Genomic DNA, 465,198 nt, shown 5'->3' on the forward strand with positions numbered 1-465,198 from the left:
GAACCAGGTTCCTCATGGTATAGCACAAAGGAGCTATTAGGTTGGGTCTAAAACGGTGGCTTCAACAAGTGGTGATGTTGGCGATTTGCTGCTGCACCATCCCAGGGACTTGCAGTGTCTTTGGTGGGGGGGAGAGGCTGCCTCCGGCATCTGTGGGTAGAGACCAAGGATGCTGCTAAACATCTTACAAAGCATAGGACCAGAAACCCCTCGATGTGATGACACTGGGCACTTCTAGTGTTGGGAGATTTCAGTATCACTTTCCAATGAATTCCAATAAAAGAAAAAGGCACCACGATAATCACTTTAAAAAAAAAAAAGAAAGAAAACAATGTTTATTAGGATATTCTGGGGCAGGGGGGATGGTTGAAGGGACTCCGTACGTACATTCTGTAATGCTTGAGCAATATGCTAACAGAAAATTCAAATATCACAAAGCTACTTCCAAAAGTCCAAAGAAAAAAAGGTGTACTTCTGCATGGAGATGGTCTTGTGTGGGTGGTGGTGATAAAGCAAGGTGCAAAACAGCTGCGTGAGGATGCTGCATGGGAAGGACCCCAGGAGAACATCCAGGTTCCTCAAGAAGCAGATACAAGAGATGATGAAATAAACACATTATCTTCTACATGTGAAAAACTCAGGAAACACACAATGTGAAAAGGAGACCAGAAAGAAAGCTGCTCATCCATACCCTCTTCTAACTGGGGGCTTCTGCAGGGCTCACTCTACCCCTCACCCCAGCTCTGATGAGGATGGGTATCTGAACCCCTCTCCCAGGACAGAATTCTATAATGATCCTAAAACCCAGAATCCTTCTTCTCTTCCACCTGTATCGTTAACTTGCGTGAAATAGAACTAACATAACTGAGATGTACCCTCCAGTTAAGAGGAAAAATGCAACACCATCCAAAAGACACAGTAAAACAGCCCCACTTCCTACAGCTTACAGGGCTTCTCAGCAGGAGCTGGATTAAACAAGAGAAAATAATTTCAATATCAAGGGGAAATGCACAGAGGATGAGAAAACTCTTTAAAGCAAACTCTGGTTTAAAAAGTGTTTGCCCACCTCCCTTGGGGGAGAGAAGGGAGAAAAAGAGAAAAGACAGATAATTAGGAGAACTCTAAGGCCCTGGATTTCAGGTTTCCGAAACCACTGCTTCAACCCTCTGAGGACAATCAGCTCTTTCTGAATCCAGAAAAACACATCAGGAATGTCTGATTACCAGAAGACCACAGCCAAATCAGGCAGGCAATCTGTGATTTGGTTCTATCGTTTCCATTCTCTTTTTCTCCCCCCTCCCCATTTCAGAAACGCCTTCAGCTAAAGCTAAAAAATACAAAACCAAATTCTAGACCAAGCACACTTTGCACACCAGGAAGATAAAGCTGGATCATCCAGCCCTGCAGCACTTGTGACACAGAAAGAGAATGGGAGCTTTACAGATGGAGCTTTAAGTGCCGCTGAGCCCAGAGTACCTTCACCTGGACCCATGCAGACATCCTGCCAGCCTGGTGACAGGTGGCAGGCTTTTACTGACTTCTAACAGCCTTACACCCAGGGTATCCACCGGGTGTTCTGATTTCTCATTCTGCTCTTCGCTAGTTCTAAGATTTGTGTTTGGCGGACAGCTCTGGGGTCTCCCATTCCCACCAGCACCATGGCTGATGCCTGGCAGCTGGGACTTCCACTGGCCTGTGGAGCTGGCCGTGCTCCCATGCTCACAGCCCCTGGAGGCTCAGAGGGGTGACTCCATTGGATTTTCCATGTGGCCTTTTGGGTACAGGCTGAGAGTGGATATATCTGCCTTCTTCATGATGGGTAGGCTGGGTGGGTTGTAGGCATGTGGACTGGGACTTACCTCTTACAGACTGAGTCTGAAAAACAGCTTTATGGACTATCTACAAAGACAATTTAGATTCTCCAAGAGATATCAGAGTGAAAGATTATGCCAATCTGGAAATGATGGTTGTTCCCTTAAGTGGCTGTCAGAGGGTCTTGTATTCTCAACTTAGCTTCGGCTCCAAATGATGGTTCATTCAAGCACAGTAGATGTTCCACACACATGCTGAATTGTTCAGCACCCGAGTTCGCTTCTCAGGATGCTGGCAGAGGCTGTATCCCTGGGGTTGGTCAAGACTGGTGGAAGGCTCCATCTTTCTTGCCAGCATCCTGCATTTGAGGCAAGGTTAAAACATCAGCAGACTCACTGGCTTATTTCCCACAAAGTCCACCCCATGTGGAGTCCTGTCCTTCCTTTCTGGTGACACTGGTCCATCACGCTCAGCTTTTCCTGGGGACAAATGCTAGGTTTTCATCTCTCAGCAGAAAATGCAGCAGACAGATTGAGGGTCACTTTGACTCTAATGCTTTTTTTCACCCTTTCTCCCAGGTCACCCTCAATAGCTTCAGGAGGATACCTTGCAGCATCTTCATGGCTGCAAGAGGATGTTAAATGGGCCAGTCCTGACTACTGTATTACAGAGGAAACCGTTTGACGTCCTGAAGTTTTTCATTTACCCAGCAGTGTTTAACTTCCTACTATGGGTCACAGTTTCTGCTAGGGAAGCTGGTAAGGTGCAGAAAAAAAATGTTAGAAAGAAGGAGGTGATGGTCTCTTGCCAATGCCTTGGCATTTTCTGCAAAACGAAAAACGGGGATGGGTAAGAAAGCTGGGTCTGGGATGAAGAGAAAAAAATCGGAGAAAACCTTCTATTGATGCTGGTGCTGGGTTTGGCAGCTGCCCTTGAGCAAAAATAAACTCCCCGTGGCAGTGGGACAAGATGCTGAAACGGGCACCTGCCAGCAGCAGATCGCCGAAGTCGCAGCTGTGCTGGTCAAATGAGCCTGGAGCCCTCAGGGGGCTGGGAGCGCCATGGCTGTGAGCAGGCTGCGTTCTCTGCAGGCAGTTTATTGAGACAGGGCTTGCGTGCCTTCCCCACCCCTCCAGGCTGGGTCTCAGAGCTATCACAAGTGCAGGTGGTGCAGCCCGCTGAACGAGCCGGGCTAACTCCGGGAGGGAGGAGAAGCTCGACAGAGAGCTCTGGGAGCAACAAAGGGATGCAGCAGACAAGACAATCCCAGAGTTCAGAAGAGGGAGCTCGGGAGAGGGCTGGCTGGATGCACTTTCTACTCCGGGATTAGCATCATCTTCAAATCGCCTGGCTCCTCAGAGAGACTTCTCCGGCTTCAAAAAGCCAGGGTTACGTGTCGAACCAGCATCTGACTGAACAGGAATTAATTTGGGTAGGACTAAATTCAGAATGATTACAATGAAGAACTGATAGGAAGAGACTCTGTTAATTACTTGGGCAATAATTAACAAGGGCAGGGACTGGGGTTATCAATAATCAGTATGCAAGAAAAGGGAATCAGCCGGTATCTTAAGTTAATGACCCTTGGGCAATGAGGTGTCTCACTGAATACATCCCAGGATGGAGGCAGTGGCCAAATCCACAGATTTAAGGCCTCTGCAATGAGAATGAAGTTCAGAGGTTTAGTCGTCTTGAAAATCCTAGACAACAGACTTCAAACAAATGGTCACTTGGAAATAAAAGCTGTGTCAAAGTCAAGAAGTATCAGATAAACACATGAGGTGCTTATCTTAGGGAGGAGAGAGAAACATAGCTTGTAAGGGTGTCTAATGAAATTCCCAGCTGTTTTGTTGTTTCAGAATTTCTAAAAAGGAATTTCTTCCTCTGTTCTCGAGATATTAGCTCTGGCTTGCTTTCTGCAAAGGCACTGGTATCTAATTCAGGGAACTCTGGCTGTTTGGTTGGGACAAGTTGCCTATTTGGATCAGACGGCAGGCTCCATTCAGCCGTAGCACGTGGTCTCTTGTGGCACCTTGATCTTTGCTCCATGTCTTCAAACTCTCCAAGCTCAGGGCAGACAGGCCCTTTGGCCAACATCATGTTCGGGCCATTGATAATTCACTCTTGTGTGTTGTCATTGCTTTGGGGTCATTCTTGAAACGGTGGGTCTGACATGGTCTCATTTGTTTAATCAAAGAGCAGGAGCAACAAAGATCAGGGGTGTACGAATCCAAGAGATCAAGACAGTTTGAAAGAGAATGAGAAACTGTGTGTTCATTTAAACAGGCATTTTCTGGCCCTGCAGTTTATTGACTTAAATAAGTCGTGCATGCCTGACTACATGAATGAAAACTTATTTTCCAAAAGACAGCTCCTTGGAGGCCACTATTTTGTAAATAATAACAACAGAAATACATGTTAGCTGGATTCTAAGAAAAGAATTTGCTAATTATATAAACTCCCACTGCTCTTACATCTCTTTTCCCAAGCACTTAACACTGATTCAGAAATGCTTCCGCTCCCCCACTTCCCCAGCTCAGCAGATGGAGTGTTTGGGAGTGTCTGATTTAGACTACAAAGGGCAGGTGGGGGATGGGGATACAGCTGGAGACAACCCATCCTTGGAGCATGTGCAGGATAGGAACAATCTTAATATAGACCAGATCAAAGGCCACAGCAGCTCTGGAGGAGCCGTGGCCTATATTTGATGAGCTTGAAGACACAGCTTTTAAAACATTTCTTACTACAGGATTAAGAATTATTAAAAAAAATTTTGTTTTTCTAAATGGAAGCAACACTCCTATCACACTTTGGATACAGTTTGCTATACTTAATGAAAAATAATCTATGTCATTCTCAACTTACACTGCTTCTACTAGAGCCTTGGAATAAATCAAATATGGAAAAATAAATATTCGGTGGCATTCTGAATTTCCTCTCTTTATTGTGCCCTTCTTCTTTCATGTGCTCTATTTTAAATGCTCCAACACCTTCAACACTTACTCCAACACCTCTTGGTCAAAGATACTCAACATTCTCAAGTGGACTGAATGTGCTTCTAATCGGTTTTGCAATCTTGCTTTTTTTTTTTTCCTCTCTGAAAGGAGTGGGGCGTGGCTAGACTTGACTTGGAGGCCATTGGTCTCCATGCATTTAAGTTACTATTTTATGTTTTGCCAAAATCAACTACAAGATGCTTTCTGCGACAGGCCCAGACCTCAGCAAACAGTCCTTGGATTTTGGTGGCACTTTCAATGCAGGGCAGTGAAGGACAGGAATAAGTGAATCATTTTTTGCTTTTAGTGCTGCCAGAGGAAGCCAGAGAAAGCCAGAGAAGATAAAAGGTTTGGCCTGTTCCAGTATTGGGGCAAATGATCGTGTTTCTGGGTCACCATGTTAAACTGAGATCACCCCAAATGGCATAAACACTTGCTTGGCGTGATTTTTCTTTTTTTTTTTTTTTTTAGAGGAGCGCCTGGGAGGACGCCAAGCTCACCTGCACCGCGTGGCTGAGCCCTTCGCGCACAGCGTAGTTCCGTGATTTTTCTTGTTTTGGCTGCACCGAGAAGCAGGTGGGATCTTAGTTCCCCGACCAGGGATCAAACCCACACTCCATGCACAGGAAATGTAGAGTCCTAACCACTGAACCACCAGGGAAGTCCTGGCATGAGTTTATAAGAATCTCTCTAATGAGTTGTCATGGAACATCCTTCCCCGTTTATCAGTGATTTATTTTCAGACTGACGATTTGGTAACTCTCATGTGCTTCTATCTCTGAAGAAAAATGCGATCTATGTTGGTGAGAAATGAGGCTGTTTACAATTTAATTTATGTGTTGCACATCCACGCATTCTTCACTGAAGGCTACCCTTGTTAGCTCTGGTAACTTCCATTTCCTATTTGGTCATTTGAAACTAATTAGAGATGCTGTTTATTACAGAAGTAATCAATAGCTTTCTACAGTAGATTACATAGAATCAGACCTCTATGCAATTAGTCCAATGTAGATACACAGATACCTTAATTAAAACAAAATATGCTCTGAAGAGATATGTTTTCACAGATGACTGGAATTCCAAGTATTTCAACACATTTAATGTGTTTATTTAAAGTATGAGTCTTTATGAAACCTTTCACTAATCGAATTTGTTTGATGAATTTCCCTTGAAAACATTTTGAAGTGAAAAAACTCGGTACTTAGTATTATACATTTATGTTTATTAACATTTGGATATAAATGTACTTCAAACACCAACAGAGCTAAAAGACTATGCCTTCATCTTGGGTTTAACAGATTTCCCGCCCTAGTAAGTGGATTAATTCTTACAAGGCAAACATCCGTGGGCAAAGGGAATCAGGATGAAATGGGCACTGTGGGTTTTCTCCTCCATCCACTCTACTGATGTCAGAAGAAAGCCAACTTTTCGGATACTCTATTGGGTGAAATTTCCTCGCCTCTGTTCAGTTGCAAAGAAACATGGCCACTAGCACTCGATCCTTGTAGATTTCAAATCTCAGCATTTCAACCAGACTTCAGAAGTGCACTTTCGGGGCTATTCACTGAAGGAAGAGAATGATGGAAGGGACGTGCAGTTAACAAGTCAGATCCTTATATCCAGAGTCCCTGTTCTGTGTCTCTGGGCCAACTTATCTCCATGGACCTAATGGTGACCGTGACTCTCTTGATCCCCCAAACTTTTTTCTTTTTCGCAGAGTCAGTCACAGTCTATCACAGAGGACACAGAACACAGTGCGAGCAGATATCTGATGACTTCAGACCAAACCGATCCACAGAGCGGCCAAGCCATCACAGGTGAAAGTCAAGACAGTCCTTAGGATAAGAGCTGTGTATCCCGGGCATGGATCTGCTTCAGAAAACAGGGCAGCACGTCCTGTCTCCTGTCCCAGTCAAAGCTGCCATTGTCAGGTAACATGAAAACCAAGGCCCTGGTTTGTGTCAGCTGGCAACGGTGCCATTTGTAGTGTTTGTAGAACACTGAGTGGCCACCAGTTTTCCCACAGGTATGCACGCTTGTGTTTCCAGAAATGATAAAAGACAATGCTTGGTTGCTCTATTTCCTGCTGCCTGTCCACAGTAACGTGATGCAGAGCTTTCTGCTAAAGCATGAGGCTCCTCAGAGTCTGCTGTTGAAGACCTGTCTTCGAGAAGTCAACATCGAAGCTAACGCTACTTATGAGAGGAAAACAAGCTCCATGTATTTTGTATTAAACCACCGGTAAAAAAAAAAAAAAAAAAAAAAAGAATACAATATCATTACTTTCAAAATATAGAAAGTCAATAGTTGAAATCATTTAGTAGTAAAATTTTTTTTCTACATATAACCTCATACATGTAAAGATTATTAGAATGATGCTTCAGCTATATTTGACTCTTGTTAGTGTAAGGGCTTCTCACTCAAGTAAGGCTTTGGAGACTGTCTCAATGCTCAAGGTTCTGCGAAGTCTCACACCCACTCTCATTCTCTATTTTGACTAGGAGACAGACACTACATTGAATGTGGCAGGTGTGTTTTTTGTTTTCATAAGAGAGTGCAGAGCTGTTTACTGTACATAAACATTAGCGTGGCAAACGCTAGTACGTATAGAAAGAACACTGGTACAAGCTTGTTTGCACAAAGTCCATCAAGATTGTCATGAGAATCTTCGCTTTGTGACAAAAAAAGTTTGGCTTCCACGTACCACTGCCATGGTATGGTCATGTCATCGGAAAGCAAACCTATTCCATGAGATATAGAAGATTCTTTAGGATTACTGACTCCTTCTCTAGCTAGTCAAGACCAGAGTGAAACTGTTAAAAATCATCATCCTTATCAGGATCTTGAAAGCCAAGGCTCCAGTCCGCTTCACAGCCACATCAACAACAAACCATCTCTTTAAAATCCAGCATGCCCCAAAGCCTTCTGGGTGTGGAATGTAGCACTGTATCGGGGGATCCCATAAAAGCCTTAAGGATCACAAGAAGCTTTCTTAGAAAAAAAAAAAAAGAAAGAAAAAAGTTCCAGTTGGATGAAACTGTTTTAGCAGTGTCTCAACTGAGCTCCTAAAATTTCGGATATACAAGAAGACAGGAAACAGATAACTTGGTTTTTGTCTTTTCACACGTCCATATGGTTCTGTAAATGCAGCTACGATGCTTCGGCCAAAGATAAAGACAATAGGGTAGACAGGGCAGTTACCACCAGGGCCAGCAGTGGGCTCAGACCGCAGCTTGGAGGAGCAGCCATTGATTTTGTGGTTATGTGGCTGGAAGCCCCAGCGAGACCATCCTTTTCATAATCACGCTGTAAGAAAGAACGTTTTCATTATCACCCACTGCATGTATTTGTTCTATCACGGCATATTTTAGCTGCACTCTTTCCCTCTTCGATCCCTGCCCCCAACTAGCTATATGGTTTACCAAAGCCCAAGATTTTTACCCCTGCTCCTAAGGTCACCCATCAGCTGTGCAACATGGAACCATCCTCCCTTTGGGTATCACTGACTGAGAAGGGATGCTCGCCCTCTCTCTCTGTCATGAAGGAGGGCAGGAAGAATCATCTCAGGAAGCCTGCCCAGGCAAGTACGGGCTCACATAGAGATGGGTCACAAATCGCATTGGAGCCTGGCAGTAGCCTTTCCCTCCACCGGCTGGTTCAACCCTGGACTTTATAGATGGAGGATCTTGCCCTGCTTGTCAGAGTCCCAGCAAGGACCCAGGCTCCTGAACTCTCAGTCAGCACAGCTGTTCTTCCCCAGGATGGATTCCTTCACTCCCATCCCTAGGACCTGCTCAACTCCAGAAAATCACATCCTGCCATGATGAGCTATAACTGTAAATTGGGCAGGGTAACGTGGCCTGCATTGGCTACTTCTGGGTCGCTGTGAAAGTCAAAGGAGCAGTCTAGGGGATATCTGGTAAGCAGCAAGAGGTGTTATGCATCTTCTCTGTGCCGGTTGAACTTATGTGACTGTGATCACAGAGGTTCTCATGGTACCAGGACAATGGTATCTGTGCTGGTCCAGTTCTGAGATGAGGGTCCCACACTTGGTGCTGCTTTGTACACCAGCATCTGCACCTGGTTCTGAGGGCAGAGGGACACCAAGGGAGACTTAGATTTTTTTTCTGGGCCTGAAACCTTGTTGTCTTTGAGCCCTTTCCCATCACACCCTGTTCCAGGGACCCAAAGGCTCTGTTTCTAGATGTAGGGAGACTCAGAAAGAAACAACTTACATCAGAAAGACAGAGGTGAGTACTGCCTGATATGTTGGATTTCAGCTTCTGTGCCTGGGAAAAGACAAACACACACAATTATTTGTACATACTATGTAAGAGTTGGAGAAGGAAATGGCAGCCCACTGCAGCGTTCTTGCCTGGGAATCCCATGGACAGAGGAGCCTGGCAGGCTACAGTCCGTGGGGTCGCAAAGAGATGGACACGACTGAGTGACGAAACCATTATGGAAGAGTAGTTATTGATGATCAACAGTATAAGACTGTGTCATTGTTAGAAATATGTGAGTCACAACTGTGAGCCCATACATAATTTAAATTTTTCTACTAATCCCATAAATAAAGAGATAACAGGTAAAGAAAATTTTAATGACATTTTCTTTAACTCAATATATTACCATTTCAACATGTAACCAGTATAAAAGATGATTAATGAGATACTTTTCTACATTCGTTAAACTTTCATACTAAGTCTTCAAAATTTGGTGTGAAAAAAAAATTTGGTGTGTTGGACAAAATACACCTGAGTTTGTACCCGCCCCCTCTCAAAGCCACTGCACAGGTTACAAAAGAAAAAAGTTTTAAAGTCATTTGCAATCTGTACTCATTTATAGTTCTGAATATTAATGTTTATGAAGTGCCTTCTAGGTAAAAATGTTGTAATAAAAATCCTCATTCATCAGTAATATAGAGATAGGTCTTCCTGAATCTTGTGTATTTGTTCATTTGTTTATTAGTTGTTCCAGTCCACAAATACTTATTGAACAATTTTCCAGGGTTGGGCATACAGTGATATGACAAAAAGGCTGTGGTCCTGGGCTCCTGGGCCTGCCTTCTGGTGGGTAAACCACTCAGTGCTGGGGGGCTCAGGCACAGGGCAGGGACCCTTTGACAGGTCCCTTCCAAGAATCATGAAGGGTATCACAGACCCCAGCTCTATCCATCTTAAAACTGCTTCCTGGGAAGTTATAAGTTCCTGAGCTGTGAGGGCTTTAAGCTCCCTGTTTTCTCACAAATGGAACAAGTTTCCACTGGGTTTCTACCTGAGAAATCAAGTTAGAGGAAACACTCCATTGCTCAATTATAATAAAAACTGCTGACCCAATACAGCTCTCTTGTTTTATAAAAGAAGACAAATTAGAGACCAGAGACGTTAAGCGACTTATTCAGGGTCACAGAGTGATCTAAGTTGCAGTCAACGTTTAGAATACAGGGCTCTGAAACTTCTGAACAGAATCGTGCTCTTTCCTGCTTTCCAGTGTTTCTCCCAGAGATACTAGCATGCTTGACTCTTCATGCGCTACTTGCCCCCCAAATCCACTCAGAGAAACCCTCCTGTACCCCCTCCCCCTGAAACTAGGAGCCCTTTGGTAGCAAAAGACAGAGAGTTCGTTTGTCAACAGGATGGCCCTGGTTAAGCATCACACCTGAATCTAGGAGCATCTGGGCAACCAGCTCTATGGGGATGCATTGGCAGGCTGCCTGCTGCAGGACAACTTCTGCAACTTGTTGAAGACATGCTAGGCTGAGATCATGGTATAGTCACACAAGGAGTAATTTATTGACCATAATGCTACTTGGGAGGCATCATAATCTTTACCTATATTTGCATATGCCAGCTGTGAATATGAAATTGAAACCTTTAAACAGGCATCAAGAAAAAGACACTGTGAAGCACCCCTGGGCTGTTCAAAGGTCACTAAATGTTACGTATAAGAAGATCAGAGGGCAAATCAGAAGAGGGATGGAGCCTTCCTCAAAAGCCTACTTTTAATCTATATTAATAGCAAATCTGGTCCACTGCATTGTAACCTATAGAGAATAATATGTAGAACTTTGCACATTTTATTTCTGCTCAAAACTGGAATTGTGCCACACACCAAAATGGCCCTAAAACATCACATTTTGTCTTTTCTTTTCCAGGTGGTAATCTATAAAAGACATAAAACCTTGCTAAGTACCTTTGCATAAGTAAGAAGTTCACTAAGACGTCCAACTCTTTGCAACACTATGAACTGTAGCCTGCTGGCGAGGCTTCTCCGTCCATGGGGTTCTCCAGGCAAGACTACTGGAGTGGGTTGTCAATTTCTACTCCAGGGAATCTTCCCAACACAGGAATCAATGTCTCCAGTATCTATCTGCACTGGCAGGCAGGTTCTTTACCACTAGTGCCACCTGGGAAGCCCCCAATCTGTAAGAGACGTAAAGCCTTGCCAAGCGCCTTTGCATAACTCAGAAGTTCACTAAAACGTGCAGAGAAGGCAGCCTGACTTGTCTGGGATGCATTAATCCTTCCATTTGCTTCTGTGCTACTGTCATAGTTAAGCTACACCTCCGTGTCCTAGACTGCAGTGCCCACCAAGAGATCCAAGGGCTGGTTGGGTTTCCCTCCTATTTTGTTCTCTATGATTAGCAACAGACTACAGTGTTTTTCTCTTTGTTTGCACCATCTGAGAGACTCACTGGCTACACTTCTAAGTCACTTTAGGAACCTGCTGATGTGTTAGAAAAAAATGCCCGTCTATATTACCTGATTGTAAAGGCGCTACCACCAACGGAGTTTAAAAGGTCTTTGTGCTGTGCTATGCTTAGTCGCTCAGTCGTGTCCAACTCTTTGCAACCCTGTCGCTACTTTAACTAATTTTCTTAAATGGATTCTGCATTGACACAGGTAAATTCTGGTCCTCAACTAGTCACTGAGAGTTCAACTGTGTACAGGATTACAGTTGTACAACTGGGTAGACACGCCCTGGTCTAAATTCCTAGGCTCTTGCTTTCTGTCTGAGAATGGTTGGGATGACTGGTCAAATCACACAGGAAAATACATGGAGATCAACTCCAAGCCTGTGAAGCCTCTGAGCTCCTCTTCCCTGCAAGGCGGGCCTCTTGTTGGCCTCTGTCTAAAGCAAATAGTCAACTTCTGGCCTTGTCTCCCTGCAGTCCGATGGCTTCATTAAAGCTAGAGGCAGAAACTTCAAGCTCATCTGGCTTCAAGAACTATTCAGTGGGCAGAACTGGATGAACTGCTGAGGGAAAGTAACCATGTGCCACCAGGCTTCTGCAGAGTCTCTGAGAAAATGCTTTCTCTCCTATCAAACCCATGACCAATCCACAGAAGCACTCAGCACCCCAGAAGCTTAGCAGTCCATGTACGCTGGCTTCTAAATACTCTGCTTATATACTGAGTTGACACTGCTTCCCATCGAGAGGTTGCAGGAGCCCAGAAACCCTCACAACCTCAGAGGCAGGGCAGAGCAGACCCTGAGTTCCACCAGAACCTCATGAGAACCGCAGTAAGATCTGTGATGTGATTAGGAGGTGGAGGGAAGATAACACCTGCATAAACGAATCAGATTGCACACAGACATGAGATCTTTTAAAATCCCACACCAAACCTGGGCTGGAGGGCCAGTGGTCTGCTGCTTGGACTCAATGGTGTCAGCTGGGTGTCCAATGCCTCTAAGGGTTCATGAGCTGCAGGTGGAGGGGCAGAGCCTGGGAATTTATACCTGTGCATGCACTAGCAGTGTGCATGCTTATAAGTCCTGTATTCATTCTGAATCCCTCCTGTGACCAGCAAGGGTCAGAAATCCCCCTATGCGTATCCAGAGCCCACTTAAGAAAATCCAGCTCTTGGGAAGTCCCTTTTAGAAGCCTGAGCAATCTGTTACTTCCACCATGAAATTAAAAGACACTTGCTCCTTGGAAGGAACGCTATGACAAATCTAGATAGCATATTAAAAAGCAGAGACATCACTTTGCCAACAAAGGTCCATATAGTCAAAGCTTTTTCCAGTAGTCATGTATGAATGTGATAGTTGGACCATAAAGAAGGCTGAGCACTGAAAAATTGATACTTTCAAATTTGGTGCTGGAGAAGACTCTTGAAAGTCCCTTGGACTTTGAGGAAATCAAACCAGTCAATCTTAAAGGCAATTGACCCTGAATATTCATTGGAAGAACTGATGCTGAAGCTCCAATACTTTGGCTACCTGAAGCAAAGAGCCAACTCATTGGAAAAGACTCCAATGCTGGGAAAGATTGAAGGCAAAAGAATAAGGGGATGGCAGAGGATGAGATTACTAGATAGCATCAGCAACTCAATAAACAGGAGTCTGAGCAAACTCAGGGAGACAATGGAGGACAGAGGAGCCTGGCCCGCTGCAGTCCACGGGGCCGCAGAGTTGGACATGACTTAGCGACTGAACAACAACGGCAACAATCCTGAGTGCTTTTTAAAACATCAGCTATCACTGCCTTACTAGTCAGGTCTGATAAATGCAAACAGATACAATTACAGGGCATCTCCCACTTTTAGCTATTACAAAGATTATTTACATATTTTGAACATGGCCTCAATTGATGAAAATTGCAACAGTCCCAGGAAAACTGAAAACAAAACAAACCAACAAAAATTTCTGAGACTTTGCAAAGTATAAGGTAAGGTAGAAGAAACTGGAAGAGCACCATTTCCAAGTCCCAAATTGATAAAAGCAGGAGTGTAATAATGGAACGCATCCCATCTGCCAAGCCCTGCTTATTAAGAAGACAGGGGACTTCCCTGGTGGTCTAGTGGTTGAGAGTCCGCCTTCCACTGCAGGGGTCGCCATTCTATCCCTGGTCTGGGAACTAGGATCCCATATGCCATGTGAAGCAGTCAAAAGGAAGAAAGAAAGAAAGAAAGATAGGAAGGGGCCCAACATAGAGCTTGACTAGCTAGATCTATCTAGACACCAAACCATACCGTCTGTGGCTTTAAAATATGCTATCTTTCTCTTTAAAAAAAAGGGGGGATACACAGGAAGAGAATGGATTTCAGTTTTTCTAAAAGTCAATTTTAACCACAGTTCCAGCATATTGAAAAATGAATTATTTAATCTCTTTTGTGAAAGAGGGTTTCCTATCACCTAACTGATAGTTATGTGGTTATGGGAGAAGCCTCCAACTTGGGGAAAACACCACCAAAACATGGGACTACAAGGTTTTATCTTGAGACAGTGAACAGGCTGCTGGAGAAATCCATCCACAAACCAGTAGCTTTTCTCTCTTTCTGGAACTTGGTCTTTAGGCTCTTCACAACCCTTGTCCCTCCAACAGTCTTACAAGACTGTCACTGGCAGTAATCCCCAAGTCCAGGCACGTCACATAATAGAATTTTCATGTCACTGTAATTGCTGCCGGACTCCGCCAGTCCCTGGCACTAGAGGGTTAATAAATGCATTAGATGCTATTAATCTCTGTTACCTGGAGTCAGACAATGACTCTCCTGCTTTTTAACCCTGTGATTAACATTTGGAAAGCCTGCCTGGTGCCGACTGCTTTCCTGTACAGAATGCTCAGACACACATAGAGTCCAGAACTCTTGGTCAAGCTAACTCATCAGGCACCGCGTGCCCCACGCGTTCTGGCCACAGTGGGCTCTCCCGGAGCCTCGGGCGGGATCAGGCTTTGGAGTTGCACACTTGCTCTGTTTATAGAACTGGAGGCTTAATACCATACCCACTTGCAGCTTGGCTTTTGCTGCCCCAGGACTCCATTTCTGTAGAGAAGCCAGTGTTTAACCAGTTTTATTTTCTGGAGATTTCTCTACTCTCCTCCATGTATAAGAAAAGCCAGTTTCTGCTCTACCTCCAGAAAATAAAACTGGAGGAAGTTGCTCAATCCAATAGCAACAGATTGCCCAGGCTGCAGCCAAATGGTCATAATTAATGATGCTTCTGGTTCTTTTCTCCCTTGCTTTACTGATTAGAGAGATTTGCTATATTAAGAACCTGTTTGCTTAATGACAGAATACAAGCAATAAACAGAGAAATACACAGACTGTAAAATGCAATCAACTTTGCTCTCCAGCACTCACTAAGTACCAAGCTGTATCTATCACACTTGTCAATACCAGTTTATCAGCATACGAGCCTCTTCTGCAGCACAAATTGGACCGTTGCTAGGGAAAACCATCGCATGAGTTCTTTCTGAAATAGTCCAGAACTCAAAGCCACTTCTCAATTTAAATCTGCACATTTTATATTTTCTCATAAGACAAAGCCTAAGAAGGCTGTGTACCTAATTTGAAGGATAACAGAGCAATCACTTATTACTTTCTCATTTTTCACACTGCATTTTAACAAAATGGATTCACCCGATTATAGACATTTATGGGTACATCTTACTATATAACAATTCTGTATGTGCACTTGACACATATTTGCCCAAGTTAATTTCTACACACACAGAAGACAGAGAAAAGAAGTTGCCTGCTTAGCGGATCTGAGCAAAGTAACGGTCGTGTGCCCAGTGGCACACTTTTCAGCTTTTCGGATTTTGCCTGTTGACTTTGGGAGAGGCAGGAGATGTTTTATTTCTGGTCAGGTCACAAGCAGTTGGCTAGGCTTTCTAAAATCCCTGTCCCTGTCTGTTTTGAAACTCACCTTCCAGGTGATTTGCTTTTGCTACGAACTTGGTAACAACCGCTTGCAACCACTGGTCTGAATAATGTGTAGTCAAGTCAGCGTGTAAAACAAGTGGACACATAAATAAGGTCTGCTCTAAGCCCCTGGGTTCGGGTGTTTGTCTTTCAGAGCCTATGTTCGGCTGTTTCCTCCACGCCGATTTCTGCCAGCCCCACGGGTTGGGAAGGGGCGGAGGAGGGTCTGTGAGGAGGGTACAAATGAGATAGGAGTGAAATAATTCTTGGGCAGCTTTCCTACCACGTCTCGTCTACCTACTCCCCGCAAGACACTGTGTCTGCATATTCCCTGAACCTCAGCCAAAAGGCTTTCATTATATTAAGCTCTAAGAAGACCTTATAAAGATGTTTCACTCAGTACAGGTTTCGGAAGGCTCACTGGGTGCCAAGTTTAGCTAGTCTGGCAGGCTCTGGGCAGGTTGAGGCCGGTCATAAGAAGTGGGTGGGGAGAGGACTGGAGGCCTGAAGGCATACTTCCTCACCCCAAGAAAGCGCAGGCTCAGATCCCAGTTGGGCTGTTTAGACAAGGCCTCCAACAAGCAGAGTGCAGTGAACTCAAATGAGGCCAGATTGCGTGTGTGTGTGTGTGTGTGTGTGCGTGCGTGTGTGTGTGTGGTAGCCTTGAAGGTGATGCGGATTCATGTTCTAGAGTCTAGAAGGTCTTGGATTCTTGGGACCTGTGGGTTGTTCCAAGTGTAACATGGCAATTTAGGTTGAGTTTACGGCCAAGCCTGAGGAACTTCCCTCGTGGTCCAGTGGTTAAGACTTTGCCTTGCGATGCAGGGGGTGCAGGCTCAATCCCTGTTGGCATTAGTGGTAAAGAACACGCCTGCCAATGCAGGAGATATAAGAGATGTGGGTTCAATCCCTGGGTCGGGAAAACCACCTGGAGGAGAGCATAGCAACCCACTCCAGTGTTCTTGCCTGGAGAATCCCATGGACGGAGGAGCCTGGCGGGCTACAGTCTACAGGGTTGCCAAGAGTCGGACACGACTGAATTGACTTAGCACGCACGGCCAAGCCTAGAGTAGAAACTTCCTAACCTGACAGCACTGGGGGCTGGGCCCCTGGTCATTTGAGAAATTAAGTTAAGAGCAAAATCACTAAATCATTTTAAAATTACACATTTGTATCCTTTTTTTTTTTTTAACTTAGAAACTCCTTTTTTTAAATCACTGTGATAAGAACACTTCACATGAGATTTACCCTCCTAAATTTTTAAGTACAACACAGCACTGTTATGGGCAGGCACGAGGTTATACAGCAGATCTCTAGAACTTACTCATCTTGCATAAGTGACCCTGCATTACTGCTGAACATCTCATGCTCCCCTCCCTCAGCCCCTGAAACACAAATTCTGTTCTTTGCTTCCATGAGTTTGACTATTTTAAATACCACACGAGAGTGGAATCATGCAGTATTTGTCCCTGTGATGCAGATGTTTCACTTATCAAGAGGTTCACATCCTTGCATATTGCAGAATCTTATCCTTTTTTAAAAAAGGCCAAGTAATATTCCATTCCTTCCAAAGAACACCCAGGGCTGATCTTCAGAATGGACTGGTTGGATTTCCTTGCAGTCCAAGGGACTCTCAAGAGTCTTCTCCAACACCACAGTTCAAAAGCATCAATTCTTCGGCACTCAGCTTTCTTCACAGTCCAACTCTCACATCCATACATGACTACTGGAAAAACCATGGCCTTGACTAGACAGACCTTTGTTGGCAAAGTCATGTCTCTGCTTTTCAATATGCTATCTAGGTTGGTCATAACTTTTCTTCCAAGGAGTAGGCGTCTTTTAATTTCATGGCTTCAGTCACCATCTGCAGTGATTTTGGAACCCCCCAAAATAAAGTCTGACACTGTTTCCACTGTTTCCCCATCTATTTCCCATGAAGTGATGGGACCAGACCTGGGTGTTCTTTGGAAGCAATGATGTTAAAGCTGACACTCCAGTACTTTGGCTCCTCATGCAAAGAGTTGACTCATTGGAAAAGACTCTGATGCTGGGAGGGATTAGGGGCAGGAGGAAAAGGGGACAACAGAGGATGAGATGGCTGGATGGCATCACTGACTCGATGGACGTGAGTTTGAGTGAACTCCAGGAGATGGTGATGGATAGGAAGGCCTGGCGTGCTGTGATTCATAGGGTTGTAAAGAGTTGGACATGACTGAGCGACTGAACTGAACTGAACTGAATATTCCATTGCCTGTATTGTATCAAACATTGAATGTCATGCATTGACTGATTTTTGGATACGTAATCAAGGCCACTTTGAAAAGTTTTTTAAAGAAAGAGTTTGCTGACTGGAATTCCCTGGCTTACGTTCTGCCTAAGCTACACCTATCATTTACAATCTGCAACATCCAGTTTTCATTTCTTTAAAACAGGAATGACTTTTGTTTGATACCCACCGGGGAATCTCAGTGCACAATTTCCATATACTTAAATTTTTTTTTCAGTCTTTTACTATTGGTTGTCCTACACCTAATCCAAAGCCATTTTTCAATGGAAGGGGAATTTACGCTGTAGCCAGCTTATTTAATTAAAATAGGTAAGCAAAATACCAAGTACAACGGCACCTAAAGGTTTGAGAACAAGTGATCCTGAATCTTTCAAGCCTGCATCTCCATTGGAGAAAGCAAGGGGCCCAGGTGAGCAGGAGAGAGGCCCCTAGTGTGGGGCATTCAGCCTGCCTTAGGCATCGGATATTTACAGGGGAATGGTGGAGAGGTTGGCTTATGTGGTGAATTGGTTAAATGTGGGTCAGTTAGAACTTCTAGAACTGACTGAGAACTCTAAATTGAATGATTTAGAAATCACTCCTGGTACCAGCTTGATTGATATGGTATGCTATAAAGAACACAGGTTAGGAAGATCGTGTCCTGGCTTTTCAACCATCATCTATAATTATAATAACCGCACCCTGCTGCCCACTTCACAGAGTTGTGAGAATCAAACGTGATACTCGTGTTGGAAGTGCTTTTAAAATCCAAGTTGCTGTTGATGATCTCTGAGCTCTTCTGTGGTCCCTACGTTGAGTGTTCTCGGATTCAGGCAGGGGTGGGAAAAACGCAAAAGCTTCAGCTAATTTGCCTTGTGAACGTGACACTGAATAGAACTGGCTCGTGATCTTCTGTGTTTCCTCGGATTTAAAAATGAATGTGATGAAAGAGATACAGTCCTGTAAGATATATCAACAGTCCTCCATTAGCTAAGCAGTCCCTCGGGCTGGCCTGTCAGTCTCCCGCACACCATAAAAGGATGTCTGCAGCCTGGCGCTTGTAATTTAACACTAATGGCAGGATGGCAAGTAGCGCTGTGTGCAGACACTGTCTACAGCAGGGAGCTCAACGTGGCATTCGCCTGGCCTTTCTTCTTTCCCTAACTTCACCGGATCATCTTACATCTATTTCGCTTTCCCCCAAGTTAGGGCAAAGACAGGTTGCCAACTACATCAGAACACCGTGCGTTTTCATTCATGCTTAACTTGCTTGATTAGTAAAATATTCAGACAAGAAGCAATTATGAGCTGCATTTTAGAAAATTAGGCCCAATTAACAGGAAGATTATGCCAAACATTGCTTGAAACAGACGTTTTGGTTTGGGGGTCGGGGAGGAGCTTTGTGGAGCCATTATTCAGTGATCATGCTGTAACAGTGACTGGGGGGGAAGCCCTAAAAGGAAGAATCTGTTTTCTCAAATGTGCATTCAGAAATGCAAGTGTGCAGACAGCAGCAGAAAAGATTCATCGTGGTCCCTGATGAGAAGTGCATAAAGCCGATCTCATCAGACACGCACCCTCATCACCATCAGATAATATTTATTAAGCCTCTCATTCTCCTGTGCATTTATGTGCAGCTGAGAGTGTCCCTGTAATGGTTCTGTGACTTATGGTGGCAACTAAGGTTCGATATAAAACACCCAGGTCCGGAGACAGAACGGACCCTGGGCTTTTGTTCACTTGCTGGATGGCAAGACAGAGCACTCGTGGTGCAGCAAGAAACAAGTAAAGGCAAAAAACTGAAAAACTTTCTAAAAAAACTGTGCTTTTAGTAGCCAGAGAAAAATATTCTAGAAAATAGAGGAAAACCAAGTGGACTGATAGTGATAATGACTGTGATGATCATGACTGCTACTCTTGAGTATAGCCTCCATTGATAATGATTCCATCCACATGGTACTGAATGCTCTCCAAGAACTCAGATGACTTTCTGAGGGGGCATTCCCCTTTGGTACAGATCAGAACACAGGGGTTTCAGAGAGGATGGGATCTGCCCAAGTTTCCACAGCTCTGAGTGGCTGTCCTGAGATTTGAATCTCTTTGATTTCAGTCTCTTCGAATGTAAAACTCATGCATATAACTCCATGCCAGACAGGGCAAACTGAAGTTTTAAGTCGCTCACTCTTTGCAACCCCAAGGACTGTAGCCTGCCAGGCTCCTCTGTCCACAGGATATCCCAGGCAAGAATGCTGGAGAGGGTTGCCATTTTCTCCTCTAGCAGATCTTCCCCACCCAGGGATCGAACCTGGGTCTCTGCATTGCAGGCAGCTTCTTTCTGTCTGAGCCACCGGGGCACACATTACCTATTATCACCCATAATCCTTAGATCAACGCTTAGAATAATAAGAGTAAGATGTCTGGGGTCACACAGCCACCATGGACAGAGCCAGCTGAGGGAGCCTAGAATCAACCCAAAGGGTCAGAGGTCAAGCCAGGCCTGGTGGGTTTTGCTCCCCCAAGAGCCCCCAGAAGTGAGCATCTGTCAGATCACACTTAAGGTCCCTGGAGCCAAGGGGCAGGCAGGGGACAGCTGCCGTGGGGGAAAATCCTGTGATGTCTTCTCAGTACCCACCATCCTGAGCTCACACTCTAGCCTTATCCATGATGTGACTGGGCCTCAAACAATGCAGGGGAGGGGAGCCCTTCATTGAACCTCCCCCCAAGAGAACCAGAGCCAGTTTCCTCCCACAAGTGAGCTCCACGGTTCAAACACAAGGCACAGTCTATTATTCAGGGAAGCACCGTTGGTTAGAAGTCCAAAGGATCAAAGGTCAGTAGGGGATACAAGAAATTGGATTTATTTATAGTATGTGATCTAAGTGTGCTCAGAGGTATTCTTGTAGGTTCCCCAGAACAAGAGAACATATTTATAGCCAAGATGGTACAGACGTCCTATTCCTTTTTATTAAGCATGTTTATTACCCAGCAATTGGGTTAAGCAATTGTCCAACTGCTGAATTACTATCCCTTTGATGGGCCGGCCTCACTGCCCTCTGGACCACAGGGGCTGGTGGCCTGATAGCTTTTCCCAGAATGCACTGAGGGGGCCTACTCTTCCCCTCCCCATCCTTAAGTGGTTATTCTCCCTTTTTGAGAAAAGTAGCAAAAAAAAAAAAAGTTTAGGAGAACACATCATAAATGAGTGACCATATGAAATTATTTCAACTTGACACCTACTCCCACAGGGTCCACACCCTGTACAATGCCCACGTTCATTTCCCAGATTATTCTGGGATAAAAGTCACTGAATGGTCCCTCCATAGAGGCTCCTTCTGTCTCATGGTCAGCAAAGATGAACCAAGAGGATAAAATAATGATATAAACGGTTACTGTGCTGGAGGCTCAGTTACTATGCTTAAGAATTTTAATTTGCTTAATTATCACAACCCTCCCAGGTGGTCTGCACATTTCCCCCATATTACAGACAATGAATCCAAGGACTGAGGAGCTGAAACTACTGTCTGCCGCAGTCCACAGGAAGGCCCGGTTTTATTGCAGCAAGAAGTCTGGTCCTTCAGTATTTTCTACTTCGAAGCACATGGCCTCTTTTTCCTAAAAAAGCAACTTTGAGAAACAACCATGCCACTCTTGATATACTATCTGCATGATCCCTTGTCCAGCATCGGCACGGTCAAGGCTCGAGGTACATTACCTGAAAGTGAACTTGGTTTTGGAGAAAAACAAATGGTGGCATTGCCTTGACTCTCCAAAGGAATCCAGAATTACTAAGTGATACCCTCCCCTGATATAACATAGGGGTTGTCAAGTGCTGGGGTGGGGAATAAGTGCAGATAGCAGCTGAAGCCTGGAGCACATGCCTGTCCCTGGGCAGCAAGAATGCCCTTCAGCTGTGGCATCAATGCTGAGATGACCCTGACCCGGCAAAAGATATCCAAATGCGATTGGATAATGGACAGCCTTATGTTGCTCCTAAGCAACATCAAATTTCAAATAGAAATTCTCTGGAGCTGACTAAGAAGGGTGTGTCATCTAGAGCAGGGCTTCCCTGGTGGCTCCTTGGTAAAGACTCTGTGGGCCAACGCAGGAGATGCGGGTTTGATCCCTGGGTCAGGAAGATTCCCTGGAGAAGGAAATGGCAACCCCACTCCAGTATTCTTGCCTGGGAAATCCCATGGACAGAGAAGCCTGGTGGGCTACAGTCCATGGGGTTGCAAAAGAGTTGGACATGACTCGGGGACTAAACAACAACAGTCAACTAGAGCCCTGAGTGTGAGACAGAAAAGGAGCTAAGGCTGCATCATCTCCAGGGGATGCAGGAGACGGCTGCAGTCACTGTGGATGACCACTCCCTTTTTACTTCTCAGGTGGGCGGTTCAGAGTCAGCCTCCCCACTGTTCACAGACAAGGCTGCTTATAACAGAGTAGAAACAGGCTGTGGGGCCCAAGTCCTCAGATTGCATCTCAGAGAGAAAGGATTCCAGCCACACAGGGCTTCCTCTGATTGATGCCATTTCTCTGTAACAGAAACAGGGCTCTGAGCCAGAGCTCCACCCCCCTCACAACCCCAGAGAAACACACTGCACCCAAGGATTCTGGGACTGTATTCCCAAGGTATGCTCTGCATGCTCCATGGTTACCGGGTTTGGGTACCTGGCCCAGGACCTCTTATCTACTGATTTAGTGGTGGGACGATATACCCTGGAAAACCCCAGAAATACAATAACACGAACTATAATTCCAATGATAACATGACACAACGCCTTCTCCCTGACATCATATGTCAACACTTTTATTATGTGTAATGAGGAAATCAATCCTGAATATTCATTGGAAAGACTGATGCTGAAGCTGAAGCTCCAATACTTTGGCCACCTGATATGAAGAGCCGATGCACTAGAAATGACCATGATGTCAGGAAAGATTGAGGACAGGAGGAGAAGGAGGCGGCAGAGGATGAGATGGTTGGATGGCATCATCAACTCAACAGACATGAGTCTGAGCGAACTCCGGGAGATAGTGAAGGACAGGGAAGCCTGGTGTGCTAAAGTCCATGGGGTTGCAAAGAGTCGGACAGACTGAGCAACTGAACAACAACAATAGTGTACAACTGTATGATCATGTGGGCTTCCCTGGTGGCTCAGATGGTAAAGAATCTGCCTGCAATGTGGGAGACATGGGTTCGATCCCTGGTTTGGGAAGATCCCCTGGAGGAGGGCATGGCAGGCTACAGTCCACGGGGTCACCAAGAGTTGGACATGACTGAGCAACCAAGCACAGCAGAGCAATGTAATAATGTAGGGCTCCCCATGTTGCCACTCACACCACAGAATGGTGAAGTAGGGGGTTATCTGGAGGCATTTACACAAGACTTCATAGAGTTCTTAGAGTTCTGAACTTCTTAGAGTTAAGAGTTGGGGTTGAAGTGGTGAGATCAAGGGGCTATTTGAGAAAGCCAATTCACTCCCTGTTCCTACTGAAACTTTACTGGCCTGGCTGCCATTCACCCCGTGGGGGCCACAGGCTTATTCCAGCTCTAGGAGATTAGGGATTTAAGAGGGAAAAAGGGGAAAATTATAACTCAGAGATAGTGTACTCTGTGCGCTTAATTTGCAGGGCTTTGTGGCTGAGAAAAATAGATGTCGCGATCTGCCTTTGTTGAGAAGGTGACATCTGGGTTCATTAAAGGTGTACAATAGATTTGGATAAAGGCTATTTTTCTCAGTCATTAAATTGGTTTTTAGGAACTTTACACTCTCCTTCATTTGAACAATTATTAAACTATAAAATAGAATTGCGCAATTGCTAAAATCATAATCTGAAATTTTACAGCCAGCTATAAAATGCTATATTATTAAACTATACTGAAGATGCTCAAGCCCATTACAACTTTTTAAATGAATTATAAAACCCTTTACTGCTGATAAAATAATCTTAAATTACAGTATTGTGGATTCCAACAATATGTTGAACTGAAGTCAGCTACCATGCAAATATGCCAATCACAAAGAAATCATTACTTGAATTAAGTTTGCAGAAGCCCAAAATCTGATAGCATCTGATTCAGCACGGCAGACAACACCTGATGTTTGTAGGCTTCTCAGGAGAGCTGGTCCCCTAGGGAGGTGCCTTTCCTCTCCCCATATTCCTTCAACCACAGAACCACCAACAGTCAGAGCCTCTCATGTTCAAAGGCTACACAGGGGACACTGAGCAGAGCCCTGGGGATTGAAGAACTGCTTATGGTAACAGCAAACTTCTCCCCTTAAAGTCACTCCATAGGTGAGGTTTTTAAAATGCCAAATGTTTTGTTGCTGAGTACCTGCCATCTGTGTTATGTTACAGGCTCAAAAATTCATACATTGAATTCCTAACCTTCAGTGATCTCAGGATATGACTATCGGTGGGGTGGTCACATAGGTGACAGTGGATGGAGACAGGGTCTTTAAAGAGATACTAAGTTAAAATGAGGCCATTAGGGTGGCCCCTCACCCAGTCTGACTGGCATCCTTATACAAAACGGAAATTTGGACACACAGACTCCAGGGTGTGCACACACAGAGTAAGGACACAGCAAGAAGGAAACGTATTTACAAGCCAAGGAGAGAAGCCTCCAGAGAAACCAAACCTGTTGACACCTTGACGTTGGACTTCCAGCCTTCAACACTGTGGGAATGACTGCGTTGGCCAAAAAGTTTGTTCGGGTTCCCTACTCAATACATTTCTGTTGTCTTACCCGCTGAGTCTACGGTACTTTGTTAAGGCTGCCCCAGCAAATGAACAAAGGCATGACGCTGCACTCTGGGCGACAGGGTGATGTGCATACGCACCTACTAGGAAGCCTAGGCTCCGAGATGAAATTCCTGTGTTTTGGTACCTGTTTTACCCTGAAAGCTTCCATTTCCAATAGGCTTTGACTACACAGTTGAAAATGCATTCTGGCATGCTGGATTGTATGGCAGCCTTAACAGAGTCCTCCCCAATTCTGAACTCTGAATTCAAGCACTCTCCTGGATGAAGGGCTTTGAAAACGCTCTACAAGCAGTTATTTCCAAAAGCGTTTTTACAACAAAAGCCTATTTCCTCCCGGGGCTACCGTGGGTGGATTCTGGCACCTGAAGCCGGGAAGATTAAGTCCCAGGAGGTCACTGTCAGTCTCCACGCTGTGAGTAGCTGGGCCCATCACACAGGCCCTGGGGCCACTTGGCAGTCTGATCCCGAGCTCTGTCACCAGGCTGCTGGGGGAACCCAGGGGCCGCAGCGGGTGGGGGGCCCTGAGGTTTCCTGCTTCTGCTAAGGGAAGACCACCCCCACCCTTCCAACTCCCCGCAGCTCATTTCTCCCAGGACATAAACTCCGTCTGAGCAGGAGAGCATTCTGCAAAGGAAACTCCAGGTGCAGCAAAAATTTGGATTTTTTCTTTTTTTATGACACATGAAACAACAGTGGGTGCTAGAAAACACTGTGTATTACACAGAAATGACGGCAGCCTCACAGAAACCATAAACCAAGCACCACAAATAACATACCGCACCAAGACTGTTTTCTTAAACAGAAGGCCCGGGAAATGGCACCCAGAAGTCACATTTATCTAGATTCAGCACATGTGCTGAGGGCTCAGTGCTGATCCGTCTGGTACTGGCCTCATGATCCCAGTGGGTCCCAGCCCTTCCTAAAACTCCCCCAGCCTCAAAGTCCACGCAGGAGAAACCCAACTGCAGTTTGGTCTAAACACTTCTATCCAATCTGGTTGCAGAGTAAAAGTCTTTTGATGTGTCACTTATCTGGGATGCTGGCTGGGTGAAATTATCACTCAGAGGGGCTGAGGCCTCAGAGGAGGCCCGAAGGCCGCAGTCACCTGCGGGTCCCTGAATGATGAGAAGCAGGTCAAATACTTCTGTTAACACCGCTTAGGACTCTATCACGGGCCTCACTCTGAGGCGAGTGTGGCCTTGGGGGAGTTAAGTGTCACAAATTGGGCATGTGGTGGTCACAAGAGCCCCTTTTCGTTGCTCTTGCTGGCACAACTTAGAAAGATTTGGTCCAACGCACCCGTCTGCTCTTCCATCTCCTGATGTTCCTCACCACACACAAGAAACCCGAAAAGACTCTCACATACCGCCATCTCCCATATTAGCAGAAAGAGGGCTTTTGAAGCAGCCCTCATTTCCTGGGCGAGTGTGTATGCTCATTTGTGTCTGATTCTTTGCGACCCTGTGGACTGCAGATCGCCAGGCTCCTCTGTCTATGGGATTCTTCAGGCAGGAATACTGTATTCCAGGAATACAGGAATACTGAAGATCCTCCAGGGGGTCTTCCTGACCCAGGGATCGAACCTGAGTCTTCTGTGTCTCCCACACTGGCAGGTGGATTCTTTACCACTGAGCCGCCTGAGTGGTCCCCCACCAGGGGTGAGTATGTCCTGCTGGGGACATTTGCTAGGTGTGTGGGTCCACTTTTGGTTGTCACAGTTGGGGAAAGGGGCTCCCGGCATCTAGAAGGCAGAGGCCCGGGGGTGTTGCTCAACAACCTACCAGGCATAGGGCAACCCCCACAACAGAGCATTACCAGGCCAACAGGTTAATAGGGCTGGAACTGAGTAAGCCTGACCTACAGAACTCTTCCGTTCACAGCCAAGAGGTCACTGAACAGCCTTTACGGAAGTTTCCACGACTGAATTTTTAGCCAGTTGGTCAGAAAAGCAGGTGGCCTGGAGACCCCTGAAGTTTGGCTGGCATCTGAAGTGGGCAGTCTTGTTGGGACCGTGCGCTTAACCTGTAGCATCTGTGCTAACTCAGGGGGCTAGCGTTGGAATTGAGTTGTACCGCAGGACACCAGTTGGCATCAGAATAAGCATCATTACCTTTCTTTATGCTGGTTTATGAACCAGTCTGGCACCTCAATCTGCCAGATGTTCAACAAGAATTTAGGGACTGATTTAGTCTCTACTGAATGAAAAATGTTATCCAGAAACAAAAAGGTAAAATGTTCTGATTTACGTATTGTACAGTATAGCCAGTTAAAAAGGCACAGAGGAGAAATAGGCTGCTGCTCAATTTCTCTTCTCCTGATCAAGCCTCTCTGTGTCTCAGGTCTATCATCTGAAAAACGGGAATCATAACAGTAGTAACCTCATGAAGTTACTATCAAAATTGAATGAGTTTATATACATACATATATATATATGCACACATACATATTGTTGTTCAGCTGCTCAGTCATGTCCGACCATTTGTGACCCCACAGAATGCAGCATGTCAGGCTTCCTAGTCCTTTACCATCTCCTGGAGTTTGCTAAAACTCATGTCCATTGAATCAATAATTCCATCCAACTATGTCATCCTCAGTCACCCTCTTCTCCTCCTGCCCCCAATCTTTTCCAGCATCATATAGCATATAAATATATTTATTCAATGTGCTTAGAATAGTTCTTGACCCGCCGAGAGAACCATTTGCATATTTGCTTTATTAATACAAAACCATAAAAAGCAGAGGTGATGCAAGTTACCAAAGAAAATAGCTCTAGGATCTGTCATATGAATAGATTTTAATGTTTCCTAAAGTGGGGTTTGGGAACCACTTGCATATGGGACATTATTTAGTAGCATAAAAACATTTTTATTACTTTAATATATATAATGATTTTTTTTAATATAGAGAGCTATTGCATTGACTCTGGTTTCACAAATGTTATTAACGGTATACCTATTAATAGACATTGAGTTTAAAGATAAATATTAGGCAAATAAGAGTGCTGGTGGAATGCAGAAACAGGAAAGACTGCAAACTCCTAGTCTTTGAGGCTAAGAGGCAGGGTTAGCTCTCAAACACTATCTTTTTAGCAAATAAGAGTGCTTCCTTTTTACCAGCGTGTCACCTCTTCCCAGTGTCAGCACTAGTTAAGGAGATGTGGCGACGGCCTAGGGCAGACAGTCCTACTCTGACACCCAGGCTGGACCAAGACCTGACTACTGTCACAGCTCCAAGTTCACAGCCCCGAGAATCTGCTTTTAGGCAGTTCTCTCATGAGACTCCTGGGCATGGAGGGATGGAGCTTCAAACAGTTCTAATCCCAGGTCCTTTCTTTATTGCCTTGGGTTTCCTTTTCTTCTTGGCCGGCTGTCCATAGAATATTCCTTCCCTTCCCCTCCTTCCTTGGGACATCCTACAATGACCACATAGAGAAAGCAGCAGGGTATCATGAGGTTCAAACCCTTCTTACAAGTTAAGGAGGCAAAACCTAAAGGGCTCCATCTTTCCTCATCCATGTCCCCCTCACCCCCAGCCCAAACCAGAGAACAACCTTCCTGTATGGCTCCAAGATCCAGAGCTAAAGCTCATCAATCATGGTAACAGCGGCCACCTCCAAGTGCAGAGGGCTGGCTAGTCACGCTGAGCCCTCTGCATAGTGGCACTGGTTCTCTAATCCTCACAACAAACCTCAGAGGTGGGTGATAACTTACAGGAGACATTTAGAGACAGTAAGAAATATGCCCCAGGGCAGAGAGCAATGGGAAGTGACTAGGAATCTCACTCAAGTTCAACCAACTCCAAAGCTGGTGCTCCTCCCAGCAAAGCAACTCTTAGGCTGCCAACCACAGGCTGAAAAGGAGGCACCTGCAAGGCAGCTCTAACCACTGGCAAGCATGGCATGAGTCCAGGGGACAAGTCCGCCATGCAAGGGACTGAGTGTGGAATAAGCATCTCTCCCAGCAGTCAGCCTGTGCAAAACCCCACCACCCTGGCCTTGCTCTCCAGCGCCTCTTCTCCAGAAGATTAACGGGACGCCAAAGCACCCCATTGCTCTGCTAGCATAAATTGCAAGGAAAACATTTAGAATATTGATTAAGTGCTTCATGCTAGAAGATTTAAATTTACCTCCTGTATTTCCAGGATTAGCTGACATAATGGGGTCAGTCTGCTGGCACAAATGATTTACAGAACACCCACTGGCAGCTTTCCTTTTAAAACTCAACACTTAAAATTTTCACTGGTCACAGCCAGCAGAGTCCTGGGTATTTAGCAGGGTTGGATAATTGCCTTCTTGCCATATTGAGACTTTTGGGGTTTGGCCTGTCTGGGAAGAGCTTCAAAATCATTTCTGGTCTGGTCTGGCCCTATCCGGGCAGATGGACTTTGTTTAAGGTCTGATGAAGTACTGGGGCAATGGAAGGGTAAGGCATGCTGTTTTTCCAAGATGGAAGATCTTCTTTCAGATAGAGATTTTTGCAATATTCTAATATTCAATATTCAAACATTCTAATATGTATGAGTTAAAGAGGTTATATGCAGAGGTTAAAGACAGCCAAATTGCATCACCCCCTGCCCCTACTGGGCTTTCCTGGTGGCTCAGCTGGTAAAGAATCCACCTGCAATGTGGGAGACCTGGGTTTGATCCCTGGGTTGGGAAGATCCCCTGGAGAAGGGAATGGCTACCTGCTCCAGTATTTTGGCCTAGAGAATTCCATGGACTGTATAGTCCATGGGGTCACAAAGAGTTGGACATGACTGAGCGACTTTCATTTTCACTTTTCACTTTCCTGCCCCTACTACCAATCTGTAAATGTTGTGCTACAGCAAACAAGGGGCTTCCCTGGTGGCTCAGTGGTAAAGAATCCGCCTGCCCATGCAGGAGACGTGGGTTAGATCCCTGGGTTGGGAAGATTCCCGGGGGAAGGAAATGGCAACCCCTCCAGGGTTCTTGCCTGAAAATCCCATGGACAGAGGAACCTGGGCTGCAGTCCATGGGTTTGCAAAGAGTTGAACACAACTTAATGACTAAACAACAACATTCAAGCGCCCAGCATATTTCTATAAACTCCAAACTGTACTCGGCCAAGAGAAGGGACTGTGCTGAGCGGCCAGGCAGGTGCAGACCTAGCCTGAAATCAACTGAATCCAGGTGGTCTGCTCCAGAAAAAAAATGCCCACCTCAAAGTCTTTGCCCTCGTGGCCCACAGAGGGCCAGCACAGTCCTTCTCAGGGCTAGCACAGTCTGACTGCCAAAGAAAATGACACGATTGTTGAAGTGGGGAAGGGACAGCCAGGCTTTGCATTGCTGACTTTAGGAATAAGCATTCTTGCAAAAATTATTCATTTAGACCCTGCTCACATCTCCCTTCTGATTGAAAAAGTTGCTTTTATGAATCCTCCCCTAGAATGCTGCCTTAAAAGTCCCACTAGGATGAGGGGAGGGGACTTAAACCCGAGATGCACAACTGCTGTCCCTCCATGTCTCACTCACAGATATGTTTTTCTGGTTCATAAAAACAAACTGACTTTGGATGTCACTAGCCGTGTTCCCAAGAGTCCCCACCAAGTGCCCACAACCACCTGACCTCCATCCTGCAGCTTTGGCTCTGAGGGTGTGTCCCCACCTATCAGATTTTCTTCTCTCAATCACACATCACATCCCCTTCCAAGAAAAGGGACAGAGGCAGTGAAGATTTCTCAAGGATCCTCAGCACTAGTCCCAAGGCTATATCCCCCAATCTGTACAGTCTTATTTGATCGTTGTAAGCTAGGGCCGAAAAAAAGGCTACTTTAAGAGGTTGTCACTTTAAGCCACCAGAGTTAAGTGATGTTCAACAATGCAAAGTAGAGATTTTTTTCTAACACCTACACTTCCAAAAGATATTTACTTTAAATAAGTGACAAGTACAGTCCATTTGATTTAAATATGCTGAGCTTTTTCCAGCTCCCAGGCCACTCAAATGCACAGAAGATGAAATAATTGGTAGGATTTTTAATGTTTCTTTATCATGTGACCACTTTGTACAAGTCAAAGGGATATGCCAACAATAGCACAGCCTGTGTCACGCTTGTTACTAATATGCCTGCCAATTAATCCTGACATGGGAGCTTGGCTGGTTACCCAAAACCTGGTATTTTATCACCTCAGGGGGTTAGCTCTTGGATGTTTCTATGACATTTTATACTAATCAATCAATTTTGCTTTTTTTAAAGCTGAGCCTTTCATAGGAACTGCAGATGAGCCCTATGCACACCACACCCAAAGCTACTCTTTTCCTCAAACAGAATTGTGTTTGGTTTGTTGATAATTACACTTTGAAACCGACTTTTGAAAATGTTTATTCTTATTTCTTCCCTTCCAAGGGGGAAATCTATCTCAAATGTTAAGACAGAAACCCAAGTCCCTCCGAGTTTTCTCATATTATTGTATATTTAAAAATATTACAAGAGGGTGCTTCTCAAGGGAAGTGAACTTTAAAGCTGCCAAAGATAGTTGACTTTCTCCAAATCTGTTACCAATGGATCCCAAGCTGGTTTAAGTCAGTTCTATTCTGAGTAATGACACATGCACTGGGACAAACGCCATGCTAAGATATTTCTAGGACCCCCTGGCAAATGGTAATTTGTCTGAAGACAGCCAGGCAGGCAAAGGAAGGACAGATGGGAAGAATGAGTCTCCTGGGAGCCCTATGTTGAAGCAGGAGTCCTAAATCAACGCCAGGGACCACGTTCTCATGGGCTAAGTCCCATTTCTCATCAGTCACTCATCCCTCCCGATCCTCTGGCTTCCACTGATTCTTTCAACCATTCTTAATGTAGGTCATTTTAAAGAGATCATCAAGCTGCAAGAAGTTTCACTGGCAAACTTTGTCTTTCCTTTATACTCTCTCTCCTGGGATTTAGTCTTGAAACATCCCTGCCTAAAGCATGAGCTTTCTGTTTTTTCCATCATTCGAACTGCTGCCTTCAGGAAGCACTGGGACACATGGGTCTGTCAAATCCAGCTTCTCCTTTCCTTTTTTTCTATCCTCCCTACCCTGCTATAGCTTTATGGAGGTATAACTGACAAATAAAAATTGTATTGACTTCAGGCATACAACTTGATGTTTCAATATATGTGTATATTGGGGGCTTCCTTGGTGGCTCAGATGATAAAGAATCTGCCTGCAATGCAAAAGACCTAGGTATGATAGTTGGGCCTGGAAGATCTCCTGGAGAAGGGAATGGCTACCCACTCCAGTATTCTTGCCTGGAGAATCACATGGGCAGAGAAGTTTGGTGGGCTACAGTCCATAGGGTCCCAAAGAGTCAGACACAAATGAGCAACTAACACTTTCACTTTCATACACTGTGAAAGGCTTACAGCAGTCAAGCTGAGTAACATATTATTACACACCTGACATAGTTAGCAGTTTTGGGCGTGGGGCGGGGTAAGAACAACTAACATGTATTCTCTAAGCAATTTCAAGCATGTAATATGGCATTGCTAAGTACTGTCGCCATGCTATATATATCCAGATCTTGTTCATCTTGCATGTCTGAAAGTTTGTACCCTATAACCAGCATCTTCCCATTTTCCCCACTCTTAGCCCCTGGTAACCACCATTCTAGTCTCTGCTTTAAACAGTTCAACTTTTTTAGATTCCACATATAAATGAGATCATGAACCTAGAGGACATTATGCTAAGTGAAATAAGCCAGACACAGACAAATACTGCATGACCTCTTTTTCTATTTTTTACTTTTTCCTCTCTATCCAGTCCTAATTCAAAGAAAGAGCCCAGGTCATGGAGCAAGGTGAACGTGCACTGGCCTCGGAGTCAGACATCTTAGCCCCACCAAAGAATTACTGTGGGATCTCAGTTAAGTTCCTAGCATGTCCCTGCCTCAGTTGCCTCATTTGTAAAAGAGAAGGATGACTACCATACCTGACTGTGGGATGCTGTGAGGACTAAAAAGCACAATGCATGTGAAATGTTTCACAAAATGAAACTCACTCTACAACTGTTAGTGCTAACTCACGCCACCGTTCCCCAGTGTAACACCCCAAGCAAAGCACAATGCCACCATCCATCTCTTGCAAAGGGACTAAATGGCCAGCTGACTTGGGATTAAGCATCACATGTGACATTCTGGAACATTTACTCTACCCCAGGCAATGAAAAATTACCACCATTTAATCCTCTCAATCTAGCAGCTAGGAAGTCTGACTCTTTGCAACCTCGTGGACTGCAGCTGGCCAGGTTCCTCTGTGCATGGGATTTCTCAGGCAAGAATACTGGAGTGGGTTACCATTTCCTTCTCCAAAGAAGTCCTAGCATTTTGTAGATGAGGAAGTGGAGGCTTGGAGAGGTCACAGCGTTGGTGAGGATGAGAGTGTGGGTCTGCACACATGCTTGACTGCAAAACCCAAGCCCTCACCCCTTGCCTCACATGTGTAAAAATGAGCTCTGATAGGGAGTCATCTTAGGAGGTAAGGTGAGGTTTCGTGGAACCCTTAAGAGCTCCCTAGAAGTAAAATGCTGTTTAGCTCCCAGGTGGGTGGATTGTGCGTGTGTCATCAGGAAGAGAGGTATAGCTGTCCCCCCGCTTCCTCTGTATTCCCCCGTCTCCACTGCCCCACTCTGCTGAGAAGTTAAATGGCAATCCTGAGAGAAACATCACGCTTTAATTGTACTTTGTCCCTCTGTTTATGAGGCAGAGTCCCTACCACTAATATAGGAGAAGGAAAGGCTATTTCTTGGGAATAGATCTCATGGATCCCCTGACGTTGTCAGGGAAACCCTGCCTTGGTATAGGGTTCCCCTTACAGGGGAGATGGTCGAGCAGATCTAGATGGAGGTAAATACTGGTGGCCAGACCAAGCACCACACCCCAAAAAGCAGAGGACAGATGACCTGGTGGGGTGGGGGCGGGCAGGGAGATGCAGAGAAGAACACCTCCTCATGTCTGGCAGACTGCTCTCCCATGGGGAAAAACTGATTTCAAGGAGCTTCCAAAATGACTATTCTTCTGAGATGCCACCTATTCACAGAGTCTGAACTTCCAAAGACACTGACCAGCTGCATCTTGCCTACTATTTGTACATTCACAGAGGACAGAATTTCAGTTTTGAATGCCCACCTCCATGAAGTTTCCAGAACACCAAAGGAGGTTAATAAGCAGGCTGGACACTGCCTCTGCCGTCAAGCTCCATGTACTTAGACACGAGCAGAGAAGAACCTGTTTCTGCTGCAGCCAGAGCTTTGCCTCTTCCTGTGGTCAGGAACCACCTCTGGCCACTGTTATCACCTCATTATAACAGGGTCCTGTCCTCATCTGGCCACCAGTCTTTATTGATGCTGGAGTCTGAGCGGACCCGATAAGAACTGAAGGCTGACCTAGGAGGAAGCAGGACACTGAGGCTTGGCCACAGAGAAAGAAGAGACTGCTCTGTGGTGCTACATCTGCTTCTAGACACATCTCTAACCAGCTGGTGACTTGGTGCAAGCGGCTTCCCCTCCCTGAACTGCAGGGCTCTGCTGCAGGGTGGTTAGATGCCGCAGTATTCCCCAAGCCTCCTCCTACTTCTGGCATTTTATGCATGGTGCTTTGAAGATGGGGACAGCTCAGGAAATGCTTTAGAAGTATGAAGAACATCTGGTTGACCCTGGATGCCTTCCCACCCACCTTCTCCTTAGTCTTCTGTGTGAGTGCATTAGAGAGTGTGATGTTGGTAGGGACCCAGGAGGACGAGAACAGAAACATAGCTCAGCTGAATGGCAGGTGGGATATCTAAGAAGAAGAGGGCAGTGTTGGGGCGAGAAGATAGCAAGCAAAGCAGAAGGAGAAAAACTGCCCCCGGGACCTCACTGGTGGTCCAGTGATTATGAATCTGCCTTCCAATGCAGGGGACGCAGGTTTGATCCCTGACCCATTTCAGGAAATGAAAATCCCACATGCAGCAGGGCAACTCAGCCTGAGGACTGCACTAGAGAGAAGAACTAGCAAGGAGCCTGAGCGCCACAATGAAGGATCCCATGTGCCACAACTAAGACCCAGCATAGCCAAATAAGTGAATAAATAGTGTAAAACAGAAAAAAAGAAAAACTGCCCCCATACTTCCTAGGGAACAGACGAGGCGGTGAGTCGAGAAGGTATTCGCAGAGAAGTTTCTGGTAAGTGTTCTGGTGAGGGGGATCTCGGTGGGGCCCCGGGCGGGGGTGGTGGAGAGGTGGGAGGACATGTTTCTGTGACAAGGCTGAAGGGACAGCACTGTGCTTGGCACATGTCCCTTCCCCTAGCATGGCAGGAGGCAGCAGTCGCCATGTGGTCAACACTGCCTCTCACATCCAGGAGGAACCGTGGAAAGAACACAAGCCTCTGGATTCCAGGGCCGGTTCCATGACTTGCCAGCTCTGTGGGCTCGAGCCGAAGTGTCCCCTCACTGAGCCCCACATCCTCTGATGAAAGAACAGGGTGGACAACGCTGCAGTAAGAGCACAATCATACCATCCCTCCCCCAGCCCCCAGGAGGGTAGTATCCGAGGAGGTGAGGTGTGTGGAAATCCTTGGCGAGGATATGAAGAGGTTCCCAAATAGCTGAATACTCATTATGATGAAAAAAATAAAAAGGCAGAATAGGCACTCTGCTTTGACTAAAGTCAGGAAATGACCATTCGTAGGTCACTGTGGTCCTGGCCCTTAGAGATCTGCCTCAACCCCAAAGAAGCCTCTGGGCCATTTTCACTGGATTCTGTTCACGCGAGGGGCTTTCAGTGCAGTGTTTCACAGCAACTCAAACGAAAGAGTATCTTCTTGTGCTTCCTGAAGAATGAAGCTGTCCAGGATGCTACATTTGCCTTAATACTTCACTAATAACACTGTCTCTGGTATAGCTTTAGACACAGTTAAATACTCCACATTGAGTCTAAATGCTAGTGATGGAGACAGAGCCAAGGGCTCCCAAGACAATCCTCTGAATGGGAGAAAATATTTGCCAAGTGATATGACTGATAAGGGATTAATATCCAGCACATATAAACAGTTCATACAACATAACATCAAAGAAATAAACAACCCAATTAACAAATGGGCAGAAGAACTGAATACACATTTTTCCAAAGAGGAAATGCAGATAAAAACCACAAGGAGATATCATCTCACACCTGTCAGCATGGCTATCATCAACAAGGACACGGACAACATGTGGAGGATGTGGGAAAAGGGGATTCTTGAGTACTGCTGCTGGGAATGTAAGTCCGTATGGCCACTGTGGAAAACAGTATGGGAGGTTTCTCAAAAAAAACTAAAGACAGAGCTATCACATGAGTCTGCAGTTCCACTCCTGGGTATATATACAAGGAAAACAAAATGCTAATTTGAAAAGATACCTGCACCCCAATGTTCACAGAAGCATTGTTTACAGTAGCCAAGACACGAAAGCAGACTAAGTGTCCATCAACAGATGAATGGATAAAGAAGATACACCCACACACAACGGACAACTACTCAGCCATTAAAAAGAATGGAACTTTGCCATTTGCAGCAACACGGATGACCCTGGAAGGCATTATACTAAGTGAAATAAGTCAGACAGAAGAAGACAAATACTGTATACCACTTATATGTGGAATCTAAAAGATACAATAAATTTGTGAATATAACAAAAACAAAGCAGACTCATGGACAGAAAGAATAAACTAGAGGTTATAAGTAGAGAGAAGGGTTGGGGGGGGGCAATACAGGAGTGGGAGGCACAAACTGCTGGGTAGAAGATAGGTTCAAGGATGTATTATACAACACAGGGAATATAGACACTATTCTGTAATAGCTGTAAATGGAGAGTAACCTTTAACAGTTGTATAAAATTAAAAAAAATTCTTTTTAGAAAGCCAAGAGTTCCTTCTTCCTTTTCTGTATGCTGCTGCTTTGGACAGAACACTGAAAAGCATACTAAATAAACAAATAGCCAGCTCAAATCTACCACTTCGCAAACAGAAAGCTTAAGGATTCATCTGCCCAAGCCCCTCATTTTACTGCTTGGACCAAAGGCCCACGCCTCGTAAATGGCAGAGTTGGTCCCAGAGGCCATCTGTCTCTCCACTCTACAGTACATCATGATCTTCACCTCTTGTGGTTAAAATGCACTTTTAAGATTTAAACCTGAGCAGCATTCTATCTCTTTCCAACCATCTCTCAACGCATTTCAGAAAACGAGTCTGCGTCCCCACCCAGAAGACCGAGCCGACGGAGAGTTCGGGCCTCTTCTCTTACCTGTAAGTTTGCACAAGGTGGTAAAACATGAGTGGGGATTTCATTCTCAGAGCCTGCTGGCCCCAGGGGCTTGTTCTTGACCCGGAAGGCTGTGGTGGTGGTGGCAGTGGTGGTCTGAACTGGGAGGGCTGGCTGCCACACAGTCACATCCGAGCCATTGCCAAAGGCTTGAATTGCATTTTCTGCAGTAAAACAGGAGGAAATCCAATTTCAAAGTCAAGCGGCAAATGTAACAGACAGGATACGTGAAGCCAGAGAGGCACACTAGAAATTCTGATGAGAGCACTGGACTTCTCTAAGCAAAACCCATCCATCCATCCACCCCCTACACACTGAGAGCCAGCCATGGGTCAGGTGCTCTAAAATCAATTCACTCATTAAACCCTGAACTGGACACTTAGCTATGCTCTGTAAGTGCAACAAATATTTACCATGTCCCTCTTCAGGTACCAAGTACTGAATAAGATCCTTTCCCTGAAACATCCATCAGTCAAGTCTTTTGAAACGTGACTCAAAATAGCCTCAGATCTGCTATTTGGGATCATAATCACTGTTCCATCTTTCAAAAAAATGCTTGTGTCAAAATTTTATACTAAAGGCAAGCTAATTAGTAAGTACCACATCCCTAATTATGAGACTGGGGTGACTCAGTAGCATTCATACGAATTCAGCAGGCAGTGAAATCAAACAGCAAAAAAAAAAAAAAGTGATCTGCTACCAAAGAGCACCTACTATGAGCTCGGCATTGCTCAAAGTATAAACACAACCGATTTCTTTAAAAGAAAAATATATCCCAAACCTCATCAATAATATATCATGAAAATGTAAGCAAGATTATTTTTTTCCTTTCTGCTCCCAGTCTTCTGAACAAAATCTGCATAATTAGGAAGGTGCAGCCCTGCTTAAATGAAAAGTTTAAAATGTAAAACTTTAAAAGCTTATTACAATTTCATGGGATTAGATTGTTTTTTATGGCAAGAGTAAATTGGTTGTGTGTTGTTCCCCTCCCCGAGATGAATAAAAAACAGGTTTTAATCAGGTCCTCAGGGATTTGGCCTGGATTTAGGAATTTTTTTTTTATTTCATATTCATTGTATAAGAAATCAAACTCTTCCATTTGGGACCTGAATGTGCAAATTGTTAATATATGACTCTTAGCTGGCATTTTTCGATATACGAGACAGAATAATTTAAGCCTAATCTTCCTCTCAGAAGTGACATTTTGTTCTAAAATTGTTATCCTTGAAGTTCAGCAAATTGGAAGCTTGTTTTTGAAAACTTTACATTTTTTAGTCTGTAGGAAACAGCTTCAAATTAATATCAATGCTTCTTGAGCTCCCGGCTGGGTTACAGAGCTTAACGGGTGGGTGGAGGGTAAAGAAGGTGGTACTTGGGCAACCAGTTTCCTTCAATGACCCCGGACTACAACAATAAAACAAAACCTTCCTTTGTCCCGTTAAGGCACGTAGATTCAGGAGACCCACGTCATTTGTTGGAACTGTGATTTCCAGCATGTTTGCCTTGTCATTTGGGAAGACTGTCCACTTGCTCACTCAGTCATTCAGGTGTCAATGGAATACCTACTAAGTGCCAGGCACCGTTCTGTGCTGAGAATCAGCAGGGGACGAACGACACCAACACGACAGAGAAGTCCCTGTCCTCCTGGAGGCTATATTCTGGTTGAGGAGGCAAACAGAGGAAGTATACAATACACTGTTGCTGTTCAGTTGCTAAGTCATGTCTGACTCCTTGCGACCCTATGAACTGTAGCCTGCCAGGCTTCTCTGTCTATGCGGTTCTCCAGGTAAGACTACTGGAGTGGGTTGCCATTCCCTTCTTCAGGGGACCTTCCCTTCCCAGGGACTGAACTCGGGTCTCCTGCACTGCAGACAGGTTCTTTTACCCTCTGAGCCACCAGGGAAGCAATAGATTGGCGTCATGCTTGTGCTAGGGGAATTAGAGAGGTCTGGTTAATTTGAAGGGATGGGGAACTGGGTTATTACATCTGGGTTGAAACCTACAAATTCCAATTCCTTCTACCCTAGGGCCTGTTGCAAGAGGCTGAATTTAGTCTTTGTCTTTGGTAGGCTGTGCTCCATCTAATCAAAGTATAAATGGAACGACTATGAAAAATTCTGGCTGGCTTTGGTCCTCATTGAAGACCAAATGTGTTTATGTTTATTAAAAAATCATTAGCATTAAGATGCCATTCTTCCCTTCACCAAAATATTATTAAGCAGGGACCACTTTAATTTCTCTCTGAGGCAGTGGTTTTCCAGCCCAAGTGAGTATAATCTTTTTTTTCTCACACTGACCTCTGTTGTCATTGCTTTATCTTCATTAAAACCTGGATTCTGCCAGAAGAGTGTGCAGGACGTGAAAAAGAGGGTACACACACACACACACAAACACACACACACATGATTTATTTCAGTCAAGACCAAAGAAGAGGCTTAAGGTATAGTTCCATGATATAGTGCCCAATGTTATTCTGGCAAATGTCTCCACACTTTAGACTGGTTTGAAATTTCACTTCAGCATCCAAAAGCTTGTTTTCATTTTAAGATGATCAAAGCATTTGGTTATAGCCAAGTACCCACTGAGTGAATCTCTTAGATTTCTCTTTTCAACAAAAGAAACAATGAGGAGGTTTTTGAAGTATCACTTAATAACTTTCCTGTGTACAAGCAGTAAAAAGTTTGCTAATTCTTTAAAAATCAGTCAGAGTACCATGGAGAAATTGTCACCTAAGGGCACAGTGCTCAGAGGTAGGTGAACCTTGGCCCACGCTTCCCACTGGGAAGTTCTACCTGGTCCTTGATGTTCAGGCTTGTGTTTTTATCCACCAGCCCCTCAATCTCAGGCCTGATGCAGAAGCCCATGGGGTGCAGGGGCTGCAGAGGAAGGAACTGGGTGGGGCTTTGGATCCTATCTCTGGCGTGGCTGGTCTAGGTGAATACCAGCCGCTTATTCCACTGTGACATGGAGATACTATTAAGTGCATCTCCTAGGATTCTTGTGCAGGTTATAGTCAATGAGACAATGTATTGGGCTGGCTAAAAAGTTTGATCAAGTTTTCCCTAACATCTTACGTGAAAACCCGAACAAGCTTTTTGGCCAACCGGATATAAGTTACACTCCTCCTAAAAGGGAGTTTGCACACAGAGGAGGCAGCCGATAAATGAATGGTGGCTGCTGCAAGACACGAATGAGGTATTCGGCTGGATCTTTGCCTGGGGCGCACACATCTCGGTGGATAGGAGGGAGACCTGGCACAGTGCTTCGAAGTTCATTTGATGAGGCTCATCGTTCACACTCGTACATTTCTCTCTATCCCTCTTCCCCTGGGAAACGTGTTTCCAAATTGCCTAAAGGACCCTGCAATAATAATGGTACTGTTTCCAAGCAGAAACCTCCCCCCGACTCCCACCCCCAGCTCATCTCATCTCCGGAGGTATTCGAAGCTCCTGGCTGCATCACCAGCCCATTCCACTCAAGAACTGCTGCTTCTCCTCTGAGCCAACCCTGAACATCCAGGGGGCTATTGATGTTAACATTCTAATTTTTCTCACAGAGCCCTTGGAGGCCTACCCTCATCTAACTTGCCCGAGTCTTTCACATTGTGTATGCTGCCCAGGTTTTAAAAACCTCTGGAACTGATGTGGGGCTGGTTGCCAAGATCAACGTTTCATCTGTGGGTGGAAGTGTTCCTCCCCACACGCTGTGCCCTTGGCTATTGAGTCTTTCGCTTCCTGGGGCCTCTGGACTCGCCACCTTGGCAGCACCCCGTTCATCACTTGCTCTGGTCCTGCTGCAACATGCAGTGTGGCTAAAAGGATCTGGATTCACCATGAGCGATCAGGGAAAAAAAAAAGAGAGATACACACACACAGACGAGGCGGACATAGGAAACACAAAAGTACAGTTTGAACTTAGGGGAAAACGTTTGTGTGGCTGTTGTCTATTTTTTCAAACTCACTAAGACATGTGTTGTCCTTGAAGAAATTCAGAAATTTCAAGCATTCCTCCAGGTCGTTTCCGCTGTTGTTGCAGTCACACCAGGGGGCCACGCTGAGGCTACTGGAGTCTATGTAGTTGGGGGTCATGACTGTACCTAAAAGAGTAAAAACAAGGCGTTTTATTCTTGTGTGATGATATAAACTTTCCTATAGCCTGAAAAGAAACAAATGTTCCTCTGACTACGGATGCGCCGTGGATAACACCGTGGATAATTACAAACACTGTGTTTGCTGAGTGGGAAATTATGTTAAGCAGTGCATTTTCTCGGCAATTTATCTTGAGCACATAAAATAATTTACACATTTACTTAAAAAATTCTAACAGAACTCCTTGAGCTGCGCTTAGGGTATTTTTCTCTGCACAAATGGTATGGATGTCATGGAGCAGGAGAGAATTAACTTAGAATGCATGAATTGCCAAATCCCTTGCATTTTCTTGAAAACGTCATTAATCTTCACAAATAGATAGAGCTGGTTTTACATATCTTAAAAGGCCTTTTAGGACTTTGCCATCTACTTCCTTCGGAAGCAAATGGCTCCTTCAGAGTAACCCAGGGAAGTTTAGAAGCTTTCCTTATGGGTTACCCCATGTTCTAGATGTATTCAAGGACGCCTCTGCTCGCTAGACTCTCAACAGATTTAAACAAGGTCTTCCAAGTTGTGATGGAATTGGAAACAAACAGTGGAAATTTCCTAAGCCAGTGGCTCCTCCAGTATTGTCTTAATAGTCCTCAAAAATCCTCAAAGAAATGCTGGGTGGTCTCTTGCCCACATCTTCCTGTGTATCCATTGTTCTTCTGATGAGTTCTGTATTGGTGCAAATAAACAATGCACTTACACTTAACACAACCCAAATGTCTTCTCCCAGGTGGCTCACACCAGGCAATGCCTACTCATGCCAAGAAGCCTTCTGTTTTTATATATTTATTGGAAGTAAGAAGTAATAGGCAGTCCAGTGAGCCACAGGATATATTTGGTTCAGAAACAGAAAAAAAAAAAAGAATTCTTTTTAAGCTCTTATGGATCAAGGAAATATCTTCTTTGCTGTACATTCCTTACTGACTTGAACTAAACAATGTCCCATTCTACCTTGGGAGGAAAACTTCGACCCACAGCAAAGAGAAGCTTGTACCTTTAGGTGAGAAAGAACAGGCACCCCCAACACTGAAGGAAGAGGTTAGAGTATGTCTGCTAAGCACCCACTGTATGTCTGGCTCCAGAATGGATCCCTGACATTTGGAAAAGGTAGGAACTAGCTTTGTCTTCAGAGATCTTAGAACCCAATGACCAGAGTGGAGGGAAAGATCTGGACCCAAGAGAGAAATAAATTTTGGCTCACAGAATGCACTGTTTCAACTAGTTCTTCCCTTAAGTGATTTCATTATCCTCAGGTATGTAATAGTTTGTTGAGCTTGAACCCACATGGAGTTTTCAATGAGCATGTGCACCTCGAATGTGCAGACTAAGGTATTAACAGTGATTATATCTGCGAGTGGAGCTAGAGATCTTTTAACACTGTGGGTTTTTTTGCATTTTAAAAAACTCTTTACAATGAACACGACTTAATTCATTGTTATTTCTTAAACATGTAATTCTATCATTGATAAATAATCCTTACTAGGGACTACTTTATTTAAGAGAAGGAAAAACTGAATGCAAATTTGGAGGAGTGAGTTCCCTGGCCGCCCAGTGGTTAAGACTCCAGGCTTCCACTGCAGGATGGTCATGGGTTTGATCCCTGGTCAGAGAACTAAGAAGCCGCATGCCAGTCCTGCCAGTCTCACAGCATGGCCAAATAAAAAAATAAATAAAAATGGAGGGCTGACTTAAGGAAGACAAGTTCATGGGACCTATCAGTGTGAATGGTCAGTCGCTGGTGAAAGGTATTACCCAAGACAGCACAGGTATCCTTGCAAATAAAATTGGGCTAGTGTACAGCACCTGCATATCCCAGCATTCAGTATGGCCAGTGATTTTCCCGGTGACTCTTGCTGAAGACATGCTGGCGACAAAGACTTTGGTTTGTGCTGTCACTCTTGATAGGACGTTCTTCTGCCCAGGGACTAGTGTGATAGTGGCAGGAGCTGGCGCCCTGGCTGAGCCATCAGGCTTCTGACAACTGTGATTTCCCTCATCCTTCCCCAGCTTTCACTACGTGTTCCTTCTCACACGACAGTCATGAGGGAGCCCTGCCTCCAAGGCTTCCCACAGCCCCGGTACCAGGAGCCTCATCCTTTTCTCCTGCTGCCCTGTTTATTTCTGGGCACGAACCTGCCTCACTCCTGTCCTCTCCCAACTCACCAGTGCCTTGCCTAATTGCACTGCTCTCCTGAATGCCAAGAACCTCAGGTTTTAAAAGACAGAACAAGACTACTTCTGCTATGTTTGTTCTCAGGGAAAAAATATTAGGGAAACCTCCCCCCGCCACCAGGAGCTGAATTACCCAGATTATTAATGGCAAGCAGAACACCAAGTCTTTAGGGATTTTCCTTCCAGAGGGCCATTTCAGGGAAACAGCCTTTCTGACTTCCCCAGACTGCATGACTTCCAAGCTCCCCCTCTCCAAAGTTATGTACTTCACTTGGTTTGACTTGCTCTCCTCCTCCATAACCATGCTTTCCCTGCTTACTTCTGTTCTGTGCAGTCAGTTCTTCAACTGAGATGCGTCCCCGGTCTTCACACTTGCTGCCTCCCTGCTCTTTAATAATCCCTGCCTTTGTGCATTCATTATTCTTCTACCCCACTTTTTTAGAGACAAGTCCTAAAGAACTGAACATCAAAACGCCAGCACAGAGGGTTCCGGGGAGATTTTTACAACCACAGAGGCTACAGGCTACAATGGAAGGACTCTGGGTATTTGTGAACCAGCATTTTCTCCCATCCCATGTCTCCCCATCTTACCAATAAGCCCCGAGTAGGCGAGGAGGCAGTCAGCGTAATTTTCCTTTAGACAGCTGCTGACAGACCTTGACTCTGGCTGGCAGTTGGTGAAAAAATCGGCCAGGCGAGATCTGCAACAGAAGAAAGTTGGGGGAGGGGGGAGGATGTGTTTCAAAATAGCCCAAGCTTCTGCACAGACATAATTTTTCCTTATTCCTTTCTCGATAGGCCTTTTTCAACATCCCCAAATACAGAGAGTGTAGACTCTTAAAAGGTTAGCATCTTCTCTTATATACAAGCCCCCGGCCATCCCCTCGCCCACCTTTTTTGCAGAGAAGTCTTCAGGGCCTGCAACTGGAGAAATCTTGACGCTTTGAAGTTTCCCTTCAATATTTATTTCTGACTAGACTTATTTGCATCTTTAGGAAATATGCTTCTGCACACACTCACCGGAGATCCACAGTGGGAAAATATTTACTTTATACAGAAACATGTCCCTGGCATCCAAATAGGATCCTACAGCCCATCTGCTCCCGTAATTCCTAGTGGCTTTAAAAATATGCGTATCTGGTCTTCTAAGTCATCTCTCATCTACCACCCCAGGGAGGGCAGTAGTATATTCCAGCCAAGGGATGCTGAGGGGGAAGTTCGCCTTTCCAGCACTGCAGGGAAAGGCAAAAGGAACCGGGTGACACTGGCTCAGGATGCGACTGGCTGTAGGGGGTCCCCTGGTCGAAGTGCAGCATCTGTCTGCAGTTCGGGAAGCCTCCACGGGCCAGCGCAGTCCACCCAGAAGCCCTGGGTGGTGGTGAAGTTGCCGAAGTACAAAGGGGCTGCAGACATCACTGGTCTGCAGAGGAAAGGGGCTCTTTGTGGCCAACCGGCTGTTTTTCAGTCTGAAGAGGATATTGTTGGAGAAATTCTAAATGAGAACTGGGCCATCTCTGAGGTCATCCGAGCAGACAACAGCTCTGTTTCTATGTGAGGAACACAACAGACTTCAAGAGAAGCTAAATTATCTGGCGATTACAGGAGACAATGGATGGCTGTCTTAGCTTCTTCTCTTTAGCGCACTCGAGTTGGCAGCCAACATACCCAGGGCTGTTTTTACCTCTTTCCACCCAAGAAATTGTATTTACTTAGCATCTCTAATGGTATAAACAGGGTTGCCTGGGTGGGGCTGAGCAAGGTAGAATGTGTGGAGATCACAGGGGTTTGTAAAGGGTCTGTAGGAAGCATATTCTGGGCCCTTTTCCTACAATTTGAACTGGAAGAAGATTAAAAGGCCTGATGAAATGATCTGTGTGCACAGCACATTGGAAAGGCTGCACAGTGTTCCTATGGGATTGGTCTCTCCTTGAACCCATGTAAACAAGGCGTGTCTGAGCTTTCCTATCTGCACCGATCTGTACACTCCGTATGTCGTGTGCCTGGTTCCATAACTGTGACTCCCCGGGGCAGGTGCTGGAGTTCTGTTTTATTTTCTTTGCACAGCACCTGACACTCCTCAGAATGCTTCCCAAGCGGGGCCATGTGGTGCAGTTAAGTGGCTTGGCAAAAATCCTCCAAATGAGGCTGGTGCATGCGTCTGTGTGTGTGTGTGTGTGTGCCCGCATCCCTCCCACAGTCTGAGCCTAGCTGGTGTTTTCTGACTCTAATTGAACACACCGAAGGGCGTAAAACCTGGCCATTTTCTGTAGCCTGGTTAAAGGATTTATCTTTCAGAAGAAATCCCTAAAGGTGACTCAGACTTACTCAACTGGCACCAATGGCATCCATCTTGGATCGAGTGTCAATTTCAGAAGAGTTTTCCTGGTCATGAAAGTTAATGATCTCATGGCACTGGGCTTCTAACTTTGCAGAGGCCAACTGTGTGGTTCAGGCAGCTGGGACTCCAGCTCTGCACACAAGCTGATCAGCTCCCTGACCTGGCAGCCCCGTGCTCCCAGCTGCCCCCCAGAGAGGGATGAAAGGTCGCACTGTCTCCAAGCCTCCTGCTTCTCGTAGTCTCTCGAGCAGACTATTAACTGAACAGCACCGAGACTCGGATTACTATCCTCCAGCGGGAGGCTAATGCCACCAGACTCATTTTGCTTAACAACCTCAGAATTGACTCACAATTGGACTCTGGAATGAAAGGCTAATTGAGTTAGTCTGCTGCAGAGAACATAACCCTGATTGGGAGGATAAAACTAGATATACTGCTCTGAGCATCGCCCTGAACAGGCTGGTTTTGGAGAGAAGATTGTCAGCCCAGATCTCAGTACTAAGACAAAACCAGCCAGCGGATGGCAAGAGTTTCAAAAATAACAGTGAGCCCACGAGGCATTGCTGAAACATGAACATTTCGCTGGTTCCTTCACCTCTGATCCACCTCCCTCTGCCATTCATGTTTGGAGACACGATGATCACTTTATGGGATTCACATTTAACAGATACAAAAACTGAAGGCAGAGGAAGTTTATACGGTGGTTGCACAAGCAGGTGGACTGGTACATTTTCATGAATTCTGCAAGTTGGTTAACTTCAAAGTGGTAGCTTGAAAGTGGACTAGGTAGGAGAATTTTCATCATGGTAATCTGCCAGCTCTACAAATCACAACCCTATGCTGTTCTTAGAGATCAGATCAGATCAGTCACTCAGTCGTGTCCGACTCTTTGCGACCCCATGAATCGCAGCACACCAGGCCTCCCTGTCCATCACCAACTCCCGGAGTTCACTCAAACTCACGTCCATCGAGTCAGTGATGCCATCCAGCCATCTCATCCTCTGTCGTCCCCTTCTCCTCCTGCCCCCAATCCCTCCCAGCATCAGACTCTTTTCCAATGAGTCAACTCTTCGCATGAGGTGGCCAAAGTACTGGAGTTTCAGCTTTAGCATCATTCCTTCCAAAGAAATCCCAGGGCTGATCTCCTTCAGAATGGACTGGTTGGATCTCCTTGCAGTCCAAGGGACTCTCAAGAGTCTTCTCCAACACTACAGTTCAAAAGCATCAATTCTTTGGCGCTCAGCCTTCTTCACAGTCCAACTCTCACATCCATACATGACCACTGGAAAAACCATAGCCTTGACTAGATGGACCTTTGTTGGCAAAGTAATGTCTCTGCTTTTGAATATGCTATCTAGGTTGGTCATAACTTTCCTTCCAAGGAGTAAGCATCTTTGAATTTCATGGCTGCAGTCACCATCTGTAGTGATTTTGGAGCCCAGAAAAATAAAGTCTGACACTGTTTCTACTGTTTCCCCATCTATTTCCCATGAAGTGATGGGACCAGATGCCATGATCTTCATTTTCTGAATGTTGAGCTTTAAGTCAACTTTTTCACTCTCCTCTTTCACTTTCATCAAGAGGCTTTTGAGTTCCTCTTCACTTTCTGCCATAAGGGTGGTGTCATCTGCATATCTGAGGTTATTGATATTTCTCTCGGCAATCTTGATTCCAGCTTGTGTTTCTTCCAGTCCAGCGTTTCTCATGATGTATTCTGCATGTAAGTTAAATAAACAGGGTGACAATATACAGCCTTGACGAACTCCTTTTCCTATTTGGAACCAGTCTGTTGTTCCATGTCCAGTTCTAACTGTTGCTTCCTGACCTGCATACAAATTTCTCAAGAGGCAGATCAGGTGGTCTGGTATTCCCATCTCTTTCATAATTTTCCACAGTTTATTGTGATCCACACAGTCAAAGGCTTTGGCATAGTCAATAAAGCAGAAATAGATGTTTTTCTGGAACTCTCTTGCTTTTTCCATGATCCAGCAGATGTTGGCAATTTGATCTCTGGTTCCTCTGCCTTTTCTAAAACCAGCTTGAACATCAGGAAGTTCACGGTTCACATATTGCTGAAGCCTGGCTTGGAGAATTTTGAGCATTACTTTACTAGCGTGTGAGATGAGTGCAATTATGCGGTAGTTTGAGCATTCTTTGGCATTGCCCTTCTTTGGGATTGGAATGAAAACTGACCATTTCCAGTCCTGTGGCCACTGCTGAGTTTTCCAAATTTGCTGGCATATTGAGTGCAGCACTTTCACGGCATCATCTTTCAGGATTTGGAATAGCTCAACTGGAATTCTATCACCTCCACTAGCTTTGTTCGTAGTGATGCTTTCTAAGGTCCGCTTGACTTCACATTCCAGGATGTCTGGCTCTAGGTCAGTGACCACACCATCGTGATTATCTGGGTTGTGAAGATCTTTTTTGTACAGTTCTTCTATGTATTCTTGCCATCTCTTCTTAATATCTTCTGCTTCTGTTAGGTCCATACCATTTCTGTCCTTTATCAAGCTCATCTTTGCATGAAATGTTCCTTTGGTATCTCTGATTTTCTTGAAGAGATCCCTAGTCTTTCCCATTCTGTTGTTTTCCTCTACTAGCACAATGCTCTCAAAATACCAGCATGGTGTAGTCAATCCCACAGATAAAGGAAGTATCTTTACTTCCTTCGAGTTCTTGGGAACTCAAAGTTCTTGGGAGTTGAATTTCAGAGCTTCCTGGATGAGCTACCTCTCCCATCCCTAATCACCTTTGTGTCAAATGACATGTGAAATGGTGTCATAAATTAACCTCCCGTCTCCAGTATCTTCCAAAGAAAGAAAACAGTTCTCTCTAAAGATGCTCCCATCCCAACAACACAGCCACTGAAATCTCTCAAAGCAACGTGTGCAAATGATTACAGGTATTGACAAAGCAGCTGACTTCTTGTCCTTTGTATTGACTGAATGACGGGTCAAATGCATGTGTTAATAAGGATGAATGAGTTCCCTGTCCCTGAACCCAAATAACCTGCCATCTAGAAGCCGAGAGAAACAAGTAAAAAGATGATAATACCACTATGGCTAGTTCTCAATAAAAGACAGGAAAGGTTGCTAATAAAAGTAACACAACATGAATCAAGTGTTTAGAATATGTTAGGTACGTCTTCATATACTTTATATTTTTCCCTGGCAACTCTAATAAGGTAAGGACAATTACTCTGTTATCTTAATTTCACAGATGAGGAAACAACATCTTATTGAGTTTTGACTAGAGTGAAATAGTGAATAGCAGAACCAGGATTTAAAAGCTATGACAAACCTAGACAGCATATTAAAAAGCAAAGACATCACTTTGCTGACAAAGGTCTGTACAGTCAAAGCTATGGTCTTTCCAGTAGTCATGTACTCAATGAGAGTTGGACCATAAAGGCTGAGTGCCAAAGAACTGATGCTTTGGAACTGTGGTGCTGGAGAAAACTCTTGAGAGTCCCGTGGACAACAAGGAGATCAAAGCAGTCAATTCTAAAGGAAATCAATCCTGAATACTCATTGGAAGGACTGATGCTGAAGCTGAAGCTCTAATACTTTGGCCACCTGATGTGAAGAGCTGAATCATTGGAAAAGACCATTATGCTGGGAAAGACTGAAGGCAGAAGAAGAAGAAGGTGGAAGAGGATGAGACTGTTGCATAGCATCAATGGACATGTCAATGGACATGAACTTGGGCAAACTCCAGGAGTTAGTGAGGGACAGGGAAGTCTGGCATGTTGTAGTCCATGGGGTTGCAAAGAGTTGAACACTTCTTAACAACTGAACAACAACAAATTCTTACTCTACAAGTTAAGCTTTTAACACAGCAGGAACTAGTTTCAGAGAAGTTGTAATATTGAGACTGAGGCTTGGAGGATCAGTAGGATCCTTCAGGTAAAGGTGGAAGAGGGTGTTCCCTCTGCAGAAGGAAGCAGTAAGTGATAAAGTAACCACATTCATAAAAATCCCAGGAGAACAATCATAGAGTATTTGTACCTGCCAGGCACTGATCGAAGTGTCTGGCATCTATTCACGTATTTAATTTTAACTGTAATAGTTGATACTCCCAGTCCCATTTAGCAGATGGAGACACTGAGGCAAAGAGAGATTAAGTAACTCCTCGGAGGTTGTAGAACTCTGTGCTGGAGCTGTAATGTGACCACATTCTATGGGACTCCAGAGCCATAGGACATTCTCAACCACTACACCTAACACACGGAGTCAAACAGACTCAGACATGACTTGGCAACTAAACAAAAACAGCAGCAGCAGCTAACACATGCCTCATCCAGAAAATTGTCAATTGTTCACTTGGGATGGCGGGGCCACAGGTGAGTGACAGGAGATGGTGCTGGCAAGATCAGCAAGGGCCTTGAATGACCTAAGAGGCTGGATTTTATTCTGAAAGCAGTGGGAACCACCAAAGGATTTTAAACAGAGAAATAACACGATCAGGTCTGCAGAAGAGAAGGACTCTTGGGTGTTTCTGTTCTTAAGCAAAGATTTGCTTGAAGCTTCTTCTGTGCCCTCCCTGCAATAGCAGAGATGAGAAGAGCAGGAAACTGGCCAAAGGAAGGAAGGAGGCTGAGCCAGTGAGTACCCAGAGGCAAGAACTGAGGACTAGAGGAGAAGGAGCGAAGGAGGATGCCCTGAATGGTAGGTGTTGAGTGAGTGAGTCAAAGTCAACTCAGTCCAGTCCAACCTGTGACCCCATGGACTACAGAGTCCATGCAATTCTCCAGGCCATAATACTGGAGTGGGTAGCCATTCCCTTCTCCAGGGGATCTTCCCAATCCAGGGATCAAACCCAAGTCTCCCTCATTGCAGCCAGATTATTTACCAGCTGATCCACCAGGGAAGCTCATGGTGGGTGTTGATGGAATGAAAGTCAAGACTGGGGATTTCCCTGGTGGTCCAGTGGCCAAGAATCTGACTTACAATGCACGGAACTCAGGTTCAATCCTTGATTGGGGAACTAAGATCCCGCATGCCTGTGTGCTAAGTTGCTTCAGTTGTGTCTGACTCTGTGTGACCCTATGGACTGTAGCCCGCCAGATTCATCTGTCCATGGGGTTCTTCAGGCAAGAATACTGAAGTGAGTTGCCGTGTCCCCCTCCAGGGGATCTTCCTGACTGAGGGATCAAACTCGCATCCCTTATGTCTCCTGCATTGGCAGGCATGTTCTTTACCACTAGCACCACCTGAAAGGCCCCAAGATCCTACATGCTATGGAGCAACTAAGCCCTAGTGCTACAAATACTGAGCCCTCGTGCTCCAGAGCCTGTGTGCCACAACCAAAGATCCCGAGTGATGCATCGAAGATCCTCAGTGCCACAACAAAGACCCGACACAGCCAAATAAATAAATATTTTTAAAAAAGAAAATCAAGACTGCAAAAAAGAAGGGGGCAGAATCAGCTCAGTAGACTGTGGAGTCACAGAGTGTAGTGGGGCACCCAGGAGAGGACAGTTTGCAGGGAAGATAAGAGAGGTGGCTTGTGACTGTGCTGAGGTCATGGCACCACGGGAGTCAAGCATCTAGCAGGCTGCACGATTCTCAGACCTCCATCTGTCCAGTGGCCAACCAGCCCCGCATCCCAGGACGGCCCGGTACACATATCCTCCTGCCCACCCTGGGTAAAGAACCACACGATAACCTTTTTCAATGACTTCCTCTGCCTGGGCTGCAGTGATCCAAACAAGAAAGCTTACACGGCCAGGGTGGGATTAACAAAGAAATTCCACAAGTGCATGTCTTCTGGAGACATGAAATCTCCATGACAACAGCAGTGATGAACCTGATTGTTTTTCTCTGAGAAAATGAAAAGAAAATGAATAGGCACTAATGTAGAAATGTATCTCCCTCTGAAAGGAGAAATTTCCCACCCTTAAAGAGGAGAAAAATGCCCGCAAATGCCAAGTTGGCCTTAGGAAATCTGCTGAAGAGAAAACAGTGGTTTATGCAGAAAATATCGTATTAAAGGAAGCATGCTGCTAACTGGAAATAGAAAAATGATTATAATGATAAAATCTAGGAGAGTCTTCTCAAACAGCAGATGGTCTTTTGACAGTGGAGGAAAAATCATTTACCTACTTTTTCTGCTAACATTTTTAGGAAAATAGAGTTATGGGGAACAGTTCAAAAACATACTAGTAATGCCCAGTTTCACTCATCCTGGATTATTCTAATCCTGTAAATGTTTGTGTTTTTTTTTTCTTCTCCCCAGGGCAAATCCCATACTTGGACACAAGCTGTGTGGTTGATGGAATGGAGCCTTGGGCAAAGAACTGTGAGATCCTGAATGGGATCCAGGCTCTGACACTAATTAACCAGAGTTCCTGAACATCATCATATGATGTTTGACAACTTTGGATTTCCCTTCCACTTCAGAACAGTCTGTTGGACACTTGAAGCTACTTGGAGAAGAAACCCACTTGTTTTCCATGCGTTATTATTATTTTCATCCATGATTCCACTCCACCATTACACACGATTTTAGTGTCAAGGCATTTGGTTTCTTTTGACTATAGAGATCACGTCTTTTTTTTTTTTTAAGATGTTTTTGATGAAGACCATTTTTTAAAGTCTTTTATTGAATTTGTTACAATACTGATTCCATTTGTGCTTTGGTTTTTGGCCCCAAGGCATGCGGGATCTCAGCTCCCCGCTGATAGAACTCTTGTACTGGCAGGTGAAGGCTTAACCACTGGGCCACCAGCGAAGTCCCTAGAGACCAGATCTTTCTACGGGATCCCCACATCTCACATGCAAGAAAGCTGAGGGCCAAAGAGGTTAAGGTCCTGCTCACTGTCACATGGTGAGTGGTGGCAGAGGGCTTTCACTGGAAGAGGAATTGCTAGCTGTCTATAACAGCCCAGGAAGGAAGAAGTAAGGAGGGTGTTGGACTTTAATTTCCCTGCAATTGAATTAAAGTCATCTAGTGTAATGGCAACCCACTCTAGTGTTCTTGCCTGGAGAATCCCAGGGACAGGGGAGCCTGGTGGGCTCCATCTATGGGGTCACACAGAGTCAGGCACGACTGGAGCGACTTAGCAGCAGCAGCAGCAGTGTATAACTGCTCTGTCCTTCCCACTGTTTGACCAGAGTGTTCTCAGTCCTCTTCCTAAGATTCCACTGACAGCCTCAGTGAGCACTTTGCAGGCAACACTGGGGCTCAGGAGGGGTCAGAGAGGGTGCAGGACTCTGCCCAAGAAGGTGGTGAGTCTGTCCATGGACGAGGCTACCTTTTATTAAGGAGTCTTTGGGGCAACACCACTGCCCATACAGGACCGCAAGACTTGCTGACCCACTAGCAACTCAGAAGCTTGGAATAGAATCCATTCATTAATTTGCTTGTGTTAGAAATCACTGGTGTTTTGCTCTGAATCCAACATGAGTGTTAGGGCTTTAAAGTCTTGGATCGCAACTCAAGGCATTTAGTTTCTAAGAGCACTCTCAGTGGGTCAGTTGGAGGAGCCAAAAAATGACGACCCTGGGAGTGGCATGCACCTGTTTCTAATCCCAGTCCTACCTTCCATGGTTAAATAACTTAGCTACGTATTGGACATCTCTAATCCTCAGTTTCATCACCAGGAAAATGGGGTAATGGAACTAGAGTTGCCTTAAACGGCTGCCGTGATACCTTACTAACAGTTATATGAAGCACCTTGCTCATAGCCTAGAATACACTTTGTGCAACACATTTTTATTTCCCACCCCTTCATCTTTTCTCCCCAATTTCTGGTCCATTCTAATGCGAAGCACTTGCCACAAAAAAATACAGCAAGCTCAACACAGAGAAATATGTATCTTAATCTATCTTCTGCTGCTCTTTATATGACAGACGAGCAGACCTCAGAGATGTTGCAAGTAGTAAAACGGATACTGCAATAAAGCAAGTCACACGAATATTCTGGCTTTCCCATGGATGTAAAAGTTTTGCTCTTACTATATAGCATTCTCATTGAGTGAGGGATACCATTAGGTCCAAAAAATGTACATACCTTAGTTAAAAATACTCTGCTGTTAAAAATGTCAAAACAAATGCAGTAACAACATCAAAGGTCACTGATCACAGACCACCACAACAAATCACTTATGTATTAACTAGTATAAGAATTACCAAAATGTGACACAGAGACACAAAGTGGGCAAATGCTACTGGAAAAACGGTGCAGACAGACTCGTTCAATGCAGGGTTGTTGCAAACTTTCAATCTGTATAAAACGCAGCTTCTGCAAAGTGCAATAAAATGAAGTATTAACACATCTGTGCCTAAAACAGGTTAACCTGTGTCACTGAGGGCAGTAAGACTGACCAAAACAAACTCAACAAATCTGAAGCTAGGGATCCTGAGGTGTTACTTAAAAACCTCTCAGCCATATGAGCTCATAGAACAAAAGCATTTTAAGAAAAGCTATTTTTTCCCCCCAGGAGTTTAGGGGGAAAACATATTTTTTTAAATGACTAAACATCAGTAAGTTTGTTAAAACTGCTGATCTCTTATGAAGAATAAAATCAATTAGAAAAACACGCTGCCTAGGATGACAAAGCAAGAGCAGGGCAATGGTAATTTTCTGGAACAGTGACACAAAACAGATTTTTCCTCTTTCTGTTTTTAGAAAATTACCTTAGCCCTTCTTCTCCAGCAGCCTACTGGAGAACACATCTGGAAAGCATCCTTCAGCAAATCAGAGTCTATGTTGAACAGATTTTGCGGGCGGGTGGTGGGGGGCGGGGTGGTTGGGGTGGTGGTTCCTGACTTGCTGGTCCCTTCCTTCCTTGGACAGTACACTCTGGCTTCCTGAAGCAGAGGCCTAGTGTTTGCCAGGGACGGGCTGGGAAGGGGGGCTCAGGCTGTCCTTCAGAAAGCCCGGGTCCTCCCACTCCCTGGGAGCAAATGTGACCTCCCTGGAGCAAAGGCCCGGGGGCAGGTTTGCATGCCCCAGGCGCAGAAAGCCAAAGCCCCGCTGTGTTCCTCGGCCCCTTGATGCGGCTTCCCACCCTCAGCCAACTGATGTGTTTCTTGGTGACTTAGCCAGACCGCAGCCACATGTGACTGGGAAAGGGAGGTGTGAGGTCCCAGCAGTCTTCAAGGCTTGCCTAATATTTGTGTTTCCTGGAACAGGAAGGCCCCTGTGACCAAGCAGAAATCAAGCCTGTTCCCCCTCAAATCCCTGCTCAGGTTCATCCAGATTCTTGGGGAGGTTCCAGCCCCTTTAACCCAACGCCCTGCACCTGTGCCCCTCATCCTGGGGAGACCCTGCTCTGCTGGCTCCTTGGCGGCTCCCAGTCTAGCATATGGGTCCCAGGAGGCTGTGGTCACTGCCCTCTGGGCTTGACCCACAACAAGAGCGAATGTAGGTGGAGGCATGCATCATTTTAGTCCACGCATCTGGCTTGGGGTCTATCTGTGGGTGGTGGGCTTGGTAAAAGCAGGCTGCAGGGCAGAGATGCGATGCCTCCTTAGCCTTTCTATTCACATTGAACTGCAGCAGCCCCCAGAGGAAGTCCAGGTCAGCATCAGCTCAATCTCCACACCCCTCACCAAGTCACCCAGCATCAACAATAACAGCCATCCATCCACATCTGCAGAGGGCTGACAGGGCTTGACAGCTCATCTCTACGTGGCAAATCTGAAAAGCAAGCTAGGGTAGTCGGTACGGGGATCCATCCCAACCCAGAAGAGGCTCCTTGCAGTCCCTGACTCGATGCCCCAGAGCTGTCCTTCAGCTGAGACTCCTCCCTTCAGCTCCCTCAGCAAATTTCTCCAATGCACACACCGCTAGTCATGCAGTAAGCAGACCTCAGTCATGATGGGAGTATAGCTACATCACAAACAACGCTAAGCTGCATAGTCAAATCAAATAGATCTGTTTTGTATTATCCATGCTATAGAACGCCCATTATTGCAGAAAACCTAACTTTGGTGGTACTTGATTTTACAGGAAGAAATGGAGGTAGAAAAGAAATTGGGAGTTTTTTTTCTGGATAATGAAAGTATCATTTATGCTCTCAAGTATCCAACAGCTGTCTGTGACAAAGATGCTAAACCTCTTGAAGTGAATCTTATCCAATACTTTTTTTTCCTTTAATATTTCTGCAGGAAAACTTCAGTAATCAGTTTTGTGACTTTTGGCCACTAGGAGAAATAGAAATCTAGATGTTCACCCAATCTATCGCCAGTAGAACCACATCCTAAAAACTTCAAACCAACAAGCTGTGAATTTACTTCATGTGGAATTCTGCAGGTGGGGCTTCCCAGGTGGCTCAGGGGTAAAGAATCTGCTGGCTAATGCAGGAGATGAACATTTGATCTCCGGGTCAAGAAGATGCCTGGGAGTAGAAAATGGCAACCACTCCAATATTCTTGCCTGGGAAACACCATGGACAGAGGAGCCTGGTGGGCCACAGTCCATGGGGTCACAAAGAGTTGGACACAAAGTAGCAAACTAAAAAAAATCAACAAGAACTCTGCAGGCACCTCCATCTTTAGGAGTGAATTACAGAAGTTGCCTGACATTCATCCTGGAATCTAAGAAACTCTAAGTCAACTGCCTTAGGTACCCAGGGCAGCAAAGGTCACCCCCATGGTTTCATTTATTTATGCCCACTCTTGCTTCAGAAAGAATTTTGAGATGAATTCAGATGTAGCTTTAAAGCAACAGAATAAATGCAAAAATTAATGTGGGTATTTGGGGCCGAAGAAAGATAATAGAGAGGCAGTGGTGTGGTTAGTACAAAATGCACACATTGTCCTGGCTAGATTAAAGCTAGGTACCTGGCTCTGTGATTTCTAGAAACCACTGGGAAGGGGTGGGGGGTGGGAATCTGGTTCCACAATCCATGGTACACCAAAAATTAAAAACAAGATAGACGCTCAGGAGAGAAACTACTATGGGAGGCGGAACAGTGGTCCATGAAGATGCGTGCTAGATAGACGCTGGAATCTGAGACCTAAGACTATGTCAGCTGCCACAGTAATAGTGCCTCCTTGCAGATACGGTTAAAGTTGTGGACCTTGAGGTGGGGAGATTAATCTGGATTGTCCAGATGGGCTCAATGTAATTACAAGGGTCTTTAAAAGTGGAAGAGGGAGTCGGATGAGGAGGTCAGGGTGATACCATGTGAGAAAGACCCGACTGGCTGCTGCCGATTTGGAAGACGGAGGGAGGGGCCGTGAATCAAGAAATGAGACAAGACAATAGAGTGTATTTTCCCCTTAAGCCTCCAGCAGGAATTCAGCCCTGCAGATGCCTTGATTTCAGCTCAGTGGGATCCAGGTAGTGCTTCTGACCTCCAGAAACTGGAAGAGAATACATCTGTGTTATTTAAAGCCACCACATTTATAGTAATTTGTTCCAGCAGCAACAGAAAATGAAAACACTATGAAAAAGCAGGACTCAGTAAAGGTTTTGCATATAGAATTTGAAAATGGGCCAGGACTTAAATTTCAATTCAATCGCTTACTAAACCATGACATTTGGGGCAAGTACCTTAACTGTCCTGAAGCTTAATTTACTCTGGCTGAATGACAGGAAGTCCTTCCAAGTGTTCCTGAAGGATTATGTGTACCTGGCACCTATCACCTGTTTACAACCGAAGCAGATTCCTAGATGAGGGGAGCACTCATCTGCGCTGCTGTTTCCTGTTCTGCTCTGACCTTGAGACCTCTGTGAAGCCCGAGGGTAGAGATGACCACACAGATACTTCCCTTAGAATCCATCTGCTAATAAGTTGGCAGATGAAATGCTTTGTCCTGAGGTCACTAATCCACCTGTTCAGGGTCTGTATGTGCTCGATAAACTCACGATTAACATCAGGCTTTTTCCTTCCATTAGGACCAAAGAGAGATTTTTCTGGTGAGTCCTCTACATCTTCAAGCAGAGAAATGAGTTTTATAGGGCAGTGGAATCACACCCACAGAAACAGGTCAAGGCAATTCTACAGGTCACCACCCATGATCCCCATACGATATCCTCTACTGGCCTGGCTGGCATCAAGCCAGTGAAATTTAAGGAGGTGCTGTCTGCACCCCCAGAAGGACATAATGTTGCACGACAATGTTTATGACCAGAGAAACTGAACAATAATTATGGATACTTCTTTGATGAAACACAGGTAAATTCTAGAAATTCTCCCAAATGCTGCCAAGCTTCTTCAGTCAAACCTTGCTGCTTCAAGGGTTCCCAAAAAATGAAAAATTAAAATTACACAGGCTCTCTTGACTTAACCAATTTGCAAAGCTCCCTCTTTGTTCCTCTCTACCCCCAAACGGCTGTCCTGTGAGACCTGAGCCCCAAGGTCCAAGCTCCGCTCAGTTGAATGTTAATCTGCCACATATTAAAGGAGCCTAGTTTCTGTGCCCTTCGAGGGGGTGGAGAGGGGGAAAGGCACACGGATGTCTGAATGGTTACAGCCTGCACTTGCACAAACAGACTTTAAGCAGAAACATATGAAAAGAAGATCTCCTATTAATCTTTAATAGGGTTGCAGACTTCCTAAGGAAAATTATGTTCAATAGTAAATACACACGAGGTCATTTTTCTTCCAGGCAAGTTGTTTTAAGGTCAACAAAGACTTTGAGCTCAGCAAACAACTAGTCCCTAATATCTTCCTTCCTAGATGGGGCACTGTTCAGGAGACGGGATTGCGGTGTTACATGTCAAAAGAATAAATCACTTATTCCACTACCATCAGATGATGACTCCCCCAGATTTCAGAAAATACATCCTCTTTTTAGGGACCTATTCTCATGTTTAACATCCTCCTTTCAACAGCACACTTCCACTTCACTCCATACCCCACTGCACCCACACTCCCAATCCCAGTTTCTACATGTTACCTAATGCTCTCAGTTGAATTTAAAACTACATTCCACCTTTTTCCCCCCTGCGGAGCAGAGCAGCTGATTTCCATGCTTCTCATAAACCATTTTCTAATAAACTGTTCCCTCAACCACTCCACCCAAATGGGTGATCTTGAAGAGTTATTTTGACTCATTTACAGTGACATCAAGGGTCTCCTCTGAGCCCTCCCACCAACTCTCCTCCCCGCTCTGAGCCCCACGGAGCGTGTTGGCTTTGGCCTTTGCATCCACATCTCCCTTCCATCAGTTTCTTTTTCACCTCTTCACTTTAATGATACACTGCTTCCGCCATGAGAAGGCAAGCAACTGGGATTAGGCCTGGCACAGTCGGACTGTGACTGCAACCATGAAATTGAAAGACACTTGCTCCTTGGAAGAAAAGCTATGACAAACCTAGACAGTGTATTAAAAAGCAGAGACATTGCTTTGCTGACAAAGATCCATATAGTCAAAGCTATGCTTTTTTCAGTAGTCATGTACTCAAATGAGAGTTGGACAATAAAGAAGGCTGAGCAAATTGCTTGCAAATTGTGGTGCTGGAGAAGATGCTTGAGAGTCCCTTGGATAACAAGGAGATTAAACCAGTCCATCATAAAGGAAATCAACTGCAAATATGCACTGGAAGGACTGATGCTGAAGCTCCAATACTTTGGCCACCTGATGTGAAGAGCTGACTCATTGGAAAAGACCCTGATGCTGGGAAAGATTGAGGGTAGGAGGAGAAGGAGGTGACAGAGGATGAGACGGTTGGATGGCATCACCGACTCAATGGACATGAGTTTGAGAGAACTCTGGGAGATAGTGAAGGACAGGGAGGCCTGGCGTGCTGCAGTCCATGGAATTTCAAAGAGTCGGACAGGACTGAGCGACTGAACAACAATAAGGCAATGTTCAGAAAACATTCACTGAATGAGTGAGCGAACAAATGAATCCAAGTGCCACACGCCACAGGCTCCAGTCACCTGCTGGTCAATATTCTTCATGGACATCTTGGTGTTAAGAGTTGGGTTCTGATGAGGGGATACAGCAGTCCACGTCCAGCTGCTCCAGGCGCTGCACAAACAGCTAGGTTTATTCACAGCCTGTCACCATGCCCCATAACACCCCATAACCTGACCAGCCAGCTTAGTCTTATTTTACAATGGAGGACCCTGGGGTCCAGAAATGCCAACATCCAGCTGGTAAGGGATAGAGCCAGATTTTGCAAAGAAGATGAGGGATCCTCCAGCTTACACTTACTCCTGTAGCAATGAAAGAAGAATTAATGTTCCATCTTTTCATTCTAGCTCTTGGACATTTGCTGCCATTTTGCTGTGAACTGTGCACATAAGAAGCCAAAATCTGATTTAAAGGGATATAAGTGATCTTTACTAGGCCCAATAAAATGTAATGACAGAATTAGTGGGCATTCTTTTGGTTTAATAGTGCTTGCAGTTTAAAAACATAAAATAAAAAATAATATCTGTTGTTACTGCTCAGTAAGGTCCAAATGCACTCCGAGGACACAGCCATGTGGAGAAGTCATCCTGGCCCAGGTGGGCCCTCCCTGAGCATCTCACCTCCCCAGGCGGTAAAGACGGTCATCCTCATCAAGGGAGGGGTGCAATACGTGGGGCTCCCCAGATCCACAGGGAGAAGAGAGCAGCTCCCTAAACACCCTTTTCTGGCTACAGAGGCCACTCCTGAGTCTGGAGACAGGAGACAGGGACTGGTCTGGCCGGGACCCTCTTTGGGTGCCTTGCCCAGCAGAGCAGACACACATGTGGGCCCTCCCTGGCACTGGTGGGTGTTGGGTATAGTGTAAAAGGGTGTGCGTGAGTCCTGAAGTCAGACCATGGTTCCAATCCCAAGAGCCCCTGCTGCGTTTTGTCCCTGCAGCTCCCTGAGTGTGAAATACAAGCGCTTGGCAGCAGGGCTGTGGGAGGATTAAGGCCCAGAATCCAGTGCCTGGCACCGAGTTCAGCACTTCACGAAGGACCGGATATGAGTGCAGCCGTTACTACTACCAAAGGGCTTTCAAGGCCGGCTCTGTGTCTCCAGTCTCAATCCTGAGGGGCAGGTAACAGGGCAGGTGAGTTAAGTGAAGGGACAGGTAGAGAGGAAGCAAGCGCGTTCTCCAGGACCCCAGCCTAGGACAGTCACAACATCAGCTGGGTTCTGGAGGCACCTGAGGCCAGCACCCTCCACTCCCAGGTGGACGAGGACACTAAGCCTGGCTCCCTCAAGAGGATGCTCTCCCAAGGGGCCTGAGACAGAGTCCCATGGACAGGCAGTGTTTAGTGGCACCTCTTATAAATCCAGAAAACAGCCCTTCCTGCTTTCTCCGAGCCTAGGGATGCTGGGGAACAGCCTAGACAGAACCCCAGCATCTGACTAACAGACTAACAAAGGTACCTCGGCATCTAGGTGCCCAAGACCAAGGGTGCTGATCACCTAGCGCCTGGCACAGTGGCTGGCACAGGCTGCACTGGGTTCAACAAAGACACCCACTTCCCAAGGACCACAGTCACTAAGCACCTATGATGCGAGATGCTGCGTGTGAGGTGTGGCCCTGGTGGAACAGGGACAGAGATGGAGATGTAGCCCCGCTGGCACACTGCATCTGGTCCCCCACCAGCCGCACCTGCCCTATGACCAGCAATGAGCTAGCGGCAGGGAGACAGCCTGCTTATTTATTTGAACAAGTCAAGGTTCACGGTGATCTTGCTCATGGAATCGTAGCACTTTTGAATCTTGAACATCCATGTGTGGTTGAGTAACCTGTGTCACAGCTCCTCCAAAGGCACAGCCCATCCGAGTTCCCTCCTGACAACCAGAGACACTTCCACTTGGAAAAAGCAACAAGAAGAGCAGAATACGCATGTCAGCTTTCCTCATGTGAATCATTCATGCCGAAGAGTGCTCCGAAGGGCATTTTAGAAGGAAGATTTCTATTCAGATAATTGTCTTAAAACGCTTGGCTTTGCTTTCCTTTTTTTCTGGCATAACTCAGCAAAATGAATTCCAGTCTCAGGCCAAGCTCAGCCTATGGATGACCAGACTGTCTACTTCCTCTGCACAATCAATGCGGCAGGGTTCTGCCCTGCTGTTGGACTGGTTCAGGCGGGAACTAAATAGATTCACCTTGGCCATGGTTCATCCTCTGAACCATCCATGGCTCAGTTATGGCCTGAGAAGACCTTAGAGTCCTCCACAGTGGGTCCCACAGCCATCCAGATAGAGTCCAACTTAAGGCAGCACAGAAACTGCCCAGCTGTTGTCTCCTCCTATGCACCACCCCCCAAATCTGGGCTAACAGTCCACACTTCAGCCACAGTGTGCTGGCCTCTTCTAGGGCCCTTCCTAAGTCCCAGTGCCCCACAGGGCCCGTCTGGCTGCCCACTCCTTCTCATCCTCAGCTAGCAGACCCCGACAGCAGGGTGAGGCCCATCAGCCTTGGCTATCACCTGGTCAATCTTCCTTATTTTTGTTCAGTTGTTAAGTCATGTCTGATTCTTTGTGACCCCATGGACTGTAGCCTACCAGGTTCCTGTAGCAACGTTCCTTAAGACAGTGTCTTTCCAAGTGTGGGCCCCAGATCAGCATCAGCATCACTGGGAATGTTCTGGGCCCCACAAAGCACCGGGCACCCCAGCCCTGCTGAGCCACTGAAGGAACCAACCACCTGCTGGAAGGCTTGAGCAGAAAGTCAGCTTTCTCAAACCATCTTTGTAGTTAAAAATGCTTCAACTTGAACTTTTGAACTTGGAACATGGAAGAGGCATTTCCCATTTGCTTTGGTCTATTTCCACAGAAAGGTTTTCCCACAAGACAATGTCAGGATCCTTTGCTGGAGTGAACATCTCCCCAGATCCCCGTTCTAAGAAGTTTAAAGCTGTTAGATGGAGCCAGCTAACCATCTAATAGGAAATGTCTAGGTGCTCACAGGACGCTCAAACTGCCAGTTTGCCAGCATCTCTTATTCTAAGGGTTATCTCGGGCCTGATTCCATTACAATCCTTTAGTTTCCCCCACAGCAAATGATGATGGAGCAGAAAGCAGAGAAGGGTTGCCTCTGACATGGTCCACAGTCCACATATTGCAAGGACCAGACGGTTACCGGGGACACTCTGACCAAGCCCTTCCCGGAGAAAAAAGCACCACTGAGTCTTGGACACAATGTATTTTTACACGTCAGTCCAGAGTTCTGCCGGACTGCGCTGAATACAACACTAAAAAACTTTGTTGCACTAGAAACCAGAAGGGAGGTGCTGTCTGTAGGGAAGGCATCTCCCAGGGCAGGAAACCAAGCTGGGCCAGACTCCCTCACTGCCATACATCCCCGGAGTGGCAGCCGATGGGAAGTTCAGCAGCTTCCTGGTTACTGGTACCCACTTCCACCTGGAAGGGCTGTGTCAGCGGCTCCCAGCCACCTCCTCCAGCCTCACCATCCTGACCTGCTGGAGTGAACAGGCTGGATACGAGGCGGCCACACACACACTCAGACTGTCTCAGTTCCAGGAGACCACACGGACACTTGTGGGCACACGTCTTCCAGCCCAAGACAATTCTGATCTTAGTGCAGCAGTTCTCAAAGTGAAGTCTGGGAACCTGGCAATCTCAGAGAGCCTTTTAGGTGTTCTTGAGTCAGAACTATTTTCCCAGCCACGCTAAGTCTTGGTTTATCCTTCTCATTTTCATGTCCTCACGAGAGTACTGCGGAGTTTTTCCAGAGGCCAGAGGTGACATGCAATACTGAAACCGCCTGAATGCCACAGCAGATATAAGAATCCACATGTCCCCTGATCTAGTAAGGCAAGAGGAGAAGGCAATGGCACCCCACTCCAGTACTCTTGCCTGGAAAATCCCATGGATGGAGGAGCTTGGTAGGCTGCAGTCCATGGGGTCGCTAGGACTCGGATACGACTGAGTGACTTCACTTTCACTTTTCACTTTCATGCATTGGAGAAGCAAATGGCAACCCACTCCAGTGTTCTTGCCTGGAGAATCCCAGGGATGGGGGAGCCTGGTGGGCTGCCGTCTATGGGGTCACACAGAGTTGGACACAACTGAAGTGACTTAGCAGTCCTCTGGTCAGACACTAGATTTCTGAAAGTGTAAAACGATGTCACGCTTCTCCCTGAATTTTTGTTTTGTTTTGTTTTGGAAAAATGTAAGGATTTTTAAAAAATAAAACTACGTTCTGTTATTTCTGGTAACCTGTAATGGGTATCTTGGTCCTATTTTTAAATGAAGTAATAAATACACAAACACTTTTCCAGCTTTGACTCCCAATACTGTAAGCATAGATAGACAGCCCACATATACAAAAGCCCTTTGGGATCCTCAGTGATTTTAAGAATATAAAGGAGTTCTGAAACCAAAAGTTTGAAAACCACTGTCCTAATGAGAAGTGAATCATTGGGTTGGCCAAAAAGTTCTTTCAGGGATTCTTCCACTTCCACCTCCCCCACCCCCCGTAACATCGTATGCAAAACTGAACGAACATTTTGGCCAATCCAAAATGTTTAATGAGGGGGCATTTATGCCTTATCAAGATCCCAAGGTCTCTTATTTAAAATTTTTGCTTTAAAATGAATAAAGAGTTAGAAACAAAATCACCTGTAATATCCGACTCCACATACCCCGAGCGGGTGGTTTTCAGGAGACACACGCATCGCACCAGAAACGGGCAGACAGCGGACAGAACTCTGGCTTTGCAGCCCCTTGGACCCCCTGGGCTCTGGTTCCAGTGACACCACTTGGAAAACTGCAGAAGCTGCTCAAGACCGCGCCCCCTCCTCTGTGGACCAGGGAGGAGGATGTCAGCCCCCACTTCCAGGGTGGTGGAGTGCCCAGCACAGTGCCTGGCGCACTGCAAATGTCACATAAATGTCACCCTCTTTGTCATCACCTCCATCATCATCGCTGTCACCCACACGTTCCTGCAGTAATGCCCCTGCTCTGCGGATTCTGAGCCCCTGAGTCTTGCACGAGCCATCCTGCGCCTGGCAGGAGCTTGCTTCCTGACAGGAGGATCAGATGAATCATGGCACAGAACCACGCAGACAAGACGAAGGGTCAGATTCAGCAGCCCTGAGTCAGTGACTGCCCTTTGCTGGGTGCCTCACATCCCTGACTCAGACACAAGCACCTCTAAGGACACTTTATTCATGGTTACTCTGGGTCACTGAAGCAGCACGTGCCCGGAGAGGCTGCCAGGGGCACCCCCACTGCCCATTCAGTTTAAACAATAGTGAATCTAGGACTCCAGGCCCAACAAACTCGTGGCCAGCTCCATCCGCATCTCAGTGGGTATCTTTGTATGGTGATAATTCTCTCTTATAGACAGAAGCGTTCTTGAGATGACGCATGCTCCAAACACCTCTGGACTCTGTCAACCCCCACCTCCGCCTCCCACTTTTCCCTAATGGTACCAACTGAAAAGATGGTGATGTATCAATACGAAGCTCAGCAGCACAGCTTCAGTGCTGTGTTGGATGTAACAGTGTTGGAATTTCCGCGTGCTGCTTAATGCTGTGGGTGCATAAAAGTGTAAAGCAGTAAAAATCTACCCTTTCCACCCACAAATCCTACTTTAAAGGTCTCCGTCTGCTGATGGAGCAGGGATGGGGTGGGAAATGTTGCATTTGGAATCTTACACTTCCTTTGTCCTCTATGATCAAAATGTGTGGAAAGCGTGAGGGAGGGAGAAAGGAAAAAAGATTTATTGAATGTTTGCTCTGTTAGGTGGCAGGCTCTGTGCTAACGCCTTTGCCTAGATATTGCATTTAACCCTTATGGCTGCCCTGTGAAGATGGAGTCATTACCTCCATTTATAGATGCAAAACTGAGGCCATGAGCTGTTCATGTCCTTGAACCAGCAGAACCCAGATGAGAGCCCAGGGCCGCCTCACTCACAAACACACTGACAGCTTACTGAAGGGGGAAGAAAGGCCCAACTCCAGCTTGGTGGCACTTTTCACATTGATGGTTGTTTTAAATGCTTGGTTTTTTTTTTTTTGATGCAACATTTTCTGCATAATTAATTGCTTTCGGAAATCACAGAGCAATTTCCCATTCACTGAGCCGGAAATGCCTCGTAGAAATGCAAATGCCAACGTGACTGCAGGATGTCTAAGCTGGGGCACTGCCTGAGTGGGGATCTGGGGTGTTCTTGGGTGGAGTGGGACTCCAAGTCTGGGTGTGAGAGCCAGGCACTAGTCAACGTGACAGCCACCAGGTGCAGGGCGGGGTGGGGGGCGGACTTTCCTGCACAAAATGAGATGGCTCTGGGTCACAGGCTAAGGGAACCACTGTCAGCAACAAACTTCACGTGATCAAAAGAAGTTGAGTGTCCTGTGGAGGCTGGGATGGGAAGGAGCAGCCTCAGCTTAAGGGCCCAGTATGCCCGCCAGAATGGGTACCCGTGGACCCCAAAGGCTGTTGGTCTGGATAAGGGGAAAGCCCTCTGGGACTACTAGGACCTCTCTTCCCCCCAATTGTTTGCTCTGTGGATAAAACACATGTGAAAAAAAGAAGGGTATGAAATGAAAGCATCCCCTTCTGAAACAACAGAGAAAAAAAAAAGAGAGAGAGAGAGACTCCAAAATCTGTATGTTGGATTTAGGTCTAGACTTAAGAGGGGAGCTAGGTGATGCTGTCTGGGAACTTCATGGGCCATAGTACCTGAAAAGGTCACTGGGCAGAGCAGAAGAGTCCCCTTGGAAGAGCAACAATCTGCACAAAGCAGCAGAGGGGACCAACTGGGATCTTCAACAAAATGGGCTGAAATCTAGGGTCCCAGAGCTCCCTGCAAGTCCCCCACCCACCTCCGTTTCATCACTTTTCACCCACCGCCTGTTTTATCCGCACTTCATTCAAGACGCAAGCCACAGCATGGAGGTCTTCCTATGATTCATGAACTGGCCAGAGGGCAAGGAGAACATACGTAGGAAGACCAGCACTTGGATGACCCCAACTTGGGGACAAAACCATGGACTGTTTAGAGCCAGCTGTCACTCTGTGACAGCAGAGAGTTCATCTCCCCTGAAATACACAGCCAAGTCCTTGGTATCTGCTGCCCAGGGCAAGGTGAGGGTCAAGGACTCTAAACTCCGGCGGCAGTTCAGCAAGGAGTTATGGAGGGAGCCCAGGCAACCAGGTGAGTGGGAACTCCTGGGTAACAGTCACGTGACTTACACAGCTGGGACCCTCGGGTCAGACAGACTGCGCTCAGTGAATGCGCCCGAGTAAGCGGTTGAGTTAATACTAAGAAAATCAGTGTGGTCTGGAAAGATTTTTTCCTATTTGTAAAAACAACTTTTGCCATCAGTAAGCTGTCACAGAGAAACCACTCTACAATAAGCAATGAGTGCTCAAAAGGAAATTAGATAAAGTAAGAACTTAATGAACATGTATTACCTGAGGAGCACTTTATTTTTTTTTAATGTTTCGAATGATGCTAAGAGGCTGTGATGAACATTATGTCCTAAGCTCTGTGAAAACTGTCTTTAAAACCGATGCTGTCTTAGTTACTGAGCCATAAAGAGCGTCGAGATCCAGAGGCTGGCCGGGATGATCATTCTGCCTGTCTGGAACGAAAGGTAGTAAGGCTGAACGATGTAAGAACATTACATTCTTGTCGTGAAAGACAATCGTTTGGAAAGAATGACAGAAAACAGGTTTCAGAGTGAGCGAGACCAGGCTGATATCCAGCTCCTCCATGTGGGCTGGGATCACAGAGACCAGTGCCTCTCATCACTAAAACCCAGCAAATGGGTTGTTGCTCCCACGTCTTCCTCAAATCCACAGCCCTGGGCCTCTATCCCGTTTCTACCACCGCTGGTCTCCTCCATGCCGCTCATTCTTTCAGCCCTATTCAGAGGGCAGCTTCTCCAGGAGGTTTTGCTGACCCCCACCCAGGCCAAGGCCCAGTCGGCTATTCTTATCTCTGCCCTCCCGTAGCACTTTGCGTCTTCCTGACCACAGACTCCCACACCAGGCTGAAATAACTATATTTGCAGCTGTCTTCTTTTTTGTTTGGCTGGTGAGAAACCAGGTCTTTACTCCTGGCACAGTAACTGCAGACCAGCTGGATGGATGGACGGATGGACAGACAGACGGATAAGAGGATGGATGGATAGACGAGGGATGGATGGATGGGTAACTGGAGGAAGGGAGAGATATAGGTATGGATGGATAGATGGGCAGGTAGATTTCCTGTATGCTAAATCCATTCTGAATTCTCCTCTTCCACCCTCTATACCTTTGAATGACACAACAAGGCTCACCCCACTTTTATTCCTAAGAACCTGATCTCCCTCAGCTCTGCTGAGGTCTTTTGTGGATTCTCCAACTCTCCAACTTCCTGCCTCCGTAAGGCCTTTGCTGCTGCTGCTGCTAAGTCGCTTCAGTAGTGTCCGACTCTGTGCGACCCCATAGACGGCAGCCCACGAGGCTCCCCCATCCCTGGGATTCTCCAGGCAAGAACACTGGAGTGGGTTGCCATTTCCTTCTCCAACGCATGAAAGTGAAAAGTCAAAGTGAAGTCGATCAGTCGTGTCCGACTCTTTGTGACCCCACGGACTGCGGCCCACCAGGCTCCTCCATCCATGGGATTTTCCAGGCAAGAGTACTGGAGTGGGGTGCCATTGCCTTTACAGATACTTTTTACCATAAACCTGGTGTTCCACAGGTTCAGTCTTTGGCCTATTTATCCTCTCACCCACTTTCTCTGGGGAATAAATTCTATCATATTTACACCCTCATGACTTCTATGTTGATGATCCTCAAATCTATCCCTATATCCAACCCCCTTCTCGGACCTTCCCTCAAGTTTTACACTGATTCACTCATTTATTCATTCAGCAAATACTAAGTGTAGAATACTGTTCAGGCACAGTTTTAGGCACTTGGGATATATCACAGTTCAAGAACCCTAACTGGGGAAGTTACATTATAGTGGACAAAAGAGGCAAATGATAATCAAAACAAATAAATAAATTATATAGTATGTTAGAAGCTGATTAGGGGAGTAGGCAAGGACTTACATGTTAAATAAGGTGACCAGTGTGAACACATTAAAAGGAGATTTAAGGAGACTTGGAGGTGATGGAGTTTGTCTGGGAGCATCTGGGGAAAGAGTGCGCCAGCAGAGACAACAGCTGGACCAAAGGCTAGAGGTGGACACGCATGTGCATTCGAGGACCAGCAAAGGGCCCAGAGTGTCTGAAGCAGATGAAGCAGAGACAGGGGAGCCAGAGAAGAGGCCGGACAGGCAAGGGCAAGGGGACAGTTCATGCTGGACGCTGAGATCATTAGAAGGCCTGCGCCTTCATCTCCGAGTGCCTGGCTGTATGGGCACTTCCAGGTGGGTGGAAGCGTGCACTGTGAACCCCATTTCATTTCCCTGAGGCTGGTACTCTCCCCTCCCTCCTGCTGTAGACACTGCCAACGGTGGCTTCTACTGGGCCAGAGGACATGGGCCCTCTGGCTGGTCCAGGGATGGGCACACGAGCCAAACAAGGCTAAAGTCTGTGACTGGGATTTTCCCAACAGGTTTCAGTGGGGGAAGCCCACTCTTTGATGGTGAGATGACAAGATAAGCACCTCTTATCTTGGGTGGGGGGAAGGAAGCGGAGCCCCTGCGCTGCGCAGGCGCAGGGAGGGCCTGGCTGGGGAGAGCCAGAAAGCTGAGTATATCTGGACAGGCATTTTTCAACAACAGGCTCCAGCAGGAACAGACAAATGGCTTCACACCCGCCTCTGCCAAAGTTGAGATAAGGAGAGAGATAGGAGGCGACAAGACGGAGAAAGTTGTAGTGGGTTTCCGCTTGATTCACAGCTCAGGTTACCCCTGTGAGACAGGGACATGGCAGGCTCAGACCCTGCTTAGCTGGTGCCAAGTGGATGCGCTGGCTCGGGGGTGGAGATCTGGAAGATCCACCAGGAAGTGCGCTCCTCCCCACCATTCAGCAGATGCTGGGGGGAGACAGCCCTACTCTCTGCTTGATGAATCTCTACACATACAGGAGCTTTCCCCGACCCCATGGGAGTCCCGGGGGGCTCCAGCCCAGACTGGGTGGCAGGCAGTTCAGGCAGGTGGGGCACCTTAAAAAATGAGCCATCCCACCCTGCATCGCTAAAGACACCCATGTAATCATTTGAAATGAAAACTGCTCAAATGAACTGGAAAATGTTTTACTTGTGTTTTCTCATATTCCTGAACCTTTCTTTCCATGGTTCAAAAGTTTGCATTGTCTAATTGCTGATTTCCATTTGTGAATGAATCAGCGTAAAATAAAATTAAGTGCCAAATTAATCTCCCCTTCTAGTTTTAGGCATTAATTATCCTCTGAGCCATTTTCTCGTGCGCTTGCCACATGTCAACACAAGCCCGGAGATCGCGTGATGTCGAATCTAGTTTTCAACTCAGGAAGGTAGCCCAAAGAGCGGAGGATGTCCTTGCTCTTTACAAGTCGCAGTTTACTATGCAAAAGAGCTTTGATTCCAAGCAAAGGAAATACATTCTCCTCTTTTAAAGATATATTAACACTGTCAGACCAAGTAAGTCACTGGAGAAGAAATTCGCTGCATGGTCTTGTAACATGCTTCCCCAGTTGTCCAGTTAACACATTAACAACAACATATTTCCTCTACGTATAACAGGGTCAGCCTCAGTGTGGAAAATGCGGTGTTGGCTAGGGCAGAATTTTGAAAGTTACATATGCTGTTCCTCTGGAGCTGTACCAAAGCAGACCTTCATGGTTCTGCTAAAAAAGCAAAACAAAACACAACACAACCAGGCCTCCAGGATACAATTATAGGATCCTTAGTTCCGGGGAAAGGTAAATCCGTATATGCTTGGTCACTTGGTCAAAGCTACCACTCTTAGCAACTATGGGGAGGCAGAGCCTGGGTACTGAGTCGGTTTTGTTTAGTTGCTAAGTTGTGCCTGACACTTTTGCAACTCCATGGACTGTATAGCCTGCCAGGCTCCTCTGTCCATGGGATTTCCTAGGCAAGAATACTGGGGTGGGTTGCCATTTCCTTCTCCAGGAGATCTTTCCAACCCAGGGATCGAAAACCAGTCTCCTGCACTGGCAGTGTGTGTATATGTTAAGTCGCTTCAGTCATGTCCAACTGTTTGTGACCCAATGACTCTTTGTGACCCCACCAGGCTCCTCTGTCCATGGGACTCTCCAGGCAAGAATACTGGAGTGGACTGCCATGCGCTCCTCCTGGGGACTTCCCCAACACAGGGATTGAACCTACGTCTTTTACGTCTCCTGCATTGGTCGATGCTTTCTTTACCACTAGCGCCCCCTAGAAAGCCCCTGCATTGGCAGAGAAGCAAGTCAATCCTGGAGTAGGTGTGGACGAGAAAGCCTTGGAGACAGAGGGTCCCGATCCCTTTCCTTTTAAAATTCAATATTATCAGAATCTGTTGAAAAGGTATGCGATACCCTTGACCAAGCACTGTTTAAGCCTTAAAAAAGCAATATGAAACAATATGGATGAACCTGAAGGGCATTATGTTAAGTGAAATAAAACAGTCACAGAAGGACAAATACTGCATCATTTCACTTTACATGAGGTACCTAAAATCATCAAACTCACAGAAGCAGAGAACAGAACTGTCTGCTGCCAGGAACTAGGGGAAGCAGAAGCAGATAGTTTCTGATCAGTGGGAACAAAAGTTCAATTATGCAAGATGAGTAAGTTCTAGAGTTCTACTGTACAATATTTTGCCTGTAGACAATTCCATATTGCACACTTAACAACCTGCTAAGAGAGTAGATTTCATATTAAGTGTTCTTATGGTAGAAAGTGAAGAAGAACTAAAGAGCCTCTTGATGAAAGTAAAACAGGAGAGTGAAAAAGTTGGCTTAAAGCTCAACATTCAGAAAACTAAGATCACGGCATCTGGTCCCATCACTTAATGGCAAATAGATAGGGAAACAGTAGAAACAGTGGCTGACTTTATTTTTCTGGGCTCCAAAACCACTACAGATGGTGACTGCAGCCATGAAATTAAAAGACGCTTACTCCTTGGAAGGAAAGTTATGACCAACCTAGACAGCATATTTAAAAGCAGAGACATTACTTTGGCGACCAAGGTCCGTCTAGTCAAGGCTATGGTTTTTCCAGTGGTCATGTATGGATGTGAGAGTTGGACTATAAAGAAAGCTGAGTGCTAAAGAATTGATACTTTTGAACTGTGGTGTTGGAGAAGACTCTTGAGAGTCCCTTGGACTGCAGGGAGATTCAACCAGTCCATCCTAAAGGAGATCAGTCCTGGGTGTTCATTGGAAGGACTGATGCTGAAGCTGAAACTCCAATACTTTGGCCACCTGATGCGAAGAGCTGACTCATTTGAAAAGACCCTGATCCTGGGAAAGATTGAGGGCAGGAGAAGGGGATGACAGAGGATGACATGGCTGGATGGCATCACCGACTCAATGGACACGGGTTTGGGTAAACTCTGGGAGTTGGTGATGGACAGGGAGGCCTGGCGTGCTGCAGTCCATGGGGTCGTAAAGAGGTGGACACGACTGAGTGACTGAACTGAACTGAACACAATAAAACTTCAAGAAAAGAAGGAAAATGTTAACTACAACACTCAATCCCACCTAGGATGCACTGCCAGTCAAGGGAGAGTCTGAGATGCTGTGTTCAAGCTGCAGGGCTGGATCTGATGGGAATCCCCTAGGACCCAGCCCCCAGGGCAAAATGTCACGTTTTGGGAAATAGTGGGTGCAGACTGAGTAGGAACTAAGAGTTGTTAGTCTGCACCCAAGGATGTGGCACCTGAGCTGCAGGTGCAGAATAACCAAGAAGGGCACAGCCACCAAACCACCAAGCATAGTCCAGGCTGCTCGCAACAGCGACACCATGAGGCGGCTGCAAGAGTCACAAGTCAGGAGCGCTGGTCAGTAGCCTCCGGCTCCCTCTTTGCCTCCGGCTTCCCTCTTTGGAAGCAGAACAAGTTCTGGCACATAAGTCTATAATTTGTAGATGAAAACAGGAGGGGGCTTGCTCAAGAGGAAGATACTAGTCCTTTTGATAATGAAGAACAGCGAAGGTACCTGAGTGATTAATTAGAAAAATTAAAGAGCTATGAACATATTTGTTTGTAGCACCCAATAACCTCAGACATGCAGATGACACCATCCTTATGGGAGAAAGCGAAGAAGAACTAAAGAGCCTCTTGATGAAAGTGGAAGAGAAGAGTGGAAAAGTTGGCTTAAAACTCAACATTCAGAAAACTAAGATCATGGCATCTGGTCCCATCACTTCATGGCAAGTAGACGGGGAAACACTGGAAACAGTGACAGACTTTATTTTGGGGGGCTCTCAAATCATTGCAGATGGTGGCTGCAGCCATGAAATTAAAAGACGCTTGCTCCTTGGAAGAAAAGTTATGACCAACCTAGACAGCATATTCAAAAGCAGAGACATTACTTTATTAACAAAGGTCCATCTAGCCAAAGCTATGGTTTTTCCAGTAGTCATGTATGGATGTGAGAGTTGGACTCTAAAGAAAGCTGAGTGCCAAAGAATTGATGCTTTTGAACTGTGGTGTTGGAGAAGACTCTTGAGAGTCCCTTGGACTGCAAGGATATCCAACCAGTCCATCTTAAAGGAAATCAGTCCTGAATATTCACTGGAAGGATTGATGCTGAAGCTCCAATACTCTGGCCACCTGATGTGAAGCATTGACTCATTTGAAAAGACCCTGATGCTGGGAAAGACTGAAGGCATGAGGAGAAGGGGACGCCAGAGGATGAGATGGTTGGATGGCATCACAGACTCAATGGACATGAATTTGAGTAAATTCCAGGAGTTAGTGATGGACAGGGAGGCCTGGCGTGCTGTAGTCCGTGGGGTCGCAGAGTCGGACACGACTGAGCGACTGAACTGAACTGAGCCAGGGTCCAAGTGCTGAGCTTACTTAGTATGTCAGAGTTTGGGGGGAAGGAGGAGAGTTGCCAGTTTAAATTTTGTACATATAACCAGGTGCATCAAGGATAAAGGAATTGGCTCCCTTTAGGATCAAACCCAGTCCTGACATTCTTCCAGGCACTAAGGAAGACAACCAGAGAAAACTGGCAAGGAAGATACTGCGCTTCAGGGTAAGACCTGGAGGCTGTTACATTTCATCACCCCCTTCCTGCTACTGCCTCCCAGTTTGCTTTTCTGCAGACAAGCTTAGGAGGACTAAACACTCAAGCTCTCGCCTCTCCCTTGCCGCTCCAAGAGGAAAAAAACCTGTCGGCTTCTCTAAAAGGGGAAGGCAGTAAAGGCAAATAAAGTCAAAAGGCAACGCTGAAGTTGCATCTGCTCTGTTTGAAGGCGTAAGGCCGGAGAGACAGGTTTTGTGCAGAGGCGCTGCTGATCCCTGGGGAAGGAAACCTGTGTGCTTCGAGTTGGAAAACATTAAGTGCAGGGAAGTTTTAATGAGCTTCAGCAGCTCTTTGATAATGGCTGATGTTGAGATGGCAATGGAGCATTTGAAAGGCAAGCTTTCAAAGAATATGCTTTTTAGGAAGTGATTTCCCCTCTTGTCATCCCTTCCCTTTGGGGATCCTCACATTGGGCCTTTCGCCATCCCACTGGGGGTACCTCCCTTCCTCCAGTGGATCTAGGTCAGAGCTACTTTAACATTGTAGCTACTTTAACAGGAATCCCCCTCCGCCAAAGCTCCAGCTGCTGCTGTGGGTAGTAGTAACTACAATGGCTTCACCGAGATGGATCGAGCAGGGATGCAATAAAAGGCATAAAATTAAAGACAAGATTAATAAAACCTGATGAAAGAAAACACTGCCAGCCTACCTAGCAGCTTAAATTACATTTACCACATGCGACAGGGAGGGGGTAATCATGAGTAATAAGTCCAGGCTCAGCTAGGGAAAGAAATTCCAGCCTAAATAACGACAGGTAACACCAGGGGAAGTCACTGAATCACCTTCCTAGAGAGGACTCAAGACAGGGGTATAAAACCCATCAATCACACTGAGGCCAATTTCCCCTGGTAGGGCCCCCAACAGTCTAGGATCTAGACTCCCAAACAGCCCAGAGCCAGAAAGACGGCAGACACACAAAAGCGGCTTCTGGTTGTCACTTCCAGTCCAGTGGTGGCTGCTGTCACCACAGCCCAACCTTCGGAGTGACCGGGCACAGTCAGTCCTTAGGTGAGGGCTGTCCAGCTGTCCCCTGTTCCTTGTCACTCCATCAGCTGAAGTCACTCCATGCCACCGGGGCTGCCGCAACACACATGGTCCCTGGAGCCAACCTGGTCCCTAAACAGCACCCAAACCATCCCCTTACCTACAGATTCTTCCTTCCTCCTCCTCGGAACACTCGCAAGTTCCCAAACTTTTTGCTGTTTCTCACTGCAGCTTAGCAGGGAAGCAATCTGATTTGACTAGTTCTCACCAACCCTCCAAAGAGTCTCTCTTTTCATAGGGCAGGCCAAGTGATGCAAACGAACCCTCAGAATAGGCTTTCAGGCTGCAGAGGGGGTATCAGGAACCCCCTCTGGACCTCTCCTGCAAGACACACCTTGCTAGAAGAGGAGGGAAGGCTCCATCACCATGCTCTCTCCCTCCTCCCAGCCGTGGCCCAGTGGACAGAGGGCTGACTCACTGCTCCATTCCCCGCTTATAGCAGCCTCCCATCTCCAGGCCTCCTGGCTTGAACCATCAGTGAAAAGGTAATGTTTCCTGCAGAGACAGGGATGGCTGTAGCTGGCTTCCAGCCAAGGAAAACCCTGGAAAGTCCTGCTCTTAGCAAAAGGATTCCTTCTGCTCAAACCAAAGACTGAAGGGGACCAGGAACATGGGATTCAGGTGCAGGGTCTTCAGGTGATAATTTTTAGATTTTCAGCTCCCTGGCATTCTAATCCGAGAGGAAGCTCCGCAGTTTCTCCCTTGGTCTGGCCCCTCATTGCACTCAGTGGTAAAGAACTTGCCTGCCAATGCAGGGGACATAAGAGACGTGTGTTTGATCCCTGGGTGGGGAAGATCCCCTGAAGGAGGGCCTGGCAACCCATTCCAGTATTCTTGCCTGGAGAATCCCATGGACAGAGGGGCCTGGCGGGCTACAGTGCATGGGGGTCACAAAGAGTCAGACAGGACTGAAGTGACTTAGCACTAGAGAGTTCTCAGAGTCCCGGGATGACTGGTTTCCCCAGGTTATGGCTGCAAGGAGGCCCTGCCTCTTCCTCAGGACCCTTAGAATACAGCCATCCCTGCTCACAGCGCTCAGCTAGGAGGGTCTCACTGAAACAGGGGTGACAGGTGAGGAAGGGCCTCACTGCCTGAACACCTGACTTCTCCCACAACGAGCTCAGTCATTTGAGTTCTTCCTCATATAATTTCCATCTTGGAAAAAAAATGGAGACACTACTTCCAGAAAGTCTTCAGCACGAGGGGGATTCTACGATTAACGAGCACTTCTATTTTCCTTTGGTCACTATTAGAGCTAGTCTAAGGAAAGAATGGGACTCCAGTCTATCAGAAGAAAACTTAAACCGACCAGAACTTTCCCTCACCAGAATCCTCCCAACTAATCAGACAGATTCTTCTCTGCCTTCTGCTCCTGAGAAAGGGGAAACTTACAAGAAAACAAGCATAGAGTCACACCTTCACCTACTTGTCCGCCCGTGAAATTCATCAAGTGCGTGGGATTTTGTCAGCGACCGTATTTGAAGACTCCTGACTCTGTCCCGGGGGCAGAGTACAGGCGCTGACCGACGATGCCCCCGTCTGCATCTCTAACCTGACATCCACCCTGTGCTCTGAATGCAGCACCGGCATTGCCTCAGGCTGCGAAGACTTGAGCCTCTGCTAATCAAAATCTACTGGCTTCCATCAGCAATGAATTCAACCCGAAGTTCTGGAAGGACACACATCAAATTGTCGACAGTGACGGCTGGGAGCAAGTGAGAACAGAAAGAAAAGAAACCTTTCCTTTCTTTCTACTTAATTCTCTACAGCTTTTTTGCTCTGAAAAAAAAAAAAAATATATATATATATATATAGAATATATTCATGGAGTCCCCGAAACATTAAAATAAATTAATACATGGCCAAAAAGGAAAAGCAAGTGCCTGTTTTCGGCAACACAGCCCAGACTCTGCCAGGTCTCTGATTGGGGCTAAGATCCAGAAGCATGGAAAGTATCTATTCTCAGACAGGTTGATGATTAAATGGCCCAGAACAGACCTAGGCATTCTGGAAGTTCTCTTCAGGGCTGGACACAGCTCCACCCTCTTGCTGCTGTCTTCCAGCTTTGTGATCTTGATGCAAAGAGCCCCTATATTTCTATCAGCCCTCATCCCCCTTTTGGACCCCTGGCAGATCTCAGTTCTAGTAGTGAGGGCACGTGTCTTCAAGCTCACCTGACCTCAGGTGACTCTCCAAACTTACTGAGCACAGTCCTACTTCCCTCATTCCCTCATTCTCACATTAAAGATGGAAACCTTCCTGAGTGCAAGAGCCTGATGCCTGACCAGTTTCTGAAGGACCTTGTACTGGAGGCAGAGGTCAGTTTTGGCCCCATCCATCCCAACCACTCCCCTCTCCCACCCCAGGCATAAATTGAGAAAACAGAAACCGGGCCACTGAAGCCGCGAAAAGGTTCTCTCCGCCACCTCATTCATCACGCAGCTGCCAGCTCACTTACCTGCAGATGTAATTGGTCTTGCAGGAGTCCTGCAAGTTCAAGCAGTTGGGTTTCTCCCTCTCCTCGTAGGAGCACACGGGCACGATGGTCTGCCGCCTCCGCTCGGTGCAGGCGATGTCCCGGCAGGAACAGAAGAGCATCCCATAGCTGTGCTTGGCCGGGACCTTGTCGAAGAACTGCCGGAGGGCCTTGTGGCACTTGCGCCGGTTGCAGACGTCATTGGACATGCTGGTGGTGCACGGGGTGATGTAGGCCGACCGGTACTTCTTGCAGGTGTCGTCCAGGTTGCAGGCCTTGGCAGCGTCCAGGCAGTTGTTCCCTTTCGAGATGTGCTCCACTGCGGAAAGGAGAGAGAGGCAGGTGACCACAGGGCTGGGTGCCGGGGCAGCTTGCACAGGTCCTCTGCTTGCACGGAGACCTGGCCTCTCACCACCTGGCAGGCCTGGCAGCTCTCCTCAGCTCTGTGTTTTGAAGCTAATAACTTAATGAGTTTGTGACAATGAGGAAGCATCAGGGGCACAGAGGCTAGGAGCCCGAGGCTGCACACAAGCTCCTAGCATTGTCTCAGAGGTATAATTAGGAGGTACTGAGTGAGGCCAAAGGAGCTCAGACACCTGCCTGCCTGGGTCTAAACAAGGCAACAGGAGAACAAGTTTCCAGCTCCTGGCTGGTAAACTGAAATTAGGATAAAAGAAAAAAGCAGCAAATTATATACTTGTTTATTATATAGTATATAAAATGATATGCTGAATGTAAGTATAATTGCCATGCGATCCTCCAGGAATATAATTATGTAATAAATGCACATAGCACATGCTAATTACTATATGATTACAGAGTAATTGCATGGTTATTTGAGCCCAGAAGACAAAATATTATGCCAGCTCTCTAAACAGGAAGAAGCCACTACATCGAAGCTGTATTTAAGTTTGAGCTCACAGGCCACTGGAAGGAAACCAGCATAAATTATGTAAAAATTTGCAAACCTCAATTACCATTTAACTTACCACATAGAAAATGTGGGATCTATGAGTACTGAGGTTGCAGATTAGAAAAATTCAGTTAGTATCCTGGATAGAATTTCAGGGGGCTTACAAACCATAGGCCTTAGAAATCTCACAAAACATAGGTTGCCTTCTGCCCAAGCCCTCTGTGCTCAGGCTTTCAGAGAAACCAGGGCCATCCACGGCCAGGAGGCCTTCTGTGAGGCTGGAGACAGAACACAGAGGAGGTGGGGCCCACTGGGGTGGCTGGGTGGGCTGGCAGGGCCAAGTCCAATGGGCAAAGTTAAAAAATGAACGGACAAGGGAAACGAAGCCTATTTTTCACAATATAGGTCTTACTAAAGAGAGGGGAAAGTGATGGAAAAACCTCTGAGAGCCAAGTTATATATAATATGGCCCATGGAAAATTAACAATTAGGTGCAGCAATGACCCTCTGGAGACAGCTAGGAGGCAACAGGCAGGCACCCTACAACTGTGGGATTCAAAGCCCAGGAAGTTTCCGTTCAGGCCTCAGTCCCTTCTTGGGTCCTGAAACCCCCTTTCATTCTCTTTATGTCCCCCATTGATGGGGACCATGAAGGCATTTGAGAATTAGCACGAGAGGAAAGAGAGTTCGGCCGGACTGGATGGGACCGAAAGACAGGACAGTGCGTTTAGTGTCCATATAAAGGGCACCTGGGATATTTTTCCACCTTAAAGAAAGAAGGAAACATGCCATGTCCAAAAACATGAATGAGCCTTAAGGACATGATACTAAGTGAGATAAACCAGTCACAGGAGGACAGTATCCTCTATGACTCTACATGTGCAAGGCATCTAAAACTCTCAGACTCATAGAAGCAGAGAGTTGAATGGTAGTTACTGCTGTTCAACAGTACAAATGATAGTTGCTGCTACTCAATAGTATAAGTGGTCCTACTCCCCATTTCCTCCCTTGTTCCAGCAAGGGAGGAAATGGGGAGTTGTTATTCAAGAACTATACAGTTTCACTGATGCAAGATGAGTAAGTTCTAGAGATCTGCTGTACAGCATCACAGTTACAGTTAACAATACCGTATTGTGCACTTAAAATCTAAGTGGCATGATTTCACTCTTTTTGATGGCTGAGTAATATTCCACTGTGTATACAAACCACGTCTTCTTTACCCATTGATCTGTCCATGTACACTTTGGTTGTTTCCATGTCTTGGCTAATGTAAATAGTGCTGCAATAAACATAGGGGTGCATATATCTTTTCAAATGATAGTTTCATCTGAGTATACGCCCAGGAATGGGACTGCTGAATCATAAGGCAGCTCTATTTTTAGGTTTTTTGAGGAACCTCCAAACTCTTTTCCACAGTGACTGCACCAATTTACATTTCCATCAACAGTGGAAGAGGGTTCCCTTTCCTCTACATCCTCTCCAGCATTTGCATATTGTAGACTTTTTAATGATGGCCATTCTGTCTGATGTGAGGTGATACCTCACTGTAGTTATGATTTGCATTTCTCTTAATGTGATGTTGAGCATCTTTTCATCCATCTATTGGCCATCTGTATATCTTCTTTGGAGAAAGGTCTATTTAGGTCTTCTGACCACTGGTACCTAAAAATTATCATACTAAGTGAACTAAGTCAGAAAGAGAAAGACAAATGCCATATGATATCACTTATATGTGGAATCTAAAATACAATACAAATCAACATATCTATGAAACAATAACAGACTCACAGATAAAGACAACAGGCTTGTGGTTGCCAAGGGGGAGTGGGGTTAGGGGAGAGAAGATACAGGAGTTTGGGATTAGCAAAGGCAAACTATTATATATAGAACGGATAAACAATGAGGTCCTTACTGTATAGCACAGGGAACGATATTCAGTATCCTGTGACAAACCATGGTGGAGAAAAATGGGAGAGAATGTATATATGTGTATGGAAACTGACAGAACATCGTAAATCAACACTGTAAATCAATAAAATGTAAAAAAGAAATATGTCAAGAATATAGTGTTAGTCACTCAGCCAAGTCTGACTCTTTGTGACCCCATGGACTGTAGCCCACCAGGCTCCTCTGGGCCTGGGATTTTCCAGGCAAGAATACTGGAATGTGTTGCCATTTCCTTCTCTAGGGGATCTTCACAATCCAGAGACCAAACCTAGGTGTCCTGCATTGCAGGCAGATTCTTTTTACCATGTGAGCCACCGGGATCTCATGTTAAATATTCTACTGTTATAAAGCAAAATTTTATACAAGAACAGACACAATAAGTCCAACATTTCAGGGAATCAAAAATTCTCCTTGGTCTACTGATGGTGTGCCTCACTTTAAGAAAGAACTATGTGTAAATATCTGAAATCACAAAAATATACTCGGGCACTACCAGCAGTATCTTATGATGCCCCGGGTTCATGTTTCTATGACATGCGAATTCAACAATTTAACGTGCAAGGCTATAAACAAGACCTTCCACCCTTCTTAGGTGAGCAGTGCAGGACGCCAGCAGCTGCACGCACATCCTGCTGGTTTAACAAGCACACCTGAAGCACTTTCTCCATCATGATCTTCCCAAAGTGGCTTCGCTCCTGCGCCTCTGTTTTCACACTCAGGCATTTCAGGACCCAAGGAGTGAAATATTCACCACATGCCCCAACAGATCCCCAGGGCCTCCACCAGGCCCTGGTGACACTTCTGGTTTTTTCCTCTTTTGAGAGGTGGTGCTGTTGGGCCCGCTGGCAGCAGTGATGGATAATCCTGAAGGACTACAACTGTAGATTTCTTTTATTTATTTTCATTTAAAGCTGTCTGGGTCTTCGTTGCTGCGCCTGGGTTTTCTCTGGTTGCAGCCAGTGGGGATATGCTCTAGGTACGTCACGTGCGCTCCAGAGTGTGTGAGCTCAGTAGCTGTGGCACATGGGCCTAGCTGCCCCACGGCATCTGGAATCTTCCTAGACCAGGGATCTAACCCCCCAGGTCCCCTGCATTGGCAGGCAGGTTCTTAACCACTGGACTACCAAAGGAAGTCTTGGAGCTTTCTAAGTTATGCATTTTGGAATGATGATCTAAAATAAAGGAATATGACCAAACTCTGGATCATCCGGATAAGGCCCTTAAGGCTAGTTGATAAGTCGTGTCCCGCTCTGTGACCCCATGGACTGCAGCATGCCAGGCTTCCCTGTCCTTCACTATCTTCCAGAGTTTGCTCAAACTAACATCCATTGAATCAGCGATGCCATCTAACCATTTCATCCTCTGTCGCCGCCTTCTCCCCCTGCCCTCAATCTTTCCCGGCATCAGGGTCTTTTCCAATGAGCTAGCTCTTCGCATCAGGTGGATATACTTTATGATCTCTGGCTAAAATGAAAGGAATACAGGCGCAGAGGTTGACCTAATACTTACATGATGTAGCCAGGGACATAGGAACAAACAGTTCATGTAAGTTCAAATGGAGAAAAATGACAGAAAAATTAAGTGCAGGCCTGTCAAACTCAAACTGTCAAACTCAAAACAGAACATGATGAAACAGAGAATTACATACAAACTGTAAGTTTCAGCAGACAGTATTATTTCTCATATTACATGTATGTTATCAACTCACATTTCATAGTTTTTAATGTTTTGTTAACACTTAATTTGTGTGTGTTGTCTTTACAGTTTGTATAAAAGCAAAGAATAAGAGCTGATGGTTTTATGTTTATAAACTTCAAATAAAATTATAATGAAAATAATTAAACTCAATACCCAAGGTCCAGAAAATTTACTTCTCTCTGGCAGTTATCCATATAATACAGTTTTTAAAAATTGGCCTGGAAAAAAGCTCTTTGACATGGGTTTTGGCAGTGATTTTTTGGGTATGACATAACCCATAACAACAAAAAATAAACAAGATGAATTACACCAAACTAGAAAGCTTTTGCACAGCAAAGAAAACCATCAACAGAATGAAAAGGTGACTTATGGAATGGGAGAAAATACTTGCAAATCATGTTCTGATATGGAGTCAATTTCCAAAATATATAAAGAACTTATATGATTCAATCACCAAAGTAACAACAATAATAATAATAACTCAAGTTTAAAAATGGGCAAAGGACCTGAAGAGACATTTTTCCAAAGAAGATATATGAAAGGCCAACAGGTCCATGAAAAGATGCTGATTGGTAGGGAAATGAAAATCAAACCACAATGAGATATCACCTCAGGCCTGTTAGAATAACTGTCATCAAGAGAACTTGTCAGAAAGACAAGAGATAATAAGTGCTGGTGAGATGGTGGAGAAAAGAGAAGCCTTGTGTACAGTTGGTGGGACTGTAAATTGGTACAGTCACTACAGAAAACAGAGAAAACAGTAAAAAGATTGCTCAAAAAATTAAAAATAGAGCTAACATTTTCACACGACTGCGAGCTATCATATGATTCAGCAATTCTACTCCTGGATATATATCCAAAGGAAACAAAATCACTTTGTCAAAGAAATATCTGCACTCCCATGTTCATTAAAGCGTCATTTACAATAGTCAAGTGTTCATCAAGGAACAAACAGATAACAAAAATGTGGTGTAGATTTTCAGTGGAACCCTATCCAGCCATAAAAGGAAGGAAATACTGCTATTTGCAACAACACAGGTGAACCTGGAGAGCACTGTGCTGAGTACAATACGTCAGACAGAGACAAATATCGTCTGATCACATTTATATGTGAAATCCAAAGAAAAGTTTTGCATGAAGTGGGAATAGGATGAATCATTTTATGTCCAAACCAATGGCTCATAGTTCACTCCATTCAGCACCTGGCATGCTTCAGCCTCACTTTGAGCTGATTCTGTTTTCACTGATAAATAACACTGCTAGAGCACCATCTCCTTATCATCATTTCAGCCAGATTCCAGAGTGTGCAACCTGGCACATTACGATAGGCAAGAGGCCACTAACTGATTTCCAGCTTACAGGTAAATGAGTCACTTTTTGCTTCTAATTCTCATTCACACAAAACATTCTCATAACCCTTCCCAAATTGATACATGAAGCCAGCATTACCCAAATAGTAGAATCTAATGCAAAACAAGAAGAAAATTACAGGGAAATATTTCTTAGAAAAGAGTACAAAAAACAACAACATTAAATAAACTGGTAAGTTAGATTTCACTAAGTTAAAAACTCATCAAAAGACACTTAATTTCTTAAGAAATGAAGAAAACAAATAAGAAATCACAGACTAGAAGAAAATATTTGCAAAACATGTATCTGACAAAGGACAAATATCTAAAACATATTTGCATTCATGCTCAGTCGCTAAGTCATGTCCAACTCTTTGTAACCCCACGGACTGTAGCCTGCCAGACTCCTCTGTCCATGGGATTTCCTAGGAAAGAATACTGGAGTGGGCTGACATTTCCTTCTCCAGGAATCTCTGCAACACAGGGATCCAGTCCGTGTCTTCTGCAGGGGTGATTGGCAGGGGGATTCTTTACCACTGAGCTACATGGGAAGCCCAACATAAAAAACAACCCAATTGAAAAATGGGTTTTTCTTCATAAAAGAAGTTGTATGAATGGTCAGTAAGCACATAAAAAGTGTCAAACATCATTAGTTATCAGGGAAATGCAAATTACAACCACTATATTCGTGGTTAAATTTAAATCTGACAACTTCAAATGTTTACAAAGATGTGGAGCTCCTGGAATCTCATACATTCCAAAAGGAAAGTAAAATCGTCCATCCACTTGGGAAAGCTGGGGGCAGATTTTTATAAAATTACACATATACCTACCCTATAGCCCAGCATTTCCACTTCTAGGTATTCACCCCCAAAAATGAGGATATATGTCCATAAAAATATTAGGACAAGAGTATGACAGCACTTTATTGATAATAACCAAAGACTAGAAACAGCTTATGTATCCATCAGTAAGAAAATGCCTAGCAATCCGTGGTCTATCCACATAATGGAATAACCCTCAGAAATAAGAACAGATGAACTATTAATACACACAATGGCATGGATAAATCTCAAAAACACTGTTCTAAGGGGGAGGGAGGAAGCTTTACGAAAAAAGTACACACTGAATAATTTTGGGTTGGCCAAAAAGTTCGTTTGGATTTTTTTTTCATAACATCTTTTTATCCAACTCAACATGTACTTGGAAGTTCTGGAAGAGGCAAAATTAATTTATGATAGAAAAATAATCTGAAGAGTGGTTGCTTCTAGGGGATGGAGGTGGGGGCTGACTGGAAAAAGGCAAGAAGAACTTTCTGGAGTGACAGTAATATTCTCTATCTCCGTAGAAATTTTGGTCAAAACTCAGAGAATGGGACACAACGTCTGTACATACAGAAATTTTACCTCAAAGAAAAATAAATATTAAAAACTGGTTAATGGTAAATATCCTGAAGCATTTAGGGGAAGCATATTGATATCTGCATTTTTAAAACTTTGATGAACTGCTAGATGCACAGAAGGATGGGTGGATGGATACTTACAGAGCAACTACATTCAAATGTCATGGTAGCTTCTAGAAGGCAGCTTGATGTAAAACCTTTCCCACTTGACTGTATGTTTGAAAATGTGCAAACAAAACATTGAAAAAAGTTGATTCATGTATATACCTTATTCTTTTTTTAAAAGAAAAGTCTCACATGCACGGAATATGGAAAACAACAACCCTTAGCACCGAAAACTTTCACCTCCCTCTTAAGAGTCCTCACAAATTCACTGCCAGCTCTCTCTCAGATACCCTGCTGCAGTGAAGTTCACAATAAGCAGAGGTGAAATCACAGGACATAGCAGTCAGAAGTGAGCTTTTACTTGGTGGGAAGACTGATGCCCCATATGTATTAAATGCATTTCCCAGTGCACAACACTGCGACCTCACAGACTTGAGGGCAGAGGGAGAAGTGGCCAGAAGACGTGGATTTAGGGCACTGAGTCACACCCAACATCCCATCCACTCACACACGGGAGGGCGGAGGCGCAGGCGCGCGCCTGGTTTACGGGCTGGGCACGCGCACCTTCTCGCCTGTGTGGGAGGGCTTCGGAACAGCTTTACCATAACTCTGAGCACCATCCTCTCCACAGCTCATTTTAGAGCTCAGCATTAAAATGTTGCTACCCCCCTCCTCCTCCAACTCTAATCTCCCCCTCCATCTGCTGTTACTCATTCTTTAACTCGGTAGAATGTCTGGGATGCTGTCTGAATGGGAAGCATTCTCAGAATGAAGGCTGTTTACTAGAAATTCTTTCTTCTGGGGGAGGGCGTGTGCGTGTGGGTTTGGCGGGCTAAAGAACTCCCTCCAGCACCCGCCGGGTACTGTGTGATGGAGAAGCCCATTACCCAGCTTTTCCTTTCAAAGTTACACATCACCCCGCTGTTACTTTGCGGGTTACATATGGCTTTCTCTGTCATCATTCTAAGCTTTTCTGGCTGTGATCACATCTGATGTGACTTGTTTCCTGTTTTCTTGGGAGGTATAACCTTCACAGCAACTGGAGGGCCAGCTCCCAGACCATAATAAAAAGATGTTGCTAAAGGAGCAATGAATTCAGAGTCAGGGGGTTGAAACATGGTCCAGTTACCTAAGTGCTTTTCCTGGGTGGGCCTCAGTTTCCCCACTTTAAAGATGATATATCTAAGGTCCCTTCAAGCCTCAGGGTTTTTTATTTGATGCTTATAATGTAAATTGCCTTTTCTGATTATAATATCGAGTATTTAGGATACAACTTGATCAGGGATGGAAGATAAAAAACGAAAACCAAAACCAAGCCAGCTCTTGACCTCTCAGCTGTTTGCTGCTCCAAAGAGTATACGAACCAACGATTTCCACCCCGACCTTCAGACGAAGCAAATGTAAAGAGTCCCTGCAATACAGGGAGATGTGGAGGTGTCGAGGATGAATTACGCACTGGGAGACGTTTTCACATTCTAAATTCCTCTGGTGCAAGGATCTGCCTTTATCTCAAGTACAATCCTCACACTGTCCCAAATCAAAGAGGCTATCGCTGTGTCTGGCAGCCCTTCATTATTTACACTTAGAAAACGCCACCATTATTGGCAAATGCTCAGACCAGCAAACCAGTCAAAATGATTCAGGATGAAACACAGATGCAAGGATCTAGAAATCATTTCTATAGGTTATGAGGTGGAATAGAACAGTAACTATATTAAAATTTGCATGGCTCGCATGAAGATGCGTTTTTATTAAGCAGAAAATTCACAAGACATAGTGAAAGACCGTTGTTTACAAATGCTTGCCAATTTCCGGGTATCTTTCTGCCCTTCTTTTTAAGGCTGCAGAATTGAATTCACAACCAGTTTCCTCTTACTTTCTGGCTTGATTAATTACCATGTTGACATAACTACTGTTCTTCTCCTAATAGGCTCCCTCTAACGTGTTATCCCAGCAAATAAAAAATACTCAAAAAGCTCCAAGCTCTTCACAGGGGTAGAGCAGGCTTTTCTGGAAGCTCACATGGACAGTCTGGTCTTCTGCTGTCCACGTGGATCAGATGGCAAATCTGATCGTACAGGCTGTGACCCTTGTAATCGATCCTACAAGAGCTTGGCCTTTTCCAGCTGGGGTGCTAAAAATTACATTTAAAAGGCAATGTTGGCTCTTTGGAGCCCATTTTGTCCTTCATACACCGTTTGAGACATATTGTATTACACAATGATGAATTTCCTCCTTGCCCTGTTTTTTCACACCTTCCCCAACTACATTAAGCCTCAAGTCATATCCAAGATTTCTCTCTAGGGTTCACAGTGACTGAATTATTCTGAATATCTGTGAATTTGGATATAATTCTTCTGCCTGGTGAAGACAGTGCCCTGTATTAACCACGAGTCAGGCACTCGCCCCATGCTTGCTCACTCCAAGTTCACCCATTAGAGCTTCTGTTCCCATAAAGAACACACTGTGGCCCACACCCTCCACACCATCCATATCTTAAAAAATTAGATGCCTCCTATAAGTGGTGTGTAAGTAAGTCACATGCTTGCTGCTGCAAAATGATTAATAGTGCTGTCTCAGCAAATGGGATCATTACATTTTTAATTAACCTTTCCAACCTCCTCCACCTTTTCCTTTTGTTACACATTGGATCTCTGAAGTTTTCTACTTGTTTATGTTCAACTAGCTTTGAAACAAAGGCATGAAAAACGATAGCAGGTGATGCAGGAGCTGGTGCCCAGGTGAGGTGGCTGGTGAGGGGCAGTGCCTCATTGTACACCGGACCTGGGGACAGGCACTCGGAACTTGATGGCTGGGTTCCCATCTAATTTTTGTTCTGGCAGCTTAGCGTTATTTAATGGCCTTGGCTACCAGGAAACTGGCTTTTTAAAATCTCTTTCAACCTAATTATAATTACTGTGTATAAATCATACAATGATCAATTATAAAAATCTCGGGTTCATAAATATTTAACTTAGCATTTAAATCCACACTGCAGGAGTGCATGAAAATTCCAAGCCCATCTCTTTGCAAACAACTGCTTTATTTCAGTTCCAACGCCAATTACTGAGAATTGAACCAAGTCTGCGTTGCAGCACACTCAGGCACATACTTGAACATAATGCCTTTCTGTGTATTAAGATGGCACAATTTAGTTATTTCTAAAATATGCATGCCTCTCATTAAAAAGATACTCGCAAAGTCTTCTACTGCCATCTTTCAATTCCTCAAGTGTGGAGAGGCACAAGTATGATATTAGACATAAAAACACTCATTAAAATATATTTTATCTAATGTACGATAGATTCCAAGATAATTGAGGTCAGATTTGTTTGGAAAATATATTAAGACATGTGCAAACGCTGATGCAAAGAGGAAATGATCTCTTACAAGGATTCAAATAAAACAGCTAAATATTTTTCAGCAAAATCATAAAGCCGTAATTGGATTTCAATTTAGTAATAGTCAGCCTAAGACAGGCCATTTTTAATAATCTAATTATGTGTTCGAGGGCCTACCCCAGAACTCAGCCACTGCTTCAGAACTATTAATTGTCTTCAACGCTGTTGTATCTTCAACCATGAAATTTGCTATTACATGTAGACTGACTCTCACTTATGAGTATTTTTTTCCCCCGAATCTCAGATCATCTTTATAACATCCTCAAATGCCTACTCCTTTAATTTTCCAAAAGCAAAGTCTTTAAATGACTTTCTCTGGACCCAAACACTTGATCCCAACTAGCTCAGATTTGTGGTCCTGCTACAGACAAAAGTCACAACGAGATGGATCTACAAACATCTCTATCTTTGAAGATACAAAGAGCAGCCCTTGCTTTTGTCTGATTTTCATTAATTAGAGGTATTTAATTACTAACATCTCTTTAGCAGTAAAATTAATGAGTACTTCAACTACAGGAAAAGATCTGTATGATAATGTAAACCTAATTCATTTTACGGGGTATACACTGTGCCTCCACTAATATTTAGCCTGTGAAAGCTTCACTGATATCTAGTCGTTTCAACAGTGAAGTGCTAAACACTTCTTCAAAACTACTGCTGCTTCTTCCCTGAGAAAACAATAAACATGGGCCAACCAAGCAACCAAGAACCTAAATTTCCCATCACTTTTCCACCAACATGCCAAAGAGAGCTAACTGGAAAGGAAACATGGAGTGGTTTGTTTAACAGTTTTCTGAGTTACTATAAAATAAGAAAGCCTTAAAATAATGGGCCTGAACTTTCAAACTAGCATGCCCAAATTTAGAAATTTCTAAGTGTGTGCCATGGAAAGTCTTTGCTCTGAGAAGCTGGACACTTATCCTAAAGAGGCTGCCAACACTCTGGACGTTTCATGGAACTCTTCCCTAGAAGCCTGAGGAGGCGTGTTCTCTGGAATATTCTGAGCAGCAGCAAACCTCTACATCAGGGATGGATTTTAAAAGCCAAATGTCATATAGCACTAAGTGTGGTCATGAAATAGGTGATGATGCTGGGTAATGTTTGCTGCTGCTGCTAAGTTGCTTCAGTTGTGTCTGACTCTGTGCGACCCCATAGATGGCAGCCCACCAGGCTCTCCCGTCCCTGGGACTGTCCAGGCAAGAACACTGGAGTGGACTGCCATTTCCTTCTCCAATGCATGAAAGTGAAAAGTGAAAGTGAAGTCACTCAGTCGTGTCTGACTCTTAGCGACCCCATGGACTGCAGCCTGCCAGGCTCCTCCGTCCATGGGATTTTCCAGCAAGAGTACTGGAGTGGGGTGCCATTGGGTAATGTTTAGGGGAAGAAAGTAAGTGATAAATATATGTAAGAATTTTTTCATATGGGGGCACTTACAAATTGGTCATGAAAATGACCATTGAAGTGGTTTTCCTGCACAGGTTTTGATCCAATGAGAGCCCTGGAGTAAGTGTTTTTCCTCGAGGTGACTATTGGAAGGACAAGATGAATTTGGATGTATGTGCTCTTGGTAGTTTTACTATCCATACTCATACCGATGTGCTGCATTTCTCCAATGAGACACAGCAAAAGGATGCTACCAGAAGGCAGGCTGGAGGCTTAAATGTCGTCATCACTATACAATCTATAACAGTTTTTCTGACCTCTGATATATAAACAGAGAAGAAAAGTATGCATTCTAAAGCCAAAGAATCAGCTGAAACAATGAAAAATGAAGAGGCTGAAGATCCTATTAAGTCCCCTGGACGATGCTGAGATAATAATGAATCATTGATGATGTTGGCGTTTGTCAGGGCCCTCACGGTGCAGGATTTCAGCAAAGATAAGCTAAATATCAGGTCTTTATTTTTAGTTAAAGAGCATAAAATCTAATGCCTTTCTTCCCACGAGCCTATTTACATACCTGCTGTGCTACCTATTTGCCTTCACCTGCTTCCCAATTAATACCCCATTAAGCCGCTCCACCTGCAGTGGCTTTTACCTCTGCCACAGCCCGGCAACCATCACTCATCTGCTACAGCTCAATTGTTTCTTTGGGGAAGATAAACAAAAGCCGCATGAATAATAATGGCAGGCTTTTGTATTTTCAGGGTGTGCTTTCTCAAAAGATAGTAGCCAGACGCTGAAGCTGGTTTCAGGGAGAGAAAGCCACCAGCTGGGCAGAAATGTCTAGACTTAGTGTAGCCACATTCCAGAAAATGATGGGGAGAAGGGACGTCCATCTTAACTGGATTTGTGAATCTGGATTTTATCTATATGCATGCGTGCATACTAAGTTGCTTCATTCGTGCCCAACTCTTTGCGACTGTATTGTAGCCTGCCAGGTTCCTCTGTCCATGGAATTCCCCACTGGAATGGGTGGCTATTTCCTTCTGAAGGGAATCTTTCTGACCCAGGAATCAAACCCATGTCTCCTGTGGCTCCTACATTGCAGGCAGATTCTTTACTGCTAATCCACCAGGGAAGCTCATCATTATTTATATACATATTTTTAAATGATGTTTTTGCTTTATTCAAGAAAGTGTTTCATATCAAGTTGGGTTAATAAAATTTTGTTTGGTTAAAGATTCTTAGGTGACCTATTTCAATGAAAATTAGCACACCTTCTCTCTTTTTTGCCAACAGGTTTTAAGTGTTTGAAAAGTTGGTTGCTTCAAGCAGTGACAAACCTCAGGGACCTCAGAATCCTCTGGAGAACAAACTTGAAGAAATAAGGGGGAAAAAAAGCCCCAAACACACAGATTCCTAAGTTTTTCCTGTGCTATCCTCCCAAGAATCTGTTTTTTGTTTTTTTTTTGAAAATCTGTATTTTTATAAAGCTCCCAGAGTCAGACACGACTGAAGCGACTTAGCAGCAGCAGGAGCAGGTACTACCAATGGTCAGACTTGGAATTCCTTGGTCTTCAGTCAGTTAAGCATTTCTTTTTACTATCCACCTGCACCTCCATTTATTTTCCTAGGACATCTAGACTTTCTGGTTGGTTCTGGTCACATTTTCAGGAGTGCAGTCCCCAAGAGGTACCTTCCAGTGGGTGGCTCATTCAGGCCTCATTCCATGAAGACCTTGTTGAGGAGAGGATCCTCCATGACTGTGCTTCCAGTGTAACTTCATAATGAAGCCCAGAATAGATTTATCAGGGAGTCCCAGCCCGGATACTTCTAAGGTGGGCTAAGACAAGGCCTCTCCCACCCCATGTCCCCCACAACCTCTCATGAGCTGCAGAGAAAGCAGACAGCAGGACCAGAACGGGCGTGTATGTCCGTCTATGTACGTGCCTCAGTGAACCTACGGGTTTTATTTTAATGGTGTATTAGCAAGCGTCCTTGTTCATTTCATTTCTAGCTTTAAATTGGTTCCAAATGCATTCACACGTTTACCCTTCTGAGCCCCAGCATAACTTTCCTTAGATCCCCATTTGAATGACTGTATCAGTGAGCTCAAGGATTAAGTTTAAAACCCGGGAATGTTTACATTAAAATTCCTTAGCCAGGACCTCCATTGTGTCTGTGCAACTTAATCTGCAGCTCTGTCTCCTGCAGGAATGGCAGAGTAAATACAGCTATCTCCGCATGGTGGTTAGTGGGCACCTAGCCACATCTCCTCCCTGGAGGTGCTCTCCCACCTGGTTCCCATCCATGGGATGCTGCAAGGCTGCTGAGGCAGGTTGAGGCAGGGGGTAACCCAGAAGTCTCAGGCTGCTTCTAGAACGCGTCCTTCCTCACTGTCTCACAGGAGCGTATCAGCTACAGAGCGGCTGTGTCTCTGATGTACACACACAGTGTGTTCCTGAAGAACACTGGGCTCAATGAAAGCAATCCCAGCTCCTAGAACCTGATATTTCCACTTAGTTTTGTGCTTCAGAGAGCTTCCCGGGTGGCTCAGTGGTAAAAAAAGAAAAAATCCACCTGCCAATGCAGGAGTTGTGGGTTCGATTCCTGGGTCAGGAAGATCCCCTGGAGAAGGAAATGGCAACCCACTCCAGTATTCTTGCCTGGGAAATGCCATGGACAGAGGAGCCTGGCAGGCTACAGTCCATGAGGTTGCCAAGTGGTGTCCAACTCTTTTGCAAGTTGGACCCGACTTAGCAACTAAACAACATGCACTTCATCAAAACAGGTACTGTGTGTGCTAAGTCACTTCAAGTCATGTCCAACTCTTTGTGACCCTGTGGACTGTAGCCCACCAGGCTCCTGTGTCCACGGGATTCTCTAGGTAAGAATACTGGAGTGGGTTGCCATGCCCTCTTCCAGGGGATCTTCCCAACCCAGGGGTCCAACCCACATCTCTAATGTCTCCTGCATTGGCAGGCAGGTTCTCTACCACTAGCGCCACCTGGGAGTGGGTGCCCTTTCCCTTCTTCAGGGTATCTTCCTGACCCAGGGATTGAGCCCAGGTCTCCCACATTGCAGGCAGACTCTTTACCATATAGGCCACCAGGGAAGCCCCCTTCCTGAAAAAAAAAGATACAGTTTAGGCAAAATACATGTGTTCTACCCTAAAACTTCTTCAAGCATCAAAATGTGCCTTTTTTGATAAGAGATCCAGTTTTGTGTATTAGCTAGTTTTTTTTTTTTTTTTCAAGAAATGGCCACTCAAATGGTTACATTTAACCCTGGGCTGAAGCTGGATGTGAGTGCTGGGGTCAAGATGATTCCATCAACTTTATGCCTGGAGAGATCAGAATGACATTCAGCGTAAGTGCCAGGGTGCAGGCCAGCTGCTAATGCTGTCCTCAGCACCCGTGGACACGCCAGAGGTACAGGGTCACCCTTTTGCAAGGGCATTCAGGGACAACAGAAGTGAGAAAGGCCAGCTGCAGAGTGGCCAGCCACGCTGCTCTCTGGTAGGAAAGGGATAGAGAGAAGAAAAGCAGCTGTGAATTTCTGCTTTATGGGAGGAAGGCCTGGGCCCCAAACACCCCTGCATTCATGGAAGAAGCTCTGTGTTGCAGAAAATCTTGTTTCAAGACACAAGAAGAGCCAACCACACAAAGCCAGACCTTTTAGGTCTGTGATTTAGCCTTCTGGTAGTTCAGATGGTAAAGAATCTGCCCGCAGTGAAGGAGACCAGGGTTTGATTCCTGGATTGGGAAGATTGCCTGGAGAAGCGAACAGCTACCCACTCCAGTATTCTTGCCTGGAGAGTCCCATGGACAGAGGAGCCTGGCAGGCTACAATCCATGAGGTTGCAAGAGTCAGACACGACTGAGCAACTAAGCACACACCACAATATTGCCAAACACACGGTTGGCCTTAAAAAAATGAATAATGAACAACTCCTGAGAATTTCCCTTGATGTGTCTAGAGTTGCCTCCCTTACTGGGAAAAACTGGACGGTTTTCTCCCTGTGGTACTAGCTAATAAAATTGACCCAAGAGAGTTGGGAAAGTTCCTAAAGTAGAAAATTTGGTAGAGGGGACTTCCGTAGAGGCCCAGTGGCTAAGACTCTGCGCTCCCATGCCAGAGGCCCAGGTTCAATCCCCGGTCAGCAAAGTATATCACGTGTGCTGCTACTAAAAGATCCCATGTGCCATGCAGCAACTAAGACCAGGAGCAGCCAAATAAACAAAATAAACATAAAGAGAAATATGGTAGAACTATAAGTCCTAAAGTAGAAATGGGATTGCTCTGACTCAGTAAGAAAGCTGGCATTCCCAGGACCATCGTGTGCACTCTGAGAAGTTCTTAAAACAAAATGGAAGCCCAGTTGGCTATTTTTTGGGGAATAAAGCTTTCCCAGTTTTTGTTTTATCTATTGCATAGGACTGATGATCTTCAGGGTAAGATTTAAGACCTAACAGTTTTACTGAAAGTAGCTCCCTCTCTGTTCTATGAGCCCGTCAAGGAGTTCACATAAGAAATCCTGTTCAATATTAAAAGTGTGAACATATTTACTGGTGTTTGAAGGTGATAGTGGTGGCTTATGCAGTTTGGAGATTTGACTTAGGAATACATTTGTTAAAAAAAAAGCAAAAATTAAACATAGCATGATAGCATAATAACAGAGAATCAAACTTTTGGAAGTCTAACCTATACCCTGCAATTGGGAATTAATCTCTGCATATTAGAAAGCTAAATAAAATTGTCTAAATCTATTTCTTGACACCAATGAGAGATCCTCCTAGTGTGGTAAAGACTTCTTTATAGTACTGTTAACTCAGAAGTGCTTCTCACTGGAGAGAGAATAGGAAGAAAATTATAAACGTGATTACATATAATCCACACTGTCTTTGAAGGAAAGGGATGGCAATCATCTGCTAAAACTGAACACCACAGAGGGGAAAAGCTATCCACAGGAGATGAGCGTGTCAGTAAATACATAAAGCACAGAAGTCCCACATATTTGACATTTGAAGAACAAAGTGATCCATCAATGTCCTTGAACAGATCGATCAGACAGAATGCTACTGCTGAAAACCTAATCGTATGATGGTAATAATGTAGCCATAAAACCTCTGGTCTGTAATTGACTGCTTCCACTTGAAGCTAACATGTCTAAAGCAGTGACTAATATCCACCTAAAGATTTCACTTGCGTTGAATGACAATCAGTTACACCTGACACTAGTCTCGGTGGATGACTTGTGCTGGATAACGGCCCAGGGACAGACGCCAAGGAGTAGGGGGAGAGTACATCCCTAAATCAGCGATGCTCGGGTATGTGATGCTTAAATATGGATCTCATATCTAAATGCCACCTCCTTAGATCTGATGAGGCTGCCACTTTCTGACAAAGTCATTAGAAATGTACGAGGCTATAGAGTCCAGAACCATTACAGCACGTTCCTCAGGGCATCCAGGTCTTAGTTGTTGAGTTTTGTTTAGTGAGCATATTACTGTAAATCCCATTCCTGGGCCTTAAGAGCTTATGCTCTCTCTCCTTGCAATAACCAGATGCACAGAACCCAGATGTGTGTGGGGGAGGGTGGGGGTGGTGTGGGCAAGGCAGGGGAGGCGGGGGAAACAGCATTCTCATGTCTTGGCTTTCTCTCCTCCTTTTCTTTAAGCGCCTAGATTGTCTGTGATTTGGGGGCCAGTCTGGTAAATAGTTTAGCTGATTGAGTCTTCTCAATCAGTCTTCTCCTTGGACAGGAGATACAGCTGGGCTGTTGGCAGTAAGAACCGAAGTCTGAAAGGAAAGCTCACTACTGTTGTTAGATGACAAAATGGTAGATTATCTACCTCTCAGTACAAATTCAGAGGTGTCCATTAGTACAAATAGCTACTGCAGGGCAGAGACCCTGCTGTGGGGCTCATTCATTGTGGGCCTTTGCCACAACCAGATTGATCAAATGCAACACTGCCTGGCCACACAGCAGGATCGGCTAGGCTGGATGACACACATCTTAGTGTTTAGTTTCGTCTTTAATCTCCAGTGAAGTTTCACTGCACCCACCAGTTTCGCAGGCTTCCCAGGTGGCAGTAGTGAAAGAACCTGCCTGCCAATACAGGAGACGTGGGTTCAGTCTCTGGGTCGGGAACATCCCCTGGAGGAGGGCATGGAAACCCACTCTAGTATTCTTGCCTGGAGAATCCTATGGACAGAGGAGACTAGCGGGCTACAGTCCATAGGTTCGAAAAGAGTTGGATACGAATGAAGCAACTCAGCACTCACACAGGCACTATTTTGGGTGGTGGTTTAGTTGCTGTCATGTCCGACTCTTGTGATCCCATGGACTGTAGCCTGCCAGGCTCCTCTATCTATGGGATTCTCCAGGCGAGAATACTGGAGTGGGTTGCCATTTCTTTCTCCAGAGGATCTTCCCGACCCAGGAATTGAACCCCGATCTCCTGCACTGCAGGCAGATTCTTTACCAACTGAGCTATGAGGGAAGGCCTACGCACCATTTTGGTAATGCTTAATTTCAAATTATGAGAATTCCTCCCTTCCCTTCAACACACACACAGGAGAGGACCCTGTCCCTTTCCATTCACAATCCTGAGTAACAGCCCTTTATATGTTGGATTCAAGTAAAATAAAATCATTCCCAGGTTCCACGAAGGCCCTCCCCTGCCCTCAAATAGATCTACAAGCTCCAGCTTTTCAGCTAGCCCATACCTATTTGTTACTCAAAGCAGAAAATTTTTATGCACATTGTAAAGTTCATTGTAACTAGAAATTTTAATTAATATGTCTGGTGGCCTCTAATGGACTTTGAGTACACATCAGATTGCTTTGTGCTCTTTGATATATACTTAAAGGTAATTGGGTAGTCCTACTGATGTATTTTTAAAGAGCAAACTATTGATTAATAATGTTTCAGTATTAATATAACCACTTTGTGTGGATCAAGAGACATCGATGGTACAAAAAAAAAAACCCCATATTTATCTACAAATTAACAACTCTATATAGATCTGTTACTTTAAGCTAAATGGGGTGCATCCACTCATTACCCTCCAACAGAGACTCGCCTCCTCATAATAAAGATTAAAGCCGAAGTTGGCCTTATTTCCCCACTGCATGAAATGAATGCTTCTCACCACTCCATGCCCTGGTGCAGCTGAAGAATAGCGGCAGTTAAGCACAGGTCCACTGCCCTCTCTGACAGGCCGGTATTTTTAATGCCTGACTTGATGAAAACATTTCATACTTTGGGAGCTTTAATTGCCACCACTGCCGAGCAGAATGAAATAAAAGATGATTGTACCATTCAGGATGGAGGTGAGGATGATCCCAGCTTTATCCCTGCTTAAAACCAGTTGTTCGGTTCATATACTCTGAGTGTATGTTCATTCAAATTGAATTACTGTGAAGAGAAAAGGCTGGGAGTATTTTGGAGACTTGTGATGAACTAGTTCCTGAGGCTGGGTTTTAGGACACTGGGCAAAGCACTTCTCAGACAAACAGGAACTGTCAGTTCCCTTTTATTTTTTTTTTAATACCTAGAAGTCCTAATGACTCTCCTAAGAAGGATGGATTGAATAAAATTCTTTGGTTGTCTTTAGCATAGCACGATGGGTCCACTGACCCTCAGGCACTCTGTGTAAACAACTGTTTGAGTGGCTAACAACCTACAAATGCCAGTGATGGTGGTTTCCAGGTTGGACCCCAAGCCAGATTTCAGAAAGGGTCATTTTGCTCTGAACTCATAACAAAATATCTGTACATTGCAACTGCTACCCGAATGTTATTTAGATTTACGGGCCGAGGACAAGATAGCAGCTGGCAGGGCTTCTGGTCCTAGTTTAACTCTCTCTCCCCTACAATGAACATGGCCAATTTAACTGTATCTCCAACGAGCAGGAAGAGCCACAGATGGGGAAATTAACACACAGGGAAATAAGAAACATGCATGAGGAGGTCACATGACCTCAGAAAAAGCCAGGAATATGAGACTCCAGGATCCAATCTTAAGCTAATGTTTTCTCCACTCTAATGTGTTTTGACCTGCGAGTGTGATGGATTTGCTAAAAGAGGTGAGCTGGCCTAAATGACACTGCTCTGTCGGGTAGAATATCTGAACAGGGATTCTGAATGACATTTCACTAAACAGGTGACTTAAAATTCTGATGAGCGATTAAGAATCTCCTGGAGACCTTGGATCCCACTCTACAGAGTCTGATTCAGTGGATCTGGGGTGGGATCCTGTAATGTGCATTTTAACACACTTCCATGTGATTCTGCAAGGCCACATTTTGAGAAGTACTGCTCTCCTAAGAGAAAACGGCTTCCTAGAAAGCCAAGTCCATTAATGAGATCAATTTCCTGCATCCTAAAGTATAAGATAAACCAATAATAATCTAAGCTATAACAAGTATCCTTTAAGAATTCTATCATATAACTCCTTCATCAATTCACTCATTCAATCATTCACTCATATTTTAACATTAACATTTATTGTGTTTACTATGAGGCTAAGTTGCCTAAATTTTGCCCCTGTTATTCTAAGACAGGAAATGCACGTGACTATTCACTTACATTTAGGTCAAGTTAGTGAATATTAGCTAAACAAATTGCATGGGCTTAACTGTAGTGCTGGTTACCTGTGAAGACTACAAAATAATGCCAGCTAAGCAAGTTAGCCCTTTCATGTTAAAAATCTCAAGTAACAAGCATACCCAAGGAATAAAACACACACACATATATGTGTTTGTATGTATGTGTGTGTGTGTATATATATATATATATATATGAATGTGTGTGTGTATATATATATATATATATATTTGAATTTAGCAAAAACTGTCACTAGGCAAAAGTTGACCTACTTAAAAACAGTCCTATGACAACTGGATATTCCCTTGAAAAAAACTAAAAATTAGATATCTAAGGCATCCATTTACAAAAATAAATTCTAAATAAATGAAAGAATTAAATATGAAAAACAAAACTTTAAACCTTTAGAAGAAAACATAAATTATACTTATCACTTTAAGATAAGAAATTTTTAAAGAAGACACATAAATCCTCAGACCATAAAGGAAATGTTAATAAACTAACTGCATTAAAATTTAAAACCTAGTAGAACAAAAAATATCCAAACACACAGAACAAAGACATGCCACGACTAGAAAAGGTACTTAAACCCAAAAAATGACAACAGAATGATACCCAAAAATCATTTAGAACTTCTCTGAATCAATATGAGAGAGAAATATGATGGGATTATCAATAATAGACTGTCAAACATAAAAATATACTGCATCAAGATAAAATTCTGAGAATGGAAAAATAGAATTTCAAATTCAAAGGGCAAAGGAAGTAATATAAACTTTCTAACTATTAAAGGATATCTTAATAGTATATTGTTTAAATGGATGCTAGCGAGAGTCAAATCATTATACTATTTCCATTTCATTGAATTCTTTTTCAATCTTCAGTTTTATTTTTAAATATCTATATTACAATGTTATGCAAATTAATCCTTTCCAACTACATAAAGTTAGATTGAAATACTTTTTAGATGCCAATTAAAAATGTATGAAGAGTTACACAGTTTTTCAAAATTTTTTTAGGAAATATCCGAGCAAAAAGAGTTTACAGGTCACAGCTATAGAGCATCTCTCACACAGATGAATAAGATTTTCATTGTGTGCTGTTTACTTCCATGTCGTCATTATTATAACCCAAGTGCCCATAGACAGAACATAGGACAAATAAATTATAGTATATTCACACCTTGAAAACTATGAAAGCGTTAGTCGCTCAGTTGTGTCTGACTTTGCGACCCCATGGACTACAGCCTGCTAGGCTCCTGGGTCCATAGGACTTCCTGTGCAAGAATACTGGAGTGCGTTGCCATTTCCTCCTCCAGGGGATTTTCCTGACCCAGAGACTGAACCTGGGCAGATTCGATCACTGTACTGTATACTACAGGAGGATTCTTCACTATCTGAACCACCAGGGAACCCCATATAAAAACTATAAATCCAGTGAAAATAAACAAACAAGAGCAATATGTATCAAAATGTATAACTCTCAAAACAATGTCTGAAAATAAGTTGTAGAAGTATTTGTACTGAATTAATAACAATTTTGGAGAAGGCAATGGCACCCTACTCCAGTACTCTTGCCTGGAAAATCCCATGGACGGAGGAGCCTGGTGGGCTGCAGTCCATGGGGTCGCCCCTGAGAGCTCAGTTGGTAAAGAGTTCACCTGCAATGCAGGAGACCCTGGTTTGATTCCTGGGTTGGGAAGATCCCCTGGAGAAGGGAAAGGCTACCCACTCCAGTATTCTGGCCTGGAGAACTCCATGGGGTTGCAAAGAGTCAGACACAACTGAGTGACTTTCACTTTCTTTCAATAACAATTTATATAAAGAAATAATTTTTTAAAAAGTGTACACACACAAACACATATGTTTTTAAAAAAGAAAAACATGCAAGAGAATGAGAAACACCAAATCAAGAGGGGAAGAGAATGTAGAGTCTAAGCACACCACAGGCTTGGAGGCCACAGCATACACAACAGGAGGAGCTCTTTGAAACATGAACACAGAGTTTTGAGCAGAAATCACGATGTGTTTATCACTGTGTATGCTACATTATCAAATATATTTCTAATAGAGTATTTCCAATGTGAGTTAGGATTGATCAAAGTAGGACAGTTTGCTTATAACTTAACATGTTGAATGATGTGACATTTTTTTCAGAGGCTAGTTTCTGACTCTATACATCTCAAACTGTTTCTCCTCTTCTACCCACAAATATCAGGTGTGGGCACCACAGGACACATCCATGTTACTCTATGACTTCTGGTCCTGTGCCCTCATGTCGTGTTGCTAGTGGGTGGGAACAGTGGGCAGTGGGGTATTCCTGGAAGCTGTGCCATCATGCCTCCACCGGGATGTCTTGCTGTAACTTAAAAATACAATGAAGTAACTGGGAGCCTCCTAAACATATCCTGCTAAACTCAAACTAAAGGTATTTGCAACATCAGCTTCCCCTTATCCAGATGCTTGAGTGTCTGAGACACGTCTGATCCTCTGGACACAGGAGGGAATATGTGATGGAAGAAAGGTCAGGGTGGAAAGAGACTGCAATCTTCACCAATTGCCGCTAAAATCTCTCACTTGTGTGAATTTTGCAAAGCTTTATAAAAATATATAATTATTGAGACACTTTGCTAGGGCCTCTCTTAGAGATTGTGGAAGAAAGGGACCGTCACCTTAAGTTTCATTAGCTTCACAGCAAATCCGTCCCTGGGGAGCTGGGGATGATGAAGGGATCTGCAATGATTTATTTATCTGCATGTGCGTGTCTGTCTGAGTCTGTGTGTGAGACAGACAGAGAGAGAGACACACACACACACAGATCAGATGCAAATACAGCAAAATGTTAAGATTTGAGGAAGCCGGGTTGGTGGGTACTTGTATATTACATTTATGTTACTGTTTATGTTTGTATAAGCGAAATGTTCCATTAAGAGATACTGGCGGGGAACATGGAGCCCACTGAATGTGCCTGCATTCCCAAGTCTCCTGGGGAAGGGTGGCAGAGAGCCCTGCAGAAACAGCTATGAGAGTTGACGGCTCCAGAGGCACTGAAAGCCTGACGGCTCTTGCGACAGCTGACCATCGCCAAAGGTCAAGCTCACGGGCACTACTGGCTACAGCTGGGGGTTCACACCTAAATACATCCTGCTAAACTCAAACTAAACGTATCTGCAACATCAGCTTCCCCTTATCCAGATGCCTGAGTGTCTGAGATGCCTCTAAAAATGCACACGGTGACACATCCTTCTTCCAGGAGAGGCCGGCTCTTGTCCCTGCTCCTGACTCCCCACAGAAAGGCTACCTGTTTTTATCAACACAAAAGAAAGCGCCCGCGCCAAGCGTGACTCTCACCACATGTCACTTCACATCAGCTAGCACATGTCAAAGGGTGACACAAGAAGCTGCCACCTGCCACGCTCTCACAGAGCACATCAAACCTCCTTTTGTAAAACACTTCAACAGCAAGCAACAGAAAATTTCCTTTATGAACCACGATGGCCACCTCAGTGAATGACAGCGAGGTGAAATCTCGCCTCCTCCAACTGGAGGTGACAGAGGAGGAAGCAACCCTCCAAAAAGATCTCAAGTTAAAAATAGACCCTCCACTCTCCCCGCCGACGAACGTTCCTTCCCCAGATACTCGTTTCCTGGGGACCACCGTGGAGGTGTCAGAAAGCCACGCGGAGCCTTTTTTGGAATATGAGTTGTGTAACAGTTTCTTCATGAAACGATGGATATTATAGCATGGGACTGCTGGAATTCTTTCCACTGTGCTGTCATCAAAAGTGATACTGATGCAAATTATTTGGTGGGAGGTAAAGGGGAGGAGGCGGGGAGGATGTTTTCAGAATTGTGCCTTTTGTCTTCTGGCTTAAGCTTGGAGCACTTTATTGTAATAATTATGGTGAATTTTAAAACTTAAAGGCTCAGTGTGGAGATCATCTAGTCCAATATTCTCATTTAAAGGTGAGAAAAAGCCACACAGCAAAGCTAAGAGCAGAAGCAGGACAAGCACTCAGTCTTCCCACAGCAGGAACCTGAGTGGCTCTGGGCACAGACTTTCAACCCAGACCCCTACAGTCACATGATTCTGGACAAGTTACTTAACCTCTATTCTGCCATCTCTTCATCTGTTAAATGGGGACATGCTATCAGAGTAGGAACCTCTTGGAGGTGTTGTGAGGATTAAATGAGATAATGTCTGCCTCACACACAGACCCGCCAATAGTGTTGCCTGTTCTAGTTTTATCATTACCTAGTTCGCTTACTTCTTCCACATTGCCATGACTCCACTGTCACCTGCCTTGTTCCAGAAAGAGCTTTACTGTGGGTACCTACTGACAGACTAATACACAGAAAATGAGCATTTCCATATGATGACTTCTATAAAATAATTGGCTTTGACCTTAAGTAAAAAAATGATTAAACACGAGGATGCAGCTTTTTCTCAAGACATGGAGAAAAGAGAGGAAGGATGAGAAGATGAGAAGCTGGTAAACTAGAAATAAGACAAGTGAGAAAAATGCATCTCTATTCTCATGGAATCAATTTTTGACTCGATTCAAATAAAATCTCCAACACGGTATTTTTTAAAGGAAAGAAATCGCTCTAACAATAAGAACCCACTGGGTCTAAGGGTGACTGCACATACCTGGACAAAGGTCTATCTGGGCACGGTCACCACGCGCGTGCCCCAGAAGCCTAGGAGCATGTGTGCATGCTAAGTCGCTTTAGTTGTGTCTGATTCTTTGTGACCCCATGGACTGCAGTCCACCAGGCTCCTCTGTCCATAGGATTTTCCAGGCAAGAATACTGGAATAGGTTGCCATGCTGTCCTCCAGGGCTCAAACCCATGTCTCTTGCATCTCTTACAGTGGCAGGTGAGTTCTTTACCACGACCACCACCTGGGAAGCCCAGGCCTAGGGGAGTCACTAGCAAATTATATGGATTAACCATCTCCCATGTTACACGCATCTTTAAAATATGCTTCCAGTGTGCACCTGGAAGACAAGAGCCACTGTCATGTTGGAGAAGTTATAGCAAATTAATAAGGGTCTCAATATGCCTGAGAATACTTGGGGTATAACAATGAAGTCATTACTCTTTATCTCCCTGAATTCCAAGAAAGCAAGAAATAGCAGCACAATAAAAGATCTTTCATATAACAGCTGATTAGAAAATATGGCCTGCAGATAGTCAGGCTCTTGTCGCACTTTGCACATTAAAAATCCAAATATGCCAGAGAAACTGGGATTTTTAACCCCCACAGCTTTAACACAAAGGATCACATTAATAAGATACAATTTAGATTTGCATTTTTTAATAAGCTCAGGATCAAAGAAAATGCATAGCTGAAGGGGTATTAAGCTGTGTGCACACAAACTGCCTACTACACACTGAAGGGAGAAAACACGTGTCCCCCTGCAGGAAGGCACCGATAATTTGAGAAGTAGAAAATGTATTCTTTTTCTGGTACGTGATCTCCACTGCTTTATAATTTCCAAGCATTTCATATCAGTCCAGGTCGATTCATTACTAATCTACTTAAGGACTCAGCCCATCCTTAATGTTGTACCTTCTGACATGTTCATTGAGGGCATTCAAAAAAAGGACCCGATCTAGGACCCTCTTATGCACATTCCCAGTTATGTAAAGATAAAAATAAGTCCCTTAAATCCTCCGGGTGGGTCACATATGAGAGTGGTTTAGTATTTATAAAAATAAAGCCACTACCATTTTAAAGGGCTTCCCTGGTGACTCAGTGGTAAAGAACCCACCTGCCAGTGCAGGAGCTGTAGGTTCGATCCCTGGGTCAGGAAGATCCCCTGGAGAAGGAAACGGCAACCCACTCCAGTATTCTTGCCTGGGAAATTCTTCTAAAGTTTGGAATCAGGGTCCCAGGGGCCAAGAGAGACTCATATAGAATCTTCCTTCTTAACATGTTCCAAGTGCTCCAAGAATGACCCACTGGGGGCAGGTCAATTACAGCCTTCTAAAGATTATTGGTTACATCAATTAATATTTACAGCTTTCTGAAGATTACTAGTTATATCAGTTAACATTTATGGAGGGTTGACTATATGTCTAGCCTGGTGTCAACTAAGCACTCTACCCGCATCATCCTACTCTGTTCTTCCCATTTTAAAGATGAGGAAATGGAGGCCCAGAAAGGCGAGGTGCTGGGGCTGCGATCTGAATTCAGGCAGAGGCCTCACCTCTCAGTCCACTGCATTCCTGAAGGTCCTTCTTGCTCCCACCCCCACCCCAGGCCAGCATATTCCCAGTCCAGCATATTCCTCTTCCTTTCTCTATTCTGATGAACAGGATTCCAGTGCTCTCCGCTGACTGCTAAAACCAAAAAAGGGTATTGAGGCAAGACCCTTTTATAAGCCCCAAATGGGCCTTCAGTGCCTGGTTTTCCAAAAGACACACCCAGGTTCCTAGTCCCCTCTATGAATTAAGCAGGTGGAGTTGGTTTCTGTTTTCCCCAACCACTGAAACCATGGAGGAAGAAACATTTCAAAGGGGAAGCTTGATACTTTATGCTACTGATGAAGGAAGCCCCTCAGACAGGGAGGCTACAAACACACACCCACCACGAGGCCAAAGTGGGAGGGGCACGCATTAGGCCAAACTGGGAAGGGCACGTATTAAGTCACAACCACCGACTCTTTGTAAGGGCAGGTAGCCTATGATCATTAATGGGGGACTGGAGCAGTAACTTATCACTGGATAAAATGGAACTGGAGATGATACTTGAATGGAAATGACGAATCTGCCAGGAAGACGAGAGGTTCAAGCTCCTATGGCAAAATGGAAGGAAGAGAGCCTGCCCGGAATCTGTGACTGTCAGTGAAAGGGGAAGAGAGCCGGCCTGGTGGTTGGTGAGGGTAGGATGTGGGAGAACAGATCCATGATGACCACCTGGCAGGCTGGGGGCCCTAGAATCCAGGATGTGCAGAGGCTGATGACAGGTGGTCATTCATTTATTTATTCAGTTATTGAGCATCTGCTGTGTTCCAGGAGTGAACCACAGCTTAGATTTGGTGAGGGAGAGAAGCAAGAAAAACAAACAAATACACAAACAAGATATATAATATCGTGCTAAGAGATATATAATATCGTGCTAAGAGAAACAATCAATTCTACCACCCAACTATAGGGGGAGAAGTCAAGGAAGAGCTTTCTCAGATCTCAAGGATTAAGCCAAGCTTGGTGACTTGGAGACTCCAGGAAGGAGACTATTGTGTCTAGAACACAATGTGAGAGGGAGAAGAGGTAGGAAATAAGATGGAAAAGCTGGCAAGGGTCAGGTATGCAGATTCAGAAGCCCAGGAAAGCATCTGGATAATATCCTAAGTGCAACGGGAAATCACTGAAGAGTTCTCATCAAGGAAGTGACAAGACCCAACTCATGTCTGCTGGGTGGACAGTGGATGGGCATGGTGGTGTTAGGTGGACCAGAGAGGAAGCAGGAATCCCAGCTGGGAGGCTACTGCAATTATTTTGTACCCTCCACGCTATGTAATATCACAATATCATCTTCATGACCACCATTTAACAATGTTCATCCAAACGCCCCTCTCTAACAGCATATTCACCCACTTGGTAGCAGTCAGGTATCAGTTCAGTTCAGTCACTCAGTCGTATCGGTTTTTTGCAATCCCATGGACTGCAGCACGCCAGGCCTCCCTGTCCATCATCAACTCCCAGAGCCTACTCAAACTCAAGTCCATCACGCTGGTGATGCCATCCAACTATCTCATCCTCTGTTGTCCCCTTCTCCTCCCACCTTCAATCTTTCCCAGCATCAGGGTCTCTTCTAATGAGTTGGTCCTTTGCATCAGGTGGCCAGAGTATTGGAGTTTCAGCTTCAACATCAGTCCTTACAACGAACACTCAGGACTGATCTCCTTTAGGACTGACACGTTGGATCTCCTTGCAGTCCAAGGGATTCTCAAGAGTCTTCTCCAACACCACAGTTTAAAAGCATCAATTCTTTGGCACTCAGCTTTCTCTATAGTCCAACTCTCACATCCATACACGACCACTGGAAAAACCATAGCTTTGACTAGATGGACCTTTGTTGGTAAAGTAATGTCTCTGCTTTTTAATATGCTGTTTAGGTTGGTCATAGCTTTTCTTCCAAGGAGTCAGCGTCTTTTAATTTCATGGCTGCAGTCACCATCTGCAGTGATTTTGGAGCCCCCAAAAATAAAGTCTCTCATTGTTTCTATTGTTTTCCCATCTCTTTTCCATGAAGTGATGGGACCAGAAGATATGATTTTAGTTTTTGAATGTTGAGTTTTAAGCCAACTTTTCTACTCTCCTCTTTCACTTCATCAAGAGGCTCTTTAGTTCTTCTTCGCTTTCTGCAGAAAGTGCAGAAGTGAAGAAGAACTTTCTGCAGTCACTTATACTCCAATTTAAATATGCAGTGTCTTTTATGCATTTATTTGGATGTTATCTCAAAATCCCACACCTTTGCTACCATGATCACAGGACAAAGCTGTACATGGACAAAGTGGACGTCTTACATAATTTAAACTTATATTAGTACCTGCTGCACTAGATAAGCTAAGCTGATGACATTATTATTGAACAAATAACTATTGCTGGAGTTAGGCAGGGAGTAGAAAAATAAGTCCTTTTCCAGGTGCTCAGTCGCTCAGTGGTATCCAACTCTTTGCAACGCCATGGACTATAGCCCACCAGTCTCCTCTGTCCATGGGATTTTCCAGGCAAGAATACTGAAGTGAGCTGCCATTTCCTCCTCCAGGGAGGGAGGGATCTAACCTGTGTCTCCTGAATTGGCAGGAGACCCAGGGATCTAACCTGTGTCTCCTGAATTGGCAGGCAGATTCTTTACCACTGAGCCACCTGGGAAGCCCTGTAAGTTCTTTTACTGAACACAAAACCATATGTCAACACTGGACTGAGTACTTTATAAACCTAGTCTTATGTAATGGACAGAACAATCAATCAACCAACCATCCATCCATCCATCCAACAAATAAATACCCTAAGAGGTCCTCTTTATTGTCCCAATTTTAAAGATCAAGAAACAGACTCAGGACAGTTAAGTAATCTGTTTAACAGTACAAAGCCAGCAATCTATGGAGTTCCTGAGCCAGGGGAACTGGTTAGAAGATGGACGCCAGGATTTTCAAAGGATGCAGAGACAAGGTAAGTAAAAGGAGTTCTGAACAAAAAATTAAGACTTTCTCAGAGCACCCAAGGCTACCATTTCACCATGCCCTCTCCCTTTATAAATCTATCTGGAATTCCTAGAGCAGAAGTGGGTTACTACAGAGGAAGACTAGGACAGTTGTGAAAAGTCAGCAATCTCCTATGGCTACCTGGTCAGGGTCAGGTCCTTTGTGGAGCAACAGGGCTTTATAAAACCCATCCCACCTAAGCCATGCTAGAGTTCCTGACAAGTTGGGTGTTACCTGCTGCTTTGGAAATTAAAGAGTCATCACCTTACAATGTCCCCTTGGATAACTCCCTGTTTGAGAGTTCTTTAAAAAGTAGTAATTCTACTATCTCTGAAAGTAAATAACAAACTTTCTAGAAAATAGGAAAATATATTAATGACTTGAGATAGGCAAAAATTTCTAAAACTAAACACAAAGAGCAGTTATCATAGAAAAAACTGATGAGTTGGAATACACTAAATAAACAAACTTTTGTTCATCAAATGGTATCATTTCAAAAATGAAAGGCAATCTATGGTGTGGGAGGAGATATTTACAATACATTTATCTGACAAAGGGCTTGTGTCGGGGCTTTATAAGCACTCTACAAATGAATCACAGAAAGACAGATGAACCAGTTGAAAAATGGGCAAAACACTCAAACATGCATTCACTAAAGACAACTTTCAAGTGGCCGAAAAAAACAATATAAAGTGCTCAATATCATTAGTCATCAGAGAAATGCAAAATAAAACTGCAATGAGATCCCACTACAAACCAACCAAGATAACTAAAATGAAGGGACAAATTTTTAAAAAATATGTAAGGGAGATTTTGGAGTTGTAGTTCTCTTATAGCCTACTGGGGGAGCATCAATTGGTACAACCACTTTGGAAAAATAAACTGGTAGCATAAAACTGCATATAAGCATTGTAATTTTATTTAGCATAAAAGTATATACATATTCACCAAAAGAAACATACAAGAATTTTTAAAACTTTTTATTTTGTATTGAGGTATAGCTAACTAACAAGGTTGTTATACTTTAGGGTAAACAGCAAAGGGACTCAGTCAAAAATATACATGTATCTATTCTCCTGCAAACTGCCCTCCCACCCAGGCTACCACATAACATTGAGCAGAGTTTTACTGGAACATTATCCATAGCCCCAAACTGAATATGACCAAATGTCTAACAACTATAGAGCAGGCAAGGTGTGATGTAGTCACAAGATGGAATACTAGATAGCAATGAAAATGAATAGACTGTCACTCCATGTGGCAACATGGATATATCTCATGAACATAATAAAGTTGTGTAAAAAGGAAGAAGCCTCAAAAAGTACATATTATATAATTTCCATGTATGAAATGTGCAAATGGGCAAACTCAATCCATGCTGAAAGAGGGCAGAATAGGCTGGCCACCTCTGGGGGAACAGTGACCAGGAGGGTATAGAGTGGGCTCCTGGATGCTGGCAACGCCCTATTTCTCCATCAGGTGGTGCTTCCATGGCTGGGTTCACTCTGCAAAGCTGCATCTAGCTGTATAGTTAACTTCAGTGAAAAGTTAACTTTAAAAATACCGACCCCTAACACCTTCATCACAAGCACTTATTGAGCACCTACAATATACATAGTCCTGGCCTGCAGCAGAGAGGAAAGGAGATCTGCTCCTGCATAAGACCAGGTCCCCTCACTTCCAGCTTTGAAGTCCCTGAGTCCCACCGCCTTGGCTGCTGCCGCCTAATCAGTGGAGACTATTAAATCAATAGACAATTAACCAGACACTAACCAGGAGACATCCAACTGAAAGCAACTCTACCAGTTCTTCAGAAAAGGGAATCACCCTGAGTAACAGAATCAACAGTCCAGAACCTTACCTGTGTTCTGGAGTGGGGGGGTTATTTACTAGATAGAGTAAAGCTGAAAATACTTGCTACTTTCAGTCTCCTCTTAAAGTAATACTATCATAAGAGTTTCTCAGAACTCTTATATGTCAGGAATTTGACGTCATTTAATCCTCACAGCAATCCGAGGAGATATATCTTATTATTCCCATACTTAAAATACGAAAATAGATTTAAAGCAGGTGAAGCAACTTGCCCCCGGTCACGAAGCTGAGGACTGGCAGAACAAAACAAATTCAATGCAGGTTCCTGTGCTTGCATACCTTTCAAGAACTGGTGGCTCTTAAAGCAACACAGCGACACACTCTCCCTCTAAATCCTCCACCCACTAGTCGAGGTAGGGAAGAGGTAAACAAAGGAGGCCAGCTGTCACCTGCCTGTCACTCACAGGGTGCGGACAGGCAGCCCCAAGGTAAGAACGATTTGCTCCAAGTCATCCGTCAACATCTAGAGAAGGCCCTGATGGAAACAAAGACCTTTCTTCCAGAGCCCAGAAACTGATCAAACATTAATGGAATACAAGATGATAAAATATGATTTTATATTTCACCGCCCAGATTCACTGATTTGCTGGGCAATTTTTATCAACAGTCAGATTCAAGGAAACCCGGTGAACAAAGGCAAGCTCTGAAAGCAGTGTGCTGGGGAAAATGCGAGAAGGCACAATTAGTTCTCTAGCACCTCATGAAAAATTGAAGGTTTGGCTGTCAGGGTGTAAACAGCCCTGCTTCCGTGCCACAAAGCCATCACGCTAGATGCACGGTGGAGCCACGGGCTGTGCCAGAGCCATAACGCTTTACAGATTTGGTAAAAAAAAATAGATGGTTATAAAGACCAACCCTGGGTGATGAATCTAGCCCGTTGGAAAGGGAGAAGCCCTTTGTTGGAACAGGCTTTCCAGCACACCCGCTGAAAGAAAATGCTAGAAAACAAAGAAGGCCACCATTCCACACAGACCTGGGTGGCCCCGAAAAACTGGCTGTGTGTGAAGCTGGTACCTAACGAGATTATTTGCATCTACAAATGGGTCTCTTGAGTCAAGGAAGAAAGCGATAAAGGGCTCCATGTTCAACCAAACTGAAGGGTGGGATAGAACCACAGCTTTCTGAACGGTTCCTGCTTCCAGAACTTAGATGGTAGATTGGCAAGGACAACAAAAGAAGATTCCTTTTAATGAGAATAATCTATCACCACCACATCAATCGGATTAATGTAATGGGACTATTTCAAAAGGAGGAAATTACAGGTCATTAGGAGTAATTTCAAATTAAGTTATGGGTTTCAATGATTTTCTTCAGTTTTCCACAGAATTTACCGAGAATTTTATTTTGCGTGTTTCATTCAGAAGACAAGTAATATTTACATGATTTTACAAACCTTGTCCGTGTATAGAACCGTGTGGTAGTCGGAATGCTGAAATACAACTAAAACTGTTTCAAAACTCTGTCTTGCCCCGCACATCTGCCAGACAGTGTTTTTTCCAGTTCCATCGATCACACGTTCCATCCCAACTGATTCTTTATTTATTTTTTTCAGTGATAAAACAAACACCTCAATTCTAGGTTGTTTACAAAGTGGTTTGATAATCGGATTCCAATTAAACGGCTAAGTACTACAATAAGAACAAAAATCTAAATCATGTTAACCATCTGTTTTTGGCTGACAAAGGCAGCAAATGGAAAGGTTACGTTGATACTCTTCTGCATTTCAACTGTGCTATTGTGGAAGGAAAACCCAATTAGAGACGATATTTCATTGTAGGCTTTATACTGTTTCTCTTTTGTTCTTTAATTTGAGTTACACCCATTGTTTTACCAAACTAGGGGAGGGTTCATTATCTCCTCCTCCAATGTGTGGCACTACAGTGCCCTCATTTATAAATTTAACATTGCCAAGGTTGGCTAATTATAACCAACTACTCTCAACTAACGAATAACTCCTTTGCAGTTTAGCAGCAGAAACTGTCTTCAAACCATGAGACAATGGACTCGATCTCAACCCGCAATGGTCTCCCACGTCTAATGACTCAGGTGAGAACTCGGTGAAAAGGTGCTTTCAAACATTACGCATTAAAAGGAAAGGCGAATCCAAACACTTCCTCTGGCCTCAGCTCTCTGGACGCGTTACGTGAGTGGACAGTAAAATCTGGAGGTAGAGTATTCCCAAAGAGTTTATTGAGAAAATCTTGCTGGCTGACCTGAATGCAAATTCCTCTCCAGGTGGATTCCAAAGTAGGGTTCTAGTGATTTCTTCTGAGGGTCTGATTCGCAAAAGCTGCAAGATCAGGGTGTCAAATGCCCAGGAGAGGCAGATATGCTGTTTCTTGCACATTTCTGAACTAGCCGCCTGGGGAATACTCTGCCCACCTGCTCTTAGGTCACTAATGGCAAAAGGAGACACCATCTGTTCTACCACTTTCCATAGAATCTAGGGTTCTGCTTGACCAGGCCTTCATGCTTCTGAACACGCCGCCCCTATGCCCTTAGCACCTCCTCACCCTTCTGCCAATTTCCTCCTTGTCCCTAAAGAAAAAGCCTTCCCTGCCAGCTTTACCATGCTGCCTTTGTCCTCCATGAGGCTGATCTTCTTCTGGGCCAGGCCACACTCTCACAGAACCGGTGACCCTTGTCCCGCACTTGTGGGCATGTCTGTCTGTCCTGCTAAACTGAGAGTTCTTTACTACAGAACTACCTTCATAAGCTTTGCATTCCTAGTGCCGTATACAGCAGTGATTCCTGATGAAGGACTGAGTGAATGGATAGACAGATGGCCACAGAGTCCAGTTCTCGTCTTGAATCTCGGGGTGGTGATGAGGGGCATCTCTGATGTGCTCTGAGGTTCCCCTGTGCTGTGTTTAGTCACTCAGTCATGTCCAATTCTTTGCAACCCCATGGACTGTAGCCTGCCAGGCTCCTCTGTCCGTGGGACTCTTCAAGAAAGAATACTGGAGTGGGTTGCCATGCCCGCCTCCAGGGGTTCTTCCCAACCCAGGGAATGAACCCAGGTCTCCCACATTGCAGGCGGATTCTTGACCATCAGAGCCACCAGGCAAGCCCCTAGCTTTGCATAAACACGGCAAACCTGAACTGACCGGAACCTTCTGTTCCTCAGAGTAAGCTCGGCAGGTCTGAAAACCTCCAACTAGGAAGATCATCATCCATCCTGGATTTACTTCTACTAACTAGTCCTGGTGGTGTGTGACCTGTCATTCCCGCTTTCACTAGTTGTCCCTGAGTTATGTTGATGCAGAATCCCTACCAGATCCATCCCCTCTCCTACCCACCAGTGGAGGCAGTAAGTACACTCTGCCAAGAGTCAACATCCATGGGCTGGAAGGTGAGAGGGCTACTCCTGGTCAGCATGCTGCCCAGAGAGCAATGTAGTCAGAGTGACCCCATGACTGAAGCTCTCCCTTGTGCCCGTGATCAAGCGCATTCAGAAATGCCATGACCAGATTTCTGGAATGAAAACTCCCTGAGGGCTGGGATCAACGATGGGCAGGGTGGCAGGCTCAAAAGATATTTGTCGAAGGAATGATTCAGGCAAACACTTGGATGGTGGGCAAAACAGGTGGTTTGCTGTGCATTTTACTCATGAGGAAAGTCTGCAGGCCCAAAGAGATGGCTCTATGCAAGTTGGAGTTGAACATCAGGCATCTAATGCAAGGCAGGCATGAGGCATAAGGTCCTGGAGCGGGGCCAGGCCAACAGACAGGAGACCATCAGTCCAGAGGAGAAGCCAGCAGTGCTGGGAGGACAGAGTCAGCCTGAAGACACTGGGGTCTAACCAATGCTCAGCGGATGCTGGATCCACCAGAGATGAGGAAGGGGGAGAGGAGACCTGTTCCCTCTGCCCCCAGGGAACACTCAGAGAGAGCAAAACAAAGAGGGTTCCTGCAGAAAGCTAGAACCCAGAGTCCTGGGGGCTACCCTGGTGCAAGGGCAGCGGGCGCCCAGGGGCGAGCTCACGGGGGTGCAGGGTGCTCCAAGCTCGGTAGCAGTGCTGAAGGCCCCACACTGACACAACCTCCACCCCACAAATGATGCACCCACACACCCTGGGCCCCTCGGCGCCACCAAACACAGGGGCGGCCCATCGTCCACAGCAGACTGTTGCGCTGGAAGGCAAGAGTGCACTCTCACAGCCTGAGAGAAACAGCTGCGTTAAAAACAGACGCCAGCGTGTGTCCTGACGGTGTTCAAATACGGATGACATAGCCATGGGCCAAAATGAGCGAGCGCAGGCCAAAATGGTGGAGGAAAAGCAAACCAGTCTCTGTCCTGACCTCAAAGTCACAAAGATCAGGGCCCCAGGTTACCTTCTGGCCCAGCCTCTCTGAAGGGGGCAGGGTAACCCGGAACCCCACTGTCCCCAACTCCCTCTACACCCGTGGATCTCCCAACCCAGCGCTTCCCTCACGTGCCCCTCAGAACTGGAGGAAGGGGGTCACGTGAAGAAGGTTTCCTCAGTCCAAAAGACCCGGGCCATCCTGGTTCAAAAGAAGCGGAGCACATTTCTTTCCTGTTCCCCTTCCTCCCCCTACCCCGTCTTCCCGCCTCCTGGGCCCAGTCCCTCTCCCGTGAGCACACGTTGTCACTGCAGACCTCCTCAGAGCCTTTAGAGGCTACCGTGTGGACGATGCCCAAGCGGGTGACACGTGTCCCCCACCGTCCTTCCCAGAATGGGCCCCAGAATAGAGGAAGCCAGAGTTTTCTGTCACAGGAAACCTCCCCACAGGACGGGGCTCCTTTCAGGGTCTAAAGCTCCATGGTGCCCGGGCCCTTGGGTCTGGCTGGCCGGAAGTGAGAACTCAGAAGGCTCTCTGTACCCAGCAAGGCTTTGGTTCACACTGTCCGCAGACAGGTGAGGTGAGAGACTGTGGCTGCGAAGGAGCCGCCAGCCCGCTCTGCTGACCCTAGGTGCCCTCCTGCGGCGTGCGGGCCATAGGTGGCCATGTACAGAGGGCCAGAGGGTAGCACATGCTTCCCCACCCCTCCGCCCCAGAGCTGCATTTAGATAGATTTGGAAAACAAAGAGAACACCAATTTGCAATTTACACAGCACGCTGGGCTGTGCTAAGTCGCTTTGGTCTTGTCTGACTCTTTGCGACCCGTGGACTGTAGTGCGCCAGGCTCCTCTGTCCGTGGGATTCTCCAGGCAAGAATACTGGAGTGGGTTGTCGTGCCCTCCTCCAGGGGATCTTCCAATCCAGAGATCAAAGTCACGTCTCTTAGGTCTCCTGCCTGTGGCAGGTGGGTCTTTATCATTAGTGCCACCTGGGATGCCCTTACAAATCATGTAAGCTACTAATTAATCCCACCTCCCATTGATGACTGAACCCTAAAGATTCAAATACGCAACACTGATTTTCTTTACAAAAACAATTAAGTGATTTTTTTCCCCCCACCAACCAGTATATTAAGGACATCCTTCCTGGTCATCACACAACCTCCTCATCCACGCCATCTTCACTCTACCCCCTTGTAATTAACTGTCACTTATTCCCCAGTCCTCTGTTGCTGAACATAAAAGATTTTTTTTTTCCTTTTGGCTTTTATTTTCTGTTGTTACAAATAATGTGGCAATAAGTATTCCAGACTTTATGTCTTTAGGCATCACGTTTTTACCCTCAATTCTTAGAGACGGGATAGCAGAGTCATAGGAAAGGCTATTTTTAATTTTAAAAGACATTGTCAAATTACTCTCCCAAACTGATGTAACCATTTTACATACCTGCCAACACTATAGAAGGGTGCTGAGCACTTTCCTGTAATAGTTATTTGGGTGTATGTCTTATTTTCACAACCAGTCTAGAAAATGCCTAGCGGGCAGCAAGCATCACTTATGCATCTGAGTAGCACAGGCATGGTGTTTCATCTCACTCACACTAGATGCTCAAGGAATATTTGCTGGATGAATGTCAGTAAGAAATCATTAGACATCATTCAAGTGCCTGGGATGAAACCATATTCCACAAGCAATAAACTAAGATCCAGTGTTATACAACATGACAAAGGCATACAATTATCTGTAAGAATAACTGTCCTAAATGGGCTGGAGATCAATGACCAATTAATGGGCAATATAAGTTTCACAAAAGGATGTATTGCCTTTAACAAATCATGCCTTTAGACAACCCCCAAGTGGCAGGGACCACCAGGCACACGGCCATGAATAGATCTGAATCTCCACTCACATGCCACGTTCAATTCTACGCAAGCCACCATGGGTTCCTGAACTACTTGGAAAGGAGGACACCTGTCAATAACAACAATGAATTATTAATTCTATGGCTACAGGATCTTAATTTACTGCTCATTTTCTCATAGGAAATCCATGCAAGAGTAGAAACCGGGACATACCAGGGGCTGTGTCTCCTTCTCAGCAGGCAACCAGAGACAGAGGCTGGTTTTCAGCCTGCAGGATGGGCTGGGGAGGCAGAACTCAGTACAGGCATGAGAGCTAAGCTGCCAACTGGGAGAAGAGAGGTGAGCCCCAGTGCCTCGGGCTTCATTCATAAGACAAACAAAATTAGGGTGGGAGGGTGCATCTTTAAGCACAGTTGGGGAAATTTCCCTCTAGAAAACATACTCTGCATGGTCTTCTGAAACTCCAAGTTTTCTTCAGTGAGGTCACTGAGAGATCAATTCTCCAATCTGATGCTTCTCCCATGACTAACAGCATCTGATGTGTTGTTTCTCCTGCTGGTTTGGAATCCAAGACTCTCACCTTCCAACTCCCAAACCTGCAGATTCTCATGTAGGATAAACCCCACCATGTTGTACAAGAACAAATTTGGAAATAGTGGCGTTTCTGTAACAGAGCCTGGAAACCGCCTATGTCAAGAAGGAAGCCGATTACAACTACACCATGAAAAAAGGGCATCCTTTGCAAAATCCACTACTATTGTGCACAAAAATTGTAAGCTCATCTGCAAATGGCTCACATATAAGCTCATTTTCAAATGGCCCTTGTTAACAAAGTACTGAGCTGGTAGGCTACAGTCCATGGGGTCACTCAGAGTCGGACAGGACTGAGCGGCTTCACTTTCACTTTTCACTTTTATGCGTTGGAGAAGGCAACGGCAACCCACTCCAGTGTTCTTGCCTGGAGAATCCTGGGGACGGCGAAGCCTGGTGGGCTGCCGTCTATGGGGTCGCACAGAGTCGGACACAACTGAAGCGACTTAGCAGCAGCAGCAGCAGAGGGCCATTTAAGACACTCAGAATTCCCTTAGGCCACAACCTCAGATAGTAACACTCAGCTAAGAAGGGGTTTGTTTTCCATGTTGCTTCCTGCTACCACTTTCCCCCTCAGGTTCGTAGGATTATCTTCCTGAATTTGTTATCTGGGACTCTCCTGAGTTCTGACCACATCATGTCTTATCAGCTCTGGCAGAATCCAAAGGTGCCAAGACTGGGTTAAGCCAGCAGTAACTGGACCTGGAGTCTCTGCAGCCAGGCCTGGCCTGGCCCATGTCATGGATCAGAGTGGGAGAAAGTCAAGCCAGAGAAGGCCAGGGACCTAGGTCTAGGTAGAGAGAGGCAGAGATCAGAGAGCCTACAGAGTAGCATTAACTCTAGTCTCAGAGCTCAGAGCATTACTTCTCCATCAGCTTTGGTGAATACCTGAACACCAAATTAATCAGTGAGGAAGTGGCTGGGGGCTGAGGCAATCTTGATGGCCTCCCCAAACTGCTGCCTTCCTGGGTAGGACTTCCAAAGCTCAGCTGGCTCACAGTCCCTTCTTGCTACGTGGTCAGGCCTCACAGTCCATCCCAAAGTTCATCTACAGAGCCTCTGGAGAACACACACACACACACACACACACACACACACACAACGTACACACACACACACAACGTACACACACACACACGGACACTTCACAACGCAAAAAGCTCACAGGAGTGCAAAAATCTCATGTTTAAAACTTTCAACCATCAAAATAGATTTTTTAAAAGACAACTATTCCATCCTTCAAAGGACCCTGTGCTGTGACGGTTGTACAGCTCTGTGAATATACTAACAGGCACTCTAAAGGGTGATATCATGCCTGTGTGCTAAGTCACTTTAGTCGTGTCTGACTCTTTGGGACCTCATGGCTGTAGCCTGCCAGGCTCTTCTGTCCAAGGGATTCTCCAGGCAAGAGTACTGGAGTGGGGCGCCACTGCCTCCTCCAGGAGATCTTCCATCCAGGGATCAAACCTGCGACTCCTGCGACTCCTACACTGTAGACGAATTCTTCACTGCTGAGCCACGGGGGAACCCCAAAGGGTGACGTCAATGGTATGCAAATTATATCCCACTTGCTTAAAAAAAGACACTGACTTAGAAAAGACTTCTTTGCCACGGCTACGCCTGCCTTGAGTGGAAGGACAAGGTGACTAGATTCACAAAGACAGATTTTGGACCTGGAGGCTCTGTCTTACAAAGGGCAAGATATACCTTCATGTGGAATAGAATGGGAAGCAGCCACCTCCTCATTGTAATGGTCGCAAGGCAACTGACCACTCTCATGCCACAGGCTGCTGCTGGCAGGCGACCCCTGGTCCACAGTGTGGGAAAGACCAAGTGCCCCACTCTTAACCTCTCTGGGCCTGGACGGGGAAATCAATGTAATGACCCATAAGAGAAGCCCACTCATAAAGAAGGTCACTGAACACCTCTGGTTATTAGCTGGCTCTTCAGGAAAGAGAATACCATAAAAATCTGTGAATAGGGCATAACCCCACGCTCCATTAACACATGTGACTTGGGGAGAAAAAGGACTCATGAGCACTCTAAATAACACTTTCAGTCTCGTTTCTGTACATGACCACCACCCTTGCTGGGGTTCAGCATTCACTACGTGCCTACAAGCCAGTACTTGCTGGAGAAACACCAGGGGCCAAAGCAGAGGCCCACACCCCAGATGAGCTATCTGTTCTGAACTCATGGAAGACGTTGTTGAAAAAAAACTTATCCACAGTCCAAAATTTCTAGCATCACAATCCTTCAAGGCCCATTTCATTGCTGGTTGTCAGTTGCTAAGTGCAAATGCCCGGCAGCATCTTGAAATTCATGTGAATTCATGAATAAATACAATTTGCTCCTTGGAAACAGGCCTTGGCCTTTCCCAGGAGGCCTCCCTCCCCGCTGGGCTGGGCTTCGTCCCTCCCCACCCCCCGCCCCCCGTATGAGATAGCCCAAGGCAGGTCCACAGAACGCAAAGCACATGGCCCTCACTTAGGGGTCCTGGACCCCCCACCTTCCCTTTGCAGACTGGAAGGCACATGGTGACTGTGGGGGTCATAGAGGCAGGGGGACCCTGGGTGAGCCACAGCCTCATACTCTCCTTCAACGCTGGTCACAGGTCTTCACATTTAGGGATTGACTCAGGTGAGCCCTTGAGGGTCTGTGTCTTCAATTTAGTCCCTCTCCCCAGCACCAGGGTGATCCGGACGTTGCACGCCAGTGGTCCCTACACAGTGTCAACCGTCCTTGCTGCGGATGCTCCATAGATGCTCCCACTGAACCCCTGTTCAGCTGACATCATTCCTGTCCCTGAAGAGGTCTGCACAGCCCTAGATCCCCTGAGGGGATTGACAAAGGACAGCCGTGCTTCTTAGCCCCTCTTGTCACACGGGTTCTGTGTGCCCCAGACAGAATGCTGGCTAATTCAGACTGACAAGCCCAAAGATCACACTCTCCTGGATGGCCCGTCACACCCCAGCTCCTCATTACTGGATGTCTGAATGCACCGTATCCACGAACAGCAAGGCACAACCTGGGGCGAGGCAGCACTCACAGAGCATCAAACCCTCCAGCACCTCTCCTATTCTGTATTTCCCTTTGAATAAAAATTCAACACTGGCCCCCTAAAACCCTCAGACTGCTTGGTTTTTTTGGTAGTTTTTGTGTAACCAATTAGTCTCTTTTGTGCTGTAGGTCCTGCTTGGGTTTGGGCTAGAGTGAACAGCATTTAAAATGAAGGCATTGTTTATTCACAAATCAAATAAGCTCCTGACAGCTGCCCCAGTGGCTTCCTCATTCAGTTAAATTAATGCCCAAGGCCTCAGGGTGAATGGTCTTCTGGGGAGAATGTGGGCATTTATTTTCGGATTCCCATTTGGTGTTGGGTCTTTTAATGCCAAATCCTATTTAATGTACTTGTGTTATGTTAAACTGTGTGCAAATTTATTCTATGGACTACTTGACAGAATTCGTACTATTAGAGTCAGATACGATTTGCACTTGAAAAATAAGATCTTTACTCCACTTCCAAACAGCAGCAACTCAGTGTCACCCTTTAGCAAGTGGAAGCCTGACCAGACCTGTCCTCCCTCCAAAAACCATCCCTTGTTTTTTTTCCCAACGACCAGTGTCAAAAAAGATCATTTAAAAGTATGGCTGACATCTTGTTCCTCACTTATGAAGTCACTCATACGAAATTTTTGGAAGATTTCTTATAAAAAAAAAAAACTATTGTTCTTTTCACAGATGTTACTGACACTACTTCCTGATATTGTGTTTCGCATTCTACCTCTCAAGGACAGACAGCTCTTAATAACGAGTTACTGGATTTTATAACTGGTCTTCAGACTCTCTTCTCTGGAAACACCAGGCTTCTCAGAGCTTTTAGTCCTAAAGTCTCTGCACCTGCGTTAAGTTTTGAATCAACTAGTCTTAAATTTCTTTGGTGGCTCTCTCTTAAGTACCTTGGCCTGTCTTCAACATGTCCCAGTGGTCAAAAACATCTTAAGAATGCTCAAAAGAGCACACATATAAAGACTCTGCGTTGTGATACTTTGTTTTTATCACTCAAATATGCATCTCCTATCGTGGATTGTTGCTGTTCAGTCGCTCAGTCCTGGCTGACTCTTTGCAATCCCACGGACTGCAGCATGCCAGGCTCCCCTGTCCTTCATTATCTCCACGAGTTTGCTCAGATTCCTGTCCATTGAATCAGTGATGCTATCTAACACCATCTCATCCTCTGCTTCCCCCTTCTTTCTGCCCTCTCAGTAGTGCTTCAGATCAACTACCCACCCACAGTTATTAATAGTATTTTCTTTGGTCCCTGAAATCACTTCTAGCCAGGATAAGACTGGGGAATTATTGCTACTCTCCCAGCCCACAGAACAATTCTGGAAGCCACTGTGCAGCTATGAAGTTTCCAGTTACTGCCTTGGTCTTGGTCTGTCTGTTTGTGTCTCTCTATCTCTGTCTCTTTCTAACATACACACACACACACACACACACACCCTCCTCATATACACATGAAAGAGAGACAGAGACAGGAATGTGACCTCATGGCTAATTAAACCCATTCCCATATCTAGCCTTGTTTTGTGGGGCTGCTTCCCTTATATCTTTCACCTTCAGTTAATCTCGATCTCTCCACAAAGTCTTTTTCTGTGCATAAATATATTCAGATCCCCTCTCCAAAAAACACCTCCCCTCAGCTCCTCAAATTGCCATGGTACTATGGACAATCCCAGATCCGTCCTGAAGTTGGAAAGAGTAGAGCTAACACTTCAATCCCTTTTCTTATCCTTTCCTTAACAGACCAACCCATTTCTTTAACTCTGATTTCAGCCAAAACCGGCCATGGAAGTTCCTCCCTTGAAAGATCCAATGCCCTCCTTAATCTCAAATCCAACAGCGTGTTCTCAGACATATTTTTTTTAACCTTGAAATAGCAGGAGACTGTCAACTGTTCCCTTCATGGGCATCCCTCCCTGACACCAGACTCTCAAGGTCTTCCTAATTTGCCATCTGCTCTGCAAGTCTTTCCCATATCAGAACTTAGGCTAAAAATTTCCTCAGACTTGAACTTGTCTTCCTGCTGTCACCAACTGTCTGACTCCAACCCACCACTGCAGGTCCAGCTCCATGATGCCTTTGTCTTTGATCCCCTCTGTTTTTCTCTCCCCTGAACAACTGTTAACACTTTATCTGATGCCACCCTCTTCCTCTCTACCTCAAGGTCATCTCTATTCACATCATTCCCTCCCTGGCCAGATCCTAACCTTGTTGCTGATGGAGACTGTCTCCATCCTCTTAAAACCTCTGTGCATTTGGCCCAGTGCCTGGTATGGAACCCCTGCTGCATGCTGAAGGAGTTCATTTTCAAAATTAGCTGTGACCCAAGTCGTTTTTTTCCTTTCCCAGTTTCTTTGTTAGAATCTCATTTGGTGGCCCCGGAAGACCAAAAGCTCTCAGACTGTACTGTGCAGAATAATTCAGAGAACCTGGAGTTTAAGATGGAGATTACCAGGCTCTGCCCCTCAGATCAGCTGAAGCAGTGGGTCTAGGCCCGATCTCCAAAACCTGTATCTTCATCAAGCATTCTGTGATACCATGACACACTTTGAGGAAGCCTGCTTTCTACTCAGAATCCCAATATAACCCTGCTTATGAAATACCCATGAGAGTGAACCTCTGGATCAGGTGCAAAGTTCAGTCCTGATTCATGAAATTCTTATTAAGAGTCAATGGTCATAACCTTTTTAGGTCAAACAGGTAAGCGTGATTGTCCACTGATAATTATTCCTTGAGAGCCTACTAGGCACAAGGCACTGTTCTAGGTACTTGGAATATGGCAATGAGTTAGACAAAGCAAAAAACCTGCCCACCTGAGAGGCTTGACTTTTGGAGGAGCCTGGGCATCAGTGCTCTCCCCAAACCTGTTACCAGGTCTCAAGAGAGGACAAGGCAGGGAAAAACTGGTTTCCAAAGTTTCTCATAGGGTCAAAGCACAAGTGTATCCAGAGCCTGTGAAACCAGTTTCCACACTGGGCAGCCCTGGCCCGAGATCCACCTGCATCAGCTACTTCCTTCCCCAAATGTCTGTCTGCTGCTGTGTCATCCTTGGTCCTGGTCTGGTCCCACCTGCTCAGAAGGCCTTTGAAGGAAGGGCAGAGGGGCTGACCTGTGGAAGTAAATGCTCGGTCCCCCTTCAGGTGACACGGCAGGGGGGCAGGGGAGGGAGAGGACAGGGTAGCCCTGAGGGGTCTGAGCAAGGGGTTTTCCTAAGGTCCCCAGAGAGCCTCTCTTCCACTGTCTGGCAGGCAGAGGCTGTGGGGCTGGGTGCTGCATCTTTCATGTGTATCGACTGCTGTTTTAGAGCTGTTTTATTCATTGTTACTTTTATTTGATCCAACTGTTTCTTGACGCCAACCACATTCAGCATGCAGATTACATACATACTAGATTTTCTTTCAGAGATAAAACCCACAATGCCTCTGCTATGTAAACAATCTGTTAGTACTTCTGATCACATCAGTAGCTTCCCTTTGAAAACAAAACCCCAAGTGGTATTTCAGGGGGTATCCAGATGGGGCAGCCTTTGCCCCTGGGAAATGAGCAGCCATTTCTCGAGGCAGGCCGTGGGCTGGGTCTCATTCCCTGACCTTTACTCACTTTGTACCCATTCCCTGCACTGGTGCTTCTCTCCACTAAGAAGTTCTGCCTGCAAATTCAAAACACAGGATGAACTCCAGGGCCTTTGTCAGATTCACCCAGTGCACCAGGTGGGCATTAAGATTCTCCTTGACTTGAGTATTATAGTTCATTCTTTGCCTTTCAAAGGCTCATCTGTATCCTAAACTTTAAAAAGTGAAATAAAATACTCCTTCCCCCAAAGCTGACCCTAACTACCCACTCATCAAAGGCCTCAATGAACTCACTATAAGGATAGACTAGGAGGAAAATGACCAAGTTATCCACAACTTGACACTGAGCCTGTCTTGTTATGGAGTCTACTAAGTGAAGAGTTGGATCATAAAGAAGGCCGAGCGCTGAAGTATCGAGCTGCTTTCGAACTGTGGTGTTGGAGAAGACTCTTGAGAGTCCCTTGGACAGCAAGGAGATCAAACCAGTCAATCCTAAAGGAAATCAACCCTGAATATTCACTGGAAGGACTGATGCTGAAGCTCTAATGCTTTGTCCACCTGACATGAAGAGCTGACTCAGTGAAAAACACCCTGATGCTGGGAAGGGCTTCCCTTGTGGTTCAGCTGGTAAAGAATCCGCCCGCAATGTGGGAGACCTGGGCTCAATCCCTGGGCTGGGAAGACCCCCTGGAGAAGGGAAAGGCAACCCACTCCAGTACTCTGGCCTAGAGAATTCCATGGACTGTATAGTCCATGCGGTCGCAAAGAGTCAGACACGACTGAGCGACTTTTACTCACTGATGCTAGGAAAGACTGAGGGCAGGAAAAGAAGGGGGTGGCAGAGGATGAGATGGTTGGATTGCATCACTGACTCAATGAACATGAGTTTGAGCAAACTCCAGGAGATAGTGAAGGACAGAGAAGCCTGGTGTGCTGCAGACCATGGGGTTGCAAAGAGTCGGACACGACTGAGTCGCTGAACGACAACAAGTGAATAGGACACATTGAGAAGAATCCTTAACCATTTTGTTAGCATCCACTGGGTATGTGACATTGCAAAGGAAGAGGGAGAGGTTAACCTTGTGCTCTCTCTGGGCTACAAGGCTCACAAGCATCTCACTCTACTTTCAAGTTCTCAACAGATAATTCATGCAAAATGCTAGGAATATGACCTGGAAATCATAGTTACTCAACAGATGCTGCTCCACTCGCCCTGCTAAACTCCCATATTTTGGGCCAAATCAAAGAAAACCTGTACCTCTTTGTAACTGACTGCAATAGCAGAAGTCTCTTCCACTCTCTCCTTCCCCACCTCTTCCCTTAAACACATAGAAAGCAGATCTGACGCTGTGACTTTGGAATGTTCAATAAATATCTGAAGGCAATTTATTCATGTTGGTCAAGGCTTTGGAAATTTTGAGTTAAAGACTCAACGAGGCTCGGGATTCTATTCTCCAACAGGCCCCTGCTTTTTCCAACCTGATCATAATAAATCAAATGAAACAAGCTAGACTGTTTATGTAAATTTAAACCTATCAGTTGATAAAGCTGGGCTCAGATAGCAAAGAAAACCCCCAAGAGTTTTAGACGAGAAGGCACCAGACAAAGAGCTTCTCCTGAAAGCTTATCTGTTCTCCAGGGAACGTGATTTGCATGGCTGCTGTTAACCTGATGTCGAAAAGTTCTAGAAGAATTCATTTTCAATGTTAAATATTCACAGGACACTTCCTTTGGCTAACACACCCTGGCCAGGACTCCAAAGTCATCCTCACAATATTTGCAGGCTAATCTTTCCATGTTTAGTTGTAAAAGCTGTCAATTAGGAAACACGCTCTCTCTCTGACAGTCAGGAACTGCCTTGTATTTTCATGTACGTAGACACACTGTGAATCATAGGCTTCACTAATCCGTTAAGAGTGTTAGAGGTCCCGGGAGACTGTCGGAATGAAGGCAAACCCTGCCCTGTATTATGCTATTTCCTACTAATCCTAGGAAAATGAATGTTAATTTATCATGAAAAAGGGTTAATTATGCATTTATTTCCGATGTAGGTACATGAGATCAGGCTCAGAAATAATACCGAGCCTAATTCTCTTTTAAATGAGGATTCCATTTTAAGCATTTTTATCAAACAGACGCTAAACTGGGAGCAACTGTGCAGAAGAAAAAGGGTGGCTGGGTAATGACAAGACCCAACTATAATTTTAATTAACCTTCTGATCCTGTTTAAATATATTTTGCCTTGTAAAAATCTGTAATAACATCTATTTCAATCTCCTCCGCTATTAGTTATTATATTGAAAATGGATGCCTAGACTGATTTGGCAAAGATATTCAAGAAATTTTTCTTTATTCTCTCTGGTTTATTAAAGTAAGAATTTGCAGCATAAAAAAGTTCTCTGATGAAGTAATTTAGTGTAATTAAATCACCAGATTTATTAGGCTTCCTGAAGCAGGACACACACAGCTGGAACGATGGTGACTGCTGGCAGATGCTGAACCACAATCACATCTTGGCAGTGGCTCTCTGTGAACCTCCCTGCTTCTCAGACCAAGAGTTCATCAGTTTCACATGCCCTCTCCCATGGACTCTGAGGTTTCGAATGTTTCTGCCTACTGACTCCCTCCCACTTGCAATTAAAGAAGAGTCCCCAGGAAGGGTCACCCTGCAGGTGTTGGTGTGGAAAGAAGCAGAGGGGAAGGTGTGTCAAGGAAAAAAACACTCAGATTAGTCCCCACGCAAATGTCTCACGTTCCAGCTTGGTGGTTTCACCTCTTCCCTTCTCCTGCATCTCCAACAGCAACTTCCCCCCACCCCCTGCCCCCCACCAACTGAATGCCTTCCTTGTCCGGAAGCTGCATTTCAAGACATTATCCTTGACTATCCTCAGCTCTGAGAACCCCTTGGAAACTGAGACCAGGTCAAATGTTTCTGAGCCAGATTTTGCCAAAAGCCTTATAAAGCCTTTGGGGTTTTGCTGGAACAAGAGCAGAAAGAATCCGGGATGACTCACTATCTTAATAGAATATGCAGTCCCCAATCTCTTTGCCAGGCTGTTTGATCCTGGGAATTGATATACTAGAAGTTACCAGGTAAGACGTGGAAGCTTTCATATCTCCATCCATCCATCCATCCATCCACCCTCCCAACAGATGTTTAGTGAGAGCCTATGAGGCTGAGGTGGTAGGGAGGAGAAACAAAGACCCAGGAATCCTCCTCTTGCTAAGTTCAGAATCTAGTAAGGAAGGCAGACACAGATCCTAAAAATCACAGTCCAACATGGTAAGGTTGTCAGTGGGAAACAGGAGGAAGCCCAGACATCGGTGGAAGAGAAGATGCAGAGGTTTTCAAGAAAAAGTAGTACTTGTGTCCCTTCTCGAAAGGGACAGGTCCAGAGAGAGAGGGCCAGGCAGAAAGGGGGGCAGCTGTGAAGGCAGGAGGCCACACAGGGACTGGAACTTAGGGGGCACTTGAGTAGTTCCAGCCGGCCTGCAGCGCAGTCTGTGTAGGAGGAGGCTGGAGAGCTGGCAGGAGTCACAAAGCGCATGGCCTGCGTGTAGGACGAGGTGTGGGGACCCTATTCCAACAGGGCTGCGCAGTCACCACCTGAGGGTTTCAATCCCCACCCTCTTGCTTGCTGGACAGACCGACTTGCTCAGCTCTGTGCTGGCGGAAGGCATCTCTGTGAGAAGGCGGGCTTAAGAAAGGGCGCGCTCAGAGACCCAGAGCCTATTGGTTAGCTGTTGTCGACATCTAGAGCCGTGAGGACAAGATATCTGATACAAAAACATCCTCAGTGGGCCGTGAGCTGCACCTTTCAGGGGTTACTTTGAAGGAGGCACTATCAATTTTGATACGTAAATTCATTCACTCATGCTATATAAATATATATATACACATATATATACACATATACACACATCTGCAGAATATATTCTGTGTCTCTGGTATTGGATACATAACTCTTTACAATCATAAGTTGTTACAGGCTCAGTTTCTTATATCAACACACTTTTTTTTTTATTGGTAGAAAATTGCTTTACTATGTTGTGTTGGTTTCTGTCGTAAATCAATCATATATATATATATCTCCTCTCCCTCTTGAACCTCCCTCCCCTCCCCCCATCCCTCTCCTCTAGGTCATCACACAGCACCAGGCTGGGCTCCCTGTGTATACGGCAACTTCCTACTAGCTATCTATTTTACACATTACACATGATAGTCAACGCTGCTTTCTCAATTCGTCTCACCCTCACCTTGGCCACAAGTCTGTTCTCTGCTAGGCTCATCAGTACCATTTTTCTAAATTCCATATATGTATTCCAATACTTGTTTTTCTCTTTCTGACTTACTTCACTCTGTATAACAGGTTCTAGGTTCATCTACCTCAATACAACTGATTCAAATCCATTCCTTTTTATGGCTGAGTAATATTCCATCACATATAGGTACTACATCTTCTTTAACCATTCATCTGTCAATGGACATCTAGGTTGCTTTCATGTCCTGGCTATTGTAAATATTGCTGCAATGAACACTGGGTTACATGTGTCTCTCTTTTTTTAATTATTTTAATTGGAGGCTAATTACTTTACAATATTGTAGTGGTTTTTGCCATACATTGACATGAATTAGCCATGGATGTACATGTGTTCCCCATTCTGAACCCCCCTCCCCATTCCATCCCTCAGAGTCAGAGTCATCCCAATGCACCAGCCCTGAGCACCCTGTCTCATGCATTGAACCTGGACTGGTGATCTGTTTCATACATGATAATAATATACAAGTTTAAATGCTATTCTCTCAAATCATCCCACCCTTGCCTTCTCCCACAGAGTCCAAAAGACTATTCTATACATTTGTGTCTCTTCTGCTGTCTCGCATATAGGGTCATCATTAACCATCTTTCTAAATTCCATATATATGCGTTAGTATAGTGTACATCAATACACTTTAAAGAGTACTTTCGTATAGATGATTTGGTCTCATCCTCACCCCTGCAGCCCTGGATACTGAGAACACCATCCTGGTGGTTCAGAGGGTAAAGAATCTACCTGCAATGCCGGAGACCAGGTTTGAGCCCTGGGTTGGCAACCCACTCCAGTATTCTTGCCTGGAGGATTCCACAGGCACAGAGGGGTCTGGCGGGCTGTAGTCCATGGGGTTGCAAAGAGTTGGACACAGCTAAGCAACTAAACCACCACCACCATCACCTCTTTGGGGCTTCTCTGGTGGCTCAGATGGTAAAGAATCTGCCTGCAATGCAGAAGACCTGGGTTTGATCCCTGGGTCGGGAAGATACCTTGGAGAAGGGAATGGCTAACCACTCCAGTATTCCTGCTTGGAGAACTCCATGGACAGAGGCACCTGGCGGGCTACAGTCCATGCAGTAGCAAAGAGTCAGACATGACTCACTGACGAACACTTCACACTTCACCCCTGCAGTCCTGGGTAGTGAGAACTTCTACCTCACTTCCTGGAGCGGGTGCTATGGGACCGGTGCTTTTCCGGTTGCTGAGCCACGTGGTCTCGATTCCTTTATAGGAAAGTCTGGATCACAGTTCTGAGGGTGGGTATGATGGAGGCATGATGGCTGCTACGAACCCCATCACACATATACAGAAACTGAGGTTCAGAGTGTCCAGTGTCACAGAAGCTCAATGATGGAGCTGAGACCAAATGCCCCTTTCAAACCTCCCCCGTGCAGTGATTTCTCCTATATTGCCCTGCCTCTGACATAAGGCACATTTTATATTTTAATCCAAGTACAATGAAGAGTACCCCTACTGCTTTCACACGATTGGCTTTCCAGTAACTCTACACATTCCCTTTGAAAGGTACCAGACAGATTAGTACCCCCAAGGATTCAGAACGATTCCCCTATTCGAAACTGAAGCACAGAATTTGATATTTTAAAAACAAAACATTGCATGACTACCTCCTTAATCTAGAAGAAGCTTTCTGTTATGTCTGTTTAGTTTGGACTGAACAGGTTTTTTGGCAGGTGAAAAAAAAGTCCGCCAGTGGTCCGATCTGCCAACCCTGATCTTTTCGAATTAAGCTTCTTTAAAAAGAGCACTTTGCTTTTTCCTCGCAAACCTCCAAAGAGTGATCGTGTCCTTGTGGGCTAAAATACGATTCCACTATATTTCTGATCCATATAAATTTACCATGTAACCAAGAGGCCCTTTCCAGACTCTGATATATCTATATTTCAGGAAAGGGTGCTTAGTGAATTCTAACGAACAAAATGAGCTAATTTTCTGAATCTTTCAACTAGTCTTTTCTCTGCATTCTTCTCCTTAATAACCTATAAATTTTAGTCATGAGAATCATTCTTCAGTGTCTGGGGCAGTAAAACTCTTGCTAAAAATCAATAGTCTGCCTACTTTTAAGACTTCAACGTGTTGTTAGGCTGAGCAGAGGAGGCTTTTCTTTATAAAACTCCATAATGACCTAAAACAGATTTGATTCTAGAAATCAGAATTCTCACACTAATAGACTTTCATTTAAGAAGGCTCTCGTAACTGAGAACAGACTCACCAAATGGGTTAGATTTTTCAATTTTATTCCTTAGTCCATAAGTGCTAATTTCTCAGTGGAACAGTCAGATAATATACTACTGGAGATTACTGAAACCTCTAGTCACAGTTCTGAATTATTAATTTAAAAAGCTATGCACCAGTGCTAATATAAATTATCTTTTAAAACTATCTATATGGGTAACATTTTAATAAGCTTTAAACCATGATTTTTCTCTCGATATTGAAAGCAAAATATAATATATAAATGGCTCTGAGAGAGCTATGGATTTATCGTATTTTTTTTTCCAAAAGATTTGCACGACCATTTCCCGTAACTGATGAGAAAGCCCCAACCACGGGTCCTGCCTGCAAATGCACTATCCTAATCAATTTTGGGTGGCAGGTGCACCTGGTTCCCTTGGTCCTAGGACTCCAAATGAAATCTCTTTCTTCCGCAACCTGTTAGAAAACCTGCACACGGCATTCAAGCTTCACCTGAGCACATCACGGCGAAAGGCAGGATACAGTCAGGCCCCAGGGGAAGCAAATAAAATACCAACGCTGCAGCAGCCTGCAGAAATGTCAGCTTTCCTCCAGGTTAATAGCGTTTGTTCTGAGCCGAGTGCAGAATGTGCACTGGGTTTTATCCTCAACATGGAGCCTTATCCTTGGGAGAAAGGATGACTTGGAGGAAACATGTGACTTCTAACTACGTGCCAGCTCCACAAGATAGGCTTGACATTTATCAGAAAGCGTGGGCAAGTGAGAGCCCAGCAGGCTGCCTTCCACCAAGGACAGAGAAGGGAAAAAATGCAAAGTTAGATTACCATGCATAGATCATTAAAGGGCGAGATGAATGCGGGTTGATTTTACGCTCATTACAATCCTTGCCGGGGAACCTCATCTTAGGATTCCCTTGCTTAGCTTGACTTTGTGGGCTAAATTATGAGCTTCAGAAAAATGAGTAAAGGTAACTGCACAGACATTTCCCATCCTCAGGGTCCCTATGTTTACGGGGCACTGCTTACCCTGCATCCCTCACCACGGGACTGCTCCATTTAACCATAGTTACAAAATGTAACCATCAATACGGTAATAAAAGGAAACAAAGAATTTAGTTATGCTGCTTTCCATGTTCAGGAGAAAATGGAAATCTTGATTTTCTCTTTTTGTTAAGTTCATTGCCTTATTTTCCAAAGGGACCTGGCCATTTCAACTTTGCAGGGCCTAAGCATTAAGTTAAAAAGCAGGCCTGCATGGGAGATGGAGTTCCCAGCTGGTTACCAAATGCCCTTCCTTTAGCTTTTTCCTAAGTGGAGGCTTTAAAAAATATAGGGGCTACTAATGTCTGATGCGGGCAGACTGTTTCCACCACAAGTAACCCAGCAAAGGCACTATTTTTTAAAAAGATGACAAACAAAATCTTCAATTTATAAGCAGAAAAAAACTACCAACCAGCTTTTATTCTTTTCTTTTCCATAGCCCAAGAGTTTTAAAGCACATTTTTCATAAACACATCCATCGATAAATACTAAGAGCCTACAATGTGCCAGTGCTCCTGGTTAGACATGGAGCAGCAAACAAAAAGTCCATGACATCCTCAGGCATCAGGGAGACGAGACAGAAGCGTCTGCTTGGAGAACAGAATACCAAACGGAATTCATTCATTCCTTTCTTCCACCTTTCCCCCTTTTCCCTTCCTTCCTGTCTTCCCTAACTCTCCTTCCTTCCATCCTTCCATCTATCCAGCTATCCCTCCTTCTATCTTTCAAACCATCCCTGCACCAGTGATATCAAGCCTACCATGGACTGACCCTGGAGATACAAAGATAAGATTCAAGAAGTTACCTTCTACTAATGCACCAACAGACATGCAGGAGACTGCCAGGCAGTATGGCAGGTGATGATGTAGAGCTGGGGTCTGTGTACAGAGCTTTACAGAGAAGAGACTTCTGAGCTGAGGCTTGAAGGCTGAGCAGTCATTCTTGAAGGAAACAAGATAGACAGAGACGAACAGACAGCATGATCAAAAGCACAGAGGTTGTACCAAATCTGGCTTGTTTGGGAAAGGCAAAAAGTCACTAAAAATAGAGGATGCCAGATTAGCTAAGGTGTAAAGGAACATGGAGCCCTGACTGTGAAGAATATCAAAGGCTTATAAGAAACGTAACCCTCCTCCTCCAGCAATAAGGAGTCACCCAGGTTTCTTGAACTAGACAATTATAGGGGCATATCTGTGTGTGATGACGGTGACCACAGCGGCAGTGCGGAGGACAGAGAGAGCATGGCCATCAAGAGGCATGTGTGATAGTCCAGGCAACATAACTAGGGCCTGGGCTAAGAGAGGAGATACAGGAATGGGACCAACGAGGAGGACTCAAAATTGACCCAGAAGGAAGAATCCCGGATCCTAAGGAATATCCACGTGGTGAATGGAGAGGGGAGAAACAGGAGGAAATAGGCTGAGTCCAGGCTCAGGGCTGACACAGTGTTTCTGATAGGAAACACAGGAAGCGCACAGGCCTGGGCTTGGGGCACGGATGAGGCAGAGAAGGCTGAGGGAGAAGCATCAGAAATGAGGATCTGGAGCTTGGGAGGAAGGCCTGGGCCAGTTGGCAGGTATCAGAATACAGGTGGGTGATTGCAACCAGGAGGGCAGATGAGACTATGCAGGAAAGCTGGGGGGAAAAAAAGAGGGAGCAAGCATTCACTCCCAATCTCCACAGGAACATGAGGCACCACCGAGATGGTACTTTACCCTGGAAAATGTATCACGCGGACAAGGAACAATAAAACTGCTTCCTGAACATCTGCATCATACCACTATAAATATTAAACACCTCTACTCACCTCCTCCTATTTACTCCTCTTGACAAGTAAGTACACACACCTGTGTATTTGGGAGCATTGAGGACAAAGCCAAATGTCCCAACTCCTGTTTTTGTTGTTCAGTCACTAAGTCATGGCCAACTCTTTGTGACCCCATAGACTGCAGCACACCAGGCTTGCCTGTCCTTCACTATCTCCTGGAGTTTGCTCAAACTCATTTCCATTGAGTCGATAATGCTATCTAACCATCTCATCCTCTGTCTTCCCCTTTTCCTCCCGCCCTCAATCTTTCCCAGTATCTGGGTCTTTTCCAGTGAGTCTGGCTTTTCGCATTAGGTAGCCAAAGTACTGGAGCTTGAGCTCTAGTTTCAGCATCAGTCCTTCCAATTCTTGAGCTACCACGGAACAGTCTCCACCAAGGAGCCTAGGATCAGAGCAGCCATGAGACCCCAGTCTAAGCCCATTCCGCCATAATCACTAACAACAGGTCCTACTGCTACAACTACATTCTCAAAATCTGCACTTTGGCACTTCTTACAATAAAGTATGCACATTAGACTTATAAAATGCACACTTTCAAAAGCAGGGACAGTTCTGCCTGCAGTGTTCCTTGAACTGCATATAGATTTTGTCAGGGCTTGGCTTATTCCCAACTGGTAAATTGCGAAGTTTTCAAATAAAGCTGAATTATAAACACACAGATCTTCACAGCACCAGGAGCCCTCCCCTGGAGCACTCCAGCCCACAAGGTGTGTGTGTGGTGGGATAGGGGCTCTCTCTCCCCCACCAAAACTCACACAGAATGTATTGTTAATTAACTACTTCTTGATTTATTATTATTTAATTGTCATTTAGTCAGATGTCAGGCTTCTTAAGATGGGCAGATTTACACTGTTCTGTGAGTTCCCATGCAGGAATGCACTCAACAACTTCACCGCTTCATGAATGTCATTTAGCAGTTTGGAGAAGCAATCCAAAAGGTTTCAAAATTGGGTGCAGGAGACACATCCATAACCGATGAGTTAACTGCACCAAGTTCTAAAAGAGGGAGAAACCATAGGCACTGGACACCCAGAAGAGGGCTGGGGTTAATTACCATCTGTGATCTGATCAAGGTCCTTCATGGTATACGTCTTTGCTGAAGTCAGTTGATGGTGTTCAGTTGCTAAGCAGTAACCAACTCTGCAACCCCATGGACTGTAGCATGCCAGGCTTCCCTGTCCTTCACTATGTCCCAGAGTCTGCTCAAATTCATGTTCATTGTGTTGATGATGCTATCCAATCATCTCATCTTCTTTTGCCCCCTTCTCTTCCTGCCCTCAATCTTTCCCAGCATCAGGGTCTTTTCTAGTGAGTCAGCTCTTTGCATCAGGCGGCCAAAGTATTGGAGCTTCAGCTTTAGCATCAGTCCTTCCAATGAATATTTAGGACTGATTTCCGTTAGGATTGACTGGTTTGATTTCCTTGCAGCCCAAGGGACTCAAGAGTCATCTCTAGCACCACAGTTTGAAAGCATCATCTCTTTGGTGTTCAGCCTTCTTTATGGTCCAACTCTCACATCTGTACATGACTACCAGAAAAACCATGGCTTTAACTATATGGACCTTTGTTGGCTAGTCAGTAAATATACTCAAACCAAGGGAGCCTTGAGTGGAACCAAAGAAACACTGTTCCAAAAGGAACAGAGGCACACAAATAGAGAAGCATCGCCCTGTGCCTTCCCCCTTCTCCCCTGTGCTCTTCTAGGGCCCTTCCCCCAAGGGGTCATCCTCGGGGTCACTAAGAGGAGTTTCAAGTCCATCCTTTGAAGCCCTCATAAGCACTGGAGTGCTCTGTATATAGGGGGACCACCTCTGTTTGCAAGAGCCAAAGCTCTCCCCAGCCAGGCCCAGCTCTCATCTGTTTCCTTCCTCAACCATGCTGATGTGTTATACAGTGTTAGATGGAGAGGGAGCTACACAGAAGCATGGGGTTGGCTGGCCCCCAAGAAGATGATGGTCCAGATGAGAAGACCAACTGCAACCCCAACCTAACCAACTAGGCCCTCAGTATCAAATGGCTATACTCTCAGGACCCTATTTAACATATTAAGCCCAGGATATGTCAGGTACTGATCTAAGTTCATAAAGAGTAACTAACTCTTCATTAAAACCCTATGAGGACATTCCCACATGTAAAACAGATAGCCAATGAGAATTTGCAGTATGACTCAGGGAACTCAAACCAGGGTTCTATAACAACCTAGAGGGATGGAATGGGGAGGGAGGTAAAAAGGAGGTTCAAGAGGGAGGGGACATATGTACACCTATGGCTGATTCACACTGAGGTTTGGTAGAAACCAACACAATTCTGTAAAGTGATTATCCTTCAGTCAAAAATAAATACATTTTAAAATTTTAAAAAACAAAACCTATGAGGTAAATACTTTCATCACCTTCTTGCTGATGAGGAAACGGAGGCATGGAGGATAAGTGGCCAGCTGTGGTTACGTGGCTGGTAGGTGGCTGAGCTGGCATTTGAACCATCCCCTTGGCAATCACAATACATGGTCCTTCACTCATGCAGACACCAGAACTGGCCTCCAGAGACAAAAGACACAGTCGGCCCTTTGGGGCCAGTGGTCTGAGAGAATGGTCTGAGATGGAGAGGCACGGTGTGGGCCTGGAATAAGGAGTGGGATTTAGACAGAAAGAGAGGGCTGGAAACAGGCTACTCCAGGCAGAAAAAGGCTCAGAAAGAGAGCCCAGAAAGTGCTGAGGGATCCTGAATAAACTCGCTCGGCTGGAGTGTTGGGGACAGCGGGAGAGTCAGTGGGAGAGAAGGCTGGACTGTGTCCTGTGCTCATCATAGGGCAAAGGCTGCCTGCACGAGGCAGCTGGAGACAACTCACCAGTCCTGAAGGCTCTGAAGAGTCACAGGGGTTTGGAAGTGAGCAGGTACTCTAGAGAGACACATGTTTTATGGGAACAGAAGAGCAAGGGGCAGAGTCTAGAATTCAGGAGTCATTGGTCCAGAGAGGCTGGCCCTATGCACTGTCCCCCAGACTTGAAGTTACCCACCAAGATGACCTTGCAAAGGAGACATGTTATTTCCTGACTCCTGTAATGCTGTTAATCCACAATTTGTCAAAAGAATTCAATTCCCTAATAATCATTATTCCCATCCACGCCACTCAGCAAATATTTCTTCCTGAACAAATACAGAATTAATTCAGACAACACCTTTTTGACTCAAAGGTTTTTAAAGTGCTTGGCTGAGGTGAACATGCAGGAAAAATAATGGTATTTCCAAAGGAAAAATCATACGTAGTTCAATTTACAATACTGTAATAAGACTTGGCAGCATAAATTCCAGCACACTGGACAGAAAACCTATTTGTGTAGCGTGTGGGAACATAAATAAAAGCCAAATACTTATACTGTCCTCACAAATATGAAATTTTCTTTTGTGAATCTATGCTCCCTGACACATATTCCAAGAAAGTTGGGGCCCGTGATAAATATTTCGGCTTGAAGGTCTTCATCAATATCAATGCTCTCTCTCATTATTCAGTTGCTAAATAATAAGGGTTGTAACAATATAGTAACAAATAACAGAAAGATATAATTAAAGTTATGTATCAACTTTCAGCCAATATTCAGTCACTACAAATTTTGTCACTAACTTCTTAACTTTTCCTCCCAACAAAACTAATTACAAGCAGACCTCATTTGGTTTGATTGCACTTTGCTTTATCGTGCTTCACAGATATTGCATTTTTTGCAAATTTGACAGTTCATGTCTACCAAGACTACTGGTGCCATTTTTTCCAACAGCGTTTGCTCAGTTTGGGTCATAGTTCGGTAATTTTCGCCGTATTTCAAACTTTTCCATTATTATTATTTTTATTACCATGATCTGTGATCACTGATCTTTGATGTGACCACTAAGACTCACTGAAGGCTCAGATGATGGTTATTGTTGCTGCTTAGTTAGTAAGTCGTGTTCAACTCTTTTGTCTGCCAAGCTCGTCTGTCCATCGGATTTCCCAGACAAGAATACTGGAGTGGGTTGCCGTTTCCTTCTCTAGGAGATCTTCCCGACCAAGGGAGAGAACCCGAGTCTCCTGCTTAGTAGGGAGATTCTTTACCACTGAGCCACCAGGGAAGCCCAGATGATGGTTAGAAGATGGTTTTTAGCAACAAAGTATTTTGAATTAAGGTATGTACTTTTTTTAGCAATATAATGCTACTGTACACCTAGCAGGCTAGGTGTAGTAAATATATGTTTATAGTGTAAACATAACCTTTATATGCACTGGAAAACCAAAAACTGTGTGACTCACTTTATTACAATACCTGCTTTATTGTGGTGGTCCGGAACCAAACCTGCAGTATTTCCGAGGTGTGCCTGTCCCTCATCCTTACTTTCTAGCTTCTATCCCCAACAACAGACAGACATTGGCCTCTTTCTACCTGCTTTTCCCCTCCTTCTTATCTTCTTTTAAGGATTCTAAGCTCTGTTTCGGTTTTGAATTCTGGGATTGAAGCTTCTTTTTTGTTCCAATTAAAAGCTCCATCCCTTCTCAGCTTCCATAGCTCCATCATCACCCTCTTCAAATAATATTCTTTCTAGACTTGTCTGTAAATTGTGTCTGTAGTCTCTTTAGAAAAAGCATCCCTCTTCTGAGATCTTTGTTCCATTTCTGAACAGTGTTTATAAGCCTTTCACAGAGCCACAATTCTAATAAGGAAAAGCCTTGGGTCCAGAAGCCCAATCTTCTCCTCCCTTCTAAATCATCGCACGCAACTATTGTCATCCATAAGTAATGTGTTTCCTGGTAGAGCGCCGATTTTGATGAAGCTCTTGAGGTGGATGCTAATAATGAACTGAAACAAGCCCACTGGACTCCATTTGTGAGAACCTAGAAACAAAGACACTATTATTCTTATGCCCATAAGAATAATCACATGCTGGGAAGACTACCTTTGCACTAGAGTATGGGAGGCACTGCTAGCTCCTGTTGAGTAGCAAAGAGCAGAAAACATGGGTAGAAATGGCTGTGTCTGTGAGCACAGCCTTTGTGAGACTAATAAAACAGGAGGGGAGAGGCCAAAAGCCTGGGTGCTCAGGCTCTGTCCAAGGGCTTGATAAGGATGTAATCAACAAGATGACCATGATCAGACCCTTTAACAGGCTCAAGTCACCAAGAGGTTTTAAAAAACTGAGGTCACGGACACAGTGGTGGAAAGAGCACAGAACGGGAGTTAGAGGTGAGGCCTGGCTCTGCCGTGTATGTGTGCCAAGTCGTTCTAGTCGTATTTGACTCTTTGTGACCTTATGGACCGTAGCCCACCAGACTCCTCTGTCCATAGAATTTTCCACGCAAGAATACCGGGATGGGTTGCCATGCCCTCCTCCAGGGGATCGTCCCAACTCAGGGACTGAACCCACATCTCTTTCATCTCCTGCACTGGCAAGCAGGTTCTTCACCACTAGAACGACCTGGGAAGCTCTGCTGTACACCTTCATATATGTTCTTAGGCTCGAAGTCTCAGCTTAGTTATTTGCGAAATAGCCATAATAGCACAACTTTTTCCAAGAATTTACTATTTTCTTAAAGACTATTTTGATATGGACCATTTTAAAGTGCATTTATTGAATTTTTACAATATTGCTTCTATGCTTTAGTTTTTCGGTCGCGAGGCATGGTGAGAGCTTAGCTCCCTGACCAGGGATCGAACTTGTAAGCCCCCTGCGTTGGAAGGCGAGGTCTTAACCACTGGACCACCAAGGAAGTCCCTCCAAGAATTTATTAAAATGCTCCTGCAGAAGAAGCTATGAACTCTTTCTACCTCTAAAAACACGAGTTGATCTTTTAAAAAGTTTTGTGTGGAAATATAAGAAACTGAACCAGCTCTGAAGTGCAATATCATTTGTGCTTTTTAAAAAATGGGCACATAAAAGCATCTTTTTCATGGATACACATATATTCATGAACACACATATTCAAGAACACAGACTAAACACATGTGAGTGGGGGTCAGGGGTGGGAAGGAGGGCACAGATGAGAAAGGAAGGGGGGAAACCTAGATATACCAAAGCTAGATAAACCTAGATAAACCAAAAGGCCTGATGCTGCCCCTTTGACAATGTAGTGACAACTGTCTTCTATAAATCAGGGAGGATGACTAACTGACAAAATGATATTAATAATAACACAAGAATTTTCTTTCTGGCTCTGAATTTCATTTAGGAACCACAGGAAGAGAACATGTTTTATATGTTCACTTAAAAAGCAAACGTGTTTTAAGTGGCAGAGTTTGGACTGAACATCATTCTGTCTGTAATCACTCCCCTGCCCCCAAGCCCCAGAAATCAAAGCCTAATTTAAAAAGCACTTCGCAAAGTTGCTGAGTAAGCGGATCTGCAGCGCTCTCGACTCTGTGGCCAGCAGCAGTCACTGCCCGACATTCAGGAACACCCTAGATGCTAAGGCCAGTATCACAGCAGACCAAGTTGTTCCCCATCTTCTGAACTGGAGATGATCCAGAAGCAGCTCCGTGACTCAGTGACTCAGGAGCCAACAAACCACCATTTGTCTCCTGTCCAGCTTCTGGGCCACTAGAAAACCCCACCCATACCATTCTCACGCACCACAGATGGAAAGACATGCAAAGGACTAGTCGCTACCACTTTGCCGGTTGTGAGAGCTGTCCAGGCTTGGGCTTGGAGCGCAGCAGGCAGCAAGCCAAGTCTAGGACTGATGGCTGTAGTCACTTGGGCAATGACCTCCACCTTCAAGTCTCACCAAGGGCTGAGCCCACCAGGAATACACTTCACAACAATCTTGAGACCCTGGTTCCCCCACACTTCCAGCCTAAAGTAGCCCAGGAGTTTGTGATGACAGCACAGGGCAATTTATCCATCAGAATCAAGGTCACCCAAAAGAAAGAAAGTGAAAGTGAAGTCATGTCCGACTCTTTGTGACCCCATGGACTGTAGCCCACCAGGCTCCTCCATCCATGGGATTCTCCAGGCAAGAACACTGGAGTGGGTTGCCATTTCCTTCTCCAGGGGATCTTCCCAACCCAGGGATCAAACCCGGGTCTCCCGTGTTGTAGGCAGAGGCTTTACCATTTGAGCCACCAGGGAAGTCCAAGGGCCTCCCCAAATATCTGTCTGGACACACTTTTCCCTCTTCATTGTTCTTTACTTCCTGACTTTCCCAAGTCTTGAGTATTAAAGGGAGAAAAAAATGTATTCTTTTCCTCTAAGAGAACAAGCATGGCATTTGTTGATCAATTTTCTTTTCTTTCACTATTTCAATACCATCTCATCGGTACATTCTGGAAAGACAAGGAAGCAGCTTTGCTCCCTGGGACTGGAGTTCAATGCTGATTGATCCCCTCGGATCAGATAAAGCCAAGTGGGCAAGAACAGCACCTCACACTGGGAGGTTACCCACCATTCAGAGAGCACCCCAACTGGTCCATCCTCATTCTAACAGCTCATACTCACTGCCTGCAGTGTGTATCCCTTGCCACTGTCTACTAAGGGTTTTAAATGCATTATGTTATGAAATTGTCTCAACAGCCCACAAGGTGCCCCTTATTATACCCATTCCATGGAGGATCTCAGGCTTAGAGAGGTTAACTTACTCAAGATCAAGAGGCTGGATTTGAATACTGGTGGGTCATGCTGTTTCACCCCCACTTTCAGCACCAAGTGGGCTGAACCCAGTGGATGGAGGGCAAGGTGCTTATATGCCATAAACTGGTAAAAGCATGAGAAGCAGGAAGAGGAAGACACTAGCAGTTCTTCCTTTTCCCATCCTTCTCCACTCTGGGAAAGGCCGAGGGCTCCTCAGGCTGGGAAGAGACGTCCAGTTCATGGTCCTCCCTCTTCTTTTCACCCTGTCCCCGTTTCTTCCTTTGCTCATTCACCTACTCCTTCTCGATGGTCACTGGGTCCCTCATTCAGATAAAGGTAACAAGGGCTGATGTCCTTGACTAGGCATTTTGGTGCCAGGCTGCTCTGTGTTTGGTGACCCATCAGGGCTGATCTGAGCATCACTGCCCACCTATAGATCCAGTTTCTGCTCGAGATCCCTGAAGGCTGGGAGAGTGTTTTCTCCATCTCAACATCCCCAGGGACATGCTCTGACTTCAAGATCAGGATCCGGGACAGATTTCCAGATCACCAGACTAATGTTCTTCACGTCACACCACTGCCTCCCCTGGGAAGTTCACTGGTGTGAGCGTCACTGCCTGGGCCAGTGCTCGGGAGCATCCCAGGGCACCGGCTGCAGAAAGTGCTTCCTGAGGTCGCATGGATCATTTTCACAAGGTGTGGTGCCCACCACACCAGGAAGCCTTCCAAGAAAGTCACCTGCTTTTGCCTAAGCCCAACTACTCATGAAATGCACACCTGTAACAGATTCTATGACTTCCGTATCCTGTAAACACAGGCCCAGAGGGGAAGCTTTCCTGACTTTCTATTAACCAGGTTGTCATATTGCCAGGCAAGCAATGAGATGCCCTCCAAAGCCCCCAGACAACCAGGGGAGCCCCTCAAAAGCACAGGCTGCCAGGACCTCCTGACTGGCTGTTAGAGGAGAGGTTTTGGAAAGGCTACCCACTCCAGTATTCTGGCCTGGAGAATTCTATGGACTATATAGTCCACCTGGTCACAAAGAGTCGGACACAACTGAGCAACTAGAAGAATGAGAAATAACCCAGCTTAGAGGAAGACAGGGCAGGCGGGCTCCTTCTCTCTAGGTCCACATGCCAGCATCCATCAGCTTCCCTAATTTTCAAATATGCCCTCAACTCACCAAGCTAATGATAAGTGACAGCATTTCCCCAGAGGAACAACGTGTTCCTTTACTGGGCCTGGCAGGGACCTGCAGCTTCTGGGTACAGCCCCAAACCAATCGCCAGACAGGCTGGGGTGGCTTTTGGCCACCAGAGAAGGCTGCTCTCTCACAAGGCCCTGACCTCCAACAGGAGGTGGCACCGTAGCCGGGCTCCCTGGCTGGCTGCCCCAGGACTAATTGAAACGTCTTCTCAGGGGTCACAGCAGAGATACGAGGCCCCCTCGGTGCCTCTTCTCTGCCATGGCAGGCGGCAGGATTGAGTTCTCAAAGCAGGAGGCTCAGGGAAAACTGGCCACATCAGTTACACCCTGGGGTCTTGGCTGTTTAACCAGAGCCCTGGCCGATGAACTAGAAGCTTCTTCGCTTTGGAGCGGGGACCCATGTGGAGAGCGTATTTGGCGGGACACCCCTTTCCCCAGGAGCCCACATGCCAAAAGGCCTTCATCCAAATCTGTCCTGGCTTCTCCCGCTTCTCTGTCCTGCCTCCCCTGCTCCCTTCCCAGTTTTTCAGGCAGTTCTTCCTTAAGGAATCATTTGCACACACATTCTCTTCTCAGAGTCTGCTGAATGCTAGCTGGACAATAAAGGCTGGGAACCATTGTTATCGTTACTTTTTAAACTATAGGTATTATTGTACCTTTCACAATGTCCTATAGGACTAAATTCCCCTAGTTGATATCTAGGCAGGCGAACTCTGTACCGTCACGAAAGCTGCAGTTTAGGGCCTCTTTTTTTTTTTTTTTCATGAACTTCATTATTTTGGGGATGACTTCCCAGGTGGCTTAGTGGTAAAGAATCTTCCTGCCAATGCAGGAGATGCAGGAGACTCGGATTCAATCTCTGGGTCAGAAAGATCCCTCAGAGAAGGGAATGGCAACCCACTCCAGTATTCTTGCCTGGAGAATTCCACGGACAGAAGAGCCTGGCGGGCTACAGTTCATGGGGTCGCAAAGAGTTGGATGCGACTGGGCACGCATAGTTGGCTTACAATGTCGTGTTAGTTTCCTCTCTATAACGAGGTGAATCAGCTGTATGTAAACATATATCCCCTTCTTCCTGAGCCTCCTTCCCACCTCACCATCCCACCCCTCCAATCCACCCCTCTAGGTCATCACAGAGCATCGAGCTGAGCTCCCTGTGCTATACAGCTGCTTCCCACTAGCTACCTATTTTACACATGGTAGTGTATAAATGTCAATGCCACTCCGTTTTGAACCTCTTAAATTTATTTTACTTTATTCTTTTTTGGGGGGTGTGATGGAGAAAGTACCACAGGGAATTTCTTCTCAGGGCCTTAGGACACTGGGTCAGCCAGCAGTACCTATTCTGTGGTTTGATCCCAGCATGGGATTGCAAGAAAGCCTCTAGTGCTAACTGGAGTGGCAGCAGCACCAGCCCAGTGACAGTCCCCAGGAAAGAGAGAGACGGCTGAAGGTTCAAATGCAGTTAAAACAGTTCCGGACCACCTCGTCATTTCCAAATAGGTTTGCATTTTACCAGTGATGAAATGTAACTCCCCCATACCTCCTCCGAGGAACCAAATGACAAGAGGAAAAGAAGCCACATTACTTCCCGCAGAGGTGGTGGCAGTTCCTAATTACTGATGCGCCACTAAGCAAGGTCTTGCCAACAGCCAAGTGAGCGGGACACTTACAGAATGAGGGCATGTGGCCCAACTGATTGGTTCACACATATGCCAGTGACACTACACAATTCTGAAAGGCCAGACTCTTTATCTGCATAAGTCAAAGGGGAAAGGCTCTTTTTAAAAAACTTACACTTAAATGCCATATTGTTTCCCATCCAATTATCTCTGTACTCTGTATACAGATGGGGGGAAATGCTGAATGTTCATTTTAAGTGCCATCTATCATCCGCTTAATTAATCGCAAGCAAACTCCTATTTGCATTTCAGGTGAACAGAACATAAAAGAAATGAGATTTTCCCAGCAAATGAAAGTATGGTATTTATAAGGAATATGACTTTTTTCCTCAAAGAAACAGAACAATATTAACCGCAGTTCATGTCTCAAGTCCATGTGAGTTTAAGCAAACATCAAATGCTTTTTCCACTCACCAGCCAGGCTCAAGCTAATGTCCCTTCAAGCTGTTACTCCCCCAAACTAGAGATGACCTGTGCACACGGGGTCACATCTCTGCACTTTTCTCAAGAACCAGTAATATTCCTGGGAACTTGAACGTGAGAACTCAATGTACAGGCACCTTGAGGATTTTCACAGGTGCCTTCAGATGACTGCTATTTAAAGCATTGCATGTCAGTGAAGATGAGGTTTTCAGGGCAGTGAGGTGTAAAAAACAATGAGGGCAATACTTATATTTGTTTTAAAAAGTACCAAGAATTCTAGAAGAAGACTTCACTCTTCCTGAATGCAAATACTCTGTGAGTGTTTAGTATTTACACACTGTTTTCTCAGAACCCTGTTCCAGTGTTTGCTCGGCCAGCATTTCTGGAGAACTCTGGGTGTCCCCGGAAGTCACCTCCTGCAGTATCTCCTTCACACAGTGACTCAGTTGGACTAGGTGCTCAGTGAGGCCCCTCGGACACTTCCTAGCCTTCTTCAAAGAGTTATATTCGAATTCTCCAGGCCTGAAAACTGCTATCTTATTTTTAATATTAATAAAGTCTAATTAGCATAATAATCTAAGAGTTAGCGGCTTGAATAATCCAGTGAAGCAGCTCAGCCATAAGGCATTTTATCATTTTATCAGGCACAGGAAGGTGGGGATTGACTTTTCTGTAGAAGAAATGTTTTAGCTTTTAATTGTGTTTTATTTAGGTGGGTATTAACCTTCTCCGAGTACATACCCATGGAAGGGCTAGAGCAAAGCCGTTCACAATCTTATTGCACTAGGAAAAGGAGCAGTCTGAAATCCAAGTGCTTGTGCTAGAAACTCCTTTGTAAAGGTTGGGCAGACTCTAATGAGAAGAGTTAGCATTTATCTCTGAAGCGCTCAAAACACAGACACATGTATGACCTCATGAGGGTTCACAGCCAAGGCTAGAGCCAGACGCCTTCCTTCACCCTCCGTCCACTACACTACACTACAATGTTTACTGAGCACTTATCATGTGATAAGTGAGCACTAGGTCATGCTCCAGATAGACATCTAGATGCCTAGACGCCCCAGCCCTCTCAGATCTTGTAAGCTGGTGGAGCCATCAGACAATGAGGAGGAAACCATAAACCTATACATAATTCAGGCAGACAGGAAAAATTAGAGCAATAAGCAGAATACAGGGGCCAAGAGGGGGAAGGGATCTTAAGATAGGATGCTCTTCAGTGCACTGGGACAACCCAGAGGGATGGGATAAGGCGAGAGGTGGGAGGGGGTTCAGGATGGGGGACACATGTACACCTATGGCTCATTCATGTCAATGTATGGCAAAGACCACCACAATATTGTAAAGTAATTAGCCTCCAATTAAAATAAATAAATTAATTAAAAAAAACAAAGATAGGATGCTCTTTGCAACCCTATGGACTGTAGCCCACCAGGCTTCTCTGTCCATGAGATTCTCCAGGCAAGAATACTGGAGTGGGTTGCCATGCCCTCCTTCAGGGGATCTTCCTGACCCAGGGATCGAACCCGCATTTCTTATGTCTCCTGCATTGGTGGGCGGGTTCTTTACCACTAGCACCACCTGGGAAGCCCTAGCACACAGCACAGGGCAACAAGGAGAATTCAGAGACCAAGATGGGGAAACAGAACCTCGTAGGACGGTTGGGGTGTGGGGCCCCTTTTGAGGCAACACCACTTAAGCCAAAAAATCTGCAGAGGGAGGGATCTAGTCACATGAAAATATGCCCATAGGAGCCGAGGTTGAGAAGAACAAATACCTGTTACATAGACTCTTGGTTATGATAAACCAGTCTCCAAAAAAGTAGACAACAATGAAGTAAGCCAGGCACGAAATGACAAATGTGGTATGACTTCTCTTATATGAGGTGTCTAGAATTGTCAAATTCACGGAGACAGAAAGCAGAAGGCAGGCTCTCAGGGGCGAGGGTAGGGGAGAAAGAGGAGCTATTGTATAAGGGGTACAGGGTTTCAATCTGGGAATGTGAAAAAGTGCTAGAGATGCCCAGTGGCGATGGCTACACAGCAGTGTGAATGTATTTAACTCCTCTGAATTGTACACACAAAAATGGTTAAAACGTTAGGCACACCTACCATAAAATTGACCATTGTAACCACTTATGTGGTACAGTTCAGAGGCATTAAATACGGCTTCCCTGGTGGCTCACACAGCAAAGAATCCACCTGCAATGCGAGAGACGTGGGTTCCATCCCTGGGTCGGGGAGATCCCCTGAAGGAGGGCATGGCCACCCACTCCAGTATTCTTCCCTGGAGAATCCCCATGGACAGAGGAGCCTGATGGGCTACAGTCCAAGGGGTCACACAGAATTGGACATGATTGAACAAGTAACATGTATATTACTAGAATTATAAGGAAAAGATAGATGGGCAGGCAATTGGGCATTTTTAATGCACCAAAGCATGCTCCCTGGGCCAGTTAATGAATCCACCTGCAGGGAGAGATGTGGTTCTGCCTCTTCCCTGATTTAAAGGTGGAATAAACGTCCTTCCCCCCAAAGAGGGCAAGTGCTTGAGGCGGAGGGTCTCGGGGGGCAACCGGCACACAATACTTCTGTTCCTCCAAGTCCCAGCTCAAGAAACATTTCCTCCAAGGACCATTCTTGACCAACATATCTTGTTACCGAAGGACTAGCACCCCCTCAGCTCCACTGAGCTCTCTGCTGTGTTCATCTACACATTCACCTTCCGCTCTGCCTCGGAATGCATCGTCCCTCTGTCCTGCCACCACACACTCCCACCCCTACTCCGGATATACCCCGAGTCTGTTTTACTCTTTGGGGCAACATTTACATCTGCAACTAGATACATTAACCATCTTAAGTTTTATTCCCTTCAAGTATCAGGTGCAGCAGAATTAGTACATAAACAGGTTCTGAAATTCAGTCATACAGCTGTTCATGGATACTTCTTGAGTGAAACATCTCTTAGGCAAGAGAAATAAAGAAAGTAGATTGAAAACCATTGACTTCCCCAATTATATTCAACGCTTTGAGTTTGATTTTCTATTACAGTTTACAGTTCCAATTTTATCCAGTACAATGCTTTCTTTCCAAGCCAAAGACAGAATTTTCTTTGAAAACCAGGGATATATAATAGTTATCCATTTCTCCACTTATAGCACTCATCATTTTAGACGGTCAAGGCAAATGTATTAGGCTAGAGGGGTTTTTTTGGGCGGGGGTTGGTTTTTTTTGAAAGAACTCTTTTCCTGAAGAAGGTGAAGGTGGGCATAGGCTTTCTGCTGCTGCTGCTAAGTCGCCTCAGTTGTGTCCAACTCTGTGCGACCCCATAGACGGCAGACCATGAGGCTCCCCCGTCCCTGGGATTCTCCAGGCAAGAACACTGGAGTGGGTTGCCATTGCCTTCTCCAATGCAGGAAAGTGAAAAGTGAAAGTGAAGTCGCTGAGTCTTGTCCAACTCTTAGCGATCCCATGGACTGCAGCCCACCAGGCTCCTCCATCCATGGGATTTTCCAGGCAAGAGTACTGGAGTGGGGTGCCATTCTAGAAGGAGACAAATACCCACCATGGAGGCATTTCAAACCTGATGAGAGCCCCCAGGCAAGGCAGGCAGAGAAACCAGAGCTGGGGAGGGCTCACATTTTATAATTGGGATGCAGCTGAGGGGAGCAGTCAAAAGTCAGGCCCAGAGCTGATACAGCATGCAAACACAACAGCTGGCTCCCATCGAATAAATCAGAATCGTTTATTCTCTGTGAGGTTCCCAGCACCCACCACGACACACAGTGGGTGTACCCAAAACTTCACGGGTGTTTGAAATCAAACTTCTAGAACCGAATCATCCCCAGATTGTACTTCTCTCAACCTAGACAGAAGAGCTGAGCACTGCACCCCACTTACTGAGGTTCAAGAGCAGTGGGCTCCCAGGAGGTCAGGTCCACTGGAGCCAGGGCTCCCAGACAGGAAGTTGGGGTGGGGAGCTATCATTTCCTCCCACTGGGGGCTCCTTTCCTGCAGAGACCTGAAGACTGCCACCTGGATCCCACCCTCTGCTCCACCTCCTATGCAGGAAAACTGCAGAATGTATGTCTCATTCAGTCCTTCCAAAGAAGTCTCAAAAATCCTTCCCCCAAACACAGAATCAGGATCTGCCAATTCCCAAAAGCCATTTACGAGAGGTTCTGAAAGAAAGCGGAAAGCAAAGAGCTGGGAGAGAAGGAAGAAAAAAGGAAGTCTGATCTGACTCTGTCTAAGGGGGGAAAAAAAAAACCCACAAAGCCTTTCCCTTCATTCCCTTTGTGCCACCGATGTGCGTCATTTATTTGGTGACAAAGCCCTGAATGTTAATTGAATGCATTAAAGGCATAATAACACAATCCAGAGAATTGTTTTGCCATATTTTTAAACTTCCGTGTGCCCGGCTACCTACAGCTGAACAAGAACAGGTAAAAGATCTCTCTGAAATAAAAAACAAGGGGACTCGAGAGGGGGAGCAGGCACCTACTTGAGCGTTCAGGGGTTCCCATGGAGAAAAGGGCGACTGCCTGGTGCAAGGCAGTTTGGTATCAATGCAATAATTTCTGGATAGCTGCCAGTGCGAAGGTTAAAAACAATATTACAAGGCTTCTATGATGACAGCCTACTGGGAGACATTTGTGGAAAATTGCTTTGCCTATCATTTAGTCAGCAAAAAAAACTCACAGTACTAGTTATGCTAGAACTCTGTTGAGTGTGCATCTATAAATGATTCAAATTGTAAGCACATAAAGCCCCCATACAGGTAGATGTAATCACCATAAAAGCCTAGAGCCTCAGCTCTGTTCTTTTACATTGATAGGCCGTATAAATTTTCACCATATGTTGCCAAATAAGAAGCATAATTATAAAGAAAGTGTATTCTGAGTTTTAAATTCAACTTTCAAAAATGAAATCACAATGACTTTTTTTGGCACAAGGCAATAAACTTTTCAGCAGCCACACCATGAAAAACTGACATTCTAAACCACACAGCATCCTGCAAGTTGACTTAATTTTAATGACACCTTTCACCCTGCAAGAAGGGACAACTCACACATTGCCAGGGAAAGATGACAAGGTTTTTACTAGGCTGTCTCCTCCAAATACAGTTGGCCCTCTGGAGCCACAGGTTCCACATTGTGGAATCAACCAATCACGGATCAAAAGTATTCAGAAAAAAGAAAAAAAATTCTACAAAAGTTCCATAAAGTGAGACATAGCATTTACATGTACTTACAACTACTTACCTAGTATTGTTGTTGTTGTTGAGTTGCCAAGTCTTGTCCAGCAATTTGTGACCCCATGGACTATAGACCACCAGGCTCCTCTGTCCATGGGATTTCCCAGACAAGAATACTGGAGTGGGTTGCCATTTCCTGTTCCAGGGGATCTTCCTGACCCAGGGATAGAACCTGTGTCTTCTGCAACGGCAGGCAAATTCTTTACCACTGAGCCTCCAAGGAAGCCTTACCCTGTATTAGGTATTATAAATAATCTAGAGATTTCTAGAGATAATTTAAAATATATAGAAGGATGGGTGTAGGTAATATGCAAATTCTATATCATGTTAGATAAGAGGCTTGAGCATCCTCAAATTTTGGTATCCATGGGAGGTCCTGGAATTGATCCTCTACAATTCCGGGACAGGGTTGGGAGGTGGACTGTACCTAAAAACATTTTGAAATGAGCTAAAGCATTTAAAAGAAAACTAAAGGCCTGATGATATTTCGGTGATCAGGATAACATGAACAAATCCAAGTTAGTTTGCAGCCAACAGGAGGGTAGGAATTGTCTGGTAGAGCACAAATGAATCCTTTCTTTTGTTCGTCCCTGTGAGTAAAGGAATAATTTCATTACTTGGTGGTTTGGGGCTTCTTGCCTGTACTGAGATAAAATGAACTTGTTTTGAATGCCCCACCCCACCCCCAAGCAATTCTTTGTCCCTCTGGGTGAAGAATGTCTATCTTAAAGCAAACAAATACATCCGCATTCCGACCAGAGACTGGGAGTTGGGGTTTGCAGGCTGGGTGCCTTGAGGCCTCTCATCAAGGAAAAGAGCTGAGGTAGGTCTCTGTTTGCACCTAGTTGTTAGGGGCTGTTATGCCCAGGAACCACCATTCAATTACCTGTCCCCAGCACCTCCATCTTTGATGGTGGATTGTGCATATGCGCTCAGTTGTGTCCGACTCTTTGGGACCCCATGAACTGTAGCTTGCCATGCTCCTCTGTCCATAGAACTTTCCAGGCAAGAATCCTGGAATGGGTTGCATTTCCCTTTCCAGAAGATCTTCATGACCCAGGGATCCAACTCAGGTCTCTTGAGTTTCCTGCACTGGCAGGCGGGTTCTTTACCAGCTGAGCCACCAGGGAAGTTAGTAGATGGAGTCCCTGCTTCCAGGGCATCCCAAGTCAGATCAACACCAAGGGTCTAGTGAGGGGTGAGTGAACTGTCCAAGGCAAATACAGAGCTGGCTTTGTCTGGAGGCTGAATCCACGAAGAGTCAAACTGAAGAATCTGAGAATCAGAAGAACCTGCCTAGCGCACCTTCACCCCAGGAGAAAACCTCTCTCTCAAAGCTGATAAGTTTCTGTCCATCCAGCCTCAGCCCAAGCACATCCTCTTAGAAGCAGGGCTTATAAAAACACGGAAAACTCAATATGAAGGTGGCTGGGCCCTCCACAGTGCTCAAGATCCAAACTGGCCGTCCCAACAACCAGTTCTGGGCACCAAGAACAGTCAGAGAATTTGAAATGTTTCCTTTCTTTCTCAACCAAGCCTGGAGAAACAGAGGCAGTCCCAGGGGAGTGTGAGAAGGTACACTTTCTGCCTTTATGTTTTAAAGTGGTCAAGTGAAGGCAGAAACAGCTGCCACCTAGGAATCAAGTCCCTCCGCCCTTCTCACAGCTCACCCCTCCACCCTCATCTCTCCCCAGCTCCCCTCCACTCACACAGCCAACCCCCATGACAAAGAGCTGCTCTCTGATCAAGCTGGGAAACCATATTTGTCAGGCTAATTTTCGGAAGTTACAAAAGTGGCCTGAAAAAATGGAAGCCAAGGAGCATCAAGATTATGAAATAAAAATAGATTTTTTTTTCTCATTATTGAGGCATTTTAAGAGCAATTATGTTGTGGCAGTCATAACAGCCACTTCTGCAAACAGCAGGTTTAGAAAGTACAAAAGACTCCTGCCACCTCCACACCCACTCCAGGGGCTATTAAAGTCTGGGGAGGGGCAGGAAACACAAAAGATTTTTAAGACGTTGGGGTTTTTTGAGTTGATTCTTAAAAATCTATTAACTTATTCTTTACCATTCAAAGGAAATTAAAACCAAATACATTCTGGGGAGATGAAGTGAAAAAAAAAAAACTACGTTGGGGATAAGAGATAAAGGGCTTCATTAAGTCCCAAGTTCATGGAAATGTCACCAATCCCTCACCATCAATCACATCTGTCTTGTATTTTCTGATGTAGCCAGCAGAGAAGGACTGGTCTCCTAAGAGACACAAATCCTGTCTTTGTTGGAAAAATTCTGTATTCTGCTACCTGAGATGACAGGCAAAGAGGCTGCAGACAGTCTCAAAGCCAAGTCCAGTGGGGGTCCTCTTACATTTGAACTTGCTTCCAGGTAGCACTCACTCCCTCCCTCCATTTACCTGTGCCAGCCCTGTGCCAAAGTCAACCAGTCAACAGTCTATAAAAAGGAAGCTCATTATAAACTCTTAAATGAGAAGCTTTAGGATGGTGAACGAGTTACTAATAATTTGCCGTCTCTCAACCTGCTGTATATGCAGACATTAGTTTCTAAATATTCCTGTGGACTTATTTCACTATTTACAAATTGGGTCTGTTAGGTAAATCAATGTTGCCAAAGTTGACTGATAAATGAGAACAGAAAATCTAAAAATAACCACAGAAATTCTTTCCCACCAGAAAGTCAAGACAACAAAGCCATCTCCAATGAATCATTCCTGACCCAGCTCACCTTTCTGGGTCACCTTTAAACTACTTCTTACTTTGGGTGAACCCAGTAGACTCTCCATGCTCTCTAAATTATCTTGAAGAAATCGAAAGGGAGTTTGAAAGGTTAATTAAAATTTCTAGTATAGCTCTTGTCGATATCTAACTAAGTGCACAATATTCAGCTGGATCAAGGACCAGTTTTCTGAATAATGAAGTATTCTGGTTGACAGAGAATTACCCTATATCCATGGATTACCAATGCTTAACAATTAGAACCAAAACAAAAACACTCAGAAACTTTTTTATAACCAACCCTTAGCCTACTGATTCACACATAGAGGAGCATCAATAATTTTTTGCTACATGACTGAATTAAGAAGATACTCCAACTTTTAGGAGCCCTTCTGAGACATTGAGAAGCTCATTTCATCAGTCCATCAACATCTTCATGTTAATTCCCTCAACAGACTGAGAATCATCTCTGAAACCGCTGATTCATTTTGTCTGCTGACCAAACACCTGCTGCGGAGGAAAGGAGGACAGGGGTTGGCAAATACTAAATGTTTTCAGTCTGTAGATCACATAGGCTTTGTGGAAACCGTTCAACCACCACTACAGTACGAAAGCAGCCATAAACAACATTCAAATGAGGGGGTGTGGCTGTGTTCCAACATAGTTTTATTCATAAAAATAACCAGCTAGCAGGCCACAGTTTATGAGCCCCCCTACACTAAAATAATACTTTCATTTCCTTCAGGACCAAGTTTAGAAAAAAAAATCCCCCGCTGAGCCTTCCTTAGAGTCTTTGGGGAGAACTTCTTCCCTACTTTAAGTTGACCTACTGATTTACTTCTACCTTTTTTGTTATACTTTCACTGTCAGACTGAGTGTCACAGCCTTCCAAATGGACTGCTAATTTTGTGCCCTTCAAATTGACAGCCTTTAAACAGTATCTCAGCATTCTTGTAGGAGGCAGGCAAGTGCTGTTTCAGGGGAGGGTAACCGGGACCATCAGTGGGGCTCTCAGATTCCCTACTTAGTTTCCAGCAATTCAGCTCAGACTCAAACTTGCAAACTCTGTTCAGTGAACCCTAAGCCTCACCAAGGAAGAGGGTTCCTTTAGGGTTCTTCTAGTTAACCCAAACTATGCATCAAACAACCTTCTCCATATATATCTTGTATTCTTTTTTAAGAAGCGTCTTATAGGCTTTTCTAAACCATATTTGATAATGTTTGAGCACCCCTCATCCCTGCATACATGGGTGCCCTAAGCAAAGTCTTTTTTTCCATGCAACATAACGTAGTTCACACGTTTCAAGGATTTCGAGGCACAGATCCTTGGTGGGCCAATATTCTGTCTGCCATACTATCTTTAAAATCTAAAAGAATAGGGGATGAATGGAGAAAGAGACAGGCATTAGTTTCTGAAGGAGCATTGTGCTGCCAGCCGGGCTGCTCCACACTGGGAATCCCCACCAGAAACAGAGAAACCTTTTGAGTAAGGCTTCAAAAGCTGCCCCCAAAATTCGGATTGACTTTTTGGAAACCTGAATACCACTATTTCAAACAAGAAGCAGGTTCACAGAACAGATAAAGTCCTGATGAGCTGTTGAAAAAACCAAGGCAGTCTCAGGGTGATTAACACTTAGTTCAAAGTGAGATGAAATACACATACACAGCTCACCATGCCCCTGGGGATGCCATGATGGAGGAGAGGCCTAAAAGCTAGTTAAGAAGGAAAGATTCAAACTGGGGGTGGGGTTGGGGAGAGAGACAAGGTATAAACAGCTTACAGTATCAAAGCAGAAGTGGTTGGAAGTCATCATTTCATAGAATAATAGACTACACAGGGTTAGTCTTCAAGATGTTGTCTAATCCCTTCATCTCATAGATGAGAAAATTCAAGCATTGAAGCTAACTTCCCTGATAACACAGTAGTTAGGTACGATCCCCCCAAAAGTCCCCAAGTCCTCCTCAATGCCAGTGTACTATGACATGAATTTTCTACTTTTCACTCTATACATTTTTAAGATTTTAGAGCAATTACACTTTAGTGACTATAAGAAAACATAAGAACCACACCTTTGATCCATCATTATAAAAACCCTCATCAAGTTCTCTGAGGTTGAGACACATAGTTTTTTGAAGCAGAAGCCTGGTGTGTCTCCCTTTACCTAGCAAAGCAATAAAGCTATCCTTTTATACTTCATCACCCCCTTCCCCAAAGAAAACATAAGACAAGAATTTAAGGAAATGGCAACCCACTCCAGTATCCTTGCCTGGAAAATCTCATTGACAGAGGAGCCTGGTGGGCTGTAGTCCATGGGGTCGCAAAGAGTCGGGAACGACTGTGCGACGAACACTTATCCACTCAAACATATAAGCCATGACCATACCGCCAGGGGCCTCCTTGAACAGAACAGAATGCTAATATGTACCTTTAGAGTGGCCACACATATAATCATTTTTCTAAATTCTATACAAGGTTATTTTTCAGAATAAGGCTCACCATAAAGCTATTTAGTCATCCATCCACCCATCCATTCATTCAAACTCCCATTAAATACCCACTGTGTAGCAGGCCTAGAAATAAAAGGATGACTAAGATGGGTTCCCCCAACAAGAAGCCTGTAGTCTAGTGGAGGAGACAGGAAAGCCATTCTGCTACCCTTAACACTACATTCTATTTCAGACCCAGACTGGCAATACCACAGCTGATGACTGGCTCACTTCAGTTAGCGATATGAACTTTGAGTGACCTTGAACTTATTTCCAAAATCCAGTCATCCTCATATAACCAGACATGCACTAGGAAAGGATATTAGAAAACCTATATTCTATACTACTTTTTCTTAAGAATCACGTTTTATTTACCAAAAAAAAAAAAAGAGAGAGAGAGAAAGTTATAATAAGGGGAAAGACAAGCTTTATACAAAAGTCCTACAATGTAACTCCCTTTGGCTAAAAACTGTAAAAACTGGAAAATTTGTTTGTAGATACTAAATATGAAGTCACATAGTCCTACAGTACAGAGAGGCTAGAGAAGGTCTGCGGGTGCATCAAAGCATATCTCCTTCAATAAAAAAATCAAAGTATGTACATTTTTACCAAAAAAAAGTTAAAATCATGTGTATGTGTGAGAGAAAGAGAGAGACAGAGAGAAGCAGGTAAATGGCACTAGGGTGGGCTAGAAAAGATGCAGGCACAAGCAGACCCTCAGGAACTAAAATGACGAGTGACGTGAGCCTGCTGGCCTTGAGAACTAGAGGTGAGGGTTAAGATCAGGCACCAAGAGATTCATCAGGAGTCAAATCCACAGGATGATCAATTCTAAGACAAACAGCAGGCCCTACTGGGTGAAAGAGATGTGTTTGAGTGAAAAGGAGAAAAAAAAGTCAAATCCAAGTTTTCTGTTTTCTTTTTGCGGGGAGAGGAGAGGAGGGGTGACCATCAGAGTTACAATCCACCGGAGTGCTGTGCCTTCCCGGTCTGTCTATAGCGGCATACTCATCTGGCCCAGGTGTGAACAGCATCCAGCTCACTCATGGAAGGTCAGGCCCCAGGGGAGTCCAGCCTTGGGCTCCGGTGGGGTGTGCATGGAGGCTGCCTGTCCCTGTGCCTGTGAGGACTTCCTTCTGCTCCAGGACAGGCTAAGACCCCAAACCTCCCAGGGAACGTTCCAGCTCTGGCTTGGTAAGGTATAAAACTATACTATTTGGGGGAGATGCATTGCAAATAAGTCATAAAGATTCTAAGGATAACATTTTTAATTTCAATAAAGCTTTTGTGATGTAGTAGACTAAACCTCAACCTGAGGACCAGAAGGCTTGAGTTTGAATCCCGACTCTTCCAAATGTGTGACTTTGGGTGAGTGAATAAACCTCTCTGGGTGACATTTTTATCACCCAGAGATCAAGACAACGCTTATCCCACAGGGTTCATTAATGTGACAAATACTTATTGAGCACCTACACTCTGCTCAGCGCTATTCTAAACACTGGGATGTAGGGATGAACAACACAGCAAGGCCCTGGTACCTGAGTAGTTTATATTCCAGCTGGAGAGACAGGAAAACCATAAGCAAACAAAAAAATGAACAAATGATTTCAGACAGTATTGGGTGCTATGTTAGTTTCTTAGGACTGTTACAACAAATGACCACAAACTTGGTGAATGAAGATAACAAAAATGTATTTTCTTGCAGTTCTGGAGGACAGAAGGTTAAAATGAAGGCATCAGTAGAGCCGCATACCCTCTAAAGTTTCTAGCAGAGAATCCTTCTTTGTCTCTTCCGGGTTCTGGTGGCTCCAGGTGGTCCACGGCTTGTGGCAGCATCACCCCAATTGCTGCCTGCATCTTCATGTGACCTTCTCTCTGTAGTTCTCTGGGGCCTCTCTTCTTCTTACAAGAATAGCTAGTCATTATAGGACCCCCTCTAAATCCAGGACGATTTCATCTCAAGATCCTTCACTCACACTATTTCCAAATAAGGTCACATTGTGAGGTTTCAGGGAGCATGAATTTGGGGGGCATACTAGTTATTTTTAAACCATTTAATTGTACCCTTTATATCTTAAATTTTAAGAAAAAGATTTTGCTGTCCTTTGTGGCATGCGGAATCTTAGTTCCCTAACCAGGAATTGAACAGGCACCACCTGTCTTGGAAGTGCGATGTCTTAATCACTGGACCACCAGGAAGTTCCCTGGGGCACACTATTACCCCAATACCCATCTTGTTCAGTGCTCTAAGGAAATAGATGAGGCAATGGAGGAACGTGTCTGGGGAAATATCTTCAACAAAGATGGCCAGGGAAGGCGTCTCTGAAGAGGTGATTGCCTAACAAAGAGCAGCCTGCTACAGGAAGAATGTTCTGGGGTCCAAGAGCCCAAAAGGATGCCTAAGGAGGTGACCGAGAACTGAATCTGACATGAGAACTGAATGTGGTGAAAGATCTCAAGAACCAGGAGGTATTACCTCCCTCCTCCAAAGGGCTCAAAGGACTGAGCTTGTAATCCCCCCACCAAAGAGAGTGGGTGGTCCACGCTCAGGAAGCCCCAAGCCACAGAGGGCCTCCCTTCCAAGAGCACATTAATTTATACGCCTCTCTCCCCACTGCCCCTCACAATGCAGGTGGTTTCCTGACGCAGGATATTAGCTTTCAGCTGCTGGAGGTCCCTAACCTCCATGCTGGCCTAAAAGGTTTCGTCAGGTTTGGATAAGCCTCAGATAAGGAGCTGAACTTTTGCAGGCTTATGAGAACTGCACCTCCAATCCTTCAGAGATTCGCTCATCACGAACCTTAATCCATCTCAAATAAATCTTGTGCATACAGACGTGGTTTCCCACCATGGCTGTTTCACAAGGAAAAAGAACAGCTTTGTCTGCTCTGCAAAAGCCCTCTCTGTTGACATTGTGCCTGTAGATTTAATTTCCGAGATTTACATTTTAATTCTTTAAGATATTCAGGAGATAAATAAACAGAGAGGCCCATGGTTGAGACACAGCCCTTTCCTCGAAAACCTACTTGCCTTGTTTTCCTCTCTCTGGAGCCCTTGTTTCTTTCTCTTACCAAATTTAATTCAATTTTCTTCTCCACTCTGCTCAGGGTTCCCTCCCTATCTTTTAACCCTTTACTTTCTTTTCAGCCACCTTGTCCTCCCATAATCCCCTCTCCTTATACTGGACCTCCCAGATTGGCTGGTCACTTGTCATGGTTGAGTGGTGTCCCCAACTCAAAAGTTCATGTCCACTCTGAACCTCAATACATGATCTTGCTTGGAAATAAGGTCTCTGTAGATGTCATCAAGTTATGACATGGTCACATTGGATTAGAGTGGCCCCTAAATCCAGTGACTGTTGTACTTATGAGAAGAGGCTGTATGATGGTGAAAGAAGAGATTGGAAAGATGCAGCTACAAGCTGAGGAAAACCAAGAGTTTCTGGGAGCCTCCGCAGCCTGGTTAAGAGGCAGGGAAGGACCCTCCCCTAGAACCTTCAGAGAGAGCAGGGTCCTGCCAACATCTTGACTTCAGACCCTTGACTTCTGAAACTGTGAGAGAATAAAATTCTGTTGTTTTAAGCCTTGAGGGCTTAAGTTTTTGGTTATTCATTACAAGAGCACCCAGGAAACTAGCAGAGCACTCAGCCTGCTCTCCACCTGTCTCTCACCTGGGTCCCCACCTCACCTGGAGTCCCACAGCTGGACCCCAGGACCGGCCCACTCCTCTAGGGAGGCCCAACCTCTGACTGACCTTCTCGTTATCCATGACTGTGGAGGCCATGTGATCTCTATTCCTATGAAGAACCCAACTAAGGTTTCTTTGTTCTCTCCATATTTTATTATGAAGTCTTCAAACATATAGCAGAGGTGAGATAATTTGCAATGAACACCCATATAGCTAACACCTACATTAACCATTAATCTGGTCCCTCCAAAATGACTTTGTGATACGGTGGTAAGAAATTGAACTAAGTCCAATTGCCTGGTTCTGAATTCAGGCCCTGTTCTTTACTAGATGGGAGACCCTCTACAAAGTAAAGCTACGTGAGCTTTCTGAATCTATTTCAGCATATGAAAAATGGGGATAAAAAATGAAGATAAATGAGTACGTGAAACTCTTAGGGTCATTCTGGGGAAGAAAGGCGTTAAAGTATGTGCCTGGCACATTGTACACAAGTAAGCAGAGGCCGTCTTTATCCTCTGCCACCCAACACATAGCACTTTCATCGTGTACACAGTACATGCTATTTCTCTGCTCAAAAAGCTACAATGGCTTTCTTGTGGTTCCTAGAACAAATCTAAATTTTGCTGCCTAGATTTAAAAATAACCAAGAAAACTATTGTTCAAGCTATCTAAAATATCAAGCTAGTTTTTTTATGGATTAAACTTCCATCAACTCAAGGGCATAACTAATTCACTGTAAAGATTAGAAACACCGATTGGTCAACCTTAAACAGCAAAAGGCATAATAAAATGAATAAGGAAGTGCAGTAACTCAACAACAATACTATGCACTTGGTAGACAAAATCTTTTCAATCACACTGGTAGATTTTGGGGCACAAGAAAGCAGAGAGGCTTTTGGCCCTTGACAGTCTGTGAAGCCTCCATCACTGGTCCCACCCAGTCCTAACCTAGAGCCTGGTGAGTTTACTGCACTCTCAACATCCCACAAGCACAACACCAAACTTGTCTTTGCCTCCACCTCCATTCAGACTGTCTTCCATCTGCCCACCTACAGGTCTGCCCTGGTCCTGTCCACTCAGGTCTTCCGCCTTCTTTAAACCATCTCCAGCCCCGCTCTTTCAGCGGAAGAACCCCCACCCTCTATGACTTCCTCCAGCACTGAGAAAGGGTAGTGCCCATTGGCCCCTAGACAGACTGGCTTTGAGTTTCCAATAAAGTGTCAACTCTTGGAAGGTAGAAATGTGTCTGCTATATACCTCATGTTTCTGTTCATACCCACACAGACCACAGTACGTAATACCTACTGATTCATTCTGGGTCCAAAACCTGTCCCCTCAAAAAAAAACAAAAACAAAACACTGGTGAAGGAAACAGAATGGAAAAAAGACTTTTGGACTCATGGATAAGAAAAGATTTGGCTTTGCTGTCAACATCCAACTGATGCAGTGACAGCATCTGCTTCAACCTTACTAAGCACTTAAATTGTCGAATATAAAAGGAAGTGTGTGTACATGTGTGTGCACGTTCATGCATGTGCACACACATAAACCATACACACAAAATGCAGTTCCTCTGAGCTTTGTCGTTTTAGTCCACTGTTATTCATCAAACATCTATTGAGCACCCACTATGTGCTAAGCACTGCACTTGGTGCTGGGAATTCAAATTAAAAGACACAGTTCCTTCTGTCCAGGGGCTTAATCTGGGGTGGGAAGACTTGCTCAAACAGATCATTACAACAACATGAGTTGAGAGAAGTGCTGAAGGAGGCAGGAGGGGGGGATACGAAACTCCACAGAGTAGAAGGCAAATTCCCCACCTGTTGGGACGAGTGAGTCAGGGTAACCCAGCAGAGAGTTATCCTGAGTTTTACAAAGTGAGCAGGAGCAGGGACATATCTAGGAGAGGAACTGGGAGGGGAGCTGAACTCACAACCATTTCAAGATAAAATGTCATTGCAGGGATTGTAAGCATGATCCTAATAAAGACATTAGAGGAGACTGTGAAAATGCAAGCTTGCTTCTCACACACACATACACTCATTGGAGACATCAGCATGGACCAAAGAGCTCAATCCCTTCTGCTTCCTGGGGACACAGAGAAAATACAGCTTTCTCCAGATCAGGAAACTAGCCCGCAGCAGACATGGAATCTACCAGCAACTTGATCTCATACTTTCAGGCTCCAGAACCATGAGAAATAAATGCTTGCTATTCGACACCCCACCCCACTCCCCAGTTTATGGCATTTTGTTACAACAGCCGGAACTGACATAGATAGGTATCTAATAAACTCACCCCTCTGCATCTGGGTGGTCCTGTTGAGCCTAGGGAAGGTCAAGGATCTGCGACTGCAATTCACCAGGAGTAGAAGAAAGTCCTTCAGTGGGAATCATGACAGTGTGTTGTAAAACCTAAGTCAGACTTCGTGAGTTGAAAACCCTGACTTAACCTTGGGAGTAGGAATGTGCAGATAAGCAAGGGGAGAAGCCTAGAATGATCCATGTGGTAATGATGAGAGCTAGACACACCAGTAAGAACTCGCATTTAATATAGATACAACTGGTTGTACATAGAAACAGACAGGCATATATACATGGGTTAGAATATACACACATGTGTTTTTTGCTCTGTTAACTGAGATGGCCTAAAAGAAATGACACCCCAATAACAATAAGCATACCCAGCACCCAGATCTTGGTTTCTAACATCATTCTCCAATAAAAGGAAGCAGGGCTTCTTTAGGAAATGCCTGAGTCAAGGACAGAGATGGGAAATACACAAGATGAGCATGGAGCATCTTATAGTATCAGAAAGTATTGCAGAAGGCCTCAAAAAATAATTGACAGTGATATGTCAAAGGGACACAAGGAGTCTGCTGAAAGAGCTTCCAATGGACAAGCCAAGAAAATAAATTAAATGTGTATTACATTGTAACCCAAGGTTTAGAGTAAAATTCTATGAGGTGAGGAGCCTGGTGAGCTACAGTCCATGGGGTCGCAAAGAATCAGACACAACTGAGCAACTATCACGTAAGATAGAGAATCCTTTGCCAGAGCATGAGTTGTGAGTCGGATCCCTGGGTCAAGAAGATCCCCTGGAGAAGGAAATGGCAACCCACTCTGGTATTTTTGCCTGGGAAACCCCACGGACAGAGGAGTCTGGCAGGCTACAGCCCATGGACTTGCGAAAAGTCAGGAACAACTTAGCGACTAAATGACCACAACAAAATAGAATAAATAATCATAAGTCCATCCTGATCTAAATATATGATTGAATAAAGTAATAAATGAAGCATAGGAACCAAATCTCCCTTGTAGAAAAATAACTTGAGTAGCTAGCCTCTGTATAATAAGATGGAACAATGGAACATAGCTCCGCACTTTCGCTAAGACTAGGCTATGCATAGATTTCCTTCCAAAGAGTACAGTGTGGAAAGGAGTCAGAAAGTAATTTTGCAGTGGAAAAACTTGACAAACACTACGTCAGCCAGGTGTTCAAGATCAACATCAAGAGTCATAGATCATGATGACAGGAAATGCCTTTGATATGAAGTCAGGCAAATGGAGCTTTATCTCTGTGATCTTCCCCAAAACCCATAACCTCTGTCTAATCATGAGAAAAACATCATTCAAATTCCCAGAGAGGGACATCTACAACAGAGACTTCTCAAAACACCAGGACTCCTCAACACTGTCAAGGTCATCGAAAACAAGGGAAGTCTTAGAAACCGTCACTGCCAAGAGGACTCTAAGAAGACATGGATACTAAAAGTAATGTGATGTCTTGGATAGGATCCCCGAAAAGAGATGGAACTTAGGTAAAAACTACGGGAATAAGAATGGGCTTCCCAGGTGGCGCAGTGGTAAAGAATCCGCCTGCCACTGCAGGAGACGAAGGAGACGCAGGTTCAACCCCTGGCTTGGTAAGATCCCCTGGAGGAGGAAATGCAACCCACTCCAGTATTCTTGCCTGAAAAAATTATATGTAAAGAGGAGCCTGGAAGGCTACAGTCTATGGGATTGCAAAGAATCAGACACAACTGAGCGAATGATCACGCACACATGCACTCATGCAAGGGAATCTGAATAAGCCATGGAGTTTAGCTAATAATAATGGATCAATATTGGGTCATTAGTTGTAACAAATGAACCACGTTAATGTAAGATGTTAGTAATGGGGAAATGGGATGCAGGGTATATGGTGACTCTCTAGCTTCACAATTTTTCAGAAAATCTAAAACTTTACTGTAGAATAAGGTCTTTCAACCAAAATAAATAAATATATATTTCCCTGGTCCCTGTCCCTTCTCCCTGTGCCCAGTCTCTTGTGTCTAAGATTGTACCCTCTGCCCCCAGTCCAGTCCCAGTCCTTTCCTGAGTCCCTAGTGCATAGTATAAAGTGGTTATTAAATCCCCATGTATCCCGGAGCCAACTGCTGCTGCTAAGTCACTTCAGTCATGTCTGACTCTATGCAACCCCATAGATGGCAGCCCACCAGGCTCCCCCGTCCCTGGGACTCTCCAGGCAAGAACACTGGAGTGGGTCGCCATTTCCTTCTCCAATGCATGAAAGTGAAAAGGGAAAGTGAAGTCGCTCAGTCGTGTCTGACTCTGTGCAACCCCATAGACCGCAGCCCACCAGGCTCCTCCGTCCATGGGATTTTCCAGGCAAGAGTACTGGAGTGGGTTGCCATTGTCTTCTCCTTCCCAGAGCCAGGGCCCTGCCTTTATCTCAGCATTCACACCCACTTTCCCTCCCCTTTTGTCTCCCACTCCCAGTCTTGCTCTCCTCGGCCCAAGCCCCCCAGGGCAGACAGGTAAGTAAAGAAGAGAGCAGAGCAGAGGCTGAGGTTGGAACTGAAACCAGCTGGAAAACACTGAGATAGTGTAGGGGGAGAAGGGTGGGAGCCTTTAAGAAAAAGTCAGAAAAAGAGGAAAGGAAAAAATAAAATTGACCCTGGTGGGATTCGAACCCACAAAATATAAAATAAAATCCTGCCTCTACTACTCATTACTTATATAAACATCACTAGATGAATTCTACTCTGTGCTTCAGTTTTCTCCCCTGTGAAGTGGGATTATTGGTTATAAAACCTACTTCAAAAAATACGGGGACAGATTCAACGAGAAAATGTGTACAAAGCAATTGTCCCAATGCCTGGAATACAGGACGTGGACAAATACTGATGGTCCCATCATCATCATTATTATCATCCCAATAAAATAAAATTTGCAAAATAAAAATTCCTCTTGTTATTAGCAACCATCTCAACAATAAAACTGACCCCCTTTCATTGATCTGGCAATTGTGAAACTCAAGTAACTGGGAGGGAGACTCTGAGACCTCAAATGAAATGCATACTTCAGGATTGGAGTGAGGACACAGAATCTGCTACAAGGAAAAGCATTACTCGAGGCCAGCTGGCAGGGAACAGATCACCTTGCAGAGCCCACGCAGAATGTTATGAAGCATCTCAGAGAATGTGATTATTTAAATATGCCTCTCGTTTTCCTACACAACACACTCACACAAAGTGAATCTACGTGAAATTAAATGGTAATGTTCAGTTTGTGCTGGAAAGATGAATGCATTTCCTACATGACTCGGAATATTCTACTGAGTCTGAACAGAAAGGGGGATGATATATATACAACATAAATATTAGCATAGAAAAGTGTGACCAGGGAACCAGCCACTTTCCACCATAAGAATGTTCACGCATTTTTCTCATTTACTAGTTAGCATCATATGACAACTTGGAGTTTTTCCCTGGAGGTGGTAACAATAGATTTAATTTATTCACCCAAATCCCACATTCATAAAGAAAACAATATTTCATAATGTATAATGTTACCAGGGGGACCATAATTCATGGCTAAAGGGTCAGAGTTTTATAACAGATGGGTTTTCTGAAGTGGTTGGGAAAAACCTAAGATCCAACTCCAGCAGTTAGACCAACACATTTGAAAAATGCAAAAGAGCTTAAGTCAAGCACATTATAAATGGCAGTGGTCACTGTCATCACAAACCCACCTCAACAATTAACGAGCTGGGCTGGGCTGCCAGAAAGCAAACTATGATTTATTGTTCTTTTCAGATTAGTAAAAGCAATGCCACCCAGTGTGAATTCCATTATTAACACACATAGGCAAGAACTGATGTTTCCAAAAAGCCTTGAGAATACGTTACACTTCTGCAACCGTGCTTCTTTTCACCTTAATTCTCAGCCACCTCATTCTCAACCTGTTTCCACCCATGTTCTCTGGGCAATACTCAAAATCTGCAGCATGGGACATTTTTGTACTCTTATTAACTCAAGTTCACTTAACACTTCTTAAAACAGAGCGTCAGCAGGAGGCCACATTGGGTCAAGGATCTCCCCAACTCTCATTTTACAGATAAGAAAACCGAGGCTGCTGGGCAAAGCTATTGGCACAACCTCCTCAACAAAGCAACAGCCCGACTGGGGGAAAAACTGATGTCTACTAGGCATATTTATACACACACAGTAATGTGCTGTGCTTAGTTGCTCAGTCGTGTTCAGCTCTTTGCAACCTCATCGACTTTAACCTGCCAGGTTCCTCTATCCAGGGGGATTCTCCAGGCAAGAATACTGGAGTAGACTGCCATGCCCTCCTCCAGGGGATCTTCCCAACCCAGGGATTGAACCCAGGTCTCCTGCATTGCAGGCGGATTCCCTACCATCTGAGCCACCAGGGAAGCGCATACATTAATAATGTATATGTAATACAGATGATGAACACATACATATGCACTGGAGCAAAGTGGCTTTTTACAATCTGAAGACACATAGAAGAATATTTTATTGGTGTCTTTGAGGAGTATAATTTGCGAGCCTTAAGTCATGGCACAAGACTTCACACAGGCACAAAATATGGTGCTCAGCAGAGGTGAGCTGGCTGGGTGGAAGTTCCCACTACCCACCACACTTCCTCAAGGGAGCAACTAGGGCCTGAGGGCAGGGCCCCATCTCAGCCCGGCTCGAGCATGCTCAGCACTCAGCCTCGGTCCTGGTTTTAACTTCTTACATGCTGTTCTCGTGCATTTTCACAGCAGTCAGTGTGGTGCTTTTAAATGTTACTAAGACCATGTGACTCTTCTACTTAAAACTCACCACTACCACCATGGACTTCCTTCCTCTGATCCCTAGACCATGCCTGCCCTCCTCTCTCTGCTCATTTCATACAACTTCCTCTCTCACACCAGCCTCTTTCTGATTCTGGAATATGGGGGCATTCCTGCCCACCAGGCCCCTCCCTTGCAAGTTTTCTTGCTGGTCCCCAGATCCTCCAATAGCTGGTCTTCCTTGTCACTCTCTGGCCACATCCATGTAACATCCCTGGCCCTCTGAGCACCTAGCGTACCATCCATGATATTTTCTTCACTGCTTATGCTGTGCTGTGCTTAATCGCTCAGTCATGTTCAACTCTTTGCAATCACATGGACTACAGACCATGGAGAATCCATGGGGATTCTCCAGCTAAGAATACTGGAGTGGGTTGCCATGCCTTCCTCCAGGGGATCTTCCCAATCCAGAAATTGAATCCAGGTCTCCCGCATTGCAGGCGGATTCTTTACTATGTGAGCCATCAGGGCAAGCCCAAGAATACTGGAGTGGGTAGCCTATCCCTTCTCCAGGGGATCTTCCCAACCCAGGAATCGAAAGGGGTATCCTGTGTTGCAAGCAGATTCTTTACCAGCTGAGCTACTAGAGAAGCCCTTACTTCTTGTATCCCTCTTGAAATTTACCTTGTTTATTAATTTGCATGCCTGGCACCAAATGTTCCCCAAGCTCGACCATGAGTTCCATGAGAACAGGGGACTTCGCCGTCTCAGTCACTCCTTTATCCTCATAGAAAGTACCTCACACACAGTTACCGGTTACAAGATAAACAAGTGCGCTATGTTTGAAAGGTATCAAAAATTACTTGAGCTGGAAGAAAACCCTCTCTAATAGCAAGATCCCAGCTCCAGGTGAGAAGTGAGGAGGAGGGAAGGCTATGCCTCTTCAGGCACAGAGTCTATAAAGGACTTCAGTTCACTGAGCAGAGAATTAACTCAATGGTGAAATCTTTATATGGTGCCTGCTGACGCTTTCAAATGCCCAGCTGAGTGGTGGTATTCTCATTTCCAAGCCACTCAGTTTCTGTTCGATTTCAGAATCAAGGTTGAGCCCATGGATGAGCATTCAAAGGTGCTTCAGTAACTTCAAATGAGCTGTGCGGTGTGTGTGTGCAGTCTTGACTTCATTATTAAACGATCAGTATAAAAGTGCCCTAAAACTCAAGATTCTAGACACATGCGCACGTACAGCATTTTCAATTGCATTTGATGTTGTGAAGAGCAATTCTGTGGCTCTTCAGAATTCCTGAGAGCCATCCAATGGCTCATGAGCTCTGTGGATGCCAGAGAATGTGGGTCAATTAAGGCTCCTTGAACATGTGGGCCCATGGTCCCCAGAACTCCTACACACGGAAAACCCAGCTGCGGACCCACTGGTCCCTGACTGTCCTCGGGCCCTGTGGTCTAACTGTCACAGCAAGTGGCATTTACAGATGAAAGAACCGAGACGAGCTCAGAAACGGCTCTGAGGGTAGAAATCGGCTCCCATGTGCACACACCACAGTACCAGCAGAGAAAGGCCGGCAGTAGCTGCTGCGCTGTCACCCGCTATAACAAGATTGATCTGTAGTGAAAGAAAAGATAATGCTATCCAGAGGAAAAAACTTGTTTCCTCTGAGAACATCTGATGTTGTCAACTTGCAAGTCTGTTTCCCTCTTCTGCCAGCCCTAGTGCACAGCAGCCCCAACATGCAAGGATTCCTCTGGTCAAAGAGACCTCACTCACTCACAGCCAAGAGTACATTTTTGCAGACCAGCACCCCGCAACCCAGCTGCCCTTCAGTCCCTGGGTAAACCAAAGCAAGCCAGGCCTGATGCCCATGGCATGGCCAGCCCAGAGCCACTCACAGTGGCCTCGTGTAGATGGGCGGCAGAAATGGCCCTGTGGCTCCTGTTCACCTGAAACCACATAGTTTTCTGCTGTTTATTTCTAGCACACTTCATGGCCCCTGCGTTTCAAGTTAATGGCACAATCTGGTAGCAGAGTCTCCGTGCACCCACCCCCCATCCCCCGCCCCAAGAAGAAGCTGTGCAGTCACGTTTCAGACATTGTCTGCAAGACACAGAAGCTTTGTCTTTTTCCTGAGGTTACTGTCACTGACACATTTTTACTGTCACATTTTACTGAGCATTCATTTCACAGGCAGAATGGCCAGAAGCAGAGGTAAGGCGGGGTACCAGCTGGTGAGTTCTTGGCCATCATTTCAGAGAATGTCCCTCTGTATGAAACAGTCCTGCAAGGCCAGAGCCATGTAAATAATTCACAAAAGCAAGTTCAGTTCTCCCCATCTGTAATCCTAGTACTATCTCACAGGGCCAGGGGTAGCTAGCAGCTTCTGTCTGTGGAAGATGCTATTAAGTCTCAATAGTCCGAGATTTGCAGGTGATTATAAGTTTTGCATATCATTGTTACCAACAGTCAAATCCCATCAATGGAATGGCATGACTGATTAAAAAGGAGGCAAACTTGACATGAGCAGCCTGATAAGCCATTTTTTTATACTGAATACAATAACTGAACGCTCATGGTTTTAGGTAGAAAAGCCAGATCTGATACCAACCTTTTCTCTCTCCATTCTCCAGGGGCCTCGGCACACCGGCTCCAGCAAGACTTTTCCAAACTCACGCATTTTATGTCTCAAAAGAAGACATGTAGTTTGGCATTGGGGAGAGCTTGGCTCTCTAGTTTATAGAAAAAAATAAAAACTGCCTCCCAGAGCATGTCATTGAACCCTCAATGTGTCAAGGAGGAAAACGCACTGTAGCCAGGACCCTGACGGCAGCACATGCCTTACACCCACAGTCATGGCACCTTCTCAATTTTGCCCATCGCTTCGTCTCCAGCCAAATGGAACTTATTACTTCAGGCTGGTTTAGATTTATGAATTATTTATAAAAGTAGGTCTATGACTCCGCACTCTTAAAAGACAACACAAGTCCCTTCGTTGTTACCCACAACTGCACTTCGATCAGAGAAAGCAGACAGACCTTCTCCATCACACGCTGCATGTTTGGGGTAAAATAATCGTCGAGAAAATATCCAGCCCATAAAATCATTTGGAAGCTACTTATGGGATGCCTGGATTTTTTTTTTTTTTTACACTGGTCTCTTTTATCCTAAGGCAGCCTGGGATTCGAGAATGAGGTGGCAGGCGTGGAATACACATGCTTCCCATCTTGAATATATAAACAATCCGGTCTGTCCACTTTCTTCCAGTAGTTTGAGATGGTGATGAAAAACGGAAAGAGGCAGTTGCCCTGAATGTGTATCTAGTGGGTTCAGTAAGGCCATGCCCGCGAGACTCCCAGAGCGCAGAAGCTGTGTATCCTGAATGGGGACTTAAAAATGAGGCAGAAGGACACGTAGCCTACGCTGTCCCTCTCCAGCTCCCCAGAACATATAAACTTGACTGGGAAAATGTGTAAGACACTGCATACCCTTGCTGGGTTCCTCTCAATCACTGGCCCAATTGGAGGGGTTGTGAGGTTCCCCTGGGCTAAAGGGCACAAAGTGACCAGCCAGCCATGGTCTTGCCCACACCTTTGCTTGACAGAGAAGCCCCCAGGTGGAGGTGGCGTGTGGAGACCTGAAGCAGAAGCTGGCCTGGATGAAGGAGCTCTGAGAAACAGGGGCCTCCACCTGATGCCCTCCAGAGACATCTGCTCCCCACCTGTCTCACAAGCCCACAGCAGCCCTGCCCTCGGACAGGTGCCTGGCATGAACCCGTGCCCAATGTCCCTGTCCCAACTGTCCAGTCCTCGTTCTACCCCCAAGCAAGGTCCAGAGGAAGGGGCAGAGGCTGGATAGCAGAGGCTCTGGAAGGCTCATGGCACTTCAGGCCACCCCGGGCCATGCTCCTCACGGTACCTCTGTCCTAAAGTCCCCGTGGCACGTCCACAGAAGGATGGAAAGCCCCATAACCCTCTGCACACAGGTGATACTCTTTCCCAAAAGAGCACAAGCAATAGAAAAGCAGAGAGGAGGCAATGAGCTTACCTTGCTGGAAAACATCTGCCAGGAGGAAGGAAAAGCAGGAGGAAAAAGGCAGAGAGAAAGGAGAAAAAAATTAGTAATTATGTTGCAAATGACAGTGATGAGCATCACAGCTAACACACACTGACTGTCCTAAACACTCTTAGTACAATATTTCCTCTACTCAGAGGCAGCGGTTAAAAGCTTGAGCTCTGGAAGGGAACTGCGTGGGTTTAAATCCTGGCTCGATGCTTACTAACCCTGTCGCTTACAGATTCCTAAACCACAAATACATTTGCATTGGAAAGATTAAACAAACTGTGTCCTGTGTTTTAAAGTCTTAGACTGGTGTCCAGAACACGGTAAACATACAAAAGTTGCCAGTTACTATTCATTTTAATATTATTATTTTCACTACAACCCTATGAGGCAAGTTGCAATATTATCCTTACTGTATAGATAGGGAAACTGAGCTTCTGGATGGTTGAGAAACTGATCCAAGACCACAGAGGAATAAGCAATGAGCTCAGGATTGAACCCAATCTCCTGATTCCACAAACCATCTTCTTGCCTGCTACTAAGCTGCCGGGCTGGTTTATAAACAACCCAAGTGACAACTGCACACCACAGGATAAACAGAGGAAAGACCTGTGAATCTACTACAGTTCCATATTTAAATCATAATAAGCACAAAATCTGTATGAATTCTCCACATACAATTCACAACTAATAACACCAGGTCTTCATATAAAATCTGAAGTCAAAATCTGTGACAAGTTGAAAAAAAAATACTTATTCATCATTTTCAACAAATATTTGAGAGGCTACTATATGCCAAGCACTAGGTCTGGCATCTGAAAACACACATATTAGCAAAGAGCATAAATTAACAAGCACTGGCTAACGCCCGCCAGTAGTAACCACTAGGTATACTTCTGGGCTCTGTGCTCATTTGCTTCAGTTATGGTCAGCTCTTTGCGACCGCAGCCCACCAGACTCCTCTCTCCATGAGATTTTCCAGGCAAGAATATTAGAGTGGGTTGCCATGGCCTCCTCCTCCAGGGATCTTCCTGACCCAGGGATTGAACCCATATCTACTGCATTGCAGGCAGGTTCTTTACCTGTTGAGCCAACAGGCTTTGTATAAATGGATTAATCCAAAACGAATTTGTTCTGTCTGCCTTCTTTACTCTACAATGATTATGGGGGTCATCCATGCTGTGGCATGTAGTAGGTCATTCATTCTCACTGCCAGGTAGTATTCTACTGGGTGATTTTATGATTTTATCATAATTTATTTCTCCATCCTAATGTGGATGGATATTTGGATTGTTTCTGAAGATCAATTGTTGGGCAATTACAAACTGTGATGTTTTGTCCATATCTTTTGGTGAACATGAATGCATAAGTCAGGTACATTTTTCAAGAATTTTTTTTTTGATGTGGACAATTTTTAAAGTCTTACTTAATCTGTTACAATATTGCTTCTGTTATGCTTTGGGTTTTTGGTCACGAGGCATGTGGGATCTTAGTTTCCTGACCAGGGATCGAAACCTTACCCCTTGCATTGGAAGGTGCAGTCTTAACACTGGGCTGCCAGGGAAGTCCCTACAAGGTACTTTTTGACATCAGGCTCACCCTGCTTCTACAGACTCCCAATCACCCCCAAAATATTCCTGTCTGGTCCTACTTTCTCATCCAGTAATTCAAAGATGGAGGATAGCATTGGCAATACAGACACCACCATGCAGATGTAAGCCAGTTCCTGCCCTGATCATGGGGTTGTGCCATGCTCAGTCACGTCTGACTCTTTGCAACCCTAGGGACTGTAGCCTGCCAGGCTCCTCTCTCCATGGAGAGTCTCCAGGCAAGAACGCTGAAGTGGGTTGTCATGTCCTCCTCCAGGGCATCTTCCCAACCCAGGGTTCAAACCAGGGTCTCCCACACTGCAGGTATATTCTTTACCATCTGAGCCAACATGGGGTTATAAATAGGTACAAAACTTCTACAAGATAGTTTGACAGTATGTATGGAAAAGTTAAATATACATCCTTAACCTAACACCACCACTGCTAAGGATGTCATCTAATGAAATACCTAAAGTCTACACAGATGTTCATTACAGCATTGTGTATAAAGGACAAGCAACAGAGACTGTCTATTTGCCTGTCAATAGAGAATCAAATCAAAAACAATACATCCATTCTATGGTTCAGCCATTTAAAAAGGGAGAAGATTTTTATTATTTTTGAGCAAAGAAATCAGAAAGTAACATGCAACATGTATCCTGAGCCCATGTATGTGCATGTATGGGTGTGTATGTCTAGAGACCTGTGATGATGGTCACAGAAATGTTAACCTTCAGGTAATTGCATCTGGGACCATTTTAAATATTATATAAGAATTTCTGTATTATTTTAAATTTAACAATGAACATGCCCTACAATTACAAGCTGAATTTAAAATTTACCTGCATCTTAAAAACTAAATGAGAATTATATCATCAACATCTGTATTTGCTGTCAGTCTTCAGCTAAAACATCAGCTCCCACAAGGTCACAAAGAGCCAAGGGGCCACAAATGGTGTGGATAACCATGTACTTAATGGGTTAAACAGACTGCAAGGAGAGAAAACCAGTGAGAACAGTTTTCATTCCAGGTTCCTCCGCCCATGGAAATCTCCAGGCAAGGATACTGGAGTGGATTACCAGTCCCTTCTCCAGGGGATCTTCCTGACCCAAGGATCAAATCTGGGTCTCCTACATTGCAGGTAGATTCTTTACCATCTGAGCCACCAGGAAAGCCCCCACTGGGGCACATGTGCCCTCATAAGGGGTGTCACTCACATGCAATACACATGCTCCCCAGGGCACACCTAGGCCAGTGGCTATAGGACAGATGAGACCAACATAGGCTTACAACTCCCAGGGAGTTGGCTAAATCACCACCCCTTCTCTCACACTCAGGAAAGCCAACTGGAATGTAAATGGGCCAGACTGGTGCCATTACAGGAAAACTTAAACCCTGCTTTAATTTATACATGACATACATTACTCTCTAACCTCAGTAATTCATCACTGGCCCAAGTTCTGACACAGCAGTGTATACAAAGCTACTCGGCCCCCATGCCCTGACGGTCCAGAGACGGTGAGAAGGACCATGTGCAGCTCCCTAAATTACCACAGTCACGGGCATCTGCCGCCTGCAATGCACAGTCTGAACCATCCACCCTCTGACCAGCCTGCACACCTGGAGAAGCCCTCCTCCTCCCCCTTCAAATGTCACGGCCACTGTGAAGTTTCTCAGAGCCTATCCCTGCAGAGAAGGAAGTCACTCTTTCCGCCTCTGTGCTCCCAGAGTAACTTGTGCATGTTGCAATTAGAGTTCATACTATAATTAGTTATTTATGAAGACCATGCGCTCCTGAGAACAAGAGCTATGCGTCTTGATGGCCTTTGTGGATCCTAACTGCCTGGCATAGGGTGTTCCCACACAGGAGGGAAGGGCAGGGGGCTGGTCTCTCTCAACACTCATCTGCTACAACCCCCTTGTTTTATAGATGAAGAAACTGAGTCCCAGAGAAGGAAGAGATCTCTCCCAAGATCACACATGGTGTCTGTGAAAGGCTGAGCCAGGACGACATGAGATTCATTTAACCTTAATGAAGCACAAAATCATCCCTATTAGTAGCAAAGTACAAATTAGAGATTTATCATTATCCTTTAATGAATACAGAAAAAAATTTCCAACATTGAAAACATCAGTGAAATGAGATTAGCCTTTCAAATACGGATCCAGCCTCGACATCCGTCCAGAAACTTCAACCTCCTCTCCATGGCTTTCAGTACTGATCTGAGTTACTGGAAAGTATCAGTGGGCAGGGAGGGAGGAAATTCAGGCAGAAATTCAGGAATCAGAGACCTTATTCATTCCAATCCCACTGTATATGTCATGGTTTAACAGACAAACCTACATAGAGTACTATTCCTATCTTCTATCCCAGAAAACTCTCCTGATTTTCATATAAGCTATTTCAGATTCTTTTCAAATCCACTTTTCAGCTTCATTTACATTTTGCACCTTTTTATTCAAATGTAAAATTTAATAAACACTAGTATAAATATTACAACAATTTTGCACATGAGTTATCTTGTAATTTACACTCTAAATTTATGTCTTTTGTACTCTATGACATAAATCATTCCATTCTTAGCATTACTTAGCTCTTTGCTCTGAATAATAACTGCTTGGGTATCCTCTTTAAAATTTCACTTTTCCAGACAGAAGCAGCCATCCAGGCTCATGTTCAAATGATTCATGGACAGAAGAATGGAAAATAAGTGAGACGAAGGTAGATTCTGTGCCATTTTACACCTGCCGAACTGCAGACCTCAGAGGACATCAGCCACAGAAATACCTTTTGTCATCTTCTATTCTGGTGCATGTGTCCACCACCTCCAACCCACAAGAACTAGTCACTTATAGGAATTAAATGGTCTCAAACTTCGAGGGCAGTCATCTCCGTCCAGTCTAACCAACCACTAAGAATTATTTGGGAGTCAATCACTTACAACCTTTGAACCAAGCTGACCTGGAGAGATTTTAACGCTCATGCCACTGCGTTGGGGAGGTTAAGTCTGATGATTTACAGAAACCTTTCCTCATCCCCCATCCGCTGCAGCAGAGAATGACTGAGAATAAGACTCGGTGCCATCTTCTCTGCTCCGCCAGGAACTGGAAATCATGCAATTAAGGAGTTAGGAGTTTCCAGTACCCAGCCTAGCCACAGTCAGGTTGAACCCAAAGGACACCAGGGATACTTGTGCAGAGGAAATGAACTCCTTCAGACAAAGCTCTGCTCATACTCACTTCCCAAGGGAAAAAACCTCAACCCTAACCATTCACGTCAACAAAGAAAAGCCTGTTCTCCGACCCCACCCCCACCAGAGCCATTCTGGTCCTATAGACAGATGAAAGGGCATCTATAAATTGGCGATTCAGATGTAGGAAGAAGCAAGTAAGAAAGAACGAACTCAGATTTGCCTTTCTTGGCCTCAATGTCCACTTTCTTCTGTTAGGAATGAGCATCAAGGATATTTGCCCACCACCCCCATAGCTACTGAGAGATTCACACCCCAGAGATCTTTAATGCACTGAGTCCTCCAGAGACAGGAGCCATAAAAAGACCAGATTATTTATTATTATTAATAAGTTATGGCAATTAGGCTGGGTGATTCCTAAACGTTGCTGATTAAAAACTTGCTTGAGTGCTACTCATCCACATGGCTCGTGTTTACCTCTATTAAAAATGATTTAACCACACTCTGGGTGAACCCTTCTCTTGTGCCTGGGTTAATAATTAGCGGTGCACAGAGCCACGCAGGTTAAGTGAGTTGGATCTCCTTTATTTATCTATTGCTTTGTTTTATGAGGGGAACTAGATGGCAGTCTTATTGCCCGTTCAGTCTGCTAGGAATAATTTACTATTTCAATCCATAGCTCAGTTCATAACTATGGTTAGAGAAACCCCCACTATTATTATAGAATCACATTTAGCCCACATCCCACAGCATTAAAGAAATGCCAAATAGTGAAAGTGTGCCTGACTTCTCTAAGACTGGGGGAAGTAGTTACTGGCCCTCGAACAATGTGATCATACCACTCTCTCAATTTTGCTTTCTTTTCTAGGTTAAATTATGTATGAAGGGAGTTTAGTTTCTTGAAAATGCCTGTACTTAACTCCCATTTAGGAAGTCTCACCTGGGGAAAGAGCTGTCTCATGAGTCCTCCTGTGGTTTGAACTACAGAAAGAACATTCTCTTTCAAGTACCATTCTCTTTCAAATGTCATTACAGTAAAGCCCCATAAATGCTACTGGGACCTAACTAACCAGGGGCAAAAGAAGGGACGTAGGGAGCAGTTGGAATGAACATCACTTCCTTGGATGGGGTCAAGTTCACCATTAACCAAAGTCAATTTCAAGGTCAGCGGAGCTGCCCCCTCACGAAGTTTCAAAAACCAGCAAGCTCTAGGCACAGATATTGAAGAGTTTCTAGAATTCAGTCTGTATACCTCTGCAAATCTCTGTAAATTTATTTTCAAGGTTGACAAGTGGGGCTCACCAAAGCCTCCCCCGCACTCCAGAATAGTTCAGCTTCAAACTGAAGAAGTCTAGGTCCAAAAATGACAGGTGACTTTCTCAGGGAGCAGGGTTAACACCTTCTCCCCCAAATACAGTCCAGGGCTGAGTCTCCACATGATTCTGGCCACCTGAACCCATGACCTAAGACTGGGTCCCAGCCCCTCACCAGGTGGAAACCCAAAGTGAAGCTTCCTGTAGCCTATGTTCTGACTTGTACAATCAGCTGATAGAGATAAGCTTCTGTCCTACCATAGGAGTATCATGACGGTCAAGTTAGATCATTTAATCAGCATGCAGCTCATAGACTTCAAAGTCACATAATACCAGGTTCAAATACGTGCTAGTCTACTATCCTAGCCATCTTGGGCCACTATTCAACCTCTTTGAGTCTCAGTTTCTATATGTAAAAAATGACGATAACAAAATTTCTTTCAAAATTCATAAGGATAACCCAGATCATATATGTAAAGCACTTTTAGGACATGGAGCTGGTTTATGGTAGACATTCCATAACTGAATTTAATGTTGGTGTAACAATAAGCAACAGAATAGGGTAGCAAGGTAGCAAAGAACTCAGGTCCTGAAGTCAGAACTAGTTCCATTTCTCGCTGTGTAATCACAGGCAAATTATTTAACCTTCCGAAGCCTTGTTTTTCTCATCAGCAACATGCAGATAATAAAAATAGCTAATTTTTGTGCTGGCTCATAAATTGCTTTGGAGATTAAACGAGGTAAAGCATATAAAGTGCACTGCTGCTGCTGCTGCTAAGTCACTTCAGTCGTGTCCGACTCTGTGCGCCCCCATAGTCGGCAGCCCACCAGGCTCCCCCATCCCTGGGATTCTCCAAGCAAGAACACTGGAGTAGGTTGCCATTTCCTTCTCCAATACACGAAAGTCAAAAGTGAAAGTGGAGTCACTTAGTCGTGTCCGACTCTTAGCGACCTCATGGACTGCAGCCCACCAGGCTCCTCCATCCATGGGATTTTCCAGGCAATAGTACTGGAGTGGGGTGCCATTGCCTTCTCTGATAAAGTGCACACTGACTAATATTTAGATAGACTTCTATAACTTATAGCATTACTAGCCAACAGACATTTATTGATTGCCTACTATTTGAAAATAATCATCATTTGTGACTTGTATGTGGGGAATGTGCTTAGGTACTCAGTCATGTCTGACTCCTTGCGACCCTATGGACTGTATACCCACCAGGCTCCTCTGTCCATGGGATTCTCTAGGCACAAATACTGGAATGGGTAGCCATTCCCGTCTCCAGGGGCTCTTATTTGACAATAATCACCAGTTGTGACTTGTACAGGACTGTAAAATATCATAAGAGGAAAATCCATTAAAATTAAATGATCGTTTTAATTCCTTCTTGTCATCCGTAGCTACATACCATTAAGAAACTCTAAGGAATTATTAAATATTATTTTATGAATGAATTATTTTTAATCTTTAAGATCAGAGATCTATTGCCATCCTATCTCCAAACTCCAGTTTTACGGGGTTGTAATGAGCACCAGATGTTCCAGAAATCCAGAGCCTGGCCTTCATTTTTGGCACCACTTCACCCCTCTGGCAGTGCCTGTGCCATTATGTCTCAAGGCCACCAGGGAAGGGGCTCACCCATCCCTGCCCTAGGGTGTGATGAGTGGAGGTCCAGGGTTTAAAAAAGGTAAGACTGCATGTGGCAGCTGAACTGAGAACCACTCTGCTCAGGACAGTGGGGTTCAATGAAGAATTTGCCTGGAAAGGGATCTGCTACTCATCAAATAAATTAGTAAAAGTTTGAACACAACAAACCACTTAAGTGGAACCCCTTCCTGTCCGAGTGCAGGTCTGTGCTCTCTTGGAGTCCAGCCAGAGCCCCTGCCTGGCCTCGATGGCACCACACGGGGACTGTGATTAGTTTTCTGTGTCTCCGAAGCCAGACAGCACAGACAGCTCAGGCAGCCACGTGGCCACAGACCTCATCTCCCTGCCCTTCCTGCTTCCCCAGGGGTACCCAGGCAGCTTCTCACCGCCCCGAGCCCGGTGAGCCTTGGTAGTTAAGGACCAACTGCAAGGCTTCATTCCCCATCTCCTGCCCTCTGTGCCAAACACTAACTTGTTCTTTAACTTGTATGATCTATATCATCACGCTCTCCTTTTTCTTCTCTGTCCCATTTTGGATGCGGGCCAGGGAAAGTTCTATTGTTTTCCTTGCTCCTGGCTCCCCTCACCTTTTACCATGTTAGAAATGAAGACCCCTCCTTCGCCTGTCACTGTTGTTGAGTAAGAAAGAACTTGCAAAAGCCCCAAAGTCTCTTCCTGCTCCACTTCCTCTGGAATGTGCGACCAGCATCAATCTGAGGCTCTGGACTTGTGGCCCATCAGCTGACACTGAGTTGGGGAGGCGGTGCACAGGCTGTGAGTTAGTTAAGTCCCTAACATTTTTATGACACTCTATCCCGAGTATATCTCATTCCTAGCACAGAAGGATAAAGCTCTTAACTACTGAAAGAACATAAAAAAATAGATTTAGGAATAATACTTTTTATGATTGCATTCTGTATACTGTGAAAGTTATGTTCAAATCTGCTAGTACTTTATGGAGCTGATAAAGTAGAACAGTATGGCTTCCCAGCTAACAGGGTATTTTATATCCATTTAAAATGTTTTCTCTTAAATTGAATTACTTTTTGAGTAATTATAATAAGACTAATCTGGGCCTAATGAATTCATGTACAAATACTTTAGACTGCATTATTAAAACCTCTGTGATATGAAACTATATTAAACTCCATCCCTCTAGCAACCAGGGCTTTGCTTTGAAAAGCACAGCATATATGACTTTCTCTGAATTCTTTTAAATCTGCTAGCTGGGAAATCATAAGAAACCACATTAATAGCTCAAACCAAGGAAGATGCTGACAAACAATATTGTTCTAACTTCTCTAAATTTATTTCAGCATTAATTAGGAGTCACAGAAAATACTTTTATTAAGCACCGACATGTATAAAGGGCTGAAGAATTGGTTCATCTTGCAAAAGAAATCAATTATAGCTATGATTAACAATGCCATAAAACCACTATGGGTTAAAAAAAAAATACTAAAAGTGAGCGTGTGGGTATCACACCTTATGTTCTAAAAAAAATCTCCAAACTCAATAATCTAAATATCTGGATTCCAGTTCACACTATGGGCCAAGCCACTTGCCTTCTCTGGGGTTCTGTTCCTCCATCTGCAAAGTGACTTGTATTAGATGATCTCTAACATCCCTTATGGCTCTTAAACATGATGCTTTTAAGTTTAAAATTACACACATTATATCAAATGGGCTTTATGGCATATAGCTTATTTGTCATCTCATTCACGCTAGATTACATTCACAGAAAAAATTTCATTCCCTACAATTCACATACATCCACAAACATATCCATAATATGGCTAGTGATTTCAAATGTATTCCAAGATCTTATCTTGATGGTAAAGTATTTTTCCCATTACAGATAAATTATAAATCATCTGAAACTTTTAAGGGTTATGCTTCTTTTAATCAGTTTTTATCCACTTCCACCCCCATCCAACATATACTTCCCTAAAGATGCTTTCATCTCCATTTCAAAGCCAACTGATTAGTTTTATCATATGTGAATTCCTCAGGCAGGTCTGTGAGATCTGGGTTTTAATTTGATTGGTTACCCAGTCTCCTAAATCCAAACTAGATATTTACAAATGTCTAGTAGAATAATCTAGACAATCTTTCTTTGCCAGGTGATCATTACCAGGATGGACAACTTTTAAGTAAATGTAAGACAATGGCATCATCATTATTCTGATGACTTGGCACAAATTACTGTCATAAGAGCTCCCGGGAGCCAGAAACAATTAAAGTCTGAGTTCAGAGAAGCTGCCCCAGCATCAAGCATTGTTGATGAGAATGATTTTGGAGTAAATGTTACAGCAAATTGGCTCAAGTCTTCAAGGAGGAGGTTTGGCCACGTGATGTTCACTAGTCTGACATCAGTTTCAGGAGATACAGGTTCTGTCCTGGCTCTTCCATAAATCTCTGAATAAATGGGGCAAGTCATCTAAGCTTTCTAGATTCCAAAGAAGGTTTGACTAGAGAGTCTCCGCAATTCTTTCCTGCTCTAAAGTTGTATAGTGAACACAATCAGGATCTTTCAGTAGGACCCTCTGTGATACACTCAAACCCCACCTGTGTGTCTTCTTAGTGCACAGGTACACACTTGCAGTTCTCTCTCTCTCCTTCTCACTAAGCTGAAAGGACTACGATTCCAGGGATGTTTTGTCCACTGATGTGTCCAAATCCAGGGAAGAATGTCAGAGCATAGCTGGCCCTTTTTGGCATGCTGCAGATTATGGGGTCACAAAGAGATGGACACAACTTGGCGACTGAACAATAACAATAACCAACGTGTTTTCAAAGCTTCTCATGTATCAGGTGCTATTTTAAGTGTATGACAGACTTTGCTTTAATCCTATCAATCACCATAAGAGGTAGTTAGAACTATAAGCAGATAAGGAAGCAGAGACTCAGAGAAGGTAATAATTAAAGTTGTCAAAAGTCACAGGGAAGAAAGTGATCTGGGATTCAACCTAAGCAGTCTGGTCTCAGAGACTAACTCTACACCACTGTTACACTGTCTCAATGATAGCCCAGTTGGTAGATGTATGGATAGATGATTGAGCAAACATACCACATTCTTGGGGCTTCCCAAGCGGCCCTAGTGGTAAAGAACCTGCTTGCCAATCCATGAGAAGTAAGAGATATGGGTTCAGTCACTCAGTTGGGAAGATGCCCTGGAGGAGAGCGTGGCAACCCACTCTAGTATCCTTGCCTGGAGAATTCCATGGACAGAGGAGCCTGGCAGGCTACAGTCCATAGGGTCGCACAGAGCGGGACATCAGTGAAGCGACTTAGCATGCATTCTTTCCAAGCCTCCCACCCCCAGGAGTTAATTTGAGCCATGCCCATAATATTTTTAATACCATAATCCCTGTATGTCTAGAGTTCTAACCTTTATTATCTGCAGATTTGGGGTCCAATTGGAGAAACCACCTAGATGCGCCTTTACCTTTTTAAAATTTTACAAATTCTCTTTAAAAACAAAAACAAAAAGCAACTATCTCAATAGGTTTTTGGCAACAGCTAAGGCAAGGGGGAAGGATGCAGCGCTGAATGAAAAGAGGAGAATTCCAAGAAGAGGATCAGGAAAAGAAGAAAACACAAGGACACATGGCTGAGTTACAAAGATGTGTGCAGCTGCTCCTGATCCAGCTGTCATCTTACTAGGATTCATGGAAAGGAGGGTGTGACAGGTGGAGAGAGGTGGTGGGAGGCAAAGAATGGAAGTAACTGGTAAGTCAGGGGAGGTAATACGCATGTGGGCTCCGGAGTCGAGTGCTTGCGTTTTGATCCCGGCTCTGCCGCTGGCAAAGTTAGAAGCCCTCTCTCTGTCTCAGCACCTCCACATGATACGGTGGGAGTGACAGAGGCTGTTGTCAGGATTAAAGGATGTTAAGCTCCTAAAGACTCAACACAGGGCCTGACACACAGAAGGCACTTACTGGAAGCAGGTAATCTGGACAGAGACTTGGGAGAAATTGAGTTTCAGGGTATCACTAAGATCAACGAAGTTCTTTGACACCCCAGCCTATATTGGGATGAATAAAATGTACTTGCATGGATTCTACAATCAAACGATCAGACTCCAGTAAAATATCACGGAGCCTGCTCTCCAGGTCCACCACCCTCCAGCATGGAGAAACGCCGCTGAGGGGCAGGGAGAGATATAGAAAACATCTCTAGCAGGGGAGCACGCAATCCCTCCTAGTCACAGGTGTGCTCTGGAAGCAGGATCAATGCTTATCACATGAACAAACATTAAAGCCTAAAAGTATTACCCCACACTCTACATCACGTAAGTGCTAGTATTTTTCATGGGTAGCTCAGAGCAAGTAATTAAAGGTGAACTCTAGAGGCATCATGAATCGGTCAGAGCACAAGTCCTTCTCGTGGAAGGCAGTACATGTTTTTAAAGTCACCCACTCACAGGCTCGGGAGCGAACGCAACTCTTGTCCCTCCATCATCCACGTCAGTCACGGCTGGGCAGCAGGACCTCACACTGCGCTGGGCTCTTCTACCGTGAAGCCAGGCAGATCAGGGGGCAGAGAGAAGAGCTGAGGACACCTTACAAACAACCTCTGTAGTTGTAAATGTCCATCCTGCTGAAGAGTCAGCAGGCAGTAAATGTGCTTACCACAGACGGTATCCCACTGAGCACCTTTGCAAAAGGTGCTCATTTAAACCCGTATGGTATATTTCACCTAGTTTCAAAAGGAAAAGGGGAAGTTCATTTAAACCTGTATGATATTATTCACCTAGTCACAAAGTCATGAAATGTAAATGTCAATGTGAGGTTGGCTTGCCCTGATTAAAGGGATTCCAGCATCTCATAGACCTTAAGAAATTTATATATATGTGCTGCTGCTAAGTCACTTCAGTCGTGTCCGACTCTGTGTGACCACATAGACGGCAGCCCACCAGGATCCCCCGTCCCTGGGATTCTCCAGGCAAGAACACTGGAGTGGGTTGCCATTTCCTTCTCCAGTGCATGAAAGTGAAACGTGAAAGTGAAGTCGCTCAGTCGTGTCCGACTCTTAGCGACCCCATGGACTACAGCCTACCAGGCTCCTCCATCCATGGGATTTTCCAGGCAAGAGTATTGGAGTCGGGTGCCATTGCCTTCTCCGTATACGTGTATATATATATATATATATATATATATATATATATATATATATATATATAAATACTGTAACATACATTGCATATGTAATACACACATTGTATATAATATGCATACATAACATAATAGGGCTTTCTAGGTGGCTCAGTGGTAAAGAAACTACCTGTAAATGCAGGAGACGTAAGAGATATGGGTTCCATCCCTGGGTCTGGAAGATGTCCTAAGGTAGGAAATGACAACCCACTCTAGGATTCTTGCCTGAGATATCTCATGGACAGAGGAGCCTAGCAGGCTACCATGGGGTCGCAAAGAGTTGGACACAACTGAGCACTGAGCACAAGCATGATAACATAATAAAAATATATATATATACAATATAATAAATATGATATATACACAAGTATAATATAATACAGAATATATACAAATTATATAATAGAATAAAACATCACAGTATTACTCTTCATGTCCAGAGGGCTAGATTTTGGTCCTAGCTCTGTCCCTAAATGGTTATGGTTAGTACCTTAGCCTCTCTTGGGCTCCACCTCAGTTTCCTCATCTGTAATTGAGAATAAACTCTGCTTTAACTATTTCTTTGAGGAAAATATAAGATAGTAGATGTGATCACATTGAGAAAAAAAAAAAACTTAAAATTCTTGATAGTTTTTTAGTGTCTACTAGAGCTAACACACTATAATGAGCACTTAATGGACCCCAAAGAAGCTAAAACCAAGACCTTATAGTCAAAGAGCTTATAACGATAAGGCAAGTGATACACACTCAAGGAAAAGGTGCTAAATTCTACACAGGGAGGAAAACAGCACAGTGAAGAAAAGAGATACTTCAAGGTTGGGACTCTGAGCAGTCTTCATGGACCAGGTACAATCTAAGCCAGATCCTGAAGGGCAGTCCTAAACAAATCCAACACTTAGGAAGCCCTCAATTCTGAGAACTTTTCTTAAATATTCCACATAATGCTCCCCAAAACTCGAAGAAGTAACTATCATTCTTATTCCCATTTAACCAATCAGGTTAATCTGTCAAAGATCCCACAGGCAAGCTGATTGTAAGGCCCTTCCTCACCACCGCACCTCTTGGGACTCAAAACATGAAAACGAGGGAAAAGGGAACAGCACGATAAGTGAATCAGAAAACATTTCAGTATTTACCAGCTGGAAGACTCAATATTTTTAAGATACTAATTCTCCCCAAATTGAGCTACATATGGAACACAATCCTAACAGCAATTCCACCAGACTTCTGGTGGGAAATGAAAAGCCAGTTGTAAAATGTATAGGAAATATAAGAATCTAGAGTAATCAAAATAATTCTGAAAGAGTAAAGTCAGAGGACTGACACTACTTGACCTCAAAACATACAATAAAGCTATAATAATCAAGACAGAGTGTTGCTAACATTTGGATAGACGAATAGATCAATGGAGCAAAATAGTTAAGTCCAGAAACAGACCCGCAGCTTTACAATCATGTGATTTCTGACAAAGGAGCCAATGCAATCCAGTGAGGAAAGGCAAGTCTCTTCAGCCACTGGTACCTGAACATCCATGTGCTGTGCTATGCTAAGCCACTTCAGTTGTGTCCGACTCTGTGCGACCCCATAGACGGCAGCCCACCAGGCTCCCCCGTCCCTGGGATTCTCCAGGCAAGAACACTGGAGTGGGTTGCCATTTCCTTCTCCAATGCATGAAAGTGAAACGTGAAAGTGAAGTTGCTCAGTCATGTCCGACTCTTAGCGACCCCATGGACTGCAGCCTACCAGGCTCCTCCGTCCATGGAATTTTCCAAGCAAGAGTACTGGAGTGGGGTGCCATTGCCTTCTCCAGAACATCCATATAGAGAATAACAAATTTAGACCCTTACTTCACTCCATACACAGAAAAATTCATGATAAGTCATAGACCTACAAATAAATGCTAAAATTGTAACATCTCTAGAAAAAAAAAACAAAACAGCAAAATACTCCAGTGATTAGGAGCAGGTAAATTCATCTACAACTCACTAACAGAAAGACAAACAATCTGTTACTAAAATGGGCAAAATATTTGAACAGACAGTTTGCAAAGGAAGATATACAAATGACCAATCAGTTCAGTTCAGTTCAGTTGCTCAGTCGTGTCCGACTCTTTGCGACCCCATGAACCGCAGCACGCCAGGCCTCCCTGTCCAACACCAACTCCTGGAGTTCACCCAAACCCATGTCCATTGAGTCGGTGATGCCATCCAACCATCTCATCCTTGTCGTCCCCTTCTCCTCCTGCCCTCAATCTTTCCCAGCATCAGGGTCTTTTCAAATGAGTCAGCTCTTCGCATCAGGTGGCCAAAATATCAGAGTTTCAGCTTCAACATCAGTCCTTCCAATGAACACCCAGGACTGATCTCCTTTAGGATGGACTGGTTGGACCTCCTTGCAGTCCAATGACCAATAAGCATACAAAAATTGTCCAACATTATTAGTCATAAAGAAAATGCAAATGAAAACCACAATAACATATCTCTATACACTTACCAGGATGGCTAAAGTTAAAGAAATTCACAAAACCATATGCCAGTGAGGATAAATAACAGCTAAAACTCTCATTCATTGTTAGGGGGGATGTAAAACTGCACTACTTTGGGAATAGGTCTAGTAATTTCTTATAAAACTAAAAATACACCTACACCATGATCCTGCAGTTCTGCTTCTAGGTACTTACTTAAGACAAATGAAAACAAATTCCTCAAAAACAACTTGTATGTAAATCTTCATAATAGTTAGAAACAGTCCAGGTGTCCATGAACAGAAGAATGGATAAATAACCATAAGTACAATATATTCATCAAATAGAACACTACTCAACAATATAAAGGAACATAAATAGTAATAACAGAACATGAATGAATCTCATTAATACTAGGCTGAGTGCAAGAGGCCTTACACAAAAAGAGTATATACTGTACAGCTTCATTAATATGAAATTCTAGAAAAGGAAAATTAATCTATGGTGGAAAAAAATGGCAATACTCCCCAGACTCATCCACAGATCCAACACAATCCCATCAAAATTCCATTATTTCTTTGCAGAAATCAGTGAGTCGATCCTAAAATTCAAATGGAATTGTAAGGGATCTTGAACTGCCAAAAAATCTTGAAAGAGAAGAACAAAATTGGAAGACTGTATTTCCTGACTTCAAAACTTACTACAAAGCTACTGCTGAGTTTTCCAAATTTGCTGGCATATTGAGTGCAGCACTTTCACAGCATCATCTTTCAGGATTTGGAATAGTTCAACTGGAATTCCATCACCTCCACTAGCTTTGTTCGTAGTGATGCTTTCTAAGGCCCACTTGACTTCACATTCCAGGATGTCTGGCTCTAGGTCAGTGATCACACCATCGTGATGATCTGGGTCGTGAAGAGCTTTTTTGTACAGTTCTTCTGTGTATTCTTGCCATCTCTTCTTCACATCTTCTGCTTCTGTTAGGTCCATACCATTTCTGTCCTTTATCGAGCTCATCTTTGCATGAAATGTCCCTTTGGTATCTCTGATTTTCTTGAAGAGATCCCTAGTCTTTCCCATTCTGTTGTTTTCCTCTATTTCTTTGCATTGATCGCTGAAGAAGGCTTTCTTATCTCTTCTTGCTATTCTTTGGAACTCTGCATTCAGATGTTTATATCTTTCCTTTTCTCCTTTAATTTTCGCTTCTCTTCTTTTCACAGCTATTTGTAAGGCCTCCCCAGACAGCCATTTTGCTTTTTTGCATTTCTTTTCCATGGGGATGGTCTTGATCCCTGTCTCCTGTACAATGTGATGAACCTCAGTCCATAGTTCATCAGGCACTCTGTCTATCAGATCTAGGCCCTTAAATCTATTTCTCACTTCCACTGTATAATCATAAGGGATTTGATTTAGGTCATACCTGAATGGTCTAGTGGTTTTCCCTACTTTCTCAATTTAAGTCTGAATTTGGCAATAAGGAATTCATGGTCTGAGCCACAGTCAGCTCCTGGTCTTGTTTTTGCTGACTGTATAGAGCTTCTCCATCTTTGGCTGCAAAGAATATAATCAATCTGATTTCAGTGTTGACCATCTGGTGATGTCCATGTGTAGAGTCTTCTCTTGTGTTGTTGGAAGAGGGTGTTTGTTATGACCAGTGCATTTTCTTGGCAAAACTCTATCAGTCTTTGCCCTGCTTCATTCCGTATTCCAAGGCCAAATTTGCCTGTTACTCCAGGTGTTTCTTAACTTCCTACTTTTGCATTCCAGTCCCCTATAATGAAAAGGACATCTTTTTTGGGTGTTAGTTCTAAAAGGTCTTGTAGGTCTTCATAGAACCGTTCAACTTCAGCCTCTTCAGCATTACTGGTTGGGGCATAGACTTGGATTACTGTGATATTGAATGGTTTGCCTTGGAAACAAACAGAGATCATTCTGTCATTTTTGAGACTGCATCCAAGTACTGCATTTCGGACTCTTTTGTTGACCATGATGGCCACTCCATTTCTTCTGAGGGATTCCTGCCGCAGTAGTAGATATAATGGTCATCTGAGTTAAATTCACCCATTCCACAGGACTGGAAAAGGTCAGTTTTCATTCCAATCCCAAAGAAGGCAATACTAAAGAATGCTCAAACTACTGCACAATTGCACTCATCTCACACGCTAGTAAAGTAATGCTCAAAATTCTCCAAGCCAGGCTTCAGCAATATGTGAACCGTGAACTTCCTGATGTTCAATCTGGTTTTAGAAAAGGCAGAGGAACCAGAGATCAAATTGCCAACATCTGCTGGATCATGGAAAAAGCAAGAGAGTTCCAGAAGAACATCTATTTCTGCTTTATTGACTATGCCAAAGCCTTTGACTGTGTGGATCACAATAAACTGTGGAAAATTATGAAAGAGATGGGAATACCAGAACACCTGATCTGCCTCTTGAGAAATTTGTATGCAGGTCAGGAAGCAAGAGTTAGAACTGGACATGGAACAACAGACTGGTTCCAAATAGGAAAAGGAGTACGTCAAGGCTGTATATTGTCACCCTGTTTATTTAACTTATATGCATAGTACATCATGAGAAACGCTGGACTGGAAGAAACACAAGCTGGACTCAAGATTGCCGGGAGAAATATCAATAACCTCAGATATGCAGATGACACCACCCTTATGGCAGAAAGTGAAGAGGAACTCAAAAGCCTCTTGATGAAAGTGAAAGTGGAGAGTGAAAAGGTTGGCTTAAAGCTCAATATTCAGAAAACGAAGATCATGGCATCCGGTCCCACCACTTTATGGGAAATAGATGGGGAAACAGTGGAAACAGTGTCAGACTTTATTTTTCTGGGCTCCAAAATCACTGCAGATGGTGACTGCAGCCATGAAATTAAAAGACGCTTACTCCTTGGAAGGAAAGTTATGACCAACCTAGACAGCATATTCAAAAGCAGAGACATTACTTTGCCAACAAAGGTTCGTCTAGTCAAGGCTATGGTTTTTCCTGTGGTCATGTATGGATGTGAGAGTTGGACTGTGAAGAAGGCTGAGCGCCAAAGAATTGATGCTTTTGAACTGTGGTGTTGGAGAAGACTCTTGAGAGTCCCTTGGACTGCAAGGAGATCCAACCAGTCCATTCTGAAGGAGATCAGCCCTGGGATTTCTTTGAAAGGAATGATGCTAAAGCTGAAACTCCAGTACTTTGACCACCTGATGCAAAGAGTTGACTCACTGGAAAAGACTCTGATGCTGGGAGGGATTGGGGGCAGGAGGAGAAGGGGACGACAGAGGATGAGACGGCTGGATGGCATCACTGACTCGATGGACGCGAGTCTCGGTGAACTCCGAGAGTTGGTGATGGACAGGGAGGCCTGGCGTGCTGCGATTCATGGGGTCGCAAAGAGTCGGACACGACTGAGCGACTGATCTGATCTGATCTGATCTGACAGTGATCTGTGGCATGGTTATGTATTTTAGACACATATCTATGAAATAGAATTAAGAATCCATAAAAAGAACCCTCCCATTTATGATCAACTGAATTCTGATAAGACAATTCAATGGGGGAAAGTAATATTTTCAACTAACAGTGCTGGATTAACTTGCTATCTACATGCAAAATAATTAGATTATTTAATTTATTTAATAAATAACCTCATTTCATACCATATACAAAAATCAACTCAAAATGGTTCAAAAAGGTAAAACTATAAAACTCTTAAAAGGAAACACAGGGATAAATCTTTTGACTTTGGATTAGGCCATAGTTTCTTAAGTACAGCATCAAAAACACAAACAATAACAACAAAAAAAGAATATAGATAATCTGAGCAACTTCAAAATTAAAAACGTCAGTGTCTCAACGGGCATCATCAAGAAAGTGAAAAGACAACCCACAGAATTATAGAAAATAATTGCAAATCACATATCTGATAAGACATTTGTACCTAAACTATATATAAAGATGAATTACAACTCAAAAATAAAATACAAATAACTCAATTTAAAAATGGGCAAAGAATCTGAACAGACAATTCTCCAAAGAAGATATACAAATGGCCAGTTAGCACACGGAAAGATGTTCCACATCCCTAGGCACCAGGGAGATGCAAATCAAACCACAGTGAGATACCACATCACACCACTAGGGTAACTAGAATGGCTACAGTCAGAAACATAACTTGGTAAAGATCTGGGGAGATGGGAACACTGCTGGTGGAAATGTAACATGGTGTACCCACTGGAAAACCTGGCAGGTCCTCAGGTCGTTAATACAGAGTTTATGATATGATCTAGCTATTCCACTCCTAGCTGTTTACCCCCAAAAAGGAACACACACATCCACCGATACATGAATGTTCACAATAGTATTATTCATAATAGCCAAAAACTAAAAACACCCTAAATGACCATCATCTGGGAAATATTTAAATAAAATGTGGTATATCCATACAATGGGATATTATTTGGCAATGAAAAGAAGTACTAATACAGGCTACAGATGAATCTTGAAAAACAGCATGCTAAGTATGGTTTCATTTGTATGAAACGTCCAGAACAGGTAAACCTAGAGACAGAAAATAAATAGTAACCTAGGGTAGACGGCAGGAGAGGATGAAGGGAGTGACAGTTCAGGGGCGCAGGATTTCTTTTGGGATAATGAAAACATTTTAAAATTGACTGATGGATGGACAACTCTGCAAATATACTAAAACCCACTATATTGTACACTTTAAGTGAGTGAATTATATGGTATGTGAATTATATCTCAATAAACAGACTGAGGGAAAAAAGAGTGAGTCTTGGGCTGTTGGCTACACTTCTAATGACTGGCAGGGTCACTACTTCTTTGGGCCACAGCCGGGCAAGCCAATCTCATAACTGCATGCAGCACTTCATCCTATGGACACATCTGAAGAATCATGCTTAGGTACTGGGTACCATACTGGGCAGCGAGAAAGCTGTGCATAAATGAAAAACAACATCCTCATTTCTCAGGGGATCCCCACCTAGTGCTTCAGTGTAACCTAGCCACAGGTGGCTACCGAGCTCTTAAACGTGGTGAGTCTGAATTGAAAGCGTAAAATAGACTGAATTTCAAGGACTGAGCAAAAAAGGTAAAATCGCTCATTAATAATTGTTTATACTGAATAACATGCTGAAATGATACTTTGGACAGACTGGGTGAGAGTAAACATTAAAATTAATTTCACCTGTGCTTTTTTTATTTTTTGAATGTGAAGCTAGGGACATTTAAAATTACATCTATAGCTCATATTCTATTTCTATGGGGCAGTGCCAGTTTAGGTTTTTAAATATAAATAAAGCACTGAAACTTTCCTGACCCCCAGTGTTTTGGAAGATTATCTTCTACAGACTTCTAAATGGTAATTAACTCTGAAGTCCACTCAGTGGTTATAAAATGCCCACTGCTCTGCAATTACGGAGGCACAAAAGGTCTCTTGTTTGCTGCCCTCTGCCAATTGGTCCCTTGGACTAGAGATGAAGATGCTCGGCTTGGCCTTTTAAATATTGGCGTGCCCGAGTCTTCACAAAGCACAAATGTTTCCCAAATAAGGCAGGCCCAGAAAATTTCATCTGAACTCTTTAAGACTCACGATCAAAAGGGTTGCCTTTTGAAAATGATTAAAGATCACACGGAAATGACAGGCTCCTATTCACAGAAGGAAAATTTCTGCTGAAAGAAATTCCATCTACAAGGGGCTTTGCATGTCATCTGCGAGGGTTCCCTTCAGCCCTCACTTATAAACCCTGAGCTGTTTAGAGAGATTTTCGCTTCTCCTTCTTTGACTTCCTTTTTGATCCACATGTCCAGGGTAATAAGAACTGGGCCTATGGGGCAGAGGCAAGCTCTACACTTCTGACCTTGTTGAAACTTTATAAGAAATCCAGAGGTATGTCTGTGCCCCTGGAGAGGACACAGAAATGGACCCCAGATGTGGCAGGCTATGGAGATGAATTGAGATCACAAAGTAGCTGAGACCCCCTACCAACAACATCTTATTGTTTCTTCTTTACTCAGCAAATGCCCAAAGAAGTGTGCCAACTGACCTTTTTATTCCTTGGCTCTCTGGAGTTAAGAAAGAAGGTTTGGGGACTTCCCTGGTGGTCTAGTGGTTAAGAATCTGCCTTGCAACACAAGGGACGTGAGTTCGATTGTTGGCCGGGGAACTAAGATCCCACATGCCACTGGGGAACTAAATCCACGCACTGAAACTAGAGAGCCCACACCCCATAACTGTTGAGCCTGTGAACCACAGTGAGTTTCCCATATGCCGTAACTCAGACCCAAGGCAGCCAAATAAATAAACGAATATTTTTTAAAAAGAGAGAGAGAGAAGGTTTGGAGGTGATGCAAGGTATCCAGAGTCGCAGTCCTGGTAAGTGGCACAGCTACGCTTCCAACTTGGGACGGCTGGAGTCCAAAGCGAGCAACCTTCTTCCGCGCTGAACTACACTGTCATCCTTTCATTCCACAAACACCACTCTGGGGTGTGTGCAGTGTGAATAGAAGCTTAGGGTGACATGTTTTGAAAAGATAATATGCACCAGAATCCTGCCTCCTCAAGGGAGATGCTCGTCAGTTCCTACACCTACTTCTGTTCAGTGGCTCCAGTAAACTGAAATGGAAGGCAAGTTTCATTGGCTTAATTACCTCCAATCTCGGCATAATGGAAGCAGAGACAAAATCTCTCAGGATCCTTCACCTCTTCTGGGGGTGCAGTGAGAAGAAGTAGGGAACACAGGGCTTCATTCAGCATCCTGTCATAAAAGACCCACTTCTTCCACACAAGTGGAGGGCACGCCGTGTACCACGCTCGCTCGTTCTACCACCCAAGGCAGGCCGTGCACAGTGCTCAGCGCTGGACATACAGAGACGCATACAACAGGGCCTCTGCCCTCTCGGCTGTTCCTCAGTAAGTGCCTACCAAGTTATTTTAAAGGGCCTATGTTTGGGGCAAAGTGGGCTGTAAAGAACAAAGCTCATTTCTGGAGCTGGTTTGTGGCTTGAGACGTTGTCTCACATTATAGCAGTCGTTACCAAATGTACCTGATTTTGTGTTTCAGAAGAACCCGCTGTAACATGGCTATTTCTAGACAGCCTGTTGCAGGGCCCAGGTAATCAAAGCTCTCATTAACCATTCTCCTCCCACCACTTCCATTTTCTCCCAGGCCTGGCAGACAGTAAGCAATTGCCTGCCTTAGAAAAACCCTGGATGGTGTGATTTGGAAAAGTAAAGAAATTATGATGGAAATGACATTGTAGACCATCCTAAGTCTGAAGCCCTCTGTTCAAAGATATCTCAATTATCTCCAGCTAGAGACTCCTAGGAAGCCAGATGGCTTCAAAGGATAGCCAGGGCCAACACCCTCTCCTTTATCTCTGAGTACGCTGGGCAGAATAATGGTCCCTTAAAGATGTCCATGTTCTAATCCCAGCAATCTGTGTCTATTTTACCTTAATTGGCAAAAAGGACTTTGCAGATGTGATTAAATGATGGGTCTTAAAATGGGGAGGTTATCTCAGATTATCTGGGTGGAAACAATACAATCACATGAATCTCTAAAAGCAGAGAGCCTTTCTCTAGAGAGATGCTCAGACAGAAAAAAGGGCCAGAGAGATGCTAAGATGCTGATTTTGATTATGGAGGAAGAGAGCTATGAGCCAAGGAATGCAAGCGTCCTTGAGAAGCTGGAAAAGGCAAGGAAATAGATTCTCCCTTAGCGTATGCAGAAAGAACACAGTCTTATTAACAAGTTGACGTTAGCCTAGTAAGACCCAAAACAGACTTCTGACCTATAGAACTGCAAGATAACAACTTTACATTGGTTAAACCACTGAGTTTGGAATAATCTGTCGGGGCAGCAAAAGAAAACCAACACTCTGGTTACACCCAACCAAACGGTGGGATATCAGGCAATGAGGACAAGTGACCAAGGCAGTGACTGCACAATCAAAACAACTGGCTTAACCAACTCGTCCATTCTGTCCCAAAGAAGCTCAAGCATTTCTATGGAATGACCCCATACAACTCCCATCAAAGATGAGACTGAAAGTGTAAACTGCACCAAAGCACTGGGCCGCAGAGAAGGAGCCAACACTTTGGGTTGATTCTGTATGTTCTTGTCGACCCTACAGAACTGTCACGTCATTATTCATCTAGGACCTGCTCAGCATCATAGTATCAGACAGACCTCTTCTTGTGTGGAAGGAGGTTAGAGAAAGCAAGAGTAGTATTCCCAGAGTCTTGCTCCTAAGACTTTGATCCTCCCCAACCTCCTTAAGGGGTTTCCCTAGTAGCTCAGTCGGTAAAGCATCTGACTGAAATGCAGGAGACCCGGGTTCAATCCCTGGGTCAGGAAGATCCCCTGGAGAAGGAAATGGCAACCCACTCCAGTATTCTTGCCTGGAAAATCCCATGGACAGAGGAGCCTGGCAGGCTGTACAGTCCATGGGGTCACAAAGAGTCGGACACGACTGAGCGACTAACACACAACCTCCTTAAGTGTAGCCTGATGTGTTCAATGCAGACACTTGGAGTGACAAATGGAGATGAGGAGGTTGCTCCTCTCCTGGCTTATACCATAAACCTATGGCACCCCACTACAGTACTCTTGCCTGGACAATCCCATGGACAGCAGAGCCTGGTAGGCTGCAGTCCATGGGGTCACTAAGAGTCGGACACAACTGGGCAACTTCACTTTCACTTTTCACTTTCATGCATTGGAGAAGGACATGGCAACCCACTCCAGTGTTCTTGCCTGGAGAATCCCAGGGACGGGGGAGCCTGGTGGGCTGCCGTCTGTGGGGTCGCACAGAGTCGGACATGACTGAAGCGACTTAGCAGCAGCAGCAGCACGATGCTTCTATACAGAAAGTTAGTTGTAGGATTGCCCTTCCCCCCAACACACACATGTTTGAAGGAAATATGTTAGTTTCTGGAACTAACTGCTGGGGCTTAGTTCATGATGGAGGGACTGGTGGGCACCCTTCTCCCTCTTCCTTTTCTCCTTAAGGAAGAGATGATAGTTGATCTTAAGCAGTTATCACTGATAAAAATAATTGTGTTGGAGCTTCTTTGAGCCGCTTTGTACTTGACTACATCATCCATCCAAGGAAGTAGTCATCCACCTATATGACAACTTTCTGGAGGTCTCAGTGTTTAATTTCATCAACCCAAAGAGCAAATCACTGAATAGCAAATAGGGTAACTGAGAACAGACAAACTTGTCAAAAGTATGGTTCCTAACCAAAGGGATTCTCAGCACCACTGCCTGAGTGCCTACCCTATTCAACGTACTGCATACGTGTTTTCTGATTTAATCCCAATAGCATCCCTAAAAGACGAGTTCATTATCCCCAGATGAGGAAACTGAGACTGATAACATGTTGAAGGTCACAGTGCGATTAAATAAAGGCACTTGAATTCAGAATCAGGCCTTTCTCATGCCAGCATCCAGGTTCTTCTCACTATGTTGGACAGCCTTCCAGATGGAAAATACTTGTTCCCCAGAAATTTCTTAAAAAGTGCTACAGTGTGTGTGTGTGTGTGTGTGTATGAGATTCTCAGTTGAAATCTAGCTTCTCTAACTAGTACAGGGACGGGTTCTTGGTGACATAAACAAGACTGGTTTCAATTCTAGAAATATTTATTGAGCAACTATTAGACAGAAGCCATGCATATAAACAGGCCAGAGCCCCACATTCTACTAAAGAAATCAGGCCTGCACACACACATGTGCACACATACACACAATTATAAGACAGAAAATAAGAATTGTATCAAAGCTGTCAGCTAGAAAGGTTCTAAATAAGCAGCAGCCACTGAAATTACTGGGCTTCAGGTGGCTCAGTGGTAAAGAATCCACCTGACAGTACAGGAGATGCACGAGACACAGCTTCAACCCCTGGGTTAGGAAGATCCCCTGGAGAAGGAAATGGTAACCCACTTTAGTATTCTTGCCCGTAAAATCTCATGGACAGAGGAGCCTGGCAGCCTAGTGTTTAAGGCGGTCACAAAGATCAGAAAAGATTGAGCAACCAGGCACGCGCTGAAATTAACTGAGTATGCTTCAGAGAGAAGATACACTCCAAAAGCAGAAGCCGAAGGAAAACATGGGGATGTGGAAACACAGAGCGTCTCAGTGTTCTTAGGGCAGAAGAAAACAGAGAGGACGCTAGAAAGGTAAGAGGGGGCTAGATTCCAGGTTGGGGAAGGCACTGAATATGATGTTAAGGGAAGTTTGGACATTATTTTCCATTATAAAAATGTTGTTATATATATATATATTTAAAATTCATTCCAAGGGGAACCATGAAGCCTTCTGAACAGGGAACTGTTTCCAGCTGTGCTTTAAGAGATTTCCAGAGACAGGTATGGGGATTGGCAATGGCAGTGGGTCCCTGTACAGTCCTGAGTCTGGGAGGTCTGGAGCCTAGGAGCCTAGATTTCTAGTCCCAGCTTGTTCACCACTCTCTGACATGAGTCAACTTATGATTAACTTCCTGAACCTCAGTCCTCACATACTTAAACTGATGAGGTTGAACTAAGTAATTGCTAAAAATCCATCTAGCTCTGAACTGCTATGATACAAAGTTACAAATCTGTACACATCACAGCAAATGTGCCTTTGCATCATGAAAAGCATGGAGATAACTAGTCCAAAAATCACTTGGATCTCACTGCGGAGTCAAAAGACATAATTTATGTAAAGTATTTTTTCTAATGTATGATATATGTTAAGTAAATCCAGGTGAAAGTTTCTTATTTTGAAGGCTACCTTGATTAAATAATGTCTTCCTTTCCCAGCCTTAAAAAGTAGTATTCCCTTTTCCCTTTCCAAATCAAGATCTTTGTCTTAACTAAAACCAGCTGCCAAGTTTTTCCCAACTCACCTGCTTAGTGAAGAAAAATAATCTGTTGGAATATACCCATAAATTTAAATTCTAACGACAATATAAAAGCTAATGCTCTGTGGCAGGCATTACTTCACATTTCCACAGCACCTAAATCAAGACCTGGGCACACAAGCTTATTTAAAATGAATTCAGCCAAGAAATGAATCAACTGCACTTCCATCTGCAAAGAGGACCATTTCAGAGGGATTTTTTTCCCCCCCAAAATATGGCTATGTGAATGATGATATTATTACTGGTATGGAAAGGATGGCCAAAGAGAAGAGAGAGGGGAAGCAAACCTCTCTCTTCCTCAATGGTTCACATTCTCTTCTTTTCAACAAATATCTGAGGACTCAAAGGTCAAGAGTTTCAGATAAGAGGGCTGCCTCTTTATGTCAAACTATCCAGAACAGCTGTTGAACTCTGGAAACTGTTAGAATAGACAGGTTAAAGATTAAACATATTCCATACTATTCAGAAATACCATGAATAAAAACACCAGAGAATTCATCCTCCCAGGGAATATACATCACAGAGTATCATTTGGCCACCCTCCAGAATCTTGTCTTAAGTAGCTATTGGGTGATTTAAAGAGATGAGTATTTTAGTGCCTTGACTTTTCTTTAAATATACACCATTTTAATGAATTCATTTATTGCAAATATCAAGGCATTGTGTTTAAAATTCCATATCTCAAAAAAAGTTCTCGGGATTTTTCTTTAAACCTTTTAAAATAGTTAAATGATTCCAAATTAAAAAAAAAAAAAAAACCCACGAATCCTGGTGTTTAATGATGATAAAGAACTTGTCTATTTTTGTAACAAATCACCAGAACAAAAAGCTATTATGGAGTAATTAAACACCACATTCGGCATAGATATGGAGAAAGGAAGAATTGCAAATTACTTTTTACAGCTTGTTCTGAAGTCTTCTGAAGTGGAACACATTTTAATCATTAAACTCCTCAAAGGTGTTTTTAAAAAAAAGTAATCAGGAAGGTTATGGGACCATCTCCAATTCAAGGGCCCCAAAGGCTCAGATGTTCCCAGGATCTACAACTAAGGGTCATCATCAGTGTGAAGTGCCATCTTGATCTTGATAAGTCACTTCAGAGGGAACTCCTGGAAAGCCCACTTCTCAGGTATTTTCCTGCTTAGGAGATCTCTGACCTTTCAGTACAGCTTGCTTGTTCAGGTCAAAGAAAAAGTTAAGTTCTGGCCTAAACCAGAATTCTAAGACACTCCCTTCTGTTCTATGTTGTGATAATTCAAAAAGTATAGTTAGGTTGAATTGAGTGAGTCAGATTTCTGAGTACACCTGGCAGTGTGTGAGCATATTAAATTATAAGGATTATTTGTCTCAGGGAGTTCCCAGGATTAATCCCCAGTATCTCAGAGCAATCCAGCTAATGATTTCCCTGCACAGATGCCCAGGGCACATACTGCTGCAACCTGGCCTGGCCCAGCTAGGATGCTGAGTCTCCCTGGTTTAAGGACCCAGGGCTCACTCTCCTCTCTGGTGACCCTCTCCCACCAAGCCCTGTTACACCTAGGGCTCCACAGAGGCACAGCCTGCCTGCTCCCTTGCTCACCTGGCTCCTCCTTCCTTCCCAGCCAGAGCCACAACCCATGAGACACTCCCAATCTATCAGCATCTTTCTCCTATTCAGCCCAAATGGCTTCCTCTTTGAAAACTCAACAATCTAAATACTTTGCCTGGCTTCTTTTAACACAACACACTTTTTCATTTTTTTCCCCCCAACACAAATTATGTATAAAAGTCCATCTCACATAAAAGGGGGAAAAAAGAATTTATTTTCCCTAAACCTCACTAACATGGCTTTGGGGAAAAGTCTTTTATTTACTATAACTGATGCCTGGAATGGGCAGCTGCTAATCGATTCACTTTTGGATATGGTTCCTTTTGTTTTGCTCCTCAGCCCCTGGGTTAAATAAGCATTTTAAATCTCTTTACTCTTTGGGAATAGGTAGAACTGCACTTACATTTACAACTCTGCTGCATGCAGAGTTTTTGTGCTAATCCAGAAAAGTGCTCTGATGACCCCACGATCACTGATTTTTGGTTACCTTTCAAGAAAATGCCCACTCTGAGTTGTTTTGTTCCCTGTCCAGTGTAACTTTTAAAGAGCTGGGAAGAACTTCCAGCTACAGAAACTCATTGAATTCTCATTTAACTAAGTCACACCACTTATTTTAACTGGAGAGCATCTTGGGATCTAGCGATATAAAAGGACAAACATAAAGAAGAAACCAGCTCCAACTGGTGTGGGGAAATCAGGGCTAGAATCCTAACATTTAGACAGCCTTTTTCACCTGGGGTGGATATTTCTGAATCCTCAGAGTAGAGCTTAAACTCAGGATACATAGCAATGGAGACTTCACTCAAGGGAGGTCCACTCATTGGGGTCCAGATTAGCTAATTCTTCATAGACATGGGCCTGTAAACTCTTCCCTCCATTAGATTATGCATTTGATCTCTTACTGTCCCCCTTATATACACAAACCCTCTGTAATGTAAATTATACTACAGACATACAAAAACTGTATTACTCAGGGCCTCTGCATGGAGCTGAAGTTACACAAGGACCTACACCACTAACCCAGAGTAGCACTAGGAAAATCAGTCTTCAAGCTCCAGATCCACTGAGTCAGGATCATCTGTACCCCTCTCAGAGATCAGATAACCAAACCACACCAAACCCTTGGAGCTGGTTTGCCAAGGCCAGTCAAAGGGAAGACACGTGTAGCTGAAAGGACCATTGTAGCTTGTCTGAAAGTACATCCTTTCCTAAGGAGCTCCAGGCTGTTAATCAAAGCTTCATTTTCTGATCCACAGATTTCTTTTTTTAAGAAATAAATCTCCAAGTGCATGTACTCTCCCTAACAACGAGTGAAATGGTGCTGACCACATCTGATTGAATATCCGAACATTTTGCTAACTCATAACCCACCCCCAGTACATGGAACCCCAATCCAAACCAAAGAAGTCGATCCAGCCAGTGGCTGCCCCACACTGAGTAAGATGGCAGAGTCCACCAGAATCAGTTTCAGCAACTTTCCCTCCCCAAAGCTGACAGATGTCCATTTCTACCAGACGGAATGTCTATGACCACCCTCCCCTCAAATGGCATCATGCTGGTACCCCACTTCCCAGTGTGATGGTATTTGGAGATGAGGCCTTTGGGAGGCAGTTAGGTAGAGATGAGAACCCTCATGCTGAGATTAGAGCTCTTCGAAGAAGAGACACCGGAAAGAGCTTGCTCCCCACATTCCAACCACCCCCTAACTACCAACAGACACGAAGAGATGATTTGAGCACACAGAGAGAAGGCAGCCACCTACAAGCCAGGAGGAGAGGACTCAGAATGAAACCTACACCTTGTTGGCACCTTGATCTTGGCCTTCCCAGCCTCCAGTGAGAAACATATTTCTATTGGTCAAGGCACCCAGTCTATGGTGTTTGTTATGGCAGCCCAAGGGCTTCCCACGTGGTGCTAGAGGTAAAGTACTTGCCTGCCAATGTAAGAGATATAAGAGTCAGGAAGATCCCCTGGAGGGGAGGCATGGCAACCCACTCCAGTATTCTTGCCTGGAGAATCCCATGGATAGAGCAGCCTGGCAGGCTTCAATCCATAGGGTAAACTGAGAAAGACATCACCCCTGTGAGCTTTGCCATTGCCCTTCAGGACAGTGACAGAGGAGGAATCCAGTAAAGGGAGCCATAAAGGTCACGTCTATTCTGACCGGAACCTATTTACCATTGCTTTGGCATTTGTTGGAGACACATAACCAGCAGGAGATGAACGTGGGCGCCCCCTAGTGTCTGCTGAGAATAACCACCCCTACCCAATGTCCCCCGAGGGGAGGGGCCCCAAAACAATGGGGCTGCCACTCCCTCCCCTGCCTCACCAAATAACTCCCCGGAAGGATCCTGAAGGCAATGCCTTTGCCAGGAACCACAGAACGGAGAACAACAATTCCCTTTCAGCACGGAACAGGGCCCCAGGTGGAAAATTTTCCTTCCATTCCCAAAAAGAAGGTTGCCAGGACCAGATACAAAAGGAGAAAAGTACATACTGTTTCATATTTATAAAAATTACCAAGTAAGAACAAATCACTAGGAAGAAAACAAGCTAAATTAATATGGTTCCTGCCTTCCAGGAGACAGGTGATCTGAGGAAAAACAGACCCAGAGGTGGGGGAAAATATGATTAAAACCAAGCAACTAGTGAAAACTACTGAATAAATCCTCCATATATATACAAATTAAATATCCACTGTGGGTATCCCATATGAGGGAAGAAGCAGCTGTTAGAACTAAATGACACATTTATTTAATCAAGAAAGGATTTGAAGGTATATAGCGTTGTCACCTGGAGAAGGCAATGGCACCCCACTCCAGTACTCTTGCCTGGAAAATCCCATGGACGGAGGAGCCTGGTAGGCTGCAGTCTACGGGGTCGCTCAGAGTTGGACATGACTGAGCAACTTCACTTTCACTTTTCACTTTCATGCAGTGGAGAAGGAAATGGCAACCCACTCCAGTGTTCTTGCCTGGAGAATCCCAGGGACGGGGGAGCCTGCTGGGCTGCCGTCTCAGGGGTCGCACAGAGTCGGACACGACTGAAGCGACTTAGCAGCAGCAGTGTTGTCATCACCTCTGCAAGGCTCCCTATCTCTTCCCCAAGACACTGAGGAAACAATCTCAACTAGGATTCCAGAATGTTTTATACCTTCCCGGGCACCACATTGGTAATATCCTGTGAGAATCCTTTCTCTACTTCATAGGAAAGGCTTCCTTCTTACATGTAACTTTGTTTCAACATTGCCACCACAGCAACATAACCCGTGCTTATTTTGAGCCAGGCTTTGGATAAGAACTTGAGGTGCATGATCTCATTTAATCCTCAGAACTAACTTGCAAGGCTCTACTATCATTATTTTATAAGAGGCAATATATTTACATGGTATAAAAATATTTTTAAAAACACCAACATAAAGGTATATAGTACAGTCTCCCTCCCACTGCAGTCCCCCAGAGGCCAAGTTGCCACACCCCTTTCACATGTGCTATGCTTAGTCATTCAGTCATGTCTGTCTCTTCATGACCCCATGGACTGTAGCCTGCCAGGCTCCTCTGTCCATGGGATTTTCCTGGCAAGAATAATGGAGTGGGTTGCCCTTTCCTCCTTTCCTGCATTTCCATCCTTCAGGGGATCTTCCCCACCCAGGAATAAACTTGCATCTCCTATATCTCCTGCATTGCAAGCAGATTCTTTACCACTGAGCCAGAAGGGAAGGCCTTTCACATATAACTATTATTATTCGTGTCTTATGTATCCAACCACAGTTGTATATATGTCTCATGTTTTATATAAAAGGTAGCATATTATACAAGTTGCTCTGCACTTGGAAATTTTTACTTATATTGGAGATCTTTACATAGAAAACTATCTCATACTTTTCTTATAGCTATATGGAATTCCACTCTGTGATTGAACCAGAATATATTTAACCACACTTCTACTGATAGACACATGGATGCTTACACTATGATATTTTACAGATGAGAAACCTTATGGCTCAGAGAGGTTAAGTGACTTGTCCAAAGTCACACAGTTGGTATGTGGCAGAGAGAGGACTCAAGTTGATTCGATTCAAGCCTAAACTCTTAAGCAATTTGCTGTGTTTGTTGCCTGGCACAATGCCTGGCATGTAGCAGATACTCAATAAATATTTAATGAGTAGATTAATGAGCCAACAAAACTGCAAAAAATATAAAAAGAAAAAAAAAATTAGCAAGAGGAGCAACTCTTTCTTTCCTGCATTCTTCACTGTTAACCGCTATTCTTCTCCACTCCCTTAGATACCCACATCTACTTCTGTATACTGTATCGTAACAGCAGAACAAAGACTTTCAGCCATTCCCGGGTCCCGCCTGATCCCTGTATATTGTTTAATCCTATACAGATTCTGGATGAAGGACATCCTAGAATGGATGCAAATCACCTCTGTTGGCCAAAAGCCCCAAAGGGCTGCTCAAGAAGGTCACAAGGAGGTGCGAAAAGAGAGTTCCTGGGGCCAAACAACACCTGCGCTTAGACCCCGGGGGCCACAATGACACATCTGAGTGTCACTAAGGATTAGACAGCCAACTTCCAGATCACTCCCGGACTTCACAGCCGATTTTCCTCTACAGTGCAGACATCCCCCAAACCTTCAGCTCCTTCCAAATGTGCCAAAAAGCTGACACATGTAGCCTTGTTTTTACACACTGTTTTACGTTCGGCTCAGCCGTCCAATAAATTTAACACCAGAATTATATACAACATTAAGTGCGTTCAAACACAGCTGATTTCTTCACAGGCCTTCGTGAGCAGCTGCTGGGAAGGTACAGTATCTGACAACAGGAAAGCTGTGTCTTTCAACACTACAGGCTCCAGGGATAACTGGCCAGGAAGGTAACCTCCCTGTGACCTCACAAGGTATCAGAAGGGTTTAATTCTCCTGACTTGTGTTAGGAGAACATTACAAACATCACCATCTGCACTCAGCCTTCCAGCCCCTCCAAAGACATGGGATGCCTGCCTTCAGATGAACCAGACTTAAAATGACTCAGAACATGACATATACCATGCTGTGTCTACATTCTCTCTGTGTATTCTGTATACATGTGAAATTTCTGGAAAGTGAGTGATTGCCTGGAGAAACACACACCCATCCTGCCTCTGATCCTTTGCTGTCGTGTTTGATAATAAGAGTTATTTATTCAACAAGGGCTCAGAATTACAACTTAATTGGTTGTCATCTGCTCAATGAAGAAATAATGTCCTCTCCAATTATTCTAATCTAATCCATTTAATCTAAAATCCATGAGACATTACAGATTTTCCTGAGACAGAATAGTTCAATCTCTTCCTCCCCATTTAATTCCAAACTATTGACATGCAAAACAAATGGCCATTCCTTTTAAAGGTTGCAATACCAAAAAAGAATCTATCATTTTTGCCCATCTTGAAGGCTAGCATGCTAGCTATAGGATTAACATTTGCAATTCCCCTAAAGTGAGAAATTTCTGAAGATTATGTGTTTGCCTTTCATTTCCTCAACTGGGCTCACCCTGAAACACGGAGAACAGAAATCTCAAAGCAGGAATATCATGAGCCACATTCAGCTATGTTAGAAACAAATAGAAAAATGCATTTTACCAAGATGTCCAGAGAGAAAGAGACAGACGACATCCAGCCAATCAATCAACAGACACGTTCATCTTCATTTGTGGGTTTCCATTAAAAATGTTTATAGACATAGTTCTTTCTAACACATCATGTTAATAAATGTTGTGTGAACAAAGCCTGTGTCTAAACACTGTTATGCTTTGCACGCCTGTGTTTATCAGGTTTCATTCATAGTCAAAATGCAGATCACGACAGAACAATTTCTTGACATTTTTGTTTTATAATTATTATTATCACAGTGCAATTCTAGTGGGTCTTTGCCGGATATATATCAGAGGTGAAAATCTTTTTAAAGTAAATCATTATAAAAATCCCTTTCCTTTATACCATGCTGCAAGTGCAGCGTCTAAAGGTCTTCTGGGAAAATAAATAATGGAAATTTTGTTATTGATCTCATGCAGAGGCAGTGAATCTAATGAGTTATTGTTATTTTACCCAGAGCAAATATTATGTGGTCCAAAATAATAACATTCAATTAAAGAAAGAAAGCCAGATAGGACATAAGATAAAAACGTAACTTAACAATGAATTCCTTTTCATACTTCCTAAATGCTAATTTAGTCTGTCATGTACTTAGAATGAAATTCTTTTGAAAAAGTAGTTTCCCATGCCATGGTAATAATTAAAATGATTATTTATCTTGTTATAGACAAGTATCATCATCAACAAAAGAAGGTTACTGGTCTTCATTAAAAGATAATTTATATTTGGGTTTGTTTTTTTTTTAATCTAACAACAATAGCAAAGCGGACAATCAAGTCTCCCAGGATTTATCAAAACTTTTGAAGAGTTAAGTCTGAGCAAAACCATAAATGCAATCTTGAAAATGTTGCACAGTGGAGCCCTATTAGCAGGGATCCTCATCATATGAGTTGAGGGTCATCAGACTAAAAGGCCACAATGTATCTCTTAGGACTTGCTGGATCTGGGAAATCAGAGCACTTCACCTTCAGCGAGAGAAAAAGAGGCGTCTACAGCAGGTGTTTGATTTCTCTATGGTATATTATCAAAAATGGGAAGCCACTGCATTTAAAAATTCTGTATCTGGTTCATCAAGCCACCAAGAAAATCCAAGTGACTTGAGTCTTAGGAAGCAGCTGCCATAATCCTAAATCCTAGAACAAAGCTCCTACTGTTTTGCCAGGCTAACCTAACACACTTGGCTTTTTACTCGCATCCTTGTGACTTAACTGCTCCACAGCTCTGTGCTTGCTGGATGGTGAGACCTCCCAACCCTGGGCTCACGGACTCCGCTTTATCCTCGCATTATTCTTTCTGGGCTCAGACAATGCCTCAGCCATCTCCCCAGGCAGCAAAAATTAAGACTAAAATCTTTGTACCCATGGCTATTTTCTTCTCCATAAACAGAAACAAAACTAAATTTACAAAGAGGTGTTTCCTAAAGATGGATTTCTCTTCAAGGGGTTGAGTCCTAGCTTCTCTCAAAAACCAAAGAACCCAAAGAGTGAATGACTCACTTTGAACATTTTCCGTTTATGGACACATAAATGACATCTGAGTGGGAAAAAAGAAGGTCTTCATATAGGCAGGAAACAACTAGAAAGGGTATGTCTGTCTACCATTCATCATAGGGTATCGCAGGTAGCTTTCACCTGCCTTTCAAACCTATTAGCCATGAGCGGCTTGCCAGAGGATAGAGACTAAATCTTATGTTTCTCTGTAACCACACAAATATTTGTAGACTAAAAGGAATAAATGAATGAAACCATCTGAGTGCTCACTCTATGTCAGGGAAGACACTAAGCTTTTAATCTTCAAGACAATCTCATAAGGTACGTAAAGGTATGTCAAGATCATCCTGTTTTGCAGATGATGAAACAGAAAGGTTTAAATTATCCAGCTAAGACTTAAGGAATTGGGACCTGGTTATCAAACCATATAGGGCTTCCCAGGTGGTGGTGGAGGTAAAGAACCTGTCTGCCAGTGCCGGAGATGTAAGAGACACGGGTTCCATCCCTGGGTTGGGAAGATCCCCTGGAGGAGCGCGTGGCAACCCACTTCAGTATTCTTGCCTGGAGAATCCTACGGACAGAGGAACCCGGCAGGCTATGGTCCACAGAGTTTCAAAGAGTTAGACACAACTGAAGCAACTTAGCAGGCATGCACAAAAGCATATGTTCCAGAACTTATGCTCTCAATCATTGTGCTAAAGTACTTAAGTGATTAATAAAATGGCTCTCAATCCTCAAAAGCAAGTCCTTACTTAAGATGCAACTATTTTCACATAATGGATAATTTATAATTTAACGATACACTGGATTTCTAAAACATGTGCATTTTTGAAAAACAATACTCTCAGACATTGTAGTATCAGGGTGTCTTTTGCCAGAACTTAAAGAACTTTAAAAATCAACAACAGGGGGAAAAAATGAATTCACACATTTCCAAGAACCTGTCACCAGGAGGTTCATGGTCCCCATGCTTTGGTCCAACTCTCTGGTTGTGAGCATTTCAAATTGCCTGGAAGAGACTGAGAAAGCAGAGGGGCCCTGGAGAACCAAATCTGTCAAAACAGATCTCAGCCACACAATTTCTCAGCTCTTATCGTGCTCTCACCCTGATGCAACAATGCAGAGTCTCTGAAGGTCTCCGAAACCTCCTCACTGAGAATCTCATCATTGTCCCCCTGACCGCGTTAGCATCCTCAGCTGATCCAAGCAGCAGCTCCACGGGTATTAATCTGTATTGCTGCACAATGCAGATGAGTTTGGGAACGGAATTAAAATGCATTGGCTGAGCCTCCACTTTGGCAGTAAACAGAGGCTCATCAGAAGCAGGTACCATCTGGAACTGATAGGATGGTCAAATTGGATATTTTTCTAAACACAGGAGTATTTGCCATGCTATTTGTGATTGTTAGATACAGGTGAAGACCGAAGCCTTTTTAATGTGCAGGACTTGATAGCACTGGCTAGACATCTGATTTCTCTAGAGGTTAGCTAGAAATATCACGAGGTTCAAAAAGAAGCTCCTTCAACCTTAGGTGCAGGAAAATCAACCTGCTACCCAGCCATTTTCCCTGGAAGGCAGACAGTACCCAAGTATATGAAAAGTAGGTTCAAGTATACGATCCATAAGCAAGAGTTTCGACATTGAAAAATGGTGCTTTCCAAAATGGAAATTGGAAGAAAAAAGTCAATCATACAACAGCTGTGTTTACACATACAAAGTGAAGTGGAAAACTGAGGCAATTACCCAGATGATTTCAATCAAAACATCCTCTCAAGTGAAATATCCAGAAAAGTGAAGATATAATATGGGGGACTCTTCTTTTTTAGCTTGAATTATCCAGATAATTGCTTCATCTCTCCACTGTTCTTATTTAGACATAGCCTAAAACCCAACCTGTGCATTGGCAATTGAAAATACAATCATTTACAGATGTACATACTTAGGGACACAAGTGTCTATGGTTACAATTCTATGCAGATGTAACTCAACACAGACCAGACCAGTCAAGTCTGAAGATTTGGAAACCTGTTTTGAAATGCTGACTAAAAGCAGAGATTGTTCCTTTTAAACTCCACCTCCTATAAAAAGTCACTTTCGCAGATAATGACAATTTATCCCCAAAACCTAATCCATATAAAACAAAACAAATCCTTAAAACTGCCCTAATTTGATTATTTCAGGAGAGAAATTATCTATGAAAGCAAATGCTTTAGTAACAAAGAATCCCTTCAAAAATTGCTTCCTTTTTCACTTCAAAAATATATTTCTTAAATCAGCTAGAAAAATGACCTCCTTTCTAAATATCACTTCTTTTCACCTTGATTTTTGAACTATCAGCTTTCTTCCCCCTCCCAAAAGTCCATAATTCCCATGTGTCCCCCCTCCAAATCTAACTTATTTTGGAATATATCTCCAACTACAGAAAATATTCAAATATTCATATCACAAAGGAGAAGCAGAGAATGCCACTAACTCAAATGCAGCCCCAAACTATAAATTCATTTTAATTAAAGATATTTGATAAGCACACATGCTGAAAGGAATGAAGAGGGGAGGGCTCCAGAAAAAGACTTATCTTTTTCAGAGAAATTAAAAATTGCACAAAGAATTCAACAAGCCAGAGAGGCCTCTTGAAACTTTCTATTTAAGTCCGATTATCTAAACACACTGGTTTAAATGTGGTGCTTCTCATTTCCGGTCAATACGATAACCCGAACAGATGCAGATATATAAACTCCTCCCCGACCCTACCCCAAAAGATAAAATACTAAATGCAAAAACAACAACAAAGACTCATGAAAGCTAGAAAAAAATCTGGGGAACTGGGCACATGCTTGTGTGTATATGCTCAATTGTGTCCAACTCTTTACAACACCATAGGCTATAACCCGCTAGCCTCCTCTGTCCATGGGATTTTCCAAGCAAGATTACTGGAGTAGGTTGCCATTTCCTACTTCAGGGGGTCTTTCCAACTCAGGGATCAAATCCAGATCTCTTATGTCTCCTGCAATGGCAGGAGGATTCTTTACCCACTGAGTCACCTGGGAAGCCTTGGTATATATTTATAAGGCAATAATTTTCAACTTAATAAATGTGGGTTGCACATTTAGAATCAACTAGAAGCTTTAAAAAACATCTCTGTGGTGAGGTACAGGTTTCAGGATACTAAAGCTCCCGGGTGATTCCAATGTATTTTGAATTGTACATTCCATGTACAACCTACATGGAATTCCAATGCTTCCAGCGTACAACCCAATGTACACTGGTGATTGCAATGTACACTGTTGGAGGGATGTGAGGGAACAGCCACCATGGTCACAGACCTTTGACCAGAAAACTCTGAAAGCCCTCCCTGCATGAAACCAGAGACCCAGAAGTTCTAGAACTTGAAAAGAGACCCAGAGTATCTCTGTTCACTAGCCTGGGGCAAGACACAGAAAGAAGCTTGAATCTTTTAAGAGTGCGGAGTCCCAAGAATGCTCTTCATATGATGTGTGAGTTCCAAACCCATAAAATCCATAAAGCCCAGCCAAGTAATAGAGATTACCTCAACAGCCTATGGTCTTGAATTTGGTTTCTGGAATAAGAAGGCAGCAATTTTTGAAGGGGCTCTCTGTTATTAAAAACTGTTTTCTAACACAACATTGTAAATCAACTATATTGCAATAAAAAAAAAAAAAAACCTATTTCCATGGATACCTTCTCTCCTAAAATAATGAGAGAAGCAAAGAAGAGCGGTTAAGGACATGTTTTGTTTAATATGCATTCGTCTGGGGAGGGGACAAATTGTCATTCTCTGCTTAAGTGACTTTTTATAGATAGTGGAGTTTAAAAGAAATGATTTCTGTTTTTAGTCAAATTTTTAAAACACGCTTCCAAAACTTCAGACTTGACTCTGTTTATGCCAAGTTACATTGCCTTCAAGAATTCTGCAGTACTTCGAGGGAAAGCCATTGTCACTACAGATAAACTTATAGTTGAAATATTAAAACCTACACCAAAGTAGATAGGAGCAGCAACTGGAAGAATGAGAGAAGAGATGAGTGTGAAAGTTTTTAAAAATATACATTCAGTGAGACAGAAAGAGAAACAGGAGCCACCAGAACACAGCTCAAAAAATAAGATTTTTTAAAAACACAGAGATTCTAAAATGAAAATATACTGTTTAAATAAAAACTTCCATAGATGAGTTCAGTGAAACATAGAAGAGAGAATGACTAGGGAGACAGGGCTGAAGAACTCAGAGAAATACAGAAATAAAAATATGGATCCACAGTTCTGAGAAATTGAGGAAAGAGTAAGACCTCTGTCTTACAGAAGTTTAAAAGGAAGAGAATTCAAAGAACAGAGACATACTGGAAGAGATCATCACTGAATTTTCCAGAACAACACAAAGGTACAGGTGTTCAGATAAAAGACAGAATAATACCTATTACCAAACAGGACAAATTAAAAACAAATCCTACCCAAATATCAGTGAAATCAGTGAATAGAAAACAACAGGGAAACCATAAACTATTCAGATTCAGTAGAAAGAAAGAAAAATTTGAAATAAAAATTAAAAGGCTGCTCCAAGAAACAATCAGTAGACTGGCAACAGACTTCACATCAGCAACAACAGAAGCCAACTAGCAGTGGAATAATATTGTAAAAGTGCTAAAAGAAACTAACTGCCAAACTAAAGTATTATACTCAGGAAAATTATCCAAAAATGAAGACTAAATTAAGACATTTTGAAGTGTAAAAAGATGCAACGAAACACATAACTGATTTTAAAAATTACATATAAAACATATAGAGAACTCTTAAAAATCAATAATAAGAAAGCAAACAATACAGTTTTCAAAATAAGTAAAAATCTGAACAGACTTCTCACCAAAGAAGATACACAGATGGCAAATAAGCGTATGAAAAAGTGTTCGACAGCATATGCTACTAGGGAATTACAGTTTAAAACAACCATGAGCTATCACTCCACATCAATTAAAGTGGCTAAAATCCAAAAACCTGACGATGTCAAAAGCTGATGAGAATACAGAGCTACAGAACTCTCATGCATCACTGGTGAGAACACAAAATGCATGGCCATTTGGAAGACAGTTTGGCAGTTTTCACAATGCTAACTATACACGAAAAAAATAATCTAACAATTGCACTCCTAGGTATTTAGGAGTTGAAAAGCTATGTCCACAAATGAGTTGAAAAGCTGTTCAGTTCAGTTCAGATCAGTCGCTCAGTTGTGTCCGACTCTTTGCGACCCCATGAATCGCAGCACGCCAGGCCTCCCTGTCCATCACCAACCCCCAGAGTTCACTCAAACTCATGTCCATCGAGTTGGTGATGCCATCCAGCCATCTCATCCTCTGTCGTCCCCTTCTCCTTCTGCCCCCAATCCCTCCCAGCATCAGGGTCTTTTCAAATGAGTCAACTCTTCGCATGAGGTGGCCAAAGTACTGGAGTTTCAGCTTTAGCATCAGTCCTTCCAATGAACACCCAGGACTGATCTCCTTCAGAATGGACTGGTTGGATCTCCTTGCAGTCCAAGGGACTCTCAAGAGTCTTCTCCAACACCACACTTCAAAAGCATCAATTCTTCCGTACTCAGCTTTCTTCACAGTCCAACTCTCACATCCATACATGACCACAGGAAAAACCATAGCCTTGGCTAGATGGACCTTTGTTGGCAAAGTAATATCTCTGCTTTTGAATATGCTATCTAGGTTGGTCATAACTTTCCTTCCAAGGAGTAAGCGTCTTTTAATTTCATGGCTTCAGTCACCATCTGCAGTGATTTTGGAGCCCCCAAAAATAAAGTCTGACACTGTTTCCACTGTTTCCCATTTGCCATGAAGTGATGGGACCAGATGCCATGATCTTCGTTTTCTGAATGTTGAGCTTTAAGCCAACTTTTTCACTCTCCTCTTTCACTTTCATCAAGAGGCTCTTTAGTTCTTCTTCACTTTCTGCCATAACGGTGGTGTCATCTGCATATCTGAGGTTATTGATATTTCTCCCGGCAATCTTGATTCCAGCTTGTGCTTCTTCCAGCCCAGCGTTTCTCATGATGTACTCTGCATATAAGTTAAATAAGCAGGGTGACAATATACAGCCTTGATGTACTCCTTTTCCTATTTGGAACCAGTCTGTTGTTCCATGTCCAGTTCTAACTGTTGCTTCCTGACCTGCATATAGGTTTCTCAAGAGGCAGGTCAGGTGTGAAAAGCTATAGCCACCACAAAAAATCTCAACACAAATGTTTATAACAGCTTTATTTGTAATCTCCAAAAACTGAAAGCAACCAAAGCTAGAAGGAAGACATCCTTCCATAAGTGAATGGATTAAAAAAAAAAAAAAACCTGTGGCTCATGCAGACAATGGCTATCATTCAGTAATAAAAAGAAATGAATTACCAACTCACAAAAAGACATGGAGGAAAGTTGTGTAATTCCAACCTGTGGCATTTTGGAAAAGACAAAACTAGGGAGGCAGTAAAAAGATCAGTGGTTGCCACAGGCTCAAAGAAAGGGCAAAAATAACCAGATGTAGCAGAGGGGATTTTTAGAGTGATGAAACCATTCTATTTGATACTGTTATTGTTTAGTTGCTAAGTCCTCTCCAACTCATTTTTAACCCCATAGACTATAGCCCGCCAGGCTCCTCTGTCCATGGTATTTTCCAGGCAAGAATACCAGAATGGGTTCCCATTTCCTTCTCCAGGGGACCTTCCTGACCCAAGGATCAAACCCATGTCTCTTATATCTCCTCACTGGCAGGGAGATTCTTTACTGCTAAGCCACAAGGGAAGCCATGATACTGTAATTGTGGATACAAGATATTCTACATTTGTCAGAAACCCACAGAACTACATAACAGAAAAAGGGAACAGTACATTTGTTAATAATAACATGTCAATATTGGCTCATTAATTGTAACAAATGTCCCACATTAATGCAAGATATTAATAATGAGAGAACTGTGGAAGAGGAGGCTATATAGGAACCTCTACACCATCTGCTTAGCTTTTCCATAGATCTAAAATTTAAAAATATTGTCTATGATTTTAGAAAGAAAAAAAAGGGCAGCAATTACTAGGCATGGATACTTTATGAAATAACTATTAAAAGTTATGCATCAGCAAAAAGAACACCCAGAAGGGTTGGCAAATAAATCAGTTAAATATGTTAGTAAATTGAAAAATGTACTGACTACTTAAAAACAATGAAAGTGGTTTTGGAGGATTTAAAAACACATGAAAATATACATCCCCTTATATGGTAAGTGAATTATATCTCAATAAAACTGTTACCAAAAATAAAATGTACATGGCCCATAGCCCAGTAGCTCTGTTTCCAAGTATAAATTCTGCCATATACATACAGAAAGGCCAGAAAAAAAAAATTATTGTGGCATTATTTGTAACCTCAAAAACACAGAAATAACCTAAATGCCCACCCACAGCGGATTATCATTCATGAAAAAACATATACAGCAAAGCACAAAACATGGACAAGATGAACAGCCCTGTGAACACTGAATTCCAGAGAGGAAGACCTCTGTTCGGAAGACTAAAAGCATTGTAAAGTTTAACATGTCCAAAATAGAATCCTAAATCCTCACGTCCCAGAGCAAATAACAGCACTCACCCCTGGTCTTCCCCATCTCAGAAAATAACACTATTTTTCACCCAGCTAAATGACAGCACCCAAATTGCCTAGAAGTCATCCCTGCCTTCTCTCTGTCTCCCACCCTTAATACTCAACCCATCAGTAAGTCCAATGCATCCCTTGAATCTAACTGCTCCAAATCACTAACCCAGTGTGAGCTGCCATTGGCTCAAGGGTTGATGCTACACAGTCTTCTAACTGGGTTTTCGGCTTCTCCTCTTGTCCTACCAGAGGCAAGATCTGCAATCAAGAGTGCTACTTCTAAGACAAATAAGATCATGACTTTATCTTGCCACAAATCCTTCATTGGAAAAGACCATGATGCTGGGAAAGATTGAAGGCAAAAGAAGAAGGGAACCACAGAGGATGAGCTGGTTAGATAGCATCACTGACTCAATGGATATGAATTTCAGCAAACTCTGAGAGACAGTGAAAAAAAGGGAAGCTTGGTTTGCTGCAGTCCATGGAGTCACAAACAGTGGGGCACGACTTAGCTACTGAACAACAACTACAACAAACCCTTCACAGTCCTTCCAAGAGCTTCTCGTCCCAGGTGGTACAAACCCAAAGTCCTTATCATAGCCCAGCAAGTCCTCCAACCATGTCACCAGCACCAGCTGGCTCTTCTACCCCAGCTCATTCCATTGTCCTCCCATCAGTCGCCATGTTCAGGATCCAACAGTTCCCCAGCCCTGGGCCTGGGCATTGGCTGGCTCCTCAAACACTGTATCAGATTCCACGGTTACTTCAGGTCAAACATCTCACCAGAGAAGGCTTTCTGTGTCTAAGCGAGTGCTCACCCTCTGCTCCTCTCATGTCTCTCTCCTCTCTTTGCTTTCATTCTACATCCCTGTATCATCTGTCTCCCCCTGGCTCCTTGAGGGCAAGGCCCTTTCCTGGCTTGTTCCTCACTGTATCCTCGACATACAGAACAGCGCCTAGCCCAGAGAAAGAATCAGAAAACACCTGGAGAATTCATCAGTTATTTAGTGATGCTTTTGTACACATCAGCTTTACATGTAATAGCTTCAAACGGATAACCAACAAAGAACTACCGCACAGCACAGGGAACTCTGCTCCATATTCTGTACCAACCCAACTGGGAAAAGAATTTGAAAAGGAATAGTTACATGTATATGTGCAATTCAATCACTTTGTTGTACACCTGAAACTAACACAATATTGTTAATCAACTATGTGGATGTTGCTTCAGTTGTGTCCGACTCGTTGCAATTCTATGGACTGTAGCCCGCCAGGCTCCTCTGTCCATGGGATTCCCCAGGCAAGGATAATAGAGTGGGTTGCCATGCCCTCCTCCAGGGGATCTTCCAGACCCAGGGATTGAACTTTCGTCTCCATCATCTCCTGAATTGTTAGGCAGATTCTTTACCGAGGAGCCACACTCCAATGCAAAATAAAAAGTTAGAAAAAAGAAAAATATAGAAGGCAAACTGAGGAGCCATTTGTGTGTTCCACAGGTTGAATGAGACAGACTTGTAGTCTCAAATTCCTCGTAGAATGTGGGTGGGCTGGGGACCAAGGGGCAGGAGGAGAAAAGAGGAGCCGTCAACCAAAAAGCTCCCTCGGGCTCCTTCGGGTCCCAGAGTTCTGGAGCTCATCATTTCACGCTGTCTTGAATCCAGTCTCTCCCCAGAGTTGAAGGAAAATCAAAACAACCTGGGTTTGACCCATGCAGTTCACAAAGCATCGCAGGCCACGTGTCATCTCACGCCTGTCTGTGATGGGCCGAGGAAGTACCCAGGGCAGGCGGAGTGTGACCCCAGTTCACAACTGAGGAGACCGAGCCTGGGAGGGCAGAGGGCATCAAAGAAAAGGGGGTTCTTTCTGAAACGCAAATGAGCGAAAGCCCTGGAAACCAGAGCTTGGGCTCAGGGCCTCTTCTTCCCAGATGACTGTAGTCAGTCCTTCCCAAATGTGACAATGACGACAGTGGGCTGAGAAAACCATGCAGCCCCACAGTTCCTGCCATGGTGCATTCTGACGTTTAGGCACACAGGCTGCGTGTGCAGGCCAGTCCTCCCCCACCCAGTCTAACCAGCCAGAGGTGGCTCCTCAGTCTCAGCTCCCACTGGTCTCCTTCATCACCTGCTCTCTCACATCACACGGCCTCAACCTCTCCCTTCCCTGCCTAGAATGTTCTTCCCACCCAGACCAAGTCTGACCCCCATTACTGGCTCTTATATAGCCCCACCTGTCTCTCCTTATGAGCATTCTTTATACCTGGAACTTTCTATGCATGTGATTGTGTCTCTCTCCCCTGCTAGACTATAAACTCCATGAGGACAGAGCCAATCTGTCTGTGTTCCTCATTATACCAAGTATCTAGCCAGGGATGGCAAATGTGAGGCTTTGCGGTCTGGAAATGCTGAGGACCTTCTGTGACCATGAGGGAGGAGTATGCGGTGGCAGGAAGATGTCACCCTGCAGCCCCTGGAGGGGACTGTTCAATGCCAAGAGCAGATCCAAGAGCCAGAGGTCAAGAAGCCATGTTCTTGGTGACAGTGTTCGCCATTCACTTCAGTTCGGTTCAGTCACTCAGTCATGTCTGACTCTTTGCGACCCCATGGACTGCAGCAGACCAGGCCTCCCTGTTCATCACCAATTCCTGGAGCTTACTCAAACTCATGTCCATCGAGTCGGTGATACCACCCAACCATCTCATCCTCTGTCGTCCCCTTCTCCTCCTACCTTCAATCTTTCCCAGCATCAGGGTCTTTTCACATGAGTCAGTTCTTCATTCACATCAGGTGGCCAAAGTATTGGCGTTTCAGCTTCAGCATCAGTCCTTCCAAAGAATATTCAGGACTGATCTCCTTTAGGATGGACTGGTTGGATCTCCTCACAGTCCAAGGGACTCTCAATAGTCTTCTCCAACACCACAGTTCAAAAGCATCAATTCTTTGGTGCTCAGCTTTCTTTACAGTCCAACTCTCATATCCATACATAACATAAACCCACTTAATCTCTGGATATTTTGCATAATCTAAAAGGTAGTAATTCAGCATTCAAGCCTCTTAGGGGTGAGTTTTCCACCATTTATAAGACAAAGAATCCAATAGATGTACTTCTTTAACAAAACTGTTAAAGTTCCCAGCCTAGTTTTTGTACACTTCTGTTCCACCCAAGTGCTAGGCATGGAAGAAGTACTGAATAATTTGTCTTCACCTACCTGGCCCTAGCTCGCTGTACATCCATTCACCCATTTATTCATTCGACAAATTTTTGCTAGGTGCCTAAATGTGGCTTCCTTGGATTGAAGAGAGAGAAAAGGACAAGCCAGACGGGGTCTTTGCTTTTATGCAACTTAACATTCAAGTGAGAGAAATAGGCAAACAAGAAAATCAGCCACAAAGTTTTGGACAGTGGTAAAACCTGTGAAGATAATGAAATAAGGAGATGGAATAAGGAAGGAGGGGGAAGCGAATTACTTATCTAGGTGGTTATGGAAGCCCTCTGAGTTGAAAATGACGAGGAATCAGCCAAAGGAAGATAACGCAGAAGAACACTCCAGACAAACAGGGGAAGCCAGAGCAAAGGCTCTGAGACAGAACAAACTCAATGTGTTTGAGGGACAGGCAAAAAAGCAGAGTGGCTTAAGAATCTATCACCCTCCCTGGAAGAGAACAAGGCAAGATGAGGGACAAGACAAAGCAGACAGGGACTCAGTTATTTAAAAATTCTTCTTCCAAGGAAAGTCAGATGCCCGCCGGAACAGAGTCATCATGCCTTCAACTTCCCCATCCTCAGGCATGACTTACTCGGACACACTGCATATATCAGCTGGGAGAGGCATGAATGTGGGACTGGGCCCCAGGATCAGTCTGCCCCCTTAGCAAGCCCCTCAACCATTCTAGTCTCCAGTCCAGTCATCCATTCATCAGCCAAAGGCCTGGACTTGGGGATCAGAAAAGACTCTTTCATCCTCAATGGTCTACAATTAACTTCCATTTCATTGTCTTTAAAAAAGAGGCTAATCAATGGAAACCATAAATCCAGACTCGAAAGAGAACTCTCATTTGAGAATTATATTTTCAAAACATGTATCAGGAGGGCAACAGAGCAAAGTCAGAAACACTCAAACACAAAGCCTCCAGGTCCAACCCCAGCAGCTGCTCTGCTCATACCTCAGAATTCTAGAGCAGTTAACGGAGACATGGAACCTTTCTCGTGTAAGGTGCATGAATGTGCCTCCCCAAAGCAGGAACCATGGCTCCAAAGCCTCCTAGTGCTCCCTGCACCCCCACCTCTACCGTGGTTCCCTTCTGACCCCCAGTGTCAGCCTTGCCCCCATCACTGGCCCCCTGCCCAGGGCAGCAGCAAGAGACCATCACCGGCAAAACGGTACAAGTCTCCCACCACACTGGCCTCCCTGTTCACGGAGAGGGCACCCGGGGGCCTCTGCACTCTGCTAAATGCACTCCGATCAGTGCTGAGGATGGGTAGTTCTTTGTCATTTAGGGCTCCGAGCAAAGTCACTTGCTCAGGGAGGCCCTCCTGTTGTCCTGGTGCGGTGGGGTTACCCTCTCCCCTCTATTTGCTGTCATATTGGTCTATCGTCTTCACATTACTTACTGTTATCAAAAACCACTAACTTCTTTGAACTCATTATGCCTCCTCCACTAGACCATAAGCTTCCTGAGTTCAGAGCCCCATCTGTCTCACCCATGCTGTGTCCTCAGGACCTAGCTCTGTGTCCAGCCCACAGACAATTGACTCGGTAAAAACTGGTTGATGAATGGAAGGAAGAAGTCATCCTAAGATACCTGACAAAGCATCAAAGACCACAAGGCAGGTCAAAACCGACAAGTTCCCATGGAAATCATGGAGTTGTAGCCCAACAATTTTCAGCCAAGACAGCACACCTGGGGTGGGGTGGGGAGAGCCATCAGGATATCATAAACCTCCCCCATAGGATGATGATGGTACGTAATGCTCTATGATGCCAGGTCAGAACCACCAGCACAGCCCTCTCACTGCTTTGCCAGAGAGGAACAGAAGGGCCTAGCAAAGGAAAGTAACTCTTTTAATGGGATGCTCAGTCTCAAACCCAGGTGTGCGACAGCAGCATAGACCTTCTCAAGGCCCCCAGTGCCGGTCTTCTTGGAGTTTAAACAACCCAGTCAACAGAAGCTGGAAACCAGTGGGGAGGGAAGTCTGCCAAAGCCAGCATCCCACAGTTGGCATGTGGAGATCCACAAGGAGGGACAGATGAGGTGGTGCCAGGTCCAAACTCAGGGCATCCAGAGCAGAAGAGCAGAGTCACTGGGGATGGGAGTGGGAGGGAAGGGTACACGTCTAAAAGGGGCATGGGATAAAGGTGGACTGAGAGGGAAAGTTCCAGAATGGGCAGGCCAGGAGGGTACTGCTCTGCTGTCATTCCACGTTACAAAAAGCAGCTCAGAGGAAAGGGGAAACAGCAATCGACTTTTTTTTTTTTTTTTTTTCAATCATCAGATATAAAACCCTGAGTGTAAATTTTTCTATTTTAGGGCTTCTAAATAACATTTAACTTAGTGAGTGTTTTACATGTAGGGTAAATATTTGCCCGGCGTTTCTGGCCCACGTCAGAGCGCTTATCTAAAAAGCTCTTTGGTTTTGCTCCTGATAGGAAAATTCTACATTCAACTCAGCATCCTCACCAGGCATGTGAACCCACGAAGCACTCTCCAAGGTGCACCCCGACAGTAGCAGCCACAGGATCGGCGTAAGAGCACTTTCTGGAAGGTCTACCAGTGTGTGCTGCACTTTCTCTTAATTAAGGGCAAGGGCACAGAGGAACAAGTCCAGGACCGACCCTACTCCACCAGGCTGCAGAATGTTTGGGGAAATCAAGGAGCTGTAAGGCAGGATATCAGATAACAGCAAGAAAACAGAAACAGCCAGTGCAGCTTGGCTTCATGAGCTGAACCAGGCCACTGGTCACCGTGCAGCTCAAGGTGGCAACTGCAGATATACCAGGAGGTCCGCAGAAAGCAGTCACCTGGTCTGAGGGAAATCCAGAAGGCTGGGCACAGGACTGTCACCCTCTCCCTGGGTGCAGTGCAATGTCTTGAGGCTGAGGAGTAAGTTCTCATTTTTTTTAGTAAGAATCATGATTTTTTTTTAAGTAAGAATTTCTATCATTTCTGCGTGCATGTGCTAAGTTGTTTTAGACATGTCTGACCCTCTGCGACCCTATGGACTGTAACTTGCCAGGCTCCTCTGTCCATGGGGTTTTCTAGGCAAGAATATTGGAGTGGGTTGCCGTTTCCTTCTCCAAGGGATCTTCCCAACCCAGGGATCGAACCTGCATCTCCTGTGTCTCCTGCATTGGCAGGTGGGTTCTTTACCACTAGTGCCACCAGGGAAGCCCTCTATCATTTCTACTTAAACACAATGTCTCACAACTCAGTTCTCACAATGACCCTGCAGCGTAGATATTATCCACACTGGAAAAAGTGAGAAATGGAGGCTTAATGCAGGTAAATAACTTGCCAAAGTTATGAGATGATGAAGTCAGGATGCAAACCCAGGTCTGACTCCAAATCCACATTCTTTCCACTTGGGCACTGCTCTCCCCAACCTATGAAAGTATCTCCCTAAAGGTTCTAAATAAGCCTCTTCCTGGTTCCCCCTGGTTTAAGAGAGGCGAATTTAACATGGAGCACATCTGAGTTACGACCGGAATAACTCCAATATTTGGCGGCACCACCCAGCATGAAGTTGGATTGACTTAGCTCAAAGAGACTCAGAGAGGGCTCCTCGAACTGAGTACGAAGACTCCAAGGGAGATACTGGTCAGAGCAAGGGACTCAGAATAAAGTCCAGAGGAGCTGCATCAGCACGGAGGTGGAAGCAGAGACCCTGAGAACACCCACAGGCCAGACACAGTCAGTCCAGCCAAGGCAGGTACTCAACACACTATACCAGAATTCAAGGGCAGGGAAGTATCTGGGAAAACCTTTGGCCAAGTCCAGGGCATCTTCCTGGTTGCTGTTGCTCAGTCACTAAGTTGTGCATGGGTGTGAACTAAGTCACTTCAGTTGTGTCCAACTCTTTGCAATCCCATGGACTGTGATCCTCCAGGCTCCTCTGTCCATGGGATTCTCTAGCCAAGAATCCTGGAGTGGGTTGCCCTGCCCTCCTCCAGGGGATCTTCCCCACCCAGGGATCAAACCCACATCTCCTGTAGCTCCTGCATTGCAGGCAGAATCTTTACCGCTGAGCCACCTGGGAAGCTCTACTAGCTACCTTTCAACCCTCTTTAAAATTAGAAAGATACTATTGTTTCTATTCGAATAGTGCTGAGACCAGAGTTAACTGAGAACCCATCTTGCATTTGGTTGCTTTTGTTTCTGACCTAACAATTAAAAAAAGCAACAAGCAGAAGAGCTTATCAGAACCCAGATCTTAGGAGCTGGACAAATTTGGCATGAATTCAAGATCTTCCAAAAACTAGCTGTGTGGCCTTCGGCATGTCACTTGACTTTTCTGAGTTTGGGTTTCTTCTTACATAAGATGGAAATAATGTTTCCACCCCACCCCAGGCCAACACTCAGGATGAAATGAAATAATCTAAGGAGGCATCTGGTATCCTACTGCTGGGAAGCCAGCAGGCATTTCACAAGTGATGTTCTTCACAATTGCTCTCTGGCAATCATAGCCGGCTTTGACTCTGACCTCTCAGCTGGGACTTGAGTTCCTGGGGACCATCCCCTTCAAGACTGAACAGGCTTTCGATGGACATCTCAATCCTTGCTGGCAATGCCTAGTTCCCTAAGGTAGAATCTTGTCACATACACAAAGAAAAAGGTACTTCAAAATGCCAGAGGCTCAGAAACAGTGCATTGTGTGACCAACCGGCCAGCATTCAGGAAGCAGTTGCCACTAAATCCAGAAGGAAGTCATTTCCAGGCAATACTCTTCTCAGAGAGGATTCTAGAGGGATCGCAAACCCAGACAAAGGGGGCTGAGATGAATGGGCAGTGCTCAAGAATCCTGACCCTCACCTGACCCCGCGCACAATATAGAGGCAGTAACTTCACTTTCTCTGCAGTGACACAGCCCCCAGCAGCTGTGCAATGTCAAAAACAAGACTGGTCGGGTCTAAAGTTACCCCTCCTCCATCGGGAGGGGAAAGAAAACACATTTCAGAGTCTCTCCTTCTTTATGTTTTGCTTATGAGGAACAAATGTCGACAAGATATAGGATACGCTGCTCTGTTTGCCACCAAGATGCACAGAACATAATTTTATACGAAGCTACACCCGCTTAATTGTGATGCATTAAGTATTATGTTCATTGTTTCTAAAAGTGGGTAGAAATGAATAATTTATTTCAGACAAAGGAAACTCTTGAATATGAAATGCCTCATCTTTTAAAATTACAATTTGGAAGACAAGGATGAAAAAACAGCCATAGCCAGTGAACCTTATACTGCTAATAGAAAACAATGCTTCGACTGTTTCTGCTTTGTTTGCAAACATCACATTTTTTAAAACATTCTTGAGAATAATCAAGAAAAAGACACACTAGGTTTGCAGCATGCTCACAGCTGCTGAACACAGGGCTAGCCTATCTTATGTTAATTTCTCTGCTGGGTTTCCTTTCCCTTTCTACCAGCGCACCCTGGCTCACCTGGACTCCACCTCTGTCTCCCAAAGCTTTCCTCTCTCTAATGCATCCTACTTCCCTTTGTGGCTCTTCCTTCCCGCTCCCTGCCTGCCAATCCCTGTGCCCTGCATCCTCTTCCTGGTTCCACCATCCCCCCAGCAACTAGCCCAGTGCCAGGCACACAGGAGGTTCTCAGAGAATGCAACTACTATTATTTTTACTGAAGATAATTGATGTTTTGGACTCAACTGAATTGGTGATCATCATTTCCCGTATAGCTATTGGTGTCTTTTTTTTTTCCTTTCAGAGCAGAAAAGAAATCTACATCCACTCAGATAATCTACTATTGCTGTTTCATGCCAATAAATTGGGAGAGGAGGGAGAAGGCAGGAAGTTAGGGCACATATAAAAGGAAGCTCCTGGCAGTCATTCACCTACCATTTCCCAAGCACTTCTCAGTGCTCATCCTAAGTGTTACCGCCAATAACTTTATGAATTGGATACTATTATTATCCCCACTTATAGGCCGAGTCTCTATTAACCCTGGGTCCCACAGCTAGTAAGTGCTGGCATGTGGAACTCAAATCTGGGTGTGTTTAACCCCAAGACTTTGCTCTTTACCACTGCTATTCTGCATTCCATAATTTCCTAGGATCACTGGGACCTCATTCCCCTGCCCCTCCCCAGCCCCACCCCAATCTCCGGAATGAATACAGATGGTCTGCCCAGTGGCTCTTGAGCAAAAAGGTCCCTGGCTCTGGGTGCGTTCTTACAGGAGATCAGCAGCAGCCATAAAGGGCAAAGTACAACCTCTTCCTGCTCCCACCCCAGCGGTATCATTAAAACACCATCATAAACACACTCTGGGCTCAAAAAACGACAGAGAGGGTTTGGTTTCTTCTTAGGAACCACTCCGTGAGCTTCAGCAATTACTGGCTGCAATCCCAAAGGCCCTCCTTCCTCATCCTTCTCTCACTGGGCTTGCCCTGGGGTTAGCGGGCATCTCTTTCAATTAAGACAACTCCCTGCATTTAGAATCTTTGAGTTTTTATTCAGACAGACTCTTGCAAAACGTTCTGAAGCAAGTCAAGAATGTGGCGCAGAAAAATGCCAAGTGAGACCCAGGACTAGGGAGCCAGAAGGATTAAAGAGTATCTAGAAAAGAAATGCAGAAACAAGCCCATACCTCAAGTCCTCCCAACAGGTGGACACAGACAAGGTGAGCAGGGCCATCTCTCCCAGCCAGGAGGACAACTCTGGCCTGGAGATCAAACCTGACCCATGACTGACCACTGTCCCCAAGTCAAAAAGCAGAAGCCCATCCTGATTCCAGGCTGGAGGACAGCACTGGGGTTGGATTTAGGCACTGCAGAAGGTAGACGGCAAGCATTGGAATGGTTGAGATGGTGGTGGTTTGGTCACTAAGTCGTGTCCAACCCTTGCGATCCTATGGACTACAAAGCCTGCCAGGCTCCTCTGTCCATGGGGTTCTCCAGGCAAGAATACTGGAGTGGGTTGCCATTTCCTTCTCCAGGAGATCTTCCCAACCCAGGAACTGAACCCAGGTCTCCTGCATTGCAGGCAGATTCTTTACCGACTGAGCTAAGAGGGAAGCTTGGAGTGGTTGAGAGGTAGAGAATCCACTGCCAATTCAGGGGACACAGGTTCGATCCCTGCTCCAGGAAGACCCCACATGCCTCAGAGCAACAAAGCCCATGTGCCACAACTACTGAGCCTGTGCTCCACATCAAGGGAAGACACCACAATGAGAAGCCCATGCACCGCAGAGAGTAGCCCCCGCTCTCTGCAACAGCCCACGTGCAGCAATGAAGATCCAGCATAGCCAAAAATAGATACATTTAATCTTGGGGGAAAAAAAAAGAAGGCAGGTGGGGAGCCATTCCTCTGGGGGATCCAAAACTGTCCACAATCCCAGTGACCTCCAGGCTAACCCTTTTCACCAGCCAGATCACTCAGTGGCTAAGGGGCTCCACTGAACAATTTTCCAGGACACCCTTTCTCCTGCTACAAGTCAATATGTCTCCTATAGCAGCATGAAGACTTTTCATAACCTGGCCCCAGACCACCCTGCTTCCTGCACTCAGTCCCGCTGTGACCTGCTCTCCAGGCGCCCCACTCCCTTTCCGAGCCCACCCTGTGAGGTCCAGGCGGCCTCACTGACTCCAGCTCTTCTGCCCGCCCTGAGCACCTAAATGGGGAGCTGTGTGCAATGGGTACCTTTGGCATCTTCTCCCCCCAGGGAGAAGGTCTGAAAGAGAGAAGCTTAAACTTGACCTACACTTGCTCTGTGTCCATCAGGAGCTGAGATAAACAGGTACTTTCTGAGATGAGGAGTTACAAACCCTAACCCTATGTCATTCTCCAGTCTGGGAGCATCCAGAACCCTACGTGCTTTTATGACACAAAACTATATTAGGTTGAGCCATATGAAATGTGTGCTATTCTACCATGCTGACCTGCAAAAATGGCAATTTCATACGATTCAACCTAAAAATCCCGATTGTGCTAAGATACACGAGCCGTCATCCTTCCCTGGTTCTGCTGAGACAAAGGCCAAGCCTCTGAGAGTGAAAAACCCACATCTCTGCCCAGCTTGTCTTCCACCACTGCTCATACTGACGTCTCCAGCAGCTTGTAACTGCAACCTGGACACTCAGCATCTTTGCCCACGCTGTTGCCCCTGCCTGGAATGCTCCCCCTACACCACCTCTAGGTAGGAAACTTCTATCCTCTCCTCAAAACCCAGCTCAAAGTCCCCTTCAGAAGCCTTTTCTCCATCTAGTCAAATACTCTCTCCTTAGGGCTACATCTGAGCCTGTACGGAGTTCTACTCATTTGCCTACCATTTTGCAACATAATCTGCTTTTTTTATACCTATCCATAAAACCTATTTTTTTTTGTTTTGTTATATACCTATAACCTATTTTGTTTTGTTTTATTCCCATCCCTAAAACAAGAAAAAAGAAATCTTAAAAGGCAACAGTAGGGTCTGAATCACCTAGGCCTCTCAGTAGGCTCGTCATACATTCTCAATAAGTATGTGATGAATGAATTTGACAGAAATGCCACTCTATCACACCAAAATACTGAAAGTCAACAGAGATCACAGAAACCAACCAATTCTTCTCTTCGTTATAGTGTACTTATTTTATATATAATATATATTACCTGTGTATATCATACACATGCTGCTGCTGCTGCTAAGTCGTTTCAGTCGTGTCCGACTCTGTGCAACCCTATAGACAGCAGCCCACCAGGATCCCCCATCCCTGGGATTCTCCAGGCAAGAACACTGAAGTAGGTTGCCATTTCCTTCTCCAATGCATGAAAGTGAAAAGTGCAAGTGAAGTTGCTCAGTTGTGTCCAACTCTTAGCGACCCCATGGACTGCAGCCCACCAGGCTCCTCCGCCGGTGGGATTTTCCAGGCAAGAGTACTGGCGTGGGGTGCCACTGCCTTCTCCGATCATACACATACACACATATATATAACTCAGCACAAAATGTCTATGACTTCATGCAGTTTGTGCTCTTGACTTTCAGGGACTATCTCTCCTGTTACATGGATGCAGACAGACACTACAGCATGGGTTCTGGAGCAGGCCTCCTGGGTGAAAATGCAGCTCCACCCATTCCTAGGCATGTGCCCTCGGGCCAGTTCCTTACTTGGGTCTCAGTCTTCTCAGCCAGGAAGTGGGGCTAAGAGCACCTTCTACTAAACAAGGTTAATACAAGCTATTGTGTGTAAAACACCTAGCTCACTGCCTCTCACAGCTGTTGCTAATTATTATTTTTATTTTTCTTAAGGTCTCCTGGGGAGGGTAACCATTTCCATCAGGAGTATGTTTAGAGTTCACCTGGTCACTCCTCCCATTCAAATCCCACTTGCCATTCCTAAACATATGAAAATATAATAGTTCCATCAAGAACTCTCCATAATTCTCTGATCTCCTGGTATCTTCTTCATCAAGAGTTTATTTGAAACTCATACTAACAGGGATCAATGAAACATTTCATAAACATGGGCTTTAGGAAACCTGCTGGCCTATTTCTACAAAGAATGCAATCAATACTTATTTTCATACACTATTAACTATACACAAAACAATAATGTACACAGGGCAACAGGAATAACAGTTGGCATGGTGCTTCTTACACCATCAGAGGGACATCAAGGGAAGTGGTACCAGTATGATGGAAGACAAATGAATAGCCTATTAGGTCACCTTAAAGTGGGACTAAAGTATGTACTCCTTTCTTTACCACTGTGTAATGCTATTTATACAACAACATGACAAAAAAAAATGGCTCTAGGCATTCTGCTCTACTTTAGAATCCTTCCATCTCACACTGAAATGAAAAAAAAAAGATACAAACCAGAAATTGCTTCTTTGGTTAATATTTCTGCAGTTCCGCAGGAATGGTTTTAATAGCACGCGTGTTCTGGATTTTACTTGTCAATTAAGAACCCATCGGAATGCAGGGCTAAGTACTAAAATAATAGATATTGGTTTATATTTCAACTTTAAAGGCCTTTTGTCAAATAGTGCTTTAAGGTAGAAGACAGAGGAAAGGAAACTGGGAATTAAGGGAAGACAGCAGGAACTACGTAGGTTCCTCCTTAATAAAGGATCAGGTCTGTGCTTAAAATTTCATCACATAACAGTAGAAAGAGCACAGGCTTTGAAGATGCAGAAATAAGATGTGAGACTTAACTCTTCTACTTAATGGCGGTGTGGTGCTGAGAAAGTTAATCATCCTCTCTGATCTCAGGTTTCCCTTTCAGGAATCAGAATATTATACCTACCTTTTCGCATACTATTAAGTGCTAACTGCTCAGTCAAGTTTGACTCGTTGGGACCCCATGGACTGGTAAGCTGCCAGGCTCCTCTGTCCAAGGAATTCTCCAGGCAAGGATACTGAAGTGGGTTGCCATTCCCTTCTCCAGGGGATCTTCCTGACCCAGGGATGGAACCTGGGTCTCCCACATTACAGGCAGATTCTTTATTGTCTGAGCCACCAGGAAGGCTCACCTTTTAGCATAGGTGGGGATCAAAAGGAAATAATGGCCTTGAGGGCACTCAGCGGGGCCTCCCCTAGGAACTCCTCTCCCCACAGTTAGATCCTCTTTAAAGAGACAGCAGCTCTAGAGACAATACAGCTCTAGGACTAAGGGCAGAGCCCCAGAGGCAACTGTGGTTTGACCAGAAATAGGCCATTTGACCAAATGATTAAAAGTCTGTCATATGCTAATGCTCGGACGGGGCGGACCGTGGGCCAATTTAGTGGGAGTAAATTGCAATTGATTTTCGAAGAAATTGCTTGTTCTCTTGCCTTTCCTCAGCTGTGTCACACTCTCTCACACACAGCTGTCTTTGTCACAGCCAGAACCGACTGAAACACGTGTCAAGGAAGATCTTTTAGAGGCGAAATGTTTAATAATACAGACATCCACACTCACATATGCTATAAATACACACATATACACATGAACAGGCAGATATATAAATATATCTCTATCTGTGCGTGTGTATATACATGTTTATATAGATGTTTCTAAGGGGCTCAAATTCAGTAACAATTCTGCACCATGACTGTACCCTTCTGTGTGTTTTACAAATCCCTCTGTGGTTGGAAAGCTACCCTGAGTCATTTTTATTTTTACAACAACCCACTATTTGAAGAAAGATCAGAGAAGAGCACACCCCTAAAATCTCCTCTCCCTGCACTTCCCAGCTCTATCTGTGTAAATCCCTGGATATGAAAAGAAAATGGTTAAAAGATCACAGAAGATAAAAAATCATAAGAATAAAGGTTAACAATGGCTGCTTTCACCCTTAATTTCTGATATGGTGATAGACCCTCTTAGAACATTAATTAGAATGGGAAGAGAGATGAAAGAAATGCCCAGGGGACATAATAAATTAGCCCCTTATGCAAATTACCCATTCGTTCTCATCACTGACCCAGCTAGTTGAGTCTCTAAATTACGGGAAGTGGTTAGTTTCTTTAACAAAAAAAAATCCAGACAAAAGATTAATTTTTTTTTGAATGTGAAGGCTGGGCAGGCTTCAAGCAACAAATAATTTCTTAGTTTTCATTGCAGACAATTCTGAAGGGGGTCAAAAGATAAGAAAATGTACATTCTGGCCACTGGGTTCTGTTGCCAAACAGAGACCTATTAATTAACCCTTGTTCTGAAATAATTCCGAAACAATGGACAGCCAACCCTTTAACTGAAGTCAAAGGCTGTGCTTCTCGCTCTAACTGTGAGAACAAAGTCTGGCAAACTAAAAGGGTGCATGGCTGAGGAGTGAGTGAAGGACAATTCAAAGGAGGTGAGGAAATGCCAGGAGATGGAGAATTTCAAATATCAATTTAAAAACAAACACATACCTAATTTTACTTGTCATCACTGTCCTCGACAATTTATGTTTCACCGTCCTGGAAATTTATGGAACTCTCAGTTTTCTTATCAGTAAAATAAAAGGATTGGACTAGAATGACCTCCAAAAGTCCTATGGCATCTTCCATCAGGGATTATATTTATCCCTTTGTTTTCATACTGTACTTCCAATAATTTGATTTGTTAAAATATAATCTTATGACATGCATTTTGTCTTCACTCCTGGCTTCCTTTTCTCTTTCCTACTCTCGTTTTGCCCTCTTCTTTATTTTCTCCACTTTCTTATTTTATCTTCTTGCATGTATTCAAATGAGATGCTTTAAATACACTCTGGTGCAAAGTAAGGTACATATTGAATAAATCATGCTTTACAAATGTCATTAATATGAAAATGTATATGGCGAGATGATGATTTTCTCTGGTAGGAAGAAAAGGCCGGATAGAAAAACAGTAAGTCACAGAATAACACAAGATTCCATAGTCAGGCCCTTAGAGAAAGAAGGAAGACATTACAGGTCATCTTCAGCGGCTGCCCTCATTTTACAAAAGGAGAAGGTGTCTCTCTGGAAAGGCAAAAACTTGCCAAGGTCACTGGCTAGCTGCTGGAGGCAGAACACAGGCTCTCGATTCCTGGACCAGCGCTCTTTGGATAAAACGATCCTGATGACGTCTCTTGATGATTCTCCACTGTATTCCAGACAATAGCAACAACAACAAAAAAAGGACATCCTTTGGAAAAAATAAGCTTCGACAGCAGAAAAATTAAGAGGTGGCAGAAAGAAATACTTCAGAAGACTAAGGGGAAGGAATGAGGACAGACATATTGGCTATAAATAATTTTGCACCTTGTAACAATCTTCAGTTCATGCAATTACCTGTCACTCACCGATGTTTTATCTCCCCTCTTTGGGTAACGGGACCTACAGTAATTCTATGCAAAATATCTGACTGTCTCTACTTCCACAGCCTGCACTGGAACATTCCTGCCGTTGCCAGAAGTATCGAGACACTGCAAAGACCTGAGGCCTTACTCACGGAACTTCTCAAGGTTGACAGTTCATCTAAATAATAAAGCTTGCCCTTAGGAAGGGGTCAGTGACGTAAGAAGACCCAGATTCCTCAGGTCATGAGGCAGGTAATAAGAAAGCAGGTGTAGACTAACTTCATTTTTGTAAAAAAGAAAAAAAAAGATAAATATATATGTACACACACAGTTATATATATTCATATATATAGGAAAAAAGCTGCAAAGGCTCATATCAGATGTTTACAGCGGTTATCTTTGGGAGCTGAGACTATGAATGGTTTAAATTCGCTTTCCTTTCCTACCTGTTTGTAATTTCTTACTGTCGTACCATAAACATGGATCGCTGAGGGGCCGGAGAGTGAGAGAATAAAAGCCAAAAGTAGCGGTCTGTGAAAGTGAAATGGAAGTGTACTTAGCAGGGCCTGTGGAGATGGAAGCCTTTCCCAGGTTGAAGGCATGCCCTTCTCAGGCAGCAGTAATTCTTCCCGCTATGAGGGGCGTTGCAGAGAAGATTTATGGGGAGAGGTTAGAAGAATGGGAATCAGTCAAGCTGAGAAGGGTAGGCTGATCACAAGAATCCTTAAGTACAGGAAGAGCTCCCACCCGGGGTGACAGCCAGCTGCAGCAAGAGCCAAAGGAAGGATCCGGCCCCAGAGGAACAGGGGGATCAGAGCAGGCAAAAGGAAGACCCTCCCCAGGGGGGATTTAAGACTCAAATTGGGTTATTAAAAGTTAGGGCTTTCCTCCAGGGCCCTTTTGATAGTGGATAGATTTCTTCTTTCTTGTCCAAGCCAGTTGATGAGCAGCCTTTCTGAAAGCTTGGGGTTGCTATGCTTTTCTAGACATAGAATCATGGTTCCATGATCAGGGAATCACGTGTGCATGTTCAGTCACTCAGTCGCATCCTAGTCTGTGTGAGCCCATGGACTCAAGCCCACCAGGCTCCTCTGTCCATGGGATTATCCAGGCAAGAATGCTAGAGTGGGCTGCCATTCCTCCCCAAGGGGATCCTGCCGATCCAGGGATCGAACTTACGTCTCCGGTATCTCCTGCACTGGCAGGCAGGATCTTTACCACTCAGCTACCTGGGAAGCCCTGACCAGGGAATATGGTGTGTCGAAAACGAGCCCCACTTTTGGAGTCAGGAGTGAGCTGACAGCTAACACGGCCTTGGCACAGTATTAAAAATGACTGAGATTTTACTGAGGACCAATTATATTTCAGGCAGGAGGCAAGGCTTTTTACATATAGCCTTTTTAATTCCCAAGAACCTGTAAAGGAGGTAGTATCACCATCTTATCTTATATCCAAGGATTCTGAGGTACCATGAGATCAAATGACCTGCCCAAAACAAGCGGCAGAGCTGGAGATCCGCCCAGGTGAGTGCAATTCTGGAGCACGTGTCCCTTCTCCAGCACCAGCACATACAAAGATGAAAGAGGCACAAAGCTGCCCAGAGGGCTGGTGGGACAGCAGCTGGTCAACCTAGTTTCTTTAGACACGGGCGACTGGGGTGAGATGGGAAGTTGATTAATAGAAGAATCTAACAAGGGAGACTGAAACCCAATCACTCCTGGAAGTCACCAAGGTGCTAAGGTAACATCTGGCAATGGGTGGCCAGGTTGAACAAGGAGAAACTAGACACAGGCGTGGAGCCAGTAAGAAGGCCAATGCAAAGCTCGAGTGAAAGGTAAGATAGGTAGACTAAGGGAATGGAGAGAAAGGCAATTCAAAAAACAGCAAGTAATTTCAGGAGGACTTAGTGATGGGTCCAGAGCAAGGAGTTGAGGAGGGGAGGGGAGGGGAGGTGGTGGAGATGATTCCAAAGCTTACGAGTTAGGCAGGCAATGCCTTTACGTAAGACAAGAGACTCAGGGAGAGGAGGAGAAAAGGGGAGAGATGATGAGATCCATTTTGGATGCACTGAGTTTGAAGTAACTGAGATATATATATCCTGATGGATTCAGCTGGGTTTCAACTGGAAATGCTGGTTTAGAGCTCAGGAGAGGCTAGAGAGGAGTAGGAGAGAAGGCTCTGAGTCATAGTGTCCATGGAAGCTGAGGTCCCAGAGATAGATGATGTCTGTTCAGACAGTAGGCAGAACAGAAAGAGGTCAATGCCGACATGCTCTAAGGCAGGACCAGATCCAAGAAAAGGTTCTGGAGGAGACCCTCAAGTAATGTGGCCCAGGCCAAATGGCTTCCCATCTCTGAACTTCAATTTTGTAAAAGCAAAGGATTGGACTAGATCTGTTCTCTGATATTCAACCACCTATGGTTGATAAAGGCTTCCCAGGTGGTACTTGTGGGAAAGAACCTGCCTGCCAATGCAGGAGGTGTAAGAAACGCCAGTCCAATCCCTGAGTCAGGAAGATCCTCTGGAGTAGGAAATGGCAACCCACTCCAGTATTCTTGCCTGGACAATCGCATGGACAGAGGAGCCTGGCGGGCTACAGTCCATGGGGTTGCAAGAGTCGGACAGGACTGAAGTGACTTAGCACATATGGTTGTGCTAATGCCTGCTCACAGCCGGGAAGGATGCTCAATGCTGAGCAAACACCCGGCATCTCAAGCAAATCCCCGACTTTCCAGTGAGAAAGACAGACGCATAAATAAGTCCTCTCGATAGGCTGTGATTAACAGCTACCATAAAGGCAAGCGCGAACTGCAGCGTGAGAGAATCCTGAGTGGAAGTGCCTGTCTGGGGGAATTCCAGCACGGCCCTCAGAGATGAAACCTGATCTCGGTCTTGAAGAACTAATAGAAACCTTCCAAACAGAGGCAAAGCCAAGTGTCAAGGCACGGGAAAGCAAACATGCATGCAATACCTGGGAATGGTCTACTCGGTGAGCTTGACTGGAGAGGGGCAGTGGCTTCTAGAGGGAGGGCAGAGCCAAGGTGGCCTAGGAAGATGGTCGTATGCTGTGTGTTCAGTCGCTCAGTCGTGTCCAACTCTTTGCAACCCCATGGACTGCAGCCTGCCAGGCTCCTCTGTCCATGGAACTTTCCAGGTAAGAATACTGGAGTCGGTTGCCATTTTCTACTCTTGGGCATCTTCCCAACCCAGGGATCCAATCTGCATCTCTTGCTTCTTCTGCATTACCAAGTTGATTCTTTACCACTGCACCGCCTGGAAGCCCCGTGAAGGAGTTTAATACATACCAGAATAGAGAACAAAAGACTTATAAGGGTTCTCAACACAGGGACACACGATTAGAGAGCTGAATGAAAAGGAGAGGACCACCACACACCCCTAGCAGCTAGTACTTACAAGCGTTTCTCTCTTGTCATGATTTGACAAGACAGCAGATGGTCTTATAAGGCTCTTCTTCAACATGTAAACATTTTAAGAAACTTTTCATTTAATAGTTACATAAATATGATGGTTCATTAAAACAGAAATGTTAAACTTGGCTCATGATTTACAGCATCATTCAAAAAGGAGCCAGATTCAGGACAGCTTAGGGGCATCTGATGCTGCGGCAAGCCATTTCCAATTACATGGGAACCAACCTCAAGATCCTAAGGTTTCCTCTGAAAATCTAAGCCACTCTCTGGGAGTTTGGAAGGGAAATGGCTGCAAAGCCAAAGAACTAGAACTTTGTCTTTCACCAAAGCAGATAAAGAATGTTCAAATACTGGCACCAGTCTTGTCCCACAATCTCTCCACTTGACTCTTGTTTGCAAATACCATTGACTTTGATTACCCCTGAAGAAGGTCTGACATTTCTTGACTCTTGTCTTCAAAATCCGACCTCCCAATCAATACTTTTAAACCTTGGAGCCCTTTCTTAAAAAATATCTCTTGCTGCCTTCGAGGGGCTTATATCCACTCTCTGATCCTCCATCTCCAGGCTTTTCTCAGCACCCACTCCACTTCCACTTTTCAAATTTCTCACTGCTTTGCGCTCCCCTTCCAGAGAGTCCAAAAACAGTGCTCAAAGGCTCCTCTTCCTTTCAAATTACTATTTATTTCTTGCTGCATTTGAACTTTTGTGAGGAGGAAAAGGCAAAGCAGAATGGAAGTGAAAGAGTAAAGGCATGGCTAAGAGTCACAGTGTGAAATTATCACTTGACAGCTCCAACCTCCGACGCTCTGAGCACCCACACAGCTCTGCCCTCTCGGCTCCCAAGACACTTTCCTGGGTTTGGGCCTCTCTTCCGACGTCCTCTTGCACTGACTCACTTCTTCCTTCACTGATTCACTTTCTTGACTGTGTGGTGGGACCCCTAAAAACCACACCAGCATCCACCCGCAGAAAGGGCGCTTCCCAGAGCCCTTCAAAGTGCCTTGGAGGCCAATGCTTCCACTTCTGCTATTGTGCTTCCAGGAGAAGAATCCCTCCAACTTCCTACCTCAATTCTCACCACACTAGCCTGCTTGATTTCCCTTCTGCAGTTCAGGCTTCAGATGACAGTTTTAACATTACCTTATTTTTGGTCCCTTCCTTGTTCCCATCACTGATAATATCTCCATATGGCCTTTTAACTAGTGATCAAGTAAACAGTGCCAATGATGGCTGTGGGTTTGATGAGTCCAAGGAAAATGGAAATGCAAGAACGTCAAACATGTCTTGTTCAGTGAAAGGATTCAGCTCACCCTTAGCGTATGTGGATAAACATTCTCTTCACCTTGGGCAGAGACACCCAAATATGGAAACTCTGATGGCTACCCTATCTGTAAAAGGCAAAGGCCCTGCTGTCCCAGTTTCCTCAGAGACATTCTTAAAACAGAAGAGATGTTCTAGAAACTCAGGTTCAAACCATGAAGAGCAGCATTCATCATCCCGATCCTCTGTCCCTCTCCATCCTACAAATGCCAAACTGGATCGTATGCATTATTCAATGGCTCGAAACCTCTCGAGGCTCCATTTGGCTCTCCTATACCCACTTAAGGAACACAGTCACTGTAGAGGTCAAAGCTCATTACAGCTGGAACCTAAATCCAATGCCCTTGAGATATAAAATGTAGCTCCAGACAAGATCTTCCTGGCTCTGAGTTATGACTTCTGGGTCCTCAGCAGGCTGGGTCTTACAACATATTTGTTATGAAAACATATCTGTGTGAGAGAGCGATCCAAAAAACTGAATGGGTGGGACTTAGTCCAGGCAGAAGCATTTGATACCCATCAAAAAAAAAAAAAAAAAACCAGACAAGCCAGTGGTATCCAAGAATGGCCAGGTCACTTTAAGTGGAGAAAGAATGCAAGGATTGAAAAGGGGGGGATTTTGGAGATGACCTCAATCTACCCTCAGAATCATGGACTGTTAGGACTGGGGATTTTTACTTCAATGGTCTCATTATACCAAAAAAAGAGAGACCCAGAGAGAGTAAAATGAGTCTATTACAGCCCTATAGTTCATAACAGTTTTGAAATTAAAACCCAGATGAACCTTCTTCCTTACCTATTTCCTTACTCTCACTTTCCCAGCAGGGGAGAAGGGTTCATATCCTTCCAGGCATTGGTACAAAGACTGAGCAGTAATGCTTCCAGGGCACAGGCAGCCAGCAGGAGGCACTGCCCCTCTCGGTACCAGGAAGGTCAGCCAGGTTTCTGGTACCCCACCCTAGTTCCTACTGATCTGCTAACACAAAAACTCTGATGGTCATACACTCTTGTCTGCACATTCCTGATACACTGTCTGAGCCACTGTCCTGGCTGGGCCGAAGGGACAGAGAACATTAATAGGGATTTGGGGTATAAGCTATCAACATTATTTAGGATCATGTATGAATGTCTCTGACACTAAACTTGTCCTCTTATATTTCATCCCAGAAAGAGGCCACACAAACACACACACACATACACACACACTTTTTCTCTGAACCAAAAAAATAATAGAGAAGAGTGATTCTCAAGTTTCTTGAGCATATAAAGCACTCAGCCCAGGGAGCTTCCTAAAATGTAAATGCTCATCCCACAGCTCTGGGAAGTAGCCTGAGAGTCCATACTTCTAACAAACTTCCAGGTGACATCAGTTCATGCTGATGGTCTGAGGAGCACAGTCTGAGCAGTAAGAGACAAATGTTACAAAACCCTGCAAATAAATCTGAGTTTAAATTCTGGTTCCACCAGTTAGGAGCTCTGTGATCTTGGGCTGGTTTCCTAACTTCCCCTTGCCTCAATCATCTCATCTGTAAAATGGAAATAACAATATGTAAGACACACTTGATGATGACTACATAAGCCAGTGATGAAAAGATCTTAAACAGTGCCTGGCACATAACAAGAGCTTAATAAATGCCAGTTGCTGGCTGCTTCTAAGATTCACGGGAGCAGATATGCCTTCTATCTGGCTCACTGCCAAACTCCCAATGGTGAGAATGCAGCAGGTGCTCAATGGATGTCTTGAGTGAATGTGTGTATAATACACTCACACATAATTTCAGTATTTACATACTGTCTTGGTTCTATGACTTTCTGCAGGAAAGCATAAAACATTTAGAACACTAGAAGACACTCACCAGGACCAAACCACCATCTCATAGAATCACATTCAGTGTGAACCACCACGTTTAATCACCAAGAAACATACAATTTGTGATGGCCATGTATACTTGAGAAAGTCTTAATTGTAAACAAATAAAGACAACATCAGTCTGGAATCTGTATGTCATTAAGGGAAATCACTGCCTCACTCATTATTTGTGGGGCTATCTGAATGCAGATGTTATGGAAAACTTAATTCTAAAACTAAGTTCACTTCCAAACCAAATGTAGCTTTGCAAAGACAAAACAAACCACGGGAAGTGAGACCACTTTTGAAAGGGCAGGAACATATTCTTTCATATAGGCACACACTTGCTCGGGAAAAATTAAGAACAAAACAAAAAAACGTTAACAAATAGTAGAGCTTAATCTTTTCAGTCAAAGGCAGACACGTGAGTCTGTCCAAGTCTTCAACAATCTAAGATGATCTTCAAGCATCTTGTAAAGTAAAGCAGCATCATTTAAATAGATCCCATTTCCAGGGAGGCACTGTGTACAGTATGCAGCAAGAAGGGAATACGATTGCCACCTACAGACAGAAGTGGCACTCCCTTTGCAAGAGTTGGCCAATCATATTTTATTGCGGGGGGCGGGGGGAAGAAATTCAACCAAGTCACTTCCCTCCAACCTCTTTCAAACCACCACACCACATTTACTTCATTTAGAATTACTTTCAAGTCGTACAATCATCTCTAGGCATTCTGCCTCTTCATTATCATCATCCTGTTTCTAATTTCCCAGAAACACTGTGCCATTCAACTATCTCCTTATACACTGCTTGAGAGCCAAAGGGAACGCAAGCCAACGGATTTCAAGCCGGCGAAGGCATCAGAGTGGAAGTATGAATCTGCTTACCTGGTATGAATGGGACCACCCGGAATATATCAGACAATCTGCTGTTTACTGGCTCATACGGAGAATCTTCAAGCAGATCATTTCCTAAAAACAACAGAAAGACTGGGGTCAGATTGGAAAACAGGCATATTTCAGGCAGTTTTTGTTACTGAATCTGAATTCTAATTGTGTTATGATTGTGTAACAAAAAGATGCTGAAACTTTCAAAGATTTCAAATGCATCTATTTGGCTCTGGTTATTTCTTTTCATTCCCTCTGCCTCTGTTGTCCTTGCTCTCCCCAGAGTGCCATGAAAACATTGGAGAACAACCCAGGCTGATCTTGCCAGAAAACTCTCCCACTCTTTGCAAAGGAAGGAAACCAAAGAGGAAGGAATCAGTGACGTCACAAGCCCAGATTGCCTTCAGGAGCCAATGGAAGAAAGGTGACCCCAAAGAGCCCCCACTCCCCCGATTTTGGTTTTTTTTTTTTTTTTTTTTGCTCCCAAAACATGGCATGCGGTCAGAAAGCAGGTACTCTGGCTATTAAACAGTCAGCCTCTGAAATAGGTTTTCATTAACAGGTTCTGGAGGAAGTAGCAGCTGAGAGGTCAAATCTGTATATCACAGATTTTCAGCAAGAGTCTCAGTGGAGAATGAAGGCACTGAATGTTTGTGTTAGATTTACAAACATGAGCCACCTCCTGCACACAAGGACCAAAAAACTGCCATTGTAATGAATGACTGTAACAAGTAGACCTGTCCCTCTCTAAGTCATTTCTGTATGAACCAAGGCTGAACCACACTAGCTGGTTCAAGACTCAGATCATCTAAGATGACAATTTTTTTCCCCCCACATCTGCCTTTGATCAGGTTTGGAGGTGGGGGGATGGTAAAGATAGAATAGATTCCACTAGACTTTTTATTCTGAATTCTTTATCTTGTGTCAGAATAAAAGGGGAGAAGAGAGAAACTCCAAGCAAGACGCAGTGCAAGAAGACGCAGTGCAAGCTTTCCGATTATCCTGTGGAGCCAGTGCTCCTCCTTGGAGGGAAGTCGCAGGTTCCTCGAGGCGGCCTTTAATGGATTCCTAACTCCGATGTTCTGACCAAGTTTCAGAGAGGTCAGCAGGGGTCCCTGGGATGTCCCTCCACCCCATCACGGGTTTGCCAACAACCAGGCCCCGACAGAGCTGCTAGGGAGGCAGCAAACACCAGCTGCCGACGTCCCTGAGGGCCCATGAAAGGTCCTCATTCTGCAGCTGGGGAGAACTGAGTGGAAGATGAGGTCAGCCAGACCCCGGGGCCCAGGGGCCCCCTGCCTTCAGGGGCTGGGGGAGGGGAGAGGAGCCGGGCGCGCGTACCCTGCAGGCTCTGATACATGCTCCAGTAGATGCGCAGACAGTTCTTCTCCTTCTTCATGCCCCGCTTGCAGCGGCAGTTGTAAAGGGACTTCTGTTTGAGGGCCTCCATGGCGCTGCGGCACTCGTCCTTGGCCTCGAGGCCCGAGGTCAAGCTGAAGTTGGTCTCCTTGCCCGCCACGCACTGCCGGAGCGTGCGGTACTTGGTGCTGCAGCTCTGCTCCTTCAGGCACTGATCGCTGGCTTTCACGCAGTCCAGGCGGTCCCCGCCGCTCACCTCGGCCGACAGGAGAACGTCTGCGGGCGGAGGGGAGGGCGCGTGAGTGCGGCGGGGCAGGGGCACGGCGCGCCCGCGGGGAGGGAGGACGCGCGCAGGACCCTGCTTCTGGGGCTCCCGGCAAACCCGGCACGCCCGCCCCGCTACGCCCCAGAGTCCATCTTCCCGCCCCGGCACCTCCTGCCACCGGTCTCCCCCTACTCCATCCCGAAGCTTGCGGGTTTCTCGGGATTTGCTCGCGAGCCAGCGCTGCCCATCGCGAGCGCCGGCCCTGCCGCCCCGGGACCCACCGGCCTCAGAGTCCGCTCGACCTCCAGGGCCGCCGGCCCCGGTTCCAGCCATTCGCTCCGCCCGGCCCGACTGAAGCCCAGGGGCTTTCGGAAGGCGAGAGCAGCGGGCTGGGCACTGGCCACGGTGAGGGCGAGTCCTGGTCCCCGGCCCGCCCGGTGGGGAGCCCTGAGATGCTATTGGGGAAAAAGTTTTTCCCTTCCAACTTTGCTCTCCTGGTCGGGTACTCGTCCACACCCAACCTGCCCGCCGCGCCTCCGCGAGCTCCCGTGGATTCGCAAGGAGCGTCGGGCTCGGGGCTGGAGGGCTCAGACCCTTTCATTGCCCGCAGGCTAGGTCAATACAAAACGTAGGAAACAAAAACCAAGGAAGAGAAACTGCGGGCAAGTGCCGCGCCGCCCGCGCCCCACTCCCCAGCCGGGGTTGCTGGGGGTTCAGCAACGAAACTTCCCGCTCCCACCCCACCGCACCAGCAACACAATTGGGGGGTGGGGGTGGTTTGCTGCCGCTAGTGCTCCCGGAAAGACTCCGCAGGTAAAAAAGCCAGCGGCGGCCTCGACTTACCCAGAAGCGGCAGTACGAAGTACAGGGTCGCCAGGAACATGGTGCCGGCGCGCAGCTGGTCCCCGCCCCCCCGAAAATCCCGGCCTGCCGCTCGGTCTCGCCAAGGGAGCTCAGCATGCAGTGATCCCCGGACGGTCGCGCTGTTCTGGCCGCCCAAAGTTCAGCTCCATCCAGGGCGAGAGGAAACTCCCCGGTCCGTCCGCCGCCACCGCCGCCGGCGACTCAGCTCCGGGCGGGCGGTTGGCGCGAGGGCGGGAGGCGGTTCCGCTTTTAGGGGTTCAGGTCCGACCCAACCTGGAAGGGAGAGCGCGCTTTGAAACCAGAGCGGAGAGCGCTGGAGCCTCCCCCGCCCCTCTCCCCTCCCTGGCTCCTGCCTTGGGGGACTTTTTAGCGCCCGGGTAAGGGCCCACCCCTACCCGGATCTGGGCACGGGGAGGGGGCCCCCGGGGGTGCATGTGCGTGTATTCCCGGGAGCCGCCCGCACGCGCAGGGTAAAGGCTGGAGAGGTCAGACGCGGGTTCCCAAAGTCCAAGGGGGTGTCTACTGGGTCCAATCCAAGAGGTCGAACGCAAGCAAATAAATAAATAACGTTACTTTCCGAGAGCGAGCCGGCCGCTGCCTGGAGTCGAAGCACTCGGCGGCGGCAGCTTTCTCGCCAACCCTGGCGCGGAAAGAGCCCCTTCTCCCGGGAAGTTCACCGCCCCCTCCTCGCGCCAGCTCTCTGGCTCAGCCGGCCCTCTCCACCCAAACCACCAATCGCTGCCCCCCATTGCCGTATCTCCTCCTCCTCAGGCTCGCCTCCATTCAGAGGCAGTCGCGAGAGGGGGAACCGATGTCCCGGTTGGGGCTGAAACCCGGCTCGCGCGCCCCTACCCGCCGCGCTGTCCTCGGCTTTCTGGCATCCGCGCCGCGTAGACACTAGCCCAGCGCCCCGGAGTCGCGCGCATCATCGCCGTCACCCTGGCCGAGCGCACAGGGCCCACAGCTCTGGAGCGCCAGGGCAGGTGCAGCCCCGCGCCACGCAAGACGCTGCGCCCCAAAGTTCAGGGACGCCCACAAGACGGGTAGAGGGGAATGAGGGCGAGGCGACGGGTTCCCAAACCGACAGAATGGGAGAAATCTATCCAAATGCTACCAACCTGGACTTAACCAGCTGCGGCGAGATGCCAGTTTATTTATTTATTTACTGGGGGGGGGGGGGGGGTTGTACTCGCCCCCTCCTTCCCTTTCCAATCTCACTTCTCTGCACTAGGAAGAAAGATGCGGTAATCTTCGAGAGCGCAGAGGACCAAGTTGGGCCAGGGTGTTTTCCGAGCAGACCCCCGGCTCGGGAGGTCCCTTAGGGATGTTAGTGGTCACTGGGAGCTGCGCGGCGAACAGCGGGTTCCTTGGCCAGATTTCTTTGCCGGAGGACCCTCTGCCTGTTCCTGCTCCCGCCACCCCGCAGCACACCGCCAGCCCCTCAGATACTCGCCCGCAAGGACGCCGTAGATGCACACACTCATGGGCCGTGGGACCCAGGGCCGGATCCAGCAAGCGCGCACAGGACGCACAGCGCTATGCAGCCAGCAGCGAGCGCCGCTAGTCTCTCTCTCTCTCTCTCTGTTCTCTCTCTCTGTTCTCTCTCTCTTTCACACACACACACACACACGCACAATACACAAGGCCTCTTTCTTCCTTCCCTCTTAGCACAATCAAACCAGGCGCCTCTTCTCAACGCAAAGTTTCTCCCCACGTCACCCGCGGCTGTGACTCAAGATTTGGCGTGTTAGAACACACACTCAGACCCTGGCCCTCGGGGCTGCGATCGCGGGATGTGTCCAGCCAGTCATCCACGCCAACGCGCTCACACTCACACTCACACTCGCACGTGCACACGCAGTCTCTGCCTCTCTTCTCGAGCCTAAACAAGGAAACAAAAGCGCACCCCCTGGCCCACTGCATTTCAACCGCGTTAGACCTAGCTTTGGGAAATTTATAAGCCGACCTCCATCTTGGCTGTTTCAAGAGTAAAATGTAAAATAATAATAAATTTAAAGGTTCACACGCGCAGCCCTCGACCCCAACCCCTGGGACCACTCATTCTCAGCCAGGCTGCTGACCCCCTACCCCCACCCCACCCCGCCCCGAAAACACGCTCCCCTCTTCACACGCCGGGGGGCGCACGGGGCACCAACGTCTACACTGGGTCCAGAGAGGGGTCTGGGCAACAGCTCGCGGTGGCAAGCTCATCCAGCCGCTCAGGACTTATATATGGGATCTTTGCTGATGTCTGAGTTCACCTCTTGAGGAAGCCGAGTTTTGCATCAAGTCTAGATGAGCCCATCTGTCAAATATGCAAACCCATCGTACTAGACAATGGGGTGCCAGAGAGAGAGAGAGAGAGAGAGAGAGAGAGAGAGAGACGGTCAATTTGATCGACGGAAGGGTGGCTAATTGAAAAGGGCAGGGGCTTGGGTTGAAGTTTGGGGCCGGGGTGTAAGGGCGGGGGGAAAGGAGGAAGGAAGCGGAGGGCTGCGTAGCTCTCCGTTCAACTACACATCAGTCAGGCGTGTCCCTCATCGCGGCGGCGGCCGCTGGGTTGCGGGCTGCGCTTTGTTTGGAGTGCGCGGGGGCAACAACACTGGCTCCAAACCGAGGGGACATCCGACGGATCTGCGCTCCTGTGCACGTGTTCCTCGGGGGCGGGTATGAAACCCTTAACAAGCACACCCCCTCCTCACACGCGCCGCGCGTACAAACGCGCACACACACACACAGCCACACCACACACGGATTTCTTGTTCAGTGTATCAGTTTACGCTTGGTTGTTGAGTAAACAAAGCAAACATATGTCACATTTTCGCGACAGATGGTTCAAACCAAAGGCTACTTGCAGTCTCAGTCTCTGGCAGTGGTAACAGTCTAAGTTACAGAGTGGACTAAGCGGAAATGCAATTAAGTCTTCCAATCAGTTTCTCCACGTCAAAACAGTTTATTTCCATATTTTCACACACAGACTAGAGAAATCCTGGGGAGGTGGTTTCAGTGGAGAGAATTGCAGAAACGTGAATTAAGAGTTTATCTGAAGACTGTTTCTCCATGGACACCCAAAACATAAAACTCTCTTTGATCACTCCATTTTAAAAGTAGTGGTGAATATCTCCGTTTGGAAGTAATCGGATGGATGGACTAGGGCTTGTCATTGCAGACCATATGGAATGGTTGGAGGACAATGAGATTTCATTTAAGGACATCATCCACGTCTTTTATAAGGGTTCTTTGTTAAATTATCCTGTGCTTTCCTACCATTCCACGGGCATTTTTTAAATCAAATTTTGACAGGGAGCAGATATAAATAAAAGTTCTCCAAATGTAAAATATAGAACTTCTTTTAAAATATTTGTAAGCTTTGAGATATTTCTGAACTTTTCACTCACTCTAGTCTTCATTAAGTTCTTACTGATGATGAAAATGGGGTTTTAAAAAAATGAGCCACAAAGTATATAACTGTATTGTCCAACTCAATAGTCACTAGCCACATTTCCATCACCAGAGAAAGGTCTGTTGAACAAAACTTTACAATGTTGGTGTAAAATTATTTCATGTGATGTGTATATAAAGTTCACTAGCCATGTGAGTATTTCAATGAAAATTAAATAAAAGAAAGACGCAGTTCCTCAGTAGCACTGTGTGTGAGTCACTCAACAGTATCTGACTCTTTTTGAACCCATGGGCTGTAGCCGGCCAGTCTCTTCTGTCCAGGGAATTCTCCAAGCAAGAATAGTAGAGTGGGTAGCCATTCCCTTCTCCGGGGGATCTTCCTGACCCAAAGATCAAACCTGGTCTCCCGCATTGCAGGTAGATTTTTTACTATTCAGTAGCACTAAGTATATTTCAGGTACCCAATATCCCTCTGTGGCTAGTGGCCACCATATTGGACAGCATAGATATGGAACATGTCCATCATCACAGAAAGTTCTGTTGAACAGTCCTACTCTATAATGTTGGTGTGAAATTATTTAATGTGGTGTGTATATAAAGTTCTCAGAAAGTAGAACAAAGCAGGCCTAAAGTGAGTGTTTTATAAGCAGCAACAGTAGTCATCATTATTGTAATGATGATGATGATGATGTTAATCGTTCTAAGGAAGTTGGAGAATCCATGAGAACATAGCCCACTGCTGATTCTCAGAAGAATATCAACAGGTAAAGAAACTAAGGAAAGGGAAGTGATCTGCCAAGGATAGCTGTGTGCAGAAAGATGTGGCCTTTACACCACCTAAAACTTCTTATAGTAGGAGCTCAAAAAAACCTCTGCTTTGCAACTATACCCACTACTTTCTAAAAGCGAGAAACATACATGGCTGAAAAGTCCTTGGAATTTAAAAGATAGAAATGCAGTGTGAAATACTGTATTAGTATTATCTCTGTTTCTTTGGAGCTTATCTGTTCCCATGTGTACAGGACTGATCTCAGGATGAAAGGTGACATTGAAATATCAAATATTATTAATAATTATAAAGGTTCATGCCATCCTCTGTGACATGTTTTCTCAGTGGGAAATTGGTTTAATGCTACAAAATTAGGTTCAATCCACCCATAAGCACGTGAAGTGAGCAATTTTCTTGCATTTCTTGATGTAAGTGTATTTTCATAAGTTAACAGATGAGTCATGGTGAGTATGACAGTTTTATTCCATGCAGTATTTTGTCTCCTACTTTCACTGCCTTGGTCCTATAGAGTATAATGTAAAATACATTCATTTTGTCAAATTATACTGCTCACAAATCACTCAAGGTTTTTTTTGTTTTTTTTTTTAAACTCAGACTAGTCTATCAAAGTATTTGACATTAGGCAGTTTGACAGGCTTACCTCTGTAACTACTCGAAACTGCTCATTATTACCTAAATGTGCCATGGTTTTTTTTTTTTTTTTTTTTTCTGCTACAAGCTTGCCCATGCTGTTCTATCTCCATCATATGCACTTTTCATCCTGATATGTGAATATCCAGCTAAGCTTTAACAGGTCATTAAGGATAGTGAGGACTTTGGTTAGGAAGAATCGTTGTTTATAATGTGTCCTCTCATGGACCAGTTGGAGTCTTTATCACAACTACTGTGACATTGCATTGTAGTTGGTTGCTATATCTGCATGTTCAACTGGAATGTGAGTTCCTTGAAGGCAGGAACATTTTCTACTCATTTTATTTTTGCATCCCCACCATTTAGAGTGATAACGGACACACCGTCACCTCCAAGAAATGTACTGATGCCATGCATAATAAGTGAGGCTGTTTCTCATTTTCCTCTGACACAATAATTCTACTGAAAGATTTACATAAAATCCCTTTACTATAGGAAAAATACTAAATATAAGTACCTCATGCAATTGCTGGTATTGCTGTTTCAATAATAGTATCAAATATGTATTATTCCTTTGGGGATTTGACATTTACTTTAAAAAAAAACAAACCATTATTGTAACAGAATGCTGTTTTTCTGGTTCATTTTAATAGTAACATATGACATATTTCATTTCTGGGAAATGATAGCTTGCCTTAGGTCATATTTTAAGGCATAAAGCCAGAGGCAGAGTAACAGTCCCACCTGAAGTTCTCTAATCATCTAGAAATGTGTCTCTGGGAGAGAAGAATTTAGAAGGGCCAGATTACAGTTAACCTGTAGGCTTCATCCTCAAAAGCAAATTTTTAGAAGCCAAGTTGATCCAGAGTGTTAGCAATTCTCTTATAAACATGCAAGACCTTGTGCGGTCTTTCAGGAAAATGAGATATTAGAAATCATCCAAATCTAGGAGGCTGGCATAGGGTCAATATGGCAGCACCAATTTCACCCTTTAGGGCTGTTTAGGTACATCAACGTTTGCCCTTTGTGGGTATAGAAAGAGCCTGTTGCTCTCAGATTTCAGAGCCCTTTTCCAGCCTGACTATATTAAGGTATGTCTTTTGAACATCATTTGCAAATGGAAGCTTCTTATTGGCTGTCAAGGTGCCTGACCCTTAGGAGCCTCTGGTAGGAAACCTCACTTCCTCCTTAGTTTTCAAGCACTTTTCATTTCTTAGTAGTAATAAGCCAATGCATTTTAATGCATTTGTGAACGAATATTGCATTTTGTGAGAGTTGGAAGTCATTTGTACTTTGGCCTTATGCCACAAAATGCATTCAAGGTGTGCAGCTCTGATGCAATAAAGTGCCTGTCATGTCTTATTGCTTGGCTAGATGGCAAGAGATACCCCATCTGCAGGGGACTTGCGAGGTTTTCTTAGCAATTGCCAAAAGTGGTAGATGAAAAGCCCTGTACATTTCATTCCTCTTTATCCAGAAAGGATGGGGAAGGGCTGCACTGAGGAAACACCTTTTCTCTCCACCGCTCTCCTGATAAGCCCTAAACCCTGTTCCGGAGGGACTGTTCCATCATGAGGGCAAGAGGGAAGCTTAATCCCCAGCTTTGTCCAGTAATTAGCCTCTCACTCTCCGGAGGCAGCAAACACAGATGCCGATCCGGATGAGCTTTGGGACGTGGAATGAAAACAAGCCTGAAAACACTGACTCATTTCTTCAAAAGCCTTTTAGCAGCCTTGAAGGCAGTAAAAACTTCTGACTTCTTTTGCTACTCATTAGGTCTAAAGTGGTAGGATGGGGCCTCTCCAAGCAGTGATGAAACAGAGAAGCAGGAAAGACAACCAAAAACTTGGGAGTGAGTGGTTCGGAGGCCCTGCCTGCAACAATGAAAAGCTCTGTAGCAAAGCACACCCTTGTCCTGCCACTTACCCAGGCGTCCTTCAATGAATGCCATGGAAATGCACTGTTTACCAAAACCAAAACCTCTGGCAGCGCTGCAGTAGGAGCCCACTAACAAAATTAGCCGGCAGTTAATGATGCGGCCCCCACCAGAACTAATTAAGCCAACAGTGCTTGCAGCACAAAGGATTTGGGCCTGTTTTAAAGCATCGATTGTGACATCATTTAAAAGTCATTTCAAACTCATCCAAAACTGTTGCTCAGAAAACAAATGCAGTGTAATGTTCTTCGCGTTGTTGGTTTTATTTTCCCCTGTCAAAAATCTGACAAAAGTCAGTTGAAACTGTCAAGGAAGAAAACATCACACGGTATGAGGTTTTCCCCAGACTTGAAATGTATCGCAGGAATGACAAATCTGTTATATAGATTATTCTAGCACAAAAGTAAATTAGGATGGTCTAGGAGATACACGAGAGCAATGAAAATGTGAGACTGCCCTTGACACAGTTCATAAATTTGAGGCCATGACAAAGAATTAACACAAGATCAATTTGGTTTTGATCTGAATTATCTGTTAAGCTTAAAATACAGAAGGATCAATAGGATGGATATTTGTGTGAGTGTTTTGTCTGCACATAACCCATAATAAGAGACAAAAATAATTTCTTCTTTTCCCATCCCTAGAGGGTCTCTTGGTGGAAAGCCCCCTCTAGCCTTCAGTACTCTGTCTCAAGCGTCAGTAGAGATTCACCTTTATTTTCTAAGATTTCATTGATTGCCCAATTGATTCGTGGTCTGATTACTTTGGTTGACTTATTTATTTTCTTGTATACATCCAGGACTGTGAATAGTACTGTGATGTACACTACAAAGGATGCGGGCACTTGATCTTGCCTAAGGTCAGACCCAAATACTTCCTTCCCAATAGAGACTCCTAACTACCCGCTAGGATTCTTCTCTCATCCTTTCAGAGTAGTACCTTTCAAATTGCAGGCCATGCTCCATTCATTGGTCACAAAGAACATTTATGAAATATAAAAATGCGTTACCCAGAGAAGGGGTAAAAATAGTTTCAAAAAACTTTTAATTTCTGAATGTGTCTGATGCCTGTATTGGATTGTCATGTAGAATGTGTTTCTTATCGTGAATCATGGTTAAAAACCTTGAAAATCACTGCTCGAAATTAATTAAAGCTCTGATTTTTATTTGGACATCTGACCCCCACAGAATAAAGATTATACTTCTGAGCCTTCATTACAGCCAGTTGTGGTCCTGTGGCCTGGAACTGATGAATCAGAGGTAACAGAGAGGATGTAAAGAATCTCTGAGGGCCATCCTTACTCTACATTTTTCTGTTGTTCTCCATCCTGCTGCTCGGTGTGTTACATTTGACCAGGCAGGTGAGAAGAGCAACTAGAGAAACAGAGCGGCAAACAGAAGGGACTTGAGTCCCCAGGATGACCTCCTGAAACAAAGCTGCCTGTCTACCCTGGACCTTCCATCTCCGTAGCATTATGTGAGAGACAGATAAATGTGTCTTATTAAGCCACTGTTATATTGGGTCTCCAATGCCGTGCTGTGCTATGTCATTTCAGTCATGTCCAACTCTTTGTGACCCTATGGACTATAGCCCACCAGTCTCCTGTGTCCATGGGATTCTCCAGGCAAGAATACTGCAGTGGGTTGCCCTGCCCTCCTCCAGGGGATCTTCCTGGCCGAGGGATCAAACCCGTGTCTCCTCCAGCTCCTGCATTGTAGGTGGATTCTTTACCGCTGAGCCACCAGGAAAGCCCTTGTGTCTCCAATACAAGCAGCCAATCTGGTGGAACTAGTCCATCCAATTTCTAATGGAAGAAAAAGAAAGAAAAAGAAATCCAGCAATTATTTCCTGAGACTCTATCATGGACCAGCCACCTGCTCCATTGGTGTGGGAAATAACAGAAGAACATCGGCGCTGAAGGGAAATGTAATCTCATTGATGAGCTGTGTGCCTGAAATAATCAATATGGTAAAGGAGTGTAGGGTGAATTGTCAACATGAAAGGAAATAAAAAATAAAGCTCTTCAGAGTCGCAGGAGATAGGTAGAAAGATAGAAAATGAGTGGAACCATGGAATTGAGAAAAGGGGGAAAGAGAGGGTCATGGAGTGGAAGGAACATTCTTGAGAGCTTTTCAGCTACTCTGAAGGACTAGAATGAAACTAAAGACCCCCAAAGAGAAGTATTATGCCCTTTATCCCAGGTCTCCCTAAAGCATTCCTCTAGAGCGTTCAGTCAAGGCTATTAGTAGGGCTCCATGCTACACCAAAGTGGCCAATCCTCAGACTTGTTCCTTATCTAGGCACAGACTTACTCTCATTTATCAAAGCCTTTGTTGCTATCATGATGGGCGGAAAGCTCTTTTGTTTGTACCTCTTGCAGGGCTTCCCTGATAGCTCCGTTGGTAAAGAAACCGCCTGCAATGCCGGAGACTCTGGTTCAATCCCTTGGTCGGGAAGATCCGCTAGCGAAGGGATAGGCTACCCACTCCAGTATTCTTGGGCTTCCCTTGTGGCTCAGCTCAGCTGGTAAATAATCTGCCTGCAATGCGGGAGATTCGGGTTCGATCCTTGGGTTGGGAAGATCCCCTGGAGAAGGGAAAGGCTACCCACTCCAGTATTCTGGTCTAGAGAATTCCATGGACTGTATAGTCTATGGGGTCGCAAAGAGTTGGACACGTCTGAGCGACTTTCACTTTCACACGCAAGGATGGGATGCTGTCTCTGTGGGAAGTTACTCTGGCATTGGTGGGGATGACTTCCTTAGGGGGTCACAACCATCCCATACCTCCACTTTAGGATGCATTGGTGTCGGCCTTTGTTGTTGTTGCTTGTGTTGCTGTTCAGTTGCTCAGTTGTGTCTAACTCTGCAGCGCCATGGACTGCAGCAGCCAAGCTTCCCTGCCCTTCACCATCTCCCACAGTTTGCTCAAATTCATATCCATTGAGTCAGTGATGCTCTCTAACCATCTCATTCGCTACTGCCCTCTTCCCCTTTTGCCTTCCATCTTTCCCAATAAGGTGTCTGCCTTATTCTACAAGTTTTCAATGAGGTTTCTAATATTTGTCTAGGCAATTCGACTTGGGAGTTCTGGAATTCTGTTTTCTGCATACCAACTCAAAACCATTTAACATTCTGGCTTCTCAACTTGGAAGATGCATGAGTCGGAGACGCCTTGCTGGCAAGGCTGGGCCATGTGAAAAGGCAAAGTGTTATTTCAGCAGACTCACCGCAGAGGTATGTGTTAATTAAGTTAATTGCACCATCATTGAAGCAAAGGATGGCAGTAACTGCTCCCCATAATGGGGCTGGGTTATTGCCATCATTTATTAAACACGCTGGTTTTCTTAAATGCAATCACTTTCTCCTGTTCTATAAGTACATATGCACACACGCACACACACATACACACAAGCATACACAATTCGTAGTTTATCAACCACTTCTACATGAACTCAATCACACTATTTGATCCTGATACCTACTTGGTGATAGAGAGAAGATTTTTTTTTGATTGAGCAGATGAGGAAACTGAAGCTCAGGATTGTTTAATGACTTACCAAAGACTGATTAGCCCAAGGCTACCCAGCTTCTTAGTCAAAGAGCCAAGTTCTAAGTCCTGTGTCCTTCCCCTTATGCCACAGTATTAATCCAAGATTCATGATGTTCTGAAGGGCAAAACCCACGTTTTTATATTCTACACTCCCTAGTGCACTGAATTGTTAGGTGTGGAATATAAACATGTCTGTGACAATGATTGGTGAATTGTCTAATTGATCCTTTCATGAAATGCTAAAGAATGATCAAGGCCAAACACAGTATGGACAAATGGAAATACGGATTTGAATTATTACCCTAGATCCCTTCACCTATATGCCTCTGCAAAATATTAGGAGACAGTTGGCTTAACCTGAGTCATTCTCACTGTAATCACTGTGAAGACTAAGAAATGAAGAATAAGAAATGAGAAATGGTGAAGAACATCAAGTCAGTGCAGCCTTTCAGTGAACTAACTAAGGCTGCTGTTGAATGCTTCCAATTTAGAGTGCATAGAGGGTTCACCTGAGGGTTCAGGACAGCTTCCTATCCTACAGAAATGATTCTCTGCTTTGTTGGCTGAGGATCCATCTTTAAGGCTTTGCTATACTTAGTGCCCCCTGTCAAACACCAGCATCCGTGGGAGAAATAGCTTGAAAGTATTTTCAGCCAATTTTATTTTCATGTAACTGAGTTTGTGGTCACTTGGTTGGAAGGAGAAAGGGCTGCAGATTACACCATTTCTGGAGCAGAGAAGCATGTCCTGGAGCAGATGAGCATCAAGCTTACCAAAAAGAGACTCATTTCTGGAAACCTGTGGTCAGCTTGGAGTTGGTCTGTAACAGCACCCAAATGCTTGAGTGTAATACTTCTAAAAAAGGTATGATGAACTCCCACTTTTACCTCATGGTCAAGTGAGTTGTAGGAACAGAGATAGAAAGGTTGCTTTGCCAGATAGCTGAGACTCATTCTGTCATCTTTTACAGGCTTCTTAGAGGCGTCATCTTAATTACTAAATAGAAGAAATCTGAATTCATTGATAAGTATATCAACCCAGCATGAGTTGGAAAGAGTGCTCCGAGAAGCTGAGTAATGTCTGCATTCACTATTCCCTGTTAGCATAAACACTTATTAGCAAAACCTAATGAATTGTGGAAAACATGTCTTTGGAACTGTGCAGGGAAAAAAGGCAACCCAGCAGACCTTCAAGTGCTATCCTGAGAATGCCCTGTTTTAAAGGTTGGCCCTTAACTGGCATCAGGGAACTTAGATTTCAGGAGGGTTCCCAGCATTTCCTGACAAGAATGACTCACTGTGCCTAAATGGTTTGTGGAAACAATATGCTTTATCCTAAATACTCCCTTTTCTTCTGGGAGTCTAGAATTTTGGTTCATGCTGGAAAGAGGGTGACTATATGACCAGCCCCAGTAGAAACCTTGGCCACCAAATCTCTAGTGAACTTCCCTGTTACATAGTATTTTTCACATGTTGTCACAACGCCTTGTTGGGAGAATTAAATGGATCCTGTGTGACTCATCTGGGAGAAGACTCTGAAATTTGTGCCTGATTTCCTCAGACTTTGTCCCATATACCTTTTCCCTTTCTGATCTTGCATTGTCTCCTTTCACTGTAATAAACCGTGGCCATGAGTACAACAGGACTTCCCGAGTGGCTCACTGGTAAAGAATCCACCTGCCAATGCAGGAGACACAGGAAATGTGGGATTGATCCCTAGGTCAGGAAAATCTCCTAGAGAAGGAAATGGCAACCCCCTCCAGTATTCTTGCCTGGAGACTCCCATGGACAGAGGAGCCTCATGGGCTACCGTCCATAAGGTTGCAAGGAGTTGGACATGACTTAGCAACCAAGCATGTGAGTACAACTAGATGCTGAAATCTTATGCATCTTTTTAGAAAATCATTCAACCTGGGGGTAGTTTGGGGAACTTCCAACACTGAAATATTCTACATGTAATACAAGAAATGAATAGACAAGCAGTGTAAGAATATAAAGGATTAGGTTAGACACATCAAACAAGAAGTGGTTTCATGAGCATGAGATGGGATCCATGTTTACAAGGGTCCTGAGCTTGGCTTAATGCTCTGCTGTTGCTATTTTGAAATTCTTAATAATTTATGAACAAGGAATCCTGCGTTTTCATTTTGCATTGGGCCCCACAAATTACAAAACTGGACCTTGATCGAGTGACAGTGAAGAAATAAAAGAATGGAATATCTTACCACCCCCAAATGCTTACCCTCTCACCCCTGGCAGTTTTTCACTCAGTTTTCCACAGGGCCTCAACCTCTAGCCATGAGTGATGCACTTTGTGGAGGAGAACATTCAGGAATATTAAATGGCTCTTAGTTATTCACAACATAGGGAGAACTCACTTGCTCATACACTCACTGCATATTTGCCTTCCCTTGTGTGTGCATGCTAAGTCCCTTCACTTGTGTCCTGCTCTTTGTGACCCTATGGACCGTCACCTTCTAGGCTCCTCTGTCCATGAGATTCTCCAGGCAAGAATACTGGAGTGGGTTGCATTTCCTCTTCCAGGGGATCTTCCTGATCCAGGGATTGAACCTGTGTCTCGTATGTCTCCTGCATTGGCAGGTGGGTTCTTTACCACTAGCGCCACCTGGGAAGCCCACATTTGGGGTAGCAGGGACATCATTCAATGCATAACAAACTATCATCGTTTCCCAACATGTTTAGCTATTTGAAGGCCTAACTCACATGAACACCCCATGGAAACAATATTTCCCAGCATAGACTGAGAGATGAAGAGGAGAAGACCTGTGTGACTGCCTGGCTACAGTGCAGAGTGCCCAGAGGCAAAGGGGAGGGCCTGGGGGAGGGCAAATGGCAGGAGGCCTGGGGGCTAAAGTGGATAGGGGCCAGAAACTTCTCTGGATTCTGCCCTCTGGGTAAAGCAGATGTATCAGAGATTCATCTAGAACTTCTTAGGAATTTCTCACCAGGGAAGTGACAGCATTAAAGATGTCAGTGGAGACTGGAAAGGGCAGAGGCTGGAGACAAGGAGACTGAATAACACAGCCTGGGGTGCATGGTGAAAAAGTGAACTCAACAAAGGCAGCAGCAGTGGTGAGGGAGAAGGACTCCACTTAGAAGGTAGTAAAATATAAAAGATATACTTCCATTCATATATATGTGTATAGATTAAAATATATAAATATATTTGAATATATATTCATACCCATTACATATATTATGCATATACATTTATTACATATATATGAATATATTATTTTATATATAGGATCTTTATAAAAAGATTTCAGAGGAAGTGTCTTTGCCCTTGGAGGCTTTGCTTAGCCTAGCTGGTGGCCCTCAGGTGAAAACTCACAGAGGGCTGGTCTGCGAGGTCTGTCAGGCTGGGAGGACCCTACTTTGTCCCTATCAGTTTGCATGAATTCTGAGAGGCAGATGGAGTGACAGGGTCTTGCATGATCTGCCCAGCTTCACCTTGCACCCTTCCCTCTCCCATTCCTAAGCTCCAACTGAATTGACCTTCTTTCTGTTCCACCTCAGAGCTTTATAATTTGTTGCTCCCTTAGCCTGGCTGTTGACTTGACCACTCTATTGTTTGGCTGAAGATCTTGTCTTCTAAGACCCTTCCTCTGGGAAGCCTTGTCCGCTGCTATCCCTTGGCAATGTCTCATCAGACTTGGAATCCCTTGTTCAGCATGTCTTTTTCCTCTAGACTCTAAGCTCCACGAGGGCAGACACATCAACCGTATTGTTTGTGTCTCCAGCACCCAAGGGCACTCTAAATATAAGTTGGGTGAATGAATGACTTACTATACACAAAGAATTTGAAACAGTGTAATGGAAATAATAAAAACAGAGAAGGGACTAGATGGTGTGATAGATTAGAAGTGAGTATAGAAGCCACCCTTACCAAATGACTTTTAAATTTGAAGCCAAAGCAAATCTTAAAAAGTTTCTATTAATTTACTCTTATCCAAAGAAAATTCCTCTTTCTTAGAAAAATAAAAAGTATCCAGATTTATTTTCAAAGCTTCATAGACATCAAATTATTTTCACAAAGGAAAAAAAAAAAGGAACCCTTTAGATAAATGTGTGTGACTAGAAATAGCCAGAAACATGTGGATTGCATTTCCCTTAAACTCTCTTGGGTTTGCAAATCAGGAAGAGTGGTTTGGAAGAAAATGTATTTCTATTTTCCTGAAGTCAGTATATTTGGGAAACAGTGATGTTTGAGATGTTCAGGAAACTGAAAATATATGTGGGTACTTGTTTAAGTACTGTTATTTCCAGTAGTAACTAAAGTGGCTGATAAGAAAGAGGAAGTGGGCATTTTGCATCTGAAAAGAACCAATTCAAAAAAAAATTTTTTTTTTTCTGTGAGGCTTTCACACTCTCAAGAGAAATCTCCCTCTGCCTCCCCCCTTGACCACAATCAATATTTTTAGGGGATGAAGGCAGAAAGAGGAAAGAGTTTATTCAGGCTTTTGTATGTGACTGAGCTGTGGAAACAGGATGAAGATTTTGCTAAATCTGTCCATTAAGTGCCTCTAAGTGCTTTTAAAACATGTCCTAGAGCAAAATGGAGGGCACAAGAAAGAGAAACTGGGAATTAAGGCTAAATTATAACATTTATATGTCTCGATAGTAGAAATGTCAGAAAAAATAGCAGGAGTGACAAGCAGATAAAACTTCAGATGCTCCACTTAAATCTTCTTTTGTTGAGCATCCCTAAAAGCTGAAGAGTTGTTTTGGTTCTAAAACGGTCAAATTGTCTAAATTTCGTGGAGTGAGTGTTTCTTTTTCTTGATTTTTGTCAGTATCATTCTATAGATTTCCCCCAGATGTGCTAGGCAAGAATTGAATTAAAATATACCAACCTAAATGCTTAAATAGGATTATCAGACATTTTAATAATTTACCACATCAGTAGAAATTTACTTTCTAATTTAGATTTTTAGACGAATACTTTCAGCATAAAATCAAGAAGCTCAATTACACATAGATTAAAAAAAAATTAATGGAAAGGAGAAAAAAGTAAAAAAAAAAAGGAAAGAATTTTTGACATATCCTACTGGCAATTCTGTATATGGATTAAATAAAATTTAGATAAGATTAATCTATTGATATTTAGAGATGATGATTAAGAATCATCCATTTTTAGATCGAAAACTGTTAGAGCAAAGCCATTTGAGTCCGAAAGGTGGACTGCTAGAGCCCCCTAGCTGTTAGAAATAATTCTGTCCTTCTGGGTGTAGAAAAAGAACCTAACTGCAAAGGCAGTAAATAGTTCACCAAGAAACCTATTGGAAAACATTTAAATAAAAGCGTCTGGCATGATCCCTCACATCATCTTACCATTCAGGTTGGTAGTGATGGTCCGCACTGCTGTAAGCCTCCATGAACATGCATCTTGGCCTGCCATAGCCCTGGCCTTCCTAACAGGTCAGTATACAGACAGTGCCCACACCCTTTCCCCTATTGTTTTGATTGCTTTGAACTAGATAGTCTCCAATACCCAGAAGTACAGTGAGCCCTAACAAGACGGATGCTTCCGGTTCTGTTTTCATACAAGGAGGGTCTGTCCTGCAGACCTATGGTGTTCTGGGCCTCGGGATGAATCCGGGGATACAAACTCATGGCCCATGAACAAATGTGTTTTATTTGGTTTACACAGAACTTTCAAAAACTTTAAATAACCAGATGTCTTTTATAAATTGTGAAAGTTCAGGTGGAAACTCATGTTACCAGCTTTTCTTAAAAAAAATAAATAAATAAATAAAAGATCTGCTGGGTCCGGACTTGAGTACTCTTCTAGCACCAACAGACAAAAGCTAGGTAGTGGTAACTTCTTTTAGATGAACTATAGACACTCTGACCTCCACAGTACCCACCACTTTCTACTGGATATTATAAACCCAGCATGCTGAAAGCAATTTCATTACCTGCTTGGAGGCTGTAGGTATCTAAGCCTGTAACTCCTGGTCTAAACCTTGAATAGTTATACTCCTCCCCCTTCTAGGAATAATAATAACAATAATTGAGCTCTTACTATGAGTCAGGCACAGTGGGAAGTCCTTTGTGTGTAGTATCTCAAATTTTCTTATCAATCCCTTAAGACAATTATTATATTTATTTTCAAATAAAGTATATGAAGCTCATGTTCAGACAAAGCAATTCAATCAATATATGAGTGCCACTCAGAGCCAGGTATTGTACTAAATACTGGAGATGCAATGCTGAGCAAGACATCCATAGTCCCTGCCCATGTGGAGCATACGGTCAAATTACAAGCATGATGACAGACTGAGTGTAGATTGCTGTGGGAGGTATAAAGCAGGGGCTATTTAATGTGGTTTGTATCTGTGTTCTGACATTTTTATATCAGCATCACCTGGAAGACTAGCAGGCTCCTGCTGCATTCCTGTTCTTTCCATTCAATTTTCTGACTTAATAAGCCAGAGAGGAAGCCAGAAATATATACTTTTGAATGGCATTGAAATATGTATAATATCATATATGAAACAAGTCGCCAGTCCAGGTTCGATGCACGATACTGGATGCTTGGGGCTGGTGCACTGGGACGACCCAGAGAGATGGTATGGGGAGGGAGGAGGGAGGAGGGTTCAGGATGGGGAACACATGTATACCTGTGGCAGATTCATTTTGATATATGGCAAAACCAATACAATATTGTAAAGTTAAATAAAATAAAATTTAAAAAAAATAAATAAGTAAATAAAATAAATTATGGTGAAGTATAGATAACAAAATATTTACCATTTTATTAGTATTTAACACATTTAAGGCTATAGTTTAATAGCATTAATACATTCACATTGTTGTGCAACCATTTGTACTATCTTCAGAACTTTTTTCATCTTCCTAATCTGAAACTCCATCTAATAACTCTCCATTCTGCTCTCCCTCCAGCAATAAAATATCCTTATGTTTCTTCCCTGTGATAGCATGTATCAGAATTCCTTTCTTCTTCAAGGACGTATAATATTTTATTATGTGTGTGTATACACAGATAATATTTTATCTATTCATCTGTTGATAGACACTTGCATTGCATCTACCTTTTGGCTATTGTGCATAATGCTGATATGAACATGATTGCATCAGTATCTGATACTGATAAGAATCTGTACTTTGATAAGAACCCAGGTGGATCTGATACAGGTGGGTCATGAGGCAGACTAGTCCATGCGGTTGCAAAGAGTAGGACATGACTGAACGACTTCGCTTTCACTTTTCACTTTCATGCATTGGAGAAGGAAATGGCAACCCACTCCAGTGTTCTTGCCTGGAGTATCCCAGGGACGGGGGAGCCTGGTGGGCTGCCGTCTATGGAGTTGCACAGAGTTGGACACGACTGAAGCAACTTAGCAGCAGCAGCAGTATAGGAGTTGGAGAAGGCAATGGCACCCCACTCCGGTACTCTTGCCTGGAAAATCCCATGGACAGAGGAGCCTGTTGGGCTGCAGTCCATGGGGTCATGAAGAGTCGGACACGACTGAGCGACTTCACTTTCATGCATTGGAGAAGGAAATGGCAACCCACTCCAGTGTTCTTGCCTAGAGAATCGCAGGGATAGGGGAGCCTGGTGGGCTGCCGTCTATGGGGTCACACAGAGTCGGACACGACTGAAGTGACTTAGCAGCAGCAGCAGCAGCAGTCTAGGAGTTAGGGAAAGCCTCCCAGAGAAACTGACGTTCAAACCAGGTCTCAGAGCATGAGTAAGAGTTGATCAAGTCAAAGGGAGGTAATAACATTGACCCTGGATGCTTGGAAGTGAGACTTTGACCTTTACCTGAAATACTGAGATTTTGGAATCAATACAGAACATTCATCAGTCTTGAGGACTGTAAATCACTGTCAAAACTTAGTTTTTAGTACCTAGAAAAAGAGTATGAGTCAATCATTCTTTTACCAAATCTGTGTTAAGTGCCCTCTGTGTGGCAGGCACCTTGCTAGGTCCAAGAAATAACATGTGCTCTTTCATTCATTCACTTAGAACAAGCCAGGCACCATGCTATATGCTGGAAAATTGTAGGAAATTGTTGCTGTATATAATTTTGATAATTGTTTCACAAAATCCACAAAAATCACTTAAAATTATTAATAATTTCCCTCCATGCTGATTCCAGGAAATGTCAAAGGATGATTTAGTACTTAAATATCTATCTGTAGAAATCTAAGCTGATGACATTAATTTTTTTTTTCCTTAGGCATGAGAGAATTATCACTGGTGGTAATATCTGTGTTTTGGGGGCATTCTTTATTTCAATCACTAGTCCACCCCTTTGTTACTGATCAAATATTAGCATTGATTTATTGGTTTCCTCCTTTGGGAGTGGCTCTTACACATTTACCAGAGTACACCAACACTATATGAGATTATCAGGACACAAAAAGTTGACTGGAAAGCTTTTGTTCTTGGAGAGGGAAAATAGAGGAAGTCTTTCATGGCTAAGTTACTTTGAAAAGACCTGATATTATGAAAAAAGATAGCAGGTGGGACATGATTTTTTAAATGTCTGACTCAAGAAATAAAAGTTTAGGCTGAGGGAGACTTGAAATTCAGGAGAATGCTTTTCTGAATACTTAATCTACTTAGAAGTGAAGTCACTCAGTCATGTCCAACTCTTTGTGACCCCATGAACTGTGGCCTGCCAGGCTCCTCTGTCCATGGGATTTTCCAGGCAAGAATTCTGGAGTGGGTTGCCATTTCCTTCTCCAGGGGATCTTTCCAACTCAGGGATTGAACCCAGGTCTCCTTCCCTTACCGGCTGAGCTACAAGGGAAGTCCTTAATCCATTTAACTTGGATGATGTTTATTATAATATACCTTGTATTATAGGTTACTGTGTATATTTCTTATTTTACTTTACTAGGTTGCAAGTTTCTTGAAGGTAGGAATGATTTCTTAATGATCTTTGAATACCTCTCAACAACAGTACTGAGTAACAGCACTGAACTATCTCATAGTATATTATGTGATGGATACTTTTTTTAATAAAATGAGATCAAATAAAAATTCAGTGAATGAAAAAAGAAATGAACATGATTCGCAGAATTTGTTGTTGTTCAGTCACTAAGTTATATCCGACTCTTTACAACTCCATGAACTGTAGCAGGCCAGGCTTCCCTGTCCTTCACCATCTCCCGGAGTTTGCTCAAACTCATGTCCATTGAGTTGGTGATGCTATATAACAATCTCATCCTCTGAAGGAAGCAATTTGGAAAGAGGCAAAAATGGGTTCAGTTCAGTTCAGTCGCTCAGTTGTGTCCGACTCTTTGCGACCCCATGAATCACAGCACACCAGGCCTCCCTGTCCATCACCAACTCCCAGAGTTCACTCAGACTCACGTCCATCGAGTCGGTGATGCCATCCAGCCATCTCATCCTCTGTCGTCCCCTTCTCCTCCTGCCCCCAATCCCTCCCAGCATCAAGGTCTTTTCCAATGAGTCAACTCTTCTCATGAGGTGGCCAAAGTACTGGAGTTTCAGCTTTAGCATCATTCCTTCCAAAAAAATCCCAGGGCTGATCTCCTTCAGAATGGGCTGGTTGGATCTCCTTGCAGTCCAAGGGACTCTCAAGAGTCTTCTCCAACACCACAGTTCAAAAGCATCAATTCTTCGGCGCTCAGCTTTCTTCACAGTCCAACTCTCACATCCATACATGACCACTGGAAAAACCATAGCCTTGACTAGATGGACATTTGTTGGCAAAGTAATGTCTCTGCTTTTGAATATGCTGTCTAGGTTGGTCATAACTTTCTTTCCAAGGAGTAAGAGTCTTTTAATTTCATGGCTGCAGTCACCATCTGCAGTGATTTTGGAGCCCCCCAAAATAAAGTCTGACACTGTTTCCACTGTTTCCCCATCTATTTGCCATGAAGTGATGGGACCAGATGCCATGATCTTCTTTTTCTGAATGTTGAGCTTTAATTTACCATTTGCTTAAAATTAATATATTTATTATGTGTTAGAGAAGGAAGGCAGCAAAACAATTATGAAAACAAAATGTTGCAAATAAAAGTTTTTTTTAAAGAAAAGCAGTACCTTAAGACGCTTGTGACTTAGCCGTCAAAAGTGCCCTTCACAGAAGTGAGAAGGAATACTCCTGTCTGGAAGGATAAATTGGACCAGGTGCCAGGCTAGGAGAAGTTCAGGAACCCGTACTACCTGGAATAAAGAGATTGTTCCAAAGTCAGTTATAGGACATGAGAGAACAGACAGATGTATTTTGTAGTCTGTACATTGAGGCTTCAGGGGCTCAGACTGACACATGATCAGTGCTTTAGTCAGGGAAAGGGTAAGCAGAGAAAAATGGATGGAAGACAAGACATGCAGAGGGAAAGGAAAGAGGAAGTTTTAACTTGAAGTTTGAAAGGGTCTTTCCCCTCTATTCCAGGGAGAGAGAAAGAATTAAATAAAGCATTCATACAATAGAATATTATTCAGCCTTAAAAAAAAAAAAAAGGAAATCCTGCAATTTGCAATCAGGTGGATGGACCTGGAAGACATTATGTTAAGTGAAATGAGCTGGGTGCAGAATGACCAATATGTACTACACAATTTCACTTATCTATGGATTCTGAAAAAAGTCAAATTCTGTGAAATGGTGGTTACTGGGGGCTGGAGGGTGGGGGATATGGGGAGACGTTGGTCAGGTGGAATAGTTTTAGTTATGCAGGATGAATAAGTTCTTGAAATCGAATATACAACTTGGTGACTATGGTTAATAACACTGTATTGTATACTTGAAATTTGCTAAAAGCAGATCTTAAATGTTTTTACACACAAAGAAGAATTATAGCTAATAAATAAATCAATAAATAAGTCAGCAAAGCAAAGATGGAGCCTCACAAGATTGTTTTAAGTTACTTTGATACATTTTCTTCTGAAAGAATTGTTTCTAAAAAATATTTGCATATTTGGTCATTTTCAGGGGAGAAATCACAATTGAAGTTGTTTATGCTGAAGTTCACATAGGCCTGCTTATCTACCATCCTCTATTTCTGAGAGTTAATCATGTCATGTCCCAGTTACTGCTTCACTGGTTTTAATGGGAGTTCAAGAAAAATCTTGAATCTGTTTATTTCTATAGATTCTTGGTAACAGACTTCCTAAGCATTTTATAAACTGCCAGTGATTCCCAGAACCTTTTTTTACCCCTATTTAATCAGAACACTTTTAGATAAACTTCATTTGAGGCCAAATTCTATGTGAACTAGGGGAGGAATGAGCACACTGCAGGAAGAATCTAAGTCAATTGAGAAGACTTGGAAAGACAGAGGGGAGAGTTTGCAAACCCCTCCAGTTCTCTCCAAATGCAAGAACACCAAGGTCAAGCTGGCTGACATGCTGTAACCCAAACCACATTGTTTCCGGAGAGTATAAGGCTTATACATTTTTAAATCCTGTCTTCTCACGGGGATAACTTAGGGAGTCTGGACACAAGGGGTTCACAGTGTATGTCAGCAAATCAAAATCAAGTGTGTAGGCTTCGTTTCCGCTTGTTCTGGGCTGTATCTTACAGAACTGGGAATAAAGCCGGAAACACCCCCATCTGACACCATCTCATATATCATTTCTGATAACTGCACTGGCTCTGCTAAAAGAGTGGTTTTTTTTAAAAAAAAAGAAGGAAAAACTTGGGAATTATCAACATAGGAAAATGACCATGAGGAGTGTTCACTTACAGTAATATGTACTGTCTGCTAAGTCGCTTCAGTTGTGTCCGACTCTGTGCGACCCCATAGACGGCAGCCCACTAGGCGCCTCTGTCCCTGGGCTTCTCCAGGCAAGACACAATCTGAAATACAACCTCAGTCTCCAGAACTCTGAGCACTGGAGAAAATCTACACTAGGAGGGGCGTCTAGTCTTTTCAGTCATCTCCCAAAACCTGACCCATTGGGAAAGCTTCATAATGTTTGTGGAAGGCAGTGGAATGTATGCAATGATACTCTATAGATAATTGTACAGCATATAATTAGGAAGAGCTTGCTAAATCAAAAACCAAGCAGTTGTCCATGGGAAGTGATTATGCAGTATAGCAATTGTCAATTACTCAGCCCTTTGGATTAACTCAGTCTTGCCAACAATAGACTGTTTTCATTAGGGTGAACCATATGAAATTGCCAACATCTGACCATTTTTTGATCCCCCAAGTGACATTTTAATAGAATTTAATCTAGTCTAATTAATATAGTATAGTTTTAGTAGGCGGATGAACCATATGAGATTGCTATTTTTGCAGATCAAACACTGTTGGCTACCAAGAACTTCAACCAGTCCAACCATAGTGATAAATATGTAATCATTTGTTATTAGTGGAATAGCAATAACAGCTCCTATCACCTATTGAGTATTTACCATGTCTGCACATTTTGCTAAGTAGTTTATATAGACATTATTTCATTTAATCGTATGAGATAGGTTCTAATAATATCCCTCAAATTATGCAAATACTCCAGGAAATAGTAAGACACTAAGCTTTTAGTCATTTTCATTCCTGAGACAGGCTTATCATTGGCCCTAGTGGCATGTTTTCAGAGACATAAGAATTGAAAGCTGAAGGGACTTCCCTGGTGGTCCTGTGATTAAGACTCTGTGCTTCTAATGCAGGGGTCACTGGTTCCATCCCTGGTTGGGAAACTAAGATCACGCATACTGTGAAGTCCAAAAAAAAAAAACACAAAGCCAAAGCCACAAACTTACAGGGAAACAACTTCAGTGAGGCAGGGGCTTGGGCCAGTTTTCAATTCTAGGCGGTGTTTTGTGGGACAAACTCGAATTTCATACATGGTTCCCAATTGGTCTTGAGGTCACAGCTATGCCCTGGGAAGGGCAGCGTGTCCCCTAGTGGCGGAAAAGACACACATACACACACACACATAGAGAGAGGAGCTCTACAGATCATGCAGTGAAAGCTACTAGAGGGAGCTCTGTGTTTCACTGGGCCCAGGGAATGTACTGATATATGCCTGCTCTTCCTGCATAATTATTAAAAGTCCCCTAAGTCACCCCTAACAGCAGACTTAGAAGTAGGGGAATGAGGTGAGTGAGGTATTTGCTAGGGTGCAAAATTTAAGTGATGCCAAAAACCTCAGCAATCAAGATATATCACGTGGGTGCTCACTCAGTCATGTCCAACTCTTTGTGGCCCCATGGACTGTATTCCTCCAGGCTCCTCTGTCCATGGAATTCTCCAGGCAAGAATACTGGAGTGGGTTGCCATGCCCTACTCTGAAGGATCTTTCCAACCTAGGGATAGGATCAAATCCACATCTCTAGCATCTCATACATTGGCAGACAGATTCTTTACCCCTAGCGCCACCTGGGAAGCCACAATATATCATACTTTACAGCAATTAAAAAAAACCTTAAAAATGCAAAAAAAAAAAAAATCCATGACTAACAAAATACCAAAAATTTAAATAAAAGAAAGATCAGTATTGCTGATTTTTCCTTTTGCCTCAGGCTCCCATATGGCTCCGCCTGGCACTGCTCAAAAGCCTACCAGTTTGCACAATAAATTATACGCTTTCCTAATTTAGAGTACTTCATAAAATAACAGCTAATGCTTACACAGCGATTCCACAACGCCAAGTACTATTCTAAGTGTTCTACATATATTAACTACGAGGCAAATACTGTTATTACCCCATTTACAGCTGAGGACACTGAGGCTTGGAAAGATTAAGTAGTCTGCGTAAAGTCATACAACCAGGAAAGAGAGAGGTCAACTTTAAAATCCAGGCAATCTTGTCTCCAAAGTCCATAGCCATGACCCTATACATGGTTCTGAGAAAGAACTTAGTGAATGTCACAAATCTGATTATTATTATAAGTGATAGAGGAGGAGAGAATCACCGGGGAAAGGGAGGTAAGAAGACAAGGAAACAAGTTTTACCTACTTCTCAATCTGGATTCAGTACAGCTCAGAATACAGCTGTTTGCCAGCTGTAACTTAACCTTTCTGAGCCTCTGCTTCCTGTCAAATGAAAAGATTGGACCAACTGAGCTCTAAGGTCTCTTTCATCTCCAAATAATAGCCTTTTACTCTATGAATCCTCATTATTATAGAGTATTTCTCTGGCACTCTCCAGTCTTCCAAAGTACTTTTTCCCCCCATCCATTTTCAGTTTCTGTTCATCCCCATCCTCCCTCCATATGGTTTCCCCTTGGTGATCTAATCCATTCTCACGGTGTCCACTCTCACCTCTCTGTGGCTGACTCCCAAATCCTTATCTTAGCTGCATCCTCTCTCCCAACCACATTTCCAGCTGTCAGCTGAACTCTTCTCCTAAGTCTCCCATCGGAAATTTTAAGTCAACATGTCCAGGATCAAATTCATCACCTCCCACCATCCTCTCCTTACCCAGACTCAGCCATCCACTGGTTTCTTGCACCCCCCACTCAGGCAGCTGCTGGAACCTGACTGTTTGACTTCTGCCAAATCTTCTGATTGCTCCGCTTCTTTTCATTCCAGCTGCTGTCACCCCCATCAGCCTCTCACTGCCTTCCTCCTGGTTGTCTCCCTCCAGATGCCCCGATTTTCACGAAAAAGGACAGTACTAGGATGAGTTTTCCTAGATTCTGATAGGTTTCTGGCTCTCCTACCCAAGAACACTTAGCAGCCTCCCAGTGTCTGCAGAGGAAAATCCAAACACTGCTTTTGTTATTTCAGACCTGCCTTGCCACATTTTGGCTCCAGTCTGCTTTTCTAGTCTTATCTTTCCTTCTCTACTTTCTATATTTTATATGCCATGTATATTGGATAATGTTTCCTGAATATACTATATAATATGTGTACTGTGGAGATCAAACTATGGAGATCAACCCTAAAGGAAATCAATGCTGAATATTCATTGGAAGGACTGATGCTAAAGCTGAAGCTCCAATACTTTGGCCACCTGTTGAGAAGAGCCGACTCATTGGAAAAGACTCTGATGCTGAGAAGATTGAGGGCTGGAGAAGAAGGGCGCGACAGAGGGTGAGATGGTTGGATGGCATCACTGACTCAATGGACATGAATTTGAGCAAACTCCAATGGACATGAATTTGAGCAAACTTCAATAGAGAAGGACAGGGAGCCTGAGGTGCTGCAGGGCATGGGGTCACAAAGAATCAGACACAATTTAGCAACTAAACAACATTAACAAAAATACATATTTAGTATATCAATATAGCATATATTGATAAACACACATATATATTGCCCTTTGTCATGGATTCCCTTTGTTTAATATTCTTCTCTCTGCCTCTTCTTACCCACCCTTCAAGATTCAACTCAAATGCCCCCTCCTTTATGAAGTCTTCTCAATTTCCTCAGGGCAGAAACAGTCTTTTCCCCTTGTAAATATTTATGGCACTTTATCTATACATCTCTGCAGGCACTTATCTCCTTCTGCATCGTCTTAGAGTTCTATACATTTGCTTTTTATTCCACCACATTAGAGGCCTCTCAGCTGCAAGGTCAAGGCTTTCATCTCCCCCACCACAACCCCTCCGTGGTGCCTATCACATCATCGCACAGGAGGTGCTTGATAAATATGCAAGCACTAAATCACTTGATGTAATTTTTTTAATTACGAGTCTGTAAAATAAAGTAACTGACCTATACTTCTGAGTGAGTGAAAGGACAGAATCCAGATTATTACTCTCTCCCAGAGGGAAGTTATCCTGTCTCAAGAGTGTTCCTGTCTTGCTGACAACATTCCTTCAGTGCCTGCCCAGCAGCCTACAATTCATAATCTTTTTAACAGCTCGAGAGCATCTCATACCTAGTGAGGAGTCTGAAATTTTCTTTTTTGTGAAGATACTCCCAGGATTCTTGGGCAGCAGCTCTCTGATTTTTCCTCCCAGGTGTGCTGAACGCAAATGTTCCTTGGGTGATGACTCAGCAACTTCCAAACCCTAATCTACCCCTGTTTGTGTGGGTGCTGTTATATTCAGAGAAGGCAAAGAAAGATTTTGAGATAGGCTGCTCTTATGATTAACTGAAAACACTGGGGACACTTAGAAACGGCTAAAGATAACTTTCCACACTACATTTATATTTGGGCTTAAGAACAAACCCAAGAAATACGTAAATAAGAGCTAATGATTGCAAAAGGTTGTTTGTTCTTAACCTAACAGTTAAAAGACAACATTTACAAAAATGCATTTCCTGTTCAAGTGTGTCCTTGGAGTAACAACCGATCATGGAATTTTAATTTAATATTACCACATATGCTGTCTTTCTGAATTTAAAAATCCATGACTTGACTCCAAAATGTTTTCAAGTTCTCCAGAAGAACATTCTCACCAAAATAAGGTCATCAGTGGTAGTATTTATAATAAATTTACAATTTCTGAAAAAATGGAATCAATATACACAATTAATATTGCAAATAAATGTCAAAATGATATACTTTCCACTGTATAAATGAACCTTGTTTCACACATAAATGTGCTCTGTGGCAATGGTTCAAAATCCTTTTTCTTCAACAGTAAGCAGATTGAATGAAATAAAAAAATGATGTGCCAGAATTCAAAGGTACAAATGGTACAAATTTCAAATTATTGATTGCTGACTGCGCTTACAGACATCAAACAATACTTTTTCAGGCAGCTATAATCGTCCACTTCAATAGAAACATGATATATTACAGGAAAATTGAAAATGTGAGGACTATTTGACTGGTATGGTCATTTTAAATTATTAAGGTATGGAGTTTTGTTTTATTTCTAGGTTATAGAAAAAACAATGCAAATTAAGAGGAATCTCATTAACCTCAAACATTTCTTACCAAGTACCTTTATGATAGTTTGAAAATTTCCAAGATATTTAGTTAGACTATAAACTCACTTTGTGTTCCAATAAACGCACAATTGCAGAATCCATAGACAATGACATCTTTAATGGAGGCCCTAGCAGGCCAAAGCAATCACTCTTGAAGAGCCAGAATGTATTTATATAGGCAATAAGTTTTATCAGGAGGTAAATTCTGATGGATCAGTAAGACAAGTGTTTTAATAAAGTCTGAATCTGAATTCTCTCAACCTGCTCACTCCTTTAAGTTCACTCTTAGGTAACATCTTCCCAAAAGTAACAGTCAAGTATAGCTCCAAGTATAGCATCCTTTGGGCAGCAAGATCAAACCAGTCAATCCTAAAGGAAATCAACCCTGAATAGTCATTCAAAGGACTGACACCAAAGCTGAAGCTCCAGTACTTAGGCTACCTGATGTGAAGAGCTGACATATTGGAAAAGACCCTGATGCTGGGAAAGATTGAAGGCAGGAGGAGCAGGGGGCGATAGAGGATGAGATGGTTGGATGGCATCATCGACTCAATGGACATGAGTTTGAGCAAACTCTGGGGGAGATAGTGAAGGACAAGGAAGCCTGGTGTGCTGCAGTCCATGGGGTTGCAAAGAGTTGGACATGACTGAGCGACTGAACAACAGAGCATCAAAATTAAGTCAATGGCCCTGCATCATTGCACTTGGAATACCCTTCCCATAACCTGGAAAAGGGAAGCAGATTTATGTATTAGAAAAATATATTGGTCAGATCATTTTCAGTTGCAAGTGACAGAAACCAAACTCCCGCTAGCTTCAGCCAAAAGATAATTTATTGCCACATGTTATTGGAGAGTGGAAGCAAAGCTGGATTCAGGGGTTCATATGATGTCATCAAAAGTATGTTTTTTTTCCTCCATCTCTTAACTGTGCTTCCTCTGTAATGGCCTCATCCCCAGACTGGCTGCAACCATGTGAAAGGCCCCTGCAGAAAGCTGCCGTGGCCAGGAGGACATTTTTTTTTTTTCCCTATGCTCCACCAAGGGGTAATTCTTTTAAAGTTCTCACATTTGTTTTGTATTGATCAGCACTTGAGGCCAGAGCACTCTTCGGGATCTCTTACTCTGTACTGTGTACTATGTTCCCCACCCAACACATACTCCCAACTCTTTCCTCTCTCATGGGTCCACCCAACGGCTTCTGTGCTTTCACAAGGTAAGAGTCTCTATCTATCTGTCTTGCTCTGTATTTGTTTCTCATTTCTCTTCCTCCTCTCCACATCCCTCCCAATCCATATCAAATTTTGAAACAGGACACTAATTGGTCCTGCTAAGATAACCACCACCCCCCCCAAACCTGACCAATCACTGTGCCCAGTGGGATGGAGTATTCTGGTGGGCCTAAGGTCTCCCATCTCCGTGAGAAATTGAACCATATCTTAATGGACAGCTCCACCAAATATATGTGCAACTGGGGTAAGGGAGGGAGTCCTTAGAAGTAAGTGTGCTACCAAACGTAAGTAAGAAACCACTGAAACCCCTGTGAATAATCAGAATTTGCTGTTTTGTGTGATTTTCCCTGATCTTAGTTTTCTGATTCAGTTGAGATCTAAACAGCCAATTGAAATAATTCCAATACAGAGGTCTGTCACTGGGAGGTAAATGAGGAAAGGAAGGTTTGATTCTATTCCACCTCCTGCTGGACCCGCCCTAACCAAAAATGTGTTGCTCAAAACTTGTGCACATGTACCCAGGCTTCCAAATGTGGACAAGGGACCAGGCCGTGGAGTAAGCTGGTGTTTCTTGCAAGAAATGAGGGAAAGCACTAACAATGGGAAGTTTCTCTTCCCTTGGAATTTGACTAGGGAGGCTATTTCTGGTACTGCTGCTGCTGCTGCTACAAATCTGGTTAAATAAAGATGGACTGCACAACTTTTACATATCAAACATTATGGGGACTTATTGGTGAATTTTTTTTTAATTCCCTGCCTTCAGAAAATGTACAGCTTTTAGGGAAGCGCAGGAAAGTGTGAGAATGCCATAACAAAGTGTTATAGGAACAAAGAGGAAGAGGTGGTGCATTTTGCTGGAGATGGAGGGAACAAACAAGAATCAGGGAAGTGGGGAGAGAGGAATCTCAGTAGAGGTTTCCCAGGAGAGATGACATCTGACCTGCAGAACAAGAGGGAGCGTGATAACTTAGAAGGAGAGCAGCATTTTAGGCAGAGGAAACAGTAACAAAAGGGAGGGAAAATCAATCCAGCATCTCTCTAATAGTTGCTGGCCAAGTTTCTACAGCCAGCACAAGCGGGAGGATTGAAGCAATTATTGAGAAAACTGTCTCAATCTTTCCTTTCCTCCTGGCTGTGGAAATTTGGCCATTACTGCATTTTTGTTAAGAGCAAAGAGTCTTGGTTCCAGAGACCACACAATGTTAAGTGATGGAAAAATTATTTTTTAGACAGAACAGAGAAAAACAAGAACACCTGATTTCAGCTGGGGAAAACTAGACTTTATGAAACAAGGAAACAAAAGCCTTTCTTCTCTCTCTCTCTCCACTTTTTCCTCCACCTTTTTTTTCCACCCCCTGGAAGTGGGAGTGAGGAGGAGGGTTTCACCTCAGAGAGCAAATCCACGGGGTAAAAACCATGTGTCTATATGCAGTGAGTGTCTTGTGAAAGCTTTGTAAATAGTTGTAGTAGGATGACGGTAATTATTCAAATAATTTTTCAAGAATTTACTAACATCAAAACCAAGCTAAAGTTGAACTCCAGGAACTGACTTCCAGGCCTTCTTCTGTATTATCCCATCTCCCCAAATGTCTGGGTGGCTTGTCAGCATTCAACATATCCTTTGAAGATTAAACAGCATTAAATTTTTGCCTTGCAAGGAAAGAGATTATGAATTCATGTGAAAACAAGTCTTTGGTAAAAATGCATGCAGAAATCTGAAGAGGGAAGAAATACTGACTTAAAATCTACAAAATGCATCACAAATGAACAGAAACTAGATGGACGTCAGTTTGAATTTTAGCGCTAACATAATTAACTGTGTCACTTGAGATGAGTTTCTTAACTTCTCTGCTGCTGCTGCTGCTAAGTCACTTCAGTCGTGTCTGACTCTGTGCGACCCCATAGACGGCAGCCCACCAGGCTCCCCCGTTCCTGGGATTCTCCAGGCAAGAACACTGGAGTGGGTTGCCATTTCCTTCTCCAATGCATGAAAGTGAAAAGTGAAAGTGAAGTCGCTCAGTTGTGTCCGACCCTCAGCGACCCCATGGACTGCAGCCTACCAGGCTCCTCTATCCATAGGATTTTCCAGGCAAGAGTACTGGAGTGGGGTGCCATTGCCTTCTTCGCTTAACTTCTCTAGACCTCAGTTTTAAAATAGGAATCTAGAGTATCGCATTATTTTGGGTACTACAATGAACAATCCATGAAAAAATGTTTTACATCATGCCTGGCACACAGTATTATCTTGAAATTAATAGAGCAATGAAATTATAGAAAATTGCCCTGAAATTGGTACTAACTGGACTTCCCTGGTGGCTCAGATGGTAAAGAATCCATCTGTAATGCAAGAGACCATAGTTTGATCCCTGGGTTGGGAAGATCCCCTGGAGACGGCAATGGCCACCCACTCCAATATTCTTGCCTAGAGAATCCCATGGACAGAGGAGCCTGGTTTCACAGGGTTGCAAAGAGTCAGACACGACTGAGTGACTAATTGTTTGTTTGTTTTTTTGGTACTAACCACAGAAGCAGATAGGCTTCCCTGGTGGTACTAGTGGTAAAGAACCCACCTGACAATGCAGCAGACATAAGACATGTGGGTTCGATCCCTGGGTGGGAAAGATCACCTGGAGGAGAGCATGGCAACCCACTCCAGTATTCCTGCCTAGAGAATCCCATGGACAGAAGAGCCTGGTGGGGGCTACAGTCCATAGAGTTGCAAAAAGTCGGACAGAACTGAAGCAATTTAGCAGGCATGCACAGAAGCAGACTTTACATCAAGATTTTAATCTGGTACCATCAGTCTCACCTGTTGGTCCCTTCATCAAGGTGTTACAATAACAAGGTTTGGGAACTGTCACTATGACATTGATCCATGGTGAATATCATCAAGAGGCCAAGCGATGACCTTTAGTGCTTTTTACCCTTCTGTTATTTGCAAAGAGGAAAGACAAGGGCATTGGGCTCCTTTTGCTGGAAACCTTGGCCATTTGGCAACACAAGAGCTTGGTTGAAGAGAGAGAAGGAGGGGGTGCTAGTGTGATGTTAATACTGGGCCCAAACAGCCATAACACAAAGCTTTTTACATCCTCAAAGCAGAAATTCCTCTTGTTGTCTGAAAACACACTTCCAAAACATGTCAAGCCTCAGAATTTGCTTATGTTTAATCTTTGGCTTGAGCTGTACGTTCTCTTTGTAAAACAGAAGGAAGCATAAGCTTCTAAGTGAAGTGTAGTGTGGGTTAACAGTGGAGTTGTCTATGATTCAAAAATGACGATGAATGTTGTGTTTATGTTACCCATAAGAAGTAGGTATATAATTCAGGGCTGCATGTCTTTAAAATGTATTTGCTTATTGGGCTCTTGACTTGGAATAGATTTCTTAGAAAGGAGCTGAAATATGAATTTGTGTGAAAGCAGAAGTCATGGCAAACTTTTCAGTGGGTTGTATTGTAAATAGATCTTTGTGTAACTGCTTCAAAACATTATAATTCATCTTGTTTAACATGAAAGGAATAACATATGACTGATTGCAGATATCAAATTGAGAAGAAGCTCCTGGAAGAGAGTACTTAGGGCTACACACTTTGTGGGCAGAATTTCCCATGACTTTATTCACATAGTTGCCATTTAAATTCACTTTTAGCTGGATATATACACCAAAGGGAAATGTCGACTGTTTGTGATTTATTGAAACAGCTGAACAGTAGTAAGACATGGTTCCTTGTGGTCATCCATCATTGTGAATGATGATTAAGTACAAAAGGGAGATACAATTTAGAAAAACTATAACATGTATTTGGAATAACAGGAGTGGGCCACACCATGGTTTGTATTCAAAATGAAATTTAAGAAAAAAATTAATGGAAAAATCATAAAAGGTATGTTAGATTTTGCAAAATTAAATAAACATAACTTTGCAGGATGGATAATTAACATAATTCCTATTCATAATTAAATGCTAGTTTCTTACGTCAATTTCTCAAGAGACAGCGTGATGGTCTTTGGCTGTGTGTACACTGATTTCTGGCCTTTCTTTAAAAGAGTGTGAAGTTAAAAAAAATTTTAATTGGACAAAGAATCTATAGACTTTAAGGCTTCTCAGTTTAGAAAAAGCTAAGCAAAAGTGGTGACTTTTGTTTCTAGAACCAACTCTTATCACTTGCACATTTGAACAAATCAGAACCTTCAGTATCTTGATCTATAAAATAGAGACCGTGATCATAATTGTTCTGCTTCCTCACAGAATTGTCGTGAGCATCAAATGGGATAACAGATGTGAGCTACCATTATTAGTAGCTGAAAACCAATCAATTAAGAAAATTGCAGCTATTATTTTTTCTTAGATAGCTTAGATGTAGCCTTGTGTGGAGGCAGGGTGATGATACGCTATTTTCAAAGATAGCAATTGTCTTAAAACTGAGATATCATTGTGCTATTTATTTTGCAATCTTATTTTTATTCCCAGCCTGAGGGGTCATAAGGAAATATTGGTCATACTTACGTATCATGAGAAATAATGTATATGGAGAAGCCCTCCTATTCATTTGCAAAATTGAGTGTGTGTGTGTGTGTGTGTGTGTATGTACACATGTGTGAAGACCAGGAATTCTGGAACCAGAAGGCTTAAATCTTAATCCTACTTACTTGTTGGTAATCCCAGCTCTCAATCTTGCTGTGTCTCAGTTTCCTTATCTGGAAAAGAAAACAGTTAGGTATGTTAATGTGGATTTAAAGAATTTATAGCCAAGTAGTGAGGATGGCATTTCTATATACTACAAGTGCTGAATAAACATTCATTATTTTTAAAAAATATGTATTTTTGGCCACACTGGGTCTTCATTGCTGCATGCAGGCTTTCTCTATTTTTGCAGAGAGCCAGGGCTATTCTCTAGTTGCGGTGTGCCGGCTTCTCCTTGCAGAGGCTTCTTTTGTAGAGCACAGGCTCTGTGGTGCGGGCTTCAGTAATTGAGGCTCATGGGCTCCAGAGCGCAGGCTCAGCAGTAGTTGTGGTGCACAGGCTTAATTGCCCCTTGGCATGTGAGATTTTCCTGAACCAGGGATCTAACCCATGTCCTCTGCATTGGCAGGCAGATTATTAACCACTGAACCACTGAAAAGCCCAAATGTTCATTATTTTTGTCATCAAGGAAACATGTTTTAGCAGCAAATTATCAGTGATGATTTGCTCTATTCAAAATATACAGTCATGTCTTGTTCCCCTGGTGAAGACCAGTTTACTGGAATGCAAGTCTAGATCAGGAATATAACTTTCAGAATGCCTGGCTGGAAAGAAGCTGAATAGCCTATGACTAAGGCCTTGGTAGCTGCCTAGGACAGAACTCCGTACCAGGCTTGGAACCATATTATAGATTGCAAGACATCCCCAGCCCTAATATGGTTAAGTAAGTTACAGGAAACAAGGGTCATGGCCAGATTTGTTTGGGATCATTTCTTTAAACTCTACAAATCAGGTTTTTTTTTTTTTAATATCAGGATGTCTCAGAACCTTAATAAACTAATGTGCATTGTGAGTCTCCAGGGAACTGTAGAATGCCGTTACCAAACTTTTTTCGTATAGAATCATTGCTCTTATTTTCTAGTGGGTTCCGGCATCCTCCTGTAGATGGAGGTTCAGCAGGTTGTTGGAATTTCAGTGCTCTCACAGGAGGAAATGAGCACTTCTACTCCATCATCTTGAACCAATATCTGTTATTTTTTAAAGAAAGCCTATGAATACCTTGAGAAATATCTCATGCTAAGTGGTTGTAGTCATGTCCGATTTTTTGTAATCCTATGGACTGTGGCCCACCAAGCTCCTTTGTCTATGGGATTCTCCAGGCAAGAATACTGGAGTGAATTGCCATGCCCTCCTTCAGGAGATCTTCCCGATCCAGGGATGGAACCCGCATCTCCTACACTGGCAGGTGGGTTCTTTACCACGAGCGCCATCTAGGAAGCCCAAGGGTTCCTTAAGGCACAGCTTGGAAAATACCTCTTTATGTATGTTTTCTTAACCTCAGATATTTTAGGCTGGTAGGTTTTGAATAGCAGGAGAAAGAACCAAAAGAATCCAAGTCAAAAATGCTGTTTTGGGTGGGGTGGTTTCAGGGAGTCCTCTGCTGGAAGGTCTTAGGGTTGTCTTTGTAGGTAATGAATTAATTGTGGCTTTTCAGTCATTTTAAAAGGAACCTAGAAATTGCTGTGGAATGTAGAACCATAGACACCATGAAAACTAGACTTTAGGGAGATCACTTGCCCAATTTAAAGATGAGAAGGATTTCTTTTTTTTACGGATTAAAACAAAATTGTTAACTGCAGAGCAGAAGTTGGGTCAGACAGACATATTATTGCTCCTGAGAATGCGCTGCTGATGACTTGTATTTTATGATAGCTGAAGAATTTGAGCTGCTTGTTAATGAGACCAAGCACCATTACATATATTATGGGCATCCATAGAAGCTGCAGATCTATTTTAAAATATCTTTATGCTACATTTGTTCAAAGCATTGTCTCTCTGTTAAAAGAATTCACCTGCACATTGAATGCTCTCTATAATACACTACTGATAGTTTAGAGATTTATTTCTGTGTATCTCTGTCTGAATCTGGAAGCTGTGTATTTTCTTTGAGTTCCATTTCTTCTGAAAACTAGTTGTTGACAAATACAACTGTCGCAGTGATTGTAAGACTGAATCACCCTGTTGATTCCCTAATTCGTTGCCTGAATTGTAATGACTCAAAAGAAGAGCAGTGTCTCTAAAATATTTTGTCATCTTACACTGTTTGAAAGATAAATGGTCTTAAACAGAATAGTTGCCGGAATTCTTTGTTAGAATTGAAGTTTTAACATCAAGGTCTATATCAGAGAGAATGTAGGTGGCAGGAGTGCTCTTTTGGGGTTGGTTTTTCTACTCCAAGCAGGGGAATTCTGTAGGGTCAAGTCTAACTTTAAAAGGAGAAGATGAAGCAGATGGATTTCTAAATCAAAAAGAGAGTTAGAACGGGTATTAAAAAGAGTACAGGGTTCCGGTCTAGATCCGTCATGAAACCTTAGGTAAATCAGACAGTTGTCTGGATGTCAATTTTCAAATTTATGAAATGAAGGGAACAGACATCAGTAATCTCAATAATTTTTATTAGAAAGATGATATGGAAGGGGGGGGCGGAAAGAGGGAAAATATAGAGTCTTTCAACTGACTCCAGGTTTGTTTTTTTATTTTTCCCATGTGCTAAATGTGGCAAGAAAGTCATACCATTAGGACTCCTAATTCTGCAATGGCTATTGCTTTGAGGGTTTCAGCATTTCCAAACTTGATTCATTTTTTCTGCCTAGAACTTTGTATGTTTTTTGATGCCCAGAATGTTTTTTTCCCCCTTCTCATTTGAAAGGCTTTCACTTACTATGCCTATAAGCTATGATATTAAGGCTCACTGCCAGTAAAGTTTCAGGGGAAAGAGTGAGAAAATTATTTAAAAGGACTACTTTTTGATAATGGCAGTGTTTTGACAGTTTTTGACAGGCAATTTGGAATAATGCAACCTCCTGGATTACAGCCAACCTCTGAAATGGGCTGTAATTTAGAACGATGGCAGCTCCTATGACCTCTATATTGGAGAGTCACTGGAATTAAAAAAAAAAAAATTCTCTAAACAATTTAAGTTTATATTTGAAAATCTGGCTTAAATGTCTGACATGGAGCCATTTTATTTCATGAAAGGATTTTCTTGTCCTAGCCACAGCTCCAAATACTTATCCTAAAGCTGGAGAAGATTTTCTGCCTTTTTTTTGTGTGTGGTAGAATTCTCCTCAGATTCCACTCCTAACCAGATTGGGAACATTCTAATGAGCTGGGTGTGGGCAGGTTTGCTCTCTTTGTTTCACTAGATGAAATTAGACCCACTCTGGTCTGTAACTATATCTCCTTCCTATCCTGCAAGGAGGGGAAGTCTAAAGTTGTTACAGTTTCCAACTTTCTCTTTATACAAATGTCTTGTCTCAGGTTCTGAGTTTGATCCTCAAGGCTCCCGTTTTGAAAAATAGGTTCTATTACTCCCTTAATTGTGAGAGTTAAATGCCTTTTAAAGAGTTATGTGAGTTAAATATGAGCTGGGTATGCAGTGTAGGGTTTTTTTTTTTTTTTTTTTTTTTTACCAAACTGCAATTCTCCAAACATACCAATACATTCCAAAATTGCTAGTTGCAGGCCATAAAATATTTACATTACGGAGTAAATAATGTATGTTTAGTAAGAAATGATGAAATATTTACAGTTTTTCTAAAGATACTATACAGGTTTTTTCCTCTACCACAGCCATTCTTCTTGAAGCAGGCAAAATAGGCAACTTTAAGAGCTCTGAGAACAGCATGGAAGCATCTTTGAAGGAAGAGAATGTTCTCAGGCAGTAAATGGAGATGTTTCTATAAGGGAAAGAAACAACAGCTGATCCCAGATATCAAGATATACATTTCATATGGTAAAGGTCTAGGGATGCATTAGCACACAATTTTGGTATTTTTACCATTAAATGGAAAAGTCACTGGGTCCAGGTCATGTCATGCAGTCATTTGCCAAAGCCAATCAGTTGGAGTTGTGAACTCAGAAGATAGTCTGGCCATCTACGCTTCCAAACACATACCTTTTAAAACCTCTCCCACATGCTCAATGACCCTGAAGAAGCCAATCACAGTGTCATGAAATCTCCATTGCGTGTGTTTAGCAAAGACCCTGAAGAAGCTCTAATGAAAGTTTCCCACAAAATCACCGGAGTCTTTCAAAGACCTTCTCAGGCCCCACCCAACCTAAGAAATTCTGGTAGGATCACTCTAGCATAGGGTCTAAGAATCTCTGTTATTTTTATTGAGTATAGATTTACAATGCTGTGTTAATTACAGCTATACGTACAGTTATACATACATATACATATATAAGCAGTCTTCCCTGGTGGCTCAGTGGTAAAGAATCCATCTGCAATACAGGAGACGCAGGAGACACGAGTTCGATCCCTGGGTCAGGAAGATTCCCCTGGAGGAGGGCATGGCAACCCACTCCAGTATTCTTGCCTGGAGAATGCCAGGGACAGAGGAGCCTGGCGGGCTACAGTCCATAGGGTCACAAAGAGTCAGATACTGCTGAAATGACTGAGCACTCGCACACACATTCACATATACATTCTTTTTCTAAATATTCTTTTCTGTTGTTTTATCCTAAGATATTGAATATAGTTCTCTGTGCTATAATGTAAATTCTTATTGCTTATTCGTTTTGTATGTAAATGCTTATGTCTGCTAACCCCAACCTCCCAGTCCATCCCTCCCTTAACCTCTTCCTCTTTGCAACCATCAGTCTGTTCTCTCTGTCTAAGATTCCATTTCTGTTTCACACATAGTTTCTCTTGTGTCATATTTTAGATTCCACGTATAAGTGATATCATATGGTTTTTACCTTTCTCTTTCTGACTTACTTGTTTTCAGTTAGTTCAGTCACCGAGTCGTGTCCAACTCTTTGTGACCCCATGGACTGCAGCATGCCGGGCTTCCCTGTCCATCACCAACTCCTGGATCTTGCTTGAACTCATGTCCATCAAGTCGGTGATGCCTTCCAGACATCTCATCCTCTGTTATCCCCCTCTCTTCCTGCCTTCAATCTTTCCCAGCATCAAGGTCTTTCCTAATGAGTCAGTTCTTCACATCAGGTGGCCAAAATAGTGGAGCTTCGGCTTCATCATGAGTCCTTCCAATGAATATTCAGGACTGACTTCCTTTAGGATGGACTGGTTTGGTCTTCTTGCAGTCCAAGGGACTCTTCAATAGGCTTCTTCAACATCACAGTTCAAAAGCATCAGTTCTTCGACGCTCAGCTTTTTTTATGGTCCCAACTCTCGCATCCATACATGACTACTGGAAAAACCATAGTTTACTTTACTTAGTATGATAATCTCTAGTTGCATCAAGAATCTCTATATTGAAAAGTTTCCCAGGTAATTCTGATGACCATCTGGGTTTGAAAAATGTGGTAGACTGAATAATGGACCCAAAGATATCCAGATTCTACTTCTTGGAACCTGCAAGTGCTACCTTAAGTGATAAAGGGGAGGTTACAGATTGATTAACCTAAGATTTTTGAAAAGGGGAGATTAGCTTGGATTACATGGATGAGCAGTGAACGTAATCAAGAGGGAGACAGTGAGCTTTGACTATAGAAGGAGGCAAAATGATGATAGAAGCAAGATGCCAAGCCTCTGGCTTTGAAGATGGAGAAAGAGGCCAAGAGCCAATGCATGTAGGTGGAACTAGAAGTCGGAGAGGGCAAGGAAAGAGATTGTTTCCTACAGCCCCCAGAAGGAGCAAGCCTTGCTGGCATCTTGACTTTAACCCAGTGAAAGAGATTTTGAACTTTTGACCTTAAGAACTGTAAAATAAATCTGTGTCGTTTAAAGTCACTGTGTGTGGTAATTTGGTACAGCTGCAATAGGAAATGAATACAGGAAATCACTACCCTAAACTGTATCAATTTTAGTAGTCCCTGTTGCTAAACACAATTCCTCGAGCCAGAGCTTTCAAGGCCCTAACCTGTTTCCAAGGGTAGAAGGACACAAAGGCAGCCTTGTCTCTAGCAAATACTGCTGTCCCCTCCCGCCCCCGACCCCCCGCCCTCCCCGCCCCCCCCCACACAGACACCTGTGTTGAATACTTTGCTCACAGTCACATTCCCCTGAGGAAGTCACCAGTGCCCAAGAGAAAAGGCAGCCATGTGGGACCCTGGCCAATAAGTGCATCCTTCAAGCTTAGACATCAAGCCACAAGGATTCATCATACCCCTCCCGTGCACTCAGCATTCTGCTGGCCACTGTGGGGAATGCAGAGAATTACGAGAGGTTACTCCCCATTCTCCTGCTGAGCACAGACATCGCAGAATGATTCCGAACAGTTTAGGCTGCATTTTCCAGAAATGTCAAAGCTGAGCTCCCCTAGTTACAAAGGATATTGTCTCATTTGGGGTTAGGGCAAATGCATCACATTTAGAGGAAAGAAGATGATGTCAAAGCATGGGCTTCCCAGTTGTACTCTGATTAGAAGACCTGGAAATCAAGTCATTTTTCCACAGTTTCAAGTTCTCAGTCCACTGAGGGATGTATTAATGAATTATCGGTGCAACATTTGAAATGTAGTTTTATTTTCTGAGCTAGGTGAGCATAGTGGGGGAGGGGGATCTCTATATTTTATCAGTTCTTGCTCCTATCAGAACTGCTCATAGAGAAGGTGGCGGGGTGGTGGGGGGAAAGATGGCAGCTGCGTAGAGCTGGGATAGCATCTCGTTTCTATGACAACAGTGTCTGCTCTGCTCCCCAGTTCCATCTGGTATTTTCAGGCCTAACAGCCAGGTAGCATCTAAATGCCTAGCGGGGGAAAAAAAAAAAAAAAAAAGGTTTCAATAGAGATTCTTCAGATCAGGCACAAATGAACACAGCAACGCCATGTCCTTCCTAAGAAACACAGTGAATTACTTCACCAGCAGCAGGGCGTTATGAAAGCAGGCCACTGAGTACATAGGGTACACTCAACTCTAGCTCATAAGCTAAGCAAGCACAACACGAAGGTAAAATTAAAGTAGGCTGTGGGAGCTGATGTGGGCTCTTTCCTAAAGGCAATCTAACAAAACTCACACAGGGCGATTCTATTTTTCCCTCTTGCCCTTTCTAGGTCCGGCTTGGTCCTGTTTAGTGGAGCCGTGTTTTCTTTAGGTAATATGGATGCACCAGTTCTTACCTGCCTCACTGACCTTCCCTCCAGATTTTATCCTTGTTGATTACTGTTCCCTGGTAGCACTGCAGAATTTATGAGAAGCTGAATTTCAGTCCCCGCTCCATGGGCACTGGCTCACGGTGAAGCATACTTTTAAAACAGCGCAATGCAGCACAGCCAGTTTCCACTGTCTGCCCCCATTTGTGAACACAGTCTCCTGACAGCACTTCCTTTTCTTCCTGCATAATATCATCGTTAAGGCAGTAACATCTTTACAAAGTTACAATTTGTCTAAAATATGATACAATATGACATTATAGCTAGATTGCCATACAATATTTGGAAAACACTTATATGAAAAATTATTCATCGTTTATCTGATGTTCACATTTAACTGGGCACCTTGTACTTTTATTTGATAAATCTGGCAACTGTATTTATAGACAGGAGTACAGGGCTCTCATTCATTTGATCATTTAGGTTCTGATATGATGCATCAAAATGCAGTACATTGAATTGAGTATTGGTTTCTAGCATTTTCCTGTTATTGAAAGGAACATTTATACATTCATTGCCTATACAAAAAGACTTTGTTCATACCAAATATTTTCATATATTTATTTTTTTTTCTTTTCATTTAACACAGTTCCTGGGCCCCTGCTCTTTGCCTGGCACAAGATCTGGGAATTGGTGGTGACAAGACTAACAAGCACTTCCTCGTGGAGCTAACTGTCTGTTGTGGCTCCTGGATTTTATTTCAGGACACTTGTTCTCCCTGCATACGAGGCATTTTTTTTTCTTTCTTTCCTTCTTCACTGTGTCTTAGTTGAGGCATGCAGGACCTTTCGTTGCGGTGGAAGGGCCTCTCTCTGGTTGTGACATGTGCCCAGTAGTTGCAGTATGCAGGCTTAGTTGCCCTGTGGCGTCTGAAAATCTTAGTTCCCCACCCAGGGATCAAACCCACATCCCCTACATTGGAAGGTGGATTCTTAACCACTGAACCACCAGGGAAGTCCCCAAGGCATTTTGATGTACAAAGACCCACCAGATATGGCCCAGCCCTCTAAAATTAGCTGTGTCTTACCCATCTTTAAATTTCCCCAAACCTCATCAAACCAATCCCATGTAGTTCCAGGGACATTAGGTCCCAGAGGAAATTCAAATTGCCATTTTTCACTTCCTTTGTGCCTTAGTATACCAGGTTGAGAGACAACTGATCCTGGAAGGGCTGGACATTATCTGGTGAATCCCACCATCAGTTTCTGGGGTCTTCTCTAGCCTTGTTGGGATCCATTCACTTGAAGGTCTTTGCTCTTCCCCTTCTCAGTCTTTACAGGAGATTTGGACACACAAGTAATATTTCTATTCTTTCTCTCTCTTCCTTACTCCATATTTTTATATTTCTCCCAACATTTTTTCACTTTTAACTGTTTCATCTATTTGATACTGAGAACTACTAAATCAGATGGGAAATGAAAAGTCTGTAGTATTTAAAATAGTTCTTGAGATGTGGACCTATATTTTTTTCTGTATGACAGATTCTGTCATGTGTCAGCTTTTGACTATGACAATCAGATTTATTTTATGCAAATGTTAAAGTAACTTATTATATACATTCAGAGATGATATTTTAAATATATAACCACTGTGGCAGTCAGAATAATGGCCCCCAAAGATATCTGCCTCTAATCCCTGAAACTTCAATGTCAGTTTATGTAGCAAAAGGGACTTTGAAAGTGTGATTGAAGTTAAAGATCTTGAGATAGTGAGATCATGACTTACCCAGGCAGGCTCAGGGGAGCCACAGGGTCTTTTAAGAGAACATCAGAAAGGTTAGACAAGGAGAGAGATTTGAGGATGCTATGTTGCTGGCTTGAAGATGGAGAAAGGGGCCAGGAGCCAAAGGATGCAAGCAGCTTCTGCAGGCTGGAAAAGGCAAGGCAACACATTTTCTTCTAGAGCCTCCAGAATGATGAATTAAAAAAAAAATTTAGCCCACTAAGACTGGCTTTGGACCTCTGATCTCCAGAACTGCAAGATAACAAATATTTTACACCCTTGAGTTTGTGGCAATTTGTTATAACAGCAATAAGACAATATTCTGATAAGTCTCGGTAGATATCAGAACTGACCCTGATCAGGTTCCTTGAGACCCTTTGCTAGGCCAAGCCAAGTATCAACCCTTAGTTGCCAGATAGTGGAGACCTGCATCATCATGGAGGTGGGCAGTCTGGCAGTGGGAGTTGACACTAGAGGGCTAGGGGCCTGGTTATTTACCAGCCAGTGTGAGAGTATTTCAATATTTTTGCAGTCCGAATGTGTGTGCTAGGGAATTTTGCTGTGCATACACTTATGAACAACTAAATCTAAAGGATATAGAGTAGATTCTAGCATCATTCTTGAATTTTTCTTCCTTAGGGCCCTGATATAAACTTTAACCAAAGGGACAAAGGCAATGACTCTAACAAATTTCTAGATTCTTTTCTATATATACTGTGCTGTGGTGTTGCCTGTCATGTCCAACTCATTTTAACTCCGTGGACTGTAGCCCACCAGGCTCCTCTGTTCATGGGATTCTCTAGGCAAAAATCTGAAGTGGGTTGCCATGCCCTCCTCCAGGGAATCTTCCCTACCCATGGATCGAATCCAGGTCTCTTACTGTCTCCAGCATTGGCAGGCAGGTTCTTTACCACTAATGCCATCTGGGAAGCCCTCTATATATCCTACGTTGGGCTTTTCCAGAATGGGGACTGAGATGACTCCTTGCTTAAAGACTTTTATTAGTATCATTGATACTAAATTCTTAGTTGTTTGCTTTTTCGGTTTACTATCTGAAATTTCCATCTGCCAAGTATTGAGATTACCTTTATCATCTCTTTTGTTTCCTTCTCTCTTATACTCTTCCTCTCGATCCCCATTTGAAAACAAATGAAATTAGGAGGATAGAGAGTCAGTGACTTGTGCAAGGTCACATAACTAGTGATCAGCCAAATTAAGCTCTGGACCCAGGTCAGCACTCTGCGTTTCCATCCAGTGATGTTTAGTCACTCCTCCCCCAAGGGAACAGGGCTTAGTGGTCATCGTTTGTTCTTAAAATGCAATCATTCCCCTACAGAGTCCTTTCATGACCATCCACTGCATTTTGAATAAAACCCAAACTCCTTCCATTGCCTTCAAGACTGAGCATGATTGTGCCCTGACCATTTCACCAACCCCATCTGTGCTTTGATCCTACTAGCTTTCTATCTGTCCTCCAGACACCAGCTCTGTCCAGCCTGAGAGACTTGATGAAACATAATGTACCAGCCACAGCCTGCAGTGGGTCTCTGCCTCATGCGAATAGGTTTTTACACCATCACTCACTCAGTGTGTATTGAGCTGATGAATGTGTGTCTGTTATTTCCTGTGGCCCCTGTGGGCTCCATGCGGGCAGAGAGCTTATCCATCCTGCGTATTGTTGAGCCTGGTACGCACTGGTTATTCAATGAACACTCCATGAATGATGTTTGTGGTCATTCCTCCTGGCCTCACCCTAAATTCCTGCCACCACTCTATTCCTGGTCCACTTCGTATACCACCAAGATGGGCTGCTGATCAGATGCTGGGACTGAATAAGGGAAAGACAAGATGCCTGGTCAGTTATAGAAAATATCTTATTAAATGGATGGTACCGAAAGAAAATGGAAAGTAGCTTTCTGACCTCTCTGGTAATCAGCTTACACAGTGAAGCAGGAGATTTGAATCCCCTTATCTACTTGTTGATGAGAATATTATGTTTTATTCACAGCTACAGCCTTCTGGACTGAAATATCATATTTGATGAGTAATAGCATCTTTAAATAAGATAAAGACATCAAAAGAAGAAAATGAAAACATTTAAAATACAACAGTTGCTGAAATAAAATCATCTTTAGGACATACTTCTGACAAGTTCTCTTAGGCTTTATTAATTTCTTCTGAGACTATCCTCATGAATAGTCTGGGTCTTGTGTTCACAACCCTTGTGATTTTTCACTTAAATAAACAGAGTGCAGGATCTCGGCTGTTTTCTGCTTTTCTCTGTTTTCTTACCTTAGAAAAGGAAATGGTAAAGGTACATTATCAAACGGTTTAGGAGACCTGTGCATGTACACATTTTATAAGAAGAATAATGAGATATAACAACTGCAGAATTTCAAGACTGTCAAATTTCAAATGATGATGTATACACAGATGCAGTAAGTCTAATATATTGCAATATTTCTTTATTTATTTTCACATATTTAAATTCCTTTTACTCTCTTTATTCATTCCGTTCAACTGTATCCCAGAACTGCTTCGTATTACCTGTTAAATAATCAGTTTATTCTCTGTTTAAACTGTTTCTTAGGGAGCTCTTTTATTTAAATGCTAATTAATTGTTTCCTTTAACCATCTTACAGAGTTTCCATATCCTATTATCAACACATCTGCAATGTCAAATGAAAGGTAAGGTTTATGAGCCATGTAAACTATGATAGAACATTTTGAACTGTCTATGGCATCATGAAGAAAAAATAATGGCAGTGTTTAACTTTTATAGTGTAATACTATTGTACTAAGGCCACTAAATTTATTTTAAATATTGGAAACATAAAGCAATTTTACCCTGATACATGAGCAATTTTTCAAATTATTTTAAGAATATATAGGATTTATGGTTCACTCTATCTACACATGTATATATGTACATTTTCCTTCAAACTTTCTAAAGAGTCACTGTGAATAATTCATAGAAAGTAACAAAAATATTGAAATTTACCTCACATTTCCAAATAGTCACCATGATTAATTCACTAAATTAAATAGAAATTTTCATAAAAATTGCAAAAAGAGATTAGAGTATAATGTATTGATTGTGGGTTTAAATTTGGACTTAATAACTAAGGAGTCAATTATTTACTAAACCGTCATGAACTTATTAGGTAGGCAAAGAATACATTAATGACTAAAATAAATAACTGGTAAGAAAATAAACAAGTAACATATTCCATGTTCCTGGGTAGGAAGAATCAATAATGTGAAAATGACTATACTGCCAAATTCAATCTACAGAATCAATGTTATCCCTACCAAATTACCAATGGCATTTTTCACAGAACTAGAACAAAAAATTTCACAATTCATATGGAAACATGAAAGACCCCAAATAGCCAAGGCAGTCTTGAGAAAGAATAGAGCTGGAAGAATGAACCTTCTTGACTTCAGACTGTACTACAAAGCTGCAGTAATCAAGACAGTAGGGTACCAGTACAAAAACAGAAATATAGACCACTGGAACAAGATAGAGAGCCTGGAAATAAACCCATGCACCTGTGGGCACCTTATTTTTGACAAAGGAGGCAAGAATATACAATGGGGCAATGTTAGCCTCTTTAATAAGTGGTGCAGAGAAAACTGGACAGCTACATTTAAAAGAATGAAATTAGAACCCTTCTGAAATACACTTCCTAAACACAATACACTTCCTAAAAATACCCTTCCTATGCACAAAGATAAATTCAAAATGGATTAAAGACCTAAGTGTAAGACTAGAAACTATAAAACTCTTAGATGAAAACATAGGCAGAATACTCAATGATATGAATCAAAGCAAGACTCCCTGTGACCTATCTTGTAGAGTAATGGAAATAAAAACAAAAATAAACAAATGGGCCCTGATTAAACTTAAAAGCTTTTGCACAGTAAAGCAAACTATAAACAAAGTGAAAAGACAACCTTCAGAATGGGGGGAAATAATAGCAAAGGAAACAACTGACAAAGAATTGATTTCCAACATATACAAACAGCTCATACAACTCAATATCAGAAAAACAAACGATCTAATCAAAAAGTGGGAAAAAGACCTAAACAGTCATTTCTCCGAAGAAGACTTACAGATGGCTAACAAACACTTGAAAAGATCCTCAACATGGCTCATTATTAGAGAAATGCAAATCAAAACTACAATGAGATACCACCTCACACCAGTCAAAATGGCCATCATCAAAAAGTCTACAAACAATAAATGCTAGAGAAGGTGTAGAGAAAAGGGAACCCTCTTGCATTGCTGGTGGGAATGTAAATTGATACAGCCACTATGGAAGATGGTATGCTGCTGCTGCTGCTAAGTCGCTTCAGTCGTGTCCGACTCTGTGTGACCCCATAGATGGCAGCCCACCAGGCTCCCCCATCCCTGGGATTCTCCAGGCAAGAACACTGGAGTGGGCTGCCATTTCCTTCTCCAATGCATGAAAGTGAAAAGTGAAAGTGAAGTTGCTCAGTTGTGTCCGAATCTCTGCGACCCCATGGACTGCAGCCTACCAGGCTCCTCCGTCCAAGGGATTTTCCAGGCAAGGGTACTGGAGTGGGTTGCCATTGCCTTCTCCAGAAGATGGTGTGGGGACTCCTTAAAAACTAGGAATAAAACCACCATATGATCCAGCAATCCCACTCCTAGGTGTATACCCTGAGGAAATCAAAATTGAAAAGGACGCATGTACCCCAATGTTCGCTGCAGCACTATTTACAATAGCTAGAGCATGAAAGCAACCTAGATGTCCACTGACAGATAAATGGATAAAGAAGCTGTGGTACATATATACAATGGAATATTATTTAGCCATGAAAAGGAACACATTTGAGTCAGTTCTAATGAGGTGAACAAACTTAGAGTGTATTATACAGAGTGAACTCAGAAAGACAATTATAAATATTGTATACTAAGGCATATGTATGGAATTTAGAAAGATGATACTGATGAACTTATTTGCAGGGCAGCAATGGAGAAACAGACATAGAGAACAGACTTATGGACATGGGGAGAGGGGAGGAGAGGGTGAGATATATGGAGAGAGTAACATGGAAAATTACAACACCATATGTAAAATAGATGGCCAATGGGAATTTGCTGTATGACTCAGGGAACTCAAACAGGGGCTCTGTAATAATCTAGAAGGGTGGAATGGGGAGGAAGATGGGAGGGGAGGGAGGGTTCATGGATGTACCAATGGCTGATTCATGTTGATGCTTGACAGAAAGCAACAAAATTCTTTAGAGCAATTATCCTTCAGTTAAAAGTCTTTTATTTGTCTTTTACCTCCTCCTGTGTAATCCCCAACCACTTAAATTTATTGTCATGGAAACTATAACTTGATATGACCAGATTTCAATTTTCTTGTTTATTCTTCTTTGTAATCGCAGATTCTTACTTGCCTTACATATAGAATATACATAGTAAATATTTACAAAGTAAAAGAATTTTACAAGGTGGAGAACAGTGGTTTCAAAGTTCTGTTTTATTTTTGTTTCCTGGGCCTAATAGTCTAATCTCATGTGGAGTAGCCTTCCTGGATCCTGTGCTGGGTTCTCGGCTCTGACAATGTAAAAATCAAGTTCAGTAGCTTTTTTCTTCCAAAAACCTTGGTATTTAATGACTCCTATGTGTAGAGTACATCATGAGAAACACTGGGATGGAAGAAGCACAAGTTGAAATCAAGATTGCCAGGAGAAATATCAATAACCTCAGATATGCAGATGACACCACCCTTATGGCAGAAAGTGAAGAGGAACTAAAAAGCCTCTTGATGAAAGTGAAAGAGGAGAGTGAAAAAGTCGGCTTAAAGCTCAACATTCAGAAAACGAAGATCATGGCATCTGGTCCCATCACTTCATGGGAAATAGATGGGGAAACAGTGGAGACGGTGTCAGACTTATTTTTGGGGGGCTCCAAAATCACTGCAGATGGTGACTGCAGCCATGAAATTAAAAGATGCTTACTCCTTGGAAGGAAAGTTATGACCAACCTAGGTAGCATATTAAAAAGCAGAGACATTACTTTGCCAACAAAGGTCCGTCTAGTCAAGGCTATGGTTTTTCCAGTGGTCATGTATGGATGTTAGAGTTGGACTGTGAAGAAAGCTGAGCACTGAAGAATCGATGCTTTTGAACTGTGGTGTTGGAGAAGACTCTTGAGAGTCCCTTGGACTTCAAGGAGGTCCAACCAGTCCATTCTAAACAAGATCAGTCTTGGGTGTTCATTGGAAGGACTGATGCTGAAGCTGAAGCTCCAATACTTTGGCCATCTCATGCGAAGAGTTGACTCATTGGAAAAGACCCTGATACTGGGAGGGATTGGGGGCAGGAGTAGAAGGGGACGACAGAAGGTGAGATGGATGGATGGCATCACCGACTCGATGGACGTGAGTCTGAGTGAACTCTGGGAGTTGGTGATGGACAGGGAGGCCTGGCGTGCTGCAATTCATGGGGTTGCAAAGAGTCGGACACAACTGAGTGACTGAACTGAACTGAATATGTTAATTGGGCTTCCCAGGTGGCATCTGCGGTAAAGAACTCACCTGCCAGTGCAGGAGATGAGAGAGACTCAGATTCGATCCCTGGGTCAGGAAGATTCTCTGAAGGAGGGCATGGCAACCCACTCCAGTATACTTGCTTGGAGAATTCCATGGACAGAGGAGCCTGGCGGGCTATGGTCCGTGGGATCACAAAACGTGAGACACAACTGAAGCAACTGAGCACACACACACATGTTAATGGAATTTCTGCAATATATTTTACAACCAAAAAATAGAAGTTTGTTTTTCTTAATCAGTAACAAAGAATTGACAGTTTACTTTCATTTCTGTCTAAAAATGAAAACCTTAAAGCATTTATATTATATATATGATTTCATCATGTATATGTGAATATATATATATATATGTTTGTATATCAGATCAGATCAGATCAGTCGCTCAGTCGTGTCCGACTCTTTGCGACCCCATGAATATGTTTGTATATACTCACGTATGAATCTATATGTGAGTATATTTGTTTGTCAATACTTACATACGTATATATGCACTTGTGTTTTCTCTACATCTGTCTACCTGTCTCTGCGTGTGTCTCTCTCTGTCTGTCTCTCCTTCCATCTATCTATCTACCTGATTTCCTTAAGGAGGACGGGCTCCTGCAGTAGATAATTGCCTGAGGCCTGCTCTGTACTCTAGTTGTGATACCCTTTCTTCAAACTCTTACTAGAAAGTTCAATATAGAAAAAGATAAAAGAGGAGTTGCTTTAACTGAAGTAGTTGAAAGCCACTGGTGAACAAAACAGATCTTTTATTGGAGCAGAAGGAATTAGGAGGGAGTTCTAGACGTAGCTCTGACATTAATTGCCTGTGCAATGTTGGGAAAATCCATCATCCTCCAGGCCTCAGTGTTAACATCTAAAAAATAAGAGGATTGTGCAAGATCTTTTCTAAAGTCAATTAAACCACTACAAATGCTTTGATTGTAATAGAAATAAATCTTAAAATTAAAAGAATCATAATTCTTTCCCGCAACTGAACTTTTAAGGTTTGTTATGATTTTACTTGCAATCCCCAATAAGAGACGTGAAGTCCTAACCCCCCAATAACTCAGAATGTGACCTTATTTGGAAATAGGGTTGTTACAGATGGAATTAGCTAAGATAAGGTCATACTGAAGTAGGGTAGGCTCTTTATCAAATATGACTGGTGTCCTTATAAGGAGAGAAGAACAGACAAAGAGGCAGGGACACACAGGGAGTCCGCCAAGGAACAATAGAGGCAGGGATAGGAGTGATGTATCTGCCAAAGAACTCAGAAGGCCAGAGACTACCGGTGAGGACAGTAAGCTAACAAGAAGCACAGAAAAGATGCTCCCTCAGAGGGTCTAAAGGAACCAACTCTGTTGACACTTCGATTTCAGACTTCTAGTCTCCAGAACTGTGACAAGATAAATTTCTGTGTTTTTTTAAACCACCCAGTTGTGGTACTCTGTTATAGCAGCTGTAGGAATCTAATAAAAATATTAAGAAACTAATATACTTTGTATGTGCTATGTTATGCTCAGTCTCTTCAGTCGTGTCTGACTCTTTGTGACTCCATGGACTGTAGCGTGCCAGGCTCCTCTGTCCATGGGATTCTCCAGACAAGAATACTAGAGTGGGTTGCCATGCACCACCCTCCACAAGAGGATCTTCCCCATTCAGGGATTGAACCTACATCTCCTGCATCTCTTGCATTGCAGGTGGATTCTTCACCAAATAGTTTCATTTCTTAGTTTCATACTAATTTCATTTCTTAGTTTTATGTATTAATATGTAGCTGGTTAAATAAACATTTATAACAAATATGATCCATCTTCAATTATTTTGCTTTATATCACATTTAATTTTAACTTGTAATAGATGCATTGTGTTACTAATCCAAATTCTAGAAATCTGCAAGGTGTCTTAAAAATATGACATTAATTTGTTGATGGTAAGTATTTTTTAGAAAATGTATCTGTCTTGAAATATTAACAGAGATGCTGAAATTGTCTCATTTTCTCCAGCCTTTTATTTTTGGAGGCAGTAGATGAAGTGATTAAGTGTTTGCTTTAAGAGATTATCAGGGTTCAAATCCTGACTCTGTTACTTCTTAGCTAGTATTATATGTGACCTTGGGACAAGACAAGACGAGCTCTCTCTGCCTTGCTTCTCTGATTGTTAACTCGGAAATAATAAAAGCATTGATCTCATCGGACTGTTGGATTGATTATACTAATGAAAGCGTGACAAAGTCTCAAACAGTGGTTGGAACATAGTTGTTAATACATGTTAGCTGTTAGCCTTTCCTTTCTAGTGCTTCTAACCCGTTGCCAGATTGACTGCGTAAAGCAATTCTGATGTGCCACTCACCAGCTAGCGAACATTACGGGAATCTCCATCACATACATAAAAATGTTAAACACTGTCCAAAAATTGGCATCATCTAAGTTTCTGCTTTTTTTCTCCCTTACATGCTATCTACTGAAGTTTTATCCTCCTTTAAAATCCAGCTCGTATTTTATTTCCTTCTGAAAAGTCTTCCCAGATCACCTACGTCAGACATTCTTTTCCTCCCTGCCGTATTTCCATCACATCAGCGTGAAGCTCTCATACACAGCCTACCAGGAGTCATGCCTGCTATGTCCCATTTGATAGATTATGACCTCCAGGAGGGCAGGGCCTGTATCTTATAATTTTGTATCCCCCATAGTAGCTACCAGAGATTTTACACTTAGTAGATACTCAATAAATGGTTGTTAAACTTGGTTGAACCCACATTTTTTTTTCTTTTTGGCAGATGCCCTAAGAAAATCATAAAACAAATGAATTACTTTTCTTCTTTTCATTGCAATATATATGCCCTGGGCTAGTGGATATTTGCAAGCCTGGTTTAGAACTTAGGGAAGTCATCAATCTAAGAAAGGAAAGGAAATGCATTTTAAATCACAAGAGCAATATAGCCCCATATAAGGCCTTCTAGCAAAGCAATTATCGATGGCTCAATAACCCAGGTGCTAGTGTTATTATGAACAAAAATATGAGGTTGAGAGGCAGTGAGTGATCTCAACTTTTATATTCCATAGGTACGCAATTCAGTGAAACATGTACAGATGGAAAGTTTAGATCTGAGAATCATATGTGGGTATCATAACACAAATAATTGGCTTTCTTTCTAAAGAACATCTGTTTAAACATCTGAAAGCAGTTGTTTATACTGCTGCCAAGATGCTGAAAAATATAATAATTCTCCAATGAGGTTAGAATATCCGGGAGAAGAAAAATACTTTTTATGTAGTTCTATTTTTATTAAATCCTGTTGTTGTTTCTCTAATATGGCACATAGGATATGCTCAATAATATTTGTTGAATGAATAGCAGAGAGTCATTAAACAGTTGTTGAATGAATCATCTTTCTTTTTAGATTTTAATATATATTTTCAGAAAATAGAATGCCCTAGTTTTGCCATGTCACATATAATTTTTATTTGGCATAAATTTAAGTAATGCTACTCTTGCTCTAAACATTATAGAATGTAATTAGCATGCATATCTATAAGAAAAAATATCTTAACACTATAGAAAATGTTTTAATAAAGCTTGATACAGGACAGCAATGTCTTAATATGTTACTTTCACTCATTATTATGAAACACTTTTAAGAATTGTGACCTTGCATAATTGTGTTTGTGCCTATAAATAAAATGAAAAATCCTGCTAAAGCCTATAGGTGTGATACCTCTAAGAAGACTCAAACTTGGGATTTAAAAGCACAAAAATATTCTGAGAGGTGAAGAAGACTACAAAAGATGAAAAAGCCATATTTCCCATGCCCCTTCCCCAGAATTTCCAGCGGTGTTCTCTTCCATACTCCTGTGTGACTAAGGCGACGCTCCCTACAGTCTGCCCAAATTTTTCTCTGCCAAGTTTTAGCACAGAAAGAGCATGTTAAATAATAAATGTGAGTTTGAGTGTAACTAATAAAATTAGAATGCTAAAGAGCAGCATGCTTTTGAAAACCAGCCTCCTTGTGAGGATGCTCCCACTGCAAGTCCACAGGAAATCATTCTGAAGGGAGTGATATTAATTAGTAACATAATTTATCTTCTGGAAGCCCTTTCCTTTGATGATTGCTGTGGCATAGTTCATAAGCCTCCAAACGAGTGCTCAAAGAAAAATGGTTCACACCACAATTTCAGCTTTGTTTTCCATCGCTGAACAGATAAAAGTCAAATTTATGTCAATATATGTAAATTTTACACATGCATCCATATGACAGAAGACTATGAAGTTCTAAAAATGTATTAATAAAAGAGTTTTCAATGAAATGGTAAAATGCTTGTGCTGTAATAAGAAGGAAAAAGAGCAGAATCTAAAATCAAATCCATGGCCTCTGATCTCAGAGCTTGCTCTGCTACATACTAGATGTGCAATCTTAGCAAAATACTTAACTTCTGTGCCTCAGTTTCCTCAACTATGCTCTGAAGGTAATAGTAAAAATCATCTCAAAAGGGCTTACAGTGTTCAGAATAGTACCTGGCAAATACTCAACAGATAATAACTATTATTATTACTTATTCACCATGCATTTGTAAAGAAAAAATGCAAATGCATGGTGAGGAATTACCTGAAGGGCAATAACCAAAACATTATTAACATTTGCTTCTGAATGATATATTTATGGGAAATTATTTTCTACTTCATTACACTTTTTAGTATGTGTTTTTTACAATAAAGTTTAAAAATTAAGTTTTTGCATACGTCTTGAAAAAAGGTTAACATTTATAACCAATTATGCTATAGCATTATTGAAATTTTAATTAAGTTTATTATACAAATGATGTGACAGAATTTACATTTACCATTTTTTACTTAATATTAAATACATTTCATTAAAGTTTAGCCACTTTGAATTTAACATTTAGACAGAAAGTCAAATGTTTATTATAATCTTAATATTTTGACCTACTGAAACTAAAAATATTTTATTTTTTAATATAAAAATCCCATACCAAAGTCCCAAAGGTGCCTTTCATGTTTAAGCTTTAATTAGCAACCACTTTGGTCTCTGACACATATTACGCAGATATTGAAGTGTTAATATTACCACAGCTTGATTACAAAAGGCAGTGATTAATTTAAAAGCAGACAAAAAAGATATGCCCTGATTACAAAGGAATGATTAAGGCGAATGTCAGACATTGTACATTTATAGCAGTCTTTCCCATCGTCAAATGATAAGACTTTGCAAAAGTTTATATTTAGAATCACAGGCACTTTGTACTTTATTATAAGACTGGGTTTGTGCCTTGGAGACAGATCACTCAAACTCCCAGGACGACCTAAAGACTGTTGGGGGCCTCATTGCCAGAGCGGAACCAAGCAAAACAACTGAATGCGCGTAATGGGCCCAACGAGACACCGTAGGCTCAGTTCCCAGAGAACCCCGCGAGGTGAAGCCTTCTGCTAGGTGTGCAGCCCACTATATTGTTGCAAGTACGTATTTTGCTGAGAGATTGCTTTGAGGACTTTCTATTTGAGACTGGGCATTGCGGAGCAGGGAAATGAGAGGCAAAGCCCGAGCCCAGAAAGGGCTGCTGTCCAAACTGCTCCAAAGCTCAGGCCTCGGTGACTCCATTTTTTTTTTCTCCACCCCCAACGAGAACGAAAAAGAACCCCGCACAGGGGCCAAGGCCTTGTCTGAGGGGAGCTGCGCTCAGCCAGAGGAACAAGGCAGTTTGAGACAGGTCACAGGAGAAACGAAGGCGCACAGAAAGGAAAAAAAGTCTGTCCAACTTGAGGCCCTGGAGCCTTGGGCCTCACCTCACCCCGTAGGGGCCCCCGTCCTTGTTGGGCGGGGGGCGGGGGAAAGACAGGCCGGGGACAGGCCTCTGGAGGCCGAACCAGAAATGACCCTGGAATCAGGCTTCTTTCTGCTTTCCAGGATCCTCAGACTCGGTTATAAAATATTTTAAGGACGAAGACGGGAGCGGCAGGAGCGCGGCCTGAGATGAGTCTGGAGTCTTTGTTCCAGCACATCATATTCTCCGAGCACCAGGCAGAGGAGAGTCGCCGCTTGATGCGGGAAGGTCAGGGACTCTGCTGTTTGAGTTGGGGGCTTGGAGCCGGAGGGAAGGCCGGGGGCAGTGGGCAGGGTAGTGAGGGGTCGGGGAAAGACAGCCGAAAGGTGTCTTATCACAGGCCCCAGAATAGGGACTCCAGAGAGATGGACGTGTTTAAGCATTTAATTTTTATTACAGTAAGGTCGGAAATAAACAGATGTCGTGAGAAAATTAAGAAAGCAGCAGAGCAGCTGAATAAAGAGAAAATCCAGTTGGAATCTAAGGTATTGACATGCAGAACTTGCTCATTATCACTTGAAAAGGTGTTTTTATTTGACTTTTTGAGAATTTGATACTATTTAACTAGTTGTCCTTCCCTGTGGTCATTATGATAAAGAATCCTCCGGCCAGTGCAGGAGACCCAGGAGATGCAGGTTGGATCCCTTCGTGGGGAAGATCCCTTCCAGGAGGAAATGGCAACCTACTCCAGTATTCTTGCCTGGAGAATCCCATGGACAGAGGAGCCCGGTGGGCTACAGTCCATGGGGTCACAAAGAATCGGACATGTATGAGCATGTACAAAGACACACAGACTCACACACAAACACACACGCACCCACCCACCATCATGAAGCATGCTACTGTGTTAGTGAGTGTTCCATGCTGTCTGGTAATATTTAAAGTTCTGAATCTGGTGACACCTTCCACCCTAACATGAATTTGTCCTATAGAAACCAATGTAAGTCATGAAGAATTCATGGTCTGTGTTGTGGAATGGTTAACGTTTCAAAAGAGCATAATGCCATTGGAAAAAGAATGATTCAATTAAGTAGTTGGTGTGGGAAATAAGTTTAGAAGAATAAATAATTTAAGAAGTGTGTTGTGTTGATGAAACAATTGAATGTAACTTTCAAAGGAATCTCTACCTTTTTTATTATAATGACTTTCTTTTTTTCACATTTTAATTGGAAGATAATTGCTTTACAATATTGTATTGGCCTCTGCCATATATTAACATGATTCAGCCACGGGTACAAATATGTCCCCTCCCTCTGGAACCCTCCTTGCATCTTACCATTTATTTTTCAGTTTTCTGCCACATTTTGGAATGTCTTTCATCCAGAGGAATCATTTTTTTTCACTAGCATTCAGTCTTTTCTGCAGCATTTGTAAAGTTCTGTTATTTTACACAGAAACAAAGGAATGTGATGATATCTTCAAGGTGGATTTTGAAATGTGGATAGCATTTTGGAGAGGCAGAGTGAAGTATAATAGAGAAAAGTATTTGAAGCAGGGGGGGAATATGAACAAAAGGGAGGCATAGGCAAGGCATTTGTGGAGAGAAATCTCTCAAAGCAGGGGTTGATGCCTGGGAATAGGAAGAAACCATTGCAGGATTTTGATTAGGGAATGGTGTGATAAAAGTGGGTTTTGGAAGATCTCTCTGAGCTCTGGGAGGATGGGAACTAAGCACGTCATCCAAATAGGTCACCCATAGCCTTGCTATGAGTGGAGGGCAGACAGCCATACAAAAATATTTATCCAGCTCCTAAAGATAAATTATATGAGCAGTGTGCAATGGGAAATCTGTTTGACGAAGTCTGTTGGCTAAAATAAGTCAAATAGGCTTAACACTGTGAGAAATTTCCAGTTCTCTTTTTGGATAAAATAATCATAGATTCTTTCTTCACCTCTCAAGCTTCTTTAGTTCTTCCTTTCTTGTTCAAACACCACCCGAGAGCCCTCCCTTGTACATCTTGGAAAGATTGTTTTTATCGTAGCATTTGGGATATCACCTTATCATTAAACAGAGCATACTTGTATTTGTGTTTGTATCCCTCATTCTTTTGTGGGCAATGTATTTGGAATTTTTTTCTTAACCATCTTTTATTCCCACAGCCTGTATTCCATAACACACAGTATACATTAGTGTTTTGAATGAATGAGTACTAAAGGGAGATAATAGGGAGAGTTCAGTTCAGTCACCCAGTTATGTCTCTTTGCGACCCCATGGACTGCAGCATGCCAGGTTTCCCTGTCCATCACCAACTCCCGGAGCTTGCTCAAACTCATGTCCATCGAGTCGGTGATGCCATCCAACCATCTCATCCTCTGTCAGCCCCTTCTCCTCCTGCCTTCAGTCTTTCCCAGCATCAGGGTCTTTTCCAGTGAGTCAATTCTTCGCATCAAATGTCCAAAGTATTGGAGTTTCAGCTTCAGCATCGGTCCTTCTAATGAATATTCAGGATGTACTGTCTTTTAAAATAGAATTTGGAAATACGGTTCAGTGAGACCTTAGGTCCTATTTTGCCTGTGAGTAGTAGATAAACTAACTGCTAAAAATAATTCTAAAAGCTGATGGCATGGGCAAAGTTTTGAGAATGTCATGGTGTAGCTTAATTTCCTCTTTAAAAATAATTAAGATACTTTCAGAATTGTTAACTAGAAGCTAATACAAGTAATAGGCAAAACATATGGAATTAAGTAATGCATATCTAACACTTATTGCACACTTACTGTATTTTGGGCACTGTTCTAGATGCTTCCCTTGTATTAACTCTTTTAATCCTGCCGGGAATACTGTGATGAGGCACCATCATTAATTCCCCTTTTTGGGGGAGGAAAAAGAGAGGTTAAATGACTTGTTCATGGTATATAATTTAAAAACAAATGACAATAATGAAAGTAGTAATTGAGTAATGACAGTGTATTTTATTAAAACATTTTTTAAAGCTCATCTTAAACTTTTTTCTTCATGGAATTTATGTATAATAGGGTCTGAAGCTTTTGCATCTAGTCTAGGGCAGTATTTTTAAAAGGATAATGATGTAAGTTTTTGTGCAAATATGTATTTCCTGGACTGGCAAAAATATTGACCTGGCAGATAACAAATGTTAAGAAAAAAAAGGTTTATTCTTGAATATTTTTAGAAAAATAGTAAGTTTACTCTTTGTAATATTTTCTCAGTTAAAAGCCTATTTTGCTGAAAATGGAAATGTAGTTTGTTGATATATACACATACATAAAAAGCTGATTCAAATAGTTTTATTTGAGAGAAGAAAGAGCAAATCCCTAGCATTGCTTGGAAACATTTGCTGAAATTACTAATTAATATAGGCTCATGAATGCACATTGCTTTTTAATCAGCTCATATATGTGGGTAATAATACAATTGCTTTTACTAATACAATTAACATATGTGGTTCACAGTTCATACAGTACTAATTTATAATTGAAATAATTTGATTTATTATATAGTCAACATGGGGTGTGTGTGTGTGTATATAAAGATCTTTAAAGTGGAACCACAATTACAATGTAAATGACGAATGGGAAGAACTGAAGAAGTAATCATAAATTGATTTCTTGTTTCTTTTATTCTCAGAGTTAATTATATGTCTGCCAATAACAATGAAAATACATTTACTTGCATATTTGACTTGGCATTTATTGACCAATTTATCAAGTAGAAGCAGCATAAGGAGAAACTAGAACATAATTTGAATAGGCCAAGTGGTTGAGCTATTTGCACAGTGATACATTCAGAAAGTATTTTGGGCATTTATTTTGGAAGTTGCTTGTGGTCAAAAAATGAATTCAGGAAGTATAGTATTTATATTTTTCTGTTCTGTAAAACCCAAGTAGCATGTAATTAGAACTTGAATGATAGCATTTGCTTTTCAGGGCTCAATAAGTACTTTAAAATATATGGTTGCAAAAGTCTCAGATTATGTAGTATGAGTACTTTGTGAATTGGAGAACTATGATATGCCTGGTTAGGTTTGGTAATGTGAAAACAGAAAGACAAGTACATGCTCTGGATTTGTGTTAATGCTTACCAATACCTATAGCTTTTGATCATCAAGGAAAGGTTTTATAATATTGATGACAGGAAAAATCAAAATTAGGGACTCGAGGACATTTGTTGTTTTTTTAAGCATCTGAAAGAGTTTTTCTTTTAAAAATAGTAGTATATGGTTAAAATTGGGACATTTTAATCTTTAGAAACATATTACAAAAAACCTAACATAAATCCATCTTCCCTCAAGAGGAAGTAAATGGAGGAAAATCTGAGGCAGTTTTACTTTTTTCTTCTTCCAGTTTTAATCTATTACATAAACATCATAACACTAATGAAATAATATTTCATGAATTTTTAAAAGAAAATGGTATTGAAATAAACAAGTAACTTAAGGTGGCTTCATTTACTTCTTTACTTCAGACTGTATGCTTTCATTTTTTTTCAATTGATAAAAATTATGAACTCTCCTAGAACAGCAGGCAGAGTCTTAATCTGTTAGGACTGATGCTAAGGCTGAAACTCCAATACTTTGGCCACCTGATGCAAAGAACTGACTTATTGGAAAAAACCCTGATGCTGGGAAAGATTGAAGGCAGGAGAAGAAGGGGATGACAGAGGATAAGATGATTGGATGGCATCACCGACTCAATGGACATGAGTTTGAGCAAGCTCTGGGAGTTGGTGATGGACAAGGAAGCCTGGCATGCTGCAGTCCATGGGATCGCAAAGAGTCTGACACAATTGAGTGACTGAACTGAACTCTATTACCTAATTAGGGAAAGAACAAATCACAAATTATTATCATTTATAATACTGAAGCTGTGTAATTAAGATTTTTCCCCTTTTTAAGAAGTTTAATCAAAAATTTGTATACTACTTATGTTTCATTTTATTGTTGATGAAAAGTTGCTTAAAACATAGATAAAAGAAAGGCATTTCTTTTCTCCAATTAGCATTTGTTTAAATAACAATACATTTGAATTATTTAATCTTAATTTTGAAAAATAAAGTTCAAATTCTCCTTACCATAGTTTAATATATACCTGTAGCTGTGTTAATCGTGACCAAGACACTTTTGAGGGTTCAGTTCAGTTCAATGACTCAGTCGTGTCCAACTCTTTACGACCCCATGAATCGCAGCATGCCAGGCTTCCCTGTCCATCACCAACTCCTGGAGTTTACCCACACTCATGTCCATCAAGTTGGTGATGCCATCCAGCCATCTCATCCTCTGTCGACCCCTTCTCCTGCCCCCAATCCCTCCCAGCATCAGGGTCTTTTCCAATGAGTCAACTCTTCGCAAGTTCCAGCTTCAGCATCAGTCCTTCCAGTGAACACCCAGGACTGATCTCCTTTAGGATGGACTGGTTGGATCTCCTTGCAGTCCAAGGGACTCTCAAGAGTCTTCTCCAACACCACAGTTCAAAAAGATCAATTCTTCGGCGCTTTTGAGGGTAGTTATACTTAATTGCTTTTAATCTCTGACCTTTCCACATGAAATTACAAAGTTCTCTTGTCTTAAACATGTATAGCTGATTTTTTAAAGTTGTCATAGAAGTTTAGGTGTATTTCCCCTTTTTTATTCACCTTGGTCAGTTGTATAAGTCCATGTCCTTCTTGGAGCAGGGTATGGCAACTCACTCCAGTATTCTTGCCTGGAGAATCCCATGGACAGAGGAGCCTGGTGGACTACAGTCCATGGGGGTCACTGAATCTGGAGTTTCTTGTATGAAAAATAATTTTTCTTTCACATCCAAGGTACCTCATAATTGATGGTTTGATGGATGTCCTCTTCACTCCCCAGTGCTGCTTCTAGGACATTATTTCTCTACTTGCTTGTGGTGGTTAATCCTGTATTCTAGACTCTGCCAACTTTCCTCCCTGCTCTTTTCTGTCATTTTACTCGCTCACTGGGTAATCTCCCTTGTTCTTTAGAATTTGGCACCTGGCTCTCAGGCTTCCACTCTATCTCAGCTCTTGCCAGCATCTTGTATGATGTCATTGTCTGTGTACTCTTCAGCTACCTTCCTGACCTGTTGGTTCTTTGGTCTCCACATGTTCAGTGACCTTATTCTTCATTCTATCTCAGCTTCCTATTTCCAGAATTATATTCTGGGTGAGTCGATTATTTACTACTATGCCAACACTCAGGAAATTCTAGGAGACATTTGATCCAATGTATATATACATGGATGTTGGCTTTAGTCTCAGTTGAGACCTCCACACTGCCTGGAAAACTGCTGCATTTCTCTTTCTCAGTCTCTGCAGTGACTGCTGTAAACCTTTTACTCTCATGTATTTTGTCCTCCTTCTGAACTACTTAACTGTCATGATAACTTTGCTTTGTGATAAAAAAAAAACAACAACCTATAAAAGTTACATAAGCATGATACCATTTAAAAACACACAGACCAAATAATGCATCTTGTAAGGGATTTATATGTATATAGTGAAATTATAATGCTGTACATAGGAATGATAATAGCACATCAACTTAATGATTATCTCTGATGGGAGTAGAAGACAAATGTAATCAGGGAAGGATATACAGGGTATTTCAGCTGTATCTATAATGTTTTATTTCTTAAGCTGGGGAACATAACTGTGCGATTACTTTAAAAAATAAAGATATGTCTTAAAAGTTGCAGAGTGGTGGCTTTTAGTCCATTCAAAAGGTTGTGCAACCATCACTATCTGAGCCCAGAATATTTTCATCACCCCAAAAAGAAACTGTACCCATATTAGTCACTCCTTCATCTCCCTCAAACCTCATGAGCTCTCGGTCACCACTAGTCTACTCTCTGTGTCTGGACATTTCACGTAAGTGTAATCATACAATAATGGCCTTTTATGGCTGTCTTCTTTCACTTAGCATGTTTTCAGGATTCATCCATGTTATAGCATGTGTCTGTACTTGATTCTTTTTCATGGCTGAATAATATTCCATCATATGGATGCACTTTGTTTATCCATTCATCAGTTGATGGACATTGGGTTATTTCCACGTTTTAGCTATTGTGAGTAATGGTGCTGTGAACATTTGTGTACAAGTTTTTGTACGAACATTACATTTCAGTTCTCTTGGGTATTCCACCTGGGGTAGAATTTCTTGGTCATATGGTTAATTATAGGTTTAACTTTTTGAGGAAATACCAAGTTTTCTGCAGTGGCAGTTTTACATTGCCACCAGGAATATATGAAGGTTCCAGTTTTTCTATATACCCACCATCACTTGCTTTCTTGGAATTTTTGGTTTGTTTGATAGCCATCTTAGGGGCTGGGAGGTGGTAGTTCATTGTGGTTTGTATTTCCAGTTTCCTAATGAGATTAATATTGGACATTTTTTCAGGTGCTTATTGGCCATTTTGCAAATATATTTTCTAGATGGCCTACTTAATTAATAGTCATATAATTGGTTGCAGTTCTTTTATGGGAGGGTCTTGTCTCTGAGAAGTAGTAATCTTTCTCTATATTAATATAACTGAAATGATTTTATTTCTAAATGAAGTAAAATATTATTACATATAACATTTGTTGGACTCCTTTTTCTCAGCTTTGTTTTCATGATCTTAAGAAAATCTGAGTAATATTTCATGGTAATAGCAGTATAGAGCAAACCATATAACAGTATGCCAGATAGCCTTTCTATTTGCAAATGCGTATAAATCACAAACATTGCACATTTCCTGGCTTGGATCCATGAAGTGGAGAATCTACTGCATTGTTTCTAATTGTTAAATCTACTAGTGTGCTTCTATTCCTTTTTTAAAAAGAGCTGCTGCTAAGTCAATTCAGTTGTGTCTGACTCTGTGCGACCCCAGAGACGGCAGCCCACCAGGCTCCCCCGTCCCTGGGATTCTGCAGGCAAGAACACTGGAGTGGGTTGCCATTTCCTTCTCCAATGCATGAAAGTGAAAAGGGAAAGGGAAGTCGCTCAGTCGTATCTGACTCTTCACGACCCCATGGACTGCAGCCCACCAGGCTCCTCCGCCCATGGGATTTTTCCAGGCAAGAGTACTGGAGTGGGGTGCCATCGCCTTCTCCCATTAAAAAGAGCTACTCTAAATAAATTGTTTACCCTGAAATGTTAGAAGCATTTTAAACAGGAAAGAAAAGAAATACTTCTTTTCCAGAAACTGAGACAATGATCTTCTAATTAAAGACAGTAAGTTTGTGGCTAAGTATGCAGAAAGCATGAGATTAACATTGAGTTTGCTAGCCTCCTAAGAATATACAGCACAAAAGAATACCTCTTAAAAAGTTTACCTTTTGATTTGTGATTTCCTGGAAAATCAATTAGCTATGCTCTTCACTTCTGTTATTCATTCACTCAACAAACATTCATTGAACAACTCTTAAATGAAAAGCAAAGGAGAAAAGGAAAAATATAAGCGTCTGAATGCAGAGTTCCAAAGAATAGCAAGAAGAGATAAGAAAGCCTTCTTCAGAGATCAATGCAGAGAAATAGAGGAAAACAACAGAATGGGAAAGACTAGAGATCTCTTCAAGAAAATTAGAGATACCAAGGGAACATTTCATGCAAAGATGGGCTTGATAAAGGACAGAAATGGTATGGACCTAACAGAAGCAGAAGATATTAAGAAGAGATGGCAAGAATATACAGAACTGTACAAAAAAGATCTTCACGACCCAGATAATCACGATGGTGTGATCACTGACCTAGAGCCAGACATCCTGGAATGTGAAGTCAAGTGGGCCTTAGAAAGCATCACTACGAACAAAGCTAGTGGAAGTGATGGAATTCCAGTTGAGCTATTCCAAATCCTGAAAGATGATGCTGTGAAAGTGCTGCACTCAATATGCCAGCAAATTTGGAAAACTCAGCAGTGGCCACAGGACTGGAAAAGGTCAGTTTTCATTCCAATCCTAAAGAAAGGCAATGCCAAAGAATGCTCAAACTACCGCACAATTGCACTCAACTCACACGCTAGTAAAGTAATGCTCAAAATTCTCCAAGCCAGGCTTCAGCAATATGTGAACTGTGAACTTCCTGATGTTCAAGCTGGTTTTAGAAAAGGCAGAGGAACCAGAGATCAAATTGCCAATATCCGCTGGATCATGGAAAAAGCAAGAGAGTTCCAGAAAAACATCTATTTCTGCTTTATTGACTATGCCAAAGCCTTTGACTGTGTGGATCACAATAAACTGGAAAATTCTGAAAGAGATGAGAATACCAGACCACCTGATCTGCCTCTTGAGAAATCTGTATGCAGGTCAGGAAGCAAGAGTTAGAACTGGACATGGAGCAACAGACTGGTTCCAAATAGGAAAAGGAGTACATTAAGGCTGTATATTGTCACCCTGCTTATTTAACTTATATGCAGAGTACATCATGAGAAATGCTGGACTGGAAGAAGCACAAGCTGGAATCAAGATTGCCGGGAGAAATATCAATAACCTCAGATATGCAGATGATACCAGCCTTATGGCAGAGAGTGAAGAGGAACTAAAAAGCCTCTTGATGAAAGTAAAGAGGAGAGTGAAAAAGTTGGCTTAAAGCTCAACATTCAGAAAACGAAGATCATGGCATCTGGTCCCATCACTTCATGGCAAATAGATGGGGAAACAGTGGAAACAGTGTCAGACTTTATTTTGGGGGGCTCCAAAATCACTGCAGATGATGACTGCAGCCATGAAATTAAAAGACGCTTACTCCTTGGAAGGAAAGTTATGACCAACCTAGATAGCATATTCAAAAGCAGAGACATTACTTTACCAACAAAGGTCCGTCTAGTCAAGGCTATGGTTTTTCCTGTGGTCATGTATGGATGTTAAAGTTGGACTGTGAAGAAGGCTGAGTGCCGAAGAATTGATGCTTTTGAACTGTGGTGTTGGAGAAGACTCTTGAGAGTCCCTTGGACTGCAAGGAGATCCAACCAGTCCATTCTGAAAGAGATCAGCCATGGGATTTCTTTGGAGGGAATGATGCTGAAGCTGAAACTCCAGTACTTTGGTCACCTCATGCGAAGAGCTGACTCACTGGAAAAGACCCTGATGCTGGGAGGGATTGGGGGCAGGAGGAGAAGGGGACGACAGAGGATGAGATGGCTGGATGGCATCACTGACTCGATGGGCATGAGTCTGAGTGAACTCCGGAGTTTGTGATGGACAGGGAGGCCTGGCGTGCTGCGATTCATGGGGTCGCAAAGAGTCGGACATGACTGAGTGACTGAACTGAACTGAACTAAATGATACCAAGAGTAACTGGCAAATAAATTATGTAACAAACTTCTACCTTAAATAGAGGGTTGACATTAAGCAACTTCAACTATAGAAACCTAACTGTAAATTCAAAATTCTTGATGTTCTCGCTTTTTAAAAATTCTGTAATTACTTTAAATTTTCTGTGTAGTTCTCTAAAGAAAGCCTTATAATGTTTGTCATGAATTCTTTTCTAAAATGGGGAACTAGAATAATTCACCAGATATTTTAATGTAGCACTGGCATTTTCTAGTAGCTTACCACTAGGGATAACCTGATTTTCTAGAGTGTGTACCTTTGCAGTGGGTTTTTGAATTCTTGATTGAAAGAATATTTTTGAATGTACCAGCCATTCTTTGACCTCAGGGCCTTCGCACTTAGTGTCTTCTCTGCTTGAAATGCTTCTCTCAGCTATTGGTGTTTTATACACACTTCTTTTAGCTCTCTCCCAGTAAGGAGGCCAACCATTCTATGAGAATGTGAGACTTTCAGTTCTCACGTTGGAACAGTCACATGTAAACCTTGATGGTTGGTTACCTTACCTCTCAGCTTAGTTGGCACTTTAGAGCCGTGGGTCTCAAAGTGTGATCTATGATCCATTGTTGTTCTGTCGCTCAGTTGTGTCCAGCTCTTTGTGACCGCATGGACTACACTACTCCAGGCTTCCCTGTCTTTCACTGTCTCTTGGTGTTTGCTCAGACTAATGTCCATTGAGTCAGTGATGCCATCCAATCATCTCATCCTCTGTTGCCCCCTTCTCCTCCTGCCCTCTATCTTTCTCAGCAGCAGGGTCTTTTCCAGTGAGTCAGCTCTTTGAATCAGGTGGCCAGAATACTGGAGCTTCAGCTTCAGCATCAGTCTTTCCAAAGACTATTCAGAGTTGATTTCCTTTAGGATTGATGGGTTTGATCTCTTTGCTGTCCAAGGAACTCTATGCCATACCACAGTTTGAAAGCATCAGTTCTGTGATCTATAGGAAGAATTTTGTGAGGTCAAACTATTTTCTTAATAATATAAAGCTATTATTTGTCATTTGCACTGTTCTGATATGTACACTGATAGTCAAAGGCAAATATTGGCACCTCAGAACAAATTAAGGCAGTGTCAACAAACTTCTAGTAGTCATTGTACTATTCACTGCCACACGCTCACAGTGAGAAAGCAAAACCCACCAATTTCACTGTATGCCCTTGATTAAAGTGTAAAAAATATTGTTTTGAAACTAACCATTCTGTGTATGTATTTTTAATATTGTGTGGGATGAAATGGGAAGTTCACACAAAGTACTTTGATATTCTGAAGTACAATGATTGTCTCACAGGAGAGTATTTATATGATTGAGTTTCAATATGAACGAACTATTCTTTTTCTGGAGCATCCTTTTTACTTGAATAATTGACAGATAAGTGTAGTTATTTAAACTTGAGTATTTGGCATAATTTTCTCAAAAATGAATGAAATGACCCTGACATGTCAAGGCAAATATTATTATTTTGCCAATGATAATATTCAACCTTTCACACAAAAATTACAATGTTGAAAGACTCAGATTTGTCACTATATGTGCAGTGTATGTGTCACTCTGTGTTCACTGTATGTGTCACTCTTTGTCACTATATGTACGGTTTCCCAGTACATAAAGATTTTTCTGAGTTTGTAGGTGATGTTAATAAATGTTCGTTTTTAATATTGCATTATGGAGTGTATCAACTTTTGGAGGACCTGAATAATTCAGTGAAGGAATATTTTCGAAATGACCAGCACACAGTTTTAATTATACACGGATAGAAGATCCACTCAAAGCACAAAATAGACCAGTGGTTTTTATTGTAACAGGATGAAAAATTTATTGAAATGGTTTCAGATCCCACATTGCAACTAACCTTTAAGGAACTACCACTCATTAAGTTCCTGAAGAATATGGCATAATTATTCAGTTAGGGTATCAAAATACTGCTCTCATTTCCAGCTCTACATCTGTGTGAGGCTAGATTTTCTTCATATACTTCAACCAAGAAACAGTGCAAGAGATTGGATACAGAAGCAGATATAAGAATTCAGTTGTCTTCTGTTAAGCCAGACTTAGAAGAGATTTGCAAAAATGTAAATGCAATGCTTCTTACTTCATTTTGTTTTGGAAAATGTTATTTTTATAAAAATACATTTATTTTAATATACAACAAATTTATTGTCATTATTCCCAAGTGAATTAAATATTTTCAAAGTTTCTCAGTTTTAATCTTTGATACTGAAAATATTTATAGATACAACTCACAAAAAATAATTAAATAAAAATCCTCAATAATTTTTCAAGGCTATAAAATCTTAAAGACCAGAAGTCATAAGATCAAAAAGTTTGACCCTCCCCTAAGTCCATATATAAAATAACATATAAACCATATATAAACCTCATGCCATCTCTCTCTCTTTCCTGGTTTCTGCTTTATTTTTCTTTGTAGCTCTTAATTTCTTTTGACGTATTTTTATATAGATCTGTTTACTGTTTATCTTTTCTTGTGCTGCATGTGTACTAAGGTGCTTCAGTCCTTTCCAACTCTGTGTGACCTTATGAACTGTAGCCTGCCAGGATCCTCTGTCCATGGGATTCTCCAGGCAAAAATATTGGAGTGTGTTGCCATGCCCTCATCCAGGGGATCATCCCGACCCAGGGATCAAACCTGCGTCTGTTATGTCTCCTGTTTTGGCAGGTGGGTTCTTTACAACTAGCACCACTTGTGAAGCCCTTGTGGATGTAAACTTCACACGGAATAATATTCCTCTGTTTTGTTTACTACTGTTATTCTTACTGTCTAGAACAGTGCCTGAATTACAGTAGGTGTTACATATTATTGAGTGAATAAATAAAACTTTTTTTCTCTTAGAATTCACTGTTTCTTTTTGCTCTTCTGTGAATTCTGCTTGTGACATCTGTTGACGTTTTCACACGGTGGTACATTTTTTTATGAGCCTTAAAATTTTTTATTGTGAACTTACCTTTAGCAGAACTTTCCTTTCTTGGGAGTCCTACATAGTCTTGATAAAAAAAGATGTTCCTAAGGAGCAGTTTCAGCCCTGCTGCTAGAACCATGCAGAGTTCATTTGTTCAGGATGAATTTTCATGTTAATTTTTGGGCTCAGGACTTCTGCACTGCCTGGCTAGGAGACATTCGAATCTCACATCCATGAACGATACAAGTGTGGGTTTGGGGGTTCTAGGGTATGATTCTTTTTCTGTTCATGGCTCAACAGAGGCAGCTAACTTCGCTGCTGCATCTCTAAACTGGTGGTGGACTTTTCTTACTCCACGTGCATGGCCAGCATAGGCACTTTTTTTTTTTTTGCAAAGAACAAAAGCAGCATTTTAGTTGAAAAGTCTGATAGTGTTGAAGTCGTTATACTTACTCCTCTGCCTTATTTCCAGACTCAGAGGTAGTCTCTGTCAGCAATTTCCTGTTAGGTATTTTTAAAAATTGACATATGGTTAATTTATGATGTTGTGTTAGTTCCAAGTGTATGGCAAAGTGATTCTGTTGCATATATATAATACATATATGTATATAACACGTGTTATCCATATATGTATCAGTTCAGTTCAGTTGTTAGTTGTGTCTCTTTGCTTCCCCACGAACTGCAGCACACCAGGCCTCCCTGTCCATCACCAACTCCTGGAATTTGCTCAGACTCATGTCCATCGAGTTGGTAATGCCATCCAGGCATCTCATCCTCTGTCATCATCCCCTTCTCCTCCTGCCTTCAGTTTTTCCCAGCATCAGGGTCTTTTCCACTGAGTCAGTTCTTCACATCAGGTGGCCAAGGTAGCATCAGCCCTTCCAATAAATATTCAGGACGGATTTCCTTTAGGATTGACTGGTTGGATCTCCTTCAGTTCAAGGGACTCTCAAGACTCTTCTCCAACACCACAGTTCAAAAACATCAATTCTTCCATGCTCAGCTTTGTTGATGGTCCAACTCTCACATCCGTACATGACTAGTGGAAAATTCATAGCTTTGACTAGATAAGCCCTTGGTGATAAAGTAATCTCTCTGCTTTTTAATATGCTATCTAGGTTGGTCTAGGGCTTCCCTCATAGCTCAGTCAGTAAAGAATCTGCCTGCAATGCAGGAGACACAGGTTCAATTCCTGGGTCAGAAAGAGCCCATGGAGAAGGAAATGGCAACCCACTCCAGTATTCTTGCTTGGAGAACCTATGGACAGAGGAGCCTGGCAGGCTGCAGTCTATGGGGTCACAAGGGGTGGACACAAATTAAAGACTAAAGAGAGAGAGGATGGTCATAGCTTTTCTTCCAAGGAGCAAGTGTCTTTTAATTTCATGGTTGCAGTCACCATCTGCAGTGATTTTGGAGCCCAAAAAGATAAAGTCTGTCACTGTTTCCATTGTTTCTCTGTTTGCCATGAAGTGATGGGACCAGATGCCATGATCTTACTTTTTTGAATGTTGAATTTTAAGCCAGGTTTTTCACTCTTCTCTTTCACTTTCATCAAAAGGCTCTTTAGTTCCTCTTTGCTTTCTGCCATAATGGTGGTGTCATCTGCATATCTGAGGTTATTGATATTTCTCCCACCGATCTTGATTCCAACTTGTGCTTCATTCAGCCTGGCATTTTGCATGATGTACTCTGCATATAAGTTAAATAAACAGAGTGACAGTATACAGCCTTGACATACTCCTTTCCCAATTTGGAACCAGTCCGTTGTTCCATGTCCAGTTCTAACTGTTGCTTCCTGACCTGCATATAGGTTTCTCAAGAGGCAGGTCAGGTGGTCTGGTATTCCCATGTCTTTCAGAATTTTCCACAGCTTTTGTTGTGATCCACATAGTCAAAGGCTTTGGCATAGTCAATAAAGCAGAAGTAGATGTTTTTCTGGAACTCCTTTGCTTTTTCTGTGATCCAACGGATGTTGGCAATTTGATCTCTGGTTCCTCTGTCTTTTCTAAATCCATCTTAAACATCTGGAAGTTCTCGGTTTACATACTATTGAAGCCTGGCTTGGAGACTTTTGAGCATTACTTTGCTAGTGTGTGAGATGAGTGCAATTGTGTGGTAGTTTGAACATTCTTTGGCTTTGTCCTTCTTTGGGATTGGAATGAAAACTGATCTTTTCCAGTCCTGTGGCCACTGTTGGGTTTTCAAAATTTGCTGGCATATTCAGTGCAGCACTTTAACAGCATCATCTTTTGGGACTTAAAATAGCTCAGCTGGAATTCCATCACTTCACTTGCTTTGTTTTTAGTGATGCTTCCTAAGGCCCACTTGACTTCGCAGTCCAGGATGTCTGGCTCCAGGTGAATGATCACACCATTGTGGTTATCTGGGTCATTAAGATCTTTTTTGTATAGTTCTTCTGTGTATTCTTGCCACCTCTTCTTAATATCAGAGAAGGCAATGGCAACCCACTCCAGTACTCTTGCCTGGAACATCCCATGGATGGAGGAGCCTGGTAGGCTGCAGTCCATGGGGTCGCGAAGAGTTGGACACGACTGAGTGACTTCACTTTCATGCATTGGAGAAGGAAATGGCAACCCATTCCAGTGTTCTTGCCTGGAGAATCCCAGGGATGGGGAAGCCTGGTGGGCTGCCATCTATGGGGTCGCACGGAGTCAGACACAACTGAAGCGACTTAGCAGCAGCAATAGCTTCTTAATATCTTCTGCTTCTGTTAGGTCCATACTATTTCTGTCCTTTATTGAGCCCATCTTTGTGTGAAATGTTCCCCTGGTATCTCTAATTTTCTTGAAGACATCTCTAGTCTTTCCCATTCTATTGTTTTCCTCTATTTCTTTGCATTGATCACTGAGGAAGGCTTTCTTATCTCTCCTTGCTATTCTTTGGAACTCTGCATTCAGATGTGTATATCTTTCCTTTTCTCCTTTGCCTTTAGCTTCTCAGCTTTTTTCCTTTTTTCCTTTTCTCAGCTATAACATATATATGTGTGTGTGTATGTGTGTGTATATATATTCTATTTCAGATTCTTTCCCATTACTGGTTCTTATAAGATGATGATATTCCCTGTGCTAGACAGTAGGTCATTGTTATTTATCTATTTTATTTATAGTAGTATATATATATGGTAATCCCAAACTCCTGATTTCTCTCTCTGCTCTGTCCTACTCTCCCCTTTAGTAACCATAAGTTTTTTTCTGTCTGTGCATCTGTTTCATAAATAAGTTCATTTGCGTCACAGATTCCACAGATAAGTGTTATCATATGATATTTTTCTCATCTGACATACTTCACTTAATATGATAATCTCTAGGTCTATACATGTTTCTGTAGATGATATTATTTAATTCTTTTTTACGGCTGAGTATTATTGCTTTGTATTATATATGTATACCACATCTTCATCCATTCATCTATCATTCTTGACATGCTTCCATGTCTTGGCTATTGCAGATAGTGCTGCTATGAACATTGAGGTGCATGAATCTTTTCAAATTATAGTTTTCTCCAGGGATATGCCCAGGAATGGGATTTCAGAATCATATGGTAATTCTATTTTTCGTTTTTTAAGGCATGTCCAAACTGTTTTCCATAGTGGCTGCACCAATCTTTGTTCTCACCATCAGTGTGGGAGAGTTCCTTTCTCTCCACACCCTCTCCAGTATTTATTATTTGTAGACTTTTTAATAAAGGCTACTTTGACTAGTGTGAAGTGATACCTCATTGTAGTTTTAATTTGCATTTCTCTAATAATTAGTGATACTGAGCATCTTTTCATATGCCTCTTGGGCATCTGTATGTCTTCTTTGGAGAAATGTTCATTTAGGTCTTCTGCCCAATTTTTGATTGAGTTCTCTTCTGATATTAAGCTGTATGAGCTCTTCATGTGTTTTAGAAATTAATCCCTTGTTGGTAGCATCATTTGCAAGTATTTTCACTCAGTCCATTGGTTGTCTTTTGTTTTGTTTATGGTTTCCTTTGCTGTGTAGAAGCTTATAACAACCCAAATGTTTGTTTTATTCCTGGCTTTATCCAGTTTCATCTCCCTTTGGCTTTGACTTTGAGTCATATTTGAGCATTTTTAAAATCCTAGCCCCTGTTGCCTGTATCCAGTCTCAAAGATACCCTTTGGACTTGAATTCTAGCGTGATGACTTCTGGCATGATATTTCTGTCTTGTTTTTTGACTTCCCTATGTTAATGATATAGGTTTTAAATTATTTATATTTTATCCAGGATTTCTCTGTCTTTGAATAGAAAATGAGTCTTTGTTTGCTCTTATTTTTTTGTGGACATATCTTTGTTTGCACCTCTTGAGGACATCAAATAGTTGATTAGCAAAAAAATTTGTACTTTATAGTAAAATTATTATAGATATATACAGTATTTTATCTCTGTAATTCTCCAGGCAATTCTCTTTTTCTCTTCTGTTATAGGGTTTACATTGTTATTCTGTGAGAACTGTTCAGACTTACATTTTGCCAACAGTTAGCATATATAAATTGTTCTTTCCCCCATTCTTGTTTTCTTGAGTTCTTGAAGAATGAACTGTCTTCTTGGAACTAAAGCTGCCGTTTGACAAGTTGATGTGAATATCTCCAACCTGTTTCTAGCATTATTGTGGAATACTTGACTGAGGTCTGATCTTCCCTTGCTTGTGTGCCAAATTTTCTTATTATGAGCAGGAAAATACATGTTTTAAAGAAGCTGTGACATTTTATAGATCTTCCGTTAAAAGCAGTACATGAAAATTCACTACCCTCAGCATTCCATTGTTTATACCCTGACAGAACAGGAAGATGTAGTGATAGGTAAGGTAAGGTTCTGCTTCCTAAGTTGTCAAATTGCACAGAAGTCACCTTATTTCAAGTAGCTCCCCAGGGAGAGTCTTTCAGATTAAGAAGTATCATCACAGACTGTTCCTGGCCTACCACTATTTGTATTTTACTATTCTTTCCCTAGTCAGATTAATGCCTAGTGGAATCAGCAATTCTCTGGAAATGGGAGTTTTATTTGAGGAAAAGGAGAAGAAGAATTTTGAAGATGGAGGGTTATTTTGAGAAGGTTGTCTATGGACTTTGGAACCCCGGATAGGTTCAGAAAAGGTGAACGAAAACGGTCAAAGGTAAACTGGCTATGTATAGCTGTGCCTGTCATCTCAGTGCTGCTAGGAAGAATTTCTTATAGCCTTTGTTGCTTGTGTGTTCTTATGAATTGTTATAGCCTGAATTAATATTTCAAGATTAGTTGAAAGGCTGCCTACCTCAGCTTCTTTGGTTCAAGCTAGTTCCATGGTTATAAATATAGTCCAGTTTTTCTTGCTTAAAATTCTAATCAGTTCCTCCCAAGAGAAGACAGAAAAGTGGACGGAATGGGAGATATGTGACCACCACAATAGGAAAATAGATCAGGCTATTACTCTAAAATGTTCTTTTCCTCTTTATTATCAATTCCTGCTCCTCTCATTTTTTTTTTCTTAATATATATATTTTATTGAAGTATAGTTGTCTTCTAATGTTTCAAGTACACAGCAAGGTAATTCAGTTATACATATATACACATATTATTTTTGAGATTATTTTGCATTATTGGTTATTACAAGATACTAATTAGAGTTCCTGTGCCATACAGTAAACCTTTGTTGCTTATTAAGTGTCTTTTAAAATTAGAAATCTAGTATTCTGTTCTTATAAGTCAAACAAGTGAAATCAGAATGTCATAAATTTTTTGAAGCAACTTAGCAGCAGCAGCAGCAGCAGGCAAAAATTGTTAAGTTTTCTAAAATACATGTACATACTATCTATGTACATATATACAAAAGCTTTTCTACTACACTTGATAAAGGCTTGAGAAAGAACACAAAAAAGGAGATGGAGAAATTGGAAAACATAAACTAAATGAAATGGGAGCACTGAATATGAAATAGAAAAGGTGAAACAACCTAGATAAAGTAAAAGATCATCATATAGTCCAGTTGCTTTTAATCATGGCTGCTCATTAGAAACATATCTGGAGCTTTGGAGAAAAAAAGCAATACCTGGGCATTTGTATTTTTCAAAAAACACCAAGATAATTCTGATATGCATCTGGATTTTTAAAAAGTGATTATAAGTTTTTCTATTGAATTATATAGATTTGGCGATATAGAATTTTATTATTTTTCTGTTGACCAATCATGATACAATGGCATTAAAGTGAGTAATAGTTACATAATCACAGTAGTAAAAGAGGTTTATCAGTTTTCACAATCAATAGCCAGGCAAAAAATAAAATACAGTTGTAAGCCATAATGGGAACATTAACCTAACAGTATAAAATAATTACATGCAATTTTTGGGGTCAAGCAAAGTGATGTGGTAAGTGGCAATGCACACATGCACATGTTTTCATCCACTCAGCCAGTCTGTGTCTTTTGGTTAGTGCATTTTAATCCATCTACATTTAAGGTAATTATCAATATGTATGATCCTTTTGCCATTTTCTTAATTGTTTTGGGTTTATTTTTTGTAGGTCTTTCCCTTCTCTAGTGTTTCCTGAGTAGAGACGTTTCTTCAGCATTTGCTGTAAAGCTGGTTTGTGTTGTGCTAAGAATCGTGTCCAACTCTCGTGTCCAACTCTTTGCTATCCTATGGACCGAAGCCCACCAGGCTCCTCTCTCTGTCCATGGGATTCTCCAGTCAGGAATACTGGAGTGGGTTGCCATGCCCTCCTTCAGGGGATTTTCCAACCCAGGGATTGAACTCACATCTCTTAGGTCTCCTGCATTGGTAGGTTGGGTTTTTTTTTTTTTTTTTTTTTGGCCGCTAGTGCAACCTAGGAAGGCCAAAGTTGGTTTTGTGGTGCTGAATTCTCTTGACTTTTGTTTGTCTGGAAAGCCTTTGATTTCTCCATCAAATATGAATTAGAGTCTTGCTAGGTAGAGTATACTTGGTTGTATGTTCTTCCCTTTCATCACTTTAAATATATCATGCTGTTCCCTTTTGGCTTGTAGAGTTTCTGTTGAAAACCAGCTAATAACCTGACTGGAGTTCCCTTGTATGTTATTTGTCACTTTTCCCTTGTTGCTTTTAATATTTTATCTTTGTCTTTAGTTTTTGAAAAAGCAAGAGAGTTCCAGAAAAAAATATATTTCTGTTTTATTGACTATGCCAAAACCTTTGACTGTGTGGATCACAATAAACTGTGGAAAATTCTGAAAGAGATGGGCATACCAGACCACCTGACTTGCCTCTTGAGAGACCTGTATGCAGGTCAGGAAGCAACAGTTAGAACTGGACATGGAACAACAGACTGGTTCCAAATAGGAAAAGGAGTACGTCAAGGCTGTATATTGTCACCCTGCTTATTTAACTTATATGCAGAGTACATCATGAGAAACACTGGGCTGGATGAAGCACAAGCTGGAATCAAGATTGCCGGGAGAAATATCAATAACCTCAGATATGCAGATGACACCACCCTTATGGCAGAAAGTGAAGAACTAAAGAGTCTCTTGATGAAAGTGAAAGTGGAGAGTGAAAAAGTCGGCTTAAAGCTCAACATTCAGAAAACGAAGATCATGGCATCTGGTCCCATCACTTCATGGCAAATAGATGGGGAAACAGTGGAAACAATGGCTGGCTTTATTTTTCTGGGCTCCAAAATCACTGCAGATGGCGATTGCAGCCATGAAATTAAAAGACGCTTACTCCTTGGAAGAAAAGTTATGACCAACCTAGATAGCATATTGAAAAGCAGAGATATTACTTTGCCAACAAAGGTCCGTCTAGTCAAGGCTATGGTTTTTCCAGTGGTCATGTATGGATGTGAGAGTTGGACTATAAAGAAAGCTGAGCACCAAAGAATTGATGCCTTTGAACTGTGGTGTTGGAGAAGACTCTTGAGAGTCCCTTGGACTGCAAGGAGATCCAACCAGTCCATCCTAAAGGACATCAGTCCTGGGTGTTCATTGAAAGGACTGATGTTGAAGCTGAAACTCCAATACTTTCACCACTGGATGTGAAGAGCTGACTCACTGGACAAGACCCCGATGCTGGGAAAGATTGAAGGCAGGAGGAGAAGGGGACCACAGAGGATGAGATGGTTGGATGGCATCACATACTCAATGGACATGGGTTTGGGTGGACTCCAGGAGTTGGTGATGGACAGGGAGACCTGGTATGCTGCGGTTCATGGGGTTGCAAAGAGTTGGAAATGACTGAGCGACCGAACTGAACTGAACTTAGTTTTTACCAGTTTGCTACTATGTGTCTTGGGGTGTTCCTCCTTGAGTTTATCCTGCCTAGGACTCTGCGCTTCGTGAACTTGGCTGACTATTTCCTTTCCCATGTTTGGAAAGTTTTCAGCTATTATTGCTTCAAATATTTTCTGAGGTCCTTTCTCTCTCTCTCCTCTCCTTCTGGGACCCCTATAAAGCAAACGTTGGTGCATTTAATGTTGTCCCAGAGGTCTTTTAGGCTGTCTTCAGTTTTTGTTTTTGTTTTTCATTCTTTTTTCTATATTCTCTTCTGGGGCAGTGATTTCCACCGTTCTGTCCTCAGGTCACTTGTCTGTTCTTCTGCCTCAGTTACTCTGCTATTGATTGCTTCTAGCGTATTGTTCATCTCTGTTTGTTTGTTCTTTAGTTCTAGGTCTTTGGTAAACATTTCTTGCATCTTCTCTTTTCTGTTTCCAAGATCCTGGATCATCTTCACTATCACTATTCTGAATCCTTTTTCTGAAAGATTGCTATCTCCACTTCATTTAGTTGTTTTCTCGGGTTTTATATTGTCCCTTCATCTGGGACATAACTCTCTGTGTTTTCATCCTGATTAGCTTTCTGTAATGTGGTTTTTGTTTTAGCTGCTGTGGAATTGTGGTTCTTTGTGATTCTTCTGTCTCCCTCTAGTGGATGAGGCTAAGAGGCTTCTGTAAGCTTCTTGATGGGAGGGACAGGGTGGAAAAAACCAGGGCTTGATCTAGTGGGCAGCACATTGCTCAGTAAAGCTTTAATCTAATTATCTGCTAATGAGTGTGATTTTGCTCCCTCCCTGTTAGTTGTCTGGCCTGAGGTGACCCAGCCCTGGGGTCTGTGGGCTCTCTGGTAGGGTTAATGCTGACCTCCAATAGGGTTTATACCAAGGGGGACCTTCTAGGACTGCTGCTGCCAGTACCCCTATCCTGTGTTGAGCCGCTGCCAACCCACACTTCCACAGGAGACCCTCCAACGCTAGCAGGTAGTTTTGGTTCAGTCTCCTGTGGGGTCACTGCTCTCTCTTCCTCTGGTATTGGGGTATGTAGGATTTTGTTTGTGCCCTGCAAGACTGGAGTCTCTGTTTCCCGCAATGTAGTGGAAGTCCTATAATCAAATCCCACTGGCCTTCAAGGTCAGATTCCTTGGTATTTCCCAGTCCCTTCGTCAGATCCCAGGCTGGGAAACCTGACGTGGGGCTCAGAACCTTCACAACAGTGGGAAAACTTCTTTGGTATTATTGTTCTCCAGTTTATGAAACACCCACCTGGCAGGTATGGAATTTGATTTTATCATGATTGTGCACGTCCTACTGTCTCATTGAGGTTTGTTCTTTGTCTTTAGATGTGGGACATCTTTTTTTAGTGTGCTCCAAACCAGGTGGTCTGGTATTCCCATCTTTTTAAGAATTTTTCACAGTTTGTTGTGATCCACACAAAGGCTTTAGCATAGTCAATGAAGCAGATGTTTTTCTGGAATTCTCTTTCTTTTTCTATGACCCAGTGAATGTTGGCAATTTGATCTCTGGTTCCTCTGCCTTTTCTAAGTCCAGTTTATACATCTGGAAATTATCAATTCAGGTACTATTGAAGCCTATCTTGAAGAATTTTGAGCATTACCTTGATAGCATGTGAAATGAGCACAGTTGTGTGCTGGTTTGAACATTCTTTGGCATTGCCTTTCTTTGGAACTGGAATGAAAACTGACCTTTTCCAGTCCTGTGGCCACTGCTGAGTTTTCCAAATTTGCTGGCATATTGAGTACAGCACTTAAACAGCATCATCTTTTCAGATTTGAAATAGGTCAGTTGGAATTCCATCACCTCCTCTAGCGTTGTTCATAACAATGCTTCCTAAGGCCCACTTGATTTTGGACTCCAAGATGTGTGGCTCTAGGTGAGTGATCATACCATCATGGTTTTCTGGGTCATTAAGATCTTTTTTGTACAATTCTTCTGTGTATTCTTCCCACCTCTTCTTAATCTCTTCTGCTTCTGTTAGGTCCTTATCATTTCTGTCCTTTATTGTGCCCATCTTTCCATGAAGTATTCCCTTGGTATCTCTTATTTTCTTGAAGAGCTTGCTAGTCTTTCTCATTCTATTTTTTTCCTCTTTTTTTTTTTTTTGCATTTTCCACTTAAGAAGGCTTTCTTATCTTTTGTTGCTGTTCTCTGAAACTCTGCATGCAATTGGTATATCGTTCCCTTTCTTCTTTGCCTTTTTCTTCATTTACTATACCTTGGATATATCAATAAATATATATCTAAGTAAACAATTTTTAATGGTAGCATAGTTTCCCATTAAATGGCTATGATATATTTTATGTAACTGATTTTCTATTTATAATGTGATTATTAATATCACTGTGATGATACTTTTATACATACATCCTTGTGCACTTATTTTTTGGGGGTAAAGTCCTAGAAATCAAATTGGTAGATACAGTTGATCCTTGAACAACATAGGCTTGAACTGCATGGGTACACTTACATGAAGATTTCTTTTAAATAAATCCTGCAGTAGTGCATGATCTGATGGATTGAATGTGAGGATTAGAACTGTGGTTATGGAGATCTAACTATGAATTATAAATAGATTTTTTACCGTACCAAGGACCAGTCCCCCAACCCTTGTGTTGTCCACGGGAGGGTCAACTGTATTCTTAAGGCTTTTGATAATTTCCAAATTGTCCTCAGAAAAGTTCCAGATTGTATTTCCACAATTTCACAATTTATACAATAGAAATGATTGATTTTCTTTACAAATGTATCAACAGTGACGGCTTTTATGGTTTTAATTTGAACTTTTTAGGTTACGTATATTTTCATTCGTTAGGATTGTTCATAGTTACCTTGTGTATTGCCTAATAATATCCTTTTCTTGTCTTTTTCTCACTGAATTCTAGCTTTTTATATGCAATAGATATTAACTCTTTCTTTGTCATTTGTTGCAAATTTTATTATTTGTAACTTTTTTAAATCAAATTTTAGAATCTTTGTGTTACTAGAAATTTTAAGTCTTTTGTTTGTTTCTGAAATTCATTGTTTAAGCAATGTCTTTTTCCAGTACTTTTACAAGCTTTTTTCTTACTCATAAATAAAAATGATTGCCTATTTTTTTCCTGGGTAAATGTCACGTGTTTCTCATTGACTGGAAACACCATCTTTATGATGTAGTTTTATATATATATACATGTTATATATATACCAGCTTGTGTTTTTGTGTGAAACTGTATATTTGTGTCTGTTCTAATGTATTCTGTATAATTCTGTTAATCTATTTGTTTTGTCACCAGTATCACATTCACTTAACTTAAATTAGCTTTACAGTATCTTTGATGCTCTGAAAGAACAATTTCTTTTTTAGAATTTTCCTGATTCTCTTTGTTTGTTTGTTTTCCAAAATGAATTCGAGATCATTTTATCAAGATCCAACAAATGTATTGCAGTTTTAATTAAGATTATACTCAGTTTATATGGGGAGAACTGATATGTTTACAACTATGAATCTTCACATTCATGAATACAGTGTATCTTTCTATTTATACTTTCTTTTATGTTCCTCAGTATAGGCTTTTTCATATAGGTCTCAGATACTTCTTGTTAAGTTTATGTGTGGTTTTATTTATTTTGTTTTTGCTGTTATAAATGGGATATTTTCCTTTTTTTCCCTACTTGTTGGTAAATAGAAAAAAATACTAGTTTTTGGTATTTATTTTGTAACTAGCCTTTTTACTGAACTCTTCATTATTTCTAACAGTGTCTTAGATTTACTAAGTATACAATAATCATATTTGCTCAAAGAAATGAAAAAGAGAGAGAACTGTGTGCCACGTTTTTGAATCATCATATCTCTTGCAGAACAGACCTACATAGCAGTGGTCTTATCAGGCATCCTTATAATCTTTAGTGAAAAGAGGAGAGATGAGCCAAGACTTGACTGAGATGAAGGAATGAACCATGAGGAATCTGGAGAAAGAGATTTCTGCAGAGACTAGTCAGTTCAAAGGCCTTGAGGAGAGAGTGTGGCTGGATGTTTGGGGAATAACAAGGAGACCAGTGTGGCTAGAGAGGAGTGATTGAAGAAGAGACTGGTAGAAGATAAGATTATAGAAGGAATCAGTTCAGTTCAGTTGCTCAGTTGTGTCCCACTCTTTGCGACCCCATGAACTGCAGCACGCCAGGCCTCCCTGTCCATCACCAACTCCCGGAGTTCACCCAAACTCATGTCCATCGAGTTTGTGATGCCATCCAGCCATCTCATCCTCTGTCGTCCCCTTCTCCTCCTGCCCCCAATCCCTCCCAGCATCAGAGTCTTTTCCAATGAGTCAACTCTTCGCATCAGGTGGCCAAAGTATTGGAGTTTCAGCTTTAGCATCAGTCCTTCCAAAGAACATCCAGGACTGATCTCCTTTAGAAGGGACATACTAACGCATATATATGGAATTTACAAAGATGGTAACAATAACCCTGTGTACGGGACAGCAAAAGAGAGACTGATATATAGATCAGTCTTATGGACTCTGTGGGAGAGGGAGAGGGTGGGGAGATTTGGGAGAATGGCATTGAAACATGTATAATACCATGTATGAAACGAGTTGCCAGTCCAGGTTCGATGCAAGATACTGGATGCTTGGGGCTGGTGCACTGGGACGACCCAGAGGGAGGGTATGGGGAGGGAGGAGGGAGGAGGGTTCAGGATGGGGAACACAGGTATACCTGTGGTGGATTCATTTCGATATTTGGCAAAACTAATACAATATTGTAAAGTTTAAAAAAAAAATAAAAAAAAATAAAAATAAAATAAAATAAAAAAGAAGGGGCTGGTTGGATCTCCTTGCAGTCCAAGGTAAAAAGCATCAATTCTTCGGCACTCAGCTTTCTTCACAGTCCAACTTTCACATCCATACATGACCACTGGAAAAACCATAGCCTTGACTAGATGAGCCTTTGTTGGCAAAGTAATGTCTCTGCTTTTGAATATGCTATCTAGGTTGGTCATAACTTTCCTCCCAAGGAGTAAGTGTCTTTTAATTTCATGGTTGCAATCACCATCTGCAGTGATTTTGGAGCCCATAAAAATAAAGTCTGACACTGTTTCCACTGTTTCCCCATCTATTTGCCATGAAGTGATGGGACCAGATGCCATGATCTTTGTTTTCTGAATGTTGAGCTTTAAGCCAACTTTTTCACTCTCCACTTTCATCAAGAGGCTCTTTAGTTCTTCTTCACTTTCTGCCATAAGGGTGGTGTCATCTGCATATCTGAGGTTATTGATATTTCTCCCGACAATCTTGATTCTAGCTCTTGCTTCCTCCAGCTCAGTGTTCTTCATGATGTACTCTGCATGTGAGTTAAATAAACAGGGTGACAATATACAGCCTTGACGTACTCCTTTTCCTATTTGGAACCAGTCTGTTGTTCCATGAGCAGTTCTAACTGTTGCTTCCTGACCTGCATACACATTTCTCAAGAAGCAGGTCAGGTGGTCTGGTATTCCCATCTCTTTCAGAATTTTCCGCAGTTTGTTGTGATCCACACAGTCAAAGGCTTTGGCATAGTCAATAAAGCAGAACTAGATGTTTTTCTGGAACTCTCTTGCTTTTTCAATGAGCCTGTGGATGTTGGCAATTTGATCTCTGGTTCCTCTGCCTTTTCTAAGACCAGCTTGAACATCTGAAAGTTCATGGTTCACGTATTGTTGAAGCCTGACTTGGAGAATTTTGAGCATTACTCAAAATTCTTTATTTACTGGAACCCAAACACTAATTCCACATCCTCAGTCATTGTCAATTTTCAAGTTATTTTGGTGGAAAAATACCTCAGGGTGTCCAAGTGGCAAGAGTAGTGAAGAGTCCCAAATAATGCCTGTGCTGAAAACTGACCTAGTTGACCAGATAAGTCAACTCACTGGGAAAGCTACAAGCTCTATTGACAGCTCAAATATCCCAGGAGAAATAAGACAGAAGAAGAGACAAGCAAAATCTTTATTGCTGAAAAAGGTAAAATTAACCAGAGTGTTGGCACTGTTATAAATTAAAAATTTTCAAAAGAGCAATATTTTCTGACAAAGCTTGGCTGTTTGATTCTAGAATATAATTTTACAGCTGCACACAGATATTTTCATTTCATTTGTAGTCAGAGGAAGGAACAAGATGAGAAAGAGAAATTTGAACCTTCCACCCCTTTCTTTTTATTGTTTGTAGCCCCTTGAGATCCCTGGGTAATTTAGCAGATATAGCCAGTAGTTTCTTTTTGTAAGTAGGTCATTTTGTTTGTTTGTTTGCTTTTATCATGGATGTCCAGGCTACTATGAGTGTAAGATAGTGCCTCAATTCAAACCTGACTCAGAGATAAGTTCAAAAATATCTTTTTAAATTACAATTTTGAATCTGTTTTAGTATCTTTCCAATTCTGATTCCTACCCATACTTTTGCAAAAAAAGAAAGATGAGAGAAATCTCTAATGATGATTTATTCTGTGAAATGACCTCATCTTGTGACCCTATCAGTATCTTCAGGGTTATATTTGAAATATTTATACAGTAGTAGATATGGTTTTAAAAAGTCAGAATGTGAAAAATAATTTAAGAAATTAGGTGTGGTAACAGGAAGAACAAAAGGAATAGCGAGAAACACATTCCACAAATAGGTGGTCTTGAAAAGCTTTTTTAGTAGTAAAATTAATAACTTATACTTGGTAGATGGAACTGGATGGATCCTAAAGCGTTTGACCCCTTAGTTACAATAAAATAGAAGGCCTGATAATAGACCCCATGTAGTTCCCACAGCCATAACTTATTGCCGTCCTCAGCTTGTGAGTCAGCATATCATAGGCCTCTGTTCTTTCTTAACCTTCCCAACTTGAGCTTTTCCAAAGTCCTGCTTCTTTCTTCTATTGCTCTCTTTTCCCTACTTGCCAATTCTATTATGCATTAAATGTTTTCATCACAGATCCTAAGTAAATTTAAAAATTAATGTTACTGTAATCTTTCTGTAGTAATTGATTCTCTGGGACTTTTTAGGTCTTGATTAAAAGAGGAAAATGTATGAGAAGATAGAGTGTAAAACAGAAAGTAAGAATGAAGAGTACACCAATAATGAGTTAAAGCAAAGAAGTAAAAAGACCTCAAAGTGGATAATTTACATAGAATTTAGGGAAGAGAAAATTTTCAGCTATACCTTTCTTACAGATCTTTTAAAAAGTTGTCTAATTTTCATTTGGTGTATTTAGATTTCATTTTTTTCAGGTTATGGTGAACCATTCCAATTAAATGACAGGATGTCTAATATCTTTCTTTAATTATTATTTTCCCTTTTAAGAAAGAAGACATGAGTTCAGTGATAATTTTAGGTCTTAGTGAACGCTGTAGTAGCACACCTTAACTTCTGAGTCCTTAACATAAGGCTTTTCTGAATCTGAGTAATAAATTTGTTTGTCTTATTTTAAACTTCCTTAGTTTAATAAATAATATTTTCTCCATTTTTGGTTTTCATTGCAGGTTTGACTACAGATAGTGGTAGAAGGAGAATCAGAATTTAGGAATTTTGATTCTGAAAGGCATGTTACATAAAATACCTAATTGGATTAACCCAAAATTTATCCAGCCTGATGTTTGGTCTCAAAGCATTTTTGTTGGCATTGATGGTTCTTGTTCATAATTGCAACTCTGAGAGTTAGGAGTATACTGCAAGCAACCTTTTCTCAATGAGTTCTGATAGACCTAGTATTTGGTAATTTTTCAGTCTCTTATCCTGTATACTTTCAACTTATACTGTTGTCAGAGATGGAAGTCCTGTTTTAGTTCCAAAAGTATCTTTATATTACTGTGAAATAGTTCTAGTATTTCCGTAATAGGATAATGGTTGAGAAGCAATAAAGTCAGAAGAACTGAATATTAGTCCTGGGTTTCCCCCTAATTAATTATATAACTTTTGTTAAGGTATCAATGTCTTTGGAACTCATTTTACTCCCATTTATATAATATATATTAGATAGCTTAGAAGTATTTTCTTTTCTTTTCTTTTTTTTTTAGAAGTATTTTCTTATTTGAAATAAATGTGATAGAATTCATGATCATAGCTTTGCTCACTATTGTTACCAGTTTGTATATGATTTTATAGATCAGACATATGTTTTCTAATTTCTGTCTTCTCAGACAGTAAAATACTGCCCCATTCTCCCCTCCCCCAATTCTGAAAGTATTTTCTGAATCCCTTTGGTCATGTAAGTCGCACCTTTCTAATCTTTCTTTATTGATGATAGAGTTGATGACATCAGCACTAAGTGCTGAAGGTATGGGCAGATGTGCTATGATATTATATAAATGTAAGATCATATTTTCTGTTTCATTTCAGCTGCTTTTTTTTAATGCCAGTATTTGTAGGGCTTTTTAGCCATATCATTTCAAAATGTCTTTTAGGCCAGCCCTTTGGGTCTGGACCAGACTATTCCTAAGCTCTTTACTATTCAATATCTTCTGGGACAGAGATTTCACAACCTGTCTCTCACCTTGAAGAAGCTCTTATAGCTAACATAAATCTTCCTTTTGCAATTTAAGTTCGGATTTATTTCCTTTTTCTTTTCTCTTTGGAGATGGGAACAGCCCCAAACTTGAAGTGATGCTTTCTTATGAGGGCCAGTACTGAATGTAGTGGAAGGATTGTTTCCAGTCTGGCATCATTTTTAGCTTTTATATATTAAAGCTTCCTGACTTTGATTTCAATATTCATGGTCTCAAGAGATGCTATTCTTTATAGCCCAAATGAAATAACAGTTACCTATCTAATATTAATATTTATTATATCTTTTGCTAGTTAGAACCAAATGAGGTACTGAAACAAAAAATGAGTTCTCAAAACCCATTTGAGAACTTTAACAGATTTGTGTTTTATTGGGTATAACTATAGTCATGAGGGAGTGGATTTTTGCCTGTGGTTTGTAGATTTGATCTCATTATTTTATTCGTCATATTGTATACATGATTTCTCCATCATATTTCTAGTACTAAGACTAAAAACTTGTTCTTTAAAACAAGCTGTCTTGAAGCGAATTTCAATGTGTGTCATCAAAAAGCTTTAGTACCTAAGCTACCAAATGTACTGCTGCTGCTGCTAAGTTGCTTCAGTCGTGTCCGACTCTGTGCGACCCCATGGACTGCAGCCTACCAGGCTTCTCCGTCCATGGGATTCTCCAGACAAGAACACTGGAGTGGGTTGCCATTTCCTTCTCCAATGCATGAAAGTGGAAAGTGAAAGTGAAGTCGCTCAGTCGTGTCTAACTCTTAGCGGACCCCGTGGACTGCAGCCTACCAGGCTCTTCCATCCATGGGATTTTCCAGGCAACAGTACTGGAGTGGGGTGCCATTGCCTTCTTCCACCAAATGTACTAGATATCAGGAAAAAGCAAATGCATTCTCTGCCCTTGATGCGCCTATAGTTTTATTAGAGGAAGAGATTATAAAAATTATAAAGCACTTATAAAATAATTTAAGATAGAGCATATAAAGTAAGATGTTTAATGTGAATTTTATTTTGCATTTTAAAGGTTGATATAAAAATTTTTATACTATACAGATCTATTCTATTAACTAAGATACCCTGAAATGTCTAATTGTTTAATTCTGATTCCTTTTTTTTCTTTTTTTGCTTTAAAGGTTCAGCAGTTTTCTGAAAAAGCCTTCCTCTTACAGCTTTTGAAAACACATGAAAATGCCTTAGAAAGACAGTGCAATGAAATTACAAACCAAAGGAATATGCTTCTCCAAACCTTTGTACGTTTCCAGCCACTTGGAAAATTTATTTTACTAATTGTATGAAAATTTTGTATAAAAATATGCTTTAGATATATGTTTAGAAAAATCATCCATATGCATATTGGCAGGTAGTCCTGTTGAGATATGGAAAATTATTAAGTGCTATTTTAAACCAATTGGTAGAGTAATATAGTTTGAAAGAATTAAATTGTCAGGATGCACTATAGAAATTATTTGCTATTGTAATAAGCATAAAATAAACATTGAAACTGAGTTGAATTGCTCAAGATCTTGGTTTTAATGCTTTTGAAAGGCACAGAGGTTCAAACTTGTGGATGTGGGTGCAAAGATAGATTTTGTTTATTTTTTTAAATCATAAATCACAGCAAACAGACTCAGTAGCTTTAAATGACAAGAACAGCTTAGGAATATAATCTATAACTAATTGACTTTTTGAAAAAATACATTTTGAACTGTTAAAAATATATATCCAGAGTCAGAATCAACCACCAAATGGTTATGAATGGCATGGCAAGTTTCCAGCTGTAGCTCTTAATTAGTTATGTTTCTTGGAAAAAAATTGGAAAACACAGTAATGTTTAGGTTCTACCATTGTCAAAAAGTTTAGGTTCTAATATTGTTTAAAGTTTCTGCAAATTCTTATTTCTTTCTACTTCATGTTGACATTTTATGAAATTTAAACTGTTATTTAGAACTGTATTTGAAATGACCATGTAATTTTACCTTGTCTACATTTTAAAAGATTTTCTTGGAATTCACACTCAAAGGACAGTAATTCCTTTGAGTGTAGATCTGCATTTTCAACTTTGGTCATTTAATTCTTTTACCATCCAGTTGCAATGTAATTCCTTTGAGTATAGATTTTCAACTTTGATCATTTAGTTATTTTACCACCAATTTTGCAATGACAAAATGGCATATATTCCTGTGAGTTTAATACACAAACAGACACATACATAATGATCGGTGGTAAAATTTCTACCTCAATAATTCTCCTAAAATATTAAGGATAAATCTTTCACATGAAAATAGTTGGTTGTTATCATGTAATAATCTAAGTTTTTAAATTAATACTGCTGGAGGAATATAGCATTTTAGTACCAGGAATATAATTTTCTGTTGTCAGTATTTCCAAATGATTGAATTTTAATCAGTAAAGAAGAATATTGTTGCAATTAACACCTATATTTGGTCCTTTGTTTCCATTTTTCAGGAGGCTACAAAGAGAAGAGTTACAGAGGAGGAAGAAAAATTTATTAAGGAAATTACAGACTTCAATAATGAATATGAATTAACAAAGAAACGAGAGCGTTTGATGAAAGAAAATGTCAAGATTCAAATATCTGACTTAGAAAACCAGGCAAACATTCTTAAAATGGGTATGAAAACATAGTACCACCTCATTTATCTGGCATTAATGAAGATAACTTATTTTGAATTAATGAATTTTCCAGAAATTTTACATTTTTATAAGTAAATTGGGTTATTGCATTGCTATTTTTTTACTTTTATCTTAATTGTATGTCTCTCTTACTGTGAGTTGTCTCAAGCTCTTTAGAAGTAGGTGTGACATGATCATTGGTCATTTATTTAATAACCAAATTCTGTTTACTATCTGTTGTATATTAGGCACCCTTTTAGGTCCTGGAGGTATAAAACTAAAATGGGGGGGGGGGTGAAATATATAGGCAGATATTTATAGTACATTGTGATAGAAACTATATAGGTGATACTGTTGCTGTGATCTTTATTCTACCATCAAAACAGTTTAGGAAACACTGTTACACAGCGGGGTAGGGAGAATTCCATTTCAGAAACACTAGTATGCAGGCAATTGCAGTCTGTAATAAGATGCTGAACTAAAGAAATTATCAGAGAGGCTAGTGGTGAAGAATCCATCTGTCAATGCGAGAGACATGGGTTTGATCTCTGGCCAGGGAAAATCCCATATGCAGCAGAGAAGCTAAGCCCTTGTGCCTAAACTACTGAAGCCCACATGACCTAGAGCTTGTACTGTGCAGAAAGAGAAGCCACCACAATGAGAAACCTGCCACAGCAACTAAGAGTAGCACCTGCTCACTGTAACTAGAGAAAACCCTGCACAACAATGAAGACCCAGTACAGCCATAAGTAAATAAAATTATTAAAGAAAAAAATAGAAGTTACCAAAGACAGGAGAAGACAAAGAGATTTTTAGGAAGAATGACAGATGTATCACTGACTAAACAGATATAAGGAAAGTCAAGCATGAACCACAGTTTTCACACTTCAGAGATTGGGTAGAATATGGTACCAGGAGGAAGAGCAGAAATGGAGGTGAACTATAGCCTTTTCTGGACAAAAAAATTAAGTTTTGTTTCAGTGTTTTTAGTTGGAGATGTCTATGGGATAAACAGGTAGAAGTGCCCAAGTAGCAGGTTGAAATTGGTTGTGAAACTGATACAAGAGATCAAGCTAGAACATTAGGTGTGGGATTCCAGATAATTTGCTAACATAATTCAAAGGGAACATGTAGAGGGAACATAGAGGGGTAGCAAAGACCAAAGGCAGAAAATGGAAAAGCATAGCATTTAAGGAAATGAAGAGAATAATGAGACAGAGATGTCAAAGAGGGCAAGAGAACCAGCAGAGAGTAATATGTGATTTGGGACAAGATGCTTAAGTTTTATTTGCTTCAGTTTCTTCATCTATGAAGATGGAGGATAATGATAATGACCTTAACAAGATTGTTGTAAGTACTCATGAAAGAATATTTAATTACATAAAATGCTACCTGGATCATAATTAAACCCTTAAAATATAAGGATTATACTTTTTAATTAGCTTAATTTCATAGATGAAAGAAATGAGGTTCTTAGAGATAGGTTGCTTTGTGTAGAGAGTATAGGACAGAGGTTCTTAAGGCATACATATAAGCATACATCTTATAGGCATACATCTGGGAAGTTCTTATATATATATATATATATATATATATATATATATTATGATCAGGAAGGAGCACAATACAAAAAACTAGAACTAGAAGAAATGCATTAAAAACTGTTTTTAGATATTAAGGACAAGAGACTGTCCAAGGCTATGATTCCTAAGAGAAGGAAAACACACGAGGCATGATTACCTAGGCTTTTACCTGGTTGCAGTTTTTTGACAACAGGAGTGAGAGAGGGAACTTAAAACATAGTGGCCTGATTGAGTCAAGGATACGATACAAAGACTGGAGTTCAGGGAGGCTGAGTTAGCTGAAATTTTCAGGACAACGTACTGAGAGGAAAGAACTGCACAGACAAAACCTCCAGAAATCTACATAGAAGTTGCTTTGAGTCTTTGGCTATATATTATTCTTTGCATACATAGGGGAAAATCCTCTAGACTGAATAAAGAAAAACTGCTGGGGAATCATAAGGTCAACAATTCTGTGCGCTCACCCAGGACTGGGAGACATTCATGTTCCATCCTTTCAGAATAGAAAGAGCTCATTAAACAGAAGAATCCTGCCTTAATAGTAGGATTCAATTAGCCTTCGACCTAAGGCTACTCTGCTGCTAAGTAGCTGCTAAGTCGCTTCAGTCATGTCCGACTCTGTGCGACCCATAGATGGCAGCCCACCAGGCTTCCCGTCCCTGCGATTCTCCAGGCAAGAACACTGGAGTGGGTTGCCATTTCCTACTCTGGACACACACTAAATCTTAAAAGCAGGGTTTGAACCTTATTATGTTACCTAACTGCATGCTAAATAGCAGGTATCAACATGCTTGAGGGGAAGAGAGCAAAATTCAAACATCAACAAAATAGTAAACAAAATGTCTAGTATCCAACCAAAAATCACTATATCTGTGAAAAAGAAATTGTATCTCATACCAAAAAGGAAATTAGGTCAACAGAAACATCTCCAGAAATCACAGAGATAATGAAATTCACAGAGAAAGACTTTTAAAATTGATATTATAAAAATATTCAAGACCATGAATATAATACAGATAAATAAAAGATATAAAATAATAATAAATTCAAAAAATCATTTGGCAAGATCCAATACCCTTTCATGATAAACAGTCAATAACCTAGACATAAAAGGGACCATTCTCAACCTGATGAAGAGTATCTTTGAAAAACCATGGTGAATGTATCTTTTCATCAGGAAAAGATGAAGATATTCATCCATTCCTAGTACTTGTATCCAGCATTTTACTAGAGATTGTAGCCTGGGCAATCAGGCAAGAAAAAGAAATACGAGACATCTAGATTGGAAATAAAGTAGTAAAACCATCTCTATTTGAACATTGCATGATCTTGTGTATAGAAATCCTAAGGAATCCTTAGGAAAACTATTTGAGCTAATAAACAAGTTCAGCAGGGTGGCAGGTTATTAGATCAATATACACAAGCCAAATGGACAATTTGTAAATTAACATTCAATTTTCAATCAAAAAAGAGTAAAACACATTTAACAAAAGTTTAAGACTTGTATACAAAAACTACAAAAAACATTGTTGAAAGAAATTAGAAGTGAAGTGAAGTCACTCAGTCATGCCGGACTCTTTGTGACCTCATGGATAGTAGCCTGCACCAAACTCCTCCATCCATGGGATTTTCAAGGCAAGAGTACTTGAGTGGGTTGCCATTTCCTCCTCCAGGGAATGTTCCCAACCCAGGGATCGAACCCAAGTCTCTCACATTGTAGACAGACGCTTTACCGTCTGAGCCACCAGGGACCTAAATAAATGGAAAGTCATCCCAAGCTGATGGATTGGAAGATCTAATATTGTTAAGCAGTACTTCCAAAAGTATATTGACCATACATTGCTTACATTTTTACTACACAAGAAAAAGTTAATCATTCTTGACAGACATTAGGCAGAGCCAAAAGTAGTTAATATGTTTTTTTTTGCATATTTATTTCTAGAAATGAAGTCAATGGAACATGATAGTGACCTGTTAAATGAACTTCAAAGACAAAAGAATGAATTAATACAAGAATTATCTACTTTGCAGAGAAAGCTTAAAGGTATTACATGTATGAGTTACTTTGCTGATGAATATAGTTATATATCTGTCATTTGTTGTTCAGTTGCTAAGTTGTTGTGTCCGACTCTTTGTGACCCCATGGACTGTAGCACACTAGGCCCTCCTATCCTTCCGCTCAATTCATGTTCATTGAGCCAGTGATGCTATCTATCTCATTCTCTGCTGCCCCCTTCTCCTTTTGCCTTCAGTCTTTCCCAGCATCAGGGTCTTTTCCAATGAGTCAGTTCCTATCAGGTGGCCAAAGTATTGTTCCATCTTCAGCATCAGTCATTCCAGTGAATATTCAGGGTTGATTTCATTTAGGATTGACTCCAAGGAGCTCACAAGAGTCTTCTCTATTATAGGTTAATATTATTCTTTCAAAATGTATTTACTCATTGAGATATAGGTGATGTAAAAAGGGAATTTTGTTGATGTGAAAAAGGAATAGGTAAAGCACTAAATTGATACGTTGAATCTGGTATTTTTAATTTCACACAAATTTTAAGATCTTTTTTTGTGTCTTTAATTGCTACATTAAAGTAGAAAAATAAAAATCATTAGTACATGTATTTTACATGAAACACTGAAATTTAGAGCATTGTTCTTATGAGTGAAGAAAGATAACCTTTATATTTAATTTTTTAAAGAGTATAAGAATTGTCTTAATTGTTTAGGTTTTGAAGATAAAAAACATGAAGCCATTTGTACTACGAAATACCTAGAGGCAGAAAAAATAAAAATCAATGAAAAACCTCAAAATGATGCTGAATGCTTAAGGTAAGAATTGCCTATTATACTTTGATATAAAGTCTGATAATTTTTCAAGTTGTCAAGTAGATTTCAACATAAAGCCAAATGCATAATTATTTCAAGATCATTTAAGATGTATTTCCGTCTATGTGTATTCTGAAATATGTTAATAAGCAAATGCTTTACTGGCTAAAAGCACATAAGTTTTAAATCGTATCAGGTTGATAATATTGAAATCAGTCTTTTCCTTTTCCTCAAGAACTCTTGAGTTATTCACATCCTAAAAGATAAAATGTAGAATCATTTCCACAACTCTTTTTTTCTATTATCCCTAAGTTTTTGGAGTGAAATGACTGAAATTATCTTTTTTGGTCCTTCTAGATTTCAGGGGGAAAAATAATCACAGTCTACTTTACTCGAAATCTGTGCTTCTGGTTTTGTGCCTAAAGATTAAAAATGTATTTTCTCTATGGAATATTTAGATGTTTTCTGTGTATTTGGATAATGAAAGAATGGGTGAGGTCTGAAATGACATAGTTATATACAAAAGGAGAGCATCTCCCCCAGTTTATTAATTTCATTGTTATTTCTTAATAATTCAGTGTTAACATTTGCTGGTTTAATTTTAAAGAGCTTCCTATACTTTCTAGGTTTCATGTAAGAAACAGAAGCCTCATTACTGAATCTATGAAGAGGCAAATGAAGCCTTCTTTCACATAAATCACACAGGAAATATGTCCACTAGAGCTGAACAAATGCTTCAGATTAGCAGTGTATCACCTTAGGCCATAATTTTAGTAGATTGTGAGAAAATATTTGCAATTTAATTTTATGTTAAGTTTTATAAGCATGAAATATCAAATCTCTTGGGTGATATGTTTGATACAGAATGAGTTTCTGTAATGACAGTCTGCTCATTGATTTTTTTTTACACTTTTAAAAATGGTCATGCCCACTGGTATCATTATAGTTCATAGTATAAAGGCTTCCAGTATGAACTCCAGTTTTGTGGGTTTATCCCTCAGTCATAAAAGTTTTCCCTGGTTTAAAATTAAACACTCAAAGTCTGTTAAGAGGGCCATTTCCTTCAGAGATGGTGACAGAGGAAATTTGGATAGAAAGAAACATCAGTTAATATGTCTAGTCCATTCTTTGCATTTTAGCAGTTACTGAATGAAATGCCAGTATTTAACAGTTCCCACTTTAAATTCTTTAAAATGTGTAGGTTAGTTTCCCTTCTGGTATGTTCCATAAAAATGATTTCGAGTATGAAGAACAGAGTCAAAGTACTAAGTATAGAGATTTTGAAAAAGAGCCTCATCAGTCTTATAAATAGCAAAATAACAAGGCACTAATAATGGTAGCAAGAAATGATATGACATTTATTGAACATCACTAAGACCGATATTAAGTTGATTTTACCCCTAAATTTTAGAATAGAATCTTTTTCATTTCTGTGTTCAAATGTATACTGAATTCTGTAGTGATGACCTTCATCTTAAATTTTCTGATTTAACTACTATTGGTATAGATACTGTTTTTATAGTAGGGTTTCTCAGACTTGGCACTGTGAGATTTGGGGCCAGGATATTCTGTAGTGGGAGAGCTGTCCCATGCATGTAAGATGTTTATTAGCATTCCTGGTCTCTACCAACTAGGTGCCAGTAGCACTACTCACCCCCAGTTGTTACAGGCCAAAAGCGTCTCCAGATACTACCCAGTGTCCCCTGGGCAGAGGCAGGTGGGCACAGTTGTCCCCAGTTCAGAATCAGTCTTATTTTTAAGGTTTTTATCATTGTACTTCTACTTTTATTAAACTTTAACCAATAAGAAAGCAATTGCAAAAAATTAATACTTCATTTCTATGAGCTTATTGTTTCTGCTTTTTATAATTAGAAAAATTTTGATACCTATTTTGTTTATATTATTGAAATTCTTTTATAATGATTATAAAGTTAGAGTTTTTTAAAGTTGATCTGCCATGTTCAGGTTGTTTGTTGGACTTAATGCCATTCATTAATGAAGAGAACCAGTACTTTATATTCACAGTGTTTTAATGATCTCGGCTTTAATTTTTGCCTATTTATAAATTATAAGATATTTGTTTATTTAAAAGATTCTGTTGTAAAGAGTATGGGATCATTAATTAACACATGTTAAGGCAACTAACTTACAGAATATTTCTATGCTTAACACCTAAACTAGAGGTTGGATTAATTTCTAAGAAGCATCCCTGAGAACTTTATAACTGATCAAGCTAGTGTTTTTCACATAATCTGGGGAGGACAGAAGTGATAAACCTCAGGGTCTCAAGAGGCAGTAAGCATAGAGATTAAGGTTACAAACCCTTTGAACCCCAACTTTGCTATTTACTAGGTTGGTGACTCCAGACAAGCAATTTAACATGTCTGTGACTCATTCTCTACATCTATCAAATGAAGTTAATAATGGCAACCACCTCACAAGATTATAATAAAAATTAAATGACTTAATATATGTGTGTGTATGTATGTGTGTATATATATATATATATATATATATATGTATATATAAGGTCTTTACATATATATATATAAAGCCCTTAAAGCAGTGCTTAGTACACAGTAAATACTCTAAATTATTATACATAATTATAATTGTATAATTACTTATGATTTCATTTGTACTTCTTATTATCCATATGGATTTCATGCCTTTCAAGCTTCTTTCTCATTTTTTTTTCTGTCCTTTTAATGCAGAGACTTCCTGATAGTTATTGATTGGATTCTTATTTTGTACTCTCCATGGCTTGTCTCATCTGGTCTAAAGTTTTAGTTATAGTCTATAGATAATTTTTAAATCCCTGTCACTAATCCCTCCTTCCTAAGATCCAGCTGAATTCTCAACAATTTAATTATTGTTATTTTGTTCAGTTGCTAAGTCATATCTGACTCTCTGCAAACCCAGGGACTGTAGCACACCAAGCTCCTCTGTCCTCCACTGTCTCCCGTAGTTTGCTCAAATTCATTCCCGTTAAGTCCGTGATGCCATCCAACCATCTCATCCTGTGTTACCCTCTTCTCCTCCTGCTGTCCATCTTTCCCATCATCAGGGTCTTTTATATTGAGTCGACTCTTCACATCAAGTGGCCAAATTATTGGAGCTTCCTCTTCAACAGTTCTTCCAATCAATATTCAGGGTTGATTTCCTGTAGGATTGACTGGCTTGATCTCCTTGCAGTCCAAGAGACTCTCAAGAGTCTTCTCCAATACCACAATTCAAAAGCAACAATTCTTTGGTGCTCAGCCTTCTTTATGGACCAACTTTCACATCCATGCATGACTACTGGAAAAACCATAGCTTTGACTGTATGGACCTTTGTCAGCAAAGTGATGTCTCTGCTTCTTAATACTGTGTCTAGGTTTGTCATAGCTTTCCTTCCAAGGAATAAGTGTCTTTTAATTTCATGGCTGCAGTTACTGTCCACAGTAATTTTGGAGCCCAAGAAAATAAAGTCTGTCACTGCTTCTACTTTTTTTCCCTTCTATTTGCCACGACATGATGGGATTGGATTCCATGATCTTAGATTTTTGATGGAGTTTTAAGCCAGCTTTTTCACTCTTCTCTTTGACCTCTTTCAATAATGTAATATAGTCAAACAAAACCAAAAGTATAACTTATGTTATCTCCCTGCATTTCTGTCACATACTCTATTCTACTAGCTCATCAGAATACTATTTGTGCATTTCCAAATATGCCAGAAGACTTCACACCTCTGTATCTTTCTTTTTCTTTTCCATTAGCTAAAATCTGATTTAGTCCTCAAGGCATAGCTCACATGGCATTTTTCCTGGGTATTGCTCAAACCCAAAATGTGAAACCGAGAAGGACCCTGTGGGGCACCTGGGCACAGAAGTCTTTTGTCCCCCTTTTCTTATAGGCGTGGAGCTTCCCTGGTGGCTCAGAGGTTAAAGCATCTGCCTGCAATGCAGGAGACCAGGGTTCGATCCCTGGGTCAGGAAGATTCCCTTGGAGAAGGAAATGGCAACCCACTCCAGTATTCTTGCCTGGAGAATCCCATGGATGGAAGAGCCTGGTGGGCTACAGTCCACAGGGTCGCAAACAGTCGGACACGACTGAGTGACTTCACTTTCTCTTTTCACTTTCACTTTCTTATAGGCAAGGCTCCAACCTCCATGGCCTTCCCTGAGTTCCAAATGACAGGTTTGAATAGTTGTTAATCAAGAGAGGAGTAGCCAAGAAACCACCTGAGGCAAGATTAAAGGGACTAGAGAAACTCCTCAAGATTAGGAGACTCTAAATGAGAGTAAAAGAGTGCAAGCCCTGCATATACCCTAATTTTGTCAGCAAGCCCACCCTTGAACTCCTGCCATAAAACTCCTCATCAAACCCTCCCAGATTGGGACACATAGTTTTCAAGAGCAGGAGTCTGCTGTATCCGCCTTTACTAGGCATCCCCTACTCTTGTCTACTTTACCCAAAACTCTTGTGTCTTCATGATTCGCTTTGGCACTGGTGCAGAGAGGCTGAGCTTTTGGCATGACATGTAGCAGGTATGTTTGATGTGTTCACAAATCATTTCCACCCTATTCCAACCCATCACCAAATTTTGTTGCTTGTGCCTCCAAAACATTTCTTGAATCCTTCCACTTCTCTCTCCACAGCTAACATCCTATTTCTAGTCACTTGTCTCTCTTCCCTGGATCCCCGTAACAATCTCTTTTCTGCTTTTCCCTCATCCACTCTTGCTACCATTGCATAGTAAATTGAGTTGCATAATTTCCCTTATTAAAATCATCTGTGGTTTCATAATGACCATAATACAACCTAAAGCTCATGCCTTGTCACCATATGGTATATGACCACCTCCCAGATGTTTTTCCCAACTATGGTTACCAACAGAGGTCCATCTAGTCAAAGCTATGGTTTTTCCAGTAAGCATGTGTGGATGTGAGAGTTGGACTATAAAGAAAGCTGAGTGCCGAAGAATTGATGCTTTTGAACTGTGGTGTTGGAGAAGACTCTTGAGAGTCCCTTGGCTCGCAAGGCAATCCAACCAATCAATCCTGAAGGAAATCCTAAAGTCCTGAATGTTCATTGGAAGGACTGGTGGTGCAGCTGAAACTCCAATACTTTGGCCACCTGATACAAAGAACCGACTCATTGGAAAAGATTGAAAGCAGGAGGAGAAGGGGACGACAGAGGATGAGATGGTTGGATGGCATCACCAATGCACTGAAAATGAGTTTGAGTAGGCTCAGGGAGTTGGTGATGGACAGGGAAGCCTGGCATGCTGCAGTCCATGGGGTCACAAAGAGTCGGACATGACTGAGTGACTGAACTGATTGACTGATGGTTCCCTTCTCACTCTGCTCCCTCAAGCAATCCAGGCTTTCTTCCACCAAAAACCTTTATCTATGCCTTTCTTTCTCCTCAGGTTATCAGATTCAGTTCAGTTCAGTTGCTCAGTCATGTCCGACTCTTTGTGACCCCATGAATCGCAGCACGCCAGGCCTCCCTGTCCATCACCAACTCCCAGAGTTCACTGAGACTCATGTCCATCGAATCAGTGATGCCATCCAGCCATCTCATCCTCTGTCGTCCCCTTCTCCTCCTGCCCCAATCCCTCCCAGCATCAGAGTCTTTTCCAATGAGTCAACTCTTCGCATGAGGTGGCCAAAGTATTGGACTTTCAGCTTTAGCATCATTCCTTCCAAAGAAATCCCAGGGCTGATCTCCTTCAGAATGGACTGGTTGGATCTCCTTGCAGTCCAAGGGACTCTCAAGAGTCTTCTCCAACACCACAGTTCAAAAGCATCAATTCTTCGGCACTCAGCCTTCTTCACAGTCCAACTCTAACATCCATACATGACCACTGGAAAAGCCATAGCCTTGACTAGACGGACCTTTGTTGGCAAAGTAATGTCTCTGCTTTTGAATGTGCTATCTGGGTTGGTCATAACTTTCCTTCCAAGGAGTAAGCGTCTTTTAATTTCATGGCTGCAGTCACCATCTGCAGTGATTTTGGAGCCCCCCAAAATAAAGTCTGACACTGTTTCCACTGTTTCCCCATCTATTTCCCATGAAGTGATGGGACCAGATGCCATGATCTTCATTTTCTGAATGTTGAGTTTTAAGCTAACTTTTTCACTCTCTTCTTTCACCTTCATCAAGAGGCTTTTTAGTTCCTCTTCACTTTCTGACATAAGGGTGATGTCATCTGCATATCTGAGGTTATTGATATTTCTCCCGGCAATCTTGATTCTAGCTTGTGCTTCTTCCAGCCCAGCATTTCTCATGATGTACTCTGCATAGAAGTTAAATAAGCAGGGTGACTCTTACCTGTTGGGACATACCTTATCCTTTAGATCTCAGTTGAACTATTTCCTCAGGGAAGATTCCCTGTGATCTTTTTATAACTTGTTATTTTTACTAATAACACACTGTATTTTGTCCTATCTAACACAGAATCCATTTTGTAATTATATATTTATGTGCTTTATTTTATTCATGTTTGTCTCATCACTCATCATATGCTCAATAAGGGGAAAGATCTTACCTACTTTGTTTACCATTGTATACTAAGTGTAGCCACTCAGTCGTGTCCGACTCTTTGTGACCCCATGGACTGTAGCCCACCAGGCTCCTCTGTCCATGGGATTCTCCAGGCAAGAATACTGGAGTGAGTTGCCATTTCCTTCTCCAGGGGAATACCTACTCTAGGCCAAGCTCTGTACAAATGTATTAGTATTAGACCATGGTATACTCATACTAATACCTTTGTACAGAGCTTGGCTTAGAGTAGGTATTGAATAAATAAATGAAGGAATAAATGAGCATAATAAATCGTGAAAGCATTCCTCTACTGTTTTCTTCTCTGTGTTCATAGAGATTATAATTCCATTATATGACTGATCGTATTCAGTGATAGCTATGTGTATCAGTCTCTCCCACTGAACTGGGAACTCCCTCTACTTCTTGTTTGTTTTTCTGTCAGTGCCTGCATCTAACATAATCAAGGGCACATAATGTTTAATAAATATTTGTTCCAGTGAGTATATCTACATTTTAAAAAACTTACTACAAAGAAGATAGAAGTTCCTCATGTATTTTCAATATTCTTTGCAAACACATGGTATATATTAACCACTGGGATAGCCACATGGAATTCTTCTTCCCGCTCCTGATTGTTTTCTTTTATGTAGAAAAAACTTTACTGGTTTAACTCTCCTAGCCATCCCCCAGAACTCCTTCTTTCTTATTCTAAGGTAGAGAGGAGTGATTCAGTCTGATTGTTGAGTTTGGAAGGATAAACTGAAGACCAGCTCCTTTCTTTGCCTTATCTCTTGGAGTCTGGCCTGCCTTACAGTGTGTGTTCTACTTTGCTCCTCTATCCTTTGAGTTTTACAGTGGTAGGACTTCATGGGAGAGAGCTTTTGGCATCTGCCTTTAATGGTGTGAGTTAGGTTAGTCTAATTCTGGGTTCAGTATTAGTAGTAAATCCTTTGTGTATAGATACAAGCCACATTCTCTAGTGTCTGCTGTATTAGTAGCAAACATGACATCTTGGCTTCCCTTCTGCCTTCCTCGTTTCTCAGATGCACAGAATTCAGGTAGCAAAGAATAGACCCCTTCAAACTTCCAACACCTATTATTTGTTATTATTAATCAATACCAGGATAACCAAAATACAATTCTTCATCATGAATTTTTATTTACTCCAAATAGTAACATACCAGACGACTTGAAACATTTCGGGCTTTTTCTTACTCACAATACTTAGAATGGTTTTACATTTTTAATAATCAATGTTTGTACTGGTTTAATGCAACAGGAAGTTTGTTTCAGAAATGAAGCTGCAGAATCAACAGCCTGGATTTTCTTTCTTAGCATTTGAAGATAGTATGGTTTTGTGAAGAGCATATTTGCAATGGAAACTGCACAAAAGTTAATATATACCTGCTACTGAGAGACTCTAAATGCATTTATATGAAGTAATAAATCAATGCTGTTGCCTCTTCAATGAAAAAGTCATCCAGTTAAGTTAGTTGTAGAGGTCACATTGGTGGTCCTTAGTGCAGGGAGCCAGCGTGAGGAACTCCGCCCATGGCAAAGGTCATGAGGAAGGAGGCTCGGTGTACACAAAGGCGGGATCGAGCCTCAGGAATCCCCCTGGAAATTCTCGAGCATCTACCCCCAAAACCAGAGTCTGCCTACTTTACTGCTTTGTGCTCTCACCTACACCTCTGACTTTATGGGGGGCTGTCCCCCACCACCATTTCTCTCCCTTTCTCGGAAAAAGAGTTAATTTACAGCTCCAGTTAATAAAGTTCCTGGGTGTGACAAGGGTGTTTTAGTTCACAAACTCCTTTGGAAGTTCTCTAGCCTGCCTGAATAGGTTTTTCCAGCCACATGTGATTGTTCAGAGCCTCCCAACTGTGAGAGGTATGAGGTGTTCTAAACTGTCTAAATACAGATTCCTTTGAGCAGTTAAAAGATTGATTAGAAATTGTATTGGTGAAGAGTTTTTCACTTTTTGGGCCAATGTTTGCTGCTAAGTTTCCATATCCCTTACCTACTGTGTCCCTGGAAGTGTATTGAATAATATAATTGGTGTATAGGAATGTAAATAATAGCTTTAATGTTTGTAACCTTGGACCTTTGAGTTAATTCTTTTCTTGTTATAGCCCACCACACCTTTGCCCTATAGGAAAGCAACTTTATCTAATGCTTTTGGAGGGTGGCGCCTGACTTTAGAATAATCACCTTTAGAGAAAAATAAGTTTTCTGAAGAAAGGATCATAAAATGTTAACAGGCCTCCTGGCCAGAAGATGATGTAAATCACCTAAACTTTTGCATATGATAAGTTTGCAGGAAGAAAGCCTGGCTTACTGCTGACTCTACCCCTTCCCCCATTATCCTCTATGCACAACTTAAGGTATAAAAACTACTTTGGAAAATAAAGCGCGGGCCTTGTTCACTGAAGCTTGGTCTCCCCATGTCGTTCTTTCTCTCACCTTCTGGCTGAATTCCCATCTGGAGCGTGGAGGCTCATCAAGCCTACTAATTTTGCCTGGGCTTCTAAGATCTGACCAGGGAGGCCTTAATGTCTCCTGTCCTTCGGGAGAACGGGAGGACGCCTGTGGCCTACGTAGGTGACGCAAATTCCTTGTCTTGGAATTTTATTGGCTTTCCACGTAAACCAAGTTATTCAGCCTCTTTTCTCCACTGAATTTTCTCACTGAGCTATCCTTATTTAACCACTCTTTGTATCTTTAATTCTATCGTATCCTGATCGCTGAAGCCGTCTCCCCTTTGAATTCCTTGGATCCACCTGGGCTGGACCCCAGCACCTTAGATTTATAGGAAGGTATAAGCACATGATGATGTTAGAATACTTCTAACCTCTCTGAAAGATACACAGATAAATATGTATATTTACATATGTATATATTTTTTATTTTACCAAATATGAATAGTTTTAAATTATGAGAGTAGACTATGTTGATTAAATAAAAAAAATATAGACATTACAAAAATGTAAAACATCAGTCTCCTCTCTCATGTCTTGTTAAAAGTTTAACACGTATCCTGTCAGAGTTTATAGTCTGTGTGTGTGTGTGTGTGTGTGCACACCTGTGCATTTAACATTGGTCTGTAGTTTGCTTTATTACTTAGAAAACAGATATTACTCATTAATACGTACTGATCAACTTGATTCTTTTTAATGCTGATGTATAAAGATGCCATATTTTGTAAGCTTCCTCCCATTGATGGATGGGAGGAAGTACTTAAATATTCATAATTAGAAGCATTTTTATAAATGTATGCTTAAATACTGTGGAAGTGTTTCTGTAACATCATTTAGCAGAGTAATAAGAATTGTTATCTAGTCTATATTGAGGAAATAATGCACATTTACGTTGCAATACTCTTGATTATCACAGTAATAAACTCCAAGTAGACAGGTGTAACAAAATCTCAGTTCTAAAGTTTCTAGAAAATACTAGTCAAAAATTAGTTATCTGTAGCCAACCCCTATCATCTCTTTAGTTTTTAACATTTATAAAATATGAAAATCCTCATTTAATTCCAGGATCATTCTTAGCTATGTATTTTGTTGAATATTTCTGTTGACTCTGCATTTTTCTGGTCAAACTTCATCATTTATTCACTAGCAGAAGTGCCTTTACAGCATTGATTATGTAGCCTTCAAGCTAATAGAAATCCCCTGTTTCGTGAATTCCTGGCACACACAGTAGTTATTAAAACTTCAAGTAAATACAAGGGAAATTTTTATGGTAGAAGTCAGTTGATTATTTTAAATGTTATATTCTGATATAAATGTGCCTGTTTGTAAATGTCCCAAACTTTGAAATAATTTTGCTTATTATATGAGCCATATATAATATTAATCATTTCCAAAGTTCATTTGTGCCTTTGATATCATAGTGCACATTTTTTTTTCACTTTCACATGTTTATCTTTAGAAACAACCCCTTTTGGTTGTGGGATGGGGAAGGTGATAGAAAATACCTGGTGAAAGGTGATGCCTAATCCACCCAAACCAGGATTTGTAGTAATGGAGGTGCTGGTAGCACTCCTCTCTTTTACTTCCTTCTCAGTAGGTCTCATCAGTTCAGCCTTACCCTCCTGTGGAGGTTCCTACCTGTCTGCTGATGGCCTGGACTGAAGGAATGCATAATTAGAAAACTGAAATTCTACTTTCATAGAATGAACTTTGAAACCCATGCTCATAAATAAATTGTGTATGAAAGAGCATGACATATATATCTTTAAAATGGAGTATTTTGTGTTTAAATGGCACTGAAATAATTTTCATATGAATTACTATAGAGAAATTATATTAAGAATGTCACAGCGTGAAAAACTAGTGAAAAGTAGTAAGGATTGCTTATTAAACCTCTAGTGTGATTAAGGTAACCAAAAAGGATAAGATTCATAGACTTAACATGTTAGGTCTAAAATTCCATGTGTCAGAAATGGCATCAACATGGAATGATAATCTGGGAGAAATTTGTAGTACTTATGATGAACAAAGGGTAACAGTTTATCAAAAATTAACAGATAAAAAGTCAGCAAGAAAACACTAAAAATCAGTAGTTTTTAAGTTATGTATTTATCCAACAAGCATGTATTAAACACTTGCTTTTCCCATACACTTTGCAAGTTACAGGGATACCAAAGTGAATAAGACAAGGTAATTCAGTTATATATCTTATTATTTAAGTGCAGATTAAAACTACTGAATATCAATTTTTTTATCAAATTTTGAAAGATATACTTAGATGACCATACTGGAAATTGGCCACAGTATGGTACAGAGATAATTTACTCATTGCTGTGGCAGTATACATTGCTTGTATTTGGAATGCAGTTTGATGTATACAAGTTATTGTAAGCATCTTTAAAATGTTTATGCCATTTAAAGCAGTAGTTTCACTTAGCTGTATCCCAAGGGAAAGAATCCAAAGCATAGAGGAAGCTTTATGAACAGAGGTGTTCATAGAAATTTATTTATGGTAGAAAAAAATAGGAAGAACTTAAATGCTGTACTATAAATGAATGATTAAATTAACTGTGTTATAGCCACTTAAACTACTATATATTTATCTTAAATGGTATTAATTGGCAAATGTAATTAACTGGGGGAAATATATATGACAGTATAAGGCAAAAGAAAGAACTAGAAGGCAAGATTACATAATCAATATCATATGGAAGTAAAAGACCTGAGATGAAGCATACCTACATTTTAATCTCATTGAATTTGTGTACTAGGACTTTGGGTGAAAATTGTCCTCCTTTCTAATTAAATAGTATTTGTTTATATTTCTATAACTAAAAAGAGTGTTCTTTTAGTTAAGGCTTCTCCATGGCACTAAGAGGTAACTGAAAAAAAAATGCAATGATGCAAGAAATTATAAAAATACATGGAACATACATTTTGCTCAACTATCAATGTTGGCCCATCCTCATCAATATCTGATGATTCAGAGAAAGGAGACAGTAACCAGTGCAAACTGCCCTTAGTTACTGTGCAGTAGGTGAGGGAAGCTTTTCTTGACTCCTGTAGGCAATCAGTCTATGCACTGAAGCATGAGATCTGCTTACCATTATAGAGCTCCAGCCTAGCTGCAAATACATAAATATTCATACCATTAGCACCCAGCCTCCTTTAAAGCTAGCAACAGTAATCTTTCCTTTAAGTGAGATCTGAATTCTACAACTTGGTTATAGGCTGAATTGTGAAATGCTTCCTATAATTCATCTTAAATGCCATCCTTAACTTAAGTAGTCTCTCCTCCTCCTTGTTAGCTAACTAAAATGGAAACCAGTCACCACCCAATTCTGATGGGCATCAGAGCTCTGACCAAACCATTTGAACTGAAAGGTGAAAAAGGGCAAGTATTGATGGCATAGTGGGAAGAACGATCCCTACTGTTGTATGTATTTGAAAAGATATATATATTAAAATGAACATTGTATAGCAGCATCTATGGTATATTGTTCCTCTCCGTTTAACTTTACACTTACTTTAAAAAAATATTTTTTGCGAGGGACTTTATGCTTGTGTAAACATCTAATGCTCCAAATCATTAACTTTTTCTCTCTTTGCAACTTGAGCATTCCTTCAGAATTTTTATTCACTATTAAATTCCTACAAGTTCAGAACACAGTGAACTTCATATATATTAGGTATTGTTTCTCAATCCATTCTTATTACTATTGTGTTTTTTTTCCCCTATCTAGGTGTTAGTTCTTAAGTACAATAATATAGTGAGGACCTGTGAACTAGGCTAAAACATTACCAGTATCTTGCTATGGGGTCCTCCATTAACCCACACTCCCTTCTTTACCTCAGATGTAATTGCTGTCCTAGAGTGTTTCATTTGTGTGCGTGTGTGTGTGTGTGTGTGTGTGGGGTATGACTTACTTAATTCTTTCCTTGCTTATATATAATTTTCTTTGTTACTTTATGATTTACTAACTTTATGTCATATATTCATAAATGTAATCTACCTGTCATTTATATGCCTGCCAAAACAAAATATTGGTTATTTTTGCTTGTTTTTGAGTTATGTACAAAGGGTATCATTCTGTCCAGGACTTGCTTTTTATTCACTTGTTTCTAAAATTCATCCATGTTGTTGAGTATAGATATGTGAACATGCTTTTTCTCTTTTCAATGCACATTTGAGTTTTCAGTTGTTGTTGTTGCACGCAGTGCTGTTTTGATCATCCTGGTGCACACTGCAAGAGTTTCTGTAGGATATATGCCTGATGGAGTTGCCGAGTATAAGACATGTAAATGTTGAACTTCACAAGGTAGCGACAAGCTTTCTGTCGAAGTGATTAAACCATTTATACTTCCATTGGCACATTACCAAATTCCCCAGTGATCTATATTCTCTTAAATGCTATATTTTCAGATTTCTTATGCATTAAAAATCTCTGTCCCAACTTATGAAGTTTTGTTTGGTTTTCTTCCTGCTGTTGTGCTTGGGTACGTTTCTTACTCTTACGACGGCTGAAATCATCAGTCATTTCTTCTTGTGGTTATCATTTTTGTGTCTTGTTTAAGAACTCTTTCCCTACCTTAGATCAGAAGGTTATTCTCCTGTATTTTCTTTAATAATTTTTAAGGTTTGTGTTTCACATTTAGGTCTTTAGTTTATTTGGGACTAATTTTTGCTTACATTCCACAGTAAGATATAGCTTTATTTTTCTCCATTTATTGAGTAGTTTGTCCTTTCTCTAGTGATCTGCAAAACCATCTCTTATTTAAAAATAATAATCAGAATAACATTTGTGAATCTATTTTAAGATTCTGTTTTCTATTCTGCTAAATTGGTCAACATTCATTTCTTTCATAACTGTCTTAATTATTGTTAAATGCACGCTATTAACTTTTAACTAGTTAATTACTGTTACTTTATAATGAATCTTAATCTAAAGCAGAATACTTCCCTTTATACTTCTTTGTCGTCATCAAGAATATCTTGGCTGTACTTGACCCTTTGCTTTTTTATGTACATTTCCAAATCAGCTTAAATCCATGAAAATCTTTTATGATTCCACTCATCCTACAGTCTCTTTTGAGGGATTTTACATCTTTATTAAGCTGAGATTTCTCGTCTGGAAACTTAGAATATACTGGGTTTTTTTGTCCTAATCTTTTAATAAAAATCTTTTGTGAGTTTTATTTTTAGATACCTTGTAGTTTTAAGTGTAAATTTTTAATGACATCAGTATTCTCTTTATTGCTGGTGCATGGAAATATAACAGATTTTTGTATGTTGATTTTTTGGCCACTATCTTTGTTAAACTCTATTTTTTTAAGTTTTATTATAGAAGATTTAGAGCACATACAAAAGTAAAAAAGTAAAACATAGTGAATCCTAGGTACTTATCACTTAACTTTCAGTTGAGTTCAGTTGCTCAGTCATGTCTCAATTTTTGTGACCCCATGAACTGCAGCACGCCAGGCCTCCTTGTCCATCACCAACTCCAGAGTATACTCAAACTCATGTCTATTGAGTTGGTGATGCCATCAATCATCTCATCCTCTGTAGTTATCCCCTTCTCCTCCTGCCTTCAGTCTTTCCCAGCATCAGGGTCTTTTCAAATGAGTCAGTTCTTTGCATCAGGTGGCCAAAATATTGGACTTTCAGCTTTAGCATCAGTCCTTCCAATGAACACCCAGGACTGATCTCCTTTAGGATGGACTGGTTGGATCTCCTTGCTGTCCAAGGGACTCTCAAAAGTCTTCTCCAGCACCACAGTTCAAAAGCATCAATTCTTCAGCACTCAGCTTTCCTTATGGTCCAGCTCTCACATCCATACATGACTACTGGAAAAACCGTAGCCTTGACTAGACGGACTTTTGTTGGCAAAGTAATGTCTCTACTTTTTAGTATGATGGCTAGGTTGGTCATAGCTTTTCTTCGAAGGAGCAAGATTTTTTAATTTCATGGCTGCAGTCACCATCTGCAGTGATTTTGGAGCCCCCAAAGATAAAGTCTGTCACTGTTTCCCCATCTACTTGCCATGAAGTGATGGGACTGGATGCCATGATCTTCGTTTTCTGAATGTTGAGCTTTAAGCCAACTTTTTCACTCTCCTCTTTCACTTTCATCAAGAGGCTCTTTAGTTCTTCACTTTCTGCCATGAGGGTGGTATCATCTGCATATTTGAGGTTATTGATATTTCTTCCAGCAGTCTTGATTCCAGCTTCTGCTTCATCCATCCCAGCATTTCTCATGATGTACTCATGTAAGTTAAATAAGCAGGGTGACAATACACAGCCTTGACATACTCCTTTCCCAATTTGGAACCAGTCAGTTGTTCCATGTCCAATTCTAACTGTTGCTTCTTGACCTGCATACATATTTTTCAGGAGGCAGGTCAGATGGTCTTAACAGGTGGTCACTTTAAGAGTTATCAATTTGTATTACTTGAAACATATCATACATATTATTATCTTATTATGTCTGTAAAAAAGTACTTTAAAAAATATAACTAAAATCCATTATTACACATAAGGTAATTGACAACAAATAACAATTCATCAAATATTGTCAGTGTTCAACTTTCCAATTATTTATAAATGTCGTTATTTTGTCTGTGTGAATTAAGTTCCAAATAAGGTCCACACATGACAAGCAGCTGATATTTTAAATCTCTTTTAATCTAAAAGCTCCCTCTACTTAAAAAAAAATTTTTTGACATATAATTGATTAGTGATGTTGTGCATCTTCTCATTTCCCTGTTAGCCATTCATATGTAGTATTTGGAAAAAATATCTGTTCAAATCCTCTGCCCATATTTTAATCAAGTTGTTTAAGAGTATAAGCCATTGTAGAATGTCTCTCAATTTAGACTTATTTGTTCCTTAGAGATTAGATTCAGGTTAAATAATTTGGGACAAGAATAATATATAATTAAGATTGTGTCCTCAGAACATTGCATCAGAAGGCATATAATGCCAGTTTTGTTTCATTTTCAGTTATGTTAGGTTTGATCGCTTAGGTAAGATTGTGTCTGCCAGGTTACTCCAATGAGAAAATAGTCTTTTCCATGGATATTTACTAAATGATATAGGGGATGACTCAGACCTTGTGCATAGCCTTTTCCCAGGAACTTTTCACGCAGTCATTTTAGCGTCCACTAATGATGCTTCCCGAGTCAATTATTACATAGGTGGTTGGAAAGTGGCAACTTTCTCATAATGGAACTCCTGTTCATTTGTTAGCTAGTAAAACTCTGGGGGAAAAAAGACAGAAGTTCCTCTTCTTGTTACCCCATTCTTTTAATTTCTCCTTTTTAGGATTTTCTGTGGACTCATGAATTTCTTTTTATGTCATGTGTTATAAATACATTATTGTCATTATTTTTGATGCTCAAATTGTCCCAGATTTGGATATAGGCAGCCCCTTGAACTAAATTTCTCTGTCTTTAGACATGTTTCTTTAGTTTTTGGTCGATTTCCTTCCTTCTTGTGCAACAAACTATTCTAGGCTCACCTTGAATATTACCCACCTCAGCCCTGGGATAAATTGTTTCAAGGAGTCCTGGTATCTTTTGTTGGTACTGGTTTTAGAAACTAAGATTAGCATGCTAGATGTGCTCATTACTACTGGGTGTTGCTTCCAAGTACTTTAAATGGACAGAAATAAAAATGCCATTTTTTTTAAATCATAAATTTTTATACTGATTTCTTCCATTCAAATCCAAAATGAGTTTTTTTTTCCTCCATCCATTTTCTATGTGCATCTTCCTTTTCCTAGTGAAAACTCTGGTTTGTAACAATATCAATGTAATTATCCATTTCTTATAACTTTCTAAAATAATTTTAGAATAACTAGCTGTGTACCCTCACTAACAACAAAAGTAGTAAAATTTAAGATTCCATTGTAATTCTTACTGCCTTACAACATATCTCACTGAAGGTATATAGACTACTATTTTTGAAAATTACTTGAGTTCTTTTTAATTTTTATCTGTGATTATTAGTTTGAAAAACTAATTTTCTAAATTTTTCTTAAAAAAGCTAGATTTATTTTGTTCTGTTTGCGTTTAATTCAGCTGTCATTTTGTGTTAAACTTTATGGTTCTTTTTCTCAACTTTATTTAATTTTATTTGTCAAGTATATAAATAATCATCATGGTTCAAAAGTCAAAAGTATATAAAAAGAGATACACACAGATGAGTTTCATTTTATTCCTTATTTATTGCACCCCATTTTCACTCACTGTTATAGGTGATCAACTTTGTTAGTTTCTGCTTCATCTTTCTGTGTTTCTTTTTATCTTCATTTTTTATACTATATAATACTCCATTATATGGATGTGCTATAGTTTATTCAGCCCATCTCTTAAGGATGGACATAGGCTGTTTACAGTATTTGGTGATTACAAATACTAATGCAGTAAGAACTTTGTGCATATATTGTTTTGTACTTACAGGGTGTATTACTGGTGGTGAATGGTGAAGTCAAAGGAAAAATTTAAATGTAGTTTTGTTAGATACTACCAAATTCTTCTCCTTTGAAGTTTAACCATTTTAAATTCCCCTATCAGTGTTTGAGTACACATGTTTACCCACAGCTTATGAAAAAAATGTGTCAAGTTTTTGGAGTTTTACCAATCTGATAGATGAGACATGATATCCCTGTGTAGTAAACTTTCAAGTCGTTATTATGAGTAATACTGAGCACTTTTCATATGTTTAGGGATGATTTTTATACTTTTTCTGTGAACTCACTTTTTATGACTTCTTCAAGTTTTAATCAGCCTTTTGGTCTTTTTTCCCCTTGATTATAAATTTCCTTTACATATTAGAGAGATTAGACTTTTATCAGTGATATATGTGGCAAGTATTTTCTTTAAGATTGTCATTCATCTTTCTACTCTACTCATGTGTTTTGCTGTGCAGTTTTAAAAAAAATTGAATACTCTTAAATTTCATTTATATTTTGAACCATAGTGAGAAAGTTCTTGAACACTATTAACTTATAAAGGAATTTCCCTGTTCTTTCACTTTCACTTTGTCCTTACATAGTTTTATTATTTTTGCACTTAAATCTTTGATCCAGTTAGAGTGTATTTTGATATGTGCTGTGAGATAAAGAGGCAGTTTTAGCTTTGACAGTCCATTTATTGTCACATAGCAGATAGCTCTCTAGTTATTCTAACACAGCTTATTAAAAAAGTCCATCTTTTCTTTTTACAGTGATTTTAGGTGACTTTTTTAGCATATGCTAAATGTCCATTTGTTTCTTAAGCTATTTCTATCTTCTGTGTCCCACTGGTCTATTTATATGTCAGTACTACACTTTTTAAATTATGAAGGAGTGATGGTATGATCTAGTATCTCATAGAGCTAGTTATCCTTCTTTGTTTTCTCTTTTTTTTAGAACTTTCTTGAAAAAAAATTCAAGATTTTTTTCTAGACTGTTCTCTTCTTTTAATATATGAACTTTAAAATCAATGCACCCAGCACCAGGGGAAAAAGTATTAGTAGTTTTTCTTAGGATCAAGTAAAATTTTATTTAACTGGGGATAGTAACCATTTTTCTGATGTCCTATTCATGGAAAAACCCTGAAGGAGAAAATGGACACCCACTCCAGGATTCTTATCTGAAAAAATCCCATGGACAGAGGAGCCTGGTGGGCTACAGTCCAAAGGGTTACAAAGTCAGACGCAACTGAGCAACTAAGCAAGCCATCCATAAGAAATTCAAGTTAGTTATTTGACAAGTTAGTTGGTGACAATGAAGCCTATTTATTTTTGTTTGCTAATTTTATATCTTGTCACCCTACTGAATTGTTTTATTATTTGAGTTGGTTTTATCAATGATTCTTGGGTTTTCAAAGTATGTTTTTAAATCATCTGAAAATTAGGTAGCTTTATTTCTTCTTTCATCTTTCAAATTCTTATTCCTTTAATTATTTTTGCTAGACTAATTTTAATGGATAGAATATAGAAAATTAAAATCTCTTCCCAAATTCTTTAATGTTAACTTAAAATTGTGATGATAGAAGCTACAAATCTGCCACTATTCATTTAATAAAGAATTATTATAAAACTTATTGCTGAACTAATTACTTAAGTGAATTTTTCCTTTAAAACAGACTTAAAAAAGAATTAGAACTTTATAAGGAAGACGACATGCAAAGTGTTCATGATGCTCTCCAAACAGAAATAGAATTTTTGGAGTTGGTAAGCTATCACTGATTGTTTAACTTTTGTTTAGCATTTTTTTTTTTACCTATTGATAAGAATGTTTTTACTGTAATAAATTTCATTAAATTAATGTTCTGCCCTTCACATGGGTTTGCACTAGATACGAAAAACAAAACAGCAACAAGCAAAACTAAAGTAAAAATATGAACCTGTGAAATGTTCTGAGTCTTGGAAAATTGATGCTGCATAAGACAAGTTATATTTAAAGAGAATATAAATTAAAAAAAATTTAAACCTGACCTCACAACATCCCCTTGACTGAAACTGTTATTAGAGGATTAATGCACTGAAGAAGTTTAACTATCATAATGCTTAAAAGCTTTTTGTTTTTCTTAGGAATAAATTATACTTCTATTATATTTGACCCTAAAACTTTCTTATTACAGATTTTTATGATTTCAAGAATTTTGGATTCAATTATTGAAAACCTATTTTCAGATTGTGTGGGAACACTTTGAATTGCTTTTAACCTCTTTGGTTGTTTATAAAATGAACAAGTATTTGTCATGCTCTGTTTTAATAGAGGACATACATAGCTAGCTTTAAAGCATGTTAAAATATAGTTTTAATTTAATACAGTTTGTTTTCTTTCATATTTATTTTCCAGAAACATTTTCTTGTTCAAAATTTTCCAATAGATTGTGTTAGGACTTATATTTTATAGGATTTATATCTTTATTAAAACTTTCAGTAGTAAAATTTAGAAATGCCCAGTTGTGCTAAATTTACATGAATTTTATGTAATTCTTTTATTAAGAATATCATTTGTTTCATGAAAAATTGTATGTTTTTGTTTCAGACATTGGCACAGAAAGATCATCAGGGAACAAATAACTTGTAAAGAATTGATCAACTATCCTAAGATTTGGTCAAAGCATCTTAGTATCAGATCTTTGTGGTAGATACATGAATGATACCCATTACAACAGATTGTTATGGAAAACTTGAGGTTAAAAATATTTAGAGTTGTTTGATATCTAGAATTGATATATTAGAACTCTAAAATATAAGTTTTGGTCTTGTTACCTACTGAAACTTAACGGTTTTTATGTGGTTTGATTGTGTTTCTAAAGGAATTAAAAAGGAGAAACAGATATTGTGTTCTCAGATTTTTTATTCACCCTGACCCTTAAGCTGATTTGTACTTTCTGATGTTATTCATTCTTTGTTTGCAGCTTACCTTGGATCAAATCAAACACATATAGGTGGAAAAGATTATAGACCCAATTTTTGTCAGTACCATTTGCACCAGCGAAGATGTTTACTTTGATTTTAATCCTTTGTAATCACAAGGTGATGTCTTTTGACAGAGGCCTTCTGAGGCCTTTCATCTTGAGCAGCCAGCTTTCTCCACTTTTCTCTAAATATATCTATAGATTTGAGTCTGGGGGCACCTGCAGCCACTTTCCAGCACTTTGTCCTGCCAGTTTTATTCCTAATGCCAGTGTTGGTTAGAATGAAATAAGTCATTTACTTGGGGAGTAACCAAGTCTTCTTGGTTGCTTCTTGGATGTTTCTTGGCCATCCAAATGTTTCTTGGATGGCCATAGTCTTCTTTTGGCCATCAGGATTCACTTTTGCTGATGTCCTAAAATATTGAAACTGAAAACAGTGTACTTATGTTTGGATCAACCTTGGTACTGTCACTAAATTTCCCACATCAGATCTTTCTGCTGTTGGAAGTCCTAACTAGGAAGAAAGGTATGTTTTCATCAGTTTCTTTAAAATTTTTAAATTATTTTTTAAAAAAAATCTTTGAAGTATACTCGATTTACAACATTGTGTTAGTTTCAGGTGCACAGTCAAGTGACTCAGTTAAACATGTATACGTATTCATCATGTCAGATTCTTTCCTGTATAGGCTGTCACAGAGTAATGAGTAGCATTCCTTGTGCTATACAGTAGGTCCTTGATGGTTATCTCTTTTATATATAGTAGTGTGTGTTTGTTAATCCCAAGCTCCTGATTTATCCCTTCCCTCCATGTTTCCCATTGTGTAACCATAGTTTGTTTTTGATATTTGTATGTATTTTCATGTATAACTCAAGACTATATATTTGTGGTGGGAAGAAAGAAGGAAGCAGGAGTAAACAAAGAGGAAGAAATAAAAGGATATTTATTACATTCTCTTTTTTTACCTAGTTGGAACTATCAGAATTAGAAGTCATATGTCATAAGTACAAATTACAAATATTATATAGGCTTCTACAGTTCTGCCTGTGGTTATCATTCACTGTATCGATGTACATATAGCAATATAATCATGGCACAAAAAAAAGTATATTGAAACTGTTCAACAAGGCCCTAAATTGTGGTTGGTGGGGAGGGAAACAAAATCTATTTTAAGATATATCTCAAAGTACTGAATGCAAATGTTTTGTGATTGTAGTTGAATTAGTTTGATATCAAATATGAGATGTTTACAAATGTCTTAGATATATTGATATTAAGGTAGTATTGTTTCAAATCAAATCTTATTTGGGCATAACTTTTTGTATAGGTTGCTTTATATCCTTATTTTTTTTTAAGTAGCAAAGTTAAAACTCTCTTTTGAGATGTGTAGCAGTTGCCATCTGTTTAAGTAATTTGCATATTTAGAAGTTATTTTTATTTTGATTCTTTAAATATTTAATAGTAAATTACTTTTGCTTAAGAAGAAAAAAAAGTAATGGTACCAGGGAATTGCAGTCTATTTTATATGCAAATATAGAGTGGGAAGTGGTTACTGGGATTAGTCATAACTTCACTTCTGTCTTATTTTAGTCCATTTATCTAACCACATTCTAAGTTCTGAGTCTTGTGAATATTTATTATTAAATGTGTATCATATCATTAATATGCAGGGTAAGTTTACATGTAAAGCCTTTTTATCAGTGACTTTTGTTCATTATTGATTTTGTAGCTAAAATATTAATGTGAAGTAGAGATCTGCCTATTATTTATATAACTTACACAGAATGGCATACATGCAGAATAAACTTACTGATGTAAAAATCTTTTCATGAACGTGTATATGGACTATCTAGATTGAATATTCAGTAATGGAGTCAGAATTCTTATGAACTGAATTTGAGAAAAATGTAAGGCTCAGAACATATTTTCATTATTTCAGAATGTTTAAAGTGAATATTTTAAGATTTAAACTAATTTTCAAGCAGTCAAATGATTGTTTTAAGATTGCATGGTAGACTACACTGCTCAAGTAATATCAAACAGAGTAACTGGGACTGTTAGAATCAGGTAGTCAAAGGAAGAAGTTCACTGAAAAAAGGAAATACAACAATCAGTAGAAATTGCGTGTACAAAACTACAATATATTAGATGTCTATTCTTAATTTTTTTTTAAGAATTAGTAATTCATTAAACTCTTACGTAGGAAAAAGTAACTGAAATTACCTAAGTAAAAATGTCTCAGACTGACTTTAATTACTCTAGAACACGACATTGGCTATCCAAAAAGGCAGTTTTCAAACAAATGCTCATTCATTAAATGAATTCACTAAATTTTCCCTATACTTAGTTGTAACTAAAGCCTAACTAACCCAGAGTAACTGCTACAGCCCTGAGGTTCCTGACATGCTACCATAGTTCTTTCCTGTAATGGAAGTTATTTTAGAAGCAACTTACTGATTCTCAGCCCCCCACTTGGTATAATACTAGGATGTATAGATAGTTTGCCGCCTGTTTTTCCTGCTGATTAATGGAGCTATTTGGCCAGGGGAAAAACAGCAACAAAATTACAGGATGTAGAGCATAACCACTGGACTAGAAATTCCTTTCTTTATTCCCTGGCCTAATTATTGAAATGGGAAGAAAAAAGCAAAGAAAGGGAAAAGCTTTAAGGCCTGTAAATCAGAAAGATTTCTAAACTACTCATTGTTTTATCAATAGTTTTCTTCTGTAAAAGAAACAAAAATTGAGGATTATCTGCCTATTCTTTTTCTCTTAAAACTTGATAAATCATGATGAGTTTCTTAAAAGTCCAAGATAAGAGTGAAGTCATTGTATCATAGTGAATTGGAATCTAGAAATGACTCTAAAACAGAGTCAATTGAGATTTGATAATTTATTATAGAGTAGATATTATGCTGAGAAAAGTCTATTGAGTCTTTTACCAGAAGGGCAGTCAGTAATTCAGCTGGCTAACTGCAGATGGACAGACAGCATGCACTGGACAGGCCCTATTCTAATCTCTGATGAGGACAAAGTCCCTTTCTATTTCGTACCAATCAATCATACAGAACTGTGTCACATTATTATGAATAAGTCATTTATTTGCAGTCCAGAAAACAGTAGCAGTTCAATGACATGATTAGAAATAAATTTGATATGCTTTTAAATCCTGGCTGTAGAAGGCTAAGGTGTTCTGTCATTCAAATATTTATTTATAGTAAAATTTGATACTTAAAGTTGTTAAGTATACTAAAAAATATTTTAATGTATCTGAAGCAGATATATTTTAGTTCAAGTTTTATGTTTCTTCCTGACTTCTCTCCTTTGTCATCCTGAAAAACTCAGAGTCTTGTTCAGAGCATTTTCTGTCAAGGGAATTTTTTCCAAGACGTGAACTAAAAATGAAAAATATTTTTTGTCATTAGCCTAAAGCAGGGATTAGGTCTCGGAGTTTTGTGGCCCTTTTATCTTAACACACCAGATTTTTTTTTTTTTTTTAATGAAAGAACAGGAACAATGAAGTTATCTTTGAAAATGTTGGAGGTAGGAATGTATAATTAGTTGCATTTATGCTTTCTAAAGTTGCATTTATGCATAAAGTTGCATATATGCTTTCTAAAGGGCTTCCTTTGTGGCTCAGCTGGTAAAGAATCTGCCTGCAATGCGGGAGACCTGGGTTTGATCCCTGGGTTGGGAAGATCCCCTGGAGAAGGGAAAGGCTACCTACTCCAGTATTCTGGCCTGGAGAATTCCATGAACTATACAGTCCATGGGGTTGCAAAGAGTAGGACACGACTGAGTGACTTACGTTCACATACTTTCTAAACGTTGTATTTCAAATTTAACTAAACTTTTGCTTGGTCTGGTAATAATTAAATCATCCTACCAGAGAAGAACCTTTATTTTCTTACTAACTTTACTGACATTTGACAAAGGAATGATACTGAGACAGCATCAACTAATATATGAATGAAATAATACAATAACTCTGTCTCTGAGGGAAAATAGGGATATCATTGGTTCGTTGTTAGAATGAACTAAGGGTCACATTCATTAAACATGAGGAAAATTTAGCAGGGTAATGCTAGTTGTAAAAGCATATTTACTTTGATTGGAAAGAAAGTCTAACGAGGAAAGGCATGACTGATGGTAAAACACTGTCCTAGCTGCTCCTATGCAAAGTATCAAGAGCAAAGCTGACAGTTACGAATGCTTATTTAAACAGCTGCTTTTGATATATAGCAAATTCATCTTAAAAAGACCTTTGTGAAATTGACAGCAGCAGAATTCAAATGTCTGGGAAAATAAAGAGTAAGTAAAAATGTGAAATTAATAACAATGACTGATATTAGTAGTTGTGGGAAATGAGGCCCATAGAGTGGGAGAAAAATGATTTTCTTTTTTTCTTGCAACCAGAAAAGCTGTACTGTTCTGTTAATTCTAAGTTAATTGTTGTCATACTGGTAATAAATTGTCATTCTAATTAGTTGGTAAATAAAATCTTGTTAAAATAAAATCCTCTTAATCTACATTTAATAGATGCAAATACAATTACTAATGAATATTTCTGGGTAGGGCTTTGTGATTGCTGAAAGTGTTTGTAAATTCACACCACCAAAGTACATGATGTTGATGGCTTTTGTAGCATTTAGACAAAGAAACTCCTGGTTGGAAATGGGTGACATGAATGCAATCATAGCAATCAGTGTAATGTCAGCTGTAAAATATGGTGCCAATTAAAATCTGTAAAATAAAGGTTATATTTATAAAAATATTTTTATATTTATAAAAATATTTTTATCCAGTAAAAGCAAAGCTCTTTATTGAGATTCTAGTTGGAAGTCTAACATATATTGCAGTTTTTGCAGAAAAAGCTGAGATTTTGATTGATGTCTGATTCATGTGAGATTGGAGAAGGCAGTGGGTCTCTTTATTTACTGTTTAATTTCTTGGACTTCAACCATCTTAAAAATACATTGTTTTTGAAAATGTGCTTATAATAAAATCTTAACAGGTAAATATTAGAAGATAACAGAAAATTGAGGATCATTTAAATCACCCTTTTGCTTCCAGAAAACATTGACTAATCAGAATCAGTAATATGAATCTTTAATTAACCAAGAATATCCTTTAGACTCCGTGAGAAGTACAAAACAGACTCAAATCAAGTATTATTGAAAATTCACCTTCTGGGTATCTCTTGAAATTAATACCTATTCATCCCACTTTTTTACATTTTCTGCAGATTTTTTTCAGTGCTACCCTGTAGTTATTGATAATTTAAGGTGATAACTTGAGGGATGGCATCTTCTTAAACTCGTACATAATGAGGTGTATTCCTGTCTTCAGTACCTGCTAAGGCAAGAATATGGACTAATGGAGAATGTCCAGAAAGATCAGCATGTAAAAGAATCTCTGATTAACCTAAAATCAGCACTCTTCATATTTCTTTCTTTTTCCCTTTCTGTTGTTCCTTCCGTCCATTCTTTCATCCATTCATCCTGGCTCCTAGCTACCTCTTAGAACTCAGGTCATACCCTGTCCTTCTTGCACATTCCTCTCCAGCCACAACTGCCATTCTTTCTGTTCTTTCTGCTCCCCAAAGAGCCCTGACTCACTCTGGCCTTGGGTTCATTTCGAAGCTGTGTTCCCTCTGCCCAGGATGCTCCTCCTCCTGGTCTTTGTATGGCCATCTGTTCTGTAGTCCAGATGTCAGCTGAAATGTCACCTCCTGGGAGAAACCTTCCTTTAAATAGTCAGTCTGAAGTAGTCACATGATCACATCACACCATCTAGTTTAATTCTCCTCATACTATTGTGATTTCTGAAATCGTTCTTGTCTGTTTTTGCTTATAAAACCAAAAGTTCCATGAGCAGGGGTATTATGTGTCTTATGCACCACTTTTTTCTCAGAGCCTAGAACAGTGTCAGCATATGGGAAGTATTCAATAAAGGTGTGTTGAAGTATGGCTTGAATAAACTTGTTCATTAAACCCATATTTAGTAATTGAGGATTTCTTGGTTATCCAGTTCTTAAACTGGGTTCATTTATTGTTTACTTTCTTTCTTAGTTGAATTACCATATCCAAAATGGCAACCCACTCCAGTACTCTTGCCTAGAAAATTCCATGGATGGAGGAGCCTGGTGAGCTACAGTCCATGGGGTCGCAAAGAATTGGACACGACTGAGTGACTTCACTTTCTTTCTTTCTAATTTTCTTACTCTTTCTGAGCCTCTGTTTACTTAGTTGAAAATGGTAGTAATAATGTTTCCTAATTTCAGAACCCATCTATATAGAGCAACCAATAAAAGCATGGAAGAGAAAGTGGAAGAAAATAATGATCCCATATGCCATCATGAGAAATGTTTGTGAGTCTCTTCGTGGTCACTTACAGCCTTCTATTATCAAGCTGTTGATTGGCAGGTAATGATTATGAATGCTTACTTTCTATGAGCTGCTAGAATGGAAGTGAAAATTGTAAGTTGCTTGCAAGCTACGAATGTGCATTAAAGCAGCTTAAAAGCATTATTTCTCCACGATAATAGAAAATTTTCAAATGTGTTTGCTTCCAACTATGATTTATTTGGTCTTTCTGGCCTGAAATACAAAATTTAAACAATTGAAGTTTTTAATTCAGCATCCCATTTAGAAAAATGTATGAGTGCCACCTGCTGGATTTCTCTGGTACAGCCTTGAATAAGATCATGTCATGAAATTGGAGGAAGTTTGGAAATAGCAAATGCTTGCAAAAGAGTGACGCTTCTTCCTTCCCTCCCTCCCTCCCTTCTTTCCTTGTCTTCTTTCTTCCTTCCTTATGTCTCCATTTATGTAGATATAAATTTAAAATTTCTCTCTATATACATTTTCCTTTTGTTCCATATATAATTTTTAATACTATGTATTTGATACTTAGTTTCAAATTAGTTTCACATGTACCCTTGAGAAACTATAAAGTTTAAGGAACATAAAAGTGAAATCTCAGTAGCATTACTCTACTGCTTTTACTTTTGCTAAACTGAAAAGAGCCTTATTGGTTTAATCAGTACATTTTATTTTTGAATTAAAAAATATAAGTAAAAGCCTTTCACCCTGAGACCACATGAAAAGTTGATGCTAAGTTGTTGACTATTGAAATAACTTCCGTGTGTGTTAATCTTGATTATTTAGTATTTTTCTTTAGTCTTCAAAGATTCATCATGAATTATTGGTCCATCAAATAAAGTGAAGGCATTCTATTTAGGATCTTCGATAATTGACCTGTCAATCAGCTTTATCACCAGAGATGTGTTTCCTTTAAAGCTTTACTTTAAAATTCCTATCTCCTTGTCATCCTTGCTCCTTGCAGCATCCTACAAGTGTGGAAAGAAGCAGACTTGGCCGAACCGAATGAGTATTACGCAATGACAATATTGTGTTAAACAGGCTACATTTAATTGTTTAATTCAGTTCTATTTTTTGTTTTTATAAAACTGCATTGCTGCTGCTGCTGCTAAGTCACTTCAGTTGTCTCCGACTCTGCGACCCCATAGACGGCAGCCCACCAGGCTCCCCCATCCCTGGGATTCTCCAGGCAAGAATACTGGAGTGGGTTGCCATTTCCTTCTCCAGTGCACGAAAGTAAATAGTGAAAGTGAAGTCGCTCAGTCGCGTCTGACTCTTAGCGACCCCATGGACTGCAGCCCACCAGGCTCCTCTGTCCATGGGATTTTCCAGGCAAGAGTACTGGAGTGGGGTGCCATTGCCTTCTCCGAAAACTTCATTAATTAGGTTTAACTGGAAATATAATTGGGCTTCCCCGAGAGCTCAGTTGGTAAAGAATCTGCCTGCAATGCAAGAGACTTCCTGGTTCAGGAAGATCCCCTGGAGAAGGGATAGGCTACCCACTCCAGTATGGAGTATGTAATTATTTAAATGAAAGTTGTTTACATTACAGTATGGAAATGTAATTATTTAAAATAGTGAGAAGCAGAGTCAGTTTTTGTTAACAAAAAAGTGATGATTTTATTTGTACTTTGCACGCTCAGTTAAATGAGAGTCTGTTAGCTTGCTTCGGAGAGTAAGACCAACAATGAGTTTACATATACTGACTGCTCAATCCTGTTAGTTTCCTGTTGACTCTATACACATTGCCACAGGTTTAGTGGCTTAAGACAGCAACTGTTAAATCTTACAGTTATACAGATTAGATGTGAGTCTTTGGACTAAATGAAAAGTGTTGTCAGGGCTGCGCTTTGGCAGGAAGCTCAGCTGATCAGCAGACTTAATTCCATTTGCAACCTGAGTTCCTCTTTGCCCTGTAACTGAACATATTCATAGGTTTTGGAGATTAGGGTGTGGACATCTTTGGGGGGGCATTAATGCACAGACCAATAAAACATTTGTCTTTTCCAGATGGGTTAAGCTGTCTTCTAAATTGGACAACACATTTTGTGGTGGTTTTCCTAACAAGTCCTTTTAAATGGAGTGAACAACTCAGTATTAGTTAATGACATTTTACTTTGTATGACTCTGTGACATATCTCTTGGCCTGACATAACATAAAAACGTGTAGCTGAGTAATTTTTTTCCCCTTCCCAGGAAACAGGATCCTGTGGTCCTGTAACAAAGACATTTATTTCACGGGCAGTTGTAAGCACATTTTTTTCCTTTCCATCTCCTCCTCCTCCTAATTGTTAACATCTCTGCATTTCCTTTTAGAGCTTCTCCCAAACAAGCTTAAAAATATTTTTTTCTTTTATTTTTCACCTCCCTCCTGTTGCCCACTCTTTTATCTGTCTACCAGATTGCTTCCACTTTAGGGTAGTAAGTGAAGCTGTGTTCCTTTATTTGTTAGATTTTAAAACTTGATTACTCTCTAGCTGAATCTCCCTTTTCTGATTAAATTCTTCATTTAGAAGTCTCCCTAGAGGACATAAAACTTCAGAATGACCTATATAAACTAAAGCAAGAATATCCACCCTGAGAATATCCTTTGGGAAAACCACCTTGTTGGTTCAAATGCTTAGAATCTATTTTTGTTTAAAAAAAAAACAGAAGATAGTGCAAAGTAATGTTAACAAGCTCTGTGTCTCTCTGAAGGCTTTTCTGTCCTGTTGATTCTTTTGGCAGAAATCCATCTCATAACATACCATTTATATTTATAATAATCATAAATGAATTGGTTCTTGTGTATTACTCATAGAGCTACTAAATTATAAGTCTTCAATTTAATGATATTTTGCTGTATTGGGTGCTGTATGGGTCCCACACCTACACAAAATAAGATGTGGTCCAAATCTGTAAAAAACTTGAATTCAAATATGCTGTGTTACATTACAAAATCAGCTTGGTTTATTACAAAAACAAAGTTTATTTTATATTCAAAATAAATGTTTTTATTTGCTTTTAACTCATGTCATATCAAAATGGTTATGTTGGGGCTTTAGAATAAGATAAGCGTACAGTTCTATTATGCTCTGCCCTTCCTGTATGGCCTTCAACTGGTTTCTTACCTTTTCTAGATATCAGTTTCCTAATTGGAATTAAAAGATTAAAACACATAATGCCCATCTTAGCAGATTGTGTAAAGATTTGATGAGACAGAGTACATAATGGAACCACCATAATTCTGACATTGGATATTTGTTCAGTGAAGTATAATTTTAATTGTTGTTGGGCAGAAGATAATATGAAAAAGATAAGAATATCTTAGCATGGTATTAATGATTTTATTGTTGCTCTTTATATGCAAAGATAAACTATCTTGTTCACATCCTTTGGTTTCTTGCTTTGAGTCACCAGTATTTCATATATGTATCTTGTATTACAGACCTGTGGCACACTGGCTTTGGGAGAATTGCAGTCTAAAGCTGTGAAACAGACTTTTCACTATACAAACATAGTTGATTTCTTTTGCCAAGTCTGACACGAGTAAAACTGACCAGCCTAGTGTAACTTTTGAGGATGGTTCAGTGTGCTTTGAGTACATCCTGTTTGTTTTATATTCTGAGATATAATCAGAGTCTGGGAACATGGTTCCCATGTTCACTCTTCTAACTTCCAAATGAAGTTAGCAGACTGAACACAAACTTTTACCTCTGTTTCTCTCCCAAACTCCACTGAAATGATAGTAAAATGATTTTCTTTTAAAGTCCTAATGGATAAAGAGAAGATGATGTAGAGAGTTGATAGCAATATGATTTTGGAAGTTGGGAAATAGATGGATGAATGGGAAATGACTCATAAAATTTGATGAAGAGCCCAAACTGGCAAAAAGGTGAAAACCACCTTGCTGCTGCTGCTGCTGCTGCTAAGTCGCTTCAGTCGTGTCCAACTCTGTGTGACCCCAGAGATGGCAGCCCACAAGGCACCCCCATCCCTGGGATTCTCCAGGCAAGAACACTGGAGTGGGTTGCCATTTCCTTCTCCAAAACCACCTTGACTTGCCCCCAAAGAATCCTCAGAACACTTGAAGATTGGCAGTGCTATGTATTTCTGGAAATGAAAGTGAAAGTGGGATTGGAAACAAAGGGATTGATTGAATATATGCTTAAGAAACACTGAGAAGCTCAGTCCTATTTCCCATCCCAATTAGGGAACATCCCTTACTCTGGCAGAATATTTAAGCCTTATTTTCTGGCTTAAAACAGAGGATCTCTGGATAGAGCACTGTAGGCGCTATTGAGGACAGTATAGTTATTGGAAACAGAGGGATTTTTAAACCTTACATTCTGAAGATTGTAATCCAGTACTTTAACTGAGGTCTTGTGGGCAATCCAGGCCAACCAGTGTTCTCAAAGTATGTTCCTAGGGCCTGCAGCATTAGTATTATCTAGGAACTTGTTAGAAATGCAAATTCTAGGTCCCTATCCCAGACCTATGAATCAGAATCTCTGTAGGTGGGGCCCAGTGTTTTAACAAACCTCATAGCTGATTCTGTGGGCTTCCTAGGTGGCACAGTGGTAAAGGATGTGCTATTCTGTGCTTAGTCACTCAGTTGTGTCCGACTCTTTGTGACCCCAATGACTGCAGCCCACCAGGCTCCTCTGTCCATGGGGATTCTCCAGGCAAGAATATTGGAGTGGGTTGCCATTTCCTCCTCCAGGAGATCTTCCCATCCCAGGGATCAAACCTGCATCTCCTGAGTCTCCTGCATTGGCAGGTTGATTCTTAACCATTGGGCTTCCCTGGTGGCTCAGATGATAAAGAATCCACCTGCATTGCAGGAGATCTGGGTTCCATCCTTGGGTTGGGAAGATCCCCTGGAGGAAGGCATTTCAACCCACTCCAGTATTCTTGCCTGGAGAATCCCCAGACAGAGGACCGTGGTGGGCTGTAGTCCCTGGGATCACGAATGTGACTGAGCACACACAAGCACTAGCTGATTCTGATGCACACTCACATTAGAACCATACTGCTCTAAGCAAAAGATTGAAATATTTTAATCTGAGGAATTTTACAAGCTCAAAAGGAAAGACTTGAGGAAAGGAATTTTTTAATGAAGCAGTTCAGCCAGATAATCCTAGAGTTAAACTCACGGTTGACAAGTACCACCTATGCATCTAGAGCTTCAATTAGCCTTTCACACTTTCACTCTTGAATAGAGACAGTCCATATTCACACAACATGCCTTTCACATAAAGAGGACCTGTCCAAACAATTAGAGAAGAAAGCAAATTGCATTGATATCCTCAGAGAGATGAGAAGATATCTGCTGTTATAGGATACAAATAAATGAAATTTAAAATGTGTTAGCAGATGTTTTCAAAAAGTAATGAAAGAGTTAAAAGACCTAAAGAAAGTTGAAATCTTTCAGAAAGTACTGCAAAAAGACATGAAAAAATGGGAAATATTAGAGAAGTTCATTTTGCTCAACATCTGAATAACAGAAGTTTAGAAGGGGCAGAAAAAAACAGAAGAGAACATTTTCAAGAATTAAAGGATATGAGTTTTTAGATCGAAAGACTCTTAAAGGTCCAGTGGAATCAATGCAAAACCTGCTCCGAGTGACATCATTACAAAATTTCAGAATATAAAGTGAAAAATGAGTCATCTCTTAGGGATCAAGAGTCAGAATGCTTTGGACTTCTCAACAGCAATACTTTAAGAACAGTCCAACAATTGATTTAACAATTTGCAAGGGAGGTGATGAGAATCTCACAGATAGGGGGAAGGTAAATTCCAGAATCATAACTGGGTACCACCCTGGAGAGCAGTCAATCCAGATGACAGCAGCCTCCAGAGACATGTTTCCCAGAAGGGTAAATTACTGAAATACCTGATATGTTGGAACTATTGAGAGAAATTTTAGATAATTGGATAGAATTTTTGGTATAAATCAGTGATAAATAAGTAGAAAACAAGGCAAATTAAAAAGGCATAGAAATACCAGTAACTCCAGAGAAAACAAAAAGCTGTGCAAGGAAGGAAAAGTAATACTAATCATAATACTAGACAGCTCAGCTGTGAATATTTTCATAACCATATTAGTATAAACACTGAATATTGATCTAACTAAAAGTATAACACAACGCTGGAGGCATAGGAGTGGTATGGAATGTGGTTTTGATGTTGGCAGGTGTTCTGTGGGAAAGAAGACTGAATTCATATCTTCCATAGTGGGAAACAGTCAATAATGTCAAAACTGAAAGAATAAGTAGCAGCATGAGCATGTCATGAGTGACATGAAGGCACATCCAAGATTCAACAGACAAAAGATCTGAATTCATTGTTCGCAAGAAGTGGTAATAGGATTAAAAGGGGAGCAGGGAAGGAGGTCTTGATAGTCTCCATTAATACAAATACTTTGTGTAGAACTATATCTTGGAAAGTTTATTGACCACAACTCTAGACATGACGTGCGATGCAGATCTTTATTTTAATATAAATCATAAATCCAGTTGTGTGCTGATAAACTAGCCCTTGGGTGGGAGCTGGTTTGGGGAGATCTGACTTCTAATGTGTTGTAAAGCCTTCCGCCTTGGGTGATTTTGAGCTAACAATAGTTTTAACAGCTAGCTTGCAAAGTTCGTAAAATTTTAACAATCAGCTCTTGCAAGGCGGCGTAAATCAACTTACAAAGACTTCAATAAATGTACATATGTTTTCTGAGTAAGGAAATCCTCTCTGACCTGCATAAAAAGCTGTGTTGCCATGCAAAACATCATTCTATATTTTTCTTTGCTTTTTTTTTCTTTAAATTTTAATCAGTTTTTGAAATGTAAAAGTAAAGTAAAGTGAAGCCGCTCAGTTGTGTCTGACTCTTTGCAACCCCATGGACTATAGCCCACCAGGCTCCTCCATCCATGGAATTTTCTAGGCAAGAGTACTGGAGTGGGTTGCCATTGCCTTCTCCAGGGGATCTTCCTGATCCAAGGATTGAACCAGGGTTTTTGCATTGAGGGCAGACGCTTTACCATCTGAGCCACCAGGGAATCAACCTGAAATGTAATTCACATACAATAAAATTCACAGATTTTAAGTGGACAGTTTGATGAGTTTTGACAAAGGTTAACCCCTGTGTAACCACGACCAAAACTGAGGGATAAAACAATTTCATCACCCCTGAGAGTTTCCCATGTCTCCTTGCAGTCAGGTAAGGACTTCTTACTCCCACCCCTCAGGTAACCACTGTTTTTGTGTTTTTTTTTTTTTTAAATATTTATTTATTGATTTGGCTGCACTGGGTCTTGGTTGTGGCGTGTGGATCTAGTTCCCTAACCAGGGACTGAACCCAGGCCTCCTGCATTGGGAGTGTGGAGTCGTAGCCACTGGACCACCAAGGAAGTCCCCGTAACCACTGTTTCGATTACTATTAATTTTTTTTTTACTATAGATTAGTTTTTCCTGTACTTGAACTTTATATAATGAATTATACAGTGTAATGGCAACCCACTCCAATACTTTTGCCTGGAAAATCCCATGAGCGGAGGAGCCTGGTAGGCAGCAGTCCATGGGGTCGCTAAGTTGGACACGACTGGGCGACTTCACTTTCACTTTTCACTTTCATGCATTGGAGAAGGAAATGACAACCCACTCCAGTGTTCTTGCCTGGAGAATCCCAGGGACGGGGGAGCCTGGTGGGCTGCCATCTGTGGGGTCGCACAGAGTCAGACACGACTGAAGTGACTTAGCAGCAGCAGCATGCACTTAAATCTAGCTTCATACAGTGTCTATTGGATTCACTTGTGTTGTTGCATAAACAACATTTCAATCATTCAGTTTACCAAGTATTTCATTATATGTATACACCTCGGTGTTTATGATTTTATGCTGGATACTGTGGGTGATAACATTGTGATGAATTTTGATTATGACATCCTCCTTTAAAGAGTGTTTCATTTTTATCCCAGCGTTTATTAGATTGCTCGGAAAATCTTTGGATCCTGTTAGTCCTGTTTTTAGTGTTTGGGCAGCTCTGTTTTCATTATGAACTTAGTTTTAGGGTGGGGCCCTTGGTCTAGGGTGTGGCTTAGAGCTGTGTGGCTCTAAGGTATACTGTGTGGCTTTGTGGCTTTCCTGACGTCTTAACCCCACCCCTACTTCTTACGCTGCACCCCTTACTCAGGCCTCTTTACTCCCACTTTGTTGGGTAACAGCCTCCTCTTTAGTAGCCTGCCCCCCAAATTAGAGGCTGCTGCAGCTGCCTGGAACTTGGGTGGGTCTGTGCCTTCTCACTCAGGAAGAGGGAGTGCCCACCTCACCTGTCTTGCTAGGCTTACCTGTCTGTGCAACAGAAGCAGAATTGCCCCAGGTTTACCACTGCTTGTCATTCCTATCCCAAAGGCTGTGATTCTGATATCCCTGTTTCAGTGCCTGAAAAAGTTGTCTCATATATTTTGTCCCATTTTCTCCTTGTTTTCAGTGGGATTGCAAGTCCAGGGAGAGTCCCTTGGACTGCAAAGAGATCAAACCAGTCAGTCCTAAAGGAAATCAACCCTGAATATTCATTGGAAGGACTGTTGCTGAAGCTCCAGTAGTTTGGCCACCTGATGCAAAGAGCCAACTCACTAGAAAATACCCTGATGCTGGGAAAGATTGAAGGCAAAAGGAGAAGGGGACGGCAGAGGATGAGATGGTTAGATAGCATCACTGACTCAATGGACATAAATTTGAGCAAACTCTGGGAGACAGTGAAGGACAGAGGAGACTGGCATGCTGCAGTCCATAGGGTTCCAAAGAGTTGAACATGAGTTAACGACTGACAGTAACAATAATTCTGTCATGACTAGAAGCAAAGATGTATAGAGGAATTTGATTTAAGTTATAACTTGGATAAAACTAAAAACTGAGCAAAAACAACTGACTTCTTTTCATTCCCTTTTTTGAGAAGAATTCTCTAGAGCTTCTGAGCTCCTAGTGAGAGAGATGGTGCCTCATCCATTGTTTCCATTGTTCATATTCCAAGGCGGAGCGCTGAACCCAGCACTGTCGACTGTCAGTGCCGACTGCATAAGTGAATAATGTACACATCACTCAGGGACTAAATATGCAGCTATGCTACAAGCCTTGAGAAATATTAAAGCACAATGTATTTGTCCTTTGATCTCCTCTCCCCTACTCCACAGGATAAATGAAGATAAGGGGGTGGTTAGTTTAGCTGGAGGCTAGGCGTAACTGATGTTAGTTGGTGAGGGAGCTAGTTTAAGGATCATTTATTTACTTGTTAGAACAGGAATGAAGGTGGAAGGTTTTTCTTTTTTTAAGTTTTTGTTCAGCAGTTGCCAGCTATGGCCCTGAAATTCTTGTTTGTATTTGGCCTCTGTAGCAACACCTCAAAAATTGTCTCTTATCAAAGAATGGTGAGTATGTCAAATGAATCTTCTTGGAGGAGGATGCCACCAGTGTGATTTCATACCTGTGCTCCTGGAGGAAGGTGGATGTGGTTAAGACCTTGTGCTGTGGCAAAATTACAGAGGTACCCCACAGGTAGCCTGGAAAAGTCATGATGTCCCTTTGGAGATAAAGGCAAACCACAGCTGAGACTCTGTAGAAGTAGACACTGAATAGAACATGTTAGCCAAATCTATAAGAGCAAAATACTGAGAGCTGTTGACCAAGTCAGTAAGTTTAATAATACTGAGTATTGATATGGGGCCGTAATGGATAGGACACCAGTGTTAAATATCAACTCCAAGGTGGTGTTAGTGGTAAAGAACCACTAACTCCTGCCAATGCAGGAGACAAGAGGCACAGGTTCGATCCTTGGGTTGAGACGATCGCCTGGAAGAGGGCGTGGCAGTGCACCCCCGAATTCTTGCCTGGAGAATTCCACAGACAGAGGAGACTGGCAGGCTATAGTCCATAGGGTTGCAAAGAATCAGACACGACTGAAGCGACCTAACATGCACATGCACGTCAAGTATTATAGTGATCCACCTTGCAGTGCCCTTTATTTTTTCAAGGTTTAATACCAAGTGAATTTGGTCTATTAAATGTAGAAGTCATGAGAATGGTCACCCCTTCATTAATTAGGTTATATGTAATAACATTTTTTTCCTTGAAGGCTTTGTTTTAATTTGCATTGGGCCTTATTAACTATTTTAACTAGAAGTCCATAAGGTCTCACATCAAGCTACTTTATAAGTGAAAACTTCAGTTTTCATTTGTTATACACTGTGTTGGAGCATTTATATCCAATATGGGATATTTTAGGGCAGTGGGTACCATGACTATGGAAAATTTAGGCAAGGCTACAGTTGACGTGTTGGTGATGGACAGGGAGGCCTGGCGTGCTGCAATTCATGGGGTCGCAAAGAGTCGGACACGACTGAGCAACTGAACTGAACTGAACAGTTGAAGTGAGACATGTCTATTTGTTAAATTTTACATTTAGGTACCTTTTACAAGCATATTGTTTAAATTTAGTGTGATCTTCAGGTATAACTAAAATTTGAGCGCTGTTATTGATTAAGTCTGTGAACCTCTGTCAGTGCATTTTAGCAACTGCTAAGGTTAATAATTTATGAGTTTGAGCAAGCTCCGGGAGTTGGTGATGGACAGGGAAGCCTGGCGTACTGCAGTCCGTGGGGTCACAAAGAGTTGGACACTACTGAGAAACTGAACTGAAAGTTAATTTAGAATCAGGGTTTAAGAGTTACAAAAGCCAATTGATGGCCCTTTTCATATATTTGTTATATAAATTCTTTAGTATATAAATTTTGGATTTCTAATTTTAAAAAAGAGATGAGTGTGCTATAAATAAGATTGTCAAAGATAGACTGTGTTTGAATTATGTTAAGAAACAGAAATGAAGGTTTTGTGTGTATGGAAAAGCTGCAAGATTGAAATTACACAGGATGAGCTCAGAAGATATAATTTCAATACATGTGTAATTTGATAATGCGGAAGAAATAGTGAAATCATGCCCTCATGAATTGGCAGTGCTCTAATCATAATGCATGTTGTTTGAATATGACACAAGTTATGCAGATCTTTTGGTTATAAATTAAGAATAGGAATTGTTCCTTGGTGCTTGTCAAGAAGAAGTGACATCATAATGGTTGGTATAAGGGTTGATTCTAATAGCTTAATATAGATATAATGAATAAGTTCTATAACCTTGCCTTGAATCTTTCTGTTCAGAGCATGAACAAAATGCATAGCCTTCTTTGAACAAAACCGAACAAATCATTTCTTTGTAGTATACCATGATTCTTATGTATGACAGTTTGAGGGATGAAGAAGGAACCTTAAGACAGGTGCTTTAAGAGACATCAAAAACCTTGCATCTGTGGGGTGCTGAGAGAGAACAGAAATGTAAGCTGTCCAAAACTTAACTTCCTTTTTTGCTTATGCTGTTTATTTCTTTGACCCAGAGTCTTGTCTCAAGTTTTCTCCCCAATAACTGGTATACTTTTTAATAAGTATTTATTGAGCACTGAATAAGCTGGGACACTGCTTACAAAAGACCAGATATTCCACTCAAACTAGCTTAAAAAAACAAAACAGGAGTGTGTTGTCTGAGGAGATGGATAAAATGGCCTGGGGAGAGTGAGCAGACTTAGAAGGCCTATGACAGTCTCTGGAAGAACCACCAAAATTTAAGAGTCAGAGAGAGGAGGAGGAGTCCGCAGAGAACAACAGGAATTGCCCTAAGAGATAGGAGCGAAAAACAGGGGAGTTTGAGGGGCAAGCATTGAGGAAGACTTTCAAGAAGAAAGAAAGGGGCATTTCAACTTCCGTCAAGAAAAGTAAGAATTAGAACTTGTCCATGCCATCTGTCACCTAACTTTTACCGTTCTTTAATTCATCTGTCAAATGTTTATTAAACATCAACAGTTGTGTCAGGCTTGGTGCTAGGCACAAAGAACACAAGACTAGTAAAAACTTGTTGTTCAGTCACTCGGTTGTGTCCGACTCTGTGATCCCGTGGACTGTAACACACCAAGCTTCCCTGTCCTTCACTATCTCCTGGAGTTTGCTCAAACTCCTCCTGTCCATTGAGTCGATGTTGCCATCTGACCATCTCATCCTCTGCCACTCCCTTTTCCTCCTGCCCTCAATCTTTCCCAGCATTAGGGTCTTCTCCAGTGAATCAGCTCTTCCCATCAGGTGGCCAAAGGATTGGAGCTTCAGCTTCAGCATCAGTCCTTCCAATGAATATTCAGGTTTAAAAAATTTCCTTTAGGATTGCTAAAAGCTTTTAGAAAATGGTTAATAGATATCTGTTGAATAAATGAATAATTGAGCTGTTTTTATTAAAAATTCAGATAAGGCTGCTTGAAGATAGGATAAAACATGTAAAGATACACATAATTTTATGACTAATATTCACCCAATTTTCTGCTTCTCCCAGTGGCTGAACAGTTTCAGTGACAGAAAACTGTTTTGGGCTTAATTAATCTGGGCCAAAGAAAGGTGTCATTGGTAGACAGAAGACTTATTAGGAGAGTATACAGGAGCAGTTAGTGTCTCTCTCTTAAAAGATCTGTTTGCAGGTGTAGTCAACTGTCAGATCTCACACTCTCTTAATTCCTCATGGGAGCTCTACCACTTTTTCATCTAGGTTCACAAAGAACCTGTGATTCTTCTAAAAAAAATTTCCTATATTATCTAATAGCACCTGCATAATTCTTTGTATCATTGAATCAAACCAGGTAAGATAGTTAACCAGCTTCTTTTCCTGTGGCAGAAGGTGCACAATGAATACAGTGAATACCATCAAGAGTCTTCATTTTTTGTCTGGGCTATGTTATTTCTCATCCCAAGAGCATGAGACAGCGACTGCAAGGCCAACCAACATACATTACACCTGTGTTCCATTGGCTAAGGACATTTTGTTCTCAAGGATGAATCATAAGAATTTAAATTATTTTCTGATGCTTGTCATGAAAGATGGTATAAATGTCTTAGTGTGAGTTGAATTGAATTAATTAAAATTCAGTTTCCTGGAGATTTAAATTTAGCTGAATTTGTTATTGAATTTAAATTTAGCTGATTTGTTAGCAGAATATGGCAATAAGAAAGCAATATTCTCCATGACTGGCGGGGGAGAGGAGTCTCACCGAAATCAGAAGTGTATAGAAAATGAAGCATTAGCTTCCTAAAGGACTTTAAAGTAGTACAGACTCATTGTGTTAGCCATTGCCAAGATAGAATTAATAATAACAGTTTCATACACTGAATGCTTATTATACACTGGATATTATGGCAGAATCTTTATAAACATTTATCTAACTCTAATAGTTCAAAGTATCAAAAACAGAGAAAGAAATGACTGCAAGCAGATATGATAAACTTCCTAAAGTGATGAAATTATTTTATTCCTTGGTTTGAGTGACGGTTACATGGGTGTTTACCTTTGTAAGAAGTCATCAAACTGCTCCCTTAAAATCTGTGCATTTTGTTGTATGTGAATTAAGTCTCAAATAATGACGTAAAACATCCAACACACAAACACATATGCACACCCAAAACTTGGAAGACATATTTGCAACAAGTGATAAGTGAAGGGTTAACATGAATAATACAGAGAGAACTTCAAAAAGTTCTAAAAAGGTAGCATTAGAAAAATGGGCAAGGGATATCAATAATAGAAAAAGATACAAAGGTTAATATTTATATGAAAATATGCTCATTTATAATTAAAAGCAAATAAAAACAAGATGCAATGTTTCCTGTAAACTGAAAAACTTTTAAACAAAAAGATTATGCCAGTATTGGTGAAATTAGAGGAAGAGGGCATGAGTATTTTTGGAAAATCTTTATCATCCTTTTAATTTATAATTTAGCAGGTACTACAGGGGACCACCCAGATAATCACGATGGTGTGATCACTGACCTAGAGCCAGACATCCTGGAATGTGAAGTCAAGTGGGCCTTAGAAAGCATCACTACGAACAAAGCTAGTGGAGGTGATGGAATTCCAGTTGAGCAATTCCAAATCCTGAAAGATGATGCTGTGAAAGTGCTGCCCTCAATATGCCAGCAAATTTGGAAAACTCAGCAGTGGCCATAGGACTGGAAAAGGTCAGTTTTCATTCCAATCCCAAAGAAAGGCAATGCTAAAGAATGCGCAAACTACCGCACAATTGCACTCAACTCACACGCTAGTAAAGTAATGCTCAAAATTCTCCAAGCCAGGCTTCAGCAATATGTGAACCGTGAACTTCTGATGTTCAAGCTGGTTTTACAAAAGGCAGAGGAACCAGAGATCAAATTGCCAACATCTGTTGGATCATGGAAAAAGCAAGAGAGTTCCAGAAAAACATCTATTTCTGCTTTATTGACTATGCCAAAGCCTTTGACTGTGTGGATCACAATAAACTGTGGAAAATTCTGAAAGAGATGGGAATACCAGACCACCTGATCTGCCTCTTGAGAAATTTGTATGCAGGTCAGGAAGCAAGAGTTAGAACTGGGCATGGAACAACAGGCTGGTTCCAAATAGGAAAAGGAGTTCATCAAAGCTGTATATTGTCATCCTGTTTATTTAACTTATATGCAGAGTACATGACGAGAAACGCTGGACTGGAAGAAACACAAGCTGGAATCAAGATTGCTGGGAGAAATATCAATAACCTCAGATATGCAGATGACACCACCCTTATGGCAGAAAGTGAGGAGGAACTCAAAAGCCTCTTGATGAAAGTGAAAGAGGAGAGTGAAAAAGTTGGCTTAAAGCTCAACATTCAGAAAACGAAGATCATAGCATCTGGTCCCATCACTTCATGGGAAATAGATGGGGAAACAGTGGAAACAGTGTTAGACTTTATTTTTCTGGGCTCCAAAATCACTGCAGATGATGACTGCAGCCATGAAATTAAAAGACGCTTACTCCTTGGAAGGAAAGTTATGACCAACCTAGATAGCATATTCAAAAGCAGAGACATTACTTTGCCAACAAAGGTTCGTCTAGTCAAGGCTATGATTTTTCCTGTGGTCATGTATGGATGTGAGAGTTGGACTGTGAAGAAGGCTGAGCGCCAAAGAATTGATGCTTTTGAACTGTGGTGTTGGAGAAGACTCTTGAGAGTCCCTTGGACTGCAAGGAGGTCCAACCAGTCCATTCTGAAGGACATCAGCCCTGGGATTTCTTTGGAAGGAATGATGCTAAAGCTGAAACTCCAGTACTTTGGCCACCTCATGCGAAGAGTTGACTCATTGGAAAAGACTCTGATGCTGGGAGGGATTGGGGGCAGGAGGAGAAGGGGACGACAGAGGATGAGATGGCTGGATGGCATCACTGACTCGATGGACGTGAGTCTGAGTGAACTCTGGGAGTTGGTGATGGACAGGGAGGCCTGGCGTGCTTCGATTCATGGGGTCGCAAAGAGTCGGACACGACTGAGCGACTGATCTGATCTGGCAGGGGACCAATATGGGTTGTGTGAATGTTTGTGAACAAGAATAAAGCATTATTTGTAGTTTAAAAAAATTTGGAACTGGCCTAAATATGGGATCAAAGGAATATTAAGCAACTTTAAAAATTGAGGCATATCTGTATTATCTGTTTTGTAAGATATCCATGATATATTGCTAAGTAAAAAAAAAAAAAAAAAGCAATTTAGAAGACAACAGTACAGTAACATTTTAAAACCTGTAGTGAGGAACTTACATGTCTGTTGATACTATAAATAAGAAAAAATAAAAAAAAATTCAAAAGTTGATCCTTTGAAAGATTAATAAAACTGATATACCTCAGCAGGCCTGATCAAGAAAGAAAGGAAACACAAATTACCAATGTCTGGAATGACATTGGTTCAATGAACTATTTGGTACCCTAAATGAATGAGCTGCTGTTACATTCCACAATACAGGTGAGTTTCATAGGCATTGTATGAAGCCAGATTCAAATGAATACATATAAAGTTCAAGTCCAGACGAAACTAATCCACAGTAAAAAAAAAAAAAAAAAAAACGATAATCAAAACAATGGTTACCTGAGGCGTAGGCAGGAGTGGGAGTAAGAAACATAACAAAAAACTCAGCAACATAGAGGCAGACAACCCGATTAAAAATGAACCAAAAATGAACTTAACAGACACCTCCAAAGAAGATATTCAGACAGCAAGTGAACATAAGAGCGGTGCCCCACCTTGTAGGGGAGTGAATGTTTAGTGGGTGCAGCTTCAGTCTGGGTTCTGAAGTTGGAGATGGATGGTAGTCATGGCTGCAGCACAATGCGAGTGTACTTAATGCCATTGAACTGTACTGTAAAATGGTTAAAAGTGATAGATTTATTACCTATAATTCACCACAGTTTTATAAAAAACTCACTGAAATGAACACTTAAGGTACATATATTTTATGGGATACTAACTATACCTCAATTTAAAATATTTTTAAAAAGAAAATGCTGAATAAACAAAGCAAATGAAAACCAATGCCAAGGCTTTAACGCTCCCTGAGTAACTCAGCTACACTGAATATTCAGTTAAGTCTGAGAAATGCTTTAATGATTCTGGTATTATTTGGTTCTCTGGGGGAAACATATTCCAGTGGGCCATTTCAGAGTTGGATTCCTCAGCACCCATGGCAGGAGACAACCCTGGTAATTCCACAGTTTTTTGCAAAGATCTGCTTGTTAAGAAAAAAGCAAAAAAGGTGGAGCAGACTTAATGATTGCCTGTGAATTCTCAGTTTGCTTAGAGACAGCTGACACTGAGCAAGACACCATCTTGGTGTCTTCATTGGACAGACTTTGATTTTTAATATAGGACAAGTGATACTGGAGTGATGAGAAACCCAGTGAGTCTTAATGGTAATTTTCTTCAAAGTGATAATCCTTGTTATCTCCATCATCCAGTCTGCTTGACTAAATTGCTAGTGGCAAACATGCTGCTGCTGCTAAGTTGCTTCAGTCGTGTCTGACTCTGTGCGACCCCAGAGACGGCAGCCCACCAGGCTCCCCTGTCCCTGGGATTCTCCAGGCAAGAACACTGGAGTGGGTTGCCATTTCCTTCTCCAGTGCATGAAAGTGAAAAGTGAAACGGAAGTCACTCAGTTGTGTCCGACTGTTAGCGACCCCATAGACTGCGGCCTACCAGGCTCCTCCATCCAGTGGCAAACATGAGGACAGTTCAGATAATCCCTTAGTTCCCAGACTTCCCAGTATCAACATAGACAAACTGATTCCCTTATTCTGACTCTGAATCAGAAACCATCCGACCTAGTGATCTGTCAGTTGCAAGTAACAACACAACTATCACTATGTCACAAAAGTCTCTTTTGTTGCTGGTGGCTAAGAGCCAAAGATAATAACCTGAGATGCAGTCCTATGAAGGCTATTGTAGAAATTGGGGAAGAGTGGATTATCCTGATTTATCTATGTATCTCTGTCTGTCAGTTGTTTTTGTGTTGTGGTGTTTTCTTCCCCTTCCCCCCACCACCCCCAGTCCCCCGTAAGTCTGCAATGCTTGGTTCTCTTGCCTCTTCCTGGCCTCCTTTCTGTTTGGAGAATAAAATCACTGGACACTGTCCTGGCTCTTAGGGGACTTATTCCCGAACCTGGACCTCCTCTCTGCCCAGACTCTGACACTCGACTGCATGTGAGTAAGACTGGCATTCACCTTGCTCTTCCTGTCAGAAAGTTCAGGTCCAGTTTATCCAACTACCCATTTCCTACTCCCACTTGGCTTAACTATTTACACTAAGACTCAGAATGGCTTCTCTCTGTCCACTAGTTCAAAACATATGCTGCATCCTTGTAGCCCAGAAAGCAACTTGTGATCAACATAAATTATATAGACATAATTAGACATAATTCTAGAACTTCTTAGCTCTGAAGTCGGATCAAGGGCTTCCTTTATTTGGTTCCATTTTGAAGATGACATTGTCCTTTAAGAAGAGTATTCCTCAGCACCGTCTGATTTCCTAATGTGAAGCAGAGTGATTGCAGCTTGTATTTGTAATGTTCTGGCACAAATTCAAGACTCAGCACCTGCTTGATATTCCACAAAGCATCTCTGTGCTGGTGAATTTAATATCATGGAACAACATTTTTCTAGTGGGCTATAAAACAATTCAGCAGTAGTTCACATTTATTGACCAAAAATACAGCAAAAAACTGAGTAGCTTGAAAGCACTAAATATAGGTACCTAAGTTCTTATTTGATGGATCGCTGGTGGTCTGTCAACATGTTCCTGTAGTTCTGTGTTTGAGACCTTTCTGAAGGACTTGGTATAGTCCACTGGGGGGGGGGGGGTCCCACTAGTCTGAGGCCCTCTTTTTTCATTAACTTAAGTGATGTTCAGCTTTTACGCCTTTAGAACAACAGATACATATTTTAGTTTTCAAATAAACTGGTGTAATATCTGAATCCAGGTGGGTTATACAGTTTTCTTTTTATAAACTCCCAGTTCCCTGGATTATGTTTTAGGAATTTGTGAATCCCTTCTTGCCCAGACACTTTAGTAAGCTGTCCCCCTGCCTGAGTTGCTGTTGCCCTTTGCACTCTTTTTAGCTCCACCAGACACTGCGCTTATCTGTGCAGTGGACCATGTGGGGACGTTGTCTCTGTTGATTGACTTCCAAGACCTGCAGTCGACATTGCCATGGCGATTTCAAGGGCGATTACTAATGTTTCCCTGCCTTGAGGTCTATGCCCTAGTGTAGACGCCCTGAGTAAAAGCCTTTTACAGTTGAGATCATATGAATATTCATATCCACTCATGAAATTCATTATACTGTTGCTGAAGTCTTCATCCTAATGGCAGGTTCACTGAAAGTAGCACTTCCTGAGAAAACATACATACTGTATCCTTGAATTTGTAAGTTAAGTTTTAGATACCACAGAGCCCAAAGCCTGATATTCTGATGCATGCGCTTCATGTGTTCTGCTGACTCTGTGGTCAGCAGCTTTCTCCTTGTGTAATATGGACAACATTAGTATTAGGATTATGTTTCTTTAGTTATTGTGATGCTTGGTTATGTGGTCTCACCGATTGGGGAATTTACTCAGGCTGAGTTCAGTCAGAAAGTATTTGGAGTGGATTTTATTGTTAACTCCATGTTAGATTTTTGTCCTTTGTTATCTAAGAAATGCAAAAAACAAAAAACAAACAAACAAAAAAAACACTGAAATGTTGAAAAAGATGTGTGGATCTTTAACCTAAGCAACTTAGTTCTTGGTTCCATTTGTAAAGGGGTAACCCTGGTGTCTCAGACAGTAAAGAATCTGCCTGCAATGCGAGAGACCCGGGTTTGATACCTGGGTCGAGACGATCCCATGGAGAAGGAAATGTCAATCCACTCCAGGATTCCTGCCTGGGAAATTCCATGGACAGAGAATCCTGGTGGGCTGCAGTCCATGGGGTCACAGAATCAGACACAACTGATTAACTAACAGCACAGGTTTTGAGAAATGCCTGATTTTAGGCTCTGATGATCAGTGCTACTACTATAAGAGAAGTAGTAGTGATGGGAAACCTTATCAAAATACGTGAGCAGATTCCATAAACTGCTCAGAGACATCTGGGGGGTTTTTTGTGTGCAAAGGATAGCCATCAAAGAAATCCTGGGACATATGCTGATCAACATCACACTCATCCATGTGTCCCAATCTGCTCATTTTAAAACAAAGGATCTACTAGAGTACCAGGTTGGAGATCAGGAATAATGAGAATTGAGTTGATTATACCTGTCTATGTCCAGTTTTCTTTTCAACAGTTTTCTTCTATGTCTCCATAAAAAAAGAAGATAAACCAGTTCTTCCAAGTAATTTTTTATTGGGTAGAAAGCAATTCTAATCTTATCTTGTTCTAAAATACTGCCATATGCAACACAGGAATTCAAAAGGAACAAAAATTCTAACAGTTGATCAATGGTCTTTGACATGCAAAATGTTTGTTTAGTTTCTAATCCCGTGATATTTCTTTCATCCATAGCCTGTAGTCAATCAGAAACCAATCCAGACTTTTAGATCTCAAGAGATGAATGCAAATTTTTAAGTGATTTTCATTAATGATTTTCAATATTTAAAATCAATAATAGTGATTTCTCTAATTCTTTGGGGCTTACCCTAAAGTCCTAGTTAATGAGATGTTGTCATTTATCTTCTAAAATGACTTATGGCCATGACTACAAATAGAATTTCAACTGTTGGTCTTTGACCCATTTATTAATTCCTTCAACATTCATACTAAACTTCCCAATTCTCTTCCACTGTGCTAGGTGTTGGAGGCAAAATGATGAATAAAACAGGGCCCTGCCCTCGAAGAACTCACAATGTAATGTGGTAGTTAGACTTGTGCACAACTTTAGTTCCTGCCAATTAGGAGGTTACAACTGAGAGGTGGCAAGAATACATTATATTTTTTCTTTTTTTGAAAATTGACTGGATATGCTTTAATTTCCTGCATTCCCCTATTGCCTTCTACCCACACCATCCCCTGAATTAAAAAAAAAAAAAAAAGCAGTGAACTCTTCTTTGGTAAAAGTTCCTCATAGTCAGCTATGGAGAATGATACTACATTCTAGAGTAATAGAGTAGGGGAAAATATTCCCTTTTAGGTCCACACTTGAATTTGTAGAGCCAGGGAGAGAGTGAGAGCTATTAATATTATTTAGAATTAAAGTAATCAAGTGTTTTCATCCTGTGTGTCTTAAATGATGGAATCACCTTTGCTTAGCGTTAAGTATTTCATACTTGTGTATTCACGTGTGTGCCAAGTCGCTTCAGTCATGTCTGACTCTGTGCGACCCCATGGACTGTAGCCTGCCAGGCTCCTCTGTCCATGGGATTCTCCAGGCAAGAATACCAAGTGGGTTGCCATGCCCTCCTCCAGGGGATCTTCCTGACCCAGGAATCGCACCCGCGTCTCTTGTCTCCTACATTGGCAGATGGATTCTTTACCACTAGCGTAAAATACCCTGGCAAGCCTGCGTATTTTATAAACGGACATAAATGTGAAAATGGACAGATTAACTGGATGACATGGTCTATAAATCCAAACTTTTCGTTTGTGAGAATTTACAGTTTGAAACATAATGCAAACATTTAAAACAATTATAACCAGTTCTATGTGTGATTCTTTATTTAAAACAAAGATAAATCTCTGTAGATTTTTAGTTTTAGCAGATGTCAAGACAGAAAAAGAAGAGCCCATAGGTGGTATGACACGTTATTCTTTTTCAAAAAAGAAAAAGAAAAAATCTTAGCAACAGTAGCTAAGCAACACATTTAAAATGATTTTGAGGAAAAGAGACCTGTTCATTGTTGTATGAAAGACTAAAAATTTTTATAATACTGTTGCTAAAGATTTCTGTGTTATGTATTGATAATACATTGTATTATTCATTCTTTACTTACTTTAACCTAAAATGTAAGTTTATCCTCCAGATTAATGAAAGAGAAAAAGATTTCATTAGAATTAGAAAAATATAGTATGATAATTATCCCAGTCATAGTTGATTTTTTTTTCTGAAAAAGCCTTTGAACTAGTTTAAGATGAGAAATTTCATTAAAATGACTACTTTTTAAAAAAATTAAACTTAATCTAATCAGACTGGATCACATTCTTTGTACACATTGATGATTGTGAACATGGCTAAATTTTTTATTAGTAGTGTATTAAATTTTTGGATGAATTTTAAAAGCTTATGTATATATTCCACTACATATATATATATATGAATGAATATATTCTATATATTCAGTAATTCATGTGAAGCTTTATGAGGTTGGTTCAACAGGTAATTCTCTCCATTTTATGTGTGAATAAAATGAGCCTTTAAATGTGTTTCCTGAGACCAAGGACCTACTGAGAATGTCCCTACTGGAACTGGGAAGGCTGGTCATCTCTTATGGGGTAGATCCCTGTGTTCATCTGAATACCTTGACTGATTTTGATATGAAAGTTTGAGGATGAAGTTGTAAAAAGAAAAAATTAATCTGCATAACAGAAGGAGAAAAACTTGGAGGTTCCTGGGCCTGATTAGGAGAAATTGTTGTAAAGAGCTAAGAGAGAAACAAGGAAGAGTCTAGAGAACTAGGTAGAAACATCACCTTCCTCAGTTTCCTTAAACCTTTGATAGTTTTACTGATTTTCTAAAATACTTGATATGACTGTACGATTTGGAAAACTAAACTTTCTATGATGTTGATTTTCCTTGAGCATTCACCTGTCCTTTCGAGAATTAGTGATAAACTGCTATTGGCAAGCCCTGCTTCTGGTGCTGTGGACACATTGAAAATCAGACTCACTGCCCACCCTTGTGAAAACTATCATCTGCTTCCAAGTCAGCAATCTATAGCCTGCAGGCCAAATGTGGCTTACACACTAAAAATGATTCTCAAGTGGTTGAAAAAGAATCAAGAATAATATTTTATGGCACGTGAAAAGTATGTGAAATTCAAATTCCAGTGCCATTATTGTGACACGGCCACACTCATTTGCTTATGTATTGTCTATGACTGATTTCATTCTAAAGTGCAGAAATGAGTTAGTTGTGACAGTCCATCTGGCCCCAAATGTCTAAAATGTTTACTATCTGGTCCTTTACAGAAAAGTTTTCCAAATCTGGGCTTCCCTCATAGCTCAGTTGGTAAAGAATCTGCCTGTGATGCAGGAGACTCCGGTTTGATTCCCTAGGTCAAGAAGATCCCCTGGAGAAGAGAAAGGCTATCCACTCCAGTATTCTTGGGCTTGCCTGGTGGCTCAGCTGGTAAAGAATCTGCCTGCAATGCGGGAGACCTGGGTTCGATCCCTGGGTTGGGAAGATCCCCTGGAGAAGGGAAAGGCTACCCACTCCAGTATTCTGGACTGGAGAATTCCTTGAGGTTGCAAAGAGTCGGACACAACTGAGCAACTTTCACGTTCACTTTTCCAAATCTAACATATAGTAGATGCTAAATAAGAGATTATGATTGTGCATAGTAAGTTACAGTAAGAGAATTCAGGGTTATATGACTCATATAGCTTGTCAAACAACTCAGACATAATTAGTAATATGAGTTATCTGTACTACTCAGAAAAAAAGTCAAGACTCTGCTTGTCATAGAAACCCATCCTAAACCAGCCTAAGCCAAAAAGAGAATAGATTGGCTTATGTAACCAGAAAGACCAGGGAAAATCCTGGCTTCACAAATGGCTGGATTCAGCAATTCAAATGATATTATCCAATTTGTCTGTTTTCTTCCAGTATTTTTTTTTTTTCTTGGCTTTGATATCTTCCTCCATGTTGGCATGACTTGAAGTAGACTCTTCCAACAAGGTGACAAAAATGACCACAACAATTCTAGACTTCATTGTACTTTCAGGTAGTGAGCCCTAAGGAAAGAGAATATCTCAATTGTCTAAACAAAAACCTGGGATGGATTCTGACTGGGCTGGCTTGGATCACATCAGTTCAGTTCAGTCACTCAATTGTGTCTGACTCTTTGTGACCCCATGGACTGCAGCATGCCAGACTTCCCTGTCCATTACCAACTCTCGGAGCTTGTTCAAACTCATGTCCATCAAGTCAGTGATGCCATCCAGCCATCTCATCCTCTGTCATCCCCTTCTCCTCTGCCTTCAATCTTTCCCAGCATCAGGGTCTTTTCCAATGAGTCAGTTCTTCAAATCAGGTGGCCAGAGTATTGGAGTTTCAGTTTCAGCATCAATCCTTCTAATGAATATTCAGGACTGATTTCCTTTAGTGTTGACTGGTTGGATCTCCTTGCAGTCCAAGGGACTCTCAAGAGTCTTCTCCAACACCATAGTTCAAAAGCATCAATTCTTCAGTGCTCAGCTTTCTTGATATATAGTTCAACTCTCACATCCATACATGACTGCTGGAAAAACTATAGCTTTGACTAGATGGACCTTTGTTGGCAAAGTAATGTTTCTGTTTTTTAATATGCTGTCTAGGTTGGTCATAGCTTTCCTTACAAGTAGCAAGTGTCTTTTAATTGCATGGCTGCAGTCACCATCTGCAGTGATTTTGGAGTCATTGCAAATGACTCCAAATTAAGTCTGTCATTGTTTCCTCATCTATTTTCCATGAAGTGATGGGATCAGATGCTATAATCTTCATTTTTTGAATGTTGAGTTTTAAGCCAACTTTTCACTCTCCTCTTTGACTTTCATCAAGAGGCTCTTTAGTTCTTCGCTTTCTGCTATAAGGGTGGTATCATCTGCTTATCTGAGGTTATTGATATTTCTCCCAGTAATCTTGATTCCAGCTTGTGCTTCATCCAGCACAGCATTTCGCATGATGTACTCTGCATATAAGTTAAATAAGCAGGGTGACAATATACAGCCTTGACATATTCCCTTCCCGATTTGGAACCAGTCTGTTGTTCCATGTCCAGTTCTAACTGTTGCTTCTTGACCTGCATATTTCTCAGGAGGCAGGTAAGGTGGTCTAGTATTCCCATCTCTTTCAGAATTTTCCACAGTTTATGGTGATCCACACAGTCAAAGGCTTTGGCATAGTCAATAAAGTAGAAGTAGATGTTTTTCTGGTACTCTCTTGCTTTTTCGATGATCCAGTGGGTGTTGGCAATTTGATCTCTGGTTCCTCTGCCTTTTCTAAATCCAGCTTGAACATCTGGAAGTTCACAGTTCACATACTGTTGAAGCCTGGCTTAGAGAATTTTGAGCATTACTTTGCTAGTATGTGAGATGAGAGCAATTGTGCGGTAGTTTGAACATTTTTGGTGGTGGTGGTTTAGTTGCTAAGTCATGTCCAGCTCTTGTGACCTCATGGACTATAGTCTGCCAGGCTCCTCTGTCCATGGGATTCTCCAGGCAAGAATACTGGAGTGGGTTGCCATTTTCTTCTCCAGGGGATCTTCACAACCCAGGGATCAAACCTGGGTCTCCTGCTTTGCAGGCAGATTCTTTACCGACTGAGCTACACCTCTTCTTAGGTCATTCTTTGGCATTGCCTTTCTTTGGGATTGGAACGAAAACTGGCCATTTCCAGTCCTGTGGCCACTGCTGAGTTTTCCAACTTTTATGGCATATTCAGTGCAGCACTTTCACAGAATCATCTTTTAGGATTTGAAACAGCTCAACTGGAATTCCATCACCTCCACTAACTTTGTTTGTAGTGATGTTTCCTAAGGCCCACTTGACTTCCCATTCCAGGATGTCTGGCTCTAGGTGAGTGATCGTGCCATTGTGGTTTTCTGGGTCATGAAGATCTTTTTTGTACAGTTCTTCTGTGTATTCTTGCCACTTGGGTCACATGCCCATCCGTAAATCTCAGAACTGTGGCTAGCCTGCAGCACATAACATCTTCTCTATGATGGTAGATGCACCTCGTAGGGACATTCCCACCAGTAGAAAGAACGGATTGGGATAACAAAAATAAGAGATTCACACTATAAACTCACATCTATAAAATTTTTGCAAATGTTTGAAATGTTGGAGAATATATAGCCCTCCAATCATGGTAGTCAATGTAGTCTCAAAAAAGTAAAATTCTATGAAAATATCTAACAGTTTAATACAGAGATTGCATACTGGACTGTTTCGGCTTGCTGACCTATTTTGTCCAGCTGTTGACTTGGAGTGCTTTGTTGTTGTTTTTGTTGTTTAATTGAGCCAGTCATTTTCAGGTTCTCTTTTCACCAGTCATTTTCAGGTTCTCTTTTCACAAGTTGGTTTTGGCAATCCTAGACTTGCATTTCTGCATGAAAATTACCAGCCACGCCTTTTTATATAGAGCAGCAACGTTTATTCCCTTAGATGGAACATTTGCTCTTTCCTTAGCTACAATCACTTTGATTCCTTACTGTATCTCTAACACTGGAACTGATTTTAGTTCCCCCTTGCACTTGTTTCTCCTGTAAAAGAAAAGAGTTTCTCTATACCCCATCTCCCGGGAAATAGTGAAGGATAGAGGAGCCTGGCATGCTACAGTCCATGGGGTTGCAAAGAGTCTGACGCGACTCAGCAGCTGAACAATAACAACAATACCCTATCTCCACTGAAAGTAGGATAAGGATGCTTGATTCAGGCACGATGGAAGATAACATCTTTTTCTGATGAAGTGGACAATTGTATAAAATAATATATATTATGTGTTCTACATGGAGGCAAGCATTTGTCAGTTTAAGTCTTACTGGAAATACTATTAACCCACAAACTGAAGTCATGTCTTAGCACTTCTAGAAAAGTTTTTTGAAATATGTTAAATTGGCTGTAGCATATTCTATTCCATCAAAATAGAATGGGTGATGAGAGCACAGATATAAATGATACCACATAGTCAGCTATATTGGTGATATTGACAAAAAATTTTTGTGTCGGAAGATATGGAGGCTCTGACTAGAATTTAGCAAATGACTTCTCTTTGTCTGTAAAAAATTTTGAAAAATGTAATATAATTGTTCAAGATGAGTAAGTGTGATTCAACTTCTGAAATGGACATGGTTACTGTGAAAACTTAAACTCGAGAAGGTAACATTTTCCAAAAGACATAGAATTTAAGTCTCCTGATTTATATCATTTTTCAGGAATGGCTTTGTGCTAAAAAAATTTTTAATGCAATATACCTGAATGTACAAGTAATTTAACAGTGTAAACTGGATAAAATCCCACAGTGTGAAATCCAGGTACTCCAGGCCTTCTTTTTATGAATCAGATGTATACTGTGATGGCCTGTTGTAGCACATGGATTTATGTGACTGAGTGTTGAAAGACATTTTTAGACACTGTTATGTTATTGAAGAGAAAAATCCTTACTCAGTATTTAACAGTAAAAATGGGACTTCAGTCTTGGCCTTTGAGTCATTAGAACCTATCAACTCTGAAGAGTTCTCTGCAAAGGCTTTCACAAACACTACACAAATGTACAATTCAGTTATCTCTCTTGAAATTATACCTTTAAGAAACTAATTTGGCAAGGAATAACCTCACCTATTACCCTACACTGAAATCATTTTCCTGAAATGAAAGTCGTGGCTTAAGCCACATTACAAAAGCTTTAGACTTGAAACTCCAAAAAGAGTCTCTGATTTTAAACTTTATGAAAATAAACTAACATTGAAACATTAGAAAGTCTAACTTTATAATGTTTTATTGATATGAAAAAAGAACTACAAATTGAAGTTGTTCACCTGCAAAACAATAAGTGACTGAAAATTAAATAGTGATGTTAGAATGTCATAACACTAGACCAGAAATAACCTTCATAGTGGCACTGACGTTTGTAAATTCCATTTTGCGTATGAAATTGAGTAAATCACACTGCTGCACCCAGTTGAAGGACTTGTGGTTTAGGTTCACATGGTCTGATGGGGCCATACTAGGTTCAGTAATAATTGAAGAAACAATAAAGTATGCAAAAAGATTTAAGTAAAGAAATACTTTTATGTTTTCAATTTTATTTTAAAATTTTATATATTTCTAAAAATCCCATACATACCCATTTATACTGAATTCAGGCAGTATAAAGGAAATTTGGTTGTTTTTCTGACACTTGACTTTTCTCACCTCTCATCTGCTTCACTTATTTCTATGACTGACTGGCCCTTGTAGGCATTTGAATGAGTAAGCTCTGCCTTGACCTAAGCCTCTATATGGTATGTAATCATCCTTTGATGAAAGATTATATTAAAAAGAATGACCTGTATGATGTCTATAAACAGAGATTCGGAAAGCAAGAATTTGTCAGAGTGTCTCCAGCACTGTCTAGGGGAAAAATATACCTGACCAGTGGCCTCAAGGATGTTGTTACTGCGGAGATAGATGCACCAGTCCTTTCCTAGGTGGATAACAGTGGCCATAAATATCATCCAACTAGCTATCCTTGATTAGATGCTATGCTCATCAAGCAACAGGAGCATTATTGATCTGGCCTAAGGGAGAGACCATAATTATCAGACACCAGGATATCTTTTCTCCTTAAAAGTAATTTTTTCTCTTCCACATTAATAAATTTTCTTTTCAGTTTACATAGCATCTTCTTGACAGTTTGGGTGGTTAAATCAGTTTCTAGAGCCTTAATACTAGAACAGAGTAAGTATCTCGATCCATGAACAATGGACCTGCTACTTATTTATAACCGAGTGTTCTAAAAATGGTTAGACCATGCCCACTGCCATTCAACTGAATTTATAATATGTATGACTAGTTAGGAACAACAGTGAAGGCTCCCCTACCACAATAACTTAGAAATAAAAGTAATCTTCAAAAGCCCATGTAAAATAGATGAGCTTAGACATTGGTGAAGACTTTTGGAGAAATTTGGGAACTGTTTAAAACACTAATCAAAATTGCTAGTGAGAAGTTCCAGGAAAAGATAGTTACATTAATGCCTTTTTTTTTTTTTTTTTTGCTTTATTTTAATCTAATCCAGTGACTTTACATTTTGAAAAATGTACCTATGGGTTTACTGTTACACGGAAGTCACATTAAAGAAGATTGTAGGCTGAGCCTACAGGGCTTCCAACCATGGCCTGCAGCTGCCAGAACTTCACTAAATAAGGCACAGGCCAAGTGGGTAATGGCCCTGGTAGGCTTTGCCTCAATAAATTAATTAATATGGGTTTATATTCTTCTCAGAGAGAATCAGCGTTCTCTGACATGCACCCATTAATATGAGACAAAGTATTTGAATTATATAATCACACCACATAAGACTTTATAACTTGTACCAAGACTGTCAATACTGGAGTCAATCAAAGTTGAGTGACTGTGAAATAAGATTCTGAACAATTAATCTTAAAGCTAAAATAGTATGAAGAGTGAATGGAAATTATAGATGTATGTAAGTGTATTATATTAGTCTCATTTCTCTGGTTTGTATTATATAAAATAATTAAGTTTTCCGTTAAAAAATCCATCATGATTATATTGGAAAGTATGTTAGTACCTGCCTTTTTAGAAATAGTTTTAAATATGCTCTATCGATTTTTTAAAACTGAATTCTCAGACATGTTTTAAGTAAATTAATTAAGAACATTTGTTTTAAGAGCTTGTGTTGGAAAAATGATTTCTTACATTTATGCAAGAGGAAAATATCTAACTAGCTATGAATGAGACAGAAAATCAGACAATCCTGTTTTTTTTTTTTTTTAATTCCTTATTGTAGTGATAGTTTTAATAAAACCACAAAGCATTTGTTGGAAAGGACCTTGAAGGTCATGTAGTTAACTTCCTACCAGATGTATAAATCTCTCTTACGTCACCCCAAATAGGCAGGCAGCCTCTCCTTGAACAGTGCCACCACCGCTGGATTTATTACCTTTCTGCTCCGTTCATAAATTTTACCTTCTGTCTGGTTTTAGAGTTCTTTATGTATGTGTTGTATGACTTCTACCAGACTGTACTCTCTTTGAGGGCAGATTCAATATTTAAATCCCTAATACCCTGTTTACAGTAAGTTTTCCTTATAACAATGTTCTCAAATGTGTTATTGAAGTAATTAATAGGTTCCAATTTGAGGACATGCAGATGGTGACTGCAGCCATGAAATTGAAAGACACTTGCTCCTTGGAAGAAAAGCTATGACCAACCTAGACAATATATTAAAAAACAGAGACATTACTTTGCCAACAAAGGCCTGTCTAGTCAAAGCTGTGGTTTTTCCAGTAGTTATGTATGGATGTGAGAGTTGGACTATAAAGAAAGCTGAGGATCGAAAAATTGATGCTTTTGAGCTGTGGTGCTGGAGAAGACTCTTGAGAGTCCCTTGAACAGTGAGGCAATCCAACCAGTCCATCCTAAAATAAATCAGTCCTGAATATTCATTGGAAGGACTGATGCTGAAGCTGAAACTCCAATGCTTTGGCCACCTGTTGCAAAGAACTGACTCATTGGAAAAGACCCTGATGCTGGGAAAGATTGAAGGCAGGACGAGAAGGGGACGACAGAGGTTGGATGGCATCAGTGACTCAATGAACATGAGTTTGAGCAAGCTCCAGGAGTTGGTGATGGACAGGGAGGCCTGGCATGCTGTGGTCCATGGGGTCTCAAAGAGTAGGACATGACTGAGCAACTGAACTGAACTGAACTTATTAGAGAATTACTCCTTAAGTTGAACTCGTCAACATCTGTCAACTGGTCCTATTCTTTCTGAAGAGCCTCCTAGCCCAAGGTTGGGGCTTCATCTTTAACGTAAAGCAGCTCCTTATCGTTGCTTCCTTGTTACTCCCTTCCACAGTGGGGGAAAGAAGCTGGTCCCAGTTTATGGGTTTCTTTAAAATAAAAGTGATACTCATTTCCCTCATTTTCCTCACCACTGCAAGGTCTCACTGCAAGGTCTCAGATTTTTGTTGTTGTTGTTCAGTCGCTCATTTCTGTCTGACTCTTTACGACCCCATGGACTGCAGTATTGCAGGCTCCTCTGTCCTCCACTGTCTCCTGGAGTTTGCTCAAGTTCACGTCTATTGAGTCGATGATGCCTTCTACCCATCTTTGTCTGTTCCTCCCTTCTCTTCCTGCCTTTAATCTTTCCCAGCATCAGGGTCTTTTCCAGTGAGTTGGCTCTTTGCATCAGGTGGTATTGGAGTTTCAGCTTCAGCATTGGTCCTTCCAATGAATATTGAAGGTTGATTTCCTTTAGTATTGACTGGTTTGATCTTCTTGCTGTCCAAGGGACTCTCAAGAGTCTCCTCCAGCACCACAATTCAAAACCATCAATTCTTTGGCACTCAACCTTCTTTATGGTCCAACTCTCACATCTACATGACTATTGGAAAAACCATAGCTTTGACTATATGGACTGTTGTTGGCAAATGATGTCTTTTCTTTTTGATTTGCTTTCTAGGTTTGTCATAGCTTTCCTTTCAAAGAGCAAGCATTCTTTAATATCATGGCTGCAGTCCCCATTTTGCAGTGATTTTTGGAGCCCAAGAAAACAAAATCTGTCTCTCCTTCCACTTTTCCCCCTTCTATTTGCCACAATTTGACTTGGATTTGACTGAACCTAAATCAACCCTTTTACTCACCAAAGCACACTGGTTCTTTGGGTTTCTTTTTTTTTCAATTGCAATCCTAGTTGTTTTCCATTCTTAAAATTACTTCATGATATCCTGCCCCAGGAGAAGAGCTCCTTTCTGGGGAGTGCCAAGAGTCACCACCTGGCTATGGTAAACACTGAGTCAGTACAGATGGTAAGAAATAATGACACTTTAGATGGTTTTATGGTTATAGCACCAGAATTATTGTGAGAGAGTTCCCCCTTCCCCTCAGGAGAAGAGCTTACTCAAATATTTATGAATATGACCCTTAAAATTCAAAGTATAGACTGTTTTAGAACCACAAAGGGTATTATATGACAGAATTCAACTTCCTCATTTTGTAGACTAGGGGGTCACACTCAGAATGTGTTTTCCTCGGTTAGCTAGTAGTGCTGGTATGTGAAGCAGAGACCAGAACCTTTTATTTATGTCATCTCTCTGTGTCCAGGGTGCTTTCTCATACAGCTTTCTTCAGTGGTCAAATTTTGTCTTTTCTGTATCGTCTATTGTCACATAAAATTTAAATATAAAATCTGACAGAGGGAAATAAATTCTTTGGTTAAAATGTGTTTTGTGATTTATCAATTAAGGAGCTTAAGGATATGTATTCAATAAACCTCAAATAGTAGTATGTCATTCTGTCTATAGCAGCCCATACTGGCTTTCTTGTGGAAAAAGAAAACTGAATTATCTTCAAGTTACCCCTAAATCATCTTTTTCTCAGAAAATTTAAATTCAACTAGCAACTAGACATTTTGGAAATATGGAAGCACAAATTAATAAAATTGAACTAGTTAATGGATAATCCAATATTTACCCTGATTAGAAATAAATGTTCATCAGTAACAAAGTTGAATTCATGGTATTATTTGTTGTAGGAACACACATATTTGTTATATTAGGATACATATATCACTTTTATTATCTCAGTGAGAACAATACGTAATAGTGATCCTTGGATTTCAGAGACTAGGAACCGGACCTGAAGTTGATTTTTTTAAGTGCCTGCCTATACTAGAATATGTGAAGAATGGAAGAATAAACTTGTAGGATTGCTTCCTTCTCTGTAAGTTGTTGAAAATTACAATTATAGGAATATGGACCATAGACAAGAATTTTACTTTTTGATATATTTAAACCCATCTGAATTCATTTAACATTTATTTAGATAGTTTCTTTCCTTTCTTTGTTCAGTTTTTCATTTGCTCATTTATTTATAAAAGGTCTGTTAAGAAGTACTGGGTGTCCACCAAGTGACAGGCCCCTTACCTGATACCAGGAAACACAAAAATGGCTATGGACATTGATTTCCTTAACCTCAAGATGGCAATCAGTTGGCATAGTCCAATGTGCGACTAACTATAATGTAATAATAGCATCAGAGTTGGAGATATCTCTGGATGAGTATGGAGGATCCTAGAATGAGTGATAATTTCCAATTTTGGGGTTAGGGTGATTTCACATAGTAGATAATAGTCGAGCTGAATCTGGATGAAGGATTAGGAGTTTGCTCAGTAGAGGTGTGGGAGAGGAAATGGTGTAGAAATAGCAAAGATGAAGGCACAGGCACAGACATAGACAGTGTGTTTGCAGGGCTCTAAGTGATTGCGCTTGATGTGTGCTTAGAGTGAGGAACAGTGGGAGAAGCACAGGGGAGAAGTTTCAGGAAGGCCATACATTATATGCTGGTGAGTTTGAACTTTATCTCATAGACAAAGCAGGGGAATGGAATGATCAGATATGTGTGCTAGGAAAAAAAAAAAACAAAACCTGTACTAATCAGGTATCACAGCAAGCATATAATTCCATAGTCTTGGCTTTCAAGTTTACAGTTTATTAATGGAGATGAAAAAAGCTACATGAATTTTTTTACAGTTATGGGAAGGATAAAAGGTAATTATATGCATTATTTACAATAGCAAAGATACGGAAACAACCTGTGTCCATTGATGGATGAATGGATAAAGAAATTGTGGTATTTATATACACTGGAACATTTTTCAGTCATAAAAAAGAAAGAAACCTTGCCATTTGCAACAATGGACCTCAAAGGCATTATGCTGAGTGAAATCAGAGAAAGATGGATACCATACGATTTCTTTTTTATGTGGAATCTAAAACAAAACAAACTAAAACAAACCAAACTCATGGATACAAAGAAGAGATTGGTGGTTGCCAGAGCAGGGGGGCAGGAGGTGGGAGAAACAGGTGAAGGGGGTCAAAGATAAAAAGGGGAAAAAGGCAAGAAAATTCTTTGGAAATTGTCCAGTATTAAAAATGAAATGATAAAAAAATGTAATAAGTAGGATAAAAATAATACGAGATGCAGTAGATATCTATAAACTGCAGAGATCATATATGACTAAGAGGAATCAGAAAAAATATTCATGAAAGGTATTGTCATACGTGAACTGGTTCTCAAATTATGAGAATGGTTTTGCACATCGTGAAGGGTGAGGAAGAACTGGCAAGGTTGAAGAACCAGCATGAGCAAAACCTCAGCAAATGCAGTGGGTGTGAAGGGGTGTGGACTTGCAGGCACAGAAGCTAGACTGAGGAGAGGACAGGAGGTCCTTTATGCAAGTCAAATAGTTTGTTTCATTCATTAAAAACTTTTGAGGAGAATATGATTAGAGATGTGATTCAAGATGAATAATCTGTAAGTAATGTCTAGAATATGTGATTGAAGAGACAGAAGCCTGGGACAGCAGCAGCATTTCAGGCAAGAGATGAAACCCCGAGCAGGGATTCTGCAGTATGTTTCATAGAAGGAAGCGAATGAGGGAGACACCAAAGAGGAAGCATCAACAGAGCTCAACAGGACTCTCTGGAAGCCAGGGACCTTGAGGGTATCAAAGACCATGTGCACATTTCCTGCCAATGACTCAGTGAATAGAAGTTCCTACAACAGGAAGGGGAAGGCTGTGAGGAGAAGCTATTTGGACAGAAAAGAGTTTCTCAAAACTTGAATATGGTAACTTTATGATTCACATAAGACACCCAGTTAGAAAGGCCCAGTAGACAACTGGTATTGCTGGGCGAGAAGCTTTGGAAAGAGGAGGGAAATCTTATAAAGAGACAAAAGGTGAGTTTAGAGGGGGCTCTCTTGCCACACGTGGAAATATCTACACATCTACAAAATATGGAGAAAAGACATGACTCGGGGAATAATTGTGTTTGAAAATAAGAAAACTGAAAAAGTCGCCAGCCATGGAACAAGAGAAGCTGTAGAAGTAGGTGGGAAAACATGATTTCAGGAAACTTGTTCAGTGCCAGGGACAGTAAGTGCAGCTGAAAGACTGGGGAAAATCAACAATCTGAAAGGCTATTGAGAGACGTAGTGTTTAGGGTTTGTACTGGGTGCACATCAGCTTTCATAATTATCTTGGGGATTATTTCTTTAACATATGTAACTTCAACTTCCTTATCTGAATAAAAAGTGAAACATATCAGGGTAATTGTGAGAACAAAATGGGCTAATGTAAATGTAACATCTAATACAGAACCTGATTAGTAAAGGGTAATTAACTCACATCATGAGTCTTTCTGGGAAGAGCAGGGTAGGCTCCCATGCTGGTCTAAAAATGTCTGCAGAGGGGAGAGAAAGGATAATGACTTGGGACTTTTTGGTGGTGAGGAGGTGAGGCTGGGACAAGGGTTTCCATTCCTACATGCAGGGGCTTCCATGGTTTGGACTTCCTATTCATGCCGAAAGAGGCTTTCTCAGCCCATTCAGGCTTTCTTGCCTAGTTGTGGGGCAGAAAGGACAAAGGTAATGGTGACTCTTAAAAGTTGTCAGCAGTCAAACATGAAAAAGTGGAGTCAGACTCTTACAAAGAAAGTGTTAATTGCTCAGTCGTGTCCAACTCTTTGCAACCCCATAGACTGTGACCAACCAGGCTCCTCTGTCAATGGGATTTCCCAAGCAAAAATACTGGAGTGGGTTGCCATTTCTTTCTCCAGGGTATCTTCCAAATGCAAGAATTGAACCTGGGTCTCCTGTGTTGCAGGCATATTCTTTACCACCTACGCTACTAGGGAAGCCTTTCTTTCTTACAAAGTGTTTCCCAAGATCTCCCTTAGCTCGACCCCAGAAATACCCACTGCTACTATAGCACCACCCTAAAAAGGGGAAGTATGATGGAAGAAAAGCCAGAGTGGAAAGAGACTTAAAAGTCTTAAACGACTGCAGTCAAAGTATCTTACCAAGTAAAACATTGCTAAGGCTTGTTCCAGGGCCTTGAAAGCACCGATATGAGAGAAGAGCCTTGAAATCCTTTTATGGATGAGCATTTGAATTATTTTAAAATGTGTTTGGCTGGATTTTCTCTACTTACGATCTTGTTGTCCTTTTGATGGGTGGAAAAATGTGACAGAAATACTAGCAAAGGGTAGAAATGCCGTTGGTAATGGAACAAGAAGCGTGTGGGACAGAAGTTTAATCCACACTGAAACAAATCATCACCCTCTCATTTCTTACCTATAAGTCACCTTCTTGTCCTTGGACCTACTTTTCTTGTTCTTCCTGAAATCCCTGCCCATCAACTAACCCTTTGCTCACCCGTATCTACCTACCTCATCGTATTTCCTCCTGAGCCGATCTTCTAGGACTCTCCCTGTGATTCATTTCTGTTGGGTCCACATTCCCTCATAATTGCATAAGCCATTTACATCCAGACTTCCCTGTTGTTATTTCACTTTCTCAGAACACCTACCCATTGATGATCCTCTCTTCCAGTCCTGCCTTTGTCCTAGGCTTGTTTGGACAAGTACCTAGCCTTTCTCAATGACATTCACTGAATATCTCCACACATTAACAGGAGCCTGGATTGAACCTACAAGTGATTTATTATAGCCCCTAATTATAGAATGTTTACTGTTTGCCTTATGCTAAGCTAAGCCCTATATGAGCATAACCTCATTTTATCTTGACAGTAATACTCTATGGTATATAACTCCATATCACTCAGTCATGGTGATCATTTCGTGATTTATCAGATCAGATCAGATCAGTCGCTCAGTAGTGTCCGACTCTTTGCGACCCCATGAATCGCAGCACGCCAGGCCTCCCTGTCTATCACCAACTCCCAGAGTTCACCCAGACTCACATCCATCGAGTCAGTGATGCCATCCAGCCATCTCATCTTCTGTCGTCCCCTTCTCCTCCTGCCCCCAATCCCTCCCAGCATCAGAGTCTTTTCCAATGAGTGAACTCTTCTCATGAGGTGGCCAAAGTACTGGAGTTTCAGCTTTAGCATCATTCCTTCCAAAGAAATCCCAGGGCTGATCTCCTTCACAATGGACTGGTTGGACCTCCTTGCAGTCCAACGGACTCTCAAGAGTCTTCTCCAACACCACAGTTCAAAAGCATCAATTCTTCGGCGCTCAGCCTTCTTCACATGATTTATAGGTATATCAAATCATCACACTGTATACTTTAAATGTATACAATTTTACTTTTCAGTTATACTGAATATAGCTAAAGGAAAAAGAAAAATGAATAGTTGGACTAAGGATAAAAGGCAAACAGTAATATTCAAAATAAAATTAGTGCAGGCAAGATATTGAGACATATACTTACTACTTAACATGCAGAGGGAATCTGAGGCTCAGAAAAATTAACTAAGTTGTCAAAGATAGTGCTGCTAAAGAAGTCCTGCCTGGCTTGAATCCAGATCCAATTCTAAAGTCCAGGCTCCACATCACCATTTCTTCCAGGAGAAGCTGCTTCTAGAAGTGAAGCCTTTTCAAACTATATTGAAATTCCACACATGATTTGCCAATTCTTAATGCAGGTATAAATCCTCCCAACCTCTCCTTTCTTTACAATTGCCTCTTCGATGGTGACATTTTTCTTTATTATATTATTCTGACTTTGCTGAATATGAAAGAATTTAACTTTCCAAAGTGTAATTTTAATATGCCACATTCTAGTATGGCAAATTACTATTATGAAAAGTGTGCTACTTGGAAACTTCAAGTAGCCTTCTAGAGTAACTTGTAATTATAATGAACTGTGTTGATGTTATGTGCATTTTTATTGTATATAATTTAACAACTATGTGATGACTATCTAATTATAGTCTATAGTTCACAAAGTAATAGTTTACAACAATATTTCCTCAATAGAAGTTATACTTCCACAGGAGGTTCTTGTTTTATGTCTGCATACAAGTGGTGTATTACTACAAAATGTGCATACAAATAAAGCCTTACTAACAAAAAGAAAAAGCTTTAGAAGCATAATCTGTTTTAGAAACATATTTTCCAAAATTTGCAGAAAAAAATACATACCTTAAACCAATGAAAGTAAACAATTCATTAAAATATTTTTGTCCTGTCAAGCACTGTAAGAAATATCCTGGCAATAATGAGAGAAAAATACATTATTCAAGAATAAATCAGAAAAAAAAAAGTAAATTTTTCTACCTCTGCAAGATGCACTGGGTATGCGCCTCAATCATTACATCCCTTAAGCACTAAATCAAAGAACAGAGACAACAATAAAGGAAATCTTGTTGACTCTATCTTCAAACTACATCCTGAGCCCATCCACTTCTCACCACCTCCATTGGTACCTTCCTGTCCAAACCACCATCATCTTCACCCATCACTGCAGTAGCTTCCCGACTGCTCATCTGGCTTCTTCCTTCCCTTTCCTACAGTCTGTTGTCAACAGAGCAGCCAGAAAGACCCTGTTATAACCAAAGTCTAACCTCTATTTAGAGGCCGCCACTGGCTTTCTTTTCTCTGAGAGGAAAAGCTGAAGTTGTTACTGTGACCAGCAAGGCCTTACCCACTCTGGCCTCCAGGCACCTCTGTGACCTTGTCCTCTATTATTCCCTCCTTCTCCCTCTGCCCCTGACACACTGGCCTTTCTGCTTTTCCTCATAAATATGAGGCAGATTCCTGCCTTTAGACCTGGGCTTACCTCTCCTTTTTCTGGAAGTGTTACTTAGTCACTCTCTTTTGCTCACCTTGTCAATGAAGCCACCCTGGACCACCAAAATTAATAGCAATCTACTCTGCCAATCAGTTCCCAAATGCCCCAACCTCCTTTACTCTGCTTTATTTATTTCTCCATAGTTTAAGCCACCTTTTCACATACTTTAGAATTTACTGGTTTACTGTGTTTATTGGCTGCCCCTGGTAGCTCAGTTGGTAAAGAATCTTCCTGCAGTGTGGGAAACCTGGGTTCGATTCTTGTGTTAGGAAGATCCCCCTTAGGAGGGCATGGCAACCCACTCCAGTATTCTTGCCTGGAGAATTCCACAGTCAGAGGAGCCTGGCAGGCTACAGTCCATGCAGTCACAAAGAGTTGGACGACTGAGTGGCTTGCACTTTCCCTTTCCTCACTATAATATTCAAGAGGACAGGGTCTTTGTTTGTTCGTTGGTGTGTCACTAGAAACCAGAAGAGTACCTGGCACATAGCAGCCACTCAGATATTTGGCAAATGAATGAATGAGTGCTAAGATTACTCAGGCACATGTCTTTGTATTTCACTCTTTCTTCGCTTCCCCAAAATAGCCATGATGCCAGCCTCCCTGAAATCTTGGATAATTCCAAGAGCTGTGCATTAAGAAATAGTCTAAAAAATTATTTAAGAAATTATAGCCATGTTATTCAGGGTTCTGACATTAATATTGAAATATTCATCATGACACATTGAAAGGTTCTCTGCCTTACTAAATTTTAAAAATAATTTATCATACCAGGGACAGAATTAATTGAATTAGTTTCTACTCTTGAGTCAAGAATTCAACTGATTTGCTATTTTTCCTCATTTTTGGTGTGCTGTCATATATAAGCACAGATCTGATTTTGTGATGAGCTTTTAAAAGCTATTGTTAACTCCTCTATGTGACATTTTTCAAGCAGAACTGCCACAATTCCAGTGAGCAAATAGGATTCACCAGTATCTGAACCTCGTTAAACATAATTGTTAAAGTATAATGAGTCTTTAACTCTCAGCATGATAATCTGTCTAGAGGAAGAATTTCCTTGAATGATATGAGATCAGTGAAATCTAAGACTACATTTTTTTCTTAACAAAGATTGACCATATGTCTACTATGATAGAATTATTGCTAGATGCTGGAGCCCAAAGATGAACAAAAACCAGCCCTTCTCCCAGAATGATTTAGTCTGGGAAAGGAGACTAATAGGTAATTGCCTAATAAGTCTGTGACATGCTAAGTGTTATAGCAGTTTCATTGAAAAGTTCTGTGGAAACATCGAAGAGAGAATTTTTTTTTTTTTCATTTAAACATGTTTATTAACCACCTTCAGCACTGTGGTGCTGGAGAAGACTCTTGAGAGTCCCTTGGACAGCAAGGATATCAAACTAGTCAATCCTAAAGGAAATCAACCTTGAATGTTCATTGGAAGTACTGATGCTAAAGCTGAAGCTCGAATACTTTCTTGGCCACCTGATATGAAGAGCTGACACATTGGAAAAGCCCCTGATGCTGGGAAAGATTGAGGCTAGGAAGAGAAGGAGCTGATTGAGGATGAGATGGTTGGATGGCATCACTGACTCAATGGACATGAGTTTGAGCAAAGTCTGGGGGAGATAGTGAAGGACAGGGAAGCCTGGTGTGCTGCAGTCCATGGAGTCGCGAAGAGTTGGACACAACTTAGCGGCTGAACAACAATATTAATCACATGTTCATGTAGACATGAATAAGATGCTGTCTTCTGAGAGGTATTGATTATGTTATTCACGCTGATCCTACGTGTGTGACTGAAAACATTGAATCTTGAAATGCTACTTGGGAAAAATGTCCAGTTATAACTGGTGAAACTTTCAGAGCACACCTTTTTTGTGGTGTAGTTACTGGACTCAGTGTGCCAGGCACTGAGCTTGGTGCTGCTGCATGGTTGAGGCTCTAATCACTACAGTCTGCATGCCAGGGTAGACTGGCCATTATGAGTTCCGGGAAATATTGCACCAAAAAAGCACCCGAGACTCGTAACTAGTCTTATTCAAAACCTCTCCTTTGTCTGATTCTTGCACAGTGTTACAAGTTTTATATAAAAAGGCTGAATGCTTCATAAATAATTAAAAGTTTTAATGCTATTAGAGTGAGAGTAAAACATTAAGAAATACTAAGAAATACTTTCAGCCATCTTCCATGAACATTTAAAAATTGAGAAACTGACCAAGGGATATCTGTGAGTTGAATTGCTCATCATTTAATGAAGTAGCCAAAAAGACAAATTTGTATTACATTCAAGTGTATGAATCCTATGTACAATGATGTATATTAAGTGTACAAGGGTATACTTAGCTATATGTGAACACAAACTTGCTCTTTTAACTATTAACATACTTGAAAATGACAATAATAAAATTTACACAATATAGTACTTACTGTATATTAGGTCAGAGAAGGCAATGGCACCCCACTCCAGTACTCTTGCCTGGAAAATCCCATGGATGGAGGAGGAGCCTGGTAGGCTGCAGTCCATGGGGTCGTTAAGAGTTGGACACGACTGAGCGACTTCACTTTCACTTTTGACTTTCATGCATTGGAGAAGGAGAGGGCAACCCACTCCAGTGTTCTTGCCTGGAGAATCCCAGGGATGGGGGAGCCTGGTGGGCTGCCGTCTATGGGGTCGCACAGAGTCGGACACGACTGAAGCGACTTAGCAGCAGCATATATTAGGTATTATTCAAATAGTAAGTAATTCAGTCATCTAAATGACAATATTAGGAACCAGGATTATCCCTGGTTTTTTACAGGCGGAGGAGAGCACAGTGAGCTTACTAGCCCAAGGTCATTGCTAATAACTGGCATAGCCAGAATTTGAACCCAGGTGATCAGGCTCCAATCACCAGGTAAATTCTATGCTATATTGCCACACAGGTAAGACAGCCAAATAAGCCATGTTCACTATTTAATTCATAGCATATTCTAGTAGGGCCTATTTGTATTAAGTGGATGTTTGCACTCAGAAATGTGTTAGATAATATTCCATTGTTCCCTTTCTTTATCTATTCATCCATCAGTGTACATTTAAGTTACTTCCACGTCCTGGCTTTTGTAAATAGTGCTGCAGTGAACACTGGAGTGCATGTATCTTTTCGAAGTATGTTTTTCTCTGGCATAAAAAAGAATGAAATAATACCATTTATAGCAACATGAATGGACCTAGAGATTGTCATCCTGAGTAAGTCACACAAAGAAAGACAAAAATGTGAAATTGCTTATCAGTTCAGTTCAGTCGCTCAGTCGTGTCTGACTCTTTGCGACCCCATGAACCACAGCACGCCAGGCCTCCCTGTCCATCACCAACTCCTGGAGTCTACCCAAACCCATATCCATCGAGTCTGTGGTGCCATCCATCCATCTCATCCTCTGTCATCCCCTTCTCATCCTGCCCTCAATCTTTCCTAGCAACAGGGTCTTTTCAAATGAGTCAGCTTTTTGCATCCGGTGGCCAAAGTATTGGAGTTTCAGCTTCAGCATCAGTCCTTCCAAAGAACACCCAGACTGATCTCCTTTAGGATTGACTGGTTGGATCTCCTTGCAGTCCAAGGGACTCTCAAGAGTCTTCTCCAACACTACAGTTCAAAAGCATCAATTCTTTGGTGCTCAGCTTTCTTTATAGTCCAACTCTCACATCCATACATGACCACAGGAAAAACCATAGCCTTGACTAGACGGACCTTTGTTGGCAAAGTAATGTCTCTGCTTTTTAATATGCTGTCTAGGTTGGTCATAACTTTCCTTCCAAGGAGTAAGCGTCTTTTAATTTCATGGCTGCAGTCATCATCTGCAGTGATTATGGAGCCCCCAAAATAAAGTCAGCCACTGTTTCCACTGTTTCCCCATCTATTTGCCATGAAGTGATGGGACTGGATGCCATGATCTTCATTTTCTGAATGTTGAGCTTTAAGCCAACTTTTTCACTCTCCTCTTTCACTTTCATCAAGAGGCTCTTTAGTTCTTCACTTTCTGCCATAATGGTGGTGTCATCTGCATATCTGAGGTTATTGTGGAATCTAAAAAATTGGTACAAATTAACTTATTTATAAAGCAGAAATAGACTCATAGATGTAGAAAAAAAATTTATGGTTGCCAAGGAGGAAAATAGGGGGTGAGGGATAAATTGGAAGATTGGGACTAACATAAACACACTACTACATATAAAATACATAATTAATGAGAACCTGCTGTATTGCATAGGGACCGCTTCTCAATACTTCGTAATGGCCTATATGGGAAAAGAATCTAAGAAGAGTGAGTCTAAGTGTTTGTGTCACCAGTTCACCTTGCTGTACAGCAGAAACTAACACAACATTGTAAATTAACAATTAAAATTTAAAAATTAATAAAAACTTAAACAAAAATTGAAATAAAGAAATGTGTTAGGGAAAAACACACATAATGTATAATCCTAGTTTGGAAAATTTTTGCTTGTTTTAATGTTTCTTAACTATAAGACCATCCCAAAGTACTAAAATAACTTTCAAGAGAGACTCAGTTTATGCCTAACCAAAATATTGCTAATGATGAAACAGCAACTCAGAAGTTTTAATTACCCATCACATAATGCAAGGCACACCCTGCTAATTATATCTCTTAACATGAAGTTAGAAGTTCAGACTATGACACATTTACTTCGCAAGGCAGAAGAGTTAAAGGTAGTGTGAGTCCCATGTTCTTCTGGACCCAGAACTTAAATACTAATTGATACCATTGGAAAACTCCTTGATATTTTTATAGTTCAGTGATTTTGCAAGCAAAAATTTTCAAGATTTTATGTGATTTTTAAAAAATCAACTCAGATGTTTGGAATTTGGATTCCTGCACTTTTATTCTTTGGCAAATCACCAGGTAAGACTCATAATTTATAATTTCTTTGAAACAGAGTATATTGACATCTTAAATGTAATTGACATGGACTTTGACATATTAGCTGTGTTTATATTTTATTCTTCATAAAATTATCTAAAGGAAAATGCACCATTTTCATAATAATGAATCTGACGGGTATATGAAAAGCATCTATTTCCAATAAAATAAAAGTCACTGGACAGTCTTGTACTGGGCCTCCAGCTTCATCATTTAGTAGCTTTATGGCCTTGGACAAATAATTCATCCATTGAAGTCTCAGTTTCTTCACTTCTAAGATGAGTATGTAGCAGTAAATGAGTTCATGCATATTTCCATTTTCAGTACCTGATTCACAGTAGATGCTCAATAAATGTTTGAATGAATGAATGAATGATTAATGCTGATTGGAAACCCCACATTGATTTTTTCCCTTTGTGTCACGATCTTACCCATTAGCTCAATATTTATTGACTTCTGAACTTTATATTGTAGACTCTTTATGTACTAACATTACCTATGTAATAGTTATTGGTTTATTTTGTTCTCACTACCCTGCTTCAACATTGTACATGTAAACACAATAAAAGTTAGTTGACGCATTTTAGCCAAAATAGAATCAAAGGATTTCAGTGTGTTTTAGTCCCTGCTCTCCAGCTCTCCCTATGGAATAAAAAATAAAGGGATGGAACCTTTGTTAGTTTTAGTATATGCCAGGAACTGTGCTCTATTTTCCATGATTTTCCAACCCCAGGACAGTTCCAGTTGAATGCTGAAAGCAGATTAATGAGTTCCAGAGCAGAATTAAGAAATGAGTCAAGTATGCCCTGGTCCATTTTCTTGTATTGTCACATCTCTTCTCAGTGGTATCTCCTCCGTCTAGACTTCAGAGACCTTCTTGCTATCTTTACTCCCAGCCCATCCCTCAAAATCCTCTCTGAACAAGGATCCGAATACATTTTTCTTTTACATCAACAAATACAATTGCCTACTTTGTGCCAAGTACTGTGTTAAGCTCTGGAGACCCAGTTGTGATTGGTAAGTTCCCTATCCATCAGAAATACGTGTTTTTCAAATATTGGCTTTTCAATAGGGAGTGACTTCTGTTTAGAAGCTCACTGAATTAAGCACAAAGTATAAAATGGCAAGTACCAGAAGACTGAATACAAATACTCTGTTAAAAATTGAATAGATGTGATATAGTTTATAAAACAAATATGGACTCAGTTTTTAAATTATGGCAGCTAAGATATGTATGTGTAATTGAAATATATATAACCTATAAATTTTATATAACTATTTTTAAAAAAGCGTTATATCTGGAAGCTAACTCTCTCCTCAGTCCCCTCCTTACCCAGTTTAAATGTGATCAGTCATGCTCATTCCTTGGTGTGCACACTAGACTTCTCTGCTGCTCTTCGTTCCCTTGGCTCAACCATGACCCTGATTAAATCTGACACTTTGCACTGTTGTGACTGCATTTGTACAGCTGAATGTGCCTGGAGGAAAACACATACCATGCTGACAGTCTCACTGTGAAATCATGGTTATTAAACTAAAGTGGAGCATGAATCTGCCAAGCCATCATATTCAGCTTTCCTGGTTGTTTCATTTTCCCAGACTCCTGGGTTACTCATTCTTCTCCATTCTTCTCCCCTCTACTCAAACCTCCAGTGCCTTCCTGTCCACTAATACCCTTGGCCAATGGGCTTGTTTCCTATTTCAAAAAGAAAATAGAAATAAAAAGAAGAGTCCCTCCATAAATTTCCAGTACCACACTTACCCAGTTACCTGCATGTATTTCTATAGTAAAACCTATGTATTCACATTAAGTGGAATAAAGAATATATATATATATATATATGGCTTTTAGACCCATTTTTTTTTCTGCCAAATGAGTTTGCTGAAAACTAAAAAACAAAGAAATAAAAACCCCACTTTTTTCCTCAAAGACTTGTATATTTTGAACTTGCAAACTAAGGTGTCATGGACCCGCCTCTCCCCACACCCCCACCCTGGTTCTTCAGTTCCGTTCAGGCAGCCTCCTCGTAATTCTTCATCACACCAGCTGTGCTTGTACTTCTTCCTTCTGCCTGGAATGCCTCCCAGGAAATCCGTAAAGTTTATTCCTCACCCGCTCCAGGTATGGATTCAAGTGCCACCTTTCTTAGCTAGGTCTTCCCTGGCCACTCTATCCGAATTGTAACCCCTCCTGACACAAACACACACGCACCTTCACCCCTGCCATGTTTTGGGTTTCTCCCAGCACTTGCCACACTTCAACATATACCGTATTTTATTTATTCTTATTCATTGCCTGTCTTCTACCCCCCCAACTAGATTACATACTCCATGGGTACCTGAACTACTTTCTCCACTGCTGAGTCCTTAGTGCTGAGAACCACCCCGGCACATAATAGGCCCTCAGATAAATACTTCTTGACTAAATTAACGAGCCTATTTTCCAGCTTTTCTATGTCATTGAAAAAGGCTGTACACAATACCATAAAGAAAAGACTCATTTAGAAATTGAAAATTAGGGAATCTGGTCTCATCTCTTCATGGCAAATAGATGGGGAAACAATGAAAACAGTGACAGAATTTATTTTCTTGGGCTCCAAAATCACTACAGATGGTGACTGCAGCCATGAAATTAAAAGACGCTCCTTGGAATGAAAGCTATGACCAACCTAGACAGCATATTAAAAAGCATATAGATTGCTTTGCTGACAAAGGTCCATCTAGTCAAAGTTACGGTTTTTCCAGTAGTCATGTATGGATGTGAGAGTTGGACCATAAAGAAAGCTGAGTGTCAAAGAATTGATACTTTTGAACTATGGTGGTGGAAAAGACTCATGAGAGTCCCTTGGAATGCAAGGAGATCAAACAAGCCAATCCTAAAGGAAATCAGTCCTGAATATTCACTGGAAGGACTGATGCTGAAGCTGAAATTCCAATACTTTGGCCACCTGATGTGAAGAACTGACTCATTGGAAAACACCCTGATGCTGGGAAAGATTGAAGGCAGGAGGAGAAGGGGCTGACAGAGGATGAGATGGTTGGATGGCATCACCGACTCCATGGACATGAGTTTGAGCAAGCTCCAGGAGCTGGTGATGGACAGGGAAGCCTGGCGTAGTGCAGTCCATGGATTCACAAAGGGTGGGGCCCGAATGAGCGACCGAACTGGCTGAACTGAGGTGGCTCAGCAGGTAAAGAATCTGCCTGCAATGCAGGAGACAAAGGAGACAGGCGTTCCGTCCCTTGGGTGGGGAAGATTCCCTGGAGGAGGAAATGGCAAGCCACTCCAGTATTCTTGCCTCAGAAATCCTTAGACAGAGGAGCCTGGTGGACTACAGTCCATGGAGTTGCAAAGAGTCAGACATGACTTAGCAACTGAGTGCTTATGCCAATTTATGATTTGTTAACCAATTAAAGCTGGTTTCATATAACGTGCTATATTTCAGATGCTCCTTTAAAGAACTTTTAGGTCAAAGAGGAAACAAAACATTTCCATTGGAAAATATAGCAAAATATGACTCAAGAATAGAAGAAACTATAAAAGAACAATTAACATTGAAATAAAAATTTAATTAATAAAAATAGAGGTTAATACATTAGAAAAACAGGAAGAAAACAATATAATTGATAAATTTATGTCGTGGTTGCTTCATAAAAGTGAAAAAAAAAATAGGAAGCCATGATGGCAGTTTTAAATAAACAAAGGGAAATAACCATAGATGTGAAAGACATTTAAATGATTACATTTTGTATAAATTTATGCTAAGAGAACTGAAACTCTATACTTTATATCAAAGAAAATCCCAGATAAAATGAACATTTAAAAGTAAAAGAGTAAAACAAAAAGATTATGAAAACAGTGAAATCGTTAATGATCTTAGAGTGAGGACGGTTTTTCTAAACAAGAAAAAACTCCAAAGCCATAAAGGAAAAGATGGATTATGTTGTTGAATAAAATGCAAACTTCTTTATGATAAAAAGTAAAATCTATTAAACAAAAATATATAGCAACTAGAATGTCTTTGCTAAATATCTGAGAAAGGGTGTAAATATTTTTAACTGCTCAAAGAGTTTTTAAACATAAATAAGGAAAAATAACCTTTTATAAAAATGTACATAGAGCATGAAAATCTCACCCGTTAGACAATGTGCAAATGCCAGAAATACACAAAAAGATGTTCAAGTGTATAGGTAGTTAAAGAAATGCAAACTGAAATGGCAAAAGTTGGTGCATATGGAAATTTAAATGTGCATACCCTTCCGCAGTAGATTTTATTGTTCCCCCTCATTTACTCCTCCACACCCCCCCCCCGCCCCCCACAAAGCGTTCCACAGAGCCACCTTTGTCCACAGGACACCGAACGGTAGGGAATAGAGCCAAGTCTGAAGGCCTGCTTGAAATCTGCCTGGTTCGGCTGTTACATCCATTTCTTCGTCCCAAGAGCGCCGAACAGGGTCTGTTCCTTAAGCTTGGATCCTGTAAAAAAGGAGACTGACTCGTACACCGGGTTATTGTTACCATCTTTCTAAATTCCATATATATGCGTTAGTATACTGTATTTATGTTTTTCCTTCTGGCTTACTTCACTCTGTATAATAGGCTGGTGTACGAGACAGCAAAAGAGACACTGATGTATAGAACAGTCTTATGGACTTTGTGGGAGAGGGAGAGGGTGGGAAGATTTGGGAGAATGGCAATGAAACATGTAAAATATCATGTAGGAAACGAGTTGCCAGTCCAGGTTCGATGCACGATGCTGGATGCTTGGGGCTGGTGCACTGGGACGGCCCAGAGGGATGGTATGGGGAGGGAGGAGGGAGGAGGGTTCGGGATGGGGAACACATGTATACCTGTGGTGGATTCATTTTGATATTTGGCAAAACTAATACAATTATGTAAAGTTTAAAAGTAAAATAAAATTAGGAAAAAAAAAAAAAAAAGGAGACTGATAGCTCAGAGCCACATCCAACCTAAAACCATTGCAGCCAGAATACAACATGAGTAAGAAATGAATTTAATTTTTATAAGCCAATGAGATTTGGAAATCATTTGTTACCACAGTGTAACCTAGAAAAAGCTAATTTATGACATACCTCCCCGTTCTGTTTAGTGATAGATTGACCTGCATTATGGTTCATTTTTGCTTATGAAACATTGAACAAGGTGATCACCTTTTCTAAGTCTTCCTTTCATCACACATGACACACAGGGCTTAATCTGTTTTTGCTATTTTAATTATTATTAATATAAGACAGAGAAAACAATGTGGACATAATTTGGTGGAAAAGTACTCTTCTTTTTAGTTTTGTGACTTTTTTCTTATTACAGAGGTAATTTGTATTCATTATTGAAAATTTGAGACCATAAATGAATAATATGTTGGAAAAAAATAAAAACCATGCTAACACCATTGTTAATATTTTGGTGGAGTTCCTTTGAATTTTATCTTTCCCCTCATACATTTTAAATGAAACTATATTCCAAGTAGCTCGCTTATCTGTCTTTTCCCACCAACACTATATCATTCTCACTTTCTTTAAAAGTTTCATTACAAATTCTCTGTAAACATTTAAATGGCTAGATAATATCTTTAATTCTATAATTTTAAAACTATATCCTTTTTTATTTAGACTATTTAAATTACTGGCCCAATTTCAAGTTATTAATTTTATACCAAATGTATATTTTTAAACAGCTATCAATCTTTCCATTTTTTCCCTAAATAGTTTTAATAGCTTATGATGTTGATAAGCTATTGTGTGTTAGTTGCTCAGTCATATCTGACTCTGCGACCCCATGGACTGTAGCCCACCAGGCTCCTCTGTCAATAAAATTCTCCAGGCAAGAATACTGGAGTGGTTCCCAGTTAAATCACATCTAATTTCTTAACCACATCTAATTTCTTCTGCTTTTATACACTCTCTGTTGCCCTATAGGAAAAGGGCTTGATGACCAATACCCCTGGTAAGTTACAAACATAGAAAACATGCAATATTTACATTCTTCATTTTTAAACCCAAACTCTCTTTCCTTGACTGAATAATGTAGTTGAGAACTTAGAGTGTTGCAGTGGTGGGTGTGGGGGCGTGGGGCATGGAATGCAAAAACTAAGGCAGCTGGACTTTCTAGGAAAAATTGATGGTTGTATTAGAAAGCTATTATCCAATATGAAATCATTGGTTCAAATTGGAACAGAATGTATATGTGCTTTAAGAGGAAAAACAGAATGGATTCCAGGCAGGAGAAATATTGATTGAAACACGGCACTGTTCTAGGGATATAAGAAGGACACTTCCAACAGGAGGAAACAAAGTCAGCCAGAGAATCCTGGAAAACAGAAATGGCACACAAAAGGCATGATCTGAATGTGGAGCCAGATAAAGTGACACTGACCTAGAGGAATTCATGTATTGTGAGAAGTAAGAGTTCATTTGAATATTCTCCCTTGAAGAGAATGGGTATGTGAACGGTGGAAGTGCAGAGAAGGAAATAGCATGCTAGCTGGCTCTGAAGGGAAGAAATATTTATCTAGTCATAGTAATATAAATTTGGTTTATTGATTTTCAATTTTTTTAGAGTCAGTGTACAGATAAGACAGGGGTGATTTAATTATCATCATAGAACAAGGACTGAATATTATCAGTCTTGACAGTATGAAGGTAAAATTGCAGCGGACAGATATCAGAGATGGAAGAGAGGCAGCGATGCAGAGGCAGTAGCTCTTCAAACTTTGTCTTGCAAAGGTATGGAGTCAAGTTATGAGGAATATGAGGTCTGGATCAAGACCTAGAAGATGACTATCTAAGCTTACCGTGGAAGTCAAGAAATGGGCTGAAAACAGTCTTAGTGACTATACTGGAGGAGGGGTGGAGACAAAGTGGAGAGCAGCCTACTGAGCTGCTGTTCCTCAGCTGCAAGTCACCCTTGCTTTGCCAGCACTGAGAAATGGCCAACACGGTCCACCGCTTCAGTCCCTCCAGGAGAGGCACTGTCAATAGGGACTCTCGGTTCAGTTCAGTCGCTCAGTCGTGTCCGACTCTTTGCGACCCCATGAATTACAGCACGCCAGGCCTCCCTGTCCATCACCATCTCCCGGAGTTCACTCAAACTCACGTCCATCGAGTCGGTGATGCCATCCAGCCATCTCATCCTCTGCCATCCCCTTCTCCTCCTGCCCCCAATCCCTCCCAGCATCAGAGTCTTTTCCAATGAGTCAACTCTTCGCATGAGGTGGCCAAAGTACTGAAGTTTCAGCTTCAGCATCAGTTCTTCCAATGAACACCCAGGACTGATCTCCTTTAAGATGGACTGGTTGGATCTCCTTGCAGTCCAAGGGACTCTCAAGAGTCTTCTCCAACACCACAGTTCAAAAGCATCAATTCTTTGGCGCTCAGCTTTCTTCACAGTCCAACTCTCACATCCATACATGACCACTGGGAAAACCATAGCCTTGACTAGACGGACCTTTGTTGGCAAAGTAATATCTCTGCTTTTCAATATGCTATGTAGGTTGGTCATAACTTTCCTTCCAAGGAGTAAGCGTCTTTTAATTTCATGGCTTCAGTCACCATCTGCAGTGATTTTGAAGCCCCCCTAAAAAAAGTCTGACACTGTTTCCACTGTTTCTCCATCTATCTGCCATGAAGTGATGGGACCAGATGCCATGATCTTTGTTTTCTGAATGCTGAGCTTTAAGCCAACTTTTTCACTCTTCATTTTCACTTTCATCAAGAGGCTTTTGAGTTCTTCTTCACTTTCTGCCATAATGGTGGTGTCATCTGCATATCTGAGGTTATTGATATTTCTCCCGGCAATCTTGATTCCAGCTTGTGCTTCTTCCAGTCCAGCGTTTCTCATGATGTACTCTGCATATAAGTTAAATAAACAGGGTGACAATATACAGCCTTGATGTACTCCTTTTCCTATTTGGAACCAGTCTGTTGTTCCATGTCCAGTTCCAACTGTTGCTTCCTGACCTGCATACAAATTTCTCAAGAGGCAGATCAGGTGGGCTGGTATTCCCATCTCTTGAAGAATTTTCCACAGTTTATTGTGATCCACACAGTCAAAGGCTTTGGCATAGTCAATAAAGCAGAAATAGATGTTTTTCTGGAACTCTCTTGCTTTTTCCATGATCCACTAGATGTTGGCAATTTGATCTCTGGTTCCTCTGCCTTTGCTAAAACCAGCTTGAACATCAGGAAGTTCATGGTTCACATACTGCTGAAGCCTGGCTTGGAGAATTTTGAGCATTACTTTACTAGCATGTGAGATGAGTGCAATTGTGTGGTAGTTTGAGCATTCTTTGGCATTGCCTTTCTTTGGGATTGGAATGAAAACACCTTTTCCAGTCCTGTGGCCACTGCTGAGTTTTCCAAATTTGCTGGCATATTGAGTGCAGCACTTTCACAGCATCATCTTTCAGGATTTGGAATAGCTCAACTGGAATTCCATCACCTCCACCAGCTTTGTTCGTAGTGATGCTTTCTAAGGCCCACTTGACTTCACATTCCAGGATGTCTGGCTCTAGGTCAGTGATCACACCATCGTGATTATCTGGGTCGTGAAGAGCTTTTTTGTACAGTTCTTCTGTGTATTCTTGCCATCTCTTCTTAATATCGTCTGCTTCTGTTAGGTCCATACCATTTCTGTCCTTTATCAAGCCCATCTTTGCATGAAATGTTCCCTTGGTATTTCTAATTTTCTTGAAGAGATCTCTAGTCTTTCCCATTCTGTTGTTTTCCTCTATTTCTTTGTATTGATCGCTGAGGAAGGCTTTCTTATCTCTTCTTGCTATTCTTTGGAACTCTGCATTCAGATGCTTATATCTTTCCTTTTCTCCTTTGCTTTTCGCTTCTCTTCTTTTCACAGCTATTTGTAAGGCCTCCCCAGACAGCCATTTTGCTTTTTTGAATTTTTTTTCTATGGGGATGGTCTTGATCCCTGTCTCCTGTACAATGTCACAAACCTCAGTCCATAGTTCATCAGGCACTCTATCTATCAGATCTAGGCCCTTAAATCTATTTCTCACTTCCACTGTTTAATCATAAGGGATTTGATTTAGGTCATACCTGAATGGTCTAGTGGTTTTCCCTACTTTCTTCAATTTAAGTCTGAATTTGGCAATAAGGAGTTCATCATCTGAGCCACAGTCAGCTCCTGGTCTTGTTTTTGCTGACTGTATAGAGCTTCTCCATCTTTGGCTGCAAAGAATATAATCAATCTGATTTCAGTGTTGACCATCTGGTGATGTCCATGTATAGAGTCTTCTCTTGTGTTGTTGGAAGAGGGTGTTTGTTATGACCAGTGCATTTTCTTGGCAAAACTCTATTAGTCTTTGCCTGCTTCATTCCGTATTCCAAGGTCAAATTTGCCTGTTACTCCGGGTGTTTCTTGACTTCCTACTTTTGCATTCCAGTCTTAGAGAAGGAAATGGCAACCCACTCCAGTGTTCTTGCCTGGAGAATCCCAGGGACAGGGGAGCCTGGTGGGCTGCCGTCTATGGGGTCACACAGAGTCGGACATGACTGAAGTGACTTAGCAGCAGCAGCAGCCCCTATAATGAAAAGGACATCTTTTTTGGGTGTTAGTTCTAAAAGGTCTTGTAGGTCTTCAGAGAACGGTTCAACTTCAGCTTCTTCAGCATTACTCGTTGGGGCATAGACTTGGATTACTGTGATATTGAATTGTTTGCCTTGGAAACGAACAGAGATCATTCTGTCATTTTTGAGATTGCATCCAAGTACTACATTTCAGACTCTTTCGTTGACCATGATGGCCACTCCATTTCTTCTGAGGGATTCCTGCCCGCAGTAGTAGATATAATGGTCATCTGAGTTAAATTCACCCATTCCAGTCCATTTCAGTTTGCTGATTCCTAGAATGTCGACATTCACTCTTGCCATCTCTTGTTTGACCACTTCCAATTTGCCTTGATTCATGGACCTGACATTCCAGGTTCCTATGCAATATTGCTCTTTACAGCATCGGACCTTGCTTCTATCACCAGTCACATCCACAGCTGGGTTATGTTTTTGCTTTGGCTCCATCCCTTCATTCTTTCTGGAGTTATTTCTCCACTGATCTCCAGTAGCATATTGAGCACCTACTGACCTGGGGAGTTCCTCTTTCAGTATTTTATCATTTTGCCTTTTCATACTGTTCATGGGGTTCTCAAGGCAAGAATAATGAAGTGGTTTGCCATTCCCTTCTCCAGTGGACCACATTCTGTCAGATCTCTCCACCATGACCCACCCATCTTGGGTGGCCCCACAGGCATGACTTAGTTTCATTGAGTTAGACAAGACTGTGGTCCTAGTGTGATTAGATTGACTAGTTTTCTGTAAGTATGGTTTCAGTGTGTCTGCCCTCTGATGCCCTCTTGCAACACCAACCATCTTACTTGGGTTTCTCTTACCTTGGGCATGAGGTATCTCTTCATGGCTGCTCCAGCAAAGTGCAGCCACTGCTCCTTACCTTGGATGAGGGGTGTCTCCTCACCGCCTTCCTGACCTTCAACGTGGGATAGCTCCTCTAGGCCCTCCTACGCCCACGCAGCCACGGCTCCTCCCGGCCACCGCCCCTGGATTCTGGCATTGGGGCGTGGAGTAGCTCCTCCCGGCCGCCGCCCCTGACCTTGGATGCGGGGTAACTCCTCTCGTCACCACCCCTGACCTCGGACGCGGGGTAGCTCCTCTAGGCCGTTTCTGCCCCGTCGCAGCCTGGCACTCTCGGCCACTGCCTTTCACCTCGGACATGGGGTAACTCCTCTTGGCCGCCGCCCTTCGGGCATGGGGTCCTCCCGGCTTCAGCCCCTGACCTCGGACGTGGGGTAGCTCCTCTAGGCCGCGCCTAATTTTCCCCAAAACTCTCATTTTAAAGATGAGTGAAGTGAGCTCCAGAAAGAAGAAACAGTTAAAACTAAATGAAACTTTGCTCTCATTTATACTCTCTGAAGGGATTCCTAAGTGGTGCTAATGGTAAGTAATCCACCTGCCAATGCAGATAAGAGCCACAGGTTTGATTCCTGAATGGGGAAGATCCCCTGGAGGAGGGCATGGCATCCCACTCCAGTATTCTTGCCTGGAGAATCCCATGGACAGAGGAGCCTGACTAACTACAGTCTATATGGTCTCAAACAGTCAGACAAAACTGAAGCAACTTAGCATGTAAGCATACACGCTGAAACACTTTTCAGACTCCTGCTGTGTGCCAGGCATGGTACTAGGCTCTGGAGACACAAAGATACCTTTCATCAAGAGTTATAAGTCTTATAAGAAAAAGAAGACCTTCAGGGAAGACACAGTATCCAATCTTATGTCTCTGGCCCCTTTTAAGGAGGACTATCCTGTGTAATAGTTCATTTAATCTTCATAACCAGGCTGTAAGGTAAGTGAAATTATCTCCATTTTACAAAGAAGGAAACTGAGATTCAAAAAAGGTAAAATAATTATCCAAAGTCAGGGATGTATCATGTCAAATCTCCTACACTCTGATCTGCCGTTCTGAAGTCCACATGGTTATGGCTGTGATATGGAGAAAGGGTGGGAGGGGAAGGGGAAGGGAGAGCATTTTTTTGAAAAGACTCTCCCTGAGTCACACTTGTTTAAGGACTAATTTCAATAAAGCCTCTTAGTGTAAAACACAGCCGTTCTCTGGCCTGGTTCCTATAATACTAACACTCTATCTTTTAGCTGCAGGGGAAGAAGTTTGCTATGAAAGGGTGGGATGCTTTAAAGATGGTCTGCCATGGACTGGGACCTTCTCAAGACAGTTTGCAGGGTTACCATGGTCTCCAGAAAAGATAAACACTCGCTTTCTGCTCTACACTAGACAGAATCCCAAAGTCCATCAGGTAAGTTAACTCGCTGCCTGCACACGCATATTATTCTAAAATAGAAGATGTCTCTGCAAGTACAGAAGCCATAGATAACCTATTCTGGTAGAAACTCTTGAGTTAAAGGAAAACATTTCTTTTTAGTGTTGTGAGCCAGATATTTCTCTCATCATTTGCCCTGGTATTTAAAAACAAAGATTGCTCTGAATATGTGTTTCATATGGGATAAATTTGATATTTCGTTCAGTTAATATATTAATTGAGAACCTTCCACATTGTAAGACTGAAGAAGCAGCAATACCTATTATGTACTAAATTGAATAAACAAGACAGTGCCCTAAATTTATTGTACTAGGAGAAATGAGATATGTAACCAAATAGCCTTATTGCAGCACTTTGGTCTGTGATGTAAGATAACAGACCAAAGACTTTGGGAACAGAGAGAGGAAGGGATTACCTTCCCCTTGGGAGTGGGGATGGGAACCAGGAAAGAATTCGAGGAGGGTTTGAGGTGTGTCCTGAAGGAAGGGCAGGGCTTTCGAAAGCAAAGACAGGGAAATGGTGTGAACACACACACAGAGGAGAGAGACAATAGAGGGTGTTTGATAAATGACACCGCTGTTGGATTAGACAAGGCAGAGAGGAAGTCCTCAAATGCGGAGTGAGTTAGAAACACAGTTTTAGAAACAATTTGTAGAATTCCTTCCTGGGGAGATGGGCTATTACCCTGGGAGCCATGGGGACCCATTTTGAGTTTTTAGGAGGCTTTAGGACATTTATTCGGAGAACGCAATGGCACCCCACTCCAGTACTCTTGCCTGGAAAATCCCATGGATGGAGGAGCCTGGTGGGTTGCAGTTCATGGGGTCGCGAAGAGTCGGACACGACTGAGCGACTTCACTTTCACTTTTCACTTTCATGCACTGGAGAAGTAAATGGCAACCCACTCCAGTGTTCTTGCCTGGAGAATCCCAGGGACGGGGGAGCCTGGTGGGCTGCCGTCTCTGGGGTCGCACAGAGTCGGACACGACTGAAGCGACTTAGCAGCAGCAGCAGCATAACCTTGAGGCTTGCTTTCCACCAGACCCGTCGCATGCAGGGCAGGTCTCACCAGCCAAGACAGCCTTCTTCTAGGCCTTCACACCCTGCAAGCATAGCTATCTACTTACCAGACTCACACATACATATGTACACATAGCTCTTTACTGAAATATACCATCTGCTGTATAGATTACGGCTCTAGCGAGAACAAAGAAGAAAAGACAAGACTTTACTTTGAGTACAGAGAAACTTATAAAGAAAATGTCTTCAAAAGTTTGATTTAACTGTTAAAAAGCAAAAAGTATTACCCAGCTGTAGAAAGGAAATGAAATTCTAATAGGTTGTACAATATCTTGCAAACGTTTTGCTAAATTGAATATGCCAGACACAAAAGGACAGATATTATATGATTCCAGTTATATAACATACCAAGAATAGTCAAATTCATAGAGACAGAAAGTAGAATAATATCAATAGTTACTGGGGTTGGGGGAGGGGGTGATGGGAGTTACTGTTTAATGGGCACAGAGTTTCAGTCTGAGACGATGACAAAGTTCTGTAAAGGTCCTGTTGCTTGCACAACAATGTGAATGAGACTGCGAGTGAATTTTACTCTTAATGATGGATGAAACAGTAATTTTATGTTATGTGTATGTTACCACATTTTTTAAAAACGTAATACAAATGTTTTGGGGCACCTCTATCCATTTAGGACTTTCAGGGTGAATTTTTCTGCCCAGGACTAACTGTATCCCCGGATGTTGACCCTCAGCCTTCATAGGACTTGCTGATTCTTTATCCTTCTGGACAGAGACATGCACTAGAACTTTGTAGAGCACAGGCAGTAAGACAGAAGGTGATGAAGACCAGTCTTCAGGCAAGGCTGAGCCCAAAGGGCAGTGAAGAGAACATCAGAAAACCGAATACTTTCCTAAGAAAGAGGCCATAAAAACAGTGCTTCCCACATCTTTCCCACTCCCTTCCATTTGGAAAGAATCATGTGTGACAACACAGATCTGTACCCGAATTTTGCAATAGATAAACACCTGAGGGTTTGCTGTTAATGTGGTTTTTAGTAACAGCTAGATTGTATACTGAGTCATGGTGAGATACTAAAAGCAGGACCATCACAGGTTTGACCCATGTGCTATACTGTATAAATTTGATTACCTTTGTTTATGAGAAAGAAGTAAATCGTGCAGTAGCTTAGCAATTGAGGCTTAGCAATTGAGGAATTAACAAATAAGGAATTAGTAATCGAGGCTTAGCAATTGGTGAATTGTCAAGGATCAATTTGTTGATGGAAATGGTCTTCTGAGGCATAGGTCTCAGCTACTTTCCTGGAAGAATAAAACCAACTTCTTTTTCCCATGAATCTGTGACTTCTTTTTTTTCTTTCTTTCTTTTTTTGTTTTTTAAATTATGAGAGCATAGTATCCGTGACTTCTTAACCTTAAGTGACTCATTGCCATTGCTAGTTGGGATGCATAGTTGCGTAATTACAGTGGTTCCTGAGCCTGCAGCTTTTGTCAAGGCTAGAACATGCCTAACTGGTGACTATTTTTGCCTCACTTATAGTATGGGTTGATTCCATGTCAGTTAGGCTCTATGACTACTCAAAGATAAGAATGGTAAAAGAAAACACCCCAGCACCCAGCTAAACATCAATACTCCACTCTTATCTCCAGATAATCTGTCTGTCCTGACACCCTTTTTAGCTTCTGTCCTTGTGGCATCCAAGTTGTCTTCTTTCGATCCCATGATGTTGTTAGGGACTTTCCCATTTTCTAAGTTAGTGTGTCATTGTGTGCTAGACTGAATGCACAGTGAACAAGTTGTTTGTGGCCTTTTCCTACGTGAATAAATCCTTAATGGCTTTTGTGACAACAGAAAATGCTTGGATCCCATAATACTTGTCAGACCACCATTCTGAGGCTTGTTCAAGGTTCCACTTTTTCAAACTATTCTCATGACAGTGGAAAACTATATGCACTCTTTCTACTAAATGACCTTTCCTAAATAGAGGTTTTTTTGGTGTAGAAACAGGAATACAGTAGGTATTTAAGGGGCTCTAGCTAGAGTTGGAATGGGCATTGAGTTCTTTTAAATACATAGATAAACAAACATTTTTGCACTTGGGTTCGATTATTTAGCAGAGAGGTGCTTCCTAAAAAGCCCCAATACAATAGATTTTATTATCTACATCACAAATACGTCAGCTGGTATGCATCCCATCAGGAGAAAGCAGTATGATCAGGTCACAACTTGAAAGCCCAGTGGTGAAGTGCACGGCTTTAGAGAGAGACCGTGTGGGTTTGGATCTTGCTCCAGGATTCATCAGCTGCAGTGCTTTTGGACAAGTGACTTCCTTTGTCATTACGCCCCTTCCTAACCTACAAAGTTCGTACCTGCCTCACAGCACTGAGAGGGCCAAATGAGCTACTCTACAGGGTACCTACAGGGCTTCCCTGGTGGCTCAGAGGGTAAAAAATCTGCCTGCAATGCAAGAGACTTGGGTTCGATCCCTGGGCCAGGAAGATCCCCTAAAGAAGGGAATGGCTCTCCACTCTAATATTCTTGCCTGGAGGATCCCATGGACAGAGGAGCCTGGTAAGCTTCAGAAGTCCATGGGGTTGCATAGTTGGAAACAACTGAGTGACTAACACTTTCACTCTTTCACAGAGAACCTATAATCTAGATAGATACGAGTTTTATCTGTATCATAATTATTGTCATTTGTAAGCCAGCTTGGGAGTCTCTTAATTTGTTTGCTCACAGTCTTGGAGAAACTCTGGTAAGTTGTATGATTAATTGTATACACTGTTAAACACAGGTAGCTAGTAATCAGTCATTCATTTCATTTTCATGAGTATCTAAATTTGCTGCTTTTCAGTTTAAGATTACCATGGTCAAACTTGCTATTTGCTGATTTGACCTTTTATTTTTTCTCTACTTAATTGCTTATACTTTTGACTTCTAATTTTTCTCTTAATAACAAAGTCACTTAAATTAATGGTATTCTAACGTCTTCAAGAGTTTTGTTATAAAAACCATTTAATAAAGTACAAGAAATACAAAACAATATTTAACACCATCACATAAAATATCTTAAATATGCTGTTGTATTTCATGTGACAAGGATCTAACCTCTACTCCTCGTTCATAAAGTGTGGTGGACAGTCCATCTTGCCACCTTTGGAATACGCATCTAAGCCTTGAATAAGGTAATTCTCATGAGTTATATTGACAACTGAAAAATACTGTACAAAAGTAAGGCTTACTGACATTGTAATTAAAACTGAGCCAACATTGTCTTACAAACATTACCTTAAATCCATACATTTTTATTTCTTTTCCTTATGATTAAATTTGTATGTTGCATTTTGTAATGCATTAATAATTCCTGGGTACTACTGCAATATGTAGCAGTAACTATTTGTTTGATAAAAATGTATTAAAGATGGTTGTTAAAGTCAAACTTAGAAGACAATTTTTGAGTGAATTTAGAATAATTCTACTAAATGTTAAATAATTTTCAATTATTTTACCTTAATTTCTTTTCACCTGAAACAGGAAGTCAGTGCAGTTAATTATTTAACTATCCGAGCCTCACACTTCGCCACACACAAGATCACACGTATCAACATACCTGGATGGAAATCAGATGGCAAATGGCAGCAAGACATGTGCAATGTATGACGTGAATAATCTCTTCTTTATGCTAGTATTAAAGTTTTATGTTTAATGTGAATGTACTTTGCAAGGTACTAACGTGTATTCATGGAAATTCTCCATTCAGTTATTCACATTGGCCATATTCCAAGACCGCAGATGAATTACTCATTTCCCATTTATTTTCACTTATTATAAATTGTACAGATTATGATAGAAGATTTTTATAATTATTCTTAGTAAATTCTCATCTTTGACAAAAGATTGAATGGTATGATAAATTTCTCATTTAATTTAAGGAAAACATTTCCAAGTTCACTCCAGGAAATTAATTTTCCTCTCTTCTACTCAAGATTAATAGACTGCTAACATAGTAAGCAATTAATTATTTACAAGCCATTTAGTGTGGTAGAGTCAGGCTGTCTGGCATATTATGATTCTATTGACTAGCTCTGTGGTCATGGGCAAGTTAATTAACCTATCTTTGCCCAGGTTTGCTTATCTTTAAATGAATATTAAATAAGTTAATGTATGTACAAGTGTTAGGACAGGGCCAAGCAATGGTAGGTCCTCAATACTTGCAGATGTCATTTCTTATTGTAGAATCAGTTGTTTGGGCTCTCAGGTTTCCTTTAATTCTTGCTTTTAATACTTACAATAAATCTTTTTAGGTACTGCTAAAAGTAGAAGATGTGAACTGCATTAATTTAGACTGGATTAACGGTTCACTGCAATATATCCACGCGGTAAACAATCTCCGCGTTGTTGGTGCTGAGGTGGCTTATTTTATTGATGTTCTCGTGGTAAGAACAGTTGATTTCTTTAAAATTACATTGAACCAGCTTTGTGTCATAACACTAAGAATTTGGGGGCAATCCTGTATACTTTTTTTTATTAGTTTACACAAGTACCGAACATGTGAAATAATAAGTGTTGGTGTATGGCAGCCAAAAAGGGAAAGTTAGGTTCCTTTTTGGTGAAAGAAGTGCCTGTAGTTCTACAATTCGCCACTTGGTGACAGTGTGTCTTCACCGGCTCCTCACCACATCTATCCCCGCCCTTCAAGGTCGCTGCTTTGGTCAGCCTGGAGGACCATCTCGGTTCCTTTTCAGCACAGTATAAACCTATCCTTAAGGATAGAGAAGAAACCGTTTCTGCGTTATGGGCGCTATCTGTGCAGAATGTGAAGTGCGTTTTCCCCACAGAAACTGGGTTCTATGGCAGTGAATTAGGTCCCTAGGCCAGTCCAGGCACAACTCTTGAACCTACACATTTTCAAAGAGAATAAAATAGGCTTTGCTATTTATGAGGGCTATACTCTGAGACATTTATAAATCTCCAAATGCTCCACCATAATAGGAAGTAGTTTCCCACCATGCACTGCAGTGAAGTAAAAAATCTAAAGATTTATGACCCTTTCAGATTCTTAAGATTTCACTCCTTACAGTCAACAAATATTTCACTCCGCACTTGCTGTGGGCCGGGCTCCATTCTAGGCACTGGAGGTACACGGTGAGCGAGACAGCGTTTCTGCTCTGACGGAGTGTGGGGACAGGACTGTGGAAAAATACAAGGCAACGGGAAGGGGACTGGCAGGCGCTGCTGCTCACTTTGAGGGTCAGTCAGGACAGCGAGCCCAACTCTGAGCCCAGTTAGGACACAGGCTGGAGAAGAGTTGGGGAGCCAAATACTCACCGCTGCCCTCCCTCTTCTCCATCCACTCTTCCCACTCATCAGGGGAGGCTAGACTACACGGAGGAACTTCGAGTGTGTCTTTGTTCACAGAGGATGGAAACGGATTATCTCCTCCTCAGAGAAAAACCAGGTCTAACTAAGCTTTCCTGAATTTCTTCCTTGATCCTGGGGCCTGAACTGTGGGCTCCTAAAGGCTCAGAAAATAAGTAGGAGGAGATTTTGCTTAACTGAAGGGGAAAGTGTTGGCTGACTTAAATGTTCAGTGAATTGTTTGCCCCCCCTGGGTGTGAGCTGCCTCTAGCCCATGTGGGGGTGTGCGGGATGGTTTGGGACTCAGGATGAACATGGACTGGAAGCCACAGAAGAGTCACTGGGCTGGTCTCCTTCCTGTTCCCCAGAACTGCGAGGCCCTTTAGCACAGGGAGAAAGCTCTGACAGAAGGCATTCCTCCAGCCCACCTGGTGCTCTCTCCCTCAGCTGGATAAGGATGTAGCCACTGGACATGGGCTGCTTTATCATTTTACCAGTCTCCCCGTCCTGGGTGGGAGAGGGAGAAACATGTCAGCCCCTTTTTCATTTTAAGCCAGTTTCAGCCATTCTACCTGCCTTTTTTTTTTTTTTTTAATGCTTGTTCTGTTTTCCTTTTAAAATATCCTCTCAGAAAAAATTTGGATATTCCGCTTCTAAAGTACATTTAATTGGCCACAGCTTGGGAGCTCATCTGGCTGGGGAAGCTGGGTCAAGGACGCCAGGCCTTGGAAGGATAACTGGTAAGCCTGCCCTGCAGATGGGCCTTGGATTTGTTTAGGTATTTGTTTGTGTACAAAGTATCAAATATCTGAACACCAAGGAAGTCACAGAAGCAAATGGAAGACAAGAGAAAATGTGACCCTCCCTAAACTAAAACATGAAATGCTTCCAAAGGGTGAGTGTGTGAATCCATTTTCAAGAGTGTTCACCATAGCAGTATCTGTGATGACAAGGAGTGGGACCTGTGATCACCCACCTGTTGGGGATGTGTCGACTGAATGATGACACATTCCATGCTTTGCGATTCCATAATGGCTTCTACTCAGACTGAGACAGAAACTCCAGGGTGGTCCTGCTCACCCAGTGTAGCTGGATTGCTGAACTGTTTTGTTTAAGCCCATGCTATTCCAGTTGCTAAAATTTTGAATATTGTCCCTGAGTGTGCCTGCTTCAGCAGCACATATACTGAAGTTGAATATTATCCCTGAGTATAATGTTAAGCCTGAAAACAAGTTGCAAAGTGAGTCCTATGAACAAGGTGTTGGGAATGAGATTTAATCGCATCCCTTCCCTGTACTCTTGACTTCCAAACTACTTGAGTCCGTTGACTAGAAGTCAAAATATCAGCTCCATTATTGGTAAGTTGGGCTGGCCCCTCCCTTCTCTGTGTCCCCCACTAAGTCAGTCATCAAGCCCCTCGTCTCTTCCACCCTTCCATCTTCCCCCGCATCTGCTCTGCGCCTCTTCATGGCCCGGTCACTGTCCCGGCTCAGGCCTCTCCATCTCCTGGGTTTTTGCCATTCGTGGCTGGTACCCTGCCTGGTTCTGCTGCCAATGAAACATACACAATATGGGTTCGATTCCTGGTTCAGGTTCCTGGAGTAGGAAATGGCAACCCACTCCAGTATTCTTGCTGGGAGAATCCCATGGGCAGAGGAGCCTGGTGGGTTACAGTCCATGGGGTTGCAAAGAGTTGGACACCACTCAGAACAGGCTGGCACTCCAATCTTACACAGGTATTGCCAGTATCATTCTTTCTAAACAGGCTGTGCCACTCCACTGCTTGAAACTTTCCATTGTCTAAAGCATCTGAACTTGTTGTATGAATGTTTCATGTTTTATCACATATTTTCATGATTCTGTGCCTTTGCAAGTCCTGTTCCCCTTCACCCTAAACACCCGCTGGTCATCCTTTGAGAATTTTCTCAGATATTTCTTCCTTAGACAGAGTTAATTTTCTGCTTCCCACACTCTTTGAAATATACCTTTATTGTATATGAAGATCACACACACACACATACACACACACACATACACACACACACATACACAAACACACACACACACATACACACACATACACACACACACACACACACACATGTGCTTTAATTTCAGATTTAAATTTAAAATATTTTTTCCAAATTCTAAATCGGGTTTAAAGTATTAAAATATTGCCTCTGCAGTCTCTTGGTATAACAGGCTTTTCCTGCTAAAAGTTTCCTCTTTTTCCCAGATCTCTGATTCCAACTCCAGCCCTAGCCCACCACCACCATTTCTACGTAGAATATTAAAATTTGTATATTTACTCTGAAATTGTTGTTCTTTATGTAGTCACTTGGAGAAGACAATGGCACCCTACTCCAGTACTCTTGCCTGGAAAATCCCATGGACGGAGGAGCCTGGTAGGCTGCAGACCATGGGGTCACGAAGAGTCGGAAACGACTGAGCGACTTCACTTTCACTTTTCCCTTTCATGCATTGGAGAAGGAAATGGCAACCCACTCCAGTGTTCTTGCTTGGAGAATCCCAGGGACGGGGGAGCCTGGTGGGCCGCCATCTATGGGGTCGCACAGAGTCGGACACGACTGAAGCGACTTAGCAGCAGCAGCAGCATGTAGTCACTAAGTTGTGTCCGACTGGTTGCAACCCCATGGACTGCAACACACCAGGCTTCCCTGTCTTTCACCATCTCCCAGAGTTTGCTCAGACTCATGTCCATTGAGTTGGTGATGCCATCCAACCGTCTCATCTTCTGCCACCCCTTTTCCTCCTCCTGCCCTCATAATAATAATCTTTCCCAACATCAGGGTCTTTCCCAATGAGTTGGCTCTGAAGTTATTGTGTAGCAAAAATCTTCTTTGCCAGAGAATGGAAGAAATGGGCCCAACTCATACGAATGGAATCTCATGGGTCTCAACAGTCCAACAGGGAGGCATTTCAGCTGTAAATTAAAAGGAGGGACATTGCCATAAATGTGTCAAAAATTCACAGTAGGTTGCAATAAGTTTATGGAGATTTTGTTTTCCTGAATTCTTATTTCACAACTTGGATAATTTTTAACTCCAGGGTTTCCTGCCAAGTGAATTATCCTATTGAATAAATAGAAAATAATAAGTTTTTAAAGGCTCTCTAAACATCTGAAGAATCTACATAATTTGGATGTTGCAATCTATATTCCTTCTAAGTGCTTAGTCTTTGAATAATCATGTTCCTTGGATAACAAAAGAACCGAGATCTCAAAAAAAAAAAAAATTGGCTTTATAATAAAACCAGTTAAAAACAAAATATGGTAGATTTTAGGACATGCATAAGTTTCACCGACTCGATGGACATGAGTTTGACTGAACTCCGGGAGATGGTGATAAACAGGGAGGCCTGGCGTGCTGCGATAAATGGGGTCGCAAAGAGTCGGACACGACTGAGCGGCTCAACTGAACTGAATTGAAGTTTCTGTGTCTCTGGTAATTCTCTATGACTGGTAGGCAGTTATCATAGACGACTATAGCATGGGGGTTACTCGGTCAAGGTTTTGTTTCCTTTTATCTATAAACGGTGTCAGTGTTTTCCTGTCTTCTCTATTTCCATAGAGAAGAGGTTATTCTCTATGCTGATACACTCATGCATCCAAATACTTACATACTAACAAACTCAGCTCCCAAAGGCTGTGCTCTCATTCATGCAGTAAGGGTCATGCCTCCGCAACTCAGATCAATTAAGAGGTTGAACCTTCCAGTTTTCCCTCCTGTTGATCTTCCTCCTGAGATCTCTTAGAACCACAAATCCAAGATTCTGCCTTCCCTGCCTCTTGAAAACACTAGTTGTATTTTTTTTAAAAAAGGTATCTGGTTGCCTTGTCCTCACATCAGCATCATTTGAGGTGTACCTGCTATATTTGGATCCATCTCCACTGAACTCCCGACATCATCAGAAGATTGTATCTAATTAGCAATTGTGCATTAGCATAAACAATTCTCCCTAGAGTTGAAGATTAATTGTGAGACAAATGCTTGTGCATCTTTCTTTTAAGCTTGGATATTTTGCACAGATGCCTGTTGGTTTACTTCATGGACCCCTCTGTCTAATTTCATCTTTCCACCTGTGCTCTGAGTCCCTGGCCAGCGTTGGGGCCCTCACTGTCATTTGTCTGCTTTTCCTCCCATCTTGTCAAGCTCTTTTCCCCAACTCTATTAGAACTGACATGTCCCAGTTCCCGCTTAGACCACAGCCTCTTCTCACCAATACCCTAGCTTGCCTCACTCAGATTCCAACTCCTCTAAAAGGAAGTGGCCATGTTTCCTTGAGGGCTGTGCTCTCCTCAACCCACTGCAGTCTGGTTTCTTCCCCAGTCCTGCTAGCAAAACCACTAAGACCACCAACGGCTTCTTAGTGGGACTCTTCCAGGCCTTTCCCATCTTTGCTTTCCTTGGCCCCTCTGCAGAATTTGGCTCGCTAGCCTCCTCACTGGTGGGACACCCTCCCTTGGTTCCCTGTCTTCTTGCATCTCTTTGGTTGTCTTTGTTCTTGTCCGACAGCTTCTTTCCAGGCTTCCTCCCAGGTTCCTTTTCTTTCGCCTTTCCTTACGTGTTGGTGTCCCTCAAGGTTCTATCTAGGCCCCTCCTCTCTCCTCTCCTTGCCTCCTCTCATTCTATCGTTTCTTTCTCCATGATTATATGACTCAGAAAAATAAAAACAAAAATGGAATCATATAACAGTCTATCATTTCGAGGTAATACACACCCCACAGCTGTGGCACATTCATTGCTCACTCCTGCTGCATTTTCCCAGGGGTCAGATACAGCTCAGCTCTGAGTCCCCTCTGCTCTGAGACCCAGTCTCCACTTCACAGCAAAGAGACTTTGCCAAAATACAAATCTGACTGTAAACCTCCCCTTTGGCAAACTTGTAAGAGCCGCCCGTCAACAACCAGGTCATGTCCAAACTCATCGTAGCTCAGCTGATTACATCTGGCTCCTGCCTGCAATGGTGTCTTCATCTTGCACCAAATTCTAAACCCTATGCAGCAGCGCTGGCCCTTGAAAGCTAGTTGCAGTTTCCCAAATGTGGTTAACTCTGGCCTGATGGCCACGTGTACTCTCTGCACTCTTCCCAGGATGCTGCCGACCTCATCTTTACCCCGGCTAACTCGTCTACTCCCTCAGATCTCTGCTTGCATTTCTCATCTCTAGCAGAAGCATGTCCCAGGTTCCCAAGACTGGGTTGCCTGTTTCTTCTCTGTGCTTGCATAACACCTGCGCTCACCTGTCTCAGCACTGAGCACATTGAGTTGCAGTGCCTTCCCCTCCAAGGGAAGAGACTAGACCTTATTCCTTGTATCCAGTTGCAAAACCCTGTTCCTGGCACATAATAAGTGCTTGATAAATAATTGTCAAATATGTAAATGAGGAGTTTGTGATTGATCGTAACATTTTAGAGACCTTAAATATCTTAATCTTTGTTTTAGTAGACGTTCAAATGGGAGACAATGGACTGAAGTCTGGCCATTTTGCATCTAATATATAATGGTCCATTTTGCGTCTAACATACGATGGCCTTGTCAAGTTCCTTCCCTTTCCTGGGCTTCAGGCTTTTGTTGGTAATACAATGAATGGAACTAAGTGAACCTTAACTGAGGACTATGATTCTATTATTTAAACTGTGTTTCTTTGTGGTTCATCTTTACATTTTAAAGAGTTCTTAGCTTTTATTTATTTATTTTTTAACATATAAATGTTGCTCTTAAGGTGGTCTGCAATCCATAACCTTAGTTGTCTGCATGGTATTCCATGTAGAGACCTTAGAGTAGCTGCTTTGACTTTTCTGACTTTGTTAGCTGGTTTGGTATTGTCCAGACACAGCCTTGCTTGTGTGTAGGAATCTGACATTGCAGTATATACAGATCCTGCATTTATAAATATAAACACATCCTACAGTTTATGTATCTGTCCTTCAGGCTGAGTGGTGTTTGACCTACATAAATCATGTAAGAAAGAATACTCTGCCTTCACCATCTATCCTTCCGAAATAGCAACACTGTCAGTGTACCTTTATATGTCTTAGTTTAATACACATTATGCTTTTTCCTAGGGTTGGACCCAGCAGGGCCGTGTTTCCATGACACTCCAAATGAAGTCAGGCTGGATCCCTCAGACGCCAACTTTGTTGATGTTATCCATACAAATGCTGTTCGCCTCTTCTTTGAGCTTGGTAAGGTTTTAACACAAAAGTGCACTGAAAGATGGAGGAGAATTTTAGGAGAATTTTAGAAGCATGTACCTTGCTTTTTTTAATTTCAGGTGTTGGAACTATTAATGCTTGTGGTCACCTTGACTTTTATCCAAATGGAGGGAAGCACATGCCAGGATGTGAAGATTTAATTACACCTTTATTTAAATTTGATCTCAATATTTACAAGGAAGGTAAATGCTTTCTAAACTGCAGTTATAAACTCAATGAGCACCCTTCTTGGATAGAATATGCTTTTGAATATCAGATCAGATCAGTTGCTCAGTCGTGTCCGACTCTTTGCGACCCCATGAATCGCAGCACGCCAGTCCTCCCTGTCCATCACCAACTCCCGGAGTTCACCCAGACTCACGTCCATTGAGTCAGTGATGCCATCCAGCCATCTCATCCTCTGTTGTCCCCTTCTCCTCTAGCCCCCAATCCCTCCCAGCATCAGAGTCTTTTCCAATGAGTCAACTCTTCGCATGAGGTGGCCAAAGTACTGGAGTTTCAGCTTTAGCATCATACCTTCCAAAGAAATCCCAGGGCTGATCTCCTTCAGAATAGACTGGTTGGATCTCCTTGCAGTCCAAGGGACTCTCAAGAGTCTTCTCCAATACCACAGTTCAAAAGCATCAATTCTTCGGCACTCAGCCCTCTTCACAGTCCAACTCTCACATCCATACATGACCACTGGAAAAACCATAGCCTTGACTAGACGAACCTTTGTTGGCAAAGTAATGTCTCTGCTTTTGAATATGCTATCTAGGTTGGTCATAACTTTCCTTCCAAGGAGTAAGTGTCTTTTAATTTCATGGCTGCAGTCACCATCTGCAGTGATTTTGGAGCCCATAAAAATAAAGTCTGACACTGTTTCCACTGTTTCCCCATCTATTTGCCATGAAGTGATGGGACCAGATGCCATGATCTTCGTTTTCTGAATGCTGAGCTTTAAGCCAACTTTTTCACTCTCCTCTTTCACTTTCATCAAGAGGCTTTTGAGTTCCTCTTCACTTTCTGCCATAAGGGTGGTGTCATCTGCATATCTGAGGTTATTGATATTTCTCCCGGCAATCTTGATTCCAGCTTGTGTTTCTTCCAGTCCAGCGTTTTCTCATGATGTACTCTGCATATAAGTTAAATAAACAGGGTGACAATATACAGCCTTGACGTATTCCTTTTCCTATTTGGAACCAGTCTGTTGTTCCATGTCCAGTTCCAACTGTTGCTTCCTGACTTACATACAAATTTCTCAAGAGGCAGATCAAGTGGTCTGGTATTCCCATCTCTTTCAGAATTTTCCACAGTTTATTGTGATCCACACAGTCAAAGGCTTTGGCATAGTCAATAAAGCAGAAATAGATGTTTTTCTGGAACTCTCTTGCTTTTTCCATGATCCAGCAGCTGTTGGCAATTTGATCTCTGGTTCCTCTGCCTTTTCTAAAACCAGCTTGAACATCAGGAAGTTCACAGTTCACATATTGCTGAAGCCTGGCTTGGAGAATTTTGAGCATTACTTTACTAGCGTGTGAGATGAGTGCAATTGTGGGGTAGTTTGAGCATTCTTTGGCATTGTCTTTCTTTGGGATTGGAATGAAAACTGACCTTTTCCAGCCCTGTGGCCACTGCTGAGTTTTCCAAATTTGCTGGCATATTGAGTGCAGCACTTTCACAGCATCATCTTTCAGGATTTGGAATAGCTCAACTGGAATTCTATCACTTCCACTAGCTTTGTTCATAGTGATGCTTTCTAAGGCCCACTTGACTTCACATTCCAGGATGTCTGGCTCTAGGTCAGTGATCACACCATCGTGATTATCTGGGCCGTGAAGATCTTTTTTGTACAGTTCTTCTGTGTATTCTTGCCACCTCTTCTTAATATCTTCTGCTTCTGTTAGGTCCATACCATTTCTGTCCTTTATCGAGCCCATCTTTGCATGAAATGTTCCTTTGGTATCTCTGATTTTCTTGAAGAGATCCCTAGTTTTTCCCATTCTGTTGTTTTCCTCTATTTCTTTGCATTGATCTCTGAAGAAGGCTTTCTTATCTCTTCTTGCTATTCTTTGGAACTCTGCATTCAGATGTTTATATCTTTCCTTTTCTCCTTTGCTTTTCACTTCTCTTCTTTTCACAGCTATTTGTAAGGCCTCCCCAGACAGCCATTTTGCTTTTTTGCATTTCTTTTTCATGGGAATGGTCTTGATCCCTGTCTCCTGTACAATGTCACGAACCTCATTACATAGTTCATCAGGCACTCTATCTATCAGATCTAGGCCCTTAAATCTAATTCTCACTTCCACTGTATAACCATAAGGGATTTGATTTAGGTCCTACCTGAATGGTCTAGTGGTTTTCCCTACTTTCTTCAATTTAAGTCTGAATTTGGCAATAAGGAGTTCATCATCTGAGCCACAGTCAGCTCCCGGTCTTGTTTTTGCTGACTGTATAGAGCTTCTCCATCTTTGGCTGCAAAGAATATAATCAATCTGATTTCCGTGTTGACCATCTGGTGATGTCCATGTATAGAGTCTTCTCTTGTGTTGTTGGAAGAGGGTGTTTGTTACGACCAGTGCATTTTCTTGGCAAAACTCTATTAGTCTTTGCCCTGCTTCATTCTGTATTACAAGGCCAAATTTGCCTGTTACTCCAGGTATTTCTTGACTTCCTACTTTTGCATTCCAGTCCCCTATAATGAAAAGGACATCTTTTTTGGGTGATAGTTCTAAAAGGTCTTGTAGGTCTTCATAGAACCGTTCAATTCAGCTTCTTTAGTGTTACTGGTTGGGGCATAGACTTGGATTACTGTGATATGGAATGGTTTGCCTTGGAAACGAACAGAGATTATTCTGTCATTTTTGAGATTGCATCCAAGTACTGCATTTCAGACTCTTTTGTTGACCATGATGGCCACTCCATTTTTTCTGAGGGATTCTTGCCCGCAGTAGTAGATATAATGGTCATCTGAGTTAAATTCACCCATTCCAGTCCATTTCAGTTCACTGATTCCTAGAATATTGGCATTCACTCTTGCCATCTCCTGTTTGACCACTTCCAGTTTGCCTTGATTCATGGACCTGACATTCCAGGTTCCTATGCAATATTGCTCTTTACAGCATCGGACCTTGCTTCTATCACCAGTCACATCCACAGCTGGGTTATGTTTTTGCTTTGGCTCCATCCCTTCATTCTTTCTGGAGTTATTTCTCCACTGATCTCCAGTAACATATTGGGCACCTACTGACCTGGGGAGTTTCTCTTTCAGTTTCCTATCATTTTGCCTTTTCATACTGTTCATGGGGTTCTCGAGGCAAGAATAATGAAGTGGTTTGCCATTCCCTTCTCCAGTGGACCACATTCTGTCAGATCTCTCCACCATGACCCGCCCATCTTGGGTTGCCCCACGGGCATGGCTTAGTTTCATTGAGTTAGACAAGGCTGTGGTCCTAGTGTGATTAGATTGACTAGTTTTCTGTGAGTATGGTTTCGGTGTGTTTGCCCTCAGATGCCCTCTTGCAACACCTATCGTCTTACTTGGGTTTCTCTTACCTTGGGCATGGGGTATCTCTTCACGGCTGCTCCAGCAAAGTGCAGCCATTGCTCCTTACCTTGGACGAAGCGTATCTCCTCACCACCGCCCTTCCTGACCTTCAACGTGGGATAGCTCCTCTAGGCCCTCCTGCGCCCGTGCAGCCACTCCCTGGACGTGGGGTTGCTCCTCCCGGCCGCCGCCCTTGGCCTCAGGCATTGGGGCGTGGGGTAGCTCCTCCCGCCCGCCACCCCTGGCCTTGTGCTTAGGGGCGTGGGGTAGCTCCTCCCGCCCGCCTCCCCTGACCTCGGACGCAGGGTAACTCCTCTCGGCCACCCACCCTGACCTCGGACGCGGGGTAACTCCTCTCGGCCACCCACCCTGACCTCGGACGCGGGGTAGCTCCTCTCGTATATTTTAGCCCAAAACACAGTAGCATGTATGAAGTTCCCAGCAGTCGTGAGGTCTGTGAGGCCAGGATCCATGTTTTAGTTAAGTCTATAACCCCAGGGTCTAACAGAATGTCTCACTAGTATGAACAAGGAGGATGTAGTCATCCAATAGATATGTATTGAGTGCTTACTATGTGCCAGGCACTATTCTAGGAATAGCAGATGTAGGAATGCATACAAAAGACAAAAATTAGTAGGAGCTAATACCCTACTTTCAGAGAAGGCAATGGTACCCCACTCCAGTACTCTTGCCAGGAAAATCCCATGGAACGAGGAGCCTGGAAGGCTGCAGTCCATGGGGTCGCTGAGGGTTGGACACGACTGAGCGACTTCACTTTAATTTTTCACTTTCATGCATTGGAGGAGGAAATGGCAACCCACTCCAGTGTTCTTGCCTGGAGAATCCCAGGGACGGGGGAGCCTGGTGGACTGCCATCTATGGGGTCGCACAGAGTCAGACACGACTGAAGCGACTTAGCAGCAGCAGCAGCAGCAATACCCTACTTTGCTATAAAAACAGTAATAGAATAAGTGCTAAGGAGACCAAACAAAGAATGTAATGGGAATCTGATGTGTTGGTGACACTGCGGGTGACCTAGGGGAAGGAGATTTTTGGTAGGGTGGACAGGAAGTCCTTACTGAAAAGATGACCTGAAGGAGTTAGCCATGCAGGTACCTGGGTGAGAAGCATTCCAGGCTGAGGGGTGGGAATGGCAAGTGCAAAGGGCCTGGGGCAGGAGCCCGTGAGGGTCATGGCAGCAAGGAGCCTATTGTGGCCAGAGTGAAATAAAAGAGAGGAGAGTAGTAGGGCATGAGGTTAGAGAAGGAATGGGGCAGAGGGAGATAACGTAGGGTCTTATGGACTGTAGCAACAACTTCAGCTTTTACTTGAGTGGGATGGGAGCCATGGGAGGATTTTGAGCAGAAGAAGTACATGGTTTGATTTGCTTTTTAACAGAATTACCGTGGATCACAAGTTAATCACAAATTAAACAAATAGTATTTAGCCCTTATAGCAGTTTCCAATAATAATAATAAGGCACTTTATAAGACACCAGAAAGTTATTATTTGGGAGTTCCATTCCTCCCTATCTCTATATCATTATCATGTAAACAATGATATGTATCATCCATAATATATGATAAAGCACAGTCATATAATGTATGATGACATGATAGTAAATTTTTCGATGATTCTAAATATCCCACTGCCTGACCCCATGTGGTCAGAATGTCTAGATGATGTAATTATTCTATCTTCCGTCTGGCAGTTGCAGAGGAAAGAAACACAGATCGTGGCATTGAGAGTAGCTTGAATTTCCTCTTCACTAGCACTAACTTACAAAGTTTTACTACCTGTTTTGAAAGTAAATGTAATTAGAAATATCCATTTGCAATGACTACTTAAAACTGGTAAAACTATAGATACTCAAAATGAGAATTAAAGCCAGTTCTATCTAGTGCTGGTAAGCAAAATTCTTTCAAAAAAGACCTATTATAAAACTTCTTTCTCATTATCTGTTATATTATGATTTGAAATCATTTCTATTAGGATAAAATGTAGATCATAAGACTTGTTTACATAACTATATTGTTATATACTTGAAATTCTGTAAAATAATGAATTAAAATAAGCCTACATTTATCATAAGCTATCATTTTGAGATACTGTAATTCCTACAACTTTATTAGATTAAAAGCATATTTATCATTCATGTCTTCAAATGACTTTTCAGCTTCAAAATATTTTATTTTACATATATTTGTTACTAAGAAACCATTTACTTTTAAAATTCATAGTTCCCTATGTTCTAAAGAACCATCGTGTCTAAACCACAATTAGTTATGAATACAAATTTGTATGTAAATAAACCTGATATAAGAGAAGTCCTCCTCAAAAAAAGATGTCAATTCTTTATTACTGCTATGTTGTATTTCTGAAATGATCTCAGTTATCTATTGTATAACAAACCATAGTGGCTTAAGAGAACAATGGTTTATTGCCCATGATTATGAGGCTCAAGATTCAGGCAGAGCTCTGCTTTGCTATGTGTCCATTGGGTGAATGTACATGATTGCATCCAACTGGGAGCTGGGCTGAGCTGGGCCAAAATGGGTGGGAAGGTCCAAGATGGCCTTCCACGGGTAGTATCTTGGTACTAGCTCTCCTCTCTAAGTGGTCTGTTATCCTTCAGAGCCTCTCTCCCCAGCCAGTTCACCTGAATTTCTTAACATGGAGACTGGGTTCCAATAGAACAAGAATAGATGATGGAAGGTCGCTGAAGACCAAGGCCATGATACTTGCCCAGTGGCAGTTCCTCTATATTCTCTTAGTCAAACAAGTCACAAGACTAGCCTGTAACCCAGAAAGGTTTTTAAAAACCTTTATTTAGAATCATCCAAAAATTTACTGTCATGTCATCATCAGTTCCACCTCTTGATGGAATGAGTAGTAACATTATATTGCAAAGGGGTGAGGACCTAGGAAGGAGTGACTCTTTGGAGTCCACATTTATAGATAAGTGATTTGCCACATCTAGTGACTCAAAGGTGAGTCAAGTCATGTAGGTCATGAGAAGAATAGCCCATGCCATGTAGTAAAAATATTGTTATGTAAGGAAAAGAGAGCATAAATGACTGGAATGTATTTCAGAATACACAAATGTACTTAGAACTTTTATGAATTATTGCAGTAATCCTAACTACCAGTGGCAGTAATGCTGTGCCTGACAATGACAAAACCAATTTGTCTATAGCATTCTTTATAATACATTCCACCTGTCACATCTTGAAACTCAGCTGAAGCTGTGCACTGGTTAACCTTGCTGCCTGTTTCATGATTGAATAGGAGGGAGTTCAGTCATTCCTGCAGAAACAGGGAGACAAGAGAATTAACTGGTCTAAGGCAGAGATACTGTGTACACAGTGATACTTAAAATTCTAAGTGCTTATGTCAGATACCTGGGAAGTGTTGGTGATATTAGTATCAGAACACAGTCATCTACATTAAATGTCCCTTTCAGTTCAGTTCAGTAGCTCAGTCGTGTCCGACTCTTTGCGACCCCATGAATCGCAGCACGCCAGGCCTCCCTGTCCATCACCAACTCTCAGACTTCACTGAGACTCATGTCCATCGAGTCAGTGATGCCATCCAGCCATCTCATCCTCTGTCATCCCCTTCTCCTTCTACCCCGAATCCCTCCCAGCATCAGAGTCTTTTCCAATGAGTCAACTCTTCACATGAGGTGGCCAAAGTACTGGAGTTTCAGCTTTAGCATCATTCCTTCCAAAGAAATCCCAGGGCTGATGTCCTTCAGAATGGACTGGTTGGATCTCCTTGCAGTCCAAGGGACTCTCAAGAGTCTTCTCCAACACCACAGTTCAAAAGCATCAATTCTTCGGCGCTCAGCCTTCTTCACAGTCCAACTCTCACATCCATACATGACCACTGGAAAAAACCATAGCCTTGACTAGACGGACCTTTGTTGGCAAAGTAGTGTTTCTGCTTTTCAATATGCTATCTAGGTTGGTCATAACTTGTCCCTTTAGACTCACACAAAGAATTCTTTGGTACAAGAAGATGATATGTAATATTAATAAATGTGCAATATCTAAAAGTACACACAAGGTCTGGTGACCCAGATCCAAGTCAAGAAACTATCATTCAACATTACTTTTTCTAGGAAATGTTTCATACTCTCAGTTATCAGTTCATTGCTACCAGTTAATCGAAAATTGTTTTCACAGAAGTGTTCTCCTTCTTTGATTGCAACCATGCCCGAAGTCATCGCTTTTATGCTGAAAGCATTCTCAATCCTGATGCATTTATTGCTTATCCTTGTAGATCCTACAAATCTTTTAAAGCAGTAAGTAAAGCATTTTGCCATGTAATTCAATTAGCAAGTCATTTTTTGAAGCATGATCAGTCAACTAAAAATTAGAACATTGAGTATGTAGCAAAAAAAATGCATCTGCCATTTTGGTAAATAATAGATTCTTTCTGTGCTGAGTACTGAACAGTAGCTGGGGTTGCTGAAGGGCTTAAATAACTAAACTAACTATTTGTATTCTGGTTGTTTCAGTTCTTTTGAATTATATACAATTTTGCTTTTTTGGTCATTTGTTATGCAGTTATTAGATGTTGTGTACCAGGCATAAGTCCAGCACAAAAATTTTTGTGTGTATATATTTTAAATGTCATCCTCTAAGATGCCCTGAGAAGACTGAACCAATTAATAGCTACAGTCAAACATATTACTATTTACCTGGGACATGAAAATTATTTTATTAAAATTTGATTATTCATACAGAGCAGAACTGAAGCATAGATAGCTCACAGGAATTCCATGCAAATCAATATACATTACAAAATACCAAATTTGATTTTACTTGAGTCATGAAGCACGTGGTGCCAGATCTGAGCTGACTATATTTTTCATTTGCTTATCACTATGAAAAGGTAAAAAGAAAATCTATTTTGTAGTGGAAAGTAGAAAGATTTTCCTGCTTGTGCTTTAGAGACTTATCCCCTGTTTTATCAGGGTAGAAAAATATGGGGTTTCAAACCAAAGTGTGTTATAAGCAATAGCACATTTTGTGCTATTTTGTGAATAAGAATAGTGTTGGGACAGGAGTAAGTATTTCCCTCCTGTTACAGACCAAGGTGAGTGAGCCCTCAGGCTGTCTTCCTGAGCATGTCTTCCTTGTTCATACTGTGGCTGGTGAACTGCAAGTCTCAGAAACCTTGCCAGACAAGCACTGACATTTCCCCTAAACCTCCTTCTCCCCGAACTCATCCTTCTTCAAGCCCCAGATGCTGCTCTGAATGGCTAAAGGGATCCTGACATTCACTACATCAAAGGCAGGTGAAAGCAGGTTCTCAAAGTCATAGCATATTCAGAGTTAGCGGGGTTTAATCAGCTCAAAACGGGAGAACTCTAGGCTCCTATGCCACATAGATGCTAATTACGGCAACAAACTAGAGAACATTAAGTCAATTTCCTTGACTTGTTTTATTGTACTTTTATCCAACAGTCATAAAAAATGAGATGGAATTTTAAAAAATAAATAAAGTAAGAGGGGTTTCAGTGCTGGGCCATCTGATTCACATTCTTGTGCCTTCACTTAATAGACAAACAAACTCAGACAAGTTGCTTACTTCTCTGGGCTTTAGTTTCCTCATCTGCTAAATAAGGAGACTAAAAACATTATAATAATAATATTTTGTGAGGATTAATTGACCTAAATGCACATAAAGTGCATCAAACAGTGCCTTGCACATGGTAAGCACTCACTCAATCAATATGAGCCCTTATTATTTTGTTAGTATTTTTGTTCATTAAAAATGGAGTTTTAAATGGGGTGTTTTACTATAATCCTAGGCTTCCCCGGTGGTTCAGCAGTAAAGAATCTGCCTGCAGTGCAGGAGAGGCAGATTTGATTCCTGGGTTGGGAAGATTCTCTGGAGGAGGAAATGGCAACCCACTCCAATATTCTTGGTTGGAGAATCCCATGGACAGAGGAGCCTGAAGGGCTCTGTGGTCCATCGGATCACAAAAAGTCAGACACGACTGTAGTGACTAAGAATGCATGCATGCACTACAGTCCTAGCCTAAATATCCATAGTTTATAAGTCCGAAAGTTCAAAAACCTAAAGTAGCAAATACTCCAACATTGCTATCCAGGTTTTTTTAAGTTAGTATTTTGTTAGTTTTGTTTTAGATTTTAAAATACATGGATAAAATTTAAGTACCTTATATTCCCTTCATGCCCTTCCCTAAGGCAAACTTTGAGGGAAATTTATATGTATGTGTATATATATATATATATATATATACACACATATATATATAGTATCTTGCTATAACTGTCTTTCTGAATTTCTTTTTAAATTTTATAAGATCTACATTGACATATATAGACCTATTGTATTTAGTAGGAGTTGTAGGAATCAGCCACATTTTATTTATTCATTCCCCTACTAACGTACATTTTGGTTGTTTGCAGTTTTCATTATTAAAAGCAATTCTGCAATAAACACCTTTGCGTATCTCCTTATGTACTTGTGAAGAAGTTTCTTTATGACATGTAATAGAAGTGAAATTTTCAAAGCATATGTGCATTTCCATCTTTATTAGACATTACCAAATGTCTGTCTGCAATGTCTGTTAATTTATATTCCCATAAGAAGCAAATGAGAATTCCCCACTCCATATCATACCAATACTTGGTATTTCCAACTGCCTTAATTTTTGCAAATCTGCTGAGTATGAAATTGTATGTTGTTTTAATTTGTACTCCTGACAGCTAGTAAGATTGAGCATCTTTTTACATAGCTATTGACTATTGACTTTCCTCTTCTATGGACTGTCTGTCTATTCATGTTATTTACTCATTTTTTTCTAACAGCCAGCCCCTTTTCCTTATCCCTCAGTTGTTTTTGTTTTATTATGTTTTGTTTTTGAAAACAGGCAGGATAGTCTATTAGGCAACTTAGTCATTCTTAAATGCATATACTTTATTTAGATTTGAAAGATTTATTATAGTTTAATAATACATTCTGAGTTTATTGAAGGTCAGCATTTCTAATTACCTCTTATTTTCTGTCACCAGGGAAATTGCTTCCATTGTCCCAAGGAAGGTTGCCCAACAATGGGTCATTTTGCTGATAGATTTCACCTGAAAAAAATGAAGCCTAATAGATTATATTATTTTTTAAACACAGGGACTGTTTCGCCATTTGCCCGTAAGTATGTAGCTGAATTTTATTGTAATGCCTTAAGGCACTTACCTTTAAATATTCAACAGTTTTTACTGAGTGTCTACTAAATCACTGGGCATCGGGCCAGACTCTGAGGATGCAGTGAAGAACACACAGTGAGTCTAGGCTGGGGGAGAGAAAAGGAAGAGTCTCAGTTTCAACCCTGAGTAATAGGGTTGGGAGATGCAAAGAAGGAATTTCTTTCTGTTGGGAGATGCAAAGAAGGAGTTTCTGCACTCAGATCGGGGAGCCTTCCAAGAGGAAAGATGCCTTTAACACTGATTCCTGAAAAGTGAGTAACAGAGGGAAGGAATGGCAACCCACTCCAGTACTTTCGCCTGGAAAATCCCATGGACGGAGAAGCCTGGTAGGCTGCAGTCCATGGGGTTGCTAGGAGTCGGACACGACTGAGCGACTTTGCTTTCACTTTTCACTTTCATGCACTGGAGAAGGAAATGGCAACCCACTCCAGTGTTCTTGCCTGGAGAATCCCAGGGACGGGGAAACCTGGTGGGCTGCTGTCTATGGGGTCTCACAGAGTCGGACACGACTGAAGTGACTTAGCAGTAGCAGTAAGCAAAAGGAACTGCATATGAAAATGCCTGGAGATAAGGGAGAGCTGGAATCTAAAAAAGATCCCCCTGCTGAGATTGTAGAGACCAGGAGGAAGGCAACATGAGGCAGGTAAGATGAGAGAGGCAAACCGGGTCAAATAATGAAATTATGCTCCATATGGGAAGTCTGGGCTTTATCTTTGGGCAGGTAGAAGCAAAAAGGACCTGGCTGAGGGGTTTCCCTGGTGGTCCAGTGGCTAAGACTCCATGCTCCCAATACAGGGAAGGTGGGTTCAATCCCTGGTCAGGGAACTAGAGCCCACATGCTGTAACTAAAGATGGAAGATCCTGAGTGCCGCCACTAAGACCTGGCATGGCCAAATAAATAAAAACAAATAAAAAGAGTTTTAATTAAAAAAAAAACAAAGGAACTGGGTGAATGGGTTTGTCAGTTCAGTCACTCAGTCGTGTCCGACTCTTTGCGACCCCATGGACTGTAGCACGCCAGGCTTCCCTGTCCATCACCAACTCCTGGAGCTTACTCAAACTCATGTCTATCAAGTCAGTGATGCCATTCAACCATCTCATCCTCTGTCATCACCTTCTCCTCCCGCCTTCAATCTTTCCCAGCATCAGGGTCTTTTCCAGTGGAGTCTGTTCTTCACATCAGGTGGCCAAAGTATTGGAGTTTCAACTTCAGCATCAGTCCTTCCAATGAATATTCAGGAAAGATTTCCTTTAGGATGGACTGGTTGGATCTCCTTGCATTCCAAGGGACTCAAGAGTCTTCTCCAACACCACACTTCAAAATCATCAATTCTTTGGCACTCAGCTTTCTTTATAGTCCAACTCTCACATCCATACATGACTACTGGAAAAACCATACCTTTGACTAGACGGTCCATCTAGTTTTTCCAGTAGTCTTGTATGGATGTGAGAGTCAGCCTTCTCTAACTCAGTAAATGGGTTTGAGGGATGCAGAAAGTGGAGAAGTCAAGGATGATTCCATCTGGGCAGATGACATACCATATGCTGAACTTGGTAACCAGGCAGAGAGGCTGGTTTGAAGTAAGTTGATGGGCTCAGTTTGTAACATATTAGGTCTGAGATGCTGTTAGAATTTGGGCATGTGCAGTTAGATTGGGTCTCATCCTCTGGAGACTGCTGTGGTCCACAGCCAAAGATTCGAATGTTTAGACAGTAACCTAAGCTATGAAGTGGATGACATAATTACCCAAGAAGAATGTATCAGATGAGAAGAAAGAGAGCAGAGAAAGTGGTCCCTGTGAAGGACACTGAGGAATGAATAAAGAGAGAAAAGATAAAACCATGTGGCAGTCAAGAAAAGAAAGATGATGAAAAAGAGAGAATGCATTCACTGCCCCAAAGACAGGTCCAATGAGACAGGGCCCAGAGGGGTTCGTGGGATAAGTCCCATCACTGGTGAGTTTAGCTTTCAGTGGAGAGGTGATGGTGGCGGTCATAGTTCAGTGGAACAGGCAAGGAGGGAAATGGAGCTTTCTGACGAGGATTAATTTGTGAACTGAAAATTCTCTCTAGTAAATTTTTTCCCCTTTCAGAGGCTTTTCAAACAACTTTATGAAGAATTGCATTTTTTTTCTGTTATTAAGCATACAACAATTTTAGAATTCAGAATGAAAGATCTGTTTAGTTCTAAAGTTCTTTAAAAGTTATACTTGACTGTTTGCAAGGGATTTATCCTGTTGGCAGGCTTTGTGTTGACTCAGACCTGTACTGACTGGGAACTCCTAGCACAAAGTCTGGTGAGAGAGGAAGGGACAATTCATTCCGCCTCTGAGTCATTAAAAAAAAACACAGACTTTCTTGCTCAATAGGTTTTCTAGATATTTTTCTGGACTAATTGTCAAACTATAGCAAGTTAGAATTTGGCTATGGAAAGCAAGGAGTCCCTTGGACTGCAAGGAGACCCAACCAGTCCATCCTAAAGGAGATCACTCCTGGTTGTTCATTGATAGGACTGATGTTGAAGCTGAAACTCCAATACTTTGGCCACCTGATGCGAAGAGCTGACTCATTTGAAAAGACTCTGATGCTGGGGAAGATTGAGGGCAGGAGGAGAAGGGGATGACAGAGGATGAGATGGTTGGATGGCATCACTGATTCAATGGACATGGGTTTGGGTGGACTCAGGAGTTAGTGATGGACAGGGAGGCCTGGTGTGCTGTGGTTCATGGGGTCGCAAAGAGTCGGATACGACTGAGCGACTGAACTGAACTGAACTGATGGACTATAGCCTGCCAGGCTCCTCTGTCCATGGGATTCTCCAGGCAAGAATACTGGAGTGGGTTGCCATGCCCTCCTCCAGGGGATCTTCCTGACCCAGGGATCAAACCTATGTCTCTTGTGTCGCTGCATTGGCAGGTGGGTTATTTACCCTAGCTCCACCTGGGAAGCCTAGAGAGTTGCCTTAGTTGCTATTAATTCTAGGTAAACCAAGAGAATGACCAAGAGAATCAACCAAGAGAATTACTTTTGCTTTTTATACTTGAGTTTCTGCCATAAAATGATGTAGAAAGACAGAACAGATAAATCTTTGGTTTATTTTTACAGGCTGTATACACATATCCAGACTGGGAGAAGATAGATCAAGAGTACGTAAGAAATTCCTAGCTAGCAGATTAGGAACACTCTCTTTTATTTTCAAAGGGTGTGAAATCACCCTTTGTCTGCTCTAAGTCTTTCCAAAACATATCCTGAAACTTCAATACTTCGGCCAAAGTATTGGAGTTTCAGCAACTGAACTGAACTGAACTGATGGAAAGCATACACACCACAGAATACAAATGTAATGGGTGGAAGAAGACACACACATTTTTCTAAAGTCCAAAAAATATATGGAAAACTAAAGAATTTCTTTAAAAATATTAACTATTTACTTTGCAAAATCAACATGTGATAGTTTATATGTTTTTAAAAATATAACCTCACCAAATTCACTCAAGCTGTATAAAGTTGTATTAATATTTTCTCATGAACATGAACAGCCCTCTTCCTCTTTAACCCTGAAAGTTACGTTTACACTGAAGTAGCCAGGAGATAGTGAAGGACAGGGAAGCCTGCTGTGTTACAGTCCGTGGAGTCTCAAAGGGTCGGACATGACTTAGCAACTGAACAGCAGTAACAAAGATGTCATGCTTCCCCGTGTTCTAAACCCTTCTCTCTCTCTCTCTCTCTCTCTCTCTTTCCTATTTTCTTTGTTTCCAGGTTGGAGGCACAAACTGTCTGTCAAACTTGATGGGAACAACGTCACTCAAGGAAGTATATTTCTCCGTGTAGGTGGAACGATTGGGAAGACAGGGGAGTTTGAGTTTGTCAGGTAGGCAAGGATGATGACCTGGCAGGTAACAGTGCTGTGCTCAGTTCATCATGCTCAGTAAGGCTCAGGCTTTTCTTTTCCTGTAATACAGTACCACCAGCTATCATCTGATAGTAACTTTTCTTTTTTCCCAAATATAAAATAGAAATCATAGTATCTATTTCATCCACAGTTCCAGCTACAGACAGAAAATTTTAGGAACTGTTAAGATGAAAATACAGATCTAGATAATAAAGCAAGTGGGAAAAAAACTGACAGGAAACAAGATATGCTTTTAATTCAGTCTGTTATTGTTATACAAATGTGGGCATATTGCTTTATTTTTAGGGCTTCCCTAATAGCTCAGTTGGTAAAGAATCTGCCTGCAATGCAGGAGACCCTGGTTTGATTCCTGGGTCAGGAAGATCCACTGGAGAAGGGATAGGCTACGCACTCCAGTATTCTTGGGCTTGGTTGGTGGCTCAGCTGGTAAAGAATCCACCTGCAATGCAGGAGACCTGGGTTCGATCCCTCGGTTGGCAAGATCCCCTGGAGAAGGGAAAGGCTACCTAATCCAGTATTCTGGCCTGCAGAATTCCATGGACTGTACTGTCTATAGGGTTGCAAAAACAATATATGCCATTATTGTTATACAAATTTGGGCATATTACTTTATTTTTATAGATTCCATATGAAATAAAGTATTTATATGAATAGCCGAATTTCTAATAAGCTCCCTAAGTAGTACTCACAGGTATAGTATATGTGTTAAGATAGTCAAAGGTAGGAATAATTCAGTAGAGACATTCACCCTGCACTCTCATAAAAGGTTACAGTATCCTTCTATCTTGAGTTTTCCTTAATTTTTTCTTTGATCAGCCTTAGCATTTTTGAATTACATCTTCCACTTTCATCACTTAATTCTGCAACTCATTTCAGAATTAACATTGTACACACTAATTAGATGTTACCGTTTTGTGAACTGATGAATTAATTAGATGTTTTGGCTCTGTGATTTACATCATCTTCAAATACAAGGCAGAGGCACAAAAAGCAGAGGTTTTGTGGTTGTCGGTCGAGGGATACGTCAGATTAATCACTCTGGCAGCCTTTGTGCTCATCATCTTGCCTTGGTGCAGCTGCCTGTAAAGGTGAGTTCAGTCAGTGATCGTCTGGATCCCAGTTCACACACAGGCTCCAACCCATGATTTCTAGCCGTGCCTCCCATTGTTTGGCTTTGTTCATCTTCAGCTTAGCCACATTACCCTGACTACACTGCTGCTGCTGCTCAGTCGCTTCAGTTGGGTCTGACTCTGTGTGACCCCATAGAGGGCAGCCCACCAGGCTCCCTGGTCCCTGGGATTCTCCAGGCAAGAACACTGGAGTGGGTTGCCATTTCCTTTCTCCAATGCATGAAAGTGAAAAGTGAAAGTGAAGTTGCTACCCAGCATTAAAATAGATCTAACCCTTTCCTCCCTTCCTGACTTTTATCCATGCTGTTCCATGTTCCAAATACCCTTCTCTGTCTTAGTAGACCTCATCTTGTCCTTCACATCTCCATTAAGCTATTCCTCTGAGAATAGTTCAACATGATCTTGTGTCTGTGGCTCTAAGGCCTATAGTGCACTCATTGCCTGAGGCTGTAGAATCTGTGTCCTGCACAAAGGCAGCTGACCTGGGTCAGGTGGGGAGAGATGCGTGGTTCCCACCCCTTCTAAAATTTGTGAGAATGTTTTGTCATCTCTCTACTTCTTTTGCTAATGTCTAAAGAGGCTACTTGTCATGTCCTTGCATAATCATCCAATCCTCTTTTTTAAGAATAATTAAGCATTTCAGGTCCACAGTAAATGTTTCATCTTGGAATGAGGTCTGCTAAATGAATTTGTGTGCTAGTCTAGTCCCACTCTTCAGTCAAGCGTTAAGAGTCTGGCTTCACCATAGATTGCATGCTTGCATGCTAATGCGCTCAGTTGTGTCTGACTCTTTTGCAAACCCATGAACTGTAGCCCATCAGGCTCCTCTATCCATGGGCTTCCCAGGCAAACATACTGGAGTGGGTTGCCATTTCCTTCTCCGGGGGATCTTCCCAACCCGGGGATCGAACCCACATCCCCTGAATTGACAGGCAGATTATTTACCATGGAGGCACCAGGGAAGCCCTCACCGTACATTATATTTTAATCATTTGGGTTTCCAGTGACACCATCGTTAAGGGCTGTGCTGTGTGTGCAGTGAGTGAAGGCAGTTCATGGAGCAACAGGGAAATGACCCCTTGAAGTGAAGTGAAGTGAAGTGGAGTCGCTCAGTCGTGTCCGACTCTTTGCAACCCCATGGACTGTAGCCCAGCAGGCTCCTCCATCCATGGAATTTCCCAGGCAAGAGTACTGGATTGGGTTGCCATTTCCTTCCCCAGGGGATCTTCCTGACCCAGGGATCAAACCCTGGTCTCCCGCATTGCAGGCAGACGCTTTACCGTCTGAGCCACCAGGGAAGCCCAGTATAACCTGAAAAAAGTTGCCCTCTGGTAATTAAATCAATTAATTCTGCATGTAATAGAACAAGACAGGCTCTAGGAATAGCAGCATCCATTCTTGCATTCAGCAAACATGTAAATGCCTACTGTATACCAAGAATCGTTATAACTGCTGGGGAAACAGACACGGGTCCTACTCTCATGGAGCTCTCCCTCCAGTCAGAGGAGACAAACAATACATTAACAAAGCAGTGAGGAATGGCAGGACTAAAGAAACCTCATCTAGAGTAATTTTGGCTTGCATAAAACACGTCTTATGTCTCAAGTCTCTTATGACTTATTCTATTTCCACACTCACCAAAACACCTTTCTTTATCATTAGTTTGGTTACCCAATTCTTCTTATACAGATGAAGAAGGTACCAGGGGAAGGCTAGGAGTACATTTTGGTTAATGAAAAGGAAGCATTGCACCGCTGTTAGCTGATCAACAGGCTTGTAGTTTTTCTTTCACTTTTGTGTGAATTTAGTCTATCATTGATAGTCTGGTGATTTTGGGGGTGTCAATAAACTCTAGTTTCTGATACCACAAAGCCAAGACCAGAGCTTTCACTGTGGAGAACTAGCCCTTAAAAATCAACTAATCAGGCTTCTCATTCTCCCTCTTTTTTCAAGCTTTAGAATTGTGCTGTTCTGAGATGCTGACCAAGGTGAATGGCAAGAATAAATCTCCTATAATCAAATGCAGGGAAATGAAACTTTCTCTTCCATGATACACACAGGTGTTGTCTTCCACTTCAATATTATGAATACCAAGCACAAGCTTATCAGTTTTATTCTTCTATTGACAGTGGAACACTGAAGCCAGGCATGACTTATACAGATTTAATTGATGCAGACATTAATGTTGGAAACATTACAAGCATTGAGTTCATTTGGAAGGAGTATTCATTTGAACGTTCTCAGAGTAAGCTGGGAGCAGAAATGGTGATAGATATATCTGGAAAATACGGATATCAGTAAGTCTTACTTTTTCCTTTGCATTTTCAAACACAGTTTAAACTTTGTAATTGACATTTAAAATCCATATATAATTTGAAATTTTCAAATAGTATGAAAATGTGTGCCCCTCAAAAGTTTGCAGTTAAAGAAAAGAAAAATTATTTAAGAAACCAATACTGTATTTGTGAAAGTGTTTATAAAATAAAAACTACTCATTAAATTAGAAGACCTACCTACATTTTCTACCTCACCTACCCTGGAATCATATTAACATTGTCTTTTTTCCCCCTTTAAATTTTTCAGATCTGCTTTCTGTAGCCAAAACATCGGAGGACCTAATATTGCCCAGATCCTGAAACCATGCTAATCTCAGATATATCACATATAATCTTGATGGATTTACTTAATGGGAGCAATGGGAAAATTAAATCTCCCTCTAGCTGGCATCCAAACCAAACTTGGCCCCTGTAAATGAGATAGAAAGGTACAGTTGCCTTTTTTCTATATAGGATGTTTTTCTTATTGAAAAGCTTTTATCTGAACCTTAAAACCAGACTGAGCCCTGGGACAAAGTACAGTACTGTGACCTATAGGATTCTGGTTTTCAGTGACCAAATAGAGCTGTGTTGCAATTTCTCTGAATTAAGAAGAGGTGCTCCAAGGATGGTGGTACTGACTTGTCAGTGAAAATGAGCCTCTGTCTGATTGAGTGTTTGAAGTACATTTAGAGCATTTCCAAGTGGAATAGCCATTATTCAAAACAGTTTGAAGAATATTTGCTATGTTGTTAAATCTTGCTAAGACAAATTATGTCTATAGCTCATGATGTACAGTAGATGGTGACCCCGTGGGTTGGTACATCTATTGATTAATAATGAAAACTAATGAGAGCACATTAGTATTTTCAAGGTGTTCCTTGGTCTTCAGAGTGAGTGAGAGGTAGAAGAGATTTTGGAGCTTATCTGTGATGTTTGCATCAGTAAGTAATAGGTCCTGAGGATCTTCAGCATCTTCTAGAAGCCTCCTATCACAGAATTACTTATCATTCTAGGCCTTGAAGGTCCCGTTACAAATTTGTATTTATTCTAAGGCAGCATTTCATTTCCAAAGCACTTGACGAATGCCTTGCGTTTATAATAACAATATTGCAATTTCTAAATGTGTTGTTTTCTCTTTTATTTTGCTTCAATTTCATCTAATTCAGTTGTCCTCACCCAGTGAAAATAAAAGATGAGCATTTTTATTTGTTCTGTTTTCTGTCACTGGCCTCGGTGTTTAGCACTGGGCTATAAACATTATTGGAAAGAAATAATGACAGATACTCTGCAGGATATTTCTTGATTCTCCTTGGTGCCTGGCTGCCAACTGAATCTTAAGAAGAGACCCACGGCTGTACATGAGCTTGAGTTGTGGTAGAAAGCAGAGAACAGAGTGGGGTTACTTTCCTATTGAACAAGGAGGAGATAGAAGGTTGACTGGAGAACAAAGCGTAGTGGAAGGAGGAAAGGAGATGAGGATGTTTTCAGCATGATCGGGCTGAGCATCCTACCTCCCTGGTGCTGTATCAGCCCGAGGCCCACGCCAGCGCAGGAACAGGGTGGCCAGGAGCAGCCCCAGCAGGAGGGCCTGACCCCTACTAACTGTGTCACAGCCCCAGTACTCCTGAGCAAGCTGGCAATGGAGTCAGCTGCATGGCTCTAGGGGCCAGAAACTTCCCATGAGAGAGCTGCCCTAAGCCTGTACTACTCTCTGCTCAGCCTTTCTTCCTTTCAGGAGGGTCTCACCAGCTGAAGGAAGAATTATGAGCCAGGATACTGCATTAAACTCTGTGAGTCCTGGCCTGCTTGCTTGTTCAAGGGATCTCTGGGCTGGCTCTTTCTTAGCTTGAAAAGACAAATTGGAGTCAATTAACTTCTGGGATCCCTACTTTAATTAACTATAGAATTTCTGTCCTATTGTTCTTATATCTGTCCCCTTTTCTGCGTTATAAGAATGTTGTGAGTGTGAAAAATAGAGCAGGAGCTAGCCAGGCAGATCTGAGAGTTCAGGGTGACAGCACTGAAGTGCATTTAGAGCATTTCCAGGTGGAATAGCCATTGTTCAAAATGGTTTGAAGAATATTTACTATGTTGTTAAATCTTGCTAAGACAAATTATGTCTATAGCTCATGATGTATAGTAGGTGGTAACCCCGTGGGTTGGTACATCTAATGATTAATAATGAAAACTAATGAGAGCACATTAGTATTTTCAAAGTGTTCCTTGGTCTTCAGACTGAGTGAGAGGTAGAAGAGATTTTGGAGCTTTTCTCTGTATATTGCCACCTAGGAAAGCTCTTTTTAAAAAATTCTTTTTCTCTCTGAGTACCCTGTGTTACTATAGAAGGGTATTTGTGGTGAAGACCGTTAGGAAATTCTTCTGCTTCTTGAGTGAACTGCCCTTAGTGCTGAAAAGTGACTTCCCACCCCATTAGTCATCACTTCCTTCACTGCCCATCGCCATCGATCCGCACTCCAAACGTGTCATCACATCACCCACAAACACCGCCTCTAAACTTGCACATGGGAGCGTCTTGCTCTTGGACCACATCTGCTTCCTCTTTAGGCCAATGGAGTGAACTTCAGATCTTACATGTAATACCATCTCTCCCACCTACACATCAGTATGAATCTGTAAACGGTAAATTTGTTGAACATAACTGTAATATCTATTTTATAAAAATTGACAGTAATTTTTAAATAGATTTAAGATTAAAAGAATTAACAATAATTCCTTAATGTTATCTTACATTCCAGTTGTTTTTACATTTCCCAGATTGTCTGAAAAAGGTCTTTGGACCATTGATTGGTTTAAATTTATATCCAAACAAGATCCAAAAATTTCATATGATTAGTAGGTCCCTGTCTCTAGAGGTTTTCCCTCCCCCTTCTTCCACACCAGTTTTTAAATAAACCAAATTACTTGTCCTCTAAAATTTCTCGCATTCAACTGATGGGATCCCCTTGATATATTGTAGTACATTCCTCTCTCCTGTGTATTTCCTATAAACTAGTTACTTAGGTCAGGATACTTGTTGGGATTCAGGTGGGCCTTGACCCCTTCCATGCTCGTCTGCAGGATACACACTTTCTGTACCTTACTTACAGCTTTCAAATTAACAGGTGATCTTTCTTTTTTAAAAAAGTCTTTGTTGAATTTGTTACAGTATTGCTTCTGTTTTATGTTTTAGTTTTTTGGCTGCAAGGCATGTGGGATCTTAACTCCCCCACCAGAGTTTAAACACGCATTGAAAGGCAAGGTCTCAACTATTGGATCACCTGGGAAGTCCCTGCTGGTCATCTTTTATTCATTCAAAGGATTATGCCCATACTAGCACTTCATAGATTTGAAAGGGCTATACCAGTTAGAGTTGTAGGTAAAATAAAACACCGAATGTCTTTGACTTTAGTTGCTAAATGGCAAGGTAAGAGGAGAAAGGTGACATGAAGAAGGTTTACAAGGGTTTGTGCTCTGGGAGGATTGGAAGAAAGGGGCAAATTGTGTAAAGATCCAGTTATGGAAGAGGCATTGACCTCTGCACTGTGTCTAGGGCTGGAGGAGGTCCATCATAAATGTTTCTGCAGAAGTTAAGGAAAATTCACCTAGCTGCTTAAGTTGTGTGTCTGTTTCCCCAGGCTCCTCAGAACAAAGTGAATAATAGAAATCACCCTGTGTAAAAGAGCCCTCAAGTTTTGTTGACTCTGCAAGTCTTCAGAACAAGCAGAGCATTTCAGGAACAGAAGTATAATTTATGCCAAGTTGCTGTTTGCCAGCCTTTTAAAATCTAAGCTCATGTTAGATAAACGTAAAAATCTCATGTCCCTTCTGGGGACTTTTCTCTTCTACTTGGGAAAATCAAATTTTTTTCATATACCCTCTGGCTAAAAAGAGTTGGGAAATCTTTGCTTTCTGCAGATTGTGTAATAAAAATAATAGGTGTGTTTTGTGTTATGTTGTGTGATTTTTCCCCCAAATACATACTTATATTATAATACCAGATGGGCTTCTTGATTTTACACGTGATTCTCTAGAGTTCTGCTCTAAGTGATTTATACTCAGGAGAGTGGAATGTTTCTACTAGATTTCACTCCAATATGAGGGAATGTCTGAATGCCTATATAGACTGGGGCAAAGATTTTTGGTCAATGTTTTCTCACTTGTACGTCTATTTTTAATTTATTTTTGGCTATGCTGGGTCTTCATCGCTGCATGTGGTCTTTCTTTAGTTGCAATGAGTGGGAGCTATTCTCTAGGTGTGCTGAGCAGGCTTCTCATCGTGGTGGCTTCTCTTATTGTGGAACATGGGTTCTAGGACTGTGGGCTTCAGGAGTTGTGGCGCACAGGCTTAGCTGCTCAGAGGCGTGTGGAATCTCCCCAGACCAGGGATCAAACCCTTGTCCCCTTGCACTGGTAGGCAGATTCTTAACCACTGGACCACCAAGGGAATCCCAGTCTATTTTCAAAGTTTGAGTTTTGCAAACATTTCACCTTTATACAGTCATATATCTTTCTTTTATTTTCATAGGCTTTTTAAAATTCATTCATTTAAAAAACATTTACTGAGTTACCTTTTACATGCCAAGCATTGTGGCTAAGTCATGAGGTTATTTGAAATATACAAGAGAGCATTGCAGAGGACATAGGAAAATTAATCTTTGAGCGTAATACATCATGATAAGAACTGTGACAGAAGCAGACACAGAGGTGACAGTGGCATAGAAAAAAACACCTTATTCGACTCAGCTCACACCTCCACCCTTCACTCATTGATCTCCTATAAAAGCAATAATGATAAAGATAGTGCAGTAGGTTTTCATTTCTGAATTCTGTGGTTATCGTATCTATTTTTATAAGTGATTCTATTTTGGAATTCACTGTACTGTATTTTTCCAGTGTCTTTGGTCCTAGAGAAACAGAACTGATCTTTCACTCAAACACTCACACATAAATCTGTCCATCACAGATCCACTGACTGTCAGCTATGGCCATAAGAGCAATAATTTCCTTAAAGGTCCCAGGTCATGCACAGCAGATTTAGGATGATGCCAACCAGAGCATGACTAGTCTTCTCATCTCAGGCTCCTCTAAGACTCCGTCCAATGGTCTTAGTGGAATCAACTGCAGAACAATGCCCATGAGACATGAACACAGATACAGTTATCAAACGTCAATCCATCATTTAGGTATAACCACAGCGAACCTAGGCATCTCAGATGGTGCTAGTGGTAAAGAACCTGCTTGCCAATGCAGGAGGCATAAGAGATGCAGTTTCGATCATTGGGTTGGGAAGATCCTCTAGAGGAAGAAATGACAACCCACTCCAGTATTCTTGCCTAAAGAATCCATGGACAGAGGAGCCTGGCGGGCTAAGGTCCATAGAGATACAAGGAGGCAGACATGACTGAAGCGACTTCATATGCACAGCAGCCTAACATTTAAAATAACTGAAGGCTAGAGATGTATGAGTGTATCAGATCAGATCAGATCAGTCGCTCAGTCGTGTCCAACTCTTTGCGACCCCATGAATCGCAGCACGCCAGGCCTCCCTGTCCATCACCAACTCTCAGACTTCACTGAGACTCATGTCCATCGAGTCAGTGATGCCATCCAGCCATCTCATCCTCTGTCATCCCCTTCTCCTCCTGCCCCCAATCCCTCCCAGCATCAGAGTCTTTTCCAATGAGTCAACTCTTCGCATGAGGTGGCCAAAGTACTGGAGTTTCAGCTTTAGCATCATTCCTTCCAAAGAAATCCCAGGGCTGATCTCCTTCAGAATGGACTGGTTGGATCTCCTTGCAGTCCAAGGGACTCTCAATAGTCTTCTCCAGCACCACAGTTCAAAAGCATCAATTCTTTGGCGCTCAGCCTTCTTCACAGTCCAACTCTCACATCCATACATGACCACAGGAAAACCATAGCATTGACTAGACAAACCTTTGTCGGCAAAGTAATGTCTCTGCTTTTGAATATGCTATCTAGGTTGGTCATAACTTTCCTTCCAAGGAGTAAGCGTCTTTTAATTTCATGGCTGCAGTCACCATCTGTAGTGATTTTGGAGCCCAAAAAAATTAAGTCTGACACTGTTTCTCCTGTTTCCCCATCTATTTGCATTGAAGTGGTGGGACTGGATGCCATGATCTTCGTTTTCTGAATGTTGAGCTTTAAGCCAACTTTTTCACTCTCCACTTTCACTTTCATCAAGAGGCTTTTTAGTTCCTCTTCCCTTTCTGCCATAAAGGTGGTGTCATGTGCGTATCTGAGGTTATTGATATTTCTCCCGGCAATCTTGATTCCAGCTTGTGTTTCTTCCAGTCCAGCGTTTCTTATGATGTACTCTGCAGATAAGTTAAATAAACAGGGTGACAATATACAGCCTTGACGAACTCCTTTTCCTATTTGGAACCAGTCTGTTGTTCCATGTCCAGTTCTAACTATTGCTTCCTGACCTACATACAAATTTCTCAAGAGGCAGATCAAGTGGTCTGGTATTCCCATCTCTTTCAGAATTTTCCACAGTTTATTGTGATCCACACAGTCAAAGGCTTTAGCATAGTCAATAAAGCAGAAATAGATGTTTTCCTGGAACTCTCTTGCTTTTTTGATGATCCAGCAGATGTTGGCAATTTGATCTCTGGTTCCTCTGCCTTTTCTAAAACCAGCTTGAACATCAGGAAGTTCACAGTTCACATATTGCTGAAGCCTGGCTTGGAGAATTTTGAGCGTTACTTTACTAGCGTGTGAGATGAGTGCAATTGTGGGGTAGTTTGAACATTCTTTGGCATTGCCTTTCTTTGGGATTGGAATGAAAACTGACCTTTTCCAGTCCTGTGGCCACTGCTGAGTTTTCCAAATTTGCTGGCATATTGAGTGCAGCACTTTCACAGCATCATCTTTCAGGATTTGGAATAGCTCAACTGGAATTCCATCACCTCTACTAGCTTTCTTCATAGTGATGCTTTCTAAGGCCCACTTGACTTCACATTCCAGGATGTCTGGCTCTAGGTCAGTGATCACACCATCGTGATTATCTGGGTCGTGAAGATCTTTTTTGTACAGTTCTTCTGTGTATTCTTGCCACCTCTTCTTAATATCTTCTGCTTCTGTTAGGTCCATACCATTTCTGTCCTTTATCGAGCTCATCTTTGCATGAAATGTTCCTTTGGTATCTCTGATTTTCTTGAAGAGATCCCTAGTCTTTCCCATTCTGTTGTTTTCCTCTATTTCTTTGCATTGATCGCTGAAGAAGGCTTTCGTATCTCTTCTTGCTAGTCTTTGGAACTGTGCATTCAGATGTTTATATCTTTCCTTTTCTCCTTTGCTTTTCGCTTCTCTTCTTTTCACAGCTATTTGTAAGGCCTCCCCAGACAGCCATTTTGCTTTTTTGCATTTCTTTTCCATGGGGATGGTCTTGATCCCTGTCTCCTGTACAATGTCACGAACCTCATTCCATAGTTCATCAGGCACTCTATCTATCAGATCTAGGCCCTTAAATCTATTTCTCACTTCCACTGTATAATCATAAGGGATTTGATTTAGGTCCTACCTGAATGGTCTAGTGGTTTTCCCTACTTTCTTCAATTTAAGTCTGAATTTGGCAATAAGGAGTTCATCATCTGAGCCACAGTCAGCTCCCGGTCTTGTTTTTGCTGACTGTATAGAGCTTCTCCATCTTTGGCTGCAAAGAATATAATCAATCTGATTTCCGTGTTGACCATCTGGTGATGTCCATGTGTAGAGTCTTCTCTTGTGTTGTTGGAAGAGGGTGTTTGCTATGACCAGTGCATTTTCTTGGCAAAACTCTATCAGTCTTTGCCCTGCTTCATTCCGTATTTCAAGGCCAAATTTGCCTGTTACTTCAGGTGTTTCTTGACTTCCTACTTTTGCATTCCAGTCCCCTATAATGAAAAGGACATCTTTTTTGGGTGTTAGTTCTAAAAGGTCTTGTAGGTCTTCATAGAACCGTTCAACTTCAGCTTCTTCAGCGTTACTGGTTGGGTCATAGACTTGGATTACTGTGATATTGAATGGTTTGCCTTGGAAATGAACAGAGATCATTCTGTCGTTTTTGAGATTGCATCCAAGTACTGCATTTCAGACTCTTTTGTTGACCATGATGGCCACTCCATTTCTTCTGAGGGATTCCTGCCCACAGTAGTAGATATAATGGTCATCTCAGTTAAATTCACCCATTCCAGTCCATTTCAGTTCGCTGATTCCTAGAATGTCGACATTCACTCTTGCCATCTCTTGTTTGACCACTTCCAGTTTGCCTTGATTCATGGACCTGACATTCCAGGTTCCTATGCAATATTGCTCTTTACAGCATCGGACCTTGCTTCTGTCACCAGTCACATCCACAGCTGGGTATTCTTTTTGCTTTGGCTCCATCCCTTCATTCTTTCTGGAGTTATTTCTCCACTGATCTCCAGTAGCATATTGGGCACCTATTGACCTGGGAAGTTTCTCTTTCAGTATCCTATCATTTTGCCTTTTCATACATGGGGTTCATGGGGTTCTCAAGGTAAGAATACTGAAGTGGTTTGCCATTCCCTTCTCCAGTGGACCACATTCTGTCAAATCTCTCCACCATGACCCATCCGTCTTGGGTTGCCCCACGGGCATGGCTTAGTTTCATTGAGTTAGACAAGGCTGTGGTCCTAGTGTGATTAGATTGACTAGTTTTCTGTGAGTATGGTTTCAGTGTGTCTGCCCTCTGATGCCCTCTTGCAACAACTACCATTTTGCTTGGGTTTCTCTTACCTTGGACGTGGGATATCTCTTCACGGCTGCTCCAGCAAAGCACAGCCATTGCTCCTTACCTTGGACGAGGGTTATCTCCTCACCACCGCCCTTCCTGACCTTCAGCGTGGGATAGCTCCTCTATGCCCTCCTGCGCCCGCGCAGCCACGGCTCCTTGGACGTGGGGTTGCTCCTCCCGCCCGCCACCCCAGGCCTCGGGCTTGGGGTGGGGTATCTCCTCTCGTCGCCGCCCCTGACCTCGGACGCGGGGTAGCTCCTCTTGGCTGCCGCCCTTCGGGCATGGGGTCCTCCCGGCTTCTGCCCCGACCTTGGACGTGAGGTGGCTCCTCTCAGCTGCTCTTGGCGCATACGTCGCAGCCACCTGCGCTTTGGCGTTAGTTGCTCAGTCGTGTCCAATTCTTTGCAACCCCTTAGACTGTAGCCTGCCAGACTCCTCTGTCCATGGAATTCTTCAGGCAAGAATACTGGAGTAGGTAGCCATTCCTTTCTTCAGGGGATCTTCCTGACCCAGGTATTGAACCCAGGTCTCCTGCATTGAAGGCAGATTCTTTAGCATCTGAGCCACCAGAGACATGCGAATGCTACTTTAAAGTAGAGGAAGCACCACTTTTTCTGGACTTTAACCTCAAAGAGCATGTGGGCAGCAGGTAATGCCTTTGAACCTTGTTCATTTATAAAATGAGACAAGACCCTCAAGCTCTTTGTTTAAATAAGAATTCTATTCCAATCATAACACAACATGCAAGAGTGAGAAAAAAGGAAGTGTTAGTGATTCCCTTCTGGCTTAAAATGAAAAGATATGCACACTTAGAGCTTCTGGAAAGCAGAACAGAATTTAAATTTTATCTCCACAGCGAAATGTTTTTAAGTCAACCAATCAGATTCAGACCTTTTACAGGGCAAGGGTTATTTTCACAGGATACAACATCACCACCTAAATTCCAGGTGTTTTACTAACATTCATTATACACAATGCGATTTGCTTTTTCTCTGAAGCTGCAGGAGACAATACAACATTTTTCCTGTATTATTTGCAGAGGTTTCTTTTACCAGCACTTCCAAAGGCTCGTGGATTTTCAAGGGTAAAAATTGTAGTTCTGTTGGTTATTACAAAAAGAGAGACAGGCCCAAGGAGTCCAAAACACACACTTTGGAGAAAGAAAACTACAGAAAACAAATGCAATACGGGACACATACTGGTTTGTACCAACAATGCGGATGATGTTTTCTGAAATCTCAGAAAACAGAAGGTTATTTTTTTTCAACTTCCAAAATATCTTAAGATTTAATGTAGTGAATACAGAGCATGGGATTGTGAATTGGAGGTCTGGTCCTGATTCCAGAATCAATTAACAAAGAGAACTCAGGTAAACAATTTCAATTTGAGCCCCCATGTGTGTCCGTCCACCTTTAAAATGAAGATGATATTTATGACTTCTGGGATTGCTTTTTCATTCTGATATCCTTTGGCTAATTAGGTGAGGCTTTACATACACAATGGAGAAGGCAATGGCACCCCACTCCAGTACTCTTGCCTGGAAAATCCCATGGACGGAGGAGCTGGGTAGGCTGCAGTCCATGGGGTCGCTAAGAGTCGGACACGACTGAGCGACTTCACTTTCACTTTTTACTTTCATGCATTGGAGAAGGAAATGGCAGCCCACTCTAGTGTTCTTGCCTGGAGAATCCTAGGGACGGCGGAGCCTGGTGGACTGCCATCTATGGGGTCGCACAGAGTCGGACACGACTGAAGCGACTTAGCTAGCTAGCTACCTTACATACACAAAGGCTTCCCTGTGGTTCAGATGGTAAAGAATCTGCCTGCCATGCAGGACACCCAGGTTCAATCCCTGGGTTGGGAAGATCCCCTGGAGAAGGGAGTGGCAACCCACTCCAGTATTCTTGCCTGGAGAATTCCATGGATAGAGCAGCCTGGTTGGCTATAGTCCATGAGGTTGCAGAGTTGGACATGACTGAGTGACTAACACACGCATGTATTCATGAATGAGTGGATAGGTGGGTGAATCGATCATTTAAAAATAAAGTTTAGATTTTCTTCAGTATTCATAATTTTTCCCAACCATATAGTGCTCTCATTATGTATCTATATGCTTTCAAATGTACACTAATTGTCCCTAATAAATTCATATTTTCTTAAAGTTTGATTTATCTTTTTATTACAGAAAGCCTTGCTTACTTAATATATTATTTATTAAGCTGTCTTCTAGTGGAGGAATGAGCGTTCTGTGTCACCCAGTGATAGCTTAATGTCAACAAACCACTGAACAACACTCTGCGTTTTTAATGACTCAAACCTCTGTGCTATATGCAGTGAAATTTTTAGTTCTCAAGATCTCAATATGGATTAAAGACCTAAGTGTTAGACCAGACATATAATACTCTTAGAGGAAAACATAGGCAGAAAACACTTTTTCACATAAATCACAGCAAGATCTTTTTTGACCCATCTTCTAGAGTAATGAAAATAAAAACCAAAATAAATAAATGGGGCCTAAAGAATGAAACTAGAGCACTTTCTAACACCATACAGAAAAATAAACTCAAAATGGATTAAAGATCTAAACGTAAGACCAGAAACTATAAAACTCCTAGAGGAGAACATAGGCAAAACACTCTCCGACATACATCACAGCAGGATCCTCTATGACCCACCTCCCAGAATATTGGAAATAAAAGCAAAAATAAACAAATGGGACCTAATTAAACTTAAAAGCTTCTGCACAACAAAGGAAACTATAAGCAAGGTGAAAAGACAGCCTTCAGAATGGGAGAAAATAATAGCAAATGAAGCAACTGACAAACAACTAATCTCAAAAATATACAAGCAACTCCTACAGCTTAATTCCAGAAAAATAAATGACCCAATCAAAAATTGGGCCAAAGAACTAAATAGACATTTCTCCAAAGAAGACATATAGATGGCTAACAAATACATGAAAAGATGCTCAACATCACTCATTATCAGAGAAATGCAAATCAAAACCACTATGAGGTACCATTTCACGCCAGTCAGAATGGCTGCGATCCATAAGTCTACAAGCAATAAATGCTGGAGAGGGTGTGGAGAAAAGGGAACTCTCTTACACTGTTGGTGGGAATGCAAACTAGTACAGCCACTATGGAGAACAGTGTGGAGATTCCTTAAAAAACTGGAAATAGAACTGCCTTATGATCCAGCAATCCCACTGCTGGGCATACACACTGAGGAAACCAGAATTGAAAGAGACACGTGTACCCCAATGTTCATTGCAGCACTGTTTATAATAGCCAAGACATGGAAGCAACCTAGATGTCCATCAGCAGATGAATGGATAAGAAAGCTGTGGTACATATACACAATGGAATATTACTCAGCCATTAAAAAGAATACATTTGAATCAGTTCTAATGAGGCGGATGAAACTGGAGCCTATTATACAGAGTGAAGTAAGCCAGAAAGAAAAACACCAATATAGTATACTAATGCATATGTATGGAATTTAGAAAGATGGTAACAATAACCCTGTATATGAGACAGCAAAAGAGACACTGATGTATAGAACAGTCTTTTGGACTCTGTGGGAGAGGGAGAGGGTGGGATGATTTGGGAGAATGGCATTGAAATATGTGTAATATCATATATGAAATGAGTCTCCAGTCCAGGTTCGATGCACGATACTGGATGCTTGGGGCTGGTGCACTGGGACGACCCAGAGGGATGGTATGGGGAGGGAGGAGGGAGGAGGGTTCAGGATGGGGAACACATGTATACCTGTGGCGGATTCATTTCGATATATGGCGAAACCAATACAATATTGTAAAGTTAAAAAATAAAATAAAATTTAAAAAAAATAAATGAATGGGGCCTAATTAAATTTAAAAGCTTTTGCACAGCAAAGGAAACAATAAATAAGATGAATAGACAACCCTCAGAATGGCAGAAAATATTTGCAACTGACAAGGGATTGATCTCCAAAATAATACAAACAGTTCATGCAGCTCAATATCAAAGAAGGAACCCAATCAAAAAATGATTGGAAGGCCTAAATAGACATTTCTCCAAAGAAGACATAAGATGGCCAATAAACACATGAAAAGATGTGTTTTATTATTAGAGAGTTGCAAATCTAAACTATAATCAGATATCACTTCACAGCAGTCAGAATGGCCATCATCAAAAAATAATGTGCAAACAATAAATTCTGGAGAGGGTATGGAGAAAAGGGAACACTTTTACATTGTTGGTGGGAATGTAAATTGATACAGCCACTATGGAGAACAGTATGGATGTTCCTTAAAAACTAAAAATAGAATTACCATATGCCCCAACCACTCCTGGGCATATGCCCAGAGAAAACCATAATTCAAAAAGATATGTTCACCCCAGTGTTCATTGCAGCACTGTTTACAATAGCCAGGACAAGCAACCTAAATGTCCATCAACAGCAGAATGGATAAAGAAGATGTAATACATATACACAATGGAATATTACTCAACCATAAAAAGGAATGGAGTTGTGCAATTTGCAGAGATATCAATGGACCTGGAACACAGAGTAAAGTAGTCAGAAAGAGAAAAACAAATATCGTATAATATGGCTTATATGTGGAATCTAGAAAAATGATGCAGATAAACTTATTTGCAAAGCAGAAATAGAGACACAGACATAGAGAATGGACATATGGATACTGGCTGGGGTGTGGGCGGATGAATTGGAGATTGTGATTGACATATATATAGTGCTATGTATAAAATAGATAACTAGTGAGAACCTACTCTATAGCACAGGGAGCTCTACTTAGTGCTCTGTGGTGACCTAAATAGGAAGAAAATCCAAAAGGGGGATATATGTATACATATAGCTGATTCACTTTGCTATAGCAGAAACTAACACAACATTGTAAAGCACTATACTCTAATAAAAATTAAATATATATATATATATATATATATGTATATCACTCTGGTTAAGTTCACTCCAAATTCTGATTTTGAACCCATCCTGAAATTTAAGAATAACAACATATATTAAAGGTAGAATATAATTTTTAACCCCCACCCTGATCATTGAATTGTCGCTCTTGGAGGAACAGTGTGCACTGGATTATATAAAACATGGAGGACATTTTGTTTACCAAATGCATGAATTATGTCAGTAAAGAAGGAAAGGCTTGTGGTCCTGGACTCTTTGCTGGTTTGTTGTTTGTTTTCCCAGCACACATATCAGGTAAGACAAGGAGTGTGCCCATGGAACTGAGAAGCTGAGCACTGACTGTAATAGTGATGGTCCAGCCTGGTGGCTCAGACGGTAAAGAATCTGTGAGATTCTTTGGGTTCGAGAGACCTGGGTTCAATCCCTGCATCGGGAAGATCCCCTGGAGAAGGGAATGGGAACCCAGCCCACTCCAGTATTCTTGCCTAGAGAATCCCATGGACAGAGGAGCCTGGTGGGTTACAGTCCACAAGGTTGCAAATAGTCGGACACCACTGAGCAACTAACACTTTCATTTTCAGTTTCAGCTCCACAGAATGTCTAGCGTACGGGAGGAGAAACAGCACACCTTGGGGTGTTCTTCAGGTATCTGTCCTCAGGTCATATAAGAACTTAGAGGTCATAGGCACTAGCCTCTGTTTCAGTGTAATTGTTGGTGTAGTAATCAATAAAGATATTTCTTTCCAGAGACTGAACTTTCCCCTTGGTTGAACAGTACCCAACAGTGTGTAAACACAACATTTAAGCTCTGTCCACAAGCCAATTTAATATAATTAACCAGTCAGTTTTATTTCTAAAAACTAACAAAAGCATTTAAGTCAAGCAGCAAGTTAATTTTTTAAACAGAATTTCACCAGCTGTTGATTTAATTTTGTTAATAATATATCAATTCACTAGTTCATCCAAAAAGATAACATTTGCTATGTGTATAGAGTGTTATGGAGAAAATAGAAAGCTGTAAAGAGATATGGTAACTTGAATGTCACAGGGTTACATAGCCACCTTGGGTAGTAGTTTATAGGGTGACATTTGACATCGTAAGTTTATGTAACAACTCTTCATATTAAATTTAGATTATTCCTCACAGCAAAAAGACAGAAACTAAGGAGCTCTATGACAACTGATTTTAAAGTAAGATACATTTCTATTTTATGGAACGATTTTATGATTAATGAATCTTTGAGGCTCTGATTTTTTTTTTTTTTTTGCATTGAACAGAGCAAAACCTTGCCATCTCTTTGTAGCTTTTGTCATTAGATTGACTTATGTTTGCAGGGATTCTCTGCATTTTAATCCTCACCCTTTATATCCTATCCTTCTGTTGTTCACCCCATTGACAATAGACTGGGCTGAGTGGGTAGCCTTTCTCTTCTCCAGGGGATCTTCCCAACCCAGGGATCAAACCCAGGTCTCCTGCATTGCAGGTGGATTCTTCACCAGTTGAGCTACAAGTGAAGTCCAAGAACACTGGAGTGGGTAGCCTATCCCTTCTCCAGCAAATCTTCCCAACCCAGGAATCGAACTGGAGTCTCCTGCATTGAAGGAGCTCTTTACCAATTGAGCTATCAGGGAAGCCCAGTGGGGTGCTAGAAGGAGGAAAAATGGGGCCTTGGTGGGTGAATCACATGTTGGTAAAGTGAGTATAACCCAGGTCACTATATAACACGGACACCACCAGGAGAGGGACTTACGTGATTTGTTTCCATTTTCCTCACTTCATTACTTCATTTCATTTCACTTCATTTTTATTGAAGTACAACAAACATACAAGAAAGTACACAAACCATGAATCTGCAGTTCTGTGTATTTTTACAAGGTAAACAATACAACTTTGTACATTAAACACACACACACACACACACACTAATGACATTACAGAAATCTCCTCTGTGCATATCTCAATCATTATACACCCAAAGGTAACCCCTCTTCTGATTTCTAATACCATAGGTTAATTTTGCTTGATTTTCCTATTTGATATAAATGCAGTCATAAGCATCTATTCATTCTTAGTGTGGCCTGTTGGTGGACACTTAGATTGTCTCTAATTTGAAGTTATTACAAATAATGCTGCTGTAACTATTTTTGTATGTATGAATATGTATATTTTCGGTGCATTATTTTGAGTATAAACCTAGGGATGGACTTGAAGATTCATGAAGTGTGCACATACTCAACTTTGCTAGGAACTGCCAGGAAGCTCTCCAGGTGAGTGTAGCCATTCATACTCCTATCAGCACTGTTGAGAGTTTTTTGTTTTTTTGGGTTTTTTGCCCTCACATCTTCACCGCCAGTTCTTCTAATTTAGCCATTCTGGTGAGTGTGTAGTTATATCTCACACCACTCTGTGGTTTTCATCAGTTCTAAAAGATTCTCAGCTATTATTTTTTAAAACAAGCAAAGCACCATACCTTCCAGCATGAGGTTTATTAATAGGGGATGAGATCAAGAATCCACAGACATCTTTTGAGCTCACCTTCCTTGTAGTAAAAACAGGCTGAAGTCACAGTATTACAGAAAAGCTTATGAATCCAGGGTCAAGGTCAGAGACAGACATTTTTGAAAGAGCACAGAATGAGCTATTGGTGAAATTCCTTTATCAGATTAAATTGTTGCACTTGCATAGTGAGGAAAATGATACCTTTTTCCTCTTCTCTTTGCATTGTTGACTGGAACCCCTGTAATAACAGACATTAACAAGAGAAAAGCATACAATATAAGGTTAATGTGACACAGGAACCTTCCTAAGGAAATGAAGACTTGAACAAACAGTTACACTTGAGCACTTTTATGCTGTTTGGTGAGGTTTGATGAGAGTGGAAAGTCATGGAAAGATGTGATAAGGCAAAGAGTAGGAGCTAAGTGTAGTAAACTGGGGGGAATTATCAAGGCTTGTTCATTCACATTCCTCTCTGTGTCCCTTCTGAGTACAGAAAGTCACCTCTCACATGAGGGTTTTATGACCTGCTTCGTGGGAAGGGCAGAAAATCCTTCCTGTACATGCCCTTTCTCAAATTTCTTCAATTTAAAATATTCAGTATGCCAGAGGGTCATGTTTTGGGGTAGTATGTCCTAAATCCTGTTGGTACCCATAGCACACGACCCATGGAATTGCTATCATTTATGTTGGAGAAGACTCTTGAGAGTCCCTTGGACTGAAAAGAGATCAAACCAGTCCATCCTAAAGGAGATCAGTCCTAAGTGTTCATTGGAAGGACTGATGATGAAGCCGAAACTCCAATATTTTGGCCACCTGATGCGAAGAACTGACTCATTGGGAAAGACCCTGATGCTGGGAAAGATTGAAGGTGGGAGGAGAAGGGGACGACAGAGGATGAGATGGTTGGATGGCATCACTGACTCAATGGACATGAGTTTGGGTAAACTCCGGAAGTTGGTGATGGACAGGGAGGCCTGGTGTGCTGCAGTCCATGGGGTCACAAAGAGTTGGACACAACTGAGCGACTGAAGTGAACTGATGTGAACTGAACACATACAGCTGTAGAAAACCAGACATGTAAAGCTGTGTGAGGGAAGATGTCTGATGACTTCTCCTCTCCCCACTTGCTGCTGGGGGAAGGACTTCCATCCAGTAAACAACTGGTTTGTGAGCCGTAAGATAAACTGGCAAAAATATACTAGGGACAGTATGAATAGCCTCAGCTGTGTTGGCAGCAAAAATACTGTGACTACACAACTGAGAGTCACCAGAAGGCTAGCTGACGCATGGCTGGATTCACAAGGAACAGTTGGCTGACAAAACACCTTCTGATCTTGACTTGATGTTGGAAAAAGTGGTGACATTTTTAATAGGATCATGTTGTGGCTGTGGAAGCTGTGTTTGGCGTGCTGTGTGGAGAGAACTGTGATTAAATTCCAAGGGGAAGTGTGTTCACATGAAGGAGACCAAAACACTTTCAACACCTGTTTTCAATGCCCCAGTGATACCTGATCCTGGATTTTAAGTGAGGTACCTCGGCATTGTGTTCATTTCCCTGAATAGCCTAAACTTCTCACTTCTTCGATAACTTAACACATAAGTTTTAATGTTGATGATAAAATTTTAGATTTTCTAAAAAGAGCAAACTGGTGGAAAACTGCTTGATCTCCAAGATTTCAATATTTCCCAACACTTGTTAATTTTCACCTCCATCCCCAGAATCCCTATTCCTGTCCGCAAAAAAGGCATATTTTTAAGAATAAAGAAGAAACCTCCTTTAGGATGTTTCCTCCTTTAGGATGTTTTGAATGCTGGATTCTCAGATATTCTTCATTCTGTCTGTAATATACACCAACCGGTATCTATAGCACAGTGACTTAGTTATGTGCCTATACTCACTCATGATCTCAAAGATATTTGCCCATTGTAACTTGTTGGTATCGGGACCCAGTTTAATTAAACTTTGTCCCGTCGTCCTTGTAAATCGTCACCTCACTTTAACTATAAAAGTACACCCCAGAATCTCATGGGGAGCTTTAAAAATCCCAACGTCTGGATCAGTCTCTAGCCCAGTTGATACCAGCATCTCTGGAGGTGAGTCCCAGGCATCAGCATTTTTTTTAAAGATCTTCAGATATTTTCAATGTGCAGAAACAAAGATTGATCACAAGGCTAATTTAAGTAGGGAACAAAAGAAAAATTTCTGCACAAGTTATTAGCTTGGTTTTATTTCTCCTTTTTGTTTTTTAAATCACAGCTCACAACGACCAGACTATCTTCACTGGTTCTGAGTTCTACCTCTTTCTTTTTGGGATTCCTTTTACTGAGTGTGGCATTTGACAAGTCTTCTCATTACCATTTTGAGGGCTCTAGGATGTAACCTAGCTTTATATAATTGCTGATGAATTTTCAGATAGTGTGAAAGAAGGCCATTTTCCTCCACCTACCCTCTGTCCCCCAAAAGTCCTATATGCATAGGCCTAGTCTCCTTGTATGTTGTTTCATCACTGTCTGTGACTCTGATTCTTCATGACCCCATGGACTGCAGCACGCCAGGCTTCCCTGTCCTTCAGTATCTCTCAGAGTTTGCTCAAACTCATGTCCATTGAGTCGATGATGCCATCTAACCATCTCATCCTCTCTCTCCCTTCTCCTGCTGCCTTCAGTCTTTCCGGTATCAGGAAATGGGTCAGCTTTCCAATGAGTCAGCTCTTTGCATCAGGTGGCCAAAGTGTTGGAGCTTCGGTTTCAACATCAGTCCTTTCAATAAATATTCAGAGTTGATTTCCTTTAGGATTGACTGGTTTGATCTCCTCATTGTCTCCTTAATAACATGCTAAATAGACATAGAATACTTAAAGAGGTTGAGAAAAAAAAAAAAAAATCACAGCGGGGCTGGGCTGGAACAAAACACCAAAGGGCAAGATTTCATGCCTAGGAGGGAATTACTGTACAGATACCCACGTAATGCCAGCATAGCTGTGTAAATCATTGATGAGGGAGGCGCCCCAGTGTTACGAGGTATGGCAGGAGAGCAGGAGGCAATGCTTTTGCTTGAGCAGAATGAAGGAGAGAAATGAGAGGGCAGAGGTGATACAGGTGTCAGCCCTGTATCCCCAGGGCCTTTGGGGAATCCCACTCCTCTGCTGAGCCTCATTCTCAGAATCCAGTCTCTGCCCTCTTTCTAGAATTCATGTGGGAAGACACAAGAACAACTGTTGGTTTTTCTGCAAGTCTTTGTTTCTTATACTTTCAAACTCACGCTCACTTACTTATTCAACAAATACTTGCCTCAAGTAAGAACTTGCTTGTTGTGTTTGAAGAACAGTACAGGGTTCAGGGTGGTCAGAGCCCAGAGCACAAGGAGGAACGTGAAGGACATGACATCAGGGAGAGAGTGGCCAGCCTTACAAGAGGTGGTGAGAAATTCGGAATTCATGCCAAGAAAGTCTGGGGACCAGTGGAAGATTTTGTGCTTTCTAAAATATAACCCCCTAATAAAATAACTTTGCCATTAACTTTTGCAGAGTGGTTGGCTAAAGATGTGTCCAGTTTTTGTGAAGAGGTTTCCTATTAACAGACTATATCAGTCTGGGAAATTTGGTCATCTTTCGTGCTTTTTTTATTCTTAACTTCCTATTGGGTGTTTTATTTAATGAATTGATTCTTCTGAAGAATGACTTCCTTGCAACTTCTCTGCAAGTAAACATCTTCTTTTCTTTTTTAAATGCTTTTGTTTCCAAGTCATTCTTTCATCCAATCCACAAGCCTTAGTGACTTCGCTGTGCTCAGAAAGAAGAGCAGATTCATGAGAACTGTGTTCCCTCCCTTGATCTCAGACTGCCTGGGAATCACAGTTTCCACAGGCATGATAAGTAACAATGGTTGTAACAAGTGCTCTGCAAATCATGGGTTTTAATTTAGCGACAGCAAATGGAAAAGGTTTTTCTCATATGCTTCTTTTAAGATACAAGTGTTATAAGCAAATATCATTTCTTCAAAAATACTGATAAGTATGGCCCAAAACATTAATGATATTTGCAACCCTGTAGGAGTGTTTTTGTTTTTTTTTTTCCCTACTTGAACTTTTAATGGACTTTAGGGGGAAATCATTGGAAAATGAAATGCTGAAATATTCTAAACTACTTTTCTACTGGGAAATAAATGGCACTCTAGCGGCCTGAATAAATCATTACAGCTAATAAAATATCCTGATATTGCCTCCAGTAAATTTGCACCAGGAAGATTGAATTCCCACAGATTTATACAACCAAATAAGGTCAGTCTATATAAAAGACTGCTCTTTATCCAGCATGGGGGCAACATAAATTTGGACTATTCATTATGTAACAACACCTTCAGTGGGAGTCCTTTGTAGTTTTCCTGAGATTGGAGGCTAGAAGGCTTACATTGCTAGTAGTACTCATTACTGCCAGTAAGAGAGGCTCTACAGGACTTGTTCCAGGAGATTTGACTCAAAAGTCTATGTCTTTAGTCATGATGGGCTTATGTTTTTACCTCATCAAACTGATATCTCATTTTAATTTGCATCTCTCATTACTATACTTCATTTTTACATTTTATATATTTTGTTTTTACATATAATTTTCACTTTTCATTATTATATTTACACACATTTTTAATTTCTGAATATCCTTTTTATGTGCTTTGCCTATTTTATCTGAATGGTTTGTCTTTTCCTTATTGGTTTAGAAAAACTCTTTGCATATAGGAGGTTTATTTTTTGTCTGACCTACGTACTGCACTTATTTTCCCCAGGTTGTGATCTGTATTTTGTTTTTATACTGTGGAGATGTTTTTAACTCTTATGAACTGTAAGAAATGAGGTTAGGATTGACCTTATTTTTTTTTTTTCAAATGGTCTATTAATTATCTAAAATTCATGATGTTCTGCTGGCTTAATGACACCTTTTATTAGATTATACTTTGATAGTTAGGTCTAATGCTCCTTTCTCTACTCTCTTCTATTCATTTGTCTATTTTAGTTTCCCTGCCTTCCACTATGGCATTTGTGGGCCAGATTATTCTTTATTTGGGACCAAATTATTACCAAGGGTAGGAGTGAGGGTTGTTCTATTTTTAGCAGCATCCTTGACTTCTATGACTTCTATATACCGATGCAGTCCCCATCCCTGAGTTGTACAGTCAAAAATGCCTCCAGATACTGCCAAATCTTTGAGGGGCAAAGCTGCACCAGTTTGAGAACCCTGGTCTGTTTCTACCCCAGTACTTCATTTTTCTAATAACTATGGCTTTATAGTATAGGTGGTGCAGTGGTAAAGAATTCACCTGCCGATGCAGAAGACACAAGAGACACAGGTTCAATCCTTGGGTTGGGAAGATCCCTTGGAGTAGGAAACGGCAACCTACTCCAGTACTCTTGCCTGGAAAACCCAAGGACAGAGGAGCTTGGTGGACTACAGTCCAGGGGGTCGCAGAGAGTCAGACACAACTGAGTGACTCAGCACACAAGGCAAGTTACCTTTTTTTCCCCCCCAGAATTTCCATATTTAGGTTTCCAGAACTCAGAATCATTTGGCAAATTAAGAAAAAAATCCTGATATGAATAATTATAAATCAATACAATTTTATATTTAAAAATTCTGTCAGGATTTTATTGGGTTTAAATTAATTCAAATATAGTCTGTTGAGAACTGACAGCTTTCATGACATTCAGCCATCCTCTTCACAACATGTGTTAGTGCTGGTTGCTCAGTCATGTGCAACTCTAGAACCCCATGGACTATACCAGGCTCCTCTGTCCATAGAATTCTCCAGGCAAGAATACTGGAGTTGATAGCCATTCCCTTCTCCAGGGGGTCTTCCTGACCGAGAGATTGAACTCAGGTCTCCTGCATTGCAGGCAGATTCTTTGCTGTCTGAGCCACTAGGGAAGCTCTTCTTTGTAGCATATCTTCCCTGAATTGGATGTTTCTATGATCTGTTAGTAGAGTCCTTTGGTTTACTTTGTAAAAGTTAGAGGGAAAAAAGAAAAAAAAAAACCTATGAAAGAAAAAAATAACCCAATAAAAATGGTCAAGACTTGCCTAGTGATCATGAACTTTGGTTGAAATCCTAACTCTACTGTGATCTATGGATGACCTTGGCAAGTTATTGAACCCTTCTGCAGCTCAGTTTTTTCAGTTACAAAATGAGTAGTAATAATACATAATCATAGTTTGCTTTGAGGATTAAGTGATAATATAAAAAATCCCTCACCCTCAATAAGGGCGTTAGTGGCAAAGAACCTGCCTGCCATTGCAGGAGATGTAAGAGACTCAGGTTCGATCCCTAGGTTGGGAAGATCCCCTGGAGGAGGGCATGGCAACCCACTCCAGTGTTCCTCCCTGGAGAATCCCACATACAGAGGAGCTTGGCGGGCGACAGTCCATAGGGTCGCAAAGAGTCAGACATGACTGAAGTGACTCAGCACACATTAGTCACTCTTGGAATTCCTAGGTATTTACTGTCATTGTTTTGGTGAGCAGAATCTCTTCTTTTGTGATATGAATTATTTCCATAGAAATGAATCTGTTGAATTTTGCATATAACTTTTACAGCTGATTATGTTACAGAATTCTCTTATTGTTTTTGGTAGTTTTTTCATAAATATAGTGATAGCTTCTGGAAATAAGAGAATATCACCTCCTCCTTCCCAGCTGGTATATTACTTGTTATTGAAATGTTGCAATATTTGGCACCTTCATAGCAACCTAAATTATGATAAATAACAAACATCTGGTGTAAATGAAAATGTTTCTGGTCTTTCATTATTAAGCATTGGTTCCTGAGAGGTGTTATTGTTATCTTAAGGAAGTAGCTTTCTATTCTTACTCTCCAAATTGTTTTTTAAATGAGATGTTGTTAATCAACAGGCGTAAAGTTTCAGTTACTTCTGTTGCTCAGTTGTGTCCAACCCTTTGTGAGCCTGTAGACTGCAGCACTCCGGGCTTCCCTGTCCTTCACTATCTCCCAGTTTGTTCAAACTCATATCCATTGAGTCAGTGATGCCATCCAACCATCTCATCCACTATCACCCCCTTCTGCCCTCAGTCTTTCCCAGCATCAGGGTCTTACCATGTAGGACCACCCAAGACAGATGAGTCATGGTGGGGAGTTCTGACAAAACGTGGTCCACTGGAGAAGGGAATGGCAAACCACTTCAGCATGCTTACCTTGAGAACCCCATGAATATGTGAAAAGGCAAAAAGTTTCAGTTATACAAGATGAATAAGTTTGAGAGATCTGTTGTATGATATTGTACCTATAGATAGCTATCTGTACTGTACACTTAAAATATGTTAACAGGGTAGGTCTCATATAAAGTGTTCTTATCACAATAAAATAAAAATTGAATTAAAATAATAAATGTTGAGTAAAGAAGCAGACAGATCAATGGAACAAAAGATGAAGACCCACAAAAATATGGAAATGGTACAACTTTGAACTGGAATCTGCAGAATAGTGGGAATAGGTTAGATTTTTTTTTAAACTTTATAATATTGTATTGGTTTTGCCAAATATCAAAATGAATCCACCACAGGTATACATGTGTTCCCCATCCTGAACCCTCCTCCCTCTTCCCTCCCCATACCATCCCTCTGGGTCGTCCCAGTGCACCAGCCCCAAGCATCCAGTATCGTGCATCAAATCTGGACTGGCGACTTGTTCCATATATGATATTATACATGTTTCATGCCATTCTCCCAAATCATCCCACCCTCTCCCTCTCCCACAGAGTCCAAAAGACTGTTCTATATATCAGTGTCTCTTTTGCTGTCTCATATACAGGGTTATTGTTACCATCTTTCTAAATTCCATATATATGCGTTAGTATACTGTATTGGTGTTTTTCTTTCTGGCTTACTTCACTCTGTATAATAGACTCCAATTTCATCCACCTCATTAGAACTGATTCAAATGTATTCTTTTTAATGGCTGAGTAATACTCCATTGTGTATATGTACCACAGCTTTCTTATCCATTCATCTGTTGATGGACATCTAGGTTGCTTCCATGTCCTGGCTATTATAAACAGTGCTGCGATGAACACTGGGGTACATGTGTCTCTTTCAATTCTAGTTTCCTCAGTGTGTATGCCCAGCAGTGGGATTGCTGGATCATAAGGCAGTTCTATTTCCAGTTTTTTAAGGAATCTCCACACTGTTCTCCATAGTGGCTGTACTAGTTTGCATTCCCACCAACAGTGTAAGAGGGTTCCCTTTTCTCCACACCCTCTCCAGCATTTATTGCTTGTAGACTTATGGATCGCAGCCATTCTGACTGGCATGAAATGGTACCTCATAGTGGTTTTGATTTGCATTTCTCTGATAATGAGTGATGTTGAGCATCTTTTCATGTGTTTGTTAGCCATCTGTATGTCTTCTTTGGAGAAATGTCTATTTAGTTCTTTGGCCCAATTTTTGATTGGGTCATTTATTTTTCTGGAATTAAGCTGTAGGAGTTGCTTGTATATTTTTGAGATTAGTTGTTTGTCAGTTGCTTCATTTGCTATTATTTTCTCCCATTCTGAAGGCTGTCTTTTCACCTTGCTTATAGTTTCCTTTGTTGTGCAGAAGCTTTTAAGTTTAATTAGGTCCCATTTGTTTATTTTTGCTTTTATTTCCAATATTCTGGGAGGTGGGTCATAGAGGATCCTGCTGTGATATATGTCGGAGAGTGTTTTGCCTATGTTCTCCTCTAGGAGTTTTATAGTTTCTGGTCTTACGTTTAGATCTTTAATCCATTTTGAGTTTATTTTTCTGTATGGCGTTAGAAAGTGCTCTAGTTTCATTCTTTTACAAGTGGTTGACCAGTTTTCCCAGCACCACTTGTTAAAGAGATTGTCTTTAATCCATTGTATATTCTTGCCTCCTTTGTCAAAGATAAGGTGTCCATATGTGCATGGATTTATCTCTGGGCTTTCTATTTTGTTCCATTGATCTATATTTCTGTCTTTGTGCCAGTACCATACTGTCTTGATGACTGTGGCTTTGTAGTAGAGCCTGAAGTCAGGTAGGTTGATTC

At 42.0% G+C, this 465,198-nt stretch overlaps 3 protein-coding genes across 7 annotated transcripts; 2 read left to right on the forward strand and 1 right to left on the reverse strand.

Annotated features, from left to right (window-relative positions):
- Nucleotides 1–6,009: 6,009 nt before the first annotated feature.
- GFRA1 (GDNF family receptor alpha 1) lies at nt 6,010–237,463 on the reverse strand. 5 transcript variants are annotated; one of them, XM_070780905.1, is made up of 11 exons: nt 237,318–237,463; nt 236,445–236,738; nt 235,319–235,612; nt 233,978–234,061; nt 167,889–167,903; nt 76,974–77,310; nt 43,676–43,785; nt 40,735–40,869; nt 36,756–36,937; nt 9,044–9,097; nt 6,010–8,114 (listed from the first exon to the last, which is right to left on the reverse strand). In XM_070780905.1, the coding sequence occupies exons 2-11, from the start codon at nt 236,482–236,484 to the stop codon at nt 7,959–7,961; spliced, it is 1,407 nt and encodes a 468-aa protein (XP_070637006.1). In that variant the 5' UTR covers nt 236,485–236,738; nt 237,318–237,463; the 3' UTR covers nt 6,010–7,958. The 5 variants fall into 5 exon arrangements, with proteins under 5 accessions (XP_070637006.1, XP_070637004.1, XP_070637005.1 ...); XM_070780903.1 differs by lacking the exon at nt 237,318–237,463 and adding an exon at nt 237,039–237,161; XM_070780904.1 differs by lacking the exon at nt 237,318–237,463 and adding an exon at nt 236,861–237,008.
- Nucleotides 237,464–290,433: 52,970 nt separating this feature from the next.
- On the forward strand, nt 290,434–348,397 carry CCDC172 (coiled-coil domain containing 172). The gene is made up of 8 exons (XM_019988600.2): nt 290,434–290,966; nt 291,138–291,223; nt 321,810–321,926; nt 323,143–323,308; nt 326,836–326,937; nt 327,614–327,716; nt 346,849–346,936; nt 347,760–348,397. The coding sequence occupies exons 1-8, from the start codon at nt 290,888–290,890 to the stop codon at nt 347,799–347,801; spliced, it is 783 nt and encodes a 260-aa protein (XP_019844159.2). The 5' UTR covers nt 290,434–290,887; the 3' UTR covers nt 347,802–348,397.
- Nucleotides 348,398–408,833: 60,436 nt separating this feature from the next.
- On the forward strand, nt 408,834–441,142 carry PNLIPRP3 (pancreatic lipase related protein 3). The gene is made up of 12 exons (XM_070780398.1): nt 408,834–408,861; nt 409,012–409,172; nt 413,769–413,888; nt 414,539–414,670; nt 416,224–416,332; nt 421,680–421,799; nt 421,889–422,011; nt 429,543–429,661; nt 432,408–432,540; nt 436,356–436,467; nt 439,769–439,936; nt 440,223–441,142. The coding sequence occupies exons 1-12, from the start codon at nt 408,834–408,836 to the stop codon at nt 440,284–440,286; spliced, it is 1,389 nt and encodes a 462-aa protein (XP_070636499.1). The 3' UTR covers nt 440,287–441,142.
- Nucleotides 441,143–465,198: the final 24,056 nt, after the last annotated feature.

Source organism: Bos indicus, chromosome 26, assembly GCF_029378745.1.
Source record: "Bos indicus isolate NIAB-ARS_2022 breed Sahiwal x Tharparkar chromosome 26, NIAB-ARS_B.indTharparkar_mat_pri_1.0, whole genome shotgun sequence".
NCBI classification, from domain to species: Eukaryota; Metazoa; Chordata; class Mammalia; order Artiodactyla; family Bovidae; genus Bos; species Bos indicus.

Coding starts and splice junctions, on each gene's coding strand:
- GFRA1 (XM_070780905.1), bottom strand. CDS start 236,484: ATGTTCCTGGCGACCCTGTACTTCGTACTGCCGCTTCTGG. Junction 234,062..235,318: donor CATGTATCAGAGCCTGCAGG/GTACGCGCGCCC, acceptor TGTTGTTTTTAG/GAAATGATCTGCTTGAAGAT. Junction 36,938..40,734: donor CAAGGACAACACATGTCTTA/GTGAGTTTGAAA, acceptor GTTTTACTGCAG/AAAATGCAATTCAAGCCTTT.
- CCDC172 (XM_019988600.2), top strand. CDS start 290,888: ATGAGTCTGGAGTCTTTGTTCCAGCACATCATATTCTCCGAGCACCAG. Junction 327,717..346,848: donor AATGATGCTGAATGCTTAAG/GTAAGAATTGCC, acceptor CCTTTAAAACAG/ACTTAAAAAAGAATTAGAAC. Junction 346,937..347,759: donor AAATAGAATTTTTGGAGTTG/GTAAGCTATCAC, acceptor TTTTTGTTTCAG/ACATTGGCACAGAAAGATCA.
- PNLIPRP3 (XM_070780398.1), top strand. CDS start 408,834: ATGGTTATGGCTGTGATATGGAGAAAGG. Junction 408,862..409,011: donor GGCTGTGATATGGAGAAAGG/GTGGGAGGGGAA, acceptor TCTATCTTTTAG/CTGCAGGGGAAGAAGTTTGC. Junction 413,889..414,538: donor GGCAGCAAGACATGTGCAAT/GTATGACGTGAA, acceptor AAATCTTTTTAG/GTACTGCTAAAAGTAGAAGA.